Source organism: Manacus candei, unplaced genomic scaffold (genome assembly GCF_025592945.1).
Source record: "Manacus candei isolate 608988 ecotype Guabito, Panama unplaced genomic scaffold, ASM2559294v1 h1tg000048l, whole genome shotgun sequence".
NCBI classification, from domain to species: domain Eukaryota; kingdom Metazoa; phylum Chordata; class Aves; order Passeriformes; family Pipridae; genus Manacus; species Manacus candei.
The window spans coordinates 14,866,406-15,431,839 of NW_026138096.1; the positions used below are offsets into that span (position 1 = coordinate 14,866,406).

Genomic DNA, 565,434 nt, shown 5'->3' on the forward strand with positions numbered 1-565,434 from the left:
ACCTTCCCACAGAGGCCACCCCTGCTCCCAAAAATCTCCCAGTTTCTAGACGAGCTCACATAACGCCCGTCATTGAGGGTTGTTCCCCCTCCAGAAAAAAATGGGAAGAAACTTCATTGTTGACTGAACAGTCGTCGATCCGGGGAAACAACAACCCCTCCTCTCCTTCCCCAATCCAGGGAAACGCGAGTTGTCAGTCGAAATGGATCTGGTTGGATTGATATCAGCCAAAGAATTGATATTCTTTCTGGTATTTAACCAAAAAAGTGATAGTCTTATGTCACTCCAAATGTGGTTTTAGATAAACAGATTCTCTCCCCTCTGTTGTTACAAAACATTTCGCGTGTCAACATTTAGGGACTGTATCAATTATCTGGCTCGAGCTGCAAGGGGAGGGAGGGGGGTTTTCCCTTGTGAGAGGGATTTGGGTTATCATCCATATTCATGGGAGAGATTCTGCCGCCTTGGGAAGGACGGGATGGAACCTTTAGAGAAGGGAGAGTTGCCTTGCAAAGCCTTTGTGGCTGCAAAACGATTTTATTTTTCCTTTTTCGGATCGTTCGGGCTCCGAGCAGAGGCAAAGAAAACAAACCTGGGTGACGGGCGAGTTTTTGGGATAAAGGTTGAGCTCGGAGCTTCAGGGATAAGAAGGGAGCAGGAGAACGTCGCTGTGGGGTCAGAAGGAGGTTTGAGCTGCAGCCACTTTTAATTAAAACGAGCAAATGATTAACTCCCAGGACGCGGTACAAGGATGGCAGCGGGTTCGCTCCAGGGGGCAGGATGTGTCCCTGGAATGGATCTTTGCTCCTCATCTCCCCGTTCCTGAGGATGGTTGGGTTTTCCAGCACGGCAGGGAGAGGGTAGGAGGGGAGGTGATGATGGAACAATTTGGTTTTAACAATATCTCTAAGGAAAAACGAACAAGAAATTATAAAATACCATTTTTTTCCCACCCTGTTTTCTGCTCCACTTTTTGCCCTCTGGACACAACCAGAGGCAGGCTCTGCTTCAAGCCCCTTTTCTGTCCCTTTTCCACCTGGAGCTGCAGGAGTCTTGCCACTCAGTGAAAAGGGATCAGTGGTGAATCAGCCTAAAACCAGAAACTGGTTTTGCAGGTGGAAAGAAAACAGGGGGGAAAAAAAGATCATCTCCACACCCACAAAGCAGAGCAGCAGCATCCCCACAGCAAAAAAAATGGGATGTTCAAGTTTTTCCCTGTGTAGCAAAAATAATGGATTTATTTTCCAGGTATATTTTTTAATTCCTCCCTTAGAAGGAAAAAAAACCTGTTTATGACCTGCCTTTATTTCCTTTATTACCTTCATTTTAATCTGTTGCCTTTAGTGCTCTGGCACCAAACCTTCCTCTTATTCCCCGACTCCTTTCCCTGCTTCACCCACATCTCCTGTCTATTTGCTGTCCCTTTGCTCTTCCTCGGAGAATTGATCCTAATCCTCCAAACAATTTCGCCGGCGTTCGAAGGTCCAGACACTTCTTATTCCACTAATCTAGGGAAGAGGATTCTGGAGACGGCTCCGTGTGCCCCCCTCCTTGTGCCCTCAGCCCTGCACGACCTTGGGTTTATCTCCACAAATCGTTACGATTTCCAGGTTCTTTATTTTTAATCAGGTGTTTATTACAGAGGTCAATGGCAGTCGTTTGGCTCCTGTTGAAGTGAGAGTAGGTGTTTCCGTGAGGAAATGGAATCAGAGAATTGTTTGGGTTGGGAAAGACCTCCAAGATTGTTGAGTCCGAACCTTGCCCAGCGCTGCCGAGGCCAGCACTGACCCATGTCCCCAAGTGCCACATCCACGGGTTTTTTGAACATTTCCAAGGATGGGCAGCTGTGCCAGGGCGGGACAACCCTTTCCGTGAAGAATTTCTCCCTGACATCCAGCCTAAACCTCTCCTGGCATAACCTGACACCGTTTCCTCTCCTCCTGTTGCTTCTTTTTTGGGAATAGAGCCCGACCCTCCCCAGCTCCCCCCTCCTGTCAGGGAGTTGCAGAGCCAGAAGGTCCCCCCTGAGCCTCCTTTTCTCCAGGCTGAGCCCCCCCAGCTCCCTCAGCTGCTCCTGCTGCTCCAGCCCCTTCCCAGCTCCGTTCCCTTCCCTGCACACGCTCCAGCTCCTCCTCAATGTCTTTCTTGCTGTGAGGGGGGAATTTGGGGTCATTTATCAGACGTCTTTGAAAACGTGGGGCAATTTTTCAGATGTCTTTCACCTTTTGCCTTTGTTTGCCTCATTATTTACTCAAACTATTCCACATACGAGGCAAAAACCTCCTTGTTCTCCCCGTTCCCACCCGGGACTACATTTCCCGTGACGCCCCGCGGCCGACGCGCGCTCCCCATTGGCTGGTGGCCACAGCGCGGCCCCGCCTCCCGGCGGGAGCGGCCGGACTACAGCTCCCGGCGTGCCCCGCGGCAGCTGCGGTTGGCCGTGGCCAATGAGCGCGGCGGCGCCGCAGGGGGCGGGGCCGGGCGGCGGGGGAGGCTGTTTAAAGTGGCGCCTGCGGGATGGCGGAGCCGGCGGACTATCCCCCGTTCCAGCTGGGGAAGCCCCGCTTCGAGCAGGTACCGTGCCGGCGGCGGGAGGCGGCTGAGGGGGGACACACAGTGTGTGTGGGGGGGCTGTCCCTGCGCGCGGCGCGTCCCTCCCCCACCCCCCTAACCCCGGGCGGGGGTCTCCCCGCTCCCCGCTCCTCTTAGCCCCGCCCCCGCCGCGGGGCGGTGCGCTGATTGGCGCGCAGCCCGCCCGCGATTGGCCGGCGGGGCTGTCACTCAGAGCCGCCGCCCCCTGCCCCGCGGCGGGTCCCGCGGCGGGCACTGATTGGCGCGTCCCGCCGGGCCCCCGTGGCGCGGGGCGCAGGGCGGGGGGCGCGGGGCCCGGGGGTCGCGGGTTCGAGCTCCGCAGGCGCCGCCGGGGGCGGCAGGGTTGGGGGGAGGGTCCCGGTGGGAATGTCCTTGCCCCCCGTGGGATGGTGCGAGGGCTGGGTTATGCCCCGCGAGCCCAAGGGTGCAGGGCGGCGAAGAGCAGTACTTGGGGGATGCTCCAGGATGAGCCAGGGATGCTCCAGACGGGCACTTCGCCCTCCTCCCCGTGGGCTGTCCAGGTTTGGGGGGGGCTGGGTAAGGGCAGGTGCTCCTGGCTTGGGGATTGTGTGACCTGGTCGAGGTGCCAGCCAAGGACAGGCTGGCACGGAGAGTCTGGTGGGGCATCCCTGTGCTCCACAGCTGACACCTGGGGGATGGGGAGGGGAGCCCGGGGCTCACACACCTGTGCCCAGGTGAGCAGAGCTGATGTAGGGATGGAGTGGCCCTTCCCCGCTACCACCATCCCCAGCTGGTCTCAAGGTCCCTGGTGTGGCTCACAGACACCCCTCCTCCTGCCCCTGCAGCCGTGTCAGGCTGATAAAGTTCATTAACCCTCCTTCAGCCACCCTGGAGAAGAGCGGGAGGGGAGTGGCTGGGGAGTGGCTGTGGCCACTGCTAAAGCCAGAATGGCAGCAGGAGCCTGCTCCTTAATCGAGGGTGTGTGTGTCCCCAGTGGGACAATCTCCAAGGAGACCCTTCCTACTATCCACAGGAATCCAGGACCACTATTTACCAACCAGCTGCCTCAGCCTGGCTGGACCCAACCATCCCTTTGAGTTGCTGAGAAATCCGGTGGCAGGTTTCCCATGGGAGCCAGCTCCGAGGTGGTGGATCCACTTCCCACGCCCCATATCCTTATGGGGCTTGGAGCAACCTGGCCTAGTGGAAGATGTCTTTGCCCATGGCAAGGGGTTGGATTTAGATGGCCTTTAAAAGGTCGCTTCCAACCCCAAACCCAGCAGTGATTCCGTGATCCCTGTCCAGGAGGTCACATCCCTGGAGCGACAGGGAAGGGGTGACTTCCCCCCTGCAGGAGCCGAGGGATGCTCAGGCTGTGGAGAGATGGAGCTTTTTAATAAGGAGAGGAGGAGGAGGAGGAGGAGGAGGAGACGCTACTCCCTTCTAGACACCACAGATGATTCCAGGCACACTTGGCAGCGAGTCAGGCACAGAATCGGTGCGTTCTGTTCATTAAGGAGCGACTGTCACTTGTAGAAGCATTTAGAAAACGTTTCGAGGGCTATGGCAGGATGTTAATGGCTCTGTGTGTGTGTGCTCAGTGGAGTGGGAATGTCCTCTTCTCCCTGCCACCCCTGGGAATGTCCTCTCCTCCCTGCCACCCCTGGCAATGGGTGGGTCTGAGATGAGGGTTGTCCTGCGGTGAAAGCGCCCTTGGCACTGGGTGCTTTGGGGGTGCTTCTTTTCCAGCATTAGGAATCACTCCCTTTCTCTTCTGTGCTGGTTTTATCCCTTTCCTGTGAATTTTCCAGCAAAGGAGTGCTGGTGGGAGCTGCAGGATGGGTTGTGGTGCTGCTCTTGCCCTGTGCTCCCCTTTTTTCTCCTGCTCCAATCCACCCGTGGGTGATGGACAAACTGGACAGCCCAGTTTGGGATCTGGCAGCGTTGTGAGGTCACAGGGCAAGAGAGGTTTGGATGTTTCCATGGTTTATGGCTCCTGGTTGGATCCTGGGGTGGACTCTGCTCCATATGGGGCACAGCAGCCTGTGCCATCAGCACCAGGACCTGCTCCCATCCTGGCCTGGCAGAGCCCAGATTCTTCATCCCTAGATCAGACTCTTGCATTTCCCCCATCATGACCTTGGTGTTCCCTTCCAAGCACAGCCTCCAGTGCTGGAGAGGAACCCCTCCATCCACATTCCCAAGGGATCGCTGGGCCCCAAACCCCTCGATCCTTTCCCATCAGTGATTTCCCCACGCACCTCTCTGCCTTTTCCCGTTCTTTCAGTGGCTTTCCCGGGTTTTTATCTGTTTGTATGATCTCAGCTTGAGCTGCCAAAGGATGTTTTGGGAAGGATTAGTGACGCTTGGGGTGGTTGTTTAAATTCTGGACGACAACACTTCTCTTCCCTCGGCGGCGCTGGCCGGGAGCAGCTCTGGGGCTGCTTAAAGGGAGGTTTGATTGAAACTGGGGCCGGGAGAGATGCGAGGGGGGGAAAACAAGGAAAAGTTCTGTGTCAGGAACAAAACCCTTGGAGAGCAGGCTGGGCTGCCTGGGGGTTTGGTTCAGAGGAGTCACGGTGCTTTCCTTCCCCTACCGTGACCCGGCGCTCCCGGGAAGCGGCTGAGCCGAATTTAGGGCAGCAGAGGGGACACGTCCGTGCCCAGCACCACCTCTGCAGGTTATGAAATTCCCCCTTTTTTCCCCCCCTGGCTTCGCAGTTCACTTGTTTTCCCTCATCTCCAGGCAAAGAGATGTTCTGTCGAGTCACCTTTTTTTTTTTCCCTTCGGTTTCTTTGCCGGAAAGAGGCTCCGAATCCCGATGGGAACAGGCTATTTTTAGGGGAAAAAAGAAACGAGGACGTTTCTAGGCTTGAGAATGTGTGATAAGGACTTAATTTTCTGACAAGTAGGCCTAATTGGTTAGAAATACTCCTAGTTTTTTTGCTTTATTTCCTTATTTTATTCTGTTTTTTTAAGGATTTGCTAAGTGCTTCCTCTCCTAAATCCTAATGCGTGTTCCCAGTGCTCTGGGAGCTCTGCCTACAGCCCAGGAATTTATCCTGGGTAAAATCCAGTGGAATATGTCCCTGCCAATGGAGTAAGGTGATCTTTAAGGTCCCTTCCCTCTAAAAAGCAGCACGGGGTTGTCTCGGCTGGTGCAGGAGAACAACAAGAACAGGGGAAAAGGAACAAGGAGGGAGCCGATTTCCTTCCCAGCTGGAGTCAAGCAGGGTCATCTCAACGTGCAGGAGTAGGAAATAATAATAAAAAAGAGGTCACAGGACTTGGATCCTCCAGGAGAAGGAAATAAAGGGGAATAAACCCGATCCAGAAAGAGCTGTGGCTTCTCTCAATGACCTTGTGTTAAGAAGCTGTTTTAAAATTCCGTAATGAAAATCAAGGAAGGAAAAACCTGCAGTTTCACAGGTTGGACTTGATGACCTTAAAGGTCTTTTCCCACCTAAATGATTATGATCCTAAACATCTTTTGTGCCTTGGGCAGCTCAGTTTGTGTATGTGCAGTCATGGAGTGTGGGATGTATTTGGGATGTTTTATCCCATCACCCAAACGTGGCAATTCCAGGACATCCATATTAACATCATCCTTAGGGATGTGCTGATGTCAGAGCTTGGCCCTGCAATATTTTAAATATTGGAACTCAGAGGTGTTTCATGTAAGGACATCAGGGCTAAAAATCGCTGTTTCCTGCTCTTGAATTTGGTAATTTTAAAGCCCAGCCAGGGTTTATTACACCATTACCCCAATCATGGGCCTCCAACACTGTCCTGAGATCCCACATGGAGTTCTGCATCCTTGGCTAGTGGAAGGTGTCCCTGCCCATGGCAGGGGGTGGAACTGGATGATCTTTAAGGTCCCTTCCAACCCTTTCCAAACCATTCTTTGGTTCCATGAATTCAACCTGCCAAAATCCCCCATCCATTGGCTTTTTCAGCCAGGACTGGATTTTAAATGAGGACTTGGTTTGTTTGTGTCTTTTCCTGTAAGTTGTAAACCCCTACAATTGCATGTTAAAGGTTCCTGTGCTGAGCAGAGCACAAGCAGAGCTGTCACTGCTGGTGGCTGATGTCACTGAGGTGCAGGAGCTGCTCCCATGTGGATCTTGGCTCTTTAACATTAAAAGGTCAAATTAAGAGCACGAAAGGACTGAAAATCCATAGTTTGTGCCTAAACTTGCAGTGGGCTGGACCACAAGTGTGTGTGAGATTACACATTCTCAGCCAGGCCTTGTCATGGTCCACTTGCTCAATGGCTTGAATTGCCTTAATTTTTGTTTGGTTTAGCTTAAATCTCTTCCTAATTAATTTAAAGCTGGCATAAGCCTGATTTTTAGCTCACCCCACCCCCAGGTCTGCCTGCCTTTTGCTCTGGCTTAATTAAATCCCTTTTAAAATCCGGTTGTAATTAAACTGTAGTTGTCCCTGTCCCCTGTTTTTCCCAGCAGAGGCTTCTTGGAATCTTTTCCCATTTAAAGGTGATAAACACCTTGGTAATGGTCACTTACCTTCTCCCACTGCTCCTCTTCAAATTCCTTGAGCCTACAAGGAGTATTTCCCTTCTTGTTCTTATCTTGGAGTCTTCATGGCCGGCTGTGCTGAGCTGGATCCATAACACTCCTGAGCTGCTGTGCCCTGGGAATTAATATTCCCAGCCACTTCATCTTGATGCAGGCTGGTGAGAAGTGGTCCCAAAATAGCCACGATTAATCACAGGAAATTTGTGTTATTCGGGTTTTTTTTCTCCCAGGGAAGTGTTTACTACAGCAGATGTTACAGGGATAAAGTGGTGAAAAAGACCAGGGATGGAGGTCTGGGAGCTGAAGGTCAAAGTTCTGGGAATCTCACAAGCTCCAGCCCTGGCTGGAGTGTGACAGCAGAGCTGGGAATGAGCCTGTTACAAGGGAACCATCCAGAATTCTCTTGGAAATCAGGGTTTGGTTGTTGGAGGACACTGAACAGGACACTGTTCCTGTGTCCCGGGGCTTGATCCTCATCCTGTTCCTTTGGTATTTCATGGAACCAAAGAATCCTAAAGTGGTTTGGGTTGGAAGGGACCTTAAAGATCATCCAGTGCCACCCCCTGGATGGCAGGGACACCTTCCACTAGCCCAGGTTGCTCCAAGCCCCATCCAACCTGGCCTTGGACACTTCCAGAGATCCAGGGGCAGCCACAGGTTCTCTGGGCAACCTGTGCCAGGGCCTCCCCACCCTCACAGGGAGGAATTTCCCCTACATTTTTACATTACTAGGATTTGTAGGATTTGATGGGAGGTTTTTTCCCCTTTTTTTTTTGCATGCAGCTCTACGAAAACAAATCTTAGATTAAAAAAATTCTGATGGCTTCTAGTCAGGAGACTAAACCCGGGAAGCAGGAAAGGATCTGGAGGATGGAAAGGCGACCAACAAGGTCTTAACAGTGAAGCAGCTTTCCACAGTCATCCAAAAAGGAAAAATACAAAGTCCCATGGTTGGACAGCAGGAAAAAAAATGGGTATTTTTTTGTTCAGGGGTTGTACAGTCATGGTAAAGACACTGCAGGAGTGAAATAAGGGTGGTGACGGTGAAATGGAGCCTCAAGAAGACAACATGGCTCTTGGTTTGACCTTGGTTCCATTTGATGTGGTTCTCAGAGGGCTTTTGTTGTGGAGAAATGAGGCTCTTATTCATCAGAGTTCAACAAAGCAAAGCAAAACTTGTTCAGACTCATATTCCTATTTTTTTTTTTTTGGTGTTCTCTTTAAAATCTCGGCCTGGTGGGAGTGAAGGACGTTCCATTTCCTTGTTGGAAGGACCCTGGACTAGAGGCAGCAGAGGGAGGAGTTCTGTTGATGGCTTGTCTTCTGTGCTGTCCCCAGGTGTGATGAGGAATGCTGAGCTGATCAGGATGCACTGAAGGATCAATCACTGCCACGGGAGTGCAGCTCCTCCCGTTTCTTGGGATTTGGGAAAGAGAGCGGGAAGATTTTGGCTTTAATCGAGGTGACAAAGTTTGAGCCTCGGGGTGACAATAACCCTTCTGCTGGAAAGGGTGTGGGGGGGTGAGCACCACAGATTTGTAGGAGTTTTTCATGTCAGGGCAGCTCCTAAAAGCAGGTTCCTGAAGTTGTGTTTTAGAGAGCTCGTGGTACCGCAGAAAGAAAGAGGAAACCACAGTGCTGAGTTGGGTCTTGTTGCCTGTTACAGGGGAGGGAGGATGGGCTGGAGCTCCTCACCTGCTCCCTGTGCATTCCTGAAGGTCAGAGATTACAGAATCATGGAATGGGTTAGGTTGGAAGGGACCTTCAAGACTATCCAGTCCCACCCCCTGCCATGGGCAGGGACACCTTCCGTCAGCCCAGGTTGCTCCAACCTGGCCTTGGACACTTCCAGGGATCCAGGGGCAGCCACAGCTTCTCTGGGCAATCTATGCCAGGGCCTCACCACCCTCACAGGGAAGAATTTCTTCCTAAAATCCCATCTAAATCTATCCTATTTCAGCTTAAAGCCATCCCTCCTTGTCCTGTTGTCCTGTCACAGCTTGCCCTTGCTAAAAAGATGTTCTTCAGAACTGGCTTCCTCCTTGTGTTCCAGCCTAGGGAAGGAGCACTTGTGCATTCCCATTGTCCTTTCTTTGAAGTAACCGTAGCAAGAGGGGGATTCCTTTATTTTTTTAAAAAACAGGGATGGAAGAAGCAGGCACTGGAACAGCCCTGGCTGCTCCCAGGTGAGTAGTTGGCCCTGGGTGACCTTGCACCATGAAGTTCCTTGTGGTGTCTTGAGAGCTGTTGTCCTGACTCCACTGGAACAGTCCTACCCTTGCCCTGGGGCTTGTCTGACCACAGACTGGACAAGTTCAGGCAACACCACCTGGAAACAAATCCCTCATTCCTTCCTGCACTGACCCAGGTTGGGCAGAGAAGCTGTGGCTGCCCCTGGATCCCTGGAAGTGTCCCAAGGCCAGGTTGGAGCAACCTGGACTAGTGGAAGGTGTCCCTGCCCATGGCAGAGGGTGGAATGAGATGGTCTTGAAGGCCCCTTCTAACCCAAAGCAGTCTGTGATTCCATGATTTGAGGATTAGAATTTGGGCACTCAGCTGAAGCACCAGGTCGGCGCCGGCACTGGGCAAGGAGAGGAACAGGGAGTGTGGGAATGGGATTACATCAGGATGGGTTGGAGCTGCTCAAACCTGTCCTTAGCTGGGTGTAGCTGAGCTTGACCAGGCAGGATCAGGCCTGGAGCCCAGGGCTGGAGCTGAACTAACCAAACCACGACCCTGGGATACAGGATCGGCTCCCTGAGAGCCTGGGCAGCTTGGGAATTGAAATCTGCACTTCAAAAAATAACATTTATATCCCGCACGTTTGGACTTATGGTCTCCTTCCTTCTTCCCTGACATTTGCACCTTGGTTAAGTGGGTGTAAAATATTGATGCTCCGTTTAATTCTACTCAGTGTTGTTTTTCTCCCTGTGAGATGAATGTCACAGAGGTAAAAGCGGTGGAGAAGTCGAGACCACTTAAATTTAAACACACCCCCCCCCTCCCATTCTGTTCTTGTTTAAACCACGTAATTCCAACTGCTCTGGATCCTCCTGGTGTCTGCTTGGCATGGAGCGAGTGCTGAGGGACGGGCAGTGGGAGAGGGCCGATGGAATGTGGGAGATGAGGATCAGGGAGAACTGTCAGGAGGGGCCCGGTGAGTCAGGGATTAGTCACATCCCTCCCTGCACCACTGGGAAGCGCCGGGCAGCGGCGATGGGAAGGATGGGAAGGACAGTGGCATCTGCAGGGAGCTTCACCCTCAAAATCAAAAGCAAGGCAGCAAAATGTCAAGCTCAGGAACGCTAGAAAGTACCAGAATTAGTGTTAATTAAATCCATGCTAATTAAAAACCGCTGTGCTTTTTTTTCTTTCCCTCCCTCCCCAAAGTTGTGTGCAGTGATTTGGTTTAATTGTGGTTTTTGGTTCTTTTTTTTTTTAAGAGCAGAACATGGAAAAATAACAGAGAGAGAGAGAGTTTTGTGAGCAGGGGTGTTGTGAGGTGTTTATGAGGACAGGGTTTGCTGCTCAAGGCTGGGAACGGCCCTTGGAGAGGGATTTCTGCTGGAATAAGGAGGCAGAATGCCTGGTGCTTCTCTGTGCTTGATGGATGGAGCAGAGGAGAAGCAGCACGTTTCAGAGGGCGCTGCCAGGCAGTGATTAAATGCTGTTCTCAGTGCTGTATCCACACTCCAGTCCTTTATTTATAGCACATCCCTGCGTTAAAAACGCAGCAGGAGATTTGCCGGCACGTGGCTGGAGAACACCCGGACAGAGGGGTCCTGGGGTTTGAGGGGATGTGGAAATCCGGGATCTCCCTGGCTGTGGTCCTTTCCACATCCATGGTGTGCTGGGAATTTTGCTGGGGAGAAGCCACAGGACAGAGAGGGGCCACTGGAGCAGAGTGTCCTGTGTCCACTTGGCCTTGTCGGGGTCCGGAGGAGGGTCTGGCACTCACCTACCTCCAGATCAAAGAATCCAGACTGATGTTGGAGTGATGATGTAAATGTATCCTGAGTGCTCTTAATATATCAGCATTTCATGGTCTGGTGCTTTGAGTTTGCATAAATTACATTTTTATTTTTATTTTCTAAATACTGAGTCTCCTTTTCTCCTTTCCTTTGGAGCTGCCCATGATCTTCCCCTCCTGTTTCACAGATCTCTCCTCCCTTCTTTCAGACTCTCTTCCTGGTTCTGGAAGTGTTCCAGGCCAGGTTGGACAAAACCCTGGGCTTGTTCTTAGAGTGCACATTTGGAAAAATCCAAGCTGGATGTGTTTGTGTAGGGATGACGCTGTGGGAAGATGCTCTTGCTGGGAGAAGCAAGTGTTTGAAGGACCAGAAAGGGATCCAGAGAATCCTAAAATGGTTTAAGTTGGAAGGGATTTTGAGAATTACTCAGTTCCACCCCCTGCCATGGGCAGGGACACCTTCCACTAGCCCAGGTTGCTCCAAGCCCTGTCCAGCATGCCCTGGGACACTTCCAGGGATGCTGAATCCACAACCTCTCACTTCATGGTAGTCTATCCCCAAAATCCATGACCCTATGGTGCTGCTGGTCCTGTGAGGTGGATGTTGGCAGGAATGAAGATGGGAATTCCCTCGGGAATGTTGCTCAATGTGAGAGGTCTGGAGCTGCATGTTGGATTTTTGTGGCTTCAGCATTTCCCAGTAGTCCCACAGGCAATATTTCACTTCTGGGGGAAAAAGTAAAGGATATTTTAGCAGCTTGCTGGTATTCCTTTATTAAAGCATCTGGATTGGTGTCCCATCATCAGGGTTCAAGTCCTCACCTTTTATCTTCCAGACTTCCTATCAAAAATTCCCTTTAAATACATTCTATAGTATTTATTTTTAGTTGCTACTTAATTCTGCAAAGGAAATAAAACCTTTCTCTGCAGCAGGTGAAAGGCAATTTCTCACTGACCATGTTTTGTTTCCTTTTCCTGTTTTTTTCCAGACTTCATTTTATGGCAGATTCAGGCACTTCTTGGACATCATCGACCCCCGCACTCTCTTTGTGACTGAGGTAAAATACACACACCTTGGGTTTGGGAAAGTGCTGGTTATTAGACAGCTTTAGATTAAAAACAATTTCTTCTGTGAACAGCACAAGTAATGAAACCGGGTCTCCAGTGGATTTGTGTCTCACAGTTGATTGATTGCCCGACTGTTAAATCCAAACTGAAACTCTCTTTGTGTTATCCATCGGTGAATCCACACCTCCCATCTCCCTCCAGTAACTGGTGAGCCCCTGGACTGGTTTCTGGCAAACTTGCCACTGATTTAATCTTCCCAGAAGGAAAATTCCTACAGCTCTTCATGGAAAAAAAAATGCAGGGGAGGAGATGAGAGAGCAAATATTAATTCCACGGAGGACGTGAAGCTGGGTGGGTTTGTGAAAGTTTTGCACTCAAAACCACCTTTTTCCATAGTTTTTCCTTAGTTATTAACCTGTTTGTAGCAGGAGTTTGGATTTCTGGTCCTTTCTTTCCGTTTAATGTTGTCCAGAATTATTTCAGTTCTTTGCTTTCATGAAATAGTGACTGAGAGTGATGGGGAACACACAGAAGGAATATTTCTGCTTGTGATTCTGCCTGTTGGCCAGCAAACTTGGGATTTTGCTTTCAGTGAAGGGCAGCTGCTTTTTCCTTTTTATTTTCCCTTTTTCTTTTCTTTTTTTTTTTTTTTTTGTTTGTTTTGAGGTGGGGTAGTTTTAAGATGAAAATATACCTACAAGCAAATCTCAAACCCCAGGGAGCTGAACTGCTCCATGTAGCTAGTGGAGAACTGCACTGTGTTGGCAGGGGGGGAAAAAGACCCAATGCAACTATAAATAATGTTTTTCTTCTAAATCAGCTTTTTTTTTCCCCAAAAACATAAGGATGAGGTGTATCATGATGTTAACTTTGAGTACTTTGTGTGTGCAGCCAGGGGAACAGCAGAAAATAAAGCAGCTGTTCTTACACCATCAAACTGAAGATTCTACTTTCAGATCAAAGTCTGAGATGAATTTTCCAAAGCCTTCAACCTCCCTGTGGAGCTCAGCTCTGGGAGGTGACCTGACAGAGGGAGAACATCACAATTCCAGGGAGGAATCATGGGATTACCTGAGGGTGCAGAGCACTTTGCAGATTTTAGAGGTTTTTTTGCTGTTTGAAGAGGATGAGAACACTTGGGCCAGAATAAAACCAACCCTACACATGAAAGGCTTGGAGCTGCTCTTACCTTAGGGGAGGTTTAGTGTTCAACAGGACTGGGAGATGTCCAAGGCCAGGTTGGACAGGGCTTGGAGCAACCTGGGCTAGTGGAAGGTGTCCCTGCCCATGGCAGGAGGTGGGACTGGATGGGCTTTAAGGTCCCTTCCAACCCAACCCATTCCATGATCCCATGATTCTGTGTCCAGTGCAAGGCAGTGAGAGTTGAAGGAGCATTTTTGGCAGTGTGGGGAATCCTCCATCCCTTGCCCTGGGGCTTGTCTGACCACAGAGTGGACAAGTTCAGGCAACACCACCTGGAAACAAATCCCTCATTCCTTCCTGCACTGGCCCAGGTTGCCCAGAGGAACTGTGGCTGCCCCTGGATCCCTGGAAGTGTCCAAGGCCAGGTTGGAGCAACCTGGGCTAGTGGAAGGTGTCCACTGGTGGTGAAATCCCCTCTCTGACCAGGTGATTTTGCACTAGAAAGCTTTGCAGAGTTGATGTTTGCTGTGTGTTTTCCTGGGAGACGTTCCCATACTCCCTGAGGATGAACCTGGACCCGGGTGCTCCCGAGTCAAGGTCACCTGGACAGAGGTTCTGGTAGGACAGAAAGGGGTGATTTTGCCCATCTTTTTGGTGGATTTTGTTATGTCTCAGCTTGTTTTTTTTACCTCTTTTTTTTTGGAGGAGGATTCTTTTGGGTGGAGATCATCCATCCAGTTCTGCTTAGTTCAAATTTCTCTTAATTTAATTTCCATATTCTAGTAACAACCCTCACCTTTCTCCCTTCTCCTCTAATACGTGGTGTGTGTAAGTATGTGGTTTAATCTGTCAATTTTGTTTTCAATTTATTACATTTTTAATTTATATATATTTTAATCTGGAGATCTCGCTGTGCACAGTACAGGACCAAACTCTGGGTTTTATACAATGGCACTGATACAGGGAAAAGGCAAAATTCCCAAACCTGCTTCCTGTGTGTCCCTAAAGTGGGGGGATCTGGGTGAACTCGATGGAGTTTTTGAGGAGGTTGGCAAGGTTGGGAGTTCAGAGTGATCAGCTGGTGTAACTTCATTTTTCCAGACAACTTTTGAGGAGGTTCTTCTGAGAAGGTGAAACCCAGGGGAGGGAAAAAGAGCAAAGTCTGAGTGGCCCATTTTTATCCTGAAGAAAGTGGTCAAAACCAAGCAATTTTGGGCTCCAAACTGAACCTGAACAGACAAGGGAGGTTTGGTGTCCTTCTGCGGGGTCCTCTAAGGGCAGGTCTGGATTTCATGATCTTCAGGAATGGCTTGGTGGCTTTCCAAGGGTGAAAAAAACCCTCTGTCTGTTTATTTTGGGAGTCTGAATTATATGACAGCGACAGCTCAGAAGACTCGTAGCACATTTCATGATGTCCACACGAGTTCCCTTCCCAAAGGAGCCCTTTGGCAAAACAGACACTTGAGGTCACAAGAAGCACTTCCTGGGGGATAAAATCCTGCTTTTTGCTTGTCCTGGCCCTGCTCTGTGTGTCTGATGTCGTGCTCTGGAACCAGTCGTGTGTCTACACGTAGGACTCAAAGCTGTTTGGTTCCCTTTGACAAGCGAGGTGGCAAATTAAAATCTAGGAAGGGTTTGATGAGACACAGCTGTGCTAGGAGAGCTCCTTCCCGCTGACAGATGGCTGCATCTTCCAGGCCCAGGGTTCTCAGGGAACAAATAAATTGCTGTTTGTCTTGGAGGAGCTCGCTAGAAAACAGGGGAAAAAAAAAATAGATAAATGAGTCTCTAACGAGAGTGGAGGTTAATCCCGTGGAAAATGTAACAATATTTGATTTTTCTACGTCCTTTTTTTAACTGCTGGTGTTCCATCATCGCATCCTACTGGTGGCTGTGTTTTGGGGAAGGATGGAGTGATCCCTCTGAGTGGGGAATCGAGTGATATCGAGTGTAATTAGTCTCAGTGACACTCCTCTCTTACTCATTTATTTTTTCAGCGAGGCAGATTTTTAACACAATTAAAAATTTCCTTGTCTTCCAGAGGTCCTTAAGGAGTAATCCCTGGGGGATGCACCCTGAGGACTGGATTATGTTGTACCTGTGCTTTTATCTTCAGTGGCTTCTGGTAGAATAATTATCTGTATCAAACTCACCTACCGGGTTTCTCTTGCTTTCTGAGAGCAGATGAATTGAAACAAGGCCCCGGCCTTGTGTCAATATTGCAGCCACCTCTAAAGGGGAGGTTTTCTCCTGTGCTAATTCACCTCATTACCGGCTCTCTAATGAAATCATTTTTTTTGGCAGCTGCAAATTTGCAAACTTCTCCCATAGGTGGGAAATGTGTCATTTCAGAGGCCAACAGGTCCCGTGGCCGAGAGCACGAGAGGCCCCTCAGTGGGTGCAACGCCTGGTTTTGAAACGTGTGAGGTTAAAATGATTGGAATAATACTTTTAATTGCTCTGCAATTAAGGTCCATCGGCAGAAAGCAGATATTTTGCTAAGGCAAACTTATCCCATCTGACATTAACCTGGACATGCTGTTAATGCTCCGTGGGAAGCTCTTCCTGGAGAAAGATCTGATAATAATTCCGGGCAGAAAAGCGAAATAAGAAGGAAGCTGAGCTGAGAAGGGGCTGTGTGTTATCTGCTTTTGCTTTATCTCATTGTTCAAAGCCTAAGTCTGCAGAGCTCCGAGCATCTTGCATTCCCATATTTGGGTTTAAAATGGAAGCAGGATTAGATGTATGTTATTTATATGAACGATACCTTCTTACTCAGCAGATTGACTGTCTGTGTTTATTCAGTGTCACATCTGCTGGCTCCACTTGAACAAAAAGTTTCTGGCTCCTGTTGTCTGTCACTGTGGATCCAATACAATGGGGCCAGCTGGAGTCAAGTCTGCCGTATGTGTCATCCCTGGAGCAGCGAGACAAAATCGGGAATCGCGGAGCGGCTGATGGCACAGCACAGCTGGATTTCCATACCCTGCGTGGAATTTGAGGTGCTGGTGGCCAGAAGATTCTTGGTTTGGGTCGTGTGCCAGTTGGGCTGAAGGAGAAACCAGCGAAACTGCTGCGCTCGGCGGATCATCCGCCCCCAAACCCCAATCCAAGCGGAGCAAGATACGGATTGTCCCAACGTGCCCCATCCCATCAGTGGATTTCCTCTTAAAACCCTCCGGTGCAGAACTTACCTCTTTTGGTGTTGGTTCTGTAGCAGGAATGTTGTCGTGCTCCTGGCATGACGACTCTGATTATGGTCTGTATGTGCACATATGGGTTTCTGGAGACAGCTCCGAGCCATGTGCAGGCCTCGGTCGGGATCCAAGAGGAGACAAGGCACAGATCTTCCAGACAGAAACTGTGTGCCCTTGAGGGAGAGGGGGGCAAGATGAAAAACCAGTACCAGAGCTCAGGTGCTGGGTGGAGGTGTCTGACTCACGTGTGTGTGTGCAAACATCTGTGGGACACAACGTGGTTGTCCTCTGTCCTGCCACGGTGCCGGAGCGATGGCTGGGAGGGACTTGGGATGTCAACAAAGGATTCCTGGAGGTGGCCACCAGCTCGGTGTGATGTGGGATAATTTCCTACTGGCGTCTCTGGGTTGGTTCTTTCTCCTCCTAAACAGCAACCTGGAGAAAAGAAGGCTCAGGGGGGACCTTCTCACTCTCCACAACTCCCTGACAGGAGGGGGAGACGGGAGGGATTTGATCTCCCAGAGAATGAGGAGCAGGACAAGAAGAAAATGGCCTCAAACTGTGTCAGGGGAGGTTGAGATTGGATATTAGGGAAAAATTCTTCCTGGAAAGGGTTGTCCCGCCCTGGCACAGCTGCCCAGGACAGGGGTGGAGTCCCCATCCCTGGTGGGATTTCAGAGCCGTGTGGATGTGGCACTTGGGGACGTGGGTTAGTGATGACCTTGGCAGTGCTGGGTGGATAGTTGGACTTGATGTTCTTCAAGGGCTTTTCCAACCTAAACAGTGCTATGGTTCTGTGCCTCAGGCTGAGTCAGGTGGTGGGTTTTGGCTGTGCAGCAGCTGGTGTAGGCTGTTCATGCAGCTGAACGCTCTCCCCCTCCCAACAGTGCCTGCAGGCAGCTGTCCTGGCCTATGGTAACTCCCAATCTGTGACTGGGAATGACTTGGCAGGGGGCTGGATGGTTTGAATCCAAATTATGCCAGAGATCATGCCCAGCCATAGTCATAAAACCCAAGCTCGTGGATCAGTGATGGCCCATTCCATACTTCTCAGCGAGCCGAGCTGTAATCCAAACCCGGAGCGTTTTCCAGCTGTGTTCCTCACAAAGCAACAACTGAGCCTTTACCCAAAGCCCTGTTGTTGTTGGGTGGTGTTTCCCAGCTGGACGTGGCTTGGGCTGCTGTGGTGGAGCCCCAGCCGTGGAGCCTGTGCTCGGGAATGGCTGCTCACGGTGGATCCCTGGCACTGCTCGTGGGCTGAGGTTTGTAGGAACATCCTCCGGGCGCAGATGGTCTGTCTAGCACCCTATTGTGAGAGCTGAGACCCCATCATCCACCACGAGAAGTGCTCTAGTTTTTTTTTTCTCCTAGGGAAAGGGGTAGGAAAGAAATGATACACACTAAGAAAAAAAAAACGTGGCTGCGGGGTTTGGTTGTTTTTCTTTTTTTTCTTTAAGTGATGCTGTAAAATCTCGAGTGACACTTCATCCCACGGACAGCAGCAGAGAAATCAAGCAACAATAAATATTTGAAACAGGAGCACAACCTTGTAGACAGACCTCTTTTTTTTTTCCTGTTAAAGTGGAGATGAAGTGTAATCTTAGACATTATCAGCTCTCACAGTGATGCTGCATCGTGCTGAAAGCCGGGGAGTGGAGCTCGTTGGCATTTGGAGCTGTTGCACGTTGTAAAGTTTGCTCCTATTTTTTTTTTTTTTTTAATTTTCTGGAGGTTCTGGTTAAAAGAACCTGCTTGACTTTTCCAGAAGGGATACGAGGCAACAATGTCTTCTCCCTAAATTTTGCGGCTCGTTTGCTGTAACTACCTGAACACCTCAGAGCCGTGTGAAAAACCTTCTTCTTGACACAAGCCTTGGTTGAACACTTTTGTTCAACTTTTTGTGCCACCCTGTTGGGCCAGGACTCCTTTCCCTGCAAAAGTTCCCCCTCTCTCCCCACGGAGCTGAAAGGAGGAAATTCATGAAGACTGCGATTTTTTTTTTTTTAATTATTTTTTTTTTTTTAAAAGCAAAATCGAGCTTTTTTGTTTTCTGTTTGTTACCACAACTAAACAAGATGGGATCTGGCCAGGGTTGTTATAGTAACTACTAAGATTTCCTCAAGAGAAGGAGGAAAAAAATAGAACACAGACCCATTCATCTCTTCCTCCCAGTTTTTCATTCAGAGTTACATGCTGTTCTGGGGAGATAATTTGCAAGACACGCAGTGTAGGTAATTTCAGTGACAAAAACACATACCAGTAATGAGCACAAATGGCTCTCCAGAATGTTGTGCTGGCACTCCGGAGTTATTTTTTCCAGCTTTGGAGGCAAGAAGGGTTGTCTTCCCTGGATCTGCAGTCATTAGGCAGTCAGCTGTCAGGTTTTTTTCACCTCTGGATTATCAGGCTGTCTGTGATACTATACAACTGTAATTTATTGATGCTCTTTCTAGGTAATAACTCCGTCCTGATATGATATTTTTAAACATCCATGAGGCATAGAGCTACCAAGAACAACCTCAAGACCCTTGAGTCCTGTTGTGATCTTGTAGGATTGCTCCTCTTTACAGGCTGGAAGTGCCTGAAACAGCCTAAAAATCTGATTTGTTTCTCATGGCTGCAGCCCTTCGTGGTTTTCCACTGATCAACCAACCCTCTTAACTGGCTTTTATTGTAGTTGATCATTCCAGCCACAGAGCCCTGAGGGCCTTGCAGGAATTTGAGCCTGTCCATGATGTTGGATTTCATCCCGTGTGTCCCTTTCTCGAGATCAGCTTTTGTTCCCTGTGAGATCCTAAACCCTTCTGGAGGAACAGAATGTCACCCAGTGCTGCATCACCAGAAAACACCGCCCTAATTCAGAACTCTTCTTTTTTTGTCTGATGTCAAGAGGACTTGGCTTAAGAAATAAGGACTCATTTCTCTGTCTGGGATGTTGGATAGTCATGGAAAAGGATGACCAGTGACTGACCTTATCCATTGAAACATTCAGGACACATTTCTGCTCTTAAAGACTGCAAGCTCCTTCCGGAAAAGTCCAGGAAAGGACTCACATATTCACTCTACCACTTGCATATTGTTTTTTAGTAAACTGAGTTAAAATTTTAAGGCAGATTTAGCAGGTGTCTGTGGGGGGTTTTTTGTGGTTTTTTTTAACCAGTCGTGAAAACTTTTATATGTGAAGTATTTTTCTGATTTTTGGAGCAAGGCACAGTTGTTTCCACAGCCAAGTTTTTAGGTGACATGGAATTGCCTGGCCTTTGAAGGAAGGTGGGGTTCCTGAACACCCTCAATCATCCATCTTTGATACTCAAACATCCCTAAAAACCGATGGATATGGCTTTCTGAATTTCCCAGTACCCCAGTAAAATGGGAATAGAAGAGGAAAAGAAAGTACCCACAGCTGGCACTAAAATATAGTCTAGTGTTGGCCTTAAATGTCTTTATTTCAGATCCTTCATGCTCTCAACATCCCCTGGTCCCTTTTGGGATGGGGAATAAATGTGCCAGCAGTGGTGGGGGAATCGTCAAGTGGACCAAAGCCCCACCTGGTAGGAAATTATCCCAGAGCACTCTGGGAATTCAGGAGCTGGTTTTGATGGTCTTTGGGGATCAGTTCAGGATATTCTGTGATTCCACATCCCAAAAAAGTGGCTTAGGAAAGCCTGAGAAGGACGATCCACAGCTCTTTTTGGAGGGGTGTGTCAGGCACGGAGCTGAGTGGAAGAGGAAACCAATTTCAGGGCAACATTCCCAGAAACAGGGCAGAAACCCGAAAATTTATCACTTGTTAGGTGTTTGTGGTGCCACAGGGCTCCGAGTGTGACTGGGAACGCTGGGCTTGACCAACACAACCAAACCCCATCTCTGAGCCCACCTTTTGCCAAGAATATGAAGGTTTTTCCCGAGGTTTTTCCTCTCTCTGATTCTCAACCTCCTTCGGTGTCTTTGCACAGACTCCCTGTTCTGCTGAGTAGCTCCTAATCCCTGGAAAAATCTATAAAACACACACACACACACAAAAAAAAAAGGGCTGGAAATAACGTGGGGCTGACGATGTGAGCTCAGCCGCTGTCAAACTGGCCGTGGATCCGATCCCAGGCGAGGGAATCGCCGCGATTCCGTGTGTCCCGCGTGCGGAATGTTTCCAGGACAATGGTCCTTCATTAATTGCTGCTTTCAGGTTGGCGTAACCGCCCGGTGCTTCCAAGGAAACAACAAAGTACTCTTTGATGTTGGCATGAAAGGGGGGAAAGTAGTTTCCCTGCCGCCGATTCCATGGATGCGAGTTCCTAATGAGCCCCGGGACGTTCGCGGTGTCGACGGAGGGATTGTGGGAGATGGGAATGGGGAGCCTTTGGCGGGATTGCACCAAATCCACACGAGTGGATAGTTCGGGCAAAACATCCCGTGTTTCTGAAATTTCTCCGGCACTGACGTTGGAAAAGTTGGCTCTGCCAAAACAACAGAGCCGGTGCCGAAATGCCGACCCGGAGCCGATGTTACTCGTCTGGATGCCAACCTGCAGGAGGCTTTGGGGGGTGTGTGGCCGAGGGATTTGTTTGGCTTCAGGTGTTTGGGAGGCTTTCCTTGGTGATCCAGTGCTTTCTGCGGGTGGAGGAGCAGATTTATCCCCACCAAAGCTGCTCTTTGTGTCCTGACTCGTTCCTCTTAATCAAAGAACCTTTCTACCTGTTTGCTTCTGCATTGGGAGGGTTTTTTTTTCAATTAAAAAAATATATATTTTATAGAAATATATGTATTTTCAAGGGGAAAAGGTATATACTAATATACATATATACTATAATATTATATAATATGCATATATTAATATACATAAAATACTTGTAAAACTAGGTATATATTAATATATAAAACTTAATGTGTATATACATATATTAATATATGGTAATATTAATACACAATACATACATATATATTAATATATTAATGTATATATTAAGATAGACTTACATATATATTAATATATTAATGTATATATTAATATATTAATGTATATATCAGTATATACTTATGTATATATTAATATGCATATATGTATACATATATGCATATATATTCTATATCATGCAATTTATATACACACAATGTAGAATTGTAGGATCACAGAATCCTTAAAGCTGGAAAAGACCTCTAAGATCATACTATATGTTTATTGGAATTATTATACATGTAGTAATTATTATATATTAGTATATGATACTTATGTGTATATACACATATTAATATATGTATAGATAATATACAATTTTTAAGTGTATATATTAATATATTTATATATTAATATATAATACTTATGTATATATACACATATTAATATATGTATATATAATATACAATACTTAAGTGTATATCTTTATATATATGTATATATTAATATACAATACTTGTGTATATATTAATATACATATATGTACACTTATATACATATATATTCTATATAATGTAGTTTATATACACACAGTGTAGAATTGTAGGATTATAGAATCCTTAAGGCTGGAAAAGACCTCTAAGATCATACTATATATATTTATTGGAATTATTATATAGGTAGTAATTATTATATATTAATATATAACACTTATGTGTATATACACATATTTATGTATATATAATATACAATACTTAAGTGTATATGTTAATATAAGTATATATGTATATATAATACTTAGGTATATATTAATATCCATATTAGTACACTTATATACATATATATTCTATATAATGTAGTTTATATACACACAATTTAGAATTGTAGGATCACAGAATCCTTAAGGCTGAAAAAGACCTCTAAGATCATACTATATATATATTTATTGGAATTTTTATATATGTGGTTCTTGAAAGTATTAGATGTTTATATAGAGTGCTTCAGCTGCAGAAAGCTTTTTTACGTTTCTATAAATATGAATAACTGTTCTGGGAGTAAACTGGTGATTCTGACAGGCTTAGTGTTCCTGTGGTTCCTTGAACACATGAAATCATAGAATTAAAAATTATCCTGAGCTGGAAGGGACCCACCAGGACCATCCAGTCCAACCCCTGGCCCTGCACAGACACTCCAACAATCCCACCCTGTCCCTCAGAGTGTTGTCCAAACCCTCCTGGAGCTCTGGCAGCCTTGGGGCTGTGCCCACTGCCCTGGGGAGCCTGGGCAGTGCCCAACCACCCTCTGGGGGAAGAACCTTTACCTGAGATCCAACCTGAGCCTGCCCTGACACAGCTCCAGCCCTTCCCTGGGTGCTGTCCCTGGGCACAGGGGGTGGAGATCAGAGCTGCCCCTCATGAGGAAGCTGCAGACCCCGAGGTCTGACCTCAGCCTAAATGTATTTATTCTTCTGTTTTGTCACACCCCGAGGAAGATCTTCATTTACACGAGCATGGACTTAAGTCGTTAGTGATGGTCAGGTTCAAACTTTCACTGCAATGACAACTGACTTTGGGGTTTTTAGAGAGAACAGAACTTTTTATGAGTGCTTAAAGGTGATGCTTAATATGGAGAGACTTCTACCTTACTCTTCCCTTCAGCCGTGCCCGCCCAGGACACGCACTGGGAGAGGGTTTGGGGAAAGCCAGGTCTCCAGTTGAAACTGTTTCCCTGTTGGCATCACTGGGAGATGTTCATCTGAAGTGACATGGAGCGATTCCGGTGTCCATGATGGGAATTCATTGTCGCACCTGAACGTGTCTGTTTGGTCTTAAACTCATTTCAGCCTCTGAGAAATCCCTCGTCTCCAAGATTTGTCACATCTCTGGTACCACAGGAAGACCTTCTAGTGGAAGGTGTCCCTGCCCATGGCAGGGGGTTGGAACGAGATGGTCTTGAAGGTCCCTTCCAATCCAAACCATTCTGGGATTTTGTGGAGACTCTCAATTTTTATTTTGACTGCTATAGATGAATTGCAAGGGGAGTTTTTTTGCTGTTTTCTCTTTTGTTTCTTCCTCTGCACCTCTGACTATTTTCCTCCAGCTTCTATTGTTAGATAAAAACCAGCAGGGCTGTGCCAACCAGCAGAAACAAGTGTCCACATCTTTTTTCCTTTTTTATCTTACAGATAAAAGGACCCATCATAATGGATTTAAGCTGAAAGAGGACAGATTTAAATTGGATTTTTCACGAGGGCCTGGAGTACCAGGACAAAGGGGAATGGCTTCCCACTGCCAGAGGGCAGGGATAGATGGGATATTGGGAAGGAATACCTGGCTGGGAGGGTGGGGAGGTTCTGGCACAGGTTGGGCAGAGAAGCTGTGGCTGCCCCTGGATCCCTGGAAGTGTCCAAGGCCAGGTTGGAGCAACCTGGGCTAGAGGAAGGTGTCCCTGCCCATGGCAGGGGGTTGGAAATGGTCTTTTAAGTTCCCTCCCAACTCAAACCATCTGTGTTTCTATGATTCTATACCAAGGTTTGCTTGAAAGATAATACAATTTTATACCTTTAATTCCTTGCCTTCCATAAAGGATTCAGTGCAGGACCAGGATCACAGACCACTGTTGTTTTTTCTTTTCAGAGTCGCCTGAAGGAAGCAGTGCAGCTCTTGGAGGATTACAAACATGGCACTCTGCCCCCAGGAGTCACCAACAAGGAGGTGAGAGGGAAAAACCTTTATTAAAATTCCTGCTTATTCCTTCGGTTACAAGTGTTTGTGGAGGGTTTTTTGTGTTTGTTTTTTTTTTTTTTTGAACCAGTCATGAAAACTTTTATATATGAAGTATTTTTCTGATTTTTGGAGCAAGGCGCAGCGTTTCCACAGCCAAGTTTTTAGGTGAAATGGGATTGCCTGGCCTTTGAAGGAAGGTGGGATTCCTGAACACCCTCACTCATCCATCTTTGATACTCAAACAGGGTGGGCAGGATGAGGTGGGGGGTTTATGCTGTGTCTGTGGTCAAATGGATATTTTTGGTGTTTCTACTGGTGAAATCCTGTCCTGGCTTCTCTTGCAAACTGCGCTCGTAAAATTAAAACCAAACCCACGTAATTTTCTTTTTTTTTTTTTATCTGAATGAAACCTTCTTGTCAGCCCTGTAGCTTCTTGTACCAGCAGCTGTGAGGCATCAGCCCCTTCCCCTCCAGCGTTCATGTTGGTTATAATAATTGTCATTTCTCCACAGAAATAAACACACAAACCAACATAAAACCCTCTGGATGTCCTCGTGTTGCAGGTTGTACCATCAGTAGTGGTGCTTCTTGTTGGGTGACGTTCCTGCTGTTAGGCTGGAAGCTGCAGGAGGTTGTGGGACATCCCCCCCCCCCTTGATGGGAAGGTCTTAGCAGAGTTTTTGGGGCAGTTGCTGAGAAAAGGGTCGGTTTTGGTAGAACTTTGGGACAGAGGGACAAGCTGGGTGATCTCTCCAAGACCCCATCACTCCTGCTTTTTGGGCTTGTGGCTGCTATTTATCTACACATCGAACCTGTGGAAGCAGAGATTAATATTTTAGAGGGGTTAGGCTGCTTTTTGAGCCTTTTACCTCCAAATCTGTGTCATGAAACAAAAATTATGAATTTTCTGGCTGTTCCCTTGAACTCTTTTCCTTCCCTGTCCACGTGTGGCCACCCGACCACAACACGGACCCAGGGGCTTTTTTGTGATCCCTGTTTGTGCAACCACCACAAAATATTTAATTTCTACTTAATTTAATGTCATATAAAGAACAGGATGAAGGGATTGGCAGAGTTACTAGAGGGGATATAAAAGCAAGGGGTACCAAAGGACCAGGGCACCTCCCAAAAAAAGAAAGCAGCAGTGGAAATGGTGGAGAACTCTTCTTCCTGTCGGTCAAATAACCTCTTTTATATTTTTATTTCCTGTTCCCAAGTGATAATTTCTCCCTGTGATAGACAAATACAGCAGGTAAATGGAGAAAATTCAAATTTGTGTTGTCTTTAAAAAGTGGCAACTGGCGTGGTAGGAGCTGTCTTGGGAAAGAGGCACAAAAGAAAAGAAATGGGAAATATCCCCTCCCTGCATGTCACAAGGCATTGCCCTCCTGGTGTTTTGGTGTCACTGCACTCCTTCAACCACAATCTGATGGTAAGGAAAGAGAACCCGGGGTTGGGAAAGGAGAAAAGCTGGGAGTGATGCAGCAGCAGATGACTCAGTTCCCATCTGCCTCCAGGCAGATGACACCCAAGTCATCCCTTGTGCAAACCACGCAGACTTTTGACCTACATTTTGCACGGTGACAAACCCAGGCTATTCCCAGAGTTCATTCAGAACTGCAGGGGGAGAGAGCAAGGAAAAGCATCGTGGGTTTTGTTTGACTCAGCCATGACATCGTTTGCGGGAGGGGAAACCTGTGCAAGCTGGAGGGCTCTGAGTGTGAAATGAAGGTGTGGGGCAGAGGAGGAGAGAGGATGTGATGGCAGAAATGCCTTTCCTAGAGAAATGGCAGCACATCAGTGTAAAAAATAACGGGGTTTGTAGTAACATCCTGACTCGGTTTTAAGCTGAAGAGGGTAGATTTAAATGGGATAGTGGGAAGAAATTCTTCCCTGTGAGGGTGGAGAGGCCCTGGCACAGATTGGGCAGAGAAGCTGTGACTGCCCCTGGATCCCTGGAAGTGTCCAAGGCCAGGCTGGAGCAACCTGGGCTAGTGGAAGGTGTCCCTGCCAATGGCAGGGGGTGGGACTGGATGGGCTTTAAAGTTCCCTTCCACAACAAACCATTCCATGATTCCGTGGGTAGATCCCATCAAAGCTGAATTTTTGCCTGGGGAACCACAACCACTCCAAAGAGAGTGAAGATGGAAGGGACCTGGAAGCAGGTGACAATCAGAGCCCAACCTCCCCCCTCCTGTCAGGGAGTTGCAGAGCCAGAAGGTCCCCCCTGAGCCTCCTTTTCTCCAGGCTGAGCCCCCCCAGCTCCCTCAGCTGCTCCTGCTGCTCCAGCCTCTTCCCCAGCTCTGTTCCCTTCCCTGGACACGCTCCAGCCCCTCTATGTCCTTCTTGTTGTGAGGGACCCAAAACTGTTCCTGTTATTGGAGGTGTGGAGAAGTCTTACTGCAGCCCAGCTCCCAGGAGCCTGCCCAGTGAAGATGGATAAAATCATCAAATGCTGTTGGCTCCTGTGTGTTCCATCTGGGTGAAGGTGAAATTTGAACCAAAGGACACCTGCAGAACACGTTTTTGCTTCCCTCAAGCTAAGTTTTCCCATATTTATGCCTTTTCTGTGCACCACTGTCTGCAGGGTGGAACTCTGGCTACGAGGCATTAACAATTTGCAGTTGTTCTGGTCCTAAAGTGGGAAAGGGATGTGATGCAGCTCTGGGGAGGTGCATGGGCTAATGTTGGAATGAAGGACTGACCCATCTGATGTTTTATGTAGCTGATGGCTGAGTGTCACACACTCCTCTGATGCACTGATGTGTTGCCACAGGCAGGCAGGAGAGAGCAGATGAGTGGTAATTTGATTTTTGACTGATTTGAGGGTTTTTTTTTCCCCCCTCTTTGACTGTGATCAGAGCTAATCCTTTTGTGTTCACCGTGGGCAAGAAGTGTAAGATGGAGCAGTGACTTGGCTCATCTCATGTTTTGTATCTGAGAGAGGAGAAATTGCTGTTATTACTCATCAGAAAGGCTGAGCAGAACTTCAGTGATGCTCAAGAGAGCAGAACTCGGCTTTATCTTCTTGGTTTAAGAGCTGATTTGGGTTTAGTTGCTCAACCCCCCCCCCGAAAAATGCAATTGCTGCCCTTTAAAACAGGCTCTTCAGGCATGGCTTGGACACAACACGTGCAGAGAAGAGATGCCTGAGTAGTCTCCCATTTCACAATCAGAACGAAAATCACGACCACCAAAAATCAAGACTTTAAAAATAACGGTTTGGGCAGAGTTTTAAAGCATTAGTTCTCTAAGAACCCAGCGCTTTCCCCCTTCCCCCCTTCAAATATCAGCTTTTGAGATCGAGGAGACAGGTTGTTTTGACAGAGCGTTTCGCTGATCTCCCGACGGATCCACTTTGGTGGAGCGGCGCGTTTGACAGTGCTCAAATTCCTCCTTTTTTTTTTTCTTTCCCCCCCCCCTTCCTCATTCAGAAATCCGTGGTTCTCGGGAAGGATGGCAGGCAGGCAGTAGCTGGGAGCCTCGTGGCAGCTCTGTCGCTCGCTGAAATGGTTTCACCACGTGAAAAAAATGGAAAACAGGAGAGCCTAAAGCTATGTCACGTCAAGCGTCTCCTCCACGCGCGTCTCCTTGACAGGGCTCTCGTGGAACGAGCCTTTTTCTCTTCTGCGTTTTTTTCCCAGGCAGATTTTTCAAAATGAGCCGAGATGGAACAGTTAGGGGCTATCTAAAGCAAAAAAAAAAACACCAAAAAAACCTCTGAAGAGACATGATCATTAAAGAAAAAAGCTCCGAAGAGTCGTAATTGTACTTTTACCAGCTCCCCATGAGCGGTTTCCAGAATCAACGCTGCTCTCTCCGAGATGATTCCCAGACACCAACACTTCCAACACCTACAGCTCTGCCCCTTTCAGGTCTCTCACACTCATCCAGTAATTCTTGGTTTTGCTCTCGGAGTGATTTTGCTGCTCAGGAAAACGACCATTAACTCAAGGTGGTAAAATCCCATTTCTTGGGCGTCATTAGCAAAAATGAAGAATTGATCCCTTGGCTGTCGATAGCTGCTGGACTGCTGAGAGCTCCTTATTGAGGGTTTATCCCTACATTAGAAAGATGTTTTAAAAACATGATTTTGATCACTGCTGTATCAATTATTTAGTCAGCAAAACAGAGGAGAAGTAGCTGCTCCATCAGGATTTATTCAGAGCAAGAAAACCCTCTCCAGTCGCCACTTCTTCAGCTTAGCTTGTTTTTTTTATTTAAATATTTAACAGCCAGACTTGTTTTTTGTTAAATACGAAGTTGAGTGGTTCACATTCCACTTATTAAAACCCCACCAACTCAAAGTATTCTGTGTAGGGGAAATACCCCACACTGTCGTTGATCCCCCTCTCTGACAGGCTCATGAATTTGTATTTTTTCCTCAAAACAAAAAGATATTCTCGGTAATGCAACTATTTGGGGTGTTTTTTCTGTTCCCTTGGTTGTGTGGGTTAAATATTTTAAAAGGATTAGAGGAGAGCTTGGAGGAGAAACCCCCGAAAACCTTGGGAAGGTTTGGTCTCCTGGTGGGGGATTTTGGGTGGCTCAGTGTCAGGTGATTGGACTCCACAGATCCAGAAGGGTTTGATGGAGGAAACAGCTGTTTCTTATCATGGTTTAGAAGTACAAATCTATGCTGTGAAAACACCAAGAGAAGTGGTGGGCTTAGTGAACTTCTTGTGCCTTGATTCTGTTTGGTGACCGTGTCCATCAGGGGAGAGGGTAAGTAATTCAAAGGGCTGGTGTGTCATCTGATGGCCTGTATCCCCTTTCATCTCCCTGTCCCAGGGGAAGCTGGAAAACAGTAGGATACTTAGAAGTGGAGGGGGGGGGAAAGGAAATGTGTAGGATTCATGTTGATGGGAGAAACTGGTTCTGTTGTCGTTTGTGTGCCATCTTTTCCTGTAGGTGTTGTATTTATGGAATTGAAGAATGGTTTGGAAAGGGTTGGAAGGGACCTTAAAGATCATCCAGTTCCACCCCCTGCCATGGGCAGGGACACCTTCCATTAGACCAGGTTGCTCCAAACCCTGTCCAGTGTGGCCTTGGACACTTCCAGGGATCCAGGGGCAGCCACAACTTCTCTGCCCAACCTGGGCCAGGGCCTCCCCACCCTCACAGCCAAGAATCTCTTCCCAATATCCCATCTATCCCTGCCCTCTGGCAGTGGGAAGCCATTCCCTGTGTCCTGTCCTTCCATGCCTTGTCCTCAGTTCCTCTCCAGCTCTCCTGGAGCCCCTTTAGGCCCTGCCAGGGGCTCTCAGCTCTCCCTGGAGCCTTCTCTTCTCCAGGGGAACCCCCCCAGCTCTCCCAGCCTGGCTCCAGAGCAGAGGGGGCTCCAGCCCTCGGAGCATCAACATGTTATTGCCCTTCTAGAAGAATTCCTTCGTACATTCTTTGCACTTTGTGCTCCTTATTTAACCACAGAACCATGGAATGGTTTGGATTTGAAAAGACCTTCAAGACCACCCAGTTCCACCCCCCTTCCATGGGCAGGGACACCTCCCGCTGTCCCAAGTTGCTCCTTTAAGTGATCTCACTGTACTTAACCAACATTTTTGTTTAGCCAGCACTCCTCACAGCCCACCTCAGGAGAGAGAGGTGTGGTAGGAGTCCCAGTGCTGGAGCCATTGGTCCTGGTGGTTCCACGGTTGGCTCCCGGGGTTGGCGGGATCCGGGATCCGTCCCCGCGCGCGGAGCTCCGGTGGCTGCTGCGATCGGCGAGTGGGTAGGTGAGAATGACACACACGAGTGCACTGGGAGCCAATTTGCAGCAGAAGGTATAGACTGTAACATATCCAATTCCAAACAGGGCAGGCAATTCCTCAGACTGCCTCCTGGAGGGAATCTCCACTGGAGTAAAAAGGTTCCGGTCGGGGGGGAATCGTTTCTCCTCTGAAAAACAAGGGCTGTAAAATACCAGCCTGACAAACAAGGAGGAAGAGCCAGCTCGCTTAAGCATGGACGTTTTCCCTGTTTTGGGAATGTTAGTGCTGGGGTTTAGCCTCAAACCAAAAGGCTGTACCAACTGCAGGGCATAATGATGTGGCTTTTGTCCTTTATCCTCGGGCTTCTTTGCCTAATTTGTAGGATTGCATCTGTGTCCTCTGTGTGCGCGAGTCCCTTTCCCAACCTGTCCAACAGACCAGCACAGATTGGAGGAACAGATTGATGCTGGCATGTCAGCAGTGGGAAAAGTTGAGGGAAGCAGCACTCGGCGGCTATCGGCTCCAGAGGGATGGAAATCATTCCCTGGTTAGGACACAGCTGCTTTTTCTGGAGGATTTCTGTGCTCCAGGAATGTGCACGGCAGAAAAACCCTTTTCAAGGCTGTCCGTGTTTAGGCACCAAAGATCTGCCTTGGAAGGATTGCAGTGAGGGATATTTCACGAGGAACTTCAGGTTTGCCTTCCAGTTCTTCCCCAAAAACACCTTATAGTTTGTTTTTCTCAGCTGGAATTCCCTGCAGTCATTCCACACTGGAACTGCATTCCTGACGTGTCCAGCAAAACATGTCCTTTGTGGGCTGAGTCATTTTGGGCTTTGAAATTGGGGTGGGAATAGCTGCTGAGCTCTCAGCTTGGTATCACTGCTTAATATCACTGCTCATCAGCCTGACAGGGCTCCAAATATTCAATATTTGGAATGCTTCAGGCTGATGGAAGTTGGGATCAGAGCCCTGATTTGCTCCATTTGTAGGTTCATACCACTCTGTCCTAAAAATTCACTGTCTAAACAAGAAGTAGGATATAGTCTAAGAAATACAGTGATGAAGGTTCATCATCCTCTTCTACCATCCCTCTGTCCCCTCGGTCCCGATCTCAGGTTGGCACCCCCGGCTTCTCCCTGTGGTCCTGCCAGCAGAGAGAGGTAAAGAGCCACAGAATAGCAGGAATGTGCCTTGAATGAGGACTCTCCAGGGTGAGTGATGCTTTTTCCCTGCAAGGTTTTTTTTATTTTTTTTAATGCCAAGAAGAGATTTATAAACTTGTGTCATTCGCTCAAAGCCACCCCTTGGACGTACAACAGCCCGAGTCTCGTGGAGATCACTTAAAGGTGCCCCCCACAGTGAAGGTGCTGCCTTATTAAATTTATCTTTGCCTGGATTTCAGATGTGAACTGGCACAAATTTGATCTGTGCCCAGAATATTGCAGGGAAGGTGCGATGCCATGGCAGCTCTGAGGCAGCACTGCCATGTCTCTGCTCCCGGCCATGTGTTCCCACCTCCCTGCTGCCTTGCACTGGCACAGCTGGTTGGTTCAGGGAGCTGATCTTAATAAAAACTAAAGCTCCCTTCCCCCACTCCCAAAATGCTTCGTTTTACGCCTTTGACTCCCTGTATTTTTCGCTCTGATCTGTGTTGTCTTGTGCAATGTGAGGGATGAGATGCACACCTCGGATCGGGAGGGGTGGTGGGGCTGTGGTGCCATAAACAACCAGCTCGAGCTGCCCAAAGTGAGATAAACCTGTGGTGGAGGTAGGAAATTAATCCAGGGATCATAAAACCAAGAATGAACATCTTGAGCTGTGGGTCTTTTGTGGATCTGTAGCCCTGAGACACCGGAGTTTGAGATTTTTGGTGCATCTTCCTCTTTGCTGTAGGATCATAGGCTGGTTCAGGCTGGAGAGTACCTCAGGAGGTCATCTAGTCCAACCCAGCTCCCTAGATTTACTGTTGGAATTCTACCTGTTCATTTGACTGTGTGTTTACTTGTACATCAAGATGCACAAACATCTATTTGTTAGGAAACAAGGTCTCAGCCAGAGAACTCTTGATTTTGTACCCTTGGCTCCACCCTCAAAGCTTCACCCCTCAGCATCAGGGGGCGGTTGGAGGGGGGAAAAAAAAAGAACCAAAAAAATTAAAAATAACCCCGAGCTGAATGAAAAATGCAGCTTTTTGAACCTGTCCCTTGGAGACAGACATTTGCTATTCTCCAGCCAGCCCCTTCCCGCGAGCGTTGGCGGAGCACGAACCGTGGTGTGTCAGTTGTGACTTCTCACTCTTCAGCCTTTCCAAATGCAGTTTTGGCAACTTGCTGTTTTGAAACTGTTTCATTTCTTCCCCATTAGTATCAGTGAAGTGAAAAGAGGCTCAGCAGCCTAATGGGCATATATTTATTGCTGTGTTCTTCCCTCAATCATGTTAGCAGCGGGAAGAGCCGCTCACGCCGTCCCAGACACAGCAGAGAACAATGAATCTATCAGAGACTAAACAGGAACCCTTTTGGGGAATAATGGCTTTTCTTAACAGTGTTGATGAAGAGCGAAGAGGCCCATTTGCAGTAAACTGTAATTTTTTTCCCCTCTGGTCTCTTGCAGGATCTGATGAAACGTAGATATATGGCTTGTCCTGCTGCTCCCTTTTCTTGGCAAGAAAGTGCCAGTTTGCTGCTCCAAGGGCTGAACTTGGACTTTCTGTCTTCTGCAATCTAAATATTCCCTGTGGCACCGAGTTGGACATTTTAGGCATCATTTCAGACCATCAGAGGACAAAAGGTCCATAGGGAGCTGTAGGTTAATGCACCTCAAAGAACCCACTCTGAATCACTGGGTGCTGCTCCTGATGCTCTTGCTCAGTTACAAACTGGCTTTGTTTCAGCTCAGCATTTCAGGATTAAAGGAGTTGATCTAAAGCCACGTCTAGATTACAAATCAGATTAGATTTGTGAGCTTCCTGTGGCTTAAAATGAGATGAGATGAAGCCAATCTGATCTGGAGCAACCCAGCTGGATTAGCAAGCCTGGCTTCCCAAGCAGGGGTGTTGGACCAGATGGCCTTTAAAGGTCCCTTCCAACCCAAATGGTTTAATGATGGTATCATTAACCAGTGATACCAATGGTGCCAACATAGATACCAATCTAAATTCTTCTCCAACCCTGGTGCAAGTGATGGTTTTCAGTGAGCGGTTCTTATTCTGCTGAAGTCTTTCCAGTAGGATGCTGGGAGGATTAATTATTTAATGTTTATTGAGTGCTGTGAGGCTGCACAGTGTTCTTTCAGTGCTGGCTTATTTTGTCAGTCAGGACTTGATTCTGGTTCCACCTACACTTGGTTTGGATCTGTGTAAATCCGTGTGTTGCGCTGGAATTGCTCGTGAATTCCAATGTGGTTCCCAACATCAAGGCACAGGGAGGTGACTCAGCCAGTGCTCTTCAAGGTGTGGATTTGTCCAAAGGTTTTATGGATCTGCACATGGGCAGGAGCTGGGACTCAGCAGCACCAGGGCAGTGCCCATCCCCTGTGCTGGCACTGCTGAGGCACCTCCAGCCCTGGGGGCAGCTCTGGGACCCTCAGACAGGAGAGACATGGAGGGGCTGGAGTGTGTGCAGGGAAGGGAACGGAGCTGGAGAAGGGGCTGGAGCACCTGGAGCAGCTGAGGGAGCTGGGGGGGCTCAGCCTGGAGAAAAGGAGGCTCAGGGGGGACCTTCTGGCTCTGCAACTCCCTGACAGGAGGGGGGAGCCGGGGGGGGCTCTGCTCCCAGGGAACAAGGGACAGGAGGAGATGAAATGACCTCAAGCTGTGCCAGGGGAGGTTTAGGTTGGATATCGGGGAAAATTCCTTCCTGGAAAGGGTTGTCCAGCCCTGGCACAGCTGCCCATCTCTGGAGGGATTTCAAAGCTGTGTGGATGTGGCACTTGGGGACATGGGTCAGTGGTGACCTTGGCAGTGCTGGTTTGATGGTTGGACTCGATGATCTTGGAGGGCTTTTCCAACCTAAACAATTCCAAGATTCCATGATTCTATTCTGTGACTCACTGATGCTTAAGACAGCAAAAGAATTCTCCATTGGCATCCAAGAAGAGCAGTGGCTTCTGGAACCTCTTCTGCTGACTTATTTCCCTGCCAGGTGAGAGCAGAAAATGTACAGATACCCTTTAGGATTTATCCCTTGTGTGGAATCACTTGAGCTTTATCTCCTTAGAGCTAAAACCTTCTTAACATAAAGATTTTAGGAGCAGGGTTGGAAAAGCTCCAATGGTGAGATTTCCTACTGAGGAGCAAGTGCAGACAGTGGTTTTTGTTACCTTGTTTTCCATATTTGTTAGGAAAGCCAGGCAGCAAATTCTGTATCTATTAGCAGGTGGAGTTGGGCACCTCAGCCGGGTTTACAGGCCTTCAGGTGACATTAAAAGTGGACCCAAAAGCTCTGGGATTCCACCATTATAAATCTTGCTGAAAGCCTCCAGCCCTCCCTGAACGCTTTGGCTGGAGCTTGTTTGTCTCTGCGTTAAATATCACTTTCCAAGAAGTGGGATTTTGGGACTGGAGCTGGAGAGAAGTGGGAGAAAGCCACGCGAAGCAGGAGTGATCGCACTGCTGGGGGAGAAAACCACGGGTGGGGAGCGAAGCAGAACGTGTAGTGGCTCTGTCAGGCTGCACCAAAACTGCCTCCAGCTGGCAAGTGGTGTTTCATTTTAGTGAAATACTAAAAATAAAGAGATATTTATTTGCCTTCGTGTCACCTGCTGAGAGGTGATGCCGGGAGAGGACCGACCGCCGTAAATGCCTTGAATGAGTAGGAAGGCAGCAGGGAAAATCGTGGAATAATAGAATGGTTTGGGGTTGGAAGGGATCTTAAAGACCATCTATTTTCAAAACAAAGGGACACCTTCCACTAGACCAGGTTACTCCGAGCCCTGTCCAGCCTGGCCTTGTGGTGCTGGAAGAGGTGATGATGTGTTGGAAGGCTCAGTGCAGTGGGAGCTTGGGAGGTCTCAATCCATGACCCTGTAAACTCAAAAACAATAAAAAAGTCTCAGAAGCAGAGTGAAATAAAGGTGGAATTATATCAGTGAGAAGCACCTTGTCTGGGATGATCCCCCTATTGCAGCAAGTGGGGCTTGAGGGGTGAGGCCATGGATGGATGTTCTTCCCTGTCTGTGTTTCCTGCAGGCTCCACCTTCTTGCCAAAAAGGCCACGAGGAGCAGTTTCAAATGGGAATGTCCCATGGGACAACCAGCAAAAGGGGTCATGTGAATTTTCCAGTGTGTTTAACCTTATAACCCTCCCGGTACCCAATGAAGCCTGGGAGACTGTTTGCAAGGGCCTGGAGTGCCAGGACAAGGGGGAACAGCTTCCTGCTGCCAGAGGGCAGAGTTAGATGGGATATTGGGAAGAAATTCTTCCCTGTGAGGGTGGTGAGGCCCTGGCACAGGATTGAGTCCAACCAGCACTGCCAAGGCCACCACTAACCAATGTCCCCAAGTGTCACATCCACACAGTTTTTAAATCCCTTCAGGGATGCTGATTCCACCACATCCCTGGACAAAGTGCAGTGAATCCAGAGAATTTACTGCAGGAGGTATTTAATTTGTTGTAGATGCGTGTTAGAGAGGATGAGTCCCACCCCTGGTGTCCTACTCTGGCCATTTCACTCCCAATTAAGGGACCCAGAATGGAGTTAGAACTTGTTCAGAACCATCACTTGTGATCCCAGATCCCCCTGATGTGTTCCTCCATGAGCTTCCCAAGCACAGTAAGTTGTTCCTTTTGAGGAAGGTTTTATTTTTTTAATTTTTTTTTCCTCTCTTCCCTCTGGTTTCATGTCATTTAAACAATTTGGGTTACTGGGAAGGCACACCTGGATTTGGAGGCTGTCCCTCCCAAGGGCCACACACGTGACAGCAGTTTGCTCTTCCTCAGAACGAGCTTTGCTGCATCACACATTCCGCTCCCAACACCCAATATTTGGAATTCAGTGTGGGATAGATAAGCTGAGCTTTGCTTTAATAAACCTCACAGCTCCCAGAGTGTGAAACTCCTGGCAGTTTCTGACAGGGGTGCAAACTCCGGGCTGTTACCTTATTAAAATCAAGATCTGGTGGGTGCAGGGGGGAATCTCGTGGAAGAACATCCCTGATGGAGCAGGAAGGGGGATCAGCAGATATTGAGATAGAACCATGTGTCCACTGGGCTGGACAGTTGAGATAAATTAACTAAAAATGCTCATTCTTCCAATTATTTCCTCTTTGGTCTTGTCCTTGCTCAGGGAATTTTATAAGTTGGTTTGAGTGTGATGGTGCAGAGTCTAACACAGGTAGGCCTGACCAAACAGGATTAACTTTGCAGGACTTAAACCACTGTGTTTCCTCTTACACATTGAGCTCATCTACCTAATTAGTTCTTTGGCTATAATTGTGCCTTGTCCTTATGTGTGTTTAATGTATGTTTTGTCAATAAGGGCTTTTCTCCATAGAATTATTCCTGGTGTGGCATGTCCAGAGCACAGACCCATGGGTTTAAGATCATTTCTTAAATGACAGGACAAGGGCTAATGGTTTTAAACCGAAGGAGGGTTGATTAAAGTTAGAATTAAGGAATAAATTTTACAATGAGGGTGGTGAAACAACCACCAGCCTTTGAGTAACTGGGCTTTGAACAACCTGGTTTAGTGGAAGGTGTCCCTGCCCATGGCAGGGGTTGGAATGAGGTGATTTTTAAGGTCCAGTCCGGGCCATTCCATGATTCTCTGAACTCAGTTATACAGAAACATCACATGCTTATAATGTTTAAGGAAGGATATCAAAGACCACCACAGTCTGAAGAGAACCAAGGCCGTGACGAGGAGATGGAGGCTGGAATAAATCTTGGGGAATAGAAATGATCTTTGGTTGTCAGGACATTCATTAGCATTCCTTTATTTAGCAGCAGAATCGTAGCTTAGAGATAATTTTCCAAAAAAAAATAAAAAATGGAGTGTTATTTAAAGAATCCATCCAACCCAAATCTATGAGTTGACACCTGTCACTATAAAAGCAGTACAGAGGGTACCAGTTCTCCTTGAGAGATGAACCTCCCTCTTATTAAATACAGGAAAATTTCATATCCCACCTAAAACCTCCCCTCTTTCAGCTTGAATCTGTTCTCCTTTGTCCTGTCACTGCTCTTGGAAAAGGGCCTTCTCCATCTTTCTTGTTGGCTCCTTCAGGCACTGAAGGTCACAGTTAGGTCACCTCAAAGCCTTCTCTTCTCCAGGCTGAACAATCCCAATTCTCCCAGCCTTTCCTCACAGCAGAGGTGCCCCATCCCTCTGATCATCTTGGTGCCTCCTCTGGACTCTCTCCAGCAACTCCATGTCCTCCCTGTGCTGAGACCCCAGAGCTCAGGGGGTTTAAAGCTCTGCTGTAGGTGGTGGACAAGGTGGGGAGTGTCTCTTCCTCAAAAAACTGTAACAGAAAGAGAATCCTGGGAAGGATGGATGGAAATTTCACCCAGGAGTCCTGAAATGCTGGTTCTGAGACCGCTTGTGAATAGTCCTGGAGCTGATTCCTCCCTGTCCATGAAGGACATCTCTGTGAAGCAGAGCCTGGTCTGTCCTAGGGGAAGATTCCAGTGGCCACAGGCTGGAGACACTTGTCCATTGCTGGCTGCTTGGAATGGTGGGATGGGTAATGGAATATGTTAATGGTGCTGTAACCCATCTGCTCCTTGTCCTCTGGACTTCTTTGGTGTAATCCCATCTATGACTGATGGTAAAACCCTCAAATCAACCATTTTGAGCCATCAAAGGAGAATAATGGTTGCAGGAGACCCTCCCAGTCCAGCCTGATTATATTTAAAAATGAGAGACTTAATCTAAGGCAAACTGAACACGAATTTGGAGCCTTTCCATGTGCTCCAGTTAGGATTCTCTGCTTTCACACTGGTGTAAATGAGATCAAAATCAGAGCTTGATCTGCCCTGGTGGAAGATTCCAATGGCCACAGGTCAGAGGTTCATCCATTGCTGGCTGCTTGGAATGGTGGGGTTGGTGATGGAATATGTTAATGGTGCTCCAACCCTTCTGCTCCTTATCCTTTGGACTTCTTTGGTGTAATCCCATCTAGGACTGATGGTAAAACCCTAAAATCTACCATTTTGAGCCATCAAAGGAGAATAATGATTGCAGGAGACCCTCCCAGTCCAGCCTGATTATATTTAGCAATGAGAGACTTAATCTAAGGCAAATTGAGCACAAATCTGGAGGCTTTCCATGTGCTCCAGTGATGATTCCCTGCTTTCACACTGGTGTAAATGAGATCAAAATCAGAGCTTGATCTGCCCTGGTGGAAGATGCCAATGGCCACAGGTCAGAGGCTCATCCATTGCTGGCTACTTGGAATGGTGGGGTTGGTGATGGAATATGTTAATGGTGCTCCAACCCTTCTGCTCCTTATCCTTTGGACTTCTTTGGTGTAATCCCATCTAGGACTGATGGTAAAACCCTAAAATCTACCATTTTGAGCCATCAAAGGAAAATAATGGTTGCAGGAGACCCTCCCAGTCCAGCCTGATTATATTTAGCAATGAGAGACTTAATCTAAGGCAAACTGAGCACAAATCTGGAGCCTTTCCATGTGCTCCAGCGAGGATTCTCTGCTTTCACACTGGTGTAAATGAGATCAAAATCTGGCTGCCTCTCCAAGATGGCCGGAGAGAGCGTGAATGAAATCCCTGGGCAAAAATAGAGACTCGCTTCAGCAACGAGCCCCCCTGGCTGGCAAGACTCGTCAGGGAACTGGAGCTACTGAAAAATGCTGCAGACAGAAAATGAATTAGAGGAGGAAAAAAAAAGTGAAAATGAGCTGGCAGAATCTTTAGGTGACTCATCAGGTGCATCTTGTAAAGTCTCTTTCTGAGAAGTAATGAAATCGCGTGTTCTAACAATATTTGCACTGCAGTGGGAAAAGGCATAAATATTGGGATCAATTAATGAAATTAGATAATTTGACCAAAAAAGCCCTGGAGCTGGCTGGGAAACCATCCCTCTTCCTTTTTGCTTGTGTCAGTGCTTGCTGTTGGAGAGGAAAATCCCGTGGTTTCGTTGCATGTTGAGGAGAGGCGAGTTCTGGGCAGCCACTGGGATACATTGGGAATTCACCTGCACCTCCAGGAGTTCCACCTTCACCCCATGGAAGTTCTCAGGCAGGTGCAGAAAAGCCCTGGTAGCTGTCTGGGTGTGCAGCCCCCCACCCCTGGGATTTTAGGATTGGTGAGGGTTGGATCCATCTTGTCTCTGCGTCTCTTCATGTCCTTCCAACCTCTGCTTTCCGACTGAAAAATGGGGAATAATGGTTTTCTTCAAAAAGGGAATTTTTCCTCAGGAAAAAGCCTGTGGATATGCGACCTTTAGATATTCCAGTAACTCGTTGATCATGATGGAGTTCATCACAGAGCTTCAGTTCTGGGGTGTGAGATGAATTTGGAGTGAAACATTGGGGTGGCTGCTATCAGTGGGTCAAATTATGCTATTTGTAATAGAGCAATTATGCTGTTTGTAATGCATTAATTACTTTATTCCAACAGTATTTATATTTGGGGAAGGCACTAAACCTCAGGAGAAGAATGGGGCTTAATTAATCCCCTAAAAATGATGAGACCTGGAGCGTGGGCGTCTATTGTGGAATATAAACCCGGGCGCTTGGGTCGGGATTTTGGTGGGTAATCGTGAGCTCCCCGAGCCAAAAAGAGCCATCACCATCTTCAGCTTTATCAGCAGCAAGAGCAGAACCCATCAGGTTATCCTACCCTTGGATTGGCTCCGGGACAATTGTTGTTGGAATAATTTGTCTGGTTTCTGGCGTCCTCGACTCAAGAGGATGTTGACAAATTGGAAAGATGTAAAAGAGCCACGAGGGTGGTTAAAAGATTGGCAAACGTGCCTTGCCAAGGGAACAGCTCCTGGCTCGCAGCGATTTTGTGTTTTTTTTCCTATAAATGGAGGTTAAAGGGTGGTTTTAGCAGCTCCAAGTACCTGTGGGAAGAGCAAAAATAGACGGTGGTTGTCAGACAGAGGTGGAACACCCGCCGGTGCCGGGGAGATGAAGCCAGGCTTGAGCTGAACAGAACAGTTTTTAAGAGCAAAACTGATGATCTGGTGTGATATTTTATGGGAGTCCTGGTTTTTTCATCCATCTCTAGAATTATCTGTTGTGGTGTTTTTGAGCCCTGGCTTTTCATCCGTGTCTAGAATCGCATACATCAACATTCATTTGATTTTGGAGGTTTTAATTTGCATTTCGGTGTAATTCTTGGAGGAAAACCCTCTGCCTTTATTAACTGTGGGTTTGTGCGTATTCCAGAGCATCTCTTGGTCTTGTGGGTCTCCTCATTAGCCCTACCTGCACCTCATGTTTCTTCCTCAGTGCTCATCGATCTCTGTGATCTGAGCTGGATCTGAGTATTTTGGCGCTGTCAGGAAGCAACAGGCAGAGTTAAAATGAGATTATTTTTTTTTTCCTCTCCACGAGCATTTTTCAGTGTGTTTTCCCTGCAAAAAAAAAAAAAAAAAAAAAAAAGAAAACTAGGGCTGCTTATTCTGTTTATTCTAAACCCAGCTTTTATTTGAAGAGATCCCTGCAGGGATTGCTCCACCTTTGTTCCCTGGAAGCCTCGATTTCCGCAGGAAGCTCATCCGAGGAGGGGCTGTGCTAAATTTACCTTGAGACCTACGTGTGGCAGAGGATTTTCGATTTTGTAAAGCTCAGCTCAAGAGTGTGAGGTCTGGCTGTTGTTGTTCTTTCTTACCAACACAATTCAATACAAATAAAACATTGTCTCTGCCTTGCTGGTCTCGCTGTCCACGCAGATTCGAGGAGCTCGGGGCGTGTAAAGGATCTTTAAATACATCCTGCAAGGATGCAGAAAATGAGTGTTTCGTACCAATCCCTCACATTCATTTACTCCAGCAGCTAAAAGGTGAATCTTTGGGGTTTGGGATAAAACTACACTTTAATTTTTTTTTTAATTTAATATTCTCTTTTATTTTTCTAGCTGTGGGGAGCTCAAAAAATCAAACAGGTAATACACTTTTTTTAATATTTCCTTGTTATTTTCAGCTCTTGCTGCTTTTCCCTCTTTTCCCTAAGCTTTTCCCCTTTTTCCTCTTCTCTGTTATTCCCTTTGCCAGTTGCTGTTTTGCCTTGCCATGGAAATGTAAATGCAGAGAACACTCTGCCACCAAAGAGCCGGAGTTGGGTTTTTTTTTATAAATATATTTATATATTTTGATGTCTTCATTTTCTCCTTCCTGTCTAGTCAAGAGATTTCTTGTCTCCAGTCTTTTGAAAATAGTTTGACAGTTCTTTGGGAAGGCTCGTGGCTGTGCCTTCCTCCTCTACCGTCCTGGATCCTTTGGGAATTGAATTTTCATCCCCAGCCATTTAATGCCAGTGCAGCATCCTGGGCTCGTTGGAAAATTTGGGTAAAAAATGGGTCAAATGAGCCAGATTTAGGATTTCCATGGAATTTGGGCTGTCCAGAGCCACCTCAGTTGGCTGAGGAGCTGTGGATATCCGTAAAAGTCAGATTATCTGGCAAATCTGAATCCTGTGTGTGATTTTATTTGCATGTCCCTTATGGTGACATCTAAAGTGGGTCATACCTGTGTGGTTTTATCCCATCTCATCCTGGAGAAGCATTTTAGGCTTCCTACAACACCTGGAGATGTGGGTGATGTTCCTCAGACTGAATCTGCAACTGCAGTTGGGGAAGATGTTCCTCAAAGTGATGGGGAAGATGTTCCTCAGACTGAATCCAGACCTGCAGATGGGGAACATGTTCCTCAGACTGATTGGGAACATGTTCCTCAGACTAAATCCAGACCTGCAGGTGGGAAAGATATTCCTTGGACTGAATCCACACCTGCAGGTGTGGGAGATGTTCCTCAGACTGAATCCCCACCTGGAGATGTGGGAGATGTTCCTCAGGCTGAATCCACACCTACAGGTGTAGGAGATGTTTCTCAAACTGAATCCACATCTGCAGATGGGAAAGATGTTCCTCAGAATAAAGTGATTTGTATCCTCATCCCCTCCTGAACCAACATCCCTGCCCATCCCTCTGCCACACCGAGGGCTTTTCCCATCTTTCCTGTGGCAGAGGTTCAGCCAGGACATTGATCTGCACCTCAGTGGAGATGCTGAAAACAGGCAGGGCCAGAAAATAGTTTTCCTTTTCCCCCCCCTTTTCCCTGCTGGGGTTAAGGTACAGCAGTGGGTGGCCTTTAGGGACATTATAGAACCAAGAAAGAGCCACTCTTTGTATTTCAGGTTAAGTTATTTACTTCTAAGTGATTAATTTGTGCTAAATTATTACAGGCCATCATCCATCCCGACACAAACGAGACCATCTTCATGCCTTTCCGAATGTCAGGTATGGTTTGTGCCATTAATTTTACTGGGAATTTGTACAAAATGTTGGGGTTTTTTCTCCCTCTTTTTGAATTGCATATTGGGAACATTTAGACCAAGATCAGAAAGTAATTCCAACACCAAAATCCCTTTGCAAGTAAGGAATATGAGGATGATAATTGTCTCTGAAAGATCTAGTGCTTAATAATTTCCTTTCCTTTCCTTTCCTTTCCTTTCCTTTCCTTTCCTTTCCTTTCCTTTCCTTTCCTTTCCTTTCCTTTCCTTTCCTTTCCTTTCCTTTCCTTTCCTTTCCTTTCCTTTCCTTTCCTTTCCTTTCCTTTCCTTTCCTTTCCTTTCCTTTCCTTTCCTTTCCTTTCCTTTCCTTTCCTTTCCTTTCCTTTCCTTTCCTTTCCTTTCCCTTATTCCCTTTCTTGTCCTTCCCTCTCCTTTCCTTATTTCCTTAACATTTCCTCCTTTCCTCATGAAGGGGAGAGGAAATTCCTGTTCTCACATGGACTCAAGGCAGTGCCTTTTCCAGCATTTTTGAGGCATCTGTCACTATTTAGGGCATTTTAATTTTGTAGGAAATGGCAGAACCTCATGCCCAACATATATGATGTTACATACATGGGATGAGCCCTCTTTTTCCACGAGTGATGATACCTAACAGCCATGGCACTGGAATTCCAGGGAGGATCAGCTTCTCCATGGCTTAACTGGGCTGCCATTCCCAAGTCCACAGCTGCCTCTGCTGTGGGTTGAACACAGCTGTGAATCCGTCCCTTCCTGACGGATCTATTTAAATAAACAGAACCTTTCCCATATTTTTTGGTGGAGCATCTTCTCCTGAATACTGGGCACAGGGGAAAAAAAAATCACAGGGCTGGTGGGTTTTGTCCTCCAGTTCCCTGGAGAAGGATGATGTTGAGGGTGGAGAGGAGAGACTCCAGGACCCACTGCTTTGCCGCCTCGCTCCGTGTTTGTCTTTCCAGTTTCTCTTCCTCTCAGGTCTCAGCCCTTTCCTTGGATCCATGTTGGTTTAATTCAGTAATATTGGAAAAATGCTCTGAGACCTTCTAGTGGAAGTCAGAGAGATGAATTATAATTAGCACAGAAATTGGCAGACTTAGCGGGGGAAAAATGTGAAGGAATGTTTGATTTTCGTGGCGCTCAGTAAGATTTGGGGTAAAGACTTGTCTCTGTATTAGAGAGCTTTAACCTCCACCTGGGATTAAAATAGTCCCTCTCTCCTCTGTGATGAAAATACGCTTTCTTCAGCTTATAGCCCCATCGTTTTTCACCTCACCTCGAAATAAATGAGCTCTCCTCACCAGTGGAGAGGTGGATGAAGCAGATGGTGAAAGAGGGAGGTCCCACTTAGGGTGTCATGGTCCTGCTCCTTACCTGGGATGGGCTCTGCAGCTTCTTAGGTGGCTTCATGAGCATCTTCAGGATGCTATTCCTGCTGGGACCAGGCTCAACAGGAAAGGAAGGGGCACAAGGAGCTGGAGAGTTTTCAGCTGGGTCGGGGGAGGTTGTGGGAGGGTCTGATGAGCAACAGAGCTGGCACGAGGGAGGGAACAGATTGCCTGAGCCTGGGAAGGGGGGCAGGATCTCCCCCTTTCCATGGCAGGAATCCACTGGGTCAGCTCAGTCAGCACCACCAGGGCAGGATCTGGCTCCTCCAGGTGCCAATGGAGCAGGTCCTGCTCTGAGCTCCCATCCCTGTGCTCTGCTGATGTGAGGTGGGGCTGCCTCGTCCAGCTCAACAACACGACCCCCTCTCAAGTTCCAACAGGCCCAGAGTGGGTTTGCTGGAGTCACCTTTTCCATCTAGATGGCTGGAGTTTTAGGGAAACCCTTAGAACCCGAGAAAAGCAAATAAAGGATGGGAAGGAGATGGGACAGAGATCAGGAGGATGCTCCCAGTTGTTGTAGGTCTGAGATGTCCCCGTGGTGGGGTGGAGGTGGTGAAGTGAGAGCAGCTCGTGGCTTCTTCCCTAAACTGAGACATGTCTTAGGTGGGATTTTTTTTCCATCCCAAAATCACTTATTAAAACTCATTAAACCTCTTTTTTCTCAATAGGTTACATTCCCTTTGGAACACCCATCGTAAGTATTTTAACATCTCTCCCCACTTTGTTTGTGAGCACCAAGAAATGCATTTTTTAGCACAATTCTCCACATTCCACCTTCTCACCTCGTGAAATGTTCCCACAGGATTCCCACCTTTCCCACTTAATGTTAACAAGGGTTTAATCATGTAAAACCCACCCTCTGGTTGAGGTTCTGTATCTATTAATATATTGATTTTATCTATCTATTGTATGTGAGATTATTTATCTATTAACCCAACCTCTGCTTGAGGTTATTTATCTATTATGAGATTATTTATCTATTAATATATTAAATTTATTTATCTATTATACATGAGGTTATTTATCTCTTAACCCAACCTCTGCTTCAGATTCTTTATCTATTAATATATTGAGATTATTTTTCTATTATGTATGAGGTTATTTATCTCTTAACCCAACCTCTGCTTGAGGCTCTTTATCTATTAATATTTTCAGGTTATTTATCTATTCTGTGTCAGGTTGTTTATCTCTTAACCCAACCTCTGCTTGAGGTTCTTGATCTATTCAACATCGTTCCCCCAGCCTCCTCCAACGTCTTCATCTTTCCCTCTGGAAAGGGAAGACCAAGCTGAGCTCATCGCCTGCAAAATGCAACTTCTGCAACTCTCAGCTCTCAGCTTTGGACACTTTTATTTCACATTTACATGATTTACAAGTCTCTTCCCAAACGTGACGAGCTCCAGCACGGCGGGGCCGGCGTCGTGCGCTCCCGTCTTGATTAATTAAATCCCTGAGCGTTTTCCTGGGGTTATTCCTGAGAGTGTTGGGAGTTTGTACTTGTTATTGTGAGATTTGTTAAGCCTTCGGGTGCTCTCGATAGCAAAAGCCAGAAGGGAGATAATTCTGCCTGTTTTCCTCCTGCTGAAACCTCAGCTGGTCTTCGGGAACAGGAACGGTTCATCAACCCCGTTTTTGTGGGAACGGGGAAACTGAGGCCCAGAGTTTTGCCCCAAAATTTGGTGTCAGGAGGTGGTTGATCCTCAAAGCCACCAGCTCGTGGTTCAGCTTTTTGGATCACTCATTAAAATGGTTCAAAGAGGAAAATACACTAAATTTAATCTTCTTAGACCCAGTGGACCGTGGCTTAGACTGGGTTAAAGGTAACAACCTCTTCCCAAAGGGTGTTAACAAGATTGGAAGTCCTAAAAACAGGGACCATCGTGGCTGTCGCTGTTTGTTGTGGTGCCTAAAGGTTTGGTGGCAACTTTGTGTGGGGCATTTTAAAAGAAAAGGTTAAACAAAAATGAGTTAACGATCAAATTGACAATGAAATCGGCCCAAATCCAGAGCTGTCAGAGGAGCCGAGAGCTGTCAGATGAGCCCAATTTCACTATCTGAAAAGGATAAACTGGAACCTCTTGTCATTTAAAAAAAAAAAAAAAAAAAAAAAAAAAGAAGAAGAAGAAGAAGAAGGAAAAAAAAAAAAAAAAACCCAAACGTTTCAAATGTTAAAATTAAAATGTAACATTTATGCCAATCGATCTGTGAAATTTAGTGACAAAATTGGCAGCCTGCTCCGGCATAAAAACAGTTTGAGTCTTGTATTTCACATAGGGGGGGGATGGGATTTCCTCAAGAGAGGCTGTGCCGGGCTCGGGCTGAGCCAGCCTGGCCGTCCTTGCCCGCAGAGCCCTGCTGGTGTTGGGGGTCAACGAAACCCCCCCCGTGCAGACGTGCTCGGGGTGTGTATGAGCAGGTTTAGGGCCCATCAGTCAATACACTCTGCTGGCTGTGCCCGGGGAGGGGGTTATTTCCAAACCCCCCCCCCCCCCCCCCCCCCCCCGGTAGCCGATGCAAAATAATTCAGTCTGGTTGAGCTCATTGTGAAAGAGATTAAGGGCTTGTTAAAATAATCGTTTCTTTTCTGGCCCCGGCGGCGGCTCCCCTGACACATCCAAATCCTGTTTGCTCTTCCCTCGGTTACAACTGTTTGCTTTTCCCTTCAGCCTCCATCCTTTCTGTGCCAGGTTTCAGGGATTGACCCCGGGATCACTTGTGGGGACAGGATGGGATGTAAATGTAGGGAGAGTTTGGCTTTAACCCATTTTGCCCATTTTCAGCCCGGGAGGGAGCAAATCCAGCCACTGGAATTGTCTCCCTGTGCTGGAGGGGTGAGAGGTGTAAAGCAGCTGCTGGGCTGGAGCCTTTTACCCAGCCTTTTACCCTGGGTTTGTGTTTCCTCCTCCGAGGGGAGGAAGATTTCTCCGGGTTTAGGAAATTCAGCCTCAAACCCGGCTGGTGAAGAGGGAGCAGACGCCCCAGCTGTGCTCAGCTGCCACTCACAGCTTTCAACTCCTTTATTTTCCCCATCCATTTAAAACCGGGACGGTCTTGATGAGGTTTTAAGGTGCCCTTGAAGACCCAGGTTAATTTAGGGGTGAGATGACTCTTGGATTTGGGGTTTGGAATAGAAGAGCTTGGGCTGCTCAGAGCTGACAGATGTCCAAGCAGTGGCTTTGGCCCTGGCTTTGGGGCCATAAAGGGACGTTCACACCTGATCACCAATTAAATTTCGTGGCTGATACTTCTCTAGTGTTTAGAACCTTTCTTTTTTTTTTTTTTTTTCCTCCCATGTATTTTGTTTTCCTTCTTAGTTATTTTTTCCCCTGACAGTAATTAAAAGTGAAATTGTACATTTCTTGACAGACTCTTGCACATATGGAGAGTTTGCATTTAAACGTGCCTCTTTCAGTCATACAGATTTTGGGTGCTCTTTTTTTTTATTTATTTATTTTCCTTCCCGTATTATTTTTTATTTTTATTTTTTTTTTTCCTTTCCTCCCCCCCCCCACCCACCCCCTCGGCTCTCAGCCTTCAGCTTGACAATGTGAGTCCCTGCCTGCCGTCTTCCCGCTCCTCCGGAGCCTCATTATCCCGCTGGCTTTAGGGGGAAAGTCACTCCCGGGGGTGAGGAGGTTCCTCGCCTGTTGAATTCGTTTGGCTGCGAGCGGCGACGGAGTAATTAATGACGAGCTCTGGCCGCTGAATGGAAGCGGCAAATTAGTGTAACTCGCACAGGCTGGCGCCCGGCCAGCGCACAAAAAAGTAGCTGCAACTTCACCAAAGGCTGTGGGAGGAAAAGCTGGAGGAGGAGGAGGAGGAGGAGAAAAAAGGAGAGATGCGAACGAAATCAGGCCGCCCAACCCCGCTACCCTTTTGTTCGCTGGTATTTCTCCCTCCCGGAGGGGTTGAAGTTGCCTCCTCTTCAACTGATGCTGCTGCAGATGTGCCGAGGTGGCTCCAGCTCAGCCTTGCTCTCTCAGGGCTCTCCGGCGGGGAAGTTTTTCTTGCGGGGTTTTTTTGTTTTTTTTAGGAATAGGAGTGAAAGGGAAACGGTGGAGAAGATGGTCTGAGGGTGGGGATGAGCTCACAGCCTTCTTGCCCAGATGCCTCGGAGACGTGAGTGTCCTGAAAATAAATGTGTTTGGAATTAAAAGGAGTTGCTCAGTCTTTATGCTCCTTGCGATTTTGCAGCAGTCTTCTTCAGAAAACAGCAGGCATTTAAGGCACAGGAGGGGATAAAATGACAGTGGTGTTAGGAAGCAGCTGATCTTACCTGTCTCTTACCCAAGAACTCGTCATCCCGTCCTCATTTGTTGGGTTTATCATTGGGAGTCCCTTTGCTTTGCACCCCTTTCCTCTCCTTCGACTTCTCGTGCTCTGAAAGAAAAAATTGCCATAGAATAGGGAAAAAGTGGCCATAAAACAGGGGGAAATGCCATAAAACAGGAAAAACTGCCATGAAACAGGAAAAACTGCCATAAAACAAGGCAGTTTGTGTGTCACAGATGGGTCTTTCGTGGATTGCAGAGGGTGTGTCCATGTGGTGGAGTGAGACACGTCCCAAGGATGTTCTGAGGACTTCTACAGGAAAAATACACTTGTGTGACCTCAGATGGGTGACCTGGCAAAGCCTGTGGCATCTCAGTTCAGGCAGCAGCTGGGAACATCTGGCCAGATGTGCTGGGACAAGCTGCTGGAAGCCTCTGGGAGACGATGATCGTCACCCCGGGCTCGTAACCCAGGCAGGAGTTTTCACAGCTGAGGGTATGACACATCAACAAGGCTCTTAAAACAAAATCCAGGCTCCCAAACAGGAGCACATGTGCTTCCAGGTGGCATTCCTGTCCTCAGATGTTCAAATGGGATTTCTTTCCTGTGCTTCAAACAGGGAATGTGCCAAAGGAAAATCGGAAACCCCCCTCCCCCGTTCACTGCCAGTAGTGACAACTTTGAACTCTTGCCTTCAGGCAACGTTTGTGTTTTCCTCCAGAAATACCTGGATTAAGGAATTGATTGTATTTTAACGACCTGATCTTTGCTGCCAGAGTATTTTCAAGGTGTATTACAAGCAGTAATTAAAGATGCAAAGCTTTCATGGGCAGCTACATCACCGCTGGAAAACTGAGAGGCAAGAGGCTGATGGGAAGTTCAATAACTAAAATTGAATAAAGCCACAAATGAAGATGGATTTATTCAAGCTTAGAAATAAGCTTGGCTGTTTGCATGCCTGGAAGAGCACTGAGAGCAAAGCAAAAGAGCATTTACTGATGGGAAAATCTCTTCTCTTGCAGGTTGTTGGTCTCCTCTTGCCCAACCAGACGCTGGCATCCACTGTGTTTTGGCAGGTAGCACCTGCTGGGATGGGTGGGGAATGTAGGGGAGAGGAAAGTGGAATTTTGCCTGGAGGACAAACTGATGCACGTGGCTGTTCTGCTCTGGTCGTGGTTTAGGAAGAGGATGTGGCTGGATATAATTAGGGAAGGGTTTGGTAGGTCTGGGAGGGACCATAAACCAATATATGGGTCCGTTTTATCCCACAGCTGCTTTTGCCATCACAAAGGAAGTGGCAAAATGGTCCAAAATTTCATAATCAGCTTTTTGAACCCATTTGGTACAGGTGTAAATGTAAACAGAAAGAAAATTTTGACACGTCCGCTGATTTGTGGGCACCCTGTCGTGTAGTTTGGATCTTCCCTGGTGAGCTCCCCTTGGAAGTGCAGGGCTAGGGGTGACAGGAGGCCCCATTCCCAGGAATTTTGGGAATAGCTGTGCATTGCAAAGCCAAGGACCTCTGCTTTCAGTTCGCTACAGGAGCTTTGGGGAAAAAAATAGTCTGTGTGTAGGGAGGTGTTGGTGTAATTTCCCACTAAAATTCTGGGAATTAGGAGTAAGGGGAGGAGGTGTGCACGTGAATGAGTTATATCCATAGTAAACACGCCACTTCAGTGCGATTTCAGCACTCACTGAGACGGAGGAACAAGTTATTTTCAGCCTTATTTTCGGTGGTGAATGTCTTTTTATTGTCTGCAGTGTAAGTGACGATAGGGAATTATGCAGTTGAGGAACATCAGAGCAGAGTGGGATCTGCCTGGTGTGTTAAAAGCACGGCAGAGCCGAGAATCTGTCGGAAGGTGCCGGTAACTTGTGGTCGGGTGGGTTTAGCTGGAGGTTGTGCCCTGTGGCTTCACCTGCTGGGAGTGGGAGAGTGGCTGGAGACATCCTGGCTCCTCCAGGTTTTTGCAGGCAGCTCCTCCCACCTGTTTTTAGACATTTGTGTTGGAATCACAGAATGGTTTGGGTTGGAAGGGACCTCAAAGACCATCTCATTCCACCCCCCTGCCGTGGGCAGGGACACCTTCCACTAGCCCAGGTTGCTCCAGGCCCTGTCCAACCTGGCCTTGGACACTTCCAGGGACCCAGGGGCAGCCACAGCTTCTCTGTTCCAGTGCCACTTTAATGCCATCTGTATCCATAAGCTGGTAGAGCTGCTCATCTCCTGTTCCTCACCTGAAGCCTCCCATGACCCTCTGTGTGAGAAACTTGGAGCTCCATAAGTGACTGATGAAACGGCTGCTGGGCTTCCTGCTACGTCCCAACAGCAGGATGGATTTGATGCTTGGACATCGGGAAGAATTTCTTCACAGGAAGGGTGATTAGACATTAGAATGGGCTGCCCAAGGAGGTGGTGGAATCCCCATCCCTGGAGGTGTCCAAGGAACAACTGGACGTGGCACTCAGTGCTCTGGGCTGGGTGACAGGGTGGTGATGGGTCACAGGTTGGACTCGATGATCCCAGAGGTTCTTTTCCAACCCAAATAATTCTGTGATTCCGTGAAAATAAAGATCAATAGCACTGAGGTGTCACTGGAGGTGGACTGGGCCAGGAGAGGAGTTGCACATTAAGCTCCCAGGAGAGCAGAGCTGCCCACTGGGCACTGAGAGATTCCCGCCCCTCACTTTGAAGGCCATTAAACCACACGCAGACCATCCGCAAACCTTCGTCACCAGGGAGGTGAATTTTCCCCGTAGAACTCCCACATTTATAGGAGATCCATTTGTTTTCCTGAAGTCCTGCTGATGCCTGTCTCTCCTTGTTCCCTCTCTAGTGGTTGAATCAGAGCCACAACGCCTGCGTCAACTATGCAAACCGCAACGCGACAAAGGTGAGGAGACCCAACATATGTGGCGCGTCGGGGCTGTTTTGACACGGCAACAGAAGCCCTGTCTCTTCCCTGTTAATGGAAACTCCGTGAGGAATTTATAGCTTGGCCATTCTCCTGTGTAGGCTCCCAGTTTAACCCCTCAGCTGGAAGCAGCACCAGCGACGAGACGCTCGGTGCCTCCGAGCTCAGCCAGGTCGTGGTTCAGGCTGGGGTGGGATGGTTTAATTGGTATGCAAATGAGCACAGAGCAAAGTGGTGTTGGGGGTTTTTGGGACAGGACAGCACGAGGTGTCTCCGTGAGCACGCTGCCGGCTCCCGAGGGCCTCGTCTGCGCTGCCGGGAAGTGGCGGGGCTGCTCCCGCTCTCCTCCTTCTCCCTTAGCCTTCATTCATCCCGTGTCAGGATGTGGGAAGCCGAGCTGGAAACCGTCCAGCTCGTCGAGATAACATTTCAGAGACAAAATATTTAATGTGGCGAGTTTGGGGTTCAGCACTAGAGGGTAAAAATGCTAATTTGGTACCATTTGCTGAATTTCATTCCCGTCCTCCCTTTGAGCTGCTATTATTATAATTTTCTGATGCCAATTAATTTTCCATTCCCTTTAACCTCGCTCATGGGGCCACGGTTTCCCTCGCTCTTGCCTCTCTGCTTGCTGACAGACCGTGTGTCACAGAACAATATGACAAAATTCAACCTGTCTGTGCTTTAAAACAAATAAAACCAGAACAAACAAACAAACCAACCAAAAAAAAAAACAAAAACAAACAACCCCGAAAAAACTTGGTTGCATTTTAATAACCAGAAGTTTGTTTACTGAAAATATGTTTTGTTTTTTCTTTCCAAAGCCTTCTCCGACATCCAAGTTCATCCAGGGCTACTTGGGAGCTGTCATAAGTGCTGTCTCAATAGCAGTGGGTAACGCTTTATATCTCTTTATTTCGTGACTTGCGGCGGCGCCGCGGTGCTTTGGAGATGCTTGTTTGGGTTGCCAAGCATGTTTTTGCCTTTTAATTGACAGAATTCAGCCCTCATAACCAGAAATATTGTAACCCTGAGGTGTGTCTGTCCGTGCATGCCAAAGCTTTTCCCCGGAGGGAGACTTCTAAGTGCTTCCAGAACTCCCTGCGCCGTGGCTTTGCTGCCCCGTGAACTCAAATTATCAAATTATCCATTAACTGGGGGTGAATTTACCTGTTCCAAATTGAAATGGACACTTTGAGGCTGCAGGGTGATGGTGTGGCAGCTGAGGTGCTGAAGAGAGGCAGGACTCTGGAGATGTTCTCCTGCTGGGTTGGCACCTCGATCCACAGTGCTCGGAATTGCATCTTTTGCCTGTGGACATTTTTCAAGCTGGAAACGGTGCTCAGATCTTATTATGGAATCATGGGATGGTTTGAGTTGGAAGGGACCTTAAAGATCATCCAGTCTCACCCTCCTGCCATGGGCAGGGACACCTTCCACTAGACCAGGTTGCTCCAACCTGGCCTTGGACACTTCCAGGGATCCAGGGGCAGCCACAGCTTCTCTGCCCAACCTGGGCCAGGGCCTCTCCACCCTCCCAACCAACAATTCCTTCCCAATATCCCATCTATCCCTGCCCTCTGGCAGTGGGAAGCCATTCCCTTTGTCCTGTCCCTCCATCCCTTGTCCCCAGTCCCTCTCCAGCTCTCCTGGAGCCCCTTCAGGCCCTGCCAGGGGCTCTCAGCTCTCCCTGGAGCCTTCTCTTCTCCAGGGGAACCCCCCCAGCTCTCCCAGCCTGGCTCCAGAGCAGAGGAGCTCCAGCCCTTGGAACAGCTCTGTGGCCTCCTCTAAAGTCATATCTGAAGTAACCTGTAGGAGAGGAGCTTTCAACATCACTAAAATCCCTGTCTCTTGACTTTTAACACTCCTATTTCCCAGTAGCACAAGTTGACATTGGTAGCAGGGTCAGCTCATTCCCAAAGGGACAGGGACATTTCTCAGGAGCAACTCATGGAAGTTATTTCTTACATCGGGTTTTCAAATAAGCCTCTGAAGTAAAAGGTTGTACCTTTCCTGCTGGAACATTAAGGATCCCACAGCAAACACCAAAAATGATATTTTTTCTCCCTGTCTGAGATTTTCTCCTTTTTCTTAAGCCACAGAAAATTTGATTTTGCTTCTTGCACAGCTGCCAGACAACTTTGCAAAGGGTGTAGAGTTGTTGAAGTACCTTGAGGTTTTGAGGGGGAACTGTCCATTTGATTGGATACACATCTGCTGGATAGTTTTCCGTGTTTCTGGCTTGGCCTGCTCTGTATCCCCCCTGTTACCCCTTCACTGCAGAATTAACCCTGCACAGCCCAGCCTGGCATCAGTGTGAGCTCCCACACTTCATAACCCCACGGAGCTGTTCCCACGCCAATCCACGCTTTTCCAGCTGAAGTATAATCCAAATCCCCATCCCACCAACCTCAGCGCTGTGTTTTCCATCCACAGCTTCCATGGGAGACCTTGAGTGTCCTCCTCAGTCCTTAGTTCAGCATTTTCCCACCCTGTGAATTACTAAAGCGAAGTTCTCCGGCTTGACACGCTGCTGCCACTCACAACCTGCCTCCCAACCCCCAGCACGGCTCCAGGGATGAAAATTCCACATTGTTGGCATTAATGCTCCTCTCCATTTCAGCAACAGGGGCAGATTAGAGGGGCAGGAGACCCGGAGGAGTCGTGTTGGCAGAGTTTTGGCACCCTGAGGAGCTTTGGTAAGGAAACCTCTGAGAGGTGTCCGTGTTGGGATAGCTGGTGCAGGTCTTGGAAATCTTTGGTTCCTCCAAGGCTGACTCAGATCCTGCAAAGAAGTTGGAGCAGAACAACGTGTTCAAAGTGCAGGGGGGACCATCAGTGGTGCTGTGAGAAACATTCATGTTGAAAGCAGAGTGAAAAGCTCCCCTGAGACATGCAGATGATAAAATTGCAGCATTTCAGCCTCATGCAAGGGGAAATCCTCCTACCAGAGGGTGTTTTTGCCTTCTTGCAAGTGCCACCATTGTGCCACCAGATCCACTGGAATTCCCTTGGTGAGTGTGAAGAGCTCTGGGGGTCAGAATATTGTTACAGGGAGGCAGGAGCTTTCCACAGGTCCATGGATGTAGCTGAGGGGGGTGGAGAAGGGCAAAAGCCTTCACGGGTTCTTCTTCTTCTTCCTGATGTTGGAAGAAGGCCTTCTTCCACGTGGAGCAGGCTCCACAGGTGCTTTCTCCTTCCTGATGTTGGAAGAAGATCCAGGTGGAGCAGGCTGTGGCACATGAGGTGTGTGACAGTGAAGTCTCTGTGCGCTGATGTCCCCGTAGCCGAGCCTTTGGGGACTCTCCTGCTGCCTGTGTTACTGTGGAATAACTTGTGTTCTCCTCATCCCTGACAGCCCTTATTCCCTGCTGAATTCCCAACGTGGAGAAAACCCTGCAGAGCAGGGAGGGATTTTTTTATATTGTAAACACCTGGATTAATAACCGGTGTCTCCTCAAGCGCGGAGTTTGGGTTTCTGAGGTTCATTGTGTGGAGTCCTCAGCCCTCATTAACCGGTCTCTGCTGTCAGTTAGCAACAAATCAGCTCCCATTGTGAGCCTCCCGTGGGCTGTGGAGAGCCAGGATTAATTGAAGTGAGCCCCTTCCACGTTTGCAGTTGGCAAAGGACGCGGGAGAAGGCTCGGGAAGGGACAGAGCAGCTGACCTGGGATTGTGCTTCCCCTGATCCTCATCCTCCCTGTCTTTTACAGGAGGGACAAGCAAATCGCTTGTTCAAGGAGCAGATTTTGGCTTTATGTGTCTTGCAATTGGAGAAATCTTAGGAAATCTTTGGAAATAACTTGATTTTCCTCCTGTTTTAGACAGAGAGGAATCCCTGTCAGAAAGGGGCGATTCTTCTCCCTCAGATCCAGTGCTACATCCACAACTCCTGATTTCCAGCCTTTTGGAGTGAGTTTAGGGAGGAATCAATATTCTTGCATTTGATATTTTTCAATATTTTCCCCCAAATATTCCCTTTTCTTTCCACCTACGCCCATCCCCACCTGATTCACACAGAGCTTTGTGCAAGGAAAGCTCTGCCGGGGTCCAGGATTTTATTTCTTCTCAAGTGAAGGGAATCACTTGAAGTAAGGCTGGAAAAGATGTCTGGGTTGGAAGAGATCCCAAAGATCATCCAGTTCCAACCCCCTGCCATGGGCAGGGCCACCTTCCACTAGCCCAGGTTGCTCCAAGCCCCATCCAACCAGGCCTTGGACTCTTCCAGAGATGGACCAGCACAGCTTCTCTGGACACCCTCTAAAATTTCTCTTTCTATGATCATAGTTTATTTTTATCCCATTTTCTATAAACCAGCCTCTTTCCTGCCTTTTCCTTTGATAGCTCCTGTTTCACCGCTGTTCTGAGCCATAATTGTTATTTTTTTTCCCAAACAATTGAGTGGATTCCTGTGATTAGGCTTTATTTTCTCAGATCTGGCTGCTGTTCCTGATGGTGGTGTATGAAGCTTAATTAATACCAGCTGGTTTTCCTAAACGAGGCAAACAAAGGCAGAGAGGAGTAAAAAGACTTGAGAAAGACCAAGCAGTGTTTTAAATGTTTGGGATTTTTTTTTCTATTCCCCAAATATTCCAGTGCCAAGAGCTGTACAGATCAGAGGGTTTGTAATTAGGCAGAAACTCTTTCCAGCTCACACACACACACACACTCTTACTCTGCTATTTTTTTCCCCACTTTTAAAAGGTTAAAAAAGCTACAGAAAGCCAATTTTATTGGTAATGATTGCTTTTTTATATATTAAAATTTTATATGTTTAATTATTTTTATTATTTATATATATAAAAGTAGGTTTCTTTAGCTCAGAGAAGTTGTGGCTGCCCCATCCCTGGAAGTGTTCAAGGCCTGGCTTGGAGCAAACTGGTCTAGTGGGAGGTGTCCCTGCCCATGGCAGGGGGGTGGAGTGAGATGGGCTTTGAGGTTCCTTCCAACCCAAGCCATTTTAGGGTTCTCTGATTCTTGATTTCAGATCCAAACTCCATTTTCTGTGTCATTGCTGATCCCTTTTGGTTCTGACTCAGTGCTATGACATCGGACTCAAACTTCAGTGTGAGGTCAGAAGGGACTCTTGGGGCTACCATGAAACGATTGAAAATTAAATCAGACAAGCCACTCTCTGGTCTCTGGGTTGCCACTGGTGCTCAGACCTTCAAATTGGTGACTGGGGGTGTTGACCCAGGGGTTGCCTCACCTGGAGCCCGTGGGGATGAGTCCTTGGGTTCCTCACAGCATCTCACAGTGGCTCCATCAGCGCTGTCGTCCTGAAATCAGACCTTTATCCCTCAGTTTTTCGATTTCCACGATCGTGGCTTCGACTTCTGCCAAGAGCAGCTCCAAACCTTGCTCCTTGTGATACTGGAGACCTTGTGCCAGCTCTCTGAGGGGTCTCCTCTCTCCTGCCAGCTCTGTTTGGCCGCGTTTCCACATCTCCCCGTATGTTTTCGCTCAGCTCTGTGCTCAGGTGTCACCTCCTTGTCCATCTGTTGTCCACTCCACGTACCCTGGAGGTGCCACGTGCATCCCTGCTGCTGGCATTGGGCTTTCCTGATGACAGGATGGGCTCTAATTAGACCATGGGAAGCCTGGCAGGGACACAGAGTGTGTTTTATTTATATAGGTGTAAGTTAACCAGGAAACATCTCGTGACAGCCAAGGTTTAGGTTGGATCTCAGGCAAAGGTTCTTCCCCCAGAGGCTGGTTGGGCACTGCCCAGGCTCCCCAGGGCAGTGGGCACAGCCCCAAGGCTGCCAGAGCTCCAGGAGGGTTTGGCTGATCCTCTGGGGCACAGGGTGGGACTCTTGGGGCTGGGCCTGTGCAGGGCTGAGGGTTGGGCTGGGTGATCCCTGTGTGTCCCTTCCAGCTCAGCTTATTCTGGGATTCCCCTTTAGTCAGGGCTTCAGTTCTCCCCCAGTGAAAGGGGAAGCAAAACCATGTGTGTGAGATCAGACACCGCTGATGTGAAGGGATGGTGGGATTTGCCCCAATTCCCAAGCTCCCTCCTTCCCCTTTCAAACACACCAGGGTTTGTAACTTCTAACAATGTTTTTATTAAGTCCAAGTTTGGGATTTGTGGTCTTGTCAGCACAGAGACAAATAAATATGTTGTTCTCACTTAGCAACCTGAGCTAAATTCTGACAAAAGTAGGTGTTTTGTCTTCTTTTGTGTAAGAGAGAGAGAGAGATGAAGTGTCAGTAACCATGACTGCCAGCCAGGCTGGATGCTTTGCATTGATCTCCACACTTAAAATGTACCTGCTCAGCACTTGGATGTTTCTTTTTGTCTTACATTACTGGGTAACCTTGCCTTAAAAAATCAGGTGATTAATGCCATTAACAACTTTGGTTTGTCAGCTCCTATAATGACTCACCTTGGAGTCACTGCTGGTGGGACAGGAGGGTGTTTAAAGCACCTCTTCACAGGTAGACCCAGGTCTTTTCATTTTAGACGTGCCTCCTTGCTTCCTGATCCTAAATCCTTGACTCTGGACAAGGCAGTGGAGGTGGGGAACTGATGCCAGTGGGATCAGTTTACTGATGCTCTGGGTTATTGCAGGGTGCACACCCAGTGCTTTCACAAACTGAAAGTTTATGGGGTTAAACTCGAATTTCTATAAAACCAAACTGGGTGAAAACTGGAGAAAAACGGGGCAGTTTCACATTTCTGGTCTGGTTTGCTGAGGTGTCCTGTGTCTGGAGCTCCAGGAGCAACTGAGGGAGCTGGGGGGGCTCAGCCTGGGGACAAGGAGGCTCAGGGGGGACCTTCTGGCTCTGCAACTCCCTGACAGGAGGGGGGAGCAGGGGGGGTCGGGCTCTGCTCCCAGGGAACAAGGGACAGGAGGAGAGGGAACGACCCCAAGTTGCTCCAGGGGAGGTTTGGGTTGGACATCAAGAAGAATTTCTTCATGGAAAGGGTTGTCAGGCATTGGAAGGGGCTGCCCAGGGTAGTGGTGGAGTTCCCACCCCTAGAGGGGTTTAAAATCCCTGTGGATGTGGCATTTGGGGACATGGGTCAGTGGTGGCCTTGGCAGTGCTGGGGGATGGTTGGACTCGTTTGATCTGGGAGGACTTTTCCAACCTAAACGATTCTATGATTCCATGATACTTTTTTTTTCTTGGAAAATTGCAAGGGAAACACTGTCCCTGCTAGTCTGGAGCTTTGTACAGATCAGTTTTAGGACCCTTGACACTCTTGATCTTGGTTTGTGGGTTTGGGTGTGTTTTCATCCGATAAGCAGCTGCAGCAGTTGAGTTGTTGCTTCTGGACAGATGGACATGGCAAAAGTGATATTTTTAAACAAGTTGGATTTTTCTGTCCCCCCCTAAAAAAAAAAAAAATATCAACATTTTGCAAAATCTAGGGGGTTTTGCTGGAAAACATCCCTTACAACCCAAGACATTCACGACCACATAGGATTTCAGCCAAAATATCTGATTTCTCCTCAGGAAGCTGAGAGGTGAAGACTCTTCAAGCACAGGATTATCTCTGGAAAATAATATTAGTGTTGCAGTGGTTGGGTCACAGTTGTTTTTGGCATTACCTGCCCTTGGAGCCCTGAGTCCCACAGCTCAGCTTTAATCCAGAATCCCAGGATATGCAGAGCTGGAAGGGATCCACAAGGATCATGGAGTCCAACTCTTGGCCCTGCACAGGACCATCCCCAGGAGTCACATCCAGGTGATGCCTGAGGGTCTCTGACCAAAGCTAGAAGGAGAATCAAAGAACTTTAATTAAATTAGAGTTGGACTGATTCGTTACACTTATAAAATTAATGAGCAATAAAAGATCAGGATCTTGATGGGGTTTTTTTTCCCCGTGTGAGGAAGGACAGGAGCTGTTGGACCGATTCAGCCTGGCAGGGAGGGCATCCCTGCTCTGGGTCAGCTCCTGTGCCATCAGTTCCTCAATCCATGGACTGTTCCTCCTTCCCTGCTCCCTTTGCACGCTGAACTCACACACACACACACACACACACAATTTTTCCCTCTCCTCCGTAGGTGGAGGTGCCCCTGTGGATTTTTCTAATCCCAGCTCCTTCTTCCCGATAATTGTCTGTGAGGCTGCATTGACAGGCTGTGAATGTGGTGTGAGGCCCATAATCAGCCTGTGAGACAGCACAGGAGGCCACCCACTGCCCTCAGGACTGTCCCTCACTTAGGGCGGGCAAGGAACCTTTGGAAGCCGGAGGAAGTCGGTGCAAAGCAGGGTGAGGGGTGGGAGAGGATGGAGCGTGGCCTGCAGCCTCCACGGAGGTGAACTGGGCAGCCAGGGGCAGGAGGAAAATCACAGTGGGCTGGGGTGATAAACTCCTGCTTGCTGCTTTTAAATGGCTCTAAAATCTGAATCAAAACTCTCCTGTTCCTGCTCCTGTTCTCTGTGGATTCACAGATGCTGTGTTCAGGCACCAGAAGAGACTGGCTGGATCATTCAGACTGGAAAGCCAGCTTGGAAATTTCTCCATTGATCCCATAAATCACTGGAGCTGTAGCAGCCATTTCCCATCCTGCCTCTGGATTTAGAATTACATGGCAAGCACCAGGTCCTTGCCAACTCCATCCCTGGAAGTGTCCAAGACCAGGTTGGATGGGGCTTGGAGCAGCCTGGGCTAGTAGAAGGTGGCCCTGCCCATGGCAGAGGAGTGGAATCAGATGGTCTTTAAGGTCCCTTCTTACCCAAACTGTTCTGTAATTCTTTGAGTGCTGCCTCCCTAGCTCCATGTGCTTCTCTGCAGCATTTTCTCTCTTGTTCCATTGGTGTTTCTTTGTTTCCAGCAAAGTTATTCTCATCGATGCCGTTTCCCTCTGCCCCTGCCCAGCCCCACAACACCCAGGTGTGGTGCAGGGCCCAGGTTCATGGAAAACTTGATATTGAGGCAACAATCTCTTGTTTCAGGCGTGGATCCATCCCACTGTCTTCCTTTCTCCATCATCTTCCAAACCAAGTTTGTCTCATTTCCAGTATGAATCCCCTGTTTTCCTGCTCCTGCCTCTCCTGCAATCTTCCTTCTTTCTCGAGACTACATCGTTTTTTCCCATGGAAAAATCCACTTGGGGATTGTTGTGGTCATCCCTTCTTCCAGTCATCTTGGGTGTGACATTTCCTCCTTTCCACACTCTTGCTCCTCTCTAACTTCCTTCTCCACACGGATCCTTATTGCTTTTCCCTTCCCTTAGACTCCTCCATTCTGTTCTCCTTGCCTTGGTAAAGCTCCAGTTGGGAAACAGCCCAGTTTTCCATCTCTCCCAGCCTCTTCACCTCCCAGCCCTAATGAATGAGTTTTTTCCTTCCTTCTCCTAATGCTCTTTTCTTCAGCTTGGCTGTTTGGGACTCATCAGATGCAATTAGTGTTCGAATCCAGCAATCTGGTGATTGGAGGGATGAAGGAAAAGCTTCTTTGGAGCCAATCCCTCCTTCCAAGTGGACTTCTCAGGTCACTTGGAGCAGCTGGCTCCAACTGCAGTGGTCAGGGTTGTCCCAAAGCTGAATCCCTAAAATCAGTGGTGGTTTCCCCAGCAGAGTTAACAAAGTGTGGAGAGCTGCTCAGTGACACTTCGGTGGTGTCACCTGCCAACCAATGTCCACCTTGCTCCCTGAACTCTTAATATTCCTATATTTTATAAAAATTCCCTCTCAAAATGAAGTGAAATAACTTCCTGGGTTTTTTGAATGTATTTACTGCACTAGAACTGGTTTAAGAGGTTCAGGGTTAGACCTTTAGCAAATGGTTTGGTCCCTGCCAACTTCAGGCATTCAGAAGCCCCATCTCTCGGGCTTCAAAAATCTTAATTAAAGGAGGGGGGGAAATCAGGGATTTTTTAAAAAAAATTTCTGATTTAAAACTTGTGTCGTGGTGGACGTGAGGTGGGAAGTTTTTGAGACAAGCAGGGAAAGAAAAGGAAGCAGAAGTGTTGGTCTGTGTGATGGTATTTGGTGGTACCAGTTTCAAGGTGGGGCGACATCACAAACATTGTCCTTCTGCTGAGATAATGTTGTTGATGCTGAAAACAAACCTGGTGGCAAAATAAATAGCAGGAATTCTTGAGGAAGAGGGATGAAGGAAAGGCAGAGTGGTGCCCAGAGGCACAACAGAGCCCTGAGTAAGGTTTCTCTCCCGTTGACGGTGTTTGGTCCTGGTTTCGTGTTGCGGGATTTTAGGAACTGTTGTGTAATGTATCCCTGTGTCCAGCTTCCCCTGGATTTTTGGGATGCTCCATCAGCAAGATCAAGGAAGTGCTCTGGAGGAAAAAACCTCAACAAACCAGGCAATTTGAAAAAACTGGATTTGTCCTCTAATCCAGGTCACAGTGTAGGAATATGTGGATGACTCCCTATCCCTGGAAGTGTCCAAGGCCAGGCTGGATGGAGCTTGGAGCAACCTGGTCTTGTGGAAGTTGTTCCACGGCAGGAGGTGGATCTGGATGATCTTTAAGGTCCCTTCCAATCCAAACCATTCCATGATTCTATGAATATCTCAATCCAGTACTGCACTGAAACCAGTGGGAGAAGAATGAAAACCCTTCAAAAAGCTCATTTCTCTGTGCTGAGCTGCAAAGGGAGCCCATAGGATAATAGGAAGCAGCCTTAAGTTGCACCAGATTGGATATTAGGAAGAATTCCTTCACCAAAAGGGTTGTCAAGCACTGGCTGCCCAGGACAGTGTTGGAGTCACCATTCCTGAAAGGATTTAAAAGCCCTGTGGATGTGGCACTTGGGGACATGGGTCAGTGGTGGCCTTGGCAGTGCTGGGGAATGGTTGGACTGGATGATCTCAGAGGTCTTTTCCAACCCAAATGATTCTGTGATTCTGCCACATTTGGTGGGATGAGTCCCGGTGGACTCTGTGATCCATGTGCTGTAGATCCCAGATCAGGGACAGGCTGTAGGAAGGGTGAGGATCACAATAATAATCCTGCAGTTGATTTTCAGTGATGAATTTGCCTCAACAGTGTTCTTTGGCAGCCCCATGTGAATAAACTCATTAACCTCTCCTTGCTAATGGCCCTTTTCCTTAGAGGAAGCTGAGGTTGAGGAGTTCCTGCTCATTGTCAGATGCTCTCTGTGACCTGTTTGCCCTCATCCCACACTTCCTGACCCACAGAAAAGAGCCAACCTCACAGATTGGCTAAAGCAATTTCCAAACTGCAGAAAACAAAACCCTCATTAATTCCCTCTATCCAGTCCTTGTGTTGGGAATTTGGGAGACTGGATTTAAATCTATAGCAACATTTAATGTCATGTTCCCAGCAGGGTGGTGACTGTAAGTGGGGAAGCGACTTCATCACGTTGAATCTAAAAGTAAAATGCTTTTGTTAGCGGTGGCCTCACAGCGGTGCCTCTCCCAGACTCATCTTTGCTCTTTCAAAAGCTTCTGCTCTTCCACTTCATGGTCAAATCCCTCCATCAAACCTTCAAGCAGAGGCTGCAAACCCAACAAAATTCATCACTGAGGCAGATTAACCATATCCAGGCTGTAAATGCCCAAATCCACGGGGCAAGAGCAGCAAAGCCAGGCTTAAAAGCGTCTTATTCTTCAAGCCACACGTCTTGGGCTGCTTTACAGTTTCTGGAAGCATTGAGATTTTGAAAATGCACATCCCGACACTTGGAAAAATGTAGGAAAAAATGAATTCAGTCATTTTTGAAGGGGGGAGAAGATCAAGACAAACCCCTCCTTGTTGCCCAGACTAACAAGCACCACCATTAGAGTCGTGTTGGCCAAGGACAGGAGGAAGGACTCCTGCTTGGGGTCATGGTGAAAGCCTTGGAGAAAGGCTCTGGAAATACTTCACAGGGTTTGAAAACCAGCACTTTGCTTATGCAGGGCTTACCCAGCAGTTGTTCTTCTCAACATCTTCCTCTCAGCCTCCGAAAAGTCGGGATGCGCTGCGGATTCATGTATAATGTAGCAGCTCACAAAATATGTTCTCCCCTGCTTTGCTTTTCGTCTTAAAACCCCCCAAATCACTATTTTCTGGCAGCTTTTTGGCTTTGGCTGATTTTTTTTTTCTTTTTTTTAAATTTTGCTGCGTTTTTGGCTGAAAACTCTTTGGCCACACGTTGCTGAAGACTCACGTTTCCAGCCCAAAATTCCCGTCTTGGGGCTGTTGGGTTTTGTTCGTGCATTTGGGGTTCGGGGTGTTTTTGGGGAGGAAAAAGAGCAGATATTGTGAGGGAGAGTAATGTGAAGTAATTTGAAATGAGAAGTCATTCCCCATGAACAGGTTTGTTTAATTTTTAACCCCGTTTCTGCTTGAAACCAATTTTGATGGAGGTTCTCCAAACTATCACTATTGTCAACCTGAGGCTTATGAGGCAGCAACGCTCCTCTTTGCTGCTTATAGTAACATCTGAATTACATAGGTCCATGAAAAACTATGGAGAGCATTAATCAAGGGTTGGAGGAGGCAACAAAAACTGATCCGTGGTTATAATAAACTTTATAGCCCAAAGGTTTTTATTGGAGTGGGGTGGTGTAGTTTGCACAGACCCTGGAGAAGGAATTAATTGCGTTGGGCCACCACCACCACTGATATTTGGGGTTTCCCCAGCCAAGTGAGGGTTCCCAGCATCAAGGATTTCGTGCTGGATGTGGAAAATGCTGGTGAACTGGGTAAAAATGGAGCTGAGGGATTTCCAGAAGGACTCAAAGGTGTTCAGTGGTTTCTCGCTTGTCTTTTAGTTGGAAAGGGTTTAATCCCAATGGTTGGGTCCAATCCTTAATTTAAACCCAGCAGTTTAGTTCAATCCTTAATTTAAACCCAATAGTTGGGTCCAATCCTTAATTTAAACCCAGCAGTTGAGTTCAATTCTTAATTTAAACCCAGTGGTTGGGTCCAGTCCAACAACTGGGTTCAGCTTTTCATTTAAACCCAACACTTGGGTTCAACTCTTCCTTTAAGCCCAGCACTTGGGTTCAATCCTTCATTTAAACCCAATGGTTGGGTTCAACCCAATGGTTGGGTTCAACCCAATGGTTGTGTCCAAAATTTCCTAAAAACTCAACGGTTGGGTTCAACCCTTCATATAAACCAAATAGTTGGGTTCAATCCTTAATTTAAACCCAATGGTTGGGTCCAATCCCTAATTTAAACCCAATGGTAGGATTCAATCCAACAGTTGAGTTCAACAGTACATATAAACCCAACACTTGGGTTTAACCCTTCATATAAACCTGACACTTGGGTTCAACCCTTCATTTAAGCCCAGCAGTTGGGTTCAGCCCTCTCTGTAAACCAAACAGTTGGCATCAACCCTTCATTGAAGCTCAACAGTTGGATTTAACCCTTTGTTGGATAAGGGGTTGAACCCAACACAGCGAAACCCCGCAGCGTGTGTGGGGTTTGGTTCTCAAACTCTTCTGTGTGGGGTGAGACCCCAAAGTGTCTGCAAGCTGTGACATCTGCCCTGCTCCTTGTAATCAACTGTCTCTGCATCTCTGGTTTGTTTTTTTTTTTTTTTCCATTCCAAGGTGGGCCTTAATGTTCTGATTCAGAGAGCAAACAAGTTTACCCCGGCCACTCGTCTCCTGATCCAGAGGTTTGTGCCGTTCCCTGCTGTCGGTAAGAAACAACACCTTTCCTTTATGTTCAAAGTGTTGGCTGTAAACCTACTGGTGGCCAAAAGCCACTGGGATGGACACCTAATTCCTGCCTTCCTGCTCGTGGCCCCTCAGTGGTGGGTCCCTGAGTTGGTGCAGTGGTGGGATGGTGCAAAACAGTATTCTGGCAGGAAAATGGTGCCAAGCTACCGGTGGGGGCAGCTCATGAGGCTTTTCAGCTGCACTTTCCACTCTCAAGCAGCTTAAAAAATGACCAGTGTTGGCTGGTCCTTGTCCATTCAAATCTGAGGGCATTTAATTTGCGAGATCTGGTTTGAATCACGTCAAGTCAGATCCTCAAATAAGCGGTGGCACTGTGGTTGTTTTACAATAAAATGCAATTAAATGGTTCTACTCTGAATATACAGATTTGTGAGAGCCACTGATTAAAAACAGACTGAAGTGTGTGAAGAATTAAGGCTTTTTGGAGCATATTACCAACATTTTATTGACTGTTTGCTGAGTGAGGGAAGGGACAGGCTGGACTCAGCTTTTGCTGGAGCCTCTGGTAACAACCTTGAGCAAATGATGAGTTATTTTAGCCATGAAAAATCACCAGTGGCTTTAGGGAAACTTTTATTTATAAAGATGGTGCAAAAATTGCCCAAGAATGGGGGAAATTATTAAACAAAAGGGGGTTTTGCTCTCTGTTCCAGGTCCCTTTTCAGCCATTTAATGCAGAACTTTCCTTTAAGCTTTTCCCTTTGCTGTGCAAGTGCCACGTCCTCGGAGCTTCACTCGAGGATGCTCAGCCCCTTTACCTGAGCCCCTTTAACTGTTGCTTTCTGGTCCTGCTGCTCCTTTTTTAATATTGACATACTTGCCCTGGCCCTCCAGACTCCAGCTCCCGAGTAACTGGGGTTTCTTTCCCCCCTTTTCTTCCAGAAAAACAGCTGCTTGCTCTATCTGCAGAGCAGGGGGTGACGGGGATTGTGGTCTGGGTGTCACACTCCATCTTATTCCTGAGCCCTTTCCTTGTACACAGAGGATCTGTTGACATTATTATTATGATTTTCCTGGAATATATTTTAGAGGGTTTCAGTTTTCCCTGGGTTTTTATAACCAGGAGGGCACTTGGGGTGAGTCCAAGCCCCGGGAGGCAGCTCCAAGGCGGGGTTTGAGTCAAAGACACACACACAGGGAATCTTTGCTGCCGGGTTGATCTATTTTCATCCCAAGGTGTGAGGAGGAAGAGGTTACGTTTGTGTTGGCATTGATTGAGGACCCATAATTAATTTGTTTAGCCTGCAATTAATTCTCCAGCTCCTATTTTATTTGTGTACCGTCATGCTTCGTTATGTGCCAGGACATCAGGAGTCCTCCCACTAATTGCTGTTTGGTGGTTCAGAAAGCTGTGAGTTATTGGTTTCCAGACCTGGACAAACTGTTTAATTAAGGCTCGTCTTCCAATTACTTTTGAACCACCAGCCCCCAGCAAAAAAAGGCAGAATTTCTCTTTTTCTACGTGAAAAGACAGCTCTTGCTCCCAAAAAAAAACACGTGGGGATGTGGCACTCAGGGACATGGGTTAGTGGTGGACCTGGGGGAATGGTTGGACTTGATGATCTCAGAGGTCTTTTCCAAACTTAATGATCCTGGGATTCTATGAAACCACTCCCACTAAGCAGTTTTTCCTTGCTTCCCTCTCCCATTGATCTCTAGCTGTGGTTGATAACAGCTGGAAAACTGGAGGGATGCCCCAAAGCTTTCTGGTCTCTCATCCCGAGTTATCCCAGGAGATGGAGCCTTGGGGAAGGGCAGCTGCTGTCTGGGTGGAAGGGAACAAGATTCGCAGCAGAGGTGTTCATAAAGGCTCCAAAAAGCTTTGGGCAGGCACTGGGAAAACTGATCTGGGGGTCTTGCTGCCCTCAGAGACACCCTGCATGGTATGTGTGTGTCTTCTCTGGGTGGTGGAACAGTTATCTTTGCACCATAAAATAACCCATATGTGCAGAAGTTCTGCCTGTAGGACATAAAGTGGTGCCAGGAGGGTAGGCCATGCCCTCACCCTCCTCCAAAGTTAGTTTGTAGTAGCCGAAAATCACATGTTTTTTCCTAAAAAAACCCCTCCCCAGTCCCAGGGGATGGATCCAGGAAACCAATCCAGGTGGAGTAGCTCATGGAGATGGCCAAGGTTTTGCAGAGCCAGTGGCTGCCCTGGTGTAAAAGGGTTTTTTAGGGTTGATGTTGGCCACCCTGGAGCATCATCTGGTGAAGGTGTTCTCCATGGAAAGAAAAGGAAAAGGGAAGGAGTATGTTGGAGCTGTGTTCTGCACAGCTGAATTTGAGCAAGGAGGGGCTTGGTCCTTTCTCAGGGATGAGGTGGGGAAGGATATCAATGCCCAGGGTTATTGCAAGGAACCCAATTTCCCCTCTTCTTCCCAAGAACTGGGTGTGAAGAGCTGCCACTGAGGTAAGGGGCATCACTGGAGGTGTTCTTGGCTAAAAATCCCACAGAAAACCCCAAAAGTTGCATCCCAAAACCTGCTCTGAAGGATGTTAAAGCTGTAGAAAGATATTTATTACAGGGATGGGAGAGGGATGAAGGATTTCGTCTCCCTGAGCTTTTGTTTTAGTGTGTGTGTGTGTGGTTAAAATTGTTACATGTGTTTAGGTGGCACACAAGGATGTGTTTAATGTGTGGAGAGCACCTTGGTATAGAAAATATATATGTAAACATATAAAAGTGGCTTGTTTTGGTGTCTGAACCCCATTTCCAGTACATTGCAGAGTGTTTCCACAGCAGTGGTTTCCAGGCTTTATCACCACAATTCCTTCCCAAATTCTGAAAAATCAATTTATTTGCACAGAAATTTCTTTATTTCTCATCCCCCCCTGCGTTTGAGACATCTATAAAATCAAAATTTAGCCATCATTAGCAGCATTTTCTGCTTTCTGAGAAAGCAGAGCGGGAGCAGGTCAGCGAGTTGCCTGTCTCAGACAAATGGGCTGGAATCAGGTTTTGAATTTGGGACCACCAGGTCAGTGAATCCAGAGAAGCATTTTGGGAGCTTCAGGTCTGGCCACCCCATCCTGAGTCTCACAGGAACCTTGTGCTGGTGCATCCTTGGCCAGAGCATCTCCTCTGACGTGTTTTTTTATCCGCTCGGTTTTGATTGACAAGTAGAAGAAGGGGGCATGTGAGTGTTAAAAAAGAAAAAAAAAACAAACAACAAACAAGGTGGGGGGGGGGGACTAAACTTTCTTTAAATGAACTGCCTGTTTGCTTTTTTATCTGGGATTTTAAGGAGCTGAAGGGTTGGTAACACAGATCTTTTGATAGATGGGGAGAGCGGTCCCGTAGTTGGAATACTGAAGGGAGAGACAGAGTGTGCGTGTGTGTATGTTCCTCTCCTTCTCGAGTGTAAGGAGCATTTGTCACCACAAATCATCCTTGATTGCAGAGAGCTGTGTTCATATAGGGCTCACCCACCCACCACCCTCAAAAAATTAGACATTTGTTATATGACATGAGTTGAGATTAATTAGCGAATATTAACCCATCAAGCAGCACAGAAGCACATTTTTGGAAAGCGGTGGTACTTGCAGCAACAGCGGGTTTGGATTAGTTCTGGTCGGAAAGTTTGAGGCGAAATGTGGTGGTGGGGAGGTGCTGGAAAATGCCAGTTTATCAAAGCCTAAAGTTTTGGAGGAATTAGCAGCTTTTCCGGGGAAGAATTTAAGGAGCGGCTGAGCCCCGGAGAGAGGCTGCACCTGCAAGGGTGTTTCTCAGCCCCAAATCTTAATACATCACTTGAGGAGCAGGATTTGGGGTCACCTCGAGGCTGCAAAAGCCACAGGGTGGGCAAGGGGGGGTGGGCAGAAAGGGTCCTGGACCTGCTTCCAACTGTGCTGTGAGTGCAGGGCTGAGGCTGGGAAATGTCAGGTGGGATAAAGAGCAGTCATTGCTCAGAAAAATATTCATAAAGCAAAGAAACGGGTCTGTAACTCCAGAAAATAAGCCCATGGAGCCATTTCCACCCTAAAATGTGTGAGATCACAGAATCATGGGATGGTTTGGGTTGGAAGGGACCTTAAAGACCATCTAGTTCCAACCCCCTGCCATGGGCAGAGACACCTTCCACTAGATTTTCCACTAGTCCTCCTGACTATTTTTCCTTATTTTCCCAGAGCAGCTGTGGCTGCCTCATCCCTGGAAGTGTCCAAGGCCACGTTGGACAGGGCTTGGAGCAACCTGGGCTAGTGGAAGGTGTCCCTGCCCATGGCAAGGGAATGGACTAGATGGCCTTGAAAGATCCCTTCCAACCCAAACCATTCCATGGTTCTATGAAAATCCTTTATTTAAGAAGAGTGCTGGTTTGGGAAGGGCACAGTCCCACTCTGGGATGTCCCATCAGAAGAGGCAGCTGTCCCTCAGCAGTTCCTGGTTGGCCAAGCCCAACTGGCCACCCAGTTCAAGGACCTGTTTTGACTTAGTGGGAGGAAATATCTGGTGAAGGATCACCGGGGAGAGGGTGGGAGGATGTGTGAACAGCAACACCTGGAAATGCTGGTATTTCCTTGGATCAACACATTTCTGATTGTTTTGCAAGTAAAGAAAATGATCTTGGTTATTATTCTCCTCCAAAGAATCCCAATTTTTTCTTGGGACAAGAACAACTCGCAGAAACTCCTGGGCAGATTGGTGGAAGGAAAAGAAGGAAAACTGAAGGAGCTGCCATTGGGTGTTGACCAGGGCTAATCATCCTGCTTTTCCCATCCTCAGCCAGTGCCAATATCTGCAACGTTGTCCTGATGAGGCACACGGAGCTGGAAGAAGGAATTGACGTGTTGGACAACAACGGGAACATCGTCGGGTCTTCCAGAATTGCTGCCAAACACGTACGTACCTGGGGTGTTCCTGGTGGGCTGGGACTCTGCTAGATTTCAGGCTCCACAAATCCCACAGGTGTAGGAATCCATGGCTGGAAAACAGATGAGCTTTGCCCACCATTTGGAATGTTCTGGTGGACACGGGCTCGGGTCGCGCTGGCGAATTTGGGGACTGACCTTGGTGCTTTGGGGGGGCACAGACTGACATGGGAAAATCCTCTAGTACCCTGATGCTTTCACAGGAATTCTTTGTGGGAACTTTGTGTCCTGTTGGATACAAAGCAAACTTACACCTTTTCCCAAATGAAGATGACTCCCTATCCCAGCCGAGCAGCTTTTTAACCCTTCCCATGTCAAAACTGCCCTAAAAGTTGCTAAGCAGAGCTTTGGGAGGGCAGCCAGATGTTTTTACCCCTCCTCCCAACACCTGGGTTGTTTTCCCTGTGACCTACCCCCGGCCATCTGCCTGGAATTTTTTCCCTTTTCATCCCTTTCCTGCCGAGTTTTGTCTCCTGAGCATCATCTGATTGTTTCCAAGTGGGCTTTAATCTGAAATGTAAAGCATGTACCCAAGCACACGCCCAGGCAGAGGAGTTAATAATATAATGCTTGGCATTTCTCTCCCTCCTTCTGTCCAAGGCTCTTAAGGCACTTCATAGACAGCAATTAATGCACAGATTTGCAGTCCTCGGCGAGAAATGGGAGCTCTCTAATATCTCTCCATATTGTTGTTTAACAGGGAGATTAAAACAATCTGTTGAAGGGCTCAGGGATACTTATTTGAGCCAGTTTTCCTCACTTATATCAACTGGCTTCGGGACCTGAGTTCCCCTCTCCATCCTGATGGTTGAGGGGAAGGCAGACAACGGGGGAAATAAATATTAAAAGGGAAGGTGCTGTAAGGGCAATGTAGGTGGGGTTTAAACTTGAAATTTGGGAGTTCTGAGAACTCCTGCTCAGCTGCCATGGAATCCTAAGGCTTCTTCCTGAACAGCTTAGTACTGGGTTTTGTCATGTGGGATTTGGCAGATCCTTTGTGGAACACCTTGTGTCTCTCTGAGGGGTTGTTGTGAGTGAAGGGTCCCAAGGAGCTCATGTGGATGTTCCTGTGACATGGAATTATGGAATGGTTTGGGTTGGAAGGGACCTTAAGGACCTTCAGTCCCACCCCCTACCATGGGCAGGGACACCTTCCACTAGCCCAGGTTGCTCCAACCTGGCCTTGGATGCTTCCAGGGATCCAGGGGCAGCCACAGCTTCTCTGCCCAACCTGGGACAGGGCCTCCCCACCCTCCCAGCCAACAATTCCTTCCCAGTATCCCACCTAACCCTGCCCTCTGGCACTGGGAAGCCATTCCCTGTGTCCTGTCCCTCCATGCCTTGTCCCCAGTCCCTCTCCAGCTCTCTTGGAGCCTCTTTAGGCACTGGAAAGGGCTGGAGGGCAATTATCTGTTCCTCTGAAAGATCTTCTCTAGGTCTCAGGGTATTTTATATATCTCAAGCTGCTTTGTCCCTCCCAGTGGAGGGACAACTGGTTGGGTGCTTTCTTGGGAGAGAACCCCCTGTATGTTACAATACTTCACAATAAACCACCAGTGATTAAAAACCAGGAGCAAGTCTTGGAACAGGCACTAAGGTTCTCATTCCCCCAGCATGGAACTGAAATCAAAACTCAGTTGAGGGAGGAATTTTTGAAGCTGCTGCCCGGCCCACAGTGAGATATTTCACCTCACCAATCTCCCAGGCAGCTGTTCTGCCCGCCTTTCTCCCTCCAGGAAGCACCAACATGTTTGTGTAGGAACGTGATGGGATGTTTGAACACCTGAAATGAAATCAGGGAAGCTCTTGAGTGCCTGTCTTTATTCTGCTGGGTCTGTGACCGAGCGTGGAGGGCAAATGGGATGTGCACAAACAGCTGCTGGCAAAGCTGAAAGTTTGTGTTGGTGCTTTCAGTCGCAGGAGCAACGCAAGAAAGACCAACCAGGGCATTTCTGAGCCCAGCAGGTACATCCTGGGGTTTGTTTCAAGTGTCATGGATCTGTTTGTTTGTTTTCCCTTCGCAGGCACTGCTGGAAACAGCCCTGACCAGAGTGGTCCTGCCCATGCCTATACTGGTTCTACCTCCAATTATCATGTCCGTACTGGAAAAGTAAGTGTTGGGGGTGAAGGGGGGATTTGCAAGGGGAAGGGGCAAAAGATCCTCAGTGGGTGTCATTCACTGGTGTTTTATAGAATCACAGAACTGTTTGGGTTGGAAAAGCCCCCTCCAACCATCCCCCAGCACTGCCAAGGCCACCCCTGACCCCTGTCCCCAAGTGCCACATCCACATGGCTTTTAAATCCCTCCAGGGATGGGGACTCCACCCCTGCCCTGGGCAGCTGTGCCAGGGCTGGACAGCCCTTTCCAGGAAGGAATTTTCCCAGTATCTGACCTAAACATCCCCTGGCACAGCTTGAGGCTGTTCCCTCTCCTCCTGTCCCTTGTTCCCTGGGAGCAGAGCCCGACCCCCTCCTGCTCCACCCTCCTGTCAGGGAGTTGTAAAGGGTGACAAGGGACAAGGTCTCTCTTCAAAGTCCACCCAAGACTTTTTTTTCTTATTAAGATTTTATTATTCCATCAGTTTGAACCACTGTCAAAGCTGTTAAAGTGTTACATTGATGTGATTATTTTAAATCATACCCTGTCCTTCAGAGGATCAGCCAAACCCTCCTGGAGCTCTGGCAGCCTTGGGGCTGTGCCCACTGCCCTGGGGAGCCTGGGCAGTGCCCAACCACCCTCTGGGGGAAGAACCTTTTCCTGAGATCCAACCTAAACCTGCCCTGGCACAGCTCCAGCCATTCCCTGAATCCTGTCCCTGCTCACACAGAGCAGAGGTTGCCCCTCCTCTGCCCCTCTGGAGAAGCTGCAGACCCCACTGAATGTCCCCTCAGTCTCCTCTTCTGCAGCTGAACAACCCAAGTGGCCTCAGCTGCTCCTCAAAGAAGAATAAATGCTTCATACATTCAGCAGAAATTTGTTTTCCATCACTCTTTAAGCCGTTATCTCTCCTGGCAGATGTGTCTGTGGAGCAGCAGTGCCTGGACAGGGGGAAGGAGAGGGCAGGGTTATTATTTCATACCCAGTTATCACAGAATCATGGAATGGTTTGGGTTGGAAGGGACCTTAAAGACCACCCAGTTCCAACAGGGACACCTTCCACTATCCCAGGTTGCTCAGCTGTCTCACAGCAGAGCTTTTAATAGCTAAAAACCCAAATTTCCCCGTCCATCAACCTTTCTCCCACCATGCTTTCCAACATTTCCTTCATCCCGGGGATTCTGTGAGCCTGTTTGGAGCCGCTGGGTGCTTGTGGCTCCCGAGGACACCCATCAGCGGCTCATTAGGTGTGAACGATCCGTGGGGTGGGGTGGGGATCTCCTTCCCGGCCTCTGGAGACCGATTATCCCACTGAAAGATGGGGATGCTAAAGGACTTGCTGCCTTTGTCCCAACAGCGAAACTGGAGGCTCTCCTTAAACAAATCTGTTGTTAGTGGCTCGGGTGACAGAGTAAATAACAATTAGTACGATTAGGGAGTGACCCAGACCTTCGGTGAGCTTTGTTTATCCTCGTGGAATCACCCTCGGGCAGTTTTCTCTCCTTAGCGGAAGGGTCGGGGCTCCTTCTGTAAATTCGGAGGCTGATTTTGGAACATGTAAATTTAAAAATATAGGTACAGGCTGGTACCCCTCCAGCACCCAGAGCTTCTCACCAGCATTAATTTCTCCCCTGGCCTGCGGGTGAGGAGAAACAAGGCAACAAACCCTGTTTTGGGAACTGTAAATTCAGTTTTTTCGGCTCTTTTTGCCCAAAATATGCTGTTTTCCTCTCTTTTTTAAAAGAACTGTGGTGATTCCCTTCATCAGGGCACAGTCTTGGCAACACTTTCTGCAAACCAGAGTTGGGAGACGTTTTCTGGAGACACACAGGGGACGAGGAGTAGATTCCAGCCCCTCCTGATTTTGTGCAAAACATTGGATTTTCAATTCATTCTCCTCCTTGGCAAAATCTCTTTCCTGCCCCGAGGCCCTTTGTCACCCACAGGGTCCCTCAGGCCATGATCCAGCAGCAGGATCTGCTGGGAAGGTGCTCAGGAGTGACCATTCCTTCCCCTGGAGGAGGTTCCTCTGGAGTACCTTACTCAGGGCTTACTCAAAGTCATAAGAACTGAGGTTCCCATCTAACCACCCAAAAAAGAGCCACATGAAGGACAAACCATTTTATTGCTTCAGAGGATCTTTGCTATTCTGGTTATCAACAGACAAAACCCTTTATATGCAAAAATACTGTAGAAAACTGGTCCCTGAGTTGTTAAATCATTGTCTCTGAGAGGGAACACTGAGGGACCATCCTGGGTCTTCCTAAGCATCCACAAGGTTGAGTAAAACTGAGAGTAAAATTTCACCTGGCACAAAATAAAAACCGAGAGGAAAATTTACTTTGTGCTTGGGAGCAAAATAAAACTAATAATGACATTTTTTTGTACTCGGGGGTCTCCTAAATTCCTGTATTGGTACAAGAGTTTTACTAAATGCACCCATGCTCTGGGCAAACCTTATCAAAACTGGTTTTTATCTGTGGACACACAGGAGGTTCTCCTCCAAAAAAATCCTCATTTTAACTAATAGAAAGACTTAATTCGGGTTTGGGAGAGAATATTTTCCTTCCCAATGCAGCTCGGTGGATATAAAAATATCTGGGCACTGCTTTTGCCTGCCTGAATTCTCCCCGGAGCTTCGTGCCTCCTGTTTGATTTTCCATCAAATATCTTTGGATTCCTGGAAGGCTGAGAGTGAGAAACAGCAGGGATAGGGAGTGGGGTGTGGTTTGGACACGCTGGTGGAGGTGGTGGTGTCCCTGGAAGACATGGCAGCACCTTTGGGACGTGGAGAACATCCCTGTCCACCCCTGAGGGATTCACAGTGCAGGTGTTGCCTCACAGATCTTTAAGGACACAGTCAGAGGTAAAACCTCATTTTGGGAACAAAAACGACTTGGAGCATTTGGGGAAAAGTTTAACTTTTTGAATTGAGTGGGATTTGAGTTCGACCAGGGCCTTTTCCATGGGAATGGCATCCAGGCCTGCATTATCCATGTGTTTATAGGAATCCTTACAGTGTCTAGAAAGGAGAAAGGAGAGTGTGATGGCTCATTATTTCGAGGCTGGAGAGCTGGAATCAGAAGTCTCAATCTGGATCCTCCCAAGTCATTTGCATTTGGGATTGTGGGGAAGGATGGGAGCGATTCTCCCGCCTTGCCTTGGAGCCTGGCTGGACATGGGTGACCTACTGGGGGGGAGTCTCACCCCTCCAGAAACCTTCTTTGTGCTCCCAGCAGGGGTTTTCAGATTCCTGGAAAACTCCCTCCCTCCTTTTCCCCTCGGCATTCAAAAAGTTTATTTTAAGTGGCCAGTTCCTGGTCGCCGTCTTTCCACTTGGATCCAGGTCTTTCCTCTCTCCCAGCCATCTCTCCATCTGCATGTTTTAACTCCCCCAGCTGCCTCTCTCGTCTCTTGTGCCATTTTTTTCAGCTCTCTTGGCTCCTCTCATCTCTTTGCCTGCTGTGTATTTTAACTCCCAGGGCCGCCTTCTCTGCTCTCCAAGGAATTCAATGTTACCTCCCACTGCCGAGCTCCACAGCGCTCCATTCTTCCCCCCCATGTTTCATGCATTTCCTGCTGCTTGGACGCTCTGTGGAAGCAGTTAACATATAGAATCAATGTTTATTTTGAGCCTGCATATGCCATGCAGGGAACACGGTGTCAGTTATTTTGTGCAGATGTATTCTCATTGAAGTTTTATAAATAATATCCCCGTTGGCAACTCTTAATGGGGAAAAACAGCGGCTCCGCGGCGCCGGCGAGGTGGAGGCGACTCGTCTTTGGGATGGGGCTGACGGTGGGAATTCGTTAGTGCCCCCGTGTCACAGGGATGTGGGGACAGCTGCATGAAGTCGGACTTCTCATCCCTGTGTCCCGTGAATCCTTTTGTCTGGTTGTCACGACGAAATTCGGGAAGTGGAGCGGTTTTCTCCCGGCCGTCATCCCAGACTTTTCCGGTAGTCTTTGTCCAGCTTCCCGCTCCTTCCAGACTTAAAGCCCATCCTGCAGCTGGTCTGTGCACAGACACTCCAGGTCTGTGGGACTGCAGCCTCAGGTGCCCCTGTAGGCCGAGCTCTGAGGTGGGAGAGCCCGAATTTTTGGCTGGTGGAGAAGCTCAGTCCGTCATCAACATCTGCTGTGGCCACTTTGAGTGATCTTTGAGTGGAGATTGAAGGACATGAGCTCTTCTTACCTCCTTATCCTAAAACCTCTTCTCTGCCTCACAGGGTGACCTGGTGGGGGGAGTCTCACCCCTCCAGGAACCTTCTCTGTGCTCCCAGCAGGGGTTTTCAGATTCCTGGAAAACTCCCTCCCTCCTTTTCCCTTCGGCATTCAAAAAGTTTATTTTAAGTGGCCAGTTAAGAAGACCTTCTTGGAAGGTCTGAAGAGCAGCAGAAGGTCCAAGAGCTCGGGTATGTTAGGCTGGACTAGAGGAGGCCCTGGAACTGTCTGTGCAGTGTTGGTGGAAGAGAGACAAGGCTGGAATTGTTGGCAATGGGCAGGAGCTGAGAGAGAAACAGGGAGCAGAACAGTTGTGCCCACAAAAGAGGAGCATTTCTACTCTTTTCTTCATCTCCAGATCATCCTGATCTTGTGGCAGAGCTGCCAGAGCATCCTCAGGCGGCAGCTGCCAGGGTTGTTTTCCTGTAAGGCTCAGAAAATTAGGATCCTCTCAGGCTGGATCAACATTCCAGAGCTGCTCTGGCTTAGCTAAGTCAGCCTAACCACAAAAAATGGATTTTCTTGGGGGACAACCAGTGCTCAGCCCACAGTTTTGTGTTGCTGGAAGGGCATTTTCTTCAGCTTAAACTGTGTTTTTCACTTCAGAAACGTGCATGAGGCAGGAGGCCCTCTTGGCCTTCATTTTCTTGACTTTTCCCTGGAGATATCCTCCTTTTGACAGCGTATGCAGGATGTTTCCCAAAGGTGCTTTTCCTCCAAAGTCTCTCCGTCCAGCTAAACCCTCGCTGAAGTTTGTTGTGACTCAACAGCTGCCAGCAGTGACACCTTAAACTGCTGTGGCTGTTTCCAGAGTAAACATTGAAACTGCTCCTCTAATTATGTCAATCAAGCTCAAAAATCCCCCAACCTCACTTGCTCTGCATCTGCTGTGTCCTCTGGAGGGGGCACCGGGGCTGGAGCCAAGAGCAGGAGATGCTCCGTGGTGAGGCCAGTGGTGGCCTGGCTGGGTGGGACAGCAGAGCTACTGGTCACTGGGAGAGCTCAGATTTCCCCAAATGACCCAAAATCACAGAATCCCAGACTGTGCTGAGCTGGAAGGGACACACAGGGATCACCCAGTCCAACCCTCAGCCCTGCACAGGCCCAGCCCCAAGAGTCCCCCCCTGTGCCCCAGAGGATCAGCCAAACCCTCCTGGAGCTCTGGCAGCCTTGGGGCTGTGCCCACTGCCCTGGGGAGCCTGGGCAGTGCCCAACCAGCCTCTGGGGGAAGAACCTTTTCCTGAGATCCAACCTGAGCCTGCCCTGGCACAGCTCCAGGCCTTCCCTGGCTGCTGTCAAAACGAGTGAGGAAAGGTCAGGAACACCCCGTGCAGAGACCTGACGGGCTCTGGGAGGGTCTCAGCAGAACTGGGGTAGTTTGACGTAGGACAACCACCCCAAACTTTGTTGGCACATCAAAGACGGGCCGTTTTGAACCCTGGGCTCTGAGGAATCTGGGATACCTCGGGATACCCTGAGCTCCAGCCTCCAGCTCTTCCCGTACCCCGCGGCGTCCCCGGCGTCTCGCGATGTCTGCATTAGCTTTGAACCTGTTTATACCAAACCCTCCCCAAACCCCAGAGAATCTGTCAGCTGGGAGGCTTTGGTTGACTCCTGTCATATTTAGTTTAGCATCTGACACCTCCTCCTAGACAAATACAGCTCTGGTTCACTGAACCCGATAACTCCTTTTTAGTACAGCGACTGACTTCCATATGGAATAAATTACAGTACCTCCTGAAAAACGCCAGAGGCAGCTGCCAAATTATGCAAAATTTAAACCACTAATGAACAATGTGATGAAAGTTGAATGAAGGTGTATTTACAAGATCTACAACACACTGTCTCAGCGGAGCAGATGTACTGTCTGTACAAGCATGTGAGTGTGTGTGTGTGTGTGTGTGTGTCTGTCTGTACCTACGGACACCCATGAATATTCCAATGGGATCCGTGAGGTCTCTCTGCTTTAGGTGGATCTGTGTAGATTCCCGGTGTGTTCCTGCCTTTTTAATGTCTCACAGGTAAAATATGTTGTAAAGGCAGATCGCAGAAAGAAGAGGCATTAGGGTGGTTTGAAGGGGGCAAAGAAATGGATCTTTAGGGAAAAAGAGAGAGGAGGAGGGAATTGTGGCAAAAATGCCGGTTCTTTGCTGTCCAGAGGTCCATGTGGAAACATGGATCACTTGTTTATGAGGGAGACAAACCATGGGTGCCAAGAATTTGGCTTCTAGTTGGGAACAATAAGATATGCATATTAAAGGAGGCTTAAAGAAGGCTGGAGAGGGACTTTGGACAAGGGATGGAGGGACAGGACAACAGGGATTGGCTTCCCACTGGCAGAGGGCAGGGTTAGATGGGATACTGGAAGAGGCCATGGCAGAGGTTGTCCAGAGAAGCTGTGGCTCCCTCTGGATCCCTGGAAGTGTCCAAGGCCAGATTGGACAGGGCTTGGAGCAACCTTGACTAGTGGAAGGTGTCCCTGCCCATGGCAGGGGGTGGGACTGGATGGTCTTTAAGGTCCCTTCCAACCCAAACCATTCCATGATTCTATTGTTTTCCTGCAGCTTTCCAACCCTGGACCTTCTCCTGGTGCAAACTTCTCAATCCCACGTTGTCTAATCTGAGCAGCAAAGTTTAGTTCTCCACACCCTGGTTGCTCCTGACCTGTGTGTGTGGTGACAGTCCCTAAAACCACTCTTCTTGTGCCAAAACAGCTTCAATTCTTCTGCAGAATTACTGGTAGGGGAAGAGGATATTTGCTCTTGTGAATACATTAGGCTGCTGCTTCTGCTTTTTGAATATCTCTGGAGATGTTCAGGAGTTCAAGTTTTAATATCTCTGGAAATACTCAAAAGCCATCTGGACACAATCCTGAGTAATGTACTCCAGGGAAATCTGCTCGAGCAGGGAGGTGGGACTGGATGACCTCCAGTGGTCCCTTCCAACCCTACTCACCCTGGGATTCTTTAGGCTTCAGAAGATGCCAAAGTTGGGCTGTCAGGGGGATCTGAAGGTCCAGATCTCCACCTGCCTGATCCAGCCCTTTGGCAGAGCACACAGGACAGCACTGTAAACTAAACCTCCCTTCCACAAACAGATATTAGTTTTATTTATTTTTAATCTGTGCTAATCCTCTGCAATTAAACCCTTTGGAACCATCCAGCGGGGGGTTAATGGGTGAAAAGAGGGGTTTGGATTGCAGTTGACAGCCTCCAAAATGCAATATTTAACTTCATATCCTTCCCAGATCTGTGCTGGGAGCAGAGATCCCCGGGGACAGAAGAAAAGTGGACCTCTTGACTAATTATGAGTCATTTATTCTGAACCGCACAAATTTTAGAATCCGAGTCCCAATTAAGACATTGCACTACATGTGTTAATTAGCCCGCTCTCCTTTTTTACATCAAGCCATAACTCTTCTTAATTAGGAGGTCGGCCCTTGTGATTTGAACTGGCCTGAGCTGGAAGCGCCCCTGGAAGTCACACCTGGGGGGCTGGACCGGGGATCATTTTAAATTGGTTGGGTTTTCACTTGGGTGATTATGAGGTGCCCAGCAGGGCAGTAATTACGGAGGGTGCGGCTTCCAAATTAAGATGTCAGAGGTGGTGTGAGCGGCGATGTCTTGGCTCTAAACTGTGCTCTGGGGAGGCTCGAGGGATGCTGGTCCTCTGATTGTCTCAGCGAGGGCTCTCATGGATCACAACAGCTTGAGCAGGAGGATAAATCAGTTCCAGGAGCTGCCCCTCTGCATCCCAGGGATAATCACAGCTTATCGATGGCAGGTCTTGAATGGTGTGGTTGTTAGCGTGGAACAAGGTTTTCCTGCTTTCCTCGCTCGGCCAAAATCCTTCTGGGCTTCTATGAGAGAATTTTAGATTAAGATTGTGCTCTGTGCAACAAAAAGAAGCGAAATATTGGAGAACAGAAGCTTGGCTTTCACAGCACAAATTGATAGGATCAACTCCGTCTCGATGGCTTATTAGCGAGGAGCTGAGATATCGGAGGAGTTAAAGCTCTGGATCGTGTTTTCCCTCCCCGCTTCCCCCAAACCTTCTCGAGATGGGAGACAGTTTTCAGCAAGCAGCGCTAGCAAAGGGCGAGGAGTCTGAGTGTTCAGACACACAGACAACGTGGAGCAGGGTAACGAGTTCCCACACATCAGCTGCTCCCTCGGAATCCGTCAGGTGCGTGTTTGGAGCCGGCGCCGAGCGCGGAGAAGACGGGGGGTTGGGGGGAACCTCTGATCCTGCTGCGGCTGCACGGGGAGATGGGGCTGCAAAACCCCATCAGGTGTGTGTCCCGAGGTGGGAAGGAGTGCCTGGAAACCCTGTGAGTGGTGCACGTTTGGTTGGGAATGCTTGTTAAACCCCAGTGGTCACCACGGAGGTGTTCAGAGCTCGGTGTGATCTGGTCGTGCTTTCCTTGACCAAAGGAGGGAGAGCTCCTGTGCCCCAGTGGGAAGGGATTAACTAGATCATAGGATCATGAGATATCCTGAGTTGGTAGGGACCCTCAAGGATCAAATCCAGCTCCCAGCCTTGCAGAGGACACCCCCAACAATCCCACCCTGTCCCTCAGAGCATTGTCCCAACACTCCTTGGGCTCTGGCAGCCTTGGTACCATAACCAATCCCCTGAGGAGTTCCAGTGCCCAGCCACCCTCTGAGGGAAGAACCTTTTCCTGATTCCCAATCCCATGCCTTTCCCTCAGGTCCTAAATGACCCATCAGCAAATCTCCTCACTCTCTACATTCCTCATACACGCTGAATATTCAAACAAAACTCACTGTCAAGTTTTCAGTTTATATTCCCATCTTTTTTTCAGGTTGGTAGGAAAAAAGTCTAATGACAGGAGTCCTTTTGGTGAATAGCTCCAGAATAAACCCCTCAAGAATTATGTTTTTCCCCTTAGCATTCATAAACTGCCTGAGGTCCTGTATCCTGGAATATATTGAACATGCCACCTTCTCCCTGCTAAACGTTGTCCCATTTTTTGGGTGTTAATTGCATCACAAGGGTCACTTCTCGGTCATTTCGAGAACCTGACCTTGCAGGTATCTTCAAGTGTTTGCTGTTAACAAATCTTGAACTCATAAATATCCCCTGGGAAGAGCAAGTGTTAAAACATCCTTATCACCCAGGCTGCAGATGTTTGATTTTTAACAAATTAAGGTATTTTTGTCGAGTTTACTGCTTTATTACCCCATTAACGAAGCCGTGTGTGCCTTTTTCAGCTGGCAGGGCTGACAAAGTTCCCAATATCTCTCAAGGACCTGGGTTCCTTCTGCTCACTCACCATCAGCTCCAGGGCCTGAGTGCAGGTGACACCCATGGGTGGCCCCCACCCCAGTGTGAGGTGTTTTGAACTGGGGGAAGAGTGTGAGGGTGAACTTGTCCATGACCCGCTAAGAAAGAGGTGCCCATCCCTGGAAGTGCTCAAGGACAGGCTGGATGGGGCTTGGAGCAACCTGCTCTAGTGGAAGGTGTCCCTGCCCATGGCAGGGGGGTGGCACTGGATGGGATTTAAGGTCCTTCCAACCCAAACCATTCCATGATTCTGTGAAGGAACCAAGACCAGTGGGTCTGGGTGGACACCAGTGTCTGTTCTGATGATGCCATGCACTCACCTGGTCTGTGAACTGGTCTAACAGAGCCTTTCCTTTCCAGAACTTCCCTGCTGAGGTCCCGTCCCCGGATGATTCTCCCAGTCCAAAGCCTTGTGTGCCTCGCTGCCTTTGGCCTGGCCCTCCCCTTGGCCATCAGCCTCTTCCCGCAGATGTCCGAGGTCAGTACGTGTCTGGTCACTGCAGGGAGGGGTCTCAGGGGGGGTTACCAACACCAGGGCTTCTTGTGCCTTCCTCCAAAACAGTCTCATGCCTGTGGGAGGCTCCTCCAGTTTTTAGTCAAGTCTGTTCCTGTTTTCTTCACTCAAGTGAAGCTTCACCAGGAGGGTGAAGGCCCCTCTCCCATCACAGTGGTGTTTCCTTGGGGTCAACACAGTAAAAACAAGTCTTTGTCCATGAAGCCAAGAGCCTGGACCATCCATTTGGTGTGGATGTACCTTCCCAGAGCTGCCTTTTCATCTTCTAGTCTGGCTCTGGGAAGACCCAACCCTGGGGGGGTGAACAGAGGAAAACCAACCAAGGAAACAGGGAATGATCAATGAAATCACTTGTACCAAGTTAGTTGAACAAATTGCTGAGGTGTGTTTGTTTCCAAGCCATTAATTTTGACCATTTGGTGTTTGGAGCTTAAAGATTGTGAATTTGCACATTATCAGGGAAGGTCATTATTCTAAAGTGATAAAACCTCTCTGAAACAGAGCGAAGGGCTTTGCTGGAGTTCTCTTTGTGTCGACTGGAACAGTTGATCAGAAATTTCTATCAGTGTCTCTGTTGCTTAATTCATAATTTTTCAGTCTGGATGGGTTTATCCACAACTTCCAGCCAGGGAGTCTTGTTGTACACTTGTCTGCTGACTGAAAAACACGTTACAAATTCTCCGTTGTCCTTCTACAGGCTGAGATAAACCTGTCCCTTCATCTTCTGAGTAGCTGAATACATCTCAATCTTGGAGTCTCTTGCTAAAAGACGTGTTTTCTGAAGCTTTAATGATTCATATGGCTCTTCCTTAAACTTTTTCTAATTAGTCAACATCCTTTTTGGAGCACTTCCATGAGAACCAGACACAGTATTCCAGAAAGAAGTTGCACAAGTACCAGTTGCAGGAGCAATGTGATTTTCCTGCTTCTCCTCGGATTCATACATCCACAGTTTGTTAGTCATTTTGGCAGGAGCTCAACCTTAGCTCCCTGGCCATCAGCTTTTTGCTCTGATCCCAAGTTCTGCTCGGAGGGTTTTGGTTATGAAAGCCTGAGGAGGTTTGCCAGGTCTTGCACCTGCTCAAGGTACGTGCCTGGAGCATGTCCAAAGTTCCTGTTGGAAGGAGATTTGGGGATAGAACATCCCTTATGCTGCCTTTTCATGGAATCATGCAACCACAGAGTTTTTAAGGTTGGAAAAGACCTCTGAGATCATCCAGTCCAACCATTCCCAGCACTGTCAAGGCCACCCCTGACCCATGTCCCCAAGTGCCACATCCACAGGGATTTTAAACCCCTCCAGGGATGGGGATCCACCACTGCCCTGGGCAGCTGTGCCAGGGCTGGACAACCCTTTCAGTGAAGAATTCCTTCCTAATATCCAATCTAAACCCTCCCTGGTGCAATTTCCAGGGAGAGGAGTTTCACCCACCATCAGGTGGCCGTGGCTTTTCCTGGGAGGTCTCCTTTCAAGATAATCAGGGAAGCAAGACCACAGGGGGTAACACTAACCTCATTTACCCCAAAGGTGACACCATTCCCTCAAAACCACAGAATCACAGACTGGTTTGGGTTGGAAAGGACATTAAAGACCACCCAGTTCCACGCCATGGGCACCTTCCACTAGAATTTTAGCTTGATGGGTGACAGATAATTCATCCTGTGTGGTGTCTGATATTACAGCAGGGGAAAACTGTGTGGATTTTAAGAGCTGAATGAATTCAAGCCCACGAGGAAAATGAAGGTCTGGCTTGCTTGAGAGGATATTCAAATTGCAGGCATCAGGCACCACTGAAAGCTTTCAGCATCACTTGAAAATGACCTTCTGAGAGCAGATGAAATGTTATCTGCAGTGTAAACATGAATCAGCGCTGATTAGGAGATCAAACACGGTGACGTGCTCTCTGCCCACGCTCCATGTCAATGAAAAGAAACCATTACAGCTGGTGCTTGAGCTCATTATCTGCTGGGAGCTCAGCTCTGCTCCTTTGGAGGGAGCTCCATGTGCACAGCTGGACCTCACATCTGTTGATGCCAAGGAATCGGGTTCTCTGTAGGCAGCCTGGGCTGATCTGTGTTAGAATCGTGGGATCATGGTTTGGTTTGGAAGGGATTTTAAAGACCATCTCATTCCACCCCCCTGCCATGGGCAGGGACACCTTCCACTAGCCCAGGTTGCTCCAATCTGGCCTTGGACACTTCCAGGGATCCAGGGGCAGCCACAGCTTCTCTGCCCAACCTGTGCCAGGGCCTCCCCACCCTCCCAGCCAGGAATTCCTTCCCAATATCCCACCTAACCCTTCTCTCTGTCAGTTTGAAGCCATTCCATATTGTCCTGTCCCTCCATCCCTTGTCCCAAGTCCCTCTCCAGCTCTCCTGACTGGAAAGGGCTCTTAAGTTCTCCATGAAGCCTTCTCTTCTCCAGCTGAACCCCCCCAGCTCTCTCAGCTTGTCTTCCCATTATGTTTCCATTTGTTATAAGTGTGTGTTTAAAGGATGTTCCTCCCATTCTCTAAAGTCTCTTTAGGGGTTTCTGTGGGGATGCTCAAGTGAGCAGAGCAGGCAGAACAACCTCTCCAGATCCATTTCTTCGCAGTCTGGGATGGGAAACCTGAGTCTCCTTGCAGGGAGCATTTCTCAGACCGTGTGACCTCTTGGGTGCTCATCCCTGGTCCATGAACTTCAACGGCTGGACTCAGTCTTAGAGGTCTTTTCCAACCTCAATGATTCCAGCTTGTCAAATGAGGAATTTAGTAGTCTTGGAGTGTTTGAGCAGTGATCTCTGGATGTCTGTGCAGGTGTCTGCACGTGTTTGGTGTCCCCACAGCCTCGACAGGTGAACACCACACGACCCAGACGCCGCCGGTGTACTGAGCAAATTATTAACAGCAAGGTGGAATAGGCCTGTTCTGTCCCAAAAATATGATCATGGTCTGAGCACCAACCCCTTCAGGACTTGCAAAGGAGCCAAATTCTGCCCTTCATCACACATTCATTGTCCTTTTCCTTGAGTCAGGGAACAAAACCAGAAGGTGATTTGTTATTAAGGGCTTGTTTTAGATTGGCTGTGTTTGATCCACTCTTCTAAAGGGGCTCAGACTTACAGCTAGTTTTCAAGCAGAATTGAAGCCTTGTAATAGATTTAATAACTTTGCTAGATAAATGATGAATGCAGCCACCTTATCACATCAGCTGTAGCTGCTCTGGAGTTATTCCTGTGTTCAGATGACCTCAGAGAAATCAGAGTTCAGCTCTGGTTGCAAACAGAGACACCAATATCAGGCAAATGAAAATTCTGGAGGCGAACAACCTTCACGTGCCGGGAAGGTTAATGCGTCCAGATCTTCTCCTGGGTCGATATTTAATGTAGGCAAGACCTTGGTTTTGTGCAGATGAAATTCCACTTTGGTTTCTGCAGCGGGTGCTCCAGAATGACAGCTTGTTTCTGGACGTTGTGGGTTTGAAGATCACCTCACAAAAATAAACCCATCAAGACGTGGATCTTCGGGAATACGCCGAGAAACGCTCCCTTCATCCCGACACAGTGTTAACTCCTGTACCTAAATGCATCAAATATGCATTGAGCAATTCGCTGCTGTTAAGTTTAGGAGAAACATGTAGTTAATGCATTTAGCCCACAACCTCCAACTGCCTCCCATGCCCCCCGGGGAATCTCTTCTCCAACCGCCTTATCCTACAGCATCCCCACTGACAACTCCTACTCAGCTATGCACTGCCAATGGAAACAGCTGTGACAGTTCCAAACTGAAAATGGGACTTGTGCAAATGAAATTCAGTGTAGCAGCAAAAGAAAGAGCCATGGGGTTTGCTCCACTGATTTTCCCACCCTTTGGTCCCCGCTCGTCCCGACCGTTCATTAGGATTTGCGGGATCCACGAGGGCGTCGTTGGAACTTCCCACTGGCTGCAAACTCGCCTTGCCCCGTGTCCGGTGGGATTGTGCTGAAGGAGGATAAAGCCAGGGGAGAAATGGAGCTGGAGCAAGAGCTGATGGCAGAGAAACCCTTCCAATACCTGCAGTCCTGAGGTGCCCTCGCCGTGGGTGGAGTTCGGAGGGCGTTGGAGGCTGGTCAGGGCAAACCAGACCATCTTCTGGAATCTGATTTGGGCCGAAAGCCTTTTCCTTAAAAATAATCTTCCTTTTGGATCTCCAGGACAAGGGGAATAAACAGCCTAAAATCCAAGGCTGAGCTATTGTTTTCCAATCTGTTTTAGCCTTCATCTTGTTGGCAGGCTGCTTTAGAAAAGCAAAAGGTTAATGAGCCAATGTGCAGTGGGATTATTGCAGTAAAGATGACAGTGAACCAGTAATTACTAATTAGATGCAGTTTAACAGGAGGAACAAGTGAAATCTCCTCTTCACCAACTGTCAATAATTAGCAGATTTGGTGAGGTTGAAATGTGTCCACAGTTAAAAGGCTGATTTTTTAATGAAATGGCACTTGACAAAAGAGCTGTATGGAGGTCACAGCCATAGCCCTCGAGACGCTTCCCCATACCATACTTAGGAGGGAAATCAGATGCAAGACAGCAGGGGGTCCCCATGAAACCACTTCTCCCTTGGGATTGCATTGCAGGAGCAGGGAGGGGGGGGGGAGGGGAGCAGGAGGGATTCTCTGCAGTAATTTTGTCCAAGTTGGATGAGAAGCGAAGGGAAGGATTTGCCAGCTGCCATGGGGAAAAATGTTTGAGAAGTGAGAAGTTCTGTGGTGTTGCTTTGCTTCTGGGCCTGAGGAACAGCTTCCCAGGAGTCTGGTAACCCGGGAGCGCCGGCCAACGTCTACCCTTGGGATGGATGGTTGGTCTTGGAAGGAGCTCCTCACGGGGAAGAAGCGGCACGAGGTCCTGGCAGGAGGTTGGAAGCTCAGTGGGATGTGTCTCCCAAAGACTGCAGAAGATTCAAGCTGTGCCTGGAGGGTTTGGTTTCCCACTGACACACAGGCGACGCTCCGTCGTTGACTTGGGAAGCGTCAAGAGGTTCATCTGAGGTTCCTCTCCTGTGCACTGATCCAGCTTCTCTTCTGGCACAGCAACTGTTGACACAGGCAGGAGTATCTCTGCTTTCCACATGGACTTAAAAAGGAGAAGTCATCTGTGAGAGCTTCTCTAATGCTTATGAAACTGTTTGTTTGAGCCCAGGATTTACATGACAGTGAGTGGTTGGATATTGGCATGGTTTAAGTAGGGCTTGAGAGGAAAACCTGTGGTGTTTGGGAATGTGTTGAGCCCAGTTCTGACCTTCAGGTGACACAGTTCTGCACCTGGAAGGGTGGGAAAGGAGAAGTGGGAGAGGAGGTGAGCTTTGGGAAACAGCAGACCTGGAGACCAAGGTATTTATCACGAGCTCTTTTTGTGATAAATCCTTCCCTGCTCCAAATCAAATCACAGCCTTGGCTGTGAATCTTCCTCAGGTCACCAGAGCAGCTCAAAGCACCGTGGGACCAGTCTTCAGTACTTAATTCTGTCTCAGGAGCTCATTCAGAAGCAGAAGAAAAAGGCTCAAGTTGTGCCAGGGGAGGTTTAGGTCGGATATTAGGGAAAATTTCTCCCCCAGAAGGGTGGTCAAGCATTGGAAGAGGCTGCCCAGGGATGTGGTGGAGTCCCTACCCCTGGAAGGATTTCAAAGCCCTGTGGATGTGGCACTTGGGGACATGGGTCAGTGTGGCCTTGGCAGTGCTGGGGAATGGTTGGACTCGATGATCTTGGGGGACTTTTCCAACCTAAACAATTCCACGATTCCATGAAGAGATGGCCCCTCAGCCCTGCAGCACAACTGGAGTCCTCACCAGCCGTAGGTCCCCAGGAGGTGCTCCTGCACTAAATGCTGGACAGGGAAGGTTGGGCTGAGGATGCTCCCAAAGGGGTGAGCAGTGAACTTGAACCCCACTCTGGGCTAAACAACCAATTTCTTGGGAAGGTTTCCAGCTCCCTTGGTTTGAGACAGGAGTTATTTTACCATTTGCTTCCTCCCTTCCTCTCCTGCTCTCACCACCCCTTGAGAGCACCAAGCAGGAGACGACGTGCTCCTGGCTCAGCCCCCCCTTTCAGGCTTTCCTTCACCTGCACCAGCCGTCAGGGCAGGGCTTCCAGACCTGCTGTGTGTTTTCCCAAGGAGCCAGACTTCACACAGCACTTTCCCCTTGGCCCTGCCCTTTGGCTTTCCCTTTACACCTCCACTACTCTCCCCCCTTGCCCCCCCTGGCAGCCTGGCATCTGCAGAACACCTTTCCTGTCAAAGCAACCAGGGAAAAAAAAATATAAATATCACAGCAGCTTGTTTCCTGTGCTGCACATTCCCTCAATTCTCACAGCAACTTTGAGTTTCCCTCTAATTGTGCTGCTCAGGAAAGCTGCTGCCCAGGGATCCTGCTGGCACAGAGGGCTCTGGGTGTTGCTGGAAGTGTTTAGGGGGGCCTGGGATGGTTTGGTTGGGTTTGTGGTGGTGCTCAGGCTTGTAGAGAGACGTGCCAGGAGCTGGGAGGGTCTTTCCAGAGGATGGCAATGAGCTCTTGTTAATCATCACAGGACCTGTCAGTGTTATTCCTGTAGGTATCCATGGACTGTTCCCAACCCATCACAGGTCTCCTGTAGGGGTTCTTCTACCAGGAACAATCTATCAGTGGGAGATGTCCCTGCCCATGGCAGGGGGTTGGAATGAGATGGTCTTTAAGGGTCCCTTCCAACCCAAACCATTCTGGGATTCCATTTTATGATTCTGTGACGTGCTCTTGGCCCGTGATCTGCCCCAGTTCCTGCTCCCACCTGGAGTTTCCCTCTCTCTGGCATCATCTCCAGTGTGACACCTACAGAAAGAAGCCTGGAGCTGCGTTTGCTTTTAGAGCCTGCAAGGTCAGCCCACCCTCCATGCTACAAAGTTCCATGTCTACACGGCAGCAGAGCTTTTTGGGGAGCTCAGGCATGTTGAAGGCAGGACAGAGGCACGTTCACGTGCTCCAAACCTCCTTCTCAAGGCACTTTGGGGTATTCCTCAGTTCCTAAACCCATGAGGAGGGAATGTCAGGCTTAGCAGCCCTCTCCTCCACTTCCAGTGGTGCTTCAGCCTGAGCTGCTGAACCAACAGCCACCAGCCCCCTCCTGCTTCAGGGAGGGCTTCAGGTCAGTGTTTGGTGTTTCTGCAGAGGCCTTCTACAGACCAAACGACCCAAAAGTTCCAGATGCTACATGACTGGGACATTCTTGTTCCACCCAAGTCAGGAAAACCCTCAAATTCTCATGTTTGTCTCATAAATCCTCACTGCTACCACGTGATGCTCTTTTAGGTTCCTTTTCTGGGGCTGTAGCAGATGGATGGGGAAGATGCTGCAGCCCAGTAACTTCCTTCTGCCTGCTCCACCTGGATGCAGCAGCACTTCCAGGTGCAAATCCATGGGTGGTGATCTCACAGAAGCTGCATCTGCCTTGTCCCAGGGTCACCTCCCATTTCCCAAACTCATTAGTTTGGTTTTCATTGCATTTCCCTTTTTGTTCGTGTCCTGGCACCACTGAAACTCCTCTTGACCCGGAGAGAAGGAACCAGTTTTGCAAATCAAAGACCATTTCTGGATCATGACATCTCCCCTTTCCATGTGTTTTTTCCCCTTCTTCTTTCTCAAAATCAAGGAATTTCCTGTGCCTACTCACTCCCCAGTGGGGTGGAGTTGGGAGATCTCAGTCACACCTGGGAGCAAATGTCTTTCTTAGGATCACAGAATGGTTTGGGTTGGAAGGGACTTTAAAGATCATCCAGTTCCAACCCCCTGCCATGGACAGGGACACCTTCCAGTTGAACACTACCAGGGATGGGGAATTCCCAAGAGGAAGAGGACGGATCTGCTCTTCAGGGGCTGCACCATCACTCCTTACAAGCCCCTGGGAGACTCAGGGTGGTTAAATTTACAACTGCTCAGCCCGTTTGCACCTCCCGGTGTAATTATTGGGCTCAGTGACATCTCTGGTCTGGGGGAGGTCACAGTGAGCAGAGCTCTGATTGATTTGGAACCCCAGTCTTTGTTCTCACCTTCCCTGTCCGAGGGGCTTTGATTTGTGGCCCAGCTGGTTTTTGAACCTGCTCCTGAGAGCGGGCCTTTGTTTCAGGACCAGCGGCCGCCGGGAGTCAAAGGGGCTGAAAATTTTCCAGGATCTGGCCTTAAAATCTTAACCTGGACCAGCAGGGCTTGTTCTTGCTGGGAAGCACAGCTTGAACCGAACTGCTCTTTGTGGTCATCCGGGGTGGGTGTGGGAGAAAGGACCCCTTTGTACTGCCCAGGGGCGTCGGCAGCGGTGTCAGACAGGATCTGGTTTCATGTTTATATCCCTGTCCCTGGGATACAGGTTCAAGTATGTAAACTATCTCTGCTGCAAGCACAGGCTCCTGCAGGTGTGTGGGTGCTGGTGGGCATAAAAAAACATTCCTGACACCATCTCTTTTGAGGAGTCTTCACCTCCTGATGGCTATAAGCCATTAGGAGTCAAAAGAAAGAGCTGACATCCGACAACTCCGGATAAACAGCTAAACATTAACCCTTCAAGTGGCTCGAAAAACATACTTAAAAGGCTCTTTGTGGAAAGAAGCCATTTTTTTGCGGGCCTGTTAATTGCTGTCTTTCTTCGGGACACCTTTCAGCAGCACCTACTGTAAACAGAGGGGCTCCTCCCGAAACACTTCCCCCAAGGATTCCTGCCCTGCCAGCCCGCAGAGGTGGAGGTGGCCATCCCTGGCTGCTCCTGCCCTCTGCACTCTTCCTGTGGGTCCTTGGTTCTGCTGCTTTATTCTTGTCCTGAAAGCAAAGTCCTTTCCCCTCTTTCTGCCAGCCCTCCCTGACAACTCAGTCCACCTTCATAGGATCACAGAATATCCTGACTTGGAAGGGACCCTCAAGGATCATCAAATCCAACTCCTGGCCCTGCCCAGGACACCCCAGGAATTGTTAAGATCATAAAAGACCTTTATTATCGTCAAGTCCAACCCTTTTTGGTCACCAACAGCCTCTTTATTTGGTGTAACCAGGTTCACCCCCAGCTCTTCCCTGGCTGTTTCCTGCCTTATCCCTCTCATGTCACACAGGGTTGGATTTGTCCTTTTGGGCATATTTGGAGATGGTTGTTTTGTCTCATCTGCAACAACTTGTACCTAAAGCTACTCCAAGAGATACAGGATACAAAAGGAAGGCGACTTGTTGTCCAGACTTGCCTGCTTGTGGCAGAAAATGCCTTATTAATCACATTTCATGTATGTAATTATCTGTAATTGCTTTTTAAATCATTTGGCTCCAGCAGCCTGTTCCTAGTGGGGCTGTTGGTCTGGAAGGGAAGGAAGTGGGCTGGAGGTTGGGAATCCCGAGGAACTTGATTAGCTGCCTTAAAGCAACAAGGGCATCCCTAAATCCTGCCCTTCCATCATGCTCTTCCTTCTTAACAGCAGGAGGATTGCAGGGATTGATGTTTGCACCGAAGAGCAACAAATAATTTCCTCCTCCACAGAGCTGCTTGAGGATTAAAATTAAATAATTGAAATATTCAAATACCTCATTTCCATCAGAAGGGGAACTTGTCACGTTCATAATGTCCACATTTAAAATCAGGAGTCTTTATTTCTTCCAGAAGAGGAGAAACTCCCAAGTGTCTCTGTAGATGCTTTTCATTCCAGCAAGGAGCAGTGATTGTAACTAAACCCTGTGACTTTGGGAGTTCTCAAGGTCATGTTTGAAGTGGGCTGATGACTTTACCCACCAAGCAGTTGTCTCGAATGTTCCCCCAAAAAGTCAGCATCATGTGGGGTTTCTTCCATGAGGCCAGGAGGAAGTTTCTTTTGCCCTCTCCTGAAGATCCTTCCCTGAGGAGTCCAGGTGACCTGAGGTCACAGCACTTCTGCTCTGGTACCAGCCTAAAACATCCACCTTTCTGGAGCTCCTGTAGAAATGAATTTAATGTGGCAAACTGAGACTTTATCCCATGATCACTGAGCAGACCTTCTCCAGAGTGGAGGAAAAAAGAGGAGAAAAGGCATCTTGGCTCCTGCAAAGGCCTTTTGTCTTTTCTGATCAACCTCTTTTCTCTGGAAGACAGACAGAAGGAACTTCTTTGGTTTTGATCTTGCCATTTGAAGTCTTATGGTTTCAAACCTTAATTTGAGACGCCAGGAGGGTTCCTGTGGGGAACTGGAAGGTTAGAGCTGGTATCCTACTGGTGGACTGGTTTGGGGGCTGGAGCACAGCAGCGGAACGCAGATGTTGAGCTGCTCTGCTCCAGGACAGGCAGGGGCACGCAGGGAACTGGAGTTCCCTTCCAGCCTGAGGTGTCATTTGTTATTATCCCACCTGTTGACACTGTTGTCATCACTCATGGACACCAACAGGGGAGGGGAGCTTGCTGCCATGTGGGACATTCTCTGCTCCAGCCTAGTTGGGCTTTAGCCTAAAATGCCATGTTTCCTTTCTTCCCATCTGATTAAAATCCTCATGGTTTTGCACATTATTTTTCTTCAGAGAACCTGTGATGTGATGATTTTCAGCTTCTGGAGCTGAAATTCAGATCTGCCACCCTTGATTATATCAAATCATAGACTTGGGCTGGAACAATATCTTTAAGGTCGTCGAGTCCAACCATTAAACCCAACACCACCAAGTCCACCACTAAACCACAGAATCATTTAGGCTGGAAAAGACCTTTAAGATCACCAAGTCCAACCATTAACCCAGCACCAAATCCACCAGTGAATTAGTGGATGCTGCAATCCCATAACCGATCCATAAATCCTGCAAACTCTCCAGCTCTGCTTCAAGGCAGAGTCAGTCCTACAGGTGGATGTTGGTGGTCAAAGCATCCATGGCCAAAAAAAAAAAAAAGAAGTCTCCTGGAATGTTTAACCCTCAAAAGCCAGAACAGCCAAATGCTCCAGAACAGCCGAATATTCCAGAGCAGCCAAACATTCCGACTTTCCTCCTCTTCATTGTTTCAAGGAAGGGAGAGAAAATGGGAATAAAATTAATTTCAAACTTTTTAGTGGTTGTTCTAGGTGTGTCCTGCCAAGGGTTAGATTGAGATGCACCTCTTTGTAAAAGTTCTCCCTGTCAGAGGGAACACACACTTTCATTTTCCCTCCTTTCCTTGAAACAGTGAAAAGGAGGAAGGTTGGAATATTTGGCTGTTCTGGCTTTTGAGGTTTATGCATTTCAGAAGATTTTTCTGGTTTGTTTTTTTATTTGCCATGGATGCTTTGAGCACCAACATCCACCTCCAGCTGCCTGTGGGACAGGGTGGAAAATGGTTCACTGGCTGTAGAGAATCACAGAATATCCTGAGTTGGAAGAGACTCTCAAAGGATCATCCAGTCCAACTCCTGGCCCTGCACAAGACAACTCCCAAAAACCACACCATGAAATGATATATCCCTGAAATCTCATTGTTTGGAGACAGAGCTCTGAATTCAGAGCCATTTATCACAGAATCATGGAATACCCTGAGTTGGAAGGGACCCTCAAGGACCATCCAGTCCAACTCCTGGCCCTGCACAGGACACCCCAACAATCCCACCCTGTCCCTGACAACATTGTCCAAATGCTTCTTGTGAAATCCCCCCCGAAACTTCGGCATTGCAGGGATTTCCCTGTTGCACACGTGGCAGGAATTCCAAACTCCTGCTTGCAAACAGGAAATTTTGCAAATTACCTGGATTGCCTGATTGATAGTCCTTTACCCATCTCATTATTTGTGTGTGAATTCATTCATGTGGTGGTGAAAGGGCAGAGAAAGTGTCTTCATCTGCTTATCCAGCACTGGTCCAGGTTGCCCAGAGAAGCTGTGGCTGCCCCTGGATCCCTGGAAGTGTCCAAGGCCAGGTTGGACAGGGCTTGGAGCAACCTGGGCTAGTGGAAGGTGTCCCTGCCCATGGCATGAGAGTGGAACTGGATGGTCTTTAAGGTCCTTTCCAAGCCAAACCATTCCATGATTCTGTGATTCTAATTCTGATCTGTCCTTGCCTGCTTTGCTTTCCTTCTTTCCTTCTTTCCCTGCTTTTGAGAAAAACATTTTCACTAAATACAGTGTTATCTCTTACGAAAACCAAATGTTTCTTTATAAGAAAGGGGTCAAAAAGACTTTAGAGAAGCATAAAATGAAGAAAACTGCACCACGCTTAAGTTCAATTTTTATTATTGATTTGAAGGAAAACTTCACAAAGTTCAGGTTTACCTCAAAATTGTTTTTTTCCCAGCTTTGTGATTTGGGCAGAAAACTGCGTATCAATTATCTATGAAGTTATTGGTTACCATGCAATGGTTGGACTTGATCTTAAAGGTCCTTTAGACCTTTATGTTTCTATGTACATTAGTCAAGAGGACCATCTCTCAACCAGTGTGTCCAGTTTTGGGGTACAGATGGTTTTTAACTGTGTAGAAAAACTGGGGAATTATCAGGAAAGATATTTTCAAGCAGTGATGGGCCTTGCAGAGAAGAACTGTGAGTTTTGTCTTATAAAATTTAACAAAGGGGATTTAATAATCTTTGGATACTTTCATGGGAAGAAAACTTCTGGCAGGAGAGAGCTCCTTAGGGCAGCAAATAGATCTGTGCAAAGCTGGAATTCGGAATTTGGGAAAGTGCCAACCATGGGAATGGTGGATGCTCTTTGAAGCAGGACACTGAGAGGTCTTGTAGCTCCACAGTTGTTTGAATTCTGTAACCAGAGGCTGGAGATCTTTTGAAAAACACCTTTTGTGATTTGATTAAAAGGTTTCTCGAATTCTCTCACCTGTCAGGTCACCTTCAGTTGGTCCATAACACTTCCAGGAGACACTTCCTAGCACAGAGTGGTTTCCTCATCTCATTCCATGGGGAGGAATCCAATGGTTTGGGTTGGAAGGGACCCTAAAGACCATCTCATTCCACCCCTTGCCATGGGCAGGGACACCTTCCACTATCCCAGGTTGCTCCAAGCCCCATAATCCAAGTGGAAATGGCCAAAGAACTACTATGGCATTTAGAGACACACAAGTCCATGGGCAGGATGGGATCCACCCAAGGGTGCTGAGGAGCTGGTGGAAGGACTCACTGAGACACTTTCCATCATTTATCAGCAGCCCTGGATAACTGGGGACATCCCAGTTGACTGGAGGTTCACAAAGAGAGACCTCATTGCAACAGGAAGGACACGGAGGGGCTGGAGAGTGTGCAGGGAAGGGAATGGAGCTGGGAAGGGGCTGGAGCAGCAGGAGCAGCTGAGGGAGCTGGGGGGGCTCAGCCTGAAGAAAAGGAGGCTCAGGGGGGACCTTCTGACTCTGCAACCCCCTGACAGGAGGGGGGAGCCAGGGAAGGGATCAGGCTCTGCTCCCAGGGAACAAGGGACAGGAGGAGAGGGAACGGCCTCCAGCTGTGCCAGGGGAGGTTTAGGTTGGCTTTGGGAAAAGTTCCTTCATGGAAAGGGTTGTCTGGCCCTGGCAGAGCTGCCCAGGGAGGTGGTAGAGTCCCCATCTCTGGAGGGATTTAAAAGCCCTGTGGATGTGGCACCTGGGGACAGAGGTCAATGGTGGCCTTGGCAGTGCTGGGGGATGGTTGGACTCAATGATCTCAGGGGTCTTTTCCAACCTTAATGATTCTGTGGTGCCATTTACAGTCCTTGTTACACCTTGCTGAGCTTCACCGGGTCTCAGATATCCTGGCACTGCCCTCGGCCATTGCCCTGATGTCCCAGGAGGAGATGGCAGAGGGCTGCTGGAAGGGCAGGACACCCTTCCCAGGCTCCAAACCAGGACCACCACCGGCTCCTCTCGCTAGCACTGCCAAGGCAGCAGCAGAAGACACAGTGACCAGCCTGGTCCTCCCTTCCCCCACCTCCCAGCGCAGCATCCATCAGTCCACATGACCCTCCCCCTACCAAAATTGGCTGCTTTCTTCCTTCTTCTCCCCCCACCCTCCTTTTTTTTTTTTTTTTTTTTTTTTTTTTGGCTGAGCGATGAGCTGTATGCCAAATCCATCTGCTCCTGTCTCCCCTAGCTGCCTTCCATATCGTTACAGGATCCCTGGCAGCGAGCCTAGACCTATCTCTCTCCCTGCACTCTTAGGAGCACATTCCTTTCTACACCTTTTCCCGAGCTGGGATAGAAATGAGTATCAACCCCAAACAAAAAGCATCTGCTTTCTGCCTGCTGCTGCCTCACCGGCCGCGCATGGGAGTTACACCCGTGTCAGCAGCGATTGCAAAACACACACAACCCCCCACCCCGCATCCAACACGGGCTGAGGGAACTCGGGGCGCCGGGAGCCTCCTCACACCCTCTCCCTCCCCATCCCTGCAGCACCAGCTGTGACCACCGCACCATTTGTTCCTCCAGCCCACGCCAGCACTCGGAGCCAGTTCTTTATCACCCCAATTAGCCTTGTCTGTGCTGATGAGAGGAGAGAGGCTCCCACTGCAAAGGCAGGGATGGGGGGAAGAAGAGCTGGCGTGTGCCGGGCACCGGGAGAGGCGACTCCCGGTGTGGTGGCTTTGTTTCCCTGCGGGGATGGATCTCGGCTGTCACCCCGCCCCGCATCACCTGCGTGGGGCTGGTCTGTGAACAGCTGCCTCAGTAAGGGCAGGGGACACCCTTCCTTGGGGTTTTCCCCCTTGGATATCCGCCAGTGGGAAGAGGAGCGTCCTCAGGATGCACCAGTCCCCAGGTGTTCTAGTGAATCATGGTCATGTTGAACACAGTTTGGATGAGTTTGGAGGTGCACCCTGGCCGTGTCCCCAGCGAGGGTCTTCTGCCTGCAGTAGCTTCACAGGGGGGTGAAGCAATTCCTCCTTCTCCCACTCCCTCATGACAGTGTCTCCCACATTGGTATGTCAGGGCACTGAGTGGTCAGTGCAGCCATCAGCCTGAAAACCTGTTTTTTTACCCCAGACAAGCCCCCTGTAGCCCTGTCTGGGAGTGGTGCTTTTACACCATGTGTCCTTCAGTGCTGTAGGAACTTGCATCCCTCCTGGACTTCTCCTGGATTCATTGTTGAAGACCATTTTCTGGTGGACATTCCAGTGCCATCATCCCAAAGGCAGGAAGAGGATCCATCCCTTGCTCCAGCACCTCACTGGGAGGAAGAGGATGGACAACAGTCCAAACCCAGGCCCACACTTGGTTTGAAAGGACAAAGTCACCCTGTGTGAGGTGGGACAGGTCCCATCAGTGTAGTCCCAGCAGGGTAGAACCTGCTCCTCAGAGCACCCTCCAAGGCAGGTATTCCTTGACAGGGGGTTCCCAGCATGGCCATGACCAGCAAGGACTTTGCTGGAGGTCTTGGAAGCTGAGACACAAAAAAACCTGACAAGAAACTGTGGTCTCCAGATGTGTCTGCCAGTGGAAGGCTGGCTGAGCAGGTCCAGGGTGCTGGACAGCTGGAGTAGCAGTCTGTGCCAAAATAGGTGAAGTTACACTTTCCAACAACAAAAAACCCTGAGACAGTCTAAGACTGAACTGGTGAACAATAAGGTTGTGATTTAATGTTGCCTCAATACCTGTAACCCATCGCCCGAATGCTTCTCCCTGTTCTTCTCCATTTGATTTCCCACAGTGGGAAGAGTAAGTTACTCCTGATGGATTTATGAAGGCTTTCCCAGTTTCCTGTACCTGCCTCCTTGGTGCAGACTGACCCCTTGGAGCTCCTGAGGCTCTGGAGCAGTTTTTAATACCTGCTTTGTTAAACTCAGCCAGAAATGGCTCCAGTTCAACCAGTCACCTCCACCCTCCCCAGCAAATTTCTTTCCATCTTCCCAGGATTTGGAAAGGGGGCTTGAGTGAGTCTGATAATTACACAGCTCCAGACCAGTGCCTGGGACTGGTTGTATCTCCTTCCAAGGTCTTCAGAGAGGTCTCTGACCAGGTGTCCATCCTGCATAAGAATCATGGGATCATTAAGGTTGGAAAAGCCCTCTGAGATCATCAAGTCCAACCATTCCCCACTGACCCACGTCCCCAAAGGCCACATCAATGTGTTTTTTGAACACTTCCACATTAGGCATTGATTTCTGTGTCCCTCTCCTCAGACACCATAATCTCTCTTTGAACTATCCCTCTTCAATCCCATCCTTCCTAAAACCACCTCATCCAATGACCTTGCTGTGGATGGAGAGCTCGTCCATGCAGGGAATGAAGCCATCTCCCTCCTGGACTCATGGGGAGGAAGCTGGAAGAGCCTCCAAGCAATTATCTCATCTGTCTCCCTCCACCGAGACAATTCTGCTTAAACTATTCTTGATGGGTTTCATCTCATTTGTGCTGAAAACTTCCCACCACAGAACACCCCACACCTTCCCCAAAGCGTTTGGTTGTGATATTTTGCTCCTTCCCACTAGGATACTCTTCCTGCTGTTCAGCTTGGATCGCACTCCCTGCTTTTTGAATTGTGTCCCAAGAGAGCGTGAACAAAACATTCCTGCTTTTCTTCTCTTCCGCAGCCCCTCGCACACGCAAATCCCACCACACACCCCTGGAACTTCTCTCTTCCAGGCTCAGCACGTCCACGTCCTCAGCACTTCCCTACAGGTCGTGCCTTCAGACCACTGGTTTTGGGGTCCACCAAGGCAGATGTGGCTTTCCTTGGGGCTCCCACCTCTCCAGCCCCCCTTGGAGAGGGAGGGATTGTGGTGGCTCTCCGTGGAGACATCCCAGTGGTAGGTTGGGTTTTGAGCTGCCCCACATCCCCAGTGGTCAGCGTTGAAACCCCACCCCCCCCCCCCAATTCCAGGCCATTTTAAAGCATTTCACATCATCATTAAGGTTGGAAAAGACTTCCAAGACCACCCAGTCCAACCTTTGACGGACCACCGAGCGCCCACACCCAGTTATTCCTTGAACCCCTCCCATGGGCCGTGACCCCACTTCCCACCTGGATATTTTCCTACCGATGGATGAACCCGCCCACCCCCCCCAAAGCCCGGGAGCTTTTCTGTCTGTCTCTGGAAGGAGAAACCCGACAACAATGGGAGGGAAAGCTGCGTCAGAGCCAGGCAGATCGGAGCTAATCCTGCCTCCGAACGGATCCCGCCGGTGCCGGGGGTACGTGAGAATCGCCTCTCCTGCACCTTTGCCGGGTGCTCTCCCCACCACAACGCTGCACTCCGGGTTTCAGCACAGAAAGAGATGGTGAAGTTGCTAATAATGGCACTAAAAGAAAATATGCTACATCTGTTATGGATAGCAGTACAAAATTAGCTGATCACACCTCTGACACCCAAGATGTCTTCACTTAAAATACTCGTTGGCTTACTTTACATAATTTGCTGATTATATTTAAAAGAAATACAATTTTGCAATTACTGTTCTTTCTGGTGTGCTATCTATGCATCATTTTCTTTTTATGTTTATATATTTCTCCTTCATTAGTGCAGTCTGAAGGGTGATTAGATCCCTTCAAACATTTTACAGAGGTTAAACGTTGATTAAGATTTAATTATTACTGTAAATAGCTTGGAATGACATATGGTGCAAAAACCTGACATATGTGCATTTGAATAAATGAAGTGCTATTTCCCATGATGCTTCAGTAGCTGTTTAACAGCTTTGCTGAAGGGTTATGTTGCACCTCATGTTAAGATTGCTTTGATGTTATATTTTGTTGGGTTTTTGCAGCTGAAAGCTAAGAACAGTTTTTCCAGTTTTTAAAAACATTGAATATTTTAAATACCTAAATTGTTTTGCACAAATTTTTGCTAATTTGTCTAACTAGGTTAAACATTTTCAAAAGCATTTCGATTTTTAACGTGGGTTCTTAGCATTGTGTCAGCAACAGCATCGGTTCAATGTATGGGATTTCTAAAATTCCAGGCTTTGTGAGGTGCCCTGTCCCGGCTGGGAGCGGGATCTTTGCTTGTCGTGGGAACTGGGAGCACCACGGATTCCTCCCAGGGATGCACAGATTTGGAGTGATTTCAGAGCAAGAGAAGGCTTCATATGAAGCTGACAAAAGGAAGAACTTGGGAAAGGACTGGAGATTTTATGGAGGCAGAGAAAGGAGTTGGTAGATTTTAGCTGTGATCCATCCCTGTTTGGAGGATGGATGGAGTGGAATGAGGTTGTCCCCTCCTTGCACCACTCAGCCCTTGGTTTTTCCAGGTCCAAGCCACAGCTTTGGGGGCTGGATTCCTTACAGCACCTTGGCTGTGGGAAAAGGAAAGGTTGTCCCCTGGAAAATGGTGTGAGAGCCTGGGAGACACTCTATAATTCACTGAATATCTCCAGGCATCATTTCCTGTAACACAAGTCAATCCACACAGGGCTGTTTTGAGGCTTGAGCAGAGCAAAGCACATTAAAATGACACGGGGAAGGCGAGATTGGCATGGAATAATTTCCATATCGTGCTTCTCCATGTTAATTTATTGATCTGTGGAGCTCCTGCTGCAGCACAACGCTCTGATCTCGCCTCCTCTTTGATTTTCACAGATTGAGACGTCTCGGCTGGAGCCGGAGATCGCAGTGGCCACCACCAGTAAGACTGTGATCTACAATAAAGGATTGTAAGTGGAAGAGGATCACCTCAGCCCGGAAGGTTCGGGGAGAGGGGGGAAAAAGGGGGAAAAAACTTGAGAAACCGACTGGGAAAAAGAAAACAACAACAACGACAACAACAACGAGACAAAATAATCGAGCTCAGCGATAGTAACGTCGTAGTTCTCCCGGCGAAGCGGGAGGGAATTAACGCTTGCAGAGAGCTGACACCCTCACACCGGTCAAAAAAGATTAATATTAAAAAAGTTTTAACTTAGGCAAGAGGAGCGGCAGCAACCGCAGCAAAATCACGTTCGAACACTTTAGAAGTAGCTGATGAAGAATCTCAGAATTAACAGCACCGCACGGAGTCGACGTGGTTGGACCCCACCACATGAGCGTAGACTTCACCCAGCAAGTTTTGTTTTCATTGTGAATCAAGTCTCCACACTGATGCTGCACAAAAATAACTCCCTGGGGAATCGGCGGGAATGTGAAGCGCTCGATAAGGTGTTTGGGAATTGTCCTGCATTTGGGATCTCCTGCTGATCCCACCCCAGTGATCATGAGTTAAAGATTTCATGCCGAGGTCACGGCCTCTGCTCCCTTCATCCCTCCCTCCTCCTTCTGTGGACGGTCCTGGTGGCATCCTGCCCTTCATCCTGTCACTGAATCCCACCGCTGGGCGTTCCACAAGGGCTTTTCCCTGGATTTCAAGATACTGGAAAGCCACCACACCCACACGCTGAGTGGGAAGGGGTCTCGTAGCAAAAATCATGATGGATCTGCTCTTTGCCTTTGCACAGCCAGGAAAGATGAGGATTGTCCCACCTAAACTTTAAAATTAAGGTTGTTAGTCTAAGATAATTGGCTAAGCCACACTTTGTTAAGATAGTTGTCCAAGGACAGAACATGATTTAAGCCCCAAGGTGGTCAGGCAGTTGGACTAGATGATCACTAGATGATCACTAGATGATCACTACATGACAGGGAGAAGCCTAAGGTCCCTCCCAACTGGAATTCCTCTCTTCTCTTCTCTTCTCTTCTCTTCTCTTCTCTTCTCTTCTCTTCTCTTCTCTTCTCTTCTCTTCTCTTCTCTTCTCTTCTCTTCTCTTCTCTTCTCTTTCTTCTCTTCTCTTCTCTTCTCTTCTCTTCTCTTCTCTTCTCTTCTCTTCTCTTCTCTTCTCTTCTCTTCTCTTCTCTTCTCTTCTCTTCTCTTCTCTTCTCTTCTCTTCTCTTCTCTTCTCTTCTCTTCTCTTCTCTTCTCTTTCTCTTCTCTTCTCTTCTCCTTTCTCCTTTCTCCTTTCTCCTTTCTCCTTTCTCCTTTCTCCTTTCTCCTTTCTCCTTTCTCCTTCTCCTTCTCCTTCTCCTTCTCCTTCTCCTTCTCCTTCTCCTTCTCCTTCTCCTTCCTCTGTCTGTCTGTCCTTTCAGTGGCTCCACTTTGGGGTGATTAAGAGGGTGTGGGGCAAGTCATCCCATCACTGCACCAAGTCCTGCCCTCACATGGATTTGGTGCCATAATTTGGCTTTCTGGTATCTTCTACCCAAAAGTAAACCCTGAGTGACTCCCTGAGGACCAGAGGGGTTCATTTTGACCATGGCCACCAGCAGAAGGCCATGCCAGTGGCACGATCCGCCTCTGGAATCGCGGTAGGGATGGAGCCGTGGTGGTGATGGGCATGGACAAACGGGCAGGTTGTCATCCTTCAAATGCCAATTTGTTGGGGGTTTTGGGGAGGGTGGGGGGAGCAGGGGGAACCAAATCACCACTGACACAGAATGTACTCGATGGATTTATTGCAATGCCTGGAATCGGGAGGCCTGAGCCCCGCTGTGTGTCCTCCACCACGGGCTGCTCTCGCTCCCGGCCGGAGCCAGATCCGTAGGAACTGGAGCCACACACAGTGGGGCCAGCTCAGGAAAACTGATTCTGTCCCTGCACTGGTGTAAATCAGGAATAATTGCACGAAACAAATCGATGTTGTGGATTTGCACACCAGCGTGAGGGGAGGAGGGGCCGGGGCCGAACTCCCCGTATCTGCTGTTTGTGGGACAGCTCCCGGGCCCTGATACTGATGGAAACACAGAGTGGATCCAGATCCACTCCTGGAGCTATTCTGGATTTACACCAGGGCAAGGCACAGCTGGATTTGAGCCAGCAGAATTCCTTTAATGCACTAGATGAGATGAATGTACGCTCCGGAGGACGTGAGGCCGCTCCATCTCCTCCGGGTGGGATTGAGGGGCTGCAGGGAGGTGGCAGCTCTCCCATGGACATTTTCATGAGCAGCTGTCCTATGGGCAGCACTGTGCAGGATCAGGGCCTGGATTTTGGCCTGGGACTGGATAACTCCCTGCAGCACTGAAAGAGGGAGCCCTGGGAAGGGGAGCAGGGATGCTGGCAATTCCCAAAGAGCAGCCTGCTGATGGGAATGGCAGTGGCAAGGCTTTGGGGAGCCAGCTGGGATGAGCTGTGCACCTGAAATGGGCCCCTTCCATTGCTGCAGAGGGTGGGAGGGGGTGAGGACCACTGTGGGATGCCGGGGGTGCAGGTACCCCCTTGCACACACATCCATGTGTGCGGGAAAAAGCTACTCCGAGCCCAAAACTCCAGTTTACGGCTCTGTGGAGCCTTGGGAAATGGGAAGCCAAACCTCATCGTGCTGCACAGAGGCACAACTTGCTGCCTTCCTCCTCCTGAATGGAAATGCAAGGCTGAGACAGAAACAGCCTCTTGTGTTGACAGGGAGAAGCCTCCTGGCTCCCGAGTCTGTCTGGGTGGATCGTTTCCCCTTTCCCGGTGGGTTTTGTCGCTGCCTGAACCATTCTGCTGCCTGTTCATCCTAGGCTTTTGTTTTGAGGAGGGGGGGAAAGGAAGGAGACGTGGAGACTGTGCATTGCCATGAGGTTTCAGAGAGGTGGAGCAAGGAGGGAGGTGCTGATTTGGTTTTGCATCGTGATCAACAATCAAAGGTTTCAGTGGCTGTGAGCTCCAGCCACCTGCTGGGTCTGCAGCTGGAGCGAGGAATTTCCAGTGGGGGAAAGGAATCAGGGCTTTGCTGTGTGTATTTCTTTAGGAGACACTCAAGGAAAAGCATGGACCGAGCAAGTTCTGCCTCAGGAAAGAGCCAGGTCCCAATTTTCCCCATGGTGGGAAGCGAGTATGGATGTTTTCCCTGCACGTGCATCACCTGTGGGTCGTTAATTAGCAGGGGATGCTCATCATGTTAATCCAGCGATTACCAATAAGGGCTGAATCAGTTTGGAGGAGAGACTCAGGATTTATTAAGCCAGGCAGCTCCAGTGAATCAGGAGGGCCTGATCCTGCCGGAGGGGGTGAGGACCAGCTTGAGGGATGTCAGAGGAGCTGTGCTGTGAGATTGTGGCTCGGCTCAAAGGCAGCTGCACCGTCAAACAAGTGCCAATCAAACGGTCTAAATGAGTCTGGATCGATCGTCTGCCCGTGCAAACCCCGTAAAACTTGTTTCGCTTCATGTGTCAGGGAGATGGGTCTCAGTCAACTCGGCAGAGTTTGTGCTGAGAAATCATCACATCCCAGGGCCTGACTCAGACATTCCCCAGGGGTTACCTCCGAGAGCCTCTGGCGGGTTGGTGACGGCGTTTGCTCCCAAATTTTGTTCAAATGACACTCGAAATGTTGTAGCCCACCCCCAGCCCCCCGAGCACTGGGGAGATGCTCCTGCTGGGAGGTCGGAGAACCACCACGTCCTGGGGCTCAGCTCGCTTTTCTAATCTCTGAAAGCACAGAATTGTGGAATCATGGAATGGTTTGAGTTGGAAGGGACCTTAAAACTCATTCAGGGCAGAAACACCTTCCCCTAGACCGGGTTACTCTGAGCCCCATCTGCACGTCTTGTGTGGCGTGGTAGCACTTTAATCAACAGTACTGATGAGGTTGGAGACCCCAGGCCTTGTCCTCGTGTTCCATGTGCATCCCCTTCCTCTGGACAATCAGGATGGTGCAGACCCCTCTGTGCTGCCCTTGCCCTCGCTGTCCCCAGCTTGGTGACGAGCAGGACGAGGTGCTTGTGTGAGGAGCATGTTTTGGTGGCCCTGTGGTCCCAAACTCTTAGGCAACCAAGAGTCCTTTGTCATCCCAGCACGGAGACACCAAGGCTATGTTGTCCCCAGCTGGGACACTGAACTGACGTGGTTTAGATATCCAGGACGTGTCGAGATGTAATTTTATTCAAAAGCAGCAGAAAGGCTCAGCAGACTCAGATCTGGCCCCTGTGGATCTTGAAAGACCATTTCACTTGCAGGCAGCTCGAGTTTGGGCTCCCTCATGCAGAAACCCCAGCACTGGATCATCCTGGTTCCTGCCATCACGGTGGGACTGCTGGTCCAAAATACCACGCTCGACTCTTCCGACGGCACTAGGGATGAAAACTGTGGAGCTGGGAAAGCAGTAGCACATTAGTACTGTTTATTAGGACAGCAAATTGTGCCAGGAAAGACTACACACAACAGCTAATGATAACATTATGCACATTCACTTAGTAGCTAATTAATCTCTTCGACTTTTCCTAATGTACAAAACGGAGCCTTCGGTTTGCGAGAACAACCCCAACCGTTTGCATCCCTGATTTCCTGTAATTGGGGGAGTGGAAGGAACAGGGAGAGCAGAACCCGCCGCACACATCAAGTTGTTCACCTCGGCAGATAATAATAATGAGGCGATCATCTCCTGTAGTACTTAATTAGAAATGTCGCACTTAATTGATTTCTTGGATATGTTAATTAAGAAATAATGAGGACCAGGTTGCAGCGAAAGGTGCCAGCGAGAAGTTTGGAGCCTCTCCTGGAAGATGTGTCTGTTGGCTGCTCCCTGAGCCGGCGGGGGGACAACCAGGGGACAGCCCCGGGGTTGTGTCACCCGCGTCCCAAAGCTCGGGCACAGCTCAGCTCCTTCCGTTTGTGCTCGTTGCTCATTTTCCTGCTCTGCATCCCGGTGTGTGCCCAGCTCCTGGCAGGATGGGCAGCAGGGCACCCCCGTGGGCTGCCCGTGCCAGCGCTGGGCATCACGGGGATGTGGGATAACCTGGCAAATGCTGGATCCTGCCGCCCTGGGAAAAGCCATGCTGGTAAATCTCTGCCAATGCCACGTAGCCGAGGGATGTTGGTGCCCCCTCCTCTTTGGTTGGCTCCTCTTGGAGGGCTATGATGGAGATCCAGAGCCTGGGATACCCTTTGGAGGAGCACAGGGGCTCCCCGAGTGCTGTGATGAACCTTTGGGCCAAGGTTTTTAGGGTACAGAAGCTCACCTGGGAAGCCGGCCTGGCTCTGAGAGCATTCCCAGTGCTGGATGTGGAGGCTTGGAGTGGTCCTGGCGGTGGGAGATGCCCCAGCTCCGGGTATCTCCCTGGGTTGCTTTAGGAAACATCCCCTTTTGGCTTTTCTCCCCTTTTTTATGCTTGTTTTGCACCTGGCATCTCATCCCCTCCCCCTGATCTGAATGCACCTTATAACAGCAAATCCCTCGGGATGTGGAGAGGGGTCACCTGCCGGCACCGGCACGTCTTCCAGCGGTCCCTCCACAGCCCCCCGAGGGCCTGGGCACCCCCGGGCACCCCTGGGAACACCCAGGAACACCCAGAGACCCCCCCGGGCACCCCCAGGAACACCCAGAGACTCCCCCCGGGCCCCCACCACGCGCTCCGGCTCTTTTTAACCTTCTCAGTAGAGTCACCGACCGCGACACTCGGTGTGTAACACTCGGACCTGCCTGGAATAAAGGAATTTAAACGGAGCTGGAGTGTGCTCTGTGTGGAGTTCTGATGGGAAGGGTGATGTGGATGTGGGGATTTATGGGCTGGTTTTACGGGGGAGAAGCTGCCAGGGGTGGGGATTTCCCCTGAAGCACGAGGGAATGTGGGAAGGGGGTTTTCCCAACGGCAGGAATTATGGCATTTGTTTGTATGTGTGTGTGTATAATTATACATTATACATATATGATCACAAAATATGTATAATGTTAAAACATACAATATATGGATAATTATATGTGTAATATATTTCTAATCCAGTACACATAATAAAATATGTAAGTAAATGGATATATTTTAAAATGTGTAATTAGATATTATGTATAATAGACCAAAAACATAAAATGCCATATATATTATATATGCACATATATATTATATAATATATATAAAACATCTTATATATATAAAAATATATATATAAAATACCTTTTATATCTATCATATGCACAAATGTCTGAATATATTTTGTGTATATACACTCATAAATTATAAAATGTAAATTATAAACTAGAATATACACATTATATACACATTTATGTGTATATGTTTTGTTCACACATATATATACATATAAGTATATATGTGTATCTGGTATATTTTGTATAAAATGGTTGTATTCGTGTGTGTATATTTTGCATTTATAAATAAGCATATATTTTATATTTATAAATAAGCATATAATATTATATATGAATATGTAATGTACCATAGGTATACACTATATATGTTTACCTATATATAAATATTATACACACATATAGACAAATACAATAATTTTATATAAAATATTACATTTTTATATATTTATATATATAAATATATTTTATATATAAATATATTTTATATATTTATATATAAAATATGTTAAGATATTACTTTATATAAATATATAAAGTATTTTTAAAATTATTAGAAGTGTCTTTTTCCCCAAATTCCAGGAAGACATGGGAAGAACACCCAACCTTTATCCCCCAAGAGCCTCCCAACCCCCCCAAGTCCCTCATTCCTGGGGGGTCCCAGGAGTGCCTGGCGACCCGTGGGGGGTCCCTTCCCCAGCCCTGGGTGCCCCATGGATTGGGGGGGGATCCCCGCAGGGGTTATTCCCGGGGGATCCGGAGGGAAGCGGAGCCATTTGGAACCTCTCCCGACATTCAATCCCCGGTGCAGGTGTGAAGCTGCCCGGCCCCGGAGCCACCGCATACCTGTCATACCTGTGGCCACCCCTGTCATACCTGTGGCCACCCCTGTCATACCTGTGGCCACCCCGGTGGTGGCCCCAGGACCCCCGAGGGAGACCCCCCATCCTCACCTCCCCTGCACCCACCAAGCTCTCCCAGCCCCATCGTTCCCAGCCCTTCCCACTGACACCCATCCCGCAAGATGGGAACGGGGACGGTCCCCTTGTCCCCCCCACCACGAGGCAACCAGAGCAGCTTCCAGCACATTTTTGCCTTTTTATTACCACGCAGGAACACACACTACAGCTGCTGATACCTACGACAGGGAACGCACGCACACGGGCACGGAGAGAACAGAATAAATTAAAATAAACCGTGTAATAAAAAAAAAAAAAACCAAAAAACAACGATGAAACGACAACGGGGACGGGGGCGGGGGGGGGGGAGAAAAGGTGAAAAATTATAATAAAAAGGAAAAATGAAGAAGGGGTCGGGCACACGGAGCTTTCTGGGCAGGACGTGCGGATTTGACCTGGCGGCTGACGGGCGCCTTCCAGCGCGGAGGAGGACGCGCGGCCGCGTCCCGGGGCCGCCCCGGCAGCCTCCTCTTCCTCCTCCTCGGCTCGGCGGCGGCGGCGGGAGCTTCCCGAAAAGCACCTCCGAGGGATGCCCCGGGCGGCGGGGGGGACCGGGCGCCCCGAGGGGAGGCCGCGGGATGCGGCGGCGGCTTCGGCGGCGTCCCTACAGTCCGCTGTTGGGTGGTGCCGCCGCCTGTGTCCCCCCTTCCTCCCCCGGGTTCCTCTCCATGGTGGCTGCACCAGGAGCCTGTCCCTGCCTTAGTCGTTGGAGGTGACGTCGATGTCTTCTCCGCTCGACTGCTTGGTGGCGAGGCGCCATCGGTTGATGTGGTGGGAGCCTTTCTTCTTCTGGTCCGAGTCGGGGCCTTCCTCCTCCAGCTTCTGCCGTTTGTATTTCGTCCGCCTGTTCTGGAACCACACTTTCACCTGGCAAAGAGGGAGACACGGGGCGCTCGTGGGGGGGTCCTGGCACGGCTGGTCCAGTGCTGGGACCCAGGAGCAAGCTCGGTTTTCCTCAGGGACCGGCAAGAAACTGTTCCCTGTCCTTCCTGGAGCTCCTTCCAGGGGAGCTCCCACAGCCACCCTGCCTGGTCTCAGTTTCCTGTGGAAAGGTGGGACAGCTGGGCAAAGGTGGTGGGGTGTAGGATGAGGGATGCTGCCACCTCCCAGCTCCACTTCCCTGCACATTCCAGCCTTGGAGAAGCCCAGGTGGGAGAAGGACACTTGGTCACACTGCGGACATGGGGACAACGAGCACAGGGGACACTCATGCCAGCACCACGACCTGGAGCCCATCCCCCTGGAGTCTGGGCTGGGCCTGGATCAGCACAGAATGGTGGGAGCAGCTAAAACCGGCCCCATTCCGGTCACAGGTGTCAGGATGCCACGGGCACAGTGGGATGACACCCAGTGACCACATAGGATGACACTCAGAGCCACCTCCATCCCTCCAGCCAGGACCATAATTACAATTATCGATCATTCATTTACCACATTTCGGTTTCAGGAAACCTTTTCCACCCTGATGGTGGTCAAACACTGTCCCAGGAGCCTGGAGAGGCGGTGGGAGAGATCCATCTTCGGGGAGATGAATCCCTCCCTCCTCACCTGCCTGAGGCCCCCAGTAGCCTGCTCTGATCCCAAATATCCTTGATGCCAGCACTGGAAGCACGGGCTGGAGTGGAGGGTGGATGCAGCAGCATGGACATGGCAACATGGACACAGGGATCCATTTGGGATGCTGGTCAGGGATGCTGTGGGCACCCATGGGGCATGCCAGGCAGCCAGGGATGTGGGATGCTGCAGTGAGGGATGTGGGATGTCAGAGGCAGCAGTGTGGAATGCTGCTCCAGGGGTGAGGGGTGCTGATGGAAGTGGTGAGGAATATTACAGTCAGGGATGCAGGATGCTGCAGGCAGCAGTGCAAATGCTGCAGGCAGCGGTGAGGGATGTGGGATGGTGCAGGCAGTGGGATCCCTGTGGGATGTGGGATGGTGCAGGCAGTGGGGAGAGATGCTGCATCTGGGGATGAGGGATGCTGCCGGCAGTGGTGAGGGATGCTGCAGGTGGGATGCAGGATGATGCATCCAGGGATGAGGGATGCTGCAGGCAGCTGTGCAGGATGCAGGGTGGCAGTGGTATGGAATGCTGCAGGCAGGATACAGGATGCTGCAGACAGTGGTGCAGGATGCAGGGTTCTGGATGGCAGTGGTGTGGGATGCTGCAGATGGGATCCAAGATGTTGCAGCCAGCAGTTTGGGATGCTGCAGGCAGTGGGGTGGGATGCAGGATACAGAATGGCAGTGGTGTGGGACGCTGTAGATGGGATCCAAACACTGCATCCAGCGGTTTGAGATGCTGCAGATGGGATCCCAGACGCTGCAGCCAGTGGCTTGGGATGCTGCAGGCAGCGGGATGGGATGCGAGATACAGGATGGTAGTGGTGTGGGATGCTGCAGGCAGGATACAGGATGCTGCAGACAGTGGTGCAGGATGCAGGGTTCTGGATGGCAGTGGTGTGGGATGCTGCAGGTGGGATACAGGATGCTGCAGCCAGTGGTTTGAGATGCTGCAGATGGGATCCCAGACGCTGCAGCCAGTGGTTTGGGATGCTGCAGGCAGTGGGTTGGGATGCAGGATACAGGATGGCAGTGGTGTGGGATGCTGCAAATGGGATCCCAGATGCTGCAGCCAGTGGCTTGGGATGCTGTAGATGGGATCCCAGACACTGCAGCCAGTGGTTTGGGGTGCTGCAGGCGGGATCCAGGACGCTGCAGGAAGGTTGTGGATGCTGCCCAGCTCCAGGCCCACAGCACTAGGTGCCGCTGCTCGGCCGCCACTGCCAGCCCAGCCCAGCCCAGCCCAGGCTGAGCCTTTCCCTGCTGGCAGTCGTGCAATCCCGCAGTTGTTGCCACAACTCATCCCCCGGGATAATCACCTCTTTTCCTCTCTGCTCCGGAGCCTTCCCAGCGCGGCACGGGCCGGCATTCCCACCTCTCTGTGTTCCCTGGGAGCAGCAGCGCCAGCCCTTGACTTTAAGGTTGCTCAGCCTATGGAAACAGCTGCTTTATGGCACCGGGATGTGTTAGAACCCCCCTCCCGGGACTCCAATCATTCTCTTTCCTACCTTTGGGGCATTCCCGGAACAATACCGAGCTGACGCCTTTCATTCAACCACCGCAAAGCACTTTGCAAACTTTAATTAAAGCTCTCAGCCCTCTGGGAGCAGGGAAGTTGCCTTATCCCTAAATTATAGAAGGGGAAACTAAGGCATAAAGCAATTAAGATGCTTGAGTGAGGCTGTGTGGAAGGCAGGGGAGGGTGTGCAGTGGTTCTCCCCGGCTCAGTTCACCTTGAGTACGGCCATCTCCTGCGGGATGAGGCTCCCCTGTGATTCCCAGCTGGATGTTTCCAGGCTGCATGGACTCCCTGACCCTTCCAATATCGTGTCCCTCACTCCAACAGGCCAGAAGCCACAATGAGAGGAGTGTGAGAACCTCACAGTGGGCAACTGGGGGATAAGCTGCCCCCTACAATGCCTCGTCCTGACTCCGGGAGTAATTGGTTTAAACCCCCCGAGCCCGGGGTTTTATCCCTTCTCAAACCCTCAACACATTAACCGTTGGAATGCTGGGGGTTTGTGCATCCAACTGCTGGGACACTCCCGGGGTCCCTTCCCAGTCATTCCCCAGGGTTGGCTCAGCCCTCCAGGGTCACCACCAGCCCCCTGCTCCTGGTGTGGGAGAGGGACGGTCCCTGGACAGCTCCTGCACCTAAAACACAGCTCCCATCCATGGTTTGCCCTGCACACTCCAACTCAACACCCAGGACATCCCGCTCTGCTTCAGGAATGCCAACAGCACCCGGAGAACCAGCCCTGGCTGAAAGGTGACATTGCCACCACCACGCTGGGGACAATCCAAATCCAGTGGCTTCCTGTGGAGCTTCCCCTGGACAATGACCCAAACCCTGCCAAAGGCTGAGAGCCCTGGGATGGGCCTGGATAGTGACGGGGAGGGACCAGCCCTGGATCGCAGGGTGACACCACTTGAGCTGTCACCCAAAGTGCCGCCGCCCCAAAGGGCAGCAGAGCCTGTTCCTGCCATCCCAGCTGGGATTTTCCCCCTGAAAACAGCCCCAAAACTTTGAGGAGTTGGTTTCTGGGGACAGCTCCCAGGGAGGGACAGCTGCCAGCCCCGGGCTCTGCTCTCTGGCCGTATCTGGGTCGCGCATCTTTCTCCTCCCGTGATTGATTCCCAGGCATTCGCCCCGTTAATTATTAATTATGGAGCGGCTGCGATGCCCATCCAGCCCCAAACCCCAAAGTCAGGGCTGTTTTCCACCATCCCTGCATGAACAATGGGATAGACACTGGCACAGACGGTGCTTCCATAATCACCCCAAAGCTGGGAGGGGACACTGGGATATAGAGCAACTCCATAGTCACCCTATAGATAGAAGGGAACACTGGGATATAGAGTGACTCCATAATCACCCTAAAGATAGAAGGGAACACTGGGATATACAGTGACTCCATAATCACCCTATAGATAGAAGGGAACACTGGGATATACGGTGACTCCATAATCACCTCAAATCCAGGAGGGGACACTGGGATATAGGGTGACTCCATAATCACCTCAAATCCAGGAGGGGACACTGAGATATAGGGTGGCTCCATAATCACCTCTAATCCAGGAGGGGACACTGGGATATAGGGTGACTCCATAATCACCCCAAAGCTGGGAGGGGCACTGGGATGTAGGATGACTCCATAATCACCCTAAAGATAGGAGGGAACAATGGGATACATGGTGCCTCCATAGTCACCCCAAAGCTGGGAGGGGACACTGGGATATAGGGTGACTCCATAATCATCCAAAAGCCAGGAGGGAACACGGGGATACATGGTGTCTTCATAATCATTCCAAAGCCAGGAGAGAATCCTGGGATGTACAGCAACTCCATGATCACCCCAAAACCATGAGGGACACTGGGATATACAGTGACTCCATAATCACCCCAAAGCTGGAAGGAGACACTGGGATAGAGGGTGCCTCCATAATGTCCCCAAAACTTCCCTTTGGCAGGAGCCAGGGAGAGGTCTTGGCTTTGGGAATGCAGATTTGAGACCCCGAGTGGGGTTTGACCCACGAGCTGCAGGGATGGAGAGGCTGCATCAGAGAAAATTAACTCAGGGAAGTGACTTCCCAGCGCAATCCCATCTTTTTTTTCTCCCCAATCCCTTTTATTTTGTTGTTCCGAGGGCCTGTCTTATCCCAAATTAACGCAGCTCCTTGGTAGGAGGAAGGATGGGAAGGGGTTAAACACCTGCACCCTTCCCCACCCCATATCCCAAGGCATTTCCTGATGCTGGGCAGGTACCTGTACCCTTTTCACCTTCCCCTGGGCTGCTCCAGGTGTTGCTCCCCGGCTGGGGAACCCGGAGAAGTCACAGCCCAAAAGGGAAAAACTCCCTATTCCAGGGGGAAAAGCAGTTGGCAAATAGCTGCAGGCACAGCCATAACACAGAGCCCCATCTGGGAATGATCAAATCCGCTCAAAAATGATAGACCAGCCCAAAAGTGGGGGTTTGGATGCGGGGCTGGGTGTCTGCACCAGGTGAAAACACACCTGTGTCACCCGCTGTCACACCGGGGATGTGTGTCAGGGATAAAGGGGGCTGGTTTTCCATGGAAATTTGATTGCACGGAGGATTCATCACTGAATATATTAATAATAATAATAATAATAATAATAATAATAATAATAATAATAATATCCTTTTGGCACAGCCCCCAGCAACCTGCTATCCCACCCCTCTAATCCCAGCACTTGGATGCCTATCCTGCATCACATCCCTACGTAATAATTCCGCACATCGGAATTATTTCCCTCCAGGTAATTTAAATCAGATTATTTTTTTTTCCTCCTTTCAATTATTTCTCCAAAGCCACAAAACGAAGGGGGAAAAGCCTTCCCTGCTCCCTGCAAACCACTGCTGCTGCTGATAGCAGCTTGGTGCTTGTTCCCAGATGGATCCGTGGGGCCGCGGGAAGGACGGGAGCCTTTCCCAGCCCTCCCGCCGACACCTGCGCTCGCTCCCTGCTTCCCAAAAACATGGAAACACCAGGCTACAAAACATGCTGAGGCACATAAAAATATATTTTAAAAATATCTACATTGCCTCTTCCCATTTCTAAATCCCCCTGGGACTTAGGGATGGACGGCGCTGCTTTTTCCCCAATAATTCGCGTTATTGCCCGGAGGCTCCAGGCACTGTTGGAAAAGGCCAGGGAATGGCTGAGCTCCCCCTCGGGCATCCCACAGCTGCCCTTTCCGCCCAGACAAGTTCCTGGTTGTTCTTTGACCTTTGGGGTTTGTTCTTTTTTCCCCCTTTCGCATGGTTTCAGAGAGGAGAGGTGATGGAAGCAGCGGGGAAGGATCAGAGTCAGGGTGTCACCACCGTGCCCTGGGCTGGAGGGGTCGGGAGAGCATCAGCACCAGGATATAAACACCCTCTGGATTTTGGGGGCTTGGTCCAGCCTCCCCAACATCCACAGCTGCTCTTTCCCGCTGTCCCCACGCCGGTGACATTTCCCTCCCAGTAACTTCCCGCTCCCAGAGATGCATTTGGAGGTTTTGCTTGGCAGAGCCTGGGTGAGGATGAGCCAGGCGGGTACTGGGAACACCCACGGCTCCAGCTTTAATTCCCAATTAAATTAAAGGATAAAAAATACATTAATTCGGAATATAGGCCAAACTGCCTCACCAGAATCTGGAGAAAACTTTCTCCAACCACTCCTTTACTGAATATTACCGGAAATAACACACTTTCACCTGGAGCATTTGGGAACAGCCCCTCACCGGGACACCATCCTTGGGCACACAGAGAAGCTCAGCCCTGACTCCCCTGTTTTCCCCCAGCACTGTACACTTTTCCTTTCATCCCCACACTTCTGCTGGGTCTCATTATATCTAAATGCTGTGAAATATCTGTTCTCATCCCAGAAAGTCACAGCCAAAATCAGCAGGTACTGTCTCCACACCCATCCTGATTTTCGGGCACCGTGGTGTTGGTGCACAGAACCGAAGCCACACGGCTGAGCCACGGTTTTCCAGCTCTCCAGGGAAGGAGATCAGGCTGTTGCTCCTTTTCTAACCGGATTTTTAAAGCCATATTTTGCTCTCAGGGAAAACACCCCAAGCAAGCGAGACATAACACCGGAAAACCGCTCCGGAGAGCGGGATGATGCCAGACCTGCATTCCCAGCCTCCAACCCGGCCAGGGACGACTGAAACAACCAAACGCCACAGCACAAAAAAAAAACCAACCCCACCCCAAGCCCAGGTAAAAATAACCCATCTCCAAGGCCAGGAAAACCAGCAGGGTTCAGCCCCAGAGGGATTCCTGGGCAAACCCAGCAGCGTGAGCCCCGCTCGGGTTTGGTGCCGCTCCCGCTGCCCGACGCCGAGCTGATCCCATCGGATGGATGGATGGGTGGATGGATGGATGGGTGGGCAGTGGGACAGCTGGCTGTGGGATGGGCAGTACCTGGGTCTCGGAGAGGCTGAGGCTGCTGGCCAGCTGCTTCCTCTCGGCGCCCACCACGTAGTGGTTCTTCTCGAAGGCCCGTTCCAGCCGCAGGAGCTGTGACGGGGAGAAGGCCGTGCGGATGCGCTTGGGTTTCCGGGCGAAGGGGCCGTGCAGGAGAAGGCTCTCCTGGGATACCTCGCTCCCTGTGGACACAGAGCACGGTCAGGGTCCTGCACCAGCAGCCCCGGCACCAGATCCCGCTCTGCGGGGGGATGTTGGGGTGACACTCTGGCCCTGTGACACGGGGGGGGCAGATAAGGGGGATTGGGGGGTCCTGGGTGCCTTCCCAATCCCAAAATTGCAGGATTATGTCCCCACAAGCACTGCGGTGTCATAGCCGTGCTCCCTCCTGGCTGCCCTTGGTGGGGCTGGATGTGGGAGGATGGAGAGGGGGAAGGGAGAGAGAAAGAAAGAGAGGGAGAAGGGATGGACCAGGAAAGCAAGAGGAAGAGGAAGGAGAGAAGGGAAGGGGGAGGAAGAGAAAAAACTGAGATAGAAAAAGAAATTATAAAATAGGAGAAAGAGACGGAGAAAGAGGAAAACAGAGAAGAGAGAGAGAAAGAAAGAGAGAAAGAGAGAAAGAGAGAAAGAGAGAAAGAGAGAAAGAGAGAAAGAGAGAAAGAGAGAGAAAGAGAGAAAGAGAGAGAAAGAGAGAAAGAGAGAAAGAGAGAAAGAGAGAAGAAAAGAGAAGAAAGAGAGAAAGAGAGAAAGAGAGAAAGAGAGAAAGAGAGAAAGAGAGAAAGAGAGAAAGAGAGAAAGAGAGAAAGAAGAGAAAGAGAGAAAGAGAAGAGAGAAGAGAGAAAGAGAGAAAGAGAGAAAGTAAGAGAGAGAGAAAGAGAGAAAGAGAGAAAGAGAGAAAGAGAGAGGGAAAAGAAGAAAGACGGGGAAAAAAAACAAGAAGGAAGAGAAAGAGTGAAATGTGAAGGAAAGGTGAAGGAAAGTGGGAAAGCAAGAAAAAGGAAAGAAGCAAAAAATAAGGAACTAGAGAAGGGAAGCTGTAGACCAAGCAAGCAAGAAAAGGTAGAAAAGAACGAAAGAAAGGGAAGAAAAAGAAAAATAAAGACGGGGAAAGGAGGTAGGGCAGCGGGCCGGGGCGGGGGAGCGGCGGGCCGGGGGCTGGGGCTGCGGGGGCAGCGGGGCCGGAGCGGGAGCCCCGCACAACCCCGGCCAGAGCCGCTCCCGGGGCCGGGGGTTCGGGCCGCTGCCCCCCGGGCACCGCCGGGAGCGGCCGCAAATCCCGCCGGAGCCACCGGAGACAAGCGAGGGGTTGGTGCCGAGCAGATAAACCTAATCCGGGCTCCGGGACCCCCCGGCATCGCGGGGGGACGGTGGGACAGAGAAGGGACAGGGATGGAGAGGAAACGGAAAGGAAAAAAAGAGGGCGGGAAAAAAAAAGAGAGGAAAAAAGGAAGGGGGAAAAAAGGACGGAGATAGAGAAAGGAAAAGGAAAAGCGAGAGGATAGTAAGAATGGGAGAGAAAGAAAATAGAGATAAAAAAATAGAAATAGCAGGTCAGAAAATTAAGAGATAGGAGGAAATGAGTAAAGGAAAGAAGAAGGAAAGGAAAAAAGGAAAGAAGGAAAGAAAAAAGAAAAGAGGAGAGAAGAGAAGAAAAGAAAGAGAAGAATATGAAAAGAAGAAGAGAAAGAAAAAGGAGAAAGGAAAGAGAAGAAAAGAAATAAAAAGAGAAGAAAAGAAATAAAGAGAAGAAATGAAAGAAAGAGAAGGAAAGGAATAGAGATAAAATCTACGAAACCAAACAACGTCTCGCTGCGCAGCCGAGATCCACCGCACCGAAAATCTTTCCCTTCGTTCCCGAGAAGGAGAAAACCAAATTCCCGGCTCGGCTGCGCCGGGAGGCGGCAGCGCCGGTCCCGTTCCCGGGAGCCCCGCGATGCTCGGCCGGGACTCCGCGGGGCTGCTCCGGTCCCCCCTCGCTCTGCCCGGGTACGGCACCGATCCCGGGGCTGCGGGATCGCACCGGCCCGGGGCGCGCAAAGCGATCGGCGCCGGCTGTTTAAAGGCACCGGGTGTCCAAAGGCACCGAGTGTCCAAAGGCACCGGGAGCGCAGAGCCACCGGCCCCGCCGGGTGACCGCGCTCGGCCCCGCCGTGCGAGCGCCCGGGGCACCGCAGCAACAGGTCCTGCCCTCCGGGCCCCCCTGGCCCCCCGGGTTCGGGAGCCCCGCGGCCCCCGCAGCCCCCCGGGGGCACCGCCAGCCCCCGCCCCGCGCCCACCGGGAGCCCCCGCTCACCTTGGAAGCGGTGGCCGAAGAAGCGGTTCCGCAGCACCCAGGGGTAGAAGTTGAGCGGGTCGCGGTGCTGCGGCCCGAAGAAGGGGTGTGGGTGCGGCAGGGCCGAGCCCCCCAGCTGGGGGGGCCCGACGGGCAGCGCCGGGTGCCCCACGGCCTCGGGGAAGACGAGCTCGGCGCTGCCGTAGAGGGCCCGGCCGGCGGCTCCCTGGAAGCCGGGGGCGAAGGCGGCGGCGTCGGCGGCTGCGGCGGGGCCGGGGTAGGCGAGGGCGGCGGGGCGCGGGGGGTCCTCGGGGCCCAGGGGGGTGTCCTTGCCCACCATTGCCCACCAGGGACTCGATGGTGAAGCAGCGCTTCGCAGACGGCTGGAACATGGTGTGAGCCGGGAACGGGGCGGGGGGGGGCCGGAGCGGGGCCGGTCCTGCGTGTGTGTGTGTGTGTATGTGTGTGTGTGTGTGTGCGTGTGCAAGAAACCTCCCCCTGGGCACGGCACACACACACAGACCCCCGCACACCCACCCCCGCACGCCCGCGCCCGCCCCGCCGCCCACCCGCGGGCGCCCACGCACCCCCGAGCCCCGGGCGGCCGCTACAAATACGGCCCGGACCTGGCGGGGCCCCGGGGAGGGGGCGGCCTCACCTGCGCTCCGGGGACGGGCTGGGAGGGCAGGGCAGGGACGGGCAGGGGAGGCAGGACGGGAAGGGGGAGGCAGGGACGGACAGGGGAGGCAGGGACGGACAGGGGAGGCAGGACAGGCACGGGGAGGAAGAGGAGGCAGGGACAGGTAGGGGAAGACAAGGGGAGGAAGAGGAGGCAGAGGAGAAAGAGGAGGCAGGGGAGGCCAAGAGAAAGTAGAGGAGGCAGAGGAGGCCAAGGGAAGGAAGAGGAGGAATGGGAGGAAGAGGAGGCAGGGGCAGGTAGGGGAGGCCAAGGGGAGGCAGAGGAGGAAGAGGAGGCAGGGGCAGGTAGGGGAGGCAGGAAGAGGCAAGGGAGGCAAGAGGAGGCCGGGGGAGGCAGGGGCAGTAGGGACAGGCAGGGGAGGACAAGGGGAGGCAAGAGGAGGGAAAGGAGGCAAGAGGAGGCCGGGGGAGGCAGAGGAAGGCAGGGGAGGTAGAGACAGGCAGGGAAGGACGAGGGGAGGACAAGGGGAGGCAGGGGAGGAAGAGGGGAGTCAGTGGCAGGCAGGGGAGGCAGGGGGAGATGGGGGCAGGCAGGGGGAGGAAAGGGAAGCAGGGGGAGATGGGGGGAAATAGGGGCAGGCAGGGGAGGACAAGGGGAGGCAAGAGGAGGCAGAGAGCGCCCGAAAAACTGGACTGGAGCCGCTCCCGCAGGCGCGCCGCGAAGTTGTGGGAGAGGGGCTCCGGCTGCGGGGGGTTTTCCCTTCGTCTTCAAAAAAAAAAAAAAATTTTTAAAAAAAGAAAATTAAAAAAAAAAAGCTTTAAAAAAATCCTCCTTTCTTCTTCTTTTTTTTTTCCCCCCTCTCTTTTTTTTTTTTTCTTTTTTTTCTCCCCGCTATTTAAATAAATAAAATAAACCTGCCCGCAGCGAAGCGCGGAACTCCGCGGCCCGGGTGTGTGTGGGGAGGGAGGACAGGTGAAGCCCACCCCGCGGCCCCCTCCGCCTCCCGCGTAACCCCCCCCTCCAGAGGCAGGACCTTTCCCGCGGACAAAAGCTCTTCCCACGGGTCCGATCCCGGGAATTCCAAAAAAAAAAAAAAAAAAATTAAAAAAATTGAAAGCTCCCAGTAAGTGGCGATTTTGGGCTGTTTCTCCCCGGCGCGGGGGGGAATGCGCGGGCGCGCAGCCCCCTGCGCGGGCCGGTCCCGAGTTCACTCCGCAGTTTGGCTCTGCTCGGAGTTTTGTTGGCCCCGCGGAGGCGGGGGCGAGCCCTCCCCTCCCGCACAAAGGGGGTTGAAAGTCTATTTTCCACTTGGCTGGATCGAAATACTCCGCGCGGGATCCTTCCCCCCGCGGAGAGCAGAGCGCCGCTGCTGCGCGGGCTTTGCGCGGACGCGCTCCCGCAAGAGGCTGCGGGGAGGAAGGCTTTGGGGAGGGAGAGGAAAGGAAAAATTCCCTGAAATCCCAGAGAAATGAAAGCCTAAAAATGGAGCGAGAGCGTCGGCAAAGCGCTTTTATTTTTATTTCCGCGCGCGAGAGAGAGAGAGGAAAAAATAATCGACATTGAAAATATATTATAAATAGATTTTTTCAAATGTATTTCCATTTATTTATTTTTTTTTGATATTAAAAATGGAAATAAAGAAGCGGAGTTGGGTGAGAGAGCGGGCGGAGAGGGCACCGGGCGCGGAGCGGGGAATACCCGCGGAGGGATGGGATGGGAAAGGGATGGGATGGGAAAGGGAAGGGACGGAAAAGGGATAGGGAAGAAGGGGAAGGGGAAGGGATAGAGATGAAGGGGAAGAGATGGAGATGAGGAAGGGAAGGGGGATGCGGGGACAGCTCGGCTCAGCCACGGGAGCTGTGCCCGGCTCCGGACTTTTGTGGAATTTAATTTAAATCAATTTAATACAATTTAATTCAATTTAATTTTTTTCTCTCTCTTTTATTTTTTTCTTCCCCCTCGCCCTCTTCTCTGCCCCCAGGGCCGGCGGGCGGGGGGAGATGCGGCCCCTCCGCCCCTGCCCTCCCGCAGCCGCCCGTGAGGAGCGGGCGCTGCGGGATCCGCGCCCGCGGAGCTCCGCGCTGGGCCGGGATTTCGTTGCGTGCGGATCTCACCCGTTTTCTGCATCTTCTGCGCGGGGGGAAAAAATGGAAAAGGCGGCCGCGCTCCGGCTGCTTCCCGGAGGGATCCCCGCCGGCAGCATCTCCCCTCCGAGCCCCGTCTCCACAGGAGCATTTTTTTGGGGGGGGGAGGGAGCTGCTTTGGTTTGGGGATAAATCGCCCTCGCGGAAAATTGTAAATCTTTAATCTGATTTTTTTTTTCTTTCCTCCCTGTTTGCCCCGGTGGTTTCCAGTCCCGGCTCAGTGTCCAGGCGAGACTCCTTGGTTGCTCCGAAGGGAACCGAGGAGCTGCTGCGCTGAAACCGGGCGAGAAACCCAAATTTATCTCTAAATTTCTTTTTCCCCTCCGCTTCCAGGCCTGCTCCCGGCTCCAGGATAATTCAAGAAGGATTTTTATCCCCTGCGGGAATAAACACGGACCCCCCGAGCGGGTGTCTTGCTCCGGCTCGAGGTGTCCGTGGTTTATTAAGAGGAAAACTTTATGTATCCCCTGCATTCCCGGGAGGAGGGGAGCGGGGATCCTGCCTTCCCGCTGGATTGCTGGCCGGGAGGAGCTCCGGGTGGAGGAGAAAGACATTTTCTTTTTTAACGAAAGAGCCGCCGAACGAGCGAGCGCAGCGGAGGGACCCGGCAGGGGCCGGGCAGGGGGGGCTGCACCGGGATTAGGGGGTGCTGGAGGGGGAAAAGGGGGGTCTGGTGCCTGCTAAAATACAACCGCGAGGATTTTGCAAGGAGCAAACGAAAGAGGCGGGAAGGGGAGGGAGAGAGGGCCAGGCACCAAAAACTGGACGCAGGTTGGGGGTAGAGGGTCAGTTATGGGGGCGCTCGGGGTGGGCAGAGGGACAGCGGGTCCCTCCCTGTGCCCACATCCACCTGCACGCCCGGGCTGGCCGCCGTTCTCCCGGCTGGGACGCGGATCCCTGCCCGTATCCCGTTCTCCCGGGCAGCGGGAGCAGGCGGGATTCTCCGGGGCCGGATCCCGACGCTGCCGGCAGGTGCTGTGGGTGCCCGGGGCTCGTTAATCTGTAACACGCCGGCCTCGGCATCAAAGGGCAGAAATGTGGAAAATCAGGCCCCAAATCAGGCCCCGGGCCCCGGAGCGTGGCCGCGGGCGCAGCTGGTCGGGATGTTAAAAGTTGACCAGACTTCAAAGTGCGGGATCATTTCCTCCTCACCTCTGCCACCTGCCCTTCCCGTGGGCACAGCTCCTTCCCCTGCCCGGGTTTCTTCTCAGCAGCCACCAAGTGCAGCCCTGGAGTGGAGAAGGGAGAAATGGGGCCGTATTTTGGGTTGGGGGGTTAAGGAGGTCCCTGTTTTCTCTCTCTTTTTCTGCTTCTTTGGATTTGATTTTTTTTTTTAATTTCACTTGGTTTGGGAATATCTTGGATGGGGATAAATTGTCCCTGAACTGCCCAGTGAGCTCCAGCAGGTTATTCATCCCACCACTCTCAGTGTCCCTTTTAAGGTGGTTTTGTCAATTGGTCCATTGATAACGGATGAAGGGATGGATGGAGGGATAGAGGGATGGATGGATCATGGAATCACAGAATTAGAATATCCTGAGTTGGAAGGGACCCACGAGGATCACTGAAGTCAAATTTGTGGCCCTGATTCCCAAGAATCCCACCATGTGCCTGATGGATGCACGTGCATGATGGATCAAAGGATGGATGGATGGATGGATGGATGGATGGATGGATGGATGGGTGGATGGATGGATGGATGAAGATGGCCTGGGAATGGTGGGGATGGTGGTAGAGATGTACATGTGACAGGGATGGATGGCTATGGAGTCTATGGAGTCAGGCTGATGGAGAGAGGATCCCACCACCTACTCTGGGAATGGGAAGCCACCCAGACCACATGTTTATGGGCTGGAAGAGATCATTCCAGCAAGGAAAGATGCTCCTGGACCCTCACTCACCTACACAAGGGTCCCACTGGCTTTCCATGGGGGCTGCATCCACCCACCAAAGCCTTGCTGGAGAGATGACCTGGTGGGATCTGGTGGGTTTGTGACACGCTCAGAGGTGGCAGGTCCTGAAGGCCCCTTGGTGTGGTCACAGCTGTGGCTTCAGTGGCAGCAGCCACGGGTTAGGAACAGGGATTTTTGGCTTGCCAAGCAAACAGGGTTTTGGGCCCAGGTCCTCGTAGACACTGAACCCCCAGCTCCTGATGGGATCATCTCCAAGCCTTGAAACATCTCCAGATGATGGTGCAGGTGCTGTAGCCCTGAAAAAAACCTTTCCAAGAGCTGTGGCACCTCAGCCATTGGCAGCCCAGGCTGCACCTGGGACAGGGAATGCTCTGGTCACTTCTGGTCACTTCTGGTCACTTCTGCTGACTCAGCAAGGTGGCACCACAGGACTGGAATTTTAGAGAAAGGTGTTCCCAATCATGAAGTCAAAGTGATGTGCACAGGTTGGGCACTTGGGGACCTTTCCTCTGGCCTTGGGGACCCCACGCCCCCTGTTTGCCTGTGAGGAGCTGGTTCACCCACTCCAGCTCTGGAACACGTGGATTTTGGGCAGTGTCAGCATCTCCTGCTCAGGACATGACTTGTCAGAGCAGGGCTCTGGGACCTGCAGGCCCCAGGGACCAGCAGGACATGTGGCTCTGTGGGTGACATCACCTGCCCCACAGACAAGGGACATGGTCCTCCCTGGGGACCTGGTGGGGGGGTCCTGGGGGTCCCTGAGCCCTTCCCTGTCACAAGGGCTGCAATCCAGCCCCTCAAAACCCTGACCTTGGTCGCTCATCCTGGTCCCTGGGGTGGCAGCAGTGGTGGGTGTGTGGCACTGCCATGTCCTGGCTGGAAGTGGAGGTCTCCTTCATCCCAGATCCCAGCCTTTAAATCCCCTTGGGACGTTGGTGAGGAGCTCTGTGCTTTACAACAAGTTCCCGAGGCCGGTTTTTAGGATTTATACCACAAAGAAGAGCTCAGCCACGGGGTTTGGGGGCAGCCAGGCCTCCCCTCTGCTTTTGGGGGTGAAGACTGGCCTCCCAGTTAATGTCCCACCACAAACCTCCCTCCAGGGCCCTCAGATGTCCCCTTAGGAATGCTCTTCCAGGCACGGCGGGGTCATCACTGCGGAAAAAACATCTTTCTGGGAGAGCTGGGAAAAATTCACCCCAGGAAATTGCACATCCAGCCCCAGGGAGGGTTTGGGTGCTCCCTGGGATGGCACCAGAGCGTGACCCCTCCCTGTCTGACCCCCTCAGGCTCACTCTGACTTTGCTCCATTAGCTGAGGAAGAAATATTCCCTTCAAGATCACACCGATCCATGGCAAAGAAACCATGGAGAGAGAGGCTGTCTCTGCTTGGATGCTGGGAGATTCCCCTCCCAAATCCCACAGGGATGGTGCACTGTTATATTAGGGGGGATCAGCAGTCTTGGCTCCCCCTCCCATCCCAAATATTCCATGGAATGGCATCGAGGCAGGATATCAACCACTTACACGTGTCACTTGCGGACACCAAACTTATTAACTCAATAAAACTGCTGCCAAGGAGCTTTCCTGCTTCCCTGCCCCCTTTTCCATGGGGAGAACACGGGTGTTGGAATCACCAAGCTTCCGTGTCTCCTTCAATGGAAACACCGGGGGTCGCTTTTCATGTGGCACCCGGGAAATTAAATATATGGATGCCCCTTCCAGCGTTTTCATCCCTTGGCTGTGAACACAGGGAGTTGGGAATACCTCAGAGGAGAGGGGTTTAAAGCCAATCCCAGGGGGTGAAGCTGCCCCATCCCACCTGGATGGCTGTCCAGGGAGGGAATGTGCCTTGGTGAGGGGTGCTGGGGGGTGCTGGGGGTATCCCCCCCACCCCACAACGCCCCGAATCCGCGGCTCTCCCTCCCGTTTTCCCTCGGGAGTGGTCGCAGGGAGGCCTCTGGCTGATTCATCTATTTATTTTCCCCCGGGGTGCCATCTGAAAGGCAAGCCCCGGGTGTTTCCACACGAGGCAGGCCAGGTGCTTCCAACACTGCCATTCTCCGGGAGAAAAATAGGCAGGAAAGCTCCTCAGCAGCAGCAGTTTTATTGTGTTAATAAGTTTGGCGTCTATAAGCAACATATGTAAATGACTGCTATACTGTCTTGATGCCATTTAACATTATGTTGGGGAGGTGAGAGGGAGCCAAGTCTGCAGCATTTCCACTAATACGCCACGAGCTGCCAATTCTTCTGCGGCTTTTTTTGTATTTTCCTCCTTTTTCTCCTTTTTTAAAAATTTTTTTCAATTTTTTTTTTAAATTTAAACAAAAATAACAACTTGGACCTTCCATTTTTGGTGGGAAATGGGTAAATATCGTGTTGGTTTGGCCTTGGAGATGGCATGGAAAAATCCTGGTTGGCTGGGTTATCCCGGTCCTCATTGCCGTGGAGAAGGAGAGGAAGGAGCAGAGCCACTGCCAAACTCAACCGTGGCTCCTGGTGCTGACACCTCCACGTTTCCCCTTTTCCCTGACAAGGGAAAAAATAAAAAAAAAAAAAAAAGGGAAAGACAGAGGGGAAAGAAAAAAAAAAACAAACCCACAACCCCAAAAATTAAATATAAACCGCCGTGAGCTTCTTCCTCCCGCAAGGAATTTTCAGCTAATTTATGTTGAATCAATGGTTCCTCGCAGTCATATGGATGGCAGGCTCCCAGCCATTATTAGTGTAAACAGATTTGTGAGCAGTATATTTAGCTGTTCCATATTGCTTTTAGGAAATGTGCACATTTCAATGGCAGATACTGAGAGAGGGCCATACCCTGCCACGGCTCTGCAGGTGGGGACGGGGCCCTGCGGAGGCTCCCCTGCTCCCAGGCTCCTCTTCCTCACCTGAGAGGAAGGCTGGAGATGGTGGGAGGGGGTTTGGTTGCCCTTGGAGGCAGCGGGGACTGTTGGCTCCTGTTTGTCCCGTCTGCGTTTCACCTGAAGAACACCCCGAAAAACTGGGGGGTTGCTGGTGGGGATGGCGTGGATGTGGCCATGTTCATCCCTGGAGGGTGCAGAGGTTGGATCCAGCTCATCCAGAGGTGTTTGCAGCAGGAAAGGTCCTTGGGGTGGGTGCCCAGCATGGTTTTGGTGCTCCAGGGCATCCAATTCTTCCCTGGAGTGCTGTGGAGTCTCATCGGGACACAAGTGGGATGAGTTCGGTCAGTGCTCGAGCACCACTGGGGGTGAATGCCCAGGGGCTGGGCTGGGAACCACCCAGGGAACACACTGGGATGCAGGTGGCACACCCACCCAGGGATTGCCCTGGGGTACAGGATCCACATCCCCCATGGATTGCCCTGGGATGAAGGTGGCACATCCACCCAGGGATTGCCCCGGGATACAGGAGGCACATCCACCCACGGATATCCCTGGGATGAAGGTGGCAAACCCACCCATGGATTATCTTGGGATGAAGGTGGCACATCCATCCAGGGGCCTCACTGGGATGTAGGTGGCATACCCACCCAGGGATTGTCCTGGGATGAAGGTGGCACATCCACCCATGGATTGCCCTGGGATGAAGGTGGCACATCCACCCAGGGATTGCCCCGGGATACAGGAGGCACATCCACCCATGGATATCCCTGGGATGAAGGTGGCAAACCCACCCATGGATTATCTTGGGATGCAGGTGGCATGTCCATCCAGGGGCCTCACTGGGATGTAGGTGGCACATCCATCCATGGATTTCCTTGGGATGCAGGTGGCACATCCACCCATGGATTGCCCTGGGATGCAGGTGGCACATCCATCCATGGATTTCCTTGGGATGCAGGCGGCACATCCACCCATGGATTTCCTTGGGATGCAGGTGGCACATCCACCCATGGATTTCCTTGGGATGCAGGTGGCACATCCACCCATGGATTTCCTTGGGATGCAGGTGGCACATCCACCCATGGATTTCCTTGGGATGCAGGTGGCACATCCACCCATGGATTTCCTTGGGATGCAGGTGGCACATTCACCCATGGATTTCCTTGGGATGCAGGTGGCACATCCATCCATGGATTTCCCCGGGATGAAGGTGGCACATCCATCCATGGATTTCCTTGGGATGCAGGTGGCACACCCCCCAGCCCACACCTCACGCACAGGGCACAGTGGCTGCATCCCTGCCATGCAGGGAGGGACCTGGACCCTCTTTCCTCCTCCTGAGCCTCTGATTTCGGGGCAGTTGTTCCCCGGAGCGGTGCCAGCCTCGAGCGGGTTGGGGCCCAAACTAAACCGTGCCCAAAAAAGCGACGCCCAGATTCCGGCAGAGGGGGTGTAAAGCCCCCCAGAGGCACCGGAGGGGAGCCCTCCGACTCCAGGGGGACGGATTCTTCCACACAGCATCCTCACACGACTCCCCTTTCCCTGCCATCCCGAAGCGAGCAGGATCAGCCCCTTCCCCACCCCCCTCCCTCTCCCCCTCCTCGCTCCGCGGTGCCAAAACAGCCCCCAAAAAACGCAGAACCCAGAACCCGCCGGCGCTTCACACGCGCCGGGACGGCACGAAACGCCGAGGAAGCAGGGGCAGGATACGGCCCTGAGGGGTTTTTGCTATTTTAATTCTCCCTGCCTGCGTGCCCGAAATAGCTGCGGCGAGCGGGGCTGGCACGGGAGGCACGGGAGCATCGCCAGCCTCCAGCGGCTCGGCGGCGGCGCTGAAAGGATTTTGGGCAGCGTCTCACCATGGCTACCCGGGCCCGGGAGAAGTTATGCCGGCTCCGGGGGGAGATGCCGGCCCCTTTCATGCAGGAGAAAGCCGCGACATCAGGGCCCTGTTGTTGGATGTCACCGTCTCCCTCCCACCGGCGTGAAAAATCAATTAGGAAGAATTAGCGACGTGTCACCGGGCGCTGTGAGGGGAGGACTGAGGGCCCCGTCCTGCACATGGATACACCCAGGAGAAGGTGGCTCCGTGTCGCTGCTCCCTCGGGTGTCCCCACAGCTCTGGCACTGTTACAACCCCAAATCCGTGATGCTCAAGCACCCAAATCCGGCTCGAAGCGCTGATTTCCAGACCGGGCACGCGGAGCTGGATGTCAGCGCTCCCTGCCTCAGTTTCCCCGTCCCTGCGATGCGATTCAGCCCCCAAGCCCTGAACATCGCTGCCTGGAGATCCCGTTGGATCCCATCCTCGTGGCTCCAGGTCTGGAATGATTCAATGGGAGCACAACTCACACCGTGTTGCTGCTTCTCCCTCCTCTTTCCGTGTGTGTGTGTGTATATATATAAATCAGAACGAAAAAAAAAATCCCAAACTCTGATTAAAATCCCTTTTTTTTTTTTATTCACCTGCCCATCTTTCCTGTCTCCATCTCCCCTTCTATCCAAACTCATAATTAATCGCTCAAGGCAAAAGTAATGAATGTTAATTGGCCATCTGTACAAAGACTAATTAAAATCTACCATGCTGGGGATTAAAACATACCTATAGCAACTGCCTGAATTGAGAATGAGACAGAGGAGAGATTGAGAAAACAGCTGAAAGGCTTGTGCAAAACGCAATCTCGCTTAGGTGTGAGATGAGTTGCAGCTCCGAGATCTGAGATGCTTTATTATTAAATAAAAAAAAAAAACAACAAACCAAAAACCAACAAAACGGGTGTGTGGGGGGGAGGGATGGGGAAGAAACTTCTGAGCTGGGAGCTGGTTTAATGGGAAGAAAGGCCGCGGGAGATTTCAAAGGAGGAGTGACCCCAACATTTCGGGTTGGGTTTGGAGGAGGATAAAGGCTGCCCGCTCCCCTCCCCGCCTGCAGGAAATATTCTGTGGTGTTTGCGGCTTTTTAGGGTTTGTGGAGGTGAATAAATTGCACTGGGCACCGGGAAGCTGCTGGGTTGCAGCGGGGAAAGAAGCATTCCATGAATTTGGGGAGCGAGGGGGTGGAGTGATGGAAGCAGGAGACGGGCACGGCCGCCCGGCCGGGGTCTGTGTCCTGCTCTGCCCCGAAGCTCCAGGCGCCCTCGGCTGCCCCATTCCCTTCTTTGTCCTAAATCCACGGCTTTTCAGGCCGCCTGCCTCTTTGTTGCAGGGTTTAGAAGTTGGAGGAATAGTCCAAAAGGAATAAGCCAGCGCTAATTATTCCCAGGGCTGTTCCTCCTCCTCCTCCTTCTCCTCCTCCTCCTTCTCCTCCTCCTCCTCCCTGCAGCCCCGACAAGCCCCTCGGGCCCTGAGTGAACACCCCCTGACACTCCTTGTACTGTGCATGAGGGGCTGGTGCAGCGCTGGGTCCTTCCCACCTGGATCCATCCCACCTGGATCCATCCCACCTGGCGCTGGTGACACGGCTGAACACGGCAGGAGGTGCCCAGGGGTGAAGGGCACCCCGATGGATACTGGAGGGTGATGAGAAGGCGGGACCCTCTCTCCTAACAGGGCTCAGGGCAGCTCTGGTGTGTGCAAAATTCCGTCTTTTTAGTTAAAAAATTAAGAAACAAGCGCTCCAGCCCCAGCTGGGTGTGGGTTTCTGCTGGAAACCACCGATCCATAGCCCACGTCCCTGAGCAGCTCCAGGCCAGGGCCGTCCCCACACTCCAGCTCCCGCGTCCCAACCAGCCTGGTTTTTAATCCCAGCCCTCCAATGCCACATCCCTGTCCCCCCGCGGTGCCGGGGACCGCCACCACCACTGCCCAGCATCCTTCCCGGGGGCGACGGGGAGGCGGGGGGGGGGGAGGCGGCTGGGCAGGGGCATCCCCCCGCCGGGGAGGGCGCCGAGACTTTGCAGCCTCGCCGGGGAGCTCCGGGCTCGGCTCTGCTCTTGTTTTCTCAGATTCCGCTGTGTTTACTCCCAACACGAGTGACCGCCGTGGCCCTATTACGGCAGCGCCTGACAGCTCGGCTGACAAGTGCGCTCGCGGCAGGAATGTGAATGCGGCTCCCGGCCCCGCCGCCGCCGCTCCCGCAGCCGCACCGCGGGCACGGCACATCCCTGAGGAAGGGCACGCTCTGGGATCCCCGCGGGATGGGGGCAGCGTGGAGTGCTCGCCCTCTCTGGGCTAAGCTCGGTTTGGAGGGGCTCCGAGAGGAAGGACGGGGGTTTGCTGGGGTTTGCCTGGAGGAGAGGAGAGGAGAGAAGAGGGGAGACCTCCTCACTCTCTGCAGCTCCCTGACAGGAGGGGGGAGCCAGCTGGGGGTTGGGCTCTTTTCCCAGGCAACCATCAGCAAGACAAGAGGGCTGGGTCTTGAGCTGTGCCAGGGGAGGTTTAGGTTGGAGATTAGAAAGAATTTCTCTCCAGAGAGGGTGCTCAGCCATTGGAATGGGCTGCCCAGGGAAGGGGTGGATTCTCCATCCCTGGAGGTGTTTAAGAAGAGACTGGATGTGGCATCAGTGCCATGGGCTGGGAACCACGGCGGGGTTGGATCAAGGGTTGGACTTGATGATCTCGGAGGTCCCTTCCAACCCAGCTGATTCTGTGATTCTATTATTCTATGGTTCTGTGATTCTATGATTCTGTGATTCTCTGATTCTCTGATTCTATGATTTATTTGGCACTTGGGGAAGGGTTGAGCTGTCAGCACAGGAGGGTTTTGAGGACGGGGGGAGGATGATGGGTTGCAGATGATGGGGGTGGAGGAGGAGGAGGAGGAGGGACGAGCTGATCTGAACCAGTGGCTTTGCTGGAGGAAAGGAGACAGGAGATGGTGTTGGGATGAGACAATGTCAGGATGAGACAGTGTCCCCAAATCCCAGGGGAGGCACGGGAGCAGCTTGGTCACAACCTGAATTCACCTTGACATTCAACTTCTGGGAACTGTAGGGGTAGGACAAGGTGTAATGGGTACAAATTGAAAAAGGGGAAATTTAGGTTAAATATTAGGAAAAAATTCTTTGCTGTGAAGGTCGTGAGGCCCAGGATGCCCCAACCCTGGAAGTGTACAAAGCCAGGTTGGATAAGGCCTTGAGCAACTTGGTCTAGCAGAAGGTGTCCCTGCCCATGGCAAGGGATTGGGACTGAATGATCTTTAAGGTCCATTCCGACCCCTTAATGTTCTGTGAATCCATGATTCCATGATTCCATAATTCAGGGAAGGAGGCTTGAAATGCACCCAGTTTTATCCCACATGGCCTGGCAGCAAGTGGGACAAAGTCTGGCTTTGGGGTGGTGCATACAAAAAACCAGGGAAAACTTCCTATTTGTGGCAGCTCTTTTCCACCAGGATGGAGGGGCTGTTGGTCTGCAGAGCCTGGTTAGATCACCAAAGAAGTCAGAGATACAGAGCTGGTCCCAGCTTAGCTCCTAACCCAGTGAGTCCAGCTGCTCTGGCTGCACCAAATAAAGAGAGTTTAATTAATCACAGATCATTTCTGCCATGTCCCCCCATTAACCTCCATAGCAGACTAAATAATAACTCATTAAAGGCGTTTGAAGCTCGCAGGAACAGCACAGTTTACCAGCAAACCAGCTGCTCTTGGGCTCTAAACTGGGTTAATCTGTCATTGCTCCTGCTGGACCAACAGGGTCCTTGTTACTCATTAAATGGCTCCTCCAGGGAACGTGAGTCATGGAACAGTTTGGGTTGGAAGGCACCTTAAAGATCATCTTGTTCCAACACCCTGCCATGGGCAGGGACACCTTCCACTAGCCCAGGTTGCTCCAACCTGGCCTTGGACACTTCCAGGGATCCAGGGGCAGCCACAGCTTCTCTGGGCAACCTGGGACATGGCCTCCCCACCCTCACAGCCAGGAATTCCTTCCTGATATTCAATCTGACAGAATCACAGAATTATTTAGGCTGGAAAAGACCTCTGAGATCATCAAGTCCCCCCTGTGCCCGATCCCACCTTGTCCCCCAGCCCAGAGAACTGAGTGCCACATCCAGTCCTTCCTTGGATACCTCCAGGGATGGGGACTCCAAACCTCCCTGGGCAGCCCCTTCCAACATTTAATCACCCTTTCCGTGAATAATGTCCAACAGAAACTTCCCCTGGTGCAGCTTAAGACCATGTCCTCTCCTCCTGTCCCTTGTTCCCTGGGAGCAGAGCCTGATCCCTTCCCCAGCTCTCCCCTCCTATCAGGGAGTTGCAGAACCAGAAGGTCCCCCCTGAGCCTCCTTTTCTCCAGGCTGAGCCCCCCCAGCTAACTCAGCTTCTTCTCATAGGACATATGCTACAGGTCCTGCCTCTGGCACTGGGAAGCCATTCCCTGTGTGCTGTCCCTCCATGCCTTGTCCCCAGTCCCTCTCCAGCTCTCCTGGAGCCCCTTCAGGCCCTGCCAGGGGCTCTCAGCTCTCCCTGGAGCCTTCTCTTCTCCAGGGGAACCCCCCCAGCTCTCCCAGCCTGGCTCCAGAGCAGAGGGGCTCCAGCCCTGGCAGCAGCTCCGGGGCCTCCTCTGGACTCTCTGCAGCAGCTCCACGTCCTTGTGCTGTTGTTCCCAGGGCTGGAGCAGCTCTGCAGGGGGGTCTCACCTCAGACAGGGGCAGAGGGGCAGAATCCCCCATGGTGGAGCTGCTCCTTGGGCCACCAAATCCAGGGGACAGCGTAGAGGGAAGATGAAGAAAAATGGGTCACTGGGCTGAGAGTGAGGACTGGAAAGAGGGACAGGAGGAGGAATGTTCAGTCTCAGGGAGAAGAGTCCGTGAGAACAGTGCCAGCTCAGCAGAAACACCTTTGTTGTTCCAACCCTCTCAGGCTCAGTGAACACCCACCAAATCCCAGCCACGGCCCCCAGAATTCCCTACAAAGGCTCTGCCTTGTCACACAGAGAGGTGGGAGCCTTTGGGATGGCTGGATGTGCCTCCACGGGCATCTCAGGGGCTGTGCCCACGGGATGGGGGGGCCCTACGTGGGAGGTGTGGGCACCACCAGCCCTTTCCCCCCTCCCTGGGAGCACCTTGGACAGGAACAGCTCATTTACCTTTGGCCTTTGGGCAAAGGCAGCTCTTGTTTGTGAGCGAGGAGCTCGCTGGGCACTCGGAGTTCCCGGCTGGAACACCCGAGCTCAGCATTTCTGGATGGGAAAATAAAGGTCATCTTCCCCCTTCTGCTGAGAAACCTTTAATAAGGGGCAGAGGGACTTGCCTGCAGCCTCTCACCGCCCCCCCCCCCCGAGCCAGGGGCAGCCCAGGGCAGTGCCGAGATTTGGAAGGTCATTGGTGAGCACAGGTTTTAATTTGGGAGGCTTTGGGGAGGATTTAGGAGGCTCAGCCTCGCCCCTGTCCCAGGGACCTGGTCACACTCATGGAAACAAACCCCCAGCAGTGACTTTGACTCCTTTCATGACCCAGTTCACAAAGAGCACAGTGTGTCCCCTGGCATGGGGAGGGGGCTGGGAGGGTCCCCTGGGCACCTGGGGCTGGGCACTTGGGCGGTGTCACCCCTAAATATCACCCAGAGCCTTCCCTTCCGGCCCCAAACTGCTGTGGAGGCCATCCCAGGGGTTCTCTGCAGCACTTTATAGGATCTCACACGGGGTGGCACCTGCACAGCTCGTGCTCCAGCTTTCTCCATGTTTGGGCAGAAAAAGAGGGGAAAACAGTGGGAAAAGGGATAAAACGCCCTGCACTGGATTTTACCACAGGAGGCAGAGTGGAACTGGGTGGGGGGCAGATCCACTCAGATGAATAACTCATGCCAGGCAGGATTTGGGGCTTGACAAACCCTGACAGGGAGAACAGAACCCCCAGCTCTGTCTGGGATGCAGGAGATGAGGGATCATTTTGGAGTGACTCCCTTCAGCCACGGGGTTCACCCCCGGCCCAGGAGGCAGCACTGCCCCGATATTGGAGCTCCTTAGTCCGTTTGGATACACTTTGCCAGGTGAGCTGTGAGCTCCTGGAATCAGGAGAGCTCAAAACTTCTTTATTTTTAAACGCCTTTTCTTTTTTTTTTTTTCTTCCCCTCCTAACCGAGCCTCTGGAATGGCCCCATGGATCCAGGACTAATTAAAAAAAACGAGTCTTCACAGAGATCAGTGATGAGCCGGTGCAGAGGGAGGAGAGGAGTCGGAGCTGGAATTCCTCTCCATCCCCATCCGACATCCCGCTGCTTTTCCAGAGGCACCTTCCGGGCTCGCTGCTCTGCTGGCTCCGTTACCCGGTCTCGGCGCGCCCTCCGCTGGGCACAGAAAATGCCGGAAAAGGGGAGAAAAATAGTTCGTGACGTTTTTGCCCTCGCGTTTCACGGCACCCCCGGGTGCGCAGGTGTTGGTTGGACCCACGGCCCCACTCCCTGGCAAAAGGATGCTGCTCCCCGGGGTGATGTTGGCACCTGGGGGATGTTGGTACCTGAGGATGCTGATATCCAGGGGATGCTGGTACCCGGGAGATGATTGTACCTGGGGGATGTTGGTACCCAGGGGATGTTGGTACCCATGTGATGTGGGTGTCTGGGGTGATGAAGGCACATGGGAGATGGTACCCAGGAGATGCTGGCACCCAGGGGATGCTGGTAAACAGGGGATGTTGGCACCTGGGAGATGTTTGCACCTGGGGGATGTGGGTACCAGGGGAATGTTGGTACCCAGGAGATGCTGCTACCTGGGGGATGTTGGCACCTGGGGGATGGTGACATCCAGGAGATGGTGACATCCAGGAGATGCTGATACTCTGGAGATGCTGGCACTTGGGGGTGCTGGTACCCAGGGGATGTTGGTACCCAGGGGATGTTGGTAGCTGGAGGATGCTGGTACCCTGTGGATGCTGGTACCCAGGTGATGCTGGTAAACAGGTGATGTTGGCATCTGGGGGATGTTGGTATCTGGGCAATGTTGGTTCCCTTAGTGTGCTGGTACCAGGAGATGTTGGTACCCAGGGGATGCTGGTGCCTGGGAGCAGTTGGTACCTGGGAGATGTTGGTACCCAGGTGATGTTGGTACCCAGGTGATGTTGGTACCCAGGTGATGTTGGTGCCTGGGGGATGCTGCTACCCTGTGAATGCTGGTACCAAGGTGATGCTGGCAAACAGGTGATGTTGGCACCTGGGGGATGTTGGTATCCATAGTGTGCTGGTACCAGGAGATGCTGGTACCCAGGTGATGTGAATACCTGGGCAATGCTGGTACCCACGGGATGCCCCAAAAGTGCCACTGTCATTTCCCCCAGGGCAGAGCTCTGCTCCTGGATCAGGAATCACAAACCCAGCACACCCCTGGGGGTTACAGAGCAATGCCCAACACCCACACACAGGCACAGTGAGGCCAAGGGGGTGAAAACCCCTAAAAAATGGAAACATCAGGAGAGCTCTGAGCACAAAACGTGGAGTGATCACACTGCAGACAAACCTCCTCCCTGGACCTGGGAGTACACAGTTGCTTCATCCACCAAATTCAGCAGCCCCAGCCCCAGCCCTCTGCCAGAGCCACAGGATTTGCACATGGAATGTGCCTGATGTTTGCAAGGTTTCCTTCCCCTCAGAGCAGCTGTGGAGTTCCCTGGTCGAAAGGATGGGGGTATCAAGACTGAATTTTGCTCCTGCTGCTTGTGGGGAGAGAGAAAAGAGAGTGAGAAGTGCCCCAGTTCCAGCACAAGGCAGACATGGACCTGTCAGAGCAGGTCCAGAGGGGGCCCCGGAGCTGCTGCCAGGGCTGGAGCCCCTCTGCTCTGGAGCCAGGCTGGGAGAGCTGGGGGGGTTCCCCTGGAGAAGAGAAGGCTCCAGGGAGAGCTGAGAGCCCCTGGCAGGGCCTAAAGGGGCTCCAGGAGAGCTGGAGAGGGACTGGGGACAAGGCATGGAGGGACAGGGAATGGCTTCCCACTGCCAGAGGGCAGGGCTAGATGGGATGTTGGGGAAGAATTCCTGTCTGTGAGGGTGTTGAGGCCCTGGCCCAGGTTGCCCAGAGAAGCTGTGGCTGCCCCTGGATCCCTGGAAGTGTCCAAGGCCAGGTTGGAGCAACCTGGTCTAGTGGAAGGCGTCTCTGCCCATGGCTAGGGGTTGGAATTAGATGAGCTTTAAGATCCCTTTCAATCCAAACCATTCTCTGAATTAAATCCAGTGTTTCAGTAATGATTTCATTGTCAGGACAGAAGCACCCTGCTGGTTTCAGGTGGCACAACCCCTCACACAGACCCTCCAAGAAGACCCACAGAGCTGCTGATACACCCCCAGACACTGGAGGGTGGTCAGACCTCAAGCAAGCATTCAGAGTCCAAAATAATCTCCCTTCATGGAGGCTTTTTATGTGTCTTACCCTAAAGAACCACCTGCATCTCCCACCTGCCTGGTTCCAAGTGGTCCCTGCTCCCAGCAGCCCTGTCCCCCAGCACCTTCCCACCTCCTCCTGCAATATAGGGCTCCTTGAACCTTTTGGGAGAGGCTTCCCAACTTTCAGGCCTTCCAGCCCACAGTCCAAGGCCCTGCAGGGTAGGACCTGGGACCCCCAGCTCTGAGCACTGAGGTTATTCCCTGCAAAGAGCCAGATCCAAAAAGAGTTCCTGCCCAAGAGGGGATGGGACAAACCCACACGGATGCAGGTGAGGAGATGGGGGATGTTTTAGCAGAAGAAAACTCCATCAAGGAAGGTTTCCACAGATATTAAACCTCACCAGGCATCAAACCTCAGAAAAATCTCATTCCCAGTGTCGTGAGCAGCAGAGGGGTTTTTGTTAATTCTAAATTTCACATCAGAGAGGGAAGATGAAACCAAGCAGCAGGACTGGCTGGAGAGGAGGGTTCTATAAGCTTGACAGGATTAAATTGACATGGATTTAATGAAACTGCTCAGGGATAGATGAACAGGACTCCAGGAGGGCACACTGTTGGATGAAGTGCTTAACCCAGGATTTGTCCTCCCACACTCCCAGGAATTTATCCACTTTTAAAGACACAGCAGAAAACCCAGAGCAGACACAAAACTTTTAATGACTGTAGATACAGGTGGGCAAAATTTGAGATACAGGGTTGAGGTAGGGACTGCAGGAAGGGAGCACAAAGGGACACTGGGCATTTCCAGGGCACACAGGGAATGCCACTGTGCTTCCAAGTGGCTTTCCTGCATCAACACGCTCTGCTTTCTAGAAGGGCAAGACTTTATGTGTCTGTGCCTCCTGGAATCTGATGGGGAAGTGACAATAAAACCCCACAAATAATTAGAAGGACAATCCAGGAGGGGCTGAAGGCCCAGACCAAGGTTTGGACCCAGAACCTGCGAACAGGAGCAGGGCATGAACTCAGGGCTGTGTCTTGGCTGTGCTGTAACCAGGTTTGTGTGAGCTGGTGACCCCAGCCAAGCACCTAAAATTCCCATCTCCTCCAAGGCCAGCTCCCCCTCCTGGTGATTAATGGTCTTGGTGGATAAAACACTGGGACAGGCTTTGGTCCATGTCTTAACATTCAAAATTCACAGAGAGACAGTCCAAGGACTGTGGGAGAGTTTGGACAACCCACTGGTGAGCAGGGGATGGAGAGTCAGGGCTCTGGGGTGACACCCACCACCTTCAGCCCCGGGAATGGCTCTCTGGGGACTTGCTCAGGTGCTCCCGTGGGGCTAAGGGGACAGATATGGGGACACTCAACTCTAACCCTGTTGATGAGACCTTCTGGGGTGGCCAGAGACCCTTCTGCCTTGGTATCTCCCTGGATCACTCCTGTGCAGGTGAGTTTTAAGGCTCCATGTCCATTCCCTTGGAAAAGCCACCTGTGCTCCCCCATCCCCAGGAGCTGAGGAGTCCCTGCTCCTGCCAGCAGGTCCCCTGGAGGGCTCAACGGCAGTAACTGCCCCCCAATCCCCATCGAGGCACCAGGAGTATTTATAAGGCACCCAGAGGTCTTCTGAAAGCTTCCCAGGACTCAAACCAGGTCACCAACCACACTGGAGACACCCAGGACGTGGCTCAGCAGGAAGCAAAGCAGGAAGAAGGCAAAGGTGGAGGCGACGGGAGCTCAGATGTCATAGAAATCCAGGTGGGCTCCGGATTGGAAGGTGTCCTCCTCCAGGAGCTTCACCAGCTTCTGGGTTGACACAGTGCAGTCTATGAGCTTCCTGCCCTCCTGCAGGCTCTGGAAGTACTGACGCATCTCAAGGTCTCCAGTCTCGGTCCGGGCCAGGAGCTGCATGTCTGTGTCCAGAGGACCTGGGGGAAAAGCACCAAACCAGAGATCACTCAAGGAGAAAGGAAAAATCCGGGGCTAAATTTTCCCTCTGCTCCCGGCTTGGCTGCAAGAATCTTTTACCCACACAAACATGAGCCAGAGTGTGCCCAGGGGATGGATCCTGGCCTGGCTCAGGAACAGGGTGGCCAACAGGGCCAGGGAAGTGATTTTGCCCCTGGACTCAGCACTGGTGAGGCCACCCCTGGAGTGCTGTGTCCAGTTCTGGGCCCTCAGCTCAGGAAGGACATGGAGGGGCTGGAGCAGGTCCAGAGGAGAGCAACGAGGCTGGGGAAGGGACTGGAGCACAAGTGCTGTGAGGAGAGGCTGAGGGAGCTGGGGCTGTTCAACCTGGAGAAGAGGAGGCTCAGGGGAGACCTCCTCACTCTCTGCAACTCCCTGACAGGAGGGGGGAGCCAGGGGGGGTTGGGCTCTTTTCCCAGGCAACCATCAGCAAGACAAGAGGGCTGGGTCTTGAGCTGTGCCAGGGGAGGTTTAGGTTGGAGATTAGAAAGAATTTCTTTGCAGAGAGAGTGCTCAGCCATTGGAATGGGCTGCCCAGGGAAGGGGTGGATTCTCCATCCCTGGAGGTGTTTAAGGACAGACTGGATGTGGCATCAGTGCCATGGGCTGGGAACCACGGTGGGGTTGGATCAAGGGTTGGATTTGATGATCTCGGAGGTCCCTTCCAACCCAGCTGATTCTATGATTCTATGATTCTGTGATTCTATGATTCTATGAAAATCAGCAGCAATCCCTGAGCTGCTCTGCTCACCCGGGGCGTAGTTGAGCACACGGACATCGGGCTCCTCCAGCGCCAGCACCCGGAACATCATATCCCGGGAAGCCTTCCCGCTGCAGTACAGAGCCCAGCTCTTGAAGGGCTTCAGGGCACAGAGGGAGGAGATGTTCACCACGGTCCTGCTGCAGCCAGGCCGCTTCCCAAAGGCCTGCAGGGCCGTGGAGGTGAGGCAGAGAGCCGAGGTGACGTTGAAGGCAAAGTAGGTGTTGATCTCATCCGGGTCGGTGAGGTCCAGGAAGGATTTGGAGATGTCTCCCAGGGAGCCTAGAAATCATGGAATGGTGTGGGTTGGATGGACCTGAAGCTCATCCAGTTCCACCCCCTGCCATGGGCAGGGACACTTTCTACTAGATGAGGTTGCTCCAAGGCCAGTCCAACCTGGCCTTGGACACTTCCAAAGTGGGACAAATGAGTTAAGAGTTACAGAGGGGTTCAACAACACAGCACACCCCTTTTGCTCCCACAAAAGCAAAAGTGTCTCTGGCAGGGCCCCACAGCAGCCTGAGGAGCTCAGCAAAGCCCAGCTCTGCTTTTGGGTCACCCACTGAACCAGCAGTGACACGGGACAGGGACCTGCCCTGCCAAAACAAACAGCTCCCAACCTCCACCCCGGGGTACAATGTCCCCACAGGCCACCACGTGCCCTCCTGCAGGTCCCTTTTCACGACCAAGCCACTGAAAGACCCAAGTCCTGGAGCACCTTTTCCCTCCAGGGACACACCATCTGACTTACAGCAATAATGGGTGAAAAAGGCACTAAGGCATCAAAGGTGCAAGGAAGGACGCACAAGGCAGGGCTAGAAGTTTGTCTGAAGGTTTGTATTTGGGGAGCAGAGGGACAAGAGGGTGCAGGAGGGCAGCCAGGTGCTCCTGTACCACAAGCAGCAGGTAAAACCTTACGAGCAACAGGTAAAACTTGTTCAAGCGGCAAAGCCCCGGCAGTGACCCGCTCCCCAAATTAATTATTGTAATGAGAAATCTCCACCGTTCCTTGGGTTATTTACTCTTTCAGGATACTTGCCGGCACCCAAAGCACCGACCAATCCCCGGCGCAGCCGGTGTAGAACCAAGGGCGGGCTCTGCGGGGCTGAGCCCCGCTGTGCCGGGGGAGGACGGAGGGGATGGACGGGTCGTTACCGGCGTTGTTGACGAGGATCAGGCGGCCGAAGGGCTCGGCGGGCAGCACCTCCCGCAGTGCAGCGGTCGCCCTGCGCAGCCCGTCCTCGCTGCCCAGGTCTGCGGCCACGCAGAGCACCCGCAGCCCGGTGCCGCCGCCGCCCCGCAGCTCGGCCGCCAGCTCCATCAGCGGCTCCGCGGAGCGCGCCAGCAGCACCAGCACCGAGCCCGGGCCCAGCCGCGGCGCCAGGAGCCGCGCCAGGCTGCGGCCGAAGCCGCGGGAAGCGCCGGTCACCACGCAGGCGGTGGCGGCCCAGCGCCCGCTCCCGGATCCCGCCGATCCCGCCGATCCCGGTGCCGGCTCCATCCCGTCGCGCAGCGCGAGGGGGCGTGGGAACGCGCCGCCCCACGTGACCCGCCCCATTCATGCCCCCGCCGCTTTGTGAATGGCGGCTCCTCGCGCGCGGGAACCGCCCGCCTGCTCTGATTGGCCGCCGCCGGCGCCTCGCGCGCGCCGGGTGGGCGTGGCCAGGGCGGCGGGCGCCCCCTGCCGGCCCAGACGCGGGGGTGCGGCTTCCTCGGGGGGTGGGAGCCGGGAATGGGATCGGGAATGGGACCGGGAGCTGGAACGGGAAGGGGAACAGGTCCCGGAACGTGGCTGCGGCCCTGGAGCTCCTGCCCCACAGCGCCGCCGCCCTTGGGATTTTCTCCAATACATTTTTTTTCCCAATATATTTTTTTCCAATATATTTTTTTCCAATATTTTTTTTCAAATATATTTTTCAATTTTTTTTTAACCAACTTTTTAACCTTTTTTTTTTTTTTTAAAAATTTTCTTTGTCCAAGCACGGATGTAAAGCCCCCTCTCTTGCACCTCCCCAGCACTTTGCAGGACCACACACACTAACAAAGCCTTGGCACACACCTTTCCCCGATCTGCAATCCCTATTGTTGGCCCTCAGCACCACCTTTTGGTGTAGCAAAACCGCTGCCCGATCCCAAAATGTCCTGAACCCCTTCTTTAAAAATAAGCATCTCTCTGCACGAAGGTGCAGACAACTTCCAAAGAGGGTTTTTAGACGGGGTACCTGTTTTGCATGGAATTATCTGGCAGCCAGGCTTGGTTTCCCAGCTGTTAATTCCCGAGGCCAGATGGCTCCGGCAGGTAACGGAGCGGGATTTCACTCAATTAAGCTGTCACAGACTGGGCTGAAACCCTCCAGCGTTCTAATAAAGCATTAAAAATTCATGGCATGGCAAAAACCCAAGAGTGATATTTGTTTTGCTAAAGCAAATCTTACACATTCAGCGAAATTAAGATCATCAGCAAAAAAAAAAAAAAAAAGGAAAAAAAAAAAGGCAGCAAATGTGTATTTTTTTCACAAGTAGCTTCTTGATGGCAGAACTTGCTTTAGTGGCTGCCAGTTCCCCCCTTCCCACTTTGGCAGCTCCAATCTCCTGCATCCATCACGCTTTTTGCCCCAGTTCCCAGCCTGGCACCACACCCTGTCCCACACAGCCCAGGGAGGAACTGGGCCAACTGGAAATGGTCAGCATTTTGTTGGACTTTCCTCCCAGCAGCTCATTTCTTCCATCTGACCTGTTGTCAGGCTACACCGAAGGGTGCAGGAGATGCCTCAACCCTGGAAGTGTCCAAGGCCAGGTTGGACGGGGCTTGGAGCGACCTGGGATAAGTGGAAGGTGTCCCTGCTCATGACAGGGGGTGGGACTGGATGGGCTTTAAGATCCCTTCCAACCCAAACCATTCCAGGATTTCTAAGCAGGAGTGAGGGTCTGAGAAGCAAATATTTTATCTGACAGAACTAAAAATAAAATAAAAAATCAGAGGGAGGGAATTGGTGACCAAACGAGCCCAGATCTGGAACTGGAGGGTAGAGCTGCAGAGAAATTATCATGGAATCATGGAATGGTTTGGGTTAGAAGGGACCTTGAAGATCATCCAGTTCCACCCCCTGCCATGGGCAGGGACACCTTCCACTAGCCCAGGTTGCTCCAACCTGGCCTTGAACACTTCCAGAGATCCAGGGGCAGCCACAGCTTCTCTGGGCAACCTGTGCCAGGGCCTCCCCACCCTTCTCTTAAACCATGGAATATGCTCCATGTCCCTCATGTCCTGTCACAGTGGGGACTCTGGTCCCTCAGCACCATCCTGGTCCCCTCAGAGATTTGCTCCTGCTGCACAGCTCTGGTCCTGATGTGGACAGAGCCTGTGGAACTCCCTCCTACTGGGACAACACGGTGTAGGCACCTCGTCACCTTTACAAAGACAGAGGCTGATGAAGCTGGATCAGAACACTGACCATCACAAAATCATGGACAACACAAAACCCCTGGATCCAGAACACTGAACATCACAAAATCATCCACATCACAAAACCCCTGGATCCAGAACACTGACCATCACAAAATCATCCACATCACAAAACCCCTGGATCCAGAACACTGAGCATCACAAAGTCATCCACATCACAAAACCCCAGGATCCAGAACACTGAGCATCAAAAAATCATGGACAGCACAAAATCCCCTGGATCCAGAACACTGAGCATCATAAAATCATCCACACCACAAAATCCATCAGTGTTTGGGCTCAGGCTGTAGTTGAGACAACCAGCACTAGGTGTCATGGAATCACAGAATCATTAAGGTTGGAAAAGCACTCTGAGATCATCGAGTCCAACATCCCCCAGCACTGCCAAGGCCACCACTGCCCCATGTCCCCAAGGGCCACATCCACAGGGCTTTTAAATCCCTCCAGGGATGGGGACTCCACCACCGCCCTGGGCAGCTGTGCCAAGGTTTGTTTGTGTCAATGACATTGAAAATCCAGAGGGATCTCTGGGATCTTAGTCCGGGGATCCTGGGAGGACAGCGAGGGCCTGAGGGCTCCACTCCTGGGCAGTGCAGGGAGAGGGAGAGTCACTGGTGCAAAGAAGTGCCAGGGGAGTAAAATTTCTCTTGCCAGTACTGGTTTTAAATATCCACTGGGTGTATAATCAGAATTGCCCAAATTATCCATTATTTGAGAGAGCACTTATTGGATTTGTCTGGAAAAGCCACCTGAGCTGCTTCGTTATGGTGGCCCAGATCCTCTTGGCACTGGGTTGCTGTGAGCGTTTGAAATGCTCTCAGTGGCTTCCGATGGATAGAACAGGGCTCCCACAAATCCAGGGGAAGGCAGGAGGGCTTCCAGGGGTGGAAAACCCACCCCACCCCCTGCCAGGGTGTTGGGAATGCCATGGAGCTGCTGCTGCTGCTGCTGCTGAGCCGTGGCACTGCCTGGGCTCCCTGATGTTGGAGAGGAAGCCCTGAATTCCTTTGGCAAAGGCCTGTTAACAATGGCTTTCAGGAAGGGCCCTGGGTATTCCCCACCCAGAAAGGGCAGGGCTGGAAGCCACATGAGGTGGCCCTGGCTGTTGTCACCGTTGCCATGGCTACCCACGGGCAGCGGGAAGGGAGGACCGTGGTTTCCCTCCTGAGCTCCGTTGTTGTTTTAGTCGCCCAAAGGCCACCCCGACCGTGGGATCTCCTCGTGTTCAGCAGCTAATTGTGTGACCTCCTAAGGACAGGATGGCTTGGATGGCAGCAGATCCCTGCTCCATCCAGCAGGATTGCCACCCAGCTGGGTTGTGTGGCAGCAGGGATAATGAGGATGGGCCGAGTGGCACGGCAGGAATTTCGCTCCTGCAGGTGTCTGGGATGGGAAGTGGAGCGTGTATGGAGGAGATCTCCCCACATTTTGGGATAGGAGTGTCTCCCTCGTCCTCATAAATTGTAGCTGCCATCATGCAGCCCAAGCACAGGACTCCCAGATGGAGCAGCTCTGAGCCTCAGATGGGGATCCATCAGGTCCTCAAATCCCGCCTTGACGAAGTTAAACCACACCATGTGGGTTTTGGTGGGACTTTAGAAACCCCAGTACAACTTGCCAAAAGATCTTCGCCCCAAAATTGCCACCAGACATCCCCAAACCGTATTTAATTAAAGCAGAAACTCAGATTTGAAAAGTCCTCCTCGAAGGCTGAAGCCAGAGCTCCACGGCTGAAGTTCATCTTGGCACTGTTTCAGTCTGTCTGAGCTATTAATTTCTTGTATTCAGATAAAAAGGCAGAATAAAATGGATGTGAAAACAAGAGTCATAGTTAGAAGCATCCAGGTATGTCCCAGTCAGGGATTTAGGGAACAGTACAATAATATTAGAGAGGTTTAAAAATTTATGTCGGTGCTGAAAAGTAAAGCGGAGCAGGATTTTAAGTACAGAGCCTAATGGCTGGAGAATGTGGATTTATCCTCCATAAATATCTTGTGGAAGGCTGGATTATATTGTGGTTGTGGATGTGTGTGGAGGAATGTTTGTAGGAGCAATAAACCACAGGGAGCCAGGTCTGGGCGAGGGCACCTGCCCGGGAGCAGCAGGACCAGGGTGGAATCCCTATAATTCACCATCCAGAGCCTCTGGCAATCCAGGCCGGCTGCTGCCACTGCTGTGGGTGGCATCAAAGTGTGTGGGATAGTGACAACCAGCTCAGAGGGAGCTGTGGCCCTTCTCCGAGGTGGCATCTGCTGACAGTGCTTCTCCCACCCTCCGGAAAGCGGGAGCAGCCACGAAGCAGGAGTGGCTCCCTCTGGTTACTCACTTCTTCTGCCTCTCCATCCCAACACCATCCCTTTCTCCTTCCTGCAAAAAAGGCAGCCAAGCCATGAGCTTTCCCCCCTGGGAAGGGCAAGGTTGCATTTTATGGGCACAGGGCGGGTGCTTTCAGTTGGCACCGCGTGGCAAAAATGTGGAAGGCAGCGGAGGGAGGGGGATAAATGAGACACAGGCACCTCTCTGGGCAGCAGGGGTGTGTTTATTCCCTGGGACTGGAGTGGAGGGGGATAAATGAGACACAGGCACCTCTCCGGGCAGCAGGGGTGTGTTTATTCCCTGGGACTGGAGTGGAGGGGGATAAATGAGACACAGGCACCTCTCTGGGCAGCAGGGGTGTGTTTATTCCCTGGGATTGGGGTGGAGGGGGATAAAGGTCAGCCTTTGAGAAGGAAACCAGGCTGCTGCATGCCCAGAGCAAACAGGATCAGTGATTTGTGGGCTTAGTCAGCACCCGGGGCGTTGTTACTGCTCTGGAAATCCCACGCGGTTTTCCTGGTCCAGGAAGGACAAGGGGAGGAGGAAGCAAACGCTGAGGGTGCCCAGCCTGTGGGCAAAGGGTTTGGTGAAGGCAGGAGGGAGAGCAGGAGGAGAGTGTGGGGGCAACTCCGGGACTCCAGTCCACATTCCAAAAGAAGAAGGGATGTGCCCAGAGAAGCTGCTTGAGGTCCCTGCAGGAGGCTGGTCTTCCACTCAACAGCATCTGGCCTCGTTTGATCCTTTCTTTCCACTTCTAATTCCTGGATCTGTTCACTAACTCCCTTTTTCCATTGGGAAGTGTTTTCCTGACTGACACAGGAGAGACCAAGTCTAAGCATAGCTTGGCATTGTGCCCTCCTGTCACCATCTGAATTGAGGAGGGGGAGGAGAGCATGGAAGCAGCTGGAAGGGAAGAGGCCAGCAGGGAGAGGGGGAAGCAGGTAAGGAAGCAGAGGAGCCAGGAGATGCTGAAAATGGATCAGCACAAAATGAGAACCCGAAATAAACGCGATCTGCAAGAGATTGTTAAGGTTAAAAAAGCAAAAAGGAAAGAAATTCTGCTAATGGCATCGCTCTGGTGACTCAGGACAACCGGTTCTGAATTTGGGGAGATCCTGGGTGCTGCAGTACTTTGTAGACTGTGGTGATGACTTTTCATTTCAGCAGTGAGGGAATAAGTGAGCAGTCACAGAGGTAGATCGTTGAGCCAGCAGGGAACCTGCACAAGAGGCTGTGAAAAGGCTCCTCCAGCTTCCTGACCTGTTACATTGATTTTTTTAAGGTGTTTTGGCACACTAAGGAAGTTCTGGAACACTGGAAAACACTGAGAGGTCAGTAACTAAAAGGGAGAGTTTTTAAAGCACTCTTTAAGAACTCAGGCTGTTGTCAATCCCACTAAACCAAATTACATGGAATTTCATTAGTAGGAAATTAAGGGAACGTAAAAGAGTTAACGTCAGCCAGATGGGCTTAAAGAAAATAGGATCTGTCAGGCAAACTGTGTCATTTTTCAAGGAGATTATGAGCTGGGAACAGGCATCTTTGATGCATTTGTGTTGGTCCTGCATGATGATTTGATTAATAAATCAGAACAATACATATTCAGCTTGTTTGTGTCAGTGACTGGTAAGAATAAATAAACTTCTTGCGGACGGGGCTTTCAAATGGTACAAAGTTTGTGTGGCAGCAAATGACAAGGACAAATCCCAGGCTGCTCCCGAAGGCAGATGCAAGCCATGAATATTCATGCGAAGGTGACCAAATCCCACGTGTCCAGCGACAAAGAATGGAGCTTTTCTTACAGAATGGAAAATTTTATCCCCGGAGTTGAAGGTGAGGGTGGGGAATCAGCTGAACATCAGGCTCAGGGTGACCCCGGGGCCAGCGGGGCTCAGAATGGTGCTCATACAACAGGGAAGAGGAGCAGATGGGTGATAATCACCTTTTGCTTTGTTTTGCCGGGTTACTCGATTTCTGCCCCTTGGTAAAAACATCTTGGGCTGATCCCACATCCCGGGCTGATCCCCCAGCGTGGGTAGAAGGGCAGGGGGGGATTCTGCCCCTCTGCCCCTGTCTGAGGTGAGACCCCCCTGCAGAGCTGCTCCAGCCCTGGGAACAACAGCACAGGGACGTGGAGCTGCTGGAGAGAGTCCAGAGGAGGCCCCGGAGCTGCTGCCAGGGCTGGAGCCCCTCTGCTCTGGAGCCAGGCTGGGAGAGCTGGGGGGGTTCCCCTGGAGAAGAGAAGGCTCCAGGGAGAGCTGAGAGCCCCTGGCAGGGCCTGAAGGGGCTCATAAAAAAGAGGGAGAGTGACTTTTTTACACAGGCAGATAGTGATGGGACAAAGGGGAATGATTTTAAACTAAGAGGAGAGATTTAGATTAGAGGTTAGGAAGAAATTCTTTACTCAGAGGGTGGTGAGGCCCTGGCCCAGGTTGGGCAGAGAAGCTGTGGCTGCCCCTGGATCCCTGGAAGTGTCCAAGGCCAGCTTGGACAGGGTTTGGAGTGGGCTAGTGGAAGGTGTCCCTGCCTATGGCAGGGGGTGGAATGAGATGGCCTTTAAGGTCCCTTCCAGCCCAAACCATTCAGTGATTCCATGACTGATTATAAATTCCCATCTCTGTGCTCAACCCCCTTGTATCATAACCCAGTGGACTGAGCAGCATCCTCACACCAGAGAAAACCAGACCTTGTTTCAGAGATCTTTATTTGTGGTAACACCATTCCCTGATGGAGCACTCAGGATTGATCCTGTCACTGGTGTCATCCATAGCAGTTCTCATCCTGTAATTAAAGCCATTAAGGGTCGTTGCCAGTCACTCACTCTTGGACCACTGGTGTTTAATCCTGTTTAACAATCTCAGCTGAGACAGAGCAATAGTTACCACTGACTTCAGGAATATTGGCTCAGTCCCCCACAGCACCAGCCCCACTAATTTGAAGGATAACAATAATCCTCTTAGCTGGGAACAGCGGTGGATGGTGGGATCCCCTGATTCCACACAGGAGCTGGGTTTGTATCACACACTGAGCATTCCTAGAGCCACAGGCAGCTCATTCCAGAGGTCTGAACTCCAGAGCAGTTTAAATCAGCGATGATCTGCTCCTCAGCAGCCATCAGGGGATGCCTTAAGGGATTGCCCCTGTTTTGCCTTAAGGGATTGCCCCTGTTTTGCCACAAGGAATTGCTGGAAGCTCCAGGGATGTTCCAGCTCATGCCTCTGCAGAGCAGCCAGAGGAGGCTGTGCTGTGCTTCCCCATGATCCAGCTCCTAATCCATCCCCTGGGTCGGGCCTCCCCTGCTATTTCAACCCCCTTTCCTTCTATTGCTGTCATGTGTCTTTGCCTCTTGGTCCTAGGAAAGCTTCTACCAGCTCTCCATGGTGACAGCCATCGGATTTCCTCGTGGTGTCAACACATCCAGAGCGACACCCATCTGGTCTCACAGGGTCCTGGGTTTGGGAACCACAGGCATGATGGGCAGGAGCTGGGGAATTCCATGTGGGCTAGTCAAGCTGGAGCCCAAGTCTGATGAGGAGCAGCTTAGGGAGCTGGGGGGGCTCAGCCTGGAGAAAAGGAGGCTCAGGGGGGACCTTCTGGCTCTGCAACCCCCTGACAGGAGGGGGGAGCCGGGGGGGGGTCGGGCTCTGCTCCCAGGGAACAAGGGACAGGAGGAGACAAAACAGCCTTAAATTGTACCAGAAGAGGTTTAGCTTGGATATTGGGGAAATTTTTTTCATGGAAAGGGTTGTCCAGCCCTGGCACAGCTGCCCAGGGCAGTGGTGGGGCCTCATCCCTGGGGGTATTTAAAATCCCTGTGGATGTGGAATTTGGAGACATGGGTCAGTGGTGGCCTTGGCAGTGCTGGGGGATGGTTGGACTGGATGATCTGAAAGGTCTTTTACTACCTTAACAATTCTTAACGATTCTAAATTTTCACCAAGCTCTCCTTGCCACTCCTGCATTGTTCCAGTCAGGGAGCCCCACTTTCTGGAGTTATTTTATCCCTTTCTCATTTAAATAAGTGACAATACAGGTGTATTGTCAGGGAGTTTGGAACGAGATAATCTTTAAGGTTCCTTCCTTCCAATCCAAACCATTCCACGATTCCATGTTATTCAGACCAGCAGCTTTCAAACTTCCCAAGCAGCGGTGAGGGAGGCCCGAGGTGTGCTCCTACAATCCGAGTGGGTTATTTATATCTCAGAAGAAGAAACGACAAAAGCAAATGCAGAAACCCACGGTGGCATCCACAGCCTGGGCTTGATCCCGCTTTTCATCCCACCGTGTCCCTGGCAGAGCGTGGGATTCCCGTGCAAGGACAGCTCTGCTGCACCTGATAACGGGGTTGGGAATGGGACCTTCCAGTGCTTGTTTTCACAACACAAATTAACAACGACAACAACAACAACCAGCTGCTTCCAAAGGAAGGATTTGCACTGAGAGGGGCAGCGTTGAACGGTGAGGAGACCTTGACACCCCGGGATGTTTCTGCAGGATAACGGTGTTTTCCAGGGGAAGCTCTGCTGTGTCCTTGGGAGCAGAGGCCTCTTGGGTCACGCAGCTCAGGGGGGATGCAGAGCAGCTCAGCAGCAGGTGGGATGGTTCAGGATCAAGCTCAAAGGTGGTTTGGTGTCAGCAGGAGCTTCCTTTGGGATCACAGTCAATGGCACCTCTTTAAGGTGGGGGTGACATCATTTACGGGGCTGAGGGACAGGATGGGGCAGGAGGAGCAGAGGGTCATCCCTCAGGGGGTAGGGGATGCCTCTACTTGGGGCAGTGACACAGGTTTGTTTCTGCTGGGAGGTCATGATGGCATCACTGCCATGGGGCTGTGTCTCCTTGGGGGGTAGGACATGAGGACCCTGTTATGGGGCTGTGTCAGTCATGGTGGGTGTTACAGCCATGGGGCTGTGCCCTCTTGCAGGGGAGGTCACGAGATCCCTGCCATGGGGCTGTGTCAGTCATGGTGGGTGTCACGGCCATGGGGCTGTGCCCTCTTGCAGGGGAGGTCATGAGATCCCTGCCATGGGGCTGTATCCCCTGATGGTGGCTGTCACCACCATGGGGCCTGTGTCCCACCACAGTAGTTGTCATGGCCATGGACTGTGTCCCCTCACAGGGTAGGACCCGGTGTCCGTGCCAGTAGGGTGTGCCCCTCATGGTGAGTGCCATGGCCATAGGGCTGTGTTCCTTGCAGGGAACGGTGTCCCTATCATGGTGGTTGTGTCCCCTCACGTGGGACAAGGACACAGGTCCTGTCACGACCACAGGGCTGTATCCTCTTATGGTGGAGGACAAGGAATCCTACCACTGGGCTGTGTCCCTTCATGGCATGTGTCACCACCATGGGGCTGTGGCCCTTCATGGGGGAGGACATGGGGACTGTGCTATGGTGGATGTTTCCCCTCACGAGGGTAGGACATGGGGTCCCTGCAGAATCTGTGTCCCCTCCTGGGGGAGGACATGGGGTCCCTTGTATGGGGTTGTGTCTCCTCGGTGTGGGTGTCACCACCACGGGGCTGTGTCCCCTCAGGAGGGAGAGGATCATGGGGTCCCTTCCATGGGCCTGTGTGCCCTAATGATGGATGTCATGACCACGGGGCTGTGTCCCCTCAGGAGGGAGAGGATCATGGGGTCCCTTCCATGGGGCTGTGTCCCCTCATGAGGGAGGTCATGGGGTCCCTTCCATGGGGCTGTGCCCCCCAGGAGGAAGGAGGTCATGGGATGCCTTCCATCGAGTTGTGTCCCCTCTGGAGGGAGAGGATCATGGGGGCCCTTCCATGGGGCCGTGTCCCCTCACGATGGGTGTCACCACTGTGGGGCCGTGACCTTTCATAGAGGGTGCCATGACCATGTGGTGTGTCCCCTCAGGAGGGAGAGGACCATGGGGTCCATGGGACTGTGTGCCCCGATGATGGATGTCACGACCACGGGGCTGTGTCCCCTCAGGAGGGAGAGGATCATGGTGTCCCTTCCATGGGACTGTGCGCCCTGCTGATGGATGTCACCACCGTGGGACTGTGACTCCTCGTGGGGCGTTCGGGCACTGCCATGACTGTGCCCCGACAGCAGTGCCTGCTCAGCGGTACCACCGCCGCCTTCCCCCTTCTCCCGGGTGCTTCCCCCTCCTCCGGATCCTCCCTCCCTTCCTCCTCCTCCTCCTCCTCCCCGGGTGCCCCGGCAGCGCCGGCGCGGCCCGGCCCCGCTGCCCCGCACTACATTTCCCGGCGTGCCGGGCGCGGCGGGGCCGGAGCGGGGGCTGGAGCGGCCCCGGCGCTGCCGCCGCCGCCGCCCGGAGCGGGGAGTGCCGGGCAGGGCCGGGCAGGTGGAGCGGCCCCCATGGAGCGGGGGAAGATGGCGGAGCTGGAGAGCCTGGAGACGGCGGCGGAGCACGAGCGGATCCTGCGGGAGATCGAGAGCACGGACACGGCCTGCATCGGCCCCACGCTCAGGTGCGCGACCCTGCCCGGGCGCCGCGGGGGCACCGCGGCCGCGGAGGGTCGGGAGGGGGGCGGCGGTTCCCGGCGGTTCCCTGCGGTCCCCCCGAGTCCCCCCGGGGCGCGTCCCCTCCCCTGCCCCCCCTCGGGCTTCCCACGGGCATCTGTCAGAGTTCTCCCGGCGGGATTTATCCCTGGAAACCCCCTCGCTCGGTTTCCTTGGCGGGGCTGGCAGTGACGCGGCGGGGACGGGGCGCGATCGCCGTCCCGACCGAGAGACGAGTTAATGCCTCTCGTTTGCTTAATGGATCCTTTGTTCTCCTGTTAAGCATCTTTTCCCCCGCGGTTCTTGCGGAATCCTCGGGCTGGGAGAGCCTGTGGCTCCGTCTGCGGGAGATGCGGAGCTCTCCCGGTGCCCGAGGAGCGCAGATGGATGTGGCTCCTTCCCATTCCCTTTGCCAGCAGCTCCTTCCCATCGCTCCGGCTCTGGCGTTTCACCCCTTCAGGTGTTTGTTTGTTTTGCCCCAGTGGCTGCTGTGTTGTTCGTATAAAAGACGTGGTAGCTGGCTGTGTAACTCATCACTCGATTTCCTTAAAAATCTGATATTTTAGGTGAATTATGCGCGTCTAAGACCTGTTCCTTTTAGCTGGACCACATCAGCGTTGCTTGTCCTGAGATACTGAGATAACTCATCCCTCCTTCTCCCTCTTTAAATTAACACCGAAGTTCTCCAGAGAACTTTGTATCAACCCAAAATGTTTGCTGAGCCCAGGTGTGTGCGTTTTATCCTCTGGAATATCGATGGTGCAAATGGGTGGAGGGATATTTCTGGCTCGTTTAACCACGTTGCTCAGGTGGGGGAAGGTGGAAGGGTGTTACCAGGATTGCTCAGCTGCAAAAATCTAAATAGTTGTGTTGTCACAGAGTTAAACTGGGTGCTAAGTCAGGTGTTTGTCATGAGGGGAACGAGGTGCTGCCCTGGGTTTCACCTTCCCTTTCCAACGGCTCTGCACCAGCACAGGTGCTTCCAATGTTGAAATCACAGCACCAGGTGGGAGCGTTTGGGGATAATCAGGATTGGAGCCTCCCGTCCCACCCCCTCTGCTGCAGCCCTTCCTCTCTCGAGTTTTACAAAGTCATGGTTTTAAATGACTTGAGTAGCTGCCTTTAAAAATAAATGGGTTTAAGGCTGTGTGACTCGCAGTGATACTGCAGTGCTGGCACAGGATGGAAATGGGAAAGCTTTTAATTTGTGGAGCGATGGAGTGCCGGATTTCCCTCAGAGTTGCCCATTTCTTCGTTTTTGTGACTTCTTGCAGTTTTCTTCCTGAAGTTCTCTGTGAAACTTTTCCAGGTAAACTGAACAGTAGGAGATGCTGAGGATTAGATTTATTGACAAAACTGAAAGAACTGGTTTGAATGTGTGGGAACTGCCAGAATGAAGAGTGTGGGTGGGTTTTTTTTTCCATTTAAGAGGACTAAGTGCAGTTGATCTTGTTTCTCAGTGTTAAGGTTAGATGAGGAGTTGGGTTTAATGTTGATCTTTACATACTCACAGGAGAAACATTAATAAGTGTCTGGGCAGAGAAAGGTTTGGGCTTTGCTTGCGTTAACTTTTAGAGTGTTGTGATATTTCTTTAGGAATATTATTAATGATATAATCATGAGCTATGCCTGCCCCAAGGATTTTTAGAGTTGAAACTTTACCAGCTCAGGGTAAACATGATGTGCTGGAGAGTCTGGAAAAGAGGATGGTGGAAACTTTTTGGGAAAAAAAAAAAAAAAAAGGTGACTCACTTCTTGTAGGCATCATGGAAGAAATGTGTCTCCAGGAGCCAGGCTGGCTTCCCTTCTAGGAACAGCGTTCCCAAAGTGCAGCTCAGAGCTGGGCTGGACTGCCAGGGCTTGCTTGCAGAGTTGTGCTTTTATCAGTTTCTGCCTGGGCACAGTGGGATATTCCGGGTGCAGCCGCTCCAGGGTGTCCTGGATTGCTGGATTGGCATCCAGGGTGTCCTGGATTGCTGGATTGCCATGGTGGGAGGGGACAGAGGGGTTAAGAGATGGAGTGGAAGGTCCAACTAATTCATCTGTCTGGGTGGGTTTGTGTCCCACCCAGCAGGGAGAGAGTTTTGTGTTTAGAAAAATAGCAAGTGTAGTAACTCTTGCCCTGGGGCAGGGGAAGGATGAGGTTCCTCCTTCCTTGAAGTCCCTTCCAGCCCTGTTTTTGTGCTCAGTTCTGGCTGGGATTCTGGGAGTTGGTGGCATGGGCCAGAACTCCATTGTGCCGGCGCTGTGGGGCCGAGCCTGCCCCTCCTCAGGGACAGGCACAGCTTCCTAAAAATAAACTGCCCTGGCCCTGGTGCGTGTGATGAGCTGTGCCAGTCCCATCTCTGGCTCTGGGGCCGTCCAGGTCTCCTCTCCTGTTTTTTTCCTGACAGGGAATGTCGTGTTTGAAGGACACCGAGTGCCTTCAGTGAGTCTGTGGGGATCTCCTCGAGCCCACGATGCTCCTGGAATCAAAATAATCCACTTCAGGATGTCTTTCCTGCTATTCAACCTCTACTAATTATACCCATTGCTCCTAATTCCACTTCCTTCTGCTGTTCTAATTCCTCTTTTTTTGTCCTTGCTGGTGTTCCACTTGATTTTACAGAGTATTTTTGAATCTCCTCTCTGAGTAGGTTTTGAAGAATCACTTAATTCTGCAGGATCAGGAAGGAGAAGAGAAACCCTTTCTAGCTTAAAACCACTTCTTGGTTAAACTGTGATACCTGAGTGCTCTAATTTATGTTACACTTATTTGAAGTTTGTTGCTCTTTAGTGAATTTTGTGTCCATTTCAGCTGTGTTTATTTGGTTTTTTTTAAGTGATGGGAAACTAGTGGTGGCCTGTAATGTAACAGCTCTGGTCACTGGGAGTGAGGATGGATAAACAGCGAGGTTTTCTTGTGTCACACCCCATAAATGTGGGCTGTATAACTTCGCCCCCCTTCCCTGTGCTCAGCCAAGGGTGAGTCCTTGTGATTATCTGAATTGCAAATCGTTTTTACAGCAGTTCTTGGTCCCAGCCTGAGGATGTTTTGCCGTCCTTCCCTTCCCTGTACTCCTCTGCAGTGTCCTTTAACACCTGGTGTCACCTCACCCTTCAGATACAGCCTGGGATTAAGTCACTCCTTAATCCTCCTTTTGGTTAAACAGCTTGAGCTCTGCGAGTCTGTCACTCTTGAAAACCCCTTTTCCTGCTCTCAAGCTGCATTTGCAGCTTTTTGAAGTGAGTGAAGGATTTTTAAGCAGCGCTTGATAAATGCAAGGAATTTTTAAACCCCATTTGATCAATTGAAACAGCCCTGGCTGCCCACACAGGTGTAGCTACAATGTTCTTTGCTCTCTCCTCACCACTTGAGATGCACATAAAATTATATCACCACTGTAAGAATCTCCCACTTGTACCCTGGGAGGTTGGAGCAGGTCTTTTCCTCAGTGTTCTAACAGGAATTGTTCCTGCATGCAGAGTTGTTTCCTCGGGAGCTCAGGTATCCTCGTGCTCCTCATCACTACATCTGCACCTTCTCTCTTGGTTCTCCTGCACTGCAAGTTGCTGGGGAGGATCAAGATTTCCAAGGGGTTGTTCTCTGCTTGATTTCATGGCTTGTTACTCTGCCAGCTTTTGGGTCATCTGCAAATTATATCACCAGTCTTTTTGTTTCCCTTTGGATGTGTATTTGCTTTCTAGGTTGTTCCTTGGTGCCTGAGGTTTTATCAGGCGTGTTGGGACTGGTACTTAGCAGTGCCCTGCTGGAAACCTGAGAAAAGTTCTATCTCAGACAGCAATTAATCATCCAGTCTGTGCTTTTATGTAGAACTAGAGCAGATATGAAACTCCTATTAAATATAATCGTGTGTGTTCAGAGAGATCACAGGGCTGTTTAACCCGAAAATGAAGTGAAGCACTAGATTGGGTCGTGTTTCTACTAAGCAGCTCCTGACTGGGATTAAAGTAGGACTGTAATTAAGATGTGTTCCCTAAATCCTTGATCAACTCTTCCATGTCAGTGTGTGGGATTAGTGTTGCTCTGGCTGACCTGGGTGTACCTGCCTGATCCGTTTACTGGACTGGCATCGTGCCGTGGCCGTTCCCTGCCATAACCTCCCCGTGCCCAGGTTTGTTTGGAACAGTGGAGCCAAAGGTCCTCACTGCCTGTTTTTTTTTTTTTAGGGTTATGAGTCTTGTGTCTTGGATGCTTGCAGATCGTGGAATCATGGAATGGTTTGAGTTGGAAGGGACCTTAAAGCTCATCTCGTTCCACTCCCCTGCCATGGGCAGGGAAACCTTCCACTGTCCCAGGTTGCTCCAACCTGGCCTTGGATGCTCCCAGGGATCCAGGGGCAGCCACAGCTTCTCTGCTCAACCTGTGCCAGGGCCTCCCCACCCTCCCAGTAAAGAATTTCTTTTAATTTCTTCCAAAATGTTCTCATTTTGGACTACTGGATATAACAAACTTCACTTCCCCCAGGGATATCACCTCTGGTACCCTCTGGCTCTGCCTGTCTGTGTGTTGAGAGCCCTGAGCTGGGTCTGTGGGGGCCAGAGGTGCTGATCCTGCTGGCATTGTTTGGTGCCACCTTGGATCCAGGCTGGAGCAACGTGACAGTGCAAACAGCAGCAGCTTGGCTCAGGTCCTGACTCCTGAGCTGGGACTGGGGGATGTCCTCGGGTTTATTTTCTCCTGTAGCTGCACATGGAGCTGAGCTGGAACTGTGACTGTTCCTGTGTCACTCAGGTTTCTGGTGCTGAACTTGGAAAACTGAGGCTTGGCTCTTGGGCATGAACTTAAGGATGGAGTCCAGCAAGTGCTGGGGCTCTTGCTTAGCCCCTCTGAGCTCCCCAGCGTGTCCTAAGCTGGAAGTTGAGACGTTGCTACAAGTCCTGCGGTAAACTCGGTTGGAAAAGGGATCTGGATGGAAAAATAACCCGGCTAAAGAATGTTTTGCTGTGTGGTAGCACAAATGCTGTTTTCCAGCCCAAGGGGGAGGTTGTGTGGGGATGGGAATGAGGGGCTTGGTGGTGGCAAAAGTCGAGATGGAGTTTTGCTGGATTTATAAAAGCTCAGTGAGTTTGTCCCAGCAGACACGAACCTGCTGTGTCATTCCTGATCCACAGTCATGGACACTGATGTGGGCTGGTCAGGCTGCCTGGGGTTGTGTCCCTTTTCCCACCTTTTGTGAGGTTTTTTTTCAGCCGGATCTGCTCACCCCCACTCCATCTTGGGCTCATTTTGTGGCTTCCTGCTGTCTAGACTGGCACAAGGGATTTGGTGGCAGGGAGCTGGTCATCCCTGAGCTTGGATATGTCCTTCCTTGCAATTCCCTCACCTGGTAGAAGGCTGATTTAGTTGGCTGGGGAGTGTAACTGGTTCGTGGTGGGTTGACCGAGCACGGAAACCACAACAGGGTCTGGAGCATCACTTTGAGTCTTCTGGGTGCTGAGGACGAAGGGAGGCCAAGCTGGTCCCAATCTTTGTTGCAGTGGGTGAGATGAGGATAATGGTCTGTGTTGCAGATGTGAAATGAGGAGTAATGACAGGCCTCTGGCTTGACAGCTTCCCTGTTTATGGTTTGGAGTGGGGGAGCAGTGGTGGCACTTCTGAGCACTCTTGGCACTACCTTTACTGGTGGTGCTGGGGTTTATCCTTCAGCTGAGTCTGCCTTGGGTAGGAGAGAGGAAGGAGACCCTGGATCAGCTTTGGCATGAGAAGGATCTTCTCTTCCACATGCTAAGAAGTGTCTCCTCAAGGTCCCAGCACAGCAAGAATTGAAGAGCAGCTGAAAATCAGCAGCAGTATCTGTAAAAGCCCCTCGAGGCCAAAGACTGTGAGAACTTACACGTGACAGAGCTCAAACTGTCCTGGGTTGTCCTGACTTTGCATCCTTTAGCTGTACCACTCTTTGCCTTGGCTCCATGAATCCCACCTCTCCCAGTCCCATCCCGTGTTTTATGTCCGGTAATTGGTGAAATACAAACTCCCAGCAAAGAAGGAACAGCACAGGCTGTCTAGACACTGAGTGCTGGCCACAGAACTTGCTCAGGAAGCTGCTTGTAACAACTGTAAATTGTCTGCTAATAAAAACCTCCCAGGATCTTTTGAAGCATCTTTCAGCCCATTTCCCTGCCACCCAGACAGGGAATCTGCAATCTCCTGAAAATGAGCCTGGGCCTCTGTTCATATGTACATAATTAAGTGTCTTTTAAAAGACAGTTCTGCTTGAAATTATATTAACATTCCCTTCTGGTCAGGCTGATGCTGTTCAACTCCCAAGTTTTTTTTTTTTTTGTTGTGGAGGAAAAAGTACCAGGAATTTCTCCTGTGAAATGATCTGGTATCAACATATACAATCCAAGAATGGCTTAGTGTGTGGACCATCAGCAGCTTAGCCTGAAGGTATGATATACTTAATTATCCCAGGTTTTGTGGATAATTTCTCCTTCTGCAAACAACTTGGAGATGGTGAATCCTTACAATTCCCATATCCCTTTTCCTTTCAGTGCTGCTGCAACCTGAAGGGAACAGCTTGCACTGCTCAATTATTTATACCTTGTATTTGCTTGGGCTGTCTCACAGAAGTACATTCCTTTCTGGAATTTAATGAATCACTGTCAGAGGACAGATTATCCAATGCCTGATCCTGTTCTGTGGGATGGGGGTTCTCAGGAGCTCATGGAATTTATTCCCTGCTTGCCCTCCCGTGTGCAATAGCGGGATGTGATCCAGTGCTGCGAGGTGAGGAGCTAAAAGGGGATATTTCCCTGGAATTTTTAGGGAAAGGCTGCTCTCCTAACGTGTTTTGATGTCTCGTGGAGTTGTCAGTGTGTATGACTTAGCAGGATTTCACCTCGAGCTGCCAGCTGAGCTCATCCTCAGAGCTCTGCTGTCCTGCCTTAGAGAGCATCGTGGAAAACTGGAAGCCTGGGAGAGTCCTGTGGCATTTAAATCCAGCCAGACTGTGCCTTCTGTCGTGTCTTTCTGATTCTGCTTTTGGTGGTTGAGGGGGTTCTGTCTTTCTCTAAAACCAGCTCACTGAAGTGGCTGTTTGGTCTGTGGCTGCAGCAGTGGAATGATGCTGTTGGAATCCTTCTCCCAGAGGAGGGCAAACACAACCTTTGGGGGGGAAAAACTGAAAAGCCTGGGATTGCTTAATCCAGAGGGGACAAGCCAGGCACATAATTCATCTTCAGATGCAGAATGGACTGTTGAGAAGATGAAGAAAAGCTCTTTGCACAGGCTGGGATCTGGGATACAACTGAGGCAGCAGGGATTTAGGAGGGATGGAAGGAAGTGTTTTCTGGTTCTTAGGGAGAAAATCATGGAAATGCTTGTCCTGGCTCTACCAAAAGCCTTTCTTCATTGTGATATCTCAGGGTAGGGAGCAGTGGGTGCTTATCAAAGGAGATACACAGCAAACATGCACTCCCAGTGTTTTCCAGTTTGCACTTGGGACACCTTGGGCACAGTTTGTACCAGGAATTCCCACTTCAAGAGGTTGCCATGGGTCTTCCCTCCACCACTGGCTCATAACATTTTAATCTGCTGGTTCTTCCACATTGAAACATTTAAAGTGATGAGTTCTGCACTTTAATTGTGCATTGTGTCTTCCTTTAGGATTTGTTTGGTGGTGTTTTTGCTGGGACAAGCTTTAGTCTTTCCCAAAGGATTACGAGAAATATTAAGTCAGTGATATTTTTTCTTTTTTTTTTTTTTTTGCCTTCCAAGCTGAGAAATTAATGAATTAATGAATTCACCCCTTTCTCCTGGCAGAGCTATTCTGATTGCTCATTATCCCTGTTGCTTTTCTGGGTGTTCCTCGTGCAGCTCTCACCTTTTTGTGATGATGCTGGAAAGATCAGAGGGCTCAGGGATCTGGAGATGTGGGAAGTGGCACAGGGATGGTTTTTTTGCTTTGCTTTCCCCCTTTTCCTCGCAGTCTCGGTGCTCTGAGCCAACATTCCTGACTCTGCAGCCCTGACCCTCCTCCTCCTCAGTGGTGGTTCATTTGGAACCCTTCACTCTCCAGGGATTATAAAGGATTTGTCCTCCCCTCCAAGTGTGCTGCTTTTCACTGCTGACACCGGGCTTCACTTGTCACTTTGTCACCCGATACTCGGCGTTGGGAGATCCTTTGCAGCTTTTTGGCTTTGGAGTCAGTCCAAGTGAATAAAATCCAAGTGAATAATTCTGTGTCCTCTGCAGAATGTCACCGTGATGCTCGTCCCCTCCTGTCAAACCACTGCACAGCACACCAGGCCAGAGGAGCAGCCACCATTTATTATTTGATTTTTGGACTTTCACGGTGCTTTTAACACTCCAAGTGCCTTTGGGTGACCAGATTTCCCCTTGTTAACAAGTCTGGCTCCTTCCAGCACTCCTGGTGAAGAGGATGTGTGAATGCCACCCCAAGAATCTGTTCTCCTTCGGTGTGTTTGAGTTTTTACATGTTTATTAACTATTTCTTAAGAAGACTTCTACTTTGCCCAGTCACGTAGAAGAGTTTTCCTTAAGAAGCTCCCTCTCCCTTGCTCTGGCAGCTTTCCTGCTCCTGGTGTTTGAAGAAGCTCTTAGTTATTCATATATTAACTAATTAGCTCTTCACATGGCTCTTCTTGGCATGGATTATTTTGCACGTGTGCTTGGCTCGAATTTGGGCTCTTGAATTTTCCAGAGCTGGAAGATTTTTTTTGGTTTTTTCTTTATTTCTTTTCTTTTTATTCCTTGAAAATCTCCTCTGCTGCTTTTTAACCACGGTGAGGGGCATGTGAATGTTTAAATTAATTGTTCATAGTTGTATTTCTGTGCTCTGAAGCAGAGATATGCTGTCTTTGAAGCAGTTTTTCATTGCCACCCACAAGCATTTAGTACTTTGAGCTGTTCCCTTTTAATTTCCCTTTTTGGACAGGGAAGAAATGAAGCACCAGAGTGCTGTGATATGGGGTGGTAACAGGTTTTTATCCCTGCTCCCACAAAGGTGCTGGGTTTGGGGGTTTTATCCTGACTTTTGCCTGTCATTAACACTCCAAAGGCTTGGAGCAGAAGCTCTTCCCTCTGTGGGTTGTCCTGAATCTGTGAAGAAAATCCTTTGGCAAACCTCAGTCTTGGCTCAGCTCCCTCCTTTGCCTGCAGAGCATCCCGTGGGAAGGGTTTGGAGGTGGGGCAGACACTCGTCTGTCGGTGCTGGGTTGGGAGAGGTTGACCTTGTGGAGGAGGTGACTTCTGGAAATCCCTTCCCTGTGAATCCAGAGGGTGCTTGGCTTCTCTCCCCTTGGCCTGTCTGAGCTGAGGTCCAGGAGTGACAGCAGGGGTGGCCCTGGGGTCCTGTCAGTGGTGCCTCACAGGTCCTGTGCCTGTCGTGAGTTCAGGGGGGTGTTTTGGGGGTCAGGATGTCTCCACCTTCCTCCAGAAACTCGGCTCACTCTGCCCGTGCAAATCAGCTGCCTCCTGTGTGGCATTCCTGGCATCAGGATGGCAATGGTTCCAGGCTCAGGCCAGTGACCATCTCCCTGTGCTGGCCCTGCTGGGGCACCTCCAGCCCTGGGGGCAGTCCTGGGACCCTCCTAATAAACCACTGGGGGACTGGAGTGTGTCCAGGGAAGGGAACAGAGCTGGGAAGGGGCTGGAGCAGCAGGAGCAGCTGAGGGAGCTGGGGGGGCTCAGCCTGGAGAAAAGGAGGCTCAGGAGGGACCTTCTGGCTTTACAATTCCCTGTAAGGAGGGGGGAGCTGGGGGGGTGTTGGGCTCTGCTCCCAAGGAACAAGGGACAGGAGGAGAGGGAACGGCCTCAAACTGTGCCAGGGGAGGTTTAGATTGGATATTGAGAAAAATTCCTTCATGGGAATGGTTATAAGCAACTGTCCAGGGCAGTGGTGGAGTCCCATCCCTGGAAGTGTTTAAAAAAACACATGGATGTGGCACTTGGGGGCATGGTTTAGTGGTGAACACAGTGGTGCTGCTGGCTGATGGTTGGACTTGATGATGATGAAGATATTTTCCAACCTTTTCCAAAGATTCTGTGATTTTCAGTTAACACCTGTCCAGTCTTCTGGGGAGGGTTTGCCCTGCTCTCAGTGTTTTGAGGAGCCACCAGGACTGCTCTCCTCCAGAGGGTGATGCCACCAGAGGGGTCCCTTCAACTCTGTCTGGGGTAACCCTTCTGCTGGATGCTGTCCTTGGCAAGTGCCACAATTCCTTGAAAAATCTGCAAATGGGAGCTCAGGCTCCACAGGATTTCCTGTGGCCGTACCTTAGGAAGTAACATCCTTTAATAAATCTCCAAATGCAGCATTAGATCATCATAAAGGATTATTTGCACAGTGCTCTCGGGGATATTGGAGGCTATCTTGGAGTTATCCTGTGCAGGGTCAGGAGTTGAACTGGATGATCCTCGTGTGTCCCTTCCAAGTGAGGATATTCCCTGATTTCTTGGTAATCTCCAGCCTGTTGTCCTGCAGAAGGGAGGATGCCCAGCGTGCCTGTCTGCTGGAACTTCCTCTCTCTGCTTCCAAAACCACTTTTGCTTTGGAAAAATCAGTGCAGGGATAATTATCTGTCCTGCTGGGTTGGCTTTAGGGCTGGGCAATCGCTCAGGCAAGAACCATGGGCTGGTTTGTGCTTTGTGCCACTTGGACACAAAGAGCTGAGCAGCAGGTGAGCAAACCCAGAGCCAGGCAGAAAGCTGAGGATGAGGCTCCTCAGAATCCTGCTTTTTTGGGGTGGATTGGTGCCTTTTTGTGACTTTAAAGTGCAGGCAGCAGCATGGAAAGGTCCAAATCTGCCAAGGTGACTGTTTTCTTCCTGAAATCACAGAACAGTTTGGGTTGGAAGGGACCTTAAAGACTATCCAGTTCCAACTCCCTGCCGTGGGCAGGAACACCTTCCATTAGAAGGTTTCTGTGGCATAGGAGTCCTGTGGCAGGTTTAGTGACCTGTTATTGACCTTTTTAAAAAAATAATTCTTAGTATTTAATATTTTTTTAATAATTTTCTTCTGACCTGAACACCCAAAGGGCTGTGAAAGTGCCTGGTGTGTCACCGGGGTGGCAGGAGCACATCTGGGCCTCGAAATAATTCCTTACCTCCCTTTGTCTGCGGCAAATAAAACTCCAGAAAGAAAATAAGGAGCTACTGGAGAGGGTCCAGAGAGGGGCACAAAGGTGATGAGGGGTCTGGAGCATCTCTCTGATGAGGAGAGACTGTGGGAGCTGGGCCTGGTTAGTCCGGAGAGGAGACTGAGAGGGATCTCATTAATCCATATAAATATCTCCAAGGGGTGCCAAGGGGATGGTGCCAGGTTTTTTTTTTGGTGGTGCCCAGAGACAGGACATAAAAGCTCAAAAGTTCCACCTCAGCATGAGGAAGAACTTCTTTCCATGGAGGTGGCAGAGCCCTGGAACAGCTGCCCAGGGAGGGTGTGGAGTCTCCCCCTCTGGAGACATCCCAAACCCACGTGGATGAGTTCCTGGGTCACCTGCTCCAGGTGACCCTGCCTGGGCAGTGGGTTGGACTGGGGGATCTCCAGAGGTCCCTTCCAACCCTGACTGTTCTGTGATTCCATGAAAAGTCTCTCCCGAGCTGTTGGTTGGCAGAACCTCCTGAGGACGTCGGGTCCGAGGATGCCGACAGATTGGAGCGGGATCTGCCCTGGCTTTGTGTCTCAGGCTCACAAAAGCAAACAGACAAAACCTCCCCCTTAAAATCTGTCAGTGACGGGAAGAAATTTCCCAGGTCTCCCATAAAAGGTTCACTGAGAAACCAAGTGTTGGGTTTCTTCTATTTTTTTCCTCTCTCTGTGGCCATCCAAGAGGAACAGAAAGGGAAAGGATGAGTGTGAGGAGCATTTTTCCCCTCTCTCTGCTGAGTAATGAAGAGCTCCAAAGGGAGGGAAGTTGCTGGAAGTGTGGAGCAGCTCCTGGCAGGGTTTTGGGGGATGGACAGGGCTGCACACTTGGCTTTCAGACCTTGCTTTCAGGCTGATGTCTTGAAGCCCGTGTGGATGTGAAATTCCTTGCTGGTAGATCCAACCTCCTGGAAGATGGGACCTCTTAAAAGAATATTTTCCAAATGTTGCTGTACAGGCATGGAAATGACTCCAGAGCTTGTGCCCTGCAGCGGGAATGTGCTGGAGGACACGGAGCTGGGAATGTGGTTGTGACTGTGGGTGAGTGAGAGAAGGGTTTGGTCAGGTCTGGGACAAGCTGCAGGAGCAGAGAGCTGGTGTGGGATATGGGATGTTTGGGGAACAGGATGAACAAGTGACCAAATCTTGGAATAAGAATGGAAGAAATCGGTGGTTTTGAAATCCAGAGTGACTTTACCTTGGAGTCTTGGCTTAGAAACCAACCTTGTGGGATTTTCCTGTGTGAGTGAGGTGTTCCCTTGGGTGGAAGTAGAAAGTCCAAGCTCAGCTCCTTCAGTAAGATCAGATGATCCCAGATTAACCCTTACACTTTATAGTCCTTGTTGCTAATCCCATTTTGGAATGTTTGGGTTGGAAGGGACCTTAAAGTTCACCTTGTTCCACCCTCTGCCATGGGCAGGGACACCTTCCACTAGACCAGGTTGCTCCAACCTGGCCTTGGACACTCCCAGGGATCCAGGGGCAGCCACAGCTTCTCTGGGAAATTCATTCCAGGGCCTCAACACCCTCCCAGCCAGGAATTCCTTCCCAATATCCCATCTAACCCTGCCCTCTGGCAATGGGAAGCCATTCTCTGTGTCCTGTCCCTCCATCCCTTCTCCCAAGTCCCTCTCCAGCTGAGGGAATTGTCTTCCTTCTCCTAGCTGCCAACAGTATTTTGTTATTACATTAATCAAATTAATTATTAAGTTAATTATTGAATTACACCGTTAAGAAGGTTTAGTTTGGAATTTATCCCTCGGCAAAACCCCCACCAAAGCAGTTCCTTTCTCCAGACTCTGCCCTGTGTTTCTCCTGCCTTTTTGCTTCTTCCTTGGGAAGCAGCAGCTAAAAATGGCCATTTTCTGTTGGTGCTGTGCCACGGCTTGGGCTGTGCCAGACACAACTCGCCTGAGCTTTATTTTGGAGAGAATTCCAAAATAGGTGCTGGAAGGGAACTTGATAAATGACCCATCCACGGGTCGCAGTAGAACACGTCAGGGATGTTTGTGTTTTTATAAAAATGCCTCAAATACTATTGTGTGTCTTAGGGGTGTTAATTCTTTTGCCAAAAATAGCTGTAAGTAGGAGAAAAAACCCTCCAGTTCCTTGGACCTGCTGTCCTTAAAATCGTTATTTTTTTTGCACTTAATCTTCATTTCTCCACTTGCTCAGTTTTATTTTTTTATCTGAATGTCTGAAAGTCTGAAGTTTATAACAAAATATTCTCTCCTGAGAAGCACAGTCTGATTTCATTCCTCCCTGATTCTCCCAAATAATAGAAATCCATGCAAAATAACCTTGAGATGAAGCTATAATTTGTTATTTTCCTTAAAATTAGCTGTTTGCTGGAGATACAGATGAGGTTAAGTGTTGACTTTCTGACACCTGGTTCCAAATCCCTGTAGGCTGGGATGCAGAATGCAACTTTTTGTTGGATTCAAGCTCTTTTTTTAAGGTTTTCCTTTCTTGAATGAATCTCTGTTGTATCCAGGACAAGCTTTTGGTCCTGCAGGTTAAAAAAACAATTAGAATTATTTTTTGGAATTATTATTAGAATATTTAGAATTATTTATTCTAATTTATTATTAGAATATTTAGAATTATTTATTCTAATTTATTATTAGAATATTTAGAATTATTTATTCTAATTTATTATTAGAATATTTAGAATTATTTATTCTAATTTATTATTAGAATATTTAGAATTATTTATTCTAATTTATTATTAGAATATTTAGAATTATTTATTCTAATTTATTTTTAGAATGATTAGAATTATTTTAGTGCTGATGCTCAGATTTGGGCCTGGTAGAGAAGTATAATAGGGTGCTCTGTTAGATTTTGAGGTTAACTGATCTCAATTGGGCTAATTAAGCAGTGCTTTAATTTTTATTGGGATAAGTAACACTAATAAATGATAATTGAGTTAGAAGGGTAAAATATGAGGGATGTAGGTGCTTAAGTGCCTGTTGTGCTCCCTGACCGTCCTCAAAACCCTCAGTCTTTAAGGTAATAATTATAATAATCCTCTGTTTAATTATCCACGTGGATAAAACTGTGAAGCAGAGGCTGCAGGCCCTGCTGGGGAGAGAAAAATAAATGGAAGCTGGAAATAAAAGCAGGAAGTGCAAGTTGAGATCCAAGGTGGCTCGACCCGAGTGACGTTTCTTTGAAGAATAACTTGCCTTGGAGTGTCTGGCAGCGAACACAGAAATAAAACTCCTCGTCAGGAGGAGAATAAAACCCAAAACAAAGAGCCCTGATGGGAACAGAGCAGTGGAAAGGTGTTGCCAGTGGGAATTGCTTGTAAAATCCAGGATCTTTTGTGTTGGTGCCCTCGTATAGGTTGTGGGATGTGCTGGGTCTGAAGGGTTGGGCACCCCCAGGCTCGGCTGGGCTTGACTGGGCTGGGGCAATGCCAGGGCAAGGACAGGCTGGGTGGAGAAGGGATCCAGAGGAGCCCTGGGAGAAGGATTTGGGGGTGTTGGTGGGGGAGAGGCTGGAGATGCCCCAACCCAGACCCCCCGTGCCCTGGGCTGATCCCCCAGGGTGGGCAGCAGGGCAGGGGGGGATTCTGCCCCTCTGCCCCTGTCTGAGGTGAGACCCCCCTGCAGAGCTGCTCCAGCCCTGGGAACAACAGCACAAGGACGTGGAGCTGCTGGAGAGAGTCCAGAGGAGGCCCCGGAGCTGCTGCCAGGGCTGGAGCCCCTCTGCTCTGGAGCCAGGCTGGGAGAGCTGGGGGGTTCCCCTGGAGAAGAGAAGGCTCCAGGGAGAGCTGAGAGCCCCTGGCAGGGCCTAAAGGGGCTCCAGGAGAGCTGGAGAGGGACTGGGGACAAGGGAGGGAGGGAAAGCACACAGGGAATGGCTTCCCACTGGAAAAGTGAAGATTTTTTATTGGATATTGAAAAGAAATCCTTGTTTGTGAGGGTGGTGAGGAACTGGAATGAATTTCCCAGAGAAACTGTGTCTGCCCCTGGATCCCTGGAAGTGTCCAAGGCCAGGTTGGATGGGGCTTGGAGCAACCTGGTCTAGTGGAAGGTGTCCCTGCCCATGGCAGGGGGTGGAACAAGGTGAACTTTAAGGTCCCTTCCAACCCAAACCATTCTGGGATTCTCTCTGCTCAGCCCCTGCTGTCCATGGGGTGGGTGGGCAGGAGTGGGGGAGGACCTGAGGAGAAGGCAAGGGCAGTGCTTAAAGATGGGATGGGGTAGGAGAGACTTCCAGGGAGAGGAAAACTCGTCTTGAGATGGAGAGTGTGTGAACACTTCACCCTCTGGCTCGATTCCACCGCGCTCTTAATCCCCAAACATGCTGTTAATTGTCTCCTTGTGCTTCCAAGTGTTGACTGAGAAGATGCTTCCTCGGAGCTCCACATCCTCAGCCACAGAGGTTGTGGGAAGAGCAGCAGGACTCTGCCCAGGGGGCGATTTCTCAACATCCCAGAGCAGGAAAACCCTGGAGCTGCTGCAGAAACAGAGCTGAAACTGCTGCTCAGACTGACTTGCCCCCAGCTCAGTCCATCCTCTGTGCTTTCTCTCTCCCCAAAATACAAATGTATTGATTCAAACATAAACTTTGCTGAAAGGCCGTGAGGTTTTTCACTTTTGAGCAGAAAATACTTGTCTGAGTAACGAGTCAGGAGAGCAAAATGTTGATTTTTTTTTTTGTGCGTCCTGGCTGAGCAGTGAGTTGTGTTTCAAGGCTGGAAGGAGCAGTCCTGCCAAGGCTGCTTCAACCCCTGGGGTGTTTATATCCTCCTGCATCATCACTGTGACACCCAGGAGAGGTTTAAAAGGGGTTTTTTTGTGTCTGTGCCTCAGTCCTGGGGGACCATCCCTTTCCATGCTGAGTGAACAGCAGCTGCAGCGCTTCCATCCCTGCACAGTGGGAGTATCCCCATTTTCTGCTCTATTTCTTGGGAAAACCAGCTTGGGAAAACATGGAATCACAGGGCTGTGAGGTGTCTTAAAGCAGTTGCAGGTGTTGCATCCTGAGGTGTTTTTCTTCTCTCTGTGTGAACTTGGCAAGGTTGGATGCCGACATCCCTACGGCTCCTTTTCCCAGAGGATACAACCAGGCAGGGATTGTGTGGCTGCTCCAGCCTGAGCCCATCAGTGCAGAGGCCAAAGGGTGTCCCAGGGTGCTGAAAACACAAATTCCCACTGGAATCACCAGCACTTTCTGTGTCCAGTGAGGGGATTTTGTGACCTGACCATCTGCTCGCTGAAAACCCAATAAACCCTCAGTAACCACAGAAATCAGAGCTGGTTTGGGGAGGAAAATGCAAAAAACCCACTTCCCTTCCTATTTTTAGTGCAGTGAATGTTACCCAGAGGTGATTTTCTTCACTAAAAGTTGTGTTTTTTTCAGTATTTCTCTTTTTTTTCTTGGCCACTTCTGTGAATGGTGTGTTTGCATCCAGTCCTTTGCTGTAATGGGCTGAATGTTACAGTTTTCCAGCAGAAAAACATCCCTAAGTGTCCAAGATTTACAGTTTATCCCCATGTTTACTCAGAAAATGTATAATAAAGGAGCAATTTGTTTATTTTGGGTGCGTGGCTGGCCAGGAGTTTGGGAGAAGCCAGCTCTCCTAGGTGGGGAGGGATAACAAACACATAAATTCCCATCCAGAAGCTGGAAAATGCCATTAAAAAAACGACTTAATGTTGGCAGGGACGCAGAATAAAAATGTGCTGTATTTAGGGTAATTGCATTTTGGAATGTTTCCTCTGGGAGATTATTTTTTCAAGTTTTAAAAATAAGATTTATGGTCCATTTGCCCAACGTCTGGCACGAGGAGAAGGAGTAGGTGTGTTCCTGGAAACTCTCATGGATGATCCATGTTGGTCCTGGCAGGGTTGGGAATTGCTGGGCTGTGGATTGGTGGCATTCAGGAGGTGCTGTTTAACCTGAGCAGTGGGAAAATCCAAAGGTAAAGCAGTTCTGGGTGGGAGGTCTGTCCTGCTGGAGTGATTCCAGAGGAGGCCCCGGAGATGCTCCAAGGTCTGGAGCCAGGCTGGAGGAGCTGCCCCATCCCTGGAAGTGTCCAAGGCCAGGTTGGACGGGGCTTGAAGCAACCTGGGCTGGTGGAAGGTGTCCCTGCCTGGGGAACTGGATCTTTAAGGTCCCTTCCAACCCAAAGCATTCCAGGATTCTGGAGCCAGGCTGGGAGAGCTGGGGGGGTTCCCCTGGAGAAGAGAAGGCTCCAGGGAGAACTGAGAGCCCCTGGCAGGGCCTGAAGGGGCTCCAGGAGAGCTGGAGAGGGACTTGGGATGAAGGATGGAGGGACAGGATACAGGGAATGGCTTTAAGCTGTCAGAGTGTAGGGTTAGATGGGATATTGGGAAGGAATTGTTGACTGTGAGGGTGGGGAGGCCCTGGAATGAATTTCCCAGAGAAGCTGTGGCTGCCCCTGGATCCCTGAAGGTGTCCAAAGCCAAGCTGGAACAACCCAGGCTAGTGGAAGGTGTCCCTGTCGTGGCAGGGGATGGAACAGGATGAGCTTTAAGTTCCCTTCCAACCCAACCCATTCCATGCTTTTGTCCCAGGGGTGTCTGTGTGAGCTCCTCAGGCCCCTTCACTCCCAACCAGCTCTTCTGCATCTCTGTGTGAGACTCTTTTGTCCTTTCCAGCATCTCCTGGTGCTCCACACGTGAGGTTTCATGGAATGACTCTCCCGTGCCGTGGCTCCCAAACTATTCCACGTTCAGGGAGAGTTGCTGTGCTGGAACCAACTGGTCTGATCCCAGTAAAGCATCAGTGGGCACGGCCCCGAGGCTGCCAGAGCTCTGGGATTGTTTGGACAAGGCTCTCAGGGACAGGCTGGGATTGTTGGGGTGTCTGTGCAGGGCCAGGAACTGAACTGGATGATCCCTGTGGGACCTTCCAGCTCAGGATATTCCACAGTTCCAAGTCCTAGGCTGGTGTGGAATAGTTTAACCAATGTGAGGGCAAACAGGTTGCTCTTATTTTTGATTTTTTTTTTTTTATTTTGTTCTTAAAGTGATTTACATCTTTAAAATCACGAGGCATCCCAGGCATTTCCCTGTTCCTGGTGGGTTGTTTCCTCTTCCTTTGGGAGGGTTTGGCCCCAGGAGGAACTGTGGAGTTCTGGGGTGGTGACTCACGACCTCCCTCTGCCACCAAATTATTCAGATAATTTTACACAACTCAGTTATTTAATCTCTGCTGCAAATCTATCAAAACTTCTCCCCTTCTCCTTCCTGGGCAAGAGCTGCTTTATTTTTAATTTCTTAATTAAGTGATGATTCACGAGTTTAATCCATCCTGTTACTTCTTCTTTCTTTGTTATTTCTTTAATGCATTTGGACACCATGTATATATATCTATATGTATTTATATATATATATTTATATATATAAATTTATATATTTTTATATATATTTATATATATATATTTATATATATTTATATATACTTATAGTATAAATGCACATACAATATATACTTATTTTATGTATTAATGTATAAATATATAATCATTTTTATATAAATATGTATAAAACATGTATATATATAAGTATACATAAATGTATATATAAACATATATTTTTATGTGCAAAACATGTATCTATAATATATGAAATATATTTATAAATGTATAAATATATAAAAGACATACTTATATATATAAACATGTATAAAATATATATGTGCATATAATATATTAATATATTCATATAAATATATATATATAGAACATGTATTTTTAGATATAAGATATATGGATGTATAATATATATTAATATATTTATGTAAAAGTGTAAATATATAGAACATATGTTTTTATATATAATATATATAAATATACATATTTATAATATATTATATTATTTACATTATATTTAAAATATATAAAATATATACGCTATATAATGTATATTAATATTTTTATATAAATATGTAAATATATAGAACATACATTTTATATATAAAATATATAAAAATAATATGGATATATAATACATATTAATATATTTATATAAATGTGTAACTATATAGAACATATATTTTTAGATAGAAAATATATAAAAATAATATGGACATATAATATATATTAATATATTTATATAAATGTAACTTTATAGAACATAGATATTTACATATAATATATACAAAATGTATATTTAGATATATGCTTAATACATATTTTATTTATAAAAATTACACATTTAAATAAATATAGTAATATATATGTATGTACTAGATAGAAATAAACATTTATATATAAATGTATAAAGATATAAACCTATTTTCTATATAAAATGCATATAAAACATATAATATATATTTTTATAAGTGTATAAATATATATAAATATGTATTATATCTAAGTATATAATATGTATAAGTGTAAATAACTAAATGTAAAATATATATTATATATTTATATATAATATATATAAAATATATAAATATATATAAAAATATGCACATAAAATATATATACATTATATATTATATATGTTTATATATAATATATATGTATATATAAAACATACATAAATTATATATACATTATATATATTTATATATAATGTATATAAATATATATAAGTATATGTAAAATATACAAAAAAAATATATATACATTATATGTAATATATATTCATATATAAAATATATATAAATACATATGTATGTATAAAATATATGCATAAATTATATATACATTATATATATTATATATAATATATATAAATATATATAAGTATATATAAAATATACACATAAAATATATACATTATATATAATATATATTCATGTATAGAATATATATGAATACATATGTATATATAAAATATATACATGATATATATACATTATATATATATGTGAGATATCTATCTATCTATCTTATATCTATCTCTCTATATTTTATATCTCTCTATATTTTATATATATATTATATCTATATATTTCATATATAGATATATTTATATGAAATATATAGATATATTTATATATCTATATATTTCATATATAGATATATTTATATATCTATATATTTCATATATAGATATATTTATATATCTATATATTTCATATATAGATATATTTTATATATATGTCATGTGGGAGGTACTTTTAGATCAGCTCCTGCTCGAAGCAGCTCCAGCCATGGAAAGATAATTCCTCAGTTGGGAACTTTGCTGCCTCAGCCAGCAGAAATGGCCAATCCCAAGGGATGGGTGGAGGATCCACACCTGTGTGAGGGGCCAGCTCTGGGAAGCTGCTCCAGGGATTTGTGTCTCCATTCACTTGGACACTTGGGAACTGCGTGGAGGGGGATTATATGCAGAGTTTGTTGTTTGTTTGGCTTTTGGGTTTTTTTCCCCCCCCCACTGGGTTGAAGGGGGTTGTCTGGGAAAGCTGAGGGATGATTTGAGGACTTGATTTATGTCTGGGATGGACAAAACCAGGAGCTTCCAGTTTCCTTGCTGAGAGCCTGATGTAGATCATGGAATCATGGATTGGTTTGGGTCGGAAAGCACCTTATAGTTCACCTTATTCCACCCCCTGCCATGGGCAGGGACACCTTCCACTTGTCCAGGTTGCTCCAACCTGGCCTTGGACACTCCCAGGGATCCAGGGGAAGTCACAGCTTCTCTGGGAAATTCATTCCAGGGACTCAACACTCTCCCACCCAACAATTCCTTCTCAATTCCCATCTATCCTTGCCCTCTGGCACTGGGAAGCCATTCCCCTTGTCCTGTCCCTCCCTCCCTTGTCCCCAGTCCCTCTCCAGCTCTCCTGGAGCCCCTTTAGGCCCTGCCAGGGGCTCTCAGCTCTCCCTGGAGCCTTCTCTTCTCCACGGGAACCCCCCCAGCTCTCCCAGCCTGGCTCCAGAGCTGAGATGATCCACTGTCCCACTGGAATTAATTGATCCTTGATTGGCATCAAACTGATCTTAATTAACCCACTGAGTCCTTTCAAAGCTGTGGACGTGCCCTAAATCCATCAATCTCTGCTGCAGGACATTTCATCTGCCTTTCCCACGTGGAATGTGCAATCCTGGGTGGGTGAGAGGGACAATTCCCTCCCCAAGCCAACAAGGTGGGACTCATAAATCCTCAGTTGTCCTGATCTAATCAGGAGCCCTATTTTTACACATCCTGTGCCGTGTGTCGGGGTTTTTTTAGTGTTTTTCCTAAATGGAACCAGCATCCGACGGTGTTTTTCCCTTTGCCCACTTCCCAAACAGGAAAAGTCAGGCCTTTATTTTTTCCTCTGAGGGAAGACATCGGAACTGCTGCTGAAGGGCACCGTGTTTTGACAAGCCAAAGGTGTAAATAGATGAGAAATGGCTTTGACTCTTTAATCTTGGTGTGGGATGGGATTTAGGGAATGTATTCCACGGGCACAGAGCGTGGAATTCCCTTGAAATTCCCTCAGCGTTTGTTGCTGCCTGTGCCACCTTTGTTTGGAGTGAAGTGGCTTTGCCAGCTGATGTTTTTTTTGGGAAAAACCTGGGATAAGAGGGGTCATTGGCTATGTGGAGTAAATGTGTGTGTGGGATGTGTGTGTTCTCTTGGCTGGTGGAATATCACCGGGGAAATCACTCGGATCCGAAAGTGGGAACCAAGGGAAGGTGCCTTGGGAAGGGATGTAGCTGGGGAGCTGATCCCTGTGCTACTCCAGCATCCCTCACCTCCCACCTCCCCTGGATAAAACCAGAGTTGCAAACTGATTTTAATCCCGCTAATGAAATGCTTTGTGTGTACTTTTGCAGCTGGATTAGGGAATTTGTGGATGTGGTAACTCCGGGATGATTCTGGCAGCTTTGGGAATTGCTGGGCTGCTCCGGGTGTTTATGAAGGAGATCCAAGGAGGCCCTGACAGCCCCTCCTGGCCTGGAAACGCCTGGATCTTGTGATAAGGGGCAGCTCCACAGCTCAGGGGCTGAGGAACAGCTTTAGGAGCTCAGCATTCCACGTGCTCCGTGTGGACGGATCCGGATTGGTGCCGGAGGGGAAAGCGAAATGCAAAAAACCTTGTGCAGAATTTCTTTGTTTTCTACGTGTCTGTTGGTTTTTTTTTCTTTTTTCCTTCTCCTTCTCAATTTTCCCTCTGGGGACACCGAGGTCTTTTGAAGCAAATTGGCTCCGGGCCTGAGACATGACATGTTGCCTTTTTAAAATTCCTTTTGCACTATCAGTTGGACACAGAATCCTTGGCTTCCTGTCCTAAAGAACGGCCCAGAATCCCTTTGTTCTGCCTCAGTGGGGACTGTTTTGAGGAGCACACAAAGTCTGACAACTCTCTAGGAACCCCTGAGAGGTGTTTTCCATCATTTGGGGCCATTACTCTGCTAAATACACTTGGGTTTTTTTTTTTTTTTAAGTTATTCCATTAAATGCACTGAAAAACAACCTGTTTGCATTTTGGAATAGCTGGGGGGTTTTGGAATCTTGCAGGCTCAGAGCAGTGATGAGCAAATGGTGCTTCTACATCCATGGATTTGTTGGGATGTTCTGTAAAGTCTGAGCAGGAGGTTCCAGGATCCCATGTGGGGAGTGCTGAGGAAAGGGAGCCGGAGCCTGGGAGCTGTTTGGGATTGGGAGAGAGGTAGAAGTGATGACTATGGAGATGGAGGTGGAAGGGTGAGACTCTGCTTGGACTGAGACACCTGAATGATCTCTTTATTTAAAGGTATCACAGGAGCAGCCCTGGGAGTAGGATTTGGGGGTGTTGGTGAGGGAGAGGCTGGAGATGCCCCAGCCCAGACCCCCCTGTGCCCTGGGCTGATCCCCCAGTGTGGGCAGAGGGCAGGGGGGGATTCTTCCCCTCTGCCCCTGTCTGAGGTGAGACCCCCCTGCAGAGCTGCTCCAGCCCTGGGAACAACAGCACATGGATGTGGAGCTGCTGGAGAGAGTCCAGAGGAGGCCCCGGAGCTGCTGCCAGGGCTGGAGCCCCTCTGCTCTGGAGCCAGGCTGGGAGAGCTGGGGGGGTTCCCCTGGAGAAGAGAAGGCTCCAGGGAGAGCTGAGAGCCCCTGGCAGGGCCTAAAGGGGCTCCAGGAGAGCTGGAGAGGGACTTGGGACAAGGGGTGGAGGGACAGGACATAGGGAATGGCTTCCCAGTGCCAGAGGGCAGGGCTAGATGGGATATTGGGAAGGGATTCCTGGCTGGGAGGGCGGGGAGGCCCTGGAATGAATTTCCCAGAGAAGCTGTGGCTGCCCCTGGATCCCTGGAAGTGTCCAAGGCCAGGTTGGACAGAGCTTGGAGCAACCTGGTCTAGTGGAAGGTGTCCCTGCCCATGGCAGAAGTTGGAACCAGATGGTCTTGGAAGTCCCTTCCAGCCCAAACTATTCCACGATTCCATGAACACAGTTGCTCTGCACGTGTTCCCTGTCAGTCTGGTGCCACCCGTTACTGTGGTTGTGCCCATAATTTTTTAGCTGGATTTTTCCCAATGGATACAGAAAACAAGCTCGGGCAGCACCGGTTGCTGACGGATGCGCCGAAGTCGCTGCCTCGGTTCTTGGGTATCAAAGCACGGTTTTCAGGCCCATTATTCTTTGCAAGCTTCAGCTGAAAACTGCTTAATTATCCTACAGAACCATGGAAATGAAATCTTTTCCCTCTTTTGTCGCCAGCACTTGGTGGATGAGGGTGGATTTCCATCCTTTCCTTCGGAGCGGGAGTCGTTCCTCTTCGGTGCCGGCAGCAACGGGAGGTGGTTGCTCCATAAAGAGGCTTTTTCTGAGCTGTGCAGGCAGAGTTTTTCTCCTTTCTTGCCTTTTCTGGGATAAATTTTTACAAGTACAGTTTTTAAAAGCTTTTGCAGGTCTGGAAAAAATTCACCTGCCGGGTGTGTGTTGTCTTTGTGGTGCATTTAATTCTTGTTGGAGTTGCTGCTTTTCAAGCCCTCCTGTTTCACGATCTGTAGTTGATGCAGGAAATGAAGTATTTTCTCTTCTCTTTCCCCTCCATCTCTTGGATTTCTCATCAGTGGTTTTTTTTATTAACCCATCAGAGCTGGATGCATTCTAAAAATACAAATATCCCTGTACTAGACATTAAGGGATGTGAAGTGGGGATGTTTTTAACCAGCTCTTGAGTCAGTTCAAAATGCTTTTAATCCGTGGTTTTTGTTGTTGCTGAAGGTGCTTGATTTCCCTGAGGGTTGGTGATAGTCAGACAAACCTGAGGGTAAACATGGATTTTTAAACTGTGTTTTATTGTCCTGGATGGATATCCAATCCATCCCTGTTTCCCTCCATTCCCTGGAAAACTGTGCTGCAACACTGAGAGGTGCCCGTGGTGTGGTGGTTGATTATAAATCCCCCTTTTTTCCTGCTCTCCTGGAAATGTCTTGGAGTTTTCTCCTTCCCTAAAATGCTGTTTCAGCTCAGAGGTGGATTTCCCTGCGGGTTGTTGTTTGTGGGAGCTCATCCTGCTTCATGTGACTCCTAAATCCACGCAGAAGAGGGAAGCTTGTGGAGTTTTTTGGGAATGGTGCCGTGTTGTGTCTGTGTTGAGCCTCCCATCTGAGTGGCTTTGTGTTCTCTGACAGTGTCATGAGCTTGTTTTATTGTTTATTTTTTTAAAGGGCGAATTAATTTATCTTCTCTGCCCTTTGCACAATGGGGATCATAAATTCCTGAGTCAAGGCTGTGACCTTTGCTCGAGCTCTGAGATGGGATCAGAGCCTTTCACCAAGACACCCACGATGGCAAGTTTGTCTTTCTCCCTTCTTTATTACCCAGGGATTACCCTCAGTACTGCCAAACCCCTGCCTTGTTCCCTGTGGGAATTTGCCTGGCTTTGCTTCTTGGGTGGACCAAGTCCTGCTGCTGACAGCTCTCCCATTAATTACTATTAGTGATTAAGTAGTAAATAATATTAACAGATCAAGTTACTCTGCACAGTGACCCCCTTTATTTCTCTCTTTAAGGCAGAGAAATGGCACTTTGGTCCCTCAGAGGGTGGTTTGGCTGAGCCTTAAATCAGTATTTTGGAGTCCGTATCAACTCCCCCTTTCTCTTCCAGTTTCTCAAATAAATGTTGCTTCCATGAGCATAATGATGGGATTTTGGGGAAGAAATTCCTGGCTGGGAGGGTGGGGAGGCCCTGGAATGGATTTCCCAGAGAAGCTGTGGCTGCCCCTGGATCCCTGGAAGTGTCCAAGGCCAGTTTGGAGCAACCTGGGATGGTGGGAGGTGTCCCATGTCATGGATGTGGAATGAGATGATCTTTAAGGTCTCTTCCAGCTCAACCCATTCCATGATTCCATGAGTCAAATCCAATGTTTCATTAATGACTTCATCAATTATTAATATTAGCTGTAGCAGCACATAAGTACTTCAGTATTTAAACTCAACCTTCCCTGCCTGTGCATGCAGCAAAATATTTCCTACTTATAAAATGTCAGTGTTATTTTTAAATAATTTATTGTTAATAATATTTTAATTATTATTTTATTGTTAGGTTTATTATTAGTTTTATTATTATGTTTGTAGTATTTTTATTATTAGCTTTATTATTAGTTTTAGTATTATTTTTGTATTATTTTTATTATTAGCTTTATTATTAGTTTTATGATGTTTATATTATTTTTATTATTAGCTTCATTATTAGTTTTATTATTATGTTTGTAGTATTTTTATTATTAGCTTTATTATTTTATTATTATGTTTGTATTTTTATTATTAGCTTTATTATTAGCTTAGTATTAATTTTATTATTAATTTTACTATTAGTACTGTTTTATTATTACTTTTTTATTTTTAGTATTATTTTTATTATTAGTTTTATTATTTTTATTAATAGTTTTATTTTTGTAGTATTTGGATTATTTTTATTATTAGTTTTATTATTTTATTATTAGTCTTATTAATCTTGTTTTTATTTTATTATAATTTTTATTATTATTTTTGTATTATTTTTGTATTATTTTTGTATTATTTTCGTATTATTTTCGTATTATTTTCGTATTATTTTCGTATTATTATTATTGTATTATTATCTTTGCATTATTTTATTATTATTTTATTACAATTTTCCTAATTTATCATTATTATTTTAATTTTTACTATTATTTTAAAATAAATTCATTATTCCCAAACCATTCCTGAGCCCTGACACCGACCCACATTCCCAATTCCTGGATGAGCAGAGGCTGTTAAAGCAAATCCTCATTGACCAACCCCAAGCTCAGTCTCCCTCGTGGGGCAATTCCTTTGTCCAGGGGTTTTTCTTTCCCCTTCCACAAGAGCTTTGGTTGCCCACTGATGTTTGGGCTCCCAGGATGGATTTCTGTGGGATTTCCACCCTGGCAACAAAAGCTCCCTTTGTATTTTTGGTCTGAACTTTCAACACAGGCTTTTAATTAAGGTTTCCTGCAGCTCCAATGGAGAAGTGTAAGAACAACAGAGAGAAATTCCAGTTAAAATCCTCTTGAATCTGGTTGGGACTCATATTTCCTTGCAGGGCCTTTAAACCAACTGGGAAATTCTCATTTCTTGGGTACTTGGCACCAGTGGAAACACATCTCAGGCATTTTCTGCCACAGGAAAAACCCCACTCAGACCTGCTTTTTAATTTTTTAATTTAATTTTTTTCCCTGTTTTGTGGCCAGCCCAGGCTATCAAATCTTCAGGATTAAGAACAGCTTTGGGGAAAGGAGCAATAAACGTGGATGTGGCTCCCGTGGGTTCTCCTTATGGACAAATTCAGTGAGAATTGGGGGTGGAATTTTTGTCCACTGGCAGGGATGGCAACGAAAAGCAGGAATTCCTGCAGGACAGCAGGATATGGGAGGATAATCCAGGCTGGCTGTCACAGGGGGGGTTTCTTGGCTGTGTTTCAGGAGGAGAGCTCTGGGTTCTGGTTCCAGCTGAGGGCAGGACCTTCCCTCTCCATCCATGTGGGTTCATCTCCCAGGGATGAAGGCTGGCCTGGATTTTCTGTGGCAGTGTGGCTTTTGTGGGAATGAGGAAGCCTTGGGTAATCCGGTGCCTTGGCATCGTGGTTGGCTCTTGATTAACTCCGGCTCGTTTTAATTGGATTGGGGATTTACTTTGTCGCCCCTTGGCTTGGGGAAGGGCCAGCTGGGGCTGGAAGGGCTGGATGTGCTCGGGGTTGGCTTGGGCTTGGTTTTCCCAGCTTCCCTACATGTGGTTTTTTGGCTAAAGAAGTGCTGGGATGCAGGGATTGTGCTGGAAGGCCGAGTGTCCCATGTGGATGCTCCCGCTTTTCCGTCGGTGCCGATATCTCCTCACCAGTGGATGCTGCTGCTGGATTCGGGTTTTGCCTCTGGAATTGAGTTGCTGGTTTGGGTCCTGTGTGACCTCAGTGATAAAGGCCGTGGAGGGCTGTGCTTGGAGCCTGGAAGTACAAGTGGTGGGATCCCTTTGGATGCACTGTTTGGATGAAGGGATATCAGAGTCTGGGGGACGCTTTTTGTCTTGTGTTCTTATCGTGGAATCATGGAATGCTTTGGGTTGGGAGGGACCTTAAAGACCATCCAGTGCCACCCTCTGCCATGGGCAGGGACACCTTCAAATAGACCAGGTTGCTCCAACCTGGCCTTGGACACTTCCAGGGATCCAGGGGCAGCCACAGCTTCTTTGGGCAACCTGGGACAGGGCCTCTCCACCCTCCCAGCCAGGAATTCCTTCCCAATATCCCATCTAACCCTGTGCTTTGTCCATGTGAAGCCATTCCCTGTGTGCTGTCCCTCCCTCCCTTGTCCCCAGTCCCTCTCCAGCTCTCCTGGAGCCCCTTCAGGCCCTGCCAGGGGCTCTCAGCTCTCCCTGGAGCCTTCTCTTCTCCAGGGGAAGCCCCCCAGCTCTCCCAGCCTGGCTCCAGAGCAGAGGGGCTCCTCTGGGACTTTTCCCAACACCTCAACATCTTTCTGGAGGGTTTAGATCTTGCTTTCCCCGCCTTCTGAATCTGGACTGGTCGTGTGAAAATATAGGATTTTCTCTGGTGCCATCAAGTGGCACAATCCGGTATCGTTCCTTGGTTCAGCAGAGGCTGCGACTGGGAAATGAGTGACTTTGCCCAAGGGCACAGCGAGATTCCTTGGGATGTGCCTTGCGTGGGGCGGGTGGGACGTGGGAATATCGGGAATAACGTCACTTTGTAAAAGGGAGAGGCTACGGGCGGCCAGAGGTGTGCAAAGAACATCCCAGATGCTGCACCTCTTGCTCCTTCCACTCCATGGAATTTCCTGCTGGAAAAAAATCCATTTATTGCCCTTCTTATTCCACTGCCAGAACCCGAATCACTGTTGTCGTGCTGGGGGTGAGGGAGGGGTGAAAACAGAATTTTCACATGATATTCCCACTAAGTAAATCTGGGTTTGCTGCTTCTGATGAAGAAAATGCTGTTTTGCAATCCCAGTTTTCTCATTTGAATTTCTGGACTTGTTGCAAAGCAGCTTTTGGTTGTTGGGAGGATTATCAGCCAAATATCCAGTTTCAGTGAGGCTTTTGAGTCGGTCTTCCCTGATTTCTTCTTGCTCTGAGGAGCTGAAACGGATGCAGAGTTGTTCTGTGGCTGCAGGTTACAACTTAATAAGTGCAGGGGATGTTTCAGGTGTTGAAAAGTGCCTGATTTTTCCTGATCCTGGTGTGTGGATCAGATTTGGCTCAGGGTCAGTCCCTGTGTACCTGCAGTGCAGCCTCCCAGAGGGTTCACTGGGCACTGCTTGTGAACAAGGAATTCCTAGTTACAAACACCAGACTTTGGATTCCAAATCCTGAGGATGGTAGTTTTCCAGCAAAAAGGTCTTACTCTGAAAAAAAAAAATACTCTTTTTTTTTTTTTTTTTTTTTAAAGCCTAAACTGTGGAAGTGGCTGGGCTGTTTTAGGAGCTGTAAAATGAGCAACTTCCAGAGGGAGAGGGAACCACCTGGAAGGGGATACTTGGATGTATAAGGCTTCAACCTCCCCAGATACTATTTATATGTAGTATGTAGATCTACTATTTATTTCTACTATTACATGTAATATTGATATCTAATATTGATATCTAATATTACATGTAATATTTACATTAGATATTAGATATCAATAATGGATATCAATATTACATGTAGTATTTACATGTAAAATACATCAATGTTTACATGTAATATTGATATCCATTATTGATATCTAATATTACATGTAATATTTACATCTAATATTGATATCCATTATTTATATATATTATATATATTATTGATATCCATTATATATATTTTTATATATATTTATATATATATGTATTTATATCCATAATATTTATATCTAATATTTATATCTAATATTTACTTTTTATATCTAATACAAAACCAAGTAAGAGTATAAAGTTGGTCCAGGAGTCTCACAGGGAGAACAGCAGCAGGTCTTTCAGGAGAGCCTGACCTTACACGTGCAGTGAGATTTTTGGGTGGCAGTTGGGACTCTCTGTAGGTTATTTTGAAACCACAGTCCCCAAAATGATGGTGGAAAAGCCAAGGGACCTTAAATCCCATCTGGTTCCAACCCTAGGACACCTTCCACCAGCCCAGGTTGCTCCAACCCGGCCTTGGACACTTCCAGGGATCCAGGGGCAGCCACAGCTTCTCTGGGAAATCTATCCCAACCCCTCCCCACCCTCTCAGGGAAGGATTTGGCTCTTCATTCCCACTTGGCAGCCTGGCTTTCCCTCCTCCCACGCAGAGGGAGGTTTAAAGGGATAAATGTCACCCCTTGACCTCATCTGGTGGTTTCAAAATAACCAAATTAGCCCAAATTCCCCCATGGCTTGAACCTGACTGATGGGATCCTGGGATGGAGCAGGTTTGATGTTCACCTTGTCTATTAAGTTTCCCTCTGCTAATTCCATGTGTTCTGTGCCTCCATCCCTGAGGGGAGATGTGGAGTAGCAGGATTGGAGGAATGTGGTGCTGTCTGGACCAGGATGGGACAGTGCAGGGTGTGTCTGAAGGGACGTGGTCCTCTCACTGTTCATCCTCATCCCACTGGCTGAGGAGGATTAGTTCGGATTCCAGGATTAGTTCAGATTCCATCCATTGCTAAATAGGATTTTTGGGCAAGTGAGACTTCCTCTGAGGCTGAGATACCTCCTTCTGCCAGAGCACTTCTTGTTTTCTGAGGACAGGAAGCATCTGAAAGCCAGCCTGGCTTGGATGGCTTCAGTTTCCAGGGAAATCCCATTCCAGCTTTACCTTGCATCCCTTGGGAATGGGCTCACCTGTCATTCCATGCTCTCTTCCCTGTGTGTGAGTGCTGTGAGACAGCCCAGGAGTGTTTGACCTCTCAAGGAATCTCTGATAATGAAGTTCTGTGTGTCCTTCACCCACATGTTCCAAACATCCATCCAGAGGGACCGGTTGGGAGGGGAAGGGAGGGATCTGCAAACTCTTCAACCACCACAGTTTGAGAAATCAAACCCATCCTTTGATGGGTTCCAGTTTTGCAGCCCTGAATCCAATGGGATGGGTTTGTACAGCAGCTGAAATAAAGGAATGTTTTGGAGAAGAGAAGGCTCTGGGGAGAACTTCCAGCCCCTTCCAGTTCCTAAAGGGGCTCCAGGAGAGCTGGAGAGGGACTTGGGACAAGGCATGGAGGGACAGGACAAGGGGGAATAGCCTTAAACTGAAGGTGAGCAAGTTTAGATGGGATATTGGGAAGGAATTCCTGGCTGTGAGGGTGTTGAGGCCCTGTCCCAGGTTGGGCAGAGAAGCTGTGGCTGCCCCTGGATCCCTGGAAGTGTCCAAGGCCAGGTTGGAGCAACCTGGGCTAGTGGAAGGTGTCCCTGCCCATGGCAGGAGTGGATCTCGATGGGCTTTAAGGTCCCTTCCAACCCAAACCATTCCATGACTCTGTGATCCCAAGCACCCTTCTCAGGGAAAAGGAAAGTTGCTTCTGGTGGTTGGAAATAGAGTTAAAAAGTGCAAAGCATGAGGTTGCATCTTCAAATTGGTGTGAAAAGTACTTATAGAATCCTGGAATGGGTTGGGTTGGAAGGGACCTCAAAGCCCATCCAATCCCACTCCCTGCCATGGGCAGGGACACCTTTCACTGGACCACATTGCTCCAACCTGGCCTTGGACACTTCCAGGGATCCAGGGGCAGCCACAGCTTCTCTGAGCAACCTGGGCCAGGGCCTCCCCACCCTCCCAGCCAGGAATTCCTTCCCAATATCCCATCTATCCCTGCCCTCTGGCAATGGGAAACCATTCCCTGTGTCCTGTCCCTCCATCCCTTGTAAATGCTCTCTCTCCATCTTTCCTGTCAGCCCTTTCAGGTCCTTACAAAAACGTCTGGATCACTTGCACTCACATATCCCAAACTGCTCCTTGGCTTTAGGGAGCAGATCTGATCCCACAGGAATGCCTTACATCCCTAGATAAGTGCTCTGGGTGGCTTGAGGGATTTTGGGACTGCAGATAACACTTACAAATAAGGTCTCTCAGACTACAGGACAGTCCCAGGTTCCAGATCCCACAGCTCAGTGCAGGGATGGATACAGGATTTGGGTTCTTTCTGTGGGTTGGTGTTGTATCTGTTGGTGCCTCTGCTTGTCCAACTTATTTTTCCTCATTTTCCAGCCTTTTTCTAAGCAGGAATAGATTTCCAGTGATATGTTTTTAACAGCTAAATCTACAGTTTCAACCTTCTGGATGTAAAAGCCTTTGCTCTGCCAGCCCTGTCCCTTGCCTCCAGTGAAGCTGGTGGAATATTACACCAGGATGAGCCATCAGCCAGCCAGGATTTGGGATAAATGATTGGTGTTATCAGCTGGGGACAAATTAATCACTTCTAAATTAATCACTTAATGGCTCCAGAAGTTGTTGCTTGGGTTTAATTGCCCTGCCCAGCCTGGAAATGAGAAGTGTCAGCTCTCAAATCTCAGGGTTGGCTCCCTCCAACCTCGTGCTCTGGGTGCCTTTCCCTGAAAATGGGTGAGAAGGGAGTGGGAATTCTCTTGGCAGTTCCAGGAGCAGATCTTGGTGCCTTCCCTTCATCCCATCCATCCCACCTTGAGCCAGGGATGTGTCCCATTTGCCTTGGGAAGTGCCATGTTTTCCTTGGCCTCTCCTCTGGTTTTCTGGTACTTTTGGATGTCTGTGAGGAGCTTAGACCTTTGCCCACATAAGTGATGTCTGAAAGGTTTTTCCTCCTCTCCTGCTGTTGTTTTGGGACTGTCCTTGGTGGATTTTCCCTCCCTGGTCAGATCCCTTTCTTTCTCTGCTGTATTTGCTTCCCATTCTCCCTTCTCAGCGTTGCCAAACTCATCCCTTTGGTTGCCTTCAGGTTCTTGCAGGACCCCCAGGAAGGCTCTGGTGCCCTGGAAAAGCCTTGGCACCATCCAGATCCTGATGGTTCCCATTTATTTATGGAACCTTCTTTCAGCTCTTGACTCTGGAGTGTGTAAAAGCACAATGTGCAATAAAAACTAGAAGCCTCAACACTGTGAAATAATAAATTATTATTATTATTATTACTTCAAAATACCTTACAGTTTGCTTTGTGGGTGCTTAGGACTTGTGTGCTGCATCCCAAGAGGATTTATCCATCTTGGATTTGCTTATTTCCACCTTATTCCCTCTTGTCCTTAACTGAGGGCATGGCCTTGCCATGTGATGTGACATCCTTTGAGTGACCCTTGATTTACCAGAGCCACCTCAATCCTCCCAAATCCTCTAAAAAATAACCTCCCAAAGAAAATGGTAAGGCTTTCAAATAGCAAAAAAAAAAAAAAAATTGGTGAGTGGGGAAAAAAAAAAAAGCCCAGTTTAATGAGAGTAAAAACTGGGATAATTAATTTCTTTAAATAGATTAAGGGAACTGAGAGAGAAATGAGTGGAGCTGGATGAAGTACAGACCACAAATAATGCTTTAAAGAGACTAAATATGATGAACAGTGGTTGTTTTCTTCCTTAAAGACTTGTCCTGCTTGGGCCTGTGCAGGGCTAAGGGTTGGACTCAGTGATCCTTGTGGGTCCCTTCCAACGGGATATTTTGGGATTCTGTGTCTTGGAGACCCTCCCTGGGTGTCTCTTTTTTCCTGGTTTTTGTGATGCAGAGCTGGGACAGCTGGAGAAATCCAACCTGAACAAACAAGGGTCACGTTCTCTTTGCTTATCTCCATTGGGGATGAAATCCTAGTGCCAAGAACCCCTTCTGGGGTTATTTCTGTTTAAATGTTAAAAACGTGTGTTTGCCCAACGTGGGGCTTAAGGTTTGGGAGATTCCCACCAGCACTGTCAGTGGTGGGGGTTCTGGAACTCTCCTTCAAGGTTCTCTGAAGGAAAAGCTTGAAAATTCTTCTTGAAAATATTAATAAATATAGGAAAGAAGGAGTGGAATTGTTCTGGGGGGGAACCCTGGTGTTGTGGTGCTCTCTGCTCCTTGGACACTGAGCATCCACAATGATCCATCAGATCCTGTTATCCCATCCAGAAGTAGGGAATTTAGGAGGGGAAAATCCTCCAGCCTCTTGAGAACATGGGTCAGGTGCCACTCAAAGCTTGCTGTGCTTGGAAATGATTTAATTCTTGGTGAGTGAAGGCATAGTTAAGCTGAAATCTGGGCTGAGCTCAATTTGAAGCCTAAACAAGCAGAGACTTCCCTTCTTACTGTGATTTCATAAAACAAGTGGAGAACAAATGTTATTCCTCTTCAAGCCAGCACAGAGAGCTTATTTTTGATTATTTTAGTGCAAGACTGAGGACTCCCTTCCCTGGCAGCTCTAAACTGCTGCTGTTGTAGCTGTTTTATCTTCTCACTTACTAATCCAATCATTTTTTTTTTATTTGCAGTGATTGAACAAGTTGGATCTGTGCTGGCAGATCTTTTAAAAACCACAGGATGGGCAGATACCTCACTCAAGACTGACCACAATGTCTTGCTTAGATGTTTGCACCTAAATATTAATTAATTAGCCTCATTTTTCCTGTGCTGTCACACTGCTCTGGGTGGGTTGTTTTTTGTTTGTCCCCAAAATTCTTGGGTAAAAAGTTTTAAATTGTCTTTGTGCAGAGTTCTTTGCCTTAAATCAAGCAAAAAAAACCCAAGTCACTGATAGGAATTGTAATGGATGTTGGAAATGGAGGAATGTTGGCTTGAGGGAAGCAGAGGAGGAGGTGGAAGAGGGTGGGAATGTGACAGTTGCCATCAGATGGTGATGAAGCTCCCGAGCAACAATTCCAGTTGGGAGCACAGGAGGGAATTTCTCTGTGGCCAAACCCAATTGTTGGCATCTCATTCCTGCAGATGGGGAAGTAGAAGGGATGAAACCTTTGGAATGGCTTGGACAAAGGTTTTTCTGGTGCTGTTACTGTGGCCCCATCGCTGTTTTAGTGCAGGTTGGTCTCGCACAAGGGCACTTCCACCTTTCCCTGTGCAGGTGGCAGCTGAAAATGGTTGTGTTTTAATTAGTTTAATTAGTGCATGGACAGTGTGTGCTCATTAGAAAAGGACCATTTCTAGAAAATGAGCATTAGGGCAACTTATCTCTGTTTTGGGATGGGCTTTCCCCTGTTCTGAATCTGCTTTCCCTGTAGTTGGGTTTTTTCCCCTATTCTGAATTCTGCTGAATTTCCCTGTTTAATTTGGGGGATGGAATTACAGGGTTAATGGAGTTATAGAATTGTTTAGGTTGAAAAAGCCCTCCAAGATCATCGAATCCAACCGTTCCCCCAGCACTGCCAAGGCCACCACTGACCCCTGTCCCCAAGTGCCACATCCACAGGGATTTTAAATACCCCCGGGGATGGGGATCCACCCCTGCCCTGGGCAGCTGTGCCAGGGCTGGACAACCCTTTCCAGGAAGGAATTTTCCCCAGTATCCATTGTAAACCTCTTCTGGTGCAATTTAAGGCCGTTCCCTCTCCTCCTGTCCCTTGTTCCCTGAGAGCAGAGCCCGATCCCCCCCGCTCCCTCCTCCTGTCAGGGAGTTGCAGAGCCAGAAGGTCCCCCCTGAGCCTCCTTTTCTCCAGGCTGAGCCCCCCCAGCTCCCTCAGCTGCTCCTGCTCTCCAGCCCCTTCCCAGCTTCGTTCCCTTCCCTGCACACGCTCCAGCCCCTCCATGTCTCTCCTGTCTGAGGGTCCCAGAGCTGCCCCCAGGGCTGGAGGTGCCTCAGCAGTGCCAGCACAGGGTGACAGTCACTGCCCTGGGGCTGTGACACACCAGGGCTGGCACAGACCAGGGGCCATTGGCCTTGTTGGCCCACCTGGCCACTGGGATAGTGGAGGCGATGAGATCATGGGGGAGAAGGAGCTTTTCATGGAAGATTTTGGAGACTGAATGGCAGGATCAGCCTGGAATAAACTCCTGGTGTTTGCTCTCCTCTCCCGTTGAGGGACTTGCCCAACTTGGGCCGTATCCAATGGATGCAGCAGCTCCTACTGCTCCAACATCACACTCCAGTTCTTCCTGCTCAACACTGGCACGTTTTCCATCTTTCTTTGGAGGCTAGAATAGCTGATGGCTGAACACCTGTTCCTTCTGAGGTGGGTTAGAGGAGAACTGGCCTGGTTCTTCCAGTACAACAGGACTTTGGTGGCTTCCTGTGGTGGAGTTCAAGCTTCCTTGGCTTCCCTTGCTCCTGGGGAAAGGCCTGGTGGCTGGAAACGCTCTGCTGGCACAGCCAAGGCTTGTTGTGTGGCCATGGACATTTCACTTAATTCCTCTGTGCCTGTGTTTGCCAGGATGTAAAATATCCCTGATATTCCCCTTGAAGGGGAAGGGAAACAGGTTGGTGTAAGATTTTCTGGTAAGAGAAAACAAAGGTTCTGCGGTTTTGAGTTCTTGTTTCGGTGTATGCACTTTTCAGAAAGAATTCCACCGGTCCCAAAACAAACACAAATGTTTTGAGCTATCTTTGGTAATGTTCTACTTCCAGGAATATTCCAGAATGCTCTGGGTGCACCCTTACATCCAGAGCGGGAAGCGAAGCTTCCAGGCTGCCGTTCTCGTTTTCTGCGCGGCGAGGTCTCGTGGAGGGGTGAGCTGGGCTCACCAGGAGGTGATAAAGGGCTTCCAAATTGCTTTTGGGAACTCTGCTGTCCAGCTTTCAGTCGTCTGAGCAAACTTTCCTCCTGTGGATTCCGTGTCTGGCTTCAACTCTTAGGAAAGGCGCTGCTGTCGGAGCCTGGATCACGGAGCAGCGTGAAATACTTGGCTTGGGCTTCTCTGCGTGCAGAGTTCAAGTTGAGGCCTTCCAGATCCTGGAGCTGGTCCTGCTTTAGCCCTGCTTTTTGGCTGCCTGTGTGTTCCAAAGTGTGTCACACGCTCCCTGGCCTGCTCTGGTGCAGTTCAGCCGTGGTGACACAGGGTGGTGGTGACACTGAAGGTCTGGTGGCCCAAAGGCTGCGGCAATCCCGGTTTTAGTTGGCTGTGACTCTGGATTACCTTATTCTGGATTACTTTATTCCCTCTGGATTACCTTTTGTGTGCCTGCTTCTTCTGAGCCCCTTCCACGGTGCTCCATGAGCCACGAATTGCCGGGGTGGCGTTTTTGGAAGGGCTGGTGAGAAAACTTGAACATCCGCAGTCGTCTTGTGGGTTCAGGTGCTCCCAGAACTTCTGGCAGTGGTTAAATCACCCCCATATCTGGCACATGTGACTTCACCTTTTCAGTGCTTTAATCCTTGGTTTTGATCCCTCTTGGATCTGCCCTCTGGATCCTGCTGGTTTGGTGAGGACTTCACTGACCACTCACGGTGCTGCCCCTGGGTGAGGTGGGCTGGTGTGTGTGTGTGGAGCTTGTTTGAGCCAAGCTCTGCCCCCAGAGCAATCTTCCTTCCCAAATTTCCCCCAGTGTCCCAGAATCCCATTGTTTTGAGCTTGTCCCTGTCACACAGAGCTGTTGTGACTCCAAAAATGCTTTACCCTAAAGCCCTTTTTGGGATCACACAGGTTCAGGGGCAGAACCTTCCTTGGTGTCTGCTGTTCACAATCTGTATTCCTCTGTAGCTGGGAAGAACTTCTGGGCATCTTTTCTGCTTGCTCAGCTTTCCTGAGGTCAGTTTGGTGTTGGGAAGGTCCTTTCCTTCCAGCTCTTGGCCCTGTGCTGCTGTTCTGTTTAGTGTCTGGAGCACTGAGCTCTTGTCAGCACATCTTGGAGGGAATTTGGGAGGGTTTTTTATGCTGTTTTTTGATAAGTAGTAGCCTGGAAGAGAACTTGGAGTGTGTTCTAGTTGGTGTTTCAGCCCTTCCTACACTACTGACCTTGTGACCTTCTCAGAGGGTCCCCTGCAGGTTGGGTGCCAGTTGACTTCTAGGTGAAAATAAGCATCCCTATTCTATGGGAAACATCCCATATCCTCAGCTCTCTCCTGGAGGAAAGTGTGGCAGGAGAACAGCTCTTCCAGGCTCAGAGAACTGGCCTGATCTGCTGGGTCGAGTCATTTCTCAGTGTGTGAGCAGACAAGCAGGAGAGGAGGAGGAGGAGGAGCTGGAGAAGGGCCCACACCATCGCTTTTGGGAAAGGCTGAGCCGACCACGGGCAAACCAGGCTCTGAAAATCAACCCTGCTGACAAAACCACCTCCCACTGCTTCTTTTTGTCTGCTCCTGGTGGCCACGGGAAGTAATCCTTGGGGAAACCTTTGTGTGGGGTAGTGGGGGGAGTCTGGATAATTGATGTCCCTCTGTAAAGCTGGATGGCAAATCCACAGGGTGGCTGCTTCCCGGAAAAAATACATTATGGGACGGTGTCTGTGCAGAATTTAGGAAGCTTTTTTTTTCTTTTTGTTATAATTTTTGTGTTCTTTAACACAAAATTATAACATATTTGTAGGCAAGTTCCTTGTGATTCTGCCCTCCAGCTCCACAGAGCTCTTCCTTGTGCTGGAATTGTGAGACCTTTGTGTAATTAAGATCAAATAACGAAATACTGAAATTGAAGACAAGCTCTGAATCTTAAAGCTCTGTGTTGGTGAAATCCTTGATGGAAAATCCCTTCCCAGTGTCCAAATGCCTCCTGATGTTTCGTTGTGCTCATCTGTTCCAGCTCCGGCAAGGATTTAGGGAATGATATGCCAGGATAAGCAAAACCACATCCCATCGCTCCTTGTTGCTGTTCCTTCCAAAGGCAGGAATATTGGCTCCTTCTTCCCAAGCTGGAGGAGGGGTGACCTGCCCAGACCCAGGGATTGTCCTTGTGTGTGTGTGAAGGAACTGCAGGAAACCTGATGTTTGTCATAGCCCCCAAACCTGTCCCACCTTTGGGATTATCTCCCCGTTATTCCAGGGGGTGGGAGATGCCAGCACTGGATCTGCTGCCATCCCGTTATCCCCACTTAGGTGGTGCCTCTTTTATTGTCCTTGTTGCAAGATGTTGTAGCAGTGGAGATAAAGTCCTTCAGCCAGTGTTCCCAAAGTGTTCCCTAAGCTAAAACGGGTCATGGTGCCTCTGGATTCCTCCTCTGAAGGTTTGGATTTGTCTGGATTTGGCTGCCTTTCTAATCATAGGATCATTAAGGTTGGACAAGACCTTTAAGAGGATAAAGTCCAACCATCAGCCCAACACCACCACCCTGGTCACCACTGAACCATGTCCTCAAGTGTCACCTCCACGTGTTTTTTGAACATTTCCAGGGATGGTGACTCCACCCTCCCCCCCAGCAGTCTCTTCCAATGGTTTACAACCCTTTCCAGGCCAAATATTTTCCTAATATTTAATTTAAACCTCCCCTGGTGGAGGAGGGGACAGAGGGCAGGATGTGTTGGATGGGGATGTGGGAGTCTCAAAGGTGGCAACATCCTACAGCTTCCATGAGGGCAGAGGGCCTGGTAGGTCAGGAGAGACTGGAGATGGACAGAAGGATGAACTCTGTGCCTCAGTTGTCACTGGAGAGTCCCCAGGGACAGCACAAATGCCCCATGCAGAGGATGAGGTTGGTGCCTGATGTCCATCAACCACGGGAGGAGGGGGAACAAGACTTGGTTGGCTCAAGTGTGAATGCAATGACCTGAGTTTTGCTCTAAGCAGAGATGAGAACAGTGTATTCATCTCCTGGAGTCCTGGGATCTGCTGGAATTTGAGGTGTTTGGGAAGAAGAGGAAGGTGAGGCTTAAGAGGGCCTGTTCAACCTGGAGAAGAGAAGGCTCCAGGGAGAGCTGAGAGCCCCTTCCATTGCTAGAGGGGCTCCAGGAGAGCTGGAGAGGGACTTGGGACAAGGCATGGAAGGACAGGACATAGGGAATGGCTTCCCAGTGCCAGAGGGCATGGTTAGATGGGATATTGGGAAGGAATTCCTGGCTGTGAGGGTGTTTAGACCCTGTCCCAGGTTGGGCAGAGAAGCTGTGGCTGCCCCTGGATCCCTGAAAGTGTCCAAGGCCAGGCTGGACAGGGCTTGGAGAAACCTGGTCTAGTGGAAGTTGTCCCTGGTGGACACCAGGGGTGGAACAAGGTGAGCTTTAGGGTCCCTTCCAACCCAAACCATTCCATGGTTTTATAAGAGCAGGACCTTTAGAGGCAACTCTCTCTTCATGTCACATTAAACTGTGTTACATAATTTATAAAGACAGAGCCATTAAAATTCCAGACTGATTAGGAACACTTTCCATTTCAGTATAAATCAGAAGGAATATTTTACTTTAACAACTTTATTTCTCTTTGGCAATATTTGTGCTCAGGTAAGAACATCTGAAAGAATCTCTCTTGACCTGTGACCTGTTTCATCACCAGCTCCACAATTTCCTGGGCCCCTTTGAAAGCTGAAATGTTTTTCTTTGGGGGTTTTTTTTGGAGGTGGAGAAGGAAAGGAAAAGTGACTGATGTGTGTTGGTGAAAATATTCACAGAATCACAGAAAACCTGGGACCTCTGGAGATCATCTGGTCCTGTCCCTCGGGTGGGATTGTCAACAAGAGGTCATTCAGGACTGTGTCCATTCTGGGTTTGGATATTTCCAGGGATGGAGATTCCACAACCTCTTTGGCCACCTGGAAAAGGTTCTTCCCCCAGAGGCTGGTTGGGCACTGCCCAGGCTCCCCAGGGCAGTGGGCACAGCCCCAAGGCTGCCAGAGCTCCAGGAGGGATTGGACAGGGTGGGATTGTTGGGGTGTCTCAGCAGGGTCAGGAGTTGGACTGGATGGTTCTTGTGGGTCCCTTCCAGCTCAGGATATTCTGGAATTCTTCGATCCCAGTGTTTCACCACCCTCACAGTGAAGAATGTTTCCCTTTTTTAATTTTTATTGGTTTCTTGCATTTAATGGATTTTTCTATCTGTTCCTTCTTGTACTGTCACTGGGCACCAAGGAGAACAATCTGTCTTCATCTTCTTTACCTCTCAACCACTACCAGATGATTTTATAAACTGACCAAGAACTGATCCTCCCCAGTCTGAGCAATCCCAACTCTCTCAGCCTCTCCTTGTAGGAGAGATGCTCCAATCCCTTTGTCATGCCCTTGGCCTTTCCTGGAGTCTCTCCTCTACTGTCCCTCATCTTCATCATGTTGTAAAATACTTGGACAGCCGTGTCTGCTCTTTCCCAATTTGGCTGAGCTGTGCTGTCTTTCAGGGCAAAGAGAAGACTCCCCGTGCCCCATTACCTGGGAAAATATATTTATGGATATTTATGGATATTTATGGATATCTGTGTGCTGGAGCCTAAATTTTCACTCCTGTATCGAGCAAGACACGTCTGGTTCGTTCGTGTTGGATGATCCTCTCAGGCACGTGGCGTGACTTGGGATGGTCCTGGGCGGGGCCAGGAGTTGGACTGGAGGATCCTTGTGGGTCCTTTCCAACTCAGCATATTCTGGGATGAACTTGGAAGATCCTGGATGGAGAGGTTGACTCTTCCCCTTCTTTCGGTGGTGTCTCCCAAAGGCTCTGGAAGCATGGAGATGACAATTATGATTCCTCCTTTCTGCTTGGAATTTGTCTGGCTTAAGATTGTGGGGATTTTATCCTATTATGATTTTCTCCCCCAGAGTTAAACAGCTGCTTGGGACCTTTTTTTTTTTTAAAAGGAAATTACTCAAGTTGGATATCAGGAAAAATTTCCTCACTGGAAGAGTATTTAAGCACTGGAACAGGCTCCCCAGGGAAATGGTGGAATCACCATCCCTGGAAGTGTTCAAAAAACAACTGGATGTGGCACTTGGTGACGTGTTTTAGGACATGGGGGTATTTGGTCAGAGGTTGGACTTGATGATCTTGGAGGTCTTTTCCAACCTTAATGATTCCATGTTACATTTAGTGATTAAATTGCCTCTCAGTCTCCTTCTGAATAGTCTGTATAGGGAGATCTTTCCATGTCCAGACATATCCAAGGTGTTTTGTCCACCTTGGGATTTCCTGTAGTAATTCTTTCGCCTGGGACTTGCCTTCCCGGAGCTCTGGTGTTGGTATTTCCTTCACATCTGAGTTACCAAATCCCAGAATTTGCTGAGTGGGAAGGGACCCCCAGGGATCACGGAGTCCAACTCCTGACCCTACACAGGACCATCCCCAAGAAGAAGGTGACGCTGTCGTGGTTTCACATCCTTTGCTTTCCCCCTTTAAAAACCAGCGTCTCGCTCGAGGCCGGAGTGAGAACCGCCCAGAGACGGAGCAGATGATTCCACTGAGCTTTGCCTCGTGCTCCAAATCCCACATCTGATGCACATCCACCCCGTTACTCCGAGCGCGTCCTCTCCCCCGGCCCGCCACGGACGTGCTGGAAAACCACCGAGGGCTCGGCAGAAGGGAGATTAGAACATTTGTGGTGGCTTTACATCCACATCCTCCCATTCTTGTGGCTTTGTGTCTGCCCCCTCGTGTCGACACTTCTCCCAGCGACGCTCCATATGGTCCCAACGTTCCGAAGCTTCGAGCGGAGTGTGACCGCCGTGTATCGTTAGATTTCCTCCTGGTGTTTTTTTTTTTTTATTTAACCGCTCTTGTTTACAGGCACTGTGGAGATGATTCATCCCCGTCCTAATGTCAACCAGCTTTGGATGGGCTGAAATTTATCTCGCTCGGTTCCCATCCTACACATGGCTCAAATCAACTGTCCTTCCAAACTTGAAAGAGCTGGAGAGAGTCGGGGCCCGCTGACGCATCGCGTTTGTTCTTGGGGGAATTGTTTCCATTGTCCTCCCAAAAAGAGGAGGGGAGCTGAAAGCTCTGCTCGTGGCCAGTTCTCCCCATCCTGGCCTCGGCTGGGGGCATTCGTGTTTCTCGTAGCTGTTCTGCCTTCCCTGGCTTTGGGGTTGCTCCATGAGTTTCCTGACTCTTCTGGAGTCCAGACTCTTAATTTGTTCAAGCTCTCCCTCCTAATGTCTCTTAACATCTGAAATTCCTCCTCTAATAGGGGCATTCTAACCAAGTCCTTCCATTATATTTTCCATTAGGGGTAATTATCCCTTTGTTTCCTTCGGCATCTTGCCTGGCAAGGAATAGCTGGATTCCAACCCGGAGGTGGCTGTGGCTTTATGGTGGCTCTGTTTTTCCACCAGTGTATAGTCTGAAAGTGCTTTATTGTCATAAGTGAGCTCTTAAGGAGGCTTTGGAATATTTATGGAACACAGGGGTTTCCAGACAAACTGTGGCTGCCTCATCCCTGGAAGTATCCAGGAGCAACCTGAGATAGCGAAAGGTGTCCCTGCCCATTGCAGGGGGTGGAACAAGATGGTCTTTAAGGCCCCTCCCAACCCAAACCATTCCATGATTCTGTGGTTTTAAAGACCTGATCTTGTGCAAATGAAAGAAATGGGAATTTATCTGTTGCCATCAGTGAAAGTTGAGTTGGGTTCTTTGAAATCCATGTAAAAACCCAGGAGGATTTGATGCCTGGGGTCAGAGACACCGTTTCTTTCGGCTTCTGGGCTTAGTGGAGCGTTGGTTAAGAACAGGAGCTTTTCCAGGAGCTTCAGCTCTTCTGTGGGGTGAATTTGTAGGAAACAGGGCTTTGGGCACCTCAAGAAGCCACTTACTCAACCCTCCCCCATCTGAGGAGATATTTGGTCTCCAGCAGCAAACACATTTAATTCACTCCTCCTTGATGTCTTTTTAACTTATTCTTAGACATGATCAACTTAAAGAGATTCCATAACATCCCTTGATGATCCCTCTTGGATTTCAGCCATTCTTACAGTCAGAACACTTTGTCCCATGTTTAACCTAATTTTCCTGGGCAATTTAAGCCCAGTTGCTGTTTTTCCTCTCTTGATTAGACACAAATATTTGCATGGGAATGTGATTCCAGGCCTCTTGTGGTCATCATCCATCCCAGACCCATTGCCTGTTAATCCAGCTTTCCTCCCTGAGGATGGGGCTGTTAAAATACCCTTCTGATGAAGTTTTTGTGAAGCTTTATTGAAAATCCATCATCACTTGGTGCTGTGCATCGCTGTTGTGTGGAGTTTTGACTGCACAGGCCCTGGGGGTGTGGTGGGGCATCGACCTGGAGAAACGAAAACGATGGAGAACCACAAGGGTGGAGTAAAACACACTAAATGTCTTCTGCCATTCCCAGTTTTCTCTCTGGGAAGGCCTTTCATGTGGATTCATCAAGTCAAATGGATTCTTGAGCGTGTCTCCTACAGAACTTCTCTGCTTTTGGGTTCATGACCTGAGTCTTCTCCAAGTGAACAAAAAGGCTTTTAATTATTAAACCCACACAGGCCACAGAACCAAATGTTCCTGGTGCTGCTGGTGATGCCGTGATGTGTCTTGTCTGGTCTCCAGCTGCCTCTCCAAAAAGCACTGGTCCCTTGTAGATCCTGTGCCCTGTTGAACTCTCCCAGGCAGATACCCCAGAGGGTACCAGGGATCTGTATTCCAGCAACTGGAGCCTCCGTGTCTTCCAGTCTGGGACTTGCATTTTCTGGGACTTGAATTTTCAAAGTCAATTATTAGGCTGTAGATGAGAATGAGTCTCCTCTGACTCAGCCTGTGCTGGTGGGGAATCTGGGTCAGATGATTCTTGTCCCTGCCAGGAGTCCCCGTTGCGTCGTTTCCTTTGGGAGCCACTTGAGTGGTTTCTCCGGATCTGGTTTGATTAAGTGGATCAAGGTTATAAAGATGTTTAAAAGTAACCTCACGACCTGTTATCTGCTAAGAGATGTCCCTTCCCACGGGGAATGAGCTGGTCCTTAGAGTCCCTCCCAACCCAAAGCGTTCCATGATTTTGGGAGAGGGTGAAGGGCTGGGCGGGGACACAGGCGTCGTTACTGGGGCCGCAGCAGGAGCTGGCAGGGAGCTGTTTTCCACTGGCACCGCGTGCAGAGCACAAATCCATCTGCTGCTGGAAGTCAGGAACTTCCCAACACAATGAATTGGCAGCGAGGGGCTGAGCTGTGCCACTCGTTCAACTTTTGCCTCCGAGTGAGACCTCGAGTTGACCTTGACGCTCAACCACGCGCTTCCGCCAGAGGAAGGAGCTGGAAGTTTGTGCTGTTGAGAGCAGGGACACGATGCCAGGGAGTGTGAGGCTGCTGCTTCCCTCTTAAAAAAAACCATGGATGAGCAACGTCCTCGGTCCTGGAAGTTATCAATCCTTCCCCTGGCAGTTGGGATGGGTTTCGGGGGGGGTTTTTACGACGCCGCGCGTTTAATATCGTGCACGTCCCGAGGATTTGTTGTGCCTCTGTTGGACGCTGTGACAACATTTCTTCACAGCAGAAAGGAGGGGACGGGACTTAAAGCCAAGAATGCACCAAAAAAAAGAAAAAAAAAAAAGTCAACTTGGTTAAACAATTCATAAGACAACAAAACAAGCTTTTGTTCGTAGGGAAGAAGCTTTTATTGGGCAATAACACAGCAAGTAGAGACATTAAAATTGTGCTGTGGTAATTGGATGTGCTTTTATAGATGTGAGGGCTGAAATGGGAATTCTGTAAAGTTTATCAAAATGATGCTTCTCTCAGCTCCGGGGCCCCCAGCACAAGGAGGATGTGGAGCTGCTGGAGCGGGTCCAGAGGAGGCCTCGGAGATGCTGCCAGGGCTGGAGCCCCTCAGCTCTGGAGCCAGGCTGGGAGAGCTGCGGGGGTTCCCTGAAGGGATGGTCAGGCTTTGGAACAGGCTGCCATCCCTGGAAGTGTTCAAAAGGTGTGTGGATGTGGCACCTGGGACGTGGTTTGGTGGTGAACACGCTGGTGCTGAGTTGATGATTGGACTCGATGATCTTGGAGGACTTTTCCAACCTAAATGGTTCCGTGTTTCTGTAGCAGAGGATTCTTCCATGGCTTTGTGCCCCTGTGTCCTCACAGCCCTTTCCCTTCAAATCTAAACCCAATTCCTTTGGCTCTTCTTGGCCAGTAAATCAGGAGTCGTGGCTGATGTGGAGTTTTTGGTCTCTCCTGCCTTCCCCTTGATCCCGTTGAACTTGTGCTCCCGATTCCGACCTTTCCTTGGAGCCCCACCGTGCCCTCGCCTCTGCTGACCTTCATCCTTCTTGACTTCTGGAAACCCTTCCAGCTTCCCGAGGTCTTTGGCTGCCACTTTCCCCACGACTTGTGGCTCCCTTGGCTTTGGTGGCACCGACATCTTTCCAAAGCGCAGCTCTCGACGTTCCCATTTTCCAATTTGCTCCTCAAACCGCTGAGGAAAACCAGGCCCAGAGCAAACCCATGTGGAAGCCCTGTTGAAAAGCTCCTTCTGGTTGAGACCATTGGCAAGTAACGGGGGTTCTCGGGTGGTTTTTGAGGAGCGTATGCATGTGGTTTTTGGGAATTCTCTCTGCAGTGTTCCTCATGGAACACTTGTGGGAACGCCCACCGAGGCCATGCCAGGACCTGGCTGAGATCGAGGTGTTCCCAGTTAGGAAACCAGGGTTATCCTGCCAAAAATTAAAGTAGAGTTGTGCTCTTCAGCACCTGCTTTGTTTTCTACCCCATAACCTTGGGGTATTGCTGGTATTTCATGGAATTTTATGGTGATTGGAATGATTTCTGTTGTAAACAGAAAATAGGATGGTGAGGGAAACTTGTGTGCAAGAGATGCAGGTCTAAGTAGGACCAATCCATGTGGGAATGCTTTTAAACAGGAATAATGAACATATTTATGATTATAGATCTTACACTCTTCCAAAAAGGGGGGGAAAAAGTGGATTTCTCTGTATTTTTGATGTGAATTAAACCTGTGTGGGTGATAGGACAAAGCAGAGCAGGCTTAAATTCTGGGCTAGAATTCAGGGCTTCAATTCTGGGCTTCAATTCTGTTTAATTAGAAGAATAAAAACAAAAAGTAAATTTTCCACCAAGGTAACTTGAGGTGTAACCTAAGTGGGATGTGTTTGGAGCACGAGGTGCTGCTGCTGTGTCCTAAGTGGATAAACTTGGGAATCATGAGGCTTGACATTTCGATATTAATCTTAAAAACTTTCTTTGACCTTTTTTCCGTGGAGCTGTTGGCCCACTCTCGAAATTGTGATTGTTTTGTTGCAATGCTCAGTAGTGAATTTGTTTATTACAAAAGTCAGGCTGAGATTAAACAAACTGCTAATGCTTTTATGTAGCTTAATGAGAAGAAAATGTTTCGGAGGGATTCAAACCACTACAGAAGTTTTAAGGGGGGGGAGGAGAAAAAAATTAAACTGAAGTCCACAACAGGCTCAGGAATTTGTTCCACTTATTAATTGAAAACAAAAGCAAGTCACTTGTGTTCCACTGTCCCCGGATTGTCCTCCTTGCATTGTTCCAGATCTCTTTCATTCCGCCCCTGGAGATTTCCCTCCTCTGTATTTTCAGCTGAATTTATTTAGGTTCCTTCTGAGTCTCATCCCGAAGGCAGCTCTTGTTGGGAATCAAGTTGCAGGGTCAGCCCTGTGGCTTGGCCTTCTGCAGGCCTGCCTGAGGCCTTGTGCTTAACCAGGTCATGGAATGGTTTGGTTTGGAAGGGACCTTAAAGCCCATCCAGTGCCACCTTCCACTAGCCCAGGTTGCTCCAACACGGCCTTGGACACTTCCAGGGATCCAGGGGCAACCACAACTTCTCTGTGCAACCTTTACCAGGGCCCCACCACCCTCCCAGCCAGGAATTCCTTCCCAATATCCCATCTAACCCTGCCCTCCTTCAGCTTAAATCCAGTCCCCCTTGTTGGGCACAAGATGTAGGCAGGACCTGCAAAGCAAATTCCCAAACATTTTCTAGCATTAATTTCTGCCTCTGCAATAACTCAAAGCTCTTCTGGGAGTTTTCCTGCATGGAAGTGGTGTCTGGGTAGGACCTGCCAGCCTGGAAACAGTCCCAAGAAGCGTCTAAAGCAGGGCTGGAGAGAGTATAGGTTGTGTTGGTGCTTGGTGACAACACCTAAGATGTTGCCCAGAGAAGCTGTGGCTGCCCCTGGATCCCTGGAAGTGTCCAAGGCCAGGTTAGACAGGGCTTGGAGCAACCTGGGCTAGTGGAAGGTGTCCCTGCCCATGCAGGGGGTGGAACAGGGTGGTATTTTCAGGTTCTTCCCAACCCAAACCATTCTGGGATTGTGTCCTCCTGCCTCTGACCATGTTATAAGGAGGTTGTTGCCCCTTTCAGTTTTCCCTTGGCTGTATCCCCCCAGACCTCTGCTCTTTGCCCATTTTTGCTCTTGTGGATGAAGAAGTGGCTGGGAAGGCAGTGGAGTATCCGTGTCCAGGTGGGGGTTGAGCACAGGGAGCCCAGCGAGGCTCTGGGATGCCGGGGGAGGGCAAAGCTGTGGAACGTTCCCCACGGACACATTTGTGCTTCTGCCTGAGCCACCACTCCCTTCGTGCCACTTGGGAACTGGCAAAGGCACCTGTGGATCCACCTGAGGAGCACTGAGGGCACTTGGGTTGTTCAGCTGGAGAAGAGGAGGCTCAAGGGAGGCTTCATCAGGGTCTGCAGCTTCCTCTGAGGGGCAGCTCCATCTCTGCTCCGTGTGAGCAGGGACAGCACCCAGGGAATGGCTGGAGCTGTGTCAGGGCAGGCTCAGGTTGGATTTTAGGGAAAGGTTCTTCCCCCAGAGGGTGGTTGGGCACTGCCCAGGCTCCCCAGGGCAGTGGGCACAACCCCAAGGCTGCCAGAGCTCCAGGAGGGTTTGGCTGATCCTCTGGGGCACAGGGGGGGACTCTTGGGAATGGACCTGTGCAGGGCCAGGAGTTGGACTGGATGGTTCTTGTGGGTCCCTTCCAGCTCAGGATATCCTGTGATTTTATGACCCGTGGCACAGCTGGATATTTGTCTGTGGCATCCCTATTTTTAGTGGTTTGGCTTCTTGGTGTGCACCAGCTTTGGTTGCCCCTATTTTGGGGGATAAACTTTGCAGTAACTCCAGGCTGCAGATGGCAAACTCCTGATGCATTTGTGGCTTTCCTGGAAAGATTTTTCCAGTTGACCTTTTTTTTTTTTTTTAAAAAAAAAAAAGAAGTGGATTTTTAATGAATGCAGAAATTGTGAAACTTAACAATACAATCCAAGAAATTTGAAAGTCATCTTCAATGGTTTAGTGAGTGCACTTAAAAAATATAAACCAGACAGATCTGTCACTGAGCAGAGCCTTGAGTGGGGAGAATTACAGCCTGCCCTGAAATGATCAGATAAGTGCATGTGGGACAGACCACTCTTTCTCAGCCTTTTTTAATCAAAAGCCTTTTTGTGGAGGAGCTTTTTGACCAGCAATTTTTTATAGCAAAATAAAAAAAAAAACAAAACACAGAAGGCAGCCTGAAGGATCATTTTCTATAGTTTCTGTCCCAGTTCTGTGTTGTTACAACCAGGAGAAGGAACAGCCCAAAGCAATTCTGAGTTGTATTTTCTTTCCCTTCGCTGTATTTTTTTATTGTGCTGTCGTGATTATTAATGGTATAAACACGCAGGGAAGATGATTTTCCTTTTAGAGTGTTTTTTTGTGCGTCACCCTTAATGCCTTTTGAATTATCAGTTGTTTCAGGATTGTTCCCTGAAGATCCAGGCGGGCTGTGGGAGCAGAGTGGATGTGCAGGAGAAATGGGATTGAGGGGGAGCAGCTGGAGGGACCTGTAGATCCAGAGGAAGGCAGTGGGTATCCCAAAGATTTGTCAGGAAAGAAGTAGGGAGAATAATGCCCCAGATGTGTTGATTCTGGAAGGGAAATGATCTGTATTGAAGTTGCTCAGGGAGTGGGCCAGGTAAGAGCCAGAGTTGGCCTTGAGGACACTGGGAATTGCTGGGTAGGTCACACTGGACACACCTCGAGGATTTGGGATCACAAGGATGAATTTTCCAGGCTGCTGTGGTCTCTTGGCAGCTGAAGGAACACCTGAGGAAGTTGGATCTCTGCCAGAACCAGGGGACTGAGGATGGTGACGGTGGAGTTCGGGGTTTGAGGGGTGTTTTGACACGACTGGGAGGGAGAGTTTTGTTCTTTGTGCCGGGAACCAGAGTTGGGACCGGTGTGGAAGGTGATGATGGTGGAGTTTGGGCCTTGGGGGGTGTTTTAACATGACTGGAAGGGAAACATTTGTTCTTTGTGCCACCATACTGAGTCCTGACGTTGTTTGAGTGGAGAATCACCACTAATCACTGAGTGTTATTGATGTGATGATGTTCAATCCAGAGGCCACAACGTGACATCCCATAATGTCAGAGTGGACATCCTGGAACTTTGGAATGTGTTGAACTTGGGTCTGGCTTGGCTGTTCCCTGTTCACTCGTGTTTTGGAGGGAGGGTGGAAATCAAGGATGTTGGTTCTTGGAGGGAGGATTGGGAGAATTCAGAAGGGAAAATACAAAATCTGCTTAAATCTGAGTTTAAAGCTGACCAGGCGTCTGCTGGGGTTTGTTGCTGCCTGAACACCAACTACTTCTTTTTTTTTTTAACTAAAGAAGAATAATAAAAAGGTTTTAATCATCAACCTTAATGTCTTAGATTTGCCATTTCCAAAGAGGGTTTTGCCTGGAGTTTGTAAGTAATTTTGAGGTTTTTTTTTCCCCCCATTGACAGGTGCATACACACATTTGAATGCAAACCAATTAACTTGCACCCAAAATTACTATTTTTTTTTTAAATTATCTATACCTGAGTACAAACACAACTCACCTATTTTTATTTTCTCGTCATGTGGAATTATCAACCTTGAATTAAGAGTGAGTTTGTGTCGTTGGGTTTGCTGAGACCCTGCAGAGAGGCCTTTCAGCACTAGATGGCACTCGGGCTCCAAATTTCAGGTTTTCCCGGACACAACTCCTTGAAACTTTAAGGAAAAACCACCAGCACCGCATTAGTGGTGCCTTTCATGGAATTTGAGGAAGTTCCATCTCTTTTTTTTTTTTTTTTTCACCTTTAGCACCAACCACTGAGTGAGGAAGGCAACGTGGTCACCTTTGAAGGCTTCTGCTCCTGGGGTCTGGGTTATTTTACACTGAGTTTTAAACAGGGTTATTGGCATTTATTTGGCATTTTTTCTTTTGCATTTTCTTTACATTTATTTGGCGTTTTTGTTTTGCATTTTACTGACATTTTTGGGGCTTTTTTTTTTTTTTATTTTACTTGCATTTATTTGGCATTTTTGTTTTGGCCCTTGGGAATCTTCCGCTGAAACTGTGAAATTGAAATTGCCTGGGCAGGTTTTAAAGAATAATAATTAAGTAAATTATTGAGTAAAATTCTGCAGCTTTTAGTCCGGTCTTGGTATTTTTTTCTATTTCTCTGTGGATTGGAGATGTGGGATTCTCCAGAGCTCCTTGTGAGCACAGATCACACCAAAGGGGATCTCATGACTTGCTGCCAGGAGCGTGTCCAGTTGGGTTCATGGAATTCTGAGTCTTTCTGAAGTGCTGCTTGTCATTGTGATTAATAATTCTTTAAAAATTTCATTCTTGTTACAACTCTGCCATTCTCACCCTTTTATCTCTAATTCCTGCCTGGAATCCAGTGTATAATTAATTTGACCTTAATTGCTGACACAAGCTCAGATTCCATAAAACTCACTACAAAAATCCTTTTGGACTGGGAGAAAATTCAGGTTTGGGAGCCAACAGTGCTTCTCAAAAATACTGTGACTTCAATCCATAGAAAATACCTGTATTTACTGTAAAAAAACCAGGAAAACAACCCCCTGAAACCCCACATCCTTTCAGGGTGTGACCCATTGGTCCTTCTGCTTTCTAGAGAAACATTTTTGATTTGAAGGAGAGAAATTTGGTTTGAGTTTCCACCTTTGCATTTTCCCTGAAGCTGAATGAGGGAAGGGTCAGGTGGGATATTGGGAAGGAATTCCTGGCTGGGAGGGTGGGGAGGCCCTGGCACAAATTGGGCAGAGAAGCTGTGGCTGCCCCTGGATCCCTGGAAGTGTCCAAGGTTTCAGATCCACCAGTACTGGGTTGATTCTCATCCCTCAGGGAACGTCAAGCTGGTGGAGAGAGAAAGGTCGGAAAAGAAACATTTTCAGGAGAAACATTTTCAAACCTTGAGAGTTCAGTGCTTGGTTTATGGAAAGAAAAAATCAGACCTGCTCCCTTTTAAAGTTCATATTTTGGGTAGTTCTCACCAACTGTGACAGTGACAGACCTTGGGACCTTGACCAAGGGTTGGCATCTTCTCCCCAGGTCTGTCTACGATGGAGAAGAACACGGGCGGTTCATGGAGAAACTGGAAGCTCGGATCCGGAACCACGACCGGGAGATCGAGAAGATGTGCAACTTCCACTACCAGGGATTCGTGGATTCCATCACGGAGCTGCTCAAGGTCAGAGGAGAAGCTCAAAAACTGAAGGTGAGAGAAAAATCACGGCCTTGGGCAACTCGGTTTTGGTTGGTCCTCCTTGAGCAGGAGGCTGGGACTGAGTGGCCCAACCTCAAATGCTCTGGGATTTTCTGAAACCACGTGAATGTCTGTTCTCCTCTTTGTCCAGAGCATCTCTGCTCTGTTTAAAACAAATTTAAAAAAAAAAAAATATATTTTTATATATCTCCTCATTCTTCCTGTAGAAAGAGGTTGGTCATTCGAAATTTGATAATTATTCGGGCAAACTGGACCAGGGTGGTGCATTAAAAACGTGATAAAACTTGAAGCTAAGCCCGTTATTTGTTAGGGAATGTGCTTTTCCTGGGGTACCTGACCCCAGTTTCTCAACCAAAAATAGATTTGTGGCCTTTAAATCTGTGCAGGAATGTGAGAGAAGGGAGGAATTGACTTTTTCCTTGTAGAACTCTATTAGTATTTGTAAATATAATGTGTGTATATGTTCCACATATATAATATATGTGAGATATGTGGAAAAAGCCCTTTGTAGGATGAGAATGTGGATAAGTGGTGGGAAGGAAACTGGACAGGAAGGAAACTGGAAGGAAGAGAGAAGGGGAGAAAAGGAGCAGGAGGTTGGAGCTGTTCTACACCTTGGGCCAGGTGGGCTTGGAGTTTAAGCTTGGCTTTGTGCCTTAAAATACAAGTATTCCACAGTTTGGGGAGTATAAACCAGCACATCAGTGATTTAATTGGGGTCACAGGATCTGCCAAATTTTCCTACCCAAGGCAGAACAGGGCAGGGAGAGGCTCCTGTGCTGTCCCTTTTGTGGCATCAAGGTGTGACCTCGAGTGGGAAACCAAACCCAACCTCCCAGAAGAGTCACTTAGTGCATGGAATTGAGTCTTGTGACACCCAAAAATTTGTGGGTTGTCTCCAGGGACCAGCACAGCAAGACTTTCTGGCTGAGTGGAGCTTGTCCTGTGGTGTTCCAGGAGGATGGGAGGCTCTTCAATGGGTATTTGAGAAGCTGAAGTTACAAATAACAAGGGAAAAAAATACCTCAGAAAAGCAAGTTTTCTGGAAAAGAAAGAAGAATCCTAATTTCAGTGTGCTGACTGTGCTTTAAATATGTTTATTAATTAATTTAAAGCCGCCTCTGGCATTTCCTAACAGGCTTCTAATTCCACATACACAGTATCTCCATCCCAGAAATGGCCACGTGATCACAGGAACACCTTCCTGAGGGATGTCCTGAGGAGGATTCATCCAGCAGGATGAGACCGTTGGAAATACCATGAAATAAGTCCTTTCTTTTTCCTCCTCCTCTTTTTTTAAGCCATTGTTTGGAGCCAAGAATTCCACATTGTTTGTTTGCAAAGGCTTGGTGCTGGTTCCCATTCTGCAAACAGCTCCTTTGTTGGTGGCTCACTGGGAAGTCCATCCCTGTCCCCTCAGGATCTCTCTTGATTTCCACGACTTTTGTGATCCATAAAACGGCACATGGGAAAAATATCCACAGAAAGTTTCTCTCTGAAAGGCTGAGCCCTCTTTTGTGAGGGTTTCCCCGGGGAATCATCTGTGGATCGAGTGGTGAGAGTGGGTTTTGTTCCAGCCATTCATCCTCCATTTGATCTTGGGCTCTTTCTCAGTGGTGCTGGGCTTTGAACAGACATTGCAACCAGCCATGAAATGAAAGCCCTCCCTGTCACAGTCCCCCCAGGACGTTTCTTCACTCGTGTGCTTTTGGCTCTGGGGTGTTTTGGGGGATATTGTGTTTGCAGAAACGTCGCTGGTGTTGTTTTAGGAGGGCACAGGCTGAACATGAGCTGGTTACCTTGCCCTGCTCGTGTGTCACACAACCCTCAGGGTTCTGAGATTGTGTTTCAGGTGGCCCCAAATGAACTAGAACCTAATCAGGACCCAATCACTACATTTTCTGTCCTATTTTGTTTTTCTTTCCCTGAGAGGACCTGACTCTGAATGGGGAAGTTTTCTCTCCTCAAACGTGAGCTCAGGTGGCCAAGAAGGCCAGGGGTACCCTAGGTGATATCAAAAATGTGGCCACAGCCCCAGGGCAGTGATTGTCCCCCTGTGCTGGCACTGCTGGGGCACCTCCAGCCCTGGGGGCAGCTCTGGGACCCTCAGACAGGAGAGACATGGAGGGGCTGGAGCGTGTGCAGGGAAGGGAACGGAGCTGGGAAGGGGCTGGAGCAGCAGGAGCAGCTGAGGGAGCTGGGGGGGCTCAGCCTGGAGAAAAGGAGGCTCAGGGGGGACCTTCTGGCTCTGCAACTCCCTGACAGGAGGGGGAAGTCAGGCTCTACTCCCCCAAAAAAGGTGACAGGACAAGGGGAAACAGCCTCAAGTTGCACCAGAGGATGTTTAGGTTGGATATAAGGGAAAATGTCTACATGGAAAGGGCTGTCCAGCCCTGGCACAGCTGCCTGGGACAGGGGTGGATCCCCATCCCTGGAGGGATTTAAAATCCCTGTGGATGTGGCACTTGGGGACAGGGGTCAGTGGTGGCCTTGGCAGTGCTGGGGGATGGTTGGACTCGATGATCTTTTCCAACCATAATGAATTTATGATTTCATGATGAGCAGAGGAGCCCCCCCTGCCATGGATTTCTGCAGGAGGCAACACTGTGTTGTTTTCAGGAGGCTCTGGGTCACCATTAATCATCTCTTTATGTATATATATATAAAATAACTTAATTGAAAATACTTGGGATGTGTTTTTTAAAAGGCATCTCCTTAATTTATATGATATTTAAACCATAACATTTTTAAACCAAACCTTTTTTTTTTTTTATTTGCATTTTCTTACTCTTTTTTAAAAACTATGTAGCCTCGCTCTGGCAATTCTCTTTCCTTTTAATTTCTTACCTGACTTTCCTTTTACTTACAAGGGAAATCTCGATGCTTTAGGATTTTTTTTTGTTATACATCTTTAATGTTTTCACATCTTGTACTGCACATTCTCCCTCACTGGGGAGTGAGCAGGATGGTGGTGACCTGATCTCAGTCCTTTAAATATGTGGGACTTCTGGGTCTTGGAAACCACGGACCAGTTTGGCTGTTCCATCCCATAAAGGATCCAGTGGGAATTAAAAGGGCAGAGATGGGTTTTACATTAGGATGGTTTGACTTGGAAAACACGGCTCAAGGTGCAAAGGATCCCAAAGTCTCAGGGCTGGTGGCAACCTCAAGAAATCACCTAATCCACCCAATTCAATCCAAGTTCTTCTTGTTTCCCAGAGAAGCTGTGGCTGCCCCTGGATCCCTGGAAGTGTCCCAGGCCAGGTTGGAGCAACCTGGGCCAGTGGAAGGTGTCCCTGCCCATGGCAGGGGGTGGAATGAGATGAGCTTTAAGGTCTCTCCCAACCTAAACCATTCTGGGATTCAGCTGTGTCATTCTTGATGGATTTTTATCCCACCTCTCCAATGTTGGCCTTCCCCCAGGTACTACTCTCCTTCCTTCTCTGGGAAACTCTGGTCATGTGGATGAAAAGTCTTTTTTTTGTTCTACTGCTTTTTGACCTGTCAGGCATAAAAAATGGATTATTCCTTCTTGGTTTTGTAGAATCACAGGATTGTTTGGGGTGGAAAAGCCCTCTGAGATCATCCAGTCCAACCAATCTCCAACACTGCCAAGGCCACCACTGACCCCTGTCCCCAAGTGCCACATCCACAGGGATTTTAAATCCCTGCAGGAATGGGAACTGCACCCCTGCCCTGGGCAGCTGTGTCAGGGCTGGACAGCCCTTTCCATGAAGAAATTTTCCCTAATATCCAACTTAAACCTCTTCTGGTGCAACTTGAGGCTGTTTCCCCTTGTCTTGTCACATTATTTTTGGGAGCAGAGCCCGACCCCCCCCCAGCACCCCCCTCCTGTCAGGGAGTTGCAGAGTCACAAGTTCCCCCCCAGCCTTCTCCAGGTCGTGGGAATGTTCTTCTCTAACCTTGTCCTCTGAAAGCCAGGCAGCCCCAAATCCATCCCAGGGGGTTGTGCTTTCCAACCATCTCATTCTCACTTTCCTTCTTTGAAGTCCTTGCAGTTGATGGGGATTGGGGATTTTTTTGGTCAGCAGGGAAATGGTTCAGGAATGTTTTTAGTGGAGGGGGACAAAGATGATGAAGGGGTGGAACATCTCTGGGAGCAGGAAAGGCTGAGGGAGCTGGGGCTGTTCAGCCTCCAGAGGAGACACTGAAGGGACCTCATCCATGTCTGGCAATGCCTGCAGGGAGGGGGCAGAGGACAGAACCAGGCTCTGCTCATGGTGCCCAGTAATGGCACAGGAGGAATGGGCAGGAACTGATGCCCAGGAAGTTCCACCTGGACGTGAGGAAGAACTTTACCTGGTAGAGCACTGAACAGAGACCAGAGAGGGTGTGGAGTCTCCTCACTGGAGATATTCCAGACCCATCTGGACACAATCCTGTGCCATGTGCTCTGGGATGGCCCTGCTGGACCAGCTGACCCGCCGTGGTCCCTCTCAGCCTGACCCATTCTGGAATTCTTTGAAGTTCTGAGTTATGGGAGGGAGAAAATGAGAAGGGAGCAATTTTTATTGGTTGGTGCATCCAGATGAAGGCAGATCTGATTAAAATAAGGAGCTGGCTTGGAGCTCAGGGAATCTCACCTTCACCTGTGCAAAACCAAGCAGGGATCTCACTGCCCCAGCGTGTGGAGATGCCCTCAGAGCCCAGCACTGGATTCCCATAGGGATTGGGTTAGTGGGGGGAGAAGGGCTGAGGTGGTGGATAACAAACCCAGACTGGGAAGTTCATGAGTTGCCAATTGGAAGGATCACTCTGTAGTTGCTCTCCCTTCCTTTGGGAGGTGGAAGTCAGTGGCAGGTGGGTGTAGGACAGGGAATGGAGTCGGCACATCCCTGCAGGGTCACGCCGGTGCTCTTAGGTCCATTCCCAGGATTCCTCTCCAGCGCCCTTTACTCCTCTTGCTCCTCACTTTAGACACCCTCTAAATGATCTCAGAGTGTTGTTAAAGCCCCCAACCCCTTCTCTGTGCCACGTGTTCCATGAGTAGATTGATGAAGTAACAACTGGAGCATCCCATAAGCCCCTCACATGATCCCGGCGTCTCATCCTTCCCGTGTTCCCACCTGTTGTCTGTCCCCCCTCGCTGGGAGTCTGCCTTAGATTATCAGATCTCCTCATCTGAAAAGCCTCCACTTGGCTACAGAGAGTCTGTATAAATAATCATATCTTTCTTTTTTTTTTTTTTATGGAGACTTTAAGAACAAACCAAAACACGACTCCCTGCCCCCTGAAAAAACTCGGAGTGTGCAAGGACAGACGGTCTCCTGGCTTTTTTTTTTTTCCTGGAGCTGGGATTGATATGTAATTTTAATAGAACACTAGTACAGCCTTGGCATTATTTTAGGAGCAGTTTTAAATTACCCTACATGGATTCCTTTTTCCTGGTGGGATTTTTCAGGATATAAGCAAATAAAGTAATCTTTGGAAGAGATGCTGCGCTCCCGCTCGTAAAAAATCTCGGTACATCATGAAGGAAATGAGCAGTTTTGGCAGAGGGCAAAGAGCCAGGAGAGCTGAAGCTACTGCAGGAGGGGGAGAGATGTGAGGCAGATGCTGTGGAGAAAGTGTGTGTGGGGAAATCATGGGATGATTCCTCTTTCTTGCATCATGGGAGGCTTAAAAACCGGCGTGGCCGGTGTTAAAATAAGAGGAAACTTGTGAGGTTTGATGGCTCTGCTCGTTGAGGCAACACAGTGGGAGATGACCTGGTGGAGGCTGGATCAGTGTGGGAGATCCAGCAGGGAAGAAAATGGATCCTGGATCAAATTTATGAATGTTAATAGAAAGCTCCCCTCCTGTCTGAACTGTGTTTGCCTTGTGGTGCACTCAAAAAGGAAGGAGATCTTGGAATCATCAAGGTTGGAAAGACTTTTGAGGTCATCAAGTCCAACCATCAACCCGACACCACCACCGTGTCCACCACTGAGTCATGTCCCCAAGGGCCACATCCATGTGTTTTTTGGACATTTCCAGGGATGGGGACTCCACCCCTGCCCTGGGCAGCTGTGCCAGGGCTGGACAACCCTTTCCAGGAAGGAATTTTCCACACTATTCCTGATAATATTCCTTTGCTCTGCCTTTGCTGCTGCTCCTGCACCATCCACGTTCTGGTGGATCATTGGAGATCACTGCATGACATTCCTTCACTGGGGTTAAATTTCTTAAAAAGTCAGCTTGTTTCCATCATTGTTGAAAAGGAAACAAAGGTCTCAGGTTGTTTTTTGTGATCTCACGCTCCCGAATATCCTCAGGGAGCTCCGTGGCCCAGTTGGTGCTCTTGTCCAAACTCTGACGAAGGTTCTGCTTCTGGAATGAGCAGAACTCCTGAAAACATGCAGGAATGAGCTCTGACAGAAATCCAGGAGCAACTCCCACCCTATGGTGAGCCTGTGGAAAACCAGGAACCTCCGAGAGACAGAGGCGAGCCTGGAAACGAATATTTACAACTTCAGTGGCTGTGAAAGGAATAATCTATGGGGAAAAAAAGTAGTTTTATGGCTTGATAGTTTTAGACTGATGTGAGGCACCTGAATCCTGAGCGGTCCTGCTGGATTTACCTTGGGAATTGTCTGCTTTTACTGGAGACCTGGAGCTGGGCATGTTTGCTTGGAAGCTGGTGTAGTTTTTTTAGCAGATGGTGTCTCTGTTTACAAACCTGCTCTTGTCTGGACTTGGATGAGTGTTCAGAAGAATTCCCAAAGTAGTTTTCCTACTTGTTGGCCAAATAATGGGTGAACTGCTAATTTTCCATCCTGATGAGTCCAAAAATCCACTTTGTTCTCTCGTGGGTCTTCACTGAGTCACCTCATGCCCGGGGCTGGGAAGGGCTGGAGTGGTGGACTCTTCCTAGTCCAGGGAACTACAGGTTTACCAAGTGGGAATTTTTTCAACTATGAGTCCCAGCTTGATGGGATAATACAGAAAGAGGGTTTAGAGAAGGAAATACAGCCCTTTTTTATCCCAGGTATATAAAAATACCTTTTTCTACCAGGCAGGAGAAGGGAACCAGTGGAAGATGCATCTAAAGATCTAAAAGGAAGTTTTCTAGGTGTTTACATAAATATAAATAATTATTTATAGGTAAAGCCCATGTTGAAAAGTTCTTTCTCACTGTGATATCAAGGAATTAAAACCTAACTGTAATTTATTTGGTGTTGGGAAGGGCATTTAATTCCTCCACTGACTTTTAAGATGAGAATCCATGTGACCATCTGGTAGAAAGTTGGATCCATGAAAACTGCAGGATTTTGTGGCTTCCATGCCACAGTTTTAACTCCTGTTGCTTTTTACTCCTCTCCAGTGGCAGGGAGGGAAATCCTTGTATTTGCTGCATGACTCTTGGCATCCCGTGTGAAATGAGCCACTAAACAACTTTTTTTCCATGGAATGGGAGGTTGGGTGAGGAGTGATGGTGTTTATGTGCAGTTTGGTTTTATGGGAAAACTGTTGTCCTGATTTTTTGATGGGCTTTGTCTTTTCTCCCCAATATTCCTGCAGAACCAAGTGACGGACACCAACCGGAAGCTGCAGAATGAAGGGAAAGAAGTAAGTGGTCCTTTCATGGAATCATGGAATGGTTGGGGTTGGAAGGGACCACAAAGACCATCTCCACTATCCCAGGTTGCTCCAAACCCACTCCAACCTGGCCTTGAATCCTTGTTTCACCCAGGTTTTTCTGTTGGAGGCTGAGCCTTTAAAAATCCCTGTTAGTTCGGGAAGAATCCCCTTGGGAACGAGCAGCCACATCCTGGCTTTGAGAACCCGAAAAGAGCCACTTGGAGAGGGGAGCAGGGAAGAGATGACTAAAATGGGAAGGGGGAAACAATTCTATTGGAATTCCCAGGACGTGCTCCCAGGCTGGTGTGCCGATGGCTTTGGTTTTACTGCTTCCTGAGTTGAAATTCAGGGAACGTTTCTGCTGGAAGAACCCGGAGCTGCCTGTGCTCCCTCTTCCAGCAACTCCCCTGGGCTCCCTGGTTATCAGAGCAGGCTTTGTGATCACCCCACAGTTTGGGTGGTCATGACAAGTGTTTATGGTGTTCAATGGGATTTTTTTTCCCCTTCCCAAAGCTGATAATAGCCATGGAAGAGCTGAAGCAGTGCCGGTTGCAACAGAGGAACATTTCGGCGACGGTTGATAAACTCACGCTGTGTCTTCCCGGTGAGGAATCTCCAGTTGCTCCTGCCTTGTGTTTGTTTGAATTCCCAAGCTCTTTGCTTTGTGCTCAAGGCTTCTGTTGTTTCCCTTCTCTTTCCAGTGCTGGAGATGTACAGCAAACTGCGGGAGCAGATGAAATCCAAGAGGTAAATTTTGTGTCGGTTTACGGGTGTTTTATTATTATCCAAACAGTTGTTTTGGGGCTGAGTAAATTCAAGAGGTTCCCAGAGCTTCCAAAATCAGCCTTTCCAGGTTAACTCCTCTGATTTTTTGGCTGGTTCTTCTCACAGTCCTGCTCATTCCCTCCAGGAATTGGGATGGCAGCAGGCTCGGATTTTGTTTTGTGTTAGGTTTTGGAATGAAGTGGATATTCCTTGTTTTTTTGTGGAAGCTCCCTGTTGTTGTGCATGCAATCAATGCATGTTATCAACTAAATTTTATTCTGTGAATGCCATGGTGTGTAATCTAATATATGACAGTTCTAATATAACCTGAGAGATTCCAATGAACATGGGTGGAAGCCAAACACCTGGAAACATCAGGACGGTGGAAGTTGGGGAGAAATCTTATTTTGCAGTAGAAATAACTCTTCAGGAGAGTGAACTGAGCTCCAGGGGCTTGGTGTCTCTGAAACCGTGAGCTGTAAATCCAGAATTTTCCCCACCCTGCATCTGTTGCATGAAGGATTAAACCACGGCCTGGGATGTTTGCTGGAATCCTGGGGGATGGTTTGTTTAAGCGGCACGGAGTGACTCGGGAGCCCTGGGGGTGGCAAATTGGGCAAAGAGCAGCTGCTGGAAGGAGGGAGGCTGGAAACGTGGCTCCAGCTGGATGCCAGGCAGGGAGAGCAGTGGGATCCCTGGCTGGTGCCTGCCATCCATCATGGGAACAGCACAGAAGGAGCCAGATGTTTGGAACAAGGCGATAACTAATGGGATGAGGGGGTTGTTTTTACACCTCCCCTCCCGCCTCTGCTCCCCGCCGGGGTCCTTGGGCAAACAGATCAGGGGAACTCATGGAAGTTGGGCTGGTTGGAGGAGCTTTAGGAGCTCCCAGAGCTGTTCCCCAAGCTCCTCTCTGTGCCCCAGGATGGCTCAGGGCAGAGCAGGGCAGGGGGGAGTTTGGCCAAGTGTTTTTAGTGTGTTTATAGGAACAGAGAGGGGCTTCTCCGCTGACAGACGTGGGGTGGGAGCTGGAGCTGAGCACAACCCTGGGAACTCCTGCAGGGAATCCACATGCTGCCCCATTCCCTGCTCTGGAGAGCGTTTCCAAAATCTGCTTCTAAGAATTCCATCTTTTTTTTTTTTTTTTTTGGTGTTGGTTCATTTTGAAACAAATAGAAGCTGAAAGCCACATTTAAGGAATATCTGAACCCTGGGCTGTTTTTTCCCCCCCCTTCTTTCTTTGTCTGGATTTGGTGGCTTCATCCACCAAATGCAGCACAGCATGTGAAGTATTTTTATTTCTGCACCCAGTGTCACTTATAAATCACTTCAGGATGGGCACCAAGGGGGTGGGTTTTGGGTGCACAGTCTTGGAGGACTCATAGGGTTTGTATTTGGGGTTAATAAACCCTCCCAAGTTTCATTCTCCCAGGGCAAACAGAATGAGTTGGGTGATGTTTTTAACCCAAAACCTGTGGCCACGAGCTGGAGGTGGAGAATGAAGAATAATCTGATCCCAGGGGAGTGACAGGAACCAGCAGAAGAAATGGAGGGAAAGGTTTTCTTCCCCCATTGTCCAGAATTTAAGGAAGGGACAGAAAGAGCTTTTCTCCCACGGCTGAGACACATGTGGAAAAGGATGGGAAACCTCAAAATCTCTGTCTCCAGAGATTTCCCTCCTGGCTCTGCAGGACTTTGGAGGGATCAAGTCTGTTTTGTTTCCTCCTAGGTCACTTCTCGTGTCCATGTGGTCTCCAACAGTAAGAAACAGAATCATAAAATCCCAGAATGGTTTGGGTTGGAAGGAACCTTAAAGATAATCCAACCATAAAGATAATCCAACCCCCTGCCATGGGCAGGGACATGTTCCATTATCCCAGGTTGCTCCAAGCCCCATCCAACCTGGCCTTGGACACTTCCAGGGATCCAGGGGCAGCCACAGCTTCTCTGGGCAACCTGTGCCAGGGCCTCCCAACCAAGGATTCCTTCCCAATATCCCATCTAAATCTCCAGTTTTCTATTGGGAAACCATTCCCCCTTGTCCTGTCTCTACAGTTCCTGATGCAGATTCCCTCTCTGGCTTCCTTGTGGGCTTGAGATGCTTCATGAGAACATTCATGGATTCCATGGGAGCTCTTCATCCTGCTTGGAGCTGAGAAGCCCCTGTAGAGCTGTTCCCTCAAGCAGAGCCTGGGTCTTTCCAGGAAAAAAAAAACAAACCAGGATTTTGATAAATCCAAATCCTGCTCCTCCCACTCAGGGAGTGCTCCTGGGATTCAGAGCTGGGAAAGAAATGTCCCCCTCTGGGAGGCTGCTCAGAGGTGTCAGGGGATGTGACCCGGGCCCAAACAACGCCCTAAAATATATAAAACCCTCCCCAACGTGTGTTTATTCCTCTGGATGAATTCCTTGCTTTCCCTGCACTCCCAAATTTCTCTCCAGAAAGTTTTGATTTTTAGTTCAAGTGGTTTTTTACTCCTTTCCCAGTGTAAACACCAGTTGGGTTATGGGGTTAATCTGTTTGACTTCTGCTTTTGGGAGCAGGACGGGCCACTCTGGTTGGAATAACTCCCCTGTGGAGCTGCCTGGGGTTCAGGCAGGAATTATTTTGGGTGGGAATTTGAGTGGCAGGTTGTTTTCACTGGTGCCAGTCTGTTTCTTCTGGCTGAACACTGTTTCTCCCCCCAAAATTCAAGGTGTGAGTGGTGGGTTCTGGTGAACAGGGTTCACTCTGTGTGTAATCAGCTAAAATTTCCTTAATTCACCCTTGAGGTGACTGACCTGGGGTTGGTCTTAAATATATTTTATGTATTTTATATTTATTTTCCACTGTTGATGCTTCCTAAATGGTTCCCTGGTCATTTTGTGTTGCCTTTGATCAGATTTTTGGTCAGAACAGGAGGAGGATCTTGAATCTTATATCTCCATTCAGGGCGGTTCCATATTCCAGTAAAAAGGAAAATCCTGTGGATTCCCACTTTCCAAAGTGGAAAAGATGGGTGGGAATTTGAGAAGAATTAATTTCTTAGGCAAATTTTCCATTTAGCATCACGTGTCAGGCTCTGAAATTTGCTTTTCTGCAGAAAGGGAGTGTAAAATTTAAGGCCGTTGGGCACGACTGAAATACAAAGGAATTCATTGTGCACAGGGAGAGAAACATATTGACTTATATTATGGTTAATGCACCTTTTCTGGGGGGAAAATAGGATGGAAGTGGCTCCACATGTCCCTTCCTTGTTCTCTCAAGGCACTACCCTGCCCTGAAGACTCTGGAGCACCTGGAATGTGTCCCTGCCCATGACAGGGTTGTAACTGGGTCATCTTTAAGGTCCCTTCCAACCCAAAGCATTCCATTATTGTAAAGTTGCAGAGCTGGAATTCTTAGTTAGATTGCCTAATTTCCAGTTAATTCACCCTTTTTTGAGGGAAAGTGGGATGGAAGTGGCTCCACACATCCCTTCCTTGCTCATTCCAGGCACTACCCTGCCCTGAAAACCCTGGAGCACCTGGAAGATATCCCTGCAGGAGATGGAACTGGGTGGTCTTTAAGAACCATTCCAACCCAAACCATGCCATGATTCTGTGGTTCCAGAGCTGGACTTCTTAGTTTTATTGACTAATTTAAGTTAAAGCACCTTTTTTGAGGGAAAGTGAGATGGAAGTGGCTCCACACATCCCTTCCTTGCTCTCCCCAGGCACTACCCTGCACTGAAGGCCCTGGAACACCTGGAAGGTGTCCCTGCCCATGACAGGGTTGGAACTGGGTTATCTTTAAGGTCCCTTCCAACCCAAAGCATTCCATTATTGTAAAGTTGCAGAGCTGGAATTCTTAGTTAGATTGCCTAATTTCCAGTTAATGCACCTTTTTTGAGGGAAAGTGGGGTGGAAGTGGCTCCACACATCCCTTCCTTGCTCACTCCAGGCACTACCCTGCCCTGAAAACCCTGGAGCACCTGGAAGATATCCCTGCAGGAGATGGAACTGGGTGGTCTTTAAGAACCATTCCAACCCAAACCATGCCACGATTCTGTGGTTCCAGAGCTGAAATTCTTAGTTTTATTGATAATTTCCAGTTAATGCACCTTCTTTGGGGGAAAGTGGGGTGGAAGTGGCTCCACACATCCCTTCCTTGCTCTCCCCAGGCACTACCCTGCCCTGAAGACCCTGGAGCACCTGGAGCACACGTACCTGCCCCAGGTGAGCCACTACCGCTTCTGCAAGATCATGGTGGATAACATCCCCAAGCTGCGGGAGGAGATCAAGGAGGTGTCCATGTCAGACCTCAAGGATTTCCTGGAGAGCATCCGGAAGCATTCGGACAAGATTGGAGAGACGGCCATGAAACAGGTAGGGCTGGTTTGTGTGCACACACTCCAGGGGGCTTTTTGGGAGGGGGATGGTGGTTCAGTCATCTCAGAGTTCTGCTTTTCCACTCCCAAGGCAGTAAATTGAATTTTGGGGTAATTTTGCTGTGGTTCTTCCTTCTGTGGTTGCTCCTGGATTTTTTTTATCCTGATTTTTTTGTGCTGTTGCAAAGTGATGATCCAGTTTCCTCGTTGTCTTCTCCCACCTGGATTTTGCTGTAGGTTCTTAGTAACCTGGAATCTGGGAGGTGCAGTTGGTGTTTGAAACTCATATTTTCCACTTAGCATTTGTTCTGCTGTGCCTGGTTAGAACTGGAAGAACCGGAGACACCAGTGCTGATTTCCCAGTTTGGAGTAAAGCAGTAGGAGTTCAAGCACTGAATTTAATTTATTTTGCATCTTAAACTGATTTTTAAATGCTGGGTAAACTTGGATTGGGGCTGGATTGCCTTTACCCAGCACTTGGTGCCTGTAAAAGATGAACCTGATGAATTGAACATCCCCGTGTGGGTGTTAAATCAGAATTGCCTCTTCCCACTCCTATTTAATATTCTAGTTTTGAGTTTCAGCACAGTTTATCTTGTCACAGCGAGGGAGCAAAGCTCCCAGTGGCTCTTAAAAAGAACTTTGCTACTTTGATGAAATTCAAATCCGCTGGCAGTGAAATGTTACCTCGTATGAGCAGTAAAACACTTCCTCTGATAGTGATGGATGGCTGGGATGTGTTGATTTATGGGAAGGGCTCTTGCCATAATTTTTCACGAGGTGATAAGGTGGTGCTGTTTATGGTTAGAGGTTCAATTTTCTGTCTTATAAACCCCATCCTGGAGGATTTCTATTAATTGATTTAATTTCCCGTTTTCCCCATGCCTTGTTGTCTTCTCAGCTGCTTTCTGGTATTTTGGGAAAGCAAACCGAGCCTTATATTGTGTCATAGAGGTGTGGGGAGATGCCACCTGGCATCTGAGACTTTCAGCAAACCTTTTTATTCAAACCAAACCCGTCTTTCTGAACGTGGAGAAAAACACACCATGACCTGGACGTGGTTTGGTGGAGCCACAAGTGTTCCACAAGTGGCTGGGGGGCTCCAGGTGTCAGATTTACCCAGAACTGTTTATAAAACTGCTCTGTTTTTGTTCATTTTGTGACAGGCAGAGTGTTTTTGGAAGGTTCTTGGTTCGGTGATCTCGGTTGGGTTTGGTGATCTCGGTTGGGTTTGATAATCTCGGTTGGGTTTGATGATCTCGGTTGGGTTTGGTGATCTCGGTTGGGTTTGATGATCTCGGTTGGGTTTGATGATCTCGGTTGGGTTTGATGATCTCGGTTGGGTTTGATGATCTTGGAGGTCTTTCCCAACATAAATGATTCTGTGATTGCTGGCTGGAAAGGAATAGGAGATTCATTTGTTTGGTGATCAGTCAATACCAGCAAATATACTCTTTAAATAAATAAATACATTTAAGTTCTCTTAAGGATATTTAGCAATTTTAGACACATGTAAGGGTGCAGATGTTGTGTTGTCTTCCAGTTTCCCATTTCATGCTCATGGTTCTGGGAGAGACATTTCAACCTCCTGGCCCCTGGTGGCTTTGATGGGTGAGATCTTCAAGTCCACCCACGTTTCTGTGTGACCAATTTAAAAAAAAATTCCATAATTCCCAATTCCTTTTTTTGGTTTCTTCTGCCCAGAGTTGCTTCTGTAGCTTTGTGTTTCCATCTCTTCCGCATCCATGATCCATGATCCGCTTCTTCTCGTTCTTCCCGTCCCTCCTGCTCCAGGGGAGAGCTCACACTCTGCCTGGAGCTCTGTTGATTCTCCATCTCTTGCTCCAAAGGAATCTTGTGGGCTGTCCTGGTGTTTTCCTCACCAGTTCTGACCCTTCCTCCTCCTCCTCACAACATTTGCCTCCTGCAAACCAGGAGAGGCACTGGGGGATTGGTGGGAAGTGGCTGCTCCTGCTCTGCCCAGATACAGGAACTGGGAGCAGGGAGTGAAACCAGCTGGAAATAAAGGGGAGGGAAAGTTGGTTCTTCATCCTGTGGCTGATAGACCTGTGGGACAACTTGTGCATGGTTTTCAGGGAATCATGGAATGGTTTGGGTTGGAAGGGAACTTAAAGCCCATCCAGTCCCACCCCCTGCCATGGGCAGGGACACCTTCCACTAGCCCAGGTTGCTCCAACCTGTCCTTGGACACTTCCAGGGATCCAGGGGCAGCCACAGCTTCTCTGGACAACCTGTACCAGGGCCTCCCCACCCTCCCAGCCAGGAATTCCTTCCCAGTATCCCATCTAACTCTGCCCTCTGTCTGAAGCCATTCCCCCTTGTCCTGTCCCTCCATCCCTTGTCCCAAGTCCCTCTCCAGCCCTTTGTCTTTAATTTGCCTACAGACGACACAGGGAATTTTACATCTTCAGTCTCCCCCAAATCCCGCTTTTCTGTTGGTTTATGAGAGGGATTTGCAGCTTTGACAAGGGGTTTCCTTCACCCTTTGTGGGAGCAGAGTTGTCTCCCAACTTGGACTCCGTGGCTGGATTGTGGATGAAACTCAACTGACCACTTCCACTTCCACAAGCCGACTTGGAGCGATACTGGAATTTGAGCAGGTTTATTCCTGGACAGAAACCCCCCCCGAGCTGCCCCACGGATGGAGAAGTGAGAGCTGAAGGTTTTGGAGCCTCTGGTTGCGTGGGGTCACTTCCCGTGGCCGTGCCGACAGCCAGGGGCAGGGTCTCCCCTACCAGGATCGCCGGGATCGCGTCTTGCGTCGCCGGGTCCTTTTCCTCGGTCTGCTGGTTGTGATGGATAACGGCCCTGGAACGGGAGCCGAGCTGGCAGGAGGCCTGGAGAGTCAGGGGAACTGCGATTGGCAGCTCCATCCATTCGGTTTAAATTAGCATCATATAAATTCTTTTAAAATTGTTTGATTTCACCAGCGGGAATGGAAGAGGCCTTGATACAATGGGGAGAGGAAATGGTGTTTTTGTAACATTACAAATCTGAGGCCGACGATGACAAGAGCTGAAAATTTCATTTTGTGATAATCAGAAGGATCTGTCTTGGAGCGCTCGGAGCCGTCGCTGTTTCTGGCCGGGAGTCAAGGACTGGGGGGAACTGGATGGGGGAGAGGTGGATGGGGGGAGCTGGATGGAGGGAGGGAGTGGGATGAGGGAGAGTGGGATGGGGGGGGCTGGATGGAGGGAATGGGATGAGGGGGAGCTGGATGAGGGGGAGCTGGATGGGGGGAGTTGGATAGAGGGAATAGGATGAGGGGGAACGGGATGGAGGGGAACTGGATGGAGGGAGTGGGATAGAGGGAATGGGATGGGGGGAACTGGATGGAGGGAGTGGGATGAAGGGGGAGTGGGATGGGGGGAGTTGAATGGAGGGAGTGGGATGAGGGGGAGCGGGATGGGGGAGTGGGATAGAGGGAATGGGATGGGGGAGCAGGATGGGGGGAACTGGATGAGGGGGAGCTGGATGGAGGGAGGGGGATAGAGGGAATGGGATGGGGGGAGCTGGATGGGGGGAGGGGGATAGAGGGAATGGGATGGGGGGAGCTGGATATGGGGAGTTGGATGGGAGGTAGGTGGATTGGGGAGAGCTGGATGAGGGGGAGCTGGAGGGGGGGCAGCTGGATGTGGGGAGCTGAATGGGGAGAGCAGGATGAGGGGGAGCAGGATAGGAAGAGCTGGATGGAGGGAGCTGGATGGGGGGAGCAGGAGGAAGCACAAGATGGGGACAGCTGGATGAGGGGGAGTTGAAGGGGGAGAACTGGATGAGAGGGAGCTGAATAGGAAGAACTGGATGGGGGGAGCTGGATGAGGGGAACTCTCCTTGGAGAGGAAGCCCGTGGCGGGCTGCAGTCAAGTGAGACATTCCCGGGGTCAGCTGGACTGGAGGGATCTCGCAGCACGTGGAGAAACCCTGGAGCCTCACTGTACAAACGATGAGCTCCTTCCCTCCTGTTTTGGTTTTTTTTTTTTTTATAAATCTGAGTTTTATTACCTTTGGTTCCGGGGGAATTCGCCGCGTTCCAGATCTTGTTCTTAATTACGCGGATGAAAGTGGCCCCGCGCACTTGAACTCCTGCTGGACTTTGGCCCCGTGAACCTGTGTGTGTGTTTTGGGTTTGTTGGTTCAGTTTCAGGTTTTTTGTTTTTTTTTTTTTTGTTTCTTTTTTTTTTTAATAAGGATCTGAGTCCTGGGCTTGCCAGGAACGAATTACATCTTATTAACACTTGCTGATATCCGGTCTGGGGGGTTTATTATCTCGTTTAATGGCTGAAATATGCCGGGCATGTGCAGGGAGGTCACTTGGGATGGGGCTTCCAGGGCGAGCACGGTGAGTGGGCCAAGAATAACCCATCCAAAAGCCATTAGTGGATCAAGTTGTTGGGGCAGCCAAAATATCCTCTCGCAGAGATGGAGGCGAAGCAGGAGTTTTATTTTATTGGCGTCGCTCGGATGCGGCGTCGAACTCGATATTTAATAGGTGGGAATCTGGTGTGAGCTCCAAGGGGTCAATGCAGAGTTTGAACAGGTTGGAGTTTCAGCTGTGCTGGTTTGAAGGTGGTATTTGCTCTTCCTGCCAACAGATACTGGTGTCTGTGTCACCTCTGAGCAGTGTCACAGTGAGGTTGGTGTGTCTTTTCCCTCACTGGCAGCAAATATCAACCTGGGGGTGTGAGTGTGGCACTTAAAAAGTCATGGAATGGTTTAGGTTGGGAGGGATTTTAAACATCATCTTGTTCCACCCCTCTGCCATGGGTAGGGACACCTTCCACTTGCTCAGGTTGCTCCAAGCCCTGTCCAACCTGGCCTTGGGCACTTCCAGGGATGGTGAATCCGCAGTCTCTCTCCAGGCAACAAAAAATGAGGCAAAACATTGCCCAGTGCTGTTCAGAACTGAAGTGCTGCTTGGATATTGGGAGGAATCCAGTTCTGACCGTCAGCTGGAGAAGATGAAACGCTTCAGAGCGTGGATTAACAGCAGCTCCATAGAAAGACAACCATGTCTGTGAAATCAGGGATTCAGATCCAGGGTTTGGATGCCTTCCCGCGCTTCGCTCCGTCCCTGCAGGTCAGAGCTCACTGAGAGCCACTCAAGTAGATCCCAAGTGCCTCCTCCAAGTGTTTAATGTGGCCTCTCGTGCCTGCAAAGAGCTTGGACAAAGATTCCTAAATCCCATGTGGGTCCATGAGCTGCCACTGTCCCAGTATAGAAATTTTCCCCAGTATAGAAATTTTCCCAGGATCAAAATGCAGCTGGGCTTAGAAAAATCTTGTGGATGAGTAGGGAAAGGAGGAGATTTATTTGTTTTTCCCCCAATTACTGGGCCTGGAGGTGACAGCTGCTAATAGGCATTCCCTGGGAATGTTGGGATCCAGAGCCACACTAAGGCTGTTGAGCACCCAGCTGTGTCCTGCAATATTTTAGGTATATCTTGGATTTAAATTTAATTCGGACCTTGAGTTCCCCGGATTTGTGATGATTGGTTTGAGGATGCAAGTTTACTCTGTGTTACTGTTTGTACTTCCAACTGGATCTGAATTTAATTCAATTTACTGAGAGTACAGGGAATAGCTCTGTGTCAGTGCCGAGTCCTGAGTATCTGCTGGTTTTTTCTTTTTTTTTAATTTTAAAGTAATTTTTAATACATTGGTATTGTAATAAAAACGATATGATGCCATTTTTTAAAGATTAAATGAAAATTTGCAGTTTTAAAAAAATCTGACTCGTGTTCGAGCCACCCTTCCTGCTTTTTTGCATGGAAAAAAACTGGGTGAACTCGGCTTTCCGGCACGTGGAGCTGTTCCTTGGCTCATTCCAAGTGTGGTTTCTAGCCCTTCCCACGGTTGGATCCCAGGATGGAGTTTTGCAACAGCAACTCTCATCCTGCCCAGCTGCCTCTCTCCCATCAACTCCATCCTGGTGACCTCTTTTGGGATCTCTCCAAAGGGATGATGGTGGTGATGGGATTGGGTGATGGAGAGCTGGAGGTCCATGATTCCTGGCTGTGGAGAACAGGGAGTGGATGCAACGCAGCTTCAGGGTGCTGGTGTGTCCCAGGAGCACGTGAGAGATGCAGGGATGTGTTAGGCAGAATCCAGGTGGAAGGAATGAGGGATGTGGAGGAGAGCTCGGCGTGTGAAGGTTGGACATCACAACAAACACCTTGGCCGTTTACTGGTGGTCCCATCCAGAAACTCCGGGTGAGGCTCATTCCTGTGCCCTGCAGTGGGAACATCTCCTTCCATGGGAATCCCCCGGGAAGGGACCACATCCCTCAGAGCCTCTGCACATCCCAGGCTGTCCTGTTGGAGGTGGATTTAACGGAGCTGCAGGAACACGACGGGCTTTGAGCAGTTTGTTTGGAATGAGGGCGATAAGTAGGACGTGGCATGTGATGACTCCGGAATTATTGGGAAATCCTGCCCCCTCCATGGGCTTCATTTTAAACACAACCACATGGCCACCCCCTGCAAAGCCACATGAGCCAGTGGACACCAGGACATTTTCCAGCTTCCATCCAGATCCTGCCCGGTGGCCTTTTGATGGCCCGGAGAAGCGTCCCAAAAATGCACTTTGTGTAATGTTCTTAATTATCCTCATCCCTGGCATTTTTTGAGCTTTTCCGTAACCTCGTGCGGCGCATATGGAAATTGTTTTGGCTTTGTCCGGCGTATTGGGGAGCAAATTAGATTTTACTGCCTTTCCCGGGACGCGCCGGGCAGGGAATGTCCCTGTGCCGGGTGTCGGCGCTCCGGTGGCTCTCCCTGCTCTCCCGAGGTCACGGGGAGCCCCTGGGTGAGGCTCTGTCTGCCCTGCCACGTGGGCTGGACGTGCCTGTGCCAAGTGTGGGCTCACAGGGAGCGTTGGGAAGATCCCTGCATCCGCCGGCTCCGCGGGGGCCACGTTTTTTATCGGCCTTCCCAGAGCATCCCCGGAGCCGAACTTCCCGCTGCTTTGAGCGGCGTCTCGTGTTCCGGGGGTTTTCTTTAACGAGCACAGCGAGTCAAAATAACGCTGTTTATTAAAAGCGAGGGAGTTTTATGGGCTTGGGGTGCAGGCAGGAGAGGCTTTGGAAAGGTCAGTCTGGTGGCTGGGTATGCAGGGAGTATTTACACAGCGGGGTTGGGATAATGGGATGGTGTTTTCTGCTCCTGGGCAGGTTTGGGAAGCAGAAACTTGTTTTCCAGTCAAATTCGGTAACGAGACCTTGTTAGTCTTTGCTCCTGCTGTTTGTCTACTTGGGATATTAAAGGATTAGGAGAGGAAATGCATCTTCTGGGGCCGTTTGGATTAGAAGTCTCATGGCCAGCGACGGTCTGGGCTTGCAGGTTTTTGGGAAGAGGCTCCCAAACCCGCTTGGATGAAGTGGGATGTCGTGTCCCAGTGGAGAAATGATTATTATCCAGGGGTTATTGAATAGTGGGGTTGCTGTGAGACCTCTGTGAGCTCTGAGGTGCCTTCGAGTGCCTTGGTGTAAGTACTATCAGAAGCTTTGCAAGTATTTACACCCATCCTCTTCCTCCCTACTGAGAAAGATGGATAAACAGAGGGAATTCTCTTGGGCACTTACCCTCAGCATCCTTTGCTTCACCTCTTTGAGAATCTCCTTGAGAAAACCGGTGAAAAGATTTTTATTTCACACTGGATTCGAATCACAGACGGATCTGTAAGAAATCACTATTTTTTCATTAAGCCTTGGCCCCAAACCCTGTTTTTTTAATGGTGTGCTGAGCAGCAGCTCGATGGAAACCGGACTAATCGCTTGACACTTGCTGTTTAATTTGGAAGCTTTTTGAGACAAAGCCTCGTGAAGTGTCTGCCTTTGTTAACTCGACCCACCCGCTCTTCCCGTTCAGTCACAGAACCAGGAAGGTTGGAAAAGGCCTCCAAGATCATCAAGGCCAAGCTTTGAAGTTCGGAAGCGTTGAGTTCTCTTGACCTGGTGGGTTCTGGAGATGAGGTGTGAGATACCCCAACACCAGTCTGGTCAGAGACACGGAGGTGGAGCTGGGGGTCTGTCAGCCAACGGTGTCTCCTGTAGGATGTTCTTCCTGCGAAGACATGAAAACTGAGGGAGGAAAAAAGGAGGAGGAGGAAGAGATGTGAGTGATTTTGAGAACTGGAAACACTTTTTGAAGTGGCTCCTGAAGGGAAATGTCAGGCCAGGAGCTTGAGGTTAAATGTGATCCCTCGGCTTCCCGGCGCCGTGGGAACGGCGAGGCCGTGGCAGCCGGACAATTTGGGGTTTAGCAGCTCAGGCTGGGGGAGAAGGGGCAGCTGCCTGATGGGAAAAGCAGCTGGAGGCACTGGGATCACCGAGGACGTGTGTAGGGGTGGCTGGGAGGCCAGGACACATCTGGGGAGGTGCTGAGGGCTGTGTGCAGATCCAAGCGTGTTTCTGTTCCCCGGCGCGCCGGGGTCGAGCTCCTTGTGCTTCCTGGTGCTTTCACTGCCCTCCTTCCCACATCACATAATTGGAGTGCAGAAGTGCTTATTGTCAGAACAGAACTCTTTATTCCCAGCGTTTCCTGGCTTGCTGGGGAAGGTTTCACTGTTTATTTAAGAGGAATTCTGTGCCTTTAAAATTTATACGCCGTAGGAACTTTTATTAATAATTGGGTATTCCTCTGGATTCTTTTTATGACCTCAAAAATGAAACTGCTAAATCATGGCCCTTTTTTTATTTCAGCATATGGATGAGTAACGGCCGTGGGGACTGTGGGATCCCCAGTAGCATATCCAGAGTGTTCTGTGGACATAAAATCTAAAGTTTAACTGCAGGGCACTCGTGTGCTGGACCAGCTTTTTGTGTGGTTGCCTTTCAGACCTTTCTAAAGGCTTGAAATCTGGAGATGTTGCTTGAAATAAATCCCTTATCTTAAAATCATGGAATGATTTGGGTTGGAAGGGACCTTAAAGGTCATCTCATTCCAACCCCCTGCCCTGGGCAGGGTCACCTTCCACTATCCCACGTTGCTCCAAGCCCCGTCCAACCTGGCCTTGGACACTTCCACTTGGTCTTGAACATCTTCCCAGTGTCATGACAGATGATATAATTCCCAAGGCAAAGGGAAAGCACGGTTCCAAGCTGAGGCATGAGCATTCCTCTCTCCTTTAGAACCATCAGGAATTCCCGTTGTGTTTGTTGCATTGGAGCTGGGAAAAGAGGGGCTGTTAAACTTCTTTTATTCACCCTGGACTGCAGACATTCAACGCTCCAATTTTTACTGGTCTTACTTCTGCTGGTTTTAATTCCATAGACTGGGAAGCTGTTGAAGGGAAGGTGCTGCCTGGTGCTCCTGTGCCAGCCTTGGAAGTGAGACAGCATGGGTAGACCTCAGACTAATAAACTGAATTCTGGGCCTGCTTTGGCCTGTCACGTGTGGGAAAGGATGTGGAGGAACACGGGGGTCTGGGCAGCACGGGAGAGGTGATGGAAATCAGGCTGAGCTCAAAAATCACTGGGAATTGCTCCCATTGGGATGCTGCTGCCCAGGATGATAAATTCCTCAGTTTTCATTTGGTTGTCTCGGGCTCATTGTAATGTAGCTGCTAATAAACCTTTTAAGTGGACTGATTTTCCCCGTATTTTTCCTTTTAAAAATTCCTCGGGTGGTTTCTGTAACGGATTCTTGCACTGCACATGGTTGGATCTCTCTGTACTTCTCCAGCTGGTGAATTCTGCTCCCCCGTGACTGGTGGTGTGGATGTGGAGGAGAAGCTGAGGAGGTTTTGGGAATGTGGGAGTGTCACAGTCATGGAGTCATGGAATAGTTTGGGTTGGAAGGGACCTTAAAGCCCATCTCATTCCATGGGCAGGGACACCTCCCACTGGACCAGGTTGCTCAGGGGCATGTAAGAGTCTTCAGGTGCCTTCACCTGGAGATGCCAAACAGTTGGTGGATGTGGCATATCCTTAGGGATACCATGGAAAAGGTGCTGGTGCTCTGTCCAAAGTCACACTTTGGGACCCAAACTTCAGCCCTTGCGTGAGCTGCACCGACCCAAACGGCCACTGCCCCCTGGGCTGGGATTTTGGCTTTCTGTCTAGGCAAGCAAGACTTTATCCTTGAAAAGAATGGCTGTGAAACCTCTTGAAACCAGTTGCAAGAAACACTCCTTTAGGGGAACATCCTTGCCGTGGAATTCCCGGGGGGGCTTTAGAATTCCAGCCCTCCTTTTTGGCTGTGAGCGATCGGGAGGCGACGCGGAAGGGAACGGCTCCTCTCGGGGAACGACTCGTGTCACCGGGGCAGTTCAGTCCCGGGGTTGCTAATGAGATGAAAATGGGTTAATATCAGTAGACCTGGGGTTGGTTTTTTTTACAGTAGAGGTACAATGGTTCAGTTTTCCGGGAGGGGATGGAGCGGAGCCGGGCTGCCTGCCCTTTCCGTGACACTCCGGAACAAATTGCAACCGGGTGTCTGCAGAAATCACCGAGCGAAATCCTTCAGCAACCCAAGACTTCCCTTCCTCCTGATTTTTTTTTTTTTTTTTTTTTTTTGAAGAAACCCCAAGCTCTGCTGACAGGCTCAGGTCATTTAAGCCTCTCGACATATTCTTCTAATTCGCATCTACGGCAAATTTAGACCAGCTTTCGTTTCGGGGGAAAAAGGCACTTCAGCCACTCCAGGACAGCTCAGCTTTGTTTCCCTTCCCTGAATCTTGGTGGACTTGGGCAGGTTCCTGTGGGGACAGGGAAGGGATGTTGGATATCCCAATCTCTTTGATTTAGGAGTCTCCATCCTCTGTGAGCTGAGCGTGGTTCACCCCTGAACCAGAGGGTCTCATAAAGGCGCTGGTTAAATGTTGGAAGGCTTGATTTTAGTGAGAAATCTGAATTTTTTTCTCAGATGAGAGAGAGAAAAATCTGGAACACGTAACTTAGAGGGTGTTTTAGCCCTGCAGGATGGATGGATTCGTTGTTTGTGCTGGCTCATGTGGAAGCAGGAAGGTGGAAATATCACCTGGAGTTGTTCTGTTCACCAGAGGTTGGATCCCTCAGACAACGGGGACAAACTCCAGAGAAGAAATAGCACCTTAAAAATAAATAGGGGGATTCTTGGCTGTTACACTGTCACTTGTAATTGCTATTTTTTATTGTTGGGGGCTTATTTTAGAGTGGAAAACATAGTGGTTAAATAGTCTCCTTGTACTGTAGGGAATGATAAAAATGGCACAACAGCATCTTTCTGCTTTGTAGACTCATGGAATGGTTTGGATTGGAAGGGAATGTAAAAATCATGTGGTGCCAAAATGCCCCTGCCATGGGCAGGGAGACCTTCCACTAGCCCAGGTTGCTCCAACCTGGCCTTGGACACTTCCAGGGATCCAGGGGCAGCCACAGCTTCTCTGCCCAACCTGGGACAGGACCTCAACACCCTCACACCCAACAATTCCCTCCCAATATCCCACCTATCCCTGCCCTCTGGCAGTGGGAAGCCATTCCCTGTGTGCTGTCCCTCCATGCCTTGTCCCCAGTCCCTCTCCAGCTCTCCTGGAGCCCCTTTAGGCCCTGCCAGGGGCTCTCAGCTCTCCCTGGAGCCTTCTCTTCTCCAGGGGAACCCCCTCAGCTCTCCCAGCCTGGCTCCAGAGCAGAGGGGCTCCAGTCCCTGGGAAGTGTTTAGTGAGTCTTTACCATGTGGTGTTAGTTTGGGTCTATTTTTTATTGTAAAATTAAGATTATTTTACAAGTGGATGGCAGGTACTGAAGCAGGAGCTTGGCTGAGCACCCAGACACCGTACAGAGAGTGTGTGTGTGAGACTGGGAATAGTCCAGATCCCAAATTTATCCTTTTTGTGGGCTTTGAAGCCTGAAACATCAGAGGAAAGTGGCTGTTAGCTATAACTGAGCACCTGTATTTTGGGAGGCACAGCTCTGTGTGTGTCTCCTGTCATTGTACTTCCAACTCCCTCCTGGTCACTTCCTTTCTCGAGGAAGGTGGGAAATGAGCTAAAAACTTGTGGAAGTGCCTGAGGGATGTGGATGCTTGGTGGTACCTGCTGTTCCACCTGTAACTCCCTTCAACCATCAAACAGCTGGTCCTTGTCCCATGGACCTTCCTGGGACCCTCAGCTGGAGCTGGGAGCTTGTTTTAGGGTGGAAAACATTGGAACAGGGAGAATGTTCCATGTTCCAGTGTGGCTGTTTTGCCTTGCGGGTCACTTTGGTTTCCAGCAGCCCTGATTTTTAGTAGAATCTCAGATTATAGCTCTGAATTAATTCACCTTTAAGAACCTCAGCTGCAGTTTCTCTAAATAAAGGTTTACATTTTTATAACTGTGGCACAGAGGGATTCCCAGCACTCCCCGTTCCATCTGATGGTTCCCTATGGATTTTGACCTTGAACCTTCTCCCCCTGACTTGTAACTTCACCAGTGAGAACTTGTAGTAGAAAATTCCCAGCGACAGCAGTTCACTTTGGAAGACTGATGGATGAATTCCTTGGCTTAGCAATTACTTTTATATGGAGAAAGCCACGGAGATGCTGTGGCTGCCCCTGGATCCCCGAAGTGTCCAAAGCCAGGTTGGATGGGGCTTGGAGCAACCTGGGATAGGGGAAAGTGTCCCTGCCCATGGCAGGGGGTGGGACTGGATGGGCTTTAGGGTTCCTTCCAACCCAAACTAGTCTGGGATTCTGTGATTCCCTGAAAAAGCTGGAGAAGAGCTGGTGTCTGAGGTCAGCTGCTGCTTCAGGCAGAGGGGACTGTGATCTCACTTCTGAGCAGGGACTTACTGATCAACCGATGGATGGTGTTGGGAAGAGACTATGGAAGGGGAGCAACCCTTTCCATGGAAAGGGAGCAGTACAGGCTCCAGCTGTAATGGGGTTTTCCCCATAATCCCTGTTTGAGGGCAGGATTTGACTTGGTTGGGTTGACCCCGACAGGAGCTGGTTGGAAACTGTTACTTCCTTCTGTCCTACCCTTGCCTCCAGTTCTGTTGAAATCCTCATCTTTGCTCACAACCCTTGTGTTCCCTAATCCCTTCCCACTTTTCTGGGTGAGATGAGTGGGAGTCTGGGATTCCAGATAAGGAGCTCCTGCCTCTGACAGGGCTGGGAGACGCCGCTGCCGCTTACAAGGTGCAAACAACCTCATCCCTCCCCACCTTCCAGGGGGGCCTGACGGATGCTGATGCTCCGTTTCAATCCCTGACCTCCTTTTTTTTTTTCCCTTCCCCAGCCCCTCTTAGCGCTGTTTGTAGTTGTGCTAAGCCGTAAAACAAGCGCCCTGGGAGTTCTCCTGGTGAGCAGACAGCAGTATAAACAAACACCCCATCCTGTTCTCCTGGCGCTCCAGCCTCGAGGAGTCTTGTTTCCAGCTCTGACCCCACAACCTTTCCTCTGGTTGGCAGCCTGCTGGCGTTGACAGTTGGGATGGTTCAGCCAGAGTTGAGGGATAATTGCTGGAGGAGCTGGGATGTGTTATTCAGCGGGACCCCCTTGAGGCAAAGCTTTGAATCTGGTGCACATTTCAAAGCCCGTGTTAAACTCGATGTGATCCTGATTAAAAGCGAGGGCTCCGGGGGGAGTTTGGCAGAGCCCCCACGATTTCATCCGCCAAGTGACAGGCAAAGAAACGTCTCTCACTGCAGCTCAGGGCTCCGGGACTTGTCTCAGCACAACTGGGCTTGGAAAAGGGGGGAAGCCTTGCTGGGATGTTCTTCCTATATGGCGCACGCACCCCCCCAGCACTTACGGGCCCTGTGTGAGCCCCTGCTCATGTGGTATTTTCGTTGAAAGCCTTTTTATTTTCCAACCCATATGGAAATAATCCTGCCTTTCCAACTTTCCCCCCCCGCGCCCCGCCGTGTCCTTCAACTTCGGGTTTCCACGGAGCAGATGGAAAAAAGCGAGGGGATAAATGGAGGCAGGTACTGTCAGAGCCTGGCTGGGGCCGGGGGAAGTGGGATGGAGGTGCCAGCCCAGGGATCTAGAGGGGTGGAAGGAGCTCTGGCACCTCTATGGTTCTGTGTCCTCAGGAGGATTGGTTTGGTGTCTCACTGAGGGAGGTTTTATTTAAAATCTGTGCGTTTTGGTGGTGGGTGTTGACTCACCAGAGCTCACCTGTGCCTTGGAATCCCAGAATCCTTTAGGTTGGAAAAGCCCTCAAGATCATCAACTCCAGCCATTCCCCCAGCAGTGCCAGGACCACCACTAACCCATGTCCCCAAGTGCCACATTCACACTTTAAAATCCCTCCAGGAATGGTGATTCCACCACTTCCTTTAGTTGCAGACTTGAGGGAAAATGTGAGTCCTGGTGTGTTCCCGCTGCTGCTGTCACACAAATCCTCTGTATCCACAGCACCTCCAGGGCAACTCTTGCTGTCCCAGGTCTTTCAAAACTCAGCAAGTAGGGAAAAAAAGCCTCTCCAGAATGGATCAGGATGGATGGGAGCAACCTGGTACCTGTTGGAGATGGGCCTGGTGGGCTGCAGGAATTTTCTCCAAGTGTGCAGCTGGAGGGGTAGCAGAGGGCAAGGAGCCTTCCCGTGCTTTGGTTAAATTTGGGAAGGGTTTAAGAAGCAGTTATAGGGAAAAAATAAAACAGGATGCTGGGAAAATGAAGAGGAAAAGCTGGGAAATGTAACGTGTGAGAACATGTTCCCTGTGTGTGTGCGGCACTCTGGATTGGTGATACAAATGCATGGAAAAGCAGGAGAAAAGCAGGAAAGTGCCTGTAGTTTTTGAGGCAACATCCACTCCTGTGTGTAAAGAAGTAGGAGAGGGATGTGCCTGTGGATGTGGTTGCTTAAAACATCTCCCTAAATCCAGGAGGCCACGGGAGCTGTTCTTTTGTGTGCAGGTGAAACTTGTTTTCCAGCTGCTTTCCCGCTCGGCCGCTGATTTCCATACACCCCATGCCAACTTTCGCCTTTGTTTGCCCATTAAAAACAAACAGATCCTTCCTTCTTGGAGTATCTTCTGCTCCAGGGTTTTTCTGTTAATGTTTTTAGCTTCCAACAGCAGTTTTGAAGCTGTTGGGAAGCCGTTCCCCCTTGGCATTGGGTGACAGTGTTTCCAGTCAGTGATAGAAACGCTTTCCAGTAAGAGCAAGGCTGAGTGTTTGGGGTTTCCTGGGGATTGTCAGCATTTCCAGCGCCTTGTCCTTGGATACTGCTGGTGGCTGCAGCTTTGGATGTCTTAATTGTTGTGACTTTGAGCAACTGTGTCCTTCTCCTTTCGGAAGAACAGCACCAAGAAGCTGTAGAAAGGCCTGGATTAAAGGAAAAACGACTCAGGAGAAGAACAGTTTTCACCCAGGAACTGGTTTGGAGTTGGGCTGGGTGAACACCGGAGGATGCGGCATGGGAAGTGGAACATTAGGTGGGATATTGTGAAGGAATTGTTGTCTGTGAGGGTGGGGAGGCCCCCAGGTTGGTCAGAGAAGCTGTGGCTGCCCCTGGATCCCTGGAAGTGTCCAAGGCCATGTTGGAGCAACCTGTGCTAGTGGAAGGTGTCCCTGTCCATGGCAGAGGTGTTGGAACTACATCATCTTTAAATTCTCTTCCAACCCAAACCATTCCATGATTCTCTGATATTTATTGTTCACATAACTTGTCCCTCCTGTGAACTTGCCCACTCCTGACCTATGGAGTCTTCTCCACTGGCAAATGCCTCCGTGAAGGTTCACATCTTCTGGTTCCTCCCTGTTTTCACTTCTGTTTTTCCCTCTTTCCACCATAATTCTGATCAGCTTTTATTCTCTCCTCTTTTTTTCCCCTGCTTTGCCTCTTTTCAGCCTCTATTGATTTTTTCTGCCCATGTTTTATTAAGACTTGCAGAATTCATCTCTGTCTTGTCGTGAGAACGTGATGGAACCGGTGATGGGGGAATGTGACAGCATGGAAAGAAGTGTGTGGATTTTCCATCTCTCTGGTCTAGTTACCTTGATTCTGTGGTGTCAGTGATTGGAGAGGGCTGAGTCCTGTCCCTGAAGTGCCTGAGATCTGCCCACCCTCAGGGGTGTGTTTTCTGGCAGCGAGGCTGTTCTGTCTCCAGGTGTTTTGTGATCGACTCCAATGGTGCTCGGATCAACTCCTTGTGCACCCACTGGTAACTTAATTTATTGTTACTTTTCCCTTCCATCTTAGAGTGTAGAGAGAGAAAATAACAACACCAACATAATTAATGAGCTTTGGTCCAGCCTAGATTGTGATCAGCAGGGCACAAGGATACTCCTTGTTCTGCACTCCGGGCATTGCCCACGGTGTCTCCTCCTGCCCTCCCTGGGTTCAGCTTTATTCCCTGTGGTCCCACAGGAATTCTGTGGATTGGCTCTGGGTGGCTGCTCAGCGTGTTTAGGTTTACAGGAGTCACCCACCACCCACTGGCTGGGTGTGGACACGTTATTGCAGGAAAACTCCTGACCTTGCATTAATGTGCCCGAGCCTCGTGATCCGAAGGTCTGATCCCAATCTCCATGATCTGAAGGCCAGATCCCAATCTCCATGATCTGAAGATCAGATCCCAATGTCCAGGATCCGAAGGCCAGATCCCAATCTACATGATCCAAAGGCCAGATCCCAGCCTCCATGATCTGAAGGCCAGATCCCAATCTCCATGGTGCTCCAGGGGAACTGTGTGGGCATTTTCTTTCATCCCTCTGTCTCTGAATCATTGGGCATCTGGAATATTGAGGCATAATATCCAGGAGCACCTTAACCAAGAGCCCCGTGTGGGAACTCTGAGGAATCCTGGAATGACTTGGGTTGGGAGGGACCTTGAACACCATCCAATTCCACCCCCTGCCACGGACAGGGACACCTTCCACTAGCCCAGGTTGCTCCAAACCCTGTCTTGGACACTTCCAGGGATCCAGGGGCGGCCACAGCTTCTCTGCCCAACCTGGGACAGGGCCTCCCCACCCTCACAGACAGCAATTCCTTCGGTGTCCTCCTCCTGCTGCTGCTCCTCATCTCTCCTGAACTTCCCAGAAGTCCGTTGGCACCGTAAAATCCAGAGATGCTTTCTTGTTACTTGGAGTGTTTTCCCTGTAAAACCCCGGCGAAGCGGAGCGTCGGGATATTAACAAACAGATTTGCAGGGAAAAAGGGAACCCGCGGCCTCCGGATCAAAGAAATTTGTTGTGTGTTATTGGACATATTTACAAGTCCAAATGCCTCCTAAACGTCGTCTTCTTCTCGGGCCGTTTCTGTTACCAGCGACCGGGAATGTTTTTAATAACCTTTTTTATTTGGAACAAAGCTGGCAGGAATGTTTGCTGCTTTCCTTCAGAGTTGGTGGCATTGCCTCGGAGCCGTCTCTGGCCTGGGAGGTTGAGTTTTAACCCCTTCCTACCCACGGGGTGCACGGGATATCTGGAAGCACTTGGCACAGGCTCCGAGAAATCTGGTTCAGTTCTTGGGAGCCCAATATTTGACATGCAGTTAAAAGGCTGCGAGCTTTGCTAACTCTTATAAATTTCTTTTGCAAGTGTGGCTGTTAAAAGTCCACTTTTATCGGCCACCTGTGCCCGTTTGGGGTTTTTAAAGGGGGACGTTGGCCCCGTAAATCCGACTTTTTCAAATTTTAACGTTTCAGATGTTATTGAAGTGTCTTTACAGCACTGGGCTGTTGTTGCAGCTGCAACTTTGATAGTTTGTGTTTGCAGCTACTGCGGATCTAATTTTGGATGTGAGCTTGCGTGGGGGGCCGTGGGTGGACACGTGGAGAGATCCGGGTTGGGATATTCCCGGTGAAAGTATCCACAGGTGGAGTTGGACAGGGCTCAGTGCTCAGGGAAAGAAGCTGTTCCATGAGCTGCAGAAACTGGACAGAAATGCAGAGAGTTGGAGAAGCTTTTAACCCTCCATCTGATCTGTTTGTGGGCATCTCGTAGCCTGGAATGAAACAAAATGTGGAGCTGCTGGAGAGAGTCCAGAGGAGGCCGCGGAGATGCTCCGAGGGCTGGAGCCCCTCTGCTCTGGAGCCAGACTGGGAGAGCTGGGGGGGTTCCCCTGGAGAAGAGAAGGCTCCAGGGAGAGCTGAGAGCCCCTGGCAGGGCCTAGAGGGGCTCCAGGAGAGCTGGAGAGGGACTGGGGACAAGGGATGGAGGGACAGCACAAGGGAAATGGCTTCACATGGACAAAGTACAGGGACAGATGGGATATTGGGAAGGAATTGCTGGTTGTGAGGGTGTTGAGGCCCTGTTGGGGTTGGTCAGAGAAGCTGTGGTTGCCCCTGGATCCCTGGAAGTGTCCAAGGCCAGGTTGGACGGGGCTTGAAGCAACCTGTGCTAGTGGAAGGTGTCCCTGCCCATGGCATCATCTTGGTGCTGGAATCCCACTTGTCCATCCCACGAGCTTTGTGTGCTGGGCCTCAGATGGGGAGATCCTTTCATGATATCACTGTCCTGGAATGCAAACGTATCCGATCCAGCGAGACTTGGATCAGCTCTTCCACGAGCACAGACAGTCAAATCCCGTCTCCCGCAGAGGGATGATGGGATTTGCTGGGGGTGCACATGGCCCAGCTCTGGCTCTTGCTCTTGGTTGCCTGTTTTATAGAAACCTCTAAAATGTTCAACCGCTACCAGGTGTCCTGAGGCCTTTTAGTCTTAATTCTGCAGCTTCCTGTGGGAATGTGGCCGAGGGCTGGACACCACACTGGAGGCAACGTCGGAAGCGTCGTGTTTATTCCATGAATCCCATCTCACTGTGTTCTTCCTCCTCTTCAGCTGCTCCCCGTGTATCACGTGCCACTACATGCTGGTCCCCAAAGCTCTGCCCACCTTAGAGTGCCTTCAAGGTGTAATTTTAGGCCGTGCTTTAATTTTATATATAAATAAGGCCATGACGAGTTTGCCACCAACTCAGTTATTTATCATATTTCCTCATCGTTGTGCTCGTGGCTAATTGTGCTTATGGGCTTTAATATCTGAGCTTCAACCCCCCCCATGCAGTTTGCTTCCTATTTTCCAAACAGCTTTTCCTTTTGGGGGTGTTTCCCCTCCAAACTCCCCGCTCTGGACGCCACGTCCTCGTCTCTCTTCCCGCCCCGCCAACAAAACCCAGCTCTGTGTCATGTGGGTTTTTTTTCAGTACTAATAATTTCCTCTCAGTCAGAGACCTCGTGTACTTACTGAGCAGCAACCAGGCTGGGGAAAAGGAGCTTTTGTGCCTCTCTGAGCCCTGTGAGCTGATAAAATGTTGACAGACCCCCTCGGTCGACGCTCCACGCGGTGCCACCAGAATGAAATGTCACTGAGCTGAGCATGGGTGGGACAACTCGTGTACAGCTGAGCCTTTGTCACCCACAAACAAGGCTCTTGGAAACCTTCAGCTGTTTTGTCCGAGTATTTATTTGCCTTTCTCCCTTTTAAGCCAAATTCTTGTCGTTTACTGTTTCCTGGACCCGCCGGTTTCTGATTGACTTGCAAAATAATAATAATAATAATAAAAATAAAAAAAAAAAGGGCCCTGTGTAGATCAAGCTGCTGAAATGCCTTCAGGGCGTTGTTTATAGGTCTATGTTCTTTCTGTACTGGGAGAAAGTGAGTGCTTTAATGCCTTCCATATTTCCCAAATCTCCCCGGCTCGGATACAAAGTGCTGTGGCATTTGAAGATGCTTTTAGGGAGAGACTGTCGGAAATGTTGGCAGACACGGCTGAGATTCCACCTCTTAAGGTGAGTGTGATGTGTCTGGAAGGTTCCAGAGCGGCCCTGGTGGAAGCTGAAGGGCCTCAGAGCTGCAGGACGTGCTGTTGGATGAGTGATACTCTGCAGGGAATGTTTTTTTGGGGGGAATGAGGGGCGAGAAAGGACAGGAATTGCAGCCTGGGCAGGCTCCAAGGAGAGCAGCGATTTCTGAAGCCTTGGAAAACATCCTTTGGTCCCACTTTGCCTTATAAAGCTCTGCTGGAACGTGGAGGTCACCGGTGGGACCTCGGGCAAGTGGGAAACACGTGTTGTGATGGAGCTTCTCCCTGTGGGTGGAGACTCCTCAGTCTCCTCATCCCTGTGTCCCTGTTGCTGAAGTTTGGGGGGTAATCCATGTTCCTGTTGAATTTCCAAGTGAGTGGGGCTTGCAGGTGGGTTGTTGACCTTTCATTTCACCAGTGGCTTATCAACCTCTTACAAGCCCAGCACTCCTGTTATTTATTTAATTATCCTCCTGCAGCCAACTGGAGTGAGTTTTGGGAACACAGAACTCCTTGTCCTTTCTCCTTCCCCATCCCCCTTGGGAGAAGTCCCCATGTGAGGCCAATCCCTGAGGGTTGGTGGTGCCAACACTGCATCGACCTGCCAGGATTCTTGGATCCCCTTTGTTGCTTTTCCTAACCCTGTGGAATATTTAGGCCTTGATCGTAACCTTGTGTAGGGGAGCAAATGAGACACAGCAAATGACCTCCCAACAGCTTCTTTCCTTGTTTTTCCCTTCACTGGATGCGGTGTTGGTGTAGTGTAGTGACTCCAGGCTGTTCCTGGGGGTGACAAAGTGGATCCAGTGTTGGCAGGTGTTTAGGACACGGGTTTGGTGTGAACTGGAAGTAGCTGCTTGTGCCACGTTGGCTCTGGAATAGTTTTAATGTCTGATTTTTAACCTTGAAAATTGGCTTTTTTTGCTTCCTGTCTGACCCAATGGTTCTTTGTGCAGCAGGAGACAGAGGAACAGTGGGAGGAGAAGTGGGGGGGGTGATAAATTCAAATTAGATTTTAGTCCTAACTTGGGTATAGACACACTGGCTTTGCTGTCCCAGGTTTCTTTGCTTTAGGAAACATGAAGGAGGATTTTTTAGAGTGCATAAAGGACTTTTTTAGGCTGAGTGTGTCTTTAGTAGGCTGGACTTTGCAGGGGGTTCTCCTTCACAAGGGAAATCCAGGCTCTGCTACTGGTGGGCACTGGTTTCCCTCCATCCCTTCCTGTGTCATCAGAAGATGATTCCACGGGCAGAAACAAGGGTAATTTGGGTTGAGTTCCTTCATGAGCAGTAAATAAGCAGCAGTTTCTTCAGTTTAATCACAGAATCATGGAATGATTTGGGTTGGAAGTGACCTTAAAGCCCATCCAGTTCCACCCAGGGACACCTCCCGCTATCCCAGGTTGCTCCAAGCCCCGTCCAACCTGGCCTGGAATTCAGTCGTTTTGAGTTCCCCAGATGGAGAAAGGACGAGAGAAAAGGTCCAGAAATGAAGCTCTCCATGAGAGAGGTTCTCCCCCACCCTCTGTGCTGCCCTGCCATGGACAGGGAGGTGCCATCCCGAAGATCAGAAGGATGTCACAGTGCGAGGTGCAGCTGAGGAGCTGAGCTCCAAGTTCATAACATCCCCGGGGCCAGCACTGGCACTCCAGTGATGGAGACTATATAAGGATTTAACCAGGAGTCTCTTGACAGTTCTTATCTCCCCGAATTATGTCGTCGTCGTGTCGCTCCAACGCAGTGAAGGCAGTCCATAAATTTACATTATCTGTCACTTATCTGTGTGTGAGAACATCAACTCCTGGTGAAATGTAGTTATGACACGAGATGATCCAAGGATTCTTGCATGGGTTTGAGTTCCTTCTCCATAGTGTGTTTCTTTGCATGGCACAGATTATATATATATATGTACATAAATATATATATATATATACATACAAGGGCATGAAGTGGCAGGACAAGGGGGAATGGTTTAAACTGAGAGATAATAGGATTAGATTTGATTTTAGGAAGGAATTCCTGTCTGGGAGGGTGGTGAGGCCCTGGCACAGGCTGCCCAGAGAAGCTGTGGCTGCCCCTGCATCCCTGGAAGTGTCCAAGGCCAGATTGGATGGGGCTTGGAGCAACCTGGGAGAGTGGAAGGTGTCCCTGCCCATGGCAGGGGGTGGGACTGGATGGTCTTGAAGGTCCCTTCCAACTCAAACCATTTTGGAATTCTCTGATATTATCTGCAACACGTGTTGCCACTAAAAGTATAGAAATCTAAGTGAGAATTATTAAATTTTATATCAGTATTTAGACTGGAGTCAGGTTTTTCAGGTTTCAAGGACCTTCCATTCCACAAAAAAAAAAATACTAAAAAAGAAATGTTAACTGGGAGCCACTTAATGGTGCAAGAGAGCAAAAACCTGGGGAAGGGGAAGGTGTGTGTGGAATTGAGGCCAAGCTGTAGGAAATGTAGGAGCAACTTTGGAGAGGGGTGTGTGATAATCCCCTCTTTAGAGTTTCAGGTTTCTGGGTCATTTTGTGTGAATTTGTCTGTTTTATGTACAAGTTCAGCCTTGTAACATCCACTGTCTGGGCAGGGGCTGGGGGAGGAGGAACAGGAGAGGTGAGGAGCTCCACGGCTGATTTTCCATCTTGGCGTGGGACTGGATCCTAAAGAAAATCCTCTTGAACTGAAAAAAATCCCTTTTTGACTCATGTGCCTTGAGCAGGAACGTGAGGGAGCTGCTCTGCCCTCCAAGGGGTCACCTGGGATTATCGACACTCCTGGTCAGGAAATTTGGGATTGTCTTTGCTCCTAATTACCTGATAACACCTCATTTGCATTCTAGAAATTACCAGCCTGAAATCCTTCCTTAAGAAATTCCAGTTGAACAAGTCAGATTTATATAGAGAAACAGAGGAATTCCCAAGATTTATATATAGAGAAATAGAGGAAGTCCCAAGATTTATATATAGAGATACAGAGGAATTCTCAAGATTTATATAGAGAGAAACAGAGGAATTCCTGAGATCTATATGCAGAAATGGGAATTCCCAACATTTATATACAGAAGCAGAGGAATTCCTGAGATTTATATAGAGAAGCAGAGGAATTCCTGAGATCTATATAGAGAAACAGAGGAATTCCCAAGATTTATATATACAGAAACAGAGGAATTCCTGAGATTTACATACAGAAACAGAGGAATTCCCAAGATTTATGTCCAGAAACAGAGGAATTCCCAAGGTTTATATATACAGAAACAGAGGAATTCCCAAGATCTATATACAGAAATGGGAATTCCTAAGATTTACATACAGAAACAGAGGAATTCCCAAGATTTATATATGGAGAAACAGAGGAATTCCCAAGATTTATATATGGAGAAACAGAGGAATTCCCAAGATTTATGTCCAGAAACAGAGGAATTCCCAAGATTTATATATGGAGAAACAGAGGAATTCCCAAGATTTATATATGGAGAAACAGAGGAATTCCTGAGATCTATATACAGAAATGGGAATTCCTAAGATTTACATACAGAAACAGAGGAATTCCCAAGATTTGTGAACAGAAACAGAGGAATTCCTAAGATCTATGTACAGGAACAGAGGAATTCCCAAGATTTATGTCCAGAAGCCAAGGAATTCCCAAGGCTGGAGCAGGGGGAGCCTGTCTGATCTCGTGGCCTTGCCGTCAGTGCTGGGCCTGGGTTTGTTTCCCAGGAGGGGCTTTTCCCTCATTCCTGTGCTGAAAAAGAGGGATTTGACAGCTGAGCTTTGCCCCAAAAACGTGTTTTTAGCCCAGCAAGGAACCAGCGTTCCCAGTGCAGAGGAGGATGAGCTGCTCCAGGACTTCTCCAGGGCACGAACCGGGATCCAGCTGGAGCTGCTGTCGGAGCACACGGGGTGGGATTTGCTTTGGGATCTGCAAATCCGAGCCAGCCCTTGAGTTCCAGCAGGGATTTTGTGCAGGTAGCTGGATGCTGATTACTCTTGACTCCTGATCCATCAAACAGCTGGAAGCAATGGAAAGAAAGTCCATGTTCTTTTGTTTAAGGAGACAAAGGCCATTGTGAGCTGGTGGGATGCTTCCCACCAGACTGCACCGAGGGCCAGGGGGGCTTCCCTTGAAAAATTACTTCTCCCAGACAAAAGAACAAACCATGGAAGCAAATGTGATGTGCAAGTTGAAACTGAGCTCTGGTAGGCAGCGGATCCGAGGTTTTCCTGGCATTTTGGGAGGGTGGGAATAGGTACGGGAAGAGCATTTCTCACTTTGGAATGTCGGGGCCATCCTTGGAAAGCACGAGTTGGTCTCGGGGTGCCAGAGTGCTCAGGGTGGGCTGTAACCTGGTAAAAACGAGCAGCTCTTTCTGTGTCTGAGTCAGGGAGCAGAGTAGGGGCCAGTCAGGGAAGATTTCCATCTTTGGAACTCCTTAAAAAAAAGAATAAGAATACAACTTAAACCCCCCCCAACTTTATAAAGCTTAAAAAAAAAAGGCACTTCTGCATCTCTGCCCTTCACCTGTTCTCTGTCCTCCTTCCTTGTAGGAGCATCCTGCTTGTCCCTTTTAGCTCCACATGTGCCTGCAGGATTCATAGAATCGTGGAATATCCTGAGTGGGAAGGGACCCACAGGATCATCAGTCCAAATCCTGGCCCTGCCCAGGACATGCCAACAATCCCACCCTGTCCCTGAGGGTGTTGTCCAAACCCTCCTGGAGCTCTGGCAGCCTTGGGGCTGTGCCCACTGCCCTGGGGAGCCTGGGCAGTGCCCAACCACCCTCTGGGGGAAGAACCTTTTCCTGGGATCCAACCTGAGCCTGCCCTGGCACAGCTCCAGCCATTCCTTCGGATTCACCACATCCTGTGTGCTGAATTTTTTTATATTCCCATGTATCCCTCCCAAAGCTCTTGTTTTTACCATGATTCCTTCCCAAATTGATCTGGTCATTGTCAGAGTCCTTCCCTTGTCCTGCAGATCATCCAGACCCACATGGAGAGAGGGATCATGGAGATGTCTGTCCATCTTCTGGCTCACCCAGTGGGAGCCACTTTCCACCTGGAGGCTCCATGACCAGGGTGCCATTTCCCAGTGGTGATTCCTGTTTTGGGAATGGGCCACAACACCGTGGGGTCATCGCATCCCATGTTCTGGAGTGGGAGAGGAATTTGGGTGGCTGGACCATCTGTGCTTTCTTCTGAGTTAGCCTGTGGCACCGAGGTGCCAATTTTTGGGCACGTAGGCCGAGCTTTCAGATCTGACCTCCCCTAAGTAACACTTTTTGTTCCGTTCTTGGCCACGGGAATCCTGTTTTTCATAGTCTTGGTGGTGTCACGACCATATGACTCTGATTCCAAGAGCATTTAGAGCGTGAAAAGTACAATTTCACCCCAAATCTTCATTTCTCGTGAGATTTAAGCGCAGGAGGACGGGCTGGGATGAAACTTGGGCTGCTGGGACTTGGCTGGGGCAGGAAGGGGTTGCAGGAAAGCAGTGCCCGGGGTCACCCCGGGGTGTTGTTAGTCTGGGGTGTGCACGCTCTGGTTTGGGAAGGCCGGGCTTACCCTCCCAGCAGTTTTGCTCCTTTGCTCTGGCTTGAGCAGCCCCAGTGTTTGACAGGCTGATCTGAGGCTTTAGCTCTTGGAAACCACTTCAGTGGGGCCTGTGAGCTGGAAAGATTATCGGAGTGGGGGCCCAAGGAACTCTCAAACTTGAGCAATCAATCCCTTATGTCCCGTTTCGCCGGAGCTTGAGGACTAAAGGCTTTCCTTGACTGACTCCTCAGACTGAATCAATCCTTGGTTTTTTTTTTTTTGTAAATCATTTTTAAAGTAATTCTTCCTTTTAAGTTGAGGGTGGAGCGAAGGGGGGCTGGGAATGGGGAGCCTGGAGACCTCAAGTTGGAGGCAAACGTGGGCTTTGCATCAGAGCCATGAGTTATCTGATGACCTTCTCTGCCTTGCTGGTACTTCTGGTTTTTACACCCGTCTGATGGTCGTTTCTTATCGTGGTTTCTCTCTCCCTCCTTGTGCTTCTGAGGCTCCAGTTTCCTTCTCCCGCTGTTTTCCCAGGCTTGTCGAAGAGCTTTGCTCTTCCCTTGGCTCCCGTCGCTCTGGATCTTGCAAAACCAGGGAGCAGCCACAAGGATGGGGCCAGAGGTCTCCTAATTGCAGCTTCCACCAGTCATAAGCTTCCCATTAAGATAAGCTGCAGGAACGGGTGTGATCTGTGTGACAAAAACACAAATTAGCAGCCAGATTGTTAACGAGGGAGACAGCCCCGGGTGCCCAGAGGAGGGGAGGTTGTGTTTGCTGTTCAGCACTTGCTGGGGACAAGGAAGGAGTGAAAGCCGGGAAGGCGTGAGAGCCAGGAGTGTATCCATTGGGGTGAAGAATCCTCTTCTGCTGAATGAAAATAGGGATTTTGCAATAAAAGGGCTTTTGTGCCTCCGGAGTCGCTTCCATGGTGATTCGGACGCGTTTAGGTTCTTGGAAGGTTTAATTACAAGGGTTGGATATTAGGAAAAATTTCTTCACTGGAAGAGCAGTTAAGCATTGGGACAGGTTCCTCAGGGAAGTGGTGGAGTCCCCACCCCTGGAAGTGTTCAGACAACGAGTGGATGTGGCACTTGGCGATACAGTTTAGTGGCCCATGGGGGCATCACTCAGAGGTTGGACTTGATGATCTCAGAGGTCTTTTCCAACCTTTCTGGTTCTGTGGGTACCCAAGAGGAGCCTTTGGAAGTGCTGTAGCTGAGGGAAAAGGCTGTGGAATGAGTCTGTTACTGGATCCTGGAGAACCCGCAGGCCGGGGTCTCTGTGCCGACACTGCTGCGGCTCGTCCTGCTCAGACACCAAAATCCTCAAGCCACGAGACTTAAAACCCTTCAGGAACGCTCTCCCCAGCTCTGATAGCCACCAAATCCCTTGTTTATTTGGTTTTCATCTCCATTAATTTCATTAGGAACTGGTGCTTCATTTCTGAAGGAGGAATCCCTTCCAGGTTTCCCTCCCTTTGACCCGTCTCGGGTCTCTCCTCTGTGATCTCCGTTGCTGTAACTCATCCTTTCCAGTTTTTTTGGGAAGAAAGGAGTCCGACCACTTTCTCATTTAGATGGTGAAGATGAAAAAGAGCTTTATAGGATTGTTTTTATACAATAAGTCTCAAATTGGGGTTAGTAATCAGTGAGGGGCAGCCTTTTGTAGTGCCTGGCTAAATCTGTTCCAGGACTGTGTGTTTACATTAGTGTGTTAATTTCTTATATTTGAGGAGCTCTGATCCATGGAAAAACAAAGTAATGAAAGGGGTTTTTTTATTCTTCCCCCCCCCCCCTTCTCTCTCTCTCTCCATAAATTAAAAACATTCACTTTTGGGGGATAAAAAAAAAAAAAAAAAAAAAGAAAGAAATGAAAAAGAAAAAAAAAATTTGCAAAGTTAAAGGCGAAATTATGGCATTTATTATCTTGAATTTCCATGACTAGCTAATTTTGACTGTGTGTGGGTGGCTAAATAATCCTTCTGTTTCCGAAATCTTCCCGAGGAATTCTTTGTTGCTGCAGCGAGACAGACGCCCACTGTGGAAAGTTGAAATGGTCAACCCAAATCCTAAATCCCGGCCTGCTCCCGGCGCCGGCCAGGGCGGTGGGGAACAGGCACTTCCTGAAAGGATCTTGCACTTCCAGCATGTTAATCCTTATCTTCAGGACTCCTTCAGCTCCTCACACGTGGAAATCTCCCTGGAGGAAGGGCCAGGCGTGTGCTGGGAATGGTGTTTCTGTAGGATTGGGGTTTCAGCTTCACGAGAGCATCTCGAGGTGTTGGTGAGGAACCACCTGTAGGAAACCTACAGAGATGCTTCCTGACAACTCATGCAAAGGGATTCTGGGTCACTCTTGGGTGCGTGGAACCAAAATTTTAATGAATCTGGTTTTCCAGATTCATCTCTACTTGGGTGCTTTGTTTTAGCTTTTTTACTCTGGAGCCTTTTAGATCCCGAAGGAATTGCTTTGTTCCTTGCCAGTCTGTGGTCATGGAATCATAGAGTGGGTTGGGTTGGAAGGGACCTTAAAGATCACTTAGTCCAACCCCCTGCCATGGGCAGGGACACCTTCCACTAGCCCAGGTTGCTCCAACCTCGTCTTGGACACTTCCAGGGATCCAGGGGCAGCCACAGCTTCTCTGCCCAACCTGTGCCAGGGCCTCCCCACCCTCCCAGCCAGGAATTCCTTCACAATATCCCGTCTAACCCTGCCCTTTGGCACTGGGAAGCCATTCCTTGTGTTCTGTCCCTCCATGCCTTGTCCCCAGTCCCTCTCCAGCTCTCCTGGAGCCCCTTCAGGCCCTGCCAGGGGCTCTCAGCTCTCCCTGGAGCCTTCTCTTCTCCAGGGGAACCCCCCCAGCTCTCCCAACCTGGCTCCAGAGCAGAGGGGCTCCAGCCCTGGCAGCAGCTCCGGGGCCTCCTCTGGACTCTCTGCAGCAGCTCCACGTCCTTGTGCTGTTGTTCCCAGGGCTGGAGCAGCTCTGCAGGGGGGTCTCACCTCAGACAGGGGCAGAGGGGCAGAATCCCCCCCTGCCGTGCTGCCCACACTGGGGGATCAGCCCAGGGCACGGGGGGGGGGGTTTCTGACTTGGGCATGTGGAGCTTCTCATCCACCAGCACCCCCAATTCCTTCTCCCCAGGGTGCTGGTCCCTCTGGAGCAGAGCAGGAAACCTCCAACACCCACCAGCCACCCAGGCAGTGCCCTGATAGCCCCATCCGGGGCTTGAAGCTCGGCAACCCCATTCAGAGGCACTTTTGAACCATTTAATTTCTTTATCCTTAATTTACAGGAGCTTTGGGCGGGGAGGGGGGACACACAGAAAGGATGTCCTCAGTTTGGGATTTCGTCCTGGCTAAAACAACACCCCGGGAAGGGTTTGCTCCGCCGCTTTCCGAGCGGGTTCCTTTTGAAAGCCGAGGCTTTTCGGAGCCGAGCGCCGCGAATACCTTGGGCTCAGCGGCATATGCAGAACAAATGTGAATCAAACACAGAAATAATTCCTCCAAGAATTTTATTTATTGATGTGGTAGCGCAATACTACACTGTTTACAATAGAGAGTTAAGTGGGATTGCGGGGTTGCTGGGAAGTTGACAGCTTGCGGTCCCGAGCAAAAAAAAAAAAAGAATCCTGCCTTTTTGTGGGATGAAAGAAGAAAAGCCGTGCTCTTGAAATGGTTATTTAGAAATGATTTGGAAGTTTGTTCCCTTTCCAGGCCGGGGAGAGCCTGCCAGGCTTGTGGTCGCTGCAATGGTGAAATGTTGGATGTGAAAAAAAATCACAGAAGTCTGTTTGCATTAGAATAACAAGATAAAGAACCTCGTGGGGGACTCAAATGAGATGCAGTTGGGAGCGGAGTTCTCTCGCTCCCTTTCTCACGGGTAAGGCTTCAGGGAGCTCCGAGGCTTGGAGAAGGGGAATTGCCGGAAGGACAGAGGCCACTGGGGCCGTGGAGCTCGGCCATGGATTTGGGAAGGGGATAGAGGTGCCGGCAGACCTGTGGCAGTGACCAGGATCTGTCCTGTCTCTCGGTCTCTGTTGGCTTTTGGTGCCTTTTGCAGGCACTGGAGGCTCAGTCTGTGCCAGCCTGGGCAGTTCCCTCTCCCATCCCCTCCTTGGTCACCCCTCAGCATTTCCATGCTGGCTTCCATGTTTGGAAGTGCTGGAACCTGCTAGGAGGCTGGGGATGAAATCTGGGCCCAAAAGGAGATAATAAACTACTGATGGCTCTCTTTTTTCCTTTCTTTGCTGGAGGCTTTTTCCATAATAGTGGAAATCTGATGGTGACCTGGCTGCTGGGCAGTGGTTGCTGCCTTCTCCGTGGAGTTAGGTGCAGGGAATAACATGCACTGTAGGAATTCAGGTGGTGCTTCTCATCCAGAACAGGTCCCTGGTGCTTGATGTGTCCCTGTCCCTGCTCAACCACAATAAACCCAATCCTGACCCAAGATCCACGACGTTAATCCTGCTTTCTGCTCGTGGTGGGATGTGAATGAATCAAAGCCTGGGTTAGCTGGGAGGGTGTTGGCAGGGGGTGACCTGGGATAATGTGGATGTGTTTGGAAGTCTTTCCATGGAGTAAAGGCCAAGGAAAGGGCTCCAGTGGGTTGTGGAACAGTTTTTGGCAATAAGGGGTTTTATGAAGGCAGCAGTTGAAGGAGCTGGTGGCCTCCTCCTTCAAGAGACCTACCTAAAGGTGAATTCCTTATTGTTTTGGAACATTCCCTGTGCTAATTCCTCAGGGTGCTGTGGTTTGTGTCCGTGATCCAGCGGAGGGGCTGGATCCTGTGGGATGGGAACGCACTCGCTCTGCAGCAGAGGTCCCACCCCAGACAGCAGAGAGAGCAGCAACATCCCAGAACCCTGGGCCACTTCTGACCAGATTTTGGAGTCTGTGGAAAAAGAGGTTGTCCAAGTGTTTGGGCTTGGCAGAAAGGTCATGATGTTGAATAACTGCCCGTGGCATTTCTTCTTCTGTCCCACCCTCCCTGAGGTTGTTTTTCTCTGAGGTGCCTCTCAAAAGGCTCATTTGGGTTTCAACAACAATTCCTTGAGGTAGTTAAAGGCTTTTGCAGCTTTTCTTTGGAAAAAGGGAAGAATATCTGCTGTCAGTCCTCTGGTGCACATCAGCCATCACTGGCAGGTGGCCCCAGGCCGTGACCAGCACTGGGGTCACGTCTTCCACTGGTGCCACCGGGCTGGTTTGTGGGGCTGGAGCTTTTGGGGTGAAGGGGGACATGTCTCCATCCCTGGTGCTGAAGTGTGACTGGTGTCACCCATTCTGGAAGGTTCCTCCTCACTCTGCTCGTGTCTGTGTTCAGAGTGGACTGAACTGGGTTTGTGTCTGGTACCAGCTGGGTTTAGTAGGAACCAGAACTATCTGAGTAAGGAAGTTGGTGGCTCCAACCCCGCCAGGCTCTTCATTTGCTGTTGCTTTGCTTTAGACTGTGTTTGTTTAAGACTTGAGACTTGTATAAAATACACTGAAAAGGGGAAAACCCAAGGTGACCAGAGGAGGGAAGGGCTTGGATTTGGGTCCTGTGAGTGCCACTGCCCTCTCCTGGGAACGCTCTGCTGCTCGGCAGCACATTGGGATCACTTGGAATTGCTATCAAATATTGGGATATTTGACCAGAAACCTTTAGTGTGATGTTTCCTGTCTCTGAACTGGCTTGATCCCAGTGGGAAGTGTGATCTGGGCCAAGAGGACGTTATGGTGGCGGGTGCAGTTGTAGCACTGGCATCTCCACCCCTTCCTGCTTTTCCCAGCTATAGGATTACCTGGACCCAGCATGCTGTCCCCTCATCTGCTCCCTCCAGGCTTCCTGGCCGTGGAGCTGAAGCTGTGCCAGGATTAGGATGCTCCTCTCCTGCCCTGCTCCCTCCTGGTGGGTGCAGAGCGGCCGTGCCGGCGGCGGTGCCGACGGGCAGCGCGCGGATAAACCCGGCACCGCTGGCAGGATCAGGGGGCTCGGTGCCAACGGAGCGTTGTCACCACGTCACCCAACAACGTGATGTGTGTTTGGAAGCTCCCACTGGTGCCATATCCCAGCAGCACAGCAGTGTCCCTGGAATCCCCTGGGGCTGGGAGCAGGAGCCCCCGCTGTCCCCGCTGCCCCGTTGGGTCTCGGAGTGGCACCGACAACCAGGGCACGGGTTTGTTTTGAGTTGTGCAAGAACACTCTGGTGTCAGATGCCAACTATTTGTTTACTCCTTTTAAGATCCAGCTTAATGGGTTTGTTTACGAGGCTTCAGATAGACCAGAAGGAACCCATTTGATTATTTGGAGAACATCATCTCTCAAACCATGGCTTATACAACACAATGACCTGAGTGGCTTTTTGCACCCTATTTTTTTTTTTTTTTTAATTAACCCCCCCCTGAACCTTCATCTTCCAATCCCAAAGAATAATTATATTGTCCTGTCATTTGTTGTTGATTCTCTGTGAAATTCTTGTGGACTTTTTTACATGTCTAATTTGGGGCCAAGCCCTGTGTTTGTGGTGGAGCACGTAAGGCACTAAAACCAGTCCGTGTGTGGTCACTGAGGAGGTGAACAACCTGCAGAATAGGTCAGGGCTCAAGGGCAAGAGCAACTCTGAACAGAGGTCCTTGTGTTTGCTTTTTAATGCTCAAGTCCACGACTGCATTAAAAATCCCTCCTCCCTGTAATTTTGTGTCTCGTTACATTGTCGGGTAACGGGAGCATGGAAATAACCTGAACTGTTTGTCCAGGGATATAAATTGCATTTTTAATTTAAGAAATAAGGACACCAAGGGTGTGCTGGTTGAAGGAGTTGTTTCTGATTGTTGCCTGGCTATGGCTTCAACAGGAGCTGTAAAAATCCTTATAGAAGTTAGGCATGGGTTACTCCTTGTGATGCTGGAAGGGTTTTAAGCCCTGATGATCTTCCATCTCTTAAACTGTCAGTGCAGTGGGATTCCCCTCTTATCCACACCTGTCTGAGATCCTTTAAATTCTTAGGCTTAGTTTTGGATGGAAATATCCAAAAAAACCATGATGGAATTATCCAACTAGGATAACTCTTGTTGCCCAGAGAGGTTGTGGCTGTCCCTGGATCCCTGGGAGTGTCCAAGGCCAGGTTTGAGCAAGTTGGGCTAGTGGAAGGTGTCCCTGCCCATGGCAGGGGGTGGAAGGGGTCTTTAAGATCCCTTCCAACCCAAACCATTCCATGATTCCATGACTCTGTGTCCCAGGCTGTGGTTGATGAGCTTGGCAGCTGCTCGGTGTCACCTTCACGTGGACTTGGGGTCCCACCACGGTGTCCTCTCATATTCCTGCTTCCTGAAAACCCTGCGTGCCCTGAGGAGCTGACTCCACCTCCAAACCCCGCTGACCCCGAGTCCAGAGGGTTGGGAATCTCGTGTTGTTGATCAGTGTTTTGAAATCTGGAATCGTGGGATGTGAACTGTTGTTGACTTGCCCTCTGCTCATCCCCTTCCTGTGGTTTCACAAACCTCCTCATCCCACTGGAGTGACCCTTTCCTTGTCCCTCTCTCTGCTCTCGTTTCAGGCCTCGTGGGAGGAAGCTGCCAAGCCAATCTTTGGGGTTTTTATTGTGTTACTTCACCAATTACTGTTTATTTCTCTTACTTTGTGCTGTGTTCACGTTTCTCTGTTGCAGCTGCCTCTGAAATGCAGAAAGCTCCTTTAAGCCTTTAAATTCCTGGTTGGTGGCAGGGTTGAGCTGCTCTAAACCCTTGTTCCGGGGGAGCTGGCCCGTGGCCCGATGGTAGTGCAGAGCCTGGAGAAGCTGGAATTACGGGCAGAGAATTCCCTGGTCTTTGGGAAACGAGAAAAACCTCTTTTTGGGTTTCCTCAGGTGGTGGGAGAATGGGGAGGAACGTTCACCACCTGCTGCTTCTACTCTGAGGTTGTAAACCTATGGAAAACCCAGGAAATTATTCTTAGAGCTTGGCAAAAGTGTTGCCTGGGATATTGCGGCCGGTTTGGGTGGTGCGGGAAGGTGCCTGTCGGAAAAGCACCTTTGGAGATGCTTCCCTCAGGATCCAACTGCTGCCCGGAAGGAGCAGGGCAACCCCTCTCCTGGGGAATTTGATTTAGCTTCAGACAAGGCAACACATGGTGGGAATTGCTGGGATGGGGAGGGAGGGAGCAGGAGTGTGGACTCCGCTTGGCTGCTCCCGATTCTTTTTTTGGGAGCTGGTGTCTGTCTCTGTTTTCAATAACGGCTCCGATTGCATAACTGGGAATGTTTTCCTGTTTTGATGTCTATTAAAATTCTAGATTTTAAGGAGCACAGACCTCCTTCCAGTGGGCACTTATGTAATGCTCCAGATTTCTAGGTGAAACGGCCCGGTTGTTCCGGGCTTTGGCGTTCCCAGCTGGAATTGCCAAGGACTGACAAGGAGAGGTGGCGGACAGGGGAACGAGGAGTTTGGATTTAGGAAGGGCAAGGTCAAGAGGAGAGGCCAGAACAGAAGAAACCACAGTTAAATCAGAGAGCAGGAAGGCTGCCGGGTGTTTTTTGGGAGCTGCTGCCAAGCCCCGGTGTCTGGATCTCTCTTGGCTCCCACCGAAGGTAAATGGGTTATAAATGAAAACCACGTTTGCCTTGGAAAAACTCTCCAAGAAAAGGTTGTTCCTGCACCTTGTGTCTTGCTCCTGCTGCTTCTGCTGACTTCTGGTAGCTCAGACCTTTTACCTCCTGCTTTCCTGGGAATTTTAACCACCTTACTCCTCGTTTTCCCAGCCTTTGCAGCACTTCCTCCCCGTATCTTATACCTTTGAAACTCTTATTGCAGTCTCGCGGTGAGAATTGAATTTCTTGGCACCTAAACTCCCACTCAGACTTTTCTTGGAGCAGGACCAGGCAGCTGTTCATGTTTGCTGCAGACATCCCTGCAGCAGGTATTCCTTGCTGCGGGAATACCGGGAGCGTTTCCCGTTGTTGCCTGAGCGTGTCTGTGGAGGGTCAGCTCAGCTCAGGAGCTGCAGAACCTCCTGACAGCTTGAAACCTTGACTTGTAGGAGCAAAGCATGGCTGAAGTCCTGGGATAATTGGACTTGATGATCTTGGAGGTCTTTTCCCACCTTAATGAGCCTGTGAAGGTGGTGAGACCGTGAAGAGCATCTTGGAGGATGGGATGTGGTGACCTGTCGTGGTGCCACAGGAGGAATGTCCTCTTGCTCTCAGTTCCTAACCTGCCTCAGGGAATATCCTCCTGCTCTTTGCTTCCTAACCTGCCATATCCATGGCCTGAAGGAAAATCGTCCTGCTCCTTGATTCCTAACCTACCATATCCATGCATGGCCTGGAGAAGGAATATCCTCCTGCTTTTTACTTCTTAATCTGCCTTATCCATGGCCTCAAGGAATATCCTCCTGCTCTTTGGTTCCTGACTTGCAATATCCACGGTCTCAAGGAATATCCTCCCCCTCTTTGATCCCTAACCTACCATATCCATAGCCTGAAGGAAAATCCTCCTACTCCTTGGTTCCTAACCTGCCATATCCATGGCCTCCAGGAACATCCTCCTGCTGTTTGCTTCCTAACCTGCCTTATCCATGGCCTCCAGGAACATTCTCCTGCTCTTTGGTTCCTAACTTGCCTTATCCATGGCCTCAAGGAATATCCTCCCACTCTTTGATCCCTAACCTGCCATATCCATAGCCTGAAGGAAAATCCTCCTGCTCTTTGGTTCCTCATCTGCCTTATCCATGGCCTTGAGAAGGAAAATCCTCCTGCTCCTTGGTTCCTAACCTGCCTTATCCATGGCCTCCAGGAACATCCTCCTGCTCTTTCCTTCCTAACCTGCCCTATCCACGGCCTCGTGCTCTTTCCTGAGGGAGTTTTGTGGCTGGAGCATTTATTGGGAACCTGGTGTGTGGGTGATGACAGCTGCAGGAGATTCCAGTGGAGGGACTTGGGAATTTTAAAACAGCTTGGACAAAAAAAAAAATGTGCGGCCAGAGAGAAAAAGGCCCTCGCGCCCTCCTGCTCAGCGTTTATCCTTTTTTAGGATTCCAAAAAGGATAAAAAAAGAAGCTGTTCATTTAATTTCCTCCCTTTGAAGAGCCAAAACCAACAGTGTAAAACCAGACACATGTCAGGGGAAAAAAAAAAAAAACAACCAAAAAAAAAAAGCCTTTTCAACCCCTCGCCCCCCTGTAGGAAAGACTTGATTGTTGACATTTTCCTTCGGGTTTCTGCTGGTGACCTTGTTAATCCCAAACAAGAGCCAAATTAGCAAATTAACCTCGGGACATGTTCCACACATGTGTCCTACCACGGGGAGACACACGAGTGCTATTTTTAAGAGCAGCATTTGGAGTGACACAGCCGGGCCGGAGTCGCTCCTCGCCGGCTGCACTAGGCAAACCGGTGCTGATAAGCTGTTGGGAAGCACGTGGAATATCAGGCTCTGCGTGGTCCTGAGAGCTTCCCGTCGGTGCTTTGGGTGTTCCTGCCCTCAGTGATCCAGTACTGACCCTCCCTTGGGATCCCTCAGCCTGCTCAGCATTGGGAGTGTCCTTCTGTGCGTCCTTGGCCTCTCCCGGGCTGGGAACGTGGGGCTGTGGAGGACAGGCTGGATGGGGAGGACGTGGATGTGCAACCACGGGGGGGTTCTTGGCTTGCTTTGGGCATCACTGCTGGGGAGAAGTGGTGTCAGACTCATGGAATTATTGAGGTTGGAAAAGGACTTTAGGACCATGGAGTCCAACATTCCCCCAGCGCTGCCAAGGCCACTACTGAACATGTCCCCAGGTGCCACATCCACAGGGATTTTAAATCCCTCCAGGGATGGGGACTCCACCACTGCTCTGGGCAGCTGTGCCAGGGCTGGACAACCCTTTCCAGGAAGAAATTTTCCCTGATATCCAATCTTATCTCTGTCTGTTTGTTCCCTTTGTGTTGTGCTTTCGTGGATCGGTCCTGGGAGGAGCAGCTGAGGGAGTTGGGAAAGGGCTGGAGCAGCAGGAGGGGCTGAGGGAGCTGGGGGGGCTCAGCCTGGAGAAAAGGAGGCTCAGGGGGGACCTTCTGGCTCTGCAACTCCCTGACAGGAGGGGGGAACTGGGGGGGGGGGTCGGGCTCTGCTCCCAGGGAACAAGGAACAGGAGGAGAGGGAACGGCCTCCAGCTGTGCCAGGGGAGGCTCAGGTGGGACAGGAGGAGGAATTTCCTCCTGGAAAGGGTGTTCAGGCCTTGGAAGGGGATGCCTAGGGAGGTTTGGATTCCCTATCCCTGGAGGTGTCCCAGGAAGGACAGGACGTGGCACTCAGTGCTCTGGGCTGGGGGACAAGGTGGGCATCGGGCACAGGGGGGACTGGATGATCTCAGAGGTCTTTTCCAGCCTCAGTGACTCTGAGATCCCAGTTGACTTTTCAACATCCTGAGCAACCACCCACCTTCCCAGGCTTTGTGGGGAAGTCTGGGAATGTCCTTCCAGAGAAATGCTCCTCCTTAAAAGCATTTCTACCCTTTGTTCATCTTCTCTTGGTGCTACCAGGTGATTTTTGGGTTCCAAACCCAACCTGTCTTTGGGAATACTGAGACTTTCTGGATCAAATGAACGCTGCAGCGTGACAGAAGGTTTGGTGACGGGCCCAAATCTGTAGTGGAGGGATAGGTACCTGAACTCTTGCCTTGTGAGTTGTTTGCCTTTTCCTCTCTGATTTGGGAGCTTAAAAAAAGGGGAAAAGATGTTGTGTGACTATGGAATTGCAAACAGGAATAGCTGGGCAGGTGTAATTGTAGCAATTCCTGATTTTACAGAAGGATCACGAGGCTCTGCTTCAACACAGAATATTTGGTGAGATGTCTTAGGGAAAGGAAACCTTGTAGGAGTCTTCTCCTTTCTTTGAGGCGTAACTGGAGAGTTGGGATGTAGCAGCAACTCCACTTCTACAATCCTTAAGTTCTGTGCTTGGTCTCTAAATGCAATTAATTATGTTTAGCCTTACAAATTTGAAGGTGAGGGTTGAGTTTGTGCTTAATTTGGGATTTCACAGTCCCCAGGAGACTCTTAGAAGATCTCAGACATTTCCAACACGGGGTGGACATTGCACTGAGGTGCAGGTTCTCCCTGACAAGGCTGATTGTGCCTTAATGGTTTTATTTAAAGCTTTCTAATTTTCTGATGCCTTGTTCTAATTTTCTGACCCTCTCATTCCACCCATGGGCAGGGACACCTTCCACTCTCCCAGGTTGCTCCAAGCCCTGTCCAACCTGGCCTTGGACACTTCCAGGGATGGGAAGCCCACAAATTATTAAAAAAAAAAAAAATTAAAAAAAATACAAAAATGAAGCTGAAGTTCATTCAACCTTTGCAGAATTGACTTTTTCAGAAGTAAATCCCCCCTGGTTTCTGCAAAGGAGTCGCCACTGTCCAAAAATCAACCCAACGTCTGAATCACACGGGATAAAGTGGGAATAATTCAGCTGAACAAATAATGCTCCTCCATAAAATGGGACTGCAATAACACGCAGAGGATTGGAAAAACAGGGCGGTGACCAAGAAAAATACCATCCCATCCATATTAATTTTTCATTTTCAGTTAGAAGAGAAACCATAAGTCACCATTAAACTGCATTTCCAAACTTTCTGCTCTTTTTCTTGCCTTGACACAGCAAACCCTGACTGTTTAGGAAAGTGCCTCGTGCTTAAGTCACCTTTAGGGGAAATTAAGCACATGCTTAAAGCTGAGTTTGCTCCTGAGCTCAGTGCTGATTTCAGCATCCCAAATTACGGAGGCTTGCTGGAAAACAGCTTAAATTTGGCATTCCACTGAAATTTTGTTGTAGCAAACAGTAAGGGCAGAAGAAATATTTCCACTGTGTTCTTAAAATACGGAAGGATATTGTTTTAGGGAGAGCTTTTATTGCATTGTCTGCAGGCTGAGAAAGTCCAGAGCAGCAAAATCCCGACTAAAACCGTATTGATGGAGCTGGATTTTTATAATTCCTCGTGTCAGTCCGAGTGTAATATATGGAGTGCACGCAGTGGGGTTTTAAAAACAAGGTCCCTCGCAGCTTTAAATAATTATTTGAAATAAAAAAGAGATTAAACAGCCTTTCTTGCATCTCCCATGCTCAGGCCATGCTCCCGTTCCCTGTCCCGGGCAGTGGGAATTGGGGCTATGGAAGAACGGAGCTCCCGCTGCGCTCATGCCCTTTTATTAATTATTGAATTTGTGAATTAAAGGATTCGAGTTTTCCCTCGTGGGTTTTTCTCGCTCCAAAAAACCAGGAGGCAACTGTGTAACGGGGATGTGTTTACAGGAACCCCGTGTGGGACACCGGGGGCTCTAATTCGGGCCGTCGGGAGATGGGAAGCGCCGGCGGATCTGGGAGCAGTGAGAGCCTGGAGGTTCCGGAATTGGAATGTTCCAGGACTGAGGAGAAGCTTTGAGGGGAAGGGAAGGAGAAGCCGGGGATTTTGGGAGCGGCAGGGAGCGTTTGGTGAATGGGATTGATGGATTTTGTCGTTGGCAGTGTGGGGGGCACAGGCACATCCTCTGGATGTCGGCAGTGGGCGAGTGTCCTGCTGCCTGAAATTCCCTCTGGGAATTCCTGCCTGCCGGTGGCTGACAGCCCGAGCCTCTGCCCTGCCGAGATGTGCCTGCAAGGGAAGTTCAAACCCATGATTCCCTTCTGGTTTGGCAGAGGGAAAGTGGGAGCAGGGGGTGGGATTGGTGACAGGAACGTTAACGAGATCCGGGGTCATCCGGGCTCCCGCCTTTCCAAGGGGCTTCCAACATCCCAGGAATGGCCCCATCTGCTACACACAGCGCGAGTGTGAGTTTTTGGAGCAGTGTCAGGGCTCAGCCTTGCCTCTGCCTCTGTCCCCGGGGTGATGAAGGGAAATATTCCGCAGGGAAAACAGATGAAGCCGGGGCTGCTCCGGGTTCCCTGCGCCGAGCGCGGCACACGGGACAGATCCCGGAACAGCTGGAGCACGTGCACGTGGAGTCTCCTTGGGGCTGGGGAGAAAACATCCCTCCAGATTGCACTTCAAGGAGCATCTTTATGTCTTTACAGTGCCACACACACAGAGCAGCAAGGAGCCTTTTCCAGGCGGTGCCGAGGGCCGGGCTTGGCTGCGGCTGCCTCGGGAAAATGTCCCGTTGTCTCCTGATCTTTGTTGTGTGGAAACCCACAAGCTGAGATAGAGGGTTCATCCCACCGAAGCCAAATGCCAGGGATTTGCTCGCTGTTCCCACAGCCTCCGCCACCTCTGGAATGAGGGAGAGTGGCCTTGCTGGGAAGGAGCAGCAAGGTGTTCAACAGGTTTTTGGCTCTCCCTTTATTTCCAGGCTGCTTGGCTGCATTTTTTTTTCAGTCAGAAGGTTTGTGGGTTTATTTTGACTGTGTGTTTTTTTCCCCTTCCTTCCCCAGCTGTTGGTTCATTCCAGGTGTTTGTCTAAGCTCAGGTTGACGTTGTTCCCACCGGGAAATGTTGCTGCATTTTCCTGTCGCTCGGGAATTGGGATTTTGGGGCGATGGACGTGTCTGTGTCACTCCTTACCCAGCCTGTGTTCACTCCCCCCCCTCCATGGGACAGTGCCAAGGAGCAGTGGATGAGCTTCCCACCCTGCAGGAGGAGGTATCCTCTGAAATATTGGTTGGATTTGGTGATCTTGGAGGTCTTTTCCAACCTTAATGATTCCAGGGAATCCCGACTATCTCTGCTTTGCTCCCAGGAGCAAGAGGTACAGCAGGTGAGCTCCTCTGCTGTAGAATTCCTGTGACTTAGGAGCTCTCCCCAAGATATTTTCCTTGGGATAGAGTAATAGAACCTCCTGAGTTAGAAGGGACCCACAACAATCATGGAATCGTGATGGTTTGGTGTTGAAGGGACCTTAAAGACTATCGAGTTTCAAGCCCCTGGTATGGGGAGGATCCATGTCAAGGATTGTGGAGTCCAACTCCTGGCCCTGCACAGGACACCCCAAAATCCCACCATTTCCAAACACTCCCAGAACTCCAGCAGGTTTGGGGCCATCCCCACCTCCCTAAGGAGCCTGTTCCAGTGCCCACCAGACTTTCCTCCTGGAGACTTCAGGAGAGCTTTGCACAGCCTGGATTTATCTCCAAACCTCCCAGTTAAAGACAGACACTCTAAAAAAAAAAAAGTCTGGAGGTGGTTGGTGGGTTCAAGAGGTGGCTCAGGATGCGGCGGCGCGTGAGGCGGAGCAGAGGGCTGGAATCTGCAGGGTTCCACCTCTGATTTTCCACCTTAACCTGTTGGTTTGGAACGTGGCTGCGAAGAGAGCCGGGCCAGAGGAAGTCCCCGAGCTCTGAGGGCTGTGGGTGTGAACTGCAGCTCGTGCTTTCCGCAGGATTCCGCAGCCGGAGCCGCTCTCACGTGAGGCGGCTTCTGGGAAGGCAGGGATGGGAAAGCTGCCATCCAACATCTACATCAGATTGCAATAAACTTTTATTCCTCCTCCTATTTCTCACTTCTGAAGTTGGGAACAAAACCAACTTTGTATAAATTATGTTCCTAAAGAGAGACTGAACTTCCTACTTTGCTATTTATAGAGGGCTCTTTCTTGGTGCATCTGGAGAGCAGCTTGATTTTCTCTTCCTCAGCAGCTCCTGTTTGATCTCCTGGGTGCTCCTTGTGCATCCTCAAGGAATGTGGATAAGTAATTTATCCATTCAGGATGGAAAAAAAAGTTTAAAATGGTTCAAGGCCGGGTTGGACAGGGCTTGGAGCAGCCTGGGACAGTGGAAGGTGGCCCTGCCCGTGGTAGGGGCTTTGGAATGAGGTGGTCTTTAAGGTCCCTTCCAACCCAAACTGTTCTGTGATTCCATGATTTCTGGAATACCTCAGACTCACATGTGAGGGATGCTTCAGCAGTTCAGCTGAGGGTCTGTGTGAAAGGCTGGTGCTGCCTGATTTTGGTGTTGTCTTTAAAGGATATTAAAAACTCAAAGGCTAATTGTGGAAGGGTGGGAGGGAATAATCCCAGTAATGTTGAAGCCAGAGCATGTGTTGGTTTGATTTTGGGTGACCCTCGTCCTGCCATTTGGGTATTTGTGTGTAAGAAGGTGTCGGGGCATCCAGAGGGAAACTCTTCTGTGCTGGATGAAGCTCCAGCCCTTGTTTCCCTGGTGTTTGCCCTTCCCTGCTGTCCCAGCCATGTTCTTGCCATGGGCTGAGTGACTCCAGCACAGCTGGGGCAGGATCAGAGCTGATGGTGCAGAAGGAATCACCTCTCCTTGGGGCCTCGTTGACCATTTGATCTTTTTGTTGACATCCAGCAGAAGTGTGGAAGAGCTTGGATGCCTTCCTGGAGTGTAGCTGCATGTCAAGCCTGCAACAGCCCATTAATGTGTTGGAGAAGGTTTGTGAAACACTTCCCAGCCCCAGAGTTGTCATTATCTCCTCTCAGGCATCAAAGCTTCCTCAGGCTTCTCGGTTTCACCCAGGCTGAACTCCTGCAGGAGGGATTGGTTTGCTTCCCATGGCAGGGGAGGTCTCCCGATGATTTCCCTGTCAGTGCAGAGGTGGTTTTATGGTTGGAAGCTTTCCTGGGTTATTATTATTATTTTTTGAATAATAGTTCTGTCAGCACTTGCAGCATCAACTTGCAGACTGTGCTTGGGAAAGAGCCTTTCCTTTGTTAAAGCACCACCAGGACCTGATTCCTGGGAGCAGTGATGGAATCAGAGCGTGGAAGCTGCTCTGCTGCCATCCATGAACATCCATGGACACACAGCCCTGTGTGTTAGGAATTCCTGTTATCACAGAATCACAGAATGGTTTGGGTTGGGAGGGACCTTAAAGCCCATCCAGTGCCACCCCCTGCCATGGGCAGGGACACCTTCCACTAGCCCAGGTTGCTCCAAGCCCCATCCAACCTGTCCTTGGACACTTCCAGGGATCCAGGGGCAACCCTGTGTGTTCATCCTTCCAACATGAGCACAGGAATTGATATAAAATTGCCCCAAGTGTGTCTTAAACCTTTTTTAGCACAAGCCTTATCCATATCTTAATTCCTAGGGGAAAACACTTGCCCTGAAGTGTCTTATTTTGGACTTCTCCATTAAAGGGAAGATTTTGTGCTGCTCAGTAGCCCAGTGGAAATTTACTGTCTTCAGATGAGGCCCTGGAGGGAGAAAGGTGTTCTTGGGTAGTTCAGAAGGGACTTGCAGAGATTTGGTTTCTTTCATTAAGAGGATTCCCCTATTTTGTGGGGCAGGAGGTTGTTACAGTTTTTCTTTTGGGTGTCCAGTGTGAAGACTGTCCTTGGAAGAAGTGGATTTACACAAGGAATGCTTTGACCTATTGGAAGGAATCCAGAGGAGGCCCTGGAGATGCTGCCAGGGCTGGAGCCCCTCTGCTCTGGAGCCAGGCTGGGAGAGCTGGGGGGGTTCCCCTGGAGAAGAGAAGGCTCCAGGGAGAGCTGAGAGCCCCTGGCAGGGCCTAAAGGGGCTCCAGGAGAGCTGGAGAGGGACTGGGGACAAGGCATGGAGGGACAGGACACAGGGAATGGCTTCCCAGTGCCAGAGGGCAGAGTTAGGTGGGATATTGGGAAGGAATTGTTGGCTGTGAGGGTGAGGAGGCCCTGGCCCAGGTTGGGCAGAGAAGCTGTGGCTGCCCCTGGATCCCTGGAAGTGTTCAAGGCCAGGTTGGAGTAACCTGGTCTAGTGGAAGGTGTCCCTGCCCATGGCAGGGGGTGGCACTGGATGGTCTTTAAGGTCCCTCCCAACCCAACCCAAACCATTCCAAGATCTGTGATTCTTGGTGACAGGAGCTGTGCTTTGCTGAGGAGCCTCTGTGTGTGGAGATCAGGGATCTCTGAGGGGTTGAAGTGTGTCCTTCTAAGAGAATCTCTGTGACCTCACTCACTCCTGTAATTCTCAGTTCTCAACCTTCCCTCGAGGTCCAGCCGTGACTCCGAGAAGAGCAATAAAAAGTGGGATGGTTTGATCTGAAATTGAAACATTTTGCTGAGTCTAATTAAGCCAACTCGTGATTATTATGTAAAACCTTGTCCCAGGCCTTCAAACAACTCCCTAAATCCCAGCCTGGCTTGAGCTCCGTGCCCAATCACCCCTTGGAAGAGCCCGGGAGTGGTGGGTGTCGAAAGGCCACGGCTCGAGCTTGACAGGGGAACCCAGAGCCCACAAGTGGGGAAATCTGCAGGAACACGAGCTGGGCTTTGATCAGGACACAGCCCAAATTTCCCCAGCCTGGGACTGCACCAAGAGCTCTGAGCAACAGTGAGAGAAGGTTTTGGAGAGACTTCAGAGGTTCCGGTGTCGCAGCCTGGAATCTCACTGGAAAACTGGCTCGGTGGAAGCGACAGCACAGCCATGGGATCCACGGAAGGAAATCCCTTCCCTCTCATCCCAAGGACCTCAGGGCTCTTTGGGTCCTTCATTTCTTCCAAACTGGGTCATCTGAGACCCAGATGAACCCAGAAAAGAGGTTGAGATGCAGCCAAAGGAATGTGGGAAGCATTTTGGGCTGAGCTTTCCGGATGGAAGGTCTTGACGTGCTCCTCTTTTTCTCCAGGAAGGGCCATGTGGAAATAGAGCTGCAGAACTCCAAGGAAAATAAGAGTTATTTTAAGTGCCCTGTTTTTGTTTTTTTTGTTTGTTTGTTTGGGGTTTTGTTGGTGTTTTTGTTTTGTTTGTTTTTTTTTTTTGGTAGGGTTTTTTTTTTTTTTGTGTGTGTGTTTTTTTTTTTTTTAAGCCAGGCTTGGGACATGGTCCAAATTTGGTACAAATTGGTGAGAGCTGAAAAAAATCAAGTAGTGGAGGATTTTGTAGCTGCACCAGGGTCTCAAACCACCACATTTTGTTAATTGGTTGAAGTGGGAATGGAAATAGGATGGTTTGGTCTTGATTGTAATTTTTCGGGCTCTGTAGTTAAGGTGGTGTGGCTTTTTGAGGAGTGATGACACCCCTCACCCCCCTGAGGAATCTGCAGCAAGTTCCCTGGTCTCAGGGAATTTCTAGGCACTCTTAACTTTATAATTAATATGAATTCGTGCCGTGTTTAAGTGGAGTAAAGAGGATTAGCAGCAGAATGTTGGAAAAATGGGGAGTGACCAAAGAAATGTCAGTTTATTCCTGAGACTGGGCCAGGGGAGAGGCTGGGATTGGACCACTCCAATGGGAAAGACAATTGCTGTGATGGAGCTGAAGGCAGGAGAAGGAGGAGAACAACAGGCATTTCCTGGGCATCTTCTACTTGTCAGTACAGGAAATCATAGAATCCTGGAATGGTGTGGGTTGGAAGGGATTTTAAACATGATCTTGTTCCATTCCATGGGCAGGGAAACCTCCCACCAGCCCAGGTTGCTCCAAGCCCATCCAACCTGGCCTTGGACACTTCCAGGGATCCAGGGGCAGCCACAGCTTCTCTGCCCAACCTGGGACAGGACCTCAACACCCTCCCAGTCAGGAATTCCTTCCCAATATCCCATCTATCCCTGCCCTCTGGCACTGGGAAGCCATTCCCTGTGTGCTGTCCCTCCATGCCTTGTCCCCAGTCCCTCTCCAGCTCTCCTGGAGCCCCTTCAGGCCCTGCCAGGGGCTCTCAGCTCTCCCTGGAGCCTTCTCTTCTCCAGGCTGAAATGGGGACAGTCCTGGATGGCCTTGAGCGGAATTTTCCTTGTTAATTTTCCTTTTCCTGGGCTCAGTGTGGGAAATGTCTTTGCCTCCTCAGCTGAGGATTATTTGTGTGCCACAAACTTCGTGTGGGGTGATGACTCCAGCACCAAACACTTTGCTTGAGTAAGTGGTGGAATGGTTCTTCCCCCTGTCAATGTTTTAATTATTTTGAGGGTGTCAGGTCACTCTTAGAGTTGCCCTTCGCATTTCTGAGGCAGATATTCAATTTTTTTGGATTAAAATGTGAATGTTCAGACGTGAATATTTCCCACAGAGAATATTCTGGGTTGGAAGGGACCCACAAGCACCGTGGAGTCCAACTCTTATGGAGTCAGGTCTTGTGGTCACTCCGTGCCCAACAATTCCAGAGAAGCTTTGGTGCCATGAGGGAATTCTCCACATGAATTCCCTCACAGCTGCAGGGAGGAACATTTAATTAATCCCGGAGCCATTCCCTTGACAAGTCACTCAGACCCAGACTGACAACCTCTCCCCAGCTGCTGTGTGGGAGCCACGTGGTGACACAGACTGTCATTAGAGCCCTGCCTTTGCACCCTTGAGGTTCCTGGCAGGTAATCAGTGTATTTTTTTCCCATCTGGAGGTTTGGATTTCGGTGTTCTGGGAATTAGGCCCACAGGGATGTCCAGGAGATGTTTCGGTGTGAATGGAAGGTTTATTTTATTTATTTATTTATTTTTAAATTCTTACTAAGAAATATTTCTTGCTCTTGCCCAACACCAGGATGCAAATAGCAATACATGTGCTCTGGGGTGTGTTTGGCAACAGATGGAAAAATAAACCAGTCAGGAGGTTTTCCAGGACTCTCCCAACGTGCTGTGGTGGTCACCTCATTTCTGGCCACCAGTGTTGCTGCTGCTGCTGCTTTTCTTGGGATCATCCAGGTTGGAAAAGACCTCCAAGGTCATGAATTCCAACCTTTAAAGTGACCTTTTGGTCACTTCCCCCTGTGCCTGAGCCTGCCAGGGTGATGGTGGTTGGCAGTGGTGGGTCTGGAGTGTCCAAAACCAGAAGTAATGGGTTGTAAATGGTGAGTGAGGTCCTGTCCTGTCAGGAACTCTCATCCTGAGTGTGCATTGCAGCTCAGGTGGTGATTTTAGTTTTTTTTTTCTGCTCTGCAGTGGTGGAGTCCTCATCCCTCCTAGGATTTAAAATCCCTGTGGATGTGGCCCTTGGGGACATGGGTCAGTGGTGGCCTTGGCAGTGCTGGGGGAACGGTTGGACTCGCTCATCTCCGAGGGCTTTTCCTTAAAGATTCCATGATGTGCTCTCTGTTTTCCCAGGGATTAAAACAGGCAGACAAAGAGGTTTGGATTTGTAGCTGAGTTTTGGACCAGCTCCATCTTTGCTCTACAATTCTGAGGTGCAGCTCAAAAAATGATGTGAGAGTGAAGCCACCCCTCAGGATGTGTGAGTGTCTCTGCAGGGTCAGTGCTCTGGGAGCTCCTATTGAAGCCCTTAAAAGTGTAAATTAGTAACATGGGGGTCCTCAGCTCAGGCTGTACAGGACTTTTTAATGGCTTGGTGTCTCCAGGAGACCTTTCATGCTCTGTCAGACAACAGTCAGAAATAATTCTTCCTCACCCTGGATTTTTTTCCTGTCTGAGGCTCCTGTATTTTTCAGCTGTTAACTCTCATTTTTAGAATCCAAGATCCTCTTAATCCTCGGCAGGATAAGGTGGTGTGTGAGGCCACCTTCTAGACAAATTTCCTGCCTGTGGAGGGATTGGCTGGTGACATGTTTCAGTAGGTGAGTTTAGGAATCTGAAATGAAACGATCACTTTGCATGTTTGTTGTAAACCTGAGCAGCTGAGGGAGCTGGGGGGGCTCAGCTTGGAGAAAAGGAGGCTCAGGGGGGACCTTCTGGCTCTGCAACCCCCTGACAGGAGGGGGGAGCTGGGGTGGGTCAGGTTCTGCTCCCAAGGAACAAGGGACAGGAGGAGAGGGAACGGCCTCCAGCTGTGCCAGGGGAGGATCAGGTTGGATATTGGGAAAATTCCTTCAAAGGTTTGTCAAGTTGCCCAGGGCAGTGGTGGATCCCCACCCTTGGAGGGATTTAAAATCCCTGTGGATGTGGCACTTGGGGACATGGGTCAGTGGTGGCCTTGGCAGTGCTGGGGGATGGTTGGACTTGATGATCTCAGAGGGCTTTTCCAACCTAAATGATTCAGTGATTCTATTCTGTGATCACATCTTCGCACATCACAGGATATCCTGAGCTGGAAGGGACCCTCAAGGACCATCCAGCCCAACCCTCAGCCCTGCACAGGCCCAGCCCCAAGAGTCCCCCCCTGTGCCCCTGAGGATCAACCAAACCCTCCTGGAGCTCTGGCAGCCTTGGGGCTGTGCCCACTGCCCTGGGGAGCCTGGGCAGTGCCCAACCAGCCTCTGGGGGAAGAACCTTTTCCTGAGATCCAACCTGAGCCTGCCCTGGCACAGCTCCAGCCCTTCCCTGGGTGCTGTCCCTGGTCCCCCAGAGCAGAGCTCAGTCCCTGCCCCTCCCGAGGGTGTTGAAGACCCCATTGAGGTCTCCCCTCAGTCTCCTCCAGCTGAACACCCCAAGTGCCCTCAGTGTCCTCACAGGGCTTCCAATCAAGGCCCTTCCCCATCTCCATTGCCTCCTTTGGACACTCTCCAATGGCTCAATCTCTTCCCAACGTTGTGGTGCCCAAAACTGCACATTCCTCATGGGATGGTCGGACAACTCCCAGCTGAGACCCATTCCAGCACCTGAAGGCTGTGATCTTTGTGGAAATCTTGGAAGGTTGGGGGAAGGTGATTGGAAATCAGACAGGATCACCTCAGGGTTTTTTTTGGTGCAGTTGTAGGAGCAGCTCCTGGGTTGTCTGGTGGAAGGAGCAGGGGCAGCTCCCGCGGCTCCAGGTCGGTTCTTTTGTTCCTCATTTGCTCTGTGTTTTGTGGTCAGATTTTTTTGGTCTTCCCTCCCTCTCTCCCCCTTTAATTTGTGCTTTAAATTAAAGATCCCAACGGCTGTGGCTTGTAGGGGTTGGAGGTGTCAGGGATATAAAATGAGAGATGTGACAGAAAGGACTCTTCTGTGCTGTTGGCCAGAGCTGGACAGGCTGGTTACAAGTCATCCATCCCATCCTGGTTGATTCTCTCCAGAGAAAACCTGTGCCTCAAATTTCCCTGGACAAAGAGGAGTGAAGTGTGGGATTTGAGCCCCTTGACTTCATAGCACAGGGAACCCTGAGGGAAGGGATTTTCACAGTCGTTTTTTCCAGTGGAAATCAGAATATCTACTTGTTAGAAGGCCCAGGACAATCGTTGCACTCACCTTTCACTCCCGCTCTGCTTCATCCATTTCAGGAACCTCCAAGCACCTACTTGGAGACGAAAACCTTATTTTTGGCTGCTGGGTTTGGGAAGCAACAGGCAGTTTTCCCTCCTTGTCTGGGTGTTCCTTCATCAGTGCCATTTTCCATCCATATATGTTTAAAGCAATGTGAAGTGCCACCATAATGACCTAAAATCACATTATCACAGAATCCCAGGATGGGTTGGGTTGGAAGGGACCTTAAATTAAAAGACCTGTTGATGATCATTTGCCTTTCTGGATGTCCAGCTGAATATTTGCTTTCTGGCTGGCAGGATTTGGGGTGTATGAGGGTAGGACACAAGTGGGGGCCAGGAATTGCTGGGGAAGTGCAAAACCTCCAAATTGTAGAAGGTGAAGGTCTCTCAAATCAGAAATTTATTCTACATCTGATAACAAATTGACAATGATGCCAGCTGAGAAATTCTGTCTTCTTAGGTGCCCCTTTCAGACCCTAAAAATCAGGGTAAAATGAAAGTTCATTCGTTTGTTATGGAATTGGCTCCACCTGTGGTGGCTCAGGTGTCCCTGGATTTGGGTCACAGGGGGAGAGCTGCGGAATTCCCGTGTTTTCCTCCCTCAGCCTCAAGCAGTGCAGGTTTCCAGGGCAAGGCTTGTGCTTCAGTGGGATCCTTGGAAAGATGAAAGGAGCCCTTGCAGAGGTGAAGTCGCTCCTGTGCTCCAGTGCATGATTTTAATGCTGTTCCTGAAGGTTTTATTTATTGGCTGCGAGGTCGGAGCCGCCGCCGTCGGTGCAGCCCCGGGAGCAGGGAAAGGGGGATAATTACCAGGAAACTATTACGTGGCCTTCAGAAGAACTCTGTCCCTTCTCTCTCTCTCTCTCTCTCTCTCTCTCTCCCTTTTTGGCTGCTCGTGCTGCAAATCTGGGAAGGAGAAGCTCATTCCTCACCGTGCCTGGGAGGGAGAAAGTGCAGAGTCAGCGTTTTCCTGAGTGCTGGAGGGTTGGAGAGCGGGAGCTGCCTGAGCTGGACATGGCTCAGAGCCCCCTCTGGACCTCAGGGCTGTTGGGTTATTTTCCTGCAGTAAACCAGGATAAATAATGATGTGCTTTGTGGAGCACGTGGTGCTGGGAGCGGTTATTGCTTCCCTGAGAAAACTGCAAAGTACCTGCCCCTCCAAAAAAAAGTGATGTTTGGCTGCTTTGGCAAGTTTAGGAACGTGGAATATCCGTGGGTTTGTGTGGTTGGTGTCTGTCAGCTCGGGAACTTCTTGTGGTATGCACAGTTCAGGGAATCACAGAGTGGGTTGGGTTGGGAGGGATGTTAAAGCCCATCCAGTGCCACCCCTGCCATCTGCAGGGACACCTTCCACCAGCCCAGGTTACTCCAACCTGGCCTTGGACACTTCCAGGGATCCAGGGGCAGCCACAGCTTCTCTGCCCAACCTGGGCCAGGCCTTCCCACCCTCACAGCCAGGAATTCCTTCCCAATATCCCATCCAACCCTGCCCTCTGGCACTGGGAAGCCATTCCCTGTGTGCTGTCCCTCCATGCCTTGTCCCCAGTCCCTCTCCAGCTCTCCTGGAGCCCCTTTAGGCCCTGCCAGGGGCTCTCAGCTCTCCCTGGAGCCTTCTCTTCTCCAGGGGAACCCCCCCAGCTCTCCCAGCCTGGCTCCATCCTTCCTTGCACATCCACTCCAACCCCTTTCCAGGTGTGAGATTCCTCAGCCTCCTCTTGGTGCTGTCACAGAGCTTCCTCTCCCAGCCTTTGGATTGTCCTGCAGGGGATGGAATGAGGTCCTGTATATCCATGGATCCCACTGGGAAGCAGAGGAGATGTGACAATAATTTTCAAAGCCCTGGATGAGGTATTGGAATAAGTCCCTGAGTCCTGGCATTTCACTATCCTGGAAAACCAGCAGGAATTAAAAAGCCTTCTTGTGACCTCAGGGTTGAATATCTGAGTCCCTTTAAGGTGTAAAATTCTTATTTCCTCGATTGCAAGTCGTTAATAGCTACAATTGCAAGTCACAGTTTTCCCTGGAAGGTGTTTCTCGTGCCCTGACTTTGGTTTTTAGCTGGAATTTTGCAGACTTTTTATTTACACCTCGTTAACATGTGGTTGTCTCTTCTCCCTCCTCCATTTCCCTGAGTTCAGGAGGGTTTCTCTGGTTTATTTGCTGGTAGGAGGTTTCCCCACGTGCAGTCTGAGAGCTGCTGCTCCTCTTACAAAAACATCCCAAAGCCCAACAACCCCAACACTCAAAAAACTTCACCTGAAACACATTCCTGGGGTGTTGTGTTTAGAAACTATGGTCTATTTGTTTTCTAGTCACCTGGTTTACTCTCTAAACCAGTATTAGACTGAGTTAGGAACTGACAGGTTTTGTTTTTCTCCTTTCCCTTTCCCTTTTTTTCAGTAATTTTTTTCCTTTTCCCTTTTTCTCTCTCTTTTTTTTTATTTTTTTAAAATTATTTTTAATTTTTATCTTTATTTGTTTTTATACATTTATATATTTAGTTAATTTTATACATTTATATATTTATTTATTTTATATGCATACTTATGTATAAATATTTTTATACATTTATTTTTATATATTTTATACATTTATTTATTTAATATAATTATTTATTCTATATATTTATTTATTTTATATACATACTTATGTATAAATATTCTTATTCATTTATTTTTATATATTTTACATATTTATTTATTTTATATAATTATTTATTTTATATATTTATTTATTTTATATACATACTTATGTATAAATATTTTTATACGTTTATTTTTATATATTTTATATATTTATTTATTTTATATAATTATTTATTTTATATATTTATTTATTTTATGTACATATATATATTTATATATTTCTTCTTAATTTTCGGTGTGAATTTCTGAGTTTCCTTCCACCTCTTGCTAAAAAACGACGTAGAAATATAATCCCTTTTGCCATTTTAGGTGGAATAATATAAGAAAATGTAGAATTGAAGCAGAATAATAACTGAAGGCCACCCAGGTCCCAAAGAAGGGTTGAGTTTCTTTTAAGATGTGGAAAATTGCAGCTCAGTTGGAAAGCTCAGGAGGAAGCAGTTGGGGAGTTCTGTTTGTCAGGAGTGCTGGCCGAGTGTGAGCTCCAAGTGCTGGGACAGAGATCCCGAAAATCCTGCAGTGGGATTGGTGGTGGAATTGAGGCAGAGGCTTTGTTTTAGCCTGGTTTTGGTGGAATCATGGAAGCATGGAATCATTTGGGTTGGAAAAGGCCTCTGAGAGAGCATCGAGTCCAAGCCCAGCAGTGCCAAGGCCACCACTGACCCATGGATTAGTCTGTCCTTGCCTAATTCCCGTTGTTGTGCTGGTCTGGAATCTCTTGAGGCTGAATCAGATCCTTTCAGGGGTTTTCCTTCTGTTGGGATTCTCTTGGCATTGTTTGTTGGTGCTGCCTCTTCTCTCTGACAGCACAGGGATTGTTGCAATTCCACCTCGTTTTCCCCTCATTAAACAGTTTGTGGTGGAGGTTAATCCTGGAATGCTCTGGGATGGAAGGGACCTTAAAGACCATCTTCTTCCACCCCCTGCCATGGGCAGGGACACCTTCAACCAGCCCAGGTTGCTCCAACCTGGTCTTGGACACTTCCAGGGATCCAGGGGCAGCCACAGCTTCACTGTCCAACCTGGGCTAGGGCCTGCCCACCCTCAGGGGAAATCTCCTCTTTTAATTGTCACAAAGAAAGGACTGGAAATTCTTCCTCCTGCAGGGGAGTCATCTTTTTGTTGTCACATGGGGGGGATTTTAAGCCCTTCTGGTCTTGTGTGGCCCTTAAGCAGAATCCCAGAATATCCTGAGCTGGAAGGGACCCCCAAGGACCATCCAGTCCCACTCCTGGTCCTGCCCAGACACCCCAACAATCCCACCCTGTCCCTCAGAGCGTTGTGCAAACCCTCCTGGAGCTCTGGCAGCCTTGGGGCTGTGCCCACTGCCCTGGGGAGCCTGGGCAGTGCCCAACCAGCCTCTGGGGGAAGAATCTTTCCCTAAAATCCACCCTGACCCTGCCCAGGCACAGCTCCAGCCATTCCCTCAGGTACTCAGGGAAATGCTGCTGACGATCCTTTGGAGAGTCCTCTGGGTTCATAGGTCTGGGTAGGAAGAAGTTAAATAAATCTTTGATGTGAAATCAGTTCCAGTGATTTTAGGGTGTCCTAAAGGAATGAATTTTCTTATGGCCAAAATCCAGAACAGAGGGAGCAGAGGGAGCTATTTTTACCTCTGGCAAATTAGAGAACACCTCTGCTGGGAGTGTCATCTCCTAAATTAAGTTTTTAATTAATCTTTCGACCTCTCCTCCCCAGCTGCTGCATCTTGCAGGAACAAAAGTAGAACAGCTCAGGTGAAAAATTCCAATTGAGCCGTGTCCTGAATCCTGCTGAACATTCTCATGGCAGGTGTTTAATTTTATTCTACTTTATTCCACTTCATGCAGCACAATATTTGCCTTTGAGCAGTAGGCTTTTATGCAGAGATTGTTCTAATATTTTTGAAGTTATTAATGATTTTGTCGTAGGAAGATGTGACAATTGGAATCTTTACCGGGGTTATGGGTTGGAAACAGGATTTCCAAGGCTTGAGGAACTTGATTTACATGATTTATCAGCTAAGGGGGCTGTGAGCTCTGTGTTTGGGGGTGTTTGTTAAACACCACCAGTCGTAGCTACTGGTTTCAAAGAAGCACCCAAAGGTTTGGTGAGACGCAAAGGGGAAGGTCCAAGCTGGGTAGAGGTGGAGTAAAAGACCTTCTGGAATGATCCATCAGGATTTGTGGTGGGCATTGCATCATCCCTTGGAAAACCTTTACGATCCGAATGAGTTGTTTTTTTTCTTCAAGCTCCAAAGTTCCACCTCGACCACAACCACTGACCTTGAAGTGGGTTTTTAATTAGGGGACGACTCCTCGTCTGGATTTTGGGAGGGTTGTTTGGGATGTCGGGGCTCTGTGAGTGCCGTGACCTCGGAGAACTCGCTGCCTATAGGAATAATAAATTCAGGCTTCATGTTTTTCTTCTTGTGGCGAAGCCCAAATTTAAAAAGAAAAGGGGAGTTTAAAGAGAAAAAAGAAGTCGAGCCAAGGCTTTTGGTGTTCTGATCCCGACTCTGATAACGCTCCTTGTGTGGCCTTGGGTGAGTTATTAATCCACGTGGGCCTGACTTTGCCAATTTATCCAATATGGATAAATTCCCTCGGCCAAGGGGATGACGTGTGTTTAATGTAAATGTGAAATAACGACCGTAAAATCGGGATAATTGCGAGCTTTTTGGGGCGTTTGGTTTATGACAAAGGACGGTTGTGCTCTGGGGAGGCGCCCATTTCCCAGCCCTCCTCCACTGAACTCCTGGGAGATGTTTTGACTCTTCCAAGGAGGATTTTTCTTGACTCGTGGCCACCGCTGTGGTGCCGGGCCCCGCCAAGTTCAATGTTCTGCTGGACGGAACGGGACGTGTTTATGGATTTTGACGAAAACTTGGAAGTTCTTGGATCGTTGGACTCGCAGCGTTACGGGAAAATGAATCAGGTGGTGACTCACCAAGGAGGGCTGACCCTGGGGGGAGAGGGCAGAGCGTGCACTGAAGATTTACTGGGAAAGTATTTCTCTGGTTGTCTGGGGCGTATATTTATTTTTGTGGGATTATTCCCGAGGCTGGTACCAGCTGGGGCCATTAGGGATGGGCCATGGGCTTGGTGCCTCTCTGAATTTTCATATATCTCTATATATCTATATATCTATATCTATCTATATCTATCTGTATCTATCTATTTAAATCTATATATTTATATATCTATATCTCTCTCTATCTCTATATCTATATATATCTCTCTATATCTCTGTATATCTCTCTATCTATATATCAATATATAGATATATCAATATATGGGTCTATATATCCATATATCTCTCTAAATATTGATATATATATCTATATATCATCTATATATCAATATATAGATATATCAATATATGGGTCTATATATCCATAAATCTCTCTAAATATTGATATATATATCTATATATCATCTATATATCAATATATAGATATATCAATATATGGGTCTATATACCCATATATCTCTCTATATATTGATATATACCTCTCTATATAATCTATATATCAATATCTATATATATATAGATATATAGATATATGTATCAATATCTCAATATATAGATCTATCTATCTATATATTGATATATATCTATCAATCTATGTATCAATATATAGATATATAGATACAGAGATATATAGATTTAGATATATAGGTATATAGATATTTAGATATAAGCAATATATAATATAGAAACAATAGACAAATAAACATCAATTTAGAGATTAAATATACATTTATGTATTTTTATATATATATAACACAATATATAAATAATATATATATCCTATATATATCCAATATAAATAATATATAAATAATATATAAATTATATATTTATATATATTTTATATATAGGTGTATATATTTAGATATTTTGATATAAACAATGTATAATACATAAATAATATACAAATAAACATATAATATATAAATACATAAACAATACATAAAATATAGATACACACATATATAAACAATACATAATACGTAAGTAATATGCAGATAAATGTATATTTGCTTATAATATATAAATACATAAACAATACATAAATTATAGATATACATATATATAAACAATATATAAATAATATATAAATTATAGATATTTGTATATAATATATAAACATTATATAAATGTATAAATGTTACATATATTTTGTATATTTTTTATATCTGTCTATATATCTGTCTATCTATCTATCTATCAAATATACTTTTTTCCCCTTCAGACCCAACCGTTTGCAGGCTTAAGAGTTGTCTGTTTGTTCTCACTCCAGACCAAGGTGTTTGGGCAGCTTAAAGGACAGCAGTTTTTCTACAGGAAAAGTTGATTTTAAGTAGAAGATTTAAATGTTGTTCACAAAATCTGAAAGGTCAACAGAGCAAACCCCAGCCAGGGCACAGCAGTGTGAGGGCATATATTTATTTTTGTTGGATTACTCCCATGGCTGGTTTTAACTGGTGCCATTAGGGATCAGTTGTGGTCTTGGTGCCTCTCTGAATTTAATTTTAATATATTATTGAATTTTTTTATTTAATTATTTTATTTTTTTCCCCGTTTATTTTCTTTAACTTTATTTTATTATTTAAATAATTTTCAGTTTATTTCATTTTAAAAGAAAAGGTTTAAGCGTTCACACAGAATCTGAAAGGTCAGCAGAGCAAACCCAGCCAGGGCACAGCTGGTCAGGGCTCTGCTGCCTCGATTTACTTGAGGCAGAGAAGCAGCTCCAGGTGCAACAATGGTGGTTTTCTCATCTCCAGGCTTTGGAGAAATCCAGAAATCTGGTGTTTTCTGGAATTGTGAAGTGCTTTGGGTTTGAAGGGGCCTTAAAGATCTTCTCGTTCCAACCTCCTGCCATCTGCAGGGACACCTTCCACTAGCCCAGGTTGCTCCAACCTGGCCTTGGACACTTCCAGGGATCCAGGGGCAGCCACAGCTTCTCTGGGCAACCTGGGACAGGGTCTCAACACCCTCCCAGCCAGGAATTCCTTCCCAATATCCCATCTAACTCTGTCCTCTGGCAGTGGGAAGCCATTCCCTGTGTGCTGTCCCTCCATCCCTTGTCCCCAGTCCCTCTCCAGCTCTCCTGGAGCCCCTTCAGGCCCTGCCAGGGGCTCTCAGGTCTCCCTGGAGCCTTCTCTTCTCCAGGGGAACCCCCCCAGCTCTCCCAACCTGGCTCCAGAGCAGAGGGGCTCCAGCCCTGGCAGCAGCTCCGGGGCCTCCTCTGGACTCTCTCCAGCAGCTTCATGTCCTTGTGCTGTTGTTCCCAGGGCTGGAGCAGCTCTGCAGGGGGGTCTCACCTCAGACAGGGGCAGAGGGGCAGAATCCCCCCCTGCCCTCTGCCCACACTGGGGGATCAACCCAGGGCACAGGGGGGTCTGGGCTGGGGCATCTCCAGCCTCTCCCCCACCAACACCCCCAAATCCTTCTCCCAGAGCTTCTCTCCATCCCTTCTCTGCCCATCCTGTATTTCTACTTGGAATTGCCCCAACCCCTGTGCAGGATCTTGCTCTTCTCCTTGTTGTACCTCGTGACCAAACCATTCCTTCCAGGTGTAGCAGCTGTGGATGGAATTTCCCTGTTGTTGTTGTTGTCCTCAGTTCTACAAACACCCAAATTCAGTGTCATTGTCAGGTTTCTGCCCTTTTTGCTTCCACTCTTTAGGAATATTCCTGCCTGTCTGCTCGTTGTCTTCTCTTTGTTGTAATTACCTCTTTTATTAATGTTTATTCCCTTCCTTTCCTAAAGGATTGCAGATACAATCAGTGGAAAATAATTGCCAAGATATTCTTCAGTCTTCTTCTCTCTCCAAACATTCAGGTACTTTGCACTTGATGTGTCATCCTCACTAATTCCCTCTCTTTGAGAATAACACGGGCCTCATTTCTAGTCCACCTTTGAAATACTTTGATTTTTGTGGCACTAAACTGCAAACCTGAGTCCCCTGGCTGAATACTTACAGCTCACTAACCTTTGCTGTGGTGGAAATCAGCTTCCCAGTGGGGAAAACCTCCAAATTTTCCAGTCTGGTCATCTGCTGGGATTTGAAACAAGAGCAATTTTTCACCAGCCTTCTCGAATTTGGATATCAGAACTAATTGCAGTGCATTAGGAGGAGTCAGGGCAATGTTTCCGTGGTTGTCCATCTGAACTGTACAATCCACTGAACTAAAAGTGCTTTGCTGTCCCACCTGCCATCCCATTCCATGGCAATGATCCCTCAGCAGGGCACAACAAGATGACAGTGACCATTTTTTTCCAGTTCTGCACAGAAAAAAAAAAATCATGGAATCCTACTGTGGTTTGGGTTGGAAGGGACCTTAAAGCTCATCCACTTCCAACCCCCTGCCATGGGCAGGGACACCTTCCATGGACCAGGTTGCTCCAAGGTCTGGTCTTGAATCCTTCCAACCTGGAAGGAAGGATTCCTGGATCCAAGCTGGCCTTGAACCCTTCCAAAAATCCTCCTTTAGAGAGAAACAATCCATTTTGGACTGTTTCAACATGTTATGGATAAACTCAACCAGCCACTGATCTCTCCCTGTATCCTCTTGCTTCCCATATCAGCTCTCTACACTTCCCAACTCCAGATTTTTCTCTGTCAGCTTGAGCTTCCCTCTTTATTCCCTTTGTCATGTCCCCTTTTTCTTTTTTCCTCCTTTTTTTTACAGCCTCCTTAACCTCCCTCTGAGCCAGGTTGCCTTTTAACCGGCGTGGCCGCCCCTTTCAGTTGTGGGATTGTGGCTTTTGGAGCATCTACTTAAAATGTTCTTCAACAATTTTCAATTAGTCTTCATATTTTTCTGATTACGTTCCTTTTTCCCAACTGATTTGCCTCGTAATTATTTTCAGCTTGATGAAACCAGCCCTCTCTAAAGATGTGTGTATATATATATATGTGTGTCTGTACATGTGTGTGTATGTGGGGACTGTTGGTGGTGCTGTTTTATTCCCAATTTCCATGTATTTTCTAGTTCATGTAGATTTCTGGTCAAGTTATGGTGACTTGTGTTCTAATTATCCAAAAAGTGGGATAAAACGTGGCTGCTGCTTCTAAAACATCGTTTTTCCAAGTGGGCACTGGCACAGGAGAGGCTGATTTAAGGGTTTATTGGCATTTAGGGGATGGTGTTTCTGTAATTAAAGGGGAGTCATCTCCAGCCCTTTGATGTCTGGACAACCTTGGCTCCTCCTGAACTTGGTGTGGTTTGTTTTATCATGGAGTCATGGAATGGTTTGGATTGGAAAGGACCTTAAAGCTCATCTCATTCCAACCCCCTACCATGGGCAGGGACACCTTCCAATAGCCCAGGTTGCTCCAAGCCCCGTCCAACCTGGCCTTGGACACTTCCAGGGATCCAGGGGCAGCCACAGCTTCCCTGGGCAAGTTGTGGATGCTCCATCCCTGGGGGTATCCCAGAGGTTGGTACTGTGTTAGCTCAGGAAGGATTAAAAAAGGTAAATGCTACCTCCAGTCTGGTTTGGAAGTTTTGTGGTCCACGTTGGAGCAGCGTCCGTGGGTTCTCAGGTGAGACAGGAGATGGTAGAGTTGCCTCATGTGTGCTCTGCAAAGCTGGTGGAGGAGGCACTGCCTGTGGTGGGAATTTCATAGAATCCCAGAATCTTTAAAGTTGGAAAAGCCCTCCAAGACCATCCAGTCCCCCCTGTGCCCGATCCCACCTTGTCCCCCAGCCCAGAGCACTGAGTGCCATGTCCAGTCCTTCCTTGGACACCTCCAGGGCTGGGCACTCCAAACCTCCCTGGGCAGCCCCTGCCAAGGTCTGACCACCCTTTCCAGGAGGAAATTCCTCCTGATGTCCAACCTGAGCCTTCCCTGGCACAGCTGGAGGCTGTTCCCTCTCCTCCTGTCCCTTGTTCCCTAGCAGCAGAGCCCGACCCCTCCAAGTTCCCCTCTCCTGTCAGGGAGTTGCAGAGCCAGAAGGTCCCCCCTGAGCCTCCTTTTCTCCAGGCTGAGCCCAGGATGATCCAAGCCTAGTCAGGGTCACTTGGAGATCTTTCCTGTAACCTCACAGTGACACTGATCCAAGCTGGGATAACATCTGTGGTGGAATGAGCAGGGAAAGGCTGTGATGGTGGAGCTGAGGCAGGGAAACCGTGTGGGAGAACCAACATGGAAGAGCCACCCACGGGAGCAGGACATGACCCCACCATCCCAACCCCAGTGAGATGTCCCACACGGGGTCAACATCTCCCCCTGGAATGGTGCTCTGTTCTTTGTTGGACCAAACCTGCAGCCTTGGGGATGCATTTGGATGCTCCGAGGGGAGGGATCATCCCAGTTTACCCCCCAGCTGACCTCGTGGAGCTGGATGGAACCGATCAGCACCACGGATGTCAGCGAGCAGCAGTCGGGCTCCATCTGCAGCTGCTTAACCAGCCCTTCCCACAATGTGTTGGGAGGGGTCATCTGGTTCCAGTTTCACCAGAAACAGAAGTAAATGTTGAGAACATACTTCTCTACATCCAGTTTCACTTGTTGTGGATACTTGAAATACTTTGCAACCCACATCTTTGGGGTTTCGAGGAGGGTTTTTGGCCAGAAGAGCCCCCGCGACCATTTGAGATTTGGTTTCTTCTTCTTTAAAAAGTGCCCCGGAGGTTGCATTGTAGGGACTTTCCTTATGCAAAACATAAAAGTGCCTTTTTTTTTTTTTTTTTTTAAATTATAACCATATTTTTTCATTAAAATCAGTTGGGGTCCCAGTAAACAATCGACTCCCAAAATTTTCCAAATGTTTGCTGCAGCGCCATTTCTATTTTTAATTATTTTATTTTTTTTAAAAAATAAAAATGGTTTTTCCTTAAAAAAAAAAACCAAAACCCAACTTGGCTTAGAATTTAAAGAAGCCATCTAGTAAATCAGAAAAAATGCACATATATATAGCTCTTTATTGCAATATAATTAAAACCTACTGTACATTTGAGTGTAGGAATCCTTCTGTCGCTGTGTCCGACGAGCTCTGCCGTTTGCTTATCGTGGGAACTTCTTCTTTCTCTTCCCAGCTCTTCTCAAAGACTCTTCCAGCCTGTTTATACATTTGTTTTCTATAAATTGAGAACTGTGATCTTACAGGAAAAGATGTTAAAAACCTCTTCAAAGGCACAAAAGTGCCTGGTTTGCACCCCACGTCACTCTTTGATATTGTCATTTTTAGGGCTTATTCCTAGAGTTTTATTGTTTTCTTGTTACCTGGTGCAATATTTATTTGCTGTCGTAAAAAAAGCCCCACCATGACTGAGAACAAAAACCTCCCGGTTTTGCATCAAAAGTTGTCGTGTTTGCTTTGTACAAAACCAAGTCAAGGTGTCCTTGTAAACATATTTAGGGGTTGAAATTTTTTTATTGCACCTGGAGGTTGAAAAGTATTTTAAGATATTCCTGCAGCGCTTCTGTGAAATTCTGAGTGTCCAATGAAAAACCTTCCTTTCTGGAAAGATCCGGGTGCTGGGGCAAACGGTGGGGAGGGAGAATTTCTCCCTGATGAAAAGAAAAATGGGGGGAACAGAAGGAAATGTGAGATTTACCCATGTTTGTTTACCAAGGGTTGTTTCTGTGTCTGCTCGGCTTTGGCTGAGCCAGGAAATCTGTTCCAGCGGATCCAACCCTGGGGGCAGGTGGGATGGAAGGTGAGATGTCCAGCTTTTGGCTTCCCACTGCTAGAGGGCAGGGATAGGTGGGATATTGGGAAGGAATTACTGGCTGTGAGGGTGGTGAGGCCCCGTCCCAGGTGGGGCAGAGAAGCTGTGGCTGCCCCTGGATCCCTGGAAGTGTCCAAGGCCAGGTTGGAGCAACCTGGGCTGGTGGAAGGTGTCCCTGCCCATGGCAGGGGGTGGCACTGGATGGGCTTTAAGTTCCCTTCCAACCCAAACCATTCCATGATTCCATGAAAATATTAACTGGGAGGATTTGCTTGATGGGCATCTGTCACTGACAGCAGCTGAGCTCGTTCATTTTTAGCTGGATTTGTTAATTTTTCCAGTCTCTGGACACCACAAACCTTCCCAGAGCCGTTGGCCAATCCCAGTCACCCTTCTGGGTCGTCCTTCTGTCCCTCCCGTGGTTCACGTGGTTCAAATCATCCTCTGCAGCCCCAGCAAAGTGGTTTCTGTGCTTCTGGGTTTTGGCTCAGCCACGTGGAGTGTGCCCAAGCCCGAGGAATTCATGGAGCTGGTGCCCAGCACTGGAGTTCCGTTGGCATCTTCACCGTGGAAAATCGCTCCCTCGCTTCCCAGGGCACGGAAAGAGGAGAAAGTGAATTTGCTGCTCCATTTCCGTGTTGCTCAAAGCTGGTTGTGCTCCTGGTGAGCGATCCAAGCCAGATGAATCCGCGGGATGAGTTTGCTTCCCGTCTGTTTCCAGGGGCATTTGCGTTGTGGGACTTGTTTGAAGGTGATGGGAAACGTCTGTTTGTCGTGGGCCTCTCGGACATTTGGGACATGCAGTTAAAGATGGGAAGTTTCTGCTTGGTCTCGAACGTGTTTTCACTTTTCCTGAGTGGCAAAGTGGGATTTTTGGGCTGAGTCCTCAGCTGGATGCGACATATTTTGTAATAGAGCAAAAGCTTGTGTTTAGGTCTCTTTGCTTTAAAATTGTGGCTTTAATCTGCTTATTAAATGTCTGGAATTGTCAACAAATATTTATTGTGAATCGGTGAGGGTCCAGCACAGTTAATTTTGGTTTTCTGCTGAGGATCAAACACCCTTTGTGGCAGGACAGGATAGGACTGGCTGCCCCATCCCTGGAAACTTCCAAGGTCAGGTTGGACAGGGCTGTGACCTGGTTGAAGATGTCTGTGGTCATTGCAGGGGCGTTGGACCAGGTGACCTTTAAAGGTCCCTTCCCACCCAAACCAGGTGGTGATTCTGTGAAGGTTTTGGGTTGGTACAAATACTCTTTGCTGAACTTCCCACACCTCTTAACTCCGTGCTGCCGGAGGAATTTCCGTGCTCCTGGAGCCTCCTGATTTCCTGAACTAGGCAGAGGGGCTTCAGTACTGAAGTGCCACCTGTCCCTGATGCTCTGGACGGGCTGAGCTGCCCAGGGCTCCGAGTGGGAGGAAGGAATTTCTCCCTCTCCGTTGCAAAGACAATTGTTGTTTTGTGGATGATCCCACAAAAGCTCAACCTTATCTTCCTCCGGCTCTGTAAATCCTGGGCGCTGGGAGCTCTGACAGGACCTCCCACCAGGAGCCTGCTGTGCCAGAGCCACTGAAACGCCGTTCTTGGTGGGCCCCTTCAGAAGATGAATGGTTTTCTGAAGTTTCCCTGAGCAACAGCTCGGTGACTTCTTAAGCTCTGGAGTGCCTTAACTCCCTTCCCTCTCCTTCCATTGTTTGTTCCTCTAAAGCCTCTCCAGTGGGCAAAGCTGACAAGCTACGGAAGAGCAAAGATCCAGTTTGCTCAGAGGGCTTGGGAGGAACCTGAGATGACTTTTATGGCGAGATTGGGATCTCTTTCAGCACATCTTCACCACTTGTTGCTGACTTCTTAATCGTGTTTTGCTGGGCAGACTCGAGCAGCTTGGTCAGGACATCGTGATGCTCCGGATCCCTCTCACATTTTTCCTGTTGACTTCTGTAGGGGACGAGCATCCATCAAGAAAACCAGGATTTGTCATTGTTCCACGAGAAAGGGCAATTGCATTGTTAAAGCCCAATGGGAACCCTTTGGTACTAGGAGCCTCCGGGGATAAATGCAAATTTATGTTGATTTTTTAGGACAGACATTGCCCAGAAGTCCCTTTTAAATCAGATGATGGAAAGGTTGTTTTATCTTTGGTAACTCTTTCCAGAGGACTTACAAAGCCGAGCCCAGGAGCTGCAGCTTTTCTAGATCTGGGGTTGGTCACTTGTTTGTCGTGGCTTCGTGGTGGGCCCAGGGAGTTGACCTTAAGGCGTGGGCACAAGGAGCCTTCAGTTGGTCGTTTTTGGATGGCAGTTGCCACCTTTTCTGGAGGGGAGAAGGGATGAAAAGGGTTTTTATGTCGCTATTGAGAAGGTTTATTGGTCCCAGATATGGTGGCTCCGGGATTGCGGGAAAAACAGGCTTCCTTTATGGCCGGAGTAAATTGTGGGGGATTGCTTCACTGGTCATCCCATGGAGGGCTGGCTTGGGGCATGGGAATGGTTTTAGTCATGGATCAGATAAAATGCCCCCCTCTGTGATCCTTCTCCTGCCTTGAGATCTGTTCTTAATCCAGACCACAGGAGTTGTTTACCAAAGTCTGTCAGGGCTTGTGTTCAGCCCCGTGGAGTCCCAGTATCCCATCAAACTGCATCCCTGTTTGCCCACAGTTCCCATCAAACTGCATCCCTGTTTGCCCACAGTTCCCATCAAACTACATCCCTGTTTGCCCACAGTTCCCATCAAACTGCATCCCTGTTTGCCCACAGTTAATGCCCGTCCTGAAATGTCCCTGTCAGGAGGATCAGGGGACATTGTCCCCTCAGGAACGGGGACGGATTTTATGGCAGGGCCTGTTGTGAGAGGACAAGGGGTGGTGGTTTTAGACTGAAGGAGGGTTGATTTAGATTTGATATGGAGAACTTTGTCACCACGGGGGTGGTAAAACCCTGGCACAGATTGCCCAGGGACATGGTGGATGCCCCATCCCTGCAAACATTCAGGGCCAGGTTGAACAGGGCTCGGAGCAGCCTGGTCTAGTTGATGTCCCTGGGTGGGATTGGATGACCCTCACAGTTCCCTTCCCACCCAAACCACTCTGGGATAATTCTATAAAAGAACTGATTTTTTTCCCAGGTATTCACAAAGATCTTCTCCAGACTGTGATATTCCAATGTTTCCTTTGACATTAAGTTGACCATCTTGGTGGTTAGGACTCCTGAAGTCCTGGGAGAGAGTCTCCTACAGGAGTCTGATGTTGGATGGGGAATGTGGATGAGTCCCTCAGGTCTTTCCCGATTTTTGCTCAGCATTCAGTACAAAATTCCCTTGTGTCCATGGAGTGAACATCACTTCCTCACCTTGGGAAGGATCTGGAGGGGAAGCCTTATGAGGAGCATCTGAAGTCACTTGTTTCTTCTTCATCTTCTTTAGAATCTCCTTTTTCTTTGGAATCTTATTCTTCTTCCTTGGAACCTTCCTTTTCTTCTTTGTAACATCTGGAATTTTCTTTTTTTGCAATCTTCTTGGAATCTTCTTTTTCTTCTTGGAATCTCCTTTCTCTTCTTTGGAATCTTTTTCTTTGGATTCTTCTTCTTTGGAGCCTTCTTTTTCTTCTATTAAATCTTCTTTTTCTTCATGAAATCATCTTTTTCTTATTTGGAATCTTTTTCTTCTTCATCTTCATTGTGACGTTCTTCTTTGGAATCTTTTCCCTTGGAATTTTCTTTGGAGTCTTCTTTTTCTTACTTGGAATCTTCTTTTTCTTCTGGTGCTTCTACTTCTTAGGAATTTTCTTTTCCTTTCTAATTGGCTTTTCCAGTTGCAAATGAGTCAGCCTGGGTTGTTTTTCAGGATTGGGAGCTGCAGGAACTTTGTGGCGGGGTCTGTATGTAGGATGTTGTTCCTGTCATCCCTTGGGCAGGGTGTTTCTCCTCTTGGATCAACAAAATGGGTTCCTAAAATCAGGGAGGATACTCATGGAAATGGTAGACATGGAATGTTTGGAGGATTTTATTGTCTCATGCCTAAAAATATATGATCCAGTCAGAGGACCAGGCACTTTTTTCTTCTCTTCCTCCCTCTCATCCCCACCAGCTGAACAAAAGTTCAGGTTTTCCATCTTCCCTGTGCAGGGATCTGCCTGGAAGAGTTTGGATTTCTCAGAAGTCAAAGCTGAGATTGGATTTTTTTCCCTCCTTTTTTCTTATTTCATTATAAAGTTTCATCCTGAATTGGGAAAGACTGAGACCTCTTCATCTATTTTGGGAAGGAATTCCTGGCTGTGAGGGTGGGGAGGCCCTGGCCCAGGTTGGGCAGAGAAGCTGTGGCTGCCCCTGGATCCCTGGAAGTGTCCAAGGCCAGGTTGGAGCAACCTGGTCTAGTGGAAAATGTCCCTACCCACGGCAGGGTTTGGAGCTGGATGATCTTTAAGGTCCCTCCCAACCCAACCCATTCCATGATTCTATCTGAAGGTTCAAGGCTCTTGACTTGCAATAAAAACCTGCTGATCTCTCTGTCCTTCCTTTCTCCAGGAGCCAAGTTCTGTCTGCCTTTGGGATTAATGATTTGCTGCTTTGCTTTTGTCCTTTGCCTTGATGGGAAAGTAAATCCTTACTTTCTTTCCCACTGGTGGAATGACTGGTCACTAAAATACACCCACAACCACCTCCTGTCCTGCAAACTCTTCTCTTCTGTGATCCAACCCCGTGCTTTTATTTTAGCAGTGGTTCAGTAAATCATGGAATGGTTTGGGTTGGAAGGTACTTTGAATATTGTTCAGTTCCAGCAGGGACACCTTCCACTAGCTCAGGTTGCTCCAAGCCCTGTCCAACCTGTTCTTTATAAAGCTCTTTAAATCCTCAACATCAGCTGCTCCTTCCTTCCTCTTTTTTTCCACCCTCCCGACGATTAAACAGCCCATCTCCTTCCCAATCCTTGCTCCTGCTTTCCTGGGGGGAACCAGAGCCCTCTTTCCAAGGTGAGCTCGGAAAAACCCCATATTTCACGGATCACATTTTTCTCAACTAACTAAGTGGTCTCCAAAACGCTCCCCCCGAGGTTCACGTTTCAACTCGGGGAAGGGGAAAAAAGAAGCGGCGCAGAAACGGCCCCGGCCTCGCCGGGCGGGTTCCTGTGGCACGATGGAACTTTTACAATGTGTTTTTTAAGACATGGCTGGAAAAAGGAAAAGGCTCAGACGTTTTACAAGCTGCACAGCCGAGTTATTTGGGCTGAGCAGGACTTCAATTAGCGGGAGCAGTAACTGAGCTCAGTGTCTGCGTCCTCTGTGACTTGGCCGGAGTCGGAGTCTTTCACTTAATCATTTCTAACTAATTGCAGTGGTTCTACAAAGTCAGAGCAGAGCTTTGGAGGGCCCTTGTGCTGAGCAAGAAATTAGGAGCATATTTTTTTCTTTTTTTTTTTTTTGGTGCCGGTTTTCATGGCAACTGTGCTCAGAGCTCCTTATTTCTCATTACTGTCAGACCTCTCCCGCTTCAGGAGCTGGGAAATGAGGCTGGGTTACTTCTGGGGCTCCAGTTCTCTCTCTCAGGTTGGTGCTGAGGCATCACAGGGCAGCCAGATTTTACTTGGTGTTCTTCTGTGGCCGTGCAGAACCCGGGGTTCAGCTCACAGAGTGGGGATGAAGGGCTTTATAAACTCTGCTGGCCAAGCTCTTGAGGTTCCCACCGTCCTTTTGATGTCCATCACCTTAAACAAGGAGTGATTTGGCAAACAGAGGATGAGACTGGAATGTAGTTCTTGTGGATCTGGCCCTCAAACCACCTACAAGGCTTCGGGATGAAATTCTGGTTAATATTTCTTCAGTGCTTTTTATTGAAGCGTCTCCAAAGTGCTTGAAGAGCAGCATTATTAAGAGTTTGGGAGATGGGAGGATCTCTCTTTTTTCACTTCTCTTGGAAAGGGAAAAAAAAGGCAGTTTGGAATTTATGTGGAGGATTTATTTGGAGGTTGCAGGTCCTTGAAGATTTTTCTGATTATTTGCAGAAGCAAATCTTTGGGGTTGTTCTGACAGGGCTGCACCAGTCACTGTGCTTGGGGGGGTGGAATAAAAGTTCTTTTCCAGTGATTTTTTTCCTCACACCCACCCCTGGGAGCTCTGAGCAATGTTCTCATGTCCAGCACTGGGTGAGGAACAAGGCAAAATGTTGTTTTTTGGGGTTGTCTGCAGTTCTGTCTCCAGTGATTTTCTCACTCAACTGTCACTTGATTGCCTAAAATAATCCAAATGTGGTTCTGAGGTGAACAGGACAGGCTGCCCTGTTTGAAGGGACCAAATCTCTCCATAACAATTCCCAGGGGCTGAGAAAAGTGTTCTCCTCTTCTGATAAAAAATGACACTTTGAAGACTGGACCGGACTTAAAAATTCAGTCAAGCTCAAGTTTTACACTTCCCTTTGAGCAAAGTTCTGACTGTGGCTTAGTGGTTGTTCCTGCTTTTGGGACATGTGGTTGGAGCTCAGATATTGGCAGGTGAATGACAACCTTTTTCTTCTTTTTCTTCTTTTTTCTCCCCTCCCTTTTCCCCATTTGCTCTCTGCCCAAGTGCTGGAATTGATGCCACAGTTCTGCCCCATCCAAACAGGTGCTGGAGATATTCCTGTAAATATCCCAATGCCTTTGTTATCATCTTCTACCACCCCAAATTTCTCTGTCCCACGTGCAGACCAGGTTGGTCCTGCAATGAGGAACTTTTCCCAGGAAGAAGCAAAATCAGTTGGAATTTCACTGGCCTAAAACTTCACTGATACTGGAGGGAAACAACAACGTGGGTTGGTTGTGTTGACTTGTTGACTTCTACTGACTTTTTTCTTAATCTGTTGTGTTCCTTCGGATACAAAGTTATCACAGAATCCCAGAGTGGTTTGGATTGGGAGGGACCTTAAAGCTCATCCTGTTCCATCCCCTGCCATGGGCAGGGACACCTTCCACTAGCCCAGGTTGCTCCAACCTGGCCTTGGACACTCCCAGGGATCCAGGGGCAGCCACAGCTTCTCTGCCCAACCTGTGCCAGGGCTTCCCCACCCTCCCAGCCAGGAATTCCTTCCCAATATCCCATCTATCCCTGCCCTCTGGCACTGGGAAGCCATTCCCTGTGTGCTGTCCCTCCCTCCCTTGTCCCCAGTCCCTCTCCAGCTCTCCTGGAGCCCTTCAGGCCCTGCCAGGGGCTCTCAGCTCTCCCTGGAGCCTTCTCTTCTCCAGGGGAACCCCCCCAGCTCTCCCAGCCTGGCTCCAGAGCAGAGGGGCTCCAGCCCTGGCAGCAGCTCCGGGGCCTCCTCTGGACTCTCTCCAGCAGCTCCACGTCCTTGTGCTGTTGTTCCCAGGGCTGGAGCAGCTCTGCAGGGGGGTCTCACCTCAGACAGGGGCAGAGGGGCAGAATCCCCCCCTGCTCTGCTGCCCACGCTGGGGGATCAGCCCAGGGCACGGGGAAGTCTGAGCTGGGGCATCTCCAACTCTCCCCCACCAACACCCCCAAATTCTCCCCAGGGCTTCTCTCCATCCCTTCTCCCTCAACCTGGATTTGTGCTGGGATTTCCCTGACCCAGCTGCAGCACTTTGCACTTGCCCTTCATGAACTCCACGAGGTTCCTGTGGTCCCACCTCTGATGGTTTCCATGTTTTCTTTCCCAACCCTGTCCCTCCTGGAGATCCCTCCCTACTGTTCTGTGGGATTGAGGCTGTGCTGGTGCCTCCCTTGAGCAGGTTCACACCTTGTGAAAAGCAGGTGCAGCCCCATTAACTCCAGGTGGAGCCAAACCCGTTGAAACCCTCTGGATGGAATTTTGTCCTTCCCCTTCCCTTCCCACCCTCCTCCTGGGGAGAGAGGAAAATATACTTAAATATACTTAAAATATCCTTTTAAAAGCTATTTTTCCCCCCTATTTATCAGTAGCAGGTGGAATTATTTACCTGAAAAAGAGGGATGGGACAATCAACCTGCACATTTAAACAGCGATGCCACACATGTGCCAGTTACTGGGAATAAGGGAAGACCTCCCAGCTCCTCTGAGAGGTTCCTTTTTTTCCCCCCTTTTAAAAGGTATATAAATGAAAATTGGAAAGGGCTGGCGAGGAGGTGTGAGATTTTTCTCGGGTTTTATTTGCAGCCTCGCGTTTTTTATCCTTAATAGATTTATAATACGCAGGTCCCTTTATTTGTTTCCATAAAATTAACTAGTAAATTTAAAATGGAAAAAAGCTCGTAACAGGAACCAGGTCGTGTCTGCCAAGGCTGAAAACGCTGCTGTGTTTATGAAAGGTGGACAAGGGCATTCCTCCCTCTGCCAGGTTTTCCCAGTGCCACATGTTGTTGGAGGGATATAAAACTTTTCCTAACGAGAAGCTGGAGGAATGTTGATTTTCTAATTGCCCCCCCACACACCTTGGTTTTTTGGTTTTTTTTTTTTTTCAGTGCAAGCTGCTGGTTGTTTTGGGCTTTTAGCAAAAAATGGGGTTGGATTTTGGAAGTCTGGGAGTTTGAAACGGGAAGGAAGGAGGGCCTGGAGGTGTGGGATGGATCCGTGGTGGTGGGGTCTGATTGTGACACTCTGGGGAAGTTCCTCAACATTCCAACCCTGTTCTTATAATTGGGGTTTGTATCCCTTGGATTTTGTTCTCCTGGTGTTTTTTTAGGTTGTTTTTGAGCAAGGAATTCTTTGTGATGTGCATAAAATAATGCCAGGGTGTTCCTGCTGGGGGACCTTGTGGTGTCTTTGGGTGAAAGCTTCTGGTTGAGAAGGTGGTGATGGGTCAAAGGTAGGACTTGATGATCTTGGAGGTCTTTTGCAACCTAAATTATTCCATGAAATGCCTAAATGCTGAGGTATTGCTGATATGTTATATCATGGAATGGTTTGGATTGGAAGGGAATTTAAAGACTGTGAAGTTCCACCCCCTGCCATGGGCAGGGACACCTTCCCAGGTTGCTCCAAGCCCTGTCCAGTCTGGCCTTCGACACTTCCAGGGATCCAGGGGCAGCCACAGCTTCTCTGGGAAATTCTTTCCAGGGCCTCCCCACCCTCCCAGCCAGGAATTCCTTCCCAATATCCCATCTAACCCTGCCCTCTGGCACTGGGAAACCATTCCCTCTTGTTCTATCACTCCATCCCTTCTCCCAGGTCCCTCTCCAGCTCTCTTATAATTTCCCTCTTATAACTTTTCCTGAAAACAAGTTGTTAGGCAAATTTAATTAAATAAAATGGATTAATTCACTGGAATGGTCGAAGAGGGATCAAAGTGCAGACGAGCTTCGTGGAATCTCATGGAATTTATTTGGTGCTGGATTCAGGCTCGTCTGCGCAGAGATGGCACTTTCCTTTTTCCAGCCAATTCCAATCTTTTCTTCCCCCTCTCTCTCCCCTTTTTTCTCCTCATTGTCATTTTTCCTGCGATTACTTCCATGCTCTTGGCGGGGACGGTTTGAAATGTTTCAAATCATCAGAAAGTGCTTTATGAGGGTAAGAAACGACGCCCGGGAAACTGGGCGTTTCCTGGAATATTCCTCAAAAAATGTATTTGAGGGGAGAGAGAAGCAGAATTAGAGCTTTGGGGGAAAAAAAAAAAAGAAAAAAATGCCTCCAGGTTGGGCTCCTCCTTTTTTTGTGCCGTATGTTGCTCTGAAGGAAGTTTGTCACCAAAGGGTCCTGCTGATTTATGGACCCCACTGGTGACTTCGGGGAATCCGGCTGAAATTCCATGGGAAACCTTTTTCCAGAGCTGTGTCTGCAGGAGATGGGCTGGTGTCCTATGTCACATCTTCCCTGGCGGGTATTGGGGTCAAAAAATTTCAGTCCAGGTCAGTGAGGTGTGGCCTCAGCGCTGGTGAGGCGACCCCTGGAGTGCTGTGTCCAGTTCTGGGCCCTCAGCTCAGGAAGGACATGGAGGGGCTGGAGCAGGTCCAGAGGAGAGCAACGAGGCTGGGGAAGGGACTGGAGCACAAGTGCTGTGAGGAGAGGCTGAGGGAGCTGGGGCTGTTCAGCCTGGAGAAGAGGAGGCTCAGGGGAGACCTCCTCACTCTCTGCAACTCCCTGACAGGAGGGGGGAGCCAGCTGGGGGTTGGTCTCTTTTCCCAGGCAACCATCAGCAAGACAAGAGGGCTGGGTCTTGAGCTGTGCCAGGGGAGGTTTAGGTTGGAGATTAGAAAGAATTTCTTTGCAGAGAGGGTGCTCAGCCATTGGAATGGGCTGCCCAGGGAAGTGGGGGATTCTCCATCCCTGGAGGTGTTTAAGGACAGACTGGATGTGGCATCAGTGCCATGGGCTGGGAACCACGGCGGGGTTGGATCAAGGGTTGGACTTGATGATCTTGAAGGTCCCTTCCAACCCAGCTGATTCTATGATTCTATGATTCTATGATTCTATTCTATGATTCTATGAAAACAACCTGTTTGGAATGTGTGGAATGCTTGGGAATGATGCCAGTGCCAGTTTAAGGTGTTAACACCCCGTCTCTCATTTAGGACCCTTGTGTGGGGAATCCAGAGGGAGAACTAACACAGAGCTGTGGAGATGTCTGGATCCAAAAGCCTTGGATCCTGGCCTTAGGAAAGAGTGGTTGAGCACTGGAACAGGCTACCCAGGGCAGTGGTGGTGTCACCATCCCTGGAAGCGTTCAGGAAACGAGTGGACGCGATGCGGTTTAGTGGGGACGGGAATATTGGTTGAAGGTTGGACTGGGTGATCTTGGAGTTCTTTTCCAATCTGGATGAAAGGGAAAAAAGATGCACAAAAAGTGGAATTACAGGTTTCCAGGTGTTTGATACATTTTGTTATGGCAAATTCCTGTGCCGGTGTTCAAGTTGTCCCTGCTGGGAGCTGCGATCCCACCACGGCTCCTCCTTTGTTCTTGAAGGCAACGAAGGTGGGGAAGGGCCCTGATTGGAAGCCCTGTGAGGACACTGAGGGCACTTGGTGTGTTCAGCTGGAGCAGAGGAGACTGAGGGGAGACCTCACTGCAGTTCAGCTGCCTGGAGAGGGGCAGAGGAGGGGCCGGGACTGAGCTCTGCTCTGGGGGACCAGGGACAACACCCAGGGAAGGGCTGGAGCTGTACCAGGGCAGGCTCAGGTTGGATCTCAGGCAAAGGTTCTTCCCCCAGAGGCTGGTTGGGCACTGCCCAGGCTCCCCAGGGCAGTGGGCACAGCCCCAAGGCTGCCAGAGCTCCAGGAGGGTTTGGCTGATCCTCTGGGGCACAGGGTGGGACTCTTGGGGCTGGGCCTGTGCAGGGCTGAGGGTTGGACTGGATGGTCCTTGGGGGTCCCTCCCAGCTCAGGGTATCCTGTGACTCTGTGATTGTGTTGTCCTGGTGGTGGGTAATTGCAATGTAAAGGCACAGCAGGCGCTGCTGGAACGTTTATTCTGGGAAATGTGCATTTAATTTGGGGCAATGCTCTGTGACAGCTCGTGCTCTCTGGATTTATAAGTGGAGCTTATACACTAAGATATAATGGGAAGAAAAGATCATGGAATCACAGAATATCCTGAGCTGGAAGGGACCCACCAGGACCATCCAGTCCAATTCCTGGCCCTGCCCAGGACAGCCCAACTGTCCCACCCTGTGCCCCAGAGGATCAGCCAAACCCTCCTGGAGCTCTGGCAGCCTTGGGGCTGTGCCCACTGCCCTGGGGAGCCTGGGCAGTGCCCAACCAGCCTCTGGGGGAAGAACCTTTCCCTAAAATCCAACCTGAGCCTGCCCTGGCACAGCTCCAACCATTCCCTGGGGAGATGTGTACTTGTATCGAGTGAATGGCAGTGCTGGGCTTCTCCATCTCTTGCTTTTCCTTTGGGATGTCAGGGATGAGCAGGTTTTCCTTGAGAGGAACAGGCTTTGAGTAACCAAAAAAACTGTTGTGCCTGAAAAAAACTGTTGTGTTCTTAGGCCCTGTCAGCCTGGAAGAGCTGGTGGCTCCAGGGGTTGGAATGGCAGCAAATATTGTCTCTTAGGAAATGGGGAGTGGAAATCCAGCTGTTCCAACTTCCCATCTTCCAGCTGTGACAGACTTCTCGTTTAAGATGGAAACAGCAACGGCGTTGAGGGCTAAGTCTTCTTGCAGGATTTTTTTGAATGGTTGGGCCAAATGTAGAATCACAGGATGGTTTGGGTTGGAAGGGACTGTAAAAACCATCTTGTCCCATGGGCAGGGACACCTTCCACTAGACCAGGATGCTCCAGCCTGGCCTTGGACACTTCCAGGGGTGGGGGAAGCACAGACATGGTGTTTGTTGTCGTGAAACTGGTGGGGTTGTGCTGCTACATTGGTGAAATTGTTCTGACCAGCGACTTGCCAAATTTATACTGAGCTGTAAAATAGATGCACTTCAGCCCGGATTGCATCTTATTTATGCCTGATCTCATCTCTGAAACCTGTGTCCTCAGGATTGAGATCCGGGCTCCTTTTGGGAATGGTGGAGTTCTGTTTGAGTTATTGAGGCCAGGATTGTCCCTGGGTGGGTTGAATTTGGGTTAAGTTGAGCCTGGGACCCTCCTGAGTGGCTGAACTGTAAGAAAATTGTGGGGGAGAGGCCAGAAAATGAAAAGAAGAGGGTGAGTAACACTCTCAGGTGTTTTTTCGTGGCTGAGAAGTTGTTTGTAGTTTCCCCACACGCCTTTAGAGGGCAGATCACGCCCAGGAAAGAGCAGATTTAGGGACTCGCCTGAGTTTTTCTGGTCGTGAATTGGGAAAGTTGGAGGAACTCTGAATATGGATGTAATTTTTTTTTCAATGCATAATTTGAATTTTGCAATAACCTCTGGTGCTTTAAAGGCTGAATGTTAAGTGAATTTACAGGAGCAGGATGAGATCAGGTTTTGATTTATCGACGTGCTTTTGCAGTCTTTCCAGTTTCAGAGCTAAAAACTGTGGTGCAAGTGAAATATTAGTGATAGATGCTGGGAGAAAAATCTTGGGAACATACTGTGGTGGAGAAGAATTATGTAATATGTTGACTAAGTTCATTTTTATGTTAAAAAAGACCACAGAGAAATGGTTTCAGTTCAGAGAGTGGGTTCAGTTCAGAGAAAAGCTGTGTGATGAATATATAATTTCGTTCTTCTCTGCTGTAATCTCTTCCCTAAATCCCCGAGCTTCATGCTCAGGAAAAATTATGTTTATCAACAGAATATTCCAAAGCATCAGAGGTATCTTGTGTGAAGTGAAGGGAGAAAAATGAAATTCAAGCTCTGCTGTGAAGTTGTTTGGAGTGAAACTTTTCATATTGGGATTAAATAGTCCTGAAAGTCACTGTGCTCGCAGAGGCTGTGCCTGTTTAATTCTGTGATTAATTAAAGCCAGAAATAACAGAATAATGTTCTGCTTTCTTCTCCTCCTACCCCAAAGCTCAGGGATCATGAAGATGATTATTCTTGAAAAAGCCATTTAGTTCTTAACAAGCAAAGCTGGTCTTTGTGGCTCAGCCCTTTTGGCATCAGCTTTGTGGGTTTTCTCATCAAAAAAAAACAACAAACCAGAGGGGTTATTCCTAAACAGAATGAAACACTCTCTTTGTTCCAAGAAGGATTTCTCCCTGGTTTTTTTTAAATGTTTTTGTAAAGTGTTCTGAAGGTGGAGGTGCTGCTGGTGCTGCCTGTGTTCCCCAGGAGACAGGAACAAAACAATAGGAAGTTCCTTAGATTTTGGGATTCAGGAGCTCCTGTGATGCTTTCCTGGCTTCCTGTTGTAGCCGTGGTGGAAAAGGGGAAAAATGAGTGACATCATCCACCTGGATGATTTGACAGCATCCCACAGGACATCCCTGTCTCCAGACTGGAGGGACAGGGGTTGGATAGATGGACCACTCTGTGGAGAGGGAATTGGCTGGATGGTCACTCCCAGAGAGCTGTGGCCAACAGCTCCTTGTCCAGGTGGGGACCAGTGACGAGTGGAGTCCTCAGGGATTGGGATTGGGATCAGCACAGTTTGGAATCTTTGTTGGCAACATGGACAGTGGGACTGAGGCTGAGGACACCTAGGTGAGAGGGACTGTGGACAAGCTGGAGGGAAGGGATGGGGCATCCAGAGGGACCTGGAGAGGTGGGACCATTGGAACCTCGTGGAGTTCGTGAAGGGCAAATGCAAAGTGCTGCACCTGGGTCAGGGAAATCCCAGCACAAATCCAGGCTGAGGGAGAAGGGGTGGAGAGAGCTTTGGGGAGAATTTGGGAGTGTTGATGGGTGAGAGGCTGGAGATGCCCCAGCTCAGACCCCCACGTGCCCTGGGCTGATCCCCCAGTGTGGGCAGAGGGCAGGGGGGGATTCTGCCCCTCTGCCCCTGTCTGAGGTGAGACCCCCCTGCAGAGCTGCTCCAGGCCTGGGAACAACAGCACAAGGACGTGGAGCTGCTGGAGAGAGTCCAGAAGAGGCTCCGGAGCTGCTGCCAGGGCTGGAGCCCCTCTGCTCTGGAGCCAGGCTGGGAGAGCTGGGGGGGTTCCTCTGGAGAAGAGAAGGCTCCAGGGAGAGCTGAGAGCCCCTGGCAGGGCCTGAAGGGGCTCCAGGAGAGCTGGAGAGGGACTGGGGACAAGGCATGGAGGGACAGCACACAGGGAATGGCTTCCTGCTGCCAGAGGGCAGGGCTAGATGGGATATTGGGCAGGAATTCCTGGCTGGGAGGGTGGGGAGGCCCTGTCCCAGGTTGGGCAGAGAAGCTGTGGCTGCCCCTGGATCCCTGGAAGTGTCCAAGGCCAGGTTGGAGCAAACTGGGCTGGTGGAGGGTGTCCCTGTCCATGGCAGGGGGTGGAATGAGATGGCCTTTAAGGTCCATAAATCTTGTGGAAAAGCCAAGAACCTGTTTTGCCCGGGAGTCCCCACTCAGAGCTTTATCCTTGTGTTTTCCAAGTCTCCGTGTGCTCCGGGATAATCGGGACCATCTCACGTCGGTGCTTTGAACGCAGCTGGTTCCTCAGAATGTTGCAGAAACCCAGAGCAGAGCGATAAAAGGAAACAAAAGCAGAATCTTGAGAGGAAACTTATCTCCAAAATGCTTGACAAGGCCCAGAGAGAGGGTGTGTGAACCAGCAGTTTGGGAACTCCCACAGAGAAGGGAACACGAGGGATGTATCCGAGGCCAGGCTGGGAGGGTTAACACTTCCCAGGGTAACGTTGTGAGGGTCAGTGTGGTCGAGGTGAATAAGTGTGGAGCACCCATGAACAATAATCCTTGTTTACTCCTCTGGCTGGAGAAACAGCCCCTCCTCTGCTCTAAGTCGTGGCCCAGAAAATGGGGATATTTGGCAACATGGTCCTTAGAAAACCAGGAGCTTCAGGTGGCTGCACCCCCCTCAGGCAGTGCAAAGCTAAAATGAGAGTCAAACCATTGGGAAATGTTGGAATCAGCCTATTCAGAGCTGTTGGTGTCGTGTCAGAGCTCGGGCAGGGGGAGCTCCAAGCCGAAGCAGCAGCCGTGAGCACGCCGGAATTGTTTTTCCAGGATTACCCGTGGATCAAACCCTGAAAGGCTTCACAGGCCAACACACCTTCACCCTTTTGTGAGATCTAATCCACGGCTTCTTTCTGCCCTGAACTGCCATAGGTGTGAGGGTTCCAAGGCTGGAGGTGGAGGGAAGCACTGGAGGGTTGCCCGGGTGGATTTCGGGAGAGGTGAGGGCCGGCGTGCCGGCACTTGCTGGAGCTGCCTGCAGGCCTCGCTTATTGGAGTGGGAATATTCCCGTGTTGGGAGGGATGCTGGGGGCTGGAGACCTCTTTGACTGCTGTCAGATGGAGGAGGACATTTCCTTGGAGCTCCCAAGCTCCAGTGCTGCGCTGTGGAGATGTTTAGTGGGAACACCGAGAGTAGAGCAACGGTCTGAGCAACCTGGTCTAGTGGAAAAAATTCCTTCCTGGGAGGGTGGGGAGGCCCTGGCACAGGTTGGGCAGAGAAGCTGTGGCTGCCCCTGGATCCCTGGAAGTGTCCAAGGCCAGTTTGAAGCAACCTGGGCTAGTGGGAGGTGTCCCTGCCATGGCAGGGGGTGGAACTGGATGAGCTTTAAGGTCCCTCCCAACCCAAACCATTCCATGATTCTTTGTCTCTGTGATTCTGTAATTCTACAATTGTGTGATTCTCTAGTTGTATGACAATGTGTCCTGAAGTCAAAGCCTGAGTTCTGTCCCTTTCCTTCTTCCCTCCCTCCTCCAGCTTCACCCTGACCTCGGTTTCTGGAGAAGCAAAAGCCTCCTGTCTGGATTTTTGCCTTTTTAACAGTTTCAATGGAAAAAAAAAAAAAAAACTAAAAAACACCCACCCCATTACCTCTGTCATGCCTTGATTGTCAGGGAGCGTGTTGGAACAAACCCTCAGAAAATAATTACAATTCCCTGGTGCCTCAGAGAGCTCTGAAAGCCAAGGCTTGGTCCTGCATGGTTGTGTGCACCTGAGTCATTGCGGGCAGGGTGAGAGTCGGACCCTCTCACCTGTGACCGGTTTTGGTTGTGATTTCCCTGCTGCTCCCTCTTTTTGCTCCTTGGTTGGGTTGCAATTAAGACTTAACGAGAGGTTGGACCGACCTGGGGGAGTTTCCACTTTGGGGCTTTGAGTCATAATCCTGTCTCGGAGGAGCCTCTCGGGTGCCTCGTGGAAAGGCAGAGTGCAGCCACCCCGAGATCAGAGCGTGGGCTGGGACGTTGCACAGGGACAGGGGATTTTCAGTTGGAAAAGGAGCTTTAAAGTTGTCGGGAGAAGTTAATCAAAGAACCTCCATCCAGTTGCTTAATAGTAAACTATTTATCTCCCCAGAGCTCTGGGGACTGGTTAAACAAAGCCCTGGGCTGTGGAGTTGTGGGGGCCACGGACTTTAATGTGTTTGAAATACCTTGTACAACACCCGTCCTCCTCCTGCTTTCAGGCCACTTATCTAATTTTCGGCTTCTCCGCTCTGTGTAAATGTGATAAATAAACTTTGTAATCGCAGAACTGAGCTACTTTTGAAGGCTGCCCAGCTCTGGATCACACAGGGGGTGTAAATCAACGCTCTGCCGCACAAAGGACTTCTTAAAAAATGGCTTTTGGTCTTTTATTGTGCAGCTCGCCCGGAGGACGTGGTTGCCCAAGTCTTTTTATCAATGTTAACGTGATAAACTCCTTTTTACAGCTCCCAGGGAAGGGGAGTCTTGATCATTCCCATCTCCAAACGCTGTACTGAGGAGCTTCCCCCAAAAGCCCAGCTGAGGTTTAACAGGTTTTTATATAAAATGCTGAATTAACCGAGCAAAGTTTGCGATGAACTCTGAGGGTACAAATATTGCTGAGTTGGTCTTGTGGGTGAGGGAAAGGAGCAGGAGCGTGGGGATGGGGGATAAACCACGGGGTGAAAGCAAAAGCAAAGGGAGAGTTGTGTGTTCCCCATCACAAGAGTCCTTCCATTTGAGCAAAAATTGGTATTTAGGAATATCAGGATCACGAGCTGGATTTTAACAGTGAGGCAGAAGAGTCATTTAAGGGAATGAAAGCACTGGGGAGAAAAACCTTTTTGAATGCTGCATTTCTGTTTGTTTTAATGAGGAATCGAGTTTAAAAAAAAAAAAAATCCCTTAGTTGGGCCCGGCTTCCTGTGCTGAAGGTGAACTTTGTCAGACAAACCTCCAACAAATTGTTTGCTCTGATAACCAGTTAACGCGGCAAGAGCGGAGAGGCCAAGCCCCTTATCATCCTTGACAGGCCACGGGCTTTTTTTTTTTGGGCAAACTCAAACCAGAAGCTGTGTCAGTGTGTTGAGTTTACACCTTGCAATAATAATCCCTGCTTTTATCTGATCCGAGGGGGATTTTATAACTCTGGAATGGCTCCTTGGCCGGGCTCCAGCCCTACTGTCAGTTTTTATTAACTTGCTTTTTTTTTCTCCCCCCCCTCGTAGCCAGTCTGCTTTTTTTTTTTCTCCCCCCCCCCACCTCCTTCTAAAGATTGTTTCAGGAATATTTATCCCGTTCCTAGGGATATTGGGAAATGATATTTTAGAGTTGTGTGTCTCAGCCCATTAGAGGGGTCTGTAAAACAGTCGTGGCAGTAACTAATCAAAACCACCCACCAGCCACAGCCACGCTCCCCTTAAATCATCAACCCTCCTTTTTTTTCCGGGGCCTTATCTCGTGTCTCATCAGGAAAAAGCTAATTAGATTCTTCTCAAAAGTAAATATTGTCAGTTCCTTGGCGGGTGGAGGTGATGGGAGGTGAGACACTCGCACGTTTCTACACTGGTGCAGAAGACAAGGCAACGTTATAAAAACCCTTTAAAAAGCTGGTTGAGTTTTAAAAGAGTTGGTTCCTCGTGTGGGTGGTAAAACAACTTTCCTTACAGGGGGGGTCTGGCTCCTGTAGGCAGGGCCTGGAGGAATCCATGGCCTGCTCTGCTCCTCCGTGTCATTCCCGGTGTGGTTGGGATGGCAGGTTTGGGGCCTTGGTCACAGGCAGCTGAGTTCCTTGGAAAAATCCGACTGTGACAAATTCACCCACGAAACATTCAAATGTAACTTGTCACCGGTGTTTTAAGGCAGCACTTTTAGTTCCTCCTGCAGAATGCTGGGTCTGTGAGCTCTGTTGGTTGGGTTGGCTTGGGTGAGTTGTGGTGGGTGGGGAAGGTGGAGTCGCTGTTCTGACTGTTTCAGGATCGAGTCCTGAAATCTTGAGGAAAATCCTTCCTATTGAGGGCTTAGAATCACAGAATGGTTTGGGTTGGAAGGGACCTTAAAGACTGTCTCATTCCAAACCCGCTGCCATGGGCAGGGACACCTTCCACTAGCCCAGGTTGCTCCAAATCCCATCCAACCTGGCCTTGGACACTTCCAGGGATCCAGGGGCAGCCACAGCTTCTCTGGGAATTTGTATTTAGGACTCTTGTAGGACAGACTTGAAGGGAAAAGCCCAAAAGCACTTGGTGGAGTGATGTACAGGTTACATGAGTTCCATAATCTTGGATGGTTTGGGTTGGAAGGGACCTTAAAGCCCATCTCATTCCACCCCCTGCCATGGGCAGGGGCACCTTCCACTGGACTGGTTTGCTCCAAGGTCTCCTAGAACCTCTCCAGGACTTCCCAATGGCCAATCTTGGTCTGGTTACAGCTGCAAAAGTTGGTCACTGACCTAAACTTGACCCTGGAGGTGAAAAGCTTCCTTTACTTCTTCCATCAACTAGTCTGGGAGCAGAGCTGCTGCCAGGGCCTGGGAGTTCTCCCATGGCAGAGTGGTGTGGGATGTTCCTGCTCTGCCAGACTGCTGTGGATGAAGAAAGTAGCTGTGCCTGGGGGGGAACTTGAGCTCCCTGACCCAAACACTCAGTGTGTCATTGCTCAGTGGAACATTAGCCACGAACAGACTTGGGGGGGGGATGTTCTTACCTTTTGTTTTATCGTCACATTAAACAGAGCCCAGAGATTGATAGTCCTGAGTGATGGAGGCCATTTGACAGAATAACACAAGAATGCACTTGCTTTCATGTAAACCACACCAAAAGGGAAGGGGGATTTTTTATTTGATTTTTTTTTTTTAAATTTGATTTTTTTTTTTTAATCCCCTGAAGGCTTTTTGCCTCCTCCCCGTAGCCCCAGGTCCCTCCGTTTCCAGAGGGCACGTCGGGAGTGTCACCCGGGCTTTGATGTGGTTTCCCTCGAGCGTGGCTCCTCACTGGGCTCCCCACAGATGCCTTGATGTGAAACAGGACGTTAAAAACCTCAAATGTGCCTCCTCTGCAGGTCATTTTTCATCCTTTTACGTGCGACGTCAAATCTCTTGCGCCGGGAAGGTGTGGGGAACGAGCTGGGGTGGGGGGGGGAGGAGAGGGGAGTTCCTGGGCTGTTAAACCCCAATTTCTCCGTGGTTACTTCCTCTGGGCCTCACCCGAGCTCTGCCTTTCTCTCAGGGTGAAACTGAAACCTCGGTGACTTCACCCAACGCCGCCGAAGTTTAAAGAAAATTCGATATTTCTCACTTTTAGGTCACTTCAAGTCCAGATTGTTTCCTGCTGGGAATGTGGGGGGCAGGGAAAATGCCCTCCCGGTAATGGAAAAGCAATTACTGGTTCTTCTGGAGTGGAGGTTGGGTTGTTCCAGCGTCACACCTTGGTTGTGGGTCACTCCAACCCCTCAGGACCGTGCCCATCGTAGGACGGAGTGGCGGCTCCACGAGCTTGGGGGGGTATGGAATGTGACATTCCCGGTGTGCTGAAAGGGAGCAGACATCCACTGGGTCACTTCTGTTGCCCTGTAAGGTAGAAATCCCTGGAAAAATCTCTTCTCATTTGTAACTTTTCCCTCCCCACAACTTCCTAAAGGTAAAGGTTCCTAAAGGTAAAAATTGCTCCTGGTGGGCTCAAAAGCTTTTGTGCTACTGGGAGCATCCTGTGGCTGCTTCCTGTGGATATCTGGGAGTTGGGACATCTATTTTTGTCCTTTATTTTCATTCAGAGGGTGGAGAGGCCCTGGCACAGGTTGGACAGAGAAGCTGTGGCTGCCCCTGGATCCCTGGAAGTGTCCAAGGCCAGGTTGGAGCAACCTGGTCTAGTGGAAGGTGTCCCTGCCCATGGCAGGGGGTTGGAACAGGATGATCTTTAAGGTCCCTTCTCAATCCAAACCATTCTGGGATTCTTAGATTTTCCCAGTTGGTCCTTGGACTTTAATTCAGGTCAAAATTCTCTCAATAAACCTCAGTTTTATTCACATTAAAAGTGCAAAATCAAAAGGTGGTGTTTGAATTTCACGTGGAGCTCCCTGGCCTGGGAAGTCACATTTTCTTGCCTTTGGGGTTTTCTAGATAACCAGAATTAATTAAATCCTTTTAAGATTTGCTTTGGATCTTACTGACATTGCCACCTGGTCAGTAGATATTTAGTGTACTGCTGTCCTCCTCTGAGCAGAGATGAAGCTGAAGGAAGACATTCCTTGTTGGAAAAGAGAAGGGGACCAAGATAACGTATCCTTGGAGAAAATATCTATGAGGTTGGATTCGATGATCCTTGTGGGTCCCTTCCAAGTCAGCCTGTTTGGGGTTCTGTGAGGTCGTCTGGTGACACTAAATTCAGCCTGAGAGTTGCTGAGGGCTTGGGCAGTGGAGCTCAGCTCGTTATCCCAAATTTTCCCTCTCCCATGGCCGCCTCTGCAGCTCCGCCCTGGTTAATGATCCGTTTCGAGCGCGGCGTTTTATCCAAGACTTCGGCGTTTTTCCCACTCTTTGATTTCTTCCCTTTCTAGAAGAAGAAGAAGAAAGATTACATAAATTGGGGGATTTTTTAATGAGCGCGCCGGGCTCGCTTCGGGTGGAATTTACAGTGGGCTCAGACTTACAACCTCGTTGCGCTTCAGTTGGGAAACTTATGTCATAAATGGGTGTATCTGAGGGTGGACTCGAGCCCCGGCTCTTTGTTGTGTGAGCTTCAGAGGGACCAAACGGCTCCCTCCCCTTTTTTGAAGTCCTAATTCCCTTTATAGGGTGTTGCAATGGCTTTCTATAGAGCTGTGCCTCTGAAGTTGGAGGTTTCCAATGCACAAAAACACCCACTTTTCCCCCCCACCAATTGCTTCGAGTCCTGACGTCGGTCGCAAACTTTGTAACTTCGGCGGCGTCCGCCCAGACCTTTTCCCGGGGCTTTTTGTTGCAAAAAAATCCCCATTGTTGAGACTCATCCCTTCGGAGATCTTTTTAATAAGCCTGGTTGGGAGTCCCCTTGCTCAGCTGGTGCTTGTCTTGTTAGGAGCACTTGTAGGGAACGTCGAGGATCCTGCTGCTTTCCGACCACTAGAGGTCAAGATTGTGCTGTGGGATAGCTCTGCTAAGGGTTAGCTCCAATTCCTGGTGCAGTTCCTGGTGCAATTCCTGGTGCAGCCACCTCCAGTGTCAACTTTATATATTGAATTTTGTCGTCATTTGCCATGTTTGTTAATTAAGATGAAGCCAGCTGCATGTTCACGGTGGATTTTCAAGGGATAAGACCTCCTGTGCTTGGGGTTTGATGTCTTTTTTAATATTTTAATATTCTTGAGATGTAGGAACTACTCAGGTGATCAGGAGGGATTCTAAAGGGAGTTCGAGGCTGCTCATAAATTACTTTGGGGTCATATTAAGACTTTTTAAGTGTTTAAAAGGAAATAATTGTAGGAGTTTGCACATTAGATGGATCTTTCTCCTTTCTGCAGCTCAGGTGGCAAAAGTAATTGGGAATTTTGAAAAGGTTCCATTTGTTTTAATCCTCCTTTGGTTTCTCTGTGTGGTTGGTGTCGCTGACAACGTATCTCCAGTATGGTTTGTGGTTTCCCTGCTTCCTTTAAAATCTGGGCTGTGGGACAGGGAATGGTCCCCTTTTGCCACCTCACAGAATTCCAGAATGACCAGGAGCAACCTGGGCTAGTGGAAGGTGTCCCTGCCCAGGGCAGGGGGTTGGAATGAGATGAGGTCCCTTCCAACCCAAACCACTCCCTGATTTCCGCACACCTTTCTTCTGATACATCAAAAATTCCTACAAAAATCTGGGAGGGATCCTCGAAATCTGTGGGTATAAACCCATGTAAATTCCAGGTTTGCAGAGTGTTTGTTTTCTGGGTACACCAGGACTTAAACCCACTTTGTCCTGGTTGGCTTGGCCTTTTCCCTTTTGTTTTGGCCAGGCTTTGGCACTTGTGCCACTCGTGTCCCCGTGCTGATCCCGCTCCTTGTCCTTCCCCTTCGCTTCGAACTTCTTGGTCAACTCTTGAACAACTGGGGCTGAACCGCTTTTCCCATCAATATTGTGCTGGATAACAATGAGGAAACCAAGTGACTTCACGCAGCAGGTCACACACGTTGACCTCCATCACCAAAAAACCCCAACCCCCCCCAAAAAACCTGGAATATCCCCCCCCTTCCGACTCCGCGTGCGTTGCTCCCGCGATCCCGGGGCTTCTCCCGGCGAGCGGCTTTTTCGCTCAGTACCTTTTACAGCTCGTTCTGTACATCAGCAACTGCAATTAAACTCTCCTGGGGTACCACAAAAATGCTTTCAGGGACCTCTGGGGTCCAGATGTGGAATGTTTTGTGCTGACACGGGTTGAAAAGAGGAACAAATCCAGCGGTTAAGTAGGTCCTTTAATTCAGCCTGTGACAGTCACCACATGGCCCGTGGGCTAATATTCCTGCATCTGGGCTGTAAATAGATCAATATGGCATTTGGATTTGTGAAGAGGCAGAATATTGTTTGTATCGTTGCATAATCCCCTGGAAAGGGTTTTGAAACGAGCCCTCTGTTTCTCTGGAATATCTGGCTCAGGGTCTGAATTCCGTTAAGCGCGCGTTGGTTTTTTTTTCCTCGTTTGTCTTTATTTCGGGGCAGGAATCTTTTTTGCCCAAAAAGCAAAATTAAGTGTGAGGATGCCGTGGTAAAAGGTGAAATGGGTTGTGTTTTTTTTGGTTTTTTTTTTTTTTTCCCTAGGCACAGCAACAAAGAAACCTGGACAACATCGTGTCCCAGCATCCCAGGGTGAGCGGGGGGAAGAAATCCAAGAAGGAATTCTGCGCCAGCTCTGACCTGGAGGTGAAGAACACCAGCCCCATGTCCGAGCAAGATTCGGGAATCCTGGATGTTGAGGATGAGGATGAAGATGAAGAGGTAACTGTGCAACAGCAGCTCAAGGGGCCTGGGGGTGGTTGTGGTGTCTCAGGTGATGTTTGGGGGTGGTTGTGGTTTCTCAGGTGATGTTTGGGAGTGGTTGTGGTTTCTCAGGGGGTGTTTGGGGATGGTTGTGGTGTCTCAGGGGATGTTTGGGGGTGGTTGTGGTGTCTCAGGTGGTGTTTGGGGATGGTTGTGGTGTCTTTGGGGGTGGTTGTGGTGTCTCAGGTGGTGTTTGGGGATGGTTGTGGTGTCTTTGGGGGTGGTTGTGGTGTCTCAGGTGGTGTCTGGGGGTGGTTGTGATGTCTCAGGTGGTGTCTGCTCCTCTCTCAGGGTTGCTGGGCAGGGACTCAGAAAGATCCAGAACAGGCTGTGCGTTTCAGAATTGGGTTATTTTGCATTTTTATCCCTGATCTTGTTCCCAGGCTCAGCAGAGAGGCCAAGGGTTGAGAACTGAACATCCCATGTCTGTCCTCCAGCTCAAGGGTTGCACTTGGGTGCTTATGGAAAAGTCAGTTTGGATCCATCCTTCCTTAGAAAGATAAATCACTCCTTAGTGCAAGACATCCTTGACCTTTTCTTTGAGACTTTGTCTGGGTGGCAGAGACGTACTTGGGGCTGAAAAGGATTGTCAGGGTGGAAGTTTTCAAAGCAATTGTAATTCCTTGCTGTACTCCCTCCTTTACCTCCCTTTCTGCTGCTGATTCCTGGGAGCTGGAACTCCCTTGGGTTTGGGAACCACAAACCAGAACCTCGTGGTAGGGTTGGTTCTTCTCTCTTTGCTCCCTGTGCTGGAGGATAGTGCAGAGTGGGGACACCTTGGATTTGTGATGGATGACGTGGAACAGAGCCCTGTGCTGCAGGAAAGGCAACTTGGAGATCCAAACCTGGAGTGCAGGACATGGGGTGTGGAGCTTTTTGATGTGCTCGTGATTTCTTGGGATTCAGCCTTGCCCTGGACCTTTTGGCAAGTTGTGTCTGGCACTTTGGGTGTTTTCCCTCCTCCTGCTGAAGCCTCTCATGTCAAGAAAATGGTAATTTCAGCTACAACCTGAACCTGAACGGGATGGTGTTTGTTATCCTGAACCTGACCATGGACTTGAACAGTCCATGACTGACCAGAGAAGGGGATAAAAACCAAGTTTCTGAAGTTTAAAATAGGCTTGTTCAGGTGCTCCTGTTCTGCCTTTTCCCTGCAAATAATTCCCTCCTCTTCATCACTGCTGTGGGTCCAGAGCAGAGTGAGATCACAATTTACTTCACAGGGACCGAATTGTGGGGTCAGCCCAGAGCCCTCTCACTGCTCTGGAACCATCTGGGGGGGCTGTTCAGTCCTGCAGCAAAATGAAATGAGTCCAGAGGAGGCCCCAGAGCTGCTGCCAGGGCTGGAGCCCCTCTGCTCTGGAGCCAGGCTGGGAGAGCTGGGGGGGATCCCCTGGAGAAGAGAAGGATCCAGGGAGAGCTGAGAGCCCCTGGCAGGGCCTGAAGGGGCTCCAGGAGAGCTGGAGAGGGACTGGGGACAAGGGATGGAGGGACAACACACAGGGAATGGCTTCCCACTGGAAAAGTGAAGATTGAAATGGGATATTGGGCAGGAATTCCTGGCTATGAAGGTATTGAGACCCTGTCCCAGGTTGGGCAGAGAAGCTGTGGCTGCTCCTGGATCCCTGGAAGTGTCCAAGGCCAGGTTGGAGCAACCTGGTCTAGTGGGAGGTGTCCCTGCCCATGGCAGGGGGTGGGACTGGATGACCTTTAAGGTCTCTTCCAGCCCAACCCATTCCAGGATTCCACCCCATCTCGAGGCAGGTGCAGTCCCATCCCTGGGTGTGATCCAAGGCAGGCTGGTGGGATGGGGTGACCCCACAGTCAGGGGGACCCTGTGGTGGTGGATGGCAGGAGGGTTCAGTCCCAGTGCCCTGGCAGGGGTAGGTGCTGTCCGTGGTGATGAAGTGCAGCCCTGGGACCCCCCTGTGTTCCCTGGAGCCCCCCAGGGAGGAGACCCCTGTGTCCCCTTCTCCCAGATTTGCCTCAGTGGGAAAAGGGATGGGTTTTGGTCCCTGATGAGTTCTGAGTTCCCCATGTTCCTGCCTCCTGGGTTTTTTTCCTGTTTGAACAGGAGGTTATTTATTTATTAGTACAAATGGATCTCTCGAATGGAAACAGAGCCAGTAAGGTTTTGGGCCCCTCACAACAAGAAAGACATGGAGGGGCTGGAGCGTGTGCAGGGAAGGGAACAGAGCTGGGGAAGGGGCTGGAGCAGCAGGAGCAGCTGAGGGAGCTGGGGGGGCTCAGCCTGGAGAAAAGGAGGCTCAGGGGGGACCTTCTGGCTCTGCAACTCCCTGACAGGAGGGGGGAGCCGGGGGGATTCGGGCTCTGCTCCCAGGGAACAAGGGACAGGAGGAGAGGGAACAGCCTCCAGCTGTGCCAGGGGAGGATCAGGTTGGATATTGGGAAGATTCCTGCACCAAAAGGGTTGTCCAGCCCTGGCACAGCTGCCCAGGGAGGTGGTGGATCCCCATCCCTGGAGGGATTTAAAATCCCTGTGGATGTGGTACCTGGGGACATGGGTCAGTGGCAGTGCTGGGGGATGGTTGGACTCGATGATCTCAGAGGACTTTTCCAACCTAAAGGATTCTGTGATTCCAAATCTGATGGAATATTGGGTGTAGTGGTTCAACCCCAGTCTGTGGTTAAGCCCCCACTCAAATGCTGCTCACCCTTCACCTCCTCAGAAAATCTGGGGACACAATGTGAGGGGCCACAGCAAGAAAACTTGTGTGTCAAGGTAAAGACACTTTATTAAGGAAAGGAGAAAAACAACTTCTCACTTTTCGTGGTTGCTGAATTCATTCCTCACTTTTCACCTTCTGGTGGGAGCCCTTCCTCCTTCTGATTGCCTGATCTGTGCAGGAATATTGTTAATTCAGAATTTGGGTTTCAAAGTTGGTCCTTAATGCTTAAAATTATTAATATGAAGTGTCCTGAGTGCAGGTGTCTCATTTCCTGCACAACCCCCCGTGTTCTGGAGTGCTTTGTGGGGTAGAGGGACACAGCTGCACCCACTGGACACGTGTCCTTGGTTGTGTTCTGCCCACCAGAGATTGCTGAGGCTTCTACTTCTCTGCTTCCAAGAAAACCTCCGAATGGGAAACAGGATGGTCCTGGGTGGTCCTGATTTAAGTTTAGGCAGGAGAGCTCCTGATCCTGGTTCACAGGCTGGAAAAAGTGGGGTAAATGTAAATTTGTACCTCTAGGAAGCCCTTCAGGAGGTTCTGGTGTGGAGTTCTCCACCTAGGCTGGGCGAACTGTTCTGGTGATCCCATTATTCCTCACCCCTGTGGAGCAATTCCTTCATCTCCACGGCAAAATTTCCAGGAAGACCTTTGAAAGGGGAAGAACAAGCCAGAAGGGTTTTGGCTCCTACAGTCAATTCCAGTGGAGACGATTCTGTCCCTTGGAGCAGCTTGAGAGAGCTCTGGCAGCTCCAGAGCACAAACTCCATGAGCACTGTCCAGTTTGGAGACATCCCGGTCCAGCCTCGTCCCACTGGAGCACAGATACCTCCCAGAGGCGGAGGGAGCCGGAGCGCGGGAGTGGGAACAGCTGGAAAACGAGCTGGGAGAAGGCTCAGACTGGGGTTTTATGAGTGTCCAGTTGCTGCAGGAGGGTTTGCACTTCACAGTGAGCAGCTCCCCAGCCTGCCCAGTCGGTGCCAGCTCTTCCCTTTGTAGTAAACGACATCCAGAGGGCTACAAAGCTCCGCCGGATTCTTCCCGTTTTCAGCGGCTTTTCTTCTGTGCTGCTGTTGAGTCCAGCAGGACAAGCTCCACCAGCGCTGTCCCTCTTTTCCTCTTGTCCCCAAAACAGGTGTCCTGTGAAGTGGTTGGGTCCAGTTGGGCTCCCTGGTGCTCCTTTGTAGGGAAGTTCTAAGGGAGGACGTCACCCCTCGGAAAAACGACCTCTCGGCATCTTTGAGGGACAAAGCAACAAATTCCAGGCAGTTTTTCTCCTGGGAGAAGGAGTTTGGCGCTCAGGACACCAGCAGGTGTGAGGCATGGCCAAAATTCCTCATGTTTGGCATTCTTGGCTCTAGGAATAAGTTGCAATCCTCTGAGTGAGCGGAGTAGATTCCTTACAAAGTTGTGGGAGCTGGAGCAGCGACCCTGGAGAGCTCTCTTGGCTCTGCCTGAGAAATGTCTTCCTTAGGTGCCTTCAGCCTCCACCATTTTTTTGGGAATTATGGAAGAGACATCTTGGACACTGGGAAAACCCTCTGTGTTCCAGACAGAGCTTTTTGAGTCTCATGTGAGCCGGAGTGAGAGCACGGAGCCGGCAGGACCCTCTGGCTGATTCCAGGGTTACAGTGTCCTGGGAACCCTCCTGACTGTAGGAATACAGTCATTTCTTTCCCCAAGGAAAGAAAGGGATAGTCAAAGGACACTGAGACCACACAGGATGGAGCAAATCTACAACAGGGACACCTTCCACTAGACCAGGTTGCTCCAACCTGGCCTTGGACACTTCCAGGGATCCAGGGGCAGCCACAGCTTCTCTGCCCAACCTGTGCCAGGGCCTCCCCACCCTCCCAGCCAGGAATTCCTTCCCAATATCCCATCTAACCAGTGGGAAGCCATTCCCTGTGTGCTGTCCCTCCATGCCTTGTCCCCAGTCCCTCTCCAGCTCTCCTGGAGCCCCTTTAGGCCCTGCCAGGGGCTCTCAGCTCTCCCTGGAGCCTTCTCTTCTCCAGAGGAACCCCCCCAGCTCTCCCAGCCTGGCTCCAGAGCAGAGGGGCTCCAGCCCTGGCAGCATCTGCGGGGCCTCCTCTGGTCTTGGTCCAAGAAGTCCGTGTCTTTCTTATCCTGAGGACTCCAGAGCTGGAGATGCAGAACCAACACTTCTGGCAGCAGTAGAGTTTTATCCCATAAGGTGAACAGATCCTTCTTGGAATGTGTGTCCCATGAACACACCCCTCCCACTGTGCTCCGTGTCCTCTGCTGGAGCTGAGCCTTGGTGGATTCCATGTCATGTGTCCCATGTTCCTCAGCCCCAGCTCATCCCTGGACATCAACCCTCAGGCCCATGAGGTGGTTCCTGAATTCCTGAATTCAGGTTCTCTGTAACTGCTGCTGTTTCAGTCGGGAGGGTTTTTCAAACATATCTCTCTCTGCTTGTTTCATGTCTTCACATCAAAACCCATCAAGGTTCAGAGATTCCCGTCCTTGTATCCCAAATTATCCAAAGCCAGAGCAGAGCATCCCTTAATCTGGGCCAACCTGGTGTTGGTGGCATCACAGTTGAACATTTCCATGAAAAACTTGGCTTCTGTGGGTTAAATTTATGTCAGGAATTGTTGAACCCAAAAGTTCTTGCAGAGCAGAGAGAGTTTGGCTGTTTACAGAGGCTGACAGGTCTCCCCCTGCTCCCAGCTCCGGGAACGTGCCCGGTGCGAGATTCAGGAACGAGATTTGGGAAGCTGATGTTTGGTGGACTGGGAAATTTTTTGGACAAGATGAATAAATCCTTTGTTCTTGCAAATGAAAAGGCATTAAAAAAAAACGCCATAAAAAAGATTAGGGGAGATGTCAGGGGCGAAATCAGTCCCGTTGTGGGGGTGGTCCAAGGTCTCGGGTCGTGGTCAGGTCTCAAAAATCAAGGATTTATTTATGTTTTCTGAACATTGGTGCTGCAGCTTTGGCTCAGAAAATCAAGTCATTGCTGAAGGGGATATGCTAAGTCTGAATTTTTAAGTGTGTCCAAATATTGGAATATTAGTTAAAGATCGAAATCTGTAAATATTAGACACGTGAAATTGTGCAGTGTGTTAAACCAGCCAGAGAGAGAATTCCCTGGAATCACAGACTGGTTGATAGACTTGGCTATTTTGGAAAGATTTTGAATAATAGGAATGTTTTTGTAGGGCTGTGGTGTGTGCGTGTGTGTAAGACATGATCTGTTTTTTTCCTTAAAAAAACATATATATTTATGTCATAATTATATTGTTCCTTACCCTACACTTATATTTATACACCCTGCTTCAAATCCCAGCACATTTTTTTTGGTGGGGGGGCTTGGCTTTATTTCCCACAAACTTTCCTGTGGTCCCAGGTTGACCTTCCATGTCCCCGTCACGCCGTTCCTCGATTAGGGATTTGAAATTAGGAACGTGGAAATTATCGGGAATTTTTCCAGCCGTTAATGGCTCGGAACTGGGAGCTCTGCAGAGACAACCCAGCAGATTTTTTTATTTTTTTTTTTGGGAGCGTGTGTGGGCTTAAAAAGTTTTCACAGAAGATCAGAAGCTGTGCAAACTCTGCAGTTGCTTTGAAAGAATTTCTCGGGGGGCAGGAGGAGGGGAGGGAACTCCAGCTTTTTTGGCAATAAACCTTTATCGGGAATATTTCTCCGTGGATCGGGTTCAGCTCGGCGTCCCGAATCCAAGCTGTTTGATCCCGAGTCGGAATTCGCTGGAAAGCTGGGCCTGCTTTGATGGTGAAGGGATGACAGATTCCTCTGGAGGTCGGAACGGGGAGGGCCTGCTGGTGCTTCCCTGTCTGCTCCAGTGATCTCCAGTTTTGCAGTCAGGGATTTGGGAGCCAGAAGCGTTTTTTAAGTGTTTTAACAACTGCAGGCCGATCGGTCTCGACGCCGGCGAGGCAAAACTGTGTCCTGAGGAGGCCACAAACCAGCTGAAATGGGGGTTTGGGAGCTGGTTCGGGAGTTTGGAAGGCCTGGGATGCTCCAAATGGAAAATCAAGGGCCAGGAAGGTGGGATAAAACCGGCATAGATGGGATAAAAGTGCTGCCTCGTGTTTGCAGTTGTCAAATAAAGGGTTATAAAAGGTGAAAGGGATGTTGGTGAGGGCAGTGAGGGCTGTTCCCAGCTCTGTGCCCTCAGTTCAACTCTGAGCAGGGAATCCTGGAATGGTTTGGGTGGGAAGGGACCCTCAGGATTATCCAATTCCACCCCCTGCCATGGGCAGGGACACCTTCCACTAGCTCAGGTTGCTCCAACCTGGCCTTGGACACTTCCAGGGATCCAGGGGCAGCCACAGTTTCTCTGAGAAATTCATTCTAGGACCTCCCCTCCCTCCCAGCCAGGAATTCCTTCCCAATATCCCATCTATCCCTGTGCTTTGTCCATGTGAAGCCATTCCCTGTGTGCTGTCCCTCCAGGCCTTGTCCCCAGTCCCTCTCCAGCTCTCCTGGAGCCCCTTTAGGCCCTGCCAGGGGCTCTCAGCTCTCCCTGGAGCCTTCTCTTGTCCAGGAGAACCCCCCCAGCTCTCCCAACCTTCAGGTGGGTTGTGTTGAACATTCCTGATGAACATGGGAAGGGTCCCACGGGTGATCCCAGCCTTAACCTTTGCTTGGAAACCTTCTTCCTTCCCGGAGAGCCAACCCTACTCATCCAGAAAAGCTGCTGGGATGGAGTGTTTGGTGCAAGGGTGGGAAAGAGAGTGCAGTGAGATGGTTGAGTGGGCTCACAGCACCCCAAAAATTAATTCTCTTTGCTGCCTTGTTCCCAGCAAACCTCCTGCTTCCCTTCCCTGAACTGATGGCTTGGGAATGACAGGTTTTTTTTGGGATCTGGATGTGATGCTGATGATGCAGGATTGGATATTCCCACTTCTGTATCTTCACTTTCTGTCTCTATATCTTTCTTTTTGGGAATAGGAGCCACCTGCTTTAGTGGAAGGTGTCCCTGCCCATGGCAGGGGGGTGGAATGAGGTGATCCTGAAGTTCCTTTCCAACCCAAACCACTCTGCTCCATCATTTCCACTCCCACCGAGAAGCTCTGCGTGACCGAGCCCTGAGTTCCTTTGCATGGAGGAGATTCTTTACCCCCAGTTCCACATTATCCAGGAGTTTCTTTCCCCAAATCCCCCGTTTTCCCTTCCCAACCCATCCCTTTGCCCTCCCTGCTGGCTGAGCCGAGCAGGACCCTCACCCCGGGCGTGAGGTTGGCAAACCTTCCTTCATCCCGAAACTCCTCTTTCTTCACCCCACCTCCTTCCCAGCCCAAAGGCCTCAGAAGCACAATTAAAAATATAGAAAATAAACATGTTTCCAAGGCCTGTCCATTGGGCCCTTTCATCTTTTCTCCCCCTTTTCTTTTTTTTTATTTCCCCACCACATGTCAACAGAACACACCCCTGCTCTCCGGATTTTCGGGGAGAAGGGGACGGTTCCTTCAGCTTTAAGGCCCGGCCAACAAGTTTTAATTCCCTGTTCCCTCCAACATCTCCAAAGGACAAGAGCCTCTTGTATGCAAATTTCCCCCTCTGATCTTTCCTTTCCCTCCCTTCCCTCCCTCCCTCCATCCCAAGCCTTGGAAAAAGCTCTTCCTCGTCCCCGCTCACGACTCTGGCGTGTTGTTGAAAGGTGGTGGAGCCTTTGTGGCGCCTCTTCCCTGAGCACACACACACACACACAAAAAAAAAAGCAAAATAAAATAACAGTTCCAGCTTTATTTTTAAATGAATCAAACTGGAAATCTAAAGAATAAGTTGGGTTTGGTTTGTTTGATCCCCTTTTGTTGCATTAAGGACTCGTGCCGGGACGCCGGGACCGATGTTGGAGCCCCTGGTTAAAATAAATCTGCTGCAGGGGGGTTGGAAATGGGGCAAAATCAGCATTAAAAGGACATTTTCCCGCTTTAAAACCTTGAAAAAATTAAAAAAATTGAGATGAAATCAGATATAATCTCATATAACAATCATATATTAGCAACTTGGTTATTATACCTGAAATCCCTCTGTTGAACCTGCTTGTGTTGGAGTTACTCTCACCTATATTTGATATTTTGGAGTGACATTTATATATTATATAATAATATTTATTCTATAATTTTTTAGACTTGTACTTACCTAAATGTGATTTTTTTAAAATATTTTTTTAGACTTGCACTTACCTAAATGTGATTTTCTTTTTTAAATATTTTTTAGACTTGCACTTACCTAAATGTGATTTTTTTAAAAATATTTTTTTAGACTTGTGCTTACCTAAATGTGATTTTTTTAAAATATTTTTTTAGACTTGCACTTCCCTAAATGTGATTTTTTTTTTAATATTTTTCCAAACTTTTACTTAACTAAATGTGATTTTTTAAATATTTTTTTAGACTTGCACTTACCTAAATGTGATTTTTTTTTAAAATATTTTTTTAGACTTGCACTTACCTAAATGTGATTTTTTTAAAATATTTTTTTAGACTTGCACTTACCTAAATGTGATTTTTTTAAAATATTTTTTTAGACTTGCACTTACCTAAATGTGATTTTCTTTTTTAAATATTTTTTAGACTTGCACTTACCTAAATGTGATTTTTTTAAAAATATTTTTTAGACTTGTGCTTACCTAAATGTGATTTTTTTTAAATATTTTTTTAGACTTGCACTTCCCTAAATGTGATTTTTTTTTTAATATTTTTCCAAACTTTTACTTAACTAAATGTGATTTTTTTAATATTTTTTTAGACTTGCACTTACCTAAATGTGATTTTTTTTTAAAATATTTTTTTAGACTTGCACTTACCTAAATGTGATTATTTCCTTTAATATTTTTTTAGACTTGCACTTACCTAAATGTGATTTTTTTTTTGAAATATTTTTTTAGACTTACACTAACCTAAATGTGATTTTTTTTTAGAATGACATTTATATATTATTTTTTTGAAGAGCTGCACTTACCCAGATGTGATTTTTTTTCCCAAGTGTCATTTATTCCTAATTGATTATTTTTCAGCCTTGTACTTTTACCTATATAGAATTTTTTTTGCAGTTGCACTTTAGATGTGATTTTTTTGGGGGGGAGGTACCACTTTCCTGTACTTATTCCACATATTCCACATATTTCACACCCGTCTCCTGCCGTTTTCCAGGTGCCTGGAGCCCAGGATTTGGTGGATTTCTCCCCAGTTTATCGCTGCCTGCACATCTATTCCGTCCTGGTGAGTGACCCATGGGCTGATTTATTTATATTTATTTATATTTATTTATATTTATTTATATTTATTTATATTTATTTATATTTATTTATATTTATTTATAATTTCTACCTCAAAAGTGCATTCCCTGAAGGAGAAAATAGCCCAGGGATGGATGGATTTGGGTAAAACCCTCCAAGTTCACGCAGAGCTCGGAAATATAAAGGGATATTTCCTCCAATTATCACAAATCCTGAGTTTTTAATGTATATATTTCTTAGTTTCCACCAAGATTTTCACCTTTGCCCACGGTATCTTCTTTATTTAGTGAGAACAGAAGAGTTTTGGGCAGGAATTGGTTGGATTTTATGATTTTTTTTATTTATTTTTCCTCCAAGAATTCACCTTTGTCCACAGTATGTTCATTATTCAATGCAAATAGAGGAGTTCTGGGAAGGAATTGGTTGGATTTTATGATTTTTTAATTTATTTTTCCTCCAAGAATTCACCTTTGTCCACAGTACGTTCATTATTCAATGCAAATAGAGGAGTTCTGGGGAGGAATTGGTTGGATTTTATGATTTTTTGACATATTTTTCCTCCAAGAGTTCTCCTTTGTCCACAGAATCTTCATTATTCCATGCAAATGGAGGAGTTTTGGGCAGGAATTGGTTGGATTTTATGATTTTTGACTTATTTTCTCTCCAAGAATTCATCTTTGTCCACTGTATCTTTTATTATTCCATGCAAGTGGAGGAGTTTGGGGAGAAATTTGTTTGATTTTATGATTTTTGGACGTATTTTTCTTCCAGAAGTTCTTGTTTGGTCACAGAATCTTCATTATTCAGTGAAAATGGAGGAGTTTTGGGCAGGAATTGGTTGGATTTTATGATTTTATGATTCCATGATATAGTTTTCCTCCCAAAATTCCCCTTTGTCCACAGTATCTTCATTTTTCAATGAAATAGAGGAGTTTTGGGGAGTAATTTGTTTGGTTTTATGATATTTTGACATATTTTTCCTCCAAGAATTCATCTTTGGCCACAGAATCTTCATTATTCAGTGAAAATTGAGGAGTTTTGAGGAGGAACTGGTGTGATTTTGTGGTTTTGTGATTCTTTGACACAGTTTTCCTCCAAGAATTCCCCTTTGTCCACTGTATCTTCATTTTTCCATGAAATAGAGGAGTTTTGGGGAGGAATTTGTTTGGTTTTATGATTTTTGACATATTTTTCTGCCAAGAGTTCTTCTTTAGCCACAGTATCTTCATTATTCAGTGCAAATGGAGGAGTTTTGGGGTGTGATTCTGTGATTCCATGATACAGTTTTCCTCCAAAAATTCTCCTTTGTCCACTGTATCTTCATTATTCTGTGCAAATAGAGGAGTTCTGGGGAGGAATTGGTTGGATTTTATGATTTTTTGACTTGTTATTCCTCCAAGACTTCATCTTTGGCCACAGTATATTGATTATTCAGTATAAATGGAGGAGTTTTGGGCAGGAATTGGTTGGATTTTATGATTTTATGATTCCATGATACAGTTTTCCTCCAAAAATTCCCCTTTGTCCACAGTATCTTCATTGTTCCATGCAAGTGGAGGAGTTTTGGGGAGAAATTAGTTTGATTTTATGGTTTTTGATATATTTTTTCTCCAAGAGTTCTTCTTTAGCCACAGTATATTCTTAATTTGTTGGAAATAGAGGAGTTTTGGGCAGGAATTGGTTGGATTTTATAATTTTTGGACATATTTTTCCTCCAAGAGTTCTCCTTTGTCCACAGTATCTTAATTTTTCAATGAAATAGAGGAGTTTTGGGGAGGAATTGGTTGGATTTTATGATTTGTTGACATATTTTTCCTCCAAAAATTCATCTTTGACCACAGTATATTGATTATTCCGTGCAAATGGAGGAGTTTTGGGGCAGGGATTGGTTTGAAATGAACTATTTGCTGCTCTACAAGAACTTTGCTGCCCTTCAAACACCGTTTGCCGGGAGCAGATTTGCTGCCAAATCCAACCAAATCCACCTTTGACTGGAGCACTCCCGCATCCCTGATGGAAAAACGGGATCCAACTGGAACTATTCCGTGTCAGGGCTAATTTTTTGGCTGAAAATTGTCCCCCTGAGCTGTGTCAGTGCTGGAGAACTTTTAGGAGATCTCCTGTGTTTGAGCTGCTCTTTCTCCTGGGCGTTACGAGCATGTAAGGCACTAATTTGTTCATTATTAACTTATCAGGAGCTCAGATAAGCTCCTGATATAAATTAATATCAAATTAAATTGTTTTATTTTTATTATGAAATTAAGTTGTTTTTATTTTATATTAATATTAAATTAAATTATTAAATGAATAATAAAAGCTCCCTTCGGAGCTCACCCTCCGACTTGGAATTCCCAAGGCGCCTCCGGCAGCTCCCAAGCTTTGCATCCACCAACCCAACCAACCTGTGGGGTCTGCATCCATTTTTTTAAGGAGCTTGGGAGCTGTTGGAGGGCTCTTCTCCTGTGGTTGGACATTCCAAAGCCCAGGCAGCACATGAAAGGAACTCTCCTTTCCCATCTTTCCTCCCTTTCCAAGCCAGGCTCGAGAGGGAATTGTTTTTAAGGCCCTTCCAAAGTTTCTCCAGCAGGAATTTTGCTGAAGGAGAAGAATTGTCCTAAAACCCCAGTTATATAAGACCTCTTTCTGTGCCCTCAGCTGTTAATAATTATGCCATTTGGCTCCTTTGCCGGGATATTTTATCGGGATGAAGGAATTGCCCTCCCCGAAATTGCGTCGCCGTGTTTAGGTTGGACAAAACCTTCCTCCTCAGTTCGTTTGCTAATTGGAGATTACAAACTGCTCCAAGGGGTTTCATGGCTTTCCAAGTGTCACTTTATTTGGGAAAACTTCAGGGGAAAATATGGATGATGAGAACAGGATATTAGGGATAATATTGGAGCAGCTCACGGGCCTCGGCGCGGATTTAATGGTGCCTTTGGACCTGGAGGTGGGATGAGGAGGAGGATGGAGGGATTCTGGTGGTGGCTGGAGCAGTTTGGCACATTTCAAATGGGTTTTGTTTCTGCATTTGAGGTTTTTTTTTGTTGTTGTCTTGTTGCTTTGCTTTTTAATCTGAAATATCAGTCGATCCCCCAAAATATATCATGGAAATGCTGCTGTTCCAAGGCAGGTTTAATGGCCAGATCCATGGGATGGATATGGGTGGGATTGTCTTCTGCTGGAGGTGGGAATAGTGCAGGAGACTTGGTGATGGTCTCTCCACAGCTCCCTGACAGGAGAGTGGGGCCTGGTGAGACCAGTCACTTCTCCCAAAAAACGAGGGATGGGATGAGAGGAAACGGCCTCAAGTTGTGCCAGGGGAGGTTTAGGTTGGATACTGGGAAAATTTTTTCCATGGAAAGGGTTGTCCAGCCCTGACACAGCTGCCCAGGGCAGTGGTGGATCTCCATCTCTGGAGGGGTTTAAAATCCCTGTGGATGTGGCACTTGGGGACATGGGTCAGGGGTGGCCTTGGCACTGCTGGAGTTGGACTCAGTCTCTGAGGTCTTTTCCACCAGAAACGATTCTATGGGGAGGTTTAACCTGGAGCAGGGGTTCCATGCCAGCAGGTCAGTGTCCTCTGTCCCCATCCTGAGCTGAGATCACTCAGTCCTCCCATTCCTCCTTCTCTATTTCCACCAAAACCCCTGATAAGGCCAAAAACCCCCAGGCAGAAGCCGTGTTAGTGAGACGGGAGCACCAGAAAAAGGTTCCCGAGGCTCCTGAGAAGAAAACTGCCCTTTTCCTGACCCGTGATCGAATCCTGCCCCGGCTTTCCAGGCCCAACTTGGGCTGAACAATGTCAGGGATCCTGCAAGCATCGAAGGGAAACGGCCACATCAGTGTCAGACGGAAGGATCATAATGTAATAGTTACCAAAAAATCCCAATATTTGTCATTTACAATGGCGTTATCTCGGCGCTCGGCCCGCAGTTAAAAAGGCCCAACGTTGAATAAACATCGGGATATTTATTATTTTTAGTGAAATCGACCTTCCAGTCACCTCGGTTTTATGGCCGCGCTGCTTATAAATTCCCAAAGGATTATTTGAAAAATCCTACTCATATCTGGCAGCCTTATCAGCAGGGCAGGAGTTCACATATTGTACCGGGAGGTCACCCTCCGGTCATGGTCTTCCAGAGGGGGCCAGGCACCTGTAAATCCTTCCTTCAGCAACCAAGGCGAAGTACAATATCAAACAGGCAGGGAGACTTTTCCAGGAAACGCTGAACTTTCTCAGGAAGGGCAGAGGAGGGGGAAAGAAAGTGAAGGAAGGTCGGCCGGGGGTTAATTGAGAGTTGGACCTTGGCGTGGTGGCGGCTCCGGGCAGGACAAGCTCTGCTGGGATTCTTTATGGGACTATTCATCCCGATTCCTTTTCCCTGAGAAACGGGCTGGCGGTGCCTCGAGGAAGAAATGGGCGTAGGGGAGGCTTTGGGTGTCTGGAGATACGAAGCAAAACAGCCCAGGAGTGCAACTGGGGGTTATTTCACTTGGGTTGTCCCTGGGTGCAGCTCCTGCTTTGCTCAGGTGTTTTGGGTTTGTGTCCCTGGAACAAACCAAAACATCCCAAAGTTGGATTTGTGTTATTTCACTTGGGTTCTCTGTGTGTGTAACTCCTGCTTTGCTCAGGTGATTCGGTTTTGTGTCTCTGGAACAAAAGAAACCATCCCAGGAATGTGTATTGTTTCATTTGGGTTCTCTGTGTCTGCAACTTCTACTTTGCTCAGATGATTTGGTTTTATGTCCCTGGAACCAAACAAGACATCCCAGGAGAGGATTTGTGTATTATTTCACTTGGGTTCTGTGTGTGTGCAACTCCTGCTTTGCTCAGATGATTTGGTTTTGTGTCTCTGGAACAAAACAAAACATCCCAGAAATGGATTTGTGTATTGTTTCAGTTGGGTTCTCTCTGTCTTCAACTCCTGCTTTGCTTAGATGATTTGAGATTATGTCCCTACAACTGCCTGGAACAAACCAAAATATCCCAAAAGTGGATTTGTGTGTTATTTCACTTTGATTATCCCTGTGTGCAACTCCTGCTTTGCTGAGGTGACTTGGGTTTATGTTCCTGGAACAAAACAAACCATCCCAGGAATGGATTTGTGTGTTGTTTCAGTTGGGTTCTCTGTGTCTGCAATTCCTGCTTTGCTCAGATGATTTGGGTTTGTGTCCCTACAACTGCCTGGAACAAACCAAAACATCCCCAAAGTGGATTTGTGTGTTATTTCACTTGGGTTATCCCTGTGTGCAACTCCTGCTTTGCTCATATGATTTGGTTTTATGTCCCTGGAACAAACCAAGACGTCCCAGGAGAGGATTTGTGTATTATTTCACTTGGGTTCTCTGTGTGTGTGCAGCTCCTGCTTTGCTCAGATGATTTGGGATTATGTCCCTACAACTGCCTGGAACAAACCAAAGTATCCTAAGAGTGGATTTGTGTATTGTTTCAGTTGGGTTCTCTGTGTCTGCAACTCCTGCTTTGCTCAGATGATTTGGTTTTATGTCCCTGGAACAAAACAAGACATCCCAAAAGTGCATTTGTGTGTTATTTCACTTGGGTTCTGTGTGTGTGCAACTCCTGCTTTACCCAAAGGACTTTAGTTTGTGTCCATACAACTGCCTGGACCAAAACAGAACATCCCAAGAATTGATTTGTGTGTTATTTCTCTTGGGTTATCTGTATCTGCAACTCCTGCATTACTCAGATGATTTGGGTTTATGTCCCTGGAACACACCAAAGTATCCTAATAGTGCTTTTGTGTATTGTTTCAGTTGGGTTCTCCCTGTCTTCAACTTCTGCATTACTCAGATGATTTGGGTTTGTGTCCCTGGAACAAACCAAAACATCCTAAAATTGGATTTGTGTGTTATTTCACTTGGGTTCTCTGTGTCTGCAGCTCCTGCTTTGCTCACATGATTTGGGATTATGTCCCTACAACTTCCTAGAACAAACTAAAATATCCTAAGAGTGGACTTGTGTATTGTTTCAGTTGAGTTCTCCCTGTGTTCACCTCCTGATTTGCTCAGGTGACTTGGGTTTGTGTCTCTGGAAAAAAACAAAACATCCCAGGAATTGATTTGTGTGTTATTTCTCTTGGGTTCTCTGTGTGTGTGCAACTCCTGCATTACTCAGATGATTTGGATTTATGTCTCTGGAACAAAACAAACCATCTCAGGAATGGATTTGTGTGTTGCTTCAGTTGGATTATCCCTGTGTGCAACTCCTGCTTTGCTCAGATGATTTGGGTTTATATCTCTGGAACAAAACAAAACATCCTAAAATTGGATTTGTGTCTTATTTCACTTGGGTTTTCTCTGTGTGCAACTCCTGCTTTGCTCAGATGATTCCATGATTTGGGTTTATGTCCCTGGAACAAAACAAAAGATCCCAGGAATGGATTTTTTTATTGTTTCACTTGGATTCTCTGTGTGGGCAACTCCTGCTTTGCTCAGGTGATTCCATGATTTGGGTTTATGTCCCTGGAGCAAAACAAGACATCCCAGGAGAGGGTTTGTGTGTTATTTCACTTGGGTTCTGTGTGTGTGCAACTCCTGCTTTGCTCAGATGATTCCATGATTTGGGTTTGTGTCCCTAAAACTACCTGGGACAACAAGTGCTCTCCCTGCCCCTGGTTTCTGCCTGCAGCAAATCCCCTCTGAATTGCAGGAAAAAGGGCTTTTCAGATGCCAGGTTGGAACCACTGAACAACCTCAGTGTCTTGGTGGGAATCCTCAATACTGTGCTATCCTTTTCCTAGGAAAATTTGAAAAAGAGGAGCTGGAAAGAGGGATATGGTGATTCTGCAGGTGTCAGGAGCATCACATTGAGGTGGAAGTGTCCAAGGCCAGGTTGGATGGGCCTTGGAGCAACCTTGGCTGGTGGAAGGTGTCCCTGCCCATGGCAGGGGGTGGCACTGGATGAGCTTTAAGGTCCTTCCCAACCCAAATCTGGGAAGCTCTGACAGCTTTAAGTGGGGGGGGGGGGGGACTGGCAGCAAACCCAGGACACATAAATCTTGGGGTCCCTCCTCGGTCAGTTAGATGAGGTCTAGTCTAGTTTTAGCTGATCCTACCCACTAAACCCGGCTTAGTTTCGGCTCAGCAGCCCTGTGCCATTTGAGGACATCCACCTGCAGCGTGGTCGTGCTGCTGGGCTGGTGGTACCAGCCCTGTTTGCTCCCCGAGAGGGGAGTTTGTTGAAAATGGCAATATTTTGATGTAAAGAAGAAACCCGAGCGCCGCAGCGAAAGCGACTCCGCCATCGCCGGCTTTATCTTTTATGTTGGCTTTGACCAAAAGTCTGTGGAACTGCTCCGGTTTTTGCTTTGATGGATCTCCAAAATAAATGAGGAAAGGTGAGGTTTTGGGCCAGATGGTTTATCTGCCGGAGCATCTCAACAGCTGTTTGGGCGCCTTGGATTTCGAGGCCAAGGCGTGGAATTGCTTTTGCTTTTACATAACACGAAATGAAAAGCAAGTTTTGTTGTTTTTTTTTTTTTTTTGTTTCATGTTTCCCGTAAAGCTGCAGCGAGGCAGAAAGCAAAAGAGTGAAGGGAGAGCAGAAAGGAATTAAAAAAAAAAAAAAAAGCCAAAAAATAAAGATAGCGTGGGCTGAACAATGTTCTGTGCAGAGGGTGCTCCCAAAAAGTTGTCTCGGAGGTGATTTAAGTCGCTTAAACTCCTTCTGCAGCCAGTTCTGGTGCCTGTTAAATGCTCTTTTGGGGTTTGCTGTGGCGTGGTGGGTTTTTTTAGCTTTATGCTAATTGGTTACCAATTACTTTGAGGTTCTTAACATGTTCATGAAGACACTGGTATTGGCACTCCCAGCTCTTTGATCCGAGCTACAAAGGGGTCATTTTAGGGTAAAGAACAAGTGTCCAAAAAAAAAAAAAAAGAAAGAAAGAAAGAAAGAAAGAAAAAGAGCAGATTCTGATGTAAATATAGGCTTAAAACTGGAGCTGCTGGAGTATTCCTGGAGAATCCCAGAGCTGGATAATTTAGATAAATAGCAGTTGACAGGGATTTGCTATAAATTTGTTGTATCTCCCCACTGACATTTTTATCTTTACCCCAAACCTCTGTAACCCTGGAGCTGCTTTGATGCACAAAATACATTCAAAAGGTAAAAAAAAAGAGTACAATCAGTAATAAACCACCCCCCACTTTACTAAAAACAGTCAATGCAGAAATATCTTTAGGCTTTTGCACTAAAATAGGGGCAGTGTGGGGGATCTGTGTCCGCTTGGAACGTTTTTCCTGATGTATTTCAGGGAAGAAAACGGGTTTTCTGCCTCTTAGTGAGGAGCCAGCACAGCCTTGGGAGGAGAAACGAGGCTTTCTTTTGGTATATCACTGGAATTGCTACATTCTGGTGCCCAGGGACTCAAGGTGAAGTGCTGGAATCACCCCTTGGATGGCCGAGCCAGATTCCATTTGAGGTGGGAGATGCCGCGAATCCGGCGGCGGCTCCTCGTCGTTCTCCTCCCAACCCTCGACTTAAATCCTCCTCTTTGTTTGGATCCCTCTCAGGAGTGTGCTGGTGGTTGTGTTGCCTCCTTGAATCCTCCTTTTTGTGCCTTTGTGGGGTGAGGATTTGGCAGGAGGGGGGTCCCTCAGCTGCTCGGCCGCGGTGCCTGGGACGCTCCTTCCCCCTTCCCGCCTCTCCAGCATCCCACCAAAAATATTTGTTCTTTGCTGAGGGGGGCAAAACAACCCGAGTTCTCCTTTCATGGGATTAGGGAGGCTCTTACAGGAACCACAGTTCAAACAAGAAGAGCTACCCAGCCCTTGCTTTCAGGTTAAATTGTCCCTTTTTTTTTTTCTCTTTGCAACCCACTGGTTGTTCCTTTTATTTGATACCGAAACACAAACCCCCTCCATGGAAAGTCTGTGGTTCTCTTCTATTTTGGAGCTCAGTGTCCTTGGGAACTTGAAAAGCTTTTTTTTTTTTTAACTTTTTTTAAAGGGGCGTGTGGGGTGTGGGGTGGGGGGAGGTGGAAGTGGAAAAAATTCCCTTTCTGGAAGTCTCTGGGTAACTCCTTGTCCATCTCAGACACTTTGCAGATTGTCCCATCGCCGTGTCCTGGCATATCTCACTGTCTGCTGACTTGGCTGCCCCAGTGGTGCCTGGTGGAGTGAGATAGCTGTAAACACAGCTCTGAGATCATAGGGAAAGGCTGGGGGTGAGACACTTTGTGCACTGCATTGATAAGGACACAGGAAAAGCCATTAGAGCGGGCTGGTGTCAGTGACCTGTGATAACCACCCCGTCCTACGTGCTAATGGAGCCCCGGCCCGGGCTCCGTCTGCGGTGGCGAGAGATTGAACTTTTGTCATTGTCATCTCGCTCTTTTAACCCCCTGACCCTTCTTACCCCGGGAGAAAACCACTTGGCTGCCATCAAAGAAGCAGCAAAGGAATCAGTGTTCGCTCGAAGCCGGCGAGATAGGATCGCAGGCGGCCTCCAGGCTTAAAATGTTCGGCTCGGAAAAACAGGCATGGAAAGGGGGAGGGGGGAAAAAAAAAACCCCAGAAGCCCAGGGAGGTTTTACTACAATGGCCTGGATGCAGACTTCTTGTCACCTGAGGTTGGGAACAGAGCTGAGCTTTCCCAGGATTTACAGAGCTCTGCACAGTCACTGCAAATGTCCTGGTGGTTGACATTTAAGGCTGATTTTATCCCGGCTCGCTCAATCCCTGTTAGCCCTGACCAGGGAAGATGTAATGTGTCTGTTGAGTGTTTTATGGGATTACTCTGTATGGAAGGGAGCTCAGGGGTTTCTGATCCAGCCTCCTGCTGAATTGGCTTTAGACTGAATGTAGGTTTAGGTGGGATATTGGGAAGGAATTCTTCCCTGTGAGGGTGGGGAGGCACTGGAATGGATTTTTCCAGAGAAGCTGTGGCTGCCCCTGGATCCCTGCAAGTATCCAAGGCCAGGTTGGATGTGGCTTGGAGCAACCTGGGCTAATAGAAGGTGTCCCTGCCCATGGCAGGGGGATGGAATGAGATGGGCTTTAATGTCCCTTGCAATCCAACCATTCTGGGATTCCATGGAAGCAGGGGGCAGTTCTGGGATCAGACCAGGACCTGGTGTTGAAAAGCTTCAAGGACCAAGACTGTAAAACCTCCCAGGGCAGCTCATCCTGCTCTCTGCCCTCCTGGCAGGTGTGAAAGGTGCTTGTCAGGTCCCCTTGGAGCAATTCCTGCTCCAGACTGAACCAGCTCCATCAGCCCCAGCTTGGCCGCCTTGGTGGCCTCCGGTGAACTCGCTCCGGTTTGTCGGTGTCTCTCCTGAATTTGGGAGGCCCCAAATTGGATGCAGGGTAGGGATGCAGCCCTGAGGAGCGCTGGGGAGAGGGGGATAATCGCTGCCCTGCATCTGCTGGCTCTGCTCCTGCTCACACAGCCCGGGAGGCTGCCAGGGCAGGCGGTTGGCGTGGGCTCAGCTCCTCCCTGCCAAGGCTCTTGGTCCTTCTCCACGGAGCTGCTCCCCGGGCAGCCCGTCCCCACTCGGGGTTGGGAAGAGGTTCTTCCTTCCCAGGTGCAAGACTTGGCTTTTCTCCTTAGTTTGTTTTCATCAGGATCCCGTCAGACTGTTGGAACCCTCTGGGTGGTTGCCCTGCCCCTGAGTGTGTCCCCTGTGCTGAGGCCACACCTCAAATCCCGGGGGCAGTTTTGGGTCCCTCACAATAAGACGGACATGGAGGGGCTGGAGCGTGTCCAGGGAAGGGAACGGAGCTGGGGAAGGGGCTGGAGCAGCAGGAGCAGCTGAGGGAGCTGGGGGGGCTCAGCCTGGAGAAAAGGAGGCTCAGGGGGGACCTTCTGACTCTGCAACTCTCTGACAGGAGGGGGAGCCAGGGGGAAGTCAGGTTCTTTTCCCAAAAAAACAAGCAGCAGGACAAGAGGAAACAGCCTCAGGTTGCACCAGGAGAAATTTAGGTTGGATATTGGGAAAAATTCCTCCTGGAAAGGTTTTTCCATCCCTGGCACAGCTGCCCAGGGCTGGAGTCCCATCCCTGGGGGGATTTAAAATCCCTGTGGATGTGGCCCTTGGGGACAGGGGTCAGTGGTGACCTTGGCAGTGCGGGGGGGATGGTTGAACTCGATGATCTTCAGGGTCTTTTCCAGCCTTAAGGATTCCATGAGTCTGTGGTTTTCCCCCTGGTTTGGTGTCACCAGCAGAGCCCATGAGAAGCTCTGTGGCCTCCTCTGAGCCACTGATCCAGATGTTAAACAGGACACGTCCCAGGACAGACCCCCTTGTGGTTCCCACTTGTTCCCAGCTCCTTTTAGGGTACAACTCGTTAATTCCAACCCTCTGGACCTGACCACCCCACTAATTATTTACCCATCCAGCTGATCCCTCATCCAGAGATGAGACATCCAGATTTAGCAACAGGAATACTGTGGAAAAGCCTGTTAAATCCTGGCTGAAGTCTGTGCCACCTGATGCTTTTCCTTCATCCATAAATCCTGTTGTGCCATCAGATCTGGGCAAATTGTCTCGAGTCGTGCTGGTTGTCTCCAATCCCCTTCTCCTCCATTTTCCTGGGAATGTGTCCCAGGAGGACTCAGTTCATGACTTCCCAGGGGCTGGAGTGAGGATGGAAGGGCTGTAGTTCCTCAGGTCATTTTTTTCAGCCTTTGTTGCAACATTGACCTTTTCCCACTTATTTTTTGTGTCATTTTTTTTTTTAATGGAATTTTAACTCCCGTGGGGCTGTTGGATCTGTGGGTCTCCCCAGATCATCAGGACTGGGTTTGCTGGGAGATGTTCACCCTGTGTGGTGCAGAACAGGGGGCAGCTGGAGGACCCGGAATTCCAGCGCCACTGTTTGTGTGGGAAGGCTCTTCCCAAGATTTGCTCCATTTCTGGGTGCTGAGGCTTGGGAAGGTCCTGGGAATGTTTGGAAAACGCCTCAGCTACCCCACAGAACTTCGGGGTGGGGTCCAGAAGTGGTGATATCTCAAAAATAACAAGTGATAGAGGTGGAAGTGAGCGGATCTGAGAGGAATTTCCCTGAAGAGTTTGGAGTTTTCCCGAGGTAAAACTGAGTTTATCAGAAAGGGGAATTTCCAACAAGCATTCCCAGCATTCCCACTCTTTTCCTCATCCTCTGCTTATGGATTCATGAGAGAATCATGGAATGGTTTGAGTTGGAAGGGGCCTTAAAGGTCATCTAATTCCACCTAATTAGAGACACCTAATTAAGAGTGACACAGACTCAGGGAGGACTTTGGTCCAAACCTCCAATAAATTGGCTAAATTTGAAGTTCTATTTGGGATTTCAGGGCCATATCCAGTTAAATTTTGAGCATTTCAAGGGTTGGAGACTGTCCAGCCTCTCTGGGTCCCTACTCCAGTGTTTGACCTCCCATGCTGTAATTTTTTTCCCCCGTTTTATTAATTTGAATTTCTCTTTTTTGCATTATTTCTCTCGTTTTTCTTTTTGGTGGCCTTGAACGTGTAGCAAACCAGCAACTCTTTCACATCCCACTTTTAAACCCCATTCTATCACAACTGCCACGGGGCTGATGCTGATATTCAATGTTTAGGACTTATTTTTGCACCTAAAAATGAAGAAATTTGTATTAAATTTAAATTAAATGGCCCTTAGTGCTGGTTCGTAGTGACATTTAAAAGATATTGGAGTATAAAACTAGTCCCAGATTTGACCCTGGTGAAGCAGTTCCAGTTTTTCCTGATTATCCCCAGAACTGGAAGGAGAGGAACCCTCTTAGAAGTGAAGAGTCTTGGCCTTAGAGGGATTATCTCCGGGCTCCAGCTGTGGAAATCATGGAAAAATAAAAGGGAGAAGATATGGATGGAAGGGAAGTTGTGAGAATATTCTGTCCCTGTCTTACCTTGTGTTGTCACCCTGGGCTTTAAAGTGGAGGACATGTAAGAGGGGGACTCTAAGAGTGCAGGAACAAGAGGTTTTGGAATCACAGAATCATGGAATTGTTGAGGTTGGAAAAGACCTTTAAGATCATTGAGTCCAGCACTGCCAAGGCCACCACTGACTCATGTCCCCAAGTGCCACATCCACAGGGATTCGAAATCCCTCCAGGGATGGGGATCCACCCCTGCCCTGGGCAGCTGTGCCAGAGATGGAAAAACCTTTCCAGGAGGAATTTTTCCCCAATATCCAACCTAAACTTCTCCTGGTGCAACTTGAGGCTGTTTCCTCTTGTCCTGCTGCTTGGTTTTTTGGGAAAAGAACCTGACCCCCTCCTGGCTCCCCCCTCCTGTCAGGGAGTTGCAGAGCCAGAAGGTCCCCCCTGAGCCTCCTTTTCTCCAGGCTGAGCACCCCTCCCGAAGATCCACAAGCTCTCTGTAGGAAACTGTGTTAGATCCCAAAATCTCTGTATTTTATGGATGAATTACCCCGTGGGAATCATCACTTGCTGACCAGAAACTCCACATTCAATTTTATTTTCTGGGAGTGTGTTTGTTGGGGGGGAGGAGGGGGCTGGAAAATCCCAACCCACCACGTTTTCCCCATCCCCGAGAGCGGGTTGGTGCCCAGCTGCCGGTTCCTGTTTTCCTGTAGGTTGTTTCTCATCCTAAAGGCCTATAAGCACTGGAAGCTGGGAAATGATTTCCATCCTGTTTTCCATAAATCCCTTCTTTTACGAAGGGGTCTCGAGTCGAGGCTGGACATTAATTCTCGACGTGTTTACAAATATTTTGCTCAGGAAAAGGCCGAGCAAACGTCCAGGACGGGCTTCTGACGCATATTCCCCCCTGTTTCAGTCCTTTGTTCAGGAAAATGTGGAAACGGGGCAGTTGTTGCACAGGGAACAAACGCTGCCCTCGCATTCCAGGAGCCTCTCGCTGCCGCGGCGGAGCGGTGGGAGGATGAGAAGCTCCCAAAATCCACAAGAAAAAAAAAAAAAGGTGGTTTCAGGGTCGTATTTTATGGGAGGTGAGGGAAAATAATCGCTGTGCACAAAGGCAGGGGTGTGTGCAACACGTTCCCAAGGGGAGTTTTGCCCTCAGAGGGGTTTTTCCTTGGCTCTGCTCTCCTGGATCCCTCGGCATGAGGGGTTTGGCTGCGGAGAAAGGTGTCTCGTCTCTGTTATGGTTTGGAGCTGGGGGTCTGGGTGGCTTATGATCTCCTAGTTTCTCCTTCTTGTGGAAGCTTAATTGTCTCCTCACAGACACCCAGCAAGCCACAAGAGCTGTTTTGGGGAGCAGGGGTTTGTCTTTTTTGCCTTTAAATCTTCTTTCCTGACTTTACAAACCTCCGGCTTTGCCTTGCCCCGGCCGTGGCTGTTGCGTGGCGTTGGAACGCCGTGAAATCCTTCAGGATAAAAACTTGTTAGGAGAAAACAGAGCCTGAAAAGCTGCTCCTGTTCCAGCTTGTAATGGTTTAAAATATTAACCAAAGGACATGGGTGGATCTGTGTGGCAAACTCTGCGTTTAGTGGATGCCACAGGATGTGTTTTCTACTGGTGCTGGATGGGAAGGTTCATCATGTTTTTGTCTGTAGACTCTGGAGGTGTTCCAGGCCAGGGAGAAACCTGGGCTAGTGGAAGATGACCCTACCCATGGCAGGGGGTGGAACTGGGTGATCTTCAAGGTTCCTTCCAACCCAACCATTCCATGATTACACGGGTGCACGTTATATTTTGTTGCTCCCTAGAGAAGGTGGTGTTATCTCCTTCTCCACAGAATCACAGGCAAAGGTTGGAAGGAACCTCTGGAGCTCACCTTGTCCAGCTCCCCAGAGAGCAGGCTCAGCTCCAGGGGGGTTGTTCAGGTCTGTGTCCAGGTGGGATGGAGCTCCCCAGGTTCTCTGGGCAGCCTGTTCCAGTGTTGGATCACCCTCACGGTGAGAAGGTGTTCCATGGAAATTCCCGTGTTTCAGTTTGTCCTGTTACCAGGCACCACTGAGAGGAGTCTGCCTCTGCCTTCTTGGTTTCCCCCAGTGAGTGTTTGAACACATTGAGAAGGTCCCTCAGGGCCTTCTCTCCTCCAGGCCAAGCAGCCTCAGATCCTCCTGCCATATACCATGTTCTCCCATCCCTGAATCCCTGAATATCCTTGTTACCCTCCTCTGGGCATTGCCTGTTGTGGTGGTGACCCCAGACCCAGATCCAGCTGTGTCTCACCAGGGCTGAGCAGAAGGAAAGGATCCCCTCCCTCATCCTGCTCATGGTGTCTCCCACAACCCTCAGGTGTTTTCCTGCTTTCCCAGGCCATTCCTCCCCAGGGGCAGAATTTGGCATTCCTTGAACTTCATGAGGCTCCCATTTCTCCCTCCTGCCCAGGTCCCTCGGAATGGCAGAACCATCAGGTGTGGGGGGACCACATGGGAACCGTTTCTCCCCGTGGCCTGCACTGGGTTGGTTTCCCCTTGGCACAGCTCTGGGTCACAGAAATCTTCCCAATGGGACATCTCTTCCCACTGGGACAGATCTTTGTATCCCTTGACTTGCCCTTGGTGTCTCTTGGCTTCCCCTTGGCACAGCTCTTCCCAACTCTACCCTCAGTGAATTCATGGACGATGGCAAGTGTGGTGGGAGTGTTGACCTGCTGGAGGAACCTGGATTGATGGGCTGGAACCAAGGGTGGGAGGTTCAAAGTGCAGGACCAAGTTCCAAGCCCTACACTGTGGCCACAACAACCCCATGAAGGCTCCAGGCAGGGGCAGAGTGGCCGGGAAGCCGCCTGGTGGGAAAGGCCCTGGGAATGCCAGTGACAGCAGCCTCGAGCTGTGCCAGGGGAGGTTTAGTTGGACATGGGGAGGAATTTTGTCACTGAAAGGATGCTGAAACATCGGACCAGGTTTCCCAGGGCAGAGGTGGAGCCCCATCCCTGGAGGTGTTTAAGGACTGGCCGCAGCGCTCGGCACTCTGCTCTTGTTGCCCGGGGGCCGTTTGGCCACAGGACGAACTCCGTGATCTCAGAGGTCTCTTCCCACCTATTTCTTCCGTTGAGTCTTCGATCTCTTGTGCCCCTCGGCCTCCTGCTCCTCCTGGGGCGGGTTTGGGAAGTTGGCCTCCAGCCACATCAGCACGCGCTGCTGGCTCGTCATGCGGCCCAGCTGCCGCAGCCCGGCCTCGGTCAGCGGGGCCCCCGTCACCCACGTCGAGGAGTCCTCGCTGGCCTCCGAGGGGGCCCCCTGGCTCTGTGCCCTTGAGGCCGTGCCCTGCTCCCTGTGGGGCTGCTGGGGGGTGTCCCTGCTCCTGCTGGCCGGCCCGGGCTGGTGGCTGGTGGTGGCCCCGGGCGGGGAGCGGGTGGCCCGTGCCGGGCTGACGGGCTCGCTGGAGGAGTCGTCCCCTGGCACCCTGGAGCGGGGCACGAACGGGCTCTGCCAGGGGGACAGAGCAGAGAGGATGAGTGGCCGTGGGCCTCGTTCCCACCTCGCTGTCAGCAGCTCCTGGGATCGGGATTGGGGTTGGGATTGGGAAGATGTTCGGTCCTGTCTCCCTGCATCTTTGTGGTGGCTCCCAGTGGCCCCAGAGCTCTGTGGGCTGGGCAGCCATGGCAGCCTCATCCCATGGAGGGGCGAGGTCTGGCCCTAACTGCCCCGTGTCCCACCTCTGGTTCCCTGTGTCCCACTTGTAGTTCCATCTGTCCCAGTGTTGTTCCCTGTGTCCCACCTGTGGTGCCTTGTGTCCCATCTGCATTTCCCTGTATCCCACCTGAGGTTCCCAGTGTCCCATCTGCATTTCCCTGTATCCCACCCGAGGTTCCCAATGTCCTATCTGCAGTTCCCTGTGTCCCACATTTGGTTCCCCATGTCTCACCTTTGTCTGCTGTGTCCCACCTGTGGTTCCCTGTGTCCCACCCCTCTGGCTTCTTGTGTCCCACTTGTAGTTCCCTGTGTCCCACCTGTGGTTCCCTGTGTCCCACCCATGGGCAGGAGGAGTAGTGGGATGAAGGCACAGCTCAAGCCCATCCCCCTCCCCATCCCAGCTCCGTTTGTCCCCATCTCAGCTCCCTGTGTCCCCATCCCATCTCCCTGTGTCCCCATTCCAGCTCCCTGTGTCCCCATCCCAGCTCCCTGTGTCCCCATCCCATCTCCCTATGTCCTCATCCCATCTCCCTGTTTCCTCATCCCATCTCCCTATGTACTCATCCCATCTCCCTGTTTCCTCATCTCAGCTCCGTGTATCCCCATCCCATCTCCCTGTGTCCCCATCCCATCTCCCTGTGTCCCCATCCCATCTCCGTGTATCCCCATCCCATCTCCCTGTGTCCCCATCCCATCTCCGTGTATCCCCATCCCATCTCCCTGTGTCCCCATCCCATCTCCGTGTATCCCCATCCCATCTCCCTGTGTCCCCATCCCAGCTCTGTGTCCCCATCCCATCTCCCTGTGTCTGTATCCCAGCTCTTTGTGTCCCCATCCCAGCTCTTTGTGTCTCCATCCCATCTCCCTGTGTCTCCATCCCATCTCCCTGTGTCCTCATCCTAGCTCCGTGTGTTCCCATCTCATCCCAGCTCTGTGAACCCTTCCCATCTCCCTGTGTTCCCATCCCATCTCCCTGTGTCCCCATCCCAGCTCTTTGTGTCCCCATCCTATCTCCCTGTGTCCCCATCCCATCTCCATAGACTCCCATCCCATCTCCCTGTGTCCCCATCCCAGCTCCCTGTGTCCCCATCCCATCCCATCCCGTCCCATCCCTCACCTCGCGCCGTCTCCTCTGGTTTGCCTTCACTTTGCTGGAAGTGCCGGGATTCGCCCTCTCCGCCATTCCCGTTGTCCTGAGCCACAGAGGGATCTTGGGAGCTGCTGCCTCCTGGGGGGAAAGGGGGGGCTCCCCTGGGAGCGGCACTCCCGGGATCTGTGCCCCCAGAACCCCCTGGGGTCACCCCCGTGTCACAAAGGGACATCCCAGCACTCATGGAAACCATGGAACCATCCAGAGCCAGCTGGAACTGGTTGGAGCTGGTTGGAACTGGTTGGAAGTGGCTCGTGGGGCAGCCCCCTGCTCTCCCTTCCCAGCCCCATCCAGCCCAAGCCTCCCCATTTCCCTCCCTGATGCCAGTGGAGACCCTCACTCCGGGCTCTGGCTGCCTCTGGATCCCTCTGGATCATGACTGACTTTGCTCTGGGCCTTTATTTTTCTCCCAGCCTTGAAATCTCTTTAAAAGATGTCATAAATGCTTAGTTTGGGGATTTTTTGGATGGTTTTGCTCTTCTTCCTCGGGGAGGGACGTGCTAGGGGGAACGTTGTGCCAGTGGGTGCTGGGGAGGGGGGTCTCATGTGGGTTTATCCTGTCTCATCCAACTCCTGGGAGTAGGGAAGGGTCTCAAAATCATGTGTTTTATGGGATTTAGAGCAGCAAAGACTTGGCAAGTCAGAGCAGTTCAGGGTAAGAATGTGGAGTGAGATACTGGGAAGAAATCGGGGTCTCGGGGGTCTTTTCCAACCTAAATGATGCCGTGGATCTGTGACCCAAAGGGACCTCCCCAAAAACACATGGCTGTCCAGGATTTGGGTGGCAGGGAATGCCAGAGCCTGTCCTGGGCACTGGGGGGTGGCAGAGGTGACACCGGTGTGAGGTGACACCAGGTGGGTGATCTGCTCAGCCTGGGGGTGGAGCTGGAAGAGAAGGGAGGTGGGTTAAGGAACATCAGGGAGTGTGAGAGAGAATCATGGAATCATGGAATGGTTTGAGTTGGGAGGGACCTTAAAGCTCATCCAGTGCCACCCCCTGCCATGGGCAGGGACACCTTCCACTAGCCCAGGTTGCTCCAAACTGGCCTTGGACACTTCCAGGGATCCAGGGGCAGCCACAGCTTCTCTGCCCAACCTGTGCCAGGGCCTTCCCACCCTCACAGCCAGCAATTCCTTCCCAATATCCCATCTGTCCCTGTACTTTGTCCATGTGAAGCCATTCCCTGTGTGCTGTCCCTCCCTGCCTTGTCTCCAGTCCCTCTCCAGCTCTCCTGGAGCCCCTTCAGGCCCTGCCAGGGGCTCTCAGCTCTCCCTGGAGCCTTCTCTTCTCCAGGGGAAACCCCCTCAGCTCTCCCAGCCTGGCTCCAGAGCAGAGGGGCTCCAGCCCTGGCAGCATCTCTGGGGCCTCCTCTGGACTCTCTCCAGCAGCTCCACGTCCTTGTGCTGTTGTTCCCAGGGCTGGAGCAGCTCTGCAGGGGGGTCTGAGCGGAGACAGGGGCAGAGGGGTAGAATCCCCCCCTGCCCTGCTGCCCACACTGGGGGATCAGCCCAGGGCACGGGGGGTCTGGGCTGGGGCATCTCCAGCCTCTCTCCCACCAACACCCCCAAATTCTCCCCAGGGCTTCTTTCCATCCCTTCTCCCTCAGCCTGGATTTGTACTGGGATTTCCCTGATCCAGGTGCCAGACCTTGCTCTTGGCATTTTTGAACATCACGAGGTTCCCACAGTCCCACCTCTCCAGCCTATCCAGGTGCCTCTGGATGCCCCATCCCTTCCAGATTCCACTCAGTCAGTGACCACCACCCTCCCAGTGCCAACCCAGCTGTGGCTTCCCCATGTGGAGAACCTATGGAACCTACAGCATCACTTTATATGGAATTGCACCTTGGACTCGTTTTCTGTGGATTAATGCCTTAAAAAGGGGCAAACCCCAAGTTGCCAAATGTGGAAAGGAGCTCCTAGGACACGACCTCCTTCCCAGTAGGGAGGGTGTATCTAGTCCTGGATGTGCTGCTCCTCAGCTTGGAGCAGGCATTCAGAGCAGGAGGTTTATTTATCAATTTATCTTGTTTGGATTTCTCGGTGCTCCCCGACCATCCCCCCACGTTCTGCCAGGGCAGAACAAAATAACAAATATGCAAATGTAGTTTTCCAACCCAAACATTTTCCAGCAGAGTTGGAGGAACGAGCTGCATTTGGGCTGGAACGGGGTGTGTGGGATTGGTCCTTGTCTGCTCCGTCCCGTGCCTGCCCTCGGATTCAGGGAGGGGGAGAACAAAGAGTTTGAACTCGAATAATCTGCAGAAATATCCCCATTTCGGGATCTTTTCCTCCCCTGTGTGTCTGAAATTAATGCAAAGCCCTGTCTGTTGGTGATTTTGGGCTGTCTGGGAGGACCCACATGGCTTAAACCACCCAACACTAAGCAGGCTGTGAGAAATGGGGGAGATTTGGGGCAAATCGGGGTCTTCTCCCTACATTTCATGTCCTATCCTTCAGCTCCTTTCCCTCCCTCCAGACCTCATCCTTCATCTTCCTCAAGGACTCCTCCTGCTTTCTTGAATTGAGGTTATTTCCCCCCCTCCTAATTGATGGGAGCCCTGACAAGAGCTGATTAGCTGGGGGGGGGGGAGGGTTGTGTCCTTCCTCACGAAGCTTGTGACTGAATTCCAGAGCTTCCTTCCTTCCTCCAGCCCGGAGAACGAGCTCTCTCCTCCTCCTCCTCCTCCTCCTCCTCGTGTCCTCCCCGAGGTTTTACGCACGGTGGCCTCGCATGGAAGACCCTGTGGGCTTGTCCTGGATATATTTGTTTCTCTGGCAGCTCATTCATGATAAAGTTTTAATGAATCCTAAATATATTATGAAAAAAACAACAACAACAACAACAACAACAACAAAAAAAGGCACGTGGGTGGAAACCAGTTTTACGCCGGGAAGTGTTGGTTGTGTGGAGAGGGTGGATTGGGAGCAAGAGGAGCGGAAAGGAGCATCCCCGGGTGCTTAACCTTCACCTGGAATGGGGGGAAATGGCCAGAAATCCGACCTGGAATTCGGATTGTGGATGCTGTGGAGGGCGAGGGAGTCTCTGCCCACATCATCGCTCCGTGACTTCCCAAAAAGTCCGACCGGAGGAGGGGAGGGGGAGGCCGGAGAGGGAGCCGTGTTTTCCAGAATGAGAAACACAGGCTACTTGTTCAGTCAACTCGGTTTAGGTCAAACGTGGTTATGGAAAACAGATGATTGCTGGTGATCAGGCTGTACTTTGACAAATATCCCATTGTTTGAGCGTGCCGTGATTTCCTCGGAGCGTTTCCCGGTGCGGGTCCTCCGGCTCGGAGCCTGGCAGTGGTGTGGGGCTGGGAGCTCCGAGCCCGAGGGTTTGGCTCTGTGGGAGGGGTTTCTGCTCTTAAGGATTAAAATAGGGGCTCTCAGCAAGGCTTGGAAGGATGTTTCCCATGTGCACCTTGGATCCCGCGCTGCCGGGTGGAGGTGGATTTGAGGGATGCCAGTGCTGGAGAGGAGCTCCCTGACACGAGCCCTGTGTTGCTTTGAGTTATTGTGAGTTCTTCCATGGTTCCCCCTAGAAAATGTTCACCTGCAGATTTTATCTGGGGGGGTACAAAGCTAATTATTCCCCTTTCAGAACCAGGGCTGGTGAAGCTGAGATAAGTCCTTGTGTGTGATCCCTGACTCCGGATTTACGGGAGATGGGAAGGGAGTGTTTAATCTTTAAGTCATGGAATGGTTTGGGCTGGAAGGAACCTTCAAGACCATCCCATTCCACCCCCACCATGGGCAGGAACACCTTCCACTAGACCAGGCAGTTCCAAGCCCTGTCCAATCTGGCCTTGGACACTTCCAGGGATCCAGGAGCAACCACAGCTTCTCTGGGAAATTCTTTCCAGGGCCTCAACACCCTCACAGCCAGCAATTCCTTCCCAATATCCCATCTATCCCTGCCTTCTGGCAGTGGGAAGCCATTCCCTGTGTGCTGTCCCTCCATCCCTTGTCCCCAGTCCCTCTCCAGCTCTCCTGGAGCCCCTTTAGGCCCTGCCAGGGGCTCTCAGCTCTCCCTGGAGCCTTCTCTTCTCCAGGGGAACCCCCCCAGCTCTCCCAGCCTGGCTCCAGAGCAGAGGGGCTCCAGCCCTGGCAGCATCTGCGGGGCCTCCTCTGGGCTCTTTCCAGCAGCTCCACATCCTCTTGGGGCCCCTTTAGGTGTAGGAAGGTGCTATAAACCTTTTTAGGATCTTTATTCTAAAATCAGTATCCCTTTCTTTGGGAATCTCTTGGCTTCTGGGATGCAAGGGACTAACTGAGCTTGGGTAACTGTGGGAACAAGCTTTGCTTTCATTGCACCAAGGTTGAATTTTCCCCAAAGAGCCCAGAAGCTCTTTGCCCTTGCCTGAGGTTGGTTTGTGCTCCAACATGGACCAGCTCATGTCCATGGGGATATTTGGGAGAAGATTGGCTTGATCACTGTGTGAGCAGGTGGATCAGGTGCTCAGGATGTGTGTGCAGGTGACTGGGAAGTTAAAAGCAGAAATGAGGGTAATGCACAAACCCCTTTCTGTGGCAGGAGAAGATCTTGGAGCAGTGACAGGAATTGTTCCATCAGGCACTGAGAAGAGCAGTGGAAGGGCTGGATCTGTGGATGGTCCTGGTCACTGCCACGGCTTTTAGAAACACACGCTGTTATTTGATGGATTTTGTCATCTGAAGACAAAATCAAAGCCATGAAAAATTACTGGAAAACCAGTTTACATTTGGCTCCTTATCGGTGTCACCCGCCCCGGGGGGACAGACGGGCCTTGGATCTTCTCTTGCGCCGCTCCCACTCCGAGATAAACTCCGGCCCGTTAATCATGGGAGAGGATTTGTGCGTGTTCTTTCCAGTCCTTTGGAGCAGCATTAGCTCCGAGGAGCTGGGAAAGCTCCAGCTGTCATTCCCGGAGAAGTTTAATGTCCTTCTCGCCTTTTCCAGCTCGGCGCGCTCGGCGCTTCACTTCATTCATCAGCCGCGGCAGCGCCAGCTCTGCAGCCCCTTCTGCTTTCCAGCCATTAAAAAGGAAAAGTTTTAAGATACAAAAAAACCCCCCCGAGGGGAACGTTGTGAGGTATTTGAGCCTTTCTGTTCCTCCTGGATGAAAATATCTCCTTGTGACGGCGCGGATCGATCCGATAGATCCGAACGCGCCGCTTTGTAAAAGCTGGGCCGTGAGCTCGGTGTTTGTGCAGCAAAGCAGCACTCCCTGACTGGGATGATGGGATGTTAAATCACATGCTGGACTCAGGCAGCAGTTTGAGCTCGGTCTAATTTAAGGAACAAAGCTAAGCAGAGTAACAAAACAAGTGGTACTTGGGGAGCAGAGGCTGAACGCTCGCGCTCCCTCCGCTCGTTAAATGAGCCCAGCGGCTCCAGCCCGATGACTGAGCAGTAGCAAAGGCACTGAATTATTCCTCCTGATATTAAAGAGAAAAGAAAACACATTTCTGGTCACCATTTAAACCTCTGAAATGTGATGGAAGTGGAATTCGTGTCTTGGGTTACTCGGAAGGTTTGCTGTGGCTGCTTGTCCGTCACGTTGGGGGGAACTTCCTTCAGGCCTGAAAATCCCTGTGTTTCACTAAAATTCCCTGTATTTGGCTCGTGGAGATTTACACCTCCAGGCAGACACTTGACTTGCAGCTGAGATGCCTTTGCCTACTCTGAACAGGAGCCCAGCCCGGGTGGGCAGAGACCTGGGCGAGCCCATGGTGAGCAGTGTCCGTCTCTCCTCCCAGGGAACAAGGGACAGGAGGAGAGGGAACGGCCTGAAGTTGTGCCAGGGGAGGTTTAAATTGGATTTTGGGAAAATTTCGTCATGGAAAGGGTTGTCAGTCATTGGAACAGGTGGTGGAGTCCCCACACCTGGAGGGATTTAAAATCCCTGTGGATGTGGCCCTTGGGGACAGGGGTCAGTGGTGGCCTTGGCAGTGCTGGGGGAATGGTTGGACTTGATGACCTCAGAAGGTTTTTCCAACCTCAGTGACTCTGGGATTCCATAAGAGGCTGGAATTGGTGTGAAAGGGGACAGTGAATCTGGGAGTCTCCTGTTGCAGGGTGTCCTTGCATCCCTAAGGATGAGGAGCATTTCCATCTCCCCATCAGCAGGGTTTTGGTGGCCCAAGAGTTTTACATCTCCCTGCAGAGTTTCTCTCCTGCTTCTTTCCCAACAAACTGCCCTGTCCCAGGACACCAGAGGGTCACTGACTCTGTTGCTGAATTTGAAATCTCACATTTCTCATTTGGGAACTTTGATCCAGCCTGGGAAGAGAGGCAGGTCTTCACCTCCTCATCCTCTCCATGGTCACTGTCTGTTCTGCTTTCAGGGATCAACATACACTTAAAAATGCCCTTTCTCCTGGAAACTCATCCTAGATTTTTGCAGAGGTTAAATTCTTAGCAGGGAGATAAACTTGGAAGAGGTGACTGCTCTCCCTTTTCCCCTTGGAAAGCTCCCTGAAACCCAGGATGCTCCTGGAAAAGGGAGATGGGTTGTGAAGGCAAGTTCCAAAACCAGGTGTGTGATTTCACTTCAGAAATTCCTTGGAAGGGGCAGCATCCATCTGTTCTGTGCATGTTTGCCTCTCTTTGTCCATGGACTTCCTGCAGGGCTGGAAGATGGAGCATCACTTCTTCATCCTCCTCATCTCCTTGTGGTTGGGAAGGACTGAGGGTTTGGATGAGTGGAATTCTTTCCAGAGCTGCCTTTTGCAGCCTGGCAGCCCCTCCAAAGGCTGCAAAATCAGCTTTATTGGTGGGAGGGGGTGTCTGCTGCACAGATAGAGCCGAGCTGCTGATCCCTTCTTCATCCTGGAGTCTGTAGGAGATGATTTCCGTGAGCTCCTTCCATCCCATTGAGTGCTTTGAAGATAAGAGCACCTGAGCCTGAGTTTTCCATGGTTATCCAGGGCCTGGGGGAGGCTCATTCTGTGATTCTATGATTCTATGATTGGCTGTGCTGCTCTGACAGCCCCCAGATCTGGGGCTTGTTTGCAGTTTTTTGGTGGCTTTTGAATCCTCTGAACCACGAGACACTTCCCAGCTTTGTCACACAAGCTGGAATTTTCTAAGGGAGAATATAAATTATAAGCATTGTTTTCATCATCATGGAATCATGGAATGGTTTGGGTGGGAAGGGACCTCAAAGGCCTTCCAGTCCCACCCCCTGCCATCTGCAGGGACACCTTCCACTAGCCCAGGTTACTCCAAACTGGCTTGGACACTTCCAGGGATCCAGGGGCAGCCACAGTTTCTCTGGGCAGCCTGGGACAGGGCCTCCCCACCCTCACAGACAGGAATTCCTTCCCAATATCTCATCTATCCCTGCCCTCTGGCAGTGGGAAGCCATTCCCTGTGTCCTGTCCCTCCATGCCTTGTCCCTCTCCAGCTCTCCTGGAACCCCTTCAGGCCCTGCCAGGGGCTCTCAGCTCTCCCTGGAGCCTTCTCTTCTCCAGGGGAACCCCCCCAGCTCTCCCAGCCTGGCTCCAGAGCAGAGGGGCTCCAGCCCTGGCAGCAGCTCCGGGGCCTCCTCTGGACTCTCTGCAGCAGCTCCACGTCCTTGTGCTGTTGTTCCCAGGGCTGGAGCAGCTCTGCAGGGGGGTCTCAGCTGAGACAGGGGCAGAGGGGCAGAATCCCCCCCTGCCCTGCTGCCCATGCTGTGGGATCAGCCCAGGACACAGTCGGATACAATTCCATCACTTTTCAAGACTCACAGGGTGTTGTGATCCCAAACCTCTGTTTTCTCTGAAACATTGACACAGCTCCTTCAGACACCTCCAATTTCCACGGGCATGGGAAGCTGTTGGGCAAATTGATGGAAAAAAATCCATCAAATAACAAGACCTGGCCTGTGGCTCAGGGCGTCCTCACTCCCTCATCTGCTGGAGGCTGAGAAACTCCTCTGGAAAAGCTGGATTGTTGTGTCACTGTTCAGGAACACCCTCAGTAGTGCTGCCTGGGGTTGGGGCCCAGGCTCTGCTGCCCTGGAACATTCCCACACATGTGTCAGGAAAGCTGGTTGTTCCTGCTGGTTCAATTCCAGTTTTATTTCATTCTCCTCAACACCTGCTGGAGCCCCATCCGGGCAGGACATGGGGTGTCTCCTGATGGATCTTGGGCACCACTCTGTGACTGTGTGAGCACCTCCTGCCTTTGGTCTTGCCAAGGGTTTGAGAAACATTTAATTTCCTTATTTTTTTTTAAAGTTAAGTGTGGTTAAAATACTTCTGACTGCTTTGTAGAACAGCAGGTAGGGGTTTTTTTTATCCTGGGAATTGCTGGTTTTTTTCCCTGTTGTCCCAGTGCAGGTAAATGTGAATGAGGTGAAAGAACTCGTGGCGTTCAGAAAAGAGGGTCTTTCCCAGACTGAGCAGTTGAAGGGCACTTTATTCTCATTTTCATACCTTTTTTCCCCTTCTGTTTCAAGGATTAGCATTGTTTTCATCATCATTGAATTATGGAATGGTTTGAGTTGGAAGGAACCTCAAAGGTCTTCTAGTTCCATGTCCAACCATGGGCAGGGACACCTTCCACTAGCCCAGGTTGCTCCATCCTTCCATTTCAAGGATTTATTTCTTTTCAGTGACAGCTTTAAATAGTGATGCAGCTCTCGATTCCACCTTCTGGGGCTGAGGTAAAACACTGGAGCCTGGTTGGAACCCTGAGAGCAGAGCTGGCTCCAGAGATGTCTGGTGTGGAATTTGGGGAGAAGAGCTAGAGGTATGAGCCACCCAACCCTTCCACCAGGCTCAAGAGGCAATTCCAGCCTGGGAATTCTGTTTCCTCCAGGCTTTCTTTTTTTTTTTTTTTTTTTCCCTTGGAATCCTCAATTCTTTGATTTTCCATTATGTTGCCAAAGACAGTTTTCTGTCTCTTCCCTGGTGGCTTTGGGCTGTGAGAACATGAGAAACCCTGATCATGTCCAAAGCAAAAAGAGTTGTTTGCCTTTCTGGTCCCCACCTCCCTGCAGCTGCTTTTGTGGTGATTCCTTGGAGAAAAGGGGGAAATGTTGGATTTTTTTTCTACCAGGGAGCAGGGAATGGGGGGCTGGTGAATACCAGGACCTGGATCTCTGTTCCTGAATTCCTAAGATTTAAATGAGAAGAGAGCATTTGGCTCCCCTCTGTATCACACAAGCAGGAAAAATTCCCCATTTCTCACCAAAATGTGGTTTCCTCCCATTGGGAAAACTGGAGCATCTGTAAAAGGGACTGATGTGGGAAGAAATGTGGAATGGTTTGGGTTGGAAGGGACCTTTAGTGATCATTTAGTTCCACCCCCTGCCATGGGCAGGGACACCTTCCACTAGCCCAGGTTGCTCCAACCTGGCCTTGGACACTTGCAGGGATCCAGGGGCAGCCACAGCTTCTCTGCCCAACCTGGGCCAGGGCCTCAACACCCTCCCAGCCAGGAATTCCTTCCCAATATCCCATTTAAATCTCCCCTTTTCCAGTGGGAAGCCACTCCCTGTGTGCTGTCCCTCCATGCCTTGTCCCCAGTCCCTCTCCAGCTCTCCTGGAGCCCCTTCAGGCCCTGCCAGGGGCTCTCAGCTCTCCCTGGAGCCTTCTCTTGTCCAGGGGAACCCCCCCAGCTTTCCCAGCCTGGCTCCAGAGCAGAGGGGCTCCAGCCCTGGCAGCATCTCTGGGGCCTCCTCTGGACTCTCTGCAGCAGCTCCACGTCCTTGTGCTGTTGTTCCCAGGGCTGGAGGCAGCTCTGCAGGGGGGTCTCAGCTGAGACAGGGGCAGAGGGGCAGAATCCCCCCCTCAACCAACTTTTGGTCCATCTGGACCAAGGTGATGCTCATCCCCAGCCTCCTCATCCCTCGGATCCATCCCAGCCCATTGCATCCCTACAAGCTCCCGGGCGCTTTTGGGATGGAAACTCCTCCTCTGGCTGATGTGGCCCCACATTTGTCCTCCTGGGTCAGAGGTTGTGCAAAGCAATGGCCAATTAAAGCTTTATGGGCTGGAATGGGGACCCAGCAAGGCCCGGCCCAGCCAGGCCGGCTCAGAAAGGCCCTTTGTGAAGGTATTTATAAATTAACACTCGGGAGGGCGGGAGGGAGGGAGGGAATGGGGTGTTACAAAAGCCAGGCTCGTTAATCAGCCTGTTTACCCTCTTCAAACGCTGCTCCCTAATCTTTGCCCGGCAGATTTGTTGGGAACGGGAAGCGCCGGCGCGGGTCACTCCAGGGCCGCGGCTCCGAGGACGCGCCAAGGCAAACACAGAGTCCCAGAATCCCAGAATCCCAGAATCAACCAGGTTGGACATGACCTCTGAGATCATCCAGTCCAACCTGTGACCCAACCCCACCTTGTCACCCAGCCCATGGCACTGATGCCACGTCCGGTGTCTTCCTAAACACCTCCGGGGACGGTGACTCCACCACCTCCCCGGGCAGCCCATTCCCGTGTCTGATCCCTCTCTCTGGGAAGAATTTCTTCCCAGTGTCCAACCTGAACCTCCCCTGGCACAGCTGGAGGCTGTGCCCTCTTGTCCTGCTGGTTCCCTGGGAACAGAGCCCGACCCCCTCCAGCTGCCTCCTCCTGTCAGGGAGTTGCAGAGAGCAAACACGGCTGGTGATGCCCAAGAGCTGCTCCCTGTGACCCCTCACCTGTGCCAGGCATGGGGTGAACCCAAATCACCCCAAAACACCACGTTTTACCTCATCCTCACCCCTCTCCTCTCCCAGTTTTCTTATTTTTAGCTTGTGCTGCCGGGCTCCGACATTAGAGGGCATCTCCTGCTCGCGCTTTATTTGGTTTTTTGGGTTGTTTTTTTTTTTTTTTTTTTTTGTTTTGAGAGGGTTTTGTTTTACTGCAGCTTAATCTACAGGCCTGTCCCTAAAAAGCAAATAGAGCAGTTGACCTGCTGTGCAAATTAGCCATATGGTGAAGTGTAATATCCCGCTGCCCCTCATTACCGTGCCGTAGGAAAAGCTCTCCCCTTTTCACAGGCCAAGCATATTAAAGTGGCCTTTTCAGCGTTTTCTTCCATATAAAACTGTCTTCACTCCTGTGGCCCGAGCAGTTAAAAGGGAACTCCAGCTGCAGCCAGGAGGGTGAAATTAAAGGCTTTTACCCTGCTCTAAATGGAAAATAGATATTGCTTCCTATGGCCAGGCCTGGGGAACAATGCTGCGCCGCCGGCCCCGGCACTGGCACGGGGGTAATGGCCTGATTTTCTGGGAGGAAGGAGCCCTGCTCCTTTGAGAGAGGAGGTGTTGGGCGTCTACCTTGGAGGAAGGGGGGGTGAGGGGGAAAATCTTACCTATTTTGCTCTTAGTTAACTAATTCCTGGCCAGGCTGAGCGGTGGGAAGCTGTGCCAGGAGCTGCCGCGGGACCCCAGGATGGGCAGCAGCTCTTGTGCCCAAAGAAAAGCCTTGTGAACCTTCACTCTGTAGAGACCAGTTTTAACCCCAAATTTAAAATCAATTTTGTGCTGTATGGATGTCCATGTGAACCTTCCTCCTGTAGAGACCAGTTTTAAAACCAAGTTTAAAATCAGTTTTCTGGTGTATGGATGTCCATGTGTACCTTCACCCTGTGGAGACCAGTTTTAAAACCAAATTTAAAATTTTAAACCAAATTTAAAATCAGTATCCTGGTGTATGGATGTCCATGTGAACCTTCACTCTGTAGAGACCAGTTTTAAAACCAAGTTTAAAATCAGTTTTCTGGTGTGTGGATGTCCATGTGAACCTTCACTCTGTAGAGACCAGTTTTAAAACCGAGTTTAAAATCAATTTTGTGTCATATAGATGGCCATGTGAACCTCCCCGCTGTAGAGACCAGTTTTAAACCCAAATTTAAAATCAATTTTGTGGTGTGTGGATGTCCATGTGAACCTTCCCCCTGTAGAGACAAGTTTTAAAACCGAGTTTAAAATCAATTTTGTGGTGTGTGGATGTCCATGTGAACCTTCCCCCTGTAGAGACCAGTTTTAAAACCAAGTTTAAAATCATTTTTTTGGTGTATGGATGTCCATGTGAACCTTGTTTGCCCGACCAGGGCTGGCTGGGGGCTCCCCTTGGATCTCAGTGCCCATCCTTGAGGGATGAGGAGGGTTTTTTCTCTCCCACCTCTCCCATCTTTGCTGATGGAGGTGGCCACCAGCACTGGACTGGTTGGTGGAGCAGGAGGGAGGTCCCTGGATCTGTGATTTCAAGCTTTGTTTTCTTCTTGCTTTTGCTTTGCAAATTTTTTTGTTGCTTTCAAAATACGCTTTAAATTAACTTACGAAGCCAATGATTGGAGAGAGGGAAGGGAGGGGAGGACTGGAGCTCCAATGGAACCTTCTGGGTGGCCTTTCTGCTCTCATGGCCCTGGGTAGCTCTTGGTTAGAGTTTGTTTTATAGTCACAGGATGGTTTGGGTTGGAAGGACCTTCCAGCCCATCCAGTGCCACCCCCTGCCATGGGCAGGGACACCTTCCACCAGCCCAGGTTGCTCCAAACCCTGTCCAACCTGCCCTTGGACACTTCCAGGGATGGAGAGTTCACAGCCTCTCTGGACAACTTCAGTTGACTGTCTCCTGACCTCTGGAGTGCTCTTTTCCTTTGGGATCACCTTTGGTTGTGCTCCTTGGCCTTCTTCCTCTTCACTAGGTCTCCATTAATTCATTTTCAGGTGCTTGAGTCCAAGTCCATTAAGTCAGGAGGGTCCTACCAGTGCCCTGCGTTGGATACAAGCCCTGAAACCACGGGAAGTTCACTTTGAACCTTGGGATTTAATGCTTAAAGAAGGAATGGGTTGCATTTCATCCAGGGCACAGGTTGGAGTCAGGGCTGGGTGGAGGGGAAGTGCTGGATTCTACAGCTGGGATGGGGCAACCCTGGATGTGGGTACAGACTGGGAATGAGAGGCTGGAAAGCAGTGCTGGGAAAGAGTCCTGGAGGTCCAGTTGGCCCTGAGCCAGCAGTGCCCTGGCAGCCAGGAGGGCCAACCTGTCCTGGGGGGCATCAGGGAGGGGATTGTCCCGCTCTGCTCTGCCCTGGGGTGGCCTCTCCTGCAACATTGGGGCAGTTTGGGGGGACAGAGTGGGAGATATGGAGCTGTTGGAGTGTCCAAAGGAGGGCAGTGAAGGTGGGGAAGGGCCTTGATTGGAAGCCGTGGGAGGACACTGAGGGCACTTGGTGTGTTCAGCTGGAGCAGAGGAGACTGAGGGGAGACCTCACTGCAGTTCAGCTGCCTGGGGAGGGGCAGAGGAGGGGCAGGGACTGAGCTCTGCTCTGGGGGACCAGGGACAGCACCCAGGGAATGGCTGGAGCTGTGCCAGGGCAGGTTCAGGTTGGATCTCAGGCAAAAGGTTCTTCCCCCAGAGGCTGGTTGGGCACTGCCCAGGCTCCCCAGGGCAGTGGGCACAGCCCCAAGGCTGCCAGAGCTCCAGGAGGGTTTGGCTGATCCTCTGGGGCACAGAGGGGGACTGCTGGGGGCCTGTGCAGGGCTGAGGGTTGGGCTGGATGGTCCTTGGGGTCCCTCCCAGCTCAGGGTATCCTGTGATGTGTGAAATCCTGGCTGGGCTGAGCTGGGTGGAAGGAGACGCCTCCACTCGTGTTCATGGTCCTTTTATTTGTAGAATGGGAATGAGGTACTGACCAGCAAAACAGGTTGGAAAATCAGCTTAGCCAGGATGGTGGAGACATTCCTGGGCAGGACAAGGCAGGATTGGGACTGTCCTCCTCTTACATGTGCTCTTTGAGCTGTGCAGGACCCGTTTGGCTGATCCTCTGGGGCACAGGGTGGGACTCTTGGGGCTGGGCCTGTGCAGGGCTGAGGGTTGGACTGGCTGATCCCTGTGGGTCCCTTCCAACTCGGGATATTCCAGGATTCTGTGGTGATCAGAGGGCTGCTCCAGAGGTTGCAGAGCTCCGAGGGAGAGACTGAGGGAGAGACTCAGCTCCAAAGGGGCTCTTCCCTCTCTCTTCCCCCCACGCACTTCTCTGCTTCCCTTTATCTCTTTGTTTTCGGTATCGAGGGGCGTGTTTACAGTCAACAAACAGTTCCACGGAGCAGGAGCCTCCTTTTTGATCCCCGAGCACCTGTGTGTGTATCCATGGGATATTATTTGGGAATATTTACGTGTTTCAAGTTAAGCATCTGCTCAAGAGAGTCGGACTTCTTTGTGCCTCATTAGTGGCTACTGGTGTTCTCTTATCTCCAGAGATCTTCAGGGCATGTTGAATTTATTTTCTTGGCAGTTTTTCCGTGGCTGCACGAGCTCCTGGTGGTTTGTTTAAGCGCTGGAAAACCTGTCTGAGCTCAAGGAGTGTTTGGACAAACGCCACCAGGCACAGGGTGGGATTCACGGGGTGGGATTCTCAGGGTCTCCTGTGCAGGGCCAGGAGTTGGACTTGCTGATCCTCACATGTCCCTTCCAGCTCAGCATAATCTGTGACTGTCACCTCATAAGAAACCCTGCCTGTTTCAACTGATTTCAGGGTAAAAAAAACGATGGTTAGGAGGATTTTAAAGCTTCTGTGCTGCTTTGGATGAGGTCTGGCCCATCCAAACTGCTGTTTCTTGAGGAGTTGGACCCGTGGGGTCAGTTTGAGGCACGTCCATGGAACTCTGGGGTTATGAGAGGGGAGCAGAGGTGGGATCCAGGTCGGATGGAGTGACTTTTTGGGCATTGACACGATGCCAAGTGTTGTTTGGCACTCGGAGGCAAATGAAAATGAAACACTGAAAGAGGGACTGGTTGAGCCAGGTGAGGGTGACACAGCCCAGGGCTCTGCTCCTGACAAGGAGGGGGGAAGGAATAAACTGTTCCTTGTTGGAATGAGACTGGGATTGGCTGAACTGTGACTAAACCCCCCCTGAAATGGGACATCTGGCCCCAGGTCTGGCCTTTCCTTCTCCCAGAACGTGACTCGTGGGACATGGTTGGTGACCAGGATGTTTGGAGCCCAGGCTGGGAGATAAATCGTGTGTAAAATGCACAGAGGCTTCCAAAATCTCTTGTGTAGGCTGTTTGTAAAGAGTGTTCTCCCAGGCTGGGAGGTGGGATAGGGACAGGGACAGGGTGGGAAGGGACCTCAGGAGATCTCAAGTCCAACCTCCTGCCTGGAGCTGTGAGACCAGAGCAGCTTTCTCAGGGCTTTATCCAGTTATTTCTTGAAATCTTCCAAGGATGGAGATTCCAACACACCTCTGGGGGCTCTTTCTGCTGCCTGACTGTTCTAGTTGTGGAAAACTACCAAAACTTCCCATCCTTACCCACGGAGGGGGCTCCCAAAGCTGTGGTTCCCCGGTCTGTGTCGCTGCGAGGAGCTCAGGGCTTTCCATGTGGGATATTTGGTGTTTGTCCTTCTTGGAGTTCCTCATGTTCACGGTGGTCGTTCCTCCAGCCTGCCAGGACCTCTCCAGATGTTATCCCTGTTGGCTTTTCCCCTGATTTGGGGGCATCTGCAAAGTGGATGAGACCTTGGCGTTGCTCCTCAAGATCGTTGGTGAAGGGCCCAAAATTCCTCCTGCTGTCCATTCTACTTGTTATAGGAATCCAAGGCCAGGTTGGACAGGGCTTGGAGCAACCTGGGATAGGGGAAGGTGTCCCTGCCCATGGCAGGGGGTGGGACTGGTTGGTCTTTAAGGTCCCTTCCAAGCCAAACCATTCCATGATTCCATGTAGTGCTGATAAATTAATAAATCCAGGTGGGCAGTGGGTTTAAGACTCTCCTGGAGAAGAAATTAAAACCAAATTCATCACTCTTTGCTTAAATCAGTTTCAGAGGTGTGTCTGAGGTGCTCTGTGGATCAGGGGGTACAAAAACCTTCTCCAGGGGCTGTAAAATTGGGCTGTTCAAGTAAATTTGGGCTATTTCTGCCTATTCCATGCCTGGTGTCAAAAAACCTACAATAAACTGAGCCCAACTTGGGTTTTTCAAGGGAGGATCTGCTCAAAATATATCATCACAGCACATCCCCCTCCTTCCTGTCATGGCAAGGATATTTTAATGTCAGAACTCAGAGGACTCACTGATTTTTAAGGGAATGTTCTGATGATGTTGCAAGTCCAAAGGGTGGCTCAGCCAGGAACATCCCGTGGGAATGGTGGATTATGGATTGCTGTGTGTCACCCAGGGAGCAAATCATGACATGGAGCGTTCCTGCAGGAATTCAGTCATCCAAAATATTGTTATTTACACGCTCTGGATCCCAAAAGTCCCATTTCAGGAGGCACTTTCATCATTTCTGGGGACAAGAGCACGAGAAAACTCAGAGCCTGTTTTTTTTCCCCTGTGTAATCCCAGCTTGGTTCATTTTCACCTCTTGAATTCTTAAACATTTTAAGGTTGTTTTTTTGGGGTTTTTTTTTCAGCTGCTGGTTTTGCTTTCTTGGGATTCTCTCCTGTTTTCCCTTCCCTGGTGTTCATCCACATTCTTAATTGCCCTCCTCTCGTTGCCAGCTCTGTGAACTCCTAGTTAATTGGGGGAGGAAAGTTCTGCCCCATCATTTTAAAACTCTGGAGGGTTTTTCCTGGACTGGGGATATTGCAATAAAGGGGCAGTTTGGAAGTGGAAGTTTGGATTCTTCAACTCCCTCAAAAGGATTGAGAATGGAGTGAAATCCTAAAGGATTGAGAATTGGGTGAATCCTGTTAAAACTGAGGGAGGAATGGGAAAAGGAGCTCCTTCTCCTCTCCCCAACCTTGGTTTTATGGTATCATTTTGGTTGGAAAAGCCCTTTAAGATCAGGCCCAGCACTGCCAAGGCCACCACTAAGTCCCCAAGTGCCACATCCACTTTAAATCCCTCCAGTTATGGGGACTCCACCACTGCCAGGGCTGGAAAACCCTTTCCACGGAGAATTTTCCCCAAATATCCAACCAAAAATCTCCCTTGGCCCAACTTGAGGCCGTTTCCTCTCGTCCTGTCCCTTGGGCTGTGAGAGAAGAACGGGATTAAAATATAAAATACAAAAATAAAAATAAATATAAATTCAGAGGAGTGATTTCTAAAATAGTGGGATCCCATGACCTGTTCTGGAGACTTTTTTTGGTGTGGTTTCCGTGTTTGTTGGGTTTTTGGGGTTTTATCCAGAGGAGAACAGTAATCAAACATAGGAGACAGAGGACTAATGGATTGTCTGAAGACCTGGGAAGTTGAATAGTCTTAGACAGATCAAACGGGGGAAACTGGGTGGTCTGAGCTCAAACTGCCACCAAGAGGAAGAAATATTTTCCATTTTTAGGATAATATAAGGTCCTGAGCAATGAAAGTATCCGAGGAGACGATGGAGGAATGGATTTAAGAGAAAAGGATGAAAGTGTGAGCGAGAAATATGGGAATATGGTCGAGAGAGATGTCCTGAGGAGGAGTTTGGTGTTGAAAGAACCTCTCCTGAGAGAGTCCCTGATTCCTGGGACAGTCAGAAAAGGCTCCAGCAGGAAAACACTTGGAACAGGGCGCTGGGAGGAAGATGGTTTTGATCACATTGGCAGGACTCTGGGCCATAAATTTTAGGGAAACTAAAATGTGAATAGGATTTTATGATTTTTTTGGGGGGTGTGGTGTCAAAGGTCTTTGCTGTTCCTTCTCTTCACTCCTGCTCCTCCTGGCTGTGGAAAACACTTTTTCCTCTAAAACTCCAATCCAACATGAGTTTAATTTTCAGGGAATATGATGAAGTTGGTGCAGATGCTTCATCTGCCTCAAAGCCACTGGGAAAATAAGGATAGAAACCTGAACTGGAGTTTGTCCCAGTGGGGAAGGAGGGGAATGGTGGGGTTGGGGATTTTGGGTCTTGGAGCCAGGCTGGGAGAGCTGGGGGGGTTCCCCTGGAGAAGAGAAGGCTCCAGGGAGAGCTGAGAGCCCCTGGCAGGGCCTGAAGGGGCTCCAGGAGAGCTGGAGAGGGACTGGGGACAAGGCATGGAGGGACAGGACACAGGGAATGGCTTCCCAGTGCCAGAAGGCAGGGCTAGATGGGATGTTGGGCAGGAATTCCTGGCTGTGAGGGTGGAGAGGCCCTGGCACAAGTTGGGCAGAGAAGCTGTGGTTGCCCCTGGATCCCTGGAAGTGTCCAAGGCCAGGTTGGACGGGGCTTGGAGCAACCTGGGCTGGTGGAAGGTGTCTCTGCCCATGGCAGGGGGTGGAACAAGATAATTTTAAGTCCCTTCCAACCCAAACCATTCCATGATTCTGTGATAAAAGAATTTCCAAGTGGAGCAATTTTGAGGTTTGCTTGTTTCCAAGTGGAAACTTTTATTAATCCCTCCTGAGCTAACACAGCACCAACCTCTGGGATATCTCCAGGGATGGGGCATCCACAACTTGCCCAGAGAAGCTGTGGCTGCCCCTGGATCCCTGGAAGTGTCCAAGGCCAGGTTGGAGCAACCTTGGCTATTGGAAGGTGTCCCTGCCCCTGGCAGGGGGTGGAACTGGATGGTCTTTAAAGCCCCTTCCAACCCAAACCATTCCATGATTCCATGAAAGGGAGAAGTTTTTAAGGAGGTGGGATGACTTCTTGTCCTTTCTTCCCTGAAGGAATCCCTGGTGAGGGGGAGGTGAACAGGCAGAATTCCAGCTGAACTGTCTGCCTTTGGTGCAGTCTTAGCAGAAATCTCCCAAATCTGGTCTTTAAAGGTCTGATTGGTGTCTGAGCTGTTCTCCAAGTTTCCAGTAGGTCCTCGAGGTCACCACAAAATGTTGGGGAAGTGGCAACTTCTGCTTGTTCAGCAGCAGGGAATAATTGCTCCTCAAATCCCCTGGGATGATAAAACCAACGTGGTGTCCGGTGGGAGCCCCCAGCCATTGTCACCCAGGTGGCTCAACCTGGTGTGCTCTTGGATGGTTCCAAAGTTAATTTATTAAAGGAATGGGGGAAAAACCCCCCTCACCTTCAGCTTTAAATTTGCACCACAAATCAATTAATTAGTTAATTAGCTCCTGCTTATTGAGCAGTTTCCCTCCGAGCTCTCGGTGCTGCTGCCGGGGGTGAGTTGATGAGGGGGAAGATGATCAGGGTTTTTTTTGTGTAGGTTTTGGGAGGTGAGGCACAGCTGAATTTCATAATTATCTTTGGTTTGGTCCCATCAGAGGTGGGGCAGGAGTGGGACAATCCCCTTGTGTCTTGGGAGAAGGAGATGGTCAACACCAGCATCCTGAGAATTCCCAGCTCCCAGGCCTGGGAGAGGAGCTCCAAGTGAGGTCAGAGCTCCCTGCTTGTAGGTCCTCTGAATTTATTGCTTGGCTTAATCACTTCATGTGTCACTTAAATTTTATCACTGGGCTTGATGAAAGTTGTAATAATCCTCCTTGTGCTGTCCCTGATTTCTGGCTTGTGATCCTTCCCTTTCCTGAGGGAAACAGCTTTGGAGAGCAAGGAGGAGACACAGGACAGGGAAATGCTGGTTCCCAGATATTTCTAAAATCCTCCTTTAAATGTCCAGTTAGTTGCAGGTTCAAGTAGATTCTTAACCTGGTCCCAGGAGAAAGGCTGGGATTTGCACCCAGTCCAGGTTTGTCCCTTGCCAGGGTGTTGACACCACTGATGGATGGATGGATGGATGTGCCCAGCATGGATCAGGAGCTGCTCATCCTGTGCCTCCCTGACTCCCACCTGGAATAAAAATTATAATCCAGAGACAAAAAAACCCTTTATCTTTGCAGTGCAGGGGTGGCAAGAAGGTTTTTTTGGCTGGATTTGAGCACCCTTGGGAAGGGCAGAACCGGGTTGGGAGAGCTCTGGGCACCTCAGCAAGCCTGAATTCCTTTGAAACCTGGAGCTCCAGCTCGGAGAAGACAAGGAGCAACTCAGGCTATGGCTCCTCAAGGCTTCTTTGCAGACATTTCATAAGAGCCCGGGAGCTGAGGGCATCCTGAGGCAGCCTGGTTGTATAATGCCAGGACAGCTGGAGAATCATTAAATTACCATCAGGTTGCCTTTTCATTAATTTATTTCCTGGTGTGGAGCAGGTTGACAGCTGGTGCCTCGCTCAGGTGATATTTGTTGTTGCTTGTTGTTTGTTTTGTGAATTCTAAATGAGATTTCTCTCTCTCTCTCTCTTTTTTTTTTCTTCCCCGTCTCCTTCGTCTCCCAAGAGTTCAAAGGGAGCCGTTGTCCCTTCTCTGAAGTGTTTAGAATCCAATTTCAGACGGAAAACAGCGCGGGCGTGGAGGGGGGGGAGGGAGGGACAGGCGGGGATGAAACGTCCCAGGTTTTCCACCTGGAACGCTCCGGTGGCTTCCGCGGCGTTGGAGGAGCCTCCCGGCTCTGGGGCCTGGAGGTGGGATCCTCCCGTGGAGCCAGGATGGTAAAACAAACCACCCCAGCAGGGCTGCTCGGGGCCCAGGGTGGGGGGTGAGTGGCACCCGCGGGGTGTTCAGCTTTTTGGGATAACCAGCTCTCCTCCACAGTTGAGCTGGGAGAAAATGAGCTGGGAATTTTATTTTTCCTGAATGTATCGATGGGTCTCCTAAACTGCTGTAACCCCACACAAGCCACATTCTCCTGGAATTCCTTGGGTTGGAGGGACCTTGAAGCTCATCCCATTCCCCACCCCTGCCATGGGCAGGGACACCTTCCACCAGCCCAGGTTGTTCCAACCTGGCCTTGGACACTTCCAGGGATCCAGGGGCAGCCACAGCTTCTCTGGGCAACCTGGGACAGGGCCTCCCCACCCTCCCAGCCAGGAATTCCTTCCCAATATCCCATCTAACCCTGCCCTCTGGCAGTGGGAAGCCATTCCCTGTGTCCTGTCGCTCCATGGATTGGAAGGGACCTTTAGTGATTGTTTAGTTCAACCCTCTGGAAGGGTTGAAGGCGGAGACACCTTCCACTAGCCCAGCTTGCTCCAACCTGGCCTTGGACACTTCCAGGGATTCAGGGGCAACCACAGCTTCTCTGGGAAACTCATTCCAGGGCCTCCCCACCCTCCCAGCCAGGAATTCCTTCCCAGTATCCCATCTCCACGTACCAAGGACTGGCCAAGTGTTCAGAACTGGTCACCTCATGTAAGGGAACGTCACACACTGGTTTGGCTTGGAAGGGATCTTAAAACCCATCCAGTGCCACCCCTGCCAAGTTGCTCCAAGCCTTGTCCAACCTGGCCTGGAATTCCCTGATATTTGTGGCTTTGCCTACCTCTCTTCCCATGAATCATTTCGTGTTCTTTGTCCCCCCTTTCTTTTTGCTGACCCTGGAATTGGTTGTTTCATTCCCTCCCTTTGGTTAAATCGATCTGATGTTTGTCCATGTCATGGTCCAGAAAGAAGCTGGTTGTATCCTTCTTATCCCACACCTTCAGGGTGACACTGGGAATTGGATACAGGAGAGGTCACCAGATACTCTCAGGACTGAACTGTTGGGTTGGGACTTGATGTTTTGAGGAAAACTCCTTGTCCTCTGCTGTTTGAATTGAATTTTGCAGGAAAATGCTGGAGCAATGTGATATTTAATGGTATTAAATGCAGTATAATATATTAAATATATATAAGATATGCAGCTTATATTGTACCAGCCATGGTGTGGGCACAGCCCCAGGGCAGGGATTGTCCCCCTGTGCTGGCACTGCTGAGGCACCTCCAGCCCTGGGGTTCTGGGACCCTCAGACAGGAGAGACATGGAGGGGCTGGAGCGTGTGCAGGGAAGGGAAGGGAGCTGGGAAGGGGCTGGAGCAGCAGGAGCAGCTGAGGGAGCTGGGGGGGCTCAGCCTGGAGAAAAGGAGGCTCAGGGGGGACCTTCTGGCTCTGCAACCCCCTGACAGGAGGGGGGAGCCAGGGGGAAGTCGGGTTCTTTTCCCAAAAAAACAAGCAGCAGGACAAGGGGAAACAGCCTCAGGTTGCACCAGGAGAAGTTTAGGTTGGATATTGGGGAAAAATTCCTCCTGGGAAGGTTTTTCCATCCCTGGCACAGCTGCCCAGGGCAGTGGTGGAGTCCCCATCCCTAGAGGGATTTCAAATCCCTGTGGATGTGGCACTTGGGGACATGGGTCAGTGGTGGCCTTGGCAGTGCTGAGGGGGATGGTTGGACTGGATGATCTCAGAGGGCTTTTCCAACCTGAAGGATTCTGTGATTGCAAATCCGAAGGAATGTTGGATGTAGTGGTTCGACCCCACTCAGTTGCTGCTCACCCTCCACCTCCTCAGAAGATCTGGAGGGATTTAAAATCCCTGTGGATGTGGCCCTTGGGGACATGAGCCAGTGGTGGCCTTGGGGTCAGTGATGGCTTTGGGGGAACAGTTGGACTCGATGATCTCGAAGGGCTTTTCCAACCTGACCAGTTGAATGATTTTATATTTCAACTCAACCCTGAATTGGGATAATTTGAATTCCCTGAATGAACCTTTCCTCTTTTCCAGGGCGCCCGAGAAACCTTCGAGAGCTACTACAGGAAGCAGAGGAGAAAACAAGCCCGGCTGGTCCTGCAGCCTCCTTCCAACATGGTACCTCCATCCCTGCTCCCTGGGACATCCCCAAAATTCCCAGTGGCTCTTGGGCCACCTCAGTTTTAATCTTTATCTCCTCTCTCTTCCTTGCAGCACGAAACCTTGGATGGCTACAGGAAGTATTTTAATCAAATCGTAGGGTAGGTGTTCTTTTTATACCCTTTTTTATTCCCTTTTTATACCCCCCCAGAAAAAGGGGAGAGGATGAGGAATGTTGGAATTTTTGATGGTCCTTTAGGCCCAAAAGAGGGAAATGAAAGGTGGTTTGTGCTTTTGAAGTGTTGCAGAGTGGATTTTATGGCACCAATGGGAGCGTGGAGGGACCTGCCAGCTCTTGGAGCAGCCAGTGGATTTCTGGGAATTTCTGGGAATTCGAGGATAAATAACCTCTGTGCACTCTGTGCACCTTCTTGCCCCACTGATGAGGGGAACAGGCCCTCTGCCTTAATTATCCTTGCATATTTAATAGTCATTCTGTGATGGTTTTCCTTGGAAAGGAGGTGATTTTCAACCCCCTGGTCTTTATTATCACTCCCAAATTTCACACGAGTCTTCCAAACCCATCCCAGCTCCAAGAGGAGGCTTCCAAAGACTTTTTAATCCATCAAACCCAGGGGATAATTGGATATTTTCATCACCACGTGCTAATAATTTCAATATCTAATTATCACCATCACAAATCCAGTGCTGGGCTGGATTTCCTCAGCAAAACACCTCTGAGATTTTTGGGATTTGGGGGGTTTAAAACATCCCCTGTCACTCTCCCTCCCTAAAAATAGGGGTTTTTGGAGCAGCACATTCCAGAACTGGGGGTTGGAGTGAACTCCCTGGCTCTAAATTGTTGTGAGGGTTTGGGATATCTGGATGGGAGAGAGGATTTTTCCCTCCACCTAAAACATTTTCCCCGGAGTTAAAGCATTTTCCCTGTAAATAAAACCCTTTCCCCTGTAAATAAAACCCTTTTCCCTGTATATAAAGCCCTTTTCCCTGTATATAAAGCCCTTTTCCCTGTATATAAAGCCCTTTTCCCAGTAATTAAAACATTTTCCCTGCAGTTCAAGGATTTTCCCTACATTTAGAGCATTTTTCCTTGGAGATAAACCACTTTCCCTGTATTTCCAGCATTTTCCCCTGCAACTGGAGCATTTTCCCTGCAGATAAATCATTTTTCCCTTCATTTAGAAGACTTTTCCTTGCACTTAAAACACTCTCCTTGTATTTAAAGCATTAAATACATTAAACATTTAAACATTACCAGCTAAAACATTTTTCCCTTTCCCTGAAACGTTTTTCCCTGCAATTTGAGCAGTTTCCCTGTATTTAAAGCATTTTTCCCTGTCCTTAAAACATTATTCCCTGCAGTGAAAACATTTCTTCCTGCAGCTAAAGCGTTTTCCCTGGAAATAAAGCCCTTTTTTTCTGGAAATAAAGCCCTTTTCCCTGGAAATAAAGCCCTTTTTTCTGGAAATAAAGCCCTTTTCCCTGGAAATAAAACCCTTTCCCCCGTAATTTAAACATTTTCCCTGCAGTTAAAGCATTTTTCCCTGCAGTTGGAACATTTTTCCCTGCAATTAGACCTTTTTTCCCGGCATTTAAATAATTTCTCCCTGTATTTAAATCATTTTTCCCTGCATTGAGATATTTTCCCTGCATTTAAATAATTTTTCCCTGTATTTAAATCGTTTTCCTCTGCATTTAAATCATTTTCCCTTGCATTTAAATAATTTTTTCCCTGCATTTAAATAATTTTCTCTGCATTTGGAGCATTTTCCCCTGCAGATAAAACCCTTTTCCCTGCAATTAGACCATTTTTTCCTGGCATTTAAATCATTTTTCCCCTGCATTTAAATCATTTTTCCCTGCATTTAAATCATTTTCCTCTGCAGTTAAATAATTTTCTCTGCAGTTGGAGCATTTTTCCCTGCAGATAAACCCTTTTCCCTGCAATTAGAGCAATTTTCCCTGCATTTAAATCCTTTTTCCCTGCATTTAAATAATTTTTCCTGGCGTTTAAATAATTTTTCCCTGTATTTAAATCACTTCCCCCCTGCATTTAAATAATATTTCCCTGCATTTAAATCATTTTCCCCTGCATTTAAATAATTTTTCCCTGCAGTTGGAACATTTTTCCCTGCAGTTGGAACATTTTTCCCTGCAGATAAAGCCCTTTTCCCTGCAATTAGACCATTTTTCCTGGCATTTAAATAATTTTCCCCTGCATTTAAATGATTTTCCCCTGCATTTAAATCATTTTTTCCCTGCAGTTAAAGCATTTTCCCTGCAGATAAAACATTTTTCCCTGCAGATAAAACCCTTTTCCCTGCCATTAGACCATTTTTCTTGGCATTTAAATAATTTTCCCCTGTATTTTAATCATTTTTCCCTGCATTTAGATATTTTTTCCCTGCATTTAAATAATTTTCCCCTGCATTTAAATGATTTTTCCTGCGTTTAAATAATTTTTCTCTGTATTTAAATCATTTTCCTCTGCATTTAAATAATTTTCCCTGCAGTTGGAGCATTTTCCCCTGCAGATAAAATGTTTTTCCCTGCAGATAAAACCCTTTTCCCTGCAATTAGAGCAATTTTCCCTGCATTAAAATCATTTTTCCCTGCATTAAAATCATTTTTCCCTGCATTTAAATAATTTTTTCCTGCATTTAAATAATTTTCCCCTGCATTTAAATCATTTTTTCCTGCATTTAAATCATTTTCCTCTGCATTAAAATAATTTTTTCCCTGCAGTTGGAGCATTTTCCCCTGCAATTAGAGCAATTTTCCCCTGCATTTGAATCATTTTTCCCTGTCTTTAAATACCTTTTCCCTGCAGTTAGATAATTTTTCCCTGCATTTAAATCATTTTTCCCTGCATTTAAATGATTTTCCTCTGCATTTAATTGATTTTTTCCTGTATTTAAATCATTTTTCCCTGCATGTAAAGCATTTCCCCTGCAGTTGGAGCATTTTCCCCTGCAGATAAAACCCTTTTCCCTGCAATTAGACCATTTTTCCTGGCATTTAAATAATTTTCCCCTGTATTTAAATCATTTTCCCTGCAATTAGATAATTTTTCCCTACATTTAAATAATTTTCCCCTGTATTTAAATTATTTTCGCCTGCATTTAAATAATGTTTCCCTACATTTAAATAAGTTTTTCCCTGCATTTAAATCATTTCCCCCTGCATTTAAATCATTTTCCTCTGCATTTAAATCATTTTCCCTGCAGTTGGAGCATTTTCCCCTGCAGATAAAACATCTTTCCCTGCAGATAAAAAACATTTTCCCCTGCAATTAGAGCATTTTCCCCTGCAGATAAAACCCTCTTCCCTGCAATCAGACCATTTTTCCTGGCATTTAAATCATTTTCCCCTGTATTTAAAGAATTTTCTCCTGCATTTTAATCATTTTCCCCTGCATTTAAAGCATTTTCCCCTTTATTTAAATAATTTTTCCCTGCATTTAAATATTTTTCTCTACATTTAAATAATTTTCCCCTGCATTTAAATAATGTTTCCTTGCATTCAAATAATTTTCCCCTGCATTTAAATCAATTTTTCCCTTCATTTAAATCATTTTCCCTGCAATTAGACCATTTTCTCCTGCAGATAAAACCCTCTTCCCTGCAATCAGACCATTTTTCCTGTCATTTAAATCATTTTCCCCTGCATTTAAATAATTTTTCCTGCATTTCAATCATTTTTCCCTGCATTGAAATATTTCAAATGTGCCTCCAACCCTCTCTTCCCGGATGCGCCGATCCCGCGTCTCCGTTCCCGGGGCTGTCTCCGGGTCTCTCCGGAGCAGGAATGTGATGGCAGGGCTGTTGTCCCCTCTCCTCAGGTTCTTCGTGGTGGAGGATCACATCCTGCACACCACGCAGGGCTTGGTCAACCGGGCCTACCTGGATGAGCTGTGGGAAATGGCCTTGTCCAAAACCATCGCCGCGCTCCGGACGCACTCGGTGAGTCATGGAATCACAGAATCGTAGAATCATGGAATCAGAGAATCATAGAATCGTAGACTCATAGAATCATAGAAACATAGAATCAGAGAATCACAAAATCATAGAGAATCATGGAATTATAGAAACATAGAATCACAGAATCAGAGAATCAGGGAATCATAGAGTCATAGAATCATAGAATCATAGAAACAGAATCACAGAATCATAGAATCACAGAATCACAGAATCAGAGAATCATAGAATCACAGAATCATAGAAACATACAATCACAGAATCACAGAATCACAGAGTCATAGAATCATAGAGTCATAAAATCATAGAAGCACAGAATCATAGAATCAGAGAGTCATTGAATCATAGAATCATAGAAACATATAATCATTGAATCATAGAATCACAGAATCATAGAATCATAGAGTCATAGAATCAGAGAATCACAGAAACATAGAATCATAGAATCAGAAAATCAGAGAATCACAGAATCATAGAATTGTAGAACCGTAGAATCATAGAATTGTAGAATCATAGAATCGCAGAATCAGCTGGGTTGGAAGGGACCTCCGAGATCATCAAGTCCAACCCTTGATCCAACCCCGCTGTGGTTCCCAGCCCATGGCACTGATGCCACATCCAGTCTGTCCTTAAACACCTCCAGGGACGGAGAATCCCCCACTTCCCTGGGCAGCCCATTCCAATGGCTGAGCACCCTCTCTGCAAAGAAATTCTTTCTAATCTCCAACCTAAACCTCCCCTGGCACAGCTCAAGACCCAGCCCTCTTGTCTTGCTGATCATTGCCTGGGAAAAGAGCCCAACCCCCAGCTGGCTCCCCCCTCCTGTCAGGGAGTTGCAGAGAGTGAGGAGGTCTCCCCTGAGCCTCCTCTTCTCCAGGCTGAACCCCCCCAGCTCCCTCAGCCTCTCCTCACAGCACTTGGGCTCCAGTCCCTTGCCCAGCCTCGTTGCTCTTCCCTGGACCTGCTCCAGGACCTCAATGTCCTTCCTTGGCTGTGACCTGATGTGCTTTAATATTGGCTTTTTAAAATTATTCCTTGTTTTCCCTCTGTTTCCAACGACTGTTTGAAGAACAGCACGAAGGCACACGGCTCATTCCCATTCCCTGGTTGTTTTCCCCTCCCGATTTGCTTCGTTTCCCAAAAAACTCAGTATTTTGGAGCAGCAAACAGTGGGTTTATGTTCTTCTCGTTATTTCACTGATGGTTTTTGAGAAGCACCAGCAGAGGGAGTTAATTTGTCCCCAAAAAACAGGGGGGAAAAAAGCATTTCTTTGGCACATTCCTGGAGAGGGACCAGGGACAGCACCCAGGGAATGGCTGGAGCTGTGCCAGGGCAGGCTCAGGTTGGATCTCAGGGAAAGGTTCTTCCCCCAGAGGCTGGTTGGCACTGCCCAGGCTCCCCAGGGCAGTGGGCACAGCCCCAAGGCTGCCAGAGCTCCAGGAGGGTTTGGCTGATCCTCTGGGGCACAGGGTGGGACTCTTGGGGCTGGGCCTGTGCAGGGCTGAGGGTTGGACTGGATGGTCCTTGGGGGTCCCTTCCAGCTCAGGATGTTCTGGGTTCTGTGAAATCCTGGCTGGGCTGAGCTGGGTGGAAGGAGACGCCTCCACTCGTGTCCTCGTGGTCCTTTTATTTGTAGAAGGGGAGTGAGGTACTGACCAGCAAAACAGGTTGGAAAATCAGCTTAGCCAGGATGGTGGAGACATTCCTGTCCAGGACAAGGCAGGATTGGGATTGTTCTCCTCTTACATGTGCTCTTTGAGCTTTGCAGGACACGTTTGGCTGATCCTCTGGGGCACAGGGTGTGACCTTGGGAATGGTCCTGTGCAGGGTTGGACTGGCTGATCCCTGTGGGTCCCTTCCAGCTCAGCACATTCAGTGACTCTGTGACTCATTGGAGTGTGACCCAGTTTGATAACGGGATCCAAGAATCCTGGAACAGTTTGGGGTGGAAGGGACCTTCAGGACCATCTTGTTCCCTCAAAGTTCACAGCCTGAATGAGCTTAAAAAAACAGAGCCAGTTGCAAAAAATGTACTTTTTTTGCCAGTTTTGTATCACCTGACACGATGTTGTGCTGGCTCAGCATTCATTGGGGGGTGGAAAATTCTGACAGTAAAAGGCAAATCTTGTGATGTGCTTGAGGACTTTGTTCAGGGAGGGTTTGGACAACGCTCTCAGGGACAGGGTGGGATTGTTGGGGTGTCCTGGGCAGGGCCAGGGGTTGAACTGGATGATCCTTGTGGGTCCCTTCCAGCTCAGCACATTCTGTGATTAATGAGTTTCTGCAAGTCTGTTTTTAAATTGTTGGGCTCCATGAAATACAAAGTGTTGAGACCCTGATGCCCCACAGCTCCCTGGGGTTGGCAGAGCAGGGGCTGCAGATCTGCATCTGATGGGGTGTCTGGGAACGTGGGGGGAAACCCAAAGGTTCTTTGCTGGGAAAACCCTAAAATTTCTGTGTGCAGACACAAAAAGCTGCTGGTTCCAAACCACACCGAGTTCTGTAGAATGTGCTCATGACTTCAGCTTGGCAGGTGGGGATAATCCATGGGGAGTGACAGGACAAGTGGGAATGGCTTCCCACTGCCAGAAGGCAGGGTTAGATGGAATATTGGGAAGGAATTCTTGACTGTGATGGTGGGGAGACCCTGTCCCAGGTTAGGCAGAGAAGCTGTGGCTGAACCTGGATCCCTGGAAATGTCCAAGGCCAGGCTGGAGTAACCTGGGATAGTGGAAGGCCCATGCCAGGGTGTGGAATCAGCAGGATTGACAGTCCCAACACAAACCATTCCATGTTTCTGGAGCTCCTCTGCTCTGGAGCCAGGCTGGGAGAGCTGGGGGGGTTCCCCTGGAGAAGAGAAGGTTCCAGGGAGAGCTGAGAGCCCCTGGCAGGGCCTGAAGGGGCTCCAGGAGAGCTGGAGAGGGACAAGGGATGAGGGGGAATGGCTTCCCACTGGAAAAGTGAAGATTTAGATTGGATATTGGAAAGAAATCCTTCCCTATGAGGGTGGTGAGGAACTGGAATAAATTTCCCAGAGAAGCTGTGGCTGCCCCTGGATCCCTGGAAGTGTCCAAGACCAGGTTGGATGGGGCTTGGAGCAACCTGGGCTGGTGGAGGGTGTCCTTGCCCATGGCAGGGGGATGGAATGAGATGGTCTGGAAGATCCCTTCCAACCCAACCCATTCCATGACTCCTCTCTGGACCTGGAGCTCGTCGGGCCGAGGGACCACAGGAGCTTCCCGGTGTTCCCCGAGTCCATCCCAGCAGTCGTGTTGCCTGGAAAGCTGCCTCCTTCCCCTGAGCTCCCGTGTTCCTAAACACAGAGCTGAACACCCCACTGGGTTGTAAACCCGTGTTTGTTTTCCTTTCAAGTGGGATTTTCTCCGAGGTGGGACCGTGAGGGGGGGCCGGGCCCGACCGCGGGGCTCCTCAGTTCCCCTCGCCTTTGTTGCCCTCCCAGGGTTGTTTCAAGTGATGCCAAACTTGCTGCGTGAAGTGGCTGCCAGGAGAGGGCTTTGCAGGAGTCAGGGAGCGTTCCATGATCTCCCAGCACCGCTCCTGTGGTCATCACCCCTTTTTCTCTGGGCACAGCTCCCCCTCCAGCTCCCCCACACACACCAGTGCCCTCCATCCCATGCTGGGGCCTGAGGGGAGCTCCCACCTTGGGGAGGTTGTTTCAGTTCTTCCAGTTCAGCCAAATTTGTCCCTGGATTTTCTTCCTCGCCGCAGACAGGGACATCTTCTATCACTTCTGAGAGCTTTAGGGCGTTATCTTTCCTTCTGACTCTTTTTTTTTTTGGACAGTGAGCTGGAAAACGTGTGTCTTCCAGCCTTTCCCACTGATTAATGGAGTTGTTCCTCCTGGAGTTTCCAGTGAGCTTTAAATCTGTTCCCTTTAAATCCGCTTCTCTTTCCAGCTCGTGATCCCTGATTCTATATTTGGGCAAAATCTGCCTGAGACTTTACATGTTTCAGCACAGGGAGGCTTTTCTGTGTCCAGAGTGAGCACGTGGGGGACAGGGGATGGCTCTGGGGGGGGACACCAGCCCTGTCACTGCACTCAGTTGTGTCTTTAGGGTTTTGAGCAGCGTCCTGACCTACAATAAATCCTCGTGTTGGAGTTCTGACCATTAATTTGTTGGAATACAAGAAGTTTTCCCTCAGCCCGAGCCGCTGATGCTTCATTACCATCAGACACAACACAGTAAATATTGGATGAGGAGCTGCTGGCGTCCTGCTCTGCCAGTGGTGTTGATTTGCTTCATCTCCTCTCGCTCTCCCAGCAGCTCCTGGGGAATCTTAGAGACACTTCAGGTATCTCTGGAGCACCCAAAGTCCTTCTTCATCATGGAGAGCCTGGAGAGGGGCATTAGGAGGAGAGATACCCTTATCACCCCCCCTGCCCTGGCCCTGGGTGACACTGCTGCAGGATAAAAGCTGCTGGTCATTAGGCCCTGCATTTATTATCGCTCCAGAGATAACACAGGAGGGCTGAGGGCAGGATTTTTTTCCGTGTTGTGAACTTTAAACCCATGTTTTCCTCTCTCCCCTTCTTTCCAGTCCTACTGCTCCGACCCGAGCCTGGTGTTAGACTTGAAGAACCTCATTGTCCTCTTTGCTGACACACTCCAGGTACACAGTGGGTGGGGACCACTCCTTCTCTCACTCCATGGTCCTGCTGCCCACAGATGTGCCCACCACAGGGTTCAACAACTGGTGGGGGCTGGATGTGGTGGTCTGGCTTCTTTTTTGGGGTGTCAGTGCATGGATTGTGGCACCTGAGGGACAACCTGCTTTGCTTGGTGCCTCAGAGTGGCCAAGGACCAAACCTTTGATAGTCCTTGGTCCTACCCTTGGTAAATCAGCCCCTAAATCCCTCCACCAGCACCATTTACCTCTGGGGTGGGGATAGAGGAGGGTTTGCCCACGTGCTCCCTGTTGAACAGAGAAAATAAATCTTCACCTGCCTGTTGGTGGCTTTTTTTCCCCCTGAAGTTTCTCTCTTCCCTCATCCCAGGGCTATGGCTTCCCAGTGAACCAGCTCTTTGACATGCTGTTGGAGATCCAGGACCAGTACAGTGAAACCCTCCTGAAGAAATGGTCAGGAGTTTTCAGGTAAGAGGCTCTTCCAGCAGACCCAGGAGATGCCCCTCACGGAGGCATTTTGGCCCCTAAATAAAATCTTTTGAGGGACTAATCAGAGAATCACAAATGTTTTGGGCTGGAAGGGGTAAAGCTCATCTTGTTCCACCCCCTGCCATGGGCAGGGACACCTTCCACCATCCCAGGTTGCTCCAAGCCCCATCCAACCTGGCCTTGGACACTTCCAGGGATGGGGAAAGCACCATAATTGCGAGGTCATGTTTAAATTTTGGGCAGCAGTAAGGTTCAGTAAGATCCTGGACTTTTCCTGGAGCAGGGAGAGCCAGTTTAAATAGAGTTGTGGGGATCCTGCGTGTGCTGGACAAGGTCATGGTTTCATTATGGAGCTCACATGGACACTCAGGAGATGGAAGGATGCAAAAATCTGGGGTTACAGTAAAGTTAGTGTGGAAAATGGACATGGAGCTGCTGGAGAGAGTCCAGAGGAGGCCCCGGAGCTGCTGCCAGGGCTGGAGCCCCTCTGCTCTGGAGCCAGGCTGGGAGAGCTGGGGGGGTTCCCCTGGAGAAGAGAAGGCTCCAGGGAGAGCTGAGAGCCCCTGGCAGGGCCTGAAGGGGCTCCAGGAGAGCTGGAGAGGGACTGGGGACAAGGCATGGAGGGACAGGACACAGGGAATGGCTTCCCAGTGCCAGAAGGCAGGGATAGATGGGATATTGGGAAGGAATTGCTGGCAGGGAGGGTGTTAAGGCCCTGTCCCAGGTTGGGCAGAGAAGCTGTGGCTGCCCCTGGATCCCTGGAAGTGTCCAAGACCAGGTTGGAGCAACCTGGGCTAGTGGGAGGTGTCCCTACCCATGGCAGGGGTGGCACTGGATGATCTTTAAGGTCCCTTCAACCCAAACCATTCCATGATTCCATGATATTGTGCCCTTGCTCCATCACCAAGCTGTGGGTGTCTCGGGACATCAGTGGCACATCCCTGTGCTGCTCCTGTGGGTTTGTGGGATCCCATCTTGGACTGACACCTCCTCCTGGGAACTTCCTGACCTGGCAGAGCTGTGGGTCCTCTCCTGCCAGAGCTTTCTTCCTGACTTTTCTTTCCTTTTCCTAGAAATATACTTGACTCAGACAACTACAGCCCCATCCCGGTGTCAAATGAAGAACTTTATAAGAAAATAGTTGGACAGTTCCCATTCCAGGACGCTGAACTTGAAAAGGTGAGTCTTGGAATGAGTCTTGGAATGGGGAAAATGGCCTCGTGTGGCCGCTGGTGCAGGAAAACCCCACAGCCTCAGCAGGGATGTGGAGAACTGCAAATGGGAGCATCAAAAATCATCCAAATCAACCTCCCCACACCAAATAAACAGCAAAAAAAGAAAGCAGGACCAGGGAACAGAGCAAATATCCCTTCCATGTGTTGCATTTCTCCGGGTCTGGATGAGGAAAACCTCGATGCTTTTGTTTTCATATCAGGGTGTGCAATCAGCTGAGCAGTCCTTGCAACGCACAGGAGACTAAAAATATCCACTTGCACTGGTATTATTCCCATTTTATGAACCATGTTCTTGACTTTTATTTGTCTTAATCTCATATTTAAAGAAAAAGAGCCCAACAGGGTGGTGTATCTTGGCTTTTCTACAAGTACCTGCTCCCAAAACCGATGTGTATCCAAGTCTGATGGAGCCAGTGCCCCTTAAATCCTGCTTGGCCTTCTGGCACCCAGGAAACTCCATCCCTGGGGAACTTCATTAGGAATTGGAGGGGGTCTGATCCAGATTTCAGGAAGTCTTTGTCCTTCCCCCAAAATTAAGTCACGGGGTCCAGGGTCTGACTGTGTTACTGCACCTCCCTCTGCTGCAAGGAAGAGCTGGATGGGAAATTTGGGGTAGGAAAACCTGTTTCCTGTTGGTTTTTGGTGTTTTAAGCAAATTCTCACCTCGGGCAGCACCTGGGGGAGGTGACCAAGCAAAACACCTCGTGCATGGGGGGAGAGAAGCGTCAGGGAGTTCTCCCAGGGGGTGTTTTCCTCTAAGGGAGGGATTTGGGAGAGGAAATGAGGGTCCTGTTTTCTGCCTGCTCCCTCTGAGCTGCAAATCTCCTTCCAGGCTCCAAACCCCTCCTGCACTCCATTTGTAAGTGATTCTGTGACCTTTCACTGGGCTGAAGTGTTTATCCAACACCCCAGAAATGCCCTGTTGTCTCTTTGGCTAAATCCTGGAATCGATCTGACCGCTGGGAACACGCTGCTGGAAAGCAATCGTGTGTCTCCTGGTAGATGGCTGCTCTTGCATGGAATTCTCTCCTGTGTTTTTTTACAGCAACCCTTTCCAAAGAAGTTCCCCTTCTCCGAGTTTGTGCCTAAAGTTTACAATCAGATCAAGGAATTCATCTACGCCTGCCTGAAGTTCTCGGAGGACCTTCACCTGAGGTAGGACATTCACACCCGGGGTTCTTTGCTCTCAGAGAGCTCAGAGGTGTAAAATATAAATTCTTTTCCTCAGCTTTTCCTGTTGTTCAGCTGTTTGGATAAACCCTGGCCAGGCTGGAAGTGGCTGGTGGCCTCCTTGGAGCGGTGGTATCTTCCAAGGGCTGGTCCTGTCTTCAAAACTACCTCGTGGAGGGGAAGGTCATGGAATGGTTTGGGTTGGAAAGGAGCTTAAAAGTCATCCAGTGCCACCCTCTGCCATGGTGGATGGGCACTTGGGCAACCTTCCACTAGCCCAGGTTGCTCCAAGCCCCTTTCAACCTGGCCTTGGACACTTCCAGGGAAAACAGCCCAGGACAACCACAGCTGTAGGAAAACTGAGGGAGCCGTTTCCTCCGAAAAGCTTCTGGAGTTGTGGGAAAGAAATGAACCTGGTTGTCTCAAGAAAGGTGGTGGTGTCCACTCCTCGTTGGGTCAGGGCCTCCTAGAACATCTCTGACCTCCCCTTGGCCCTCCCCCAGACTGTGAATCCCGTGATTCCAGGGATGTGTTGTCAGGAAGGCTCTGGGGGGGGAGGTTGGATTTTTGTGCCTTAACGAGTTTCGGCTCCTGGTTTTGGGGCTTTGTTTTTCTTGCTTCTCCTGGGAGTTTACATACAAATAACGCTATTTTTTTTGTTGTTTTTTAAAAGCCTGCAAAATATTCCGCGTGTTTACCCTCCTCTCTCCCCATCCCAAGGTGCTTTGATGCTGGTTTTATCCCTGTGTACGTGTGTGAGGTTGAAAACCAACTGTATTTGCCAGAAACTGCGAGTTGGTGCTTTTGTTTTCTTGCACTCAGAATCGTTTCCAGCTTGGTAGAGGCAGAAAAACTGACACCAAGGGTTTTACTGGATGCAGGGATGCTTCTTCCCTTCAGGATTTTTACTGGATGGAAGGATCCTCCTTCCCTTCCACGTGCAGAGCTCTACTAGCAAGAGGTGGGAGTTGCAGGAGGAGGGTTTCATATCCTGGCCATGACCTGACATGGAGCTGCTGCAGAGAGTCCAGGCTCTGGAAATGCTCCTGGGGCTGGAGCCCCTCTGCTCTGGAGCCAGGCTGGGATGGCACTGGGTGGGCTTTAAGGTTCCTTCCCACCCAACCCATCCCAGGATTCTGGAGCCCCTCTGCTCTGGAGCCAGGCTGGGAGAGCTGGGGGGGTTCCCCTGGAGAAGAGAAGGCTCCAGGGAGAACTGAGAGCCCCTGGTAGGGCCTAAAGGGGCTCCAGGAGAGCTGGAGAGGGACTGGGGACAAGGCATGGAGGGACAGCACACAGGGAATGGCTTCCCACTGGAAAAGTGAAGATTTAAATGGGATATTGGGCAGGAATTCCTGGCTGTGAGGGTGGTGAGACCCTGTCCCAGGTTGGGCAGAGAAGCTGTGGCTGCCCCTGGATCCCTGGAAGTGTTCAGGAAGTTGCTCCAAGGCCTGTCCAACCTGGGATAATGGAAGGTGTCCCTGCCCATGGCAGGGATTGGAACGAGATGAGGTTTAAAATCCCTTCCAACCTGAGCCATTCCACGATTGCCCCAGTGCTGACATGAAGGTGGTCTAGCGCTCTGGGCCCTCCCCAGACATTTTGGAGCCCACACGAGGCCTTTCAGGGTCTGAATTCCCTCCCTCCCAGCCAGGGACACTGATCTGGGGAGGCACTTTCTTCTCCCCCTCCCACCGGAGGCCGCGGCAGCTCCGTGGTCTCTGTGGGATCCCGGGACGTTCCTCTCCCCACGTTCCCCCTCAGACTTTCACCAGTGGCAGGTTGTTCTCTTTGGTGGCTCCCGGGGCTCTTAACCCGGGGGTCACCATGAAGCCTCTCGGTTTCTGGGGCCGACACCTCGCTCCGATTTCACACGGACGCTGCTTTCACCCAACCCCTCCCCTGGCGCTCCCCCCAGCCCCGGCCTTGTGCCCCTCACCATTACTGGGATGATTGGCCTTGTCAGGGAAGGGAGGAAAACCGTCCCCTTGGGGTCCCTCCTCGGGGGTCCCCTTGGGCAGGTTATTAAAATTCCTTTCGACATCGGCTTTTCCAGCCCTTTCTGAGGAGCTGGGGGATGGGAGCCCGGCTCTGCCTTTTGCCAGCCAAACATTTGGAATATTTCTCTGAAAACCCCTGTTGACACTTTCTTCATTTCACCCTGACAGCTTGAATTAGGTTTTATTAGGGAGCCTGGCTACAAAGCCGGCAGCCAGTTTCCTTTCTCTTTCCCTTTCTTTTTCTTCCTTGGTTGTCATTTCTGTCACACCCCGGAGCGAGCGGGGTCAGCCCGTCAGTCACGGGGGGCCTGGAGGTCACAGCTACTGCCACGGGATACAGGACATCAGCTGTCATTAACCCAGACAGTTCCCTTCAAGATTCCGAGCTCTTTTCCCAAAGAGCAGAGCCCGGGGTGGAAAATGGAGCTCTTTTTTTTTTTTTTTCCCCCTCTCCCCCTAATTATTATTTTTTCATAATTATTTTTTTTTTAAACTCCCTCCTTGTGTTTGTTGATGGGAGTTTTCCCCCCTTTATGTTGCTGCTCCTGTGAAAGTTCTTTTGCTCTTCGTGTGTTTGAAGAAAATTTGGAGCCCCGTGTGGATTTATAGGACTTATAAATTATTTCTCTTAAATAATTAAGAGAAAGAAAACCCCCTTTATAAATTCAGCAGTTTCCTCTTTGTTACAAGTGTGTTTTGAGTTCATCAGGTTGTCTTGAAAAGTATCTGCTCGCTGGAAGGCTTCCTCTTTTTCAATTTCCCATTGAAAAGATAGGGAATATCTTTGGGAAACAGTGGGTGGAAGGGATGGGATGGGAGCTCTAATCTACCAAGACTTCAGTTGTTTGGGTTTGAGGTGGGTTGCTTTGCAAACTAAACACCAATCCTGAAAGAACTCGGGGTGCAAAGCACTGAGAAGGATTGAAGTGTGTCAAGTTAGTAAAAAGAAAATTATCTAAAAATGAGAGGTTTGAAGAACTAAAATCAGGGAGGACCTTTGGAATTTGGCTGTGGAAGAGAGGAGGTAAATGGAGTTTCTTTGGCAGCTCATGTTGCTGCTCCTCCTGTGTTCCTGGAGGGGTGGGAGTGCTGCAGCTGCTCCTGGTTGTAGGCTGAGTGTGGATTGTTGGGAACAACCCCAGCACTGCTAAATCCCACCAGTTGGGAGCTGATACATCAGATTCCTCACAGCCAGGAATTCCTTCCCAATATCCCATCTATCCCTGCCCTCTGGCACTGGGAAGTCATTCCCCTTGTCTTGTCCTTCCATGCTTTGTCCCCAGTCCCTCTCCAGCTCTCCTGGAGCCCCTTCAGGCCCTGCCAGGGGCTCTCAGCTCTCCCTGGAGCCTTCTCTTCTCCAGGGGAACCCCCCCAGCTCTCCCAGCCTGGCTCCAGAGCATCCAAGACCATCTCATTCCACCCCCTGCCATGGGCCTTTTCATGGAACGCTTCCATTTTGTCCTTACTCGGTGTGTGGAGCCCACGGGAGACAGAGCATGAGGAAATGGCCTCAAGTTGTGCCAGGGGAGGTTTAGGTTGGATATTGGGAAATTCCTTCATGGAAAAAGTTCCCCATCCCTGGCCCAGCTGCCCAGGGCAGTGGTGGAGTCCCCATCCCTGGAGGGGTTTAAAAACCCCGTGGATGTGACATGATTTAGTGCTTGTACATGCCTTGGCAGTGTTGGGGGATGGCTGTTCTCGTTGTTTTGGAGGCCTTTTCCAACCTTAAGGATTCTGAGATTCCACAAGAACGGGCAGGAACGCCGCCGGGACAGGGAGAAAGCTCGGTTTGAAGTTCTTTGAAGAAATAGAAGCAGCCTGGAATTCCTGAGCTTGTCCTTACCCTGGAGGTGGGGGGGGGATGTTCCTGCAGATAAGTGAGAGATTGCAGCCAGCCCTGGGCTCCCAAGGGGTTGGTGACCCCACAGCCCTGGCAGAGCAGCAGCACCCGGATCCTGCTGGGAGTGTGACGGTCCCGGGGCGTTCCCGCAGCCAGGCAGTGCCTCCCGTGTTGGATCGGGATTTCCTGGTGACAGGTTGACATTTGGGTTTTAAACCCAAGTTTTTCCAGCCCTGTAAATTTGGTTGCTGTGTCGGTTTAGTGAGGAAAAGCTGATGTTGTGTCCAAATCCCGGGGTTTTCATCCGGGCTTTCTGGGTTCCAGGTGATTCCTGGAGCTCCAGGTACCACCTGCACTTCCAACCTCCACCATCCTCTGTGACTCCCTGTATGTTGCATCTCAGGATTTCCTAAGGAAAATGATAGAATCATGGAATGCTTTGGGTTGGAAGGGACATTAAAGATCATCTCATTCCACCCCCTGCCATGGGCAGGGACACCTTCCATTATCCCAGGTTGCTCCAACCTGGCCTTGGACACTTGCAGGGATCCAGGGGCAGCCACAGCTTCTCTGCCCAACCTGGGCCAGGGCCACCCCACCCTCCCAGCCAGGAATTCCTTCCCAATATCCCATCCAACTCACCCTCCTTAGCTTAAGTCCACTCCCCCTTGTCCTGTCCCCCCATCCCTTGTCCAAAGTCCTTCTCCAATCCCAAAAGACCCTCAGTGTTTGTACCAGCATTCAGCTTTGTGTATTTTTTGCTCTCTAAACACTTTTTTCCACCCCTCTGAACATGGATCCAGCCCTTTCTGCTTCCCCACCCCCTTCCCAGTTTTCCCACCCTTTGGCTTTGCATCTCCTCAGGTGTCTTTTTTACCATCCCTAGATCCAAAAGAGGGTTGGATTTGGTTGCTCTGGCTGTATTTAACCCTTGTGTTCTCTGCTGGAGTGGACTGGGATCTCTGGTTTTTCCTGGGATATGATGGACAGCCTGGGGGGAGTGGCATGATGAGATTTGAGGTTTATGTTAGAATTGTTTTTTTAACTTATCTCTGACTAAAACCTTCTTTGAGAGCCCTTCCCATAAACATAGAGCCCAGGAAAACCCATTTGCTGGTTTCTTCTCCTCCCTTCTGCCTTTGATTTCTCTTCCATGGTTCATAAAACCCAAATGGACACGTCAAAACCCCGGGAGAAGGAGCCAAGGGGTCCTTCTGGGACATGAAGTGGGATAGCAGGAGGAAAATAAACTCCCTGGGATCAGTGATGATCTAAAAGGGACCCACACAGAGATTTTGGCTGCTGGCTTTGGGTTTAAGTTCTTGGGAGCTGCTGGTCCTGCTCCTCTGCGTCCAACTGGGAAGCAGACAGTGGAACCATTTAGCTTGGAAAAGCCAACTTCTAAAGATCAGGGAAAAAGGAAATGTTGGAGGAACCTGTTGGGCAGTGCAGTGTGGCAGGGGGGTTGTGCAGCTGGGCTTTACCTTGGGAAAAGGCACCAGGACATGAGTTTCTCCTGGAATTCCGGTCGTGGCTTTGCTCAGGGATGCGGATGGGCAGCAGTGTTTGCCACTTCTCCTGGGAATTTCACAGGATCAAGGAACATTCAGAACTGGAAGGGACCCACAGAACCCAACTCTGAAGTGAATGGCCCAGTTTGAGGGATTTCAGTGCAATTCCCAGGCAGCAGCACAAGGAAGGGCCGGAATAACTTCAGAAAAGGAGCTGACTGAGTGATGCCGGAATATGGGAAGGATGAGCAGTTCCAGGAGCTGCTGTGGGCACAGAATCCTTGTTGGAGGAGGCTCAGTCCTGCCTTCCCGAGCATCAGGCCCTGCTGGAGCAGCACTTGGAGCAGATGCACCCAACCAGCATTAAACAGGCACAGAAATTTGGGAAGTGGGAGCAGGACACGGGCGGGCAGTGCCCGTTCCCAGCCCAGCAGGAACTCCAACAGCAGCATCCCAACATCCCCCAGCAGCGAGGAAACCTCAGGGATTGCTTTTGTTTCTCCTGTCAATCCCAGCTTTGTACCGTGGCCCCTTTGTCAGGTGGAGCAGGAGCAGGAGCCAAAGGTCACGGGCTCCATTTACCGGGAGCCTCCAAGTTATTAACACGTCTCAGCATTCCCGGGGGGAATTCCCTGTGCCCTCTCCTGCTGGAGGCAAAGCCTGTGGTGTCAGGGCTAATGCAGGGCCAAGGGCAGATCAAAGGAGCCTCTGGCAGGGCGGGTTTCCCAAACTTCCTTCGGAAAGGAGAGGTGCCACCGGCCACATGTTGGAGGGGCACAAAGACAAACTCCCAAATTCCAGCGATGCTGAAGTTGCAACCACCTGGAAAAGGGCAGGAATGTGTTGTAGGAGCTTCCAGTCTGATGCTCCGAGGGCTGGAGCCAGGCTGGGAGAGCTGGGGGGGTTCCCCTGGAGAAGAGAAGGCTCCAGGGAGAGCTGAGAGCCCCTGGCAGGGCCTAAAGGGGCTCCAGGAGAGCTGGAGAGGGACTGGGGACAAGGCATGGAGGGACAGCACACAGGGAATGGCTTCCCACTGCCAGAGGGCAGGGTTAGATGGGATATTGGGAAGGAATTCCTGGCTGTGAGGGTGGGGAGGCCTTGGCACAAGTTGGGCAGAGAAGCTCTGGCTGCCCCTGGATCCCTAGAAGTGTCCAAGGCCAGGTTGGAGCAACCTGGTCTAGTGGAAGGTGTCCCTGCCCATGGCAGGGGGTGGGAAATAGGTAGCTTTTAAAATCCCTTCCAACCCAAACCATTCTGTGGTTTTATGACGCAGTTAAAAAGCCATGGGAAGGTTGAGAGGGGTATTTTGGGATATTTGAGTCGTTTTTTTCCCCCACTGGAGATCTTTTCCTTTCTGTGCTGAACATGCAGGTCTCCAGTGCAGGGCAGTGGCTTGGCCACGAGGCTTTTGCTGGTGCCCACGGGCAGCTCTTCCTTGGGCTGGACCATCCCCTGGGAGAGGAGAGGCTCAGGGGTGTACATGGAAGGACAGGACAGGACAACTGGGAGTGGCTTCCCACTGGAAAAGTGAAGATTTAAATTGGATATTGGAAAGAAATCCTTCCATGTGAGGGTGATGAACTGGAATAAATTTCTCAGAGAAACTGTGGCTGCCCCTGGATCCCTGGAAGGGTCCAAGGCCAGGTTGGATGGGGCTTGGAGCAACCTGGGCTAGTGGAAGGTGTCCCTGCCCATGGCAGGGCATGGAACTGGATGGTCTTTAAGGTCCCTTCCAACCCAAACCATTCTGTTATTCCATGATTTCCAGGGTAGGGTGACAGAAGGGGGTTTGGAGCATTACTGTGAAATATTTGGTTGGAAAACAGCGATGGAACCACGGAGCGAGAAACTGTGTTGTGGGAAAGAGGAGCTTTTCTGCTGTTGTTTTTGAATTTTGCACTCCTTTGATTCTGGGGAATGTTCTGTGTCTGAGGCTCAGGTTTAGGACATGTTAGTCCCCCTTCCTGACCTAAACAGTTGGAATTTCCATATATATCAGTATGTCAGCAGCTGTAAGCGTTGCATGGACGACGACAGGTGAGGTGGGAGAGCGTTGAGAAGGAAGGGGACAAAGATGATTTTCTTTTCATGGACTGTTTTGCAAACCTCTCTTGCAATTCCCCCCTTTTCCAGCTCCACCGAGGTCGACGACATGATCCGGAAATCCACGAACCTGCTGCTGACCCGGACGCTGAGCAACTGTTTACAGACGGTCATCAAGAGGAGAAACGTGGGGCTGACGGAGGTGGGACGTGGGTTTGGGGTGGTGGGACAAGGGGGAACGGCCTCCAGCTGCCAGAGGGCAGGGTTAGATGGGATATTGGGAAGGAATTGGGATCATCGCTCACTTGGATCGTGCCAGCCGTGGGTTTCTTACCTGACTTTTCCTTTCCCCCAAGCAGAGGTCCCAAAGCTTCTCTGGGCACCCTCTTCCAGTCCTGCACCACCTTCCCAATGACTTTGTTGTCCTGATATCCACACTGAACCTCCCCGATGTGACCATCACCCTTCCCATGTCATCCAGCACCACCAAGAGTTGGACTCTGTGATCTTTTGTAGTGTCACTTCAATGTTCCTGTGCCTAAACCACTGAAATCACTGATTAATCCAATCTCATTCAGATTTGTGAGTGTTTCAAAACCATTCCTGTAGAGGAGGTGGCTCCAGACGACCACACCACACTCCAACAATTCAATTATAACTTAATAATAGTTCTACAGCAATTATAATTAATCCAGCATTATGATGCCTTCTGGGTCTGTGAGAGATCTGGTCGCCACCAGCACCCTCCCAAAAGCCAAACCTGGTGGTTTCTTTGTTTTGCCTCAGTGTGATGCTGCTGGGTGTCACTCCAGGTGTGGGTTGTTTAGGGTTCACTGGCAGACAGAAGACTTTTTTTTGCCTTCTGATTTGTCAGGGCAGTTTTTTTTTTGGGAGGCCTGTCGTGCTTGGGCAGGGCTGACACGAGCCCTGAGTGACAGCTGAGTGTAGGAAAGTCATTAGGAATAATCATCTCCCGTGGTGTCAGTGGCTGTCATGGGAAAGGCTTTCACCCCCAAATTATCTTTTATTTAAGTTTCTGCTGTTGGTAAAGGAGGAGACACTTTGAGTCCAGAGCAAAGCTCCCTGTGTTTGCACAGCACCAGCTTTTCACACCAGAATTCCTTGGATTTAACCTCGGATTTAACCTCCCTGGCTTTGTGAGCACCACGGTTGAACCCCTTTTTTTTTGTTGTTTTTTGCCTTTACAGCTCGTGCAGATTATCATAAACACGACCCATCTGGAGAAATCCTGCAAGTTCCTCGAGGAATTCATCACCAACATCACCAACGTGCTTCCGGAAACTGTGCACACGACGAAGCTCTACGGGACCACCACCTTCAAGGTGAGAGATCCAGGGGCTCCACCTCCAGGAGGAGCTGCTGGTGGGCAGTTGGAGAGCGTGGATTTGGAGTTGTAGGCAGCTGGGCTGAGCCAGAAGATGGTTTGGTCATATTTTGGGAAGTTTGTGCCGTCACTTTTGGGTTCCTTTGCAGCATTGCTTTTGTCGAGATCCTGAGAGTTTGTAGCCTTGACTTACAGCCCTGATTATCTAAAGGATGATGATAATCATCATTATCATCATCATCATCAGGCTTTTGACCAAAAGCCTGATAATTTATTTATTTTTAAAATGAATTTTCATTTTGCTGTTCATGTCTGGCCGTGAACCTCTCAACCCCAAAGGAGAACAGACTTGCAGAGCTTTACATTTCTGTACCTTTGCACTCCTTTTAGCAGTATTCCCTAAAAATCAAGGCTGACAGGAACTCACAGACTTCCCAGTCTTGAAATCCTACCCCAGGAGTGTTCACACACATACTTTATGTGGAATCTTAAGGCCATGATGGGTCAAGTGTGGGGTGTTTGAATTGTGTCCCATGGGAACAGCAGGGAATTGGTTGGGTGAGCTTTGCCCTTAGGATAACTAAGCAGGAGACTAAGACCTGTCCTCAGGGAAGTCCATTCTGGCATCACCCACCTATTTGGCCTAAAGCTGAGTTTCCTGCCTTATTTTGGCAGGGGGTCTCCTCTGTGGCCTCCTGCACCCCACACCTTTTGGTTTGGTGGGTCTCAACCCTTTTCCATACGGGATGTTCCTCTTCCATCCTCCACTAGATTTGTCCCAAGGTTGCTTCAGAGGCAGAATCCCCCTGGACCCGGTGGCACCTGTCCCACCAACCTGACTGCCCTGAGGCTTCAGCAGCCTCGTGGGTGCTCCCTGAGCTTCGGGTTGTGCCACCTTCAGGCCTGAGAGGGAGGATTTGTGGTGTGGAGACCCCACCCCACGCAGCGTGTCCCTCGCAGGACGCCCGGCACGCGGCCGAGGAGGAGATCTACACCAACCTCAACCAGAAGATCGACCAGTTCCTGCAGCTGGCAGACTACGACTGGATGGCCCTGGAGCCGGGCAGCCGGGCCAGCGACTACCTGGTGGATCTCATCGGCTTCCTGCGCAGCACCTTCGCCGTGTTCACCCACCTCCCGGTAAGGCGCCGCCGCCAACTCCCTTCCTGTTCCCATCCAGCCATCCCACGGTGTTGTTGGAATTCCAGGTTGCTCAAACTCGATGGTGTGTGGTGGAAATGGGGCCTCGTGCTGTCGGTTCTGACGTAAAAAACAATAATCCAGTTTTAAAGTGACGCATATTTCACGTGTTCCCAAGAGTTTGGGTTTCCTGAGAGTCTCCCCAGTTGTTTGCAGGTCTCTTTACACACAACTGAGGCACCATCACAGCCCACCGTGCACCAGGAGGGTCATCCTTCACTTCCCACCTGTATTTTTAGGGAAAGGTTCTTCCCCCAGAGGGTGGTTGGGCACTACCCAGGCTCTCCAGGGCAGTGGGCACAGCCCCAAGGCTGCCAGAGCTCCAGGAGGGTCTGGATGATCCTCTGGGGCACAGGGTGGGACTCCTGGGGCTGGGCCTGTGCAGGACTCGATGATCCCTGGGGGCCCTTTCCAGCTCAGCACATTCTGTGATTTTGGCTATTTTAATCTTCAGCTTGATGACCATCCAGCATTTTTTTTTTCAAAGATATCCACTCTTTGAGTGTCTTATTTGAACTACAGATACATTTCCAAGTGTTTGTCAAGCCACTGGTGCCTTCCATCAAAATCCTGCTCCGTTGGAAGGCAGCCTGTGTTTCTTTCTTCTCTCCGCTGTCTAAAATACCCCCGTGTGTTTATGCTGTTGTTGCCATCAAAAATGTGGTTTGTGTTGCTTTTTGCACTTGGCTGAGTAGTGTCTCGTTGGGTAGGAAAAACAGAATCATCAGGGAGTCTCATTTTTGCTCAAAAAGCTTTTTTTCCCCCCTCTTTAAATAAGATTTGTTCTGAGCTGTCTGGGTATACCCGGAGGAGGATCTGGGATCAGCAGGTATTTTGGAACAGCAAATCCACTGAACTCTGCTTTTAGTTGTTCTAAAAGCAAATTTCAGATCTTTTTTACTGGGCCTGTGATTTATTTGTTGTTCCTGGGTGCCTAGGATTGTGCCCACACTGGGCACACTGGGCATCTTTCATGAGCTTGGGTATAAACAGGAAGAGAAGATTTAACAGTCCCCAGCGGTGGTTTCCTTCATCCTGCTTGTTTGTTCCCTGTGATTCCTCTTCTGGAAGGTTGTTCCAGCCCTCCAGAGCTGTTTTAGGAGGTGTTACAGCCCCAAAGTTGTGCTCCTGTCTTTGGCCATCCCAATCCCAATAGGAAGGTCTGGGAGCAGGGTGGAGCTGAGGATTTGCTGTGGATGGAAAGGGAAATGGAAATGGCTTTCCTGGTGTTGTTGGGGAGAAGGGGCTTCCTTAGCTCTGTTATCTCTGGAATAAACTGCTAAATAAAGTGTTACCTTCTGTGCAGAGGGATTGGAAGGGCTTTTATCCATCTTCTCGTCCAGGTTTGTTGCCAAAAACTCCCCTCCACTGGCATCTGGGTGGTGTGGCTGAGCGTGGCCCGGGTGTGGGGACCTTCCGGAGCCAGGAGGTGCTTGGAAATGGCTGGAGTTCTCCTCAGAAAAAGGGAGATGGTGCTCTACAGGGGTGGAGACCACTCCCAGGAATCCTACTGGGAATGCTTAATGGGATTAGACAGGGAGATTGGTGTCTGCAGCGGAGCGTGGAGCTCGACCAGCAGGAGAGATGAGGCTGGGGAGGGAGCCCACGGTGATGGATGAGGTTGGACCTGGAGCAATTTGTCTTCCTTAAATATTAATGTTTCCTCTTGGAGTGAGTTGGGATTGTCTGGGGGGGGTTGGGAGGACACTCATTGCTCTAAAAAGCACCGAGATGGATAGAACCATAGAACCATAGAATCATAGAATCACAGAATCATAGAATCACAGAATCAGCTGGGTTGGAAGGGACCTCTGAGATCATCAAGTCCAACCCTTGATCCAACCCCACTGTGGTTCCCAGCCCATGGCACTGATGCCACATCCAGTCTGTCCTTAAACACCTCCAGGGATGGAGAATCCACCACTTCCCTGGGCAGCCCATTCCAATGGCTGAGCACCCTCTCTGCAAAGAAATTCTTTCTAATCTCCAACCTAACCCTCCCCTGGCACAGCTGAAGACCCAGCCCTCTTGTCTTGCTGATGGTTGCCTGGGAAAAGAACCCAACCCCCCCTGGCTCCCCCCTCCTGTCAGGGAGTTGCAGAGAGTGAGGAGGTCTCCCCTGAGCCTCCTCTTCTCCAGGCTGAACAGCCCCAGCTCCCTCAGCCTCTCCTCACAGCACTTGTGCTCCAGACCCTTCCCCAGCCTCGTTGCTCTCCTCTGGACCTGCTCCAGCCCCTCCATGTCCTTCCTGAGCTGAGGGCCCAGAACTGGACACAGCACTCCAGGGGTGGCCTCACCAGCGCTGAGTCCAGGGGCAGAATCACTTCCCTGGCCCTGTTGGCCACCCTGTTCCTGAGCCAGGCCAGGATCCATTGGCCTTCTTGTCCCCCTGGGCACACTCTGGCTCCTGTTCAGCTCCCTGTCCATCCCCACTCCCAGCTCCCTTCCTGCCTGGCTGCTCTCCAGCCCCTCTGGCCCAGCCTGGAGCTGCCGGAGGTTGTTGTGGCCAAAGTGCAGGTCCCAGCTGAGGAGAAGGCTCCTGGCAGCCCTGGGAGCCGGGGAGGCCCCTCAGGGAGATGCTGCCAAGGGCTGTGGGGAGCTGGGGGTCTCCTCCAAAGCCTTGTAGGAGAGGTGGCTCTGGGAATTTTTAATATATATTGGAATTTCTTCCTTCAGAGGAGTGTGGAGATGCCACCAATGCCCGTTGTTGGTGGGTCCCTCCATCCCCTTGCAGGTTTGGTGGGGAGGAACAAGCCAGGAAGAACCAGGGTGGACCTAAAAGGGCCTCCACATCCTTCGGTGTCTCTGGTTCTTCGTCCTTTTAGGGTTCAAGGATCTTTTTCCAGTGGCTTATTTAGGAAGACATTGAAATTCCTGCCCTTTGCTGATGAAATGTAGGAAATAAGTTGTGTAGAAGCCCCCACGTGTCTAAAACCAGGCAGGGAAATGATGGAGATGGTTGGGAAAGCACTAAAAATGTGGGATAAGCTTCAGCTGTGAAAGGAGAGAGTGAGATGGGAGAAGGAACAGTCTCCAGAAAGGGTGAATTACGACTCCAAGAGGATATTTTAGGATTGCTGGGGAAAGGTGGAACTGTTTCTATACTGTTGATCCAAATCCAGCCCAAAATATGAGCAGTAGAGCTAATGATAGGATAAAAGATATATTTATTTTACTTTAATTTTACGTATTTTTATTTACTTCATTTTACTTTATTTTATTTTATTTTTTATTATTTTATGTATTTTCATTTACTTTATTTTACTTTTATTTTATTTTTTGTATTTTTATTTACTTTATTTCGCTTTATTTTATTTTATGTATTTTTATGTATTTTATTTATTTTATTTTACTTTATTTTATTTTATGTATTTTTATTTACTTTATTTTGCTTTATTTTATTTTTTTTTTATTTTATGTGTTTTTATTTACTTTTTAAATTTTATGTATTTTTATATATTTTTATTTCACTTTATTTTATGTATTTTTATGTATCTTTATTTTACTTTATTTTATTTTATGCATTTTTATGTATTTTTATTTGCTTTATTTTACTTTGTTTTATTTTGGTTTATTTTATTTTATTTGACTTTATTTCATTTTATTTTATTTTACTTTTTAAACTTTATTTTACATTATATTATATTTTACTTTTTTAAAATTTCATTTTATTTCCTTTTATTTTTTTTTAACACACAAATAATAAATCACTGTGGTGTTGGGATTTAAGAGGAGTTACTTCCCTGCTGGAAATGAGTTTTCAGCCTGGTGCAGCTCTAAAATCCAGGATTTCCAGTGTCTCCTGGAAAAAAGCAAGTGCCCCATCCCTGGATGAGGCATCCTTGGAGCATCTTCTCCTTCCTTTCTGCAGCTCCATCCATCCCTTCCCGTTCTCATCTCCAGGTTTGGAGCTGCCACCACATTCCAGAGCTGATATTTGGGTACATTCCTGAATTTACACCATTTTTAACAAGTGAAAAGTGTTTTTCCTGGTGTTAGAAGCTGCAGTTTTTTTGGAAGGAAAGTGTCAGGAGCAGAGTAAGCGTCAGGAGCTGGAATTCCACCCGGAATTCCACCTTCACTTGCTGCTCAAAGAACCCCGACCTGGGCACGTCGGTGGTTACAGCGCTCAAATTATCCTCCCCAAAAAGCTCCATCCTGGGATTGAACTGAGCCCAAAGCCCTGAGCCTGCAGAAATGCCCTCCCTGGGATGGGTGGGAGGAGTCCCATTGTCCCAGTGGCAGGAAAACCTTCCCGGGGTCAAGGCTCCCACTCGCCCAGGGCAGGTCAAGTGGCCTTGGAAGATCCGCGTGACTCCGTTTTGGAGAGGGGGTGAAGAGGAGCAGAGGTGCTGACTGAGCTGAAAGGCAACTCCCAGCCAAGATTTGGGTCTTGTGTTTCCCTTTTGGGATGTGTGAATGGCTGAAATTTTCCTGGATTTATTAGGAATCCCAGAAAATAAACCCTGGGATGAGCTCAGTTGGTCGGAGCAGGGTGCTGATAACACCAGGGTTGGGGGTTCAATCTTTGTGTGGGATATTCACTTAAGAGTGGGACTCCGTGGGTCCCTTCCAATTCCAAATATTCTGTGATTCTGCAATGGTTGAGGGACTTCTGGAAGCCATGGAATAATTTTGGGAAGGGACCTTTAAAGGTCATCTGGTGCAACACCCCATAATAAGCAGGGACATCTTTAACTAGATCAGATCCCTGTGTGGGCCATTCCCTTAAGAACTGGGCTCTCTGATCCTTGTGGGTCCCTTCCAGCTCAGGATGTTCCATGATTCTGTGATTCTCTAATGGTTGAAGGACCTCTGGAGGCCGTGGAATAATTTTGGGAAGAGAGTTTTAAAGGTCATCTGGTGCAACTCCCCATAATAGGCAGAGACATCTTCAATAAGAGAGATCCCCTTTTGGGCTGTTCAGCTGGGAGTTGGACTCTCTGGTCCTTGTGGTCCCTTCCAGCTCAGAATATTCCATGATTCTCTGATTCTGTAATGGTTGAAGGACCACTGGAGGCCACAGAATAATTTTGGGAAGGGACTTTTAAAGGTCATCTGGTGCAACTCCCCATAATAAGCAGAGACACCTTCAGCTAGATCAGATCCCCATTCAGTTGGACTCTGATCCTTGTGGGTCCTTTCCAACTCAGAATATTCCATGATTCTCATCACATCTGAGGTTGTTCAGAGCCCTGTCCAGCTGGCCTTGAATTTTTCCACGGATGGGGCATCCACCCACCTCTCTGAGCACCCAGGTCACCTGGTTCAAGCAGCCAAAAAACGACCCATCCCAAAATCCCGGCTCGTGGAGCTGCCTAAAGAGTCTCCTCTTCCTCTGGAGTTCAAGCAGGAACTGCCATCCCTAATTTTTCCTTTAGAGCATCAAGAGTAGACCTTGTGGGAGATGATGAGAACCACTGGGATGTTGGGAATTCCTGGAATTCATTTGCATTTTGCAGCGTTGCTCCGGGACGGTGCCGGGCACTGTCGGGTGGGTACAGCGTGTGCCGGGGGTGGGGGCAGGAAAAGTTCACGGTGAAGTTCCCGGGGTTTCGGGATGCATTCCAGGGCTGCATGGAATTGTCATGGTGGTTTAGAACCACAATTTGAAAATGCTCCTCTAAGTGCCCGAAACAGTCTCAAAGCAAATAAAAGCGCTGATGGAAATCAAAGCATAATTAACATTTTGGCTTTCCAGGCCGACCTCTTCCTGAGTTAACCAGGGAGAGTCAGTTACTGCTGCTGTGGAGCTTTATTAATATGGGATGCTCGGGGCTCCTTTAAAAGAAAATACTTGTTTTTTTAAAGGGGAGAAAAAAAAAATCGAGTTAAAAAAACCCCCAAGTATTTCAGGAGAAAGAGGGGGAAAAAAAAAAAAGGTGGTTTCTGGTTTTCAGCGAGCGGCAGGGCCACGGCCTCCAAAAATGAACATTTCCAGCCTGATACTTTGAAAAGAATGACTGAAAAAGCCCTTTGTCTTTGATGGCTGATTGTTGTTTTTATTTCTTGTTAGACAAGTTAATGTAAATCGCATTGACAGGGCTACTCCAAACACACTGATTTGTTGACATTAAGCTCCTCAGAGATGGAGGGTTGTGTCAACACCTCCCGGGAACTGTCAGGTTAACAAAGCAAGGATGTTTTCCTGGGGGAGGGGAACGGGGCTGAGGGGAAGGGGGGGGGCGAGGGGGGTGTTTTGTTTTTATTTTAGGTTTCCTTTAATCCTCTGTTAGTCTTGTATCTCGATAACCTCCTTTGGAAGGTAATCAGGGCAGGTCAAGAGGTGATGCTGACCCGGGAAGGGGAAGCAATCTTTCAGCGATCGACCGAGCTCCAACCTCTGCCGTCCGGAGCAGTTCGGTGTGAACTCTCCAAAGGGCTTTTTTTTTTTTCTTTTTTTCTCCCCTTTCTTCCCCCCCCCCCCCCCCGTTTTTTTCCCCTTTTCTGCTTATTTTTGCCAGATGGCAGGCACAGATTTCAGCTGGAACCACGAGTTTTTTCGCCTTCTCTTGGCACCTCTTCCCCGCTCGCGAGCGAACGCGCCGACCCCGGCAGCTCTCTTGCCCTGGTAGAAAGAGCTCTGCGAGTGTTTATTTTCTTTTTCGACAGAACGATTACCTATGTTTTTATTTTAAAAAGTCAAATCCCCCTGTAATATTTATAAGCCCGGGCACCGTGTGTGGAGGTGAAATGCCTTGAACTTTGCACCAACCGCAGCCTCGACCACGTTGGGAGGGACCCAAGTGGAAAATAACCGTCATGAAAACGTGGTGTGAGCACCAAAGTCACCTTCTTTGGGTTTGCACAAGTCCTGGCTGCGCTTAAATAAGGTCCCTTTGCCCTTGGGAGGGCTGAGCAAGTTTTTATGGAGCTGATCCTGGCTGTCACTCACTAGGGTCTGACATCCATCACTTCCAGGTGGGAGAGCCGAGGCACGGGAATGTGCGCTGGCAGGGAGTGGAGGAAGGCTGGAGAAGGGACTTTGGACAAGGGCTGGACTGACAGGACACAGGGAATGGCTTCCCACTGCCAGAGGGCAGGGATAGATGGAATATTGGGAAGGAATTGCTGGCTGGGAGGGTGGTGAGACCCTGGCCCAGGTTGCCCAGAGAAACTGTGGATGTCAATGTTCAAGGCCAGGTTGGACGGGACTTGGAGCAACCTGGGCTAGTGGAAGGTGTCCCTGTCATGTCAGGGGATGTAACCAGATGGTCTTTCAGATCCCTCCCAACCCAAACCATTCCATGATACTTAAAACTACTCTCGTGGTCCTTTATTTTCCTCCTCGCCCTCCTTAACCCAGGTCAAACGGGCCTGTATTTTGCTTTCTTAATAACTTTGCCAACCGCTGCTACAAAGGGACCTAAAAAAATGACCACTGTGAACCTTTCTGCCTTTCTCCTGTTGCTTTGCTTCTCTTCTGCCTTTGACTTTGACCTCCCTGTGTTGTCCTCTGTAGGGGGAGGTAGATGCCCACTCTACCATGTCGGTGAGTACAAGGCTTGTGTGTCGTGCGCGTCTGGTCTGCTCTGCTCTCACCTCCAGTTTTGGGGGGGGAAATTGAACCAGAAAAGGTCCTTCCTCACAGAAAAGAGGAGAGGAAAAGAGTGATTAAAAGTTTAAATCAATAGGATTAATGATGGTGTGATCCTGTGATAAAGAAGAGAGCAAGGGGAGGGGTTTCCTTCCCGACGGGTCACCCACAAATGTGTTGTCGCAGTGGCATCGCTGAATTGCTGATTTTAGAACATTTAAATGGCTCCTTTTATCCCCTTAAATTTGCAGGGGATTAGGGGAAATGCCTGTTATTAGGGAAAGCATGATGGAGACCTTCACCCTCTGCTTGCAAGTGAAAAGGTGTTTGTAAAATCCCGCCTGTATTCTGTGCAGAGAAATCCTCCCTGGGAATTCCAGCCTGATGTTCCTCCTGGTCTAAGTGCTCCAGCCTGGAGCTTGGACCACTAAGCCTTCCCTTGGACTGGAGTGCAAGGACAGGGCTTGGAGCAACCTGGGCTAGTGGAAGGTGTCCCTGCCCATGGCAGGGGAGTGGAATTAAATGATCTTTAAGACCCCCTTCCACCCCAAACCATTCCATGATTCTATGATTTTATCCCAAAGCCACTGTGAATCCTTGACCTTTACTCCCTCCTTGTGTGGATCAGGGCAATCAGCACCGAAAAAAAAAGTGAAGGAGACCTTTAGGACCAACCTTCTGGTTCAACAACCCCCTGTAATCGTCATTTCTGCTTGTTCCATGTGCGGGAGGAAAATCCTCGCGGCATTTCCACAGATAGATCGCAAACAAGGTGCTCCTGAGCCACCTTGTTTCCTCTATTCCCATGGCTGCAAACCAAGGCACGTGTGAGCAAAGCCTGCCTTGGATTTTAGTCGGTGTGAGATGAGCCTCAATCCCAGCTTCTGCTTCCCAGCCTTTAACCCCTGCTCTCCACTGGAACTGCCTTGGAAACATTGATATTCCACGCCACAGCTGGATGCTTGTCCCCCTTTTTCCTGGAAACTAAGCCTGGAGCATTTACAGGCTCTGGGCACCCGGGGGGTTCTAAGTCAACATCGAGGGCTCAAATCAACACCAGCTTCTGGGAAGAAAGAGCCTTGTTAAAGCAGTTTGGGGCCAGCTCCCATCAAAGCTGGGAGGGTTGGAGCCAGGGAACAGGCAGGGATGCTCCAGGAATCCCCTGTGGTGAGGCTGATGGGTCAGGAGTTCCCAGGATCCCCCTTTTGACCCCCTCCAAAAGCCCCGACCCTGCTCTCTCGCCCACCGGGACCTCTGCCTTGCAGAGCCCCCACATCACCCTTCCATCCCAGTCTCACCCCTTCCCAGCCCCAACTCCTTCCCTCTCCTCCCCTCCACAATCTGGGGTGCCCCCCCCCAGTGTCCATGTTTCCCCCCAAGCCCTATGACCCCCCAAAACCGAGGTCTTTCCACCCTCCCCATCTCTTCCTCCAGCCTCTCATCCCCACCCCTCACCCCGGGGCCACCCCTTGCTCTCCTCCCCTGACACTCTGGGGAGCCCCCAAGTGCCCTTTGACCTCCCACCCCTCCAGTTCAGAGTGCCTCCCCAAATCCTATGCCCCATAAGCCCCATAGACCCTATGGACCCCATAGGCCTTATAGACCCTATATACCCCATAGGCCCCACTGGCTTCATTAGCCCCATAGGCCCCAAAAAGCCTCATATACCCCACAGGCCCCATAGACCTCACTAACCTATAGACCCCATATACCCTATAGACCCCATACACCCCACAGGCCCCATAGGCTTCACTAGCCCTAAAGACCCCATAAACCCCATAGGCCTCACTAGCCCCATAGACCTTATACATGCCATAGTCCTTATAGACCCTATACACCCCATAGGCCCCATTGGCTTCACTAGCCCCATAGGCCCCACAGACCTCACTTACCCCATAGTCCCCATATACCCCATAGGCCTTATAGGCCTCACTAGCCCCATAGTCTCCATAGTCCCCATATACCCCATAGGCCTTATAGGCTTCACTAGCCCCATAGTCCCCATGTACCCCATAAACGCCCTAGGCTTCACTAGCCCTAAGGGCCCCATAGGCCTCACTAGCCCTATAGGGAGGGGGACCCATGGGCCTTATAGACCTCATGCCCCCGATAGGCCCCATAGACCCCATATACCCCACAGGCCCCATAGGCTTCACTAGCCCTAAAGGCCCCATACACCCCATAGGCCTCATAGACCGCATACACCCCATAGGCTTCACTAGTCCCATAGACCCCATACACCTCACAGGCCCCATAGGCTTCACTAGCCCTAAAGACCCCCCACACCCCATAGGCCTCACTAACCCCATAGACCCCATATGTCCCATAGGCCTTATAGGCCTCTCTAGCCCCATAGTCTCCATAGTCCCCATAGGCCCCATAATCTTCACTAGTCCTAAAGACCCCATACACCCCATAGGCCCCATAGGCCTTATAGACCCCATACACCCCATAGGCCTCACCAACCCCATAGACCCCATATGCCCTATAGACCCCATACACCCCACAGGCCCTAAAGGCCTCATAGGCCTGACAGGTTGGGCTGAAAAGGGTCGTCAACCCCCCCAGGACCCCGAACTGGGGGTGAAAAGATTCCCTGGCTTTCCAGGAGCGGTGTTGGGTGTCACCCACCCTCCGTGGTGTCCTCGGGGCGCAGCCTCTGAGGGAGAGACTCAAAGAGCTCTCCCGCCTCTGGCTTTTCCAGAATTCCAGCCATTTCGAAGCCAGATGTATTTATTCCTTTAATTGAATCCAGTGCCTAGACAGCTCTGGAGTCAGCTTCCTACAGAGAGGGGGGCTTTGCTTTCATTAAGGTAAATCAATGGAAAATAATACCTGGAGCTCCCCTGGAAAGGGTCAGGGATGGAGTAATCCCGTTACATGGCGGGATTTTACCGGGCTACTCTTAGTTGGGTTTGTTCTTTACTGCCACAGAGTCTTTAATTTTCCTCGTCACCCTCCTAATTTTCAGTCCTTTTAGGCAGTTGGGATTAACTGGTGGGAGTAAATCGCCGATCTGCGTGTCTGCAAGAGGTGGAAAACTAAAAACTGGATCGCACAAAGCAGCGGGACAAGGGAAGGATTGTAAGGGTTTAACGTGGGAAGGAGTCGTGGCCGATCCTGGAAGTTTCTTGGTGTTGTAGGTACAGATGTGTGTTAAAAAAAGTGAATTTCCCAGATGTGGACATGGACAGGGCATGAGCAGCATCCCAAATCCTCCCTGGATGGTCCTCAGGGGGTTTCCTCTGCTCTCCAGAGGGGATCCAAGTCTTTTAAGGGGTGGCTTGCCTTGAAAGTTGGGCAAAATTCCCTTAAAACACAGGTGCTTTGAGAGGGAGAAGATGGACTGGAGCAGGGCTTTCCTGGTGTTCTCAAGTGCCTCCAAAATCCCAAATGCTTCCCAAAACGAAGGGGTGGGAATGAGAACTGGCGGTTGCTTTAAGGCGAAGAGCAGAGCGTTCAAATCCCATGGATTTAGCGGGGTTGGCTGGGGGAACGCTGACCTCTGATTAACCCGGGAGCGCCGCTTAAGCTGGGTCTGGGTAAGCCAAGTTATCCTGTAATTACATGGTTTCTTGTCTGCTTTCAGCACTTGGAAAATTAATTGAAGCTCAAATGCCCAGTCCCATAAATCCTCGAAACCAGGGTGTTCACGCTTCCCTGGGCATTGCTTCCCTCTGTGGGGTCACCTTGGCACGTTTGGCTCGGATTTTTAGTTTCCAAACTTGGATTTTTTAAACTGTTTGACGCTTATTTTTTTTATGCGCCTCCATCCACCGAGAAGGAGATGTTGTGGGATGGGAGATTTGGCAAAAATCCATCCTTTGGAGTAAGGAATCCAAATATTCCTTCTCCTTCCTCAGCCTGTACCTTCCAAAAATCCTACCTGAAGATAAAGTTTGGGTTAGTTTGGGTTTTTTTTTTATCCTTTAGGAAATTTAAAGTGAAATAATAGACTTTCTACTTTCCTCTGGTTCCATCCACTGGCTCTTCCGAGGTTCTTAAGTTGGGAATGTTCAAAGGAACGTCGATGAACAGCAAATCTTCTTCCAAACCCTCTGCTACCTTCCTTAAAATATCCATGGGAGGAGACCCCCCTGCCTGGGAGGAGACCCCACTGCCCTGGAGGAGCCCGAATTCAAGTGCAATGTCCTCTGGGGTCCCTGTGCAGGGATCACTTGGAATGAGGGTTCTTGGAGCAGCGTTGGGTGCTCCGGATCATCGTTCGGAGCCGACAGCGGCGTGGGCGCGGTTGAGTGTCGTTGGCGTGGTTGAAGGACACCAAATCCACCATCACAGGTGTCTTTTCACAGACCTATGTTCTCCCTGGATATTCCAGCCTTGGTTGGATGTAATAGCAACAGAGGAAAAGACTTGAAAAGAGCAAATCCTTATGGATTTCTCGTGGGATCCGTCTCCACTGTGTTTCACGAAGGGCCCTAAATAAGGAGAACCCGGGGGGTTAATTAAAAACCAAAGTATCACTGATTCCTACAGCTTTCCCCATCCATCTCTCCGTTTCTTCCATCTTCTCCCTGTTCTTTAAAGCATAACACCTAAATATTGAAAATCCAACACATGATTTAGTTTTTGGGAAAAGGTCGAAGGTTCCGATGCCGCTTGTGTTGGTCACTCATGGATCGGGTCTGCATGGAACGTGGAAAATCTGCTGGATGGAGCTTTGATGGCTCAGGGAGTGGGTGGTTTGGTTTTTTTTTTATTTTTTGGTGTTTGGAGCTCATCCTTTTCTCCAGTCTGCTCCACATCTGGCCCTTAAGCCGCGTGCTGGTTGCGTTTCCCCCCGACATCCGTACGTCACGCCGACGTTCCCTCGGCATCCCAGCCAGCAGGAATCTGCGTAAATCGGGAATCTGGAGCATCCCTGTGTGTGTGAAGGGTGAGGAACCCCCGGTGTCAGCGTCCTGGGGGACGGGTACCACGCTCCAAGCCTGGGGATCCTTCCTCTTTTATACAACGTCAAATTATAATTATAAAATTATTCGGGAAAGATGATCCCATTCCCTCTCTTTCAAGTCTTCCCACTGCCATGGTTGGCAGATGCTTTGCCCTGATAAATCAGCTGAAAGAAACGTGGCTCTCGCTTCTTCCTACGTTGGGGAGGGGGGGAGGAAATAATAATATAAAAAAAAATAAAAATCTGTGTTTAATCAACTTTTTGTTTCCAAAATGGCAGCTGCTTTGTATTTAATGGAAAATCAGGCTCTTCCCAATGGAAAGAATGTTATTCCCAAAGCGAAGACAAAAGAAAATAAAAGCCACAAAAGAAGAGGATGAAATATGTCCTCTTTTTTTTTTTTGTGTGTGTGTGTGTGTCTCGCTCGTTCCAGTTCGGAGCCGCGCGCTCCGATCACGGTCGGGCCACGGATCTGCTTTGCATCAAGGGACTGGGAAAGTCCCGGGTCGTGGACACAGGGACCAGGAAAGAGCCTTGATTTGCTTTGGGAAACACAAATAGGACCCCAAAAAGTGAGGGTTGCTTCGTGTTTCTTGCGTCCGTTTTGGCTTCAGGCTGGAAGAGGGTGGATTTCGATGGATATTGGGAAGGGATTTGGCGAAGGGTCTGGAGGGACAGGACAAGGGGGAATGGCTTCCCACTGGAAAACGGGAGATTTGGTTGGGATATTGGGAAGGAATTCCTGCCTGTGAGGGTGGGGAGCTCCCTGGAATGAGTTTCCCAGAGAAGCTGTGGCTGCCCCTGGATCCCTGGAAGTGTCCAAGACCAGGTTGGAGCAACCTGGGCTGGTGGAAGGTGTCCCTGCCCATGGCAGGGGGTGGGACTGGATGATCTTAAAGGTCCCTCCCAACCCAAACCATTCCATGACTCTGTGGACTCGTGGAATCACTGAGGTTGGAAAAACCCTCTGAGATCATCAGTCCAACCGTTCCCCAGCACTGCCAAGGCCACCACTGACCGGTGTCCCCAAGTGCCACATCCACGTGACTTTAAATCCCTCCAGGGATGGGGACTCCACCACTGTCCTGGGCAGCCTGTTCCAAAGTCTGACTGCACTTTCCATGAAGAAATTTTCCTTAGTATCCAACCTAAACCTCCCCTGGTGCAACTTGAGGCCCTTTCCCCTCGTCCTGTCACTTGTTCCTTGGGAGAAGAGACCAACCCCCTGGCTCCCCATCCTTCCTTGGTCTACTGCTCGTGTTTTCCTGAAGTGTTTCCTCAGGAACACATGGAAATGTTGGAAAATTAATATTTAGTTCCAGGGAAAGGCTGCCAACAGGACCCTGGTGGCAGGATCTCTGTTGCTCCTGGTGGGAACATTGGGATCAGGTGGTTACATGATTAATGAGTCTGCAGTTAAATCCAGTGGCTTCCAAGGGTAAACCCTCTAATTCCTAGGGTTTCTCAAGGCATAATGCTGTCCTATCCCTAGCTTTCCTGTGTCTGGTGTGAAGCTCCTTCCAGCAATCTCTGAGGCATCCCAAGAGACCAGACAGCACTGGATGCTCCAATGCAGGGTCTGTCCAGCCTTGCACACAGCTTTCTCTGCTCTAGACTCTTTAAAACCCACTAAATTAAAAATATCCTACCCTACCTCGGGATTCTGTGCAAGGAAAAAAGACACAGACAGTGAAATCTTCCTTTTCCTTGGGTTTTTTTTTGCTTATGTCCATATGTAAAATACCACCCCCAGCAGCCTCCCAGCTTTGCTGCAAACCCCGGAGCTCCAACGAGGGGTCTCTGCTTGGTTGGGTGTTTGTGTGGCTCCAAAAGGGTTCAAAGGAACGATCCCGTGCTCGGTGGTGACAGCTGCATCCCAAGGGACTTCCCTTCTCCACCCCCTGCCCTTCCTCCTGTTTATTTATTTTCCTATTTAAAAAAAAAAAAAAAAGAAAAAGAAATAATAAAGTAGCTGTGGCTTGTTGACTGTGACAGCACAGTCCGAGAGGGAAAAAATCCCGTGTTCCTGAGCATGGCCTTGTCCCAGAGCCTCTGATATCCTGGATCCCACAATTTTAGGTGGTTACAAACTCCTCGAGTTGTGCTTTGGGGTGTAGTTACTCCTGCTTGTGAGTAGATGCAGTTTATAGGTGCAGGACTCCTCGATGTAGGAAAAACCTTTCCATGGGGCTGGTAACTCTGCAAGTTGTTATTAAAAACCTCCAAACCGAATAAACCAACATTATATGTTTTTTAAAAAGCCACTTTCAGCTCCGTCTGCAGGAGCTGGTCGTGACCATCGCCCCTGGTGTGATTTCCCCTCTGCCTCGAGCTCCCTCCAGCTCCAGCCAAAACAACCCCCAGCCATTGACCTCGGGCACCTTGGACACAGCCAGGGGTTTTTTCCTCTTTTCTTGGAATGTGAGGGGGGGTTTTGTAACAGGCTGGTTTATTTTGTGTGGTGCTGGATAATTGCCGTGTTTGCTTTTTTATTCCCCCCCCCCCACCTTTCCCTTTTTTTATCTGCTCTGCTCCTGTTGGGAGCTCCCTTTGCCGTGCGCTGGTCGTGCTGCCGGATCCGGGGCAGCCTGTTTTCCCTTTAATCCCCAAAAATAGCAGAGAAGTGGTAAATGTTTACTCCTGGCAGTGACACCCCGTGGATTTTTTTTTTTTTAAATACCTCTGGAAAGCAGCCACTAAAACGTGGGCTCGTGCTCAGCTTTCCCTGGATTCTGAAAGCTGTCCCGTTCCAGACAAGGGATGGTGGCTTTCCAGGTTGGTTGGAGCTGCTCTTTGGACTCTTCAGCTTTCCGGGGGAGTGGGGCTTTGCAGGAGGCAAATTCCACTTGGGATTGTGTTTGTTGGCACTGCTGCTCTTTGTAGGTTTTCCGTGGTGAACCTGAGGTGTCTCAGTGCTGGGAGGTTGTCTCTGGAAGCAGTGATGGTGTGATTGGGATGGTCAAAGTCAGCAGAGGTCCAAAATTCCCAGTTTCACTCAGAAAACACTACAACGGGAAAAATCGTCTTCAGCCTGGGGATTTTCCCATGGCACCGAAGCTTCTTCCGTAGATCCCACAACCTACCTTGCTCCCAGCCCGGGGAACCAGGATCATCCTGCCCAGAACATGGATCCTCCTGCTAAACCACAAACTCTGGGTCATCAGGTCACTTCTGGCACGGCAGGTCCTGGGGGGAAAGAGACCCTTCTTATTCCTGGGAAATACTGAGGAGCATCCAGGGGTCCAAGGCTGAGGAATGTCCAGGGACCCAAGGCTGAGGAGCATCCCAAGTGTCCAAGGCTGAGGATCATCCCAGGGGTCCAAGGCTGAGGAACATCCAGGAGTCCAAAGCTGAGGAGCATCCAGAGATCCAAGGATGAGGAACATCCCACAGGTCCAAGGCTGAGGAATGTCCAGGGGTCCAAAACTGAGGATCATCCAAGGGTCAAAGGCTGAAGAATATCCAGGGGGCCAAGGCTGAAGAGGATCCAGGGATCCAAAGTTGAGGAACATCCAGAGTTTCAAAGCTGAGGAGCATCCCAGGGGTCCAAAGCTGGGAAACATCCCACTGGTCCAATGCTCAGAAACATCCAGGGGTCTAAGGCTGAGGATCATCCCAAGAGTCCAAGGCTGAGGAGCATCCCAAGGGTCCAAGGCTGAGGATCATCCCTTTCCCCAGCAGGCATTACTCTGTGCTCAGGAACCCTGACCCACAAACGTTGCTCATGGCCAACCTTCCCTTGTTGGCTGGAAGATTTTCTCCTTCTTTTCCTTGGCAAATTCCAAAAAACCACGTGAACGTCGACTTGTAACTTGGTGCCAGTTGCCTTTTCCAAGTCCATAAATCCACACAATGGCCTCAGTGTTCAGCTCCTGGGATGACTTCATGGAGCCAGAGGTGGAATATGGAGCTTGGCAGTGGCTGAAATGGGTGGCTGTTGATGTTCACACATCACTCACCTCTCGTGTCCCACATGGGTCGAGTCTAATACAGAGTTAAGCTCAGCCTGGAACACATTCCCTGCTGGAAACAAGGGACTTGTCTCCTCTTGTCCTCTTTCCATAACACAATCTGGGGAGGAAAAGGGCATTTCTTCCTCTTAATAAGGGTGCTAAAGCCAAAAAAAAATAGAATTAGCTGAATAAGAGTTGCTCTCCTGATACTTGCCCTGGTTACCAAAGTGGTCATTGATGCCAACTGAGCTCCAACCTTCAGATGGGACATCTTTGGAGACCACCCTGTTTAGGGTGGCACTGACCCACCCACCAGGCTTGGTCTCCTTGACCATCTGACCTGCTTGGGGCTCTCACTTGTCCCTTTTTCCTGGAGACACATCTATTTGCAAGTTGTTGAGTGCAGACCCACAGCTTTTGGCTTGGGGGGTTTTTTGGAGATTTTTTTCATGTGGTTTTGTGCGTTTGGTCTTGGTTTTTTTGTTGTTTTTTTTTTCAGCTAAAACAAAGCCAAAAAACCCCAAAACAAACCAGAAAAAAAAAAAAAGAGGAAGCAACGAAAAACCTCCACAAAAAAAAACCAAAACGCTTTGTCCAATTGAAAACGGGTTTCTGGGCAATTAATGAGGGGTTTATTTCTTAAGTAAACCTCTTAAAAACATTTATAAATGTACTTGTTGTACCTTTGGGTTGGCTGGTTGGGAGGTGTTAATGTATCGGGGTGATGCTTTGGGGGTTTTTTTGCCATTTTCAGTGACTGCAGAACAGTTGGTTTTAAAGAAAAAAAGGCAAATCAGGATGACATGGACAAGCCAAATTTCCACTCAGGAGTTGCCAGAGCTGATTTGCTGGATTTACCCACGGATCTGGGGCTGTGGTGTGGGCAGCAAGAGGATCCAGAGGCATCTGGAACAGGAGATGAGACGTGGGAGGTTCTGCAGGGACTGAGGTGCCCACACGGGAAGGATCCGCCGGGATTCCTCTCGGGTTGGTGCCACCAAACAATTCCTCGTTATTACACTATCACCTTTCCATCTCCTGCAAAATCCCCCCTTCCCAGTGTTGCCTTAGGAATTGGGAAAGTCAGCAAAGCCAGTGTTGAAATTTTTGGGACAACTTGGGGTGTTTATAGAAAAGTGGACATTTAATATTGACGAATTTGCATTTTTGTGGCCTGCTTTTGTGTTGCCTGCTTTTGTACACGAAAAGGAAATTTTTGTTGGTAGCAAAAAAAAAAAGAAAAATAATTGGAAATTCTGAACCTGTTTCAGGCCTGTCAGACTCCGTTTTCCACGGAAAAGCTGTGGTAATTCCTTGGGGAGTTGGTGGAAGGGCTCCCCGTGCTACAGCAGGACTTGTGTTGGCACTTCAGTGACCACATCCCACCTAATTGTGGGGAAAAGCAGGAGGCACCAACAGGTTCCTCCTCTTCCTCTGTTGCCCAGAGAAGCTGTGGCTGCCCCTGCATCCTTGGAAGTGTCCAAGGCCAGGCTCTGCTTGGCATCAAGGAACTCAGGAAGTGTCCGAGGGTGGACACGGCGACCGGGAGAGAGCCTCAATTTGCTTTGGGAAACACAAATAGGATTCCCAAAATGTTTGGGCTGCTCCATGTTTTTTGCGTCCATTTTGGCTTCAAGCTGGATGAGTGTGGTTTTAGGTGGATATTGTGAAGAAATTCCTGGCTGGGAGGGTGGGGAGGCCCTGGCACAGGTTGGGCAGGGAAGCTGTGGCTGCCCCTGGATCCCTGGAAGTGTCCAAGGCCAGGTTGGAGCAACCTAGGCTAGTGGGAGGTGTCTCTGCCCACGGCAGGGGGTGGAATGAGATGGTCTTTAGGGTGTTTTCCAACCGAACCATTCCACGATTCTGTGAAAACCAGAGGTGCTCCTGCAGGGTGCTGGGATGGAGCCACGAGGTGGGAAGTGGCAGCTTATTCCTGATTGCACGTTATGATTAATGGATGTTTATTTTAACAACCCTTCCATTTCAGTAGCTTTTAATGAGTCCTTTGATAGCAAGTCCCTTAATTAACAAGGCAGCCTTTCGGCGTTTCCTCTCCCTAATTGGGAACAGATTGGCTGTTTTCAAACAAATCCCGGGAGCAGGGCCGGCTCCAGACCTTCCCTGTGGTCCATCCCATCCTCCTGGGAATCCAGGGGCTTCCAGCTGCTGCCCAAGGATCAAATCTAGATGAAAGCAGATGATTCAGGGGGGATCTCCTCAGGGATGATTTGCTTGGGGGGCCCCGTGCCGGGTGGTCCATGGGGGTAGCCCATGGATATTGGGATTGGCAGGTGCTGCCCAGGGAGGTTTGGAGTGCCCAGCCCTGGAGGTGTCCCTGGCCATGGCACTCAGTGCTCTGGGCTGGAGAACAAGGTGGGCATCGGGCACGGGGTGGATTTGATGATCTGGGAAGTCTTTTCCAACCTCAGTGATTTTATGGGGATGTGCTCTGGGAGGTACCCCTCGGTTGCACCTCTGGGAGAGCTGCAGATGTTTGGCTCTTCCCTTTCTTCCCATGGCCACAAGGAAGTTTCCTGCATGTCCTGGATGTCTCTGCCTTGGGAGGGCAGGGAGGGCACTGTCACCCTGAGGGGTGTCATGGGAACACCAGCAGCAAAGAGGTGCCATCGAAAGCCATGGACAGAGGGATTCCGTGCCAGAAATGTGGTTACAAACTGATTGGAGTCTCAAAACAAACCATAATCCTAAATTAAAAGCCAAACCTAACCCTAAATCCGTGGATTTTGCTTTGATAATATGCTCAGAATTCCTCTGTTTGAACTGAAGGTCAGACCAAGCAGGTGCTTGGGTGTCTTGGCCATTGAGAACCATCAACTTTCAACCAGACCCCCCTGCAAATCCAGGTCATTTTTAATGGCATTTGCAGAGGTTTTAAATAAATGAGTGACCCCTCAGAGCTGTCTCTGGAATTGCTGTGAGGGATTTGAAGCTCTTTGGCTTTCTGTCAAGTTAAGGAGTGTTTGGATGATCCTCTGGGGCACACAGTGTGACTCTTGGGGATGGGCCTGTGCAGGGCCTGAAGTTGGTCTGGGTGATCCTGGTGGGTCCTTTCCAGCTCAGCATATTCTGGAATTCTGTGAAGTTGGAAAATGAACAGCAATTGGTGACTTTGAGGTGTTTGTTTCCCTGTTGTCTGCAGAGATTTCAGTTTGTGGTTGCAATTCCTCCTCCTTTACCTCCCTCTCCAAACCTTATCTTGGATTTTAGGCAAATTGTTCCTGAGCTGGAGGGACCACAGTGTTCAGTCAGGTTGTTTCTGAATTGCAGACGGGGATGGAGCTGGTTGGGAGCCAGGCTGGGAGTAGGATCAGGATGTAATTCTGTGATTGAGGGGACACCTCAGTAGTGTCTCCAGCATCCTTGTGAGGGGCAGGGACTGAGCTCTGCTTTGGGGGGACCAGGGACAGCACCCAGGGAATGGCTGGAGCTGTGCCAGGGCAGGCTCAGGTTGGATCTCAGGCAAAGGTTCTTCCCCCAGAGGCTGGTTGGCACTGCCCAGGCTCCCCAGGGCAGTGGCCACAGCCCTAAGGCTGCCAGAGCTCCAGGAGGGTTTGGCTGATCCTCTGGGCACAGGGTGGGACTCTTGGGGCTGGGCCTGTGCAGGGCTGAGGGTTGGACTGGGTGATCCTTGTGGGTGCCTTCCAGCTCAGCATATTGTGGGATTCTGTGACAGACCAGTTGTTCCTGGGCTGGAGGCCCTGCACTGTTCCATTAAGTTGTTTCGGCACTACAAGGATGGAGCTGGTTTGCAGCCACGTCAGGGAGCAGGATCAGGATGGAACTCCCTGATTGCTCAGGGCTGGCACAGGGAGAGCTTTTGGGAGTGCCCCCGTTCCGCCACACGCTCCCAAAAAACCATCAGGGTGATTGGCACGAGGTCGGAGCCGTCCCGGCTGAGCGCGGCGGCTCCTCTGAGCCCGGGGCTTTCTGAGGAACTCCGACGGCAGGGATGACATTGGAGGGATCCTGCTCCTGCTCCACCTCTGTCCCAAGGCACATGTCCCGACACCACTGCCCTGGGTGGGGCAGTTAATGATTTTGGGAGGGAGGTGAGGCTGCTGGAAAGCACGTCCATCACCCGCTCGGCTCCGTGTGTCCCCGTGCCGGGCGGGCGAGGCCGCGCTCTGCCAGCTGAAAAATGAACCAGAGGGGGGGAAAAAACCAGCACTGTGAAGTGAAAATCCATCCTAAATAAGTTCCAAAGAGCCAAGATGTTGTGATGTGAGGATGTGCTTGATTCCTGCCAGCTCAAACCATTCCAGGTGGGAATACAAACAACTCGCGGCAGCAGCTTATTAGCGGTGATATATCAGTGTCCAGGTGCTGGTTTGTCTCCTGTCAACAGCAGCTGCTTATCAAGCACATTTCCCACTCCATTTCTGGGGAAAAAAAGTCTAAAATTGATGTTCAGCAGGCGCTGCTGATTTTATCAGGAGCTGCTTTAAGTGGGCACTGGTTGTGTCGAGCACGGGGATGAGGCAGGAAAGGATTGGGTTCAGTCTTATTTATAAGGAGGGAGAACCATAAATTCTGGGAAGGGTTTTAAATCTTGGTGCCCAGGGCAGGAGATGCTGGTCATCCCTGGTGGTGCTTTCCTTTCTCTAAGCAGACATTTAACACAGTGATTGAAAGCCCTGTGGCATCTCCAAGGTCTCTGATAGTAAATATAAGGAAAAATGGATTAATGCTTAAAAAGGGGGGGGAAATACCTTTATATACTTTTGCCTTCCATCCAGAAATATTGGATTTAAACTCTCAGGCATCTGTGTTCTTTAAGAGGAAGCACTGAGGTTTTTTTTGAAGAAGAAAGACTTTTAGGTGTTTAAACCTTAAGAATAATAGAAAACAAAGGTCATGGTCTCAGTTGGCCTGAGAAGGTTCAGCTTCCAGGTTTTCAAAGGTGAAATATAGATTTTTACCTTCAAAAAGTTTTGGGCCTGAGCAAATCCTGTGTGGAAAAGGAAGGAGCAGGGAAGGCTGAGACAGAAGCTGGTCCTGGCCTTGGTGGCTGGACCCCCTTTGCCATCTCTGCTACGAGTTGTGGTAAAAAATAGTCACAAAGAAGGTGCTGAGGTGCCACTTGGAGGCACTTGGGTGGTGAAGACTCGATGAGTACTGGTGCTGTCAGGCCCTGATGATTAAATTACTTCTCCCATCCCACCTTCCCCGTGTTGGCCTCATTAACTTGACATTTCATCTCAATTATTTGCTCCTCTTCACGCCCTCCCAGGGGTGTCACTTGTCATTCACAGCAGGTCTGGCTGGACAAGGAGTTCCTGCACGAAGCAGGCGTAGAAAACCCTTTAGGTGCCTCCACGTGGGCTGATCTGCCCCTTGCTTGGCTTCTAAGAAGGTTGTTCCTCTGCAAGTTTTGGCAGTGGGGCAGAAAAGCCTTCCTGGGGTTTGTCCTTGGTGTGGTTGGCAAGCTGGAGGGAAGGGATGGCATCCAATGGGAATGGACAGGCTGGAGATGGGAGCACTGCAAAGCTCAGGAAGGTCATCAAGGTCCTGCACGTGGGTTGGTCAGACTGGAGAAAAGAAGGCTCCAGGGAGAGCTGAGAGCCCCTGGCAGGGCCTAAAGGGGCTCCAGGAGAGCTGGAGAGGGACTGGGGACAAGGGATGGAGGGACAGGACACAGGGAATGGCTTCCACTACCAGAGGACAGGGATAGATGGGATATTGGGAAGGAATTCCTCCCTCTGAGGGTGGTGAGGCCCTGTCCCAGGTTGGGCAGAGAAGCTGTGGCTGCCCCTGAATTCCTGGAAGTGTCCAAGGCCAGGTTGGAGCAACCTGGTCTAGTGGAAGGTGTCCCTGCCCATGGCAAGGGGTGGAATGGGATGGTCTTTAAGGTCCCCCCAACTCAAACCATTGTGATTCACCTCCAAGGCTTCTCCAAGGACTCCAGTGCTCCATGCAAACTCCTGCTGACGTGGAGCGTGAGCTACTCCTTGGTTTTTTCTCCTGCTCATCCAGGAAGGGTGAGGAGCCCTGTCCCCCCATGGCCAGTGTGGGTGGGAGCCCCAGGGCGTGGCTGCAGGGCTTTGCTTTCTCATCTCTGCTTCCATCTGGGTGTTCTGCTCAGGGGCACGTGGAGGGGAACCCACACGAGGAGCAGTTGAGGTGCTTGGTGTGTTCAACTGGAGAGGAGGAGACGGAGGGGAGACATCACAGAATCCCAGAATATCCTGAATTGGAAGGGACCCACCAGGACCATCCAGTCCAACCCTCAGCCCTGCACAGGCCCAGCCCCAAGAGTCCCACCCTGTGCCCCAGAGGATCAGCCAAACCCTCCTGGAGCTCTGGCAGCCTTGGGGCTGTGCCCACTGCCCTGGGGAGCCTGGGCAGTGCCCAACCACCCTCTGGGGGAAGAACCTTTGCCTGAGATCCCACCTGAGCCTGCCCTGGCACAGCTCCAGCCATTCCCTGGCTGCTGTCCCTGGTCACCACCCTCATGGTAGTCTGCAGCTTCTGTGTGAGGGGCAGAGGAGGGGCAGCTCCAACCTCTGCTCTCTGTGAGCAGGGACAGGCTCCCCAGGGCAGTGGGCACAGCCCCAAGGCTGCCAGAGCTCCAGGAGGGTTTGGACAACACTCTTGGGGATGGGGGGGGATTGTTGGGGTGTCCTGGGCAGGACCAGGAGTTGGATTTGATCCCTGAGGGTCCCTCCCAGCTCAGGATATTCTGTGATTCTGTGAAAACCACTCTGCCCCAGCAAAAACTCGAGTGTCTGTTGGAAGTAATGAAGAAAAATCACGCTGGGGCCGTGTCGCGCTTCCCGCTGCGCTCGGGGATGAGGAATCGGCACGAGCCGTGTTTTAAATAACCAAATGTGTCAGAAAAGCACAAATAAATGATGAAAAGCAAAAGCAAAAAAAAAAGAAAAACAACAAACCAGAGCTCTGCTAAACTTTATGGTTGCTGTGCTTCATCTTCATTTTAGTGCAGGTGTTTGTTTGGAGGTGAGTGATGAACGTTCCCGAGCCTGGGAACGGCTCGGAGCAGCGGAGATGGAGGACCCTGCTCAATAATTCACGGCCTGGCTCTTTCTTTTTTTTTTTTTTTTCAAATAAAAAATGCATTTTTTTTTCCCCTCCTGCTGAAGATGAATGTGGCCTGAAGACCCAAAAGAACTTTGCAGAGCTGGTGGTAAAAAAAACCCCACACTTCCCAGCACACGCATCAAAGGCTTGCTCATCCCTCCGTGCCGCGGTAACGAAACCGGTGATGCTGAGCTGGAGACACGGGGTAAACTTTAATCCCAGTTTAAACACAACTTGTGGAGCGCCTGTAGAAGTGGGTGAGATCTCCTAAACCACGCCTTGGGTTCAGAAAAGCGTGTTAAGGGGCTTTTGTGTGTGTTTGAGGACATAATCTCCTGCTGGAGCTGTTGTCAGGGGAGCACCGCGATCCGCCAACGTCGCCGTGGGGTTGTGCACGCAGACATTGGGGTTGTTCCTGAGGCTTTGGGTGGAAATCTGCTCTTGTGCCAAAGGATTTCCCCATTTTTAGGGGTTTGATATGTGGTGCAGACCTGTGCAAACCTTACCTGTCAAAAAGAGAACCAAGTTGTGGCTCCTCCATCCCTGGAAGTGTCCAAGGGTGGGTTGGGCAGGGCTTGGAGCAACCTGGGATAGTGGAAGGTGTCCCTGCCCATGGCAGTGGGGTGGAAATGAATGGCCTTTAAAATACCTTCCAACCCAAACCATTCCAGGATTCTGGAGCCCCTCTGCTCTGGAGCCAGGAGAAGAGGGGCTGCAGGAGCGGTGGGGTGTTATAGGGCAGTGTCCTCACTGTCCCCATATGAGCTGTGGGGTGTTATAGGGCAGTGTCCTCACTGTCCCTGTGAGCTGTGGGTGTTATAGGGCAGTGTCCTCACTGTCCCCATATGAGCTGTGGGGTGTTCCAGGGCAGTGTCCTCACTGTCCCAGTCTGAGCTGGGTCAGAGGCTGCAGGAGCTGTGTTATGTTATAGTTCTCCCTGGCTGTTTGTGACTGGAAGCTACTCCAGGACTTCTCCATGTGTGTTCCAGAGGCTGCCATGAGGGACACGACCCCACCTCACCTCTGTGAGGTTCCATCCATCCCTTCCCCCTCCACACACACACACACACACACACACACACTCCCCACAAGGTGATTCTGACCCAATAACCACTGATCTGGTGTCTAACAGGAGAGCCTGGGGGCAGCCTGGGGGATGATGAGTTTTTGGGCCACAATGTGGTGGTTACATATGATAATTAGCCATTATTATAAGACTGTAACAGCTACTCTGTGTGCTTGTGCTAAATGTCCTTTATGCACCTGCTCTCCACCTGACTTCACCCAACAGTGCAGGGAATTCTTCCTTTGGTTTTTGGCCTCACCAGGTGTCCCTTTTCCCTGCAGGGGAAGGTGGCCCAGACCGCCTGCATGTCGGCCTGCAAACACCTCTCGACGTCGCTGCTGCAGCTGCTGCTGGAGGCCGAGGTGAGGCAGCTCACACTGGGGGCCCTGCAGCAGTTCAACCTGGACGTGGAGGAGTGTGAACGTGAGTACCCTGTCACCCCCTTCCCCCTTGCCTTGTCTTGCTCCTTTTCCTTCGTGCCTTGAGATTTCCAAGCGCGCGGACCGGGAATGGTGAACGCCCCGTGGAGCTCGGGATCACTGGGGGAAGTGTCATAGAATCATAGAATCACAGAATCAGAGAATCATAGAATCATAGAATCATAGAATCACAGAATCACAGAATCAGCTGGGTTGGAAGGGACCTCCGAGATCATCAAGTCCAACCCTTGATCCAACCCCGCCGTGGTTCCCAGCCCATGGCACTGATGCCACATCCAGTCTGTCCTTAAACACCTCCAGGGATGGAGAATCCCTCACTTCCCTGGGCAGCCCATTCCAATGGCTGAGCACCCTCTCTGCAAAGAAATTCTTTCTAATCTCCAACCTAAACCTCCCCTGGCACAGTTTAAGACGGAACCCTCTTGTCTTGCTGATTGTTTCCTGGGAAAAGAGACCAACCCCCAGCTGGGGTCGAAGCTGAGGGATAGAAGTTTTGGTCTTCCTTTTCTTCTTTATTGCTCTGTTGGTACTCTGGAGAGCATCCCTGCTTTTTGAGATGGAGTGGTTTAAAAAATAGGAGATATTTGAGTGCAGGAGTTTATTCAAGAGTTTATTTGAGTTTATTTGTGACTCTTTCTGAGAAGCTCTGGAGCCAGGCTGGGAGATCTGGGGGGGTTACCCTGGAGAAGAGAAGGCTCCAGGGAGAGCTGAGAGCCCCTGGCAGGGGCTAAAGGGGCTCCAGGAGAGCTGGAGAGGGACTGGGGACAAGGGCTGGAGGGACAGCACACAGGGAATGGCTTCCCAGTGCCAGAGGGCAGGGATAGATGGGATATTGGGAAGGAATTGTTGGCTCTGAGGTTGGTGATGCCCTGGTCCAGGTTGGGCAGAGAAGCTGTGGCTGCCTCTGGGTCCCTGGAAGTGTCCAAGGCCAGGTTGGACAGAGCTTGGAGCACCTGCTCCCCAGAAGTTCTGGTTTTCTCCTGACCTCAGCCAATCGTCTTCTTTTCCTGCTGCAGGGATTTTTTTTTCCTCACAGTGAAACCTTTTTGCAAACTCAGTGTTATGGAAAAAAAGAGTCCTTGGGACAAAATGACAACATCTGCTCAGAGGTGTGTGTGGAACGTCGTGGTGGTTTTGCTCTCAAACCTGCTCATTTTGGGTCATCTGGTGCTCACCTGAATTAGGACTGAAATCCTGAGGTTACCTTGAAGTTGCTGCTTGTCCTACTCAGTAAAAGGGTTGAAAAAACAGAGCTCAAAGAAGACAAAATCCTTTTTTTCATCCTATTTTTATAATTAAGCTAAAGCAGAGTGAACACCCTTGTGCACAGGATCCTCTTTGTGAGAGAGATGGATTAATTAATGGGATTAGTGTTGGGATGGATTGGTGACTGTGGCTGGTGAAAACCCAGAGCTTGATAGAGCTGATAAGAAGTTCAGGAAATCTTTGCTAAGGTATTTTGGGGACTTTTTCCCCCCCCCAAATATCCACCTTTTTGTCTTGGTTGAGGTGGAGATTGGGATGTAACTTGTTTATCACAGAATGAAGGAATGGTTTGGGTTGGAAGGGGCCTCAAAGTTCATCTCATTCCAACCCCCTGCCAGGGACACCTTCCACTAGCCCAGGTTGCTCCAATCCCTGTCCAGCCTGGCCTTGGACACTTCCAGGGATGGGGAATGACTCAGTGCCATCACCTGTGTTGGTTCCATCATCACCTGGCCCTTCCCACTCTCCAAATCCCTTCTTCCACCCTTTATCAAACATTTTCCTGGCTGTGTTTTCCTTCAGCTGCACCCACCAACACCGGGATTGAAATTCAGTGCTCAGAAACATCCCCCAGTAAGATTTGTGGTGTTTCTAACGAGCATATTTTTATTTTTTAATGTCCATTTCCAGTTTTCCAGCCTTCAGATCCCTGGTTAATGAGTCATATCCCAATCCTGCAGTTGTGTCACGTGTCAGAACGCAGGCGAGGCCTTATTTTTCTTTCGGCAACCCCAAATTCCTCCTGTCTAATTTGGGTCCCATCAGCTCTTTGGGAGCAGCTGAATTCCAATCAGTGCCCACAGAGGGACAGGAGATGTCGCTGGAAATAATAGGGCCCATTTGTCATTAATAATTCCTTCTGTTTGGGCTGCAGACATGCACACAGATCCCGGCAGTTTTCCGCCCCATCGGGAACAGGGATCGCTCAGCAGCAGCTCTTCCCTGAGAGCTCCCGCTGCAAGGAAGAACAGATGGCATTTAATTCCGGGTTTGAAAGCACAATTCTTAAAATTCCAGTTGTTTTTGGAGGCAAGACCAGGAGCACTCAGACATTCAGGAGCAGGTGACTCCAACCTGGGACAGGTGACCTGCTCCCCCATCCTGAGGTGCCGGAATGGAGACGGATTCCGGAGCTGGAATCTTCCAATCCATCACTGTCAGTCCCAAACATTCAACCCAGACTAAGCCTTTTTCTTCCTTTTCAGCAGTAAAAATGTCTGGTGTCTTTGCTGACACCGGGAATCATTTTACTTCTCTTTTTTTGGGCCGCAATTCCTCAAGTTTTTAATGTCAGGATGAGCCAATTCCCAGAGGGAACTGGTGCATTCAGAAAATATGTTTCAATTTGTTTTTTTCTCGTTTTTTTTTCTCATTTATTTTTTAGTATTTTATCTGAAAGCACAGGTGTGAATCTCAGCATCTTTATTACACCACCCTTGAATCTCAGCATCTTTATTGTACCATATTTAACTTCGTGCCTCTTCCTCCATCCTCTTCCTCCTCCCATATCCCAAAACCTTTCTTAGTTTATTAATTTTATCATATTAAAATAGGATTTCAGAGCTGTTTGGAGCACTTCCAGTGAGTGCTGTGATGTGGGAACGGGGCTACAGGGTTTTGATCCTGGAGTTTATCAGGCTTTTGTTTAAGTCTCCTGTGATGCCAGAGGAATAATCTGACTAAGAGAAGGGTGAGGTAAATTAATAGAAGGACTTATTTGTATATTAAGAAGAGTTTTTAGGTGGTGAAGATATTTTTGTGCATATTAAAAGTAGATATGAAACACATGACAGGAAAATGAGTTTATTTTCACAATCAACAATAATAGAGGTGAAAAAGGTGGAGGGTTAGGCTGAAAAGAAGACACTGGTGAATTAATTCTCCAGATTTGTGGGTTTGTAAAATATTTCCTGATTTATAACTCATTTGCTGCCCCATCAGCATGGAAAGGGAAGGGCTACCTGGGTTGCTGGCATCAGGCTGAGCTTTGGCACCAGAGGTGCAAGAACTGATGGGAAAGGGAAGGGGATTCTGCTCCTCTGCCCCTGTCTGAGGTGAGACCCCCCTGCAGAGCTGCTCCAGCCCTGGGAACAACAGCACAAGGACGTGGAGCTGCTGCAGAGAGTCCAGAGGAGGCCCCAGAGATGCTGCCAGGGCTGGAGCCCCTCTGCTCTGGAGCCAGGCTGGGAGAGCTGGGGGGGTTCCCCTGGAGAAGAGAAGGCTGCAGGGAGAGCTGAGAGCCCCTGGCAGGGCCTGAAGGGGCTCCAGGAGAGCTGGAGAGGGACTGGGGACAAGGGATGGAGGGACAGGACAAGGGGAATGGCTTCCCACTGGAAAAGTGAAGGTTTAGATTGGATATTGGAAAGAAATCCTTCCCTGTGAGGGTGGTGAGGAACTGGAATAAATTTCCCAGAGAAGCTGTGGCTGCCCCTGGATCCCTGGAAGTGTCTAAGGCCAGGTTGGAGCAACCTAGGATAGTGGAGGGTGTCCCTGCTCATTGCAGGAATTTGGAACCAGGTGACCTCTCTTCCAACCCAAACCATTCCATAATTCTCTGATTTTGGATACTGTCCATCTCCAACACCTCCCCGTGTTCTACTTTGTTACCAGGATATGAACTGGTATTTATTTCCCCATCCTCACAGTCCTTGGCAGCTCTGTCAGGAGAGGTTGTCTCTGTCCACCCCTGATTTTGTTGGAGGAATTTTAGGAGCTCCCAGTTCCTCAGCTCTACACCACCTTCTCTTCCCACCTGTCTTGGACACACAGTATTGATACTCATCAACCTTTGCAGCCCAAATTAGAATCCCAGAATCCCAGAATGGTTTGGGTTGGAAGGGACCTTAAAGACCATCTCATTCCACCCCCTGCCATGGGGACACCTCCCACTATCCCAGGTTGCTCCAAGCCTTGTCCAACCTGGCCTTGGACAATTCCAGGGATGGGGAGTCCACAACCTCTTGAGCCAGTGTGAGATGTTCACAGTCCACTTTTTCTAGTATTTTAATGAAGAACTAAGAGACATCCACTGTGCATCTCAGGTTATGGGTTTGGGAACCCGTGGAGATCCATAACTCGATTCTTAAGCCTCTCCTATGGATCGTGTGCCAGATTTCATGGCCCAGTTCCTTCCTGAAGAGCTTCTTTGTCTTCTACTTGGAAACATCTCATGGTCCACCACGGAGAAGTTCCTCTCTGGGGCTGTGGGTGCTCCTCAGCCCTGCCAGCAGGTCCTCACAGCCCCTGGGAGCACTCGTTTCTCTGCAGTGACAGCTCTCCAGGCTCAGCTTTGTTCCAGCAGGGAAACAAATGATGGAGAGGGATAGAAATTTTTCTTTAATCTGACCCAGTTCAGGGTATTTTGGGTGACTCCTCCCTCTTCCTGCAGCTCTCTGGAATTACCCAGATGGGAATGAGCTTTGGTAATTCAGTCTGTGATGGGGAACAGCTTCAAAGTGGGGTTGTGTGGGAATGGTGTGGGTGAAGGATAAGCTCAGTGTGGAAACTGAGTGAAGTAGAAGCTCAGTGTGGAAATTGAGACCTTCTCTCTGTTCCTCTTGCCTCAATTCCTACCCATCATCTCCCGCCTCTTTTCCTCACAAACTTCTCCAGAGTCCACACAGAGATTTATTCTCCAGCTTCAGTATCCTCAAGGTGTCAGTTTGTCCCTCTGGATGAGGAACAAGACGTCCCATCGCTTGACTTTTCTAGGATAATCTTCCAAGAGTTTATCTAAGGAAGATGACTTTGAGACCTACATCCTTCCGTGAGGAATACCGAGATGGTTTTTCCCCCAAAACTTGTCCGACCGCCAGCAGATTGTCCGGGTTCCCTTCCACAGGAGCTGCTGGAACTTCGATCCCGCGGCTCTGCCGTCGGGAATTCTGATGGTGTTGTGTAAATCTTCCCCTGAAATGATGTTTTTGAGGAACGAAGCCACCAGCTGTGCCCTTTTGAAGCCCCGGGACGTGCCAGGCCCCGTCCCCGCGCGCGGAGCCGTGTTTGGGGGCACACAGGAGGTCCCCCCGCCCGCCATCGTTGCTTTACAGTGGATGTCTCTTTTCTGGTGGGCGTTTGAACTCTTTATTCTTTGTCCATTGTAAAGGGCTTAACGGTTCCTGTGCCTTGATTCTTTCATCAGTGAAATGTTTTGGAAGAGAGGTTAGAGTCCCCCTGTGACCTGCCCTGGGTGGCCCAAGCCTGTAGCCCTTGCAAAGACATTACTTTTTTGGCCTGAACACAAACCCCTCAAACCTTTAGCCTGGCTAAATGCTTTGTACAAACAGCCGCATACTGATCTGCTCTATTCTCCTGTGATTTTCTGCTCAAGGGGCTGTACTGTGGGTTGCTTGCTATGTTTGCCACTTGCCTTGGTAGTGAAGACAGAACAATAAACGAATCCGACAGTACTGAGGCCAACACTGTGCTTTGGTTGTTCCGAGAAAATTATCCTGAAATCTGGTTGAAGAGATTAAAACCAAGAAGAACTGGCTGTGTCTCTCCTCTAAAGCTCCGTTCTCTTCTTTGTTTCTTCTTTTTTTTTTTTGTTTTCTTTCCTCCCCCTTTAAGGCTTCGTTCATTCCTCCTTCAGACTAAGTTGGTGGCATTGGTATGTAAAGTGTGACCTACGATCACAGGAGTATGGCCGTGGGGTGAAGCGTTGCATTCATCCCTGCCCGGGCTCCTCCTGGCCAAGGGCTGGAGCGGCTTTCTTGGAGTGTCTGGGCCGTGTTCTCCCTCTCGTTTCTCCTCTAACACGAATCATATCAGCTCATTGCGCTGGTTGGATGTCAGTTGTGGAATCGTGGAATGGTTTGGGTTGGAAGGGACCTTAAAGATCATCCAGTTCCAACCCCCTGCCATGGGCAGGGACACCTCCCACTGGAAGGTTCCAGTGCATCGTTAATTCAGTAGAGACTCTTCTTTTAGTGAGAATTTCTCTTCAGACAAGTGTTGGTTCCATGTTGGACCATCATCATGTACTGTGGGGAAGAGCAGTGTCACTCCACAGCTCTCCCAGCCTTCTTCTCATATGATTCCTGAAGAATCACAGGATGACAGAATGGTTTGGATTGGAAGGGGCCTTAAAGATTCCAACCCCCTGCCATGGGCAGGGACACCTTCCACTAGCCCTGGTTGCTCCAATCCCCATCCAGCCTGGCCTTGGACACTTCCAGGAATGGGGCAGCCACAGCTGGGAACATTGAGAAGGGACGATGGGAAGAGACAGCTAAAGGTGAGCTGCTGACGAGCAACCACATCTTGAGCTGGAATCTCTCTCGGGTTGCTCATGAGCAGATGACAACAGTGACAAATTCACAGGTGTTGTGAAAACATCCCCAGTCACAGCCGCTTTTTCATGAGGGTTTGACGTTCATGCTTTTGGGAGGATCTTAAATTTCACAACTCCCTGTGTGCCTCTCAGTCGATTCCCACCAGCTGCAAAGCCCTTCATCCAAAATAGAAAACCCGCTTTCATCGCGGCCCTTTCAGGGTTTGCTTCCCAGTGTTCCTCCAGATATAATCAGGAACATGATGTGACCCTGTCCTTGGATAGTGGGACACTGGGACTGGATACCTCAACCCAGGGATGTCTGAGCCACCCAGGGGAGTTTCATCCCTTGGGAAGATGCTCCAACACTGTTTCTCACATCTAAATATTTTTAGCTTCTCAGGTATGTGCTTTTCCAAAGTGGAGCTGGTTTAGGATTGATGTGGCTTTGGGGATAATTTTTCCAGATGAGACAGTGGGGTGCAGAGGGAATGTGTGAGGATGATTTATCCCTTGCAGATCAGAGGCAGAAGGCTTGGGTTAGTCCTCCCTTGTGTGTGTGCTGGCTCAGGCAAGCTGCAGGCAAGTTTTACAGCCAACATACATTAAAATGCCTTTACAGTTAGAATTAATTAAACCAATTTTCTGAGGGGTAAATGTAAACTCCCCGTGTCCTGAATGTTGCAGGACTGGGCAGTGAAACTGGCTGGAAGCTGAACAGCTCCAATCTCATGGAATCATGGAATGGGTTGGATTGGAAGGGACCTGAAAGCTCATCTCATTCCAACCCCCTGCCACGGGCAAGGACACCTTCCATTATCCCAGATTGCTCCAAGCCCCTTCCAACCTGGCCTTGGACACTTCCAGGGATCCAGAGGCAGCCACAGCTTCTCTGCCCAACCTGGGCCATGGCCTCCCCACCCTCCCAGCCAACAATTCCTTCCCAATAATCTCTGTCCAGTCCTATCCCGTGCAAAACTCTGCAGGCACAACCACGGATGGTTCCTCCTGGCTCTGATTTGTGCTTTTCCTATCCAAAACCTAGATGGGAGCGATCCCATCCCTAATTTCTCCTTGTATATTTTCATTATTCCTCTCGAGTAGCAAGGTGGGATAAAAGTGCTGGTTTTCCAGGCGTGTTTGCTGCTGTCCTGCAGCAGTTCTCACTTGACTGATCACCGCGAAGATGAGCGATGGCTCCAATCTCAAAGCTCTTCTGGCATCTGAGCCTATTAAAAGGCAGAGCTGTGGGTGTCTGAGAAGTGGCCACAGTGCCCCTGGAGGTACCTGTGTCTGTGTTGAAGGATGTTCTCCATCCCAAGGTTTTAATGGAAGGTGGAGCAAGAGAAAGTTGACAAATAACCCTTCTTTGCTTCCCAGAAATAAGGGCTGAATCCTGGTGTCTAATTCATTAATCTTCTCGTTAGAGCCATGGGGCTGCTCCTGGGATGGGGCTGCTCTAGGAAGTCTTTCAAAATAGGAATGTGATGATTTATTTTCCTTCTTCTGTGACATTTACTTGATAGGTTTTGGAAGGAGAAGCATTCAAGGAGAAGACCATCTGGCATGAAGTGACTTTGTCCATTAGTCCCTCTGATTAGCCACGGAGACAAAAGGCAAAATCCTCCTTCCTTGTTGTCAAGCCATCCTTAATCCTCATCTTTGTGGAGCTTTAGGAGCTGTTCTGAGGATCTCTGTGGAGTAAAAAGCAGGATGGTTGGGCAATAATGGGCCATATAGGTGTAAAATCTATGTGCTGGTGTATATTTTCCTCTCCCTTCTTCCTTGTTACTCAATTTCATCCCAAGAAAACGTTTCATTCCACGTGTGGCATCTCCAGGGCCGAGGGCAGACGCTCCCTCTCGAGTCTTTGGCGACGTCAAGTTGTGGCTTCACAAACAAAGCCCCCCTGGGTGCTGAAAGGAGCAGAGAGGAGATAAAGCTGTAACCAGAGAGGGTGAAAGCGAAGTGAAGCCGGGCAAAACCAACCTCGGGCGCGTCGTCAAAAGGCGCCCTCGGATACGTGTGGCCGTTGGCTCTGCGGGCACCGCCGAGCAAAAGCCGCTAAGAGCCATGGAAGGACTAAAGTCCTCTGACACGGCTTCATTCAAGTGGGTTTAGGTTTGGCTTAAAGGATGGATTAGAAGGAAAAATGAATGACCAGAGTATGAAATTTTGGCCAGGTTACACTGGGGAAGGAGATAAACGTGGCCCTTGGGAATATTCTCTTCACCTCGGAAGCCGACGTTATTGTGTTGTCAGATGTCTTCATCCACCGGGAATCAACGTGCCACCCAACGGTTCTTCCCGAGAGCGCACCGCCACCAGATCATGCAAATGATCCGCTGCCCAGTAATTAATGGTGCTGCCGGGCATATTTTTTTGATGAATGCTCATGGGGCCTGGTGACAGGCGTGAAATTAGAAAATTCCTTCAGCGCCCTAAAATATAAATAGCTTTCGGAACTGAAAAGGAGTTTTCACAGCTGAAGATTTTATTGTGTCGAGAGGAAAAACTTTTTCCACCCCCCCCGTCCCCCCTCTTTCTTCTGGGCAAGTTGTTTGTCCATTCACAAAACAAATACTCTGGAGCCCAGTGCGGCTCATGGGAATAAATTTCAGGTCGAATTAGTACAGTTTCCTTGCTGTCAGGACGGTGGAATTAATGGTGTTTTGATGACACGAATTTTGAAGGGTGAACAAAGACGCTGAAGGGAGGGAGACATGACTCCTTAGAAGCACGGTCCTCCTCTCCCCCAGCCTCTCTTGTCTTCCCTGTCATCCGTCTGCCAATCTCCCTGTCCATGGTTAGTTAAAGGCGCTTTTTATCCTCTTTTCTTTCCCACAGAGTTTGCCAGATCCGGCCCAGTGCCTGGGTTCCAAGGGGACACGCTGCAGTTGGCCTTCATCGACTTGAGACAAGTAAGTCTTTGTGTTTTTGTTTTTTGTTTTTCTTTTAAGATGTGTGACTGAAGACCATCAGGTCTTAAGGGAAGGGGAGAGGAGGGGAAACGGCGTCAGTGATTTACGCCAGAGACCTATATTTCCCCCCCTCCTCCTCCTCTCCTCTCTCGAAGCCACCTCCTTATTGAGCGCTCCGGGGCTCCTGGAGGTGGTGGAGGTGAAAAGGGCTGATGGGATGAGGGTGAGGAAGAAAGCCAGGCCTGACCCTGGGCCGGTGGGGCCCATTGTGCTCCCGTTGGCTTCTGCGGCCGCGGCGCGGAGGGAACGCGGCGGCTCCGCGGGCGGACGCCGAGCAGGTGGTGGAACAGAGAGAGCAGTGATGCAGAGCCCGCCCGCCTCGGGGACTTTTGTTGCCAGATAATGCCCCCAGAGGCGTTTGGGAGGGCAGGGGGGATTTGCATTCCCCTGTGTCCGTGCCCCTTCGGAGGTTGTGGCCCTCTCTGGCTCGGCCACCCCCCCCCTTCCCGGTCCCCTCTTCCCTGGCCATGAATGACAAAGTGGCTCTTGGGGAAGGTGACTGGGGAAGGCTCCACCCATCGGTGGCCACCTCTGGAGGGGGCCCCGTTAGAGCCAAGTTGACCATAGCAGGTAGTGAGGCATCTGTGGGGCTTGGCAAGCCAGTTTAGGGAAAAGGGCCATTCTGGGGAGTCATTTGTTTGGGGTAGAAATGGGCATTATTGATACACTAGGCTGGGGGGAAAAGTGAGGTGGTCCTGTCATCTCTTGGCACCGAAGATGGATGGGTTGGATAGAAAGTCTGAATGAAGTAAGACTCAATGACTGATGCTTCTCTCCTATTAAAACAATCTTTTTTTGTCTGTTAAACCCCCCTGGCTTTGTCCCTCCTGCCATCATGATGCAGTGCCTCTTGTTTTCAGGGTTGACGTAGCTTGCATTCTGAAAACTTTCGGGTGCCGAGGGTATTTCTTCAATCTGCATAATCCCTTGTATCGATGATCTCCTACCACCGGGGCTCTGATTCACGCTTGGAGCCGCTTTTTAACCCGTCAGGGGTTTGAGAACTTCTCAGAAAACCCAATTGATGCGCGGGCAGCAATTTGTCATCCCGCGGCGCTTGTGCAGAGCAGCGAGACGTTTTAATAACGTGGAGGTGCCTCTTTTCGGTCTCGGGCCTGCCAGGAGCTGCCAAAGTTGTTTGCAGAGCGGTCAAAAGTAGCTCCGTGGCAGAGGTGTGTGTTATCACTGCCCTGCCTTGACACTTTTATCTTCATTAGCTTCTTGGCACTTCGTTGACCGGGGGGACCCCACGCGCCCGCGGCCTCCCGGGTGTGAGGAGACGTGGAGGCTTTGGGCCTCTTCCAAGCCCCAGGGTGGGAATGCAGGGGTTCTGAAGAGGAAAAGTGGTGGCTGTTTGAAGAGTGAAAGGCCTTCAAAGTGCTCAGAGAGGTTCAGAGGCAGGGAAATAAATGTGTGTGTGGTTCAGAAGTGCAGAGCTCAGCCAAGGGAATCCACCTTGGGGGAGGAGAAGGCTGAGCCTGCTCCTCTGGCAGATGGTCTTCTTTGTACATGGAGGTTTTCCTCTTTGTTTGGGAAGGGAATCCCAACTTTTTTTATTGTATTTAGAAGTATATCTGAATTTCAAGGCCAGGTTGGATGCACTCAGAGCAACCTGGTCTGGTGGAGGGTGTCCCTGCCCATGGCAGGAGGTTGGAACTGGATGATCTTGAAGATCCCTTCCAACCCAAACCATTCTATGGTTCTGTGAGTATTGTGAGGAGAAAGGCAAGATGCTCTTGCCTGTGGACTGTCAGGTGAGGACAGGCAGGGTCTTCTGGATCACAGGGATGCTTGTTGATGCCCAGTGTTGTACAGATAATGGACAACACCTCACTGCTCCAAGCAGAGAAGATTTCCACCTATCACTGCCTTATCAAGTTTAGCAATAGCATGGAAAGGTCTTTGTTTTGTTCTTCAAGTTGGTTTTAATTTGTTCTGTTTGGACATTGTGTTCTCTGTCTTTTAAACCACCGAATTGAACTGAAATAAGGCAGGTTTAAATTAGATCTCGGGAAGATGTGAGGGTGGGGAGGCCCTGGCACAGGTTGGGCAGAGAAGCTGTGGCTGCCCCTGGATCCCTGGAAGTGTCCAAGGCCAGGTTGGAGCAAACTGGGCTAGTGAAAGGTGTCCCTGCCCATGGCAGGGGTTTGGAACTGGATGATCTTTAAGGCCCCTTCCAACCCAAACCACTCTGTGATTCTGGGAAATGTTAACACAATATTGACTTAAAAGATACCACCTGGAACTGTTTGTGCTTCTGGCTGTTTTCACTGGGCAAAAATGCACCAAAATAGGGAGGTTAAAGGGGTTTCCCCTCCCTTCCCAACATAGTTCAGTAGTAGCTGTTACCGAGCAATTGTAGATCAGAGAAAAAATTCAAAATAATGTGGGATGATCAAGTTTAGGATAATGACCAAAACTGATTCTTGGTACAGTAAAATATGAAGTGATAGGAAAATGTGGTGACTTGGTTTATGTCTTGAATACAGATCCCTGCAGTGGGAAATAAACACTGAAAAGGTGCTGTCTGGGGACATCAGAGCTCCTCCTTGAGTACATTTCAGGCCTGATTTTCCTCTTGTGCTCAAGGAAATTGGGAGCAAATCCATCACCATGTGGTGAAGAGGAAAAGAGTCAAGCCCAGATGATCAAAATCACTCTTCCGAGCAGACAGTAATTTAAAAAGGGACTTTTTTTCCCATCCCAGGACAATTCTAAATCCACAAGTACCTCTAATGAAGTGCTAAAGTAAACCAAGTTTCATCTCAAATCCTTCTGTAGGAGTGAGACTCGAATATTTAAGGTTTTACAAGGAAACAATGGTTTTCCCCCTCGAGTTTAACTTTGCTCTTTCCCCCTCAGTGCTGTGTTTTAGAAATCTGCACTGAATCTAATCCCACAAACAACCTTGTTAAAATGTGAAATAACTGAGTCTTCTGCCTCTTGCTTTCAACCACTGGATGTCCAAATCCCTCTGAGGATCTCCAGGAGCTTTGGGATCAGCCCAGAGCCTGCTCTTGGAATCAGTTCCCGGTTTTCTCCCCAGCTTCTGGCCAGCTGGGAATGCTTTAGCTCTGCGTTTCCATGGGTTTGTTGTGAGCAAGGGAGTGGAAGAGGAAGGTTTGATGTTTGTCTGTGGAGCTGCTGCAATCCAGAGCCACGCTGATCTCCCCTCACAGCCAGATCGACGCTCGTGGCCGCCTTCCAAGGGGAATCTGTGTCCAGCACTCCAAGAATTTCACTCTGGGCTCTGATGAGGGAATGTAGGGGATGGATTAGAGCTCCTTGCTCCAGGCCTCTCTCTCCCTCTGTCCAGGGAATCATAAATCCCGTGTGTTGAATTTCCTCTGCAAGTGCAAAATTCAGCGTCAAGGGAGATTTGGGGAAAGGCAGGTGGGAACCCACCTGCTTGGAGGGATGTGGTTGTGCAAGGGATGAGGACAGGGGGATTCCACTCCTCTCCAGCATTTTCTTCGTTTATTTTATAGCTATAACTTGATGGGTTTGAATTTTAACATCAGTTCTTTAAAGCCCAGCAGTGAGGTCAAGACAGACAAGATCGGGGTTAGATGGGATATTGGGAGGGAATTTCTGGCTGGGAGGGTGTTGAGGCCCTGTCCCAGGTTGGGCAGAGAAGCTGTGGCTACCCCTGGATCCCTGGAAGTGTCCAAGGCCAGTTTGGAGCAACCTGGGCTAGTGGAAGGTGTCCCTGCCCGTGGCAGGGGGTTGGAACTGGATGGTCTTGAAGGTCCCTTCCAACCCAAACCATTCCCTAATTTTGTGTTTACTACTTTTCCCATACCAGATATTTTGTGTGTGTTTTCTCATATTGGAAAGCCAGTTGTGGTTGTTGTGGGTTCCTGTTGGATCCCAGCCCAGCTGGGGAATGAAAGGTCTCCCTCTGATGCGTTAATTTTTCTCTTATTACCTCTGATAGAGATGCTTAATAAAAGATTGCTCCCCTCAGGAACACAATTCCCATCTATCCCTTTCCTGGAATCCCAGACTGGTTTCCCAGGGAAGGGTCATGGCCCCAAACCTTCCAGAGCTCAAGGAATGTTTGGACAATGTTGTCAGGGACAGGGTGGGATTGTTGGGGTGTCTGTGCAGGGCCAGGAACTGGATGGATGATCCTTGTGGGTCCCTTCCAGCTCAAGACATTCCATGATTCTATGAGATGTATAGCCCTTTCTCCTGCTGCTTCCATGTGGTCCAGGCTTCCATATCCAGCTTAGGGCATAGTGAAGGGAAAGCCCCTAAAAATTCGGACCCCTTGACATGACACTGAAGGCTCTGGTCACCTCTGTGCTCTGGAAGCAGAGGCATAGTGATGGTGGGAAGGTGGAGATGATCCCTCCAAGTTCTCCAAGGGACCATCCAAAACAACATTCCCACCATTCCCACCAGGCAGGAAGCTTTGGGTTGTTTTTTTTTAACCTGTTTTTATCTATTTTGCTGTTAAATGTGGTTTAAAGACACGAGATATCTGAGGAGCAACATGAAAACAAGACACCAGGTGAGCCTCCGAGCCAACCCTGACTCTGCTGCTGGGGAAACTGGTTTGGCTGATTTTTTTTCCCGACTTGTTTTGCTGGTAGATCCAACAGAAGCTGGAAATCACATTAAAGGGCTGATCAATTAAACGAACTATCCCGGCGAGGTGTCTCCTCTCCGCATGTACTTGCTTGTGTCTCCCAAGGGCTCTGTTGGAGGAGGAGCTGCAGACAGATGAGCCGGGTTTGTTAGTCACTGGATGCAGCGGGGCAGAGATGAAAAGGTGACTCATGGGTTTTTTCAGCTCATTTCTGTGGCTGTTTCTCGTCTCCAGATTGGGCTCTCATCCCCCTGCCCCATTTGCCCGTCTTCGACCTCAGCTCGGCCGGTTCTCCCATGGCACTGTCCAGGTTTTCCTGGAGAAACTGTGGCTTCCCCAACCCTGGAAGTGTTTGTGGCCAGGTTGGAGGGAGCTCTGAACAACCTGGGCTAGTGGAAGGTGTCCCTTGGAACAGCTGAGCTTTAAGGTCCCTTCCAACCCAAAGCATTCTGTGATTCCATGATTTTGAGAAGCACTCCTGTGCTTTTGGGTCTCTGGTCATTCCAGTTTCAACATCTTTGGTGTGTTTAATGCCCTTCACGAGGGGAATTTTACCATGGGAGGGCAACATTTCCATTTCACATCTCCCTTAATCGTCAGAGAATCATTAAGGTTGGCAAAGACCTCCAAGATCATGAAGTCCAACCATCAACCTTTTCCATTCTCTCCTCTCTTCTGACCTGCATCCCTTCCCTCCTGTGTTCACCCTGTGTCCTGTCCTTGCTTAGTGACACTTGATTTAATTTACTTAATTCATGTAACCATTTAATTTAATTAATTTAACCATTCTGCCACATCCTCCTCTCCAGCCCCATGATCCAAAGCCCTGGGCCGGCTCCCAAGCAAGGCCCCTTCCAAGTAGATTGAAATAGTCCAGTGGAAACGTTGAATTCTGTGAATCCTTCATTCAACCTTGAGCACTGAGAGGTGTGAAGACACATGTTGCAGGTGAGCCCTAATTCCTGATTTCCCGGCAGTGCTGGGTTGGGGCTGGTGTGATCCCTGCCCTTAGACAGAGGGCTTTGCTGTTAAGATCTCATCTCCAGGCTGTTCATTACCTTTGTGGCTCCTCTCTGAGCTCCTGCCACTGATGGATATCTCCTGGATAAGGCATCCAACGTTACTCATTGTGTTCATTAAGGTGGTGCCCAGGGGCCATCCCGTTTTTTTGCTGGGTCTTGTGCAAACACGAAGACCTGAAGAGTCTCAGAGCAGATGATGGAGCCCAGAAAGGGCAGGTGTCTGACTTCCAGTTGAACTAATTACTGCCAATTAAATGATATTTTGTTTCCTGACACCCCCTGAGAGTGATAGAGGCTTTTCTAGGCATCCAGAGGCTGTAACCACAGCAGCTTCCCAGAAATTATTATCATTGTTATCCCAGAAGTTATGAACGTTATCGCCTTCATCCTCTGTCTCACCTCTCGACTTCCACAGACCCAAATTATCCTGGTTTTTCCAAGTGCCAGATTGCCTGGGGAGATCAAAGCAAAGGTGCAGCCTGGGGTTCATTTCTGGGGGAGCCCAGGGGTGTCTGGGCTGCCCCAGCATTGTGCTGAGGTTCCTCTCCAAGGTTACCTGTAAGACAAAAAATACCACACAAAAAAAGACTTGGATATTAGTTTTCCCTCTCAAGAAATGTTTGGATTATTTTTTTTTTCCTAAGTCTATATTTGGAATGAAATTTCCTTTGAAAATGTGTGTAGTTAGATATTTAGTAAGTTACAGATTTAATAAGATTTAATAAGACTCCACCACTGCCCTGGGCAGCTGGGCCAGGGCTGGACAACCCTTTCCATGAAGGAATTTTCCCAATATCCAACCTAAACCTCCCCTGGCACAGCTTGAGGCCATTCCTTCTTGTCCTGTCCCTTGTCCCCTGGGAGAAGAGACCAACCCCCTTCAGTCAAGTTGCTTAGGTGTCTCCATCCATCCCTCTCCCACCCCATGACTCCTTAGGAAACTTGGAAGAGATGAAGAAATAGAAAGAGAAGAGGAAAGGAATGACTTTAGAAACAAGACAAGCAAAATTCACAAACAAAACCCCAAAGATGTTCAATGAGGGTTCTTTTTTTGGCCTAATTTCACACTCTTGATGTCACCTGATCCTTCTGCCTTGGTGGTGGCACCCTGGTGGTTTAACCCTGTTGGTAAAATCACACCAAGCTGCTTCCTCTTCTCTGGAAAACCACTTGGACCTCGATTAAAAGCTGTCTCAGGGCAGTTGTGACACATCTGAGAAGTAAAAAGAGATGGTTTGCCAGCTCTCTTGGGACCTCCTACAGTTCAGGCCGAACTCCAACTGATATCCAGGCTCTTCCAGGCATCCCACACCTCTGGAGCCGCTCACTCTGCTCTGAATACTCATTGGGAATGTTGTTCCTCATTGGGAACCCATCGTGGATGAAAAACCATTTTTTCTCCTCCCCAAAGCATCTTTCTGTGGATCCATGTGCTCAGACATGGATTGGTGGGCAGGCATTGCCCAGGGAGCCTTGCAGGAATCCCTCAGGCTGTGGCTGATCCGGCACACCGGGAAGGACATTCCAGGGGCTTGGCCAAGCCACTGTGTTTCTTGCTTGTTAGACTCAGGGTTCCTTTTTTTTTCAGTGCCCCAAAACCCCACAATATTGGGAAAGGGCACATTAAGTAGTTTATTTATTTTTAAATCAGTGTTAAGTGCCTGACTCACAAAGGAAGGATCCCTCAGAGTTTGGGCTGGAATTCCTAGCTGAGCTCTGCAGAAAAGGGATGGGAAGAGGGAACTCACAACAACAAGGAGTGAGCTCAGAGGAAATTTAGAGCCTCAACTCTGATTTTCCTGCCTTGTTGGGTTTAAACCAGCCTTTATATTCCTTTAAACCCGTCCTTTTGTAGTTCAATTATATTAAAATCACAGCGACCCCGCGTCCGTTTGACCACTCAGCCTCGGAATCCATCACTCTCCATCCAGGAAGGATGTGTTGGTGTGGTGAGGATTTAAAAGTGCCTGGATGCTCCCCAGAGCCTTCAAGCAAAACCAAAAAAAAAAATAAAAATGAGGAGTGCAAACATATTCTGTTAGCACTTCTCTGCTCTGCCTGGGTTTCCGTCGCTCGGGCACGACCGTGGAAATTGTGGAGCCTGTCGACACTTTAAGGGCTGGGAACAATGAAAGCAAACAAACAATCAAATCCTCTTTCACTGAGAGGGTTTTTCTGGCCTAGACAAAAGAAATAAAGGGTGGAAATGGAGGAATTGGAAAGGGAGAAATAGAGATTTCTGCCTCCTGGTTGGGCGTTGAGTTCTTCATCAACAGGGCACAGAGTGGGGATTGATGTTGGGAGCAGGAGATGGTGAGGTGGGAGATGGTGAGGTGGGAGGTGCTTTTCTCACCATAATCATGGATTCACGGAATGGTTTGGGTTGGAAGGGACCTTAAAGACCATCTTGTTCCAACCCACCTTCCACTAGACCAGTTTGCCCAAATTTTGTGGTGAAACAAGCAGTGCAGCCGCTCGGGTGGGACCCGTGAAGAGCCTCAGCCAAAGGGGACTTTGCGCTGGCACAGGAACATGATTCCATTGGATTTTATTCCTTTAAGACCCGACTTTGGCCCCTTGGCACCTCCTGAGCACCTTCAGCTCAGGCTGCCTGTGGTCCATCCCCCTGGAGCGGGTTCAGGGATGAGCCTCTGGAGCGGGTGGGAGGCGGGATCTCCTCCCCTCTGTGCCCTCTGATTGTGGGAGGCCAAGGCAGCCGCTCATCCAACCAGGAAAACGGACACCACTGGAGTCACAGGGCCCACTGGCACCTTTAACCTGCTGATTGAGGCAGGACTGATGGGGAATGGAGAGGGCCAGAGGTGGTTACCCTTCACCTCAACATCCCCGTGAAACCGAACCCGCCCCCGGCGATCGGTGCGTGCCCGGGAGCTGTCGCTCCTGAGCTGGGGAGGAAGAGCATTCCATAAAGAAAGCTTTCATGGAGCTGCCTTTCATGACATCCTACCTTCACCCTGTGCACCATGGGGGCTTTTTCCCCCCCCTGAGAGCTCCCGTTGCTGCCATGAAAGGGAAGCATCTCCCGGCTCAGCTGCCGGGGCTCCCTGGGACGCCCCAGCTGGATCTTGGTGGGTGGCAAAGGCAGCTTTGTGGAGCAGCCTTGTCTTTGAAGCCTCGGGGAAACAGAATCCCAATTCATCCGTGTAATTCTTCTCCTTGGGATCTCTCGAGTGCAGCCGGAGCGTTTCAGGGCGAGGAAACGTTATCTCCTGGTATTTTGCCAGTTCACTTTCAGGGATAACCCCAGTGGTGTGATGGACATCTGGGGGCATCCCACAGGACAGGAGCACTGGTGTCCATGAAGGTGACTTTGATTGCAAGGCCTTGGTGCCCCTGATCCCTCAGGAATGAGCAGTTAATTGCATCCTGGACACGCGGTCCCGGAGCGCTTCGTTGCTGGAGTCTCCCATTGATTGTTTTTTTTCCCCTGTTTGATTTCAAGAGTACAAACACTGAGCAGGGTTTACGTGGAGCTGGACACGTGGATTAAGAGGTTAATCAATGAGATGAGCTCTGTGAGGAAAGGCAGGTGACTGATGTGTCAGACAGGAGACACTGGAGAGGGAACTCGCCCTCTTCGTGCTTCAAGTGGAGTCGTGGGGAGAAGCTGCAGGAGTGGTGGTGGAGCTTTGGAGGAATCCATCAGGGAGGAGATGGCTCCAAATAAGTTGAGAATTGAGACTAAGATGAGTTTAATATTGTATTGCAGCCCAGGATTCCTGGGTCACTTGAGGTCAACATTCTCCACGTCTCTCGTGAAAGCCCTGGTCCTTCACAGTTGTCATTTTTATTGATGAGTTGACAGCAAGGTGGCACTGTAAAGCAAGGAACATCCACTGTGATTTATTTCAGCTTTTTTTATTAGATTTACAGGATCACAGAATGGTTTTTGTGCTAATTAGTCTGTCCCCCCCTCAAAATCCCGTGATAAAAATGGTAATTTGTATTCCCGTAGGTTCTGCTGATTCCAGGGCACATGGGTTTGTTTTTAAGCACGGGTTTTGTTGTGTTTGGGGTATAATAAATATATATATATATATATATATAAATGGGGTTATTTTCTAGGCTGGATCTACCAGGGGGTCACAGGTTGATCTGATGACAGTGGAAAGTTTTGTGCTCCCTCTAAATTGATGCTTCAGTGTTTAAGTGCAGTTTTCCTCCAGAATAGGAGTGGTACAGGTATTAATTAGGTTGGATATCAGGGAAAATTCCTTCATGGAAAGGATTGTCCTGCCCAGGGCAGGGGTGGAGTCCCCATCCCTGGAGGGATTTCAAAGCCACGTGGATGTGGCACTTGGGGACAGGGGTCAGTGGTGGAATTGGCAGTGCTGGAAGAACAGTTGGACTCGATCTTGGAGGGTTTTTCCGACCCAAATGGTTCCGTGGTTCTTCAGGTGTGTAAATGTAGGTGTCTGGTGCTGTGACAGAAGCCCAGAAGTGTCCCAGGTGTCCAGAAAAGATAGGACACAGGCTTTCAAGGGATTTATGCCTTGCTGGAGCAGCAGCTGGTGGATGCTTTTAGGTGCCTAAAATGGCACCAGATCCTTCACTTGAGGGCCTGAACTGCTTCGTGTGACTGATGGTTGGTTAATTAGATGTGTGTCAGCATCTGTCAGAACCACAGACTGGGGCTTTGAGGTCACAGCTGCAAGTGGAAGGAATGGGAGATGAGGTTTCAGGGAAGCTGCAGTTTCGGGGAGTCAGGAGTTGGGAATGTGGTGTCCAAAGGGCCATTCTTTTGGAGGTTGGGAGGAAACAGCTGGGTGGGGGTCGGGCTCTGCTCCCGGGGAACAAGGGACAGGGCAAGAGGGAACGGCCTCAAGTTGCAGCAGGGAGGTTTATGCTGGATATTGGGAAAATTCCTTCACTGAAAGAGTGGTCAAGAATTGGAACAGGCTGCCCAGGACGGTGGTAGAGCCCCCATTCCTGGAAGGATTTAAAATCCATGTGGATGTTGCACTTGAGGCCACGGATTACTAATGGCCTTGGGCAGTGCTGGTGTTGAGGATCTTAGACGGCTTTTCCAACCTAAATGATTCCATGCTCTGTGATCCTTCGTGTCCAATGTTAAACAAGACAGAAATATGAAGAACGAGGCAGAAATTGGAGCACTTTCTGGGAAAATCCTCAGTTTTGTTTCCAGCTTTCAGCTTGTCTTCACGTTCCTGCCCATCAGTAAAACCAACACTTAACCCTGGAAACGGATCAAACTTCACCAAAGCATCAGAGGTTCAACAAGAATTAGAAATCCAAGGTGCAATTTTGACTCAATATTGGCATCAGTACCCTGATTATTATTACCTATTTTTATCCATGACCTAAACAAGTGTGTGACTTCCAAAGTGGTACATGAGCTCAGTGGAATGCCAGGAGGGCTCCACGTGCTGTATCCATAGGGAGGAAGAGAGCAATTAGGCTGATGGTCTTTAATTAGAGAATCACAGAGTCATTTAGGCTGGAAAAGACCTCTGAGCTCGTCGAGTCCAACCTTTAATTGATGAAGGTTGAGGTGGTCTGGCCACCAGCATGGAGGGGCAGCAGTTCTCTGCTGGGGGGCCTGTTGGAGGATCTGGCTGGAGGTGGAGCCGGTCAAACACACCCAGATGTTGCACCAGGACCTCTGAACAGGTTTGGAGACTGGACAGAGTGAGGGCAGGTTCCTTCTGGATCAGGAGGACTTCCTGAACTTCCAGGGCTGTCAGGAATGCAGGGGGTGAGAGGAGCAGGACCTCTGTGTGTGTGTGGAGATGGAAGTGGACCCCTGAGGAGTTTCTGCTGTGCTGGAGGGTGTGTTGTTGTGCTCTGACACAGCTCAGGGGCATCACAGGATGAAGGTGAGGGGCTGGAGCGTGTGCAGGGAAGGGAAGGGAGCTGGGAAGGGGCTGGAGCAGCAGGAGCAGCTGAGGGAGCTGGGGGGGCTCAGCCTGGAGAAAAGGAGACTCAGGGGGGACCTTCTGGCTCTACAACCCCCTGACAGGAGGGGGGAGCCGGGGGGTCGGGCTCTTTTCCCAAAAAAACAAACAGCAGGACAAGAGGAAACAGCCTCAGGTTGCACCAGGAGAAGTTTAGGTTGGATATTGGGGAAAAAATCCTCCTGGAAAGGGTTGTCCATCCCTGGCACAGCTGCCCAGGGTAGTGTTGGAGTCCCCATCCCTGGAGGGATTTCAAATCCCTGTGGATGTGGCACCTGGGGACATGGGTCAGTGGTGGCCTTGGCAGTGCTGGGGGATGGTTGGACTGGATGATCTTAGAGGTCTTTTCCAACCTAAATGATTCCATGATTCCATGACACGTTGTTTGCAGTAACTCCTGAGGTGAAGTCGAGTGACTTCATTTTACAGCTCAACCCTTTCTCCACTGAGAGGAGTTAAATTAAAGGATCTCCACGGGCAGTTGAGGTTCCAGCTGAGCTGAGCTTTCCTCTGGAAATGGTTGTGGCATTTCCATGGCTTCTGATGAGTCCCAACTTGTGTCTGACTTGGCTCAGCTGAGGTTCAGCAGCGGGAGAACCGCGGAGTCTTCTCCACCTCCCACTCCCTTGGGATCGCTCCTGGTGAGATGCAAACACCTCTCAGACCACGTGTCCACAGGAGGCCCTTCTGATGGACACAGGAAGGGTGGCTGATGCCCCTTGGTCCAAAAACACGGGTTTTAATGGTTTTGAACCTCTGACTCATCCGCACCGAAAAGCAGGAATGTTTGGATGGCTCCCACAGGGCTGAGCGGGGTGGTTCCCACCATCTTCCCGTGTGTGCAGACAGATCAACCCCAAAGGTGGAGGAAGACGGGTGGGGGAAGGGTGACAGACGACTCCAGATGGGTGTTTGTTGTATTTAACTCTAAGCTGCTCGTTTGGTCCCTGTTTTTCCTGGATGCTTTAACACATTCCTGGGCACCGTGGGGGCCGTCGGGAGACGCCAGGCAGGTAAAAGCAGAGACCCACCAGCAGCTCTCGGGGTGTTCCCACGTGGTTCCCTCAGATAATCCCCGGCTCTTTCTAACAAGCCCAACAACCCACCCCAGGAGCAGCATTTATTCCACTCATGTGCTCATGCATATTAATCTTCTCCCTCATCCGTTGAAATTCCCCCCTCTCCACCAGCCCCTCCCAGGGGGTTCCCTCGGAAGAGGCGGGGGGGATATTTCCGTGGAACAGCTCGTTGGCCTCGAGTCTCGGGATCGATACCAGGGAGGCTTTCAGTGTTTAAATTACCACCATGGTCTGCTGGGCTTGGCTGAGGGGAAAGAATCCCGGGGATGAACCGACACTCGATCCGGAGTTTGCCGGAGAGAGTAAACAAGCGCATTAGCGGGACCGGATAGGCGGGATAATTGCAGAGAGAGGTTGTTGCTTGAGTGGAGCCATTAAAGTCGACTTCAGGGAGCTGCAGCAGGTTTTAGATTGATGCCTGGAGGAGACAGGGCTCTGGGGAGACCTTCCAGCACCTTCCAGGGCCTAAAGAAGCTCCAGGAGAGCTGGAGAGGGACTGGGGACAAGGGATGGAGGGACAGGACACAGGGAATGGATTCCCAGTGCCAGAGGGCAGGGTTAGATGGGATACTGGGAAGGAATTCCTGCCTGTAGGGATGATGAGGGACTGGGATGAGTTTTCCAGAGAAGCTGTGGCTGCCCTTGGATCCCTGGAAGTGTCCAAGGCCAGGTTGGAGCAACCTGGGCTAGTGGAAGGTGTCCTTGCCCGTGGCAGGGGGTGGGACTGGATGATCTTTAAGGTCCCTTCCAACTCAAACCCCTCTGTGATCCTGTAATTCTCTAAGTCCCTCATTGATCCCATCAGAGAGAAGAAACACTCAAGCTTTTCCTTCTCCAGAGCAGTTGTGACTCCGAGTCTTTGCTGAGGGCAGGGATGAACTTTTCACTCGCTTTAAGAATTTTCCTGCTTTGAAGCCAAACGAGTCCCAGAAATGCTGCAGCTCAGAGGGGAGGTCCCCTGGGAAAAGCAGCACGTGGCATGAATTTGGAAAGGCCTGGTGCAGGAATGGAGGGGAGATCCTGATGTTTGTTCCCTCCTACCCTGGTCGAGAAAACAGCTCTGGCACACGGAGGAAGGTTTCCGGGAGACAGACGTTGGAGTTGCTTGGACTGGAGTTTGAAAATACAGCTGTAAGAATTTATTCGGGGTTTGAAGAGCTGTGCACCAGCTCTGACTTACAAGAAAATACATAAATGCTATAACAGTTGGTGGTAACTGGCCCAACTTTCTCGACCCACCTTGTGTTCCCTGGGTAATCTGGGATGGCGACGGTTGGGTGCCGTGAGTCACCCCGAGCCTTCACCTTGCTTGGGCAAATCCTGAGCTCACTCAATGGGCTCATTTTTAGCCCTGTGACTCGGTTCTTGTCTTTTCTGATTAACTGGTCAAAATTTGGGCTTGGTTTGACCAGGCATGGTGGTTTCAGAGCTTTTGTTTCTGGTGCTTAGTTGAGAGTTTAAATTTGGGCTTGGCTTGACCAGACGTGGTGGTTTCAGAGCTTTTGTTTCTGGTGCTTAGTTGGGAGTTTTTGTGTATTTTGGGATGAGATCTCTTGTGAGCAGTGGATTGTTTAATTTCTGTGCCTTTTTTTTTTTCATTTTCAATTTTATTTTGTAGTTTCTCATAAATAAACTGCAGGTTGGAGGCGGCCTGGAGCAACCTGGGACACTGGAAGGTGTCCCAGCTCATGGCAAGGGGGCGAGATGAGATGAGATGATCTTTAAAGTCCCTTCCAGCCAAACCATTCTGGGGTTCTCTGAGCTGGTTCTGTCTCTGTGGTGGGTGCAGGGCTGGGTGGGGCTGGGAGTTCCTGGCACTGGAAATCCAGGTTGTCCCTGGGTGGATTCCGTTTGTGCCTTTGAATTTTCTTTAAAGCGTGTTTTGAGCCCGGGCTGGAGCCTGATGTGCTGAATATCATAAAAAAAACACAAGTCTGGCTTTTGTGTTGCGTGGTGTCAGACAGACAGACAGACAGACAGACAGAGAAGGTGTGACCCACGCCAGGGCTCACTTGGCATCTCCCCATCCTCCTGTTCACAGCGGCCGCATCTGCCCGAGTGGAAGAGCAAACACTCCCCCGCTGTAATCACCCGAAATGTTCCAGGGTGTAATACCTTAATTTGGTTGCTGACATGAGGGCTTGATGGGGAAATGATGTGGTAATGAGGAATGACAGCCATGGTAGATTGGGATCTTTTGTTTCCAAGATTAAGAGAACCTGAGCAGAAAGTCTTTGCCGGGTGTGCCCCCGTCACCAGGAATAGTCCCCACACGCTGACTCAGAGCTCAAAACCACGCAGGAGAGTTGAGGCTTTCTGCAAATGGCTTCGTTTGTTCCCTTCTGAACCTGTTGTTGGCCTCTGGGACATCCAAGGGCAGAGGAATCTCCTGCTGGACTCGATGATCCATGTGGGAGTTGTTCGGGCTGGAGAAGAGAAGGTTCCAGGGAGAGCTCGTTGGAACCTTTAAGTGCTTGAAGGGGCTTAAAAAAAACAGGGAGAGGGACTTTGTACACAGACAAGATAAGGGGGAACTGTTTTAAAGCAAACCAGGAGACATTTAGATGGGATACTGGGAAGGAATTGTTGGCTGTGAGGGTGAGGAGGCCCTGGAATGAATTTCCCAGAGAAGCTGTGTCTGCCCCTGGATCCCTGGAAGTGTCTAAGGCCAGGTTGGAGCAACCTGGGCTGGTGGGAGGTGTCCCTGCCCGTGGCAGGCGGTGGAATGAGATGATCTTCAAAGTTCCTTCCAACTTAAACCATTCCATGATCATAAATGTCCATTCCACGATCATAAACGTCCATTCCAGCCTCAAGGATTCTCTGCAGTATTAAGCTGTGAGCGCACGATGAAAAAAAAACAGGAACCCCACAAAAAAATTAAATCAGATCTCTTCTCCTTTTCATTTGTGGCAACAAAAGTCTCCAAAGTCTGTTCTTGCTCTGCCTCCTCTTAATGTTTAAAATGTGGCCGTGGGGGGAGGGAATCCTCCCTGGAATGCAGACCCTGGGCAGAATCGCCTTTCAAAAAAAGTGTTTGAAAACAATCGCTTCTGCAGGAGCAGGAGCTCATTTGAACAGCCAGTTCTGTCCTTGAGATGTGCATTCCAGGATGCCGGGAGGAAAATAGCAGCCTGGAATTTTATTTTTTTTTTTTTTTTGCTTCGTGTTTGAGGTTAGTTTGAAAGGAGCCCCGGCAGCTTTTCGGGAGGGCGGTTTTTGCGGAGCGGCTCCTCGGTGGAAACAGTTTTGCCTTTCATATTTTTAGGTTCAGGGATTTCTCGGAGGTCAAGCCGAGTTCACACTGTTTTCTCCTCTGCCCTGATGGAGGGTAGGAGTTACTGTTTGAAGTCACTGGGGTCCAAACTTGCCCTGAAAGCTCTTGGGCACGTTGTTGTGGCCGGTCGTGGGAGCAGGTTGATGGAAGGAATGTGCACAGGTCGTTTCCCAGTTGGTGGAAAAATGCTGCTTCTATTTTATATCCTCTAATCACAGAATCGTGGCACGGTTTGGGTTGGAAGGGACCTTAAATATCATCTCCTTCCACCCCCTTCCACTAGCCCAGGTTGCTCCAACCTGGCCTTGGACACTTCCAGGGATCCAGGGGCAACCACAGTTTCTCTGCCCAACCTGTGCCAGGGCCTCCCCACCCTCCCAGCCAACAATTCCTTCCCTATATCCCATCTAGCCCTGCCCCCTGTCAGTTTAAAGCCATAATTTAGGGAATTTAATTATCCCTCTGCCTTTAAGCCACTTGAAACTTTCTCCAAAGGGCCCTTAATAGAAGGCAGAGGAAGCTTCCAGCCCAAATTTCTCTCCAGTAGCATATTTTTCCTATAGATTATCCTCAAATTTACATGATGGGAATGTTCTGCTCTTGTAAAGAGAGAGCACAGCCTGTGTGGGGCTGCATAAATATATATGAAGTTACAAACTTTTCCAAGAGGAAAAGGTGATGTAATGGACTGTGGAAAGAATATTTTTTTTTATATTCCTGCTCTCATCTGATCACACTTAGGATATAAATAGTGGGGAAAGGCACAAACCCATGGAAATGTGACCCACTCTGGTGCAGCTCCGTGCTGGGTTTGGGCAACGAGCTGCATCCAGGGGTGGATTCCAGCACATCAGCAACGTGTGTGGAGCCATCTGTCATGGCTTGGAGGTGTCCAAGCCCTTCAGCAGTTCATGAGGCAAGGCCAGGAGAGAAAAAAAAACAGCCTAGAAAATCAGGATGTAGATGGAAAAGGGGAGACTGAAGAGGTGAGGAAGAGCAGTCAGGGCAGGGCTGGGATTTGTTTGGGCATCTGCTGTTGCTCCCTGTGGTGGGGTCAGGGCAGCTCAGCTGTCACCTCATGGTGAGATGGCTGGGGGGGTTCAACTGGAGAAGAGAAGGCTCCAGGGAGAGCTGAGAGCCCCTGGCAGGGCCTAAAGGGGCTCCAGGAGAGCTGGAGAGGGACTGGGGACAAGGGATGGAGGGACAGGACACAGGGAACGGCTTCAAATTGGAAAAGGGGAGATTTGGGTGGGATATTGGGAAGGAATTGTTGACTGTGAGGGGAGACCCTGTCCCAGGTTGGGCAGAGAAGCTGTGGCTGCCCCTGGATCCCTGGAAGTGTCCAAGGCCAGGTTGGAGCAACCTGGGCTAATGGAAGGTGTCCCTGCCCATGGCAGGGGTGGAATGAGATGCTTTTTCAGGTCCCTTCCAACCCAAACCAGTTTGTGATTCTGTGATTGTGTAATTTCTTCTCCCTGGTATGTCCAAACCCAACTCTGTGTCCTCGTGGGCTGCGTTGCCACAGAGACCACAGAGGGGACAGCGGGACCTGGGGATGATTTGCTTTGATTTCCTCAGTTCTCCTCCCACACCTGGCTGTCTGCAGGTCTGTCTCTGCCCTGATGCTTTGCTTTACACTTGGCTTTACTCCTCAGAGCCTTCAGGAGTAGTTTTCCTGAAGGGAAATCTCACGTTTTACACTTGTTTGACTCAAATTCTTGATGAACACGATCTCGATTGGCTTTATTTTGAACTGGGCACCACAGATGGGGGGCCTGCCCAGTTTGTTGCATTTTGAGAACATGAATTCCATCAGGGAATAACTTTCTGAGCATTTTGAAACTGCCAAACGAGTCCAACCACTGTAGGATTTGAGGGAATAATGTCAATTATTGCTTTTTCTGAAGCAGAGTTCATCCCCACGTGAGAGGTGGACAAGCAAGGGAGGAGTTCTGTCGCTTGGCACTTCATGTCCAGGTGAAGAGCAGGGGGAACCCTTGATTTCTCCTACCCTGTGGAATGTGGGGATTCCCACCTGGACCACAAGACTCAGGGGGACAGGATTCAAGTTCCAGACCTGAAGTGACTAGTGCAGATATTAAGTCTGTAATTAAAACCTTAGGGTTGCTCCTGTCTCATTAAAAACCAACTTGAAGGACACTTTGACTTTCTGAGAGTCCAAACCATTTAGAACCAGTGGAAAGCTCATTTTTATTCTTCTGTGGGATCCCTTTGCAGAGTTTATATGATTTGGTGGGGGTTTCTCCTTAAATAAACCTTTTAATACTCTTTTAATCAGAATCTGAGACCTCCTCCAGCACTGGAAGGCACATGAGAGATCCCAAAAAAGGGCAGAGCAGCTTGTTCCCTTCCAGTTGTTTTGTGTGGAAAAGAGAAAAATTCAGATTTCTTCCGAAAATTCCTCAGAAATATATTTCAGAAGGTTTTCCCACCTTCAGTGTGCTGGGAAGGAAGGCCTGGATGTGGTGACAGCGACCAGGATCAGTGGGAGACTTTGATTCTTGGCTTGAAGGTGGTGACCCTGAACAGTTTAAATATTTTTCCAGGTCTGCTGAAGTTTTGGGGCAGGATTTGGCCCTTACAAACTAATTTAATTCTTGGTGGCTCCTCACAGGTACCTTTAGCCTTTTTTCCCCTCTTGGAAATAGTTATTTTTTTATCTTGTGTGCTGCTGGGATTTCTCCTGTGCCTCCTCTCATCCTTCTGCTGGTCCCTTGGAGAAGGTCCTGGTGTTTTGTTTTTTTTCTCTTTTAAGTTGGTAAATACCAAAAATCAACCTCGTAAAATCTCAGCTTTTAGTTTGGGACCAGCGTGGTGCTGAAAATATAATTATTATAGTTTGTTTTTCAAATTAAACCAGTGGAAAGTCGGAAAAATTGGAGAATTACTCTGTGGGAAGAAACCACCTGCCCGGATGTCACGGAATCATGGAATGGTTTGGGTTGGAAGGGGCTTTAAAGACCATCCAGTTCCAACCCCCTGCCATGGGCAGGGACACCTTCCAGTAGACCAGGTTGCTCCAAGAATGGGATTCATCTGCCCCTCGTTGTCTGGGTCATTTTGAGGGCTTTGATACAAAAATATTTGGGAAAAAATGGGATGACCAACCTTTTCCTTCTTGTCCTGAGCACTACCATGTTTCAGGATGAACCTCCACCTGTTTTTAGGTCTAAAAACCTGAAAAGTAAATTATCAGTGGTTCTGATAATCCTTCAGAGCAGGATTGCTCAGGATTGCTGAGAGGCTGCTCATCTCCTGACATCCCATCGCTTCCTCTCCTCAGAGATTCCCAAAACCCTGAACTCGATCCCAGCAGCCCTGCTGGGCTGGAATCTGAATCATGGAGCAGGAAAGTCCCGTGTTCCAGTCACAGGAGTCGTTCACATGAGCGCAGCACTGGCTCAAAGGCTCTGCCAAAGCCACTAATAGGATCCAGGTTTCTGGGATCGGGGATGGAGCCGGCAGGGAATGATGCACCGGGGCTGCAGTTCTGCACCCCACACTTGGCCAGAGTCCCCCTGCCTCAGTGTCCTCCTCTCCTCCAGGAAAAGCTGGATATTGAGGAAAAACCAAGCAGCAATTGGGGGAAAAAAAAAAAAAAAAAAAGGAGGTTTTTCCCCTTTTTTGAGTGAATCCATCTTCCTGCAAACTCCTGGAGGACCTGAAACTCCTCTTTTAAAACACACTTAGGATGGAAAAGGGTCTTTTTAGCTGCTTATGGTCAGCAACCAGCAGCCAGCCGTGCCCCTGGAGTGTGGTGGGAGGTCTGCACGGAGCAGCAGAGCCGGGATTTCTGCTCCTAAATGGAAAACACACGGCCGGTGGCTGGAGGCGGGAGCTGCCGAGGAGCTGAGTGACGGCCCCGTCCCCAGCGCGGACCCGTCACTTTTACTCGGATTTTCACCCCTGGATTTTCCACTGGAGCTGCTCAGGGCCTGGCACAGCAGCTGATGAGCCCTTCAGAAACTTGTCCAAACACTCAACTGCAGCCCACTCCGGGCTCCCTTCTCCTCCAAAAATCCATGGGAGCTCTGGGCACGGCTGTTCCCGGCTGGGGCAGCTCTAATAACCTACAAATGAGATTTAGGGGTTTTTTTTTTTAAGTAGATTATGCTAAAGGGATTTTTTTTTTCTCTCTTTTTCTTTTCAGTTTCTGGGGGTAAACGATAGGCTTGCAATCGGATCTTTTGATGAAATCAGCTTTTTGGGGGGTGGGGAAGGCTTGGATGCAGCAGCTCTGGCACAGGAGCTTAAATCTGTCTTCCATCAGCGGGGCTGGAAATCACCGTGTGTGTGACGGGGTTTAGTTTCTTGAGGACGTTTGTCCATCCCGTGGGAGCAGCTGCTGCCTGTGGAAAGGCTCCCGTTGAGCTCAGAGCCCCAAATTACCCTTAGGAAGGAATTCCTGGCTGGGAGGATGGTGGAAGACTGGAAGGGGTTGCCCAGAGAAGCTGTGGCTGCCCCATCCCTGGAAGAGTACAAGGCCAGGTTGGAACAACCTGGGATAGTGGAAGGGGGTTGGAATGAGATGATCTTTAAGGTTTCTCCCAACCTGACCCATCCCAGGATTCTGTGATCCCTGGGAGGCGAGTCCTTGGAGCAGGATGAGCTGCATGAGGAGCTGGAGATGCCAAGCATCCACTGACCAGCAGCATGTGGGAAAAAACTGGATCTGGGAGGTCTGTGAGGCTCCCAACATCCTTCCACCACCATCCCCATGCTTGACTCACTTCAAATAAGATGTCAAGTTTCCCCACTCTCTGCCTGCCACCCTTTTGGCTGCAAAATACCCCGAGAAACTCCCAGGAATGTGGTGTTTTCAAAAGCAAGGGGCTACCTTCCAGCCAGAGGAACAACCTTGGAAATTCTGTGTTGAAAACATGGAGAAATGGCTGATGGGCTGGAGTATTTGTTCTGAAGATGACGTCTCCCACCCCACACCCTCTCACTTTCCTCCAGTTTTCCTTGCCTGTGGCTGTGGCGGTGAAGAGCTTTGCTGTGCTCCCAGGATTCCTATAGAATCACAGAATCACAGAATCAGAGAATCACAGAATCACAGACTCAGCCGAGTTGGAAAAGACCTCTGAGATCATCAAGTCCAACCCTTGATCCAACCCCGCTGTGGTTCCCAGCCCATGGCACTGATGCCACATCCAGACTCTGCTTAAACACCTCCAAGGGAAGGAGAATCCACCCCCTCCCTGGGCAGCCCATTCCAATGGCTGAGCACCCTCTCTGCAAAGAATTCCCTCCTAATATCCAATCTAAACCTCCCCTGGCACAACTTGAGTCCGTGTCCTCTTGTCCTACTGCTGGTTCCTGAGAGAAGAGCCCGAACTCCCTCCTGGCTCCCCCCTCCTGTCAGGGAGTTGCAGAGAGTGAGGAGGTCTCCCCTGAGCCTCCTCTTCTCCAGGCTGAACAACCCCAGCTCCCTCAGCCTCTCCTCATAGGACTTGTGCTCCAGACCCTTCCCCAGCCTCGTTGCTCTTCTCTGGACCTGCCCACATTCGTCCTGCCCTGGGCTGGAGCCTCCAACAGTGCGTTTGGGGCAGCTTTACAGTTGTTATAGTGACATCACAACGACCGATGGTTTTTCACCCTGTGAAGGTGTGACCACCATCCCTGCACAGAGGCAACATGAGGAGCAGTTCCCTCCTGCTGAAAGTGGTCCTGAAGCTTAAATTTGCCTTGGCTGTGTCTGGGAGCAAGTTAAAAGCCCAGCTCATCTGATCTTTAACGTTGCAAGTTTTGCCTTAAATGAACAGAAGTCGGTTTGTGTCGTTCTTACTCTTTTGGTGACCTCAGTGCCCTTGTTGTCCCCGGGGTTTCAATGGCCAGGGAGCTACAACCTAAGTGTGCTTTCCAAGGCATGGAAGCTTAGCCTGGAGGAGAGAAGCCCTCAGGGAGATCTTCTGGCACCTTCCAGTGTGTCAAGGGGGCTTATGAGGAGGCTGGAGAGGGACTTGGGATAAGGACAGGCAGTGACAGGATGAAAGGGAATGGCTTTAAGCTGAAAGAGGGTAGATTTAAATTGGATATTGGGAAGGAATTGTTGGCTATGAGGGTGGGGAGGCCCTGGCACAGGTTGGGCAGAGAAGCTGTGGCTGACCCTGGATCCCTGGAAGTGTCCAAGGCCAGGTTGGAGGGGGCTTGGAGCAACTTGTTCTAGTGGAAGGTGTCCCTGCCCATGGCAGGGGATGGGACCGGATGAGCTTCAAGGTCCCTTCCAACCCAAACCATTCCATTATTCTGTAATACTGTGAGTGGTTGGAGCTGCTTCATGGATGCCTTTCCCACGTAATTGCTGGAAAAAGGGGTTAAAAAGGAAGTGCAGAAACAGAGAATGTGGCTTTGCTGTGTGGTGTGGCAGTGGAGAAAGCTCTCGGTCTGGGGCTCCTGGAGTCTCAGAGGTGCTCTGCCAACACCTCCCGGCTTCACCGTGTCTCAGTGGGGGTTAAACACATTCAGCTTCACCAAACCCATCCGGTTCCACGATGGAAGGACGTTCCCAGGGGATCCCAGCTCTGTATCATCAGATTTGCTCCAGCGAGGACGGTCGTACTTGACACCTCATCAAACGAGATCCGCTCGCTGCCGCTCCGGCTCCGAACTGTCATCTCAGAGCTGTGTGATTTTTCAGGAGAGCGGTGCCAGGAGAGTTGAGGAGACTGTGGTTTGGTTCTGGCTTTAGGCTAAACTAAGCCAGATGTTCGGGCCCTCGGCTGAAGTCATCAGCTCCTCGCCGGCCGCTCCGCGCGCATTCCTTTCATCGCTGGAGCGCTCGGCTTTTCTGAGAATCTCTCCCCTTCCTCAGGGAATCCTGGGCCTTGGGAAGGAATCACTTCTGGGCATTTCAGGAAGAAGAGAAGCGAAGATGTGATTTACGGGAAGCAGACACCACCTTGGCTTTGTGCCCGTGGTGGATGAAGAGTCAGGAGACCCACGGCCACCCCGGGTCGTGCCGGAGATCTGAAGCGCGGAAGAAAATCGGAGAAACCAACCTTGTTTCCAGGAATTTCTTCCAGGGCTTGTTGGGAGAGGGAAGGAAGGGAATTTCCATGGATAGTTTTGGGAGTTGGGAAGCTCTGGGTTCGGCTTTGGATGGCGTTGGACACTTTGTGTCCTTGGCTTTTGCACAGATATCGGAGGGGCATGTCCCACCTCCTGTGGGACTTGAGGGCTTGTTCAAGTTCACGAGTTGGTTTCTGGTTCATATGACAAAAAAAAAAAAAAAAGAGCACTAGAAAACACCACAATGAGGCCAATCATTGCCAACCACTAGATTTGAATTTCATAATTACTATTAAAATATTAAGAAATGTTTTTTTTTTCCCACCTCTGAGCAATGAACTGCGAAGTTTCAATGCTGCTCCAAACCTGCCATAGTTGCTTAAGAAAATTCCTTAAAAGAATTCTTTCTGCCTAAGTTCCTTGTTTTCTTTCATAGAAAATCCAAAGCATTGTTTGTTCATTGATTATTACTGCCCCTTCATCGGAGTTGTTATTATTATCACTATTATTATTACTATTATTATATTATACTGCCATTTGAGTTGCCTTTTGGCCTCTGAATTTTTATTGGAAATGCAATGAGTTAAAAATTGCTGCCTTGGGTTTGTCTTAGGGCTGCAATTCTCAGAAGTTCATTTAATTGTTGAATAATCTCCATGACATTGGTGATGAGTGACGGCACAATTATGGTGGTGGAACTGCTCCGCTGAGGAATTTGGCTCCAGAAGTTACCTGTGGTTCCCACAGTGAAGCCTTACCTCATTTCACTAGTATTTGGTTGTCTGGTTAAGGTTAAGCCAAGAAGAAGTTGAGCAACAGTTCTGGTTTGAGCAGAACGGGCGGACGAAGCGAAGGCTGGAATTTGTGGCAGGTTGGTGGTTCCTCTGTGTGGGTCAGTCCAGCACCAGGATGTCATAAGATCATGGAATGGTTTGGGTTGGAAGGGACCTTCAAGATCATCCAGTCCCACCCAGGGACACCTTCCACTAGCCCAGGTTGCTCCAACCTGGCCTTGGACACTTACAGGGATCCAGGGGCAGCCACAACTTCTCTGCCCAACTTGGGCCAGGGCCTGCCCACCTTCACAGCCAGGAATTCCTTCCCAACATCCCACCCAAAATCTCTTTTCCAATGGGAAGCCATTCCCCCTTGTCCTATCCCTCCATCCCTTGTCCCCAGTCCCTCTCCAGCTCTCCTGGAACCCCTTCAGGCCCTGCCAGGGGCTCTCAGCTCTCCCTGGAGCCTTCTCTTCTCCAGGGGAACCCCCCCAGCTCTCCCAGCCTGGCTCCAGAGCAGAGGGGCTCCAGCCTTTGGAGCATCTCTGGGACCTCCTCTGGACTCTCTCCAGCAGCTCCACATCCTTGTGCTGTTGTTTCCAGGGCTGCTACATCCCTGGTTTTGAATTAGATTTTAGAAATAAGCATCACCTACAATTCCAACCAGATGATCCATAACCCCAGCCCATGTCATGTCTGTCTGCGGTAGAACATTTACCTCCACTCTTTCTTTTAAAATGCCCAAGATATATTTTTATATGAAAAAGCAACGTGTTCCCAAGGTTTTAAAACATCTTTCTGGGGTGGGTTTGTTTTGCTCGATCAAACTGTGGCTCCTTGGTTGGTCTGGGGCTGAGTTGGGGGTGGAAGTGCTCCATCAAACAAGCTCAGAGTCAGGATTTACTCCCAGGCAGTAAAATCCTAAGGACCACTAAGCTGGGTTTAAGCACTGAAAAGATATATGAGCCTTGTCCTCTGGTGAGATGAGAGTTACTCCCAGTGATAAACTTTGCCTGGGCGAGCACTGAATCTGTGAAGTATTTCGGGGTATTTCTCTCCCAGCTTTCATTCAGGAGCGTCTCAGATCATTAAAAACACAAATTAAAATTCCAGACAGCCCTACCTGAGAGGGAGGGGAGGCTTTCTGCTGGTTTTACAGTCTGGGAGCTCCCATGGAGATGCTGTTATTATAAAATCGTAGAATATGCTGAGTTGGAAGGGACCCACAAGGATCATCCAGTCCAACTCCTGGCCCTGCACAGGACACCTCAAGAGTCCCAGAGGATCATCCAAACCCTCCTGGAGCTCTGGCAGCCTTGGGGCTGTGCCCACTGCCCTGGGGAGCCTGGGCAGTGCCCAACCAGCCTCTGGGGGAAGAACCTTTCCTTGAGATCCAACCTAAACCTCCCCTGACTGAGCTTTAAACCAGCAGAGCTCCTCAAAATCTCAATTCCCACCACCCAGCTCCTGCTCCGAGCTGGCACAGCGCGCCGTGCCTCACCCTTTGGAAGCCCAGATGTCTTTTGCACCCTGGATGGGGTGCACATGAAGCTTTATTTCAACCTGAAGAGGCGGCAAAAGCCACTCCCGCGGCCCGGGCTTGGTTTCACTCTTGGCCGCGCTCGCGCAGCCTTTGCCCAACTCGGATGTTGGACGTGGATTTGGGCGACGGAGCTGAGGTGTGAGGCCGTGCTTTGTTGGCAGGCCCGGAGCTGTAACCTGATTAATCTGAACAGGTAAAAAGTAACGCGATCCATCAGCAGCACGACCGGCGGCGCGGTCGGCGAGTCGTGAATTTTTCATCGGGGGGCCCCTCGGAGAGGAGGTTCGGTTACCGAGGGTGGTAGAGAAGGAGGGAAACGTAGCCAGGCTTTCATCCGGAGGGATGTATTGCCTAACCAGCGAGGAATCCTTTCATCAATAAATTATGAGAAGAATGGGAGGGTTTCGAAAGATCTGCCTGTTAACGCGCTCTCATCCGGCAAATTTAAGGAACGTTAGGTTTTGGCCCGGGATGCCTCGCGGGAGAGGGGAGGTGAGAACGTGCAGCCCGAGCAAGGTGAGGCCTCGTTGCGCGTGCTGGAGCTGGGACGGGCACCGAGGATCCATCAGCAGAGAGGAGGCAAACGTGGTGTGAGCGCTTGAGCCCGGGATTGAATAATGGGAGGGGAAACCAAGCGGGCGCCCTTTTGTTCCCCCACCTGGCTGCCGGCCACGCCACGGATCCTCCCTGGGAAGGGAGGCTTTCTGACAGCTCCTGCTTGGCACCAGTGAGGATCCCCATCCCCTCGTGTGATCCTGGTGCTGCGGCTTCGAGGAACAGGAGAGGTTTTGTCCCCCCAGAGTGACCAAAACGCGTTCGGAGGAGGCGATTTTGGGTGCTCATGTCTTTGGTTTGTCGTAAGCTCTGTTTGGACTGGGAGCTCAGTGAATGACAAAGAGGTTGTGGAGGTTTTGGTCACTGAAATATGAGATATTGAGCCATTAGAGTGTGTCCAAAGGAGGGCAGTGAAGGTGTGGAAGGGTCTTGATTGGAAGCCACGTGAGGACACTGAGCGCACTTGGTGTGTTCAGCTGGAGAAGAGGAGACTGAGGGGAGACCTCACTGCAGTTCCAACTGCCTGGGCAGCGGCAGAGGAGGGGCAGGGACTGAGCTCTGCCCTGGGGGGACCAGGGACAGCACCCAGGGAATGGCCAGTGCAGGCTCAGGTTGGATTCCAGGCAAAGGTTCTTCCCCCAGAGGCTGGTTGGGCACTGCCCAGGCTCCCCAGGGCAGTGGGCACAGCCCCAAGGCTGCCAGAGCTCCAGGAGGGTTTGGTTGATCCTCTGGGGCACAGGGGGGGACTCTTGGGGCTGGGCCTGTGCAGGGCTGAGGGTTGGGCTGGATGGTCCTTGGGGGTTCCTTCCAGCTCAGCACATTCTGGGATTTTAGCACCTTTACAGGCACACTGTGGGTAGTGGTGGAGCAACAGCCTGTGTTCCCTGGGGAAGCTGTCTCCATGCCCAGGGACAGCAGGTGGAGATTGCTCAGGGCAGCAAAGTGGCTCCTGGGTTGCACCTACACATCCCCGTCCCTCGTTCCACACTCTCCCGATGGAGCCACGCTCCCTCCCTTGTGTAACCTGGCACTGGAACAAGAACTAAGTTAGAACAGAAAGCAAAAGAATTCCGAGCCCTGATCGAACTCCTGTGGTGTTTACGGGGTGGAAACTTCCCCAAAAATGCAGTTTTTCCGAGTGCCTCTTGCTGCCAACGTGTTTGTGGTGCTGGTTTTTCAGCAGCTCTGCCCCCGCTGCTCCCGACAATTGGGCAAATTATTCCGGTGTCAGGGAAAGGGGCCGTTCGTGTGGGGTGATGAGCAGGGAACAAACCAGGCCCGGGATTTACGATGTGTTTGCTTCCACCCTGACTTAATTGCCTCGTGTTTACTGTGTGCACTGAGTTCTCCAAGTGTAACCTCAAGCGTGTTGTCTCCTTGGAGAACCGGCACAGGGAGCCTCGGCTCTCGGAGTTGTGGGTGCCTTGTCTTCCTAGAATCATGGAATCATGGAATGGTTTGGGTTGGAAGGGACCCTAAAGGTGATCTCGTTCCAAGTATGGACACCTGCCCCCACACTGGAGGCTAAGTGGGTGTTTGACCCCTTTAGATCCCACTAAATCCTCTTTCTGAACCTCCAACCCGTGTTTTCCTGCAGCTGCTCTTCATGTGCCCGGCAAAGCCTCTCCAGGGAAAGTCATTTCATAGGAATTTCGGGAGAAAATGTCCCCACAAAGCAAATTTCCCTTGGCCCCCCTACCTGGAGGTCAGGAATCCTGAGTTTTCCTGTGACCAAGATAGCTTCCTCCAGGAGAGAGAGAGAATTCCAGCTCCTTTCCTGCAGAATCTGCTCTTGGTTTGGATGCTGGCAAAGAATGGATGGCTTGGAGCCTGGCTAATAAATGAGATTCTTTTTCCAGAACAATTAGAGCGAGTTGCTGAGTTAGAACCTGGAGGAATTGTGTTGTCAACCTGGAGTAGCTCAGGATCGTGGTGAGGGGCAAGAGACAGGAGGGATTGAAGTTCTTTGGTGTTTTGACTGGCAGGTTTTGCTTTATTTTGATCCTGAGCTTTGCAACCCCAGTAACTGATGCTGCAGGAATTCCTGATTGATATCCCAGTGTCCTTTCTTGGCACGAGAAGGTGAATGCTTCTAGCATAAGTTAGCAGATTTTGGGGATCTTCAGGTTAAATAAGACTGGATACCTGGAGTTTGTCTTCCAGAGACATCCCAAATCTCCCAGCAGCCCCGAATCAGAAAGCTCAGGTGGTAAAACCTTCTAGAGAAATAAATCCACTCTGTGCCCCTTTGCCCAAGGGAGAATATCCAGGTCCCTGCTCCAGAGTGGTGTGGGGGAATGGGTCCTTATGGATCATCCATTGCATGTGGCATCTGATTATCAGATCTCTGAATCCACCGTTTAATTTTTCTGAGTGTTTTGGTCACCCAGTTTTTTACAAACACAGGCAAACAGGGCTCTTTCCATGGATTTGGATCTGCTACCGTTGCCTTGGGAATGTCATTTAAACCTCCTCAGACCTGCAAGGATGGTGAGGAGCCTTAATGATGTGGAACAAAGTCCTCCTAAAATCTCGAGCAGAGCAAAGGAGTTCTGTCCTGATCCTTTATACCTTTATGGTGTAACTCCATAACTGTTCTCCTCCATGTTGGAAGGGATCATTTCCTAATTTTACACAAGGAAGAATCTGTTCCCTGTGAGGATGGAACTGACACAAGTTCCAAAAGAAGCTGTGGCTGCCCCTGGATCCCTGGAAGTGTCCAAGGCCAGGCTGGAGCAACCTGGGCTAGTGGAAGGTGTCCCTGCCCATGGAAGATCTTGCCACTGGATGATCTTGAAGGTCCCTCCCAACCCAGACCATACTCTGGTTTTATGATCTCCAGACAAGGAGGTGGTTTTTTTGTTGTTGTAGGTTTTTTGGGACTGAATTGATGTTGGAGAAGTTCGTGAGGGTCCTTCCTTGGGTGTTTAGCACAACAGGTTGGCAAAATCCAAACCTGAGAGGTTTTCCAGCCGTGAAAGTGCAGGAGGTCAAAGGCAACACCAGCAGCAGGGTTGGTGCTGACCTTCTGGAGCCAGACCTTCCCAGGGATCAGAAAACCCATGGACATGTCGGGGCGAAGGGGAAGAGGAAGCCAGAGATCCCTTATCGGAACAGATCCTGCCTGGAAGGTGCTTCCAGCCAAGCGTTTGGAGTGGAGCCAAGCTCATCTTCGGAGCTCCGCTGCCAAGATTCCCACAAGGACTCGTCTGATAAGCGAGGAAGTGGAGCAGCCTCCAGTGCTCCCAGCACGGTGGGGTGTCTCCGAGGGAAGGCTGGGCTCACACCTGCCTGCGGGAGACGGGAAGCCAAAAAACAGGAGCCAACATATTTTGGCCGAGGCGGAGCAGGAATCCTCCGTGGAACGGCTGCGGCTCAGGCTGGGCCTGGCAGGAGTCTGGGACCACTCCCCAGCTCGTGTTTTAAGCTTGGCTTAAGGATTTGCATTTGGGAGTATCAAACATCGAGTCAGGAGGGCCTCTGGGGGGGTGATTCCTGGAGCATCCAAGGGTCTTGCTTGGGTTTGTGCAATTATTTCCTTAGTTTGCTGGGGGGGGTAAGAGCAAGGATGGTCGTGGAATCATGGAAGGGTTTGGGGTGGAAGGGAGTGTGGTCACAGAATCATGGAATGGTTTGGGTTGGAAGGGATTGTGGTCATAGAATCATGGAATGCTTTGGGTTGGAAGGGATTGTGCTCATAGAATCGTGGAATGGTGTGGGTTGGAAGGAGTGTGGTCACAGAATCATGGAATGGTTTGGAATGGAAGGGGCTGTGGTCATAGAATCATGGAATAGTTTGGGATGGAAGGGATTGTGGTCATAGAATCATGGAATGGTTTGGGGCAGAAGGGACTGTGGTCATAAAATCATGGAATGGTTTGGGATGGAAGGGGCTGTGGTCACAAATCATGGAATGGTCACAAATCATGGAATGGTTTGGGATGGAAGGGGCTGTGGTCACAAAATCATGAAATGGTTTGGGTTGGAAGGGATGTTAAAGACCATCTAGTCCAACCCCAGTGAGCAGGGACAGCATCAACTAAACCAGATTGTTCAGAGCCTTGTCCAACCTGACCTTGGATATTTCCAGGGATGGAGAACGTGGAGAGATTGGGTTGAAAAATAACTTTCCAAGTTGAGGGAGAACCTCCAAAAACACCCCTCAACCTGACCTTGGATATTTCCAGGGATGAAGAACATGGAGAGATAGGGGTGAAAAATAACTCTCTGAACTTGAGGGAGAACCTCCAAAAACACCCCCAAATCTGCCCCAAAGGCCCCGAGTCCACGAGCAGCTCTTGCCCAACGAGCAAACAAAAAGCTTGGGTGATATCTTTTATTTCACCCTGTTTCCTGATGTGACCCAAGCCAACACAACTGTGGGTTCCACCTCACGTGCCCGGGGCAGGGTGATGGGCCCGGGGTGAGGATGGGGCTGGAAGTGCCGGTGAACACCTGGAAAGAGGAGTTTCTGACCTCAGCGAAGGTGCCGAGATGATAAGAGCCAGATGGCTGAACCAGGAAAGGAAATAAAAGAGCACTCGTGACTCAAACAGGAGCAAAACTTCCCCCTCCCTTCTGCCCTCGTGCTCTGATTGCAGCTGATTAAAAAGACAGGTATTACTCACCAGATTTTATCGGGTCTTTCCGCACCTAAAAGGGCCCCCAGACACCGTCACCTGAACCGTGGCTGCGGTTTCGGTCTTAGCACTGTTTAATTTTGGTGAAGGCCATGTTCCTGTGTGGAGATGGTGGCTCTCAGGTGCGTGTCTTGCTTCTTGGTGCTTTGTCTTTCGGAGCCTGGCCATAAAAAAAACCCCCTCCAATAAATTAAAAACATCGTAAAAGATGGAGAGAGAGAAGCAGCCAGAGGTGGGTCGTGCTTGCCCGAGTTGCTTTAGGAGCTGATCAGATCAGGTTCCTTCATATCTCAAGCCAACCTCGAGGTTTTTTGACAGCTTGAAAACACTCAGGGAACTCTGTCAGCCAGAGATTTTTTTTAGATGAAGTGTGGGCTCAGCCAGCAAGCAGGGTAATTAGTGCTTCTGCTGCTGCCAGCACCGAGGTTTCCTCGTTTCAGATGGTAAAAGGTGACAGGGCCCTTCTGTCTTCGTGTGAGTGAAGTGGGGGGATAATCCTGGCTGTGAAACTGTGGTAACTGCTGAGCTGAACTCTGCAGCAGCAGGGAAACCCTCAGCAGGGTCTACAAGGTGTTCTTGGTGGGGAGAGGGAGACCTGAGTTGGTTCTCCTGCTGGTGTTCATGCAGCTTCTGGATGAGCTCTCTCTGTGCTGGTCTAACGTGAGTTTTTGTGCTCAGTCCATCAATAATTTCTGGTTTAATGGTTGCACTCGATGATCTTAAGGGTCTTTTTTGACTTAAATGGTTCTGTGGAGCTGTGCTGGGCCAGAGCTCAGATTAATTAAACTTAAAGGATTAAAGGGTGACTTGGTTAGGACCAACTTCCATCCAAGGAGACGCACGTGAGCTGGACATAGACCTTATGCTGCAGGATAAAATGTAACTGCCTTCTAGGAAATCTGGGAAAACGTGAGAAATGCTCCTCTGGAAAAGCTGGAGGTGTGTTATTGTCTACCAAGAGATGGGCAGAGCTTTGGCATAGCAGGGACCAGGACCGGGGTGCGCCAGTGGCCTCCAAACGAGTGAATATTAACTATTGATTAAGGAAAAAAAAAATCCAGTTTGTCAACAAGACAATATTTTTTAATTTATATTTCACCACTCTGAGGCACAACAGAGTTTCCAGAGGAGAGACAAATAAGGATGCAGGACACAAAGTGCTCTGGGGTTTTTAGGCTGAGCCGTAGGCTTGGCTTTTCCCCTCTGCTCCCCGGGCTTTCCAAGAGCAAGATCAGCCGAACGTGTTCCCCGTGTTTTCTTTAACAAAAAGCTCCAAACCCCATCCAAATTCCCCTTCATCTGCTCAGGGAGCAGCAGGTTTGTTTTTTTTTTTTTTCTTCTTTTCCTAGGACTGTCATTCCCGACTGAAGGCATCTTTTATTTCATTTTATTCTTTTTTTTTTTTTTTCCCCTTCCAAAAAATCAACCCCGATTCCGCCCCGCTGCCGAGAGTGCTTCCATTAATATCAGATGGGAAAGGCAGGGCCAGGGACTGAAAGTGGATATAGTTTGCATTTGAAGGAAGGTTTTGTGTATGAAACTGAGAAACTCTTCCCCAGTCTGACACTGGTGATTGATTGCAGCTCTGCTAAAGATTAGCCAGACGTTTTAAGCACCGCAATTATTCATGTTTTCCTACTCCGGTGCTATATTTAAACCCGGCCTAACACTGGGTTTCTGCTGCTGCACAGGAGGGAAAATGCCTTTTTTATTTTATTTTTTTTTTCTTTTTGTGGGGGGGTTATTGTTTGATTTTTCCAGCTCTCTCCTGTGCCGTGTCTGGTTGTCACAAGGATGAGGAACGCGGGATGTCAATTAAAACTGCGCCGCCCTCGGCACCATCACCTCGGCCTCACAGATGTCTGAGGGGTCTGAGGGGGGTCCAGGTGTCCTGGGGTGCAGCTTGTGCTCGGGGTCATCATCCCTTCCTGCAAGGAAAAGTGCTCCCAGGAATCCTGACAGCGCTGGGCCCGATGGTTTGGTTTGGGGTTTGATGTCGATGGGTGGAAAGAGGCTGGAAAATAAAAATAGGGTTTTGTTGGTTTTTGTTTTTTTTTCCTTTCCTGCTGGTGATGGAAGTGGGAACCCAAGGCAGGAGCTGGTTATGGGATTTCTGGTGTTTCTGTGGGTGATAATAATGCAAATTTCTGATCCATCGGTTCAGAACCCAAGGCAAGGCAATGGTTTTGTGCAGTTTGGCTCTTGAGTGACAGATCTGGAGCAGAACTTCACCCAGAGATCTTCAGCCACTGCCCCAGCTTGGTTTCCACTTGCAAACAAGCAGACCTCCAATTGCCCCACTTTGAAATTCTTTTATCACACAATCAGGGAATGGTTTGGGTGGGAAGGGACTTAAAATTATCCAGTACCACCCCCTGCCATGGACAGGGACACCTTCCACCAGCCCAGGTTGCTCCAGCCTGGCCTTGGACACTTCCAGGCATCCAGAGGCAGCCACAGCTTCTCTGCCCAAGCTGGACCAGGGCCTCCCCACCCTCACAGCCAGCAATTCCTTCCCAATATCCCATCTAACCCTGCCCTCTGGCAGTGGGAAGGCATTCCCTTGTCCTGTCCCTCCATGCCTTATCCCCAGTCCCTCTCCAGCTCTCCTGGAGCCTCTTTAGGCCCTGCAAGCGGCTCTCAGCTCTCTCTGGAGCCTTCTCTTATCCAGGGGAACCCCCCCAGCTCTCCCAGTCTGTCTTCCAGGGGAATTTCTCATTAATTAGATTTTTTGGGTTGAACGTGCTCCCAACGGTCTTTTTCCTGCTCATCTCCCTCCAGCACAAACAAGCAAACTCTGGATCACGGAGTTTGATTTGCTTGAAGGCTTGTCCCAGAGATTTTGTAGGGGAAAACAAAGGATTTGAGCCTCTGGATGACTTCTGAGAGGTCTGGGAAAGGTAACTCAGACAGACAAACCTCCTGCCAGTAAACCCCAATTAATTATTCGCCGCTGCCTTTGGAAGAGCTCAAGCACATCAAACCAAGGTTGAGACCCCTTGGCTTGGGGAGAGAGGACACGAACTGCCGGGAAAAAGCCGGTGGAAAAGCCGCCCTTATGATGTGTTTCATTTTGGGAAGGGCTGGGTGACAGCGTGTTTACGGCCCCGAGGTCCCGGCGCGGAGATTCCTCGGAGCGTTTATCACCCGGGATCCGCAGCCCGTGGCCAAGCTTTGAGTCGACATTTCAGCTCCTACCGTTTCCCCTCGCAGACTTTACCGCTTTTCCAGGGCTTTCTAGCGCCTCGAAAAGTCGGGAATCAAGCGGGAGCTGCCAAGTAGATGATGATGATGATGATGATGATGATGATGGTGGTGGTGGTGATGACACGGAGCGACCGGGAAAGGGTTTCCTTTGGTTTGTCCCTGCTCTGCCTTGTCAGTGGAACTCCTTGATGGAGTTGATGGTGTAATTGAGTGCAGGTGATTTTTTTTCTTGTAAAAAAAAAAAAAAAATAGGGATCCGTGTTGGTTTTATTCCATCTCTGGATGATTTATAACTTTTGGAGCGTTGCAGCTGTTTAGACTGTGGAGAAGTTTTGGCTTCACGTGCGCTCACCTCTCGTGTGCTGTGATATTAATAACTCTCTGTGTTAAGGAGAGGAATTCAGGGCTTTTTTCCCCAAAAATCCCAATATTTTGGGGATGAGAAATTAGGAAAAACTACGGACAGGTGTCCCAGAGCCTCGTGCTCCCACCACAGGTTGGGAAAGGGGTGAAGTGAAGCCCGAAAAGCCGGTGGCAAAGGGGAAAATGAAGCAGGAGAACAACTCAGACTTATTAGGATTAATGAGCTACAAAGGTCATTAAGCCACAGGGAGCTGTTTGGCATCACCCAGGGATCCTTCCTGGGAATTGCTGCTGCTCCAGGATAATGCCCGTGGTTGTAGGGGTTGCCTTGTGCTGTTGGATCTCTCTTCCCCGGGGAAGAAAGAGAGAGGGAAAAGGAGGAAAGGGGAAAAGGAAGGAAAAAAAAAGAGAAAGAAATTAAAAAAAAAAAATAGGGGAAAAAAGAAAAAAAGGGAGGCAGAGGGAAAAAAAGGGAGAAGTAGGAAAAGGGAAAACAGAAAAAGGAGGAGTAGAAAAAAGGAGAAAAAAAGGGGAGAAAAGGAGGAGAATGGAAAAAAGGAAAAACACAAGGGAAGGAAAAAAGGGAGGGGGAAAGAGGGAAAAAGGAAAAATGGGGGAAATAGAGAAGGGAGGGAAAAGGCGGTGGTTGAGGGGGAAGACAAATCAAGATGTAAAGGAAAAAAAGAAAAATGAAAACCAGAAAAAAAAAAAAAAAGAAAAAATCAAAGAATGCAGGATCATGTGATGGTGAAAAAAAGACCCCCAAAAAGGGAGAAAAAAAGACCAAAAAGGAGAAAAACGGGATTAAAAAAAAAAAGAAAAAAGAAAGGGGAAAACAGGGGGGGGGAAAATAAAGGAAAAATTGCAACCTAGTGTGGCCATGTCCCCCTGTAGCCCTGGGCTTGAGCTGGCCTTGGGTTCAAACCCTTGTGTTGCTCACTGGGTCACAAGGGCTCCAGGGAGACCTTCCTGCCCCTTCCAGGGCCTGAAGGGGCTCCAGGAGAGCTGGAGAGGGACTGGGAACAAGGGATGGAGGGACAGCACACAGGGAATGGCTTCCCAGTGCCAGAGGGCAGGGTTAGACAGGATATTGGGAAGGAATTGCTGGCTGGGAGGGTGGGGAGGCCCTGTCCCAGGTTGGGCAGAGAAGCTGTGGCTGCCCCTGGATCCCTGGAAGTGTCCAAGGCCAGGTTGGAGCAACCTGGTTTAGTGGAAGGTGTCCCTGGCCATGGCAGGGGGTGGCACTGGATGATCTTGAAGGTCCCTTCCCACCCAAACCATTCCATGATTCCATGAACCATGAGAAGCTCATCATTTTTTGCCCGTGGTACCCAAGGCAGGGCACCCAACCCAATCCCTGGATTTTTTTGCTGTAAATCCACCCAAACCCGGCGGTCACTCCGCAGCTCCTGCAGCCCTGCCAGCAAGGAACTTCATGTCCACGTGTTCCTTTGGCTCAGCCAAGGGAGACAAGTGGAATTTATGACGCCGAGAGCCCCCATTGTCAGGCTTTCAAAATCCAACATATGTTGGGCTCGGAAAGTTGTTTTTGTTCTTGCAATTAAAGCAGCACATAAATATCCGACAGCTGAGGTGCTCCAGGCTCCAGGCTGAGTTATGGCCACGGCTCGTGGAGCTCAGCCCTGCAGACATTGATATACTGGGCTTTGCTAGGCTGGGATTTATGGTTTTTTGGGGGTTCTTAAAGCTACTGTAGGTTCGTGTTTGAGGTCGGGGTTTAGTTCTGGGCAACCTGCTCGGAAACGTGAAGCGTTACCGTGAACTCTGCTTGGCCTTCCAGCTTTGTTGACAGGAATTTAGTCCTCGCAGACAAAAAAGGGAGGGAGGGGGGGTGGAAATTAAAAAAAATAAAAAAAAATAAAAAATTAAGCAGGTGAGGTCATTTGGAGTTGAAAAGAGACTGAAAGTTGGAGTTTCAGCTCGGAGCTGAAAAGGCTGTGTCGGGAATGAAGTTGGGATGAGTCTGGCGACGGCCAAGTCCTTTCTCCTCAAAAAAAAAAGAGGGGGAAAAAGGGACATTTAGAGAAGTGAAAATAAAAATCAAACTGAGCACAGGCAGGTGAGACCCTCCAAGGTCTGGTTGTGTTGGCCCAGCTCGTGTTGCTGGTCAGGATATGGAGCCAACTCGATATTCCCAATGGTGTTGTTTCCAGGAGGGACCTGCCATGGAGCCTGAAAGGCAGGTCCCTGAGTGCTCTCAGCTGCGGGTTGGGATTCTTCTGGGAATGCTGGAGCAAAATCCATCCTGACCTGGATGCTCCAGCACCAGCAAGACTTGGGGTGTCACCTCAGAGGTGTCACCTCGGGGATATCACCTTGGGGGACTTACCTTGGCACCGGGGGCAGCTGGTGGGATGCAGGATTGTGCTTTGTGCCTTCTGCTCCCAAATCCCTGGAAGTGTCCAAGGCCAGGCTTGGACAGGGCTTGGAGCAACCTGGGATAGTGGAAGGTGTCCCTGCCCATGGCAGGGCAGTGGGACTGGATGGGCTTTAAGGTCCCTTCCATCCCAAACTGTTCAAGGATTCCATGATTCCCTGAAATCAAAGGGCAACATCAAACAGCCTCAATTTGTAGCCAGGAAGGAGCTGGAAATTTGGGATTTGCTGCTTCAGGGCCATATCATGTTGCCTCAAAGTTGGCTTTCTCAGAGCAGACCCAACACCCCCTGATATCACTCCCAGGAGGTGCAAGAAACCTGCTGGGGAAGAACCTTCTCCCTCAGCCTCCAGCTCTGGAAGGAGAATTAATAGAATAACAGAATAATATAGAATAATAGAATTTGTGCCCTGAAGGGAAGAGTTTAATAATCCTTTTAAAAAAAACCCTCTATTTTGCATCCCCCTGGTGCATCACACCCCGTTGTGGTTTTCCAGCATCACGTGAGTGTGTTCCATCCACAGGGCTGAGGGTGGGAAGACACATTTATGTAAAATAAAGTTATTCAAGTTTTACGCTGAAAAATCACCGCTTTTCATATACCATTAAATATTCTCTAAAACTACAGTGGGGTCGAAGCGATTCCATCCAAGCCCTCTAAACTTCAGTTGAGGGCTCTGATGATCAGCTGCCAAGGAATCCAGGAATTTGTGGTTTGTCCTTAAAAATCGGCGGGTGAAAACGCGGATTTTCGAATCCTTATGTGTGACGAGGTTTTTAGGGGAAAGTTTTGGCGGGAGAAAAATCTTGAAAGGAGAATTTTCAGTGTTGTTTTGAGTGCTCTGGGAGGGGCTCGTTGCTGAAGCAGGGGAGGGGTGAGATCCCTGTGGTGGAATCCCCGTCCCTGGAGGGATTTAAAAGCCACGTGGATGTGGCACTTGGGGACATGGGTGAGTGGTGGCCTTGGCCATGCTGAGTTAACAGTTGGACTCGATCTTGAGAACCTTTTCCAACCTTAACAATTCCATGATTCTGTCTCTACCTGCCTCGGGATTGCTGTTCATGCCAAATATTTGGAATTTCTTTCCATAGTCATGTTTTGCCCTGTGTCATGTCAAGCACCTGGTGGAGACCTTGTTTTGTGTGGAAAGAGGATTTTTCAGTTGTGTTTTCGGATTTCTTGAGAAAAGCTAAAAATAAGGTTTGGTATCTTTGGTTAAAAATAAGGTTTGGGGTATCTTTTGAGGCCACTTTTAAGGTTTCCTGGTTCGATGCTCGGAACCTGGTTTGTGCTGGATGAGCTGCTCTCCCAAGAGGCAAGAAGGAGGATAATGCTGCATTATGTCACTTTTGGGGCTCCTCTTGTATTGAAGGCCCCGGGAATGGCTGTTTTACCAACCCAAGCACAGCCAGCAGGGCTGGAAGGGATGTGGAGAGATCCCTCAGAGGAATGGTGTCCATCACTGTGCCCGAGCCATTTGGCACAACCTTTTACCACCCTGTTCTTTTCATTCCCTTTTCATTTCCCTTTTCCTGCCTGGAGTAGATATGAGGGTGTTAATACAGTGGAACAGATTTCCCAGAGAAACTGTGGCTGCCCCTGGATCCCTGGAAGTGTCCAAGGCCAGGTTGGAGCAACCTGGGCTAGTGGGAGGTGTCCCTGCCCATGGCAGGGGGTGGAACCGGATGGTCTTTAAGGTCCCTTCCAACCCAAACCGTTCCATGATTCTGTGATATCCCCCACAGGGAGAATTTTGAGCTCCTCTTAGTATATTTCAGCCAATCCCCCTTTTGTGGGACACATCCCTGCCTTTGCTATTTATTCCTTGGAACAACCACTCGGGACCCGGCGCGTGATTCCCTTTTCCAAGTCCAAAATCATGTAGCTTTGCTTCTCCCACTGTTTTTGGCCCATCTTGATTCCAGTTTGTTTCTTCTCTCATCTTCTCTCTTCCCCCCATCCCTCCATCCCCATCTTCCCTCTCCATCCCCGGTGCTGCTCTTCTGAGCTCCCCCCACCTTCCCCACCAGAGAGGGAAATAAATTGTGCAGGAACAAATTCCCTGCCTACGAACTCCCCCTGGAAACCCTCCTGCCTGGTTCATAATTAATGCTGCCATTGTTCTCCTCTCTCTGTATATTTAGATGGCCTTTTTGTTTAAAGTTGATTACTTGCTGCTCCTCTGAGTGTCTCTCAGGGGAGGGAAATGGATGATATTTCAACAGCGGATCAGCCACAATATGCACTAAATAAACAGACTTGCTAAAAACACCAGAAAGGCCCCTTTGTCCTGTTGGATAGCAAAAAAAAACCCAAAAAAAAACGTTGGGGGGGGGGGGAAATAAAAATCTCCCAGAAGGATGCTGGGGAGTGGAACTTATCTCTGAGATCTCCCATTGCTCCGATCGTGCCGGGAAGTGCCCTAAATTAAACACTTCCACCCTTCAGCGGTCACCTCAAATGTCACCCCAGCTTTAAGGGCTTAGCAGATGGGATGGGCTTAAAAGTATTCCCAGGAGCAGCCAAGCCTGTCCTGGGCAAGGTCTCGGTGTTGGGCCGAGTTTAAGCTCCGTGTGGGAGCTGCTGTGGAATAATGGGTTGCACATGGCTATCGATTAAATGACACTTCTCCCTCCTCACAACATTGATCTTGGCTTTGGGCTTCGCCGGCCCCGGCTGTGAGTTTGTTCACTTATCTAATTTTAATGATCAAGTTTCCATTTCTCCCGCGAAAGTCATTTATATTCCGGAGGCTTCGGAGCGGGGAGAGGGAAAAGGGGGAGCGTGTGAACACCCTGAAAGGCTGAGCGACCTTCAGTCAGCCTGGACGAGTCTCTGATATGTGGTGGCTAATAAAGCTAATTCAGGTCCTGATTTTTTTGAGGAGATGGGCCTGTGCAGGGCCAGGGGTTGGACTGGATGATCCTTGTGAGTCCCTTGCAACTTGGCACATTTCTGGGATTCTGGGATTCCGGGATCAGCAGTGTTCTAAGCCGCAGGTGATCTGGACCACGCTGAGAAGTTGAGCCATGAGGCTGCTTGGCAGCTCCCCGGTGTCAGTAGAAGCTCCACCAGCATCGTGCTGGTTATGTGAATGCAGAGGGTGCTTTTGCTCCCAGGTGGGGTGGTTTGCTGGCTCTGTCTTTATAAAGAACCCAAATTTTACAGGATTTGGGTCAGAATTTGGAAAATCACAACACTCTCTCAGCGTTATGTGGGTAAAATAGCTTTAATTTTGGGGTCTCTTTACAAAAATACCTTTAATTTTGAGTGTCTCTTTACAAAAATACTTTTAATTTTTAGGGTATCTTTACAGAAATACCTTTAATTTTGGGATCTCTTTACAGAAATATCTTTAATTTTTGGAGTCTCTTTACAAAAATGCCTTCAATTTTGGGGACCTCTTTACAGAATACCTTTTTTTTTTTTTATCTCTTTAGAGAAATACCTTTAATTTTGGGGGTGTCTTTCAAAAGTACCTTTAATTTGGAGTCCCTTTTCAAAAATACCTGCAATTTTGGGGTCCCTTTACAGAAATACCTGTAGTTTTGGGGGTCTCTTTACAAAAGTGCCTTTGATTTTGGGGTTTCTTTACAGAAATACCTTTAATTTTAGGGGTCTCTTTAAAAAATACTTTTAATTTTAGGGGTGTCTTTAAAAAAATACCTTTAATTTTGGGGGCATCTTTACAGAAATACCTTTAATTTTTGGGGTCTCTTTACAAAAATACCTTTGATTTTTGGGGTATTTTTACAAAAATACCTTTAATTTTGGGAGTCTCTTTACAGAAGTATCTTTATTTTTTTGAATGTCTTTATAAAAATACCTTTAATTTTGAGGCCTCTTTACAGAAATATCTGTAATCTTTGGGGTCTCTTTACAAAAAGACCTTTAATTTTGGGGGTATCTTTATAGAAATACCTTTAATTTTGGGATCTCAATACAGAAATATCTTTAATTTTGGGGGTGTCTTTAAAAAAATACCTTTAATTTTAGGAGTCTCTTTAAAAAATACCTTTAATTTTAGGGGTGTCTTTAAATAAATACCTTTAATTTTGGGGGTATCTTTACAGAAATTCCTATAATTTTTTGAGTCTCTTTACAGAAATACCTTTAATTTTGGGGGTCTCTTTACAAAAATACCTTTGATTTTTGGGGTATCTTTACAAAAATACCTTTGATTTTTGGGGTATTGTTACAGAAATACGTTTAATCTTTGGGGTCTCTTTACAAAAAGACATTTAATTTTTGGGTATATCTCTAGAAAAATAACTTTGATTTTTTAAAGTCTCTTTACAGGAGTACCTTTAATTTTGGAGTCTCTTTACAGAAACACCTTTAATTTTTGGGATCTTTTCAGAAAAATGCCTTTAAATTTTGGGGCATCTTTGTACAAATACCTTTATTTTTTTAGATCTCTTTACAAAAACACATTTAATTTTTGGGTTGTCTTTACAGAAATACCTCTGATTTTTGGGGTCTCTACAGAAATACCTTTGACTTTTGGGGTATTTTACAAAAATGGCTTTAATTTTGGGGGTCTCTTTAAAAAAGTACCTTTAATTTTGGGGGGCTCTTTAAAAAAGGACCTTTGATTATTGTGATCTCTTTACAGAAATGCCTTTAATTTTGGGAGTATCTTTACAGAAATACCTTTAATTTTTGGCGTCTCTTTACAAAAATTTTTGAGGTCTCTTTACAAAAATATCTTTAATTTTTGGTGTGTCTTTATAAAATACCTTTAATTTTTAGGGTCTCTTTACAAAAATACCTTTAATTTTGGGGGTCTCTTTACAGAAATACATTTTAATTTTGGAGTTTCTTTACAGAAATACGTTTAATTTTGGGGGTCTATTTACAAAAATACCTTTAATTTTTGGGGTCTCTTTAGAAATGTACATTTAATTTTTGGGGTCTCTTCGCTCAGTGAGAGCAACCGAAATGATGCTCCTGAGTTGCTCACGTGGAGAGTAATAAGGTTAAATTAGGATATTTTGGGATTTTGGGAAGGTTCTGGATGGATTCTGGATGGAAATGTGTGGAATCATCAGTCAGCCTTTGTGCCTCAGTTGTCCATCTTGGTGTGGATGCTGATTTTTTTGTCTTATCTCCTTTATGAAGCTCCTGAATTTTGGATGTAGGGTGAAAATAGAGACAGATATAGAGACATAAATAAATATAAATAGATGTAAATAAATATAAATAGATAGAACTAAATATAAATAGATGTAAATAAACATAAATAGATATAAATACATATAAATAGATAAATAGATATAAATAGATATAAATAGATATAAATAAATATAAATAGATATAAATACATAGATATAAACCTCGTGGTGGCTGTTCCTGGACTGGGGTGATCATGACTGTGTCTCAATCATGGTCCAGGATCAGTAGCTAAATATTTGCCCTCCTCCCATCCCTACCTCCACCTCCATCTCCTTCTCCATCTCTTATTTCTATCCCATCAGGAATTCCCCCTTGCATTTGTTATTCCTTACTGGGGGAGAGCCCAGTTACACCAGTTTGCTCTTCTCCAGTGTTGGGAGAAGGTGTTGGATCAACTGAGAAGGAAAAAAAAGAAAAAAAGAGATGGAATGTCTTTATAATCCTGGAAAAGGTGCTGGAGGGATGATGGTTGAAGTTTGGGTGCTTAGGTTGTACTGACTGATGGGAAAACCCCTCTGGGAAATGGAAGAATTGTCATGGATATCCTTAGATGCCCTTTTCTGGAGAAGCAGCTTCCCAAGGAGCTGGATTTGTCCATATCCAGAGGCTTCTAAAGAAATGGGGATGTCCTGGATGATTCCTGGCTCAGCCCTGGGGTAATAAATCCCAGGGGAGCTGTTGGTGCAGAGAAGGATGTTCCAAGGAACAACTTGTCTCCAGCTTGGGATGTCAGCTGAGATCATGGAATTATGGAATCATGCAATGGTTTGGGTTGGAAGGGACCTTAAAGCTCATCCTGTTCCACCCCCTGCCATGGGCAGGGACACCTTCCACTAAACCAGGTTGCTCCAACCTGGCCTTGGACACTTCTAGGGATCCAGGGGCAGCCACAGCTTCTCTGGGCAACCTGGGGCAGGGCCTTCCCACCCTTCCAGCCAGCAATCCCTTCTCAATATCCCATCTGACCTTGTCCTCTGGCACTGGGAAGCCATTCCCTGTGTGCTGTCCCTCCATGCCTTGTCCCCAGTCCCTCTCCAGCTCTCCTGGAGCCCCTTCAGGCCCTGCCAGGGGCTCTCAGCTCTCCCTGGAGCCTTCTCTTCTCCAGGGGAACCCCCCCAGCTCTCCCAGCCTGGCTCCAGAGGGAAGCTGCTCCAGCTTTATCAGCTTCATGGCCTGCTCTGGATTTGCTCCAACAGTTCCACGTCCTTCAGCTGTTGGTGGCACCAGAACCAGGCTCAGTATTCCAGGAGGGATCCCATGGGAGCAGAGTGGAGCAGGAGAGTCCCTTCCTGGTGGACATGGTGGGCTGATGTTGCTGGTCATGGATTTCCTTCCCAGCGACATTTTAATGGCAGGTGATCAAGATTCAGCTGGAAAAACCTTTCCCTCTCCCCCCCAGCTTTAAAACTACAAACTCAGTCTGGCACTTTTGAGGAATTTGGGAGCTCCCAAAAAACCCAACCCCCTTTTCTGGGCCGTTCCTGCCGCGTCTCCCGAGCGGAGCAAGAGGATTTCTGGAAGTGCTTGGAAGGCATTTCCAGGGAAAAATTGCAACACTAAATGGGCTCTGCATGATGCTGGTAGCTCTGTTGTGCTGGAATGCACTGAACCAGAGAGTTCAGTGTTCTTGGAGGCTTTTCCCTGTGGTCAGTGCCAGAGATTTCTGATTAATAAGGAAAACAGGACCGGCTTCCTCCCTCTGAGGTGCAGGGATTAGAAAAATTAAGCAACAGGGCTGTGGAAAAGCCTGGAGGGAGGGAACACAGGGATAACAGGAGGAAGGAGAGGAAGAATAATAAGTGAACATCCCAAAAATCTGTAGGGAGGGAAGTGGCTTCTGAAAGGCCCCATTGGAGAAGGGGTTGGTTCGGTTCCCTCTTGGAGGTTCAGAGTTGGTTTGCTGGGGGAAACAGGAGGAATGCTGCTGAAACAGGGGGAATGCTGCTGTCCTGGGAATGCTACTGTCCTGGGAATGCTGCTGTCCTGGGAATGCCATCCTTGGGAAGTCTGGTGCCAGCAGGTCTCCTGGGTCCAGGTTCTCCGGTGTCTGACAGGGCTGAGCTTTGCTCCTGCTTGGGCTTGGCTTTGCCCTGAGGGACCAGGGAAGGTCCTTGCCCTGAGGAGCTTGGGGGTGTCCATCTCTGGAGACACCTAAACCCCAGCTGATGATGTCCTGGACAAGCTGCTCCAGGGATCCCTCCAGCCCCAGATGCTCCATGTTCTTCGTGGGAATGGCTCAAAGCTGAGGGAAGGGAGGTTTAGGCTGGATATCAGGAAGCATTTCTTTAGTGGATGTTCCAACACTGGAACGAGCTCCCTGGAGAGGTGGGGGGTGCCCCCAGGCTGGGAATGTCTGAGAAATATTTGGATAATGCCCTTAATACCATAGTTTGACTTCTGGCCAGCCCTTCCCCTTCCTTTTTCCTCTTCCCCTTTCCCCTTCCCCTTTCCCCTTCCCCCTCCCCTTCCCCTTCCCCTTCCTCTTCCCCTTCCCCTTCCCTTCTCTTCCCTTCCTTTCCCTTCCCTTCCCTTCCCTATTTATATTTAGGGAGATCAAGACTGAAAGACTGACCCTTTTTAGGCAAAAAACTGATTAAGGAATAACCACAAAAGCCTCATTTTCTTGAGGAACATCCATAAGGGAAGGAGCTGGAAACCTAGGAGAGAAAAGCAGAGTGGCTCATCCCACAGATCCACATTCCATATCACACAACCACGGAACCATGACGTTGGAAAAGGCCTCCAAGTTCATGAAGTCCAACCTCTGGACTTCAGGAATAACTCTTGGAGCGAGCAGCAGGCAGAGGGACAGGGATGAGGGGAGAGGTGGATGCCCAAGGATCCCCGAGTCCTGGAGGGGGTTGATTAACTCCATCCACAACAAGAGTTGTCCCCAGAGGCCTTTTGATGCTGTGCAGACATTTGGGAAGGATATCCCTGTTTTCTGACTGTCCCGTGGTGTCTCTGCCAACTAAACCCCATCGCCCTCCTGGAGGATTTTTTTCTTCCCCCCCCCCCCTTTGGAAATGCAGTTGGATAATGAAACAGAAACACATGGTGGGTGGGGTGGGGTTTGTTGGGGTTTTTTTCACCCCCCCAAATACCACGTTAATTTAAAAAAGGCCTTTTTCATTAGACATTATGTACACAAGGGCTACAGATTACAAATGCAGAAAATTAGATTGTAAACTCCACAGTGAGGCCTTGGGGGGGGGGGGAAGAGTAATGAGAGAAGGGAGCCCTTCCCCTATCCCTGCTCCAGGAGCAGACAGGCTGGGGAAGAGTCTTTCCCTTCACCCTCCAGAAACCACAAAGGATGGGTCAGATCCTTATCAGCCTTAAATCATCCCCATAACTCCAGCCTCGCTCAGTCTCCCAGAGTTAAATGACTTTTGTGCCTGGAATTGAGGTGGATTAGGGGATTTTGCCTTTTTTGTTTTTTGCTGATTTCAAGGAAGTTATTCCTAAAAATATGTAAAAAAAAAAAAAAATCAGATTTGTCCTGTTTCTGAGCCTGGATCTTGATTGCTATTGATTATTGCAATCAGTCTCTCTCAGGGACTGAGGCCACCCATGGCAACGGGTCCAGGCAGAGCAGCATCTTCTTGGTTCCCTTAAGGAGCCAGTTTGGGCTTCCTGAATCCTCAGGGATCTGTGTGGGAAGGGATGGAGAACAGACCCGAGGAGAAGGACTTGGGGTGTTGGTGGAGAAGCTTCACATGCCCTGGGCTGATCCCCCAGTGTGGGCAGCAGGGCAGGGGGGGATTCTGCCCCTCTGCCCCTGTCTGAGGTGAGACCCCCCTGCAGAACTGCTCCAGGAACAACAGCACAAGGACGTGGAGCTGCTGGAGAGAGTCCAGAGGAGGCCCCGGAGCTGCTGCCAGGGCTGGAGCCCCTCTGCTCTGGAGCCAGGCTGGGAGAGCTGGGGGGGTTCCCCTGGAGAAGAGAAGGCTCCAGGGAGAGCTGAGAGCCCCTGGCAGGGCCTGAAGGGGCTCATAAAAAAGAGGGAGAGTGACTTTTTTACACAGGCAGATAGTAATGGGACAAAGGGGAATGATTTTAAACTGAGAGATTTAGATTAGAGGTTAAGAAGAAATTCTTTACTCAGAGGGTGTTGAGGCCTTGGCCCAGGTTGTCCAGAGAAGCTGTGGCTGCCCCTGGATCCCTGGAAGTGTCCAAGGCCAGGTTGGAGCAACCTGGGCTAGTGGAAGGTGTCCCTGCCCATGGCAGGGGGTGGAACAGGATGAGCTTTAAGGTCCCTTCCAACCCAAACCATTCCATGATTACATGTAATACAGTGTATAATGTATAAAATAAGTTTATGATGCATAATATAAAGCATAAATAGCATTATATGATATTATGTATAACCACATGAAGTTATATATAATTTTTATATTTAATATAATATAATGCAGTATAATTTAATCCTGCATCCAGTCTAAACCTTTCCAAAGGAAACCAGACCCGGGCACACATGGACTGGGAGTTTTTGCTCCTTCCTTTTCCCCCCACTTCTGCTCCTCCCAACACTCTTTAAACTCCTGGAAAGAGGTCGCTGAAACTTCACGAGGGGCGGAGGGTGATTAAATTCCTCCCAAGTTTCATAGAAATAGGATAAGAGGGGAAGTCCAGGGAGTGTTATCCCTGGAGAGGAGCTCATGCTTCGTTACACCCTGAGAATCCAGCAGGATGGAGATGGGATAAGGTTCAAGTGGGAATGGCCCATCTTCGTATCGAAGTCAATCAATCCAATTTATATAAACTTAATATTTTTATTGCTTGACTTGGAGTTCACTGAAACCCTTCAGCACTCAGGACGTGGTTGGTTTTATGAGCCCCCAAGTGACTCCTGGAATGACCTGACCCTTAAACCCTGTGTGGTCTAATTAATTTATTTTTTAATGAATCTGCTGATTTTCAGCATCTCTGGAACCAGGGCTGGGCTTTCTTTGCTCATCCTGGAGGATTTTCGGGCTCACCCACGACAGCACCATCCCTGGGCTGAGAGGTTGGAGCCAGGAGGGGCTTGGGGCTCTTCTCCAGGGAAAAAGTGACAGGAAATGTCACTTCAAAGGAGGTTTAATTTGGATTTCAGGGAAAATTTCATCGTGGAAAGGGTTGTCAGTCGTTGGAACAGGTGGTGGAGTCCCCATCCCTGGAGGGGTTTCAAATCCCTGTGGATGTGGCCCTGGGGGACGTGGGGCAGTGGTGGCCTTGGAACACTTGGCCTCCATGATCCTGGAGGGCTTTTCCAACCCAAACAATTCCACGATTCCAAAAGCAGTGTTGCTTTCCCTCTTGCCCATCCTGGGGTGTCTTCCCTCCTGCTTTAGGTGTTAGATCAAGCAGCTGATTAATAACCCACCTGATCTGATTAATAACCCACCTGATCTGATTAATAACCCACCTGATCTGATCAATAACCCACCTGATTTCCATCTCCACTGGCCCTTCCTCCTCAACCTTCTCAACCTACGAGGAGTTTTAATTTTTCCTTTTCATTTTCCCTCCCTCCACATTCCCGCGGATCCGCCGTACCATCCCTTCCTTAACCACTCTTTGTTCCAAGCAAACCCCGGATTTCCTGGAGGCTTTCCCTGCCTCTCCCAGGGCTGGCTGAGGGTGTGGGTGGGCAGAGGGTGCTGCTCCTCCATCAGTGGGGTGAGGGATGTGCGGGAAGGTCATGGACCCGCCGACTAAATAAGTGATGAGATGTCATGAAAAATTCCTGCCCCAGCACCGGGAGAGGCTCAGCCCGTGCCACGAGCTGGCTGGGCTTTTATTTATTTTTAATTTTCCCTTTTCTTTTTGAATTCAGAGCGTATTTTATTCATGCAGGCTCAGGGGGTTTCTGGGCCGTTCAGAAAACAAGGTTTTTGTGGTTTGTTTGGTTTTTTTTTTAAAGAAAAAAGAGGAGCAGACCCAGCTGGTGGTTCAGTCACGGAGCGAGAAGAAGAAAAGTGGGAGAAAGCTTTAAGACAGGAATGAGAAATGAGGCTTGGAGACAGGCTTGTTAGGAGCAAGGAGAGATGAGCAGCAGCAGGGAAAGGGGAGTTGTGAAAACAGGAAAGTTTCAGTGGTGCAAGAAGCTCCCTGGATCCAACTTCTCCTGGAGTTGGACAGCTGGGATATCCCAGCTGAAGCTGCTGAAGGTGAGGGTGTGTTAGAGACGGAGCACATTCCTCCTGTGGGATCTCCCTGGGTCTGAGTTCATGGATATCCCTGTGCTGCCTTTGACAGGGTCACTCAGGAATCCTCTGCCTTTTGCCTTTCCTTTCCTTTCCTTTCCTTTCCTTTCCTTTCCTTTCCTTTCCTTTCCTTTCCTTTCCTTTCCTTTCCTTTCCTTTCCTTTCCTTTCCTTTCCTTTCCTTTCCTTTCCTTTCCTTTCCTTTCCTTTCCTTTCCTTTCCTTTCCTTTCCTTTCCTTTCCTTTCCTTTCCTTTCCTTTCCTTTCCTTTCCTTTCCTTTCCTTTCCTTTCCTTTCCTTTCCTTTCCTTTCCTTTCCTTTCCTTCTCCTTCTCCTTCTCCTTCTCCTTCTCCTTCTCCTTCTCCTTCTCCTTCTCCTTCTCCTTCTCCTTCTCCTTCTCCTTCTCCTTCTCCTTCTCCTTCTCCTTCTCCTTCTCCTTCTCCTTCTCCTTCTCCTTCTCCTTCTCCTTCTCCTTCTCCTTCTCCTTCTCCTTCTCCTTCTCCTTCTCCTTCTCCTTCTCCTTCTCCTTCTCCTTCTCCTTCTCCTTCTCCTTCAGGTCCCTTCCAACCCAAACCACTCCATGATTTTCCCTGGCCCCTAGAAGGGCTGGGATCACTCTTATCCTGTGGCACCACGTCAGGAGATTGGATTATTTCCACCCAAAGTTCTTCTCCGGGCACTGACCCTTGGAATTGGGGTTGGGATCTCAAAACACGGTGGCACTTCTCCCAGAACGAGCTTTTGATGAGGTTTTATCATCTTAATTCCTTGGAAAGCCACTGGCACTCGTGATTCCTCGCTGGTTTTGCCATGGATTTTGCCATGCCCTGTCCCAGCTCCTTTCCCTGGGAGCAGCTTCCACTCTGGCTGTAACGTTAGTCCTGCCTTTTTATTTCCTTTTAAATAATTCCCTTTTTTTTTTTTTTTTTTTAGCTAACAATGACCTCAGCTGTTTGTTTAAGGAGTTCATAACCCCACAAAAAACGTTCCGCCAACCCAAAGGAAGTTTCCAAGGAGCCCTTTGGTTGGGAGCCTCTGGAATAGATCCGGGGTTTCTGCTTTATGTTCCTATCAAACAGCAATCAAATTAAAAGGGAAGAAGAAAGTAAACACTTTTGGTGTAAATAAAGAGCAATTTATTTGTCTCCAACACAGTTGGAGCACAGGGAAGGCTGAGCAGACGCCTTGGCCCGGCCCCTGCTCCTTCCTGCCAGGACAACACGGCGGGAAAACGGGAAAGGGAAAACGTGTACCTCGATTTGGGCTCCAACTGCCCAGAAAAAGGGGTGCTTGGCTCAAAGCTGAGTGCTGGGCTTAAAGCTGAGCTGGGCTTAGTTTAGGCTTGAGTGCTGGACAAAGTCTGGAGGGTCTTTGCTGCGTTTGGAGATTTATCCATCTATGGACTTGCTGGAGGAGTTGGGAATTAATGGCTCTGTCAGACCTGGAGCCAGAAATCCAGTGTCTAAATCCCGGTGGCAGGTCCTTGACTCTGGTGCCCCAATCCAGGTGGCAGGTCACTGATTCTGGTTCCCAAATCCAGGTGACAGGTCCCTGATTTTGGTGCCTGAATTCCACTGGCAGTTCCCCAAGTCTGATGCCCAAATCCTGGTGGCAGATTCCTGATTTTGGTGCTCAAATCCAGGTGGCAGGTCCTTGACTCTGGTGCCCAAATCCGGGTGGCAGATCCCTGATTCTGGTTCCCAAATCCCAGTGGCAAGTCTCTGATTTTGATGCCCAAATCCAGGTGGCAGATCCCTAATTCTGGTGCCCAAATCACAGTGACAGTTCCCCCTTGGTTTGGTGCTGAAATCCTGATGACAGATCCCTGATTCTTGTTCCCAAATTCCAGTCACAGGTCTCTGATTCTGGTTCCTAATTCCCAGGAGCAGTTCCCTGAGTCTGGTGCCCCAATCCAGGTAGCAGGTCTCTGATTCTGGTGCCCAAATCCCAGTGGCAGGTCTCTGATTCTTGTTCCCATATCCCAGTGTCAGATCCCTGATTTTGGTGCCCAAATCCCGGTGGCAGGTCCCTGATTTTAGTGCCTAAATCCCAGTGACAGTTCCTCAAGTCTGGTGCCCAAATCCAGGTGCAGATCCCTGATCCTGGTGCCCAAATCTCAGTGGCAGATCCCTGATTTTGGTGCCCAAATCCCGGTGCAGGTCCCTGAGCAGGTGCAGGTTCCCTATATGAGGTTTCATCTATTTGGAAAATCCCCCTTCTCTGAAATTACATCTAAATTAAATGTCTTTGACTTATTTCTACTCTTATCTTCTCTTTTTCCTTTTTTCCTTCTCTTCCTTTTTATTTTTCTATTTCCCTTTTTCTTTTTTCTGTTTTCCTCCTTTTTTCCTTCTTCATTTTTCTTTTTGCTTTTTCCATTTTTCCATTTTCATTTTCCTTTTCTCTTTTTTCTATTTCCTTTCCTTTCTTGTTTCCTTCTTCACTTTTCTTTTTTCTCTTTCTTTTTGCTTTTTTCTTCTTCATTTTTCTATTTTTGTTTTTCCTCTTTTTCCTTCTTTTTTTCCTTCTTCATTTTTCTTTTTTCCTTTTCTTTCTGCTGTTTTCTTTTTTGCCTTTTTATTTTTCTACTTTCACTTTTCTTCTCTTTTTCCTTCCTTTTTTCCCCATTAATTTTCCTTTTTCCTTTTTGTTTTGCCTTTCATTTTCCTACTTTCATTTTTCCTTTTTTTTTTTGCCTTTTCATTTTGCCATTTTAATTTCTCATTTCCCTTCCTTTTTCCATCCTTTTTCCTTTTTCCTCTTTCCTTCCTTTGCCCTTTTTTTTCTTTTTTTTCACCTTTCTTCTTACTTGCTTTTTCTTTCTCTTGTTTTCCCTTTTCCCCTCTATTTTTATTTTCCTCCCTTTTTTCCCCTTTTCATATTTCCCAAGCAGTTTTCTGGCACATTTAAAATTCCCACAGTTTCTATAAAAACATGTTTGAGCTGCTGCAGATCCTTGGGACAGGGAAAACATCAGGTTTGGGCAACACTTCAAGCTTTCCTTATCCAGGACAGCACTTTTTGGGATCCCATCCCACCCCATCCATTGGGATCAATCATCCCAAACCCTCCCTTTGCACCAATAGAGAACATTTTTAACCCCAAATGGGAATTTTGTTCTTCTCTTTCTCCTTAACCAAGACAGGACTTTATGGGATCCTTTCCCATCCCATCAATTGGGATCAATCACCACAAACCCTCCCTTTGCACCAACATTCCTAAAGATTATCTTTAACTCCAGAAGGGAATTTTGTTCTTCTCTTTCTCCTTAACCAGGACAGCACTTTTTGGGATCCCATTTCACCCCATCCATTGGGATCAATCATCCCAAACCCTCCCTTTGCACCAATAGAGAACATTTTTAATTCCAAATGGGAATTTGGTTCTTCTCTTTCTCCTTAACCAAGACAGGACTTTTTGGGATCTTATCCCATCCCATCCATTGGGATCAATCACCCCAAACCCTCCCTTTGCAGCAACATTCCTAAAGATTATTTTTAACTCCAAAAGGGAATTTTGTTCTTCCCTTTCTCCTTAACCAGGACAGCACTTTTTGGGATCCTGTCTCATCCCATCCCATCCATTGGGAACCATCATCCCAAACCCTCCCTTTGCACCAATAGAGAACATTTTTAACCCCAAATGGGAATTTGGTTCTTCCCTTTTCCTTAACCAGGACAGCACTTTTTGGGATCCCATCCCACCCCATCCATTGGGATCCATCACCCCAAACCTTCCCTTTGCACCAACATTCCTAAAGATTATCTTTAACTCCAAAAGGGAATTTTATTCTTCCCTTTCTCCTTAACCAGGACAGCACTTTTTGGGATCCCATCCCACCCCATCCATTGAGAACCATCACCCCAAACCCTCCCAGTGTCAATCCCAAATCCACAGGCAGCTCTCCATCATCTCTATCCCCTTTTTTCCCCTCAGGAATTGCTTTCTAATGGAGCAGTAAGTCCACACACACATCACATTCCCAGGATTTATCCCCTGGATGGGAATGCAAAGGGATTTTTCAGCCTCTTTGCTGCTCCTTTTTCTCCTCTCCCGGCTCTTGGCACCCGAAACCCGCCTTTGTTTATACCTTTTCCAAGGCTGGGACAATAAGTGCGAGGCCATCCAGAGGTTACTGTGACACAGCAGAAGGAAAAGCCTTTCCCTTTGTTTGTGGATCATTCCAAAGGTTGTTGGGTTTCTTTTTATCTCCCAACAAATATCCCTAAATCCGGCCGGAGCTCCCCGTGTGCGGTAACGGGATGAAACGTTGCCCCAGTTCATGCTTGGCCTCTTCTTGCCATCATATTATTCCAAGGAATGTGTGTCCTGCAAGATTTTGGGGGTTTTTAATTCCTTGGAAGCGGGACTTGGATCACCCTGGGTGTTTGCAGGGTGATTTTCAGGTGCCAAAATTAAGTGTTGGACGCTTTCTGTGCAAAAAACACGGGATTGTTTTTAACTCTACGCTTCGGTTTCGTGCAGTTTTCCAGTTCCTAAAATGGTTGGTGTCCACCAGGAATGGAAGAGGTTTAAATAAGGTTGAGATTTTGGAGGAGGAGGAGGTTTGGGGAGGGTGAGAGGTGCTGGCCAGGCTCCCAGACAGACCTGACGTGAGTGGGAATGTTAAATCCTCCTCTTTTAACCGTGGAATCACAGCCTGGTTGGCTTGGCAGGACCTTAAAGTCCCTCATCCACCCCCTGCCATGGGCAGGGACACCTTTCACCAGCCCAGCCTGCTCCAACCTGGCCTTGGACACTTCCAGGGATCCAGGGGCAGCCACAGCTTCTCTGGGAAATTTGTTCCAGGGCCTCCCCACCCTCCCAGCCAATTCCTTCCCAATATCCCATCTAACCTTTCCTGGATGCACATTTTTGGGGGCTCACCTGAAAGTCCCCCAGAAAGCCTTGGCTCCTCCACCACCACCAGCTGGAGCCCAGGAATCCTGTGGCTTTGGCATTGAACACCTGCCTCATCCCATAGATACCAATGGGAATGATGAACATTCCAAGGGGAAGTCTGGTGGTTTATCCATCCATGGACTTGCTGAAGGAGTTGGGAATTAATGGCTCTGTCAGACCTGGAGCCAGAAGTCCAGTGTCCAAATCTGAGTGGCAGGTCCCTGATTTTGGTGCCCAAATCCCAGTGGCAGGTCCTGGAGTCTGGTGCCCAAATCCAGGTGGCAGGTCCCTGATTCTGGTTCCCAAATCCCAGTGGCAGGTCCCTAATTTTAATACTCAACTCTGGGTGGCAGGTCCTTGACTCTGATTCCCAAATCCAGCTGACAGGTCCCTAATTTTGGTGCCCAAATTCCACTGGCAGTTCCCCGAGTCTGGTGCCCAAATCTCGGTGACAGGTCCCTGATTCTGGTGCCCAAATCCCAGTGGCAGGTCCCTGATTTTGGTGCCCAAATCCCAGTGGCAGGTCCCTGAGTCTGGTGCCCCAATCCAGGTGGCATGTCCCTAATTCTAGTTCCCAAATCCAAGTGGCAGGTCCCTGATTCTGATTCCCAAATCCAGGTGACAGATCCCTAATTTTGGTGTCTGAATTCCACTGGCATTTCCTCAAATCTGGTGCCCAAATCCTGGTGGCAGGTCCCTAATTCTGGTGCCCAAATCCAGGTGGCACGTCCCTGATTCTGGTTCCCAAATCCCAGTGGTAGGTCCCTAATTTTAATGCTCAGCTCTGGGTGGCAGGTCCTTGACTCTGGTTCCCAAATCCAGGTGACAGGTCCCTAATTTTTGTGCCTGAATTCCACTGGCAGTTCCCTGCGTCTGGTCCCCAAATCCTGGTGGCAGATCCTCCAAAAAAAAAAAAAAGAGGCTTTTTACCCTGTCAGTCAAAAATAGAAGGTGAAATCATGAATTTACCTTCGCATTTTCCCTGGGAATTTATTCATCTCCAGAAGCCAAAGAAATCCAGTTATTTTTTCCCGATGCCAAGTGGTGCCAAACTCCACGATTTTTTTTCTGCTCCTGCAAAGTTCTTTTATTTCTGTGTGTTTACTTTAAGCCAAATGTTTCCTTACCAGCCCTGTCTCCACAGCTGGTTTAAATATCCACTTGTTCCTGCATCTCCCTCTCCGTAGACTCCCCTGAACGGCTCGAAATGACTCCCCCTGTTTTCCAAAGGCTCCTTAAGCCTCTGGAAATATAAATCCCCTGGCCTTATAAAAATAGTCTTAATCAACCACCCAAATTGGCAGGGTTATTTCAGGGCCTTAATTAGTTTTGCAGGTGGCGCTACCAGGGAAGGACATGGTGCCTTTGAGGGGAACATCTCTGGGAGTTTGGTGAGCAAACCTTCCTGAGGGGAGCTGCTGGCATCCAAGGTTACCTACTCCATCCTTAATAATCCCTTTCCAGTGGCAGGTCCCTGATTTTGGTGCCCAAATCCCGGTGGCAGGTCCCTGATCCTGGTGCCCAAATCCAGGTGGCAGATCTCTGATTCTGGTGTCCAGATGTCAGTGGCAGATCCCTGATTCTTGTGTCCAAATCCAGGTGGCAGATCCCTGATTTTGGTGCCCAAATCTCGGTGGCAGATCCCTGATTCTGGTGCCTAAATACTGGGGGCAGATCTCTGATTCCGGTGTCCAAATGTCAGTGGCAGGTCCCTGATCCTGGTGCCCAAATCCAAGTGGCAGATCTCTGATTCTGGTGTCCAGATCCTGGTGTCAGATCCCTGATTCTGGTGCTCAAATCCTGGTGGCAGATCCCTGATTCTGGTGTCCAAATGTCAGTGTCAGATCCCGGATTTTGGTGCCCAAATCTTGGTGGCAGATCCCTGATTCTGGTGCCCAAATCCCAGTGGCAGGTCCCTGATTCTGGTACCCCTTCCATCCTCTCCCTTGGGCAGAGACCCCAATGTCAGTGGTTTCTTCTGTACTGATGCTGGATCCATCTTTGGGCAGGTTCCTGGGAGATGAGTCTCCTCCACACCTGGAATTCTGGGGGCAGTTTTGGATCTCTCACAAGAAGGACATGGAGGGGCTGGAGCGTGGGCAGGGAAGGGAACGGAGCTGGGAAGGGGCTGGAGCAGCAGGAGCAGCTGAGGGAGCTGGGGGGGCTCAGCCTGGAGAAAAGGAGGCTCGAGGGGCACCTTCTGGCTCTGCAACTCCCTGACAGGAGAGGGGAGCAGGGGGGGAGTTGGGCTCTGCTGCCAGGGAACAAGGGACAGAAAGAGAGGGAATGGCCTCTGGCTGTGCCAGAGGAGGTTTAGATTGGAAATAGGGAAAATTCCTTCCTGGAAAGGGTTGTCCATCCCTGGCCCAGCTGCCCAGGTCAGGAGTGGATCCCCATCCCTGGAGGGATTTCAAATCCCTGTGGATGTGGCACCTGGGGACATGATCAGGGGTGGCCTTGGCAGTGCTGGGGAATGATCAGACTTGATGATCTTAAAGGTCTTTTCCAACCTGATTTTCCTGGGAGGCTGGTTTAGGAATCAGGGGGAGAGAACCCCTGGGGGGAGAAAAAGCCCCTTTTGCTCCAAATGTTCCCTTGGAGCTGCAGCAGGAGCAGTTCTTGGATCCCCCCAGCTCCCCCTGCTCTGGCTGCTGGGGCGAGGAGGATGCTCTGGGCGAGGACCAAACCCACAACAAGGAAATGATGGGAAGCACAAACCCATCATCACCCACCCTTCCCAAATCCCCACCTCCTGTTGTGTTCCTTGAACCATCCCCTCTGCCCAGGTTTTATTCCTACTTTCTCTTTGTTCCCACCGATGGGACACTGCCTGGTGGTTTCCTCCTTCACCCCGAGCACCTCAAAGGCCTCCAGATGCTGCTGCCGCCTCAGCCCCTGCCCCTAATGAACATTAAAGAGGTCTATAATTAGCAAGGCCACATGTTTCCAGCCTTGGAAGCAGCACAAGGTCATCGATCCAGCGCCGGAGCGCGGGGACCACCCGCATCCCGCAGGTGTTCGAAGCCCTGGAACCAGCAGCCCCAACCTTTTTTTTGTTTCCTAGGGAAGCAACACAAAGGGAAGCAGTCCCAGGTCTGAGCCTACCCCTCCTGCAAAGCCAGGCCGGGGCAGCGCAGCGTGGTTTGTGTTTACAGTGGAGCTTAAAGAAATAAGCATCGGTTACATAGGGGGGAAAAATGAGACCGCGGTCGGATTGGACCCCAGGGCAAGGCTGGCCGGGAACAATGGATCTACTAAACAAAACCCCGGAGCTCAGGAGGAAGTTATCATGGAAAGCAGGGATATATTAGTTCAGTTCTGAGTGTTGGGTTTTATTTTTGAAAAAAAAAAAAAAAGAGGAAGGTATTTCAAGCACTTGAACTCGAGTGTATCTGTTTCGCCGCCCAGACGTTCTCCCCTCGCGCGGCCAAGTGACCCCTGCGGTTGGAAGCGCGGCAGGAATTGCGGATGCCGAGCTCTGCCGTTCCCTCCGTGTCAGCTGGGAGGTGAAGAGGCGGCTGCCTCTGCCTCCCGTCACGGCTGCGGCTTGGAAAGCTCCGGGAACGCGGCGACGGGCGGCGGGAAAAGGGCAGCCAGAGTTTAGGAGGCCGCGGCCCCAGGAAGGTTTCCTGCTGGGCGAAGGGACCCACGGAATTGGTGGAGCGCCTTGTTGTTCAGGGTTTTTGCTTTTGCTTCGGTCACAGAGTCACAGAATGTGCTGAGCTGGAAGGGACCCACCAGGATCAGCCAGTCCGACCCTCAGCCCTGCACAGGCCCAGCCCCAAGAGTCCCACCCTGTGCCCCAGAGGATCAGCCAAACCCTCCTGGAGCTCTGGCAGCCTTGGGGCTGTGCCCACTGCCCTGGGGAGCCTGGGCAGTGCCCAACCAGCCTCTGGGGGAAGAACCTTTGCCTGAGATCCAACCTGAGCCTGCCCTGGCACAGCTCCAGCCCTTCCCTGGGTGCTGTCCCTGGTCCCCCCAGAGCAGAGCTCAGTCCCTGCCCCTCCTCCACCCCTCCTGAGGATGTTGAAGACCCCAATGAGGTCTCCCCTCAGTCTCCTCTTCTGCAGGTGAACACACCAAGTGCTCTCAGCTGGTTCTTTGAGCAACAAAGCCCTGTAATGATTCCATGGGCTATCCCTGCTAGTGGTGGGCACTGGGAGCCACTTGCTCCTGCTGCAGAGCCCAGACACAACTCATTGCATTGAACAGCACAGGAGCTGCTTTATCTCCCTCCTGTTCCTGCTTCTCTGTGGGTGGGAACCAAACCCACAGCAAGTCATCTCTGTGGGGACCAGGGACAGGACCCAGGGAATGGCTGGAGCTGTGCCAGGGCAGGCTCAGGTTGGATCTCAGGAAAAGGTTCTTCCCCCAGAGGCTGGTTGGGCACTGCCCAGGCTCCCCAGGGCAGTGGGCACAGCCCCAAGGCTGCCAGAGCTCCAGGAGGGTTTGGCTGATCCTCAGGGGCACAGGGGGGGACTCTTGGGGCTGGGCCTGTGCAGGGCTGAGGGTTGGGCTGGATGGTCCTTGGGAGTCCCTTCCAACTCAGCATATCCCGGGATTCTGAAGTCAATGATGGGAAGCACAAAACCAGAGAGATGAGATCAGTGCCCGCCCCTCCTCTTCCCCTCGTGAGGACGTCGAAGACCCCAGTGGGTGTCCCCTCAGTCTCCTGCAGGCTGAACAGACCAAGTGGTGCCCCCACCACCCGCCCTTCCCAAACCCCCATCTCCCATCTCGTTCCTCGACCCACCCGAGGTTTCCCTGCTCCTCCACCTCCCGGCCGCTCCGGCGCGCGCTTCCCGGCGCTTCCATCGCTCCCCCTGCCCGAGGAGGAGCGGGAGGAAGCCCTGATAATGCTCATTAAATTTATAGCCACGTCGTGCTGCAATGTTTAATCAAGGTTACGTGACTGCGCTGCCGCGCCGGGGACAAGTTCAATGCAAGGTGAATCTTGTCTGAGATAATCTGAAAGTTCATCCGGAGGTGAAGGCAGCGGCAGCTTCTCAGAGCCCGCCCGGGGTGAGCAAGAGGTCACCTCCTCTTGCTTTCTTTTTTTTTTTTTTCCCTTTTTATTTTATTTTTTTTTTGTTTTAGCCCCCTTTTTTTAACGTGTAAACAAAAGAAAAAGGCGACCTCGGCGCGTCAGCTGAGCAACAGGAAGGAGCGGCGTGGTGGTGGTGGTTTGCTGCCCACGGGGCTCGGGGAAGGTGATGCTGGTGCTTCAGGGATGTCAGGAGAGGTTGAAAGTCAGATATCCCGGCTTTTTTTGGGGAAGGAGGGATCCTGGTTGCTGAGCAGGGTCACCCATCCCTGCTCCTCGTGCTGGTGGGAGACCCTCCAACCCCTCGCCAGCGTGTCCGGGTGTCACGTCCCGTTGCTGGTGGCACCAAATGGGCTGGGCCTGTTTATAAACTGGGCAGACCCTGAGCCCTGCAGGTCCCTTGAACTACCAGAGGATGAGGAGCATCAACCTCTCCCCTCCCCACAGCTTTCTGACTGCTCTGTCTGTTTTCCCCTGGAAAAGGGGCATCAAAGCGATTCTTTTCCCACCTTTGGTACAATCAGATGGATGCTGGACGTGGTTTTGTTTGGAGAACTGTTGCTTTTCTCCCCTCTCAACCTCCTTTCCCATGTTTAGGGGGTTTTGTGGGGGTTTTGTGCTCGTGTTTAACTCTTCCCTTACTGAAGGATCCTGATATTTGGATTTCCCATGTCATTTCTTAGTGTTTCCTTTGGAAAATCTTTCTGATTTTGAAGTGTGGGTCAGGCAGGGTGAGTCAAATAAATCCAGGAGGCTGTACACACCTGGAATACAGCAGCGGGAAGGAATTCCCATATCCATGGGATACCTGAACACGGAGCCACCACCTCCCAACCACGGAGCTGGGGGGTCTTTTACCTTCCCCAAACCCACCTTTTCCTGCCTGAAACACCTTCAAAAATGCTTCTAACAATAATTATCTCCGAGCTGAGAGTTTTCCAAGCATCACATCCCAAATTCAGCCCCCCCGTAGCACTAGATGTTGACCTTGGAGAATTCAACCAGCTCCATCCTTGCTGGGAACAGGGATGGATGCAGCTCTTGGATGTGTCTGAGCCCGGAGCAGCTACTGGGGAGATGCTTCTAAAGGAGACATCATTTCTTTGGGAATGAATCCCCCTTTTGTGACGGCTAAATGGAAAAGCAAAGTGTTATTCAATAGCAGTCCCTCTGGAACGCTCTTCCGAGGCTCTTTCATTTCTCTTGGCTCCTGCCCAGTATTGTCCTCGTGTCCTACCCGGATCGTAGGGTCTGGAGGGTGGAAATACTCCCTGCAAACTTGTGAACCTGCCCAGAGAATCTGATGAGTCCAAAAGAATTATTTTAAGGAGTGTAAATTGGCTACCGAACCCAGCAGGGGCAGAGTTTCCTTTTGTTCTTGTGGCCATTCATAAAATTCCCCCCCCTGGCCGGGTGGTTATCGCTGGAAACGCCGGATTTTATCCCGAAACGCTGAGATCCCACTGGGTTTGCACCAAATCATTTTCATGCCTCGTTTTTGTTGGGTTGTTTTGCTTGTTTGTTTGTGTGTGTCCCCCCCAAGTGCTTTACCACCAGCAAAGAAACTTGGGATTTCCCTAGAATTTGGTTTAGCTTTCCCCCTTCCGGGCAAATATCCAGGGAATGAGTAAAAGCCACGGTCCTACACCGGCAAAACCAGCAGGACGTGAAAGGAGCTGGTGGGGACTTTCCAGCCACCTCAAGGACTGTCACCCCAACAGGATGTGCTGCTCCTCAGCTCGTGTTTTGCAGCACTTCTCTCAAAGCCCAACAACCTTTCGAGGCTCCTTCGTGTGGTTTCGTGTGGCGGGGTGGGAGGAGAAGGTGGATTCCTCAATTTAACCCAAAAGAAAGGGTTGGGGTTTTTTTTGTGAGTTACAACCAGAAACGTTTTGAAGGTAGAATTGTGTTAGGGGTTTTTAACAAGACCCTTGGAATAAACACCTTCTGAAAGAGCGGGAAGGACGCCCCGTGTAATTCCAGCGGTGCTTCAAAGCAGGTGGAAAGCCAGAGGTTTTTCCTCCTCATAAACCATGAACACTTGCAGATGGAAAACCAGGAAAGATCTCCCTGTGCACACAACGCAGGCAGAGAGATTTCTGGAGCCCTTCCCGCTGGAAATCTGATGTCAGGAATACAAAAACCTATAAACAGGCAATAATATGAATCTGAATATAATCCAGACTGGACAGATTAGGGCTTTGTTGGTCTCAAACCTCTCTCTGTTACATACTGTCCTGTCTGCCATAAATCCTTCCAGATTCCTCTCGTGTTTTTTTTCCAAGAACTGTTTGACTTTTGCAGATATAAAGAGAAAAAAAAAAAAAAAAAGCTTAAATTGCTGCCTTAGCTTGTAAAATCAGTCAAGTTAAATGAGGAACTTGGATTGGGTTCTTCTCTGAGCACTCCTACGTGAGTGTTTAGGAGAAAGGACATCCCTGGGTGGGACATATTCCCAGGAGCCACTGGGAGGGTTGGAGCTCCAAGCAGAACTCCCTGATATGTAGTAAATCCAGGAAATCCAGGGCTGGTGAGCACCTGAAATCCGATTAAACCTTCCCTGTGCTCCATGTGTGGATCCCTTGAGTTGAACATTCTCCAGGCAGGGCATCATCAGTCTACTGCTCCCACCCCCTCGTGCAAAGGACGCTCAAACATGGAGCAAATCTTCATTTCCAGGGAAATTGGTGACAAATCTGCTCCTGTTTTCACTTAGGCCACAATTTTGCCCTCCGTGTCTTTCACAATTAAAGGAACCAACATGATGTTCCAATTCCCGGTGCCTTTTCTTCTGGGCACCACTATTGTCCAAACCCACATCTCCCCGTGGCTTCCAATATTTCTTTCTCTTTCAATATTCCTTTCCCACGAGGAATAATTGAAACCTCACCAAAATAAATGAGTTTGGATGGCCTCGTCTGTGGCTGCTGCTGTTGGAAGCTCCCTGGGCTTTTGTGCTCCAGAACAATTCCCAGCTGGCTTCTGGTAGGGGCTGCTCAGCCAGCGGTGGGATGGGTTGTGGGCAAGCTTAGGCATGGGCAAACTGGGAATTCCCTCTGGTTTTCCATAGTTTTTGGTCTTTTATGGAAGTACCCTGCAGGATCGGGTCATACCTGGCCGGTTTCTGGTCCCACTGGGAGTATCCTGTCCCTTCCTACGGGTGGAACAGTGGTGGGACTCAAGTGCTGATTTACTCTGAGCCTCTTGTTGTCACCTTTAGGGAAGGAGTTGTGATGCTAAGTCAGTGAAATGAGTTTTTTAAAGGCAAGATCTCCATAGGTTTGTGAGCTCATGGTGTGATCTCTTACCAGCACTGCCCATTTGTGGAAGGTGTCGGGTCAGAGGCTGTTCATTCCATGTGCTGCCACAAGGACTGTGGAAAAAGAGCATCAGGCTCCGAGGTTGTGAGGATTAGAAGGGATAATAAAGCTTTTGAGAGCTGTTTGTCAGCTTGGTTCTGAAAATACTCCCTCCTTCTCCCCCCGGAAAGCGGGAGCAGTCGCTCATGGGTGACCCTGAGCAGGTTTCAGGGCAGGACTGCTCCTTCCAGCTGGGAAAACACCAAACCTGACTTAGTTAACACTTTTCCATGCCCTGGCGTCCAGGGGACATAAAACTCCTCCTGAAAGCTTGGCTGTAACCATGTGGCATCACTGGCCCTTCCATGTGGATCCGAGTCTCCCAAAAACCCGTCGCAAGGAAAACCTCACGCACCACCTGCTCCCAGGCTGGGTGTGCTTGGAGGAACAAGGACTGAAAGGGTGATAAACAGCTGCAGGGACACAAGAATTCCCCAATTTAGGCTTTTATTGAAGGGAAGGTTTAGTTCTGTGTGGAATGTTTCCCACCAGCCCTCTCACCATCTCATCTACTGGGACGGTCTTGGCAGAGGAAAGTCCTCAATCCACCTTGGTGCTCACTCTTGTCACTGGGAATAAATATTGTGGTAATATTAATAATAATGTTATATATATATTATAATAATACAAAAGGGAAGGGATGTTTATTTCTGGGATGGAATCACAGAACCATGGAACAACCAGGTTAGGAAAGGACCTTGAGAGATCATTTCGGTGGGAAAGGAAGCCTGGATGAGGTGATCCAGTACCCTCTCCCATTGCACCTTGAAGTCCTCCAGCAGTGGGGACCCCACCACACCCCCAGGGAAGTTGTTCCAGTGAAAGATTGTTCTCACCTTAAGGAATTTCTTTCTTATATTGAAACAAAACCTCCCCTGTTGTAACTTGGAGGCTTTATGTGTCTTCTCCTTGTGAAGAGAGATCCTTCCTCCTCCTCCTTCTTGTAGCCACCCTTTAAGGACTGCGACATTGTGATGAGGGAATGTCTCTTATGGAACCAGATCCCTTCCAAGGCAGTCACAGCCCCATCCCTGGAAGTGTCCAAGGCCAGGTTGGATGGGACTTGGAGAGACCTGGTCAAGTGGAAGGTGTCCTTGCCCATGGCAGAGGGTGGAACTGGATGGGCTTTAAGGTCCTGTCTAACCCAAACCATTCTGGGATTCTGGGATTCCATAAATATTTGACCTTCATGTTTTAGGCTTGAGGAGGAGAGTAGAGATCCTTTGGGCTGAGAGGATCCCAGATCCAGAGTTATCCCTGCAGCATCATCCTGACTTCTCTGAGATAGGACAAGAGATTTTTTGGGGGGGGTTATTTATCTTAGAAGACGTGCGTCTCCCTTTCCTGCCATCTTCTACCTTGGGCATCACTTCCCATGTTTCTTGAAGCCCACAGTGAGAAGTCTAATCTGTGGACTCCTCCATCCCTGGTAGTGTCCAAGGGTCTTAGAGAGACCTGGTCTAGTGGAAAGTGTCCCTGCCCATGGAAGGGGGTGGAACTGGATGTTCCATAAGGTCCCTTCCAACCCAACCATTCCGTAATTCCATGGCTCTGTGACTCAGGGGCCAAGTATGCCAGTGCTGGTGCTGGCTCAGATCTTGTTCCCAGGGCTCTGGCAGAGCTTGCAAACTGTGTTTTGAGTCAGTTGGGGGGTTCACATTCCATTATTCCTGGCTTGGCTGAAGGAGTTTCACCCAGCTCGGGGCTGTCCTGCCCTGCCTCCCATCTGGAGGGAGTCACAAAGTCATGGCCTTGTCCCCGTTTGCCACCAGCAGTGAGGTTTTCAACCATCCTCTCCCCATGCTTGGGGTGAGGGGCTTAAAAACAAGCCTCTGCTTGGAGGAAAAGAATGTTTTTGAACGTGATGTTGCGAGGGGAGTGCAAAGGAAGTGGGTTTTGAGGTAGAATTGACGGTTGGACTCGAGGACATTAAAGGTCTTTTCCAATTTAAATGATTCTGTGGCAATGGTGTTAAAGGTCTTTTCCAATTTAGATGGTTCTGTGAGTCTGTGATTCCATGAAATGGGGAGAAAGTGCTTCTCAGCCCCTGCTTAGGAAAGCCTGGGGCAGGGCTGGCAACTGGTTCCCAGTTGAATTCTTTCTTTCTTTCCAGCATTTTCCTCTCTTGGATTCGACCATTTCAATTTTCACCATTCGGGGAAAAGTTCATATATCCGTATAAAACCAATTTTAATTTCTTTTTTAATTTATTATTTTTAATTAGTTTACCTCTCTTTTGGCATCACATTGAAACCACTCTCCGTTCCTTCGTTTTTATAACCACGCACCTGAACCTCTCTCTTGCTCTCCACAAGCCCTGCAGCTTCCTGAGCTTATCCCCCTTCAGCATCATCGTGCTAAAAGCTCCTCTTTATTTTTTTCCCCTCCTCTTCTTTTCCCTTTCCCCCCAGTGTACGTGCTGTCGAGTTTGATTTATGGCCTTGAAAGAGAGACTCTCGTTTAAAGAATTAATGGTATTTGCATATTTTATTTGGAAACTCCCCCGGCAGACCCTCAGCAGCCCGGGCGGGTTTTTCCTTTCCCTTTTTTTTATTTTTTCTGTGTGTGTGTGTGTGCCGTTCAGATTTAGCAGCAGAGGTGAAAAGTTGAAACAGTAAAACCAATAAAACCACATTTATGTGACAGATAAATCGTTCCGAGGCAGCTCTCCCTGAGCCTTCGGGCTTCCTCCTCCCCAGCCCTCTCCCCTCCGGAGCACGACCCGGAGCGCCGGCGCTGCCCCCGGCAAAGGTGCCGGCCCTGGATATCCTCGGACCTGCTGAGCCGAAAAGATGGATGTGGGCAAACAGTTGGAAAATACACAGGCCATCCGTCACTGTCGGGAGCCAGCCGGGGGCAGTCGGGCTCTGAGGGAGCTCTGGGAAGGTCCAGCTTGAGGTGGGGGCGTCTGGAATCGTGGAATGGTTTAGGTTGGAAAAGAGCTCGAGGATCGTCGAGTCCAACTGTTCTCCCAAGCGCTGCCAAGGCCACCACTGACCCGTGTCCCTAAGTGCCACATCCACAGGGATTTTAAATCCCTCCGGGGGTGGGGATCCACCACTGCCCTGGGCAGCCTGTTCCTGGGGAGAAATTTTCCTTAAAATCCAATCTAAACCTGCCCTGGCACAGCTTGAGGCCGTTCCCTCTCCTCCTGTCCCTTGTTCCCTGGGAGCAGAGCCTGACCCCCCCCGGCTCCCCCCTCTTGTCAGGGGGTTGCAGAGCCAGAAGGTCCCCCCTGAGCCTCCTTTTCTCCAGGCTGAGCCCCCCCAGCTCCCTCAGCCGCTCCTGCTGCTCCAGCCCCTTTCCAGCTCTGTTCCCTTCCCTGCACACGCTCCAGCCCCTCCATGTCCTTCTTGTGAGGGGCCCAGAACTGCCCCCAGAATTCAAGGTGGGGTCTCACCAGTGTCAGCACCGGGACAGGCACTGCCCTGGTCCTGCTGCCACACAGGGCTGCTACAATCCAGGTGCCCTTTGCCTTCTTGGCCACTTGACCTCGTGTTCGGCCACAGTTGACCAGCACCTCCACGGCATTGGAGTGTCTCTGTCAGTTTGAAGCCATTCCCTGTGTCCTGTCCCTCCCTCCCTTGTCCCAAGTCCCTCTCCAGCTCTCCTGGAGCCCCTTCAGGCCCTGCCAGGGGCTCTCAGCTCTCCCTGGAGCCTTCTCTTCTCCAGGGGAACCCCCCCAGCTCTCCCAGCCTGGCTCCAGAGCAGAGGGGCTCCAGCCCTGGCAGCACCTCCGGGGCCTCCTCTGAGCTCCCGAGCCTCCGCCGCTTCCCTGTTTATAACGACTCCCAACATTTTAATTCCACCTTCTCCCAACCGCTTTCTACCCCTCACCTTTTCATTTCCCTGCTCCTTTCACCCTGTCCCCCCAGCCCTTTATTCCTGTTCCCCACGAAGGCCTACTGGCCCCTCAGGCGCTCCGACCATGGGCTTTTCCAGGGCGACAAACTCGTTCTGCTTTGTTCGGGATTTGCCCGAGGCACGTTCGGCCTCCCCGGGCCACCAGCGAGAGGCCTTTGGTGCGTTGTGGGGGTTCCCATTTAGCGTCTACAACCGTCGCAACTTCTCCCAGCGGCCGACAAACCCTACACGGGAGGGCCTTGGCCCCGCCGCTCCCGCCTGAAAGGGGCCCGTGAAATCATCCTGGAGGTTGTCTCTTGGAGGTGCCAACCGTTGGAAAAACCTCCTGCCAGCGATGTTCAGCTCGGCTTTGGAGTTGACACAATGGCCCCAACGCACAAAGCCGAGCGGGACCGCGGGCTGGAAAAGGCCTCTTAGGTCCCGGCTAATCCGTCCCCCCCGCCAGCCCGCGGGATTGTTCCCGACGGCTTGTTTTTCTTTGCCCTGACCTACATAGTCAAAGAGAATCTTGTTGCACATTTTTGTTTTGTATCTCGAGGTCTCGGAGGAGCTAAATCCCCTTCTTGGCGGGGCAGGGCGCGTTGTTAAACAGCGCCGGAGCCTCCAGGAAAACCATGGAGACGCGGGGACAATGGGCCCTCTATGGTTCCGGCTTCTCCCGGCTTCTCCCGGCTTCGGTGGTGGGCGCCGGGACGCGCCGAGGCGGGAGATGAAGACGTCCACGCGCTTGGCAGCCCGTCCCCAAATAGAGTGGTCACAGCTGCTCTCCAAGACGGGATGTTTGGGGAGGGGGGGAGATGCAGAAGGTCTTAATTAACCTGGTTTAGATGGTGGAGGTGAAGGCTGCGTCCCATGGATCCTCGGCAGTGTCCATGTGGGTGGGGAAGCCACAGAGAGATGAGGGAAAGACACGGGAGCCTGTTCTCAGATAGAGTGGTCACAGCTGCTCTCCAAGGTGAAATGTTTGGGAAGGGAGGGGAATGAAGCTCTTAATTAACCTGGTTTGGATGGTGGAGGTGAAGGCTGCATCCCATGGATCCTCAGCTATGTCTGTGTGTGTGGGAAAGGCGGTGCTCTGAGAGGTGAGGGAAAGATGTGGGAGTCTGTTCCCAGATAGAGTGGTCACAGCTGCTCTCCAAGGTGGAATGTCTGGGGAGGAGGGGGGGAATGAAGCTCTTAATTAACCTGGTTTAGATGGTGGAGGTGAAGGCTGCATCCCATGGATCCTCAGCAGTGTCTGTGTGGATGGATGTGAAAGGTGGTGCTCTGAGGGGTGAGGGAAAGATTTTGGAGTCTGTTCCCAGATAGAGTGGTCACAGCTGCTCTCCAAGGTGGAATGTTTGGGAGGGGAGGGGAGTGAAGCTCTTAATTAACCTGGTTTGGATGGTGGAGGTGAAGGCTGCATCCCATGGATCCTCAGCTATGTCGGTGTGTGTGGGAAAGGTGGTGCTCTGAGGGGTGAGGGAAAGATGTGGGAGCTCCTGTCTGGGTTTTAAGGAAAATAAGGAAATGGGATGGTGTGGGAATTTAGAAAAACTGGTCTGTAGTTTGCTTGTCCCTCACATGACTCCTCTGGGAGTGCTGGGGCACTTGTGGAGGTGACCAGGTGGGAATTTTGGAGATCTGGAGCAGGGATGGCATGTGGGCATGTGGGACTCTTGGGGCTGGTCCTGTACCAGGCTGGTTGGTGAAGATGAAGGCTGCATCCCATGGATTCCCCAACTGTGTCCATGTGGGTGGGAAAGCTGGTTCTCTGAGGGATGAGGGAAAGATGTGGGAGTCTGTTCCTGCTCTCCAGGATGGAATGTCTGGGGAGGAGGGGGGGAATGAAGCTCTTAAACCTGTTTTAGATGGTGGAGGTGAAGGCTGCATCCCATGGATCCTCAGCTGTGTCCCTGTGGGTGGGAAAGCCACTGAGGGGTGAGGGAAAGACATGGGAGCTCCTGGTTGGGTTTTAAGGAAAAAAAAAGGGTGGGAACAGAGCATTTAGGGATCTTGGTCTGTAGTTTGCTTGTCCCCCACCTGACTCCTCTGGGAGCACTGGGGCACTTGTGGAGGTGACCAGATGGGAATTTTGGAGGTCTGGAGCAGGGACTGTCACAGTTGGCACATGGGATTCTTGGGGCTGGTCCTGTGCAGGGCTGGTTGGACTCCATGGTCCTTGTGGGTCCCTTCCAACTCAGCATCTCCTGGGATTCTGTAATTAACCCTCTTTTCCTCCCCCCACTGTTGGACCCGGTGGTTTCTCTCACAAAGGGCTGGAAAGCACCTGGGACTCCCAGGCTCTGGGAGATGCATCCACCCAAAATAAACCCCGGAGCTCCTGAGCGGATCCCACACCTCCCCAGGGAGTTCTGCTCCTTGGAGGCACTCCCAAAGCACTTGGAAGGTGTTGAGGTGGAACAAGTGTGGTGGGAGATCCCGGGGGCATGGGTCAAACTGCACCAGGGGTTATTTGGGGACTGAAGAAATCTGTGGTGACTTTGACCCCAAAAGTGTCCTCCTGCCAGGGCTGGGAGAGTCAGGGCTCTGGGGTCCTTCCCCACCCACCTTCTTGGGATGTCTCAAACCTCAAATCCACTAATTCACCCCAAAACCAGAGATAACGCAGCAGGAGTGCACTATAAATTAACATAGTCATGCATAAATCAGCATTAAATATTCATAAATTAATAACACTTGATAATTAAACATTAGCAGAACCATAATAAACAAATTAATAAAGCCTTCAAGCCATTTTTGGTGGTGAACTCCACCTGTCCAGGACCTTTGCCAGCTTCCAGCTAAACCACCTGCTCCCTTTTCCAGCTTTTTAAAAATCTTTTATCCGTTGTTTTTGGTTTTCTTTCCCTTTCCAGCTCTTGGATCTGTTCATCCAGTGGGATTGGTCGACATATTTGGCTGACTACGGGCAGCCCACGTGCAAGTACCTCCGTGTGAACCCCACAACTGCCCTGGTCCTGCTGGAAAAGTGAGTGTGGCTCCGGAATCCCGGGATAGTTTTCACCCCAGTCTTGCTTTGGCAGCTCATTCCATCCTGGTGGTGCTGGGATGGAGCAGCTTGGAGAGAGCAGGCGGCTCCCTGGGATCCAGGGAGCAAAGATTTCCCCCCCAGGTGATCAGTGGGAGCTCAAATAGGAAATTCCTGGTTTATCCCTCTGACCTGAATCCTGTTTTTTTATCAAAATTCAAGGACTTGACTGAGGGTCTGTGTTTTTATTTCACTCCTAAGCAGAGTTCTCCTTGTCTTAAAGCAAAATTCCACTGTAAAGGTGGGATCTCAGGCCCCCAAATGATTTAAAATTTGCTGGTCTGCAGGCACGAGATATTCAATATGCAATATATATCAATATTGTATTGTATTAATTATTATATATTTTTTTATATATATGTGTATATATATAAAAAATAGACATATATGTGTATATATAAAAAAAGTACACAAGATATTCTTCCAATATCTAATCTAAACCCATCCCAAATTTTGCAGTGTTTAAGAGGCATTTGGACAATGCCCTTGACAGCAGGATTCAACTTTTGGTCAGCCCTGAAGTGGTTGGGCAGTTGGACCAGATGATCCTTGGAGGTCCCTTCCAACTGAAAATATTCTATCATTATTATTATTATTATTATTATTATTATTATTATTATTATTATTATTATTATTATTATTATTATTATTATATTATTATTATTATATTATTTCTATTTCTGTTATTTCTACTCCCATCTCCCTTCTGTCGGATCCACGGAGAGGATCAAGTGCTAAAAGCCCTGTGGGACAGGGACAGTGTTTTTAGGTGACCTCCAAGCTGTCTTTGGGAGGATCCACTCCCCTCCTGCCTCCTCAGACCTGCTGATGGGACAGACGAGAGACCAGCCAAAAATGATAATTAATAATTATCCAAGCAGCTCGTTCCATGGGCACCCCACTGCTAAATCTTGCATGGAGGAACAGGCAGGATAAAACCATCATGGAATCATGGAATGGTTGGCTTGGGAGGGACCTCAAAGCCCATCCAGTACCACCCCCTGCCACGGGCAGGGACACTTCCAGGGATGCAGTTGGGTTTGAGTAGGTTGAGGCCACACTTCTAGAACATCCAAGGCCATGTTGGAGCCACCTGGGCTAGTGGAAGGTGTCCCTGCCTGTGGCAGGGAGTGGGACTGGATGTCCTTAAAGGTCCCTCCCAACCCAAATTATCCTATGAGTGACCTTGGCATGTTCCTGAGCTTTAGAGCTGCATCATGTGAGGTCCACATAACCTCCCCCTCCTCTCCAGCAGAGGAAAAGAACTCATTCCACAGCATCTTGTGGCATCCAGATGTTGCCAAATGGTCCATGGGGATTAAACTCCGGGAGTTTTCTGCGTTTAAAGCATTTTAATGCCACGGAGATGGTTGTTCTGTGGGTCCTTCATGTGTTGTGGGATGTGTTATTTAGGGACATGGCCTTGGCAGTGTGGGGTTAATGGTTGGACTGGATGATCTTAGAGGGCTTTTCCAACCTGAATAATTCTATATTTCTGTGATTTCCCAAGCTGACATCCTGGGCCATCCCACCCTTGAGGGAAGCACCAAAGATTCGTGATGCCAAAGCCTGAGGGGTTTTCAGGGCTATTGGCAAAATGCTAAAATAAAGAGCCATCAAAAATCTGAGCCCTTGGACACGAAGCAGCTGGAAGAGCCAGGGAATTGGAGGCAGGCAGTAAGCTGGGATCCATGGCAGTGGCTGGGAAGGCAGTGGGACAGCAGGAGAAGCAGCTCCACGCTCGGTGATGGTGTTAAGGAGCCACCAAACCCCAGCTTGACTTGCTTGATCTCCTCTAAAGGGATGTCATTTCATAGTCATGGAGTCATGGAACGCTTTGGATTGGAAAGGACCTTAAAGGTCATCCAGTTCCCCACCCACACCTTCCACTAGCCCAGGTTGCTCCAACCTGGCCTTGGACACTTCCAGGGATCCAGGGGCAGCCACAGCTTCTCTGCCCAACCTGTACCAGGGCCTCCCCACCCTCACAGGGGAGAATTCCCTCCCAGTATCCCATCTAACCCTGCCCTTCTTCAGCTTAAGGCCATTCCCTCTTGTCTTATCACTCCTTGCCATTATGGAAAGGAATCTGAAGGACAATCTTCACGTATCCAATTGAATTTATGGAGAAACCCCCGGTGAAATCACCGGGTTGGCACTTGCATGTCCCTCATCCTTGTGCCATTCCAGCTCTGCCCTCTCCCCACTCGGACTTCAGGCCCTTTTGGGGGGGTCTCTGTCCATCACCCACCAGCTCCAGCTCTCCTGAGTGTCCTCCCTGAGCTCCCCAGCCCTCGAGGCAGGGGGGAAATTCCGATCCTCTGGCTCGTTCTGTGACCCGTTTCCATCCTTATCTCTTTTCCCAATGACACATCTCTCCCAGGATACCCCGAGTGTAAGGACTCTGCCTGCCTGGGCTTTCACCCTCACCTTGCAGTGCCTTGATTGTTTGGTTTAAATGGAGCACTAAACGATGGAAATGCAAACTGCCTTTGAAAACGGGGCCCTCCGGGAACTTTGGCGTCTCAAATGCACTAATTAGAGCTAAAAGAGGAGCTTTTACTCCCTTCCCTTTTTTTTCCTTATAGATTAATTTAAACAAAGCTTGGCTCTGTTGAAGGGGGTGTTTGTTGACAGGGGTGGGGACGGAGCTGAGCTCTCTCTTTCCCTTCCTTTCACTTCTCATCCCGGCGCTGACGTTACAGACCCGGGCTCGGTCGTCCCAGGGCTCCTCTCAGAGAAATGGAACTGTGAATCTGCACAGCACAACCCAAATCCTGCAGGATTCAGTGTCCTGGGGGGAATTTAATTCATCAGTAAAACTTCATGGCTCAGTGCTTCTCCCTTCATGTGGTGTCTGGAGGAACCAGCAGCTCCCATCCCTGCCAGGCTTTAACTGGCCCACCTGTGGGTTTGTTGTGGGATCAGTGCTCCAACTGCAATTCCTTTCCATCCTGATCCCGTGGTTTTATCCATCCAGCTCTCCTCTAATCACTCAAACACACACAAAGGTTTTCTTGCATAGAGCATGTGTTGCTTCAAAAATACTTCCTGGACCTGAACAGGTCCCACGGGGTCAGAGATGGCTCTGAGGATGCTCAGGATCCCCTTAGGGCAGAGGATGTCCTGCTCTAAATTCCCTGTGTTTCACCTGGGAATACCTGGAGCAGGCAGGGATGGAGAGTGGTGGACACAACGTTGGGAGCAGGTTTCTGAAGGTACAAGTTGACTTTCAGCACCTCTGATGTCCCCACATAACCTGAGAGAGCTCTCAGCTCTCTTGGTGTTGCTCTTTGAGACCTCTGGAGCTGTTCAGAGCTGTGGAAGTGCCCAAAATTCATGATCCTGGGACAGGTCTAACCCGGGCAACTCCAAACTCCTCTTCCCACAGGCACGGTTGCTCCCTGGTTCTTGCAGGGGAGCAGCTGGAAGCCATCTCTGGCAAAAAAAACCCCAGGGAAAATAAAGAAACAATCCTTATTTTGCTGAATTCAAGTGCTCCAGGCTATCCAGTTACTGTAGGGAAAGCAGCTCCCTTGTAATCCCATGTCTTTGGGCATTTACTACTCCAGTAAATTAGCCTTTGGGATAAAGTTGTTATCCTTGTTTCCACTTCCAAGCTGGATGTTTTTGGGAACATTTCAGATTCCCTTTGGCTCTTTTCAGGAAGATTGAACCATGAAAACCCTTGGATATTTTTTGTGCAATGAGTGAAATGATTTCAGGAGCTTTGGGTTGTGCTCAATTAACCCCAAACCCCCCGGGGCTGATCAAAGTGCCAACTTCCCAGGGAATATCAGTCCTGTGTCCCCGTCACTTTAATCCTTGTTTTTGGTCTCCAAAGCCAAAAAAACCAGGATTGTGGGATGCATCCAAAGCCCCTCAACCTCTGCCAGATCTGATTTACCCAGAAAATCAGGTACAGAGCAGGGTATTATGGAAGAGCTGAGCCCCAACCAGTTGGGTGATGGGAGGTTGGTACCTTCAGGAGCTGCTCAAGGGTTGATCCTGGTGGGGAGGTTTCCCTTCCCAGACCAGTGTGTTGCTTCAAAAAAGCTGGATTCCTTCCTTAAATATCAATTATTTCATGTTATAATTAATATAAATTATATATATTAATATAACATATGTATTGTATATGTTGGGCAACCTTGGCTAGTGGAAGGTGTCCCTGCCTGTGGCAGGGGGTTGGAACCAGGTGCTTTTAAGGTCCCTTCCAACCCAAACCATTCCATGATTCCATATAATATTCTAAGTTCACACCTCCAGACCTTTCCAGCCTCCACAAAAGCCTCGTGCAACGCACCCTTTCAAGTTAAACCCCTTCATCCCGTGGATTTGATGCTAATTTTTTTAATTTCCTCCCGAAATTACGTCTCTGTCGTGCGCCACTTCAGAAGGGACCTGTTTGGAGGGAGAGGCTTTAGGGCTTCATGGATTTTGTCACAGTGGTGACACTGATGGGGATTTGTGAGAGCAAAAATACCAAATGTGCCAAGGCAGAATGAGGCCCCAAAATGCCACAGAGCCCTCAAATTCAGGCGCCTCCTCACCGAACGCTCGAAATTCCCACATGATTCTCTCCCAGGGCTCGGGGGGTGACGACCCCTTGTGCCATAACCTCTTTCTGCTCTGCGCAGGATGAGAGACACGAGCAGGAAAAACAACGTTTTTGCCCAGTTTCGGAAAAACGAGCGGGACAAGCAGAAGCTCATCGACACCGTGGCCAAGCAGCTCCGCGGCCTCATCAACAGCCACCACTCCTGAGGGAGCTGGGCACCTCCTTCCCAAAACCCCCCCCTGGACTTGGGATCCTTGTTGAAAGAGAATATATGTATTTTTTTATTCACCTGTAATATTCCTGGGACCTTCCCCCTCCTCCACCCCCCTCCCCGTTTCCCGAAATGCTCCCGGTGAAACAATCCCTGGGAAAAGAGGCTCGGAGGGGGCGTCGGGAGGCTCCTGGGATAAACTCCTATTTTCAGGGGTTTGGAAAGCCACTGGGAAATCCTAAAGCCTGAGAGGGAAGCTCACACCTGGGCTGTTTTCTTGTTGGATCAACCAGATTGAAGGGATCATCCTGCTTTCCTTTTGTTATCCACAAAAAACGGAAGGAGGAGCCGCGGTTTGGGTTCTTCTCATGGGCTCTGGTCAAAGGGAAGAGGGTCACCCCTTAATGTGTCTTGCCAGCTGGTGGTTTGGATTTATAGGTAGGAGAAAAGGCAAAGTGATTTCCCAGTTTTTCTCCTCGTTTTCCCCTCTAAGAGCTGATTTCCACCTCAGGAGAGGGAGATCCCTGGGGATCCCTGGAGCTGCGACCTTTTCCCGTGTGTCCATGACCGGCGTGGCCACCCCTGAGCTCCTCCACCGGGACCTGCTGGGGTCTGTGGACCTGTCACTGGGTGCAGAAGGGCTTTAGAGCTGCCTCATTAATTAGATTTGGAAAGGGAGAGCCAAAGGATAACCCGGCAGGGTGTCCCATGGAGCCGGATTGGTGCTGGAATGCTGCTGGAATTCGGGCAACAGGAATGGAGGGGTGGTGTAAAACTGAGCTCTCCTGATGTCCAGGGCACTGCATTCAGGGGTTTTCCCTCTCTTTTCCATGCTAGTGTCCCATCTTTCCTCTCCTCTTGATGCTTCCATGGGGTAAAGCTCCTCTGCTTCCCTTGGTTTGCTCCTTGGAGCAGCCCTGGATGGGACGTGGAGTGGGAAGCTTGTGGAATTCCCAGCATGGAGTCAGCAATGCTCAGCCCCCATCCCGGCTCCAAAGTGCCTGTGGACAAAATTCCCCTCAGCTCTGAAGGTTCCCCAGGATGCTCTGCTGGAATCAGGCAGCTTTTGAGGAGCAGGGCAACATTCCCACCAGGATTTTAGCTCCGGGGTTCAGGTTACTGAGGGGGATTTTCACCCTTATCACCTCGTTACCCTTTTGACTCCCGAGTCCTGCAGGTGAAAACTTATCCAGCCACATTCCCCACCTCCCAGACCCTCATGGTAAAGGGAATTAAAATCTTCCTGGGGGATGTTACAGCCCATTTCCCACCCTCTGGATGCACGAAGGGGATGAGGCTTTATCCTCTCTCCTTGTTCCTCAGCGAGAGTTTTGGGGGGGTTGTTTTGTTTTTGGGAAGGATTCGTGTTGCTTAACCCTGGAATTGAACAGGAATATGGTCAGGAATGACCTCCTGGGGCTGTTGTCCTGCCCCAGCCGCCTCCATCCATGAGGACCAAGGGATTATTTTCATTAATAAGAGGGAAAGCCCATCCTGGCATTGTGGTTCCTTGGTTTTGGAGGGGGATCAGAGGCGAATTCCTTTTTAATACCCCTTGGAAGGACATGGAAGGAGGGTGAAGGAAAAAGAAGCAGGTGAAGGAAAGTTGGTGTCACGTGGCCAGAAATGGATCATCTTTGTAGACAAACCCCCAAATGACCCAGCAGAGGCTTCCAGGGGGACCAGAGGAACTCAGTCAGGCTGTGGGATAAAGGGAGAAGGATCGGGATCCTCAAATATACGGAAGGGATTTTGGTGGACGAAGCATCTGCTGCCACCCTGAAATTCCATTTTTGCCTTCTGTATCCCATGTTCCTACAAGAAAACCTCAACACAGCTGGGCCTTGAGGCAACACCTTTTTTCTAAACCCCATCCCACATCCAGGCTCTCCTTCCCATCTCCATCCCAGAGCTTCAATTCCCAGAGGGGCAACACGGCCGTGCCGTGCCCGGGGTGGGTCCCTTCACTCTTTTAAGCTCTTCTTGGAGAAGTTGGGATTGGGATCCCACAAACCAGCTCCTGGCACTCCAGACATGTCACTGGGAAAGTCACATTTGGCCAAGGGAGGGATTCTGGGTGTTCCTGATTTCGGGAGGTCAAGAGCCTGAACCGCGAGTCGCAGCCCCGGGATGAAAAATGACATTTTTGGTGCTCTGGTCCTAATTAACTTTTTGTTCCAAGAGATGCGGCTCCATCCCCTTCCAAATAAAATTAATCTTTGGAACAAATTGCCTAAAGAGCCCTGGAAGACATCCCAAATCCCCTCTAAGTCCCCTGCTAATGATAGGGATCCTCCTCTGGGGATGGAGTTGCTCAGGAGGGAAAGGGAATTTCTAAGGAGGGTGGGAAGAGGGAGCAGAACCCTCAAGTGAAGATTTGCAGCCTCCCTCCCCCCCAAATAAATAATGCTGCTATAACCCCTCCCTCCCCAGGCACTTAAAGGGTTTGAGTTTTTAAGCAGTGGCTGTAGAAAAAAAAAAAAATCGGGTTGTTCCCCCAGTTTTTCCAGCAAATATTCTCAAAAATATTCCAGGAAACAAAACCAACAAACAAACAGCACCAGGTGGGGGGAAAAAATACATTAACAAAAAAAACCCACCCAATTTTGGCTTCCTGGGAAGCATCTGCACTTCTTATCATCTTGTCAGGCAGCCCAAGGGTTGGGAATAATTCTATGTAAGGTGGGAATTTGCAGCCCAAAGTGTATCCATAGGTGAGGGGAGTGTTCTCCCTGAGCCATCAGCGTGTGTGAGAGAGAGGAGGAGGCTTTTCCTGGGTTTTTTTTGGGGGGTTTATTCCAAGGGCTGGAGTTCAGGTCAGACGCCCTCAGCGATTTTTGCACTTTGTTTTGGATCCAAGCTCAGCTCCCGGCTCGGATGGGGCCGGGAGAAGTTTGGCTGGTGCTTCATTCCAGGGGCTGCTTTGGGCTCGTTTCCTTCAAAATCAGCTGCTTTTGTGCTGCTGGGAAGGTGGAATTTTGGGGCAGGAGGTGTGTGTGGGGTGGGGGGGAGTCTGTGCTGGCCCCAAACTGGGAGATGCTGGGAGGCAACGTGGGATGAGGAGGCTGAGATGGAGCCAGGGCTGCTCCGGTGGCCTCTTGTGCTGGAGCTGCTTCTGGGGGAAAACCACCCCTTCCGAGCAGTGTCCAAACCCCAGGGAGAAACATCTCCACCCTTTGGATGTTTCCTACCCCTGGCTGGCTTTTCCCTTTAGTTCTTGGTTGAGTTTCGTGCTTTTTTTGGGACCATGGAGTGGTTTGGAGCATGGGAACACCCTCCCAGGCCCCCGTTGGGTGTGTGTCCCACCCCTGGGTGCCACAGGGCTGGTGGGATCTCTGTGTCCCATTCCCTACAGCTCCCCACTCTGTGCTTGTCCCACTGCTGGGGAGCTCGAAGGGAGCACAACTCCCAAATAAATCTCATCCCAAATGCCTTCAAGATGCTCCCAGCCCAGCTGTCCACTGGGAAATTTGTGAGTTTTGTGGGAACCGACCCAAATTCCCCGGGATCTGGGTGGGATTCACCCCAAAAGTGCTGGATGGAGAGGGGGAAGCTCAGCCTGGGACTTGGGGACCAGGTGATTTGATTCATCCCAGCTTTGCTGCTCCTGTCTCCAACTCCTGGATTTAGGAATCTTTGCATCCATCCCCCCCTGCAGCTCCCCCAGTTTTCTGGGGGGGGGCCAGCACCCCAAAAATTCCACGGGCAGCTCAGGCTTCTGGAATGCTGTGTGTGCCGAGCTCTTTCTGCCTTGGCTCATCCCTCTGATCCAGTTTTGACAGGAAAACACTCCATCCCAATCCCTGCCCCATCCCAATCCCTGCCCCCATCCCAATCCCTCCCTGTCCACAGGCTGCTTGGGTTGCCTTTTCTCACATTTTTTTTTTGGGGGGGGGGGAAGGCCGTGATTTTGTAAACTGACGTGGTGAAAAAACAAAAAAACAGCTTTTTTTGCACAAGTCGTTGCACAATAAGGGGAAAGTTTAGTAAATTAGGTTTAACTTTAAAGGGAACACATTTTTGGTTTTGTTTTTGTTTGTTTTTTTTTTCCTTAAAACTCACTAGCAGAGCTACTGATTAAAAAAAAAAAAGAGAAGGCAAAGAGCTGGACTGATTAAGGAATGGACTGCATGGTTTCCAGGTGGAATTGCTTTAGAATTTAGCATGTTGAATTCCAACTGTACATTTATCCTGTTGTAACTTCTATTAAACAATACAGCAATTAACTGTTTAATTAATCCAAGTGCCTGTGCATCGCTGGGAAGGCTGGAAAAAAAAACCCTAAATCCTAGAAAAAGATAAAATTCAAGGTCTCTTTTGGACAAGCAGCAGAGATTTGCTGTTGGAACACATGGATTTAGGGAGGATCCCATGGGAGGCAATCCCTGGATGGGCACTGGCTCCCACAGCCCGTGTGGCATTGAGACACTGAGCTAAAGCCAAGTTTGGCCTTATTTGGTGATTATTTTAATTGGTTTCTATCAAAAATTCTTAATTATGAGGGTGGGGAGGCCCTGGCCCAGGTTGCCCAGGGAAGCTGTGGCTGCCCCTGGATCCCTGGAAGTGTCCAAGGCCAGGTTGGATGGGGCTTGGAGCAACCTGGGATGGTGGAAGGTGTCCCTGCCCATGGCAGGGGGTTGGAACGAGATGATCTTCAAAGTTCCTTCCAATCCAACCCATTCTGGGATTTTAGGATGATCCACAAGCAGGATTAAGGCCAAGCCTTTGCTCTCATTGATTCCATGGAGGTTTGCAGATGGGGAAGGTAATTCCAAGTAGGAATTAACTCCTGGAGGGCAGAGCAGAGCAGTGGGCGGCCCATCCCGGAATCCTGGAATGGTTTGGGTTGGAAGGGACCTTAAAGCCCATCCAGTTCCACCCCCTGCCATGGGCAGGGACACCTCCCACCGGAAGGTTCATGGAGGCAGAGCATGAACATTCCCTGGGCATGTGGAGTCGGGAATTCAAAGGATATCAAATCAACAAGATGCACTAATTAGGAAGTGGCTGACTGGGAGATCTCATGTAATCCCAGGGGGATCTCCATAGGGCCTGGAGATGCTGAGCACACCAGGATGGGGGAACTTGGGGTCCTCCTGGGAAGGCTGGTGGGGAGGTTCCATGGAAGGCTCGGGTGGATGACGAGGTTCAATGTGTAGGAGTGAAGGATTTAGGGAATGTTCACGGGCTGGGAGACTCCCTCCTGCAAAGCAAAGAATCCTGGATGGTTTGTCTTGCAGGAATTCCTCTAAACCCCTTTTTTTTAAGCGATTTTTCCCTTTTGGGATCTGTCAGATCCTGGGGCAGGGAGTCCCAGGTGTTAATTTTCGGAAGGAAAAGCTCTGCCTGGTGGTGTTTGTCATTCAACCTCTGCCAGGGGCAGAAGAGGGTGAAAGGAGGATGGGAACCTCCCAGAGTTCATCAGAATGTTCTTGTCTGCTGCTGTTGGCAATCGTGGACTAAAGGGAAAATGCCACCTGACCCAGCTGCAGGTCCAGGTGGGATCCCAGGAGTGCAGGAAGCCCCTCAGGGGACCCGGTACCTGGATCAAGGACCTTCACACAAGCCCCTGTTGCCTTGGCCTGGTGGATTTTGGGAGCTGAGCCGTGCTCAGAGCAGCCTGGATGTTCCAGCTCGGGGCCATTTACCCCAGGCAGGAAAGATAGAGACATCCTGCAGCTCCTGGGAGGATGAGATGGGATCCAGCACCGTGGGACTGCCCTGGGAGATGGTGGGCAGAGCCCTCGGACCCTGCCGGCCTCTGGAGTGGGGAGGAGCAGCCACAGGTAGGTTTGGGGGCCTGGATGTGGGAGTGGGGTCACACCAAGGACCGAGGGCTCTGCCAGCACCTAAATCCGTGCTCAGAGTGGGGCCAAACCCCCCCAGCTCTGGGGCTGCCCAGAGTCACTTGTCTGGCTCTGTGTCTCCAACCCCTTCAGCCCAGCTGTCCTCTGGACACCTCAAACCACCCCCCAGCCCGTGCAGAGGCTGCCAGAGCCCAGTTTTCATAGAATCCCATAATATCCTGAGCTGGAAGGGACCCACAGGGAACATCCAGTCCAACTCTGGCCCTGCCCAGGACACCCCAACAATCCCCCTCTGTCCCTCAGAGCGTTGTCCAAACCCTCCTGGAGCTCTGGCAGCCTTGGGGCTGTGCCCACTGCCCTGGGGAGCCTGGGCAGTGCCCAACCAGCCTCTGGGGGAAGAACCTTTCCCTAAAATCCACCCTGACCCTGCCCTGATACAGCTCCAGCCGTTCCCTGGGTGCTGTCCCTGGGGATGGTGCCGGGCGTGGCCCCGTCCATCCAAGGAACAATCCCTGTTACAAACCCTCCCCAGGAACATCCTCAGGCACCTCTGGAGAAGACCAAGTTGGGATGGTGCATCCATGGGGGCAAGACATGGTCCTACACCCCCACTGAGCCCCTGAGCTGACCCTGTGTCCCTGGGTAAGTGCAGGGAGCATTCCCTGAGCCCTGGGGTCGCTCCTTTGGGTTGTCCAGGCTCTTCTCCTCTCTGAGAGTTCCTCATTTTGACTGTGCTGTTTCTGCCCTGGGATTTCCCATCTCCAGCGTCTCAGGAATTGCCTGGCTCTTCCCACAGGTGGGATGGAGGCCAAGTGTGAGTCCAGCTGAGTTCTCCCCTCCAGAGATGCCCTGTGGGGTCTGCAGGAACCACGAGGAAGAAGAGCCAGCACAACGTGCTCAGACCCCGTAGATGCTCCTGCCCTCTCCAGTGGGACAGGAGCTCTGGAGGTCTCCAGGTCAGTCCCCTCCTCGAAGCTGGAGATCACCCAACAAGGTTTTCTTTCCTGCTGCATGTTTTCCAAAGCTGAATCCCAAACCCACAAGCAGGGAGGGGTTTTTTTTTCCTCCTCATTTTCTTCGAGTCAGGTGAGACAAACCCTTTTCAACAGATACTCCTGAGCATTTATTTCCTCCTGTCTCTGTCCCTTCTTGCCTTCACCTCGATTCACCTCTTAACCTCCTTCCTGGATGAGATTGGCTGAGGTTGCAGGGGAGTGGAGTTGTCAGGTGAGCCTGTCTCCAGCCCCTGGGATTTCTCTTCCATAAGGGAGCCAGGGAATGGAGCTGCCATGGGACACAGGAAGGATTTGGGGTTGGAAGACACCGGCATCAGGCTGGGGACTTGCTCTCTCCTCATGTCCCATGTACAGGACTGTCATCCAAAGCTGAAAGAGGGTAGATTTGGGTTGGATGTTGGGAAGAAATTCTTCCCTGTGAGGGTGGTGGGACACTGGAATGGATTTCCCAGAGAAGCTGTGGCTGCCCCATCCCTGGGAGTGTCCAAAGACACATTGGACAGGGCTTGGAGCAACCTGGGCTAGTGGAAGGTGTCCCTGCCCATGGCAGGGAGGGTGGAATTAGGTGGCTTTTAACATCCCTTCCAACCCAAACCATCCCGTGATTTCTTCTACCACGAGTCAAAAAAATCCTTCAGTGAGCTCGTTCCCACCTCTGGGAGCCAGGAAGGAGCAGGAAGGTGGACACTGGACCAGAAGGACCACCAAAGTTTTGCAGGAGTGAAGAGTTTAAAGCAGAGGTGGAGGGAGGAAGCAGATAAGACACAGCTGTCACCACTTGCCCGTGGAGCAGGTGAGGGAGGTTGGGAGAGCAGATAAATGTGGGAGAGGAGGAGATGGTGGAGGGATAACACGACCTGAGATAAGGATGGGTGAGATGAAGTAGGTAGGGAAGGGATTGCACCTCTCCTGGCAGGGAAGCCTGGATGAAATCCAAGAGGAATGAGCACAGAGCATTACGTACCCGGTAAGAAATGTGGGCACGGAGACACGGGAGGTGGAGCAACCGGATTTGGGATGAGAAACTGGGTCAGGCAGGGAGCAGCAGAGCAGAGCAGTTGGGGTGCCAAGAGAGGGCAAGGGTGGTCAAACAGCAAAGGTGAGGGTGGTGGCATTGTTGTGTGGTGGGGATGGAGCAAGGTGGGATTGCTTGGGGTCAGGGTGGGGTTGCTTTCCTGCCTTTTGCTCTTCCACTTCTCCACAGCATCATGGTTCAGACTGGAAGACACCCACAGAAAAGAGGAAAAGTGTCTTTGAGGTGAATATCCTAAATATTGCCCACTCTGAGGGATGAACCTTAGTGCTTTGTGTAGGGCATCTGATCCCCAGGTGGGGCTGGGCTTCGTTTTCTTGTCCCCAGCTCCATCCTTCACATCCCTGGGTGGGACTGGGCTCCATCTTCTAATCCCCAGCTCCATCCTACACTTCCCCAAGTGGAGCTGGGCTTCATCTTCATGTCCCCAGCTCCATCCTTCACATCTCCAAGTGAGACTGGTCTCCATCTTCTTATCCCCAGCTCCATCCTTCACATCCCCAGGTGGGGCTGGGCTCCATCTTCTTATCCCCAGCTCCATCCTTCACTTCCCCAGATAGGACTGGGCTCCATTTTCATGCCCCCAGCTCCATCCTTCACATCCCCAGGTGGGACTGGGCTCCATCTTCTTATCCCCAGCTCTATCCTTCACGTCCCCAAGTGGGGCTGGGCTTCATCTTGTCCCCAGCTCCATCCTTCACATCCCCAAGTGGGACTGAGCTCCATCTTCTTATCCCCAGCTCCATCCTTCACATCCCCATGTGGGACTGGGCTCCATCTTCATATCCCCAGCTCCATCCTTCACATCCCCAGGTGGGGCAGCCCCTCCACCTCCCCTCCCCTCCACGGTTCCAAGCCCCACGTGGCTCCGCGGCCCCGCTAATTCCATTCCCCCGGGGGGCCGTAATTGGATGAGGGCTCGGGAGAGCCATGGATCAAAGGCAGGCTCCCATCCATATCTGCCTGGCCCCCGATGTGATTAGCAGGGGCAGCACATCCATCACGGGCTGCCCCTCCCTGACCCAGCGCCGGGGCCGGGCAGGTAGAGCGCCGGGGAAATCGGATTTGCTCACGGAAAGGTTAAGCGAGGCTGGGGATGAAAAATGATCCCGCTGCCGCGTCTGCTCGGCAGCCATTCATCTCCCGGGATGGAGGGGCTGCCCGGGCTGGCTCTGAGAGATGATCACTCAACGTCAGGGGGATGTGTGAAGTGTTAAAGACCCCCCGGCGGGGCACGGGGCGCTCGTTTGTATTCATTAGTCGGGCGGCTGCAGATGTCGGCGGCTCTTTGAGGGGGCACAGACGCACGAGTTTGCTGCCCAGGTCCTCTCTTGCAGGCCTTGGTGAGGTGCTGGGGTGGGATTTCTCCTCCCTTGGTGGCCCCTGGCACTTGTTGCTCTCCCGTGATCCTGCTTCTCCTCCATCCACAGTCCTGGTGACACCGTCCTCTTCTCCCAGGATCCAGCAGCAGGACAAGAGGGCTGGGTCTTCAGCTGTGCCAGGGGAGGTTTAGGTTGGGTATTAGGAAGGAATTCTTTCCAGAGAGAGTGCCCAGCCATTGGAATGGGCTGCCCAGGGAAGGGGTGGATTCTCCATCCCTGGAGGTGTTTAAGGACAGACTGGATGTGGCATCAGTGCCATGGGCTGGGAACCACAGCGGGGTTGGATCAAGGGTTGGACTTGATGATCTCAGAGGTCTTTTCCAACCCAGCTGATTCTGTGGCACCTGGAAAGAACCTGAACTTCTCCTTTCCCTCTTGTCCCTTTTTTTAGGATTGAGCTGTTCTGGACTGTGCAGAGCACAGGGGATGCTCCAGCCCCATCCGACCACTATCTGGTAATTTTTCTCCACCAAAGTCCTGGCTAGAGGCAGCACTTGGCTCCTTCTCCTCTCCAAATATTCAGCACCCACCTTCCCCTCTGCCTCACCCCCCTCTTTTGCCAAAGCCACGGGTTTTCCAGGGCTGAGCCTGCCGAGTGACTGCATCTTTAGGTATGTTTTTGTTCCCACCTTGTCCAAGAAAGGATGGGCAGCAGTCTCCAAGCTGTCCTGTTTGGACAGGTCTTCCCTCCTCTCCTGCCTTTTGCTCTTCCACTTCTCCACAGCGTTGTGGTTCAACCTGGAAAAACCCACAGGAAAGGGGAAAAGCGTCTTTGAGGTGAACATCCTTAATATTGCCCACTCTGAGGGGTGGACCCTCTGCCAGGCCACCTGGAAGTGGCTCCAGCAGTGCCTGCTCTTCCCTCAGCATTCCCAATCCCACCTGAAGCCCCAACTTCTCCTCCTTGCAGCACAACCTCGAGGCTTTTTGGGGCAGTCAGATTTGCTGTCTAAGGGAGAGATCACTGGGAACCTCATATTTATTGTCCAAATCTGCTTTTGGTGGGTACTGGACACACACCAACAGGCTGGGAAGAGGAAAACCTTGGCTGATGTTCCCCAGGAGTTGAGATGTGAGTGTAACTTTATCCTGCTGGGTCCTTTCCTGCCCGTGGCTGCCCTCAGCTCCATGGGAACATGAGGCAGCAGAAAGCTGGGAGAAGAACCTGGAGCAGCTGCCAGGGTGCCCCTGGATTGGGTTCTTTTGAAACTGTGGCTATTGGAGGTGGGAATTCCTGGTTTTCCCATTGAGCACTTGCTCCTGGCCTTGGCATCGGAGCTTGGGCTCTGAAGCACCTCCAGGACCTCTTCCCAGGTACAGATGGGGATGTGTCCACTTATATCCATCTACTCTAAGGGCAGGAAATAAGGTAGGGGGTGGAAAAATGATATTTCACATCAGCTGGAGTTGGAGCAGAGTGTGGTGGAGCAGCCTCGGGTCCTGAGCTCATCATTCACTGCCTGCCTGATGCTCAACCCCATCCCATGGTGGTCTGTCATGTCCTGCTGGGAGATATCCTGCTCCAAGGGATCTTCCTCCCTCACTCTGGAAAGGCAGTTGTTTGGAAGATATAAAACTGGGCTTGGGGAATCAACTTCCTTGGTGGGATTAGTTGGGAATGTTGTTGCTTGTGGGATAAACGTGCTCAGCTCGGGGCTGGTGAGATGGTCAAAGTACCCGGTGGGAGGGTTTGGATCCCTTTGGATACTTCATGGATACACTGACTGGGAGTGTTTGGCTCATCTCAGAGCAGGAAGGAGGGATCCCAACAGCATTCCCAGGCAGGAGGCTGCAGGAGCTCAGCTGGGCTGTGGGGGAGCTGTTGGAAGCACAGGGTATTCCCAGCTGGAAGGGCGAGTGCAGGCAGCCAAGGGTGACACACCTGCAGCCTGTGTTTTTCATGGAACTATGGAATGGTTTGGGTTGGAAGGGACCTTAAAGCTCCTCTCATTCCACCCCCTGCCATGGGCAGGGACACCTTCCACCAGCCCAGGTTGCTCCAGGCCCTGTCCAGCCTGGCCTTTGTCACTAAGGACCTGCTCAGAAGTCCCCCAGAGCTGGGATGAAGTGTGGAGCAATCCCTTGGAGTGCAGCAGTGATGGCTCAGGATGCCCTTTGTTCCCCCAGGATCCACCAGCTTCCCATGGAGTGATGGCTCCAGCCCTGCAGAGAGTTTGATTTCCCACCCTCCTGAGCTGTTCCATCTCACCGGCGGATCCAGGAGGAATCACAGGATGGCTGAGGCTGGAAAAGACCTCTGAGATCATGGAATCCAACCTCTGACCCATCCCCACCTTGTCCCCCAGCCCAGAGCACTGAGTGCCACATCCAGTCCTTCCTGGGACACCTCCAGGGGTGGGGACTCCAAACCTCCCTGGACAGGGGTTCAGGGAATGAGCACACACACGTCACCCATTCCCGGGATTCCTTGGGAGAAGACACCGCCACTGCCAGTTGGTGGGAGGGCTGCAGATCCAGCTCATCCCCAAGGTCAGACTGCATCCACATAACCTCCAAGGTCATCTCCTGGACGTCTTGGCATCAAAACTCTCTCCTCCATGGAAAATCCCCAAGAACCAGCAGCCCTGGGCGTGATCCTGCCCATTCAGACCCCGGGAGCGGTGAAGCTGCAGCTTTTCCTGCCTGGCTCCCGACGTTCCCTGACTCCAGGAGAGGTCTGTGAGCTCCTGTGGTGGCATGTGGGGGTAGATAACATCTCCCTGGGGTTTGGCTCCGAGGTGCTGCAAGTGCAGGAGGGCTGGGACGGGATGATCTTTAAGGTCCCCTCCGACCCAAACCGCTCCGTGATTCACCCCGTGCTGGTTCCATGGAAAACCCAGCCCGGCGTTGGACACTGAGCATGGAATGTGTCAGGACTGGCCTTTTTGGGGTTACCAGGGCAAGGTTTCCCCACCACTCACTCCAAGCTGAAGAGCAAAGCCTGGGTCCTGCCCTGATTTCACACCTGCTCGGATCCCCTCGAGCCTCTGGGGTGCTTTCCTGGGGTAGGGCTGGAGCAAAAGCCCTGGGGCTGTGTCTGTCCCGGCCAATTAACCAGCTCTGGGGTTCAGACACTAATTATCCTCACTGCTGAGTTATTAACACTCGCCCAGGTGATTCTCTGGACTGTTCCTGGCCTTGGAGCCTTCCCAGGAGGTGTGGGGGGGGATGTGGCCCCCCAGTTCTGGCAGGTAGGGGAGGCCAGTTCCACGGGGGAAGTCCTGCCCTTGCCAGGTGTCCTCAGGATGGTTCCAGCTGTGACATCAGGGCCCACCAGGCTCTGGTTTAACACACCAGCTCAAGCCTCCACAGCCTGGATCAGGACTAAGATGCAGCCACGAACACCTAAGGGATGGTAATTAATCCTAATTGCAAACATTCCGATTAATTTGCGGGAGCATCACTTATAATTTCGTTCTTTTTTTTCCTTCCCAGAACGCTCGTTTTTGCTGATCCAGGCCCTGCCTGCAGCAGCTGGTGCTGTCACCAGGGAAGGCTCAGTTCCTGGCAGCAGAGATGAGGGGAATCCCACACTTTTCCAGCAGCTGGTGAGGCCCAGACAGCTCCTGGGAAGAGAGAGGGGAAAGGGGGGCTTGGAGCAACTTGGTCTCTGGGAAGGTGGTTGGAACTGGGTGGGCTGTAAGGTCCCAAAGCATTCCAGGATTCTCTGAGTGGTCCCTTCCAGCATTCCAGGATTCTGTGGGAGGTCCCTTCCAGCATTCCAGGATTCTCTGAGTGGTCCCTTCCAGCATTCCAGGATTCTCTGAGAGGTCCCTTCCAGCATTCCTGGATTCTCTGAGAGGTCCCTTCCAGCATTCCTGGATTCTCTGAGAGGTCCCTTCCAGCATTCCTGGATTCTCTGAGAGGTCCCTTCCAGCATTCCTGGATTCTCTGAGAGGTCCCTTCCAGCATTCCTGGATTCTCTGAGAGGTCCCTTCCAGCATTCCTGGATTTTGTGAGAGGTCCCTTCCAACCCAAAGCATTCTGGGATTCTGTGAAAACTCCTTCTCCCCAAAACTGGGACCCACCAGTGCTGTGGATCAACTGGCAATGGAGAAATGTCCATCCCCATCCCCTCCTGCTCCTCCTCTCCCCACACAAGGCACCTCATAACCTCATAAATAATATATATTTAATATATAACATATAAAATACAATAAATACCCACATAGCCCCCTCCCCCCTACACTTCCCTGGCACTCCTGATCCTCCTGTCTGCCGGGAGAGCGGGATGGGCAGGAGGGATTTGCATGCTGGAATTCCAACCAGGAAGTTCCCCGGCGCAGAGGGGACCGACTCCTTCCTTGCCTTTTGGCTTCTCTTAGAAGTATCTTCGTTTTTCCAGTCACCCAGTGGACAATCTTCTCCCTCTTTTTCCTCCCCAGGGACTACTAGAAAGCGGGAGAATGTGACCTGGGACACCCGTGACCCCGGAGTCACCCCCACCACGTTCCCGTGGGGATCAGCCGATGACTAAAGGTACGTTTTTTTGGGCTTCCTGGGACACACCCAGTTGCTTGGCTCCCTCCTAAATATTATTTCCCAGCCTCTCTCCACACCCTCCCGGGGAAGTTGCACCCAAGGGAAGCTTGGAGATGCTACACCCAGGGGAGAGCAGACGCTCGGGGAAACCGTTCTCCTGGGAAAGGGATGGAAGGGGGAAGGTGGGATCTGGTTTTCCTCTCTTGTCTTGGTGCTGCTGAGACCTCTGAGCCCAAATCTGGGGGATGCAGAGCTGGGAGGACACAAACTGGTTGGAGGCAGTGCTGCTAAAGAGAGCAGGGGGCTTGGAATGGTGGCCAAGGAAGGAAGATCAGAAGGTTTGCAGTTGTTTCAGAGTCAGGAAAACATTTTAGGACCCCCTACGAGTCCATCCCAGGCTTCTGCAGGCAGGAAGGGAATGAACTGTTCTCCTTGTTCACCAGGAGGTGATTGGCTTAACTTCAGCATCTCTGGAACTGATTCCAGAAGATGGTGAGGGCAGGGGGTTGTTTTGGGAGGCAGGGAGGCAGTGGCTCCATCCGTGGAGGTTTGGGAAGAGGAAGGGTTGGGCTGGAGCAGATGCTGCTGCACAGGGAGCCCTCACAGGTCAGGAACGGGCTGAATTCCAGGCCGGAAAAACGCACCTGGAGAGGTTTTGAGTCATGCTCAGTGCAGGGAGGAGACAGCTCAGGTCCCCCTAGTTTTGGGGTCAGGAGCTGGTGGGAGTTGCTGCTTGGTGGGAAATAAGGATACAAACTGAACTGTGGGAACAACCCAGTAACAGAGGGGTTTAAACCCCGATTTCAGGATTTTCTGTCTCGTTTGTTCCAACCCAGCTCTTCCCAATAACCCCGTGGCTGAGTCAGCTGGAAGGGGCCTCTCAGAGCAGCTCTGCTGCTGCAGCCACAGTAGCATCATTCCCACCTCTTCCCTGGAGTCTCCACCGCCAGGCAGGTTTTTTTCCTCCCACAAAACGAGGAGCTAAGCAGTTTTCTGCACTGCTCCTGAAACCTGAGGCTCCCTGGAGGAGATCCTTTGAGGTCCTTCCAGCCTTATCACGGGGATATAAATGAGTCTGTCCCCAGTAACTGGGTTCCAGCTGGACTCTGGCCAGGATTCAGCTCCCAGATTTTCACACCTAAATGTAGAGGTGGAGTTCAGAGGCCAGTGCCAGTTGTTGTCCAAGGAAGGTGCAATTCTCCCAGAAATACAATCATGGGACAACTTGGATACCCTGAGCACCTCAAAGACCACTTTGTACCTCTGTGTGGGCAGCTGGGACTTGCCTGAAAGATCCAGTCTGTGCATGGAGAGGGATCAGCTGGCCAGGGGTAGGTTGGCAGGAGCTGAAGGCCTCCACAGACCAGGGAATATCCCAGGAGGTAAAACAGGAAGGAAGAACTTCCTGGCTGGAGAGGGACTTCTCACAAGGGCTTGTAGTGACAGGGCAAGAGGGAATGGCTTCCCAGTGCCAGAGGGCAGGGATACATGGGATATTGGGAAGGAATTCCTGGCTGGGGAGGCCTTGGCACAGGTTGGCCAGAGAAGCTGTGGCTGCCCTTGGATCCCTGAAAGTGTCCAAGGCTGGGTTGGAGCAACCTGGGCTAGTGGAAGGTGTCCCTGCCCATGGCAGGGGGTGGCACTGGATGAGCTTTAAGGTCCCTTCCAACCCAAAGCATTCCATGAATGTGCTCTTCTCCTGGCAGTGCCCGTGGCTTTGCCCACCCATAAATCAACACCTCAGAGCACTTCGATTTCCTGAGAAAGGTGCAGCCTCACTGGCACAGAGATCACAGAGTCATTTGGGTTGGGAAAGACCTCTGAGATTGAGTCCAACCTCTGCCCCATCCCCTCCTTGTCCCCCAGCCCAGAGCACCGAGTGCCACATCCAGTCCTTCCTGGGACACCTCCAGGGGTGGGGACTCCAAACCTCCCTGGGCAGCCCCTGCCAACATCTGACCTCCCTTTATGTGAAGAATTCCTTCCTGATGTCCAACCTAAACCTCTCCTGGTGCAGCTCAAGGCCGTGTCCTCCTGTTGCCTGGGAGCAGAGCCTGACCCTCACATGTGGGGAGGTTCTGGGGCTGAAGGTCAGGTGTGGTCAGGTCCTGGCTCTTTGTGTGCTGTCAGCAAAGCAAATGCCTTGTTCAAACACGCTCCTCCATGGGCAAACAGGGAAAGGAGAGCAACAGGATCGTGGTTGGGGCTTGGAGTGGGGAGTGCTGGGCCCTGGAAGAGCTGGGAGGGAGCAAGAGGAAAGCCCTTGGGTGGTTTGGGGTGGCCTTGGCAGGGCTGGGTCAGTGGTTGGACGTGATCTAAGAGGTCTTTGCCACCTAAATGATTTTATGATTCTGTTCCTGGAGTGGTGGCCTGGAAGCAGCCACGAATCCTTGTGTCTCCATCTGTCATCTCCCCCTTCCTTGTGTCCCACACGGTTGCAAAACTCTTTGTTTCCATGAATCATGGAACATCCTGAGCTGGAAGGGACCCACAAGGACCATCCAGTCCAACTCCTGACCCTGCACAGACACCCCAACAATCCCACCCTGTCCAAACCCTCCTGGAGCTCTGGCAGCCTTGGGGCTGTGCCCAACCAGCCCTGGGGGAAGAACCTTTCCCTAATATCCACCCTAACCCTGCCCTGGCACAGCTCCAGGCCATGAGAAGTGTGTGGTGTGTCCTCATGTTCTGCAGGACTTGGTGAAGCAGAGCTGCTCCAGCCAGCTCTGATCACGAGGGGCAGAGGGGAAAAGGAGTTTGTTTGCTCTGACCCATTTCTCAGGCCCTGAGAAAGGGCTTTGGGTAGAAGGAGCATTTTCTGGAGTTATCTTCTGTGAATTGGACACTTTTTCAGGCTTGTGGACTTTCCTGTGGTTCCAGAGTCCTGGCCAAGGATGACTGAATGTTAATTGACAATGTCAGGTGGGCAATTAGGCAAAAAAGGTGGTTGTGAGGGCAGTGGGGTGGGAAGGGCTGAACTGGTGTGGTTGTTAACCCCATAAACCAGAGAAAATAGGGGCAGTGACCTCCTGTGAAGCAGAGACCTGTGGTGGGAGCATCACTGCTCCCCATCCCCTTTAGTGTCACCACTTACCTGCTGGACTCCTCCCCAAATTAGGATTAGGACCCCCCCCCAAAATGAAAGCAAGGGAGAAAAATGCTCCCCAAAATGATAAGAAGAAATAAAACCCAATCCCTTCACTGCTCTTGGGAAGTTGGTGCCATGAGGACCCTAAATGCTGCTTTCTCCTGTAGCTGTGGGTGAGGGATTAATCCCACCCACCTTTAGATCCCTGGGATCTTTCCGGAGCTGGAGGACAAGGGTTGACCTTCCCACCTGGGATTTCCTGGTCTGATTTTCAGTGGGGTGAGATGATTGTACCTCTGATTAGAGAGGAAGCCTGAGCAGATGCCCTTGGCTGAGATTTCTGTGTCCAACCAGAAGAAACACCTGGGATGTGAATCCTGGTGTCTTCCCAGAGAGTGTTTGTGCTCAACCAGGGAGAATTCCAGTCTCCTCTCGCTATTCCCACCCCAGAGTGTGTCAACCATGTTCCTCCCCACCCCTTGTCCATTTTATTTTGTGAAGTGGGGCTGTGCCAGGCCACGAGGCACTTCCAGGCAGAGAGTCATCCCATCCTAAGACATAGAATCCCTAAGATTAGAAAAGACCTCCAAGTTTGCCAAGTCCAACCTTTGACCGAACATCTTGGACACTTCCATGGACAAATCCTGTCCCCCTGAAATCCCAGTCCTGGGAGGAGATGCCTCCAGCTCTGGAAGCATCAGGGGACCTCGGGGAGTGACCCTGGAGCAGATACCTTGTTTGGGGACAGATCCAAGTGAGTAGGATGGACCGTGTCCCTTCTCAACAGTGGGGTCCCAGTGTCACCTTTCCATTGGGATTCCTCCAGCTCATGGAAGATGTTGTCCTGTGGGCTCCCTCCCATTCTAGGGGACAGCATTTAGATGCCAAGGATTGCTCTGATAAGCCCCTGGAAGAATGTTCAGAGAGCTGCTGATGGGTTTCAGAAGGAATTTGGAACCCAAACCCAAGGTCTCTGGTCATTCCATGAGTACTTGTCTCCCAGGAACATCCTTTATGGGAAGAGGCAGGAGAGTGTCCATTGGTGACTGTGGGACATCCCAGAGGACAACAGGAGATGGATCTGTTCCTTCAGCATCCCAGCAAGGTTTGCAGAGGGTTTTGACTGAGGGGGGGTTATTCCTTGTGCTCAGGAAGGAAATTTGGAGCAGGACAGGGAGGGAGAAGTTCCTCTCCCAAAATTCTCCCCCTTATAAACAGCTGATGTGAGTTGGGAATATGGAGACTGGATGGGAGGGCTGAGCTTTTAGGCCAGAGCTCATCCCTTGATGATGTTCCAGACTGGTATCACCCTTTGCATCTTCTGCAGGTCACTTTTGAAAGTCACATTCCGGGAAATAATTTTTGATTTGGGGCTCAGGATTCTTTTTATTTGGGGTTGGGGGATCCTGGGGCAGCAGTGAGAGCTGAGAGCTCACCCCACCCAACCTGCTCCTCAGGACGAGGAGTGGTGGCTTTAAACTGAAACAGAGGAGGTTTAGGTTGGATTTGGGATGAAATTCTCCCCTGGGAGGGTGGTGAGGCACTGGCACAAGTTTCCCAGGCAAGCTGTGGCTGCCCCATCCCTGGAAGTGTCCGAGGCCAACCTGGGCTAGTGGAATGTGTCCCTGCCTGTGCCAGGGGTGGGGCTGGATGAGCTTTAAAGTCCCTTTAGAGGGTGGTGAGGCCCTGGCACAGGTTGCCCTGTAGTTCTCCCTCCCTGATGGGCGTTTCACAGCATTAATTCCCTTTTCCCTTGACTACCCCACTGTCCCCCCAGAGCTCAGCCTGGCCAAGGAGCAGAGCCAAGGGGAGGAACCCCCCAAAATGCCCTTTTCCCTCTGCTGGGGGCAGGTTGGGAGCGGGTTAGGGATGGTTGGATGTGCGGGCAGGGCCTCGGGGAAAGGAACGGGAGCTTTTTTTTTTTTTCTCCCGCCGACATGGGGATCAGAGGGGCTGCCCAGAGCCCTAATGAAGATAAATGGACCCCCCCCCTCCTTCTCCTGCAGCTTTTATTGATGGGCTGTGGGGTGAAAGGCGAGCGCCGGAATGTTCATTTCAGGAGCCGTCACGAGGGTTCCGCGCAGGGGAAGGTGTAAGAAAAAGCGCCTTGTGCTTGAAAGTTCCTCCAAGATGAGGCTTTACAAGCCTTTCCCCATTCCTTCCCCATCCATCACTTCCCGGGACCCCTTTGTAAATGCAAATTGCACTTTGATAGGAATAATGCACTGAGCCTCTATTAGTGTCTGGGTAATGGAGAGGGTGATTTTAATGCAATCACTCTTGGGCCGAGGCACACAGGAGCTTCTCTGAGGCTGTGTATCAAAAACCAATCTGAAATCAGGCTCCTCCCCTGCCTCCCATCCCTGGCTTTTTTTGCAGGAGCTGGGATATTTCTTTATTTTGGGGCTCAGGGTTCTTTTTATCTGGGGGTTCCCGGGGCAGCCGGAGGGTTCGGTGGGAATTTGGGAGCTCGGATCTCACCCCGCCCGACCCGGTCCCCAGGACAAGGAGTGGTGGCTTTAAACTGGAAATAAGAGAGATTTAAGTTGGATTTGGGAAGGAATCCCTCCCTGTGAAGGCAGTGAGGTGCTGGCAGAGGTTACCCAGGGAAGCTGTGGCTGCCCCATCCCTGGAAGTGTCTGAGGAGCAACCTGGGCTAGTGGGACGCGGGGAATGGCTTCCCACTGGAAAAGAGGAGATTTAAATGGGATATTGGGAAGGAATTCCTGGCTGTGAGGGTGGGGAGACCCTTTCCCAGGTTGGGCAGAGAAGCTGTGGCTGCCTCTGGATCCCTGGAAGTGTCCAAGACCAGGTTGGAGCAACCTGGGTTAGTGGAACGTGTCCCTGCCCGTGACAGGGTGTTGGAATTGGATGGGATTTAAGATCCCTTCCACCCCAAACCATTCTGGGATTCTCTGCCAAGGCTTGTTTTCCCAGCCTGGGATGCCTGAAACATGGAATAGCCATGGGGGACATGGGACAACCTGCATCCCTCGGAGCTTACTGTGATTTTTAGGGCCATGAGCTGCCTCATCCCCCGGAGCTGTTTCTTCCCAGGCTCCCACATGTGCTTCCAAGCAGGAGGGAGCTCGTTCCATCCCATCCCAGCTGTAAACATCTCAGAGTGATGGAGAGTGTGGATGTGCAGAGCAGCCCCCGAGATCCCTGGAGTGTTTCTGCACTCAACAAACTGATTTTTTCTCATGTCCCAGCCTGATCTCTCCCTCCCAGGCTGTGCAGCAGCAGCTCCAGCGCTGAAATCAGTTAAAGCTGCTTTAAAATAAAAGGGGGAAAAAAAAATAAAAAAAAGGCACATTTCAAGGCACTGAGATCCCCCTCCACACACACACTTTGGGAGGTCAGAAAAAAAACTACTTTGAACTGTTTAGAAACAAATCTGAGGCATCATTCATCTTCATTAATGAGATATTTAACCAGTCCCTTTTAATAACTTTTTGATGCATATGCCAAGTGGGGAAAAAAAACAAAACAAGACAACCCAACGTTTTCTGCTTAAAAGGCCATTAGTTTGGTCTCATTTGCTGATTAAAAGATCATTATGCTCCATTCCCTTTCCTACCTTAGCTCCATATCCTGCTTTTTTTTGGTTGTTTTTTTTTCCTGGTATCATCATCACCCTCCCTGGGAGCAGCACAGGGTCCTTCTCACACCTCCCACGGGCACCACCACGATTTGGTCCACTGAGGGTTTGCCCACAGGTCAGGGAAAGGAGGTGACTTTTCCCACCTCTCCCAGGGCAGGATTTAACCCCCCTGGAGAAGTTAATCCCGACGGATCGGCCTAAACCTCCTCCAGCCTGTTTGGGGATGAATTGTTCTGGGTTCTGGGGTGGATTTTTCTCCCACTGCTGGAAATCAAAACCAGTCAGTAGCATAAATCTGAGGCTCCTTCCTCAGGGATGGCTCCAAAGGTGGGGTCCTCCAGCACCTTCCCAGTGGAGATGGAATATTTAGTGCCAGCCGGACACATCCGAGCGAGGCCCAGCGGGGCTCTTCTGAACTCCGGGGTGGGAACCACCACTTTTTGGGGGTCCTTGACTCCCAAAACGAAGGATATAGGGAGGGAAAAGCCCTTTCATAAATCAGGGCTGGAGAACAAAGGGAGGAAACATGGAAAGCAGAGGGGGGACTTTCCTGTTTCTTGAGGAGCAGAAGGAGAGGGATGGGGAAGGCAGCAAAGTTCCAGTGAAATCCCCGACTGGAACGACAAAAGGGAAAGAAATTAAAGCCAGATTTGTTCCCCTGGGCTGGAGGAAGGAGGATCCCTTCTGGTTTGTTCCTTCTTTCTTGTTTCCTTTAAAGCCAGGAGATCAATTGCAGGGTTTAATGAGAACCGTCTCGTGCCAGAGGTGGACAATGTGACTCCTGGAGAGGGACGTTCCCGGCATCCCGGAGATTTTACGGCAGCTTGGAGCGTCAGGATCCACCCCTGGGAGTCCCAGCCCATCTCTGGACTGTGGCATGTGAGTGCTGAGCCCATGGGGGGGGACCACCAGTGGCAATTCCTATCCCTCATCCTGGAGGGTCCCCGTGTTGTGGGTCCATCCTCCATCGCCCATTCCCAGCTGGAAGTGCAGCCACGAGGTGCTTGTCAGGATCTGGTTTGAAGTCCAAGTGATGGGATTTAAACCCAGGAGAGATGGAACATCCATGGCATGAGCTGAGCAGGTTTATTTGCACCTGCCTCCCGTGGGCACCCCCTGTATCCCTTGAGGGTCTCCAGGAGCGTTGAGATGCTCCTCTGGGATGCTCTCCCAGAAAAGTTTCCCGAGGAAGAGCTTTCCTCTCCCTTCAAAGGAATACCCCAGTAGCTCCTGGGAGCCAAGTGCTGGCAGTCAAATACCTATGGAATGAACAGAGACCTCAGGCTTGGGCTCCATGTCCCTCCTGAAGCCCGTCAGCACCTCACTGAAAATTTTTTCCAGTGTCTGCCTGAGGAGTTCTCTTGGCATCTAAAAGGCACCTTCTGGAATGGGAGGTGCTCAGATCCCCCTGAGTGCCTCCAGCATCGCTGCCCACGATCCCTCATCGGGATCCTGCTGGTCAGGAGGCTGTGCCCAGCTGGGATCCAGGTGGAGGAGGTTTTGGAGCACCGATCTCACGTCGGAGGTGACCTCGGGGGCAGGGTTTGTACCCAAAGCTGAGGAGGACTTGCTGGGGTGATCCTTGGAGGGAGAGGGAGAGCTCCTCCTTGGGAAACCTCTCTGGGAGAGCATCTGGAGTCCCTCAAGGATCACAGGATACCCACAGGAGGCAGATGCTCTTTGCCTGCTCGACTCGTGCCAGCGTAGGTGCCCCGTCCCTCCCGAGGGGAGGAGGCCCAGGGGTTCCAAAGGGGTTTTTGAGGCCTGGGTGAAACAGCATCAAATAAAACCCATCTCCCTGCGTGACATATCCTGGATGGACGATGAGATGAGAAATCAGGAGCCTCAGGAGTAACTGGGAGCTTCCTGGGGTGCCACATCCGAAGGCAAGAGGGTGTAGATGTTTCACGGGATGCTCCGAGCGGGAAGGGACCCATGAGGATCGTCGAGTCCAACCCAAGCATGGAGCAGGGGGGACTAAAATCCCTGCTCATCCCGGGAATGGCCACCCCCACATCCAGCTCCATGAGCAGCAGGAGCTGGAAGAACTTTTGGTGGAGCTCGGCCTCCGGAATCCGCCCGGAGCCACCTCTTCCGAGGCCTCAGCGCCCGGCCCTGGGGATGAATCCTCTTTCAGGGGGAATTATTTGCTCTGTCACTTGATAGGTCTCCGATTCCTTGAGCTTCAACCAGAGAGAGGGACCTTTCACGGGGCAGGTGAAGGGGGAGGGAGGGGAGGGGAGGGGGGGCAGGTCTGTGCTAAGAGCCCCGAGCTGGCCCCGGGGCTGGTAATGGATGCAAATGAGCTCTTGGAGCTGCCGGGTCACTGCCGGGCTGGTTTGTGCAGGGGTTTTGTGCTCCTGAACCCCGGGGCTGCCCTGAATGGTGAGGGCATGAAAGGATGAGCAGGTACCTCCTCGGAGAGAAATGTTAACAACTTCCTCCCCACGGCCCCTGCCAGCGCTGGACATTCGATCCCGTCCCACCTCGGCCTCCAAAAACCCCTTTGCAAAAGGGTTGGGTTTTTTTTGTTGGTTTTTTTTTTTTCCTGGGGCCTCCTCAGCCTGGATATTTAATCCTCATTTATGGGCTTATTTGCTGAGGAGGCAGAAGGGGGGCAACACCACCCCATTATCCTGCCCCAGCTCCCAGTTATTCCTTCAGATCCTAATTTCTCATCATCAGTCTGGGATATTTCATGCAGGCACATGGGGTTTGTTTGATACTGTTCCACCCAGGCCTTGAAAAACCCTTTGTAACATTGGGGTCTGCTCAGCCTGGATATTTAATCCTCATTTATGGGTTTATTTTCTGAGGAAGCAGAAGGAGGGCAACACCACCCCATCATCCTGCACCAGCTCCCCCAAACCAGCCCAATGTGACACCCCAAGAAGCTCCCAGTTATTCCTTCAGATCCTAATTTCTCTTCCCATCATCAATCCAGGATATTTCATGCAGAGACATGGGGTTTGTTTGATACCATTTCACCCAACCCTCTGCAAAAGGGTTTTTTTCCTGGGGTCTCCTCACCCGGGATATTTAATCCTCATTTATGGGTTTATTTGCTGAGGGGGCAGAAGGGGGGGCAACACCACCCCATTATCCTGCCCCAGCACCCCCAAAGAATCTCCCAGTTATTCCTTCAGATCCTGATTTCCCATCATCAGTCTGGGATATTTCATGGAGGAGGATGGGTTTTGCCTCCTGGAAAACCCAAATGCGGCTCAAACGGGACAGGAATTCCATTCCCTGATTTTTGAACTGGGAACATGGGTTGGTTTTGAGGCACTTTCTCTAAGTTTTCCTTAAGAGAAAGCTGAATTCTCCAAGGGAATTGGGAAAATCTTGTAGTGAGTGATCCTAAGGATGAGCTGGAGAAACCATCGGTGCCTTTTCCAGGATATGGGGAAACACTCGGAGCCGCCACCCTCCCACCCCTCATCCAGGAGGGGAAATGCCCGTTTATTCCATGGGTTCCCATGGGGAAAACCCACCTCTTTTCATTGAACCAGAAGGTGCCAGAAGCAATTTGGAAGCTTCAGAGCTGTTGGAAGGGGGATGAAGCATTTTGGGAAGGGAAGGAGCCGCGTTGCTTCCGGCTTCATTCCTCGTGTCCTTGAGGGAAGTGGAAAACTTCCCCAAACTTCCCCAAACTAGAAAGACTAGGTCTGGAAAATGCTCTTTTGTTCCTCTTCCCCCATATCTTTCACTCTCCCAAAGCTCCCTCCCCTTTTCTGGGCATGGAGGAGAAAGACATCCCTTCTTGCTTTCCTGAAAATATATCCCTCTGTATCCCATATCCCCCCCTATATCCCATATCCCACATGCAACAGGCCCCCATCCCTGCCCAATCCTGCTTTTCTGTGCCACCTCTTGTCCCCCCTCTTTGTAACATTGGGGTCTCCTCAGCCTGGATATTTAATCCTCATTTATGGGTTTGTTTGCTGAGGGGGCAGAAGGGGAGCAACACCACCCCATTATCCTGCACCAGCACCCCCAAAGAAGCTCCCAGTTATTCCTTAAAATCCTAATTTCTCTTCTCATCATCAATCTGGGATATTTCATGCCGGGACATGAGGTTTTTTTGATACTGTTCCACCCACAGGTCTCAAAAAACCCCCTTTGCAAAAGGTTTTTTTTTTCTTTTCCTGGGGCCTCCTCACCCGGGATATTTAATCCTCATTTGTGGGTTTATTTGCTGAGGGGGCAGAACGGGGGCAACATCACCCCATTATCCTGCCCCAGCTCCCCCAAAGAAGCAGGTGCTCCCTCACCAAGTGTGGGCTCCCATAAATTTAGGATGCCCTAAATCCTGAGTGCACCAACCTGCCCCCTAAACACCCCCCCCTGCCCCGCTGTGGGAGCAACCACCATCCTCAGCTACTTGAGCCAAAAGAAAGGAGATTTTTTAAAAAGGTCCAGAGAGGGGAAAGGGGGGTTTTGGGGTGTCCTTTGGGAAAGCATTCCCTTGGGGCAGGATCTTGGAGGGCGGCGAGTGCCCGGCACGATCCGAGCCCTTCGTTCCGCTGCTCAGGGAGATGAAGAATCCCACTCTGAATTCCCTCTGTGGGTGGTTTTCATTTGGATCTTGGTTTATTTTCACTCTTTTCCTTTCTCTCTTTCCCCCCCCCCATTCCTGCCTGTTTTCCCAGTGGGATTCAGGGATGGGAGCCCAGCAGAGCTCGGCCACGGGCAGGTGAATCCAGCCCCAAACTCAGGAGCTGCTGCACAGAACCCGAGGGGTTCTGCTGATCTCTGAATTATTAAACTCTTCCAGAGGATCTTTGGATGAGTCTGGGAGAGGGGGAAGGAGTAGAGAGGTGAAAGGGAGATTGTGGGAATCTTTAGGATAGAGGGAAGAGTGAAAGCCCAGGAGAAGGGTGGAAATCCCAACCCCCTCCAGCGAGGAAACCCCGGGCTTAGAAACAGCAAAGATGGAAATATTCCCGCTCCCCATGTCCTGGGAATTGCCTCTTCAGTATCCAGGGGTTTGCGATATAAAACAGTGTTTTAGCAACACCTTAAAAATACACCTCTTAAAAATACAGCCATGTACCCCCCTCTCTCCCTCCCTCCTTCCCAATCCTACGTTTCCCTGGCATTTTGCGTCGGGATACGGAGGGAGAAACTTCCCCCCGGAGTTTATTTTCCTCGGGAGCAGGAGGGAAGATGGTTCTCGTTATGCCTTTTTAATTTTCTCAAAGGCTTCGTGGCCCGGAGAAGAATAGAGGCTGTTTTTTCTTGCAACGAGGCACAAACCCTTCCCATCCAAACCCATCCCATCCCACCCTTCCTGGGGAATTATCGGGAGATCCAGGCCAGGGAAAAGCCGGATGGTTTCCCAAAAAGGGGCTGAGATTTGGGAGGATGGGATTTGTTGGTGGGAGAATGTTAAAAGAAAAAAGGGAGTTGGTTTTTTTTTTTAGGAAAATGGGTTTTGAGGAAGGCATTTAAAGCAGATTTTTCAGGGTGGTGTTTTTTGCAAAGGTATTAAAAAAGGGACGTAAATCGGGAGATGATCTGAAATAAATGGATAAATTTAAGGAGGAAAAAAAAAGGAGGATAGCCAGGAAAAGCATCTCTTCTCCTCGAGAGGAATTTCAAACCAGGAGATATTAAGGAAAAACTGAGATTATTCCCAATGTACAGAAAATATTTCCAGTTGTATCCCCGAATATCCGACCCAGGGAGGGGGGAAAAAATCTTCCTGTTCCAGAAGGGAGGGAGGAAAAGCTGGAAAATGCTCCAAATGGAGCAAAAAATAGAAAGCAGCAGGAGCTTGAAATTTTCTGTGGGAATTTCTGCCTGGAGTTTGGGATTTGGATGCTCCAAGGGGCATCGAGGCTTCTCGTTGCCCTGGGATTGGGTTTGGAAGGAGGGATGGAAGGAATTTTTGGGAGGTAGGAAAAGGCCATAAAACGCAGGGAAGCACCTGGGGTGGAAAACAGGGATAAAAGCAGGTTGGGATAACACTGAGGGTGTCCCTGGAGCATCTTCCTGAGGGAGCTCAGAGCCTGAGAAGCCCCAAAAATGCCTTTTTTGGCTTTTATAAGGTGTAAAAAAAAGAAAATATTGATTTTTGAGGGGTTTTCTGTGGGTTTTTTTGCTGTGCATCCCCCCCATCCACCCTCTCCTCACTCCCAAAGGCGCTTTTTTTTTTCCCCTTTTTTTTTTATTTTTTCCTCTGGAGAAGGCAACAAAAAAAAAAAAAAAAAAAAAAGAAAAAAGGGGGAATATCAAAATGATCTCGTTTTTCTGTCTCTCCCCGGAACAAAGGACAGATGGGAACAAGAAAAGGAAGAAAAAAAATATCACCTGTTCCCATCCAGTCTTGGAGCGATCGCCGTCATTATCTCGGCAGCTTCACGTTTCCAAAGGGGCTTCATTTTCCTTTCAAACACTGGCATCTTGTTAAAAAAAAAAAAAAAAAAGCTGGAAAATCCCCTTTTTTTAAGCATTTAAATCCACCCCTCCCGATGGATTTTTTTTTTTTTTCCTGGTTTTTCCCTCCCTTTCCCCACAGCCCCGAGTTTAACACCTGGGAAAAAGAAAGTGGAAAGGAAATCCAGGCAAAACAAAAATCAAATATCTCTCTCCCCCCCCCCTCTCCCCACTCCCATCCAAGCTCAGCTTTTCCCGCTGGTGTTTCTCCATCCCACAAAAGCCTTTGGTTTTCTGTCATTCTTTTCATTTCCTTGATGGCTCCCCCAATTGTCAAAGCCTTCAAGAAAATGCACTTTAGCTCTTTTGTCCCCAAATGTAATTTGATAAACTCTTTTTTTGCAGAAACATTCTGGTTTCGGAGGCTTTGCGGGGGAAAAAAAAGAGAAAAGAAATAGAAATAAAGGGGGGGGGGGGAAGAAAAAAAAGGGGGGGGAAGGGAGGGGGGAGGAAGGGAAAAAGAAGGGAAAATAAGGGGGAAAAGAAGGAAAAATAAGGGGAAAAGGAAGGAAAAATAAGGAGGAAAAGAAGAGGAAAGAAGGAGAAAAAGAGGGAGAAAGAAGGAGAAAAAGAAGGGGAAAGATGGAAAAAAGAAGGGGAAAGAAGGAAAAAAGAAGGGGAAAGAAGGGGAAAGAAGAGAAAAAGGAGGAGAAAGAAGGAGAAAAAGAAGGGAAAAGAAGGAGGAAAAGAAGGGGAAAGAAGGAAAAAAAGAAGAAAAAAGGGGAAAGGGAAAAGGAGGGAGAAAGAATGGGAAAAGAAGGGGGGAAAAGGGAAAGGGAAAAAGGTTAAAAGAAAAAAGAATGGGGAAAAGGAAGAAAAAAGAAGGGAAAAAGAAGGATAAAAGAAAAAAGAATGGGGAAAAAGGAAGAAAAAAGAAGGGAAAAAAAGAAGAAGAAAAAGGGGGGGAAAGAAAAAAAAAGAAAAAAGGGGGAAAAAAGGAAAAAGAAGAAAAAAGGACAAAAGAAGGGAAAAAGAAGAAGAAAAAGAGAGAAAAGGAACAAAAAAGGGAAAAGAAGGATAAAAAGAAGAAAAAATGGGGGGGAAAGGAATAAGGAAGAAAAAAGAAGGTAAAAGAAGGAAAAAAGAAGACAAGAAAATAAGGGAAAAAAAGAAAAAGAAGAGGAAAGAAGAAAAAATAATAACAAAATTGATAAGAAAAAATGAGGAAAATAAGAAGAAAAAAGAAGAAAAAATAAGAAAAATAAGAAGAAAAAAGAAGAAAAAATAAGAAAAATAAGAAGAAAAAGAAGCAAAATAAGAAGAAAAAAGAAGAAGAAATAATAAGAAAATTAATAAGAAAAAATGAGGAAAATAAGAAGAAAAAAAGAAGAAAAAATAAGAAAAATAAGAAGAAAAAAGAAGCAAAATAAGAAGAAAAAATAAGAAAAAATAAGAAAAATAAGAAGGAAAAGAAGCAAAATAAAAAGAAAAAATAAGAAAAATAAGAAGAAAAAGAAGCAAGATAAGAAGAAAAAAGAAGAAAAATAAGAAAAATAAGAAGAAAAAGAAGCAAGATAAGAAGAAAAAAGAAGAAAAAATAAGAAAAATAAGAAGAAAAATAGGTGAAAAAAGAAGAAAAATAGGAAAAAAATTAGGGAAAAAAGCAGAAAAAATAGGAAAAAGGGGGGAAAAGCCCCCAGGAGCTGCTCCTACAAAGGGTGCAAGTGGGGGAGATGATCTCGAAGAATCTACTGGGGCATTTCAACGGAAAATGTGGGATTTTGGGAGCGGGCTGATGGAGCAGAGGGAGAACCGGGCCGGAGGGTCTGGGGGGCTTCGGGGGGGAGCAGGGAGAGGAAGCTTTCCATTGTCATCATCCCGAATTCCTTCTGACTCCTCATTTTCCAGCAGCAGCACCCTGTGGGCGGGGACCACCCCAGCTTGGAGGCTATAAAACACTCCGGGTTTCCCTGGAGTGGGAGCGTCGGGGCCGGACCCGGAGCCGCCGGAGCCAACTCGGATTTGAGCTGTTGGTGAGTGGCACGAAAATAATCCTTTTTTGGGGGGGGGTTGGTGGTTGTTTTGTTTTGTTTTTTTTAAATCCATTCAGTTCCACTTGAGGTTTGTAGGATGGGGAGCTCGCACCCAAGCTCGCTCCCGAAATATCCCTGTGCCTTCCCCGGCTCTCCCCTCGGGATTTTCGGGAGCCGCTTCTCGCCCGAGGGGCTTCGTTGTTGTTCTTGTTCTTGTTGTTGGTTTGCTTTTCATCTGGAGGGTGAAAAAAGCAGCGATGACAAGTTGGGGTTTTAAAAAATTAAGATGGGAAGCAAGGCAAAAGGAAGCCCTAAATCCAAACTGGGGGCCTATTCCCAAGTGGGGGAAGCGCCGGAATTCTGCTCCGAGCGGGACGAGCTGGAATTCTGCGCCGGGGCTGCTGTGGGATCGACCCCCACACACAAACTCTGGGACCTCGAGAGGCTTGGAGGGAAAAAAAATAAAAGGGAATAAAACTGGGCAAGGAGGGAAAAAATAACTCGGGAGGTTTGGGTTGGGAAAAGAAGAGATTGGAGTTTGGCCGGGAAAAAAAAGCGGAATGGGAAGTTTGGAGGTGGAAGCGAAAAAGTTGGAGGGTTTGGAGGTGGAAATCAAAGGCAGAGGTTTGGAGGTGGAAATTAATTGGAGGTGGAAATTAAAGTCGCAGGTTCAGGTGCCAAAATTCAAGGATTCATAAAATCAGTGGTGAAAAATTCCGTGTTTTTCCCTAGGAAGACCTGGATTGGCGGAAGGGTCGTCCCGTGGAAAGGGGGGTCGGAAGGAGATGATGTTAAAGGGCTTTTCCAATCCAAATTAATTTGTGATTCTGTGATTTTAGGATCAGGGTTGGGGTGGGTTTCCCCCTTTTAATAGCCTGGCAGGGGCAGTGGTTAAAGCTGGAGCTGGGATTCCTCTGGAATGTGAAGATTCCATGGATTCTGCGGCTCCTGAGCTTCACCTGAGCTCTACAGGTGGTTGAGGGTTATAAAGGACATCCTGATTATCAAACCAGCTCTAAAAGTGTCATCAGTAATGTTAATAAACAGGAATTATTTATTCCTAATCAGATGGAAAAATCAGACGGGGAAAAAACGGGAGTGACATTCCCGGTGGATCATTAGCGGGGAATCCCAGCTGGAAAATTCAAGATATTTGGGTGAATTTGGGGGGGTTAAAATGAAATTTTTTTAGATGGTGCAGGGGAAAAAAGTCTTTTTTGAGTGGGAGGTGAAAATTGAATATTCCACCTGTGCGTCCCCAGTTCTTCCCAAATCCCGTGTGAAGGGGTTTTTGCCTGGATAAGGACAGGAGGAATCAGTGTGGGAATCAGGGATGGGATGTGAGGAAACACTGAACAGAGAGAGAAAGAAAAGGTGATTTTTGGAAGTGACTGTTCCTTTGGGAAGAGAATAATTCCTATTAAATATTACCTGGATGTCCCTCTGGAATTTTCTCGGCTGTCCATGCAGCCCAGGGGGATTTGGCTGGTTCTTCCAGGGATAGCAAAGGGCAGGAAAACAGGGAAGGAAAATGCCCAGAGGGAGGTTTCTGTGGGCAGGGAGCAAATCCAGCCCCTCTTTGGGGATGCCCTGGGAAGGCAGAACAACCCCCATGTCTCCCAGGAATGAGGATATCCAAGGAATGCAGAGTTTAACCTCCAGGACTCTCTGCTGCTCCCTCCAGCTGGAATTTAACAGCACTGGAGGTTGGGGGTTTTTTGGGAGCTGCAGGATGAGCACTGAAGTGAAAACCCACTAAATTTTGGGAGGAAAAAAAGGGAATTTTGGTGGAGGAGACACACCCCAGAGGGAGTTTCTCCTGTTCCCTCCTGGCGCTGAATTCCCTGGTTTTTCCATGGTAGGAAAGTTCATCATCCCTTTTTTCTGCTGCAAAATTGGACTCCGGGGTCCAGTTCTGGAGAATTCCCACTGGGAAAACCGGGATTGAGCGCTGGGGTGGAACTGGCTGCTGCTGCATCCCGGGAGGATGAATCCCTGGCATTCACCTATTCCCGATGGGAAAGGCTCCCTGGGGCTGGTTTTCCCAATCCTGCTGCTGCCATCACCCCTCTCCCCTCAGGAATTGTTGCTCCCCCCCTTCTCAATTCCATGGGCTCTCGGCTCCAATTGTGGATCCTGACAAGATTCCATGAAATTTGGGAATGCCAGGCCGTGGCTGTATCCCACTGACCTGGTTTCAGCTCCACCAGTGACCTTGGAAAAGCCCTTTTCTCCCTGGATTTACCTCCAGAGGGTGGGATTGTGCTGGAAAAGAAACCCTTAAACAAACATAAATATCTTTTAGGCTTTTCCCCTCCTCCTGGAATTTCCCCCAGGAACAGGGTCTCATGGAAAAGGAGCTGTTGGCTCATTCCTGCCCCTTTCCCACCCCTCAGTGGGGCTTTTCCACACATTCAGGAAGAAGTGGGAGACATTTTGGGATACCAGCTCTGCTGCTTTGGGGTCTGAGAGCATCCCAGGGATGGATTTTCCCATGGGAAAGGGAGGAGGAGGAGGCAAGACCTCGGGGGTCCTGGGGTGTTTTCCATGTTGGGGGGTGGGAATGGGGTTTGTTTGAGGAAGTTATTTAGGAAAGGTGTTTTAGGATGATGCTTTGGGAAGGAAGACACTTTGGGAAGGTATTTAGGGAAGGTGCATCAGGAAGGTGTGAGGTGTTTTGGGAAAGCTTTTAGGGAAGGTGTTTTGGGGAGGTATTTAGGGAAGGTGCTTTGGGAAGGTATTTAGGGAAGGTGCTTTGGGAAGGTATTTAGGGAAGGTGCTTTGGGAAGGTATTTAGGGAAGGTGCTTTGGGAAGGTATTTAGGGAAGGTATTATGGGGAGGTATTTAGGGAAGATGTTTTGGGGAGGAATTTAGGGAAGATATTTTGGGGAGGAATTTAGGGAAGGTACGTTGGAGGTGCTTTGGGAAGGTGCTTTTGGGAGTCACTTGGAGCAAGTGTTTTGGGAAGGTGCCTTGGGAAGGGACTTTGGGAAGATATTTTATGAAGGTCTTTGGGGAAGGGGTGCAGGGAAGGGGCTCAGGGAAGGGTTTGGGACAGGTGTTTAGGGAAGGGGTGCAGGGAAGGTCTTTAGGGAAAGGATTTGGGGAAGGTGTTTGGGGAAGAGGTTCGGGGAAGGTCTTTAGAGAAGGAGTTCAGTGAAGGTGTTTAGGGAAGGGATTCAGGGAAGGTGTTTAGGGAAGGGATTTGGGGAAGGGGTTCAGGGAAGGTGTTTAGGGAAGGTGTTCAGGGAAGATCTTTAGGGAAGGTGTTCAGGGAAGATCTTTAGGGAAGGGGTTCAGGGAAGATCTTTAGGGAAGGGGTTCAGGGAAGATCTTTAGGGAAGGGGTTCAGGGAAGGTCTTTAGGGAAGGTGTTCAGGGAAGGTTTTTAGGGAAGAGGTTCAGGAAAGGTCTTTAGGGAAGGTGTTTAGGGAAGGTGCTTTTGGGAAGGTGTTTAGGGAAGGTGCTTTTGGGAAGGTGCTTTTGGGAGGCGCTTTGAGCAAGAAAACACTTTAAGAAGGGCCTTTGAGGAGGTGTTTAGGGCAGGGGGTTTTTTTGGGAAGGCGCTTCGGGATACCTGCCTGAGGCTCTTGGAGTGGCAGTTTCGGGAGATGCTTTGGGAAGGGGCTTCAGGGGGACGATTTGGGAAGGGATTTGGGGGAGATGCTTTGGGACAGCCGGGGGGACACCCCGCAGGGAGGGGGGGCTCAGAAGTGGGATAGGGAAGATGCTTTGGGAAGGGGCTTCAGGGGGGGCTATTTGGGAAGGGGTTTAGGGGAAGACGCTTTGGGAGAGGCGGTTCGGGCCGAGCCGGGGGGACACCCCGCAGGGAGAGGAGGGCTCGGGGGTGGGATGGGGTGGGATAAGGGCGGGATGGGGGTGGGATAAGGGTGGGATGGGGGTGGGATAAGGGTGGGATGGGGGCGTTCCGGGCTCGGCCGTCACCTGCCGCGTCCTGCAGTACCAGCGGCTGCCACCGGGTGGGGCCGTAGGGCAAAGAGTGAGCGGGGTGCGGGGGGGGGATGCGGGATTTGGGATTTGGGATGAGGGTCCTTCCCTTGGGAATTGCGGGGGCTCCAGCCCCGGGATGCACCCGCGGGGAGGGACAGGGGGGGTCCCAGACTGTGGGGGAATGGGAGGGGTCGCTGCGGGGGGATGGCGATGGTGGGAAGTCTGATGGTGATGGGGAAGGGTTGGGGGGGTCTCTGCGCAGGGATGCACCGGGAGAGGGGGGAAACAGGGAGCGGGGTGGTGGGGGGGGCTGCCTGGCGCGAGGATTCCCAAGGATCCGGGAAGCTGCACCCTCTCCGGGATGCTCCGGTGGGATCCCGCCTCGAGCCGGAGTGGGGGGGACGCAGGAAAGGGGCTCAAACCTGACCCCCCCCCCAAAGGCAAAGGAAGGATGGGGGGACATCCCGGTAATCCTCGGGAGCCGCAGCAGCCCGGGAGGGGCTCAGCCCCCCTCTCTGAGCTCCGCAATCCCCCCCGGGCACAGACTCAACCCAGCGGGGGAGGCTGGAGGGGGGCGAGGGGGGGGGCGCGGGAGAAGGGGGGAACTCAATGAACTTTTGTTTTTCCTGTAATCTGAAGCAAATGCTTCGCCAAAGTGGCTGCGAGCGGCAGCCCCGGATACCTGTGCCTGCCTCCAGCGCGGGGAGGGGGGGTTAGGAGGGGGTTTGGGGGGATTTGGGAGCCTCCCGGGAGACTCCCAGGGTCTGGGGACACCTCTGGGATAAAGCGGGACCCCCCCGTCCTGGAAAGCACCGGGGGAGAGGGGCAGGAATATCCCCCCCCATCCCTCCCCAATAATATAAAATAGGGGTGTGTTGGATGGGGCAAATCCCAAAAAATCTTGTGGGGGCAGAGAGTAAATAATTGCGGGGGGTGGTGATTAATAGGGGCAAATAATTGGGGGGAGGGGGTTGGAATTAATGCCGGTGGGTAAATAATTATGGGGGGGGTCGTCGTTGCAAGGGGGTAAATCCTTGAGGGGGTAAATCTGCAGTGGGGTAAATTATCCCAGCAGGAAAAAAGGGGGGGGGGGTCAGAATTTTTGGGGGTGTAAATCAGTGCAAGGAGCAAGAAAGAGGCACATCAATAAAGGGGGGAATTATTAGGGAAGGGAAACAATGCCTGGGGTAAATTATTGGGGGGGGGGGGTGTAAATTATTGCAGGGGGCAAATTATTGAGGGGGGGTAAATCAGTGAAAGGGGAAAATCACGGGGGGGTAAATCAGGGGAGGGGGAAATGATTTGGGGTAATTCTTGTGGGGGAGAAATTATTCTTTGGAGGGGAATTGTTAAGGGTTAAATATTGGGGGGGTCGTTGTGAGGGGGAAAACATTGGGGGGGTTAAATTTGGGAGAGGGATCATTGCAAGGGAGGGGGTTAAATTGGGGTTAAATATTGGGGGGTTTGTTGCAAGGGGGGTAAATATTGGGGGGACCATCGTGAAGGGGAATAATAGAGGGCTAAATACTGGGGGGACCATCAGGAGGGGGATTAATCGAGGGTTAAATATTGGGGTGATCATTGCAGGGGGGAATAATCCAGGGTTAAATATTGGGGGGACCATCAGGAGGGGAAATAAGGATTAAATATTGGAGGTGGAATCATCAAGGGTGGGCTGGGAGTGGAAAATGAGGGGGGGGCAATCATTGGAAAGAGCACATAATTAGGAGTTAAATATTGGGGGGGATCGTGGCAAGGGGGAAATAATTATGGGTTAAATATTGGGGGGATTGTGGTAAAGGGGGAATAATAAAGGGTTAAATATTGGGGGGATTGTGGAAAAGGGGGAATAATAAAGGGTTAAATATTGGGGGGATTGTGGAAAAGGGGGAATAATGAGGGGTTAAATATCAGGGGGATTATCACAAGGGGGAGTCATTAAGGATTAAATATTGGGGATCCCTCCTATGGGAGCAATGATGAAGGATTAAATAGGGTCTGGGAATCCTTATGAGTGGAAAATGATGGGAGAGGGTGGAATCATTGCAAGGAGCTCATCAAGGGTTAAATATTGGGGGGATTGTGGCAAGGGGGAAATAAATAATTGAGGGTTAAATGTCAGGGGACCATCACAAAGGGGGAGTCATTAAGGATGAAATATGGGGGGACCCTCACGTGGGAGCAAATATTGGGGGACCCTCGCATGGGGGAAGTGATGGAGGGTTAAGTTTTGGGGGGAAACCATCAAGGGAGGGGGGGCTGGGAATCCTGGAGTGGAAAATTTTGGGGGAGGGGGAGCAGAATAATTGCAAGGAGGACATTAAGGGTTAAATGTGGTGATGGTGGCAAGGGGGGAATAATAAAGGGTTAAATGTTGGAGGGATTGTGGCCGGGGGAAATAATAAAGGGTTAAATGTTGGGGGGGTCGTGGCAAGGGGGGAATAATAAAGGGTTAAATGTTGGGGGGACCATCACAAGGGGGAGTCCTTAAGGATTAAATATTGGGGGGGATCCTCACATCAAGGGTTAAAAGTATTGGGGGGAAACGATCAAGGGAGGGGGGGGCCTGGGAATTCTGGAGTGGAAAATGATGGGAAGGGGGGCAAAATCATTGCTGGGAGCTCATCAAGGGTTAAATATTGGGGGGGGGGGATTGTGGCAGGGGGAAATGATCGAGGGTTAAATATTGGGGGGACCCTCACATGGGGGAAACGAGGGAGGGTTAAGTACTGAGGGGAAACGATCCAGGATTAATTATGGGGGGAAACGATCCAGGATTAATTACGGGGGGTGAGAAACGATCAAGGGAGTCGGGGCTGGGAATCCTGGAGTGGAAAATGATGGGGGTGGGGGGCGAGAAATCATGGCAAGGAGAGCGCCGAGGGTTAAATATCGGGGGGGGGGGGGGGGATCGTGGCAAGGGGGAAATAATAAAGGGTTAAATACTGGGGAGAGCATCACATGGGGGAAATGATAAAGGAGTAAATATTGGGGGAAACGAGCCCGGATTAATGATGGGGGGGAGAGAAACGATCAAGGGAAGGGGGGGCTGGGAATCCTGGAGTGGAAAATGATGGGGGGGGGAGAGCGAAATCATGGCAAGGGTTAAATATCGGGGGTGGGGATCGCGGCAGGGGGAAATAATAAAGGGTTAAATACGGGGAAATGATAAAGGAGTAAATATTGGGAGACCCTCTCATGGGGGAAGCGACCGAGGGTTGAGTATTGGGGGGAAACGACCCCGGATTAATTACGGGGAGGGGGAGAAACGATCGGGGAATGGGAATCCTGGAGTGGAAAATTATGGGGGGGGTGGGGGGGAGCGAAATCATGGCAAGGGTTAAATATCGGGGGGTGGGGGATCGCGGCAGGGGGAAATAATAAAGGGTTAAATACTGGGGGGGACCGTCACACGGGGGAAATGATAAAGGAGTAAATATTGGGGGGAAACGACCCCGGATTAATTACGGGGGGGAGAGAAAACGATCAAGGGGGGGGTGTTGGGAATCCTGGAGTGGAAAATGATGGGGGGTTGCGGGGGGGGGGGGTGAGCGAAATCATGGCAAGGGTTAAATATCGGGGGCTGGGGATCGCGGCAAGGGGGAAACAATAAAGGGTTAAATACGGGGGAAATGATAAAGGAGTAAATATTGGGGGAAACAATAAAGGGTTAAATACAGGGGAAATGATAAAGGAGTAAATATTGGGGGAAACGACCCCGGATTAATTACGGGGGGGGAGAGAAACGATCAAGGGGGGGGGGGTGTTGGGAATCCTGGAGTGGAAAATGATGGGGGTTTGGGGGGGGGGGAAACATGGCAAGGGTTAAAAATCGGGGGTGGGGGGCGGCGCGGGGAGGGGGGGAAATCATTTCGGGGAGGCGTGCGGGGGGCTGCAGTGCAACCCACGCGGGGAGAGGGGGCTGAGCGAGCCGCGCTCGTGTCTCTCTGTCTCTCTCTCTCTCCCTCCGCAGGCCGAAGGTACCGAGGCGGCGGCGGTGGAGGAGGAGGAGAAGGAGGAGGAGAGCAGCAGGAGGAGGAGGAGGAGGAGGAGGAGGAGGAGGATGAGGAGCGCGGCGTGACCGTGCTGCGGGCGGCGGGCCAGGGCTCGCACGCTCCAGCGCCGCGTCCCCCGGCCCGGCCCGGCCCCCCCCGAGCCTCTGAAGTGCGGGTGGGGGCGCGGGGGGGAGCAGCCGCGCTGGCGGCCGGCCCAGCCCCGGCTTCCCCGCCTCTATATAAACACACATTTGACTTTCTTTTTTACTCAAACTGAACATTTGAGAGGGGCTTTGCCCGGCAGCCCTGCCTCCCTCTTCTTCTTCTTCTTCTTCTTCTTTTTCTTCTTCTTCTTCTTCTTCTTTTCGCTCAAAGTCTGTGAAACTCCGGGGCTAACAAATAAGATATATATTTATAGGGAGATATTTATATGTATAGAGAGAGGGAGAGATAGGGATATAAACCGAGCTGTCTCGCTCCGTGTGTGTAGATACATATATATAGCTATTTAATTCTTCCATCTCTCCAGGTCGTGGCTGAATTATTTTAAGATTTTTTAACTTTTTTTTTTTTTTTTAAATCTCGCTCCTTTTTTTTTTTTTGTATTTCTTTTTTCTTTCCTTTTTTTTTTTTTTTTTTTTCCCTTCTGGTGTGTGTGGCTTTGCCTTGAAAAGCGAGCGGGAGCCAGAGCATCTGCATTTGGACTTTTTTGGGGTCTTTTTTTTTTTCTTCACTCCGGGGCTTTTCTTTCTTTCTTTTTTTTTTTTTTTTTTCCCTCCTTTTTAAAATTTTTTTATCATTTTTGAATTTTTCCCCCTCGACTTTTTTACCTCCTCACCCTCGCCCACCCCCTTTCTTTTTGGGGTACCTCTCGCTTTTTTTTTTTTTCCCCTCCTTAATTTTCCCCTTCCCCCCCCCCCCTTTTCTCTCAGCGTGGGGGTGTTTTTTTTGGGTTTCGCTTTTTTTTTGTGTGTTGTTTATTTTTTTTCCGCCTGTGTCACTCTGTCAAGTTTATCCCAAACAAAGTTTTCAGAGAGCGAGAGCGAGGCGGAGGAGAAACGGCTTTTCGCCTTTTTTTTTTTTTTTTTATCCTTTTCATTCTCCCCCCACTCTTTTCCCCTGCTGTTTTTCCAACCTGCCAGCGGAGAGAGGGGGGCGAGCCCGGCCCCCCTCGTCCCAAAGACCCCCCAGGCAGCTTTTAACCCGCGCTCCGCAATCGCCCTTTTTTTTTATTTTTTTTTTTTTTTCCCGGGCGTGCGTGTCGTGTGTGTGGGTGCGAGTGTGGTGCCTGTCAAGGGGCTGTTTCTCTCCCCACCCTCCTCCTCCTCCTTCTTCCAAATATGCTTTTTGCAAGTTTTGATCTCGTCTCGGCACTGGCTACCCTCGCCGCGTGCTTGGTGTCACTGACTTTGCTGCTGGCCGTGTCCCAACAGCTGTGGCAGCTCCGCTGGGCTGCCACCCGCGACAAAACCTGCAAGCTACCAATCCCCAAAGGCTCCATGGGATTCCCTTTAATCGGAGAAACCTTCCACTGGCTCCTGCAGGTAAGGAGGATTCCCCTTCGCTGCCCTCCCTGGAGGTGGGTTGGGACCGGCTTTTTTTTTTTTTTTTTTTTTTTCTCTTTCATTTTTAGGTGTTTGTTGTCGGTTTGGTTTTTTTTTTTTTTTATTACTTATTCTTTTTTTTTTTTTTTTTTTTTTAAATTCTCCTTTCTCGATTGCATCATGCGGGTTTCTCGGCGAGCCTGGGGAGGGAACCGGCGCCCGGGGGGGTTGGTGTTGGATGCGGGGGGGACGGAGGGAAAGCCGAGCCGGGCTGGGCTCGCCCCGCGCTGCGCTCCCGGCCGGGCTCTGCGGGGCTCCCCCGCCGCCGGCTGCGAAGGCTCGGGGGTCGCCCCTAAGGCTGCCAAACCCCTTCCTTCCTCCCCGTCCTCAGCCGAAATTCTCCCCAAACCCTCGGCTGTGCCGAAGCCCGGGGTGTGGGAGGCAGCCCCGGCTGGATGTGGCTCCTCTGGTTGTGTCCCCACCGCTCCCGGGGGGCTCCGTCCCGTCCCGTCCGCCTTCCCGGGGCTGCTCCCGGCGGGTTCTCGCTCCGGTCCGCCCGCGGGGGAAGCCCGCGGAGGTAATCGGGAGATTAACCCGGGATTAACCTCGCTAAACGCCCAACAAGCGGCGGGCGGAGCGGGATCCCCTCGGCCCGCGAGGCGAGAGGGAGACTGCCAAAAAAACCAGCGAAAAAGACCAAAATAAAAGAGGAGGAGAGCGGGCGGGAGGCGAACGGGGGGTTACCCCGCTCCGGGAGGGGTGGGGGGAGCCGCGAGAACCGCGCTGGGGGCACCCCGGGAAGGGGGGGAGGTTCACAGCATCCCGGGAGGGAACCCCCCCTTCCCCCCCGAGCTAAACGAGCCCGAGGGTTTCCCGCTGCGGAAAAATAATCCGAATAATTATAATAATCAAACGGGAGCCCCGGCGAGGATGCTCCCGCCTTTCTTTTCATTGACGGAGCCGCCCGGGGCAGGGCAGAGCCCCGGTCCCGGCGGGGAGAGAGCGGCGGCGGCCCCCGGTGTGTCCCCCCCCCCGGACCCCCCCGGCGCCGGGGAAGCCCCGACACGGCGGCCCCGCTGCCCCGCCGGCCCCCCGGCGCCTAAGGGGTTAACGGCACGCTCTCAATAGGGCTTTATTTTTTAAAGAAATTTATCAGATTTTTACAGGGGGACCAGAAAAGGGTTCTCGCTTTTCCACAGGGCTCCGTCCAAACAGAGCGCAGGGCTAAAAATACAAAATTTTTGTATAAATTGGACTCCATTCGAAACTTCTGCCACATAAAGGTCCTCTTTGTGCTGCCCTGGAAATGGTGTACAAATAACTCTTTATTAATGCCACAAAAAGGACTTTAATTATATTTACGCAGATCAAGAAACAGGGTCACCTGAACATCTGAAACCTCACAACCGCGCTTTTGTTTCAAAATAAACACACGCACTCACACCCCAGCACCGCGGCTGCGGCGCTCGCAGCGCCTCTCCCCGCTCGGGATGGGGGGTTTTTTTTGGGGGGACCCCCCCCTTCTCCCCTCGCTATTCCTGCGGCTCCGTCCGCCTCTTTGCCGACAAAAGCCCCTGGAGCATGTGGGAAAGTTATTAAACTCCCTGAAATCTGGAGATTTACTTAAGCAAATTGCAGCCTTTCGAGTAAAATCAGCCCGAGAGAGAGGAGGGGAAAAAAGGAAAGAAAAAAAAAAAGAGAGACGAAAAAAAGAGGGGAAAAAAAGGCGGGGGGGGGGGGGGGGAAGGAAGGAGGGAAAAATTGCGGGGGGGAGGGAAAATAAAAATACGTTTAAAAGTGATTGGGAAGGTAAAGGGAGGAGGAGGAGGAGGAGGAAGGGGGGCGGAGGGCACCGACCCCCGCCGGGCTGCGGGAGGAGCGGGCGGGCAGCGCCGTCGGAGGGAGCGGGGCCGCGCTCGGGTGGGAATTCCGGGGTTACCCCATTTCTAGACCCCCCCCATCCCACCCGTGTTACCCCCCTAGACCCCCCCCTCGCTGTCCCCGCCGCGGGGGTGCCGTGGGGTATAACACCGACCCCCCCCCTCCAACCCCGACCCACCCCCGCAGGGCTCCTGCTTCCAATCTTCCCGGCGGGAGAAGTACGGCAACGTCTTCAAGACGCACTTGCTGGGGCGGCCGCTGGTGCGGGTGACGGGGGCGGAGAACGTGCGGAAGATCTTGATGGGGGAGCACCACCTGGTGAGCACCGAGTGGCCCCGGAGCACCCGCATGCTGCTGGGACCCAACACCGTGGCCAATTCCATCGGCGACATCCACCGGCACAAGAGGAAGGTGAGCGTTGCCACGCGAGACGAACCGGGGAGGGGACGTGGGGGCGCGAGTGGGGCGTGGAAACACCTTCCCTTCTTCCTTTCTCCACTTCTCTTCTTCTCTCCTTCTCCCTTTTTCCCATTCTTCCCTTCTTCCCTTCTTTCTTTCTTCCTTCTCCCCCTCTCCTCTTCTTCCCTCCTTCTCTTCTTCCCTTCTTCCCTTCTCCCCTTTTTCTTTTATTCCCTCCTTCTCTTCTTCCCTCCCTCCCTCCTTCTCTTCTTCCCTCCTTCCCTTCTTTCTTTCTTCCTTCTCCCCCTCTCCTCTTCTTCTCTCCTTCCCTTTCTCCCTTCTCCCTTTTTTCCCCTTCTTCTCTCCTTCCCTTCTTCCCTTCTTCCCTCCTTCCCTCCTTCTCTTCTTCCCTCCTTCCCTTCTTCCCTTCTCACCCTCATTTCCCTTTTTCCTCTCCCTTTCCCTTATTTTCCCTTTCTTTTCCTCCTTTCCCTCCTGCCGGGGGAGGTCCCTCTCGGGCTCCCCCCACGATCGTTGCTCTGAGGAGTTTAAAGGGGCGCGGGGGGGGCACAGGGGGGGGCTCTGCTGAGGAGGGGGGTGTTGCCCCTCTCCCCCCTCCATCTCCCCCCCCTCCCCGTGCCCGGTGACACGCGTGGGGGGGGCACTGCGGGGGCAGCGGGGCCCGGGGGGGCTCTTAAAAGGGCGACGAGCCCGGCGGGCAGAGGGTGGGCCCGGAGGGGAGGGGAGTCCCCCGGAGTGTGCCCCCCCTTTGCAGGGACACCCCTCGGGGTTCATCTTGCTGGGGGTGGTCTGTTGGTGCCGAGCGTTCCCTCGGATCTCAGGGAATTTGGGGGCCTCGGGATGGAGCACGAGGGGGGACTGAGCCGGTTTTGGGGGGGCTGAGACCTTCTTGCGTCACCCCCTCGGTGGTCCGGGGGTGAGACCCCCCCTCTTGCAGCCCCCAAGGTGGGTGGGGAGCACAGGGCAGCTGGTTTTGGGGGTGCTGAGCCCTGGCAGATGTGGGGTTGGGGTCCTCGTGTCCCCCCCGTGGCAGGGGCGGTGGCAGTGGTGACACTGGTGGAGTGGCTGGTGGTTCTCCCACCCTGCCCTCCACAGGACAGGCTCTTTCCCAGCTGGATGAGGGCAGGGAGCGGATTTGGGATGGGGAGGTGTGTCCCCCATCTGTGCAGTGTGGAGGCAGCAGTGCTGGCACAGGCAGCCCGTCCCCAGCGCCACCAGAGTGTCCCCATCCCTGCCCCGGGGCCGGGTCCCTTCTCCTCTCTGCTCCAGCAGGATTTCCTATTTTGGTGTCTGTAAAATCCCTTCCAAACCCTCTTTGCTCCTGGGGGAGATGATGAGAAAACAAACAGCACATGACACCCATTAGTCGCATTTTTCAGTGTGACACCACAAGAAACACCAGCACCGTCCATCCCAACCCCAAACTCGACAAACCCAGCGCCTGCCATTTGGGAGTTTTTTTTTCCTTGAGGAGGGAGGTATTTTTTCCAAGCTCGCTGTCCAAGAGAAAGGGCAGGAGTTCATGGGGCTGCCTCCACCAGGGAGCAGAATTTGGGGCAGGATTGGGATGTGGAGAGCGATGGGTTTTCCTCGGCAGCAGCTTTGGCTCCTGTTTATTTCCCCTCGAGGGATCAGGCAGCGATTTGAAGGTGTCTCTGTGCTCCTTCCCTGCTTCTTTTTTATCCCTCTGCACAGCCAGATTATTCCTTGCTACTGGAAAGTGGCCTTTGGTTGGGATCTCCTTAATAAAACCATGGAATTCAGCCCTCAGGAACAGACTCAGGGGAGGCCGGGAGAGTGTGGGTTATGGGAATGGGGGCATGGAAAAGGGAGTTCTGACCTTTGTGGGATCCTGGTGGGTTTGTAATTTGTCCCACAGCTCGAGTGGGCACTGCCAGCCCCAAGAAGGAGCAGTGCCAGCAGCACAGAGCAGGGACAGCCTCCCTCCCTCCACAGTTCTACCTGGTGTCCTCACTTTGGTGTTTTTTCCTAGTGGGAAACACGTGTCCCACCCTAAGGTGGGAAAGCAAATGCTTTCGGAATTTTCTGAGTCCAGAAGCTGGTCTGGATCTCGTGAATCTTTTCCTCAAAGCCCTTTTTCCTCCCTGATTAGGTATTAGATATTGGGAAGGAATTGCTGGCTGGGAGGGTGGGCAGGCCCTGGCACAGGTTGGGCAGAGAAACTGTGGCTGCCCCTGGATCCCTGGAAGTGTCCAAGGCCAGGTTGGAGCAACCTGGGAAATGTCCCTGCCCATGGCAGGGGATGGAACTGGATGATCTTTAGATCCCTTCCAACTCAAACCATTCCATAATTCCGTGGGGTTTGGCATCACACACAATCCCAAGCTGGCAAGGATCCTAATTCCTGTTTAAGGGGTGGCTAAAGCCTCCTGGGAACAGGTATTCCAACAAAACACTGTCCCAGGATGACCCTTTCTCCTGCTCTCACACCTTTGCTTCGAGCTCCAGCCAACCTTTCCAAACACTTTCCCTGGATCAGCAGCTCTGGGGACGCTCCAGAAGCTCATTATTCTTTAATCTTCCTCTTTCATTGTCGTGAGGTTGAGAACACGGGACTGAGCTTGGGAAATCAGGGGGATTATTCCCATTTCTTCACTTGATCTCCTCTTAATTACCGCTTTTGGGAGCTGAGCATCTCGTGCATCACTCCCGATCCCCGAGGAATTGCTTCTCCCCTACAACCCATCCCTTGCCCTGCATTCAGAGCACCCAGAGATCAGGTGAACCTGCTTCTGAAGGGGAGAAAATCGAGCATTTTGTTCCTGTCAAGACTCAGATGACCAGATGAAAGCTTTTTCCAGGCCAGGTGCCTTTTTCCCTGCCTGTGTTCATTAACCCCGAGCTTCTATTGCCGTTAAATTGGCTTTTAACTCTCCCCACCCTGAGGCTCTGAGAGGTCCAAGGAGAAAGAACTCAGATCACATTTAAGATTCAAGGTGCAGGTTTTAATTTGTACCTCCCTCTTGACCTGCTGGAGAACTGAGCAAGGAACTTGTGGGCAGAAGGCAGGTCTTTCCCAGAATTCACCAACTTTCCTAGAAAGGATTTTAGTTCTAAGAAGAACTTTAAAAGAATCGGAGCAGCATGACAGCTCCAGGCAGGAGAGCAGTGGGACTTCCTGGGAAGCCTTTTTTGGTGGCTGGTGATTCAGTTTAAAGCACTGTGGGGCTTTCTGGAGCAGCAGTTCCATCCAGCTCTCCCATTCTGGTTTGTGCCTCATCTCTGAGCTCGAGCCTTCACGGGTTCTCTTCCCTTTCTCTGCTCCTGCCAGGAATTGAGGTGCAATTTCTCGGGAGATCTCGGGATTTTAGCAACACAAGGAAAGGTGGAGGGTGAAATCCGTGTTTTCACCCTCCAGCCACCGGGGTCACCTCTAGCTCTTGTCCAACCAACCCTTCCGTGGCCAACAGCTCTGCTAAGTCCTTGTCATCCTTCCAAAAGCATCTCTTTGCAGCAGCCCTGGCAGACAGACACTCTTTCCTTCATTCCCTGGCAGAGGAGCCGTGGTCTCCTCCCGGTGGCACAGATTGTCACCGAGATGGGAAGATGAGCTCCAGCAAAGAGCTTGAAAACCCAACATGTTCTTGCAGGAGGTTCCTGGGAGCTCGCCAGGAGCCGGCTGCTTTGCTGCTCCATGTGTTTTCCAAGGAGCTTTCCAAGGAGTTTTAGCTCTTCGGTGTAACTTCGGGATCAGCAAATCTCGGATGTGCTGTAGGACACTTGGTGGGGGTGATGGGATGACTCAGTCTCTGGAGCTCTTCTCTCAGGTTTAAGTTCTCTATCTCAGCTGGTTTTCTGGATCCTGCACGGATTCATTATCCCATTCCATAAAGGGGGTGAGTCTCCTCTTCTCGGGGCTCCCAGAAGTGTTAATCACGTGGGTGCTGATAAAGGACTCGGAGGTGCACGTGTGGAAGGTGCTCAGGAGGAGCAAAGCCACATTGACTTGGCTTTCCCATCCCCAATTTATTAAATCTCCCCTCCAGGAACCTGTCAAAGTTCATAGAAATTGAGGAAAACATCCCCCTTTCTGGGAAATGAACTTTACAGTTATTAGAGAGGGCGTGGAGTCAGCTTGGAGCAGGGATGTGCCAGTGGGGTGGGATGGAGGGGGAGAGCAGGGCTGGGAGCAGGGATTGTCTGGAGTCAGTTTGGAGCAGGGATGTGCCAGTGGGGTGGGATGGAGGGGGAGAGCAGGGCTGGGAGCAGGGCTGGCCTGGCTCAGGGGGGTCACTTTTGCAGATGTCACCTCGTGGGCTCTGCCCTTGGCCTCAGATGGAGCTGGGAGATAAGAGCAGTTTACAAGGGGTAAATAAAAGCGACTCCAAACTCAACCACTCTCCTGAGATGAATGTCCATGGAGAGGCTGTTCCTGCTGGGTCATGGAGTTGATGTGGTGTTGGAGAAGGACCTGGGCCACCCCTGGGGCAGCTCCTCCCTCCATGGTGGCATTCCTGTCTGAATTGGCCTCCCAGGTGACTCACAGGAGTAACCCCGTTGTCCTGGCTCAGCACGGACACGTCTTTGGCTTTTGGGGGGTAGATCCCTGTCCCTCTCCACCACAGGGAAGGTGCAAATCATCCCTTGGGCTCAGAGGGGACGTGTCCCAAGGGATGGGGTGAGCAGGGATGGACCTGGCTGAGGCTGCTCCTGCTCCAATCCCCGGAGCTCTCCCCGTCCTGCTGCGGGTTTGGAGGCCCAGCCTGGCTGTTCCCTCCACCCTTCAAGCACAAGTGCTGTGAGGAGAGGCTGAGGGAGCTGGGGCTGTTCAGCCTGGAGAAGAGGAGGCTCAGGGGAGACCTCCTCACTCTCTGCAACTCCCTGACAGGAGGGGGGAGCCAGCTGGGGGTTGGGCTCTTTTCCCAGGCAACCATCAGCAAGACAAGAGGGTGCCAGGGGAGGGGTAGGTTGGAGATTAGAAAGAATTTCTTTGCAGAGAGGGTGCTCAGCCATTGGAATGGGCTGCCCAGGGCAGTGGGGGATTCTCCATCCCTGGAGGTGTTTAAGGACAGACTGGATGTGGCATCAGTGCCATGGGCTGGGAACCACGGCGGGGTTGGATCAAGGGTTGGACTGGATGATCTCTGAGGTCCCTTCCAACCCAGCTGATTCTGGGATTCTGTGATTCTCACATCTGTCCTTGGACGCATCTTCAGCTCCCGTTTCCACCCACAAATCCTGGTGGGATCAGTGCATCAGCCCAGGCTTTGGGAATGTCAGTCCCTGGGTCGGTCTGAGCCGTAAGGAGGGCTGAGCAAACCCGCTCTTAGGCCTGGCCTAGCACAGGTTTTATGGGATTAAGGCTGGAATTCAGCAGAGAGGGAGGCACTGAGGTGCCCCTGAGGGACCTCACCATCTCAGTGGAGGAGGAAATGGGAATTGGGAATGGCCAGGACTCACAGCCCCGGGGCCAGGAAGGAGATTCCCGGCGCAGGATCCGGGGAAGGTGGGACTCAGACTTTCCCTGGAAGCCTCCAGCCTTGGCAGGGCAGCGCTGGGCTGGTGTTCCAGCCCGGGAATCCCAAAATAGGCACAGCTGGCTTAAAAAAAGGCATGGAGAAAATAAAATCAAAGCTCTCCTTGGGCTGGGGAGACATCCCAGAGGCTGAGACTCCGGGAGGAAGCAGACAGTGGAGCTGGAGGAACGGCCTGGTTTGTCTCACTGTCCAAAACTCCATCGCTCATTAACACACCACAATTAATGTTCTGCCTCGCAGGCACACGAGTGTTGAGCTTATTAGCACCAAGTAGAAAGGTCTGAGGCTTTAATATCGTTTGCAAGAGGATTAAGAACACAAAAGGGGCCATAAATTTACGGCCAAATATAAACCAGCTGCTGTGGGCTGGACTGGGGAGGGGAGGGAGGCGAGGATGGGGAGAGGGGTGGGAGGAGGAAGGAGGGATGGGAAGCAGTGGGAATGTACCTTTCCCTACAAAAAACCATCAACCAGGTTGTTAAGAGGGGGTTTTTAGGGTTTTTTTAGTGGTTTTAGGGTTTTTAGTTTTTTTTCATTTCCATCAGAGGGAGGGAAGGATGGGGATGGAGAGAGGGGTGGGAGGAAGAAGGAGGGATGGGAGGAGGAAGGAGGGATGGGAAGCACTGGGAATGTACCTTTTCCTACAAAAAACCATCAGCCAGGTTGTTAATAGGGGGTCTTTTTAGGGTTTTTAGGGTTTTTTTTCAGTATTTTTAGGTTTTTTTCCATTTCCATCAGAGGGAGGGAAGGATGGGGAGAGGGGTGAGAGGAGGAAGGAGGGATGGGAAGAGGAAGGAGGGATGGGAGCAGGAAGGAGGGATGGCAAGCAGAGGGAATGTACCTTTCCCTACATAAAACCATCAAACATGTTGTTAAGAGGGTGGTTTTTACTGTTTTTAGGAGGTTTTTTTTTTATTTCCCTTGGAGGGAGGGAAGGATGGGGATGGGAAGAGGGGTGGGAGGAGGAAGGAGGGATGGGAAGCACTGGGAATGTACCTTTCCCTACAAAACCATCAACCAGGTAGTTAATAGGGGGTTTTTTTAGGGGTTTTAGGGGTTTTTTAAGGGGTTTTAGGTTTTTTTAAGGGTTTTTAGGGGTTTTTTTTAGTGTTTTTAGGGTTTTTTTCATTTCCATCGGAGGGAGGGAAAGACAGGGATGGAGGAGGGATGAGAGGAGGAAGGAGGGATGGGAAGCACTGGGAATGTACCTCTCCCTACAAAAAACCATCCACCAGGTTATTAAGAGGGTTTTTTTAATGTTTTTAGGGTTTTTTTTTATTTCCATTGGAGAGAGGGAAGGACAGGGATGAGGGAGCAGCTGAAGGACAAAGGAGGGATGGGAAGAGGAAGGAGAGATGAGAAGCAGTGGGAATGTACCTTTTCCTACAAAAAAACCCATCAACCAGGTTGTTAAGAGGGGGCTTTTTAGTGGTTTTGGGGTTTTTTTAGGGTTTTTTTGCATTTCCATCCAAACCTGCCGCCCTACTCCACGTGTAAATCCCACGGTGGAATAGAAACCATTCCCTGCCATCTGAGCCCCCCCAAATTGCATCAGCCCTCTCAGGTGGGCCGAATTCCAGCTGCCATGGGCTGGCCCGGCTCCAGCTCGGTGTGTCCACGTCAGGCTGCTGCCCTGGGAGCTTTAATCCATGGGCAAAAGCCTCTGGATCCAGGGAAAAGGCTCCCATTGATGGAGAAGGGCTCCTGCCCGCGGTCTGGGGGAAGGATTTGTCAGCTGGGTTGGCTCATTGACTTTAGACCAAACAGCCCTGTCATCTCCAGGGGTGTAAATCCAGGCTAATTCCAATGGATTAAAAAGAAAAAAGAAAAAAAAGGCTGAGTGGAGGCTCCTGGCTGGAAAACCGATTTTGTGGGTTTTTCGTGCTCCTTCCACCCCAAAATGCCCTGAGAGCTCAGGGCCTGCTGGGAGGAGCTGTGCTGTGTGATACCCTGAGCTGGGGATCCAGAATGGGGGATTTTCCACCTCTCTGTGTCATCCAGGAGGGAAGATTTTCGGAAGGTGAAACCCCTCCTTGAGCCGGGTGGAACCGGGTGCAGGTTCCACGTCAGGGCGGGAATGGGGGATACCAGGAGCTGATCCCAGAGGTGGGAGGGTGATTTAGGACTCGGGATCCCTCCTACCCTGTGTTTGCACAGCTTTGTGTTTTCACTCCATCCTCCTCCGTCCTGCCAGGTGGCTCAAACCACCCGTGGTTTGGAAATATCCCGCCAGGAAAAGAGAGCTTAGGGATAACGGGATAACGGTGTTCTCCGTTGCTCTGACACGAAATGTGTCCATCCACCAGCTTGTTCTTCAGCTTCCTTCTCCTCAAGGAAGGAGAAGGGGTTGCCTTAAACTGGGATCATCTTGTTGGGCGGCCTTGGGTCATCTCAACCCTTGTCATCTCCTCCCTGGGCTCGGTTTGAAGCTCAGAAGAGCTTTGACCCTCACTCATGGTCTGCAGGAGCTCACCAGGGACATCTCAGCCCCATCTCAGGTGTGTCTTCACCCCCAGGGAGGTCTTGCAGGACCTTACTCGGGATTTTGTCAGCAGAGCTGCGGGAGGAAAGGCTTTTCCAAGCCTTTTTCCCCTATTTCTGCCTCTTGGTCTCTTGACTGCTCTGGAAGGTGTATTTCTTTCTTTGGGATGGATCATGGAGTGGGTGTTTCCCTCTCAGCCCCTCTGGGAAGGTGACCACCCCTCACCCAGCTCCACTCCCAGCTTCTGGAACTCCTGGCAGGAGCAAGGACTCTGTGCTCCCATGGAAGAGCACCTGGGCTTGGTTTCTTTCTTTCTAGGTCTGGCTTTGTCTCTAGGAGAGCCCCAGCTCTGGGTTAGTTAAACCTCTGGGACCCTTCCCTTTGATCCCCTCTCCGTGCTCCAGGGAATGCACTGGGCCAGGAAAATGGGGATTTTCTCCTACTGTCTCTTTTCCATTGGTGCCAGAGGTGGATGGGACACTATCCCTGCTGCCTGGGAAAGTTGCTTCCCTCCCCTTCAGCTCTGGGAAGACTCATCCCCACACCACAGATCTGGGATTTGGTGTGTGGTCTAAACTTAAACAGGGGGTTGGAACTAGATGATCTTTAAGGACCCTTCCAAACCAGCCCATTCCATGATTCTGGAATCCCAGCTCACCCAACCCCCTGATCCTCTTAAAGGGCTGCTCTGACCTACTGGGATTGCAGGATTTTCCTTCTCCACGGCTCCAAAGGCACCAGTGGGTACATGTCCTGTTATCCCTCCTCTTGGCCAGCTGATCCCACCTTTCCAATCCCTTCTCCCTGGCCACAGCTCCCATTCCATCGATGGGATCCCTTTCTTTTCCCTCCTGTGTTCCATTCCCTCCTCGAAGAGCGGTGACAACACAGGTTGATTTTTACCCTCCTCAAACCCAGGAATAAACGGGAAGAGGACACTTGGAGCAGCACTTCCAAACTGACAAATCTTTTGGTATTCCCAGAAACTGGGCTAAGAGGCCTCAATGGTTGTGTTTTCCTGCTGCTGGAGCCGTTTGGGGACACCAGAAGGTTTTGCAGAGGGAATGCTGAGACACACGTGGGGTGTCCTCCTTGTCCTTGCTCTCCCTGGGCCACCAAAGCCCCTTTATGCCAATATCCTTAAAGGGTTTGGGATCAGAAGCCTGCCATGCCAGGGGGAGGGTTTGTAGGGGAGATGCTCGGACGTGGAGGTTTTTAATCGTGGGGAAATGTGGCGCTTGGGCTCGTTTTTATTCGGAATTTGACTGGAAGTAAGAAATCCTGGAGTTCCCCTGACCTTTTGTTTCTTTTTAAACGTTAAAAAATCAGGGATCTGGGCGACCCTGAGAGGGGCACGTTCATCCTAACGTGGCCCAGGGATGCTGGAATGATCTTTGCTATTTTTTCCAGCACGTTTTTTTCTTCCTGAGAACCGTTCAGATGTTTGTGCCTTTTGCCTTTTGTTCCTTTCCTTCAGCCTGGATGCTCCAGAGTTACCAGACTCCCTTTGGAGACAGGTTGGAGCGTTCCTGAGGGTTTTGCTGGGAGGATTTGCTGCCTTCAGCTCCCCCAGGACACCCCTCTGTGCCTCATGTGCTGTGCTGTGCTTTGCCGGGCAACCCCAAAATTCCTCATTTTGGATGCTTGGCACCCGAAACTTGGCTTTTCCCTCTCCCTGGGCCTGGATTCCTCCATGAGGGAGCATGGCAGGAGACCATGGAGCAGTCCCTGTGCTCTGTTTTTAGGATGGGGAGAAAAGGAACCAATTCTTTGCTGTGTGTTGTAAGGTCGGAGTGTCGGGGCAGCAGCAGGATTTTATGGAAGTCCTCCCTCCCTGTGGTGCCTTCCCAATTTTTTTTGCTGTGTTTTCCCTTTGTTCCTGCCCCCAGTACCTGCACAGCTTCTTGCCCACAAACCCTCTCATTCCTCTCCAAAAATACCAGGGTTTCCAAGCCCTCTGGAGCACGGGCCGGGGAGAGGCAGAAATCCAGGATAACGTGGCAACAGGACAAGGCTGGGACGAACCCCCTGGAAATGTTGGAAGGATTAGTGTGTGTCCAGGTTGAGGTGTTGCTTTGGATGCCTCCTGGCACATCCAAACCTCCAACAGGGGCCAAATTCCTTCCTGAAAACATTTCCTCGCTCATTGCGCCTTCGTCGGGTCGGGCCAGCGCGGGCTGGATGGGATGCAGGTGGCTGATCCCAAAGTTGTCCTCCTGGAAAGGAGGAATGTGATGCTCCCTTCCCTCTTTGCTGTGCTGATGGGCCGGGTGGGAGCGAAGGGGCCTGAAAATCGTGGATGGCAAAAGGCAGGGAGCGATTCTGGTGCTCGGGGTGGGAAGGCTGGGCTGGCACCAGGGAGGGGAACACCACGTAAAACATCATCCCTCTCCATCCCAACCATGAAACAAAACCTTTTCCACATGTGGAAAACCTGTGTGGAAGCTCAGTGAATTCCCTTGAATTCCCTCTCCTCCTTGCTGTGGTTTAAGGATGGGGCTGGGGGGTTCTCCAGCTGGGACCGGGGGGCAGTTTGCTGTCACCTAGAGCTGGAGCTGAGACACTGAGAAGGAATTTTCTGCCTTAGGAAAACCATAAATCTCGAAGTATCCTTTTTCCACTGCGAGGCAGACTCGGAAGGTTCCAGCCAGGCTCGCTGGGTGGTGGTGTCTCCCTCAGAGCAGGGTGTGCAGCGCGAATAAATACCCTTGGACAGACCAAATCCCCAGATTTGGCTCTTTTGGGAGGTATCCCAGCGTGGAAAAAAAAACGGGGGCTCCTTCCAGCATCCCCAAAAAGTCCTGGCTACCGCCCTGGCACTGCTGCGAGTCCCCGTGGCCGAGCGCCCATCTCGGCGTTAACAAAGCTGAGCATCCCCTCAGAGACGATTTTGCCTCTTGGCAGCGCTGGAACGACTCTTTATTTTTTTTGCCTCGGTTCTCCTTGGCTCTGCCCGGTTTCTCTCCCCCGAGCAGCCGAGGAGGAGCTCGGCTCGGCCTCACTAGAGGGCGCAGGAATTGTAGGCTTGGGAAAACGCGCGCGCGGCGGCGGGGAGGAGGTTCGTCGGGGAAAGAAAAAAAGTTGGCCGCCTCTTCCTCCTTTTTAATCAACTGGAAAGATGCAGGGTTGAACTGGAGGTGACTGGAAGGGGATCCAGACTTGTGTCTGGCCGGGGAAGGATCTGCTGACATGTGGGATTAGGCGGCGTGGAGCGCGGCGGCGGCGAGCGGACGGGACGTCGAGCGTGGCCGGGAGCTTCGGGCTCGGGCAGACGTGGGGTGCAGCCAGCTGGAGGAGCCTCGTGGCAGAAGGAGAGCTGGGAAAAGAGCGAGAAAAGGGGGGAAAAAAAATCCACCTCGGCCTCCCAGCGTTGAACGCTCCCCCTTTTTCGGGCTGGGCAGGTGTTGTGTTGGCCTCGGTCGGGGCCCGGTCTTCTCTTCCTGAGGGTCCTCCAGGCTGTGTCCTCGCTGCACATCCATCCCTGGGGCAGACTCTCTCCTCTTCTGAGGGTCTGGAGGGTGTGAATCCATCCCTGGGATTGTTCTCTATGCCACAGCAGCAGTTTGGCAGCCTGGGACCAGAGACTTGTCCTTTTTTTCGGGGTGCAGGGGTTCCCCAGACACTGTGGCAGTGCCAGGAAGGACGAGGTCAGGAACCCCAAGGGCCACCTCCAGCAGGATGGTGGCTCCACTGCAGCCTTGGCACTGCCAAAGCAGAGGCTGCCCCCTCATCAGCTGGGGCAACGGAGTCCTGGGAAGCATTTGGGGAGCGTGGGGCGATTCACTGGGAGCCTCTGTCCTTGTCCCAACTCCTCAGCAGGGATACAGGGCAATGCCAGCCAGATGGAACAATACCCCCGTCCTTTCACCAGCCCCTCTGAGCAGCTCTGTCCCAGCTCTCCCGCTGCACCAAAGCCCGGCGTCCCTCTCGAGTCCTCCAGGATCCATCCCTTTCCCGGCTCCCTCCACACCTTCCCCCCCCCTCCAACAGCGGAGCGGGCTCAGCTTTAGCACCTCCGGCTTTCCTTTGCCGAGCGGCTGCTTTTCCAGCGCCTCAGCCCGAGCAGCGCTTGCCCTTTCCAGGCTTTAAAAATAGCTGGAGGAGCGCGGGGAGGCGGCGGCGGCCGCCCCGTCTCGCGGCCCCGCCGTGCTCTCGCCGCCCCGCTGTTCATTCACTCGGTTCATTCATCCCCGCTCCGTTTCATTCATGCCTTGGCTCGCCGTGGCCATCCGGGCACGGCATCTGTCTGCGGCCTCTCGGGCTCCGGGAGTTTTTTTTTTTTTTTCCTCCCCCACCGCCCCCGTTGTTGGCCGGGGTTTTTCCGCGGGGAGCTTTTCCTCGGGGCTCAGCCCGAGCCCCGGAGCGCCGTGAAGCGGCTCTTGTGGAGCCTCCGGCGCGGGGCTGCGAGGGGGGACGGGGCTGTTATTTCACCAAACAAACTCCCGGCGAACCGCCCGTGCATTAGCAATGAGGGGTCGCAGCCAGGAAAATATTACCTTTCCCTTTGAGTGCTGACTGTGGAGGAAATTCTCACATTTACAGCTCCGGCGAGTCCGACGCTCATGGAAAAGAGGGAGCGGCTTTGATTTCGCTCCCCTCGTCGGGTTGATAACTTTGCAGCCCCCCCACCTCGCCTTGAGCTCCCCCCCCTCCCCCTGCTCTCCGGGGGGACCCGGCCACCCCGCTGGAGGCTCCCTCCTGGAATCCTGCTTTAATTTGATTTTCCCGGAGGCCTGGCGTGCGGCGCTGCGTGTGCGTCCTGCCCCGTGTGTGTCAGTGTGTGTGTGTCTGTGTGTGTGTGTGAGTGTGTAGGTTAACAAAAAATAAACAAACAGCACTTCTTTTCCCTCCGGTGCTCTCCGGGAGGGATGCGGCGGGAATGCCGATGAAAGCGCGTGCTGTGGGAAGGGACATTCCTGGCATTGCTGAGCTCCTCGTGCAACGCGTGGGCCCGGGCCCAAATTGGAGGAATTGGAGGAAGGAGCCGTGAGCGTCGGGGACCTGGGGAGGCCCGCTGCTGCTCAGTGTTTACTCGCGGAGCTTAAATTAATGCTGTCTGCTGACATCAGGGGTTCTTTTTTTTTTTTTTTTTCCCCGGATTCCCAAGGAAACCGAGGCCGGGTGCGAGCGCAGCCTCTGCCTACGTGCGTGCGTGTCCCTGAGCCCCGGGCTGAGTTCAGCCAGATTCCACAGGGATCCCAAAAGCTGCGGGATAATTAGTTTACTTAATTTTGCATCCGTTAAGAAGGCGGTCGATGGGCGGGAGGAATCGATGTGGGGAGAAAAGCCTGTGTTTGTCCGTGTGGCTGCACAGCCACGTCAGACAGGAGAATCCCCAGGGGAGAGGTGTTTTGGTAGCACCCGAATCATGGGATGGATATCACTGGGATCTGGGAGACGGGGAGCTGTGGGAAAAACCAGCTCTATCCATCCACTTTTCCCTCCCACCTCTGGTTTGCTCCGTTGTTGCCCAACGTTTGTGGTGGTTCTGGTGAGGATCTCTGGAGGATCTGGCAGCTGATGTTTCTCCATCGACTCTATTTTTTGACAGACTTTTTTTGGGGGAATTGATGATCCTGGATGATGAGTTCTGGCTGATGACAAGCACAGGACGTTTTTTGTGGTGCCCTGGGTCGCTGTAAAAAAAAACCCTCTCCTCGCTCCCTTTTCCGCAGGTTTTCTCCAAAATCTTCAGCCACGAGGCGCTGGAGAGTTACCTCCCCAAGATCCAGCTGGTGATCAAGGACACCCTCCGTGCCTGGAGCAGCAACCCCGAGCCCATCAACGTGTACCACGAGGCGCAGAAGCTGACGTTCCGCATGGCCATCCGCGTCCTGCTGGGCTTCCGCATCCCCGACGAGGAGCTCGGCCGCCTCTTCGAGGTCTACCAGCAGTTCGTGGAGAACGTCTTCTCCCTGCCCGTGGACCTGCCCTTCAGCGGCTACAGGAGGGTGAGAGATCGGGGATGGGTCGCCCACCAATCTGGGGTTACGGGGGTGGTGGTTGATCCGCCCCTCTCCGGGTTCTCCTCGCCCTCCGACCTCTAGGGATGGGTCCGTTTTGGGTTTGGTGGAGAAGCGAGAAAAAGATCCGTCCGTTGAGTGGTTTGTTGCAGAATACAATCAGGACTCGCCCAAATTGAATTATTTTTATTCAGTTTTTGTTTTATTCAAGTGTATTTTTATCTCACTCGGCAATTTTCCCTCATTTTTGTAGTTTGTGGGACCCTTCTCCTTTTAATTCCCGCCCTGTCCCTGCAGCTCAGCAGCTCAGCAGACCTTCTAATTCCGAGAACCATTCTAGTTTTTCGATGGATGATGCAGAATGAAAACATACCAAAAATCACAGACCAAAAAAAAAAAACAAAACAAAAAACCAAAACCTTCTTAATTTTTTTTTCACGAGGAATTTTGGCAACAGAAATTCCGGGGAGGTTCAAATTTCTTTTTGTGATATCGCTGCAGTTTTTGTTTTTTTCACTGATATTTGACCACGTGGATGAGCCCAAGCACTTGCAAGCCCTGAAAGCACTTGCAGGAGCAGGTTAACCCAGTGCAGCTGCACTCCCATAGGAATTGCTTTACTGGGACCAGGTGATAAAACTGCTTGGGAAGACCATTATGCTCCTGGGGAAGAGGATCCTTTGGGATGAATTGGCTTTCCTTTGAGAGGCAATTTTCCCAGGGGCTGCCACGCATCCCAGGGCGAGCCAGGGGCCTGTGAACTGGTGCAGCACTGGGGCTCCCACAGCAGACCTGTCATTTACACCTAGGTGCTGATTACTCCTGCCTGTAATCTCAGCTCCTCGGGCTTTACTCCTCCTGCCCAGGGAACCACCTCAGCGTCTTTATGCTCCTCTTTGAGCGTCTGCAATCGCACTTTTATTACTCAGCCACGTTGTCCTGGCGATGGTGCTGGTGGTGCTGGCGTGGGCTGATGGTTTCCTGCTCCACAGGGAATCCGGGCACGGGAGACGCTGCAGAAGGGGCTGGAAAAAGCCATCCAGGAGAAACTGCAGAACACGCAGGGCAAGGACTACGCCGATGCCTTGGACATCCTGATAGAGAGCGGGAAAGAGCACGGGAAGGAGTTGACCATGCAGGAGCTGAAGGTAAAGATCTCCCCGTGGACACCTTGCTGTGCTCGGGGGCTCCCCCGAGAGCAAGGCTGAGCTGCTCCAGGGAGGAATTTTTGGGGCAGACCTGGGATGGTCAGGGAATCACGACATGTTGGAGCTGCAGGTGAATCCTGGTCTGGTGGATTATCATGCCAACAAACCAGTTGTTTCATTTGCAGGTTGTGCTCAGCCCTTTCTAGAAAGCATTTCATAGAATTGTGGGATCATGGAAAAGACTTCTGAGGTCATCAAGTCCAACCTGTGACCCAACACCCCCATCCCCACCAAACCAATATCATGAAATGGTTTGGGTTTTGAACACTCCCAGGGTTGGTGACACCACCACTGCCCTGGGCAGCCTTTTCCAGTGCTTGACCACTCTTCTCTTCCAGTGAAGAAATTTTTCCTGATGTCCAACCTGAACCTCTCCTGGCACAACTGAAGCTTTCAGCCCTGACCAGCTTCATCCTTTGACCCATCCCTTTCCACGGTGCTTCCTTTGCAGGGCACGTGAGCCCTCAGCGGGTTGTTCCCTGCAGCAGGGTCAGGGCATAAATTGTCCATGATGTGCTGTCAAGATCCATCCTCAGGGCTTTTTCTCCATTCTGTCTGGTCCTCAGCATCCTCTGAGGCTTTGTGGGAAGCTTCCCATGGTGGTTTTCCCAGCCCTGACCCTGCACAAAGAGTGATCTTGCAGTTAGACATGAGCAAGCTGTGGCTGCCCCTGGATCCCTGGAAGTGCCCAAGGCCAGGCTGGACAGGGCTTGGAGCAACCTGGGCTAGTGGAAAGTGTCCCTGCCCACGACAGGGGGTGGGACTGGATGATCTTTGAGGTCCTTTCTGATCCAAACCATTCCATGATTCTGTGACTGTGACTGTACCCTCATGAGGTAACTTGGCCCCTTGGGACTTTAAATCCTTGTTTGAGCGGCTTTTTTTTGGGAGATGTTGTGGCTGCCCCATTACTGGAAGTGTCCAAGGCCAGGTTGGACAGGGCTTGGAGCAACCTGAGCTAGTGGAAAGTGTCCCTGCCCATGGCAGGGGCATGGAAAGAGATGATCTTTAAGGTCCTTCCTACCCAAACCATCTATGGTTCACTGCCCAGGCTGGAGAGCTGTTGAGTATTAAGATGCCCCGTGGCAGCCTCTGTGCCTGACCCTTGACATTCCATGGATGCTGCCCTACCTGTCCACGCCCTGGCTCTCACCCTGGCTCTTCCCTTGTCTCCCAGGATGGCACCCTGGAGCTGATCTTCGCCGCCTACGCCACCACGGCCAGCGCCAGCACCTCCCTCATCATGCAGCTCCTCAAACACCCCCGAGTGCTGGAGAAGCTGCGGGAGGAGCTCAGGAGCAAAGGGATCCTCCACAACGGCTGCATCTGCGAGGGCTCCCTGCGGCTCGACAACATCAGCAGCCTCCACTACCTGGACTGTGTCATCAAGGAGGTGCTTCGGCTCTTCACCCCCATCTCCGGCGGGTACCGGACGGTGCTGCAGACCTTCGAGCTGGATGTGAGTGCTGAGGGACACGAGGGGCAGGGACTGAGCTCTGCGCTGGGGGGACCAGGGACAGCACGCAGGGAATGGCTGGAGCTGTGCCAGAGCAGGCTCAGGTGGGATCTCAGGCAAAGGTTCTTCCCCCAGAGGCTGGTTGGGCACTGCCCAGGCTCCCCAGGGCAGTGGGCACAGCCCCAAGGCTGCCAGAGCTCCGGGAGGGTTTGGCTGATCCTCTGGGGCACAGGGGGGGACTCTTGGGGCTGGGCCTGTGCAGGGCTGAGGATTGGACTGGATGGTCCTTGGGGGTCCCTTCCAGCTCAGGATGTTCTGTGATCTGTGAAATCCTGGCTGGGCTGAGCTGGGTGGAAGGAGACGCCTCCACTTGCGTGTTCATGGTCCTTTTATTTGTAGAAGGGGAGTGAGGTACTGACCAGCAAAACAGGTTGGAAAATCAGCTTAACCAGGATGGTGGAGACATTCCTGGCCAGGACAAGGCAGGATTGGGACTGTCCTCCTCTTACATGTGCTCTTTGAGCTGTGCAGGACACATTTGGCTGATCCTCTGGGGCACAGGGTGGGACTCTTGGGGCTGGGCCTGTGCAGGGCTGAGGGTTGGACTGGCTGATCCTTGTGGGTCCCTTCCAGCTCAGCACATTCTGGGATTCCTGGATCCCTCTGGAGTGCAGCTGCACCGTGAACTCCCCAAACCAGCCTTTCACGTGTTGGAAATCTTACTTGAGCCCGGCTTAGATGAGACCTCAGAGAGGATAAATTAGGCCCTGCTAGTGATGGGAGATTGATTTACCCTGGATTCCTCAGGAATCTGGCGCAAGGCAGGGAAGGAGGGGACGGGTGTGAGGCTTCAAAGCTCGACCCATGACAGTGTTTGACGCCAAAATCCCAGCTGGGGTGTGACAAGGGAAAGGTTTACTGCAAAGGGCATCTCCAGGCTGCTGGATGACAGGGGGATTACTCACCACCGTGGCTGGAATTTCCTACCAGCAAAACAAAACCTTCAGGCCGGGCTCGTCGCTGTAAATCCTCCTAAGGCGGCGATTTGAGTCAGAAAACCTTCAAAGTGCTCAGGGGATGATAAATCCGCCCTGGCTCTCATCGCCCAGGCCCTGACATGAGTGTTGGGTGTGTGGGGCTGACAGGCAGCGGGGTGTGGGATGCTCTGGGGTGCTCTGGGAGGGCTGGTTGGCGCGTGGGGCACGGGGTGGATGTGGGAGAAGCTGCTTCCCTCCGCTCGGGGGTTCCTGGTAGGAGACTCCTGCCAGTGACCACAAAGCAATAAATAGCAGTAGATCATCCCGTGGGTCCCTGGGATAGAGGGAGGAGTAAATCCAGGATTCCCATCGCGTCTCCAAGCCCTTTGTGCTGCGCTCTCTGGTTTTCCTTTAAATCTGAGCCACGTTGCAGTAACAAACCCAAAGGAATGGGAATAAGCAGGGAAAACTGTGAGGGTGGTGAGACCCTGGAACAGGTTCCCCATGTCCAACCTGAACCTCCCCTGGCACAACTGAAGCTTTCAGCCCTGACCAGCTTCACCCCTTGCCCCCATCCCCTTCCATGGTTCCTCCTTTGCAGGGCACGTGAGCCCTCAGCAGGTTGTTCCCTGCAGCAGGGTCAGGGTGTAAATTGTCCATCATGTGCTGTCAGGAGCCATTCCCAGGGCTTTTTCTCCATTCTATCTGGTCCTCAGCATCCTCTGAGGCTTTGTGGGAAGCTTCCCATGGTGGTTGTCCAAGCCCAAGGAGTGATCATGCAGTTAGATGTGACCAAGCTGGGGCTGCCCCTGGATCCCTGGAAGTGTCCAAGGCCAGGTTGGAGCAACCTGGGCTAGTGGAAGGTGTCCCTGCCCATGGCAGGGGGTGGAATTGGATGATCTTTAAGGTCCCTTCCAACCCAAACTATCCCATGACTCTACGACTGATTGTACGAAAACAAAGTGCCTTTATCTTGTCCTTCTGCTCCCTCTCTGCCGACGGTAGAGTTTGACCCACTCTGCTTTTCCCTCCCCCCCCTTTCCCGCCTCTCCACAGGGTTTCCAGATCCCCAAAGGCTGGAGTGTGATGTACAGCATCCGGGACACCCACGACACCGCCCCGGTCTTCAAGGACGTGGACGTGTTCGACCCCGAGCGCTTCGAGCAGGGCCGGAGCGAAGACAAGGACGGCAGGTTCCACTACCTCCCCTTCGGAGGAGGAGTACGGACCTGTCTGGGGAAGCACCTGGCCAAGCTTTTCCTCAAGGCCCTGGCCATCGAGCTGGCCAGCACCAGCCGCTTCGAGCTCGCCACCAGGACTTTCCCCAAAATCACCCTGGTGCCCGTGGTCCACCCGGTTGACGGACTCAAGGTCAAGTTCTTCGGACTGGATTCCAACCAGAACGAGATCCTGGCGGGGACAGACGCCATGCTGGGGGCCACCGTGTAACGCCCACGCCGCGGCGGCGCCAGGGACGGAGGGGCGGGGTGGGGGCGAGGGGTGGACAGGAGGGGAGGAGAGAAAGGGCTGAGGAGCTTCTCCACCACGCAGAGCCTCCGGATCTCGGGACTTTTCCCCCCCCTCTCCCCCCCCCGGGTGAAGCTGCCGAAAGCCTCCTGCTCTTCCCGCGGAAGGGGCGCGGGGAAGGTGTTTTTTCTGGGGGATGTTGTGGCGCGCCTCGTTTCGTCCGGAAAGGAGGGAGACCCGCGGAAAAACCCGAGTCGAGCCGGGATGTCTGACCGTACACAGTATCTAAATATTATAAATATATATATATAAATATCTATAAAACACTTCTGCTGCGAGGAGGAGCGCTGGCGAAGGCCCGACTGCGGGGAAGGCTTTGGAAATCGGCCGAGGGTCGGAGGTCTGGTGTCCCAGGGTGGCTCCCGGCTGACCTCTGATCTTCCTTTTTAACAGTGTTAAATTAGCTGGTGATAACAGTGTTTCTTTGGGTTTTGTTTTTTTTTTTTTGAGGTTTTTTTTGTCCCTTTGTTTGGTTGTGTTGTTTGTTCCGGGGCGTTGGAGGCTTTCCTTGGTGAGGGGGAGACGAGAGGTGCCCGTTCCCATCCCCTCTCCCGCTGGTGCCGGGGCAGGCTGGGAAGGGGCCGAGGGGGGAGCTGTTATTTCAGACCGAAAAACCCTGTGGTGTCTTGTCCAGGGCTGGACAAGTCGTCCCTCTGAGGCCTTGGGCACATTTGCATTTTGCAAGATGCGTTTTGGGGGGCTCTGGATAAGGGGGGGAATGTCCTTTTTTTTATTTTTTATTTTTTTAAATCTCGTTGAGTTTCCTGCTGCTGCTACACGGCCTGTGTGCACCGTTCCCCCGGCACAGCCCCTCCCCAGCCGGGTAGAGCCACCTCTTTTGGGAGCATCTTTGGTGTCTTTGCTCTCCCTGGAGGTGCAGGCACCACCCTCGGGGCTGCAGGGCCCCACCATGGCTCCGAGAGCTCCGGGGTGCTGAGCAAAGCCAAGCTGCTCCTTTGGGTGCATCCTCTTCCACAGGAGGCATTGGCATGGAAGATGATCCCTCTAAATAAGCCAACACACACTGCTTGTCTCGTGTCTGGGTTGTGGTTGGTGATGGCAGAGCTCAGCAGGGAGGAGAGGGGCTCCGTGTCCGCCCCATCCCACCACTAGCCCAGGAGGAGGGCCCTGCCCAAAGCTTCTCCGGCACAAGAGAGCAGCCACCGAGAGGTATCTCAGCTTTGGGTTTGTTTGAGTTCCATTTCTTGCATGCCAGAGGCTTCTGGGTCGAGTTTGAGGTCAGTGAGTTGTGTTGGAGGGGAAGAAAAGCCCCCTGAGTGTCTCGGCGGGTGTTTGGTTCACACCAGAGCCAAGCACCGGGCTGGGAGATCCCTCTTTGACTTGAGGCAGCTCTGTCCAGCCCCACTCCCGTCCCATCCCGTCCCATCCCATCCCATCCCATCCCATCCCATCCCATCCCTTCCCTCCGAGGTGGAAAGGACAACACAAGGACCGTGGCCGAGACCTCTCCTGGCCGTGATGGGAGGAGATCTGGCCCTTGGGTGGGCAGCTTGGCTTTCAGCTCCAGAGGTGTCCAGAGAAGTCCGAGGGGTTGGGCTAAGGAAGGGGAAGGGGCAGGTGTGGGTTTGCCAGGTGGCTTTGCGGGTTGTGCCTCTTTGGAAGGTCGAAGGGAAGTGTGAAGGGAGCGCTGGGGAGGCTGCCCTTGCCAGCCCTTGGTGGGGGCCAGGAGGAGGGAGGCAGGTTTGGAGCCAAGGGAAGCACTTGAGGTCGGATTTGCCGTCAGCCAAGCTGCCAAATTTCCCCCCCTTCCCAGGAGCATCCCAGTGGATCATTTCCACACTCACCACGGGGTGCTCAGCTTGATTTAACCTGAAAGAAACCCCCCAATCTTCCAGGAGATGCCATTCCCATCCGGACCTTGCCTTCGGGGTGGTAACACAGCCAACCCAAAAGGAAGGTCTCAGGAGCCTCTGCATGCACCAAATCCCTCAGGCAGAGGCTCGGGTGGTTTTTCCAGGCTGGAAATTCGGAGTGGGATGCCACCAGCTGAGATTTCAGGCGTTTCCTTGTCCCCGACGGAGAGAAAACTTTCCCGGTGATAAAAGGATGGCAGCCAAAATCCCAAAGGGATTAAACACAAACCTAAGCCCAGTGGGAAGGGGGGGGAATCTCCCAGGGACAAACATTTTGGGAGAGGCGATGGCAGTGGAGGTGTCCTTGGTCTTTGGGGACCAAGGATGAGCTCTGGCAGGACCTGGGGGCGAGGGAAGGAGGTGGATGGTCCAGAGGGGGAAACCCCATCACTGGGTGCTCTCCAGGATCCCCCTTTTCCATCTGAGACCCACGCTTGGGATAGAGGAGGCTGGGAAAAGGGGAAACCTGGAGAAAGGGAACAACAAGCTTAGAAGGTCTGGTTAAAGCTCCAGAGAACAAAACCTCTGGGGTAGATTTTTCCAGAAGGGCTCGGTCCTGCTTGTTCTGAACCAGTGAAAAAGGTTTGGCTGAAATTTTTCTTTTAACTTCCAAGGTCATTACAAAGTGAAAACCAAACATTGCTTTTGAGTGAGTGGTTGATTGGAGAGAGGTAATGTAAGATGCAGACATCCATTATATATATATTTACATCATGTGTGTATATATAATGTTTGTGTGGGTGAGTATTTAATCCGGGCAGAAGTTAAGTCAGGCTTTGTTTTTTTTCCATTCCTAACTAATATAACTTGACTAAAAAAAAAAAAAAAAAAAGAGAAAAAAAAGAAAAAAAAAAAAGTTGCTGCAGTGGGTTTGCAGAATAAAGCACTTTGAATCTCAGAATTGTTTGTTTTTTGGTTGTTGTTTTTTTTTTTCTTAGCACAGTCCAATTTGCTATAATATTATTTTATACACAAATTTGTTTTTTGGTTTTTTTTTTTGGTCTGTCTTTATAAACTATTATAAGTACTATTTTTGTTATAATTCAAAATAGATATTTAGTACAAAGTTTTTGCTGTTAAATATTTGTTATTTAGTAAAATATGATTTTTTTTTTTCTCTTTATTGTAAACGTTGTCCGGGGGAAAAAAAAAACAAAACTATTAATATGTTTTATCGCATTTGTTTTTAATATTAAGGGGAGAAAAAAAAAAAGAAAAAAGCACTTGTGGGGTTTTTCATTATGAAATCGGTGCCGTGTGAACATGTGTTTCAGTCATGTGGTTTTTAATATGTATATAATATTATGTGTTGCATATTAAAATGAATGTTGTGTATTTTGTGATCTTAAAATAAAAGAAGAAAAAAAAAAACAAAATAAATAATCCACGTGGCTATTTTATGGACTCCCATAATAAAAAGAGTTGGGACTCCAAAGATTTTTTTTTTTTCTGTTTCTCATCCGTCTGTATCTTCCCTGGAAGGGCTTGTGGCCTCCTGGTTTGGGGACTCGGGGGGACAAGACCCATCCTGGGAACTGGGAAAGTGGGATTTTGGCATCCATCGACCTCCATGAGCAAAAATCCAGGAAATCCCACTTAAAAATTTTAAGAACAAACGTTTTTGATGGGGGGGATGGTCAAACCGAGGTCGCAGAGGCACAGAAGGTGCTGAGCTGGGAGGATATTCCACAAGGATCGTCACGTCCAACTCCTGACCCAGCCCCAAGAGTCCAGGAATGAGGATCTGCATCCCTGGAGATGCTCAGAGCCTGCCTGGACACCTGTCCTGAGCAACCTGCCCGAGGTGTCCCAGCTCTGAGCTCCATCCCTGGGCTTTGGGGAGCTCCAGGACACCCAGTTTGTGCCCAGACCTTTTCCCTCTTCCCAGCAAGAGCCAGAGGAGGGAAGGGAAAGGGAAAGATTCCAGTGGTGTGTGTCCTGGTCCTGGCTGCTGGTTCTGGCACAGGAGAACACCAGGGGATGAAGAACATCCCCCCAACTCCTGATTGCACTGGATGGTGGGCAGGACAGGGCAGCACAAACTTCCCAAGGGCATCCCAGGTGGGAAGGAGCCTGGGATGGGCAGTGGGTCTGGGGGGAGCAGGCAGGTTGTCCCCAGCCCTCCCATCATCTCCCATTTGGGCTCCTCCAGCCAACCAGCCCCGTGGCAAACCCTTGTCCTGGAGATTTCTGGGAGCAGGGATCGCTCTGAGCGTCTTAAACCAATGGAATTTCAGGGAATTTTGGCCCTGGGAGGTGGGAGGAAGAGCTTTGTGTGAGTTGTGACAGGACAAGCTACTGGTGGGAGCTTCAGCTGCAGCTGTTGCAGAGGGGAGACGGGGTGGGCTGGGAGTGCTTGGAGTAATTAGGTAATTACCGAAGTAATTGGCTTCTGCCTCCTTCCCCTTTTCCCTATAAATAAAGGGATAGAGGCCTGGCTGTGATGGGAGTGTTGGGGAACAGGATGTTGCTGCTTTGCAAACCCTTCCTATGATGACATCCCGAGGCAAGTGAGGGCTTGGAGGAATTAATAGAACTTTGCTCTTGGCTGGAAAATATGACCGTGCAACCCGAGGCTGTGTCCCTTCGGAGCAGCCAGAGGATCTGAGGCTCCTTTCCCTCCCTCTGGAGCTTTGTGGCCGCGCTCTTTCCCTTCTCCTGGACGTGTCCTGCCAACGACGATTTCGCCGCGTCCCTTGCCCAAAATTCACCGTGTGCTTGTGCCCTGTCACCTCCCCGGCCACCCCTCGAGCTGAAGGGGCCGATGTGTCACCTCCTCACCTTCCCCTTCCCCTTCCAACCCTTTGCAATCCCCTATTTTGTGCCGGGGAAGGTCATTTCCTTTCGGGATTTCTCCTCGTTCCCTCGCTCCCCCTCCCTTCGCTTCCATTTATTTGCCATTTATCCGTGATTTATGGCTTGCACCACCCCTGGAGGGGGATGATGTGGCTCTCTGGGCTCCAACAGAAGCAGGGAGCTTTATATATTTTTTTATTTTTTTTTTTTTTTTGGGTGGCCTCGTGGGAGGTCACTCGGACTCCGTGTTCTTTCCACTCTGCTCCGGCACCGAGTCTCACGTTACTCACTTTGTTTTAACTGCAGCTTGGAACTCTTGGAAAGTTTCTTTTTAAAGGTTGTGTGTGTGTGTGTGAGAGCACAGAAAAGGTGTGTGAGTGTGTGTTTTTGCATAAATGGGCTTTCTTTTCCCTCTTTTTTTTTTTTCTCCCCCTTTTTTATTTTTTTTTTCTTTTTATTCCCCTCCCCTCCGAACGTGGAATGGAATTTTATAGCCTGAAAAAAAAAAAAATGGAATGGCCTCGTGGCCCCTTGGTCTGCCTGAAATCTTTAATCTCCAAAGCTCAAAGCCCTGGCCCTTCCAAGGGGGAATGTTGAGGCAGAGTTGAGTTAAAAGGAACTGTTCAAAATGTTGAGGTGTCGTTAAACAACATTCATAGGAATTATTTAAAAAACAAAAAAAAAGGAGAGACATGGGAGAGAGAGATGGATTTCCAGGTGGTTTCTTGGCATCTTTTTCCTCCAGATAATTTTAGGAGCCCTGGTAGATCCCCAGCTCTGCTTTTAGCTGGAATTTAAACACTGTGGGTGCCTGTCAGGTGCTGCCCTGTTGATAGAATAAAATGGAATATTCTAGGAGAGGAGGCTCTGAGGAGCCTTAGAGCTTCTCCCAGGGCCTAAAGGGGCTCCAGGAGAGCTGGAGAGGGACTGAGGACAAGGCATGGAGGGACAGGACACAGGGAATGGCTTCCCAGTGCCAGAGGGCAGGGATAGATGGGATATTGGGAAGGAATTGTTGGCTGGGAGGGTGGGGAGGCCCTGAAATGAGTTTTCTAGAGAAGCTGTGGCTGCCTCTGGATCCCTGGAGGTTCCAAGGCCAGGCTGGAGCAACCTGGACTAGTGGAAGGTGTCCCTGCCCATGGCAGGGGGTGGCACTGGATGGTCTTTAATGTCCCTCCCCACCCAAACCATTCCATGGAGGGTTCACACCCCGATTTCAGACCCCTGTGGTGAAATATTGAGCTTGGTATTCTCTGTGCATCCAATTCCCTGCTGAAATTCCTGACTGAAACCCTCAAATCCTCATATATCTTCCCAAATGTTGTGATAATAACTTACAGTGCCTGGATGGCCTCGGTGTTTTATCTGTGCATTTAAAAATGATCGACTGTGACAGCAAAAAGGATGGAAATTGGGGGACTGATAAATGGGTTTTCTGGCAAATATTTCTTTTTGAAGGTCTCCCTCTGTGCTTGGACATGAAAGATTTTCAATTTATCCCAGCTAGAAATGAAAATTTTCCTTTACAACAGGTGATCACGCCCAAACCCTCACTTACAGCTTCTTCCTGGTTATTAATTTACCTGCTGAGGTGTGATTTGGAGATGATAAAAACAGAAATGGCAAAGCTTTGAGGGAGAAAATGTGGTAAAGGAGGGTCAGGGAAGTTTTGAGGCAGCGGCTCAAGTCTCAGCTACAGTGGAGGGACACAAACCTGGGGGCTGAAGGGTGGGTTTGGCTCCCACATCCCTGTGAGGGGGTTCAAGGTTGTTCCCTCTGGGTGGTTTTGTGAGAAGGTCGCTGAGTTTGTCAGAGGATCATCATGATGGAATCAGAGACTGGTTTGGGTTGGAAGGGACCTTGAGGACCATCCAGCTCCACCCCCTGCCATGGGCAGGGGTGCCATGGACAGGGGTGCCATGGGCAGGGGTGCCACTGACTCCCCGCTGTGGAACCCAAGAGTTGGGACAGGGAAGGTCAGAAGGTCGGGCTGCAGGCGAGGGCTCCACCACGGAGACCTTGGGAAAGGGCTGGATCAGGGGAGGCCCTCCTCAAACTCTTCCCAAAGTCTCCATAAGGTCAGGTGAGGTCAATGTGAGGTTATGTTGAATCATGGAATATCCTGAACAGGAAGGGACCCCCAAGGCCCATCCAGCCCAACCCTCAGCCCTGCACAGGCCCAGCCCCAAGAGTCCCACCCTGTGCCCCAGAGGATCAGCCAAACCCTCCTGGAGCTCTGGCAGCCTTGGGGCTGTGCCCACTGCCCTGGGGAGCCTGGGCAGTGCCCAACCAGCCTCTGGGGGAAGAACCTTTGCCTGAGATCCAACCTGAGCCTGCCCTGGCACAGCTCCAGCCCTTCCCTGGGTGCTGTCCCTGGTTCCCCCAGCGCAGAGCTCAGTCCCTGCCCCTCCTCTGCCCCTGCCCAGGCAGTTGAACTGCAGTGAGGTCTCCCCTCAGTCTCCTCTTCTCCAGCTGAACACACCAAGTGCCCTCAGTGCCCTCACACAGCTCCAATCAAGATCTTTCACCCCCTCGTGTCCCTCCTTTAGCTCTTTCTTACCCTGCAGCCCCCAAAACTGCCCCAGGACTTGAGCTGAGGCCACCCCAGTGCAGAACAGAGAGGGAGAATCCCCTCCCTCCACCAGAACCTCGAATTCCACCCTAATTCTAAGGAGTGAGGACTCCAAAACCAAACCCTTCCTGAGGTTTTCCAGGCAGCAGCTCCAACGATCGATTCACTCACGCTAAGAAAGTTTCCTTTTCACAGTCTAAGACCTGCATCCAAATGACCTCACCTGTGTCCCCCAGTTCCTGTTACTGTTCCATGTTCTCCTCCAGCACTCAGCAGAGTCAATGCTTGTCTTTCTTTCGCCTGTTGGAAGCTGGATCAGCCTTTTATGGGCTTTTTTTTTCACCGTTATAAATATAGATGGAGTATATATATATATATATATATATATATATATATATGTATGTATATTTGTTCTGAAGTATCGCGTCCAACCGTTTGTTATGGCATGAACAGTTCCTCTTTCAGCGTCAGGAGCACAGTTTTATCTGGCATAGGAGCTGTGTTTAGTCTACATCCCCATATACCTTTTCCTTTAACAATATTTGTCTAATTATGGCTCCACGGATTCATTTGGCTCGGGAGGGAAAGGTGGTTGTTTTTTTTTTTTGGACGTGCTTTGGGTGGTGGTGGATGCTTTGAGTGACCCCAAACAACTCCCACATGCTCCTTGGGTGCTCCTGAAATGCAGGAGCAGCTGTTGAATCCCACTGGAGCATATTCCTGTCTGGAATAAGTAAGATATTGAGGGAAAGGGGTGGTTTTGGGGTGTAGGAACATGAGCCCTGGTGGGCAAGAAGGCCAGTGACACCTGGCTTGTGCCACAGTGTGGCCACAGGGCCAGGGAAGTGACTGTCCCTCTGTGCTGGGCACTGGTGAGGTCTCACCTCGAGGGCTGTGTCCAGTTTTGGGACCCTCATGGCCAGAAGGACACGGAGGGGCTGGAGTGTGTGCAGGGAAGGGAACGGAGCTGGGAAGGGGCTGGAGCAGCAGGAGCAGCTGAGGGAGCTGGGGGGGCTCAGCCTGGAGAAAAGGAGGCTCAGGGGGGACCTTCTGGCTCTGCAACTCCCTGACAGGAGGGGGGAGCTGGGGGGGAGTTGGGCTCTTTTCCCAAGAAAACAAGTGACAGGATCAGAGGAAATAGCCTCAAGTTGCACCAGGGGAGGTTCAGGTTGGACATCAGGAGGAATTTCTCCATGGAAAGGATGTTCAGGCCTTGTCAGGGGCTGCCCAGGGAGGTTTGGAGTGCCCAGCCCTGGAGGTGTCCCAGGAAGGCCTGGCCGTGGCACTCAGTGCTCTGGGCTGGGTGACAAGGGGGGCATTGGGCACAGGGGGGACTGGATGATCTTGAAGGTCTTTTCCACCCCAAATGACCCTGTGACTCTCTATATTTGGGGGCTGGACCAGATGACCTTTAATGGTCCCTTCCAACCCAAACTATTCTGTGACAGGTTGATGGAAATGGGGTCGGGGGATATGGAAACTGTTTTCTCTTGAAACCTTAGGCCGGGTCTGTGAGTTCCTCAGGGAACTCCTGGCCTAGTGGAGCACCAGGATGATTTGTAGTCACTGATGGACATGGTCTCCACCAGATTTTCTTGTCCTGATCTGAAGGTGGACCTTCTTCTCTTGGTGTCGTGGCTCATAAAGCACTTAGGGCAGGAGGGCCATGGGTTGGGAAGGTGAGGGAGGGAGGAAGCAGGGCCAGCAGAGCTGCTGGTGGAGCTTGGCTCGCTCCAAGGGCTGGGCCGGCACCACAAAGCCACAAGACCTCATCCCAAACCCAGTGGAGGATGTCGTGGGTGTCCTGGGCTCCCATCACGTCATGGGGCCGGACACTCTGGAAGCATTTCCCAGCCCAGAGCTCAGCCTTTGGCTGGTCTGAGCCATCAGCTCCTCCTGCAGAAGCTGATTTAAAAACAGAAACCCAGGAGCAGCAGAATTGCTTTTGCAGGAGCCTCATTAAGGCATTATTGCATCTATTAATAAAGCAGAACATTTCCTCTGCTGGATGTTAATCATTGGGTGGATACTCTGGATGGGGCAGGGAAGGGGCCTCGTGGACAAATCCATAATGACTAAATTAATGGATCAGGTTACTCCTATAAAATTAACCAATGTTTGTCCGTGGAAAGCTGGAAAAAAAATGGAGCTGGGGAGACCCCAGAGCCACCCTGCTGGGAAAGTTATCTGCTGGGAAAGGTTAATTTATAGGAAATTCCCTTGGGATCAATTCATTAAGGTTTACAGGCCTTGGAATGTTGGAGTTGTCTGAGACACCCGGATGACTTTCAATAAGAGTGTCATTACCTGCTGCTGCTGAAGCACTTGAGACCCCTCCAAGAGGAATTAATCAGTGAGTCTTTCTCCCACCCACCCCCAAAACTCATCATTTTCGTGGCAGGTCGTTGGTCCATTGTCCTTTCTGTCTTCTTGGGGACATGGTGGGATGCAGGTCCCTTCCACTGGGAGGGATTCAGTGATTCCTTCAACATGGAGCTGAATTGTGAACTGCTTCCCCTTCCTGTCTCCTACTGTGTTCCAAACCACCTCTAAGTCCGTGTGGATGAACTCCACAGGATGTTATCCATGCCCATGGATAGTTCTGGTTCACCCCACCCCAAACGTGCATTGGATGGACAGGGAGCTGAACAGGAGCCAGAGTGTGCCCAGGGGGACAAGAGGGCCAATGGATCCTGGCCTGGCTCAGGAACAGGGTGGCCAACAGGGCCAGGGAAGTGATTCTGCCCCTGGACTCAGCACTGGTGAGGCCACCCCTGGAGTGCTGTGTCCAGTTCTGGGCCCTCAGCTCAGGAAGGACATGGAGGGGCTGGAGCAGGTCCAGAGGAGAGCAACGAGGCTGGGGAAGGGACTGGAGCACAAGTGCTGTGAGGAGAGGCTGAGGGAGCTGGGGGGGCTCAGCCTGGAGAAGAGGAGGCTCAGGGGAGACCTCCTCACTCTCTGCAACTCCCTGACAGGAGGGGGGAGCCAGCTGGGGGTTGGTCTCTTTTCCCAGGCAACCATCAGCAAGACAAGAGGGCTGGGTCTTGAGCTGTGCCAGGGGAGGGTTAGGTTGGAGATTAGAAAGAATTTCTTTGCAGAGAGGGTGCTCAGCCATTGGAATGGGCTACCCAGGGAAGGGGTGGATTCTCCATCCCTGGAGGTGTTTAAGGACAGACTGGATGTGGCATCAGTGCCATGGGCTGGGAACCACAGCGGGGTTGGATCAAGGGTTGGACTTGATGATCTTGGAGGTCCCTTCCAACCCAGCTGGTTCTGTGATTCTATGATTATGTGCAAAGATGCATCTTCCCTCACTCGGGGCATGGATGGGACTTGCATCCCACCTGCCAGGATTTCCCTGGATCCTGCTGAACTGCTCAGGGCCTCAGTTTCCCTCTTTGCCCCGTGGGAAAGCCAAGCAGCTCCTGCTCCTGCAGGGGTGAGGGATGGAGAAGGTCTTGGAAGGGGCTGTGAGTGGGGATTCCCTGGCAGCAGTTTGGTGTCCAGCCCTCCCTCTCATCCCTCGTGTGAAGTGGGGGGACATCCCCTCTGGGAATATTTGACCCTCCAAACCAAAACAGTGAGAGTCAGGTGATTTGACCCCAAATTCACGAATGAACTCGAAATCCAGAAATGATTTGAGGCTGTTTCTACTTTTAAGATAAAATTAGGAAGGGACTGGGAAACTGGGCTTGAAGTCCTTCCAGACCTGCTCCCTGAATTCTGGATAAACAATGTTTTATTTAGATTGACCTGCTGTCAATTTTTATTTTAATTTTCCAGTGGAAAATATAAAACTCCATCAGACCAACATATTTGAAGTGGATGCAGGAGAACCCAGAGCTGATTTCTGGACCATCCCTCAACTCTTTTGAAGACAGGAAGCACAGGAGAAAGCAAAGCATCCTGCTCTCCAGGTACAATTCCAAGATTACTGGGAGCTAATATTGATTTCCCTTTCATTTTAATGGGATGCTTTAAGAGACATTCTCACCTGGTCTCGCTTCTTGAAGGGAATCATGGAATCATTTAGGTTGGAAAAGACCCTCAAGATCATTGATCATCACCAAGGCCACCCCGACCATGTCCCCAAGTGCCACATCCACATGGATTTTAAATCCTCCCAGGAATGGTGACCCCACCACCACCCTGGGCAGCCTGTTCCAACACTTTACAACCCTTTCCATGAAGAATTTTTCCCTAATATCCAACCTAAACCTCACCATCCCTGTGCCACAGGCAAGCCAGAGGCCAAGCCTTGGTAAGACCCAACGTTAAGTTGTTTTTTTTTCAGAGGATTTTTTTCTGAAGCAAAAATTATGAGAATTTCACTTAGGCTGAATTAAAAGACCCTAAAATTCCTTTTTTATTGAGTGACAAGACAGTAAAAGAAAATAATCTGGTGCTCTGACGGGTGGTGGAATAGGAAATTTTGTCAAAGAGTTCCTGTGATGAGCAGAGATGATTTGGTGCCTCTGGTCTGTGCTCACCTAAACCTCAGCCACCTTCAGTAAATCTGCCTTGTTCTTGCCCAGTTTTGAGCTGCAAGGACCTGCCACTGTCTCCTGGCTCCTGCAAACCCCTTTGACCTTAAATTGTCTCCATAACAATGCAAGAGGAAGAGGGAATTTGGAATCTCGAGCGGGTTCTCCGAGCGAGTCTCCTCTGAGACATCACATCGATTGTTTTGGGGGTGATTTGGTTATGAAGAAGAGTTTTGCCCTCTTTGTACAATCTCTGCTCTTGAAAGAGCTGCTGCCAGGGCAAATTAGGGAGATGTTTTTAATAGGAAGCCTTATTAAATGGAGCAAACGTTGCACGTGCAGGGGCAGGCTGGGGAAATGCATCTCTGCCGTCTCCCCCAGGCTCCCAGATCCATCACATTTATGGCCCAGAAGGGATATTAAATCATCCTGTCCCATCTCTGGAACACAGGGCTTAATTTTCCTCCTTTTACCTGTGTGTGTCAGGCCCTGCCATAGGAATTCTTCACCAGGAAAACTTCCCATCTTGAAGAAATCAGGCGGAGGAGAATCCAGCACTTCCCTTGGCTGCCTAATCACCCTCACTGTTTATTCCACGTGTAATTTGTCTGACTCTCAGCTATTAATTCCTGTTCTGCCTTTCACCACCAGCCTAAAGAGTCCTGCAGGAGCCACATTTCCCTCCTTGGGGGGAAGCTCGTGGGATGTCATCAAACCAGCTCTGGGTTTCACTTTGTGATAAGCTGAGTGGAAATTATGGACCTCGTGAAGCTTCTTCCTGCCTCAGGAATAATTCCTCTCTCAGGAATAACCCCTCTCTGTGTTTTCCTCACAGTCATTCATTAACACATCTTTTTAAAAATTATCAGACACAAACTCTGCCCGGATTTCCCTTACCCATCTCTTGGTGGTGGAGAAATCACCGAGGGAAAGCTGATGTCCCTCGAACATCTGTGTTTGGAGATCACATTCCATTTTTCCCCTTCACAGCTTTGTGATGGGACCCATCACCAGGTCATTTGACCCCTTTGGATCTTAAATCTTCGGAGTGGCTGTTTTTGGGAGATGTTGTGGCTGCCCCATCCCTGGAAGTGTCCAAGGCCAGGTTGGATTTGGTTTGGAGCAGCCTGGTCTAGTGGAAGGCGTCCCTGCTCATGGCAAGGAGTTGGGATTAAATGGTCTTTCAGGTCCCTTCCAATCCAGATTCCATGACTCCAACACCTCTGCTTTGTGGGGAGAGGTGTGGGAGCTCACATTACCACAACTTCCAGCTGGCTCCCTTTGCTGCCTTGTCCTCGCTGCAATTCCTGCTCCTTCCAGGCTTTTCAGTGTTCTGTGAAAAGGTGGATTTGCCAAACCTGGTTTATTTATCCATGAGTTATCAGAAGTGTGGAAAAGTGGAGACAGACTGGGATTGATTCCCGTGGGCTGGTGGAAATCCAGGAGAGGGTGGGTGAGAAGGTGGTGCCGTTGAGACAGAAAATTGTGATTAATGACCTTGGAGATGTTCACCCCCACGTTGTGTCCCCTGAGGCACCTGGATCCAGGAGGTTTTCCAGAATTTCTCCGTTGGCAGAGGCCAACCAGCTGTGCTGTGGATGTTCCCAGTAGGAGGGGGGGTGTGGATGTACCAGATGTTGTTCTCTGGCTTTGTGGTCAATTTGTCTCCTTCACATCCCGGTTTAGTCACCAGGACTTGCACAAACCCAGCAGAAATGGCTTTCCAGCAGGCTGTGAATTCCTATTTTTCCCATTGGAAAGCTCTGCAGGCTCATCCATGCTGAGGATCCCAGCTCCTGTGCTGGGAAGGATTACTACAGGACAGATAAAATTAATTATTCTGCTTGGAAAAATGGTTTAGTGGATAAATCTTAGTTTGCTTGTGCCTGAGGGTGACACGAAACAGGTGCACCACAGTCTGGATTTCATGGAGCTCATGGAGCCAGGGAAGGTCCCAATCTTTGGGAATGTGCTCTCATTCAGCTCCAAGGGAGAACAGGAGCAGGCAGCAGGACACAGAAGCTCTGCAATGGGGCTGAGAACCCCAGGCAGGTTCACACAGAGAGCTGCTTTCTCTGTCTTTTAAAAGAGAGGGAAAACTGGGAATTGGATGTGGTCACCCAAACACAGGGAATGTGCAGAGGTGTTTCCACGAGCCCAAAATCCCAGCTGAGCTTGGAAGTGCCAGTTGTCCCTCCAGAGTGACCCCAAGGAATGCCCTCGCTTTGCATTTGTGGTTTATTTTCTGTCTGGGTGCTGCACTTGAGCTGGGAAAATATTCCAGGGAGTTTTTGTGCGTGGAAAAGAGAAGCCACACCAGCTCTGGCTGGATCTCCAGCTGTGGGATAGGAGTTAGTGTGGGTGGTGGGATAAACACCTGCACTGATGAAACAGTTCCATCACCATCCCTGGAAGTGTCCAAAAACCACGTGGATGTGGCACTTGGGGACATGGGTTAGTGGTGGCCTTGGCAGGGCTGGGGGAAGGTTGGACTGGATGACCTCAGAGGGCTCAGCTGAAACCTCAAAGGCTTCTTTGGAGTGTGAAGATGCAAAGATGGCACGAACAAAAGTGCCTAAACCCCTCATTTCCATGGTTCTGCTTTTCCCAGGAGGGTTTTCCCCACTGTTATTATTTTTCCCCAAACACCTTTGACCCCTCTCTCCGGTGCCCAGGGAGATTTCAGGCCCCCCAAACCCTCTGCTTTGTCATCTCTTGCAGCTCTTGGAGCATCCCATGGTCATGAATCCATCTGGCATCCTTAGAGGGTCTCCTGATTGTCCCCTTCCTCTCAGAGCTCAGCACCAACCCACGAGTCAGGCGAAGCCCCCGAGTCCTGCCCACGAATCCGGAGAATATTTTGGTGCCCCGACATCCTCCCGGTTGTTTGTTTTGTGCTGAAGGCAAACAAACCTCTGCAAGGCACGTTAAAACAAGGTCTTAGCGTGGCCACAGAGTCCAGGCTGCAAAGGCTGGGGAAGCCCAAGCTGGACTGTGGTTGTGTGGCTTTCATTTGACTCCTTTTGGTGTGGGAATGGTGTTCCTGCCTGGAATGACACGGTCACAGGAGCGGATCAAAGGGCTGGTGTTCCCTCCCTGAGCCAGCTCTTTAATAACCCATTTGCTGCTTGTTGAACCAAGAGCAGCTGCAGGTCAGGGGTTTTAGGGCACTGCTTGGTCCAGGTTTTGTCCTCCTGAGGCTCCACGAGTGACCTCGACCACGGAGATTTGTGCAAACGTGGACAAACTTCCCGGCAGAGTTTTACAGAGGGGGAAATGCAAGTGGTTGGGAATGATTAGAGGGCTGGGACACTTCTCCTGTGGGGAAAGGCTGGGGTTGTTCAGCCTGGAGGAGAGAAGGCTCCAGGGAGATCTTGTTGCAGCCTTTCCGTGCCTGAAGGGGCTCCAGGAGAGCTGGAGAGGGACTTTGGGCAAGGGATGGAGGGACAGGACAAAGGAGAGTGGCTTTAAACAGAGTAGGTTTAGTTGGGATACTGGGAAGAAATTCCTGGCTAGGAGGGTGGTGAGGCCCTGGCACAGGTTGGGCAGAGAAGCTGTGGCTGCCCCTGGATCCCTGGAAGTGCCCAAAGCCAGGTTGGACAGGGCTTGGAGTAACCTGGGCTAGTGGAAGGTCCCTGGGACACCCACTAAAAGGGAATTTCTTTGTGTTCAGTGTCTCCTGTGTCAGGGCTGTGTGTCCTGGGGTTGGGTGACGGGGCAGGTGGGGATTTGCAGGGAGAGGAGCCTGACCCTGGATCAAGATTTCCCCCCATCCCACACTCAATGTTTTGGGGACAGACCTTCCCAAGGCACTGATCTGAGTGTGTGTGGGGGGAATTTGTATTTTTGGGATGCTCTTTTGGGGGGGCTGTGTATCCTGATCCTGATTGAACCCATCCAAGAGTTGTTGGAGCCAGACTCTGCCCTTGGACACTGGACTCTGGTGCTGGACATGGGGCTCCGACACAGCCCTTGCTGTCACCAGTGGGGTCCCACAGGGCTCCATCTTGGGCCCTTGTGCTCTTCAACATCTTCATAAAGCACTTGGAGGCAGGGCTGGAGGGGAATCCTGAGCAACTCTGAGGCTGGGAGTTGGCCTTTGCCCAAGTCCTGGCTTGGGGAGGGTGTTTTGTGCGTGGTTTGGTGTGGAGGGTTTTTTGTGCTGATCCTGAGCAGGTTTGCAGAGGACACAAAACTCAGAGGAGCTGTTGGCTGGGGTGGCCTGACCTTGAATATTGGGGCAGTTTTGGGCACCACAAAATATAAGGAAGATATTTTAGAGAGTGTCCAAAGGAGGCCAACAAATATGGGGAAGGGCCTTGATATGAAGCCGTGTGAGGACACTGAGGGCACTTGGTGTGTTCAGCTGGAGCAGAGGAGACTGAGGGGAGACCTCATTGGGGTCATCAACATCCTCAAGAGGGGCAGAGGAGGGGCAGGGACTGAGCTCTGCGCTGGGGGGACCAGGGACAGCACCCAGGGAAGGGCTGGAGCTGTGCCAGGGCAGGCTCAGGTTGGATCTCAGGCAAAGGTTCTTCCCCCAGAGGCTGGTTGGGCACTGCCCAGGCTCCCCAGGGCAGTGGGCACAGCCCCAAGGCTGCCAGAGCTCCAGGAGGGTTTGGCTGATCCTCTGGGGCACAGGGGGGGACTCTTGGGGCTGGGCCTGTGCAGGGCTGAGGGTTGGACTGGATGGTCCTTGGGGGTCCCTTCCAGCTCAGGATGTTCTGGGATCTGTGAAATCCTGGCTGGGCTGAGCTGGGTGGAAGGAGACGCCTCCACTCGTGTGTTCATGGTCCTTTTATCTGTAGAAGGGGAGTGAGGTACTGACCAGCAAAACAGGTTGGAAAATCAGCTTAGCCAGGATGGTGGAGACATTCCTGGCCAGGACAAGGCAGGATTGAGATTGTCCTCCTCTTACATGTGCTCTTTGAGCTGTGCAGGACCCGTTTGGCTGATCCTCTGGGGCACAGGGTGGGATTGTTGGGGCTGGGCCTGTGCAGGGCTGAGGGTTGGGCTGGATGGTCCTTGGGGGTCCCTTCCAGCTCGGGATATCCTGTGACTCTGTGGGTTGTTGGAGCCAGACTCTGTCGTGGCTGTTGGCCCCTGTCCCTGCACTCTGGCTCTGTCCCAGCCCCTGGCAGTGCTCCCTCACTGCCCCACCACCCCATCCCCCGGCTCAGCCCACCCCACATCCCCCGGGGAACATCCCTGGCCTGGCTCCCCGCTCTCCCCCCGTCCCGGGACCCCACAATAACCCTGCTCCGTTCAGCCAGAGCCCGAGGGCAGGCGGGCACTGGGGCAGCAGCCCGAGCCAGCTGTGCCAAAGGGCACCCACGGCCTTCCCGGGCAGTTTTCCGATGGCTTGGGCTGCGGCTGCCGCGGGAGTGCGGGGGATGGAGAGACGTGAGTCAGCCCAGGAGCCTCTCCCGGTGCTTGGCAGATGCTTCCCGAGGGGAATTCGTGCCGGGTGGGTGAGGGTGGAGGGATGCAGGCGCTCCCCCAGCTGCAGGGATGCTTTCCAAGGGGGAGAGCTCTTGGAGAAACGCGGTTGTCACTATAATTATCCCTGCAGGCAGTTCCAAGCTTGCCTTGGGAAGCTTTTCCATGCACAGGCTGGAGCTGAAGCTTTCTCCTTCCTCCTCTTTTCCCTCTTTCTCTGCTGGGTAAATCCAGGTCGCTGCCTCCTGCTCCCACATCACCCTCCCCCTTCCTTCAGGAGCCAGACCTGGATATTGGGCTGATCCAGACTGTCCACCCTTCAATCCAATCCCAGGCCAGGCTGGGATGAGGATGTGGGAAGCCTGGCTCTGACCTGGAGCAGCAGAGCCTCAGGAACCTGGACCTGCAGCACCAGGGTATTTATTAGCCCCAGTTCCAGGAGCTGTGATCTGATGGGATCCAGAGGAGCCCAAACAAAATTCCATGGGCAGTTCGGGCTCCGTGTGCGCCGAGGAAACCAAAACATAAAAATAAGGGGGAAGAACTTGAAACCAGCCCGGTCCTACAACACTTCATTTTTCAGTTTCTGGGCAGGGTTTATATTTGGCATCTAATTAATCTCCAAACATACAGAAATCACTCAGTTTTGCAGTTCCACAGTGCCTTTTACCTGGGAATTTGGAAACACCTTGTTAGGAAAAGGGGCTTTGCAATTATCCCGAGTGTCCAGATGGAAAAACTGAGCGAGGCTCTGTGACTTTGCCAAGGTTATCCCTGACTTTGCCAAGGTTATCCCGCCAGCCAGTGGCAGAGGTGAGAATGAGGTGGGAAAGGCACTTCACAGAAAATCCAACTTAAAGGAAAAGTGCAAGGCAGGATCACAGCTGAGCTTTCCAGGAGCAATCCCGGCTCCAGTCCCACTTCCCAGAGCTCCATACTCAGCCTGACACTCCATAACTGTTCCAGAGCTCTCCCCAGCAGCTGAGTAACAGGATAGTGGGATAATTTGTGGTTGCAAGTGGAGCTCGGGAGCCCTGATTGATGGGACCCGAGTGTGAGCACCAGATCCCACAGCCCTGGCCAAGGAGAACATGATCCCAGTTCCTGGGAGCTGGGAGTTGTTTGGAGCTCCAGCAGGAGGAGAAGATCCACCTTTTATGTTTGGGGGGGGCTCCACCTTCCAGGTCCTGAAGTTCTGCTTTGGTTGCTTGGGTTGGATGCACCAGATTTTCATATTTATGGTGATTTTTTTTTTTTTTTGTGGCTCTGCTCAGTGGGACCTGGGTTTGCTCTGGAGTGGTTTGCACTGGGAATGTGGGAGGTGGGGGAGCTGCAGCCTGTCACAGTTTTGTGGAAGAGCAGATGGGTCAGCAGGAGGAGAAGCAGGATGAGGACTTGCTTTGCAATTCATTCCCAGACCAAACAGCAGAGAATAGATGGATTTTAGACCATGGCTTAAAAAAAGTGGAGTTAGTGGGATGAGGAAAGCTTAAAAACTGGAGTTAATGGGATGAGGGAAGCTGCTGGACTCTGCTGTATGTTGGGTCAAGGCGGTAAAAACCAGGAGAAAAGACATCTTTATGGAAAAGTCTATGGGATGGGGTTGTGTGCCTGGGTGTGCTGCCCTCGGTCTGGGAACAGGTTGGAATACATTCTGGGATACCTGTGGTTTACATGATCCTCCAAGCTGGTGACTGAGCAAATCTGCACCCCCAAACTTCTCTGTGCCTGTTTTCACCTAAAGGATGTGCTTTAAATTGTCTTGTTTTGAAGTTTGGGATGTCCAGGCTGGTGTCTCTCCGTGAGGGGGATTAGAGCCCTGCTCCAACTCGTGGAGATCCTGGGAAGCTGAGGGAGATCAAGAAGCAAATAAGCACCCAAAATTACTTAAACATCCACCTCTAAGGGAGGACAAAGAAAGGAAGGGACAGCACAAAGGAATGGGTTTCCCAACAGCTGAAACGCCGGATCTGGAGCGGTGGATCTGGGATGAAGGACGGGCTTGGCACGAGAGGCAGAGGAGGGAGCAGCCCCTGCGTGGATCCTGTTTAAATATTGGCTTCCCTGGTACCTTAGCACAGGTAAGAGGTCACAGGAGCTCTGGCAGCAGCCGAGGGGAGCGTCAATTGGAACCAGATGTCAGGAAGTGCGAGGCTCCGGGAACGTGTGGAAGGGCCTCCCGGCCATGGCGGCGCAGCCCGAACACTGGGGTCATTCACGGAGCAATTATTGGCATCCCGCGGTTCTGGGCCTCTTAAAAAACGGGAATCAACCCTCCAGGAGCCACGTGGGGCTGCCAGGAGCCTTCCTGGGAAGTGCTGGCGAGGAGAATTCCAGCGAGCTCTGGATGGGAGGTGGGATGAGCGGACCTGCTGTTGGCAGCGGGAAGGCTCCTGTTGAGTTCAGGGGGCTTTGCCTGGGGATGAGAGCGACAGCTTTGGGAAAAAAATCAAAAATAATGGAAAAGAAAGGCCAGGACCTCTTCCTCTCCCTCAGCTTTCCTGCTGGAACATCCCTTAGAGCTTCTGTGAGTTGTGTCTTCCACGTTTTCTCTTGGGGAGTGTTGTCTGTTGAGTCCTCGAGGCAACGAGGTCGTGGGTGCTCCAGGTCCTTAAAAGAAGGTTGGGCAGACTTTGTTAAGCATTTGCCATAAATCATCTGAGAGTTCTGGTTGCAGCAGGAATATCTGGGGGAGATTTCCTTGCCTGGCTTTGGTAGGAGGTCAGACAGGTTGGATCTAAGCAGTTCTTCGTGCTCCTCTAATCGTGGTCATCCACACTGTCTTTGCTCTTTGTTGCCACACGTTCCTCCAATTTACATCATGGTCCAGAAAACCTGTGAGGATGTTTTGGGGAAAGAAAGACCCTCCTGTTTCAAGAATGATGGGAAAAACCCCAATTCTGAGGCTGGAAACTATGGCTTTATTGTTATTTTTATTTTCAGTTTTCCCTTTCTTCTCCTCCGCTCTTCCTGCTCTGTAGGAAAATCTCAACAGTCACCTTCTGGAAGTGTCCAGGGCCAGGTGGGACAGGGCTTGGAGTAAGATAATCTAGTGGAAGGTGTCCCTGTCCATGGCAGGGGGTGAAATGAGGTGGTCTTCAAGGTCTCTTCCAACCCAAACCAATCTATGATTCTATTATCCTACACTAGACCAGTTTGGAAAGCTCAGGAGGGTCCAATATTTCTCTTCTTTCCTGGCTGTTTTATTTTACATCCCTCTGACAGAACTTGAGCTTTTCATCCCCTGGATTTGTATCAGGAGGAGAAAAGTTTGTAGCTCAACCTGTCCCATGGAAAAGCACTTTTGCTGGTGAATGTTTGGAGAACCACCAGCTCCAGCTGCTGAGCACCGACCAGGAGACAGGAGAAAGACATCCCAGCCCCTGCTTGATATTAAATTAAGTCTTTCTGTAGCTGTTTCAGGGTCCTCAAGGTGTCTGGGGGGAGATCAGTAAGATACAAGACACACCCATGAGGAGATGGTCTTCATTTGAGTCAGGATTTATCAGAGTGCTCATGGAAACCTGCTCTCTGAGGAACACCACATGGAGAGCTGGGTTGTTCCTCATGGCACCCCAGCTAATGGAGCAACCAGAGTTTGGATCTGAGGGTTACAAACATCCTCCTCCAAGGAGATGCTTCCTGGGGGAAAATATCCCTGAGGCTCGTGAGGGGGAAGGTGGTTTGATGCTGGTTGGTGCCTGCGAGGTGATGTTTAAACCCAGGTGTTTAAACTCTCTGTGTCCCTGCCTGCTTTACACCCCCCCCAGGTGTCACCCCTGGGCAGGTGATGCTTCTCCTCCTCAGGCTCCAGCTCTGGCTGAGGCAGAAATTTGGACTGGATGAGCCCCAGATGTGTTTCCCAACCTGAAGTGCTCCATCATTCTAATTAATAATGACTTTAACGAGCAGGCCAAGTGCCAGCTTGGCTTCCCTGGGCAGGCTGAGAAGAGAAGGGAACTGTGGCTGAGGGGCTGCTTCTCCTTTCAATCCCGACCATTTCCAGTCTCCACAGGAAACAGGAGAAGGGAACAGAGCAGCTGTCCTGGGCTCCAGAGCTGAGATTTCAATCCCTATCACTTCCAGGCTCCACAGGAAATGGGAAAAGGGAACAGAGCAGCTGTCCTGGGCTCCAGAGCTGATTCCTCACCCAGTGTCCCTTGATCCCTCCTGACAGAGCTGTGCCACCCCTGAGGTGTCACCCCTGGGCAGGTGATGCTTCCCCTCCTCAGGTTCCAGCTCTGGCTGAGGCAGAAATTTGGGCTGGATGAGCCCCAGATGTGCTTCCCAACCTGAGCTGCTCTGGGAGCCCATCAGTCTAATTAATAATGGCTTTAACGAGTAGGTGCCAGCTTGGCTTTGCTGGGCAGGCTGAGGAGAGAAGGGACCTCGTGCACATCCAGCAACCTGCTGGAATTCCTGCCATTTCCCAGCCTCTCCAGGGAACAGGAGAAGGGAACAGAGCAGCTGTCCTGGGCTCCAGAGCTGAGATTCCCTGTCCAGCGTCCCTTGATCCATCCTGGCAGAGCCCCTTCCCTCATCACCCAGCACTGGAAACCTCCCCCTCTGGAAAGGGGGTTCTGGCAGCACCGAGTTCAACGGGATGGCTCTGGAAGCTGGACTTTATTCCATGGCCATAAATTCATCCCACTTAGAGCTGAGCCCAGTTATCTGAGGGTGACTTTTCACACCCAGACAAAGCAAAAAGCCACTTCACTGCAAAGAAGGGACTGAGAAATGAGGATCTGTTGGGAAAATGGAAGCAAAGAGAAGCTTTAAAGCTCTGGAGCCATTCCTTTAGTTCAGTGGGATCTGGGATGGTTGGAGGGAGCAGAAGGATGCCCAGCTCAGGGAATACTTCCCACTGTTTGCTGTGTTAGGCTCTGAAAAGGAGCAGAATCACTCAGCTTTTCCAGAATGAGCTGTGTGAGGATATCGGGGCAGGGATCAGAGTGGGGGGATTTGGGGGATATCTGGAGCAGAGGGGGGGGACACCCTTTTAGTTCCCTCCACTCCTTCTAAACGGCCCCGAGTGAAAAAGTCCAAAGAGGTCATGGCTTTCCAACCGCTCACTTCACGGGATTGGAATGACTTCCTAACCCTTCCTGTCCGAACAAAAATAACCCGGAACGTTCCCCCTCCGCCCCGGCCCTGCCAGGCCTCATGACTTTAAAAGGATTTGTGACAAGCCACGAGCCTTGAGAAAATAAAGCGGGATGAATTCCCATCGGCAGAGACAGCTCCAAAGGTATGTGTCTCCTCCTCCCTTCTCCACGGAAAACCACAGGCTTGGCCAGGCCTGGAAGAGGAGCCTTTTCATTGGAGATTTCCCAAATGGCATCCCGAGGGAACGGTCCCTGTCCCTCCTAAATGAGGTCCGTAGGGATTGCGATTCCCTTCGTGTGCCAGGTTGGATGTTCTCAGCACACGGGATTGGGAAGGGGCCTAATCAGTGGGATAATCCCCCTCTGGGAATACCCAGCTCTTCCCAAGGGTCCCACTCGGTGCCTGGGGGAGGGATTTCAAAGCATGAGACGGTGCCTCAACTTTTTCCCTAAATGGCTCCTGGGGTTTGGAAGGATGTTTTGGGGGGGACTGGCATGGCTTTGGGGATTCCTGGAGGGTTGGCAGGATGGCTTCTGGAATGGCAGGATGGTTTCTGGAATTGCTGGAAGCTTGGGAAGCCGGCTTTTGGAATTCCTGGAGGTTTGGAAGGATGGGGTTTGGAATTCCTGGAGGTTTGGAAGAATTGTTTTGGAATTCCTGGAGGTTTTGAAGGATGGGGTTTGGAATTCCTGGAGGTTTGGAAGGATGGCTTTTGGAATTCCTGGAGGTTTGGAAGAATTGTTTTGGAATTCCTGGAGGTTTGGAAGAATTGTTTTGGGATTCCTGGAGGTTTGGAAGGATGGCTTTTGGAATTCATGGAGATTTGGAAAGCTGGCTTTTGGGATTCCTGGAGGTTTGAAAGGAGGGGGTTTGGAACTCATGGAGCTTTGAAAAGATGGGTTTTGGGATTCCTGGAGGTTTGGAAGGATGGTTTTGGGATTCCTGGAGATTTGGAAGGATGGCTTTTGGAATTCATGGAGATTTGAAAAGATGGGTTTTGGAATTCCTGGAGGTTTGTGAGGATGGCTTCTGGAATTTCTGGAGGTTTGGAGGCCTGACTTTTGGGATTCCTGGAGGTTTAAAAGGATGTCTTTTGGGATTCCTGGAAGTTTGGAAGGATGGCTTTTGGAATTCCTGGAGGCTTGAATGGATGGCTTTTGGAATTCCTGGAGGTTTGAATGGATGGCTTTTGGAAATCATGGAGATTTGGAAAGATGGGTTTTGGAATTCATGGAGATTTGGAAGGATGGGTTTTGGAATTCCTGGAGGTTTGTGAGGCTGGCTTTTGGAATTCTTTGAGGTTTGTTAGGATGGGTTTTGGAATTCCTGGAGGTTTGTTAGGATGGGTTTTGGAATTCCTGGAGGTTTGTTAGGATGGGTTTTGGAATTCCTGGAGGTTTGTGAGGATGGGTTTTGGAATTCCTGAAGGTTTGTGTGAAAAGGTTTTGGAATTCCTGGAGGTTTGGAGTGCTGGCTTTTGGAATACATGGAGGTTTGAAAGGATGTCTTTTGGAATTTCTGGAGGTTTGTGAGGATGGGTTTTGGAATTCTTGGAGGTTTGTGAGGATGGGTTTTGGAATTCTTGGAGGTTTGAAAGGCTGACTTTTCAAATTCATGGAGATTTGAAAGGATGACTTTTGGGATTCCTGGAGCTTTGAAAAGATAGGTTTTGGAATTCCTGGAGGTTTGGGAGGATGGGTTTTGGGATTCTTGGAGCTTTGAAAAGATAGGTTTTGGAATTCTTGGAGGTTTGGAGTGCTGGCTTTGGGAATTCAAGGAGGTTTGGCATGCTGGTTTTTGGAATTCCTGGTGGTTTGAAAAGCTGGCTTTGGGAATTCCTGGAGGACACACAGGGTGCAGAGCCTGCCCTGTTTGCTGCCTGGGGATGACCTGGACAAGTCTCCCCGTGGTCACAAACGGGAAACCCACCGTGGGTGAGAAGGTTGGTTTCAGTCTCCAGCAGCTTGGAGACACCAGGGAGCAAAGCAAACGTCTGTCCACGACCTTAAATCTGAGGTTTAACCTTGGTCTGGGTCTATTTTAGGTCAAATTTGGGTCAGTTCCTTGGTTTATGTGCCTTCCTTCCCCGTTCCGGTTCCACCGGCGCTTGGGGAGCAGAGCAGTGTCTCCAGCCCTTCCCGCCCACCGGAGCGGGAAAAGGAGCACTGGGGGCCCAGAACTGACTGGTTTCCCTCCCCCTGGTCCCCACGGGATGTGACATTCCAGGACTGGCACTGGAAGAGGCCGTGGGATGGCCGAGGTCAGCGTGGGTCAGTCCGTGACACTCCGGGGAATGATGTCACACGTTGTGGTCCGGGCTGGTGGGAAGGGCTTGGAAAGGTCGTTTTCCTTCTGTGCCCCAGGAATCATCCCGGGAATCATCAAGAGGAATCATCCTCTGGTTTGGTTTTGTTGAAAACGTTGGCAGGGAAGGGCAACAAAAACCCTCTTCTCATCGACGGGCTGGTGGTTTTGGGTTTGTCATCACGGAATCACAGACGGGTTTGGGTTGGAAGGGACCTCCAGGATCATCCGTTTCCAGCTCCCAGGGGGTGTCGATTGTTACGTGGTTTGTGATTGTTAAATTTGGGCTGGTTCTCTTTCATTCTCCTCTGGAACTCTGGAGATTTATTGGGACCTTGGTGACAAAATGAAAGCAGAAGTGGATTTCTTTGAGGAATTGAGTGTTTGGGGAAAGGCAGAGTTTCCAGCTCTTTCCTCTGTTAAAATTATCCCCAAATCCAAGTTATATCGATAAAATTCCAAGTCACACTGATCAAATTCTGGTGTTACCTCGTACTGATGAACAATATTTATTATATTTATTTATATTTATTATATTTATTTATATTTAATATATTTATTAATATATTAAATTCAGTATATGAAAATATTTAATATATTTATTCACATATTAAATTTAATATAATAAAATATTTAATGTATTTATTAATATATTAAATTCAATATATGAAAATATTTAATATATTTATTAACATGTTAAATTTAATACATTAAAATATTTAAAATATTTATTAATATATTAAATTCAATATATGAAAATATTTAATATATTTATTAACATGTTAAATTTAATACATTAAAATATTTAAAATATTTATTAATATATTAAATACAATATATGAAAATATTTAATATATTTATTGACACATTAAATTTAATATATGAAAATATTTAATGTATTTATTAACATATTAAATTTAATACATTAAATATTTAATATATTTATTAATATATTAAATTTAACGTGTTAAAAGATTTAATATATTTATTATTATTATATTTACCATAATTGCTCACAAAGGCACGTTTGACTCCCTTGTTCCTCATATTCCTTGGAAGCAAAAGGCTTTTTGCCACCAACCTGTGGACACCACACGGTGGGTGAAGGCACCTCCTCCTCTGCCTCCCCTCCCTGCTCAGGGTTGGAAAGCGCTGGGTTGTCTCAGCTTGGCAGGAAAAAGGAGAGGAGCCAAGTTCTCCTTCCCTGCTCCTCCTGAAACGTGGATCCCGTGTTCCAGCAAGGCTACGTGCTCCCAAACATTCCCATGGCTCGGCCTTCCCAACACTGTTTATTCTGCCGGGCTCTCGCTCGGGTCAGCCACGACGCTCCAAAGGCCGGTGGTTTGGATTTGGAGGTGGGTCCTGTGGTCTTCCTTATTGGAGAGCTCTGCTTCAAACCCAGCCTGGCCAAGGCAGGCCAGAACCTCTCATTATCCCACAGCTTGGCCCAAAGCTGGATGAACTCGGAGCCTCCCGGGACAAACGTCTCCCTGGGCAGTGGGGATGATGCAGAAGTGCCTGTGGGACAGAGGATGGAGAAGGGGGGGAACAGTTCCTTGCTTCTCCAGTGGTGGAATGGATTTTACTGGGGAGTTTCACTTGTGTAAGAATCATAAAATCATGGAATGGTTTGGGTTGGAAGGGACCTTCAAGCTCATCTAGTCCGTGGGCAGGGACACCTTCCACTAGCCCAGGTTGCTCCAACTTGCCTTGGACACTTCCAGAGATCCAGGGGCAGCCACAGCTTCTCTGACCAACCTGGGCCAGGGCCTCCCCACCCTCCCAGCCAGCAATTCCTTCTCAATATCCATCTAAATTTATTGATTACGCATCCAGTCCATCCAGCACATCATAAATGTGTCGAGGAGGAGTTTTACTGATCATCTTCCTGACCTCAGAAGACAGAGCACCTGGATCCCACTTGGAGCTTTGCCAGGATTTGAAATCAGCCCCTCAATGTCCAAACCAAAGCTATAACAACGAGTCCTTCCCTCACCTTTAATTTCTGGGATTTAACATGTCCAGCCTGGCCTTGGACTCTTCCAGGGATCCAGGGGCAGCCACAGCTTCTCTGAGCCAAGACCTCCCCACCCTCCCAGCCAGGAATTCCTTCCCAATATCCCTCTGGCAGTGGGAAGCCGATCCCCCTTTTTCTGGCACTCCTGTCATTTCCCCCTGTGGAAAGTCCATCTCCTTCCAGAGAAGATCCAGGAAACATCTGCCTGGGGACTGGGAACCAACCTGCCAAGGGACACTGAGGCTGCTGCTCCTCGACCTCCTGGTGAGCAATATTTTGGGTGAAAGGGGGAGATGACGCCCCAACAGCCCCTTGGGGTGAGGGAGATGTTCCTCACCAACAGCTGGAAGGGCAATGGGGTGAGTTGGAGCCAAAGATACTCCAAGGATGGGACAAAAACCCATGGATTGCCTCCTTTAATACATTTCCAGGAGTATCTCCCTCTCTCTTGCCTTTTCTCCAAGCAGACACAGGTTTTTTGTGCCCTGTGTCCCAAAGTGCTGGTGTCTGACCCTTCCAGGAGCTCCGGAGGGGTGTCCGATGCTCCCCTGGCTGGAGAAGGGAGACAGGGGAGGTTCCACCAGGATAATTGTTCCAAAGGACTTGGCTACACCCAGATAGCCCTAAAACTCCTGGTTTCCACCAGAAATCCCGGGAAGTCAAGGGCAGGAATGCTGGGGCTGATCCCAGCAGAGAACCGGCTCTTCCACAACGACCTGGAATTGGAAATGGAATTCGCCCTCCTTCGGATCTTAAGGATGCCAAATATCCAGCCTGGGATTCCTCCGGCCCTTCAAACTGCTCAGTGGGATAAATCCCACTTTTCATTTCTTAATCCTTTTTCATTACATGGAGTCTTTTTCTCTTGGATTTTCCCTAGATTTATTCACTTTTAAACATCTTTTCTTCAATATTTCGGGATCTGTCTTGTCCGTTCTTCCTGCAGACGTGGAAACTCTTTTCTCCTGTTCACCATCACCTTTGAGGGACATCAAGGTGACCTTTCCTATTTTAAGTGCCTTTATGAATATTTCTTTAAATATTCTTATTTTCATATTAAAAATTTATACAAAATTGATATAAAATTGATATAAAATTCATATTAAAATTATATAAATATATATAAAATGTATATTAAAATTTTATGTGAAAAGTGTATTAAAATTTTATGTGAAAAGTATATTAAAATTTTATGTGAAAAATATAAAATTATAAAAATAGTATAAAAATTATATAAAATTTAGATTAAAATGAATATTAAAATTCTATCATTATATTATTATTTTATGGTATTAATATATTACATCATATTAAAATGGATATTAAAATTTCATATGAAATTTATAAAATTATTAAAAATTAGATTCTTAGATTAAAATTAACATTAAGATTATATAAATTTATATGATGTATATTAAAATTTTATATGAAAAAAATTATAAAAAATTTATATATTTAGATAAAAATTAATATTAAAATTATATAAATTTATGTCAAATGGATATTAAAATTTTATGTGAAAACTAGAACATTTTAAAAATGTGTATAAAACTTCTATAAAATTTAGATTAAAATTAATATTAAAATTATACAAATTTTCATATAAAATTGATATTAAAATTTCATATGAAAATTATAAAATCATAAAAATCGTATTACAATTATATAAAATTTAGATTAAAATTCATATTAAAACTATATATATTTATATAAAATGGATATTAAAATTTTATATGAAATTATAAAATTGTTAAAAATTATATATATTTAGATTAAAATTAATATTATTATTATATAAATTTACATGATGTATGTTATGTTAAAATTTTATATGAAAATAATAAAATGATAAAAATCGTATAAAAATTTATATTAAAATTCATATTAAAATTATTTAAATTTTCATTTTAAATGGCTATTAAAATTTTATATGAAAATAATAACATTATAAAAATTGTATAAAAATTATATAAAATTTAGATTAAACTTCATATTAAAATTATATAAATTTATAGATAATAGATATTAAAATTCTATATGAAATTTATAAAATTATAAAAATTATATATATTTATAATAAAATTCATAATAAAATTATATAAATTTATGTGATGTACATTAAAATTCGATATGAAAATAATAAGATTATAAAAATAATATAAAAATTTATATAACATTTAGATTAAAATTTTTATTAGTTATATAATTTTATATAAAATGGATATTAAAATTTTATATGAAAATTATGAAATTATAAAAATTGTATAACATTTATCTAAATTTACATTAGAATTAATATTAAAAATTATAT

The 565,434-nt window shown here is 49.9% G+C and overlaps 7 protein-coding genes and 2 long non-coding RNA genes across 21 annotated transcripts; 5 read left to right on the forward strand and 4 right to left on the reverse strand.

Annotated features, from left to right (window-relative positions):
- The first annotated feature begins 2,467 nt into the window (after positions 1-2,467).
- Positions 2,468-101,235, forward strand: SFXN5 (sideroflexin 5). 3 transcript variants are annotated; one of them, XM_051798245.1, is made up of 14 exons: positions 2,468-2,574; positions 12,052-12,120; positions 23,998-24,075; positions 40,849-40,875; positions 42,174-42,228; positions 44,293-44,318; positions 48,919-48,972; positions 50,734-50,790; positions 51,636-51,701; positions 64,296-64,386; positions 69,151-69,266; positions 71,321-71,406; positions 81,286-81,403; positions 99,871-101,235. In XM_051798245.1, exons 1-14 carry the CDS (start codon positions 2,518-2,520, stop codon positions 99,946-99,948), a joined length of 978 nt encoding a protein of 325 aa, XP_051654205.1. In that variant the 5' UTR covers positions 2,468-2,517; the 3' UTR covers positions 99,949-101,235. The 3 variants fall into 3 exon arrangements, with proteins under 3 accessions (XP_051654205.1, XP_051654207.1, XP_051654206.1); XM_051798247.1 differs by lacking the exons at positions 2,468-2,574; positions 12,052-12,120 and adding exons at positions 29,657-29,818; positions 30,916-31,011 and having other exon boundaries at positions 23,996-24,075; XM_051798246.1 differs by lacking the exons at positions 2,468-2,574; positions 12,052-12,120; positions 23,998-24,075 and adding an exon at positions 40,491-40,773.
- Positions 101,236-107,138: 5,903 nt separating this feature from the next.
- LOC127475974 (homeobox protein EMX1-like) lies at positions 107,139-117,978 on the reverse strand. The gene is given in 4 exon segments (XM_051798254.1): positions 107,139-107,886; positions 114,515-114,699; positions 116,811-117,126; positions 117,128-117,978. Coding segments are annotated over 4 exon segments (723 nt in total). The 5' UTR covers positions 117,182-117,978; the 3' UTR covers positions 107,139-107,718.
- LOC127475964 (keratin-associated protein 10-8-like) lies at positions 107,901-114,503 on the reverse strand. 5 transcript variants are annotated; one of them, XM_051798241.1, is made up of 4 exons: positions 111,695-114,503; positions 111,599-111,646; positions 109,602-111,550; positions 107,901-109,549 (listed from the first exon to the last, which is right to left on the reverse strand). In XM_051798241.1, the coding sequence occupies exons 3-4, from the start codon at positions 109,879-109,881 to the stop codon at positions 108,705-108,707; spliced, it is 1,125 nt and encodes a 374-aa protein (XP_051654201.1). In that variant the 5' UTR covers positions 109,882-111,550; positions 111,599-111,646; positions 111,695-114,503; the 3' UTR covers positions 107,901-108,704. The 5 variants fall into 5 exon arrangements, with proteins under 5 accessions (XP_051654201.1, XP_051654202.1, XP_051654199.1 ...); XM_051798242.1 differs by lacking the exon at positions 111,599-111,646 and having other exon boundaries at positions 109,602-111,598; XM_051798239.1 differs by having other exon boundaries at positions 109,602-111,646.
- A 17,305-nt stretch (positions 117,979-135,283) lies between the features above and the next one.
- SPR (sepiapterin reductase) lies at positions 135,284-138,870 on the reverse strand. The gene is made up of 3 exons (XM_051798261.1): positions 138,487-138,870; positions 137,323-137,613; positions 135,284-136,531 (listed from the first exon to the last, which is right to left on the reverse strand). The coding sequence occupies exons 1-3, from the start codon at positions 138,830-138,832 to the stop codon at positions 136,341-136,343; spliced, it is 828 nt and encodes a 275-aa protein (XP_051654221.1). The 5' UTR covers positions 138,833-138,870; the 3' UTR covers positions 135,284-136,340.
- A 10,483-nt stretch (positions 138,871-149,353) lies between these two features.
- EXOC6B (exocyst complex component 6B) lies at positions 149,354-479,322 on the forward strand. Of its 6 annotated transcripts, XM_051798180.1 has the most exons (23): positions 149,354-149,565; positions 201,163-201,328; positions 208,859-208,906; positions 209,432-209,522; positions 209,620-209,665; positions 213,826-214,030; positions 270,601-270,672; positions 297,890-298,066; positions 307,945-308,013; positions 348,014-348,097; positions 348,194-348,240; positions 351,942-352,062; positions 356,639-356,710; positions 357,096-357,193; positions 358,288-358,393; positions 359,495-359,604; positions 367,101-367,212; positions 368,219-368,353; positions 369,316-369,495; positions 394,367-394,508; positions 403,911-403,984; positions 471,859-471,971; positions 476,672-479,322. In XM_051798180.1, exons 1-23 carry the CDS (start codon positions 149,453-149,455, stop codon positions 476,796-476,798), a joined length of 2,508 nt encoding a protein of 835 aa, XP_051654140.1. In that variant the 5' UTR covers positions 149,354-149,452; the 3' UTR covers positions 476,799-479,322. The 6 variants fall into 6 exon arrangements, with proteins under 6 accessions (XP_051654140.1, XP_051654136.1, XP_051654137.1 ...); XM_051798176.1 differs by lacking the exon at positions 270,601-270,672 and having other exon boundaries at positions 149,360-149,565; XM_051798177.1 differs by lacking the exons at positions 471,859-471,971; positions 476,672-479,322 and adding an exon at positions 452,765-452,892 and having other exon boundaries at positions 149,360-149,565.
- Positions 464,907-468,226, reverse strand: LOC127475993 (uncharacterized). Its single transcript, XR_007906449.1, has 3 exons — positions 466,495-468,226; positions 465,973-466,097; positions 464,907-465,705 (listed from the first exon to the last, which is right to left on the reverse strand). It is a non-coding gene; the product is annotated as an uncharacterized LOC127475993 (long non-coding RNA).
- A 2,272-nt stretch (positions 479,323-481,594) lies between the features above and the next one.
- LOC127475961 (uncharacterized) lies at positions 481,595-490,497 on the forward strand. Its single transcript, XM_051798233.1, has 4 exons — positions 481,595-483,566; positions 488,169-488,716; positions 489,477-489,589; positions 490,427-490,497. Exon 1 carries the CDS (start codon positions 482,028-482,030, stop codon positions 483,231-483,233), a length of 1,206 nt encoding a protein of 401 aa, XP_051654193.1. The 5' UTR covers positions 481,595-482,027; the 3' UTR covers positions 483,234-483,566; positions 488,169-488,716; positions 489,477-489,589; positions 490,427-490,497.
- A 23,178-nt stretch (positions 490,498-513,675) lies between these two features.
- LOC127475953 (cytochrome P450 26B1) lies at positions 513,676-553,102 on the forward strand. 2 transcript variants are annotated; one of them, XM_051798223.1, is made up of 6 exons: positions 513,676-515,119; positions 517,187-517,411; positions 531,076-531,351; positions 532,356-532,511; positions 533,749-534,131; positions 552,771-553,102. In XM_051798223.1, exons 1-6 carry the CDS (start codon positions 514,916-514,918, stop codon positions 553,009-553,011), a joined length of 1,485 nt encoding a protein of 494 aa, XP_051654183.1. In that variant the 5' UTR covers positions 513,676-514,915; the 3' UTR covers positions 553,012-553,102. The 2 variants fall into 2 exon arrangements, with proteins under 2 accessions (XP_051654183.1, XP_051654182.1); XM_051798222.1 differs by lacking the exon at positions 552,771-553,102 and adding an exon at positions 536,061-539,913 and having other exon boundaries at positions 533,749-534,030.
- Positions 553,103-559,936: 6,834 nt separating this feature from the next.
- Positions 559,937-560,491, forward strand: LOC127475994 (uncharacterized). Its single transcript, XR_007906450.1, has 3 exons — positions 559,937-559,974; positions 560,039-560,198; positions 560,455-560,491. It is a non-coding gene; the product is annotated as an uncharacterized LOC127475994 (long non-coding RNA).
- Positions 560,492-565,434: the final 4,943 nt, after the last annotated feature.

Coding starts and splice junctions, on each gene's coding strand:
- SFXN5 (XM_051798245.1), top strand. CDS start 2,518: ATGGCGGAGCCGGCGGACTATCCCCCGTTCCAGCTGGGGAAGCCCCGC. Junction 12,121..23,997: donor GCACTCTCTTTGTGACTGAG/GTAAAATACACA, acceptor TTTTCTTTTCAG/AGTCGCCTGAAGGAAGCAGT. Junction 50,791..51,635: donor CAAACCGCAACGCGACAAAG/GTGAGGAGACCC, acceptor TTCTTTCCAAAG/CCTTCTCCGACATCCAAGTT.
- LOC127475964 (XM_051798242.1), bottom strand. CDS start 109,881: ATGAGTTGTGGCAACAACTGCGGGATTGCACGACTGCCAGCAGGGAAA. Junction 109,550..109,601: donor TCCCACACCACTGCCATCCT/GTATCCTGCATC, acceptor CACTGGCTGCAG/CGTCTGGGATCCCATCTGCA.
- SPR (XM_051798261.1), bottom strand. CDS start 138,832: ATGGAGCCGGCACCGGGATCGGCGGGATCGGCGGGATCCGGGAGCGGG. Junction 137,614..138,486: donor GATCCTCGTCAACAACGCCG/GTAACGACCCGT, acceptor CATGATTTCTAG/GCTCCCTGGGAGACATCTCC. Junction 136,532..137,322: donor TGTGCTCAACTACGCCCCGG/GTGAGCAGAGCA, acceptor CTTTTCCCCCAG/GTCCTCTGGACACAGACATG.
- EXOC6B (XM_051798180.1), top strand. CDS start 149,453: ATGGAGCGGGGGAAGATGGCGGAGCTGGAGAGCCTGGAGACGGCGGCG. Junction 352,063..356,638: donor CCGCGCTCCGGACGCACTCG/GTGAGTCATGGA, acceptor CCTTCTTTCCAG/TCCTACTGCTCCGACCCGAG. Junction 471,972..476,671: donor GCCCTGGTCCTGCTGGAAAA/GTGAGTGTGGCT, acceptor TGCTCTGCGCAG/GATGAGAGACACGAGCAGGA.
- LOC127475961 (XM_051798233.1), top strand. CDS start 482,028: ATGGTTTGTCTTGCAGGAATTCCTCTAAACCCCTTTTTTTTAAGCGAT.
- LOC127475953 (XM_051798222.1), top strand. CDS start 514,916: ATGCTTTTTGCAAGTTTTGATCTCGTCTCGGCACTGGCTACCCTCGCC. Junction 515,120..517,186: donor CCTTCCACTGGCTCCTGCAG/GTAAGGAGGATT, acceptor CCACCCCCGCAG/GGCTCCTGCTTCCAATCTTC. Junction 517,412..531,075: donor TCCACCGGCACAAGAGGAAG/GTGAGCGTTGCC, acceptor CCTTTTCCGCAG/GTTTTCTCCAAAATCTTCAG.